Raw genomic sequence first — 576,716 nt, forward strand, 5'->3', positions numbered from 1 at the left:
AAGAGAGGTGTGGCCATGCCACTAAATTTTGGTCAAAGGGATGTGGCCAGAAGTGAGGCCCACAACTTCTAGGCCTACTTGTAGACATCAGACCTGTGACCCCATCCCCTCTGTCTCCCTTGTCTGCTTACCAGAAGCAGAGGACCCAACAGAAAACCCCCAGACCCTAGGAAGCCACAAGATAGAAAATCCCTGAGGAGAACAAGCTCCATCTCATTACCGTTGCACCGTTTTGTTCTTCGTGGACAAGGAATAAAATGCTTCTGTGTTAAACCATTGAGGATGGACGTAAACTAATAAGCATTGCTGTCAGGGATTTTCTTTTAAATCCTCCAAGTCAGGTGCTGTAATGAAAAACTTAAATACTTGACAATGACTTAGTGGTTGAGTGACAGGTTGAGAAGAAGATCGATGTGGTAGGCCGTGGTAAGACGTGGCCAATATTTAGTGAGTCTGTGGCCTGGAATGTCTTGGAAGGGAGACCTCAGGCCTCCTGAGCTCTCAGTTCCAGAAAAAGTGATGGCAGGAGTTCAAGTCACCTGCTAAATCTGAAGTTGGATAATTTTAATCCAGTGAAGAAATGGGCAGAAGGCATGAATAGACACTTTTCCAAAGGAGACGTCCAGATGGTCAACAGACACATGAAACGATGCTCAATGTCACTCCTCATCAGGGAAATACAAGTCAAAGCCACACTGAGATATCACCTCACACCGGTCAGAGTGGCTAAAATGAACAAATCAAGAGACTATAGATGCTGGCGAGAATGTGGAGAAATGGGAGCCCTCTTGCACTGTTGGTGGAAATGCAGGTGCAGCCACTATGCAAAACAGAGTGGAGGTTCCTCAAAAAATTAAAAATAGATCTACCTTATGACCCAGCAATAGCACTACTAGGTATTTATCCAAGCGATGCAGGAGTGCTGATGCATAGGGGCACATATACCCCAATGTTTATAGCAGCACTTTCAACAATAGCCAAATTATGGAAAGAGCCCAAATGTCCATCAGCTGAGGAATGGATAAAGAAGATGTGGTTTATATGTACAATGGAATACTACTTGGCAATGAGAAAGAATGAAATCTGGCCATTTGCAACAACGTGGATGGAACTGGAGGGTATTATGCTAAGTGAAATAAGTCAGTCAACGAAAGACAGATCCATGTTTTCACTCATGTGTGGATCTTGAGAAACTTAACAGAAGATCATGGGGTAAGGGAAGGAGGAAAAATAAGTTACAGAGAGGCGGGGAGGCAAACCATAAGAGACTCTTAAATACAGAGAACAAACTTAGGGTGGATGGGGGGTGTGGGAGAGGGGAAAGTGGGTGATGGGCATTGAAGAAGGCACTTGTTGGGATGAGCACTGGGTGTTGTATGGAAGCGAATTTGACAATAAATTACATTAAAAATTAATTAATTAACTAAATTGGATCATTTTTATAAAGTATTATAGGAAAGAGCTGACCTCCAAGAATAATCACTTGGTTTTCCGGCAGAGATAGAAGACATGAGAAACGTCTACAAGTAAAAACTGAAAGGTAGAAGGGCACCTGGGTGGCTCAGTCGGTTAAAAGTCTGACTTCGGCTCAGGTCATGATCTCGCTGTTCATGAGCTCAAGCCCCACATTGGGCTCTGTGTTGACAACTCAGAGCCTGAGCCTGCTTTGGATTCTGTGTATTTCTCTCTCTCTTCCCTTCTTCCACTCTCTCTCTGTCTCTCTCAAAAATAAATATTAAATTTTGTTTTCAAAAACCTGAAAGGTGGAAGAGTTGATATTTCTGGACCCCAAACAATAAGAGGTAAGACTGGAAAGTTCCAGTCAGTCTTCCCAGTGAAACAGAGATTTGGATGGTGGCAATGATCCAATCACCCCAAGTCACATCCGGGTGGGGTGCCCGGGTGGCTCAGTCAGTTAAGCATCAGATCTCACAGTTCATGAGATCAAGCCCTGTGTCGGGTTCTGTGCTGACAGCATGGAGCCTGCTTCGAATTCTGTGTCTCCCTCTCTCTCTGCCCCTCCCCTGCGTGTGCTCTGTCTCTCTCAGAAGTAAATAGACATTAAAAAATAAAAATTACATCTGGGGAGTCATGAGCTTGAGAGTAGAGGAGGCACAGAGAAAAGGTAGACTGGAGGGCTCTTCGAGGAAAGGCCCTCAGTGGGGCTGCTGTTCCATGGAACTGTCTGGAAAAAGAGAGTAAGCAGCCACTAAAGATTTGAGGAAAGTGTCCTACCATAGAAACCAGAAGACTAGACCATACAGGTCTTTCATTTGAGACCAAAACAACTCTTGAGTCTTGACATTTGCCCTGTCACAGTTGGGCGGTCTCCTATCCTAACCGAGTCTTCTAGTTTCTGTGCTGTGATGCCAACCCAGCAAGGATTGCCCCACCCAGGGTCAGCTGATTGCTGGACACAGTAAACAACTCAAAAGGCTGCCTTTCGAATGCAAGCTAACCAGTCCAGAGCCCATGCCTCCAGCCACCTCCTCTGTCAGGTTTTAACTCTTGGGGACACTATGCCCCCGCCCTAATCGCCCAGGGCCAGGTCCCAGACAACTGGAAACGGCCCACACACCCAGTCTCCTGAAACTATTCCAGCTGGCCAATCCTGAGCCTGCTTGCCCTGCCTCCCCCATTTCTTCTGGTGGAAACCACAGTAAAGGCTCTCGGCCATGTCTCCTCTCACTCCCTCTGCCTCCCGGCTGACCCTGGTGCTTTCCTATGTGTCCCCCCATGGCTTAGTGTGTCCCCTCCTCCTGAGATCTGTGAGCAACAAACTCTCTTTTCAGTGGTCGTGGTCTCCTGATCCGTTGGCCTTACTACACCTCAAATTTTCTATCAATACACAGTATCTTACAACAACTCCGGGGAGGCCAACTCATGAATACGAATTTTAGATGTTGCCACGGAGAAAAATGCACCAATGGGTTCCTTCCAACGAACATAACCTGGTGTAATTGAGGAACCTCCCCTGTCCCCAGGGTAGGGTGACTTTATAACGCCCACCTGCTGGGGTTTCAAAATTGCTACGAGCAGGTGGCTGCTCTGTGTGTCCGTGTTCTCCCCTCTGTTGAATGGGAGTTTTATTGTGTTATCCTGTCCCTGGTCCACAATTAGCTATTGGATGTGAGGAGGGGAAGACAACTTGTCTTTTGAATTCACAGGTTTCTGGGGTCATGAGCAGCCGCACAGGGTTCTGCATAGGAGGAGGGCTCATCCTAATCTCCGGCGACTGGGTGGGTCTTTGAGTTGTTCCCCATGGAAAGGTTAAGTTTGTCCCACATGGAAAAGAAAAAGAGAAGAGAAATAAATCGTTGGCGATCAGAAGGGCAGACCATGGCCCAGATGACCAAGTTCTTTTTAAGATTCTTTCCATGTCCTGGCCTCACCACTAATCTATATTTCGGTTTCCATTGGCAACGGTCCCAGCTCAAGCATGCGAGGGGATTGAAAAGATACATGTGAGTCCCAGCCCTGGGCCGGCCTCCTAACTGTCTTTTCCTAAGCAGGAGGTATGTGCAAAGGATCCAGTATAGGAAGCAAAGGCCCTGGAGACACAGAACCACGGGATCGAAGGAGCCTCGGTCCCCATACGACTGAGGCAGAGCCCTCTTAGCTGCCAGCTGACCCTTTATGTGAACGAAAACACTGTTTTCCCCCAAATTTATGTCACATGGTGAGTATGTGGAAACATACCACAAAACTCACAGCCTGATAAATGTTTGATCGATTGCAGAGTAGTTAAGATCACAGGCTCTAAAGGCAGGTGTCCTCGGACATATTAGGTCTGCGACCTTGTGTGAGTTAATCACTCTGTGCCTCTGTTTCCTCACTCATATGATAGGTATTCTGATAGGTATCTGTTTCAAAGGGCGGTGGGAGGATTCAGTGAATTAGTATCTGTGAAGCTTTTAGAACAGTTAGGCTTCAAGATATTATGTAAGTTAACCACTTTTATATTATCCTAAGATCATAGTCATCGATTTTATTTACTTATTCAACAAATGTGTATGGAGTTCTGACCATCTGCCAGACATTCTGATAGGCACTGAGTAAACAGTAGTGAAAAACGGATGTGACCAAGGATTTATAAATAAGAATCTTTCTGCCATATTCTTGGTGCCAAGAAAAAAAAAAAAAAAAAAAGAACAACGTGGCTATCCCTAAAAAAGAGATTATCAAATAAATTATGTTATATCCACGAAGGGGAATAAAATGTTGACGCTGAACGGACCCAACCGAAAAACTTCAGAATCCGTGAAAATATGGAAAACACAGTGCGAATGTCTGCCTCCCGACCTTTTTGTCTACTCAGCTTGCTGGTTGGAAAACTTGAAACAGAGGAATTGCTCCATAAGTCGTCGTTGAATGGGGCATCTGGATGGCTCAGTCGGTTAAGCATCCGACTTCAGCTCAGGTCATGATCTCGCGGTTCGTGAGTTCGAGCCCCGCGTCGGGCTCTGTGCTGACAGCTCGGAGCCTGGAGCCTGCTTCGGATTCTGTGTCTCCCTCTCTCTCTCTGCCCCTCCCCCACTTGTCAAAAATAAATAAATATTAAAAGTTTTTTATGTAATTTTTTAATATTTATTTATTTTTGAGAGAGAGAGAGAGAGAGAGAGTGAGCAGCGGAGGGGCACAGAGAGAAGGAGACAGAGGATCCAAAGCGGGCTCCGTACTGACGGCAGGGAGCCCGATGCAGGGCTCGAACTCATGAACCGTGAGATCATGACCTGGGCCAAAGTCAGCACCTAACTGACTGAGCCACCCAGGGGCTCCCACCATCTACCATTTTAATCATTTAAAAAAAATTTTTTTTTAACATTTATTTATTTTTGGGACAGAGAGAGACAGCGCATGAACGGGGGGAGGGCCAGAGAGAGAGGGAGACACAGAATCTGAAACGGGCTCCAGGCTCTGAGCTGTCAGCACAGAGCCTGATGCGGGGCTCGAACTCACGGACCGTGAGATCGTGACCTGAGTGAAGTCGGACGCTCAACCGACTGAGCCACCCAGGCGCCCCTTTAATCATTTTTAAGTGCATAGCTCAGCGGCATGAGGCACATGTACACTGCTCTGTAAAACATCATCCTCACCCACCTCCAGAACTTTTCATCTTCCCGGACTTCAACTCTGTCCCCGTTAAACACTAACTCCCCATTCCTCCTTGACTTCAAGCCCCCGGCTGCCACCACCCTACTTCCTGTCTCCACGAATGTGACTCCTCTAAGTACCTCTTGTAAGTGGAATCACAGTATTGGCCCTCTCGTGACTGGCTAATTTCACTTAGCACGTCTTCGGAGTTCATCCATGTTGTAGCCTGCGTCAGAATTTCCTTCCTTTTTATTTTTTTTTTAATGTCTACTTATTTCTGAGAGAGAGAAAGAGACCGAGTCTGAGCGGGGGAGGGGCAGCGAGAGAGGGAGACACAGAATCCAAAGCAGCTCCAGGCTCTGAGATGTCAGCACAGAGCCCGACGAGGGGCTCGAACCCACAGACCAGGAGATCATGACCTGAGCGGAAGCCGGACGCCCAACCCACTGAGCCACCCAGGCGCCCCGGCTTCCACCTTTTTTTGTTGTAAATAATATTGCTGTGAACGTGGATGTGGGGATATGCGTTCAGGTCCCTGCTTTCCATCCTTTGTGCGTACAGCCAGAAAGAGGCATTGCGGGGCCAGACAGTAACGCTTTTGTAACTTTTTGAGGAATTGACATACTGTTCTCCACAGTGGCTCTTCCAGACCCTAGGACTCCGAGGAAGCCAGTCTGGTGACCGTTTTCTTAGTGCTTCTCCTTTCTGCCTTGGCCTCCCAACACTCCTCGTCCTAGCCCCCTCCCCCGCGCCCCTGCTTTCCTCCACCCTGTGGAGAGGGCCACACAGCAGAAGCCAAAGGGTCTTACAGCTGCAGGAGTGCGGTGTCACATTGAAGGCAAGACACTTTTGTGATTACTCTCTTCCTGCAGGAGGGGGCTAAGACCCTGTGGTTCTTTCTGTGAGTTGTAGGAAAACGGCCTTGGCGTTGGCGTCCTAGCCCCGACTCCACAGACTAACTAAGAGCATCCCTGAGAAAAGTCAGTAGCTCAGTTTCCCTCTGGATAAAATGCCTTTTCTTTCTGGATCTCCGAACTGGGCTCCCGTTGATGACTCTAGATCTAAGCATGCTTAGACAAGAACAAAATGCTGTACAAACTCTCTCCGTTTTGTTAAAACGCTATCCTGAGCAAGGAGTTCCATCTCACCGTTGCGCTAACGCTCTTGACCACAGATTGCATCCGGTAGGGGGCAGGGGGGGTCATAACGCACCCAGTGCTCCGTCCCCCTCCACCACCACCGGGGACCGGGGATCCAGGGTGCCACCAACACCCCTCCTCTCCCTTCTGCAGGAAGGTTGCCTCTGTCTGCGGCGCCTCGTCAGATTTTTTATGCTTCGAGGATTAAGCCTCCGAGGTGACACTTGCAATGTAGCTGAATCAGAAAAACAACAGCAACGCCACCGACAGCAGCCAACAAGGGAACTGGGAACTGAAAGGAAAATTGTCTTCTTTGTATCCAATGCCGAGCAGGTTTCTTTCATACTCCATGTATCTCTTCTCCTTTCCTCCCTTCTCAGAGGAAGCGAGGTTACACGCCACCATGTGTAACTGATCCCAGTTACGTGATCACGTGAGCCTCTCTCCCCGGTCGGGGGACTGATGGATTTGCACGAGGTTGGGGGCGGGGCATCCCAAATGACCTCCGAAGTTGGACCCGGGAGATTTCCCAGGGACCGTCCCAACCCCGGCCGGGGACGGATATGGCTGGGTTTGTGATTTCTCTTACAGGCGTTTTTCAGGTTTACTCGGATCGATCTTCAGAATGCGCAGCCGCCTGAACCGTGAGCCCCTCCAAGGCTGGGTGTAAACCCGACGACCTCCCCTAATTCATGACCTCGGATCCACACACTGCCACAGACACACGGAGCAGTGTGGCGGCCGCCCCCGTCCCACGGCCTTCGGCATTGTTACGACTTGATGCCTTGGCAATAAATGACGTGCCCGCTCAACCCCCTCCCCAGTCAGCCTTCTTTCTGCTCCAGGAACAGAGACGAGTCGGCTGTGGATGGAAACTAATGACCTACAAACTTGGCCCTTGTGGCCACCGGCCTTTACAACTTCATTGCTGAAAACGTTTGCCGACTCTCGATTTTTCTAGGCGACCATGGCCTGATGGCTGAACCTGGACCTGTGGCACTGTTGCATTTTTGTCCCAGTTTACGTTTTTGGCCCCCGCCCCACCCCCACACCAGTTTCCCATTTGACTCGCTGCTGAGATTCTCCAGTGGAGTCTTGTCTTACTCATCTTGGTGGTATGTGATCAGTTGCCCAAGAACGATGGTTGGGAAAAGAAATGAGCGCCCCCGATCCCCACCATGACCTCCGAGCACTGTGGCTCTGGGGAGGGTCTGGAAGCAGATGTCCTCATACTAGTGAGCAGGTGCGTCAGGAGTCTGCGAAACGCCATGTGAGTCAGAACCCTCCAGCTGTAGAGTGTGGAAGAGTGGTCTCTCAGGCAGCGGTACTTTCACATTAGCCAAGGGGGACGGAGGGTCTGGCTTACACCTGTTAATGCTTTCTCCCCGCAAGTTCAGGAGCCTTTGCCAATCTCGTCAAACCCAGCCTTCAGCTTCTCGGTATCGAAGGCCCCCAGTCTTGCAGGTGGTCTGGTTTCTGGCACAGATGAGGCCGTGCATCGAAATCCCCTTTGGTTTTCTCTACCTCCTTTCCGAGCTCAAGAAAATGAGCACTAACATCGCTATTTATGTTTTACAATGCTAATGCCACAGTATGTCATACACAGTGTAAAACAAACGCATTTACCTGTGAGAATGCATTCGCTTAATTTCGATGCTAAATACGAAATGAATAATGTGATAAACACGATGTTGGATGATTAAAATGAATCTGTAATTTCTCGCAAGCATTCGAGAAGGAAATTACAGGAAAATATTAATGCTTTTTATAATGATTACTTCGCTTGGGGCAAGCAGAAAGCCACTATTTCCTCCTGGGATAGCATTTGTTCCAATTCAAAATAATAAATTTAATTGAAGGCCCTCGTGCCATTAAAAAAAAATAAACCATTCTTGGGGCGCCTGGGGGGTTCCGTCGGTTGAGCGTCTGACTCAGGGCATTTTCCGGCGGTTCGTGAGCTCGAGCCCCGCATCGGGCTCTCTGCTGTCTGCACAGAGCCTGCTTCAGATCCTCTGTCCCTCTGCCTCTCTGCCCCTCCCCTGCTTGCTCTCTCTCAAAAAATAACTACACATAAAAAATAAAACCATTCTTCTCCCCGGTTTTAGCACATGGACAACGTTTTTAGCTTTCATGCAGATCCGTGGAATTTTAGAACTAGAAATAACCGTTGACGTCATATGGTCCGATAGCTTGCAAAGAAGCAGAAACCCGGTCCATTCAATAACTTGTCCGTGGCCCTACAGGTAATTAGTGGCGGAGTAGCGTTCTGGCACATTTTAGGGAGAAATAATGAGAGAATAGATTTCCTTCACTGGTGTGTATGTCACAAAAGGTCTCAGCAATCATAAAAGAAAATGTTTTCTCGGGGTTAATTAATCTCTGGCCAAATGAATGCCTTTAATGTGGTGATACAGAGCGTTTCTCTCTCACGTGGCTTTCCCAAGCTCATTCTCCGCACCAGATCTCTCTCTGACACCCTCAAAGCATGTGAGGTGTGAGACTGCATATACTCTATAGGAAGATTCATCAGGGAAGGACACCAGCAGGTGCCCATGACAGTGTCTCCCACCCTCCTCCACATTATGTGCCATAGAAACCACTTTCCACAGGGGCGCCTGGGTGGCTCAGTTAACCGCCTGCCTCTTGGTTTCTGCTCAGGTCACGATCTCACAGTTTGCGAGTTCGAGCCCTGCGTCAGGCTCGGCGCTGACCGTGTGGGTCCACTTGGGATTCTGTCTCCCTCTTTCTCTGCCCCGCCCCTGCTTGCTCCCTCTCTCTCTCTCTCTCTCAAAAATAAACATTTTTAAAAAAGCTGATGAGGCTGTTCCTGGCTGGGGGCGGCTAATTCTGGAGGTCAGGGTGCCCCAAAGTCCAAGGACTCAGCCCCAAGGACTCAGCCCCAAGGACTCAGAGGATCGACACTTCACAACACCCTACCTGTTCCTGGCTATGCCATAGCTTGGTACAGGTAAGAAATGTGCCTGGACCACCGATGCCCAGTTCTGTGGGGTCATTCCCAAGACCCGCTCCTTGCAGTATATATGTGGTAGGAACGTATTTCCTGTTCCCTCTGTGTTCACATTTAGTGATCAGAAACTGAATTAAGGCTTAGGCATAATCTTTACTTAACCAGAGCCGAGCTGCTGAATACCCTGTGAGGTCACGTACAGAAAATTATTCTGGGGCTGAGTAGATTTAAATATTTCATTATTCACAGTGACCTTGGGCATGTCTCAATGACAGGCAGGTGAGAGCGCCAAAAGAAAAAAAAAAAAAATTAACCCTGTAGGGGAAGAGTTGGACAAGGAGATGCCCCAGAAAGGCTTATTTATTTTATTCCTTTCTTGGTTCCTTGGGTAAGATAGGTCTTTAAGAATTTTCATAGCCACAAGAGACGGCTTTTGTGAAAAACTGCGGTGTGAGACACAGCCCCTAACAGGCGCACTATAGAGGCAACTTCCTTCTTTTCTGTCTGCATCTTTATATAGTTTTTTTTGTTTAGGGGCGCCTGTGTGATTCAGTCGGTTAAGCATCTGACTTGGGCTCAGGTCATGATCTCTCAGCTCGTGAGTTCGATCCCCGCATCGGGCTCTGTGCTGACAGCTTGGAACCTGGAGCCTGCTTCTGATTCTGTGTCTCCCTCGCTCTCTGCTCCTCTCCCGCTCATGTTCTGTCTGTTATATATATATATATATATATATAGTTTTTGTTTTTACAGACAAATGCATCTTTTGCCTTAAAGCCTTCAGTGATATGAGGAAGGATGTAGCATTAAAATGGGTCAGGTCAGTGAAGTGGGAAAAACAGTATATAAAAAATGTTAGGGGTCCCTGGGTGACTCAGTCCTTTGAGCATCCAACCCTCGATTTTGGCTCAGGTCGTGATCCCAGGGTGGTAGGATCGAGCCCCTCATCAGGCCGTGCACTGGCCATGGAGCCTGCTTAAGATTCTCTCTCTGTCTCTCTCTGCCTCTTTCTCCCTCTGGTTCCCTTCTCTGCTTGTGGTCTCTCTGCTTCCCTAAAATAAAATAAATACATAAAATGTAAGAATTTATTCAGGACTTACTTATAGGCTAGCCACTAGTCTAGTTTCTCTGCCCATTGCTACAGATACGGCAAATTGCTGTACTCAATACCTATTCCAACTTTGCTCTGTACTACAGAGACTGGAAGGCAAGCTGTATTTGCCAAACTTCCTGCCAGGTAAGTCTGGGAGATGGCCATGCACGATGCGAGCAGGGGAAGTTCGTTGTCTGCTGGAGCAAACAGACTGTCCTTGGCCGGCATGGCAGTATGCATCGTCAAATTAGCTGAATGGTGGGAGCTCGTGGTAGTTGTTCTCTGCGAAATCAGTCCTGTGCCACATTGGGGCATTTTTCTTGGCCAGCTATGGTTCTCTGGCACTCCCAGAAATTCTCAAAGCTAATAAATAACTTTAATTTCCCATTTGCTTACAGTAGCTAACATTTATGCTGGGTTTTGTTGTTGTTGTTGTTCTGTTAAAAAAAAAAAAACCCAAAACCCTAACTAGTGCTACAGTTAGTATCAGAAATGGCTGTAGGTGATAGAGCGCTGAGAAAATGGGCATCTAGGATTGGTGACGTAAGGGTCCAGTTGACATCAGAAGGTGAAGCAGTTCATGGGATGCCCTGGTGGAGCATTTTCTTCCATTCTTGTCGATGTTCATCTGAAATGAAAAGCCACTGAAGGCAAGCTTCCTGCTGTAGACCAATATGAAGGACAGAAAGGATATTAGAATGTTATGGGGTGCCTGGCTGGCTCAGTCAGTTAAGTGTCTGACTCTGGACTTCAGCTCAGTTCATGATCTCACAGTTCATAGGACCGAACCCCGCATTGGGCTCTCCTCTGGCAAGATGGAACCTGCTTGGGATTCTCTCTCTCCCTTGCTCTCTGCCTCTCTCTCAAAATAAATAAATAAAAATTAAAAAAAAAAGAATATCAGAATGTGAGATAGACTGGTTATTTCTAATCGCATGAAAGCTTAATGAAAGAAATCAAAAAGCTCAAGGTTTTGAACTCAACCCAACGCATAGTGTGCGGTCGGCTGCCTCCAGGGTGGCCTCACTGATCCTCATCTTCTGATATTCATACCTTGTATGATCCCCTCCCCTTGAGTGTGGGCTGGATTTGTTGACTCATTTCTAATGAATGGAATATGGCAAAGGTGATGGGATGCCACTTCTATGATGAGGTTATAAAAACATCGTGGCTTCCATTTTGGGTGCAATCTCTTCCTCTCTTGGATGGCTCACCTGGAAGGAGCCGAGTGACGTATCATGAGGCAACCCTGTGGAGAGTCCCATGTGTTTAGGGACCAGGCCCTGTCGACAACCACAGGAGTAAGCTTGGATGCAGACTCCTCCCGCCAACCCAAGTGAGTCTTTTGATAAAGGCAGAGCTCGAGCCCACAGCCTGACTGAAATATCACGAAAAACCTTGAGCCAGACACCCTTAGCTGAGCCACTTGGATTCATGACCCACAAGAAAGCTACGAGGTAATAAATATTTGTTGCTTTAGGCCACTGAGTTTTGGGTAATTTGTTACACAGCAATAGATAGCTAATACAGATGTCTTTGAAGACGAAGTTGTTTCTTTGGTCGTCTTCAAAGAATCCCTTACCTGTGGTAGCCACGGGGGAGACACAGCTGAAAACTGAATTCTGAATTTGATTTTTCAAGATGATGGGTTATAAAAGTCCCCCCCTGCAGAGGGTCCCCAAATACTCAGGTGGACAAGAGGAATGTCCGCACATCTCTTTGCTCAGCCAATCCAGCGCTCGCGCAGTGGGTTCCTGAATCAAGTGGCCATGAAAGCAGGAGGGACAGGGGGTCCCACGGGCTCTAAAACTGAACTGAGCTTTTGGGTTTCCCCAGCTACTTCCCAGCGGAAAGAAAATTGAGTACAACACCTTACCCCATGGGCACCTAGCTGACCTAGAGGCAGGTTTTATTTTTTACCCCTTCTGCCTTTGAGGAAAAAGGGATTCGTTCTAGATTTATATGTATTCTCGACATCTATTCTAGATTTAAATTTGTCTTGTTTTCCTGCCGTGCTTCCACGTGGAACACAATCCCGATTATTCACCATGATAGTGTCTTCCACCATATGGCTCCTGTTCGAGGAACTCACTTTACAGCGAGCAAATGAAGGCAGGGAGCTGATACGGATGACGTTTTAAAATGTAGGTTCCGTTATTAGTCAGGGATGGTGAGGCCAACAGATCGGGAGACAATTGCCACCGAAAAGACAGCTTGTTTCCTACAGCCCCCCAAACCATGGGATGCGGACGGGGCGTCACACGGGGATGCACCAGGGTCAGCCAGGAGACAGAGAGCAAGAGCGAAATCATCGTTGACGGTCTTTCTTGTGGCCTCCTGTGAGGCAGGATAAGAGGGCTCACTCAGGATTGGCTGGTTTGAATGATTTCAGCAAGCTCTGAGGTATAGGGGTTGTCCCTAGTTGTCTGACGCCTGGCTCTGAGATGACCAGGGCAGGGGAAGCCTGGCCTGTAATGGAACAGCCAGATATAAGAGGCGGGGCTTGGGGGGGTGGGGGGAGTGGAGTGTGGGCTCTGGGTTGGTTGGCTTGCGTATGAAAAGGACCTCAGAGACTAGTCTTTTACTATCTCTAAAAACTAGCTAATTTGGCAGGAACAGTCTCTTCGGGGTCAGTAAGTCTTCAAACGTCAAAGTGTCAGAATACCCAAAATAAAAAAGGCATGACGGGTACAGATAGCAATCTCTGCCCCAGCATGCATCCTTTTCCCTAGACAGTCTTGGAGTACATACAAATTAATGTGTTAAAGACTCAGTTAATTACAGCGCCGGGGAGACATTGCACGAAGTTGAAGTTTCCTCGTATAGGATGTAGTATACGCTTTTTATCACTATTCTTTTTTTCACAGCCAGAATACAAGAATCCAGATACCACGGGGTAGAAGTGGGGGTGGCTTCTTGTGCTATTACAGTTAGTGACTTACTTGCAAAATGTTCAGGTCTTATCTCCAGGCCTCTAGGCATTCCTGGATTAGAGTTGAAAAAATAAAAAAGGGAGTTCATTCCCTGGGGTCACGGTGTTCATTCTGTTGATCTGGAAGTTAAGATTGCCACCAAGTTTGTGACCTTCCTCATGCCATGCAATGGAAGGCAATCAATGGCAGGATGTTGGATTCTGACCATCAAAGGAAAATGAACATGGGTCAGTATGAATGGAGCCAGGCAGTCCCTTAGGAAGCTTCCCTACACTGTCCTGTTGAGCTGTAAAAAACAGAAGGCGTTGGCAACTTATACCATCAAAAAAACAAAAACAAAAACAAACCAAGGGGCAAGAGCATTTAGGAAGCAAAGTCTGGGTCACTTAGTAATAGCCTCAGCCAATTGAGGTCATAGCTGAAGGCAGAGAGAAAATGGAATGAATAGTAGAAAAAGAAGTTGTAAATTCCAGCTCGAGGCTTATGACCAGTTGTAGACACGAGGACTATAAAAAAAACTAGCCACCTTGTCTTTCATGCTTTTCCTTCCCATTTCCTCTGCTGTCTCTCAGTAGGATGTCAGTGTTGCCCAGACGCACAAGATATTTTGGAGGGAAAGGTTGGAAGATGGTTTCATTCATAGTAAGGATGGTTAAGTAGGTGCATGTTAGCCTGTCATCTTAAGTATGAGGAAAAGAATAGGAGAACTACCATTAAGATCCCAAAAGTATCGACTGGGGCACATAAGTATGAGCAGGGGAGGGGCAGAGAGAGAGGGAGACACAGAATCCCAAGCAGGCTCCAGGCTCCAAGCTGCCAGCACAGAGCCTGATGCAGGGCTCGAACTCGTGAACCGTGAGATCAGGACCTGAGCCAAAGTCAAGACACTTAACCGACTGAGCCACCCAGGCACCCCCTAGTGAGAATGGATATTTTTCTCCAACAAATGGCTCTATTCCACTCAAACGGATCCTTATAGTAATTCTTTGAGGGATGTTCTATTATCATTGCTGTCATTTTATTACGAAGAAATGGAGGCACAAAATAGCTCAAGGTCCCCAAGCCAGGAAGCAGGAAGGTAGGATCTGAATTTAGGTGATTTAACTTTAAAGCCCATATTATGGTCCTCTGTGTTATGTTACCTCTACAAATCTAGCAGACCAGGAGTAGAAAAGGAGAGGGAAGAAAAGTGGGGTTAGGAGAAACAGGTGAAAAAAACAGATGCTCCGAGAGTTTAAAACATTTATCCACAGCCCAGACTGTAAGTGACAGATACCAGGTTCAAACACAAATTTATCAATTCAAATCCTGTATTCTTTTCACTGCACCACATTCAAGTTACTAATCATGCTTATTTCAAGTTCGGAGCTTAATTTGAAGGGAAGGCTATAGATCAATTTAAGGGCAGGAGGAATCTTAGCATGGTGGGATCAGCTAGTTACTTCTGATGGTGTTGGAAAGCTTGATGAAAGAAAATAACAAAGTCAAGTTTTAAAGTCTTCACTCAAGGCATGGTTTGAGAACCAGAGAATCGAAAGAGTATTCATTCTCCATCTGGGCACCAATTTGGCAATTAATTTATTAAAGGTATGATTCATCTGCATTTGAAGAATATTAGATGCAATTGAACATGATCTGAATCAGCTCTCTCCACCACCTTTAAGCCCATTTCACACCTGCCTTCATATTGCCATGAATTCCACACAGTTTCTGGTCCGTTATTGGGACTTTTTGTGTTTTCTAGAATTGTTATGTTTAATTAAAAAGAAACTACATTCTGTCCTTCAGAATTCTGTTTAATTAAAAAGAAACTACATTCTGTCCTTCACCTTCATTCAAGGTGAACCTTGAAAAGATAAGGAAATGGATAAGCTCCATCTGCCATCTTATGCTAAAGCATCGTAAGTAGCTTCTTTCTAGTGTAGTCAAGAAAATAAACTTGCCCAGAATACAAATATTTTATTAAAATGCCATGGTTTCTGAGAATGTGAATCAGTGAGATACGTCAGCTAAAAGTATATCCAGTTACTTTTTAAATAGCAATTTGGGCCCTGGTTATGGGTCATAATCCATTGGCATTCGTTCTTTTTCTCAAATTGTCCCTGATTTGACCATGAAGAGAAACGTGAGGTTGGGTCCTCGTCCTTTTGTTAGGTCCCCGTCATTTCTTCAGATCTTCCTTATTTTCTGCCACTTCAAGATGTTCCAGGCTTCTCTGGTACTTACCCTGCCCTAGGACTGGATCTGAGTGGGACAGAAGTTTGGGGCACTAAATCTCCTCATTGGTATTGGGGTGCTTTTGTTTCCCCGCCCTCGTAGCTAATGGAACTAGGACTACATGCACAGTTCCGTACTGAATAAAGAAACCAGTGCAGAAGGGGAAGCTCTTCGTTGAGTGGATATTCAACTAACAAACGTAGAAGAAATGAAGAATGGAAAACCACTGTTTGGCAAACCCCACAGAGATGATCGCTTCAAGGGAGAATCATCAGTGGAGGCTAAAATCAACGGGCAAGAGTATGATGAGAAACAGGAAGTTTACATTACCTCAAGGTGTCTCCCCACAAGCCACTAGTACTTACAAAGAGAAAAATAATCTCTTTGTAGTGAAGGGGCTGGCAACCTAACCAAGTGGTCAAAGTCGCCTCACCAGGAGTGGGACAGGCAAATTGATATTGAGCTCTCCCTAACGAGGCACACTAAATACACACGGGACGTCCGCGGTGTGTCTACCCAGAGTTCAGAATCTGACTCTGCTTACAAAGAAAAAGCAGGCAAGCCCAAATTGAGGAATATCATCCAAAATAACTGGCCGGGACTCTTGGAAAGTGTCCCGGTCATACCAAAGGAAGACCAAAGGACTGTTCCAGGGTAAATGACAACCAAACGCAATGGGTGATCCCAAATTGGATCTCAGATTAGAAAAACCTCATGAGATGCTTGGTGAAATTTGAAGAGCGCCTATAGATTAGATGCCAGTAGCGAATCAGTCTCACCTCCTGATTTCGAGAATTATCTTGTGGGTCAAAGAAAATCTTAACGTTTGGGGAATTGGGATAAGGGCTTTCCCAAACATTCCCTTACTATTTGGCACCTTTTCTCTATATCTGAAATCATTTTAAATGAAGCGCTAAAGTATTAAAAACATTTTAAAATGACGTCCAGAAAAAACCATACAAGAGGAACCAAATGCCTGTTATGAAATGCTGCTGGCTACGTGGTTGATGGCGGCTCAGACCGAGACCAGGGGGGACCCGTGAGCTGTTATGTCCGACCCTCACCATTACTCTTACCAGCTACTCTTTTTTTTATCATTCTTTTTTTTTAATTAATTTTATTCTTTTTTTTTTTTAATTTTTTTTTTCAACGTTTATTTATTTTTGGGACAGAAAGAGACAGAGCATGAAGGGGGGAGGGGCAGAGAGAGAGGGAGACACAGAATCGGAAGCAGGCTCCAGGCTCTGAGCCATCAGCCCAGAGCCTGACGCGGGGCTCGAACTCACGGAGCACGAGATCGTGACCTGGCTGAAGTCGGACGCTTAACCGACTGCGCCACCCAGGCGCCCCTAATTTTATTCTTTTAATTTACATCTAAATTAGTTAGCATAGAGGACAACAATGATTTCAGGAGTAGATTCCTTAATGCCCTTTACCCATTTAGCCCATCCCCCCTCCCGCACCCCCTCCAGTAACCCTCAGTTTGTTCTCCATATTTATGAGTCTCTTCTGTTTTGTCCCCCTGTCTGTTTTTATATTATTTTTGTTTCCCTTCCCTTATGTTCATCTGTTTTGTCTCTTAAAGTCCTCATATGAGTGAAGTCATATGATTTTTGTCTTTCTCTAATTTCGCTTAGCATAATACCCTCCAGTTCCATCCACGTAGTTGCAAATGGCAAGATTTCATTCTTTTTGACTGCCGAGTAATACTCCATTGTATATATACACCACATCTTCTTTATCCATTCATCCACCGATGGACATTTGGGCTCTTTCCATACTTTGGCTATTGTCGATAGTGCTACTATAAACATTTTACCCTCTACTCTTACTTGTGAGTTACACATATCAGCAGCGAAAAGTCAGTCCCTGCATGATCACAGCAGAATCTGGGGGGCTAGACTCTCCAGAAGACCAGGGAGGGGGAGATTTTTACATATCCCTGAGAGTACCCTAGGGCATATTTATTCTAGAAAAGACAGTCCGAAATGTCTTTTTGTGTCCTTTTTGTCCGACAGTGTTTCAAAATATCATTTTGTTTGAAATACTTTTTTTAAAGTTTTATACTAAAAACAAACGTTAATCCCGCCTCCAGCTACCAGAAGACTGCTCGCGACATTATAGATTTTGAGGTCATATTGAAACGCACAATCACTGCCGCTATTTTGATGAGCTATCATGTTTTCATTTTTATTTTATGCAGCTTGGCTGCTATGGCCTGGATACGTGGTAATATCTGAAATAAGGGATATCTGGCATAGGTTAGATTTACAATACGAAGAATAAACACTTTTTTTCAGCGTGAGAAAATGTTTTCTGGGTTCAAGTGCTCGTAATAAAATGCAAAATCAGTGACATGGTGATATTATTATCGAATCCCTGAGGGAAGAGATTTTCAGGACTCGGGCTTTAACCCTGATGTCTTGTACAGAACCAGACTCACGACAGGTCCTCAAAGAGATTCGAAAATGATTTAATATTTGCTTGCCCTCAAAGTTCATTTGTTTTGGAATATTTGCCTCTACGTTGGCTTTTTTTTTTTTTTTTTTAACATCTGCCCTGGTTGTTCCTATTGGAATAAATATCTAATGCAACACCAGTAGGAGTCAGTCTTCTTTGAACACTAACTTATTTAATTTAAGTGTCCAAACTTTTTGATTTAACTACCAGACTTTTGGTAGTTTTCAGTGACTGCAACCTCCAGGGAGGGACTCTTGATGAGGTCCTGCTTCTCTGGCCTCTCCTCAAACCCTCCTGGATGGGGCCACGGTTGTCAGACATTCCCTCTTTCTCCAGTAGCTCTATACACACTCAGACTATCATTTTTTAACCTTTTAAAATAGGGGCCATCTGCCACACTGAGTATACTTAATAAAGTCCGCAAGCCAACTGTTAATCTGTAGGACATACACAGGATGTTTAAGATATTTTTGTAAATTATAAACCGTATCGCCGATTTAGCATAGGTACATATTCATGCCCATGTACGTTATGCATACAATTCTGGGTGTATATATGCATACAGCTAGGAACCAAGTGGGGGAAGCTTGCACAGATGACATAGACACTTGGCTGAAATCATAGTGTCTTCGCTGTAATAGGAGCGGTAAAATCCCTGATTGCTCACAAAAGCTCCATTAAAACAAATGTATTTAATAGATTTAAGTGTCTGACACATTTTAACTGTTGGCGACTGGCACTGTAGAATAATAAAAGGCATATTGGATGTGAATTTAAAATACACGAATTCAAATCTGAGTTCTACCACTTTTTTTAATGTTATTTATTTTGGAGAAAGAGACAGACAGAGCGTGAGCGGGGGAGGGGCAGAGAGAGAGGGAGACACAGAATCCCAAGCAGGCTCCGGGCTCTGAGCGGTCAGCACAGAGCCTGATGCGGGGCTCGAACCCACGAATCACCAGATCATCACCTGAGCTGAAGTTGGACACCTAACCAACTGAGCCACCCGGGCGTCCCATAGCTTGACCACTTTTTAAGGAGTCATTTAACTTTTCTGAGTTCCAGTTTTCTGTATCTATAGGATGAAGTAAATAGGCCTGTCTTCCAAGTTCAAGTGCTTTAAAGAGGAAATGGATGTAGCGATTTTTTGTACATGTTTGTTTTATTCAGGCATTCCTTAAAAATGTATCGAGTGCCTCTACATTAATTGCTGGGGACACAGCCATGGGTAGGTGAGAGATTGTCCTGCCAGATGGATAGGAATCTTCTGGTAGAAGGTAGATATCGAACAAGAAGCTTTTATGAGGAGGACCTAACCTGGCCCAGTCTGGGGAATCAGGAGAAGCTTTTTTGGGTTGGTGCCTATGGGGCCGAGTAAGAATTAGAGATGGGGGTGGGAGGACAGAGGAGAGCATTCCAGGCAAAGGGGGACAGCATGTGCAAAGGCCCAGTGCCTTGCCCTCACTGTAGTGACAATGATAATGCATTTATCCTAAACACAATGGGAAGCCAATTGCAATGTCACTGCTGTTGTTTCAACAGACTTTATTTTTTTAGAGCTGTTTTGGGTTCCCAGCAAATCTGAACAAACATTTCAGAGTTTCCAGTTTCCAGCTGTTGTGCCTTCTATGGGCTTTGATAAATGTATGATGTGTACATTCACCATTACAGTATCACACAGAATAGTTTCACTGTCCTGATGTTTTGATAAGGGGAGAAACAGGTTCACAATGGCATTTTAACAAGATCTTTCTGATAGCAGTGTGCAGAATGGTTTGAAAATGGCCAAGAGTCAATGCAGGAAGTTGATCCGAAAGAGAGAAAATGTAAAAATAGACATTCACCACCTTGGGGGTTGACGGCGATGAGAAGACAAACCATCAGGACAAGGGAGGACGACAGGATGAAGGAGAGTAAGACAGGAGCAGAGCCCAACGAGGATGGTGATGGCGGGAGTTGGAGCCCAGCAGGAAGGCAGGCAGGAGGTCCCGCGGAGTTAGGTCTTCCTCTAACAGGAAGTTTCATGACTGCCTTCTGGAACGTTCAAATCATGCTGGCAGTTCACATACCTTGTCTTAGTGAGTACCCTGTGGGTCCACACACTGCGGATTCAAAAGCCCGTCGTGCCTGTGGAGACTTGTGTGATAATTTCACCACTGCTCACATACATTTTCTCCTTGTTTGCTTTTAAGACATTTGGAAAGCTCCTCAGCCTTTCTTAGGTTTGACGCTTCCATCTACTCCCCAGGTCCAGAAAATTGGCCTCAAGAACGATTTTATTCTTTCAGCTTTAGCTTCCCCAGAAAGCCAGGAGGAATGGTAAAGCCCTGCATGAAGGAGGAAGCTCACATTTAACCACGGAGGGGGGGAGAGGATACAACCCAAGACTAGAACTGTCTTCATCTCAAACTTTAGATTTGGCAAGAAAAACCCTAAGGTGGGCAGATAGGTAGAAGGCAACAAATGCAAAGCTTTCGAATAATCCGAAGACTCCCCGAATCACACACCTGCGATGGTGACCATTCATCTCCAGAAAAAAAACACATTAAATTATTAGATGTGAAAAACTTGGCTTTCAGAGGAGGTTGTTTCTTTAACAAGTACTTATAGAGCACCTGCAAATAGAAAGTAGACAAATTCTTTCTTCAGTCTTCCCTTTATTAGATTTCCTAAACTGGGAATAAATACTGGAAGGGAGGGGGTCTTTCCTCTTCCTTCCTTCCTTCCTTCCTTCCTTCCTCATTTCCTCTGTATTTTTTCCCTCTCTTCCTGTCATTTTATGTTATGTTCCCACTCCCCACAAGGCCTAGTGTTCTAATGTGTCTCCTACCTGAAAATATTCAACTGCTCTTTTCTCACCCAAAATATTCCAAAAATGGCCTACAAGGGATTATGCAGAGAGGCCCAGAGGTGAGGTAGAGAAATCTTGAGGGAGTGCTTTCTCAGTGTCCTTGACTTCGTCTCTCCACTCCGCTTTGCCCCAGGTCACCACTGAAAGACCTTTCAGCCTCTCCTTTGTCTTGTGCAGGTGGAGCTATTTGGAAGGGAGGAGGGATCAAGGAGACACGTGTGTCCACCACACTAAATAAATAAGATACGAAGGAAGGATAAAATACTTGCTTTAGCTGTAAAAAGCATGGGACACCAACTAGAAACAGGTTCTGGGGCCCCACCGCTCAATTCAATTCCTGCCTCCTCCAATGATCGACTGTGTGATCTCAGGTACCCTATTTAACTTCTCTGTGCCTCGGATTACCCAAGATGCTTAGAATAAACATGTCGGCCCCATCCGGTTGCAGCAAGGGCAGTGTTGGTCACATGATAAGTAGACCATCCTCACTGCCGCTGGAGAAGGAGAAGCGGTCTGACCCCTTGAGTGAACTGGCCAAGGCAGCACAAGGCAGAATCAGATGGAGGTGCTATGTCCTCTCTCTAAAAATGCCACGCTCTCCACCGTTTCTGCATGAGTGGAAGCCTCCCTGGGAGAGGCTTGGATTCAGGACTCTGCATTCCCTGCAGAGCTTACGCACAGGTGCACATCTCTCTCTCTCTCTCTCTCTCTCCTTTGGACCACCTTGTCCTTATCATGTTTTACTTCTTTGCTTTCCAAAACTGGAATGTGTTTTCAACCAAAGTTCCCCTCAATTAAAAATACCACACAGCACATTTTCCTGGCTTGTGAGGAGTAATTTATGCCATTCACAGAGTAAGCGAAATATGTGGTTAAAATCTTTGAATGGCTCTGTAAGCCGAGTGTCTGCTCATTAGACAAGCAGATACATCGTGTGTCACTCCTCCTTAATAACTCATTCATTAACCACCAGCTCCAGCAATCTGAAATAATTATTTTTTTAGTTTGAATCTTACAAACAATATTAAGGGACAAGAGGAAGTCATGTTAATGGGCTGGTGACGATAAACGTAATGGAATGCTAGACCACCGTGACACAGTTGTGCAAGGCCCACGTACCAAGGTGAAGTGTAACAAGGTGCCCCACTGGCTCTCGAAGACACAATCGGTACAATCAATTTCACCTCACATTTATCTTGTCTTGACAATTATTGAGTCATTAATCTTCGCAGTGTCGAGGCATTGCCATCAATGGACCCGACTAAATGAGTATCCATGGAGATAGAGTGGAGTACACAACCTTGGCAGTGAGAAGCACAACATCGCCTAAGAAATCCATGGGAAATGTAGAGTCAAACCAGTGAGCAGAAAGGAGAGATCAGAAGCTATGGTGCCCCATTCTCATGAGTTCTTCCCACCAAATCAGCTTTGGTTCCTGCTTCCTTTCCAAAGCTCCAGCATGATAAGAACTTCTGCTAGATTAACCACAGGGAGGCTCAGCAAATTGACAGCAAATCAGGGACACCAAAACCCGAAAAACCACGAGCTAGTGTTTTGGGAATAAAACTTGATGTAGATTATTAAAAAAACAAAGAAACAAACAAAAAAACCCACCTCTAAGTCATCAAATAGAATCACATGCCATTTCTTCCACTATATTTTAATCACAGTTGGGAGGTCGGGGGGTTTGTCACCTTATTTTATGTGCATAGAACCTATGGAAGCTAAACATGGCCCCAGGGAGAATGGAATGGATGTCAGAATGAGCAGAGGGGCAGAGCAATGATGGCCAAGGTTTGGGTGAATACTTAGGATTACTATTGTTCCAAAAGGATATTTATTAAGGCACCAAGCCTGCCGTGTGTTACGATGGTGTCACATCTAATGGGAAGATCCCCATTAGACAGTATTCTAGATATTATTATGAGCTAGATCCTCTAAAGACTTGCCATCTAGACAAGGTCATCCCATCCTTCACTTACAGGCCCCCCAAAGGTGCTCTTTACCCAGAGGTGTATGGTAGGTGGGCCATTTTTCCTGTTCCTTGCCTCCACCCAAAAGGATGAGTTATTTCTAGGCACACAGTCCAAAGCAGTGAACTCCCAACTTTTCTGATTGTGTATCCCTATTAGTAAAAACTGTTTGAGTGTGGGGTCCCCATGTATTAGTCTAAATGTAAACAAATATATTACGTTATGGACATTTGTTCAAAAATAGAAAATGTAAACACAACGGGGAAAAAGGAAATGAACCATTTCAACTCCTCCACCTTCTGGTTTAGTTCCTGCAGAGACCACAGAGGCCATAGGTTTGGGGGGAGGGGGGAGTCATCAGACTGGACATGGGCTCTGCTGGGGCTCCCACTGTTTGAAGTCTGGCATTCACCCCCTGGGGTAGGAAGGACAGCAGGGAGAGTTGGGGACGAGGGGAGGTGGCTGCCAGGGTCCTCCATGGAGCAAGGCCCTAGAAGGGGGACTGAATGCCTCAAAGCAGATGCATTTAACTGGATCTGGTGTCATCACAGATAATGGGATTTGGGGAGGAGAGACACATAACTTCTGGAAAAATGAATCACATAACCCATGGAAATATTTGCAGACTGATCTCTCTCCACCACGAGATGCTCCTGAAAAGCATTTCCTTTTGCACTGTTAAACTGTCACCTCCACACTGTGCGCACATGCATTCTCCTGTGTGCATGTTTTGTTTTGTTTTAAAAACTTAACATCTTACTGACAATGATGTCATCACCAAATATTCCCCAGATTTGGACCACTGGTCTTTTCTTGTAGGTGAAAAATGTCTAACTCACCATTGAACTTTACAACTCCAATCTATTTGCCCTGAGATTACTTATGAACTTTTAAGAGGTGTAAATTATTTTCATGGTCATTCCCCCACCCCATTACAAAATATTACAATGAGTCTCTTTTCTAAGCCAGTATCTGTGGGACTATAGACAAAGATCTTGCCTTTGCCCAAACTCTAGCCAGGCTCCTCTGAGCTTGTCAAATAGGGCTCAATCTGGGCCTATACAAACATGAATAAAGACGGCTTCTAACAGCTCAAGGCCACATCCATAGGATGACCTTAACCCCCCTTGCAGTGCCTGCCGGAGAAGACTCAAGGTTGCCATAAGACGTTACTATTTGTTCCCTCTAAAACCTGAAGATAGGGCTCCTGTCTTCCATTTTCTGTGGGAGGGGAGAGGTCTCGCTCGGTAACTGGCAGTTAGCAAACCCTGATGGGTTTCATATGAACCAACCCCCTCCTTTCAGTTCTTTGTAATTTTTCCTCTCCCCGACTCTACCTCCTGGCCCCCTGTTCAGCCCCACCTCTCTTCCCTCATTTTCCCTTTAGAATACCCAGTTGCCTATGTACACGTTCAAGTGGAGTTCAGCTCCCTATCACAGTAGTATATTACTGATTAAAATCTGTCCTTACCACTTTAACTAGCATCCGGCTTTGTCTATCTTGGACACTGTTTAAGCCAAAAATAAGTTAACTTCAGTGGATCACAACATAGAAAAAATAAATAAACCCAGGAGATTTCTACCATCCATCCCGCTGCCGTGTGGATTTCCAGGGAGGGATAATTGTCTGATACAGACTGAGCCAAGATGCCAATATCGATCTACATATAAAATATCAGTAAGGCTTAATTTCCTCGTTATGTTCATTAGCCAAAAAATTCATGTAAATTGACCGTCTAGTATTTTCCTTCTGCACTCCCGTGGACCATCTTGCCCATCCACCAGCGCACACACCATACTTTCAGGCCCAGTGGTCTGAAGAGCAAACTTCTGTGCAGAGTAGCCAAATTAACATTCATGCCCCACGGACCACACCTCATAGGAGATGGATTCCATACGGGGTGATTCAGACTTTACCCCAGTTAGCCCTGGCCCAGAAATGCCAAGCTCTTTCACGGGCATGGCATCATCAGTACAGATGGTATTCCCATCTGACAAACAGGGCTTTCTTGGATCCACTGGCACTGTGCCCAGTAGATGAAAAACGCAAGCAGGACAGATTCAAGCCACTGTTGTCTTCTTAAAATAAGCAATTCATTTTTTAGGGAGTGAGAGCTATTTTTAATAGCATTAGTTACTTGGCAGCTGTTTCCAAAATGGCTCCCACAATTCTAAGAAGCTGTGATTCATCCTTTGGCCTGGCAAGGTCCCGGGTACATGGAAATTCCAGCAGGAGTTATAAATGTCACTTTTCATGCTCAGAGCTCACAAAGTCCTCTGTAGAGCCAAGAGTGAGAGTCGGCAAATTCCCTAACAATGGCAAACAAGAGCCAGTATTCAGCTGGGGGCTGGTCAAACACTCTTGTGTTACCCAGTGTCCTGTGGGAATCACAGACGTTAGGGACAGGAAAGCCACTGAGGTCTTTGAGTCCGGTCTCTGTGGTCTGGATAGAACTAGTTCCTCACGGCTCTTGTTCTGGCGGGCATTTGTCTTTGCATTGGCTTGCATTACTTTTTTTCTTTTATTTTTATGACATAAACATATTTTAGAAAGTGATACAGCATGGGTAACTTCTTTTGGGGTTTTGAATATTCTGATGATTTTTATTTGCTTTTCATATTTAGCATAAAAATTCTTAAACAGTACAAAAGCATGGAGAGTGGGAAGCAAAAGTCCCCCCCGCCAACAAAACCTTCCTCCCTCACATTTTGCAGTTATCGCTGCTGTAATTTGTCTTGTTTTGCTTTTTGCGTGTGAGTTCATTATGCCATATGGAAGACAGATAAGGTGACCATTGTTACCAATTTGTTAGAGATTTTCCAAGCTTGTATATGCATGCACATATATTTGCATATTTAATAGACTTCTGTTTATGTTTTTAATGGGATTATACTCGTGCGTATTGATCTGCAGTTCCTATTTTTAACTTGGCCTTTCTTTCCACGTTGGCACAATTGCCTTTATAAGGGTTGCATAGCATATCTTTTAGGGAAGCATCATAATCTATTTAATAGCCTCCTATTAATGGAAATTCGGGTCGCTCCAGGTTTTGACTATGACAGTGTGGGACAATAAACACCTTAACGCTCAGCAATCTTAGCAGGTTGGTGAATGTCTAGCCAAGAGATCATTGGCGCGAGAACCGTAAGTGCACTATATCTAAATATCATCCAAAAGCATTTGGAGGAAATTTCACCTTTATGGCCCCACCAACCGTCATCCCTGGGAGCACTGAGAATTATGTTTAATTTGCTTTTAATTTTTAAAACACACATGACAACAAACCCTACCATCGTAAACATTTGTAAGTGCACAGTTCCATGGCATTAACTACCTCCGTACTGTTGCGCTCCGTCACCACCCTCCATCCACAGAGCTCTTTCGTCTTGCATAAATCAGACTCTAACTATCAAGCATGAACTTCTCATCCCCTCTCCCACAGCTCTTGGCAACTCCCATTCTGCTTTCTGCACCTACGGCTTGTATTCTTCCAGGAACCTCATATGAGAGGAATCGTACAGTATTTGTCTTTTTGTACCTGGCTTATTTCACTTGGCATCCCTGTCCTCAGAGTTCATCCATGTTGTAGCCTATGTCAGAGTTTCCTTCCTTTTTAAGGCTGAGCAATATTCCATCGGATGGATGTACCACATGTGTTTTCCATTTATCCATCCATGGACACTTGTTTAACGCATTGGAATACTGACCTCACTGGAAAGCATCTGATTCTTGCTTTCAGCTCAGGTCGTGATCTCACGGTTCGTGGTTTCGAGTCCCATGTTGGGCTTCGTGCTGACAGCATGGAGCCTGCTTGGGATTCTCTCCCTTCCTCTCTCTCTGCCCCTTCCCACTCACAATGTCTCACTCTCTCTCAAAATAAATACAAAAACTTAAAAAATAATACTAAGGTGGATAGATCTGAGAAAAACATACACCAGGCAATCACAGGTTTATCGTCCCACTGCCTTCCCTAAGCTCCGCCCTTTTCCCATAAAAGTACCTTAGGCAAACTCCTTCCCATTGGAGAGGCCATCACCACCCTCCTCACCGAACAAGGGGATTCTGCCTTCACCTCAGGCCCACGTGGTGGGCATAGCTCCTGCCACTGAGTCAGAGGAATGCATCTGGGACATTGTCAATACGTAATAAGAGGTCACTGAATGGCGTGATTATCCTGGTATTGTATTCTTGTGCATTTCTTTTTAAATTTCCATGAGACTTCGCAGCAAAATGTAAGAAATGCAAAGGACCTGCAGTTAAATTTGGAGCCCGCTGCCTGTCTTCAGAGGGATGTTGTGGGTTTCAGCTACCCATGGCTTTGTCAGGTTAGATTTGGGGAACTCATTTTGTCAAAATTCCTGTGGGACTTTTGTCTGAATAACTCATACTGATTTTTTTTTTAAGTAAAACCTCCCCTCCCAAATAGTTATAGTTATATAACACAGACTCTTGGTTCCTTCTGACTTAGTGCCCCCAAACTCCCGACCCCACCTCATGGTCAGACTCAGAAATGGCAAAAGTGAGATGAACTATAAATTATAAATGTAACCCAGCTGCCGTGAGATGGAAAACAATAAATCTGACTTTCCAATAAAGCAAAGAACATTATTTTTTAGTTATAACCGAGTAGAAATAGAGTGCTACTTAATTATTTTTATTGTCCCGAAAGCTCAGGCTTTTCTATAGATACTGCCCCCAAGTCATTTTGTTTATTTTTTAAAAGTTTATTTATTTATTTTGAGAGAGAGAGACAGAGACAGAGAAGCAGAGAGAGAGGGAGAGAGAATTCCAAGCAGGCTCCGAGCTGTCAGCACAGAGCCCGACGCGGGGCTCGAACTCACAAACGGTGAGATCATGACCTGTGCCGAAGTCAGATGCTTAACTGACTGAGCCACGCAGGCACCCCATCCCCAAATTCCTTTTAACAGCACCCTGAAATTAACAAAGTACATTAGGGCTGAGAGGACCATCGAGGCTTTGAGCAGCCCCTGGCACACTGCATGCAGCCAGTAGGTAACTACGTGCTGAAGAAAAAGGTGAAATGTGGACCACGTCATGTTACAAACCACAAAAGCGATTTATTCTGCAACTCTGTTGGAACCTCCATATTTAAAGCCACAGGCTTTCCCACGTATGCATTTTGCCAGAACAGAAGACCTTGAAGTAATTACATTAGTTGATCAGAAACCATTTAGAAAAGATATTCATAGGAAAGAGCCCCCCCCAGCACACTAAAGACATTACTTCATATAGTTTACATACAACTGTTCAGAAATGTATCTAGCACCAAAAACGGTACACAATTACACCGCATTTTCTCACAGATGGCTTCCTGTTCTTTCATAATTTTTTTCCGGTTACCATTTTAATCTCTTATTATAAAGTTTTCTTAGAAAAGCTGACGGCCCTTCTTTCAGGGAAATTAACTTTTTTTTTTTAAAGGGTACAGGCTAAAGGAAATTAAGAACTTCCTGGTGAAATGACAAGTATTTATTTAGATCCATGGATCCAAAAGAAATCTGGAAATAACACTGAAAATGGTTTTCAAGGTCCACCAGTGCTGGCCAGCCTGAGGTAGGCAGAAAGCAGACAAAACTGCTGGATAGGAGCCTGCCAAACGATGACTTTGCAAAGTCGTCCCAAAGACAGTGGCCCTTGCACACAGAGCAGAGGCAGGAGAAGGAAACGGGGGCAGAATAGAGGCAACAGGACTTGGGCTTCTGTGGCAGCGCTCCTACAAGCCAAGTGCTGAAAAGAAAAGAACTCTGCCCAGCCAGCGGATTTTTGGTGGCAACGGACTCATCGACACAGCAGTGAAATGACCAAGAAATAGGCAGGCGCTGCCCACTTTTATACCCATCTCATTTTGTCTCCATTTCGGAGCAGCTAACATTTTCACCAGTAATCGGTTACAGGCGATTATGAAAATGGACTCATAGGCTTATGTTTTTATATACGTCATGGATGGATCAAGGCACTCTTTAAGACAGAAAGAAGAAATCAAATAAAATAAAACAGGCAGGTAGGTCCTCTTTATCTCCAGAGTAACAGTCTTTGGGGGAACCATAATCCACAAAGAAAGCACATCACAGTGAAACCTTGGCTTGCGAGCATAATTCGTTCCGGAAACACGCTTCGAATGCAAAACACTTGTATGTCGGGGAGCCTGGGTGGCTCAGTCGGTTAAGCGTCCGACTTCGGCTCAGGTCACAATCTCGCGGTATGTGAGTTCGAGCCCCGCGTCGGGCTCTGTGCTGACTGCTCGGAGCCTGGAGCCTGTTTCAGATTCTGTGTCTCCCTCTCTCTCTGACCCTCCCCCTTTCATGCTCTGTCTCTCTCTGTCTCAAAAATAAATAAAAACGTTAAAAAAAATTAAAAAAAAAAACACACTTGTTTGTCAAAGCGAATGTCCAGAACCGTTGGCTCAGTTGTGATCATGTGATGTTTGGTGTCACGTAGCACTCGTATTACAAGACATCACTCGTTTATCAAGCTAAAATGTATTGGAAATGTTTGCTCAGCTTGCAGAACACTGACAGAACAAGTTACTCCCAATCTAAGGTTTTACGTACATCCCATGAGGACGGTTGGGCAGCGGGGCCCTGCGTGGTCAGCAAAGTCCACTGAGGAGGTCACACAGTGCGTGGAATACCTTCTGTCCCTATGCGGGTCCTTCACGGATGTGGCTCACTCTCTCTGGTTCTCCCAAAGTGAAGGCTTCAGCTACATCTTTGCAAGAAGGGAGAAGTGTTTGTTTTCTTACACCCTTCAGTGTCCTGTGCGTGCATGTGCTTGGGTGTGGGTCTTGCTTCCCTGCTTTCATCAGGAGACTTGGGCTCACCAGGAGACGGGGGAACAACAGCCCAAGTGGCCCTCGGAGGAACAACAGCCCGACTGGCCCGCGGGGCCAGCCCAAGGAAATAAACATGGCGGCACTTCCGTGCAGTGATCACATCATGATGACGAGACACGGCTCTCAATGGCAATAGCTGAAAATGGCAGGTTTGGGAGGCAAGAGCCCACACGAGAGGGAGAGAGGTGGGTCTGAAGGCCCAGCATGGCAACCCCGGTGACAGTAATTACGGTTAAGTTCCTTGGAGGGAGAGGGTAACTAATCTAAGTTGCTGGCACAGCGAGTCAGACGCCTGCCTCCCACCCTCCTCTTTCTCCCAGGATAATGGGAAGGGATTTCAGTCAGCGCTGGTAGCACGGCTCGGCTCACGAGGCCTCCTGTGTGCCTCACAGACGCTTGCCAGCCACCGGGCGTGGGGTCTGGCTGAACAGGAGGAGGAAGGCTCCGTCGTGCTGGGCCTTTCAGAAGCTGACCTCTAGGGAGCTCACCCCGCGGGGCAGTCAGCGGCGACTGATGCTGTGGGGCAGCGTGACCCCAAGGCCTGGAAACTGGCTCTGTGTGTTTGCTCAGGCCCCCGGCCAGCACGACGGAGGGGCCTTCTGAATGGTGATCTGTTTCTCTTAAGTTTTTAGTTCCGGATGGCATTTGCATCTCAGAAGCGTATCGTGTTAGGTGTTCCGGCATCCGGGGCCATGTAGACTCTGTTGAGACTGCCCCACCCGGGGTTAGCAGGTTCCTAGGAGGGTAAACAGCTGACCTGGGAGCAAGGGTTTCAAATACAAGCTACCAATGTTTTGGTCCACACCCCACCTCCATTCGCTATGGGGCTCTCACTCCGGGCCATAACTCCCCTACGCTAATCGCCCAGAGCCAGGCCCAGACAATCAAGGGGTGGCCTTACACCCAGGGTCTGCAGAAATTATCCAACGCAACCAATTTTGAGCCTCTGCACCTGTCTCACCTGTTCCTTCCCATGGAAACCACACTGTGGGCCCTTGCCCACATTTTACTCCGGCTCCCGCTGCCTGCTGTCTGCCCCTGGCGCCTCCCTGTGTGCCCCCGAGGGCCTGGTGTCGCGTGCCCCGTCCACCTAGGAACCGTAACAAACTATCTTTTCTTTTTTACTTTTTTAAAGTGTGTTTCTTGGGAGAGAGAGAGCCTGAGTGAGCGAGGGAGGGGCAGAGAGAGAGGGAGAGAGAGAGAAAGAATTTTAAGCAAGCTCTACCCTCAGCCCAGAGCCGGATGCGGGGCTCAATCTCACGAACCAGGAGCTCGTGACCTGAGCTGAAATCAAGAGTTGGACGCTTAACCGGCTGAGCCACCCGGATGTCCCCAAACGATCTTTTCAATGGCAATTATTTCCTGATTCATTGGCCTTGCTGTACCTCATTTTTTAATCAATACACTATATTTTAGAATAAATATCAGCCAAAATATGTCCCCGAGTGTTTCCACAAGAGTTGAGCGTAGTCTCGATGTACCTTAGGTTCAAAATCTGGGCCTCCACACAGCCAACAATGGCAAAAATCCAAAACCAAAACAAAACAAACAACAAAAACAAATAAACAACAACAACAAAACCAGGGCCAGTAATCAAGGCCCAGCACCCAAAAGGGGCCCAGGGCACATCAACGTCCAACCCTGTGAAGGGTGTTCTGTCTCTCCTGCAGGAACCCTTTTACCGATGGGGTCCAACTTTCTCTTAATGGTCCTGGGCTCCTAAGCAAAATATTCCAACTTTTTTTTTTTTTAGTTGACTTATTTATTTAGAGAGAGACAGTACGAGGGGCAGAGGGAGAGGGAGACAGAATCCCCAGCAGGCTCCACAGTGTCAGCGCCGAGCCTGATGTGGGGCTGGAACTCACGAACCATGAGCTCATGACCTGAACTGAAACCAAGAGGCTGACGCTTAACCGACTAAACCACCCAGGTGCCCCAAAGGCTTTTATTTTTAATACTAAAAAGGTATATCATTATTTTCAAATATACTTAGATGAATTCGTTGTTTGGTTCACTACTGCTGCTTTGGACGTTTTCCAGTCCATTTGGACGCCCTTGTGATAGTCGCCATGGCTCTTAGTTGGATTTTCAAACGCACCAGACGCGCTACAGAGCTGCCTCCTTCCCTTCTTCCTCCCCCTGCTTTTGCTGTGTTTTCTTCCTCACATTTCTCACATTCTGAAAACTCTAAACAGTGGGGGAAAGGGCAGAAAATCCTGAAACACACATAGAAGTGGCCCCTTCCTAGAGTAGTTGTTATTAGGTCCCATGTTTGGTTTTCGTTAAAAAAAAACAAAAATAGAAGAAATAAAACATTGGCAAGTAAAACTACAGATTCTTCTGTCTGCTGTTCCAGGCCGGTCACCTCCCTTCTTCCTAAAGCTAACCACTGTTCCCAGTTTGGTGTCTTTCTAGCCCAGTTTTTATTCCTTTGCATCGCATACACATGAATCCTTGAACAAGATGAGCGTCGTGCTTTATTTAAGCTTTCACATAAATGGTCTCATGCTGCTGGCAGTATTCTGCAGCTTGTTTAGTTGTTAAAGATCTACCCGTCTATCTCATCTCTTTCCGCAGCTTTTGATGATGATACTGTGTTCCAGCAGATGAATTGCCACATTTATTCAGACAGTCCTCCACTGATTCTGCAAGGAACATCTTTCCGTGTGTCTCACAGGCAGATATGCCGGGGTTAACTCTGGCATATTCACAGACCTCGAGTGTGCTGGGTCAGAAATGATGCACGCTGTGAAATTGACGGAAAGCCTGTCAAATTTCTCTCCAAAGGCGTGGTCCGGGTCATGTCTTCGCCCACGGAATCTCGGCAAGATTCTGTCTACTGGGAGCAGGCTGTTGGGCCTCCGAAGTTTGTAGAAAAGCGAGAGAGAAAAACAAATGGGTTTGTTAAACTCCGAAGTTTCATGAAAGAGTGGCACAGAACACGAACAAGTTACTAATAGTACTGTTTCTTACAGAAACTTGGGCCCGGATGCAGTGCCCATCGGGTTTGGAGTTCTACAAACGTTTGGCGTCCACGGCATTGCCTCCGACTCTTATTCACAACCGTGTCGCCAATGTCTGCCTTTCCATCCTTTCTCCTTTCAGGAAAAATCCTTTCTTTTCCATTCTCTATGTCCCCTGTAACATTTGCATGACCTAGTTCTTGCAACTATATACAGCAGTGACTATTTTAACTCCTGGCCACTCAGTGAAGTGGGCATAATAATATCTGGAGTGAATTGATAACTTTTTTGGCATATGTGTCTACATGAATTAGATCCAGCCAGAGAGCTTATATTAAAGAGCGTCTTCATAACAAGGGCCAGAAGCTTTTGATTTATGGGTCTCTAGCTCTCTGTTTAATAGGTTTTTGTTTGGGGGGGAGGGGGCACCTAGGTGGCTCAGTTTGTTAAGCCTCTGACTTCGGCTCAGGTCATGATCTCACAGTTCATGGGTTCGAGCCCCACATTGGGCTCCGTGCCTGGAGCCTGCTTCAGATTCTGCGTCTCCCTCTCTCTCTGCCCCTCCCCCACTCACACTCTGTCTCTGCCTGTCTCTCTCTTGACAATAATTGAACATTAAAAAAAATATATTAAAAAAAAAAAAAAACAAAGTGTCCTACCAAGCCCCAAGATAGCTCAACCCGGGGAGGATGGGAGAGAGTAGGTGGTTTTAAGGCTCTCATGGGGATGCTTAGCTGATGATCAGCAGTGGTCAGCAGTCTGGCTGTAAGGTCTAAAGTAAGATCAGAAAGCTCAGGGTATGATTAGTCAAGATGGAGAGGGAATGAGAGTCAAGACCAGACATGAGCCAGCTTCGCCCAAGGTATCAGCAAGAGTCCCAGCATCAAAGATGGCATGATATACGTCCACGTCAAGGTTTCTCTTTTGCTCTTTCTTCTTTCTTTCTTCCCTTGCCTATGGACATGCTCTCAAACAACCGGAATGGGTAAACCACGTGGGCCAACATGGTAAAGGAAGACTGCTGGGCAAGGGAGATGGGCAAGGAAATGGGTTAAATGGGTGATGGGCATTAAGGAGGGCACTTGTGATGAGCACTGGGTGTTACATATAAGTAACGAATCGCTAAATTATACACGTGAAGCTAATCTCACACTCCGTGTTAAGTACCTAGAATTTAAAGAAAAACTTCAAAAGGGGGAAAAAAAAAGAAAGATTGCTGGGCGATGATACAGCAAAGCTAGGTTGATGTGCTGTATTGTACTGATTCATTCTCGGATGATGAGAACTTATTTCTTGTTTCCAGTTTTTCAAGATCTCGGACATATTGAGGTTAGGACAATCGAGGACTTTACCAACAATTGGTAATATCTTACATTTGCCTAACACTTTTAACTTCTCAAGGTGCTTTACATCTATTTTCTTCTAGTATTTGCTCTCTAGCTCCAGGAAGTAGCTCTTTTTTTGTAGATGGACAAAAAGAAGACACAGATGATGATAAACATTATCCAAAACTCAGGGATGCAAACCCAGCCTAGAATCTTCGTCTCCTAATTCCTCATGCTCTCCTAAATTGGACTGTGCTCCTGGTAGAAGATACAGGAAATATTTTTTTATATCTAATATCTAATTTGATGGTTTCAAACGTTTAAACTTGCAGCATCATATTGTCAAATAAAATCTTATATGGGACTCAAATATGTAAGACTTAAAGTAGAAGTATCTCAGATTGGCATAGAGTGCCTGAAACTTCTTCCAGTTCTCCCCTTCTTCCCATAAACTTCTTCCAAACTCCTTGGAAGTCAGTTTGGAAACCACCAATGAGTTCCATTCCATTCATTTGCCAAATGAGGAAATAGCCGGAGAGAAGTCACTGGGATATGCCTCAGATTGCCCAGCTGAGTACAGGAAGAATTGGCATGAAGTCCTGTGGCTCTGGATTCTAAGTTCATTAGCAAGTATTTATTATTGCTTGAGTTTTTCATAGTCTTCCATATCAAAACAGCTATCAGAAGCTGTGTTCTTGTTTAAATTCTTTTATTCTCCTGGTTTCATTTGTGTTTTGGTTTTTTGTTTGTTTGTTTGCTTGTTTGTTTGTAGAGCAAAGTTGAACATATAAATAAAGCAAATTATTTCACAGTTCACTCTTCTGGTTTGTTGGCAGAATTCTTTTCAAGCATTAAGGCAATCGCATGGGTAAGTTACCGTAGATAATATAAAATACACTTGGCAATATGAGCCCATCAGTATCGACACGTAGAACAGAGAAAAATTTTATCAAGGAAAACATCGCAGAGTGATGTCAGCAAAATGGGAGAGTAGGTGGTTCCAAGCGTGCATCCCTCCACAGAAAGAGTGGAAAGCAAGCATAGCTGCCAGAACGAACTTGGACAGAACTCTGGAAAACAGTCAAAGTTTTTATTGAACCAAGTGAATGCTGACTAACAAAAAGGCAAGTTTAAATGGTAGGAAAGCTTTGTGGCATTTTTTGGTCCTTACTCTACCCTCTCCCCAGCTCAGTAAATGTTTCAAGCTTAAGATAGGATGTATGCTAGGAAAAGACATAAAACAATCCTAAGCTTTCCACTTTAGTTGAGATCTCTGCTCAGTGAACACAGAAAATGAAGACTGAGGCAGAGTTCTAAAAGCATATGGGTAAGTGTCAAAAGGGTGTATCAGCACACAGCCATCCATCTGCAAGACCAGGAGAGGTGGAATGGGAGTTTTGTCTGAATTTAATTTTTTGTTTTGTTAAAGTTTTGATTTGGGGGTTGGTTTTGCTTTAGCTCCTGGTATTCAGGAAAATCTCCATAAAAACCCTAGCTGAACTCTAGCTAAAGGAACAGAATTTTCTGGGACCACACACAACAAAGAATATAGGCTTTGTAAAAACAGCTTGAAAGAATCACTAAAGAAACAAATGGCTATAGCCTCCAATAATCAAAAAGAGCAAATCCCGAGGAAGGGAGAGGTTCTGGATTCAAGGGTTACAATATCATATACTCAAATGTTCAGGTTTCAGCAAAAAATTATAAAGCATACAAAGAAACAGAAAAACCTAGCCCATTCACAAGAAAAAAATTGGGGTGCCTGGGTGGCTTGGCCAGTTAAGTGTCTAACTCTTAGTTTCAGTTCAGGTCATGATCTCATGGTCTTGGGATCAAGCCCATGTCAGACTGCACACTGAGCAGGGAGCCGACTTGGGATTCTCTCTCTCTCTCCCTCTCTCTCTCTCTGCTCTTCCCACATTCATGCTCTCTCTCCTCAAAATAAATCAGTAAACTTTAAACAAAAATGAAAAACAAATTGACAGAAACAATCTTTGGGGAAGCACAATCATTGGACTTACTATACAAAGACTTTAAGTCAAGTGTCTTAATTATTTTCAAGGAGTTATAGAAAATCATGGACTAAGAACTAAAGGAAATCAGAAAAACAATATACAAACAAAATGAGGATATCAATAAAGGCATAGACATTTTAAAAGGGAAATGACAAGTAAAATAAACTAGAGGTTTTTTTTTAATTAGTCAGCACTCTCTAGAAAAGGAGAGAGGCTGAGAAGTCTCACAATCTCCAGTGTACAAGTTGGAGAACGAGAAAAGCTGGTGGTACAGTTCAAGGCCTGAGAGCTAGAGAACAGAGAGTATAGATGCCAGGATTGAGAATTAGGGGCACCAAAGGGAGAAGAAATATTGCTGTACCAGCTCAACAGTCAAGGAAAGAGCAATTCAAACTTTCCCGCTTTTTTGTTCTATTCAGACTTTTAATAGATAAGATGATGCCAACCCACGCTGGGAAGAATCATCTGCTTTGTTCAGCTCATCAATTCAAATGCTAATGTCTTCCAGAAACACTCTCACAGATAGACCCAGAAATAATGTCTGAGTGGATATGTGGGCATATCTTGGCCCAGTCAAGATGACACATAAAATTAATGACCACAGATTTCAAGAACAAATTAGAGCAGACAGAAGAAAGATTTCAGTGAACTTAAAGCCAAGACAATTGAAATTATCCAGGGTAGCAATAGAAAGAAAAAAAATGGATAAGGAAAAGTGAGAAGAACATAAGGATCTATAGGACACCATCGATGCATTATAAGAGTCTCAAAAAGAAAAGAGAGAAAGGGGCAGAAAGAATATTTGATGAAATAATGACTGAAACCTTGCCAAATTTGATAATAGACTGAATCTATGTACAAATACAAGAAGCTCAAGAAATTCTAAGATGAATAAACTCAAAGAGAACTCTATCAATATATGTTATGATCATACTGGAACCTATACACAAAGAGAGAATTTTGAGGCAAGAGAGAAGGGATCATCATCTACAAGGGACCCTCAATAAGGTCAGCTTATTGACAGCTGATTTCTCATCAGAAGCCCTGGAGGTCATAAGATATACTTAAAGTGCTGAAAGAAAAAAATAACCCTGTCAGTCAAGAACTTTATATACAGAAAAACTACCTTTCAGAAATGAAGGAGAAATTAGGGCATAGGCAGGAAACAAAAGATGAGAGAGTTTGTTACCAGTTTGTTACTTCCTATAAGAAAGGCTAAAAGGATTTGTTCAGGTTTAAAGAAAAGACAATGGACAGTAACTCAAAACCATATGAAGAAATAAGTGCCTACTGTAAAAACTACTACATAGGTAAACATAAAAGCCAGTATTATTACATATTTTTTGAAACTCTAGTTTTGATTTCCTACATAATTTAAAAGACAGTAGCATAAAACAGTTATAAATCTATGTTATTGGGCACACCATGTATAAAGATATAATTTATAGCAACAACAACGTAAGGGGAGATCATGGTACATAGGAATACTGAAGCTGAGCCAGAATCAATTCAAACTAGATTGTTAGAAATTTAAGATGTTAAGCTTAATTACCATGATAGCCACTAAAATATATGCCTAAAAAATATACATGAAACTAAAAATGAAAAGGGATTCAAAATGGTACTCTACAAAAAAATTACCTAAACACAAGGGAGGCAATAATGGAGAAAATGAGGGACATAAAATATATAAGATATATAGAAAACAAATATCAAAAATGGCAAAAGTAAATTATACCTTATCAATAGCTACATTAAATGTAAATGGATTAAACTCCTCAAACAAAAGTCAGAGATTGGTAGAATGGACTTAAAAATAAAAATATGATTCAACTATGTTCTGTCTACAAGAGACTCATTTTAGATCCAAAGACATGAAAAAGTTGAAAGTAAAAGAGTGGAAAAAAATATTTCATGCAAATAGCAACCAAAAGAGAACTGAAAAAAATTAATTTAAAAATTCCACTTATAATTGCATCAAAAAGAAGAAAATACAGAGGGATAGATTTAACCAAGGAAGTGAAAGACATACAGTGAAAACTAAAAAATACTGTTGAAATTTAAGAAAAGCTAAATAAGTGAAAAGACATCCTGTGTTCCTGGAAGACTTAATATTTTTAAGATGTCAATATTACCCAAAGAAATCTATAGAGTCAATTCAATCCTATGAAAATTTCAACTTCATTTTTCACAGACACGTAAAAAACTGATCCCCAAATTCATATGGAATTGCAAGGGGGTTGGAACACTTAAAATAATTTTGAAAAAATGAAAAAAAGAACAAAGTTGGAGAACTTACATTTCCTGGTTATCGAACTACTACAAAGCTACAGTAATCAAAAAAAGTATGTCAGTGGCATAAGGATAGACATATAGATCAATTATGGGATCTATAAATAGATCCTATTAAATAGGGATTAGAGTCTAGAAATAGGACTTAGAGTCCAGAAATAAACCCATCTATGACCATTTGATTTTCAACAAAGGTGCCAAAACCATTCTACGGGGAAAGAACAGTCTCTTTAAAAAATGATGCTTGCACAACTGCTTATCCATGTGCAAGACAGTGAATTTGAACTTCTGCCTCAGGCCATATACAAATCTTTAGCTCAAAATGGATCAATGGCCTACATATAAAAACTAAAACCATAGAGCTCTCAGAAGACAGTGTGGATCTTTAAGTTGATTTGGCAGTGGATTCTTAAGTATGACAAAGCACAAGCGACAAGAGACTAGATAAATAGGACTTCATCAAAATAAAAAACTTTTTTGACATCAGGAAAGTGAAAAGACAACTTATAGAAGCAGAGAAAATACTCGCAAATCACATACCTGATAGGAGTTTAATGTCCAGAATGTCTAAAGAGCTCCTACAACTCAACACAAAAATGGCTTCAAGTAGACTTTCCTCCAAAGAAGATACACAAATACGCAGAAAAGGCTCAACATCATTAGTTGGACATGCAACTCAAAACCACAGTGAGGTACCACTTCACACCAACTAGGATGGCTGGAATAAATTTAAATAAAGAAGCAAAGAAACAAACAAATAAATAATAAAATATAAATACACAAATATTAACATAGATACAGATAGATAGATAGGCATAGATAGATGGATAGATGATAGATAGATGATAGACAGATGGATGACACAAAACCCTTGGTGGGAAGGAAGTGGAAAAATGAACACACTAATACATTGCTAATGGGAATGTAAAATAGTGGGGCTGCTATGGAAAACAGTCTAGAAGAAGAAATGAATAATTGTGTATTTACCTGGCTAATGGGAACAGTTTGGTGGTTTCTCCAAAAGTTAAACATAGAGTTACCATCTGACCCCACTATTCCACTCCTGCGTATACACCCATAAGAAATGAAACTAGATACTCAAACAAGTACAGTATTTGTACTTGCATTATCTATGTAGCCTATGAGGACATTATCTGGTTATTTGGAGAATATATTTTTCCTGATGTTATTTGGGACACTAGTTAATAATTTTGATTCACTAGATAACCATGATGGTAGCTAAATCTTGCCAGTAATCAAGCATTCCCATATGTACTGGGTTTTGCAGATATTTACAGTGATTTCATGGTGTTATTTAGACAGCAGCTGCCCCATCACGTCTCCCATTTACCTCATATTGTGTCACGTCTAGGTCAGGCACAGAGTAAGCATAATCTACCTCTTAAAATAATTACCCAAAACCAGGCACTTGCACTAACCACGCACCTTTTCATTTCTGGTGAAGTCTTTCTGGAATTTAGCTTTTGTTTCCATCTTCTTGAATGTTCTCTCTAGACTTTATTGTATAAAAATATATGTTTGCTACAGATTATCAGCAGAGAGATTCCCTAACTTTATTGTAACTGGCTTAACACAAGGCAGAATGACCTATGTGGGGAGACCTTGACATGTAGAAGGATTCTTGTGTCTTTGGCATCTGGTCACCTCATTCTAAACCTGCTTTGCTGTGTGTTTTGAGTGTTGAGTTAATGCCATGGCGAGGCGAGGCATAAATGAAATCTTTTCAAATGATAACTCTTCAATCCCTTTGTGAAACAACTGGTCTTCTCCAATTGTCTCCCTATTAAATGTCATCATCAAATTCAAGATGGTGAAGAAAATCCCTGGCCCGGTAAAGAAGATGCTAAGTCCAAATTGCATTATTTATGGAATGCAAGTATTACATCAGGAGTCAAAAGGATAAGAGTTTACTCAGGAGGTGGTGATGAATAAAAATGCTCAGCAAATTACCTGAGCTCATCAGCTTGGATTGGAATATCTCATAGTAGATAGTAGTCACAATAATGACCGAGTATTAAAGTCTTACAACATGCTGGGCCCTGGGCTAAACGATTTATTCCATATACTTGCATCTTATGAAGAAAGAAACAGAAAGGTTAAATTCTTTACTTTTTTGTGGCAGATCCAGGATTGAACCCAGGTCAGTCTGGCTCCATTGTCTGAATGCTTAACTGTCCCCATGTTCCACAGCCTTTCAAACCATAACATTTCCAACAGCCCCCAGAGAGGTCAGGCATGAAATAGAATGAGATCTTCTCTTTAACCAATTTCAATTTCATTGAAGGAAAGATCATTAGGAACGAAAAGGGTACTTTGTGCAACTAGCTAGAACTTTTAAAATACCTCTGAGATTCCTCACCAAGCTCCTTACGAGGTATGGATAAAGTTAAGAACAAAATCTTTAACATGCTATTAATTGAATCTCACATTTATCAAGGGTTTGACCTTGAAATGTCCATGGGCCTTATTTCCAGTCACTTTTGAACCATCACCTGCCAGTTTGGGATATATGGTCATATGATGTCTCAGTTGGTTGAAAGGAGAGAGGTCACTTTAGTTTAAGGTTTTACACGTAGCCAGAAGACATCTCACTCCCTGACCCAACTCAGGTAAACGACTTCATCATCAACATCCCACTGTAGCATTTCTTTTATGGAAGCCACTGAAAAGGGGGATTAGTTCTCAATTCAACTCCATTCTAATCCAATCCAATTCAGTAAACACTCACTGTGTTTGACATTCTGTGGGACACACACACAACAAGGAAAAGGTCTCTGCACTCAAAGAACTCACAGGCGAGGATGCAAGACAATGAGTCTACATGAATCCCACCCCAGGAGACAGACGCTGACACAGAGGCGGGATGCACAAAGGAAAGAGTGGTTGTTGATTCAACCAGGAAAAAAGGAGGGAATCCCAGAGAAAGCCCTCACTGAGCTGAGTTTTGTAGGATAAGTCAGACCTCATGGATGGATAAGGAGACAATGGCCCTCGGCGGGAATGGAAAGACGGATCGCCAAAACACAGCAGGTTGTTCAAGTAAGTAGTTCTGGAAAGGATCCTATTCACATGGTTTTAACCCATCCCTGTGCCCTTGACTTTGATCTACCCTCTACTGCGTCAGGGTGTCCACCTACCCACAGTCCCCTCCTGGCATAATTTACTCACAACCATTCACACCCAATCATGGTTCAGGGATGGACTGGTAAAGACCCAGGGCTCCCACTGTGGGGCTGGAGAGACTGAGAAAAGCTTTACATTCTATTTTTTTCTGACCGAGGCAAGACAAAAAGTCTTTCCCAGCAAGAGATTGTTATTATTCTTGGACCGTTCTCTATTTTTAAAATTTGGGCCAGAGCATGCCTTTTGCTTTGGAGTTGGGTAACTAAGATCATTCTACTTCCCAGACCACTTTATTTTTAAAATCTCCATCTGTATTGACTTTGAGCTTGAGCAGGATCTGTTTCTGAGATTATCTTGTCATGGTTCACAATGCTCTGGTGCCCTCTTGCTTTATATTGGTTGGCTTATAGGGTGTAGTGGTAGGTTTAAAAGCCACTTTTGAGGACTTTTCATCGTTGTGGTTCTTGTCACTAAAACTCAGGACAAACGGGTAAAAAAAAAGCGTCTTGGAGAGAAAGAAGAAAATGAATATTTTCCTCAATATGTTTAGTCTGATAGCGAATAAATATATTTGGCAGGGTGAGGGTTACGACGCACACAGAGACATCTCGGCCATCTGTCCAAAGCTCTTCGAACGTGGTTACATCACACTGCGATCGATGGCTGGTTTTTGCTCTAAATATTTGGCAGAGGAGGTGATATCCCCCTGGGATGTCACAGCCCATCCACAGCTTCCTGCCTCGTTGCTGCTTACTGGTTCTCTATCAACAATTAGGATTAGTAGAGAACCCCAGGCTTTTGCTGGGTTAGTTTCCAACTCTGTAAGTTAAATTAGCAATTGAGGATGTCTCAAACTAGGAGCTTGCGTGGTTTTAAGGTTTCGAAACCAATTCAACCTGAAAACAAAAATGCCCAAGGAAAAACTCAGAAGCATCTTCCCATGACAGCGAATATCCATCATTAGATTCAAGGGTTTACACACCGTGGGCCTCCGTCAGTCTCCTCAGTTTGTTAACAATTAAAGGTCCTTTCCCTCCCACCTGCCTGGAAGAAGAAAGAGTTTGAGTTCTAATCGGATATGGGTTTACATCAAAGAGTTAAGACAGGAAGAGAGCCAGTCTCTCAGCTTTCCCCCCCTTGGAATTGAAGTCACTTTCTCTGTTCACCTCAGAGAGTCTCTGTGATGCTTGTCACTTTCTGTATAGTCTACTGGGCTAAACGCCTCCCCCCTCCCCCAACCCCCCAAACATGAAAGGAAAGCAAATGAGCCTGTAAGCACTCCCGGATAATCACCCATCCTGGCCTGACCTCCTAGCAGCACAGCTCATTTATCTGATCATCTTTATCTCTCCTTTTTTTTTTTTATTGTTAATGTTTTTTTATTTATTTTTGAGACAGAGATAGAACAAGCGGGGGAGGTACAAGACAGGGAGACACAAAATCCGAAGCAGGCTCCAGGCTCCGAGCTGTCAGCACAGAGCCCAACACAGGGCTCCAACCCACGGACTGTGAGATCGTGACCCGAACTGAAGCTGGACGCTCCACTGACTGAGCCACCGAGGCGCCCCCATCTCTTTATTGACAACTGACCTAATCTGAAACATTTCCCTTAGGTGAACTTTCTTGTACTGAGTCAGTGAAAGGCGTGGGGCAGAATTTCAGCCCCTTCTGAAGCCCCACTGCCCAAATCATTAGGTGACCCCGCATATTCCCCGTTGCGTAGACGCAGACACAGCCTGGCGTGGCGTTGTTAAAGTGTCTTTCCTTTCTCACCCCCCGGCTGGGTCTCAGGCTCTTTATCCACAGCTTTCTGCAGCAGGCCAGGGTGATTCTTAGCTAGGACCTGGGGTTGAAAACTGCTCGGATGGCCATGAGGTAAAAGAGCAGGGTTCCCAGATGACCCACTTTCCACTCCACTCCTCCTGTTCCACCCCTCTAGGATCTCTCGCCAGCACCAGATTCCTCTGGTGATTGTCAGCGTCGCTGCATACGGGTGACCACACTGAGCCACCGCCAGAGGTGCCGTTGTGAGAGGGGCAGTTGGGTGGCGATGCTGAAGAGTATTGGCGTTCTCCCCTTAGGAGGGGGAGGGTGTGGCACTGACCCCCCCCCCAAGGGGAACAATCACTGCTGTGGGCCCGGTCCCCTTACTCAAGCTAAGCTGGGGCAAGCTAAGGACTGAGTCCAGTTCAGTCCTGGGGCTACATTATTTCTTTAGTTGCATTTCACACCGGATAGGTCTGAACTACGGGCATCATTCCTTCGGCCCATGTGGGGTCCAGATGTACATGGTCAAAAGGAATTTTTTCTTTCTAGAGACTTTGGGGGGATCGAAAACTGCTGCAGATTCCAGTGTGTTATTTACATGCACTCTTTAGCACTCCATGACCATGTGACAGGTGCCCTGGGATTTGCAAGTGGAGTCTGGAAAGGAGCTGATTCAAGTCACAGAGACAGACTGACAAAAATTGCAAGGGCCTGACAGAGGGTAGACAAAGAGAAGTAGGAAAGAACCGAGGGCTGAATTTGGTTAGACCCTTGGTTTGGTCACCTGTTAGTATAATCTGCTCAAAGGGAAGATGGGAAGAAAAATATCCTCTTGACTTGAGAGAACTCCATCACTCCATCTGCACAGCCATCCATCGGCTTCTCCGTGGACAATGGCTGCAACAGAAACGGAAGAGAGAAAAGCCTTACATTTTCTTAGAACTCCTACTTTCAGGCGGTCCTGTCTTCTTGTTTCTGTAGACTTTCATCTGCAGTCTCACTTACCATCTTCTCACTTACCCATCTTCACCTCAGGGCTCGTGGAAAGGCACAGAAGGCAAGGGCTGAGAATCAGAGGGACCATGGTACAGAGCTTCACTTTGTCACTTGCTATTCACGCGCGTTGGGGGTTATTACTTAATCTTGACTGTTCTGAGTTTTCTCATCTGTAAAATGAGGGGATAACAACGTGAGGGGGGACAACGATGGAACACTACTGTAATATGTGGTTCATTGTACGTAAAGGTCTTGAGCCTAGTGGTCGGAGCAAAGAGGTCACATTCTTTTGCAACCTGCTTTTCTTTCAGTTTCTATATTATGAGCATCCTTTTCGTGTCCCTCTATACAGATAAACCCCATTCTCACCCTTAATGACTGCACTATTTTCCATCCTCCGGTGTCCCTAATATATTCAACAGGTGCCCCAAATCATATTAAGGTATGTTATGGTCGTTTTAAACATTTCTACCTGTATTTATTGTTTGGGCTATAACTATATTGGAGAGAGGTCTGAGGTAGCCTCAACTCATTTGGAAACTTGACAATAATTCCTTGAGGCAGGTACCACGATCTCACTTAATAGATGTGGAAACTAAGGTTCAGTGAATAATTCCTTTGCTCAAAGCCACAGAGCTGCAAATGACCAAGCCAGATTCTAAGTCAGCATATGTATGATGCTCAAGCCCAGCCCACTGGGTTAACATTTTGCATGAACACTCATGAAATTCTGAACCCGGAAAATTATTTCTCATCATATAATCCATTCTCATCCCAAAGTTCTTCCTAAGTATGTAAGGATTCAGACCTTTTGTATCTTGCCCTCCTTTGCGTCTTGCCCTCTGGTGACCGGCCTAGGGCATAGCTCTCCTAAACCTCCCTGAGAGGGGGTTTTGGTGTACCAAGGCTTTATTAAAATCACAGATTTCCTCCCGTTCTTCCCACATTTTCACGTGCTGCACAGAGATTTGTCTGAAAGTAGTGCAGTCTGGCCATCTGCAGCAGAAACCAAGCATTCGACGCTCTATTTACAAGGAAAATACACTCTGACTTCATTAGCAGCCTGGCCTCTGAGGCCTTGACCCTGCAGTCTGGGAAGATGCATGTAGAATCGGGTGGGGATGGGGGGGTCTTACCAAACACACCGGCTCAGCTAGACCACGTCTTCCGTGGGTCCTCTCTCGGCACTGCACCTGCGCGCTCCCCTGTCCAACCTCCCGGACCACCCACAAAGTGCCGTCAGATGAATTATTCCATCTGATGTCAGCCAAAACCATAGATGTGAAAACCGTGGCTAGATGACATCATAACTCTAAATGTGAGCGGGACAAGGTCAATTTTCATCCACGAAATGTCAAGCAACCAGCCTGACTGATTGTTTTTACTGACTTGACGGGATCGATAGGTTGTTAAGTCATTGTGTTGACACTGACTGAATCAATATCCTTTGAGTTGGAGGGAAGAAGGCAGAGAATAGCAGCCAACATTTAAGCAGGAAGCATTCGAGGTCTCATGTGTGTGCCCTCCTGCCTTAGATTCCCTTCTGACCTCCACCCTGCGAGGTGGGCACTCTTATTGTCCCCATATTCCACATGAGGAAACCGAGTTTAAGAAAAGTTACGCATCTTGCCCAAGGTCATCCAGGTTAGTGACCTGCCCAACTTTGAGCCTTGTGTGTAACTGTCAGACTCAACGGCTATCACTAATTGCTTGGAAAGCACTGCAGATCCCAGCACTTGGTGTCCCATGCCCCACCAGCCCTCCAGGTAAAGGGCGGAGAAGGAGTCAAAACCTTCACTGGGTTCTCTAGTGACAAACAGTCAGCGATGACTTCGTTAGACCACCTTTGCGGGGCTGGCACAGGGTTTTCTTGCGTGACCTAGTGACAAGAGTATTCTGGAAGTCGCACACAGGCTACAGTGGCTTTATTTATTTGGATTTTCATGGTTCAGTGCTTTGAGGTTGGAGGTGGGGGATAGAAGACCTTAAGCCTTGAAATACTCACTCTGCTGGACGCCTCATGTGCACGGCCCTGCCTGATGTGGGTGTTTGTAGATAGTTATTTCCTCGCCTGTGTCAGAATCATTTGAGCCCCTGTACTTTGTACTTGAAAGGATCTTCAAAGGGTGACATCCTCTCAGAAGTCTGGACTTCAAGCTTCCTTTTGCCTGCTTTCTGCAGTTGCTTAACAACATTGAGGGTTTGGGTGGATCATCTTTTCTCGGCCCCCACAGACTGTGGCCCAGCCTCTCTTGCAGACCCGGAGGGTCCTAGCACCTGCCCCTGGTCAAACTGTCCCCATGTGTAGTTGGCTTTAGCAGGAGAGAAAAGTGGTGTTGAATTTTCACAACATTTAAGGGTGCCTGAGTAGCTCGGTCAGTTAAGTGATTGACTCTCAATTTCAGCTCATGTCATGATCTTGTGGTTTGTGAGTTCAAACCCCACATCAGGCTCTGCACTGTCACAGTGTGGAGCCTGACTGGAATTCTCTCTCTCTCTCTCTCTCTCTCTCTCTCTCTTTCTTCTGCTCTTGTGTGCTCTCTCTCAAAATAAATAAATAAACTTAAACATTTTTTTTAAAGGGACAGTCCCCTGAAATCTGGGAGGACTGCCTGGAGGAAGTCTGCTTTTCTGTACTGCAGTTTTGGAGGGAAAGGCAGCCTAGCCACCTTTGCCGGAAATACAGTGGGATAACCCTTGCCGTCAGCACCAGCACCGTGACCAGGAATAGTGAAGGGTGTGCCAGCTGCAGAGGGCGAGAAGACAGTGGATTGCAGTAGGAAAAGTCATAGACTAGGAGACAAAGATTTGGATTTTAGTTGGTGCCCAGCAGTTCCTGTGTTAGCTAAATGCATTTGCAAAGCAAAATCAAAGAATGTTACAAGTTTGATAGTTAAAATCTCAAAACAACAACAACAAAAAAGAATCAGTTATCACAGGGAAAAAAATAAGAATTTTGTCTCACTTCTTCATGCTTGTTTTCTGGTTTCGCATTGCATTTTATTTGCATTCTGGGGACTTGAGTGCTGGTAGGTGGCACGCACACTTTCTGATGCCCAGGACATCTAGAGGTCATGTCGCCCAGGCTTTATCCAGGAATGTGTCATTATCCATGTAACTCTGGGCAAGTCTGTCCACCTCTCCGAGGCTTGGTTTTCTTCTTTGTTGTTGAACAAGGTTTGGTGGGGGTCAGGGGGACAGGTGGAAGTCAGATAAATTTTCAACTTACAAAGTAGGGGACCCCAATTAATTTTGACTCCTGTATGCTTCCTCCAAGAAAGAAAGATTGCTGATACTCGCCTGGCTAAATGAAGAGCCGTATTCTAGAGGACTACATGGAAAAAATTTTCTTCTGGAATCAGTGAACCATCTTAACTTCAGACAGAGGCCGCTTCGTTGGAATTTGGATTCCACCAAAACATCAAAAGGGAACAGAATGGACCTAACCTTAGGAACTACTCCCAGACATCTCTTAACACCTGCTCTTGGAGATATGAGAATGACACTGAAATATTTCCAGTGACAACTTCCTTATGGGTTCAGGTCTAGAAAACAAAAGAACACTTGAAGACACAGACCCACAACTGAGTTTCTCAAGCACTTCTGTCCTTGTCAAGCAGTGACTCAGGGGACCTGGGTGTCCCAATCCTTCCTCCATCAAGACAGCTGACCTGAAACCATTCTCCAGAAGAACGTTCTCCTTCTCATGGGCTTTCATTCATATAAAAGATTATGGTGAAGATTGGTAAATCTTCATTCCTTTAAAATATAGCCTCTGAGGTGCCTGGAAGGCTGAGCCGGTTAAGCATCCGACTCTTGATTTCGGCTCAAGTCATGATCTCATAGTTCATGAGATTGAGCCCCGAGTCGGGCTCTGGGCTGACAGCACAGTGCCTGCTTGAGATTCTCTCTCTTCCTCTCTCTCTGCCCCTCCCCTTACTCATGCACATGCTTTCTCTCTCTCTCTCTCTCTCTCTCTCTCAATAAATAAATAAATAAATAAACATTTCTGGTGTCTTGTACCCAAAAGACAGAAATTTATGCCAACCCTCTTCTGCCTTGATATTTAACCTTGGGGAAAAGTTACCCCACCTACCTACATTTGTCAAACTAGCCAGGGAGTCCCCCACAGAGGTGAAGAACTCACAGAAAGAGTGCTCGGTACATGTTGGCTCGCCTTTTACGATTATTTAAGAAGTTAACTGAAATGAAGTGAAGCTACAACAGTCGTGCTTGTCTCGAGCACACTTGTCTTGCTTGCCACCGCTTGTCTTAAAATGCCTTTCACGAAACATGTAGGCTCTATTCAGTTGCAATAAAAGCACGGGCCTTCTGGGCCCCGCTGTCTTTGCTTCCCCTCTCCAAACTGAATGCTCTGTCTTCAACCACTGCCTATTTACCTATTTCATACGTATACATCTGCTGGTAGCAGGGCACGATTACCTTCTTGCTTCCAGAAGTAGGTCATGTGCTTTTTCTGATTGTTTCAAAAACACACGCACCACACGTGGCACACAGCCAACACGGGCCGGGATGAAGACGGTGTTGGGAGCTGGTAATAACAGAGTGCCCTTGCAGAGCTCATGGTGAATAATCTGGTAAATTAGAACTTAGATACCATGCCACATCGTTTAATAATGTTTCGTGCGTTTGATCTTCCCTTCCTCACTGGTTTCTAGGTTCCAGAAGGAACGTAGAAGGGTAGGCATTTTTCATCCTGTCTTAGGTCCATCTTACGAAGCCTATTCTACACACACAGATGAACATAATAACTAAGAAGAAAGCTCCTTCTCCCAACTTCCTAGACTTACTATGGAAAATGCTCTTGTTACATCCTGGTAATTTAGAAAAGAGCTCTTTGAATTTTCCAGCTCACTGAAAGAATTCAATTGGCCTCTGCTTTCCAAGACAGATCAAAAGCCTGCTACCACCCGTCCCCCGCCTTCGCAGCTCCATACTCTGACAGCTGCCTTTCCTCCGGGTCCTGCTTTAGTCACAGCTCCGTTTGGAATAATTGTGGATGTGTCATGGCAAAATATCAAGTGAAGGAACTGGTGAAATGAGACAAATCCCAAGTCATAGGACGTAAACACGTACGTGCCCACCATCTGTATGATGCACTTGGCATTTGTAGCAGCAGTCCGACCAAGGCATGGACCCTCTCCTGGAGCGAAGCCTTCACTACAAGGTCCCGGGCAGGAAGACTATGTCCTCTTTAGAACTGTCCCCTGCCCACACAGTACTGTGGTAAGTAGAACAACTGATAACTGATGCCTCTTGATTGTGGAAATACCTCCTCCTGGGCCAGTCCATTCTTTAGTTTGCATGGAACTGGGGGAAGCTGCCAAACTTGTTCAAGGTCACAAGGTAGGGCATGTGGGGACAAGGATCCATGCTCTTTCCAAAATCTTTTCTGCCCACCTCTTAGTAATCTTCTCTCACCTGCCAGGCATCCCCTAACGAGCTTTATTGAGGGGACATAGAAGGAGGCGTGGTTCAGTGTATCGTCTAATGTCACACAGTAGGGGACCTAGTAACTGATCTAAATATACGTTGAAACATGATGTAGGATAAAGATAGCATTATAATTAATAGGTGAAGAATGAACTTTTCAGTAAAGGTGCTGTGACGATTGATTATCCATATGGACCAAAAAAAATTTAGAATTCCTAACTCACACCATGCAATTCTAGACATAGTCAAGGCCAAATATGAAATATATAATTGCAACCTCTGAAGAAAAGAGACTGGGTTACAGAAGTGAGATATTCTGTCAATGGCTTTTTTGTTCTTTTCCAGGCGTGGTGGCGCAGATTCTGGAAAGGACGATACCCAGAGAACGCTGCCAGGCCGCCTAACCGGCCACCTCAAGGAAAGCTGTAGACATTTCTGCTAAGGGCTGAATTTACTGGGGCCCCTCTTGACCTTGTTTCCTTGAAGTTTGGAGGAATCAGTGAGGGTGGATTGATTCCCTTCTAGTAGTCATCCTTTTGGGGTACAAGGTCACTGCCACATCGCGAAGTTCCTCACGCTCATGGGGGTTTTTGCAAACCTGGTTTTCAATGTGTTCTTAAGTCTAAAACATAGAAATCAATGGGGGACCTCAATGCCCCTTGAGATGCTGGTAACGGTGGCTTGAAACCCTCAAGCCCTCATCAGACATTCCTCACGTTCCCCAGAGGCTTTGCTCTCGTGGCTACGTTAGACTCTGTTGCCTAGCACACGGCCTCCACGAGGCACCTTTTCAACTCAGATCCGGACCCCAAGATCCTGCTCAGTTTCTACCAGCCAGTCTTCTCTCTGACACACCCAGGGAAGTCAGATGTTGACTAGAGTAGCTGAGGTTTGGGGAAAAGGGAAGTTGGCCTCAGCACCAACACTTCAGAGGGAAAACTTCTCTGTGCCCTGGGCCACCCATCACTGCACAGACTCACCCCCGCTCACCCTGTCTCCAACCCCATCCGTCTTGCAAGCTGCTCTTTCTATGTCTCCTTTTCTCCTCCATTCAGTGTCATTTATGCGTGTATGTGTGTGTAGTATGTGTGCATGTGTGTGTCTATATATGTGTATGTGTATTTGTGTATAACAGAGGAATTTTTTAGGGCAGTTTTAGGTTCATAACAAAATTCAGCAGAAAGTACACAGTTACCCTATACCCCCTGCCCCCACACTTGCACAGCCTCCCCCACTATTAACACCCCCACCAGAGGGTACATTTCTTACAATGGATGAACCTACACTGACAGAGGATGAACCTACACTGGATGAACCTACACCTTCAATGGATGAACCTACACTGACACATCTTTCTCATCCAAAGTCCAGATTTTACATTAGGTTTCACTCTCAGTGGTGTCTTCTAAGGGTTTTGACAAATGAATAAGGGCGTGTATCCACCACTGTGGTCCCTCCTACAAAACGGTTCCACTGCCCTAAACATCCTCTGTGTCCTGTCTGTTCATCCCTCCCTCCCCCCAAACCCGTGGCAACCACTGGTCTTCTTACCGTCTCCATAGTCTTTTTCCCAGTGTCATGTAGTTGGAATCCTACAGTGTGGGGCGTTTTCAGACTGGCTTCTTTTACTTAGTCATAGGCATTTAAGTTTCCTCCTTGTCTTTTCACGGCTTGATAGCTCATTTCGTTTCAACCCTGAATAATATTCCACTTTGTGGTTGTACTGCAGCTTATTTATCCATGCACCTACTGAGGGACATCTTTGTCCCTTTCAGAACCTCCAGGCTTTGTCAACTGTGAACCAAAGCTGCTTTAAACACCTTTGTTATTCAGTTCCTTATTAGCAGAAAAATATCAAGTAATTCCCCCCTTTCCTATGCACAGCCCCCGTCCTTTGCCCTCTGGTGGTCTGGAGCCCACTGACATAGGTGTCCTCAGGGTCAAATCCACCCCCTTCCCACCTCATGTGGGATTTTCAATGAGTGCTCTTGAAAAAAACTCTCTCTACCCCACAGTGGATGCTCAAGTTGGTCATTCAGGTCTCTTGTCTCACTGGTTCACAGATAAAGTAGACTAATCCTTATAGTAGGTTCCTTATGCCCTACTTATCCGTTAGGAAACTCAGAGAGCTTGAGGAAAAGCCATCACAACTAGAGGGTAGATTACACATAGTGCGGGGTTGGCACAGACGCTCTGGGTGTTCTCTCTGCCGAGATGCCCTCGGATCCTTTTCACAGCTGCGTGCCTCCAACCCCCTGCTCCTGCCTGTGTTGCTGTCACCAGTAACATCCATCCCTTCGGAGGGTCCTGTTGGCACCGGGCAGCCTTGCCCTTCGGAGACCTGGAAGTGCCTGGGAATTTTATGCCTCCCCTCCCATCCCTCAGGGTGCCATTGACAGTGACTCTGTGGGGAGTACCTTGAAGAGTCTGCAAACTAAAAGGAGAAGAGAGCTGACTTAGCCTGGTAAGTGATGTCTATCAAAAGCCCAGAAAAACTTCACGGGGAACATTTGGACTTCACCCCTTTCTCACCACTTCTAACTTATCTTTGGAGATCTGACCGCTACAAGTAGAAAAGGAAGTGAGGGGCGCCTGGGTGGCTCAGTCGGTTAAGTGTCCGGCTTTGGCTCAGGTCGTGATCTTGCGGTCTGTGAGTTCAAGCCCAGCATCGGGCTCTGTGCTGACAGCTCAGAGCCTGGAGCCTGTTTCAGATTCTGTGTCTCCCTCTCTCTCTGCCCCTCCCCTACTCATGCTCTGTCTCTCTTGCTCTCAAAAATAAATAAAATATTAAGAAAATTAAAAAGAAAACAAAGTGAAATAGGAGGTAAGAATTAGAAATAAAGAGAAAAATACTGTCCTTATTTTCAGGTGCAATATCTGCATATGTAATCTAAAGAAACAGGAGACAATTTATGGGAGTTAATATGAGAGTCCAGTAACATGGTTAGATACAAATAGTCCTAAGTCACACAGTGGGGAGCCCAGAAATTGATCTATACATACACTGAAACTGACGTAAGAGAAAGGTAACACTGCAACTTTTAGGCAAAGAATGAGTTTTTCAAAAAAGGTGCTGTGACCAATACGATGCGGACTAAAATGAATTTAGAGTTCTTATCTCAGATCTTTTTTTTTTCTTTTTTTTTTTTTAATTTTTTTTTTCAACGTTTATTTATTTTTGGGACAGAGACAGAGCATGAACGGGCAAGGGGCAGAGAGAGAGGGAGACACAGAATCGGAAACAGGCTCCAGGCTCTGAGCCATCAGCCCAGAGCCCGACGCGGGGCTCGAACTCACGGACCGCGAGATCGTGACCTGGCTGAAGTCGGACGCTTAACCGACTGCGCCACCCAGGCGCCCCCTTATCTCAGATCTTAAAGACTAAGTATAAAATATATAACTTTAACATGTTGAAGAAAACATAAAGGAACATTTTTGTCACTTCTGAGTAAGGAAGTGTGTCTTAAAACAAATTTTTTAAAAAATGAGATAGATATTTGATCACCTTAAAGAGCTTAAATTTATGAATATTAAACACTCTCATCATTAAAATAAAAATGTAAGCCAAGGAGCACCTGGGTGGCTCAGTCGGTTAGGCGTCCAACTCTTGATTTCAGCTCAAGCCATGATCTCAGGGTCGTCAGATGGAGCCCCTGCACTGGGCCCCATGCTGGGTGTGGAACCTGCTTGGGACTGTCTCTCTCCCTCTCCCTCTGCCTATCTCGCAACGCTCTCTCTCTCTCTCTCTCTCAAAAATAAATAAATAAAAGTGTTAGGAGATATCGCAAAGAATTAGTAGTTAAGACATATACATGTAGGTATATATATACACACATATATAACTTAAGAGATATATATATATATACACACACACACATAAAATTCAAGCTATATAAAGTACGTAAGTATTTAAGACATATAAGATTAGTTTAAGATTCATGTATAAATTTGTATGCATAATAAGAAATGAACAAAATATTTTTTTAAAAAAAGTATAAAACAAATACTTCCCAGAGGAGGGAGCCTGAATGCCAATGAGGATGTAGAAAAATAAGAATTCTCATGCACATAGACCAATAAATTGGAACGATGCTCCTTTGGAGAGTAATTTGGCATTACTCTAGTGCATATATCTAGTGTGTTATTCTGGGTTCTCCAGAGAAACAGAATCAATATGATACATATATATATATATATGGAGAGAGGGAGAAGGAGAGAGAGAGAAAGGGAGAGAGGGAGAGGGAGAGAGAGGGAGAGAGACAGAGACTTATCATAAAGAATTGGCTCGGGGCGCCTGGGTGGCGCAGTCGGTTGAGCGTCCGACTTCAGCCAGGTCGCGATCTCGCGGTCCGTGAGTTCAAGCCCCGCGTCAGGCTCTGGGCTGATGGCTCAGAGCCTGGAGCCTGTTTCCGATTCTGTGTCTCCCTCTCTCTCTGCCCCTCCCCCGTTCATGCTCTGTCTCTCTCTGTCCCAAAAATAAATAAACGTTGAAAAAAAAAAAAAAAAAAAAGAATTGGCTCATGTGATTATGGAGGCTGAGAGGCCCAGATCAGCAGTTGACAAGGTGGGGACCCAGGAGAGCAATGGTAAAGTTCCAGTTCAAGTCTGAAGGCCTTCAAATCAGGAAAACTGATGGTGTAAGTTTCCATCAGAAAGTAGACGATCCATATCTCAGCTTGAGGACACAGAGAGATTTCTTTCTTATCCAGCCTTTTGTTCTCGCAAGGCCTTCAGTGGATTGATTGGGTGAGATCCACCCACACTGAAGAGGGCAAACTGCTTCACTCTGTCTAGTAATTTAAATGTTAATCTCATCCAGAAACATCCTCACAGACATACCCAGAATAACGTATCACCAAACATCTGAGCACCCTGTGGCACAATCAAGTTGACACTCACAAAATTAACCATCACAAGTCAACCCCTTGTCTATTTGGTACCATACTTAATCTCTAAATAAATACAGTGACAAAGTCATAATTCCACCCCACGTGATACCACTCTATATACAACTGGAATACACTAACCCTGTTCCCAGAAGGGGAAACAAAGTCCTTGCGTGGTGTTTGCTCTTTTCCTTAATACTTTTCCCGTAACTTAAATACTGTGATATATAAAGTTAATATATCTTATGTTACACGATAAAAGAATAGGGGAGGGAAGAAAACAAAGACAATATATATTACATATATAATATTACATGTTATGATATATAATACATACACACAAACATGCTCATAATAGAAAATAAGCCAGCTGTCCCACTTCTACATATATGGGTACGGTAAATGTCTGCACATCTGTGCAAGGAGACACGCACAAAACTGCTTATTGCAGCATTGCTTCTAATAGAAAAATGCTAGAAACAAACTAAGTGGCCATCTTCCGTAGATATCGCATCTTATAGGCAAACAACAGAATCCTATTTAACCATAAAAATGAATAAACAAGGGCTAAAGATGTAAGCATGGATAACACCAAAAGACGAAGTTGAGTGTAAAAAGCAAATTACAGGGGTGCCTGGGTGGCTCCGTCAGTTAAGCGGCTGACTCTTGGAAACAACGTGCCCACAGCGTGCAACCAGAACATGGAAAAGTCTCGTCATGTAGCCTCAGAGATTTTTCCAAACCACCTTCCATTCCTTCACTCAGGTCTACTGCTGTGTTGTCTCATCCTACTGAGTCCGAGTCCCTTGATTAAATACATATCCCATTCCCATACACACCTTGCTTTGAAGGTCTCTGGCTATGACCCTGGACACTGCCTGATGGACATGATTTGGTAGTTTTCTGCTGTTCCTGACATGGCAGTTTGAGGCAAGAGATGCTCTTCTCTTTGACCCAGACTCCAGGACACATGCTGGCCAAAAAACCCACTGGATCTCCCCAGGCAGAGACACAGGATTCTGGTTAGCCCTGACTCATTCATGCCATCCTCAACAGGCTGTGTAGACCAAAGGGTGGGATTTGATTGCTTGATGGGCCATTCAGAGCGAAAAAGGGATCGTCCAGATTAGAAAAGGTAGCAGAGTCTGCCAAATCTAAACTACCACTGACCTCATGGAGAAGCCAGAAATCCCACAAGACCCTGCGTGTGCAACTGCCTAGGTTACTGATTATACGTTTACTTCCAAATTGCTAGAAATAGAAATCTGTAATTGCACTTGACATCTACCTCCAATGTCTCAAAGCGCTCATGATCAGGAAAACCATGGAAAACTTCAACCCCGGAGCAAACTACTCATCATCACCCCGTATCATCTCTTAACCTCTGGTTCTAGATCCCACTTTCATGGGATTCCCGTGCCACCGTAACAGAATGCCACAGACCGGGTGGCTTAAGCAACGGAGATTTATTCCCTCACAGTTCTGGAGGCCAGAAGTCTGAGAGTAAGTCGGCAGGGTTAATATCTCTGGAGGCTTCTCTCCTTGGCTTGTCAATGGCCATCTTCTCCCTATGTGTTCACGTGGTCGTCCCTCTGTGTGTGTCTGTGTCCTAATCTCCTCTTCTTAGAAGGACATCGGGGTGCATTAGGGCCATCGTTTTCATTTAATCACCTCTTTAAAGACTCTCCAAATCTGGTCGCGTTCTGGAGTACTTACTGGCGGTTAAGAGGGAATGCAGTTCACCCATGTATTCTTGGGCCTCACGCACACTGGACCCACAGTAGATTCTCAATAAATATTTGCTTCATTGAAACCTGAGATTAAGATATCTCAGATGCTTTTTCCTTGGGCGGTAAGTGACGGTAAGTTTATCTGTAACCATTTGGTTTTTCTGGATCACGATCCCACTATTTGTTACTTTAGGGATGAGATCGCAAAGCAGCAAACTAACACAGCAAAATCCCCAAAACGTGCACTATTTTAGGGGAAATATAATACAGTTAACATACTAAATTGTAAAGAATTTTGCACGGTTGAATTTACTGAAGGTTTTTCCGATCATAATGCTATAAAATGTTGTGAACTTCGAGAACTTTGCATGAATGAAACATGAGAATACAAAGTAATTGGCCCATTTCTGGTTTGTATAAGGTTTTTAAAAAGCTTGTTTTCCTGATGGGTAAGTCTTGTTTTTCTTAAATGTGTAAATATCATGTGCTTAATGAACTTTTGCTTTTGCTATCCTTAGGGTTTTAACTAGGATCTTGCCAGAATTGTTTCATAGCCAGAAATAACAAGTGAAGAACCATTACAATGCAAATCCCTCCAATAGAAATAAAGATGATTATGGGTACCTGGGTTGCTCAGTCAGTTGAGCATCTGACTTTTGATTTCGACTCTGGTCATGATCCCAGGGTCGTGGGATCAAGCCCTCTGTCAGGTTGAGACTGCAGCCTACTTAAGGTTCTATCTCTCTTGGGGCGCCTGGGTGGCTCAGTCAGTTAAGCTTCCGACTTCAGCTCAGGTCATGATCTCGCGGTCCATGAGTTCGAGCCCAGCATCGGGCTCTGTGCTGACAGCTCAGAGCCTGGAGCCTGTTTCAAATTCTGTGTGTCCCTCTTTCTCTCTCTTCCCCCGCTCATGCTCTGTCTCTCTCTTCTCAAAAATAAATAAACGTTCGTATGGAAACCAATTTGACAATAAACTTCATATATTGAATAAATAATAAATAAATAAATAAACGTTAAAAAATTTTTTAAAAAGATTCTCTCTCCCTCTGCCCCGCTCCCCTGCTTACACACGCACTCTCTCTCTAACACAAAAAATTTTTTAATTAAAAAAAGAAACAAAGATGATTATTAAAATGCACACAATCGTCCATTATTTCAAACCCAATGCAAGTTCTTGTTGGCAGGTTAAGTCTTTGATGGAGGCTAGAAAAAAGAATGGAAAATATGAAAAGGATTGGAAATAGGTTTAAATGAAAAAATGGAGGGAAAGAATTGGAAAGGAACCGAATAAAAGAAAAGAATGGAGAAAATGAGAAGGGAAAAGGAGATAAGGAGGGAGGGAGAAGTAAGTCATTGAAAAATGATGATAAAGGTGTCAAAGTGTCTCTGGCAATAGACAGGAATTCACTTTTCAGGGGCGCCTAGGTGGCTCAGTCAGATGAACGTCTGACTCTTGATTTTAGCTCAGGTCATGATCCCAAGGTCATGGGATCGAAGCCCGCATTGGGCCCATGCTGGGTGTGGAGCCTGCTTGGGGGTCTCACTCTCTCTCCTGCTCATTCTCTCTGTGAAATTAAAAAAAAAAAAAATTCACTTTTCAGAATGGCCTCTGTGTGAAAATGAAAACGTGACGCACGTTCCTGTGATGTCCCTTCAGAAATACTTCTGAGATAACGGTTTATTGGACTAGAGAACCCCACGAATCCCCTCCCATCCACAAAGCATCTGGTGAAAAACAGCCTCAAAAGACGGTCAACAATCTGATATTTCTACATCAGCTCCATGGAAAGAGAGTCTTTCAATTAGTGACAGGAATTACGTTTGTGTGACCGCGGACAGTGTCCCCCGTATGGAAGTGATTACAACGCTGTATATGTCCCTTAAAGCCAAACGATCCGCTCTTTTTAGTTGCTGGTATCAGAAAAAATAGCAAGACTGTCCAACAGATAATCCCCCAATCGTGACAAGTAATAAATCTGCCTGCTGAAAGATCTTTAAGAAAACTTCCTCTGGAGGAAAGGAAGGATGTGGGAGGTAAAGCCACATGTGCAGAGTAGCTGATATCAAAATTGTAATATTGCTCCCAGCTCAAACTTCATATTTTATCCTTGTTAAATGCTTTATCCTTCACAATGCTGTGAAGCCATCTTTATCGAACCTGAATTTTCAATGCAGTGTGCTGTGCGAACGAGGCTGAAAGCGAACAGTGGGAAACCAGCACATTTCTGGGCAATTGTTATTTTTGAAAAAGAGTGGAAGTAATAAGACATCAAAACGGTCTTTTAAATTTTGTCTTCGGCATGAAGCTTCTACCCTGCAGTGGGGAAATATAAACCTCCAACTGACTTTGTTGATTAGTGGGAATTTATAAGCATATAATGTCATCCCTAGGAAAAGTGGGCACCTTTCTGCAGACGGCAAAATGGAAACTCGGTCAGCCAGATGGAGGCAGCTTCCTGCAACTTACCTCCGGGAAGGTCATATGGTGGGGGCAGGGGGTGCTGGTTCACAGATACAAAACCACCCTTCGATGAACCCCGACCCTTCTGTGATTCGATCTCGGCTGTTTGCTGACATGAATTTGGAGTTGGATAGGGAGAATGGAAAAGGGCACGGTACATTATTTGACCTTTCCGGATCTTCTTATGAATTGAATGATTACCACGAGGTCTTACTTTTGTTTCCACTTCTTAAATAATTCTTATTCTTAAAAAAAAAAATGTTTATTTATTTATTTGAGAGAGAGCACACGCACAAGCAGAGGAGAGGCAGAGGGAGAGAGAGGGAGAGACAGAATCCCAAGCAGGCTCCAAGCTGCCAGCACAGAGCCCGACGTGGGGCTCGATCTCACGGACCGCGAGATCACGACCTGAGCGGAAGTAAGAGTCCAATGCTTAACCGAATGAGCCACCCAGGCACCCCAACAATTCTTATTTTTTAAATGTATTCAGAGTAAGTCTATAATTCCATCCACACCCATGTTCAAAACTCAAACTTCAAAGAAAAGAAAACTCAAATAATAATGTCTATCCTTCAAACCCAGTCCTCTTTACCACCTTCCCCCCCTTCCTCTCTCTGAAACACACCCCGAACCTAAAGGTTCTCTTTAAGTCCTCTCCTCAAATTTTTATACCATTAACCTCCTCACGGGGGGTTGCCTGACAAGGCACCTGCCGTGACCTTGAAACGTTTCTTTTGGTCTGTGCAAAACTAAAATGACCCTCCATTCTTTGAGCACAGTGGAATCTCCGGGAGGAAGTAGTGTATCCAGGCTGCTCATCTGATTTTTCCAGATGCACCAGCAGATCTTCGTCCATGTGGTAGTTTGACGAAAATGTGGATGTCAGTAGTCCTTTGTTCTCAATACCGCTAACGGGGAACTAGAGCGGGTTCCCCGTGACAATAAAAATGCCCACAGTTTTCTGCAAAATTCGAGGAAACGGAAACTCTGTGAGTGAAACGAGAATCTCCAAAGTTTATAAATGTTACCAAGGGTGGCACCGGGCCCAGACTCGTGCCGGCAAACACCCATTCTGAACCCCACACATACGCGGCTGGAGGGCGACATACTCCTCGCTGCAGGAGAACAGGAAGAAGGAGTTGCTTTTACTTATTTATTTTATTTTGTAATGTCCCTTGGCTCAGTAAGATCTGAGCCTCGATTTTCCCCAGGCACAAAAATTCTTGTATTTTCCCCAGGCACAAATATTCTAAATATTACGAACACTCTCTCATTTATTGAGGAAAAACTACCGCCAATTTATCTGAATTGGCCCATTATTTCTATACACAAGGTGAAGGGCAGTATTCAAACGAAATCCATGCAGATTGAGTCATGTACCCACCTTTTCCTGAACCTACACACACCTGCACGCACACACATCTATTCTAATACTTCTATTCTTCTCTTTTACGGGAAAAGATGAGTAGGGTAAATTCTTGGCGACTGCACGCAGATGTCAGAGATCATTCCTGCAAAACGGCCGTAGAGCCACTTGCCCTGGGGAGGGAGGGAAAGGCATGTCTGCACCAGACAGTCTTTGGGCTCTATCTGTCCCCTGTCCCCTTCATTCTGTGTCTCTCAGAAGATGTCCCATGTGGGTCTGGAGGGTCCCTGAGTCAATGTGGGACACCGCAAGCCTTGCTTTGGTAGGAGAGTTGGTGGTCCCGAGTCTTCTGTCCCCAGCTGAGCAATGACCCCCTTGGAAACCCTGGCCTGCTGAGAGCCTCCTGCCCGGAGGAAGAAACCAAGAAGCCTCTGACTTACCTGCCCCTAATGTGGTCCTCTTGCTTTGGTGTAGCACCTGCCCAGATACAGGATTCCTCCTGGGGATGAGCAGGTACCCCAGAACTAACCTGAAGATGGGTCAGAGCCAGTGAGGTGGGGGTCAGAGAGAGACAAAGTCAGCAAGGCTTCATGTGACCTTAGCTTCTGCCGAGGCTGAACCTAGAGCTGAATGGACTCGAGTTAGAATTAGAAATAATTTCCTGGTTGAAAGGTCAGAAGACATTAAAAGTGGCTATGGCGTGGCCATCTCTAGAGATTTGGAGGGGAAAATGAGCTTAGTCAAATCTTAGGAATAGTACAAATTGTAATTCAGCCCCAAATCCTGCAGATACATTTAAAATCTCTTCCACCGTTTTATTTCTACTCACCCGGGAGCACATGACAACAAATCTGGGGCTGCCCAGGGCTCCGTTGCCAATTCTGAGGGTTAGGCGCTTTGATTTTCCGGGAAGCACTTACATTCCTCTGTTTGAACCATTTATCATAAATTGTGCTACAAGAAAGTTCTGAAAGAGAAGAAGAAAGGCAGGAGATGAGGTTGGGGAGGGGCTCAGGGGTTGTATTATGAGGGCCAAGATCAGGGCTTTGAACCTGAAGCAAAGGGAGAAGGCAGGAGGTACAAGTCCAGGGGAGTTATTATTGGTTTGGACCAAGACGGCCGCCAGGAGATGCGAAGAGGCTGGATTTGAGATAGGGCAGTCATGCGCTGCTGGTGAATTGGGTGGGAAATGGTCCCGATGTCGGAAGCTGGTGCCTTGGATTTGAACAGTGAATGCGCTAGAAGAGAAAGGGGGCCTCAACCTATTAGTCCCTACTATGCACGTAGCCCAGTATGAGGTACATTATCTCCCCGAGTGGGAAGGCCAAGTGAAGGGGACTTGGAAGTCAGGCAGCCTGGGGCAAAATCCCAGCTGCCTCTCTTTCCAGCCGTGTGACTTTCAGTAAGTCAGATGGCCTCTCTTGGCCCAGTCTTCTCTTTCGTTCAAGGGCCTGGACACAGTACCTGCTGCAGGTGGGATTGCAGTGAGTTCTAACGAGGTCATGCACGTGAAGTACATGGCTGGAGCCAGGAACGCTGTGGCTTCCATCTATACTGGTTACTCTAGTGTTTACGCCCTTCAACAGCTCTGCAGGGTGGGGATGGGACCCCCATTGCATGGGTCGGGATGCTGGACAAGAGCTGAAGTCACAGGATCTGGGTTTAAGTGTTCCTCCACAGCCCCTTGAACAGATCTCAGGTTAATATGAAATTTAACCCGTGCTCACAAACTTGCTGATGTCGGGCCAGCATGTGCGTGAGCGTGGGTGGGCTGGTCCATCCCTTTCAAGAGAAAGGGACCCTGCTTCCGGGTCATGCCCCTCTCAGCCCTCCACCCTCTTTCTCTTTTCCTTCTGTCTCCCTGGAAAGCTGGAACCTAATTTCTGGAAAGCAAGTAGATCACCGCTTTGGTTCCTTCCTTACTTTATACTTTACATTCAAGTCAGCTCAAAGCCTCAAGTCTTTTCAGTGACTCAGCAGGTAAGTTTTGTTACCCTTTTCTATGGAAAACCCAGAGTAAAGAAGGCAAGAGCCGACCTTTCAGTGCATTTCTTAGAGGTTCCTTCTAAGCAGTGCCCCTCCAAAAATTGGAAGACTCACAGTTTTAAACCTATTTAGCAACACTTCAGGGAAGGCAATCATTGCTGTGCTTTAGAAAGAACAGCGTGGGGTGGGGCATTGTGGAAGAAGGCAGAGTAATGCAGGAGGAGAACCGGGGCAATGACCTGAGTGTGGACAAGCCTGCTAACAGGTCACTTGCCCTTTGTGGGCAGTGCGAGGCTCTGTTAGAACCACCCGCAGAAGAGATCCAGGCTGGTGGGGGATCTGGTTTTCAAAGGCAACTGGGAAGCGAGATTAAAGAGCTTGCAAAAACTCTCACGGAAATGGTGGTTTTCCCACCGACACTGTATCCAAAATCCCAGAATCATGGATTCACTTTTTGCATTAAAGTTTTGCCGTCACTTAGGAAGAAGGTTTGCCAAAGAGCCATGCATCAAGATCAAGTTGTTCATATAGAAGATAAAAAAGGGGCTACTTAATGACTCATAATGGCATGTTGGCCACATAGAGTGGATCCATTCGGTGACCTACCATGAAAGCACCGAAGACGATGACAACGGACATCTTTATTTGTTGACATGGAAAAACAGTCAGGATAGATTGTTAAAAAAAAAAAGAATTATGGAAGCACGACCCCATTTTGGCTTAGAGAGAGTTCTCGAATTAAGCAGATTTCACTGCACGCTTCCTACAAATTCACTCTTGAATTCTAGATTTTCTTTTGCTTCTCAAACTTTCCAAGTTTTCAACCAAGAGATTGATTTCGCACTTTAAAATATTAAAGTGGACTTAAAATATTTAAAATGCAAGCCATCCATATGTCATTACTTATAAGTCACTTAGAAGACACTTCATAAGAATTGTTTTACTAATAGACACTTAAAAGGGAATTGGATCCTGGATTGGCATATTCTGGTGGAAATAAAAATCTCAAGTGTCAAGAATAAAGATCGCTGAGAGGAGACTGAGAGACCCAACAGTGGGCAAGACGTCTTCCATCACGCTACTTGGGCAGGAAAATCTTGGCCTGTGATTCTGAGTCGAGCTAATCGTAACAGGTAGACAAAAAGCCACTTCTCAAATCGCTACAATGAGCTGCTCCATGTAAGCACAGGGTACTTCAATCCACAATTAATACAACTTTATAAACTTGTCTCCACAGTCTGTATTGCTCTCTAAATGGCAAAGCTGTTTGTCTTATGCTCTAGAAAATCTGATTTGGTGTGTTAATGCTGGGCCGCACATTGATAATTCGACTTGTTTTCTCCAGGACCACTTTTCTTCCTGGAACTCTGTTAACGTGACAACCTTTGTTAAAGGCAGTGCTCTCCTGAGCCATTATTGGAAATAGTAGTAGGAGACCGATTAAATAATTCCGACGGGATACTAAACTACCACACATACGGATAAGAAAATACATAGATCCTGTGTGCTCGCGTGGGAAGTTAATCATAGAGCAATACGTGGTGTGGAAACAGGAATTTTTTTGAGCACTGGTCCAAACAAATCTTGCTCATACTTTTTCTGCGATCGCGCGGCTCCACAAATGGATTCCTTCTAGCCCGACTCCCGTTGAGGCGTCCGCAGCTACTTTTCTCATCTCAGTCTCTGGCTGCTTTGAACTCCTAATATATTCTTTAAAGCTCCGTAGCTTCCCCTGGATGTGCTTCCTTCTCCCCTACTTCTGCATTTTGAATTCTGAATAAAAAGAAAAACAAATGAATAAGCACAACCACAAAATAGCTCTGTAGGTAAGTTTGACTAGTCCCTGGTGAATTCACATTCAGGGATATGCCTGGCCTCTGGTATTTATCCCGCTCAACGACTCCTAAGTTGTTTGGTTGGTTTTTTAATTTTTTTTAATGTTTATTCATTTTTGAGAGAGAGCATGCAGGGGTGGGGAGGGGCAGAGAGAGAGGGAGACACAGAACCTGAAGTAGGCTCCAGGCTCTGAGCTGTCAGCACAGAGCCCGATGCGGGGCTCGAACTCATGTTTTTGAAGTTCGGACTCCTATTTTCCAATTTTGATAAAAGGTTCAAGAAGATCAAAAAAAAAAAAAAAAAGCCAAAGCAACATAAACATAAATAAAACCACACTAAAGCATATCAGAATCCAAGTGCTGAAAACCAATCATAAAAATAAAGTGTTAGTGCTTGCTTCGGCAGCACATATACTAAAATCGGAATGATACAGAAAGGACTAGCATAGACCCTGCACAAGATGGTGTGCAAATTCATGCCACATTTTTAAGTGTTGAATCACTAAATTCTACACCTGAAACGAATATTACACTGAATGTTAACTAACTGGAATTTAAATAAAAACTTGGGTGGCACCTGGGTGGCTCAGTCAGTTGAGTGTCCGACTTCAGCTCACATCATGATCTCACAGTTGGTGAGGTCCAGCCCCGCGTCCGGCTCTGTGCTGACAGTTCGGAGCCTGGAGCCGGCTTCGGATTCTGCATCTCCCTCTCTCTCTGCTCCTCCCCTGCTTGCACTCTGTCCCTCACTGTCTCTCACAAATAAATAAACATTAAAAAAATAAAAAAAATATTTAACAACTTGGGGGGAACCTACTATAAATAAACAGATAAATAATAAACAAACAAATGTTAAAAGCAACCATATGGAAAAAACCGCATTGCCCACATTTGAGATAAAATAACTATTACTGCTGACTTATCATCAAGAAATAAGTCAGAAGACAATAGAATGAGATCTTTCCATTGTAAGAAAAAAACTCAATCCAGAAATCTAGCAAGAATTTCCTTCATATCCTTCAAAATTGAAGTCACCAGACCAAAACGTAACAGATGCATTTCTTTCTACTTCTCCTGCTAAATTATGATTTAAAAAATAACCCTCAATATTATAAATAAAACAAATGTAAGAATATAAAAGGTAGAGAGAAGAAAACAGACCAGCTGGAGATCTGAGGACCTAAGGAATTGACATGTGGTGAGTTCTTGTGTTTTCTTTTTGCCTTTCACATCCCAGACTGGGTGTTGAGGAAATAGGCACCATGGCAATGATAAACAAGGAAAGACAAATGGAGTCCCAAGAAAAGCCTATTTTCTCAAAGGATCAGGAAAGGGAGAAATGATCAAGAAAGAGACAAAACCTTTTAGACAAAACCTCCTTACTCTAAGGGCTCCTGGGTGGCTCAGTAAGTGAGGCGTCCAATTCTTGATTTCAGTTCAGGTCATGATCTCACAGTTTCATGAGTTCGAGTCCCATGGTGGGGTCTGCACTGACAGATGGCATGGAGCCTGCTTGGGATTCTCTCTCTCTCTCTCTCTCTCTCTGCCTCTCCCCCACTCTCACTCTGTCTCTCTCAAAATAAATAAATAAACTTAAAAAAAGCAAAACCCTCCTTACTCTATTCTCCTACCCACACTGGGGTAGACTGAAAGCAGACTGAATGGGGAGTTGGTCATTTCATTCCTGCCCAATCATGATAGAATGATACAGTAATGAGACACCCTCATACCTGGTATCAGCAGAGCTCATATGGGGACCCTGGACTCTCATTAGTAGTAACAAAGTGCTCCTCTCTCACCATCCCTGCCTGGTGTAGTGTCAGAGAAGACCAAATGAGAAGCTAGACCTTTTACCACCATCCAGAACAATCACTGAACAACCAAATTTACCTAATTGATATTTAAGAGACATTATATCCAGTGACTGTAGAAAACACATTCTTTTCTTTTTAATTTTTTTTAACGTTTATTTATTTTTAAGACAGAGAGAGACAGAGCATGAGCAGGGGAGGGGCAGAGAGAGAGGGAGACACAGAATCTGAAACGGGCTCCAGGCTCCGAGCTGTCAGCACAGAGCCTGACGTGGGGCTCGAACTCACGGACCGCGAGATCATGACCTGAGCCGAAGTCGGACGCTTAACCGACTGAGCCACCCAGGCGCCCCGAAAGCACAGTCTTTTTAAAGTACACACAGAACATACACCAAGATGGAGCACATCTTGGGTCATAAAACCAGTCTGTCCCAAGCCTAAAGGGATTGAAATTAGGCAGAGTATATTTTTCAACCACAAGAAAATTAAATAAGAAATTGTTAAAAATAAATAAATAAACTCAGAACATCCTCAGATGTTTGGAAATTATACACACACTTTTTTAAATGAAAAACAACACACTTTTTAAATGTTTATTTATTTTTGAACTAGAGAGAGTGTGAGTGGGGAAGGGACAGAGAGAGAGAGACAGAAGATCTGAAGCAGGCTCTGCACTGACAGCAGAGAGACCCATGTGGGCCTCAAACTCAAGAACTGAAAGATCGTGACCTGAGCCGAAGTCAGACGCTTAACTGACTGAGCCACCCAGGCACCCCAAACAACATACTTCTAAATAACTACTGTCAAAGAAAAAATTATTAGGGAACTAGAAAATATTTTGAACTTCATAAAATATCACATATCTAAATTTGCTAGAGGGAAATTTATAGCTCTAAGTGCTGGTATTAGAAAAGAAGGAAGGTTTAAAATTGAAGGTCTAAATCCATCTTTAGAGGCAAGAGGAGCAAATTCAAAAAAAAAGGAAATTTTAAAAAGAAAAAATCGATGAGATAAAAAACACAAAACCAACAGAGAGAAAATAACAAAGCCATAGTTTGTTCTCTGAAATTATTAACGACATTATTGATAACCTCCTAGCTAGAATGGACAAGAAAAAAAGAGAAAGAAAACAAAATTACAAATATCAGGATGAAAGACAGGACATTACTACAGATATCACAGACATTATAATCACTCTGTAATGACAAATTTAATAACTTATACAAGATAGATTTCTCAGAAAATACAACACAACAAAACTGATTTAAGAAAAAACAGAAAATCTGATTAGCCCTATACTTCTTTAAACAACTAAATTGACAATTAAAAAAAATCTTCCATCAAGAAGATTTTAGGGCCCGATGGCCTCACTAATGAATTCTACTGATCATTTAAGGGAGAGAATAATACCAAGCAATTTTTCAAATCATTACCAAATCAATCTGTATATCAAGCTATTTTTAGTCAAATCCCAGCAGGCTATCTCACAGAAATTGACAAGTTACTTGTAAAATTTACATGTACATAAAAAGGCCAAAGAAAGAACAAAGTTGAAGTACTCACATGACCTATTTTCAAGGCATATAAATATATGGTAATGAAGTAAATGTCTTATTGGCATAAAACTGAACAAATGAAATAACAGAAGAAAACTTGAAATAGACACGCATGTACAGTCGATTGATTTTAGGTCAACCTACCAAAACAATTCAATGGGGAAAGGATTTTTTTAACAAATAATTGAGAAACAACAGATCATCTCTCTGGGAGAAAAAAACAAAAACAAAAACCTCAACTCGTGCCTCACTCCCTGTAAGAGTTAATTTAAAATGGATCATAGGCTTAAAGGTAAAAGGTAAAACTATAAAGCTTTAAAAAATTACAAATTAGAGGGTCGCCTGGGTGGCTCAGTCGGTTGAACGTCTGACTCTTGATTTCCGCTCAGGTCGTGATCCCAGGGTCGTGGGATCGAGCCCCATGTCAGGCTCCACATTCAGCTCAGAGTGGGTTCTCTCAGCTTAGGATTCTCTCTCTTCTCTCTCTGCCCCTCCCCCACTTGCCCACATGCTCTCTCTCTCAAAAAAATATACATATTAGAATATCTTCACAACATGAAGGTAAGCAAAGATTTCTTAGAACTCAGAAAGAAGAAACTCGTAACAATGGAGTTTATCGAATAAAATATTTTTACTCATGAAAAAACAATACTGAGGTAGGCAAGCCGCAGAAAAGCAGATTATGTTCCCATTTATCTGACACAGGACTTATATCCAAAGTATATTTACAATTCCTGTAACTCAATAATAAAAAGTCAAATACCCAATTTTCAAAAAATTGTCAGAAGTCTTAAAAGGGCACTTCACAGAGATATACAAAAGGCTCCTATGCACTGGAGAAAGATATACAAAAGGCTCCTATGCACTGGTGAAACATCATCTTTCACCAGGAAAATACAAATTAAAACCGTGATGAAATACCACTGCACACCCATTAGATTTGCTAACCAACCACTGCATGTAGCCCAAAACGCGGGAAAGCTAGGATGTTTATAGTTTGCTGGTGGGACAAGTCCTTTGACCACTCTGGAAACTGTTCTCGTAGTTCCTCCTAAAATTAAGTTTGCCCTATGATGGGGCAATTCCACTTTTTAGTATCTACCCAAGATAAATGAAAACATATGTTCACAAAAAGGCTTGTACAAGAACGTTCTTGGAAACTTTATTCAGAATTGCCCTAAACTGGAAACAGTGCAAAATTCTGCTAACAAAGGAATGAAAACATAATTTGTAATACATCTCTCTACAATCTAACGCTACTTAGCTCTAAACAAAAACACAGTACAGATACACAACTGGGAGGAGCCTTACCGAAGTCAGTTCTTGTTATTTGCTGTAGTTATGTTCTATGAAATTGCCGTGCACACTGAATTAGCAAAATCAGAAACCAACTCTAGGGAAAATTTAAGGTTAGATCCCCGAGACTTTCGTCTCTCTCTCAACACATAACCTTGTTTTCTTTGTATTTCTGTTTAAAGACAGCTTATTTAATATATACTGCTGATTCATTAACATTGAGTTCATGGTCAACAGCATTCCAACTCATGAAAGAAGATTTCCTAATACATATATTTTCTCCATAAGGTACATGCCCACCTTCTTGCCCTTAGGGACACTAGACAGTATAGCAGCGTGGCTCTTGGGGCTATTGCAAACAGCAAAATCACACATAAAAAAACGAGAATAGTCTATATATGATTCTAGATATATAATGTTCTGGGACAGGCAAAGCTAACTCTGATGAGATACACAGACAGTGGTTGCTCCTGTCAGGATGGGGACCAGAGATGGCCTAGGAAGTGTCAGGAAGGATCTTTTGGGGATGATGGGAATATACTATATCTTGATGGGGTGTGAAATACAGGGGAACGCATAGTTTGTCAGAAATCACTAAGACCTGTATGTGTCATTACATGTAATTAAACCCCAGTAAAATAATAAACCTACAAAAAAAGAAATGCAACACTCTCTACAAAAAAGCCAACAACAAAATAATTATATATCAAAGTTAAAAAAATTACAAATTAAGAAAATTATTGGCAAGCACGTAAGAGAGATAAAGAAGTCATATCCTTTCCACGTAAATAGATATTATAAACCCATAAAAGCAAACTCTTTCAAAGAAGAAATGAGTAAAAAATATGAAAAATCAATGTGCACACAGGGAAATACAATATCCCTATGGTACATGACTATGTCAAAGTCACACAAGTATTTAGTGGAAGAACAAGTAATAAAATTGAGATCTCCTGACTCCTTATCTATTATACCCACAGAATGGTGATTGGGGTCGGCCAATGTTGAGAGGGGCAGGAGAGGACGAATATGATAATAGTAACCATTCTGTCCAAATGAATCACATGGTTATGTGATTGATCTCAGTAGAATTTTCTTCTCTTCTTGCAGCACAAACAAGAAATTCTGAACTTGATCCAAACAATCAACATGAAAGAATATGGAGAAAATTCAAGGAGAAAACGATAAGAATCCACAGAGGACAAGAAGTTACAAATACATCACAATGCAATTATAATGAAAGTGTCCTGGTACAAAAATTACCAGTAAGTTGTTGGAATAGAATATATACCTCCTTTGTATTCAAAATTAAAAAAAAAAATTTTTGTATTTAAGAGAGAGAGAGAGCATGATCAGGGGAGAGGCACAGAGGGGGAGAGAAAGAGAGAATCCTCAGTAGGCTCCCTGCTCAGCACAGAGCCCAACACGGGGTTCAGTCCCATGACCCCCCTACCTGAGCTGAAATCAAGAGTCAGATGCCCAACAGACTGACCCACCCAAGTTTTCCATGTATACAGAATTATAAAAAGGAAAGAGACTATTAGTTAATAAGTTGCATTTGGATAACAAGTACGCAATTTGGGGACAAAATCAATTTAGATTCTCACCACACTACACGCTAGTGTAAAAGTTTGATATAAATATTTTAAAGTGTAGAAAACCAGAAGAAAATAGTATCAAATAAAAGTAAAATTGGGGGGGGCAGGTAACATTCTAGGCACAGAAGCGATTGGAAAAAAAAATTTCCACAGAAGAGATAGATGTAGCATTCTTGATTTGTGAGACTATGATGAGCTTTTGCGGATGGCTCATAAATTCAAAGATGGGAAGAAGAAGCAGGTTTTACCATGGAAAAGCTTGTTTTTAAAAAGATTTTTAACTTTAATTGAGAGGTAACGTTTATACAGATAGGTGAGATCAGAACTGTGTAGTCATTAACCTCTGCTGAAAAGTAACTGCTATTCCAAGTTCTAATACCACAGATTGGGCTTGACTATTTTTTAACTTTATACACATGGAATTATATAGTATATGTTATTGTATGAATGACTTATTTAATCCAACATTATGTTTATGGAAATCTTCCATGTTGTCATGGATAGTAGTAATTCATTCATGTATGTGGCTGGGTAATATTCATTCTATTTGTAATTTTTATGTATTAAGAATAATGCTGCTGTAAACGGTGTTGTGCATGCATTTTGTGCATATATGCCTTCATTTCTGCTGGTATATATCAAGGCTACAGTTGCTGGTTTACAGGGAATATATGATATCTACTCAGGTATATGCACCAAACAGGGCATGAGAGTCTCCATTGTTCCATACTCTACACTTGGTATTCTTGCCATTCAAGAATTGGGATGGGGAGTCCGGGGTGTTATAATATCTTGTGGTTTTATTTTTTATTTCTTCAATCAATAATGACCTTGAGATGCTTGGTATCATCCTTCGTAAAGTGTCCATTGAAGTTTTGGGCCCATTTTTTTGTGGTGGGGGACATTTTTTAGTTGGTTGTCTGCCTTTTTCTTAATGATTTGTACACGTTTTAAAAAATATTCTGGGGGCGCCTGGGTGGCTCAGTCTGTTGAGTGTCTGACTTCTGCTCGGGTCATAATCTTGCAGTTGACGAGTTCAAGCCCCTCATCAGGCTCTGTGCTGACAGCTCAGAGCCTGGAGCCTGCTTCTGATTCTGTGTCTCCCTCTCTCTCTGCCTCTCCTTCACTCATGCTATGTCTCTCTCTCTCTCTGTCTCAAAAATAAAAGATAAACATTAAAAAAATTTTTTAATATTCTGTATGTGAGTTCTTTGTCAGTTATATATATTGCAAATATCTTTCTCTTGCTCAGTAGATTTCCCTTTTCACTCTCATGTTAACTTCTGATCAACAGGGTGGGTTCTAAATGTCAATGAAGACCAACTTATCAGTCTCTTATGCTATTTTTGTATGTATGTCCTTTAAAATTTTTGCTTTCCTCGAGGTCATGAAGTGATTCTCCTTTGTTATTTTCTAGAAATGTGTTGTTTTTTGCACATTTAGATCCACAATCCACCTGGAATTCTGCTTTGTGTATAGTATCAAGTAGGGTTCAGGTTTGTGTGTGTGTGCGTGTGTGTGTGCAGATGTTTATTTAACACCTCCCCACCCACATGTCCACATTTGAAAAGACCATTCTTTCTCCTTCCACTGCAGAAACATCTTTGTCATAAATCAAGGGTCCATGTACGCACAGCTGTGTTGAAATAGACCCAACTTATCTATTTAGACTTGAAGATGTAACCGGTGAGGCGGTTAGAAACCACCAAAACTGAGTTTACTGAATTATTATTGGATGTCATTTGCTCACATTGGTCCCTATTTCTGCTTGCATTTGAATAAAAATTCTGTCAAAGGTTGAGAGTTCTAAAGGCCTACATTGTTCATTGTTTCTATTTCCCTGAAATATATATTTAGCACCGAGTCTGAAAAAAGTCACTGAAAAAGAAATACTTTTTTTTGGTGGGGGAAATGAAATGATGGGTGGGGAAGTGGAGAATAATCCAGAATGGGAGAATCAGAAACCTCCAGGTACAGTCAGAACACTAAACAGAGGTGTAACTTTGAATTTTTAGGTATTTCAGAATTAGAAGTGACTTTTTATGCCCAGTATGTATAGCAGGTGCCAATAAATGTTTCATATCCAGACAGCTGAAAAAATATTTGCAAATCCCTCTTCAGACCACACGTTTGAGATCCAGTCATTGGTACTTTAGTATCTAACATGATCACTTTTGTTCCTTCTCTTCCCAAATGACCATGCTACTGACTAGTGAAGGTCCAATAAATATTTTGCTGAGACTAAAGGTTTGATACTTTGGGGCCATCTGAATGCTCTATCTTTTTTTAAAATTTTTTTTTCAACGTTTATTTATTTTTGGGACAGAGAGAGACAGAGCATGAACGGGGGAGGGGCAGAGAGAGAGGGAGACACAGAATCGGAAACAGGCTCCAGGCTCCGAGCCATCAGCCCAGAGCCTGACGCGGGGCTCGAACTCCCGGACCGCGAGATCGTGACCTGGCTGACGTCGGACGCTTAACCGACTGCGCCACCCAGGCGCCCCTGAATGCTCTATCTTTGTGTCAATTCAATTAGTCTTCTCCTCACTAGAAGTTCTAGCTATCTTTCTGTTTCTACTTTATAAATTTTAAAATGGCAAAATGCAAAATAATAATAATAATAATAATAATAATAATAATTGCATGGGCCAAGACCAATAAGCAAAGACAGCAAAGTTGCCCATCTAGAACCACTGGCTGGCAGATATCACACTCACAAAACCATGCCTTGAGGGGCCCCATTTTCTGCTGATGTGACCTAAGACAGTCAAGGACACTGCTTTTGAGATTTCTTGGGAGATGACTCTGCAATTTTCAAGTTTCCTTGTAATTACAGGCTGCCTCTTAATATTGCCATCTTCATTTGAAGTTAGACAAATAGGAGAGGCATGGGAAGCTGATACGTCAGCCCGGGTTAAAAAAGAAGTAATTAGTAGAAAAGAATATCTTGAGGTGAAGAGGTAGGGCACAGAATGTGCCAGTAAATGGATTCTAAGATTCCCTAGAGGAAGGAGACCTTTAGCTATAATTTAAAAGGAGGGAAGATTTTGGTAAACTGTGTCTACATAGTTGTACATGGATATATGAAGACATGAATTTATTATGCGTGTGTATTTATGTGTAATATATGTGTGTGTATATACAAATATAAACTATCTTCATGGTTGTACATAATAGTTGTACATAGATATACGTACATATGAATATAATTATGGATATATAACATAATTATGTATAAATATATATTATATATGTATAAAATGTATATGTATACAGCACACACACACACACACACACACACACACACACACATATAAAACAAAGAAAAAGAAAATATTTAGTTTCTCCATAACTTCTTTCTAAGTCTACGTGCCAAAATGTTAAATAGTAGCCCTGGATAATAGAAATACATGTGGGTTGGGGCACCTGGATGGCTCAGTTGGTTGGGTGTCTGCCTCTTGATTTTGGCTCAAATGGTGATCCCAGAGTCCTGGGATCAAGCCCTACATCAGGCTCTGAATCTTAATATTCTCTCTCTCTCTCTCTCTCTCTTTCTCTCTCTCTCTCTCCCCTCCCCACCCCTCTCCCCAGCTCACACACATGCTCTCTCTCACTCCCTAAAAAAACAAAAAGTGGGGTTTTTTCTCCTTTTTTCCACTCTGAATTTTCTAGATTATGTACAATGAGTATTACTTTAATAAGCAGAAGGCAGAAAAATTGAATTATAAAATTATTGACTAGAGGAGGGGGGCGCCTGGGTGGCTTAGTCAGTTATGTGTCCAACTTTGGCTCAGGTCATGATCTCACGGCGCTTGAGTTCGAGCCCCACGTCGGGCTCTGTGCTGACAGCTCAGAGCCTGGATCCTGCTTCAGATTTCGTGTCTCCTCTCTCTCTGCCCCTCCCCTGCTTATACTCAGTCTCTGTCTCTCTCAAAAATAAACATTAAAAAATTAAAAAGTAAATAAAAGAAAAGAAAAGAATTGACTAGAAAAGTGTATCTTCAGGAACTATTGTATTTCTACAGAGAGAGGCTGTTTGTTTTGATAGAGACCCCAGAGGAGTCTCTGAAGGAAAAAGTTTCTACACCGAAAGGCTTGGCTATCACAAAGTACCATGTTGGCACGTTATTTAATTTTTTGGGTCATTTTTTATCAAGTTCTAGCTGGCTGTAAGCTTCCCATTCGTAAACTTTAGTAAAAGATTCAATCTCCACCATTTTTCAAGGACCCCTGCCAGCTTCTGGGCTCCTTGGGGTTTTATAAGAGCTTCATGGCTGACACAGCCCAGGACATGGAAAAAGGCTTCCTGGTTTTCAGCGCTCAGGCTGGCTGGGGGTGTGAAGAGGGACGGTTGACACCTGCTGGTGCCTCTCCCCTCCACCCTGCCTTCCACCCTCCCACCACCAGACTCCGCCCCTGGATGGCTGCTGTCGCCTATCGCCAAGGCAACCACCCACCCTGAAGCGCTGCCATCTCCAGAGCAAGAAAAGAGAAACTGGAAATCTCTAATATATGGGAAAATCTCCCCAGTGTTTGAGGTTGGTAACAAATTCAACTTTTTACATGCACTGCAGTCATCGACTTGCGCCGGGGGCTGAGTTCAGAATCCAGCACTCAGATCACAACCGCCCAGCCATCCTTTCTATGAGGACAAAGTAATCAATTCCATGGTCTCTCTTTTTTTTTTTTTTTTTTTTTTTGCCACTGAATCAACACAGCATAAACAACAGCACTATTAATTTTTCAGTAACTCATCCTGTCACAAAAGGCAGAGTAGACTTAGTTGTGTATGTTCGAGGAGCCCGAGGCCCCTGGCATCATTATCTCTAAAACGGGAATAATAAAGTCCTTGCCTTACAGATGTTACAAGGTTGCCTTGAGGGTCAAACGCGGTAAGAGGTGCTTAAGAGTTCTCAGGACGTAAACACACCGCACGAAATTTGGACGGTACCCGGCGGAAGAAAAGAGGGCATGAGAATGGCTGGTGGATGCTTTCCTGTCCTGGCTGCAGACCTCGTCACTGGCTAGAGCCACGCTTATTTTCTTCATGTTTAAAATCACCGTTTGTCACAGCGAGCGCCGCCAGCCCACGTAGCCGGGCAGGAAAAGGACAGTCCCCTTCCACGTCAGGTGGCTTTGAAGGAATTGTGCATGAACAGACACACACCGCAGGCTGCATTGCCCAGAAAGAAGAAAATAGTTACCCGTAGCAGCATCAAACTTTGCGGATGAGAATGCAACCGTATCCAGTGTGCTTATCGCACTTAGGAAGATCTGCTACCCGGAGTGGGTCCCTTTAGGGTGGAACCCACAGGCACAGAGATGTGGCCTCGTAGCCACCGCTTAGCCCTCTGGGGCTCACTCAGGCGAACAGAATAGAGCCAAAGAGGCCACGAAAAGAGATTCCAAGTATCAGATGCACAGACACTTTGTGTTTTCCTGTTCTTCTTTGTTGTTCTGCTAACATTATTTATTCATGCTAACAGGTAATTAGATTGTGCCCTTCAGGACCAGCTCAACAGATGTGAAGTGAGAAAATGTGACTGTGTGTATGTGCGTGTGCGTGCGTGCGTGTGTGTGTGTGTGTGTGTGTGTGAGAATGTGCCGAAAATAAGTACAGGGGCCCCTAAAAGCTTCACAAATCACACTAAGAATACTTCACATGCTTTACAAAGCTTTAAAAATTTCAAAGCACGTTCTTGTGTGTTCTTTCATACATTATGCGTTTGGATGAACATTGTGAGTCTGTGGGGTGGGACAAGGGGTCACGTGGGTGTTCTGAGGTCCCAGGTCACAAGCACGAGCTAATGGAGTTGAGCCTTTCCTGAAATGGCCATCAGCCCCAAGGACTCTTTCTTGTTCTGCTTCTCCCAGCAAACCTTTGTAGCCTGGCACCTTCCCCGTGAAGCCATGGGCACTGCGCTCCGAGAAGGGCCGCTGAGGACGGGGCAGCATCTCAGAGGCTGCAAGTCGGACCAGGGCAGTCTGGAGGAGGGGCGACATCAGAAGGGGCGCAAAGAATGTCACATCGAGCAACTGCCCAGAGCGCAGGTGCAGGTGGCCGGGGCCAGCGTCACCTCTTGCAAGAACTGATGTGAACAGCTTGTTGGTAATGCGCCGACTGTATAAAAGGACACTTCCTGCACACCAGGCCAGCCAGAACCACCTTGCACCCGCTCCCTCACTTCACCCCTTCCACCAACACGCCCCCACACACATGGACACACTCGCAGACACACACACATGCAAACACTGTCAGCCCCGGTGTCCTCCCAAAGACTCACCCAGTGTGGACAGCTGGCTGGCTCTCAGGAGGGAGAGTCAGAATAGAACAGAACAGATGCTAGCCACGGGGAAATGTGGAAGGAGAAACACAGAAGGACATGCCCAGCCAGAGAGGGGGGAGGAAAGTGCTTCCGAAACTGTAGGAGCAATCATGAAGTGGTACCTGGATTGGGGTTATGTGTCAGCTTTCTGCCAGAGCTCTCAGAGGGCTTTACCAGCATCATTGGAGAGGGGCTGTCACTTCCATTTTGGCCGGGGTGGGGGATGCTTTAGGGAGAAGAACTGGATCCATTTGGCCAGGGGCAATGAGTAAGCATGATGGGGAAGGCACCCAGGGTCCTTGCTCTGAGCCTTCTCCATTGGATTAGTTCAAATGCCTGGGAATCCGGCCTGCACACTGCCATCCCAAGCATTCCTGCCCTGGACACCCCATGGGACCCCGGGCTGCAGAAACTTTCCCTTCCATTAAGACTGAATCACATGCCACAGGAAGGGGAGGTCTCTAGTCCAAGGCTTTGTCTGCGGCCCCATGGCTTATCATTTGCAACAATTTTTGTAAACACAAACCAACTTGGTTATCAGATTTGCAGCTGCCAAAGATTTGGGGACGTGGTTCATTCCTTGGATGACAGAATTATATCACAAAACAAGCTTTTTAAAAGCTGGAACGATGGGTCCCAAAAATAACGATAAAATTTTAAGGGAATTAATGCAAAATCCTAAACTTGGGTTCAGAATGTCAACATCACTGCTACATGGCATAGGAAACCAATAATAACGATCTCTGTGGAAAGGATCTCAAGTGTTCAGTTGACTCAAATGTTTATGGAAAAACTTCCACAAAAGCTAATACAACTAAAGACATGTTCATGGACATACACAGTCATGCAGTTAAAGAAAATTATTACTGAAGGTGACATTAAAGGTCATCTGACCCACCTTCATTACCTTATGGGACTGAAGCCTTCAGAGGCTATACAGAAGAGTAAATAGAATGGATATAAGACGGGTTCCATCTTGGGTACCAATGCTAACCAATGGCAATTCACTGTCTGGAAAATTGATTTTGAGAATTCTGAATCCTTCTCTAGGCTCAGCAGAAAGAAGGGCTGTGACGATTGGGTGATTCTACCATGGTCTGGAGAGGGAGCCTAAGAGTCACTGATGCAGACAGTGCTGGGCCCCACCTCTTCAGCCCCATGGAGCCTATCCATTCCAGAGTGTTCTGCATTGGGTCCTATACAGCACCTGCTATCTCTGCCTGGAAATTTCTCCTCATCTGCCCTGGGCCAGGCTGGAGTGCTGTGGAGTGAGTCCCCTCTGATACACGAGAGCTTCAGGATAAGTATCTTCACTTCTGTGCCCAATGCGGGGAATATTCCAAGGGGTTCTCTATAGTGTGTCCCAGAGTTGGTCAGCAGGATCAAGTCTCAGTTGCACATGGCGGTAACCTGGCTTTACCTTTGACCAGCTTCCTTTCTTATCTATCCCACCTCCCCATCCCCTGCAGGTGCTTCCTGAAAGCATGTCCCAGATGAACCATGTGCACTCAAATCCTTATCTCAGGATCTGCTTCTGGGGAGCCGACCTCCCAGACAGCTACATAGTTGCCATCCAGATGGAACAAAGGAAATAACACCCACCCCAACCCCAGTCCAGTGATCCTACAGAGTAGAGCGTGGAAGACCAGATCACTGAGAGACCAGGGCACAACCTAAGGCCTGAGACCGGGATTGTGGAGGGTCTTGTGTTTCCTCCAGTAAGGCGGGGCTCAGACAGAAAGGAGTGATGAGTTTGGAAAACAGGGAGGGCAGATCTTTAATGACATGGAGGTTGTTTAGCACTGAGGTTATCAACACTGGCTTTGACTTCACAGTTCTTCGTGCACAGGTCAGTTCTGCTCCCTACCATCTGTGTAATCTTAGATAAGTTTTTAAAATGTGTTTAAACTCCTGTAAACCTTAATATCTTTATACTTTAAACTCTAATATCTCACTACCTTCCTCTAGCCCCTTCTGCCAGCTCTCGCCCCGACTTCCCTTCCAAGGCCCTGGTTTGTTTAAAATCCCCAGGGACTCTTTGTTTTCCTTCCTTATAAGCATATTTCTTGCAAACACTAATCTCAAGAGGCTAATTTGGTGCCATCTGGAAACAGCACTTCCGTCCTCCCCAGCACACCGCTTCGGAGATGTGTTCGCAAGGAGCCCCAGGCAGGAAGCTCGGCAGCCCAGTTCCAGGGGAACATATGGTAGAGGGAAGCCACCCACGGGGCTCTGGGAGAAGGGCTGAAAGACAACTTCCTTTCTTCACTGATCTAGTTGTGAACAAAAGGTGCATGAACAACTTGGGCAGTGGGCTTGACCAAAACCGGTGTCGGGCGGTTCCCCCCCCAGCGTGAGACCCAGCCCGTCCGGACTGGGCAGCTCAGACTGGCTGTACCATCAACAAGAAGTCACCTCCCTTCCTTATCCAACATGCGATCTGCCTTCATTGCCCCGGCCCCGCCCCAGCACTGCAACAGGGCCATCGCATCCAGACTCTCTAGAGAGAGTACACACACACAACAAACTGCTGCTTTCTAAAAACATCTAAAATCTGAAAAATAAATAAATAGCTTCAGGTCACACGCACAATACTCCCAACAACATCAAAATCAACCAAGGTTATTCACGTAATGTTATGTCGATTCCACTCTACTTGCATTTCTCATAAAAATATACCATATTTGAAAACCAATTTGCAGGTTAGAATTCCTAAGTTAACAAGTTTCTGAGTAAGCCCAATTCATTTGCTGGATAAAACACAGCTAACCCTAAACGGAAAGCCATTCTTACCAGCCAGTCATTCTTCAAGTCAACAAGCATTGATTGATGGTCTGCCCAGCAGGTGTCGTTTTAGGTTCGAGAGATTCAACCTTGAGCAAAAAAAAAGACAAACTCCTTGCCTCCATGAAGAAATTCTTGCAAACATAAAACAGCATTCGGTGTGGGGTGTAATTGCTGAATGGTGTGGGTGAAGTCTATTTTGATTCAGAGTGCCTGAGCCTACAGAAGTCTGGACACACCAGCCCTGAACATTGCCTCAGCCATCTTGTACACCGTTAACTCATAACTAAGGAGATATGGTGAAGTATGAAGACGCAAACCTGCACGTTTTGTCCGACAGATGGCCGCTGGAGGGTCACAGGAAGAACGAGACATGGGCACACCTCAGAGCGGAGGAGAGACCTCATCGGGAGGCAGGGCTGAACTTGGAACAAATTCCACGCCTTTTCTACTCACCTCCCATGGTAGTATCTTCACTGAAGATACTTGTTCAGAGTTGGGGAGTAGCTCACATTATTGCCCTGGTGGTAGAACGCAGCAGAATCCTAATCCTATAAGAAGGGAGTGGGATTTGGGGCGCCTGGGTGGCTCAGTCAGTTGAGCGTCCGACTTCAGCCAGGTCATGATCTCGCGGTCCGTGAGTTCGAGCCCCGCGTCAGGCTCTGGGCTGATGGCTCGGAGCCTGGAGCCTGTTTCCGATTCTGTGTCTCCCTCTCTCTCTGACCCTCCCCCGTTCATGCTCTGTCTCTCTCTGTCTCAAAAATAAATAAGCGTTAAAAAAAAATTAAAAAAAAAAGAAGGGAGTGGGATTTTTCCAAAATAAGGATATAATTTGTATTGCTTAGGGTAGAGCAGAGTGGCCCTATTTCCGAGGAAACAGAGCAGATTTCAAGACAGGAGGCACCCCCTCAAAACAATACTTCTTTATATTCTCCCTTGGACCCCAGGAATAGTTGTATTTAGCATCCAGGATAACTTTTAGCTCTCACCGCCATTTGATTTCCGTAACTCCATGCTCACAAATGCACAGACTTGTGCGGGCGACATGACAGGGCTTGATGAAGGGCAGTAAGGGAAATGTGTCCTCCCTCCTCACCACCGAGCAGAGTCGATCTCTACTCTGAGTTCTGGCGATGTCTTTACGTCTGAGAACAGGGTAGGCTTTTCCAAATGTTCAGTTCTATCTCAGGTCTTTCAGGAATGCTGTCAGGTTTTCCTGACACAGGTATGAGACACTTCTCGTTAAAATACACCCAAGTATTTCATATGTCTAATTATTGTAGATGAAGTTTTTAATTTCTATCTTCTAATTAGTGTCCTACTCCTATCCTATTCTATTCTATTCTATTCTATTCTATTCTATAATTTCTGTGTGTCCTGTTTGCATGGATAAAGACTGTTAAATTGTTGGCTAATACCCCCAAACACTACGTGAAATAACAGTGACTTTAGTGCTCCTGGTTTTAGTAGCAATGCCAGTGTTTTCCTCATCAAATAAACACGCCAGTTTGGGGGCTGAGATACTGAAGTACTCGTATACTTTTTATGTTTAAGGAGTATCTGACTTCTATTTATTTCAGGGTTTTTTTTTTTTAAGTTTGTTTATTTTGAGAGACAGCACGAGTAGGGGAGGGGCAGAGAGAGAGGGAGAGAGGGAATTCCAAGCAGGCCCCAGGCTGCCATCAGAGGGCCTGATGTGGGGCCCAAACTCACGAAGCCGCAAGATCACGACCTGAGCAGAAGCCAAGAGTCGACACTTAACCGACTGAGCCCCCCGGGCACCCCTATTTCAGGGTTTTTAATTATAAATTTTGTGTGTGAATTTTGTCAAACTCCTTTTTCAGCATCTATGGAAAAGGTCATTTGATTTTTTTCTCCCCTCAGTTCTAATAATATGTAGAATTAAATTAATGGATTTAAAGATATTTAACCATCCTTTCAATCCTGAAATAAGCCCTACCTGGTCATAATGTATTCTTGGAACTATTCCATGGGGTCATATATTTTTCTGGGAACAAACATAAAGAAGGGTTTTACTATGTGAACTTAACCATAACACTAAAATAAGTAAAAAGAAAAAAAAAGAATTAAATGATAATACACAATATTTTTCTCCTTTTATATAGTAGGCCTTTATAATTTTCCTGAAGATTACTTCTAGCGGCTCTTTAGCAGATAATTTCAGCCAGCCTCTTGAGCAACCTAGGATATGAATTATTGGGTCTTGCAGATTTGATGATAATAAATCTGAACAACTTTAAACAATACCCTTTCCTGATCCTGATTCAGTCTATGGAAGGAATACAGTTGTTTGTGGTACTACTTAGGTTACTGATATCCAAGGGGTTCTTTGGAATACTTCTGTATTTTCAGCTCCCCAACAATTTTTTTTTCCTTTTTAGTTAAAAAGTCTTTCCTTTTAATCTTTTCATGAGTCTAAAGCATAACCTTATGTATTTCTATTTTATTTTATATCTCTTGGAAAATGCATTTTAGGGGCGCCTGGGTGGCGCAGTCGGTTAAGCGTCCGACATCAGCCAGGTCACGATCTCGCGGTCCGTGAGTTCGAGCCCCGCGTCAGGCTCTGGGCTGATGGCTCGGAGCCTGGAGCCTGTTTCCGATTCTGTGTCTCCCTCTCTCTCTGCCCCTCCCCCGTTCATGCTCTGTCTCTCTCTGTCCCAAAAATAAATAAAAAACGTTGAAAAAAAAAATTAAAAAAAAAAAAAAAGAAAATGCATTTTAGTTTTCAATTTTGTTGTTATTTATGTTGGGTCTTTGGCTAGTTTCTTTCCTTCCCCCTCTCTCCTTCCTTTCTTATAAGCTATTACAGGAGATTATGTTATTTTTTTTCCAAATATTTATTTCCCCCTTTGCTGTATTGCCTACTGCTATAAGACTAGGGTGCCTCCCATGAGAAGGGTGTCCATCTCACCCAACTTCGGTTGGACTTGGCCATGTGATGCTCTTGGATCAATGACATGTAAGCAGAAGTGACATATTCCATGTTCGAACAGAAATTTTAAGAGTTGTTGCAAGTTTCATAACGTATACAGCTACCAAAGTGATACTGCCTCCATGGGAAAGCTTTTTATTTTTCCTAGTGATGCTGCTTTAATGCAAAGCATTTTTGAAACTTCTCTTTTGGAATTACCTCCAGAGTCCCTTTTGAAAATCTTTAAGAGAGTCAGAGCTTCATCTTTCTGACAGCACATTTACTCTTTGAGAACAACCTAAAGCCTATCACAGCCAAGGACATTGCAATGGGGAAGAGCATGAGTTTAGATCAAGGCACACCTGTATTCGAATCACAGCTCTGCCCTTTTGTTTCTGTGGCAGTTGACTCAGGGAGATCCTCTGTGAATGGGAACAATAATAGTGCTGAATATTTTTGGTAACTGGCATCCATTCCTACTCCCTTCTGCTCCCTTTACTAGATCACAGGAAAGAACGATATTTCCCAGGATATCTGATATGTCTCTGGTTGTGGGCACACAGATGTGTGTCAGGCTCTATGAGCCTCTGCAGGGGCCCCCAGGCCCCCCTCTGCCCTCACCCACCTTTGTGCTGATGGCTGACCATGACATTAGTGGAAATCTCTTGTAGTATCTTAATATGGCCTATAGCAGCCATTGCCTGATTCTCTGAACCGTAGTGGTGAACCTGAGAGCTGGTGGTGACCTTCCTTAACTTTTCTTCCGCTAGCCCTTCTAAACCCCAAACTGCTTAGAAACCTTCGCAGGGTTCTGTTCTTCTGATTGAACAACTGATCTGCCATGGGATTGCTGAATATATTAAATGAAATGATGTATTTAATATGCTTAAGATGTTGCCCCCAAATATTCCATAGGTATTACCATTGTTAAGAAGGTGACCGAAGGGAGGCGCCTGGGTGGCTCAGCTGGTTAAGCGTCCAACTCTTGACTTCGGCTCAGGTCATGATCTCGAGGTTCATGGGACTGAGCCCTGCATCAGGCTCCACACTGTCAGCGTGGAGCCCATTCGGGACTCTCTCTCTCTCTCCCTCTCTCTCTGCCCCTCCCTTTGCTCTTGTGTGCTTTCTCTCTTTCAAATTAAGCATTAAAAAAAACATTAAAAAGAAAGAAGATGACCGAGGGGCGCCTGGCTGGCTCAGTGGGAAGAGCATGTGACTCTTGACCTCGGGACTGTGAGCGCGAGCCCCATGTTGGGTGCAGAGATTACTTAAATAAATACAAAAAAAACTTTAAAAAATAATACAAATTTTAAAAAAGAAGCAGCTGATTAAATCTTTCCCTGTCACTGTCCACATTATTCTAGAAATGCCCTTTGCTCCAGACTCCTCTGTGATGTTCACATGCCAGCTCACAATCTCTTCTGTGTAACCATATGGTCAATACGATTCTGTGTTGCCATCGACTATCCCACTTGCATTGATCTGCCCTGTCAAACAAACTGTAGGTGCCTGTCTTACTTCGTTCAGAAACTGTAGACTGGACAGCTTAAACAATAAATATTTGTTTCTCACAGTGCTGGAGGCTAAAAAAAAAAAAATAGAGAAAAGACAAGAAAAAGAAGGCGGCGATCAAAATGGGAAAAACACCGTAAGTTGAAAAAAAAGTGGCTATCTGGGTGAAATTGGTATTCACGCATGGTGTAGAAATGGGATCCGAAGACAATTGTCAAAGCGGAATTAAGCTCACTAAAGTAAGACTGTCATCTCCTAGAAATCCTTCTTTTATTTATTTATTTATTTTTTAATTTTTTTTTTCAACGTTTATTTATTTTTGGGACAGAGAGAGACAGAGCATGAACGGGGGAGGGGCAGAGAGAGAGGGAGACACAGAATCAGAAACAGGCTCCAGGCTCTGAGCCATCAGCCCAGAGCCTGACGCGGGGCTCGAACTCACGGACCGCGAGATCGTGACCTGGCTGAAGTCGGACGCTTAACCGACTGCGCCACCCAGGCGCCCCTAGAAATCCTTCTTTTAAAGAATAATAGCCACTTGTATGGATGAGTTTTTCAATATTGGTTGTTACATAAGCCATTAATTTTTAATCATGCTTTGAAGTATTATGCTCAGAGGTCCCTTCTATGCTGGGGAATATATAGGCTGTGAACTAAGGGAAGAAAAGTGTTTCCTGCCACCACCATTGTTACCACTTTTCTTTTTAAAAAAAATTTTTTTTAACGTTTATTTATTTCTGAGACAGAGAGAGAGACAGAGCATGAGCAGGGGAGGGGCAGAGAGAGAGGGAGACACAGAAACTGAAACAGGCTCCAGGCTCTGAGCTGTCTGCACAGAGCCCGACGCGGGGCTCGAACTCACAGACTGCAAGATCATGACCTGAGCCGAAGTCAGACGCTTAACTGACTGAGCCACCCAGGTGCCCCAGTTACCACTTTTCTTCCTCCTCCTCCTCCACAAAGCCCGGGCACCGGGATGGACTGAACCGACCAGCATCTTCTTATATTTTCTGTGATTATTGCCTTTAGACTCAACACCACCAGACAAAACTCCAACCATCATTCGCACCTTGGGAGGGGGTTTACCTTATTCATATTTGATGTGGGTACTCAGCTTCCCTAGACAGCAAAGAAAGGGTTTCGGGAACAGAGTCGGCATCATTAAGGGCAGATTAGGCTATCATATATGTATCTATAAATATGGAGGAAGGCGGACCCAAAATAGAAGCTTTGAGAAAGCTGTGATCTTTTTGAAGATGGGCTCTGCTGTGAAGTACCCATTCAACTATTTATCAACAGTGGGGCGCTCATCGGCTCCTACTGTCTCCAGGATCGCCTGACATAATTTGGTCATGAAAATGACAAGCTGTGGATGTATTAGCTCTGCGTCTACCTACCGTGTCATTAACAGTTAGAAGAGAACAGGATTTGCCTATGCGTTGGCTTAAGGCTACATTATTTTAATCATAAGACAACATGAAAAGGGAAGAAGGGTGTTTTCCTTTTCTGTTAACATTACTCTTTTTGGATATCTGGATAGAGGGAATCCAATATATTTCTTTATATGGAGTGACCCATAAGATCAAGTCTCCTCATCTGCAGAAGATGGATAATAGTAACCACCTTGCAGGGCTACCAGGATTAAGATGATTTATATGAATTGCGTGAAAGGTCCCCGACCTTAAGTTCCCTAGCATCTACTACAAGGTATCTGCTGTTCATCACATCAAAACTCCTCCCCAAGGGTTGGTGATTATTGCAGACTCCCATGACTTCTCCTTTTCTCCTCTTGGATTTCTCTTTCCTTTAAATATTTCTCTATTGCTACTTAGTTTTACCTATTTCATGGCTTTAAATACCATCCATGTGACATGAGTCTCCAGTCCAATTCAAACTCATACTCTCTGCCTGGAATCTCCATCGGCATGTCTATAAAAATAATTTCAACTCAACGTGGACAAATTACTGGTAGCCTCTCCCCTTCCCAACACACACACACACACACACACACACACACACACACACCATTATCCTCTCTTTGCCAAAGCTTTCACTATATGAATAAATGACATTACCACTTGCTCAGGTCCAAAACCTGGGGCTCATATTTGATTGCTTTCCTTCTCTTGCACTCTTGACAAGTGAGCCTAAGTTAGATAAGTGAATACCAGCATTCAAGGTTAAGAGCACAGCCATGAGAAAAGCTATGCAAAAATAGATGGAAAGCTGAGAAATGGTGAATAACCTAGAGCAGTTGGAAGGAAGTATTTCAAGATGAGTCTGGAAGGATGGTTTGGTCACAGACAATGATGATCTTTGAATAAAAACTTTATTGTTGACCCACAGCTAATACCATCCTCAATGTGGAAAAACTGATAGCCTTTTTTCCCTATGATCAGGAACAAGACAGGGATGTCCCCTCTCACTATGGTTATTTAATATAGTACTTAAGTCTTAGCTTCAGCAGTCAGACAACAAAAAGAAATAAAAAGCATCCAAATCAGTAAGGAAGAAGTCAGACTTTCACTATTTGCAGACCAATGACACTCTATGTAGAAAACCTGCAAGACTCCACCAAAAAATTGCTAGAACCAATACACGAACTCAGCAGTTTCAGAATATAAAATCAATGTACAGAAATCAGTTGCATTTGTATACACCAGTGGCGAAGCAGCAGAAAAACAAATCATGGAATAAATCCCATTTGCAATTGCACCAAAACCAATTAGGCACTTAGGCATAAACCTAACCAAAGAGGTAAAGATCTGTATTCTTAAAACTATAGGACATTTATAAAAGAAATGGAAGACGGCACAAAGAAATGGAAAAGAATTCCACGCTCATGAATCAGAAGAACGACATTGTTAAAACATCTATACTATCCAAAGAAATGTACACACTTAAGACAATCCCCATCAAAATACCACCAGCATTTTTCACAGAGCTAGAACAAACAATCCTAACATTTGTATGGAACCATGAAAGATACCAAGTAGCCAAAGAAATCCTGAAAAAGAAAAACAAAACTGGAGGCATCACGATTCTGGATTTCAAGCTATATTATAAAGCTGTAGTCATCAAGACAGTATGGTACTCACACAAAAATGGACACACGGGTCAATGGAATAGAATAGAAAACCCAGAAATGCACCCACAACTATATTGTAACTGATCTTTGACAAAGGAGGAAAAAATATCCAATGGAAAAAAGACAGTCTCTTTAACAAACGATGTTGGGAAAACTGGATAGCAACATGTAGAAAAATGAAACTGGACCACTTTCTTACAGCATATAAATAAATAAATAAATTCAAAATTAAAAAAATTCAAAATGGATGAAAAACCCAAATGTGAGACAAGACACCATCAAAATCCTAGAGGAGAACGCAGGCAGCAACCTCTTCGACCTCAGCCCTAGCAACTTCTCACTATACACATCACCAGAGGCAAGGGAAACAAGGCAAAAATGAACTGTTGGGACCTCATCAAAATTAAAATCTTCTGTACAGCGAAGGAAACAATCAGCAAAACGGAAAGGCAGTCTACAGACTGGGAGAAGATATTTGCAAACGACAGATCTGATAAAGGGTTAGTATCCAAAATCTGTAAAAACTTAGCCATCGCAACACCCAAAAACCAAATAATCCAGTTAAGAAATGGGCAGAAGACAAAGAAGACGTCCAGATGGCCAACAGACACATGAAAAGATTCTCAACATCACTCCTCATCAGGGAATACAAATCAAAACTGTGATGAGATACCACCTCACACCTGTCAGAATGACTAACATTAACAACACAAGAAATAAGAGGTGTTGGCGAGGATGCCGAGAAAGGGGAACCCTCTTGCACTGTTGGTGGAAATACAAACTGGTGCAGCCACTCTGGAGAACAGTATAGAGGTTCCTCAAAAAGCTAAAAATAGAACTACCCTAGGACCCAGCAATTGCACTACTAGGTATTTACCCAAAGGAAACAAAAATACAGATTTGAAGGGGTACATGCACCCCGATATTTATAACAGCACTATCAACAGCAGCCAAGCTATTTAGAGAGCCCAAATGTCCATTCACTGACGAATGGATAAAGATGTGGTATGTGTAAACATATATAATGGAATATTACTCAGCCATCAAAAAGAATGGCATTGTGCCATTTGCAACAATGTGGATGGAGGTAGAGTGTATTATGCTAAGCAAAATAAGTCAGGAAGAGAAAGAGAAATACCATATGATTTCACTCATATGTGGAATTTAAGACACAAAACAGATGAACATGTGAAGTGGAGAAAGAGAGGGAAGCAAATCATGAGCGACTTAAAGATAGAGAATAAACTGAGGGTTGATGGAGAGAGGTGGATGGCAGATGGGTTAGATGGGTGATTGGTATTAAGGAAGGCATCTGTTATGATGAGCACTGGATGTTGTAAGTAATTTGTGTAAGTAATTGGTGAGTCACTGAATTCTACTTCTGAAACCAACATTGCACTGAATGTTAACTAGTTAGAATTTAAATAAAAATTTGGAAGAAAAAAAAAAAAACTTCGGGCAACCGCAAATCATCGAGGGATTTTGAGCCTGTTCTGCGTTGGTATAGGAAAATAGCTTTGACCGTGGATTTAAATTGCGAGAAATTGGAGAAAGAAAAACAGAAACCTGTAGCAATAGTTCAAGTGTGGCCAGAATCTGAACTAGACAGAGAATGAAAGAGATATAAAAACTCTCAATGCTAAAAGCAGAAAGACTTTTCTTTTTTTTTTTTTTTTCAACGTTTATTTATTTTTGGGACAGAGAGAGACAGAGCATGAACGGGGGAGGGGCAGAGAGAGAGGGAGACACAGAATCGGAAACGGGCTCCAGGCTCTGAGCCATCAGCCCAGAGCCCGACGCGGGGCTCGAACTCACGGACCGCGAGATCGTGACCTGGCTGAAGTCGGACGCTTAACCGACTGCGCCACCCAGGCGCCCCCAGAAAGACTTTTCTGATGGGACATGGAATGAGGAAGAAGTAGGAACATAAAGCAATTGTGAACCTTCCAGTCAGTGTCTCTTAGAAGATGGAAGAGCCGGGGCGCCTGGGTGGCTCAGTCAGTTGAGCGTCCGGCTTCGGCTCAGGTCATGATCTCGCGGTCTGTGAGTTCGAGCTCCGCGTCGGGCTCTGTGCTGACAGCTCAGAGCCTGGAGCCCTTCGGATTCTGTGTCTCCCTCTCTCTGACCCTCCCCCGTTCATGCTCTGTCTCTGTCTCAAAAATAAATAAACGTTAAAAAAAAATTAAAAGAAGATCAAAGTGCCAGATTCCAGGGTAAAGAACAGCTGAATGGTAGGTAGATTTTTAGAAGGAAAAAAAAAATGAAGTTGGTTTTTTAGTTTGAGATGCCTAAAATGTAGTGATAGAAATGTCCAGCAGAATTCAAAGCTCAGAAAAGAGGGCAAAACCAGAGAATGATTTGAGCGTACTGTCCCATAAACAACTTTGAATTTGGAGCCTCACCTAGTACCTAAGGTGCTAGGTGCACGATAAATATTGTAATCGAATCTTCTGCCTTTGGGAACAATCACTATAAAGACGATGTTGAAATTGTTGGAGCGGATGAACATGCCCAGGAGGAAAGGAGATTGGAGGACAGGACCTTGAGGTATCCCTCTTCTAAGCCCGAGAGAGAGAACAATCACGCAAGAAGACTGATGTTAGGATGAGACCACAGGGGAATGTAGTGTCATGGAACCCCAGAGAGAAGGGAGGTTCAACGAGAAAGAGATTTGCTTCAACACTGGACACTGTTGCCAAAATGTAGAGTAGAACAAGCCCAGAGAGAATGCCGTTGGATTTGGCAGATCATGTTCAAGATCTTCAATGGAGTGATGGGACCAGGAGCCACAGCACAGGGGCTAAGAAGTGAGGGTATGACATGAGATCACAGTGATACAGAGATATCCTGTAGTGCTGAGTCCTGGAAAATATCTTAGATATCTCCCCAGTGCAGCTTTATAGTTCTCTGGTAGTTACATGGGCATTAATAAATCTTTCAGTCCTTCTGTCCATGCATATAATCGTTTGTTATGAGCATGTGAAATATGCCCAGTTGTGACAGTTCTATTCAGCTTTCCATCATGGTTCCAAACTAAAGCGTAAATTTTACCCCAACAACACTGTGTGGCTGTCCCAGGGGAATCATGTATCTGCCCCAAGAAACGTCTGGGGCAGGATGGAATAAAAGCTTCCACTCTGTGTGCCTTTATAAACGTTGCTCCTAATTTAGAAAGCCTTTCGGTAGCTCAAGAAAATTCTTTACGTCCTCTAGGGGAGAGAGGGATCTCTTCATGATTGAGGAAAAAAACATCACGGTAAAGTGAGTCGTCGTCTCTTGATAACAAAGCGAAAAATAAGAACTAAGCAGGTTGCGAGAGATTCTAGTAATCTTCTTAGAGGCTATGATTTCAGATTTGCCAGAACCATCATAAATGAAAAGATGATTTAACAAGAAAGAGGTTTAACCACAGGGAAAGGGAGAGTGGGGATGGGGGGGGGGGGCGGGGAGAGCCGGGAAAGGTTTCTTTGTTGGCTCCTATCCTGCCCAGCTGAGACATTTGCAATTCTCTATGAGGCGACCCCAATTTCACCCTAGGGACACCTGCTTTAGGTCAATCCTCCCACCGGCCTGTCCCTGTCTGCCTTTGGACTTCTTCCCTGGACTCCTGGCATAGCCTAGACCCTGAGCAGGGGGGACCAGCCAGGCCTGATGCCTCCACACTTTCTCTGCCTGCCCCCCGCCCCGCTCACTGCTTGCCAGGGGGGCACAAACATAAAAGTGCACCGGAACACCAAACCAACGATTTCACTGCGATTTTGTGTCGACTGGCAGGAAACTCCTCCTCACAGCTGAGACAGGCCCACGGTGCACCTGTCTCATTATGTGAGAGGACGCAGAATCCTCCTAGCAGAACACAACCAGATGCCCTTAGTTCAAACCTCTCAGAGTTAAGCAGCTCCCAGGTAATTGCCTGCTTCTGGGGCCAGGATGAGGCGCCCTTGTACAGTTGTCCTTAAAACTCAAAACCCGCGCTTAACGAGGCACCACTTGGCACATGCCCTCTGCGTTTCTGAATTTGTCTGGAAAGTAATCCTTCAGCGATCGTTTTCTGTCCCCGCCACCGCACAGCGGTCTGCTTCATTTTCCTTTTTCCTCCGAGGCTGCGACCTGTCATTTGCCTTCCGCTGGCCCCGTGCACACTTTCTGTCTCTTCCCGGATTCTGCAAGAGCGCCTTGTTTCACTGTCCCCTTGGCATCTTCCACATCTTCCTCATGCGACAAGTGCTTTTACCCACAGGGTCGTGCATCATCAATTTCCCTCCGGTTCTCTGGTTCCTCTATAAAGCGGTTCTTACTCATGCTACTTGTAAAGGAGGGAACTCTCTGGGCCGACACAAAGCATCAGAAGCTACCATCCGGGTGAAGAGAGGCGTGGGGTTTTTATTGCCTGAAGCCTCCCAGGAAAGCCAAGCGACGACGTCTCCGTTCCCAGTGTCCCCAGCTGTGAGGTTGTCACAGATGTTACGGTCCTGCTGAGAGCTGGTGCCCCCACCGAAGGCGAAGGCGGAGATGAATGCCAGCTTCACTGTTGGTAAATGAAGAGGGTGCTTTAGAATCACGGGGAGTTCACCCGGGAGCTCTCAAGTAATCAGAAACTGCCACTTTTCCTTTCTTCCCTAAAGAGGAAATGCAAATAAATGAGGTGAGGAAAAGAGATTAAAACAACAAAAGCACCCAGTGAGAAGGATTGGTAAAAGTGAGGACAAAGGGCCATCAAAGTTGGGTACAGGTAAAAAGACACCTTGAATCAAGCAGGTAAAAAGACACTGTGAATCAAGCCTGCGTGGCTCAGTCGGTTAAGTGTCTGACGTTTGATTTCATGATCAAGTCATGATCTCGTGGTTTGTGGGATCGAGCCCGCACCAGGCTCTGTGCTCACAGCACAGAGTCTGCTTGGGATGCTCTCTCCCTCTCTCTCTCTCTCTCTGCACCCCCCCTGCTCATGTTTTCTCTCTCAAAATAAATAAGTAAACTTAAAAAAAAAAAAGAATGCATCTTTGGGAAGGAGATCAGATTCTGTGGTAACCTACAGGGGTCTAGAATCTTCATTCTCACGTCACTCAGGGGCTGAGGACATGAGATGGGTGGGGGCCAGGCTGGGGAGGGAGAGCTCTGGCTAAGGTCATCCAAAGCCAAGCTCAGGTTGACGTGCAATTCTGCATATTGCAAGACGATGCCTTAGAAAAGACCCTTGCTAGGCTGAGTAGATGAAGTCAAAGTAATCCAGAGCACTTTCTAGTTCAAACTTTCATATTCTTCTTAGTGAGAGCACCACGGGGTCTGGCGGGGGAGGGTGGCCAGAGCCACAAATTGGAGACCCTGTTTTTTTTAAGTTTATTTATTTTGAGAGAGAGAGAGAGAGAGAGAGAACAAGCACTCGGTTTGGGAGAGGGGCAGAGAGGGAGAGAGAGAATCCCAAACAGACTGTGCTGACCGCATGAAGCCCGCCGGGAGGCTGCAATGCTCGAACCCATGAACCCTGAGATCATGACTTGATCTGAAATCAAGAGTCTGGTGGCCAAATGATAGGGTTTTGGAGTGGTGTTAGGAGTCTGAAGCCCACGACCAAGGAACAATTCTTGAGATATCTTGGGGGCAAAAAGGTGACTTTATTAAAGTATGGGGACAGGACCCGTGGGTAGGAAGAGCTGCCCCTGGACTGGGATTGTGGGGACTGACTTGTTATATATACTTGGGAGTCGGGGGTGGGGTGGGGAGGGGGAGGGAAAGTCAAGGAGAAGTTTCCAAAGGATTTTCATATGCTAAAGAAGACTCCCAGGATACTGGAGGCCTAGCTATTGTCAGGCTAAGGTTGGTTTTCCCTCTAGCAAAGCATTAAGACAGTAGCGAGTTCCTGGAGAAACGCTATACTGCACCTGCCTCAACTATTTGTCAATAGTTTATTTGCAGGTTATAAAAACATTTCATTTTACCTGCATTTCCTTCTGCCTCTGTTTCCCACCTGGAGGCTTAACCTACTGAGCCCCCCAGGCGCCCTGGAAACCTTCTTTTTTATACTAACAACTCCCCCCCTCCATACCCCACGCCAAGTACATCCCAGAATGTACTTCAGGACGGGCACAGTGGTCTGGCCTGGGTTGTGCTCCCTCTTTGGCTGATTCTATTCACTCCCCATTGGAGAAAATGCTCCTCACTTTTAAATGCCTGTATATGTGGCTTTACTTTTGAAAAATCTTTGGGTAGACCAGCTGGAGCGGCTTCGGAAAAGCTCAGTGCCATATAGCTGCAGACAGAGTCCACACTGCTCATTTTAAATGGCACATATTGCCCAACAGTGACTTGCCTGATGCGGTTACCGTGGACACATTCTTGCTGGCAGGGAACGCCACAAAATCCATTACGCCAATCAATGCCGGGCTGCACGTAGCGTTGCCTGTTACTTTCGCTTCACTCCCCAGCGCAAACTTCATTTCAACTGTGGCACGCTTTCTTACCTTTTCTTGTCCCCTCACTCCTGGGAATTGTTCCTACGGGCATAATTCAAGGGCAAGAAAAAGCTACCCGCACGAAGATGTCATTGCAGCTGTCTCTAGAATGGCAAAATACTAGAAAGATTTAATACCCCGTTACACAGGAATATCTAAGTTATGGTAGATCGATTTGAGAGACTATTATATAGCAATAAATACAATGACGATAACGATTATGTAGCAAAATGGGAAATGCCATATTAAACATAAGAAGTGGAATAAAAATATGCTGGCTATAGTTTTTTTTCTTTTTTTGTATATACATAGAGACTGGAAAAATAAAGATAGTGGGCTACGCATGAATTTTTTTAAATAATGTCTTTTAAATGTTGTTTTTACAGGGCCGCCTGGGTGGCTCAGTCCGGTAAGTAGCTGCTTTGGATTCTGTCTCCCTCTCTCTCTGCCTCTCCCCTGCTTGCACTGTGTCTCTTTCTCAAAATAGTAAATAAACACTGAAAAAAATTTAATGTTGTTTTCACCAATAAAAATCATACAGGAAATAGAAAATAATAAATACTTGTTTGCTCAATATTAGCTGAACTATTATTGTGTCTCCGTGCATGTGTCTGTGTGTGTGTGTGTGTGTGTGTGCCTGCACAGATGTGTATACGTGTACATGTGTGTCTGCATGTGTGTGTATGGTCTAATCATTTATTTAGTAGATTTAAAACCAGGGTCCTAGGAATCAACACTCAACCCATTTTCATTACTTTTGCTGGATGATTTTCACTAACCTTTTTAACACCTCTAGTTGTAAATTCATCTGTTTATAGGAAGAACAATTTTTATAGGAGTTCAGTAAGTGTTTCATGGGCACTGGGAAGAGGTCCAACTCCCGTGACAGACATGAGCTTTGTTTCTAGTAGACGCTTTTCAAACTCTTGAGGAAGGGTGCTATAGTGTCAAGAACTTCTTTCGTGTTCCTGGAATAGGAAGGGAAGAAAAGGTGTTCTCCGAACTGTCCTTCATTGCGGTGTCTGTCAGAACTTCCTTTCTAGGGTAGGAAAGTGCGTGTGATAGGTATACTCAAAAGCATACCTGTTGAAACAAAACACTAATGGAATGAGTAGGTCCCCCTAAGGGACAAGAAGGGACAGATGTGACTGTGTTTTCCCACTCCCCACTCTGCCCGCACAACCAGCCTACAGGGCTCTTTGGTCTACTATTCCGAGGAAGAGGCTTTACCGAATTCCCTCACCTAGGATGAGAACTGAGGTCCCAAACGGGACCGAAGTTTTCGTACTAAACTACTGAACGTCGATAGGTGCTCAAGAAAGTGCCAAAACACATCCATTTCTTTCAGGTGATAATATCATAGCAGCACCTGGGTGGCTCAGTCGGTTAAGCAGCGGACTTTGGCTCAGGTCATGATCTCACTGCTCGTTGGTTTGAGCCCTGCGCCCAGCTCTGTTCTGACAGCTGGGAGCCTGGAGCCTGCTTCGGATTCTGTGTCTCCCTCTCTCTCTGCCGCTCCCCCACTTGCTCGCACGAGCGTGCATGTGCACTCTCTCTCTCTCTCTGTCTCTCAAAAATAAACATTAACAAAATTTTTTAAGGATGATAATAATTACAATGATCACGGCAATTACTTGCCTTCAAGTCATTCAATCATAATATGTCATAGTTGTCTTTTTGTCACCAATATGTGGCACACTGTCTCTCCAGCACCATGCTGGGCACACGGTGGGTGCTGAATAGGGAGTGAGTCTTGCATCACCTGGGCCTATGTGCCCTGCTCTACCTTAGGGCCTGTTCCTATATCTCCATGATTTATGTTTTTTTTCTGCAAGAAATTATTTTATTTTTTCTTTTTTTAAAGGTTTATTTATTAATTTATGAGAGAGAGAGAGCGAGCACAAGCCCAGGAGGGGCAGAGAGAGAGAGGGAGACACAGAATCCAAAGCAGGCTCCAGGCTCGGAGCTGTCAGTGCAGAGCCCAACACGGGGCTCGAACCCATGAATTGAGAGATCATGACATGAGCCAAATTCGGACACTCAACCAACTGACCCACCCAGACACCCCTATTTTATTTTTCAAATAAGTAAATATAACCACGTGGCATAACAATTTTGAAAGAATAGCAGTACACGGGAAAGTAAGTCTCCTTGCTACCCCTTTTCCCTAAGTCACCTGCGTCCCTTTCCAGTGATATCTCTGCAGATACGTATATGCACATAGAAAGATTTTAAAAGCAACTTCAAAGCATTCCATAGTGCGGATATACTTAATTTGTTTAAACAGTTTCCTATTGATTACAAATGAGGTTGCTTCCCATGGTTGCTCTTGCACCCAGGGGTACTGGTAAAAAAGAAACTGAGGTGTATGACGACATTTTAGGAGTTTGGGGAAACAGCAATTCAAATCAGGCAGCCGCAGGCTGGACGAGGCAAGGAGCACTGCACTGGCAGAGACTTGTGTAGAGAAAAGGCAGAAACGAAGCATGGAAAATGCTGACTGGCTGTAGCTTGAAGGCTAGTTGGCTGTTTTGACTGGCTGCCCTTGGGTTTCCATTTCGCGACCTTGAGGCATTTTCAGGCCTAGAGTTTGGTCTGTTTATGTCTGCCACATCCGTCTAACGGCCCCTTGCTTAATCAGATTGGCAATCGAATCAATTGTGTGCACCTGTAAGCATGTCTGTAGCACACTGTGCCTACATGAGAAATTGCTAGAAGGAATGGGACAAAGAATGGATACTGGGGATATCTAGACATCTATGACTCAGCTGAGACCAGATAAAACTTATAAAGTAATTTACAGAGATTGGACAATTTCTGATGACTTCATATCCAAAAGCTTGATGAGTGTTTCTATTTATTCAGTTCTCTTGTGAGAGAACTCTTCCTTCATCTTAAAGTTTCCTTCATCTAAGACTTCCTCATTTCTGACTTAATTTTATTCCTAGCTGTTTTCTCTTCCATTCTTGTTGCTATTAAATAATGTGGTCTTTTCTTTAGACTTTCTCTTCTGATTGTTGTTTGTATATGCAAAGCCCATCGACTTTGATGTGTTGTGTTAAAAAAAAACACATTTCTGTTAATTCTCTTAGGTTTTCTTTCTTTTTTTTAAGTTTATTTATTTTGAGGAGGGGGGGCGGGGTGCTGAGAGAGAGAATCCCAAGCAGGCTCTGTACTGTCAGAGCGAAACCCAGTGTGGAGCTTAAACTCACAAACCGTGAGATCATGACCTGAAGCAGAAACCAAGATTTGGACACTTAACTGACTGAGCGACCCAGTCGCCCCTCTCTTAGGTTTTCTAGCTTACAATTACAACACCTGTAAAAACTAATGCTGTATCTCCTCCTTCCCAGATTGTAACCCTCAATTGTTTTTCTCTCCTAAATGAATTAGCCAGTATCTCGAGTAAAATATTTCAAGTGGATATCCTTGTCTTGTTCCCAACTATAGTAGTAATATCATTTTCATTATCCTCAATCAAGAAGCCTGGAATAGAAAATTCCATTGTTTTCTGATTCATTGAAATGGAAAGTAAACACACACACATTTTAAAGCATTGCTTTATTAGAAACGTTTTGTGCAATGTAACTGTACAATCAATCATCCTGTAACAAAAAGATGAAATGGATAAACCTGATACATTTTTCTATCATCCATACTCCAGAAGACCAAAAAAAAAAAAAAAATGTTAAAGGTGCACCACGGTTTGGATATCAGCTTTAATTTCATGTAACAAGAGTAAAATTTATGAAGCAATAAATTATATGACAAAATTCACAGATTAGATAAGGTGAGGATATTAAAAATAAAAGTACTCAATCACTTATACAAGGAGGCATTAACCAAAGGGTACAATGTTGTTTTCTCGAATGCTTTCAGGAAGGGTTTCTTTCTTTTTTCTGAATGATTTCTTTTCAGATTTCCAAGAAAATCTCTCCATTGCCAAGCAGTAAATGGTTGTTCCTGGTATGGTTTTTGTGGTGGATTGGGCCTGAATGGTTGATTAGGACAGCAGGGTGGTTAGGTCTGTTGAAGCCTGTCTGAGCTGAGCCGGACTTCTGGGGCTTACCAAGGTGTGGGAATCTGAGGGTTCCCTAGCAGGATTCCCAAGGTGATCATGCTCATGCCCATGGCTCGAAGCCTCAAAAAGACATTGAAGCATATTAGGAAGCGCATTCTACCCGTCTCTGACCCCTACTGTCACTCCACAGGTCCCCAGCTCTGTGCCTTGGGGAAAGCTCACTGGCCCTCGAAGGCTCTGTTTCATCATCTACAGACATCTATAGGGCTGATACGAGAATTTAATGAGATAATGATTATAGAGGTCTTAGGACAGTCCCAGTGCACACAGTTGAGCCTTTCCACATTCCTGGAGTGGGGAATCCAGCCTTACTACAGAGGAAGAAAGGTTTCCAATGTTAGATTTGGGGGAACATCATTTCGATCTTGAAATTTCAGGAAGTTGGAAGGAACAGAATTGTTACCAAATGAGATCATGCCCTAACTCAGGCTGGTCAAAGATAAACGGGCGGCCATTTGAATGCCAGCATCTCAGCCTGGTGGGCAGAGTAACCTGTGACTCATTCTGTCATACCACGTCACAGGGAAATCAGACTCCAGGTCACCATTTTCAATCTGCACTTTGGCTTGTGGTCTTGACTATCTCCGTAAAAGCTTCAATTTGCATTGTGGTTTTGGTGATTTTAAATTCAGGCCCTGACAAAAACTGTCCTATATTATGGTTTGGAACACAAGGTCCCGGGTCCTCGAAGGTCACAGTGGCTGAAGAAGGGACTTGTCCTGAGGAGGTCATGTGGCCAGAGGAAACATGCTGGCCTTTAGCAGGCTTCCTGGTTGACTCTGACAGCAGCATAAAGTACAGATGGGTGGCAGCACGTGGTTAGAGCATCATTCACCTGCCCTGATACTTACTCAGGCGTCTCGACAAAGAAACAAACACACTGTTCACTTGGAGGTCCCAGAGAACTCTTATCTGGGGCACATTGACAGCTGTTATTAGCTTCCAGAATTTTCAAATACGTCATGACGTCACAGAAACACTCATGATGGTGTCTGAGTAACACGAAACACGTGGCTTAGTGCCTGTTAAGATGTCTTGTGTCTGGGAGCCTTCCCAAAACGATGCATGTCAAAGTAGACATTTGTTACTGGTGATATGGTCAACCCTGACTCTTCCCAAGTTTGGCTTCACTGGAATTAATTCAAGGATTCAAGGATTCCAAGCGGCATGTCACAAGGACATCACACCTTCCTGACATGATCATAAATAATTCACTAATTTGGTCCATCATTTAAAAAAACAAGAATTCCTAGAGCAAATTAATTATACTTATTATTGAAATGTGTACAGTGTATTTTTTTAAACGCTCAAGATAAAATTGAGGAACCACAATCAGCAAATTCACATGTTGTGCTTTCGCTTTGTTCTCTGGACCCTGGCCAGGTGCTGGCTGAAGCAGGGCATCTCTTTGAGGACACGAGTGCTGCCCAGCACGGGAGGCTTCGCAAAGCACCAGCTGGCTTCCGGAAATGACAGTGCGATTTCAGGAAATGACAAGAACTGTCCAGCCCCCACGGATCCTAACGAAAGGAGGGCCATCACTATTCTTGTAAGTATAAGTGAGAACAGAAGCAAAAAAAAAAACAAAAACAAAAACAACAAAAAAAAGAAAAACCAAAAAACCCTCAACAAATCAATTAGACTTATCAAACTGTGGCAAGCAGTTCCTAAGCTCAACACTGTGCAAAAGCTTGAGTCTGGCTGCTGTCACAGCCGTGTACATGATGGAAATCAGTATTTGTTTGGACCATGACTTCCCCCAGAGAACGCGGTGCTGCACAACATAGATTGGCAGGGTCTTAATAGGACTTTAATAAAATCTATGATCCATTAAAGTGTAGGTTAGACCAAAAAAAAAAAAAAAAATCAAGCGGGTTTCTTTACTGAGCTCTGTCCCAGTCTGATATGCTAATGTGCACTGTGGCTCTCCAACCGGAAATGATGGCATGGCGTATTTCCCAAACGGATCTGACCGAGGGAGACCCGTTCATTTGTGGAGCATCTCTTAGAGGCTGCTGTGCTCCCTGCACCTTGGGAAATGCTGGCTAATTGAACGTAGCCTGTTTTACAGCTGCCTCCGCAGGGAGGGGCCTGCAATGCCCCACATTGCTGAGTATTTACTACCTTACAGAGGCCTGTGCTGCCTTCCTGGGTACTGCATTGCCTTCCTGAGTATGCACTGCCTTCCGGAGTATGCACTGCCCCACTGAGCAGGCACTGACTCAGTGCAGAATACTATACCGCACTGAAGGTTTCCACGTCCATGCCCTGCCTGGCACTGAGCCAAACAGGTTTGCGAGGAAAACGGGAGAGGCCCAGATGTTTAAACATGTCACCCGATCCCTTCACGCCCCTGCTCCCCCTCCTGCTGTCATTGCGGGTGAACTTCGGGATGTCCCGGTGAAACACCCTTGCCGCACAAACAGGTGTTGCCACGATAGGAAAACCGAATGACTGTACCTCACTGACAGGCTGTTACTTTAAAGGAATCTCTTCGGGCGCCTGGGTGGCGCAGTCGGTTAAGCGTCCGACTTCAGCCAGGTCACGATCTCGCGGTCCGGGAGTTCGAGCCCCGCGTCGGGCTCTGGGCTGATGGCTCGGAGCCTGGAGCCTGTTTCCGATTCTGTGTCTCCCTCTCTCTCTGCCCCTCCCCCGTTCATGCTCTGTCTCTCTCTGTCCCCAAAAAAATAAATAAACGTTGAAAAAAAAATAAAGGAATCTCTTTTGGAATTCTTCATATTAATTCTTCTGAGATTTTAGTGACTCACAGGAGAAGGGGAAAAGCTGTTAATTCCAGATTCTGGGGTTAATTAGCCTTCTTATATCATGTGCCTGTAGGAAAGTATAACAGGTGTGGCGAGAGAGAGACTTACGTTTAGTTTCCTTGTAACGGGTTCTTAAATCAGGAGATATTTTAATTGCAGCAGAAAGCAAGACGGCACAGGGAAAGGGACATTTTCCTAGCAGGATTCACCCCCGACTTCTGTCTAATGGGGGCTGAGACGAGAAGACGCTCAAGTCTTGCGCAGAAGACTCGCGGTAGGGACACGGGGCAGGTGCCTCTGGCTGACATTCGGAAGGAAATTCAGATCGGTCCCCTCCTGTATTCCCATATGCGGTCTCCAGGATCTCGGCCCCAGGAGAGCCAACAGGGACCACCTCCCTGCAGGGAGCCCTCCAGGCCCTATCTCCACAGTGGATTCAGGCACATGGGTCATGCAGGGGAGGTGAGCGAGGCCTCCCACGCATCTATATTGATGGCGTGGCCACTCCCCCTCCGCCCCCCACGCTGTCCTGCTTCAGAGCTGAGCTTCCCGGACACCAGCTGTCACACAGGAAGCTGAGGCCTCTCTTTCTCCCGCCTCCTTTGCTGGCTGGAGCTGCAGGATCATGGCCTGCAGAGTTTCCTTCACCATCTGGAGCTCCCTCTTGAGAGACTGTGCGAACGTTGTTAAGGAACACACGCGAAGGTGACGGGCGGCCCTCTGCAGCCTCCCAGGGATCTCATAACAGCACGTGTGCCTGCCGGAAGCAGATGGGCACTGCCATCTAATTGCGGTGTCGAGTTCTCCCAAATTGTAGGAATTAAATATTAATACACATTTTACACTTCGTGCAAGAGCGATTGCAATCTCTATGAGGCCTGAGGTTATTAACTCTCTCAAGGAAGGTTTCAAAACGGAAAAGGGAGACTCAGCTCTTAGACCGAAACAGATGGCCAACTGGGATGCTCCAAGATGTTGGGTCAGCCTGACTGACTCCTGCTAAGGCCCAGGCTGGGGCGGGGCAACTCTTCCCGGTGCTCAGACAGCCGAAAGGGCAGAAGGCTGGAAACGAGAGCTTCCTCAAGAAATCTAGGATTTGGGGGCCACCGTGGGTCTGGACTTATGTGGGCCGTAAGTCACCTTGTGCAAATCACTTGGAACCTCAGTTTTATCGTGAAACAATGGTTTCTAAGCCCCTGTCGATTCCACTGTGCCGTCGCCTGTCATTTATAACCCCCAGCTACTTGTGAAATAGCCGTTCAGCCCACTCAAGATTTGACAGAATGCAGGGAGCTTGCCTTTTCTGGGTGGGCTGGTTGGGTTTTCCATCAACTGTTGGGTTGTTAGTTTCCTGACCTGTAAAGTTGCTTCTCCCATAGAGAAAACCATCGCAGAGAACTTAGCAAATAATAAACAAGGCTGTCATTCTCTTAAGAAATGAGCCCTTTCCTGGGACTACGTTTAACAAATGGTGGTTTTTCTCTCCATGGTCAGGTCCCTGTTTCCTCTTGTACCTGGAGTCAGAACAACTCAAAGATGAACGGGATGAGAGACAGATGACATCCTTTTCGATTCATAAGCAAATTAATTTAACTTCATCCAAGAGGAATGAAGGGGGATATGGAAATATGTCAGTTAAACATCACTTCAATACTGTTAAGTCATCGCATGAGGTCAGACGACTCAAACATTACCAGACCAGATATGAAGAAAACAGAAAGCTTTGGGAAAAGTAGATTATAGAGATCTTAACCATTCACAGCCTGTCAAGGCTACAATGTTGTTTTATTTAAGTACAATGTCAGTGCAATGTCAAGAGAAAAAGAGCCCCCCAGGTTATGACTGTAGAAAGCTTTCTCTTTCTTTTTTAAATAAAGAACTCCGGAGGATCCTGGGAGTTATGCAAATGAACTTGTCCTAAGCAAAAATGCTGAACCACCCTGAGAAGCTTCCGGCAGCTTTTCTTCCTGAAGCTCCCCTCCAGACTTCATCTTTCGTGTAATTTACATTCATTGACTATGATGGTTCACTCCTTGCACTTGAGCTTGAGGGGAATGAGGGTGGGGATAAGCGGGTGCAAGGAAAGAAAGAATCCAATATTTATATGTATTTTTTTTTCTTTTTGAAAAGGCTTCATTTTCCTCCATTTCTCTGGACAGCTCTGCTAATCTTTAGTGAAAACATACATGACTTTGTACGAGTAAAAGCATAAGTGGTCCCAGACTAACTACCAAGCTGCAATTTAATCACAAAATTATGTCACATTTATAAAGAGTAAGCACAGAGCTTAAGCAGTGTATGAATCCTGACAAATTCCTGAGATGTAATTACCTTTGATACTCAGCCTGGGACTACACGCCCCTATTGGTAATAGGCTAAAAGATGACACAGGTTTTTGAGAGAACCGACCCAAAATGAGATGCTTTTTAAAGAACTTGTACAATTTCTACAACTACACGCCCCTATTGGTAATAGGCTAAAAGATGACACAAGTTTTTGAGAGAACCGACCCAAAATGAGATGCTTCTTAAAGAACTTGTACAATTTCTAAGCCCTCGCAGAACACACTGAAAGGTTTCTTAAAAGAGACCGAGGGAGAAGCCACAAAGGAAGAAGGCTAAGTAACAGAATTAAACTAGCACATCAGCCCTTCACACGACAAGCTGCACTGACACAGAGAAGCCAGAGGATAGAGGTTGGAGCAAATGATCACCAGCAACAGAAAGCTGGCAAATCACTTGATGTTTTCACTGTCTCACTCAGAAACTGCATATGCTAGGGAATCTCTCCTCTACCTTCTAGAAGGGATGCTGCTCGATTCATGAACTATTTAATAAGCAGCTTATTAAATAGTTCATGATCTTCGTAATGAAATAAATTCACCATTCGATCTTCAAAAAATAAAATAAAAATAAAAAATAAAAATAAAACACATAGTCTCATACCTTCCTCACAAGGCTAGAGTTAAAAGAAATATTCTTTTTTCTTGTGAGCGTATCGTGCCTTTTGTGAGGCACTATTAGACTTAAGGTTTATGCACTAATGTAGCAGATACAGCAAATACCTCAGGCTCTGTCAAAGCAGGACTGGATATCGAGATCCTGGATGCCTCATTTAGTGAGCCTATGGAGTAATGATCATCAGAATGATTAAAATCATGTTTTTATTACAACAAGTGTTGGCGAGGACGTGGAGAAAAAAGGAACCTTCACGCACTGTTGGTGGGAATGCAAACTGGTGCAGCCACTGTGGAAAACGGTATGGAGGTTCCTCAAAAAAATTAAAAATAGAATTACCATGTGATCCAGTAATTCCACTATTAGGTATTTACTAAAGAATACAAAAACACTAATTTGAAAATATGTATGCATCCCTATGTTCATTGCAGCATTATGTACAAGAGCCAAATTATGGAAGCAGCCCAAGTGTCTACCGATAGATGAATGGATAAAGAAAAAGTGGTGTGTGTGTGTGTGTGTGTGTGTGTGTGTATAATGGTATAATGGAATATGACTCAGCCATAACAAAGAATGGAATTCTGACATTTGCAACAACATGGATGGATCTAGAGTATTATGCTAAGTGAAATAAGTCAGTCAGCGAAAGACAAATAGCATATGATGTCATTCATATGTGGAATTTAAGAAACAAAACAAACCCCCAAAACAGACTCTTAACTATAGAGAACAAACTGATGGTCACCAGAGGGGAGGTGGGTGGGGGGAGGGGGGAAATAGGTGATGGGGATGAAGGAGTGCACCTGTTGTGATGAGCACCGGGTGAGGTATGGAAGTGTTGAATCACTATGTTGTACTAATATAGCACTGTATGTTAACTATACTGGAACTAAAAAAAAAAAAAAAAAACTAAAAATGAATCATGTTCTTATTTATAAAATACCTCCTTCTAACCAACCTGGCTGTGTGATGCCTTATTAAATATAAGTTCCAAAACATTTTGAATGCACTAAAATGGAAGAGAATCCAGGATAAAATGTGGAGTGGGGGGTGGGGTGGGGAGCAAGTTACAGAACAATTTATATGAAATTATCCTCATTTTACAAAAAAAAAAAAAAAACAACCAAAAAACCAAAAAACTCTAGACAGAAGTGATTTCTACCTAGAAAGGTGCCTTAGAAGGACACAGTGGTAAGCTTCCAGGTATTGGTCCTGGGAGGAATATGTAGCCTTTCTCCCCCATACTTCTGTAATCTTCAAATGGACACACATCCTTTTATATTTAAATCAATGTGTTTATAAAAGAAATCACTTGAAAGGTTCCGCCATTAAGCAGTTGGGGAAATAAAACAGAAAAAGATCCTTGTTCTTTCCTTAACTCATTCGAATGTTCAAACATCTCCTGAGCTCCTGCTGTGTACTAAGAAAGGTTCTGGATATAAGAAGCAGATGAGTGTAGTGCTAGTGCGTGGAGCAGACCGTAAACCCGTACGGGCAGGTATGTAGACTGTGAGATGGGTTAAACCCGTATGGGCAGGTATGTAGACTGTGAGATGGGGGCCATGGAGGGTTGGAGCAGGGCAGTGGCTGATCGCTTTGGCCACTTTCATCCCTAATAGGCTAAAGGGGGCAATGGCAGAAGCATGGAGATGAGAGGAGGTGGTTGCAATAAAAGGCAAGAAAAGGTCACATACTGAACCTGGGTAGTGGCCATGGAGGTGAGAGGTGACCAGATCCTGCATATGTTCGGAAGGTAGAGCCAACGGCATATGGTGATGGACCAGATGTGGACGGCGAAAGAAGGAAAAGGCATTGAGAATGACTCCCAGATTTTTTTTTTTATCTAAGCAATGAACTTATAATTTATCCAGGAGGAGACTGAGTACGTGTTGGACTTTTTTGAGGGTGGGGAGGAATTTTTGGAAAATGCTACTTGTCAGTCAAGGGGAGAGGTCGAATAGGAAGTGGACATGAGTCTGAGGTTTGGGGTGAGATCCAGCCTGCACACATGTACTTGGAGGTTATACTGAAAAGCAGGTTTTAAAAAATATTTTCATACTTTCTCATTGTATTCCATTTGATACAGCTAACCAAGATCTTGAGGCTACTAAGTGATTGAATCTAGAGTCCGAATGTCTGATTGCCAGTCCAATAAACTCAAAGTGGAAGCCCACTGACATATTTGGCCTTCCTTTTTATCCAAGTGCTGAGCAAATAAAGTACACCTCCTGTAAAAATTACAGGAATTTTAGGTATACATGATAGAGGTGCTCACTACATCTAAGTATAAGAGAAAGTCTCAAAGAGCTGAATGATTCTTGTGACTCCTGTGACATTGAGACCTCTATATAGCTAAATAGAAATTTCCCCTGTAACAGATATGTCACTAGATATCTGTGGCATCTAAGAAAAGTAGCACATTAATTACAATAATGGCACAAGGATTAATATGCCAACATCTTTAAAAACACCTTGGGAACCCAAAACCATTCTTTACCACTTTGGGATAGACTATACACATATTAAGCAAGGGTCTAAGTTCTTATACCCTTGCTAATAAAATAAGGCAAAATATGTTTGCAATGAGCAAAGAAGTAAGCCAGTTAAGTCAACTTTCACAGATGTCATCCAGGAATACAGTGGTAAGACGATATTGCCAGTTGGGGAAGCCATTTGCAAAGACCCTCAAATTCTTTCAAAGAGGCTTTTTGTTTACGTTTAATAACCGTTGAGGGTTTGACTGTCAATTGGGTTTCCAAGCAATCTTTTAGTAGCTTGGTCAAAAGTAGGTCAGTTCATCTGGTCTGGTTCAATTCAAAAAGAGACAACAGTATTCCTTTGAAACAGCCTCTCATTTGCTAAAGTGTTTCTCCGGGATCAGCAGTGATGCCTTCCCAGCCACTGTGGCTGACAGTGAGAGGATTTACCTTCAGGAAAAAGGAAGGCAAGGAACACCGTTGCTGAAGAGCTAAGAGGAAAGCCTCACCCATACACGTGTCCTGCCTCAGTGGGGTTGATGCTCTTACAGGAGAAACTCTTCATGGTGCCCACCAAGTGCCCAGTTCGCAGTGCGCCAAGCCAGCAGGAGGACAGCCCGGTGTCCACACCGCCTCCTAGGCTTCCTCTCCCCACCCGGCTCCCTTTGGTGGAAGCCCCTGGAAGAAAAAAAAAATCCTGGCCACCATATCCGCATCTGCCCAGCGCACACGATGCCTTCAGGGACAACCTCTTAAGGTCTGTTTTCTTATCCGTAAGATTCCCAAGTAGAGTTAGTTCTGTGATCCTCATGGTGTCTCTTCCAGCCTTTTAGCTCTTCAGGGGAAAACATTTCCAAGAAGGCACAGCAAATCTCCCCAGACTCCTGTTACTTTTGTTTAAGCTCCACATTGGAAAGTTGAGCCAGACAAGGGATCGTAGGGGGATGTGATGTTTGTGCACGCGCCTGGCTGTATTAGAGCATTTGCATGCCATCAGGCACCACCAAAACGAATCGATTGGGCACCATGCATTCCAAATAAGCAGAGAGAACAGAATTCCATGATGGTCTCCCGGACATGGATGCAAATAGAACCAAAAGAGAAGCAGCCGGTCCCATCTCATCTGTGATTCAGAGGGGGGCAGAACTGCCCTGGGGGCTTTGAAATATGCCCAAAGTGTCCCAATCTGAGAGGCACTCTTCCTTTCCCCTCTGGAAGTGTGTTGTAGAAGTTGAAGGAGAAAAAAAAAAAAAAAAAAAAAAAAAAAACAAGAAGAAATCTGCTTAAAAAAATCCACCTCACTTGGATAATTTTCAGTTAAAGCATTCTGAGCATGGAGGAACCGTTCAAAATGGTTTTCAAAACAGAACTGCTAATTAGGACCCCAAAGGACTGTGAAATTGCACTAGAGACTCAGACTAATGCTCTTGGAAATCCCGACTTGACTGGCAGGGGAGTCACGCCTCCTGTCCTCTCCTCAGGCACCAGGCATGAGTCACCTCCGTGATGCCGGCTCTTGCAATTAATGGTGGAGACTTTTTTCAGACACTTGCCGGTACAGTAGCAGTCACAGGTCTGTGTCACCGTCTGGTCATGCTACGTGTAATTTAGTGAGTCCGTCAGGATGATGAAGACACGGGGTCTATTTTCTTTCCCTTCTGGGAGCTGTCAATCCAATGTCTTCTTCATAAAAGCAGGACACTCCCAGTAGGCTGCCCAAAGCCCCAATATCCAGTCAGGATGCCCAGGGGATCTGTCTGGAAACGCATCCCCACTGTCGACGAGTGGTCCAGCCCTCTGTTGACACCTTACTAACAATGCTTTCTCACATGCATGGGCTTATGTGGAAGCCCAGTGCCCTCCACACGCCAAAAGAGCATTCGTAGCATCCAGGGCTGGAATCTTCTGGACGTGGACATTCACTGTGGACGCACGTTAATCACGTTCGCGCCATATCATCTGCGCGCTAGGCTCTGGCAGAGTGCTTAATGGAATCAAACAAAAACATTACACTCACTGTGTAATTCTTCCGTGTTGTTGATGGCAAGCTGTTTCTTTCAACTGTACTCAGCTTTGTATCTTTGATCAAGAAAGGAAACACCAACCAGTCAGAGTTTGGCTGGCGGATTCAGCAGCCTCTTTGAACCTGTAGATAAGGTCTAATTTGAAACAAGGGCTTTGGTTTGTGCAGGGAGCCTATGCAGAGCCTTGTAAATATGTCTTTCTATTTTAAGGTGCCATACCCCACTCCAATCTAAGGGCTGTGTTGTATGAGTTCAAAGATACCTTCTGTGTATTTGCTTTCAGTCAGTGACACAGAACAAAGTTTGGGCTTCAGAGGAAAGTTTGGATTGAAATCCATATGGTAGTACAGATTTGCTTTGAGGGGTGGGGAGGGGAGTGTCTTCAGTACCTAAAACAGTGTTTCCCAGCCCTGGGTTGACATGCTCCCCACTACGTCTCCACTTATCTCCGCAAGGATCGGCAAAATTCTCAAAAACCCTAACGTCAATGAAATACTTTTACTTTACCTTAAAAACTTTAGACTATCTCTGTGTCCACAGAACAGGCCTGACCACTTCCTTAGAGGTTGAGCTACCTCCTAAATGGACCGAGGACCATGGAGCTTGCCACTCATTAGAAATGACCCCGGATGAGTCACGGAATTGCTAAGCCTTGGTTTTCTCAACTTTCAAGTAGGAATAATGAACCCTAGGCGTCTATGGCTGTTTTATTAAACTTAAATAACTTTTCATACAGGCCACTGTGTGGTGACCAGTGGAGTCATTCAAGCATCATGACGAAATAATGGAGTACGCCTACCTTGAAAGGTCTTACATATAAACGGGATGCGGCTGAGGCTTTTGACACAAACGCTGAAAATGTTGAGGCAAATGGACTTGTAGAATGTCATTTTCTACCGAAAACCTAGCACTTGTCATGTCCAAACAAGTTCAAGATTTTTCCTGAATCTAGCCTCATGAACCTGCTGGGCACGTGTCACACTGTTGCAGACGAGAAAGCTGACTCATAACAAGGCTTTATCAATTGTCCACGGTCTTACTGCCTCTGAATCTTGGATTGGCTGGAGGATGACTTATTTACACACAGCTCTTTACCCTCCCAGCCTCCGTCCCTGCCACTTGACCCTATTAGGGAGAAAAACCTAATTCCCTACAGACAAACTCGACTATTAATTTTAGAAAATTTAAGTCTCCAGATCAACACAGACCCTGCCTGCTGCCCTCAGAATTGCTACCTGACATCACTGTAAGCCCCACTGGGGAAGCTCCCACCTGCCGGGCTGGGGCCAGGCACCCCTCTATACACATTGGCTCTCTGCAGTGCTTTGCTCCCAGGCACAGAGACTCAGTTGTCCATTTGCTGGAGCCCATGTCCCCTTAAAGTACTCAAATTTAGGTGACCCATGAACATGGAATAAGCAAAAATGCAAAAAATTCTTCTGCTGTTTCTTTGGCCAACTTTCTAACAATGGCTTAAACACCAGTTTTGTAAGAGGCAGGAGGTTATGAAGAACATAATGTCTGCTTTTAAAAATCTACCTTGAGCAACGTGAAAGTAACCACTGATTAAGCTGAAGAAATTTCCTGCTAAGTTTAATAACCTAGGTCTAAGATTTAAGGTTATAATGAAGAAGGAAACAGCGTTGACTCCATCATTAAACTGTGGATCTGAATATTTGTGATTACGATTAGTCCTTGACCATTCAAAGCTACTTACACACACACACACACACACACACACACACACACACACAGAGTCACTCAAGATAAAGTATAAAAAGAGCTGGAATTCTGAAAAGTAAATCAGCAATGAGAAGAATACATTTCCCACTTTATAGCTACATTTCCCGCAAACACACGTAATTAGAGTCGCACTACTGAATAGAAAGTATGAGTGAACGGAGAAGGGTTTTTGTCTAGAGACATGCCCACTTCTGATTGAATCATTGAAAACTGACAGGATGGGGCTTCTTACCCCTTCATCCATCCACTCACCCTTCCATTTGCCCTCAAAATAACTAACCAGAACTGACGGCGTCCACCCATCAGCCCGGGATGTAGGGCTCCATACGGACACATAACGATGCTTCAGAATGTTCTCCTGCCACCTTGCTCAGCGGCAACTGGTGTTGGTGAAGGCATCCGCGGATGGGGCACCAAGTATGTGGAGTCTCGTGCAAGAAGAAATTGAAAGGGAATTATCCAAAGTCCTGTCAGTTATGACACTCTACTGCTCATTACAGAGCAGGATTGTACGGTAAAGAAAACCAAAGATGGATTTGGGTTTCTTGGTACAGAGGAGCCCCTAGAAAACTGAGCCAGTCCACGTCACCACCATCTGAGCCCCACAAACCCAGCTTCCCACCTGCTGAAAACTGCATTTTGTTTTGGCCTTGTGTGTAGGTCTGAACTTCATGGTTAATTTTTAACGGTCAGGCTTAATCATCGAAAATGCTGAATTACCAAAAGCTAGAGAGAAAATGTCGCACACAGGATTATCTCCGAGATCTAAGGTGTGCCGTGCTATAAATAACAGCAGTACCTGTTTCCATGTGCTAGGGCATGGAAACACTGAGTCTTTTTTTAAGACTTGCTTTTACAAAAGAACCTAGCAGGTGCTTAATCTGCACGATGAAAAGGATATGAATGAGATCTTCATCATGACTGTGAATTGCCGCGTGCAGCTGATCTTCCAAGTGCAAGAGCTTCTTGTCGATGGCTTCACATTTTTCTCCAAGTTCAGCAGAAAGGACCCAAGATTCCTGGCCAGAGAAAAAGAGCAAGATCACTCGTAAGCTATAGACTTTTTCGGAACCATGAACCCATCTGTAGTACCCAGTGGTACCCAGAGGAAAGACCTCCCAACAGAGCTCTCCTGGATTTGCAACCCAGGAGAACCATGCCAGAACCTCTGACTTCCCTAGAGGTCATTCTTGAGACGACATGGGCCGATTTCAGTTTGTTACCTACCGAATGACGAGCTCTACAGGTGACCTCCCTTCTGTGGTCATTTCAAAGGTTATTTCCAGTATGTCAACTCCTCATGTCGAATTATCAAAGGGGAAGCATGAGTTTTCCAGCAGCATCCGTAGGCAAACTCACATTAAAATAGGAATTCTAATCCAAGGGAGGCTGGGGTGAGTCACAGGAACAACCAGGTTGACCTGTGAAGCTACTCCTTTAAGAGCACAGGGATCTAACAGAACACTGGGTATTTGTTTACACACCAGTCACAATCCCTGAAAGTTAGACAGTTAAGGAGACTCTATTTGATTTTTTATTTGTTTAAACATTTATTTATTTATTTTGAGAGAGGGAGAGCTAGAGAGCCAGCAGGGGAGGGGCAGAGAGAGAGGAAGACAGGGAGTCCCGAGCAGGCTGTGCACTGTCAGAGCAGAGCCCGATGGGGGGCTCAAACTCATGAACTGTGAGATCATGACCTGAGCTGAAACCAAGAGACGGATGCTTTAACCGACTGAGCCACCCAGGTGCCCAATTAGGGCGACTTTAGGTGTTTGTTGTATATGCAGCTGCTGCTGCCACGACCACGGGTGCTAATTTGCTCTCTCTTTTACCCGAGCACAAGCCCCATAAGAGCAAGGTGGATGGTGTCTTGCTCACTGTGGGGTACAGAGCTTCTGACGCATGGCGGGCACAAGGTATCCATTGGTTCTGTGAATGAATATCCAAGTCGTGGAGCTCCTTCCATCCCAGTGCTCCCCCTTCAAACTTCTGCCCCACACATGAACCCCGAAGTGCCCTCTTTATCTCACTTGCCACCACAAAACCACCACAGAGCAGAGGCCACACTCTCCCCTCTCACAACCTGCCACTAGGCCCACCCCAGTTGTGTCCCCTCATACCCTTACACACAGCCGCATTTTGGCCGACTGGATGGCCCCGTTGCCTTCTGGCACACCATTCCGCCTGCCATTCTGATCCGCGTTAGGTTCTCACAGGCATGGGCTATCCACTCATCCCAGACCCTCAAGCACATGACCTGGCATAGAGAAGCCCACAGAGTTTTAAAAGAAAAGAATGAACAAGGTCAAAAAAAAAAAAAATGAGAGGAAATAGGAAATCTTAGAATAAGGGAAAAGGGAAAAAAGCAGCATTATGCTTAGTGAGAGAGGCCAGACAGAAAAAGACAAATATTGCATGATATCACTTCTTTGTGGAATCCAAAAAGGCAACTTAGTAGAAACAGAGTGTAGAATAGTGGTTAGCAGGGCCTGGAGGGTGGGGGTGGGAGATGTTGTTCGAAGGGGCAAACGTGTCTCTAGAAGATGAATAAGTCCTAAAGATCTAATGCACGGTACAGTGATTACAGTCAATAATACTATACTATAAACTTCAACAATGCTAACAGACTAGATGTTAAACATTCTCACCACAACCAAGAAATGATAATTATGTGACGTGATAGAAGCGTTAGGTAAAGCTAGGGTGATAATCATATTATGATACATAAACATCCCAAGGCAACATGTTGCATACCTTACACCCTGTTCTATGTCAATTATATTTCAGTAAAAAAAAAAAAAAAAAAAACTGATAACAATACATAAATAAATAGATAAATAAGCAGCAAAAAGTAGACTCAGAATTAAAATCTAACCAAATGTAAAAGTAATATTTTCCCAACCCAGAGTGAAAGTCTTAAAAAGTATGCTAAAAAGAATTTTGCACAAGGAAAAGAATTAAGATATATATTTAGATTAAACTGCAGGGTTACGACCAAAGCTACAATTAATACCCAACAACAACAAAATGCCCAGGTGTGGTGATATTTACTGTTAAAAAGGCCTTAGAGATCCTGAGTTATGTAATATTATAATTGGAGGCCATGAATAATCATTAAGTCCAGATATGTAATTTAATATTCATTATATTAACTCCACAATGCTTTTGAGTTTATATCCCAATTGGTCCACTATCTTAGAATAGAACAGGGCTAAGGGGAACGACAAATAACTATTGCAAATATTGGAGAAGTCCTTTATACTGCAAGTAAATGTATATACAGAAGGGGAAAAAAATCTAGTGACAACCTCATACAATTTTCAAGGACAAATGGACACAATGAGACAAAAAGGCACGTGAAGCGTGCACGAAGGTCTGCCCATAATTGACCACAGCTGGGATGACGGGAAGACAGCAAATATGTAACAATCACATATACGTCCATATTTTACTGATCCTAAAAGTAATAACATTATCATTCAAAGATGCAGAATTACAAGGCAGACAAATTGCATGGAAACAGAGGCCGTGGGCACTGAGCGACGCCACAGTCATGCATGAAATAAAGGAGACATGATGAAAAAGAGCATCTGGAGGAAAACGATGGACAGAGGTGAAACCACAAGTCCTATGCGGAGAAAAGCAGAGCGCTTTTGTTTTTAATCTTTATTTTTGAGACAGAGAGAGAGACATACACACAGAGTGTGAACAAGGGAGGGGCAAGGAGAGGGAGACACGGAATGTGAAGCAGGCTCCATGCTGTCAGCACAGAGCAGACACGGGGCTCGAGCTCACCAACCAGGAGATCATGGCCTGAGCTGAAGTCGGATGCTTAACCAACTGCGCCATCCAGGTGCCCCAGAAAAGCACAGTGTTTTGGGGGAAAATATATACGACTGAAAATACACTTGAAGAGAGGGAAAAGTATAGGCTCGGAACATGGACCCGAGGAACAGAAAGTACATAAGATGCGGCCAAATGACTTAATCCTCATCTTCAGGCTCAGGGCCACCTGGTCGGTTGAGCGTCCGACTTTGGCTCCCGTCATGGTCTTGCGGTTCATGAGTTCGAGCCCCACGTCGGGCTCTGTGCTGACAGCTCAGAGCCTGGGGCCTGCTTCAGGTTCTGTGTCTCCCTCTCTCTCTGCTTCTCCCCTGCTCACACTCCATCTCTCTCAAAAATAAAGATTTAACAAAATTTTAAAAAATCCTCATCTTCAGGCTGAAATAAATATAAATCAAAGCTGAATTAAGTTCCTTTAAAACCTGGCTTGACACCCCACACCCCCCCACAAAGAGGCAACTCCCACCTGTTTGCCTTTTAAAATTATGTACAGACTGATAGTGATTGTATGCATTTGGGAAACCAATTTCAGACATATAACAAACACTTTGAATTGTTCATTGTCTCTAACCCAATAATTCTGTTTCCTAGAATAGATCACAATGGAAAAAACTTTTATTTAGATTTAAATATTTTTTATTAAGCCTTTTAAATAAGTATGGAAAATGTTATCATATATGTTAAAGAAAAATGTATTTCAGTAATGCAAAGGTAATTGCATGAGAAGTATGGGAAAGAGGAAATAAATGCTGAACAATAAAAGAGATGGTTAAAATAAATTCTGGTATATTTGATTCACATTTAGCTATTCACAAAATATTTAATGATGAGGCAATACATAATAGACAAAGCATGCAAATGTTAACAATTATTATTTCAAGGGGTGGTGTTATAGAAGGTTTTTATTTTCTTCTCTGTACTTTGTTGTATTTTCCGTATCTCTAAAATAGAAGCAAGAAAAACGTTACCAAGAACGCTAGTTCAAACCATAATGGAAAAGTATGGAAGGAATACATATGAATATTTTATAGAACAATTTTACAGATTAAAAAGACACAAAGAGGGGCGCCTGGGTGGCTCAGTCAGTTAAGCATATGACTCTTGATTTTGGCTCAGGTCTTGATCTCACAGTTCGTGAGACTGAGCCCTGCTGTCAGCCTGGAGCTGCTTGGGATTCTCTCTCTCCCTCTCTCTGTCCCTCCCCTGCTCAGGCAATGAATGAATGAATGAATGAATGAATGAATAAACAAATAAATGTGTAATAAATAAATAAATATCTCTACATATTAAAAAAAAGGACACAAAGAGGCAAAAATAATCAGATTCAAAGAGCTCAAGGTTCTATGACCACTAACAGAAGATCTGACTGGCATCCTGACACTGGCTGTTTCCCTAAGTTACAGAATCTCTACAAGGTTCCTGCACAAACCACTACTCGGTGGCCCGGCCGACTCTGCTCCTGAACTCCTGGTCCTGCGTGTGGCCTCAGATGCATGTTATTTGAGGAGTTTATGGCTCTACTCTCATGCTCTCACTTGGAACCTTGGGAATCTAGGTTAAGACCCCACCTGAGCAGTGACAGCCGATGAAGGGCAGATTTACATATTTCTACTAAGCTGGTGAAAAATTCTTCTCTCTCCAGAGGAATCCTAGTTGTCTGTAGAGGCTAAAGTGGGACCAGAGCCATTAATACAAGCTGAGCACAGCTGCAGAGGTCCTGCCTGTTAACCTTAAACTCGAGGGACTGGTCAGAACTTCCTTGTATTTTCCATGCTATGCCCAGGTAGAGCAGAGTGCTTGTGTGGCCACAGCAATACAGCTTTCCAGAACCTTGCCTCTCTATTGTCAAGAGACAGTTTACTATTCCCTCCCCAACTCCACCTTGAGCCTGGCTGGTCCGCTGAGAATCTTTCAACGGACAGAACATGGCAAAGGTGACTTTCCTGACATCCAAAGCCAGCTCATAATAGATGATGTTTTCTCAGATCACGTGCCCTAGAACACGGTCTCCATGCAGTGAGGAAGCCCAGGGTCCATGGTCAAGCCATGTGTGGGTGTCTGGTTGAAGCTCCCAGTGCTCTTCATGCACTAGGCTCCTCTTGGCTTGAAATTTGTAACGTTTGCTTCCATTTTTATTATTAAATTAAATGTGGCAAGGGGCGCCTGGGTGGCTCAGTCGATTACGAGTCCAACTTCAGCTCAGGTCATGACCTCACGGTCCGTGAGTTCGAGCCCCTCGTCGGGCTCTGTGCTCACAGCTCGGAGCCTGGAGCCTGCCTCCGATTCTGTGTCTCCCTCTCTCTCTGCCCCTCCCCCGTTCATGCTCTGTCTTTCTCTGTCTCAAAAGTAAAATAAAACGTTAAGAAAAAAAAAAATTAAAAAAAAATTAAATGTGGCAAAAAAAAAAAAAGCCAAAAAATGAAAACCTCGCATGACCATATGACTTGATAATAAACACAGCACCCGCTATAAAGTCACTGGTGTTCCTAGCTGTAATGGAATTTTGTAGGATTTGCGATTCGGAATGGATGAATTTCAGGTTGTTTGGCATTTCAAAGTGGCTTTGAAAACTCTCCACTAATTCTCCCCATCAGCCAGACGTGGGTGGGAGTAAGTCTTCAAATGATTCCAAGCTCCACGATCCAGTCATCCAGCTAACGCTCAAACAGTGTGGGGCAGAGCCGGCCCTCCCCACGAGGCCCCATCCAAATTGCTGACCCACAGACCCATGCGTACAGCAAACGGTTGCTCTAAATCGCTAAGTTGGGGTGATCTGTTATGCAGCTGTCGTAGCCAGCACAGCAGGCTACGCAGGTTTTACCGCACAGGATCCCGAGTGGGTGGGGGGGACTGTTGAAGAACGCCAGCCGGAAGTACACTCTCACGGGTCCCAGCTAAAGAGCCACACCCAACACTGACTAGCTCTTGAAACTCCACCACGTGCTAATGCCCACGCCGGGCCGGGTGGGGAGGTCCCAGCCGCGCTCAGAACTGCAGCAATGAGCTGAGATGTTCAAGAAGGAGATATCTTGATGAGCCACCACTACCACCGGTGCCTGGTCCCCAGATCCCTGGCTCCCGGTCAGATGTGCAGGCAGGCCTACGAACCAGCGCAGGCACACATCCTCAGCAACATATCTGCTTGCGATAACACCAACAGGGCCTCACTCCCTTCTGCCTTTGGGAGAATTGACTCTTCCTGTAGCAGACGTCTCAGCACGGGAAGGGGCTTCCAGCACAAGAGGTAGAAGGAACAGGCCAGTGGATTTCTGCCTTGGTGTCTCACATTCACCCCAGGGGGCACACTCACTGCATGGAATGGCTATGTCCTCCTCAGAACGTGAGTGTGCGCATTCTACAGTCACGCAAGACGGCAGCCTCTACGGGAAGCATCAAGCAAGCATGCTTTCTCTCTTGCCTTGAGAACGCCTTTCCTGAGTGTGTTCTTTTAAGCCAGTGGGTTTTAAGGCTTTACGCCGCAGAGATGATGTGGCAGGAGAGCAGGGGGCTTTGCCGTCAACCATACCCCAGTTTCTGATTTTACCCGCTTTATTTGTCTACACCTCGATGGAGAGTTAAAACAAGCAAAGGAAACAGGAGCTATTAACGGGGTTTTGTTTGCTTGTTTGTCTTTCAAACATGAAATCTTTAACAGAAATCTCTGGCGTTTCTGTTAAAGGGAACTGTAAGTCAGCCATACTGTTCGGGAGTCGACAGCTTGGGACAGAACTGCGTGACAATGAAACCCCTCATCTGAACACCCACCTTGTTTTCCAGGACATCAAATGCAAGCATTTATAAAGGGCCACCTCAGTCAGGGCCACTAAGGATGTCATGAGCCCTTCCCGGAGGATCTTGATACCTAGGAGCAGAGAGAATTGCAGCTGGCAGGGGGGGACTTAGAAATCATCTAGTTCAATTCTTCCTTTTGTACACACGGAAAGCATCTCAAAGAGCCTGAAGGTCATACACTGAGAAAGCGGCAGGTTGGGGTCTAAGACACGGATTTCCCAGATCTAGCAGGTTCTTCCCTCAGAGTCTGACTTAGCCGTGCAGAGGGGAAACACAGAAAGGGATTCTTGTTGGGCTGGCCCAGGGTGGGAACTGGGGGGGAGGGGAGGGCACAAAACGATGATGGATAGAAATCAGAGAAGTAAACGGTGCCTGAAGATGTGACCTCTCCTCTCTTCCACCCTCAGAACTCTGCGAAGTCTGCTCTGATTCCTGGAGGGCTCTGTGTCATTAAGGGGGTGCGTCCTCCAGGATTCAGATACGTATCAGCTGGAGGTGGTGATAATGGCCACAGGACAAGCTGGCTGCAGGGGTGAGCCAGGAACGTTTTGTCCACATGCCCATAAAACATGAGGCTGGTTTGTAACATTCGTTTCCATTTGCATTATTAAATTAAATGTGGCAAAAAAAAAAAAAAAAAAAAAAGCCCAAAACCAAAAACCCCACATGACCGATCCTTGATAAATAAACCCATCACCCACTACAAAGTCACTGGTGTTCCTAGCTGAAATGGAATTTTGTAGGATTTGCGATTCGGAATGGATGAATTACAGGTTGTTTGGCATTTCAAACTGGCTTTGAAAACTCTCCAGTAATTTGCCCCATCAGGCCATCTTTTCAGCAATTCAAACTATGGCTTTTTTTTCCTTTCTGTACCTCTATCCCCTCACTTAGCCCCCCTCCTTAGCCATAGGATTTCTCCCTATGAGTCAGAATGAAAGAAACATCACCAGGTAAATGGCCACACTGTTCAGCATTTCCCCTTCTCTGCCTGGCTAATACCATCTCTCTCTTCAACCCCCTGCAGATTCAGGATGCCTGGGTGGCTCAGTCAGTTAAGCGTCTGACTCTGGATTTCAGCTCAGGTCATGATCCCAGGGTTGTGGGATCAAGCCTCATGTCACGCTCTGCACTGAGAGTGGAGCCTGCTTGGGATTCTCTCTCTCTCTCTCTCTCTCTCTCTCTCTCTCTCTCTCTCCTTCTCCCTTTCTCTCTCTCTCTCTGGACCTCTACCCTTGCTCTCACGCTCTCTCTCTCTCTCTTAAATAAAAATAAAGACATTAAGAAAAAAAAAAGGGGCACCTGGGTGGCTCAGTCGGTTAAGCGTCCAACTTCAGCTCAGGTCATGATCTCACAGTCTATGAGTTTGAGCCCCGCATCGGGCTCTGTGCTGATGGCTCAGAGCCTGGGGCCTGCTTCAGATTCTGTGTCTCCCTCTCTCTGCTCCTCCCCTGCTCATGCTCTGTCTCTCTCTGTCTCAAAAATAAATAAAAACATTAAAAAAAAAACCAAACAAACCCTGTAGGGGCACCTGAGTGGTTCAGTCAGTTGAGTGTCTGACTTTGGTTCATGTCATGATCTTCCAGCTTGTGAAATCGAGCCCTGAAGCGGGCTCTGTGCTATTAGTGTGCAGCCTACTTCAGATCCTCTGTCTCCCTCTCTCTGCCTCTCCCCCACTCATTCTCTCTCTCTCTAAAAAAAAAAAAAATATATATATATATATATATATATACATGTTAATATTTTATTTATTTTTGAGAGAGAGAGAGAGACAGAGTGCAAGCAGGGGAAGGGCAAAGAGAGAGGGAGACACAGAATCTGAAGCAGGCTCTAGGCTCCCAGCTGTCAGCACAGAGCCCAACATGGGGCTCAAACTCATGAACCATGAGATCATGACCTGAGCTGAAGCCAGACACTTAACAAACTAAGCCACCCAGATGCCCCTATATATAATATGATATGATATGATATGATATGATATGATATATATTATATATAATATAATATTTATATATATAATATATATTAACCCTAAAGGTTCCATTTCTTCCCCACTTCTTCTAGGAAGGCTTCTGGGTCCCTCGATCTCCTATACCACCTCAACCCAGTTAGGATTCAAGCATGTTACTTTTTTTAATGGGTACATACCCTCCTGCTACTTCAGAAGGTAGCACAGGGTGTCTTGCCATCCCTGAACCCAGTGACTAATGCCCTGCCTAGCACTCCAGAGGTGCTCAGTAAATATTTGTGGAAGAAACAAATGGGGATCCTTCTTTACACCACGTCGAGAGGAAGCTAGGCTGTTTCTCGGATTGCAATGCCCGTCGCATCCTCTCGCCAGAGTGCGAAGAGCCAGGCGGGAGGCCCGTGAGGACACCTCTCTGAACGCAGTCCCTTTCCCTCAGTGCAGACAGGAACAGGCTTGCGTGGGATCCATCCCTGCTTTCCAGGGTCACTGGCGAGTCCCTTCTATACAAATGCATCTTGCAAGTGCCTCAGAAAAAAAGCCAGACATCTCCCCTTCTGTCCCACATGGGCACGATTCGGGAGCACCAACTCGGCCGGGCGGCATTTCAGATATAATTTGCCTAACTCACCTCATGACCAAAACCTGTAGACTTGGATATGTGGGCAGAAATGTTCAGCTGTGTTGAATCAGCGATGATGCCAAATAGCTATCCTACTCACCAAACCCGGGAAGCGTGATTTAAAACAGAAAAGAGGATTTCCTTTGCCGGGCAGGATTTTCCCATCAAAATGACTTTCTACAACATTGATTGACAAAAGTTTACCCTCAGATCCCAAACTGCATTCAGGTGCTAGTCTGTACAGATGCCGACATCTCACACTCTGGTGAAAACCAGTCACACACTCCGTGGCCCGGGGCTCTGAGAACTTTTTTACTTAGCCGTATTTCCCAATCCTTGCCTAAGACATTTTGAACATACCAACATTTAACGTTTTCATTTTAAAACTAGAGCCCAGACGCAAAGCGTAGGGAATATATTACATAATAGTAATTGTTTCGAAATGAACAAGTATCTGGTAACAATATTTCCTCAGGCTGCACCTAGAGCGGTAAGGAAATCATATCGATTATTTTCATTCTGAATAGAAAATGCGTGTGAACAGGAAGCCGTTTACTTTAGTTTGCTAGTTAGGCAGATAACGCCATAGCTGCCAACTTTATTTATGAAAGGCTCCCGCCCCTAACAGAGCACACATTTCCAGAAATGTTGTCCATCACTGGTGATCCGCCACAAATCTCAGCAGATGGGCTACACCTTGCGTTGAGTCAGTGGATCGAGAAGTTTAAACTGTTGATTTTTTTTTTAATGCTGTCAGAAGTACTTCCAAAGGGAGAGGCAGTGTGATGTCTGAAATGGGAAAACCTTATAACCAAAGTAAGAATTATTGCTATGATTTCAAAATTCACCTGATAAAATCAACAAGGACCTTTTAGGTCTATATGTCATGTGGGAAATGCACTGAGTTGGGTGCTACCCTTCAAAGTCATCAAATACCCTCCCCCCTCCTTGCTAGGGAATGGGGTCAGCGAAGGCAAGAAGTCCCTACCTTGGATACCCTACTCTTTGCTGTAACTGAACAGCCGACTTAGACCCCCGTTTTCCTTGGCCACGTGCTAAGGCATCAGCAGTAGCTGCCTATCCATAAACATATTTACTTCCTGCACTAAAACCCACAGGCTACATAATAAAGAAAGGACAGGTGACAGAGCAGTGTTCCCTTATGATTGGCAAGCCACTTGCATTAATGGATCACTTGAGCCACGGCAGTAGTTAAGTTTAAAAAAAAAAAAAAAAACTTAACCCCGCACTGCACATATACATACCTGCAAAAAAAAAAAAAAATGTGACTTGAGCCTCATGATGTTTGTTCTGCTGTTAAGATTCATTCCCTCTTCTATAGCTTGAGGTAAACCAGATGTGATTACCACCATCCGTGAGCTTAGCTGATGCATTAAAGCATTTCCTTAGCTCGGTATTAAAATCACAGCCTTAAATATGTTCCTTTGGGCTGTTTTCCAAAATATTTGCTTGGCAAATACATTCCAGGAATGCTATATGGTTTTCTTTTTCTTTTCTTTTTATTGTCCACATAAAGAATATTTACCTAAGAAAAACTCCTGTCCGTACTACAAATAATATCTTGTACATCTATTTGAAATAGACTCCATGAGTATTTGTCTTTACACATGAACACTCATTCTACAGTCATTAATGCCAGCAAGCAGAGAGGCACAAATTAAGAAATTGAAGGCATATCTTTACTACTCCATGTAATACAAGTATTCATCCAAATACCCAAGTTATATGGCTACACCCGGAGTAAGTGGGTATTTCTTTTAAAAGCATCCAGATGTTGTGAGTGGTAAGGGAAGCATTTGAAATATTTAGATGTCTTTCGGTCAAAGTGAGCAATAAATTGTCTTCACGTATCTGCACGCTTATCACAGAGAAGGTGCCGAGAAACAGGTTCTAAATAGGACCATTTAACAGAACAACAACAAAAAAAAACTCAGTAAAAGAAAGAATGGGCTGTTAATTTGTATATGTTAATTAGCCTACGGTTTCCAGCTTACAGGAAGGACAACGTTTGAAAGGCTGTATTTTATATCACATGATCACTCAAGAGAATTTACACTGTTTTCCTTTTAACATGCATCAGTTGAACATCAAAGTCCAATAAGGCCAGACTCTACCAGAAACTTCTAGGAAAAATCTATTTGTAAATAATAGTCATGCCATCAGCAAGTACTTAGATAATTTCTGTGCAACATAAGCATTCAGACTTGGGGGGTAGTGATGTCAAATCCTAAAACCCTTTTGTATAAGAAAATGAAAACAGAACACAGTTGGAGGGATTCCACGTGAGGAGAATGTGCTCTGCAAACTGCCTCTTGCCAATACTGATAAAGAGGAATTATGAGAACAGAATCAAATGACAACTTTCACCTGCGTTCATTTCAGATTAAAAATTTTTACATTTCTAAATATTTTTTTCCTCGTTAGTATAGTGGTAAGTATCCCCGCCTCTCTGAATATTTTTTGTAAACGATGCAAATATGAAACTACCAGAATTACTGTCTTTAAGTGCCAATGGGGGCTTCCGGGTGGCTCGGTCAATTAAGCTTCTCTTGATTTCAGCTCAGGTCAGGATTTCACGGTTTGTGAGTTCAAGCCCCATGCTGGGCTTTGTGCTAACAACGCAGAGCCTGCTTGGGATTCTCTGTCTTCCTCTTTCTCTGCCCCTTCCCTGCTCTATTTCTCTTTAAATTGATTAATTAATAAAATAAAATAAAATAAAATAAAGTAAAGTAAAGTAAAGTAAAGTAAAGTAAAGTAAAATAAAATAAAATAAAATAAAATAAAATAAAATAAAATAAAATAAAATAAAATAAAATAAAATAAAATAAGTGGCCTGGGTGGCTCAGTCCGTTAAGCATCCGACTTCGGCTCAGATCATTATCTCACCGTTCCTGAGTTCGAGCCCTACATCGGGCTCTGGGCTGACAGCTCAGAGCCTGGAACCTGCTTTGGATTCTGTATCTCCCTCTCTCTCTCTCTCTCTGCCTCTCTCCAGCTTGCACTCTGTCTCTGTGCAATTAAACAAATTGCACAAACAAATTAAACAAATGCCAATGTTTAATTCTGGTTCTGGATGTCACCCTGTAGGAGGAGAGCTCCTCTTCCACTCTATGCAGATCCAGGTCTCCCACCTGCTCAGGCTCAAAGGGGCAGGAAGTTGTGACAGCCAGCTTGTGGGGTACAGGAAGTTCCTGATTTTAGCAGCTCCGGCCCCCAAGAGGTGAGCGAATCAGACAGAAGCCTAGGCATGACAAGGGGGGCAGAGGGTGAATTCATTTTGCAGAAATGTGCAACCCTGCATTTTAAAAATCTCTCGGCAACTCCAAAGAAACCACCGCACGGTCCTCAGATAAGCCTCGAGCGTTACAAATGCCGTTAGTCCTTGCCATGTAGGAGGTGACAATTTTCTATCGATCCCTCAGCCTTCGTTAGTCAGGGAATGACAAGGAATTTCCAAGGTGAAAGAGTCTCCAAGAGCCCCCCAAGGCTGGTTTCCTCAGAAGCACTGACCTATTTTTAATTAGTGAAAGAAATGCCACAGTTAGGCCCTGGAGCACAGAAACGTGGTTCCGTGGTTTTAAAAAAAGGAGGCAAAGCAGGCTGATCAGAAGAGCCCACTTCCTTTCCTTGGGCAGGTGAAGGAGGCTGAGTTGCTGACAACATTAATTAACTGAGAGAAGCAGCAGGAGCCGCTAAATGATGACAGTGGAAGCCCCTGCCCCCGCCCCCCCCCCCCCACCTCCCAGCTTGCCCTGCGGTTCTGCGGCCTCTCAACAACTCTGGGGGGCCAAGGCCGGGGCCAGGGCGGGGGGGCCAGGGCGGGGCCCCGGGGAGCCTGCGCGCTCCTGCTCCTATCGGATGAGCTGTGTTTGTTTCCAATTCTAGGTACGCCAGCTGTACCCGAAATTCTAATTACACGATTTAAACAAACACTATGTAGAGCAATGAAACATTCACGGGAAGGAGACTTCTTGTCTCTACATACGCCAAGGTTCAAAACCTTGGGAAAATTCAGTCGTGTTTGAGAGAGAAAAAAGAGGAGGCTGAGGACTGTTTTGCAAGCGCTCTGTCCATCTCCAGGGAAACCCAAACTGGAAAGTGTCAGCGATGCATTATTGTTGCGGTTTCTGCAAGACGGGCCACGAGAAGAGGAACTAGGAGGTGGTTTGAGAGACCTGTGTCCTATAATAAAAGCTACACCGTCTGGCTGTGTCTTATTGCGAATTTCCTTCGTCACGGACAGCACGCTGGCTATTCCAATACTGCGGGAGAAAGCTCTGGTCCTTTGTTGGCCTTTTTAAGCCTCTTTGGTGGCAGCTTACTGGCTTGGAAAGGAAGCAGCTGGGGGTAGGGGAGAGTGATACTGTCCGGGGAACTCCGCGGGAGGGGAGCCCACTTTGTAGGAAAAACAGAAAGCACCCCAGCAGGACAGTCTGCAGACCGGAAAGAGAGAATTACGCAGGTATTATGGCCAGAACGGCGAGCACAAAAGAGCAACTTCACAGTGGAGGAAGCTGGCTCGCTGATTTCCCCAGCTCCTGTCTGGCCCCGGTGCAATTTCTGCACCGTCTGTAAACCGGGGCCAACAGCAGCTGATTGTTTCCAGAGTCCGCGGAAAGGCTTGCGGGCCAGCAGCAATGAAACAGAAAAAGAAGTGTTCTTCCAATCGGAGGAAGTGCATGCTAAAATTGGCCCTTGGCCCTGTGGCCGAATTCCTCTGCAGCCAAGCCCCAAGCAAATGACTCTGCCTTAATGGGCCCAGCTGTAAAATGGGGGAACCGGTACGGAGATGCACACGGGGGGGGGGGAGCTTTAATTAACGAGAAACACTCCCACTCGTTACAACAACGTACAGCGGAAATGCACGTACCCACGTGGGCCACTTGAAGCACACGGTGAAGGCTCTGAGAATCCGTGCCCCGGTGGGCCTCCCTAAGAAGTCAGCAATTTTTCATGGAGGATTTGGGTTTTAAAGAAACTGACTGCCTTCGGGCGGTCATGCTTCAGTAGAGAAACCCTCTGCGGGATGGCCAGCCCCAGCAGGGAGTTCCAGAGCAAAACCAACTCCCAGCTGCAAAGCAAGTACACGCTTTAGCCACTGGGTAAGCCCACAAGTACCCAGACTTCACTGGTTCCCTGGAAAACCCAGGCGGGAAAACGGGAACACCTTCCTAACGAGCCTGCTGCTGTCTAAAATCCCCCATCTAAATACAAACAAGATGCTTCCTTTATTAAACCTTTCCTTTCTTGGATTATCTCCCACTAATTCGTTGCCTGCTTCTGCCTCTTGATAAAGAAAGCCAGGTATGTTATTTTTAAAAGGTCTTAGGGAAACTCGTGGTTGCCAAAAAGGAGTGATAACACCCTCCCCAAAACAACAAACCCATTTTTTAAAGCCTCTCCTCACTGCTAGATGCATTATTTTATTGAAATCCTTACAACCTCACAAGATAGTTTTTATTGTCCTCTTTGGGGGGAGGGGGGAGGGGCAGGGTGTTTAGCATAAATGCAGCCTGTGGACGGTCTAACTCGAATCAGAGCAGAGACTCTGAGGCTCAGGCTGTCTGCCTCGCTCTACTGTCTTAACGAGAGTCCCCAGCCGGGTGCCCCGATCCCAACACCTATAGCCTCGCTCTTAAATAGGCGGATGTTATTTTTAAAACTTTGGTCACCTCTGTAAAGTTATAGATGATAGAATTCACTCTGGTGCAAAGTTACAGACATAGGTACACAGTCAGGTAACTACCACCACGATCAAGGTACAGAATGGTTCTGTTACACACACACCCAAATTCCTCTCTGTTGCGCTTTGTGAATCATTCTCTTCCCCCAATTCTTGGCAACAGCTCATTAGTTTTACCCTTTCTAGAAAATATCTACCCATCTTAACACATCTGCCACTCACGAATTCAAAGGGTGACCGACCACCCTTCGATGAGAATGTAAACCCAGAAAAGCGGTAAATTGGATGAGGCCTGGCGCAGGACACGAAGACATCACTGAAAGTTTAGCAAAGCTTTAAAATATCCTCTGTCTCCCCCACCCCTACCATGATAGCAGCAAAAAAAAAAAAAAAACAACACAAAAAACCTGTGGGAAACCCTCAGAATTTCAGTGGGTGGTGGGAAGCTGGGGGTGGGCCCCAGAGCTCAGAGAAGCAGCCACTGTAGTTCTGCTCCCTGGGGTACAGTCCGGGCCTCCTCCTCACCAGAAACTTTAAGTATCATTCCATGGTAAGGCTCTACACTATTCTTCCTTGGCTCTGAACTTCCTACTTCTAGGCAAACAGAGCTGTTTTCCCACAGTCAGACTGGCAGGTGCTTACAATCTTGTGCCCACTGGTAGGTGCTTTATAATCTTATGGAGGAAGAATAATCCTATACCTGGGAAAGTCATCCCCCAGAGAGCCTGGAAGAACACATGAGCACAGCAACAAAGGAAGGGAGGCAGGGAGACTGACTCCCGCAACAGGTGGAATTTGCTGAACCAGCCCTGAGCTCCAGGGAAGGCCCATGTCCCAGCCTGACCCCCCTCACACACCTGGTTTGACCCCTGCCCGTCCTGGCACTGAGCTCCTGGGAGCCCACCGTGGGCAGCCAACCCTACCTTCAAAGCCTAGGACCCTGAGCCCACTGTTTCTTCAGCTCGGGGCTCCCATTCGCTTGCTTGCGCGCCACTTCCCTCCACACCAGAATTTTCTTTCCAGCCGGCCAACTGCAACAGGCAGCGAGTTTTCAGTCACTCTACCAACAGGGCTGGTGGCCAGGCTTTGGAGAGGATTCCACCTGCAGTGTTTCAGCTAACAAAGGAGTTGAGATCATCTATAGCCTAATTTAGAGCCTAATTTATGAGGCCAGCAGGATTCCAGAGACTGACAATAGCCTTCCTTCTCAGAAGGTTATTCAGTTCAAATATAGGATCAAGTATCAATTTCCCAAGCAGAAGGCGGTGACTGTAGCATGTGTTGTCAGCAAGTGTCTGCTCTCTGGGAAGACCAAGGGCCTACAGACAGGACAGGCAGGCCTACCTGGGGGCGGGGGACGTGGTAGCAAAGGCCCAGGGAGGGGAGGGACCTCTAATGTCAAATGTGAGCCATGAACATGAAATGACATGTTCCTCCAGCCTCACCAGGCTTTTGCTTCCTTTTAATATTCAGAGCACCTGGGTACCTGGCCAGAAAAAGCTCCAAAGACCCCTGTTGTGGTTCTAAAATGGGAAAAGAAGTTTCCTAGAGTCCTTTTATCATAAGGTGTCTTCCTAGGGTTGGAGAGGTTGGGGGGAGAAAGATGGACTGGTGAGAGAAGGGAAGGGGAGGGGGGAAAGGGGAGAGAGGAGAGGGGAGGGGAGCTCTTCTCTGTTAATCTAGGTCAGCCTTGGAGTAAAATGTTATATAAATCCACATTTTCATTATATATATGATATATATCATATATATATATATCATAAGCCAAGTATTAGGTTTTTTAAAAAAATGAAAAGAGCATGGGATGCCTGGATGGTTCAGTCACTTAAGCATCTGACTTCGACTTGGGTCATGATCTCGTGGTTCAGGAGTTCAAGCCCCGCATCAGGCTCTGCACTGACAGTGTGGAGCCTGCTTGGGATTCTGTCTCCCTCTGCCCCTCCCCCACTGGCGCTCGCTCTCTCTTTCAAAATAAATAAATAAACTGGGAAAAAAGTTTAAAGCCATGAAAAGAGCATATTACAAAGAGCATAAAGGCCCATTACCACCTTGTTTGGGCCAAAACAAAGGGATATGTACGTATATTTGAAAATGCGATTCTAATAAATAATGATATATAGATTCTAAATATATAATTAAAATCACAGGTGACATATGTAATAGTATATGCAATAATTATATGTTATATGTGACCTATATGGCATATGCTATATATGGTAATTATATACCAGGTTTATATTCTAACTCTAGCCATTAAATTAGAACATAGAACTAAATATGCCAAAAGTGATTTTTTTTTTTGTTCTTCTATATTTTAAACTTCTGCAAAGATTCTACGTTATTTTGTAATCATATTCCAGGGTTATTAATACCTTCAAAAGTTTGCATGGTTCAGTGGGTCGCCCTCCCAATATTTACTGTTCCCATTTGGAGGGGGGAATCCAGAGCCCCTGCTGGGGCTATGGGGATGGACAGACCTCCTTCTGTTCGCTGCCAGCGCAGTGCAGAGATGCGGTCAGGTGAACCTGCCACTCTTCGAAGGCCTGCCAAGGGATCCTCCTCTCGTCTTCAGAGTGGAGCCTGGAGGGGATGGCAGGAGTGGCTGGACCGGTAGCTCCCCCTGAGTCTTCTATAAGCCTCTCCTCTTCTGTGGACAGGGCGCTCCTGGCCTCCCGGAGCTGTAGGCTCTGGATGAGCAACCGACAAGCTTCCAAGTCAGCTTCCCACACTTTTCCGAGCAGTGGACACTTGCAGCTAAGACCCAGGGGAAACGAAGGCATGAAAATGTATTCAGTGACATTTCATCCTACCAGCTCAATAGCCTGTCTACCTGGCTAAAAGTTAGCTAGTCTTCTTACTGTTAACAACTGAATTTTATATAGCGATGGACTGTTTCCACCAGAAGGTAGAGAGGGGCCAAATATGTGTCCCGTCGAGTTAACAGTGAAATAACTCTTGGTCCTTCGCAGCTACTTGTTTTGGATCTGGTGTAATACAACACGGCCTCTGCTCATGTCTGTGCTCTAGCCCTGCTGGCTTCCTTTGAGTCCCCAGGCTTGTCCAACTCACCCAGCTAAGTGCATTTTCATGTGCTATTTCATATGCCTAGACTGTCCCTCCCCTCCCGCACACTCCCCTACCGACACCCACTCAGCCAACGTAAATGAATGGAACAGTGCATAGGTAGTATAAACCATGGCAACAGCTAGGCAGCTTCAGTGGCAAAAAGAAATAAGGAAGAGTGGACTCCGGCTAATGGGAAGAGTATATCCAACTACAGACAGCGCTCTATCAGCCCAGGCCAACTAAAGTTTCAATTCCAACTGAAGGAATATATAGGCTCGATGTTCATAAAAACTTTGATTTTTCATGAAAAAGCAAAAATCTGGGATTTTATAGGAAAACAAACATGTTTCACCTCTCCATTCAGCTTCAGGCTGGATATTTTCTAGACATCTGTCTTCCCTTTAACAACCCCTCCTTCTACTATGTCTACTAATCTGCTATGCAATGTATCTATTGTGCTCTCAATTTCAATTACTTTTCAGTTCTACAATTTTTATTTCACTTTCTTTTCTACATTTCGGTGCTCTGTTTAAATGATCTATCATGCCCTCCAGCTTCTTAGGCATATTAATTATCATTATTTTAAAGCCTACATTTATAAATGATGAATTCTAACGGAAAAAGAATGAGACAGAAGCAACATTATTAAAATATTAGCTAAGAATGTCAAAATACTGACAAGGGATATCAAATTACACGTTCAGGAAACACTACAATCTTAAAACAGGAAAAAATCAAAAGGAAAAAAAATGCTCCTGGGTTCATCGCAGTGAAACTGCTAGGCACCAAAGCCAGAATAAAATTCTTAAAAGCAGCCAGATTAAAAAAAAGGCATTAACTTCAAAGTAATAATAATACGGGTGGCAGAAATGGTAGAAGCCAAGAGATGATAAAACAGTATCTTTAAAATGCTGTAAGAAAATAACTGTCAATCTATAAATTATACAATCATTTTCAATTTCCTTCAAAAACAAAAGTAAAATGAGGATATTTCAGATACATAAGAACTGAAATAATTCTTTGGCAACACATCCAGAAAAAAGGAAAGGATCCCGGTTGAAAACAAGGACATGCATAAAGAAATGAAAAACAATGGGAAGAATAAATATGTAGGTAAGTCTAAGTAAATGTGGATGTAAAAAACAGCAATAGTTTTTTTTGTGATCTAGAATACATGTCGAATTAAAATACATGACAACCAGCACAAAGGGAAGGAGGGTCCTTGTGTTGTCCAGAAAGCAAAAGAGTGCTCATTTATATCAGACTTTAAAAAGTCAAAAAATCATATGCAACCTTCTATGGTAATTGTAAAACAGGTTAAAAGAGTATATAACTGACAGGCTAATATGAGAGAACATTTTAAAAATTAAACCTACTTTATTGTTGTTTTGCTATAATGAAAGCAGTAAAGGAGACAGGAATGAACATGCTACAGATGGGGAAAGTGATAAAAATGGAAACATTTTTACCATAGAAAAATCAAATATATTAGATTTACATTAAATATAAACAATAAGGATTGTATTTAAAAGGCAAAGGTTTTAGACTAGAATAAAAAAAATCAAAAAATCAAAAAAAAAATTTTGTTGCTTACAAAAATATGCTTTAAAAATAAGGATACAAACAGATGACAAGTAACAGGGTAGGAATGATACATTATGAAAGCATTACTCTTTAGTGGGAAAAGGACAGTTTTTCAATGTATTATACTTATGTTGATTGAATATTACTATAGGAAAAAAATCAAATCATGATTACTGGCTCACATCATACAAACAAGTAGATTGTACATCAAAATGTGAAAGCTAAAACATCAAAACTCCTAGAAGATAATGTAGGATAACATCTTTATGACTTCATAGTAAGCAAAGATCTCTTAAATGAGATATAAAAAGGACAAGCCATAAAGAAAAAAATGATAAATTTGATTTCATTTATATCATGAACTTATATACTCAACAAAAAAACACCACTGAAAGAATGAAATTATAAGCCACAGAGTAGGAGAAATTATTTGTAACACGTGTAACCAACAAAGGACTGATTTGAAAACATAGCAGGACTCCTACAAGTCAATAAGAAAGAGACAGACAACCCACTTTTTATTTATTATTTTTAATTATTTATTTATTTTCAATGTTTATTTTTCAGAGAGAGAGAGAGGGAGCACAAGCAGGAGAGGGGTGGAGAGAGAGAAGGAGACACAGAATCCAAAGCAGACTCCAGGCTCTGAGCCATCAGCACAGAGCCCGATGCAGGGCTCAAACCCACAGACCGTGAGATCATGACCTGAGCTGAAGTTGGACGCTTGACTGACTGAGCCAGGTGCCCCGACAACCCACTTTTTAAAAAAGGCAAAGACGGAAACAGGTACTTAACAAAAGAGGACTTCTAAATGGCCAGTAAGTAACTGATCAAAGCATGCTCAACACTATTAATCATCAGGAAAATGCATGTTACACCACAACATGATGGACTACACATCAACAACGTGGCTAAAATTGGAAAGTCTGACAATACAAAGTGTCAGAAAAGGTACAGAGCTATTAGTATTCTCACATACTGATGGTGGGAGTGAACATGAATGCAGTGTCTTTAAAATCTCTTTGATGGGGGCGCCTGGGTGGCGCAGTCGGTTAAGCCTCCGACTTCAGCCAGGTCACGATCTCGCGGTCCGTGAGTTCGAGCCCCGCGTCAGGCTCTGGGCTGATGGCTCGGAGCCTGGAGCCTGTTTCCGATTCTGTGTCTCCTTCTCTCGCTGCCCCTCCCCCGTTCATGCTCTGTCTCTCTCTGTCCCAAAAATAAATAAACGTTGAAAAAAAAAATTAAAAAAAAAAATCTCTTTGATGGATGTACTGATGTTGAAATCATGTCAATCATTAAGACCTAGCAATGCAACTCCTAAGTATGTACTCAATGAAATGCATATATTGTCAATTCTCATATTCATGGTGATTATGTTCCATAAAGTCACCACGACCGCTGACCTAGCCAGTACTGAACAGGTGCTCCCCAGGGAAATGCAGGGTGAAGCTCCTGCCAGCCTCTGGTCACAGCATTTTCATCGACCAATCAATATATAACACTTTGTTGTATGTGTTTCTGTTTGAAGACACCTTATTTAGAATATACTGTTGATTCACTAACACTGAACTCATGGACAACAGCACTATAACTCACGCCTGGACATACATTATTTTCTCCATACAGCACATCACGGCCTTCTTGCCCTTAGGAGAATTAGCACCTCAGCATTCAGATTGGGCATCAATTCATTCCATTTCATTTTGTTTTATTTTCTATTTTAAAGAGAGAGAGAGAGAGAGAGAGAATGCAAGCAGAGGAGAGGGGCTGAGGGAGAGACAGAGAAGCTCAAGCAGGCTCCGTACTCAGCACATAGCCTGATGCGCAGCTCAATCCCACGACCCTGGGATCGTGACCTGAGCCAAAATCAAGAGTCAGAGGCTCAACCAACTGAGCCACCCAGTTGTCCCAGGCACCATTTTAAATAGTGAAATCACCATGAAAAAGTGCAAAAATTTAAAAAACATGACACTAAGTAGACCCTGAGAATGACACTGGTTTGTAATATGAGAACTGTAAGAAGACAGAGCATTGCCTTGTTTGACCTCAGCTGAGAACATGCACGTCAGGTGACTCGAATTTTTCACCACTCTGTGCGTGTCTATGAATGACAGTGAAAGCGCTGCAGGTATTGAGTTCAGGGTTACAAATAAATTTTAGTGAGCAGGCAAATTCACAGAATCCATGAACAATGAAGATCAAAGTATACATTGATCATACGACATTGATTGTAACAGCCAAAACCTGGGAGAGAAAACGAACATCGTCAACGGAAGAATGGACAAAGGGTGTGGTATCCATTTGTTGGAATATCACACTGCAAAGAAGATGAATAATTTACCACAGTCGGCAACAGTATCGTGATCTCATTAACACAAGGCTGGGAGAAAACAAAAAGATAAGAGAGGAGGCACTATGATTGCATTTATTTTGTACTTGAAACTATGCCAAACTAATCCATGGTGTTAGAAATGAGGACAGCGGTTACTTAGGGGAGGAGGAGGATGATGACAATGAGAGGCACAAGGAGCAAAGAGCAAGAGCCAGAATAGAGTCTCACGTGAGAAGCGATGGTCCTCCGTTCGGCATGCTAGACTCACCCTCTAGCTTCCTAATCGGAGCCAGGCTGACAGGTGCAAAGTGGCATCTTAAGGTTTCATCTCGCCACTAAGATTGGTTCATAGCCGCTCAGGTTTTCTCCTATGAATGTTCCTTTCATATCCATTTCCTATTTATTCCTTTCTCAGGTTCCCCGTGCCTTTTCTACGGTTTTTATTGAAGGAGATATTTTATTGCCACTTCAATACCTTTATCTTTATAGCCTTGCTTAAATTTTTTATTTCTTCTTGGGTCCAATTTGACCCGTTATCTCCTTTATAGAAATCAATCCATTTTCTAATGGATTTCGTATGTATTATAATGTTTGCTCCTAATTCCAAAAATTATTTTTAGAACAACGTGTGTTCCCGTATAAAGACAATTCTCCTTTTCATTATTTATTTACTCTTCTGATTTATCTTGTTTAGTCTTATCAGAGGTTTGCTATCTTATTAATCTTTTCAAAGAAACACCCTTGCTTTGTTAATCTTTGTTATTGATTTTTGTTCTCTATTTCCTTGATTTCTGATCTTATCTTTCTATTTCCTTTTTCTCATTTCTTTGGATTTATTATCTTTTTATTAGCTTCCTTTGTTAAAGCTTAACTTGTTGGTTTCCTTTTATTTTTTATTTTCCTCTCTTGCCATTTTAATTTTCTGAGAATTATATTTAAAGCTCTAAATTTTTGTCTGAGTTATAATTTAACCATGTCTAATACATGTTTAAGTTTGAAAATTATTGAATATTTTAAATATACAGAGCAATATGGGAAATAATTTCACAGACATCTTTATATCTACTGTCAAACTTATTGATTTTTAATATTTTCCTGTAACTGCATCAGATCTAATTCCAGAATTGACAACATTATTTGACCATGACCACAAACTTTATATTTAGTGCTTTTCGTTGTCTTTCCTCATGATTACCTTTTAACTCAATGACCATTTAATAGTACGCTTTTCAATTTCTAGATAGAAGAGTTTTTTTCAGATCCCTTTTTGTTAGGTTAATATCTAATTGTATTGCATAATGGTCAAGAATAAACTTTATAAAATTAATTGAGGCTCCCTCTACCACCTAATACTTGATAGTTCTTTGTAACTGTCCCACATGTAGCCAAATCAGTGCTCTGTTTATTGCATCTAAAGCTGAGGCATATTACATTATTAAAATTTTTTATTCATTTGCTCTTTTTTACCTGCTTCATCTACCAGTTTCTAAGATGAGTGTTTTACATTTCCTACAATTAAATTTTTCCTATAATTCTTGATTCATTTATTTCTTCCCATAGTTCTATTGACTGGTTTATGTATTGGGGGGGGGCGTTGTTTGTTTCATTTTTTTTATTTAACTTTTTTTTAATGTTTATTTTTGAGAGACAGAGAGACAGAGCATGAGCAGAGGAGGGGCAGAGAGAGAGAGGGAGATATAGAATCTGAAGTAGGATCCAGAGCCGGACGCAGGGCTCGAACTCACGGACAGTGAGATCGTGACCTAAGCCGAAGTTGGATGCTTAACGGACTGAGCCACCCAGGTGCCCCTTGTTTGTTTTTAATTTTTTTTAATGTTTATTCCTTTTTCAGAGACAAACAGCAAGTGGGGGTGGGGCAGAGAGAGAGAGGGAGACACGGAATCCAAAGCAGGCTCCAGGCCCTGAGCTGTCAGCACAGAGTCCGATGTGGGCCTCGAACTCACAAACTGTGAGCAGAAGTCAGACGCTTAACGGACTGAGCCACCCAGGAGCCTTGGTTTATGTATTTTTGGATTATGATGTTGGACATATTTTCCAATCATTAAATTTTCTACTGCTTCTTTTCAGTTTATGATGATCTTTTGTGTTCGTATGATATTTGTTCGTATGATACTTTGTTAGTGTTAGTATGTGTTAGTATGATATTTTGGCCTTAGAATCGATTTTGTCTGATATTATAATTGTTACTCAAACATACTTTTAGTTCAATTTTTCCTGGATTAGATACATACCATCTTTTATTTTCAACTTTTATGTTTTTTTTTGTTTTTGTTTTTTGTTTTTTTTTTTTTGAAAATGAATCCAGCACAAAACATTTTGTTGAATTTTCTAAAAATCCATTCTGGGATTTTATCTTTGGGATCAGCACTTTTAAACCACGCATTCACAAGTACTGTAATTATTGTGTAATTGTTGCTATTTTTCTTATTTATGAAGCCAAGATTATTACTTTTTAACAAGTTTTATGTCTTTATTTCTTTTTTCCTACCTTCTTTTTTCTTTCTATTTAATTCACATACAATGGTGAGAAAGAATACAGACGGATCCCAGGGACTCTTCACCAAGTTTCCTGCAAATGGTAACACCTTGCAAAATTGTAGTGCAATTATCACAACCAGGAAGCAGACATTGGTACAATCCACTGCTCTTGTTCAGACTTCCTCTCACGTGTTTGTGTGTGTGTGTGTGTGTGTGTGTGTGGTGGGCAGTGAGTGTGTCTATAGTTCTATACAATTTTATCACTTGTGCAAGTTCATGTACCCACCACCACATCCCAGATATAGAACAATTCCACAGCCACAAGGATCCCTGGTCACATTTCATAACCATCCTCACCTGTTCCATGCTGTCCCCCACCTATAGACTCTGGAAACCACTATCTGTGCTCCACTCCTGAAATTTTTCTCACTACAAAAATGCTACATAAATGGAATCATAAAGTATGCAGCCTTGGGGACTGGATTTTCCATTCAGCTTATGTCCTTGCTTTTTATTGCTGAGTCGTGTTCCATGCTATGCTTATACCACAGTTTGTTCACCTTTTCACCTGCTGAAGGACATCTATGATGCTCCCAGCTTGGGGATATTATGAATAAAGATTCTGTGAATATTTACATATGGGTTTTTGCATGAAATTCATTTTTATTTCTCTGAAACATCCGAGAGTCCAATTGCTGGGTTGTATGGTAGTTACGTATTTAGATTTAAAAAGCTGCCAAATTATTTTCCAGAGGGATCATACCAGTTTACAATTCTACCTGCAATGTGTAAGTGATCTAGTTTCTTGGTACCCTCAGTAATATTTGGGGCTATTGCTGTTTTTTTTCCCGACAGTTATATAGTGGTAGCTCACTGTGGTTTTAAGTGGCATCTTTCTCATGTATAGGGATGTTGAGTATCTTTTCAAGTACTTATCTGCCATCCATACTCCCTCTTCAGTGAGGTGTCTGTTCATGTCTTTTGCCTATTTCCTACCTGTATTGATTTTTTTTTACCATTCAATTTTAAGAATATGTTCTTCCTTTATCCTAGACACTAGTCTTTTGTCAGATACGTGGTTTGCAAATATTTCCTCCGTCTGTAGCTTGCTTTTTCATCCTCTTCACATGGGATTTGAAAGAAGTCCAATTTATCAATGTTTCCTTTTAATGAATCATGCTTTTAGTGTCAAGTCTTAGAAATTTAGCCCAACACTTACTCCTATATTTTCGTAAAAGTTTTATACCTTTATATTTTACATTTAAGTCCATGATCCATTCTAAGTTAATTTTTATATAAAGTATGAGATTTAGGTTGAAGTTCATTTTTTTTTTTTTGGCCTGTGCATATAGAATTAGGGGTTGTTTTCTTTCATCCTTTGAAAAATATGCCACTTCTTTCTGGCTTTTATGGTTTCAGGTGAGAAATCCACCATTATTCAAATTGATGTTCTCCTACAGGTAGTATACAATTTCTGTCCGGCTGCTTTAAGGTTATTTCTTAGTCTTATAAGCTTTCAGAGATTTAACTCTGATGTGTTTTGGTATGGATATTTTTGGATTTATTCTATGGGAGGGGAGATTTTCTTAGCTCTTGAATCTGTAGATTTGTGTCTTTCACCAAATTTTGGAAGTATTTAGCCATTATTTCTTCAAATAATCTTTTAGCCTACTCTTCTCCTTCTTTGACCCAATGATAGGCGTTGGACTTTTTGTTATTTGTCCCCCAGGTCTCTTAGGCTCTGGTCATTATTTTTTCTGTCTATTCTCTTTTGTTCACATTGGGTTAATTCTCAAGTTCACTAATTCTGTCCTCTGTCATCTCCACTCAACTACTGAATCTTTCCAGTGAGATTTTTATTTCTGTTTTTGTATTTTCAGTTCTGTAATTTCCACTCAATTCCTTTTATATAACTGCTCCCTCTTTGCCAACATTTTCTTCTTTAGAATTTGCAGCTCCTTATGGAAACATTTTTGATGGCTGCTTTAAAATCCTTGTCATGTGATCCCAACATCTGATTCATCTCCATGTTGACATCAAGTAATTGTTTTATTCACATTCAAGCTGTGATTTCCTCTGTTTTTATTATTACGAAGGATTCTCCATTGCATCCTGAAAAATTTGGCCATTACGTTATGAGATTCTGAGTCCTATTTAAATGTTTTATTTTAGAAGGCAATAATCGTGGTAGGTTTATCACACAGGTGCTGTTCTGCTTTTATGGGCGATGGTTCCAATTACGTTTTAATTTTAAGAGACTTTGCAGTGAATTTGTGATCTTCTTAGGGAGAGCTGTTTGGGTTTGGTTTTATCTGCTTAAAATATCTGCTCCCATTAGGGCTTCCACTGGTCCCAGCTGAACTGCCTAAGGCACAAAGGAGATTCCCCAGGCCAGGCCACTGAATGTCTCTAGGAGGGAAGGGGAGTCTCAGGCCAGCAGGAAAGGAGAGCACCCCCCGGCCCCGTGTGCTTATCATTAGCAGGTAACCCCCTGTGCTGCTGATGCATTCTCACCTATGTTGTCTGAGGGAATCCCATTAGATGGAGTAGAATGAGCACACCTGGGCCACACCTTCGCCTACCATCAATTCCCTTCCATGCTGCCACCATCCCACCTCCAAGATGACATATTTGTATATATATTGAGGCTTTCTTAGTTCTAGGTTTTTACTAAGACACATCTCTGTTTTCTCATAAGTTTTCTATTTCATCAACAGTAAAATTTACTAAGTATTTTTCATGCCCTCTTTCACATAGCTCATACTGGTCTTATTTTTCATCTTGTTAATATACTTCATCCAAGAATGTGTCAAAGAATACCAGGTATGGCAAACATTTTAAGGACTTCCAGGTCTGAGAACATCTTTATTCATGCTTAAACACTAAATAATAATATAGCTTAATATTTTGGATTCAACACTCTGAAAATATTATTCCACAGCCTTCTTGCAGACTGTGTTGCTATTGGAATGTCTGATGATCTTCTCTTAGAGTCTTCTCCTTGTGCGTTATATATAAATTTTAACTACAACCCATTGATGTTCCACCCCTCACCCTTTTCTGTCCTGTTCTGTACTCGATCAAGCCCGTCTGCCTAAAATCTTGTATCTTTTCCTTCTTCTGGGGAACTTTCAGTCACTGGTCTCTCAAATATTTCCTCCCTCCCCTCTATTGTTTTCTTTCCTTCTGGGATTCTTTTTAGATGACCGCTGATCAAATAACTCTATTGTGTATTGCTTAATTTATCTTTTCTATTTTCCTTCTTCCTTTCTGTTCCTAATGCCCTCCAAATACCTTCTGATAGCTTCTGGCTCACTAGTTGGTTCTTCAGCTGAATTCATTAGGCTGTTCATCCCACATACTGAGATTTTTTCTTTTAAACTTTTATGTTTTGCGTTCCCCAAATTTCCATTTGGGTTTCTTTATGACTTCTTCTTTTACTTCATGTCTCCAATATCCTCCCTTCTCTTTGGGAAATACTTAGTATGTTTATTGATCATGCTGTAGTGTCTAATTATGCTTTGTCAGGTATAAGTCCTTCCACTTGTACTTTTAAAGCAGTTACCCTCCTAATAAGTCTCATTTCTTTTCCATATGTGTTCAGATTTCCTTAGGCATATTAACTGCATTGGTTGGTAATGAGCCCTTGTAGAGGAGATAATGTCAAAGCCCTAATTGGTGCCCATCCTAACAGGGGTATGTCGTGGGTGGGGCACCATCTCAGGGAGAAGTGTCTCTGGTGTAACAATCTGTGCTCCTGCACTTGCAGGAACACGTGGGGTCCCTCGATTGTAATTACCCACCCCTCAGGAAACAGGGAGGGCTCGTGGAATGTTCAAGATCCAAGCTCTCTGTTTGATGCCCCCCCCATAGCGGTGCTTCTCCGAGGCTAGTGTTCTAGTTCTTTCTCCCTGCCTCACCAGTTGGCAGGTGCTTGTCTGCTTCCAGAAGCAATGGGGTAGGCACGGGCCTTCCCAGGCAATGTGAGAGAAAGGAAAGGGCATGCCTAAAAACCTCTCCTCCACTTTATCTGTTCCTTCCCTCTATGGGGACCAAATCACCTCCATCTGCCTGAGGGATCCTCAGTTATTTCTATTATTAACTTGACAGATCCATCGGCCTGTCTGGCTTCTAATGGTGAGGGCAGGGCTGGGTTCAAGGGAAAGATCCAGCAGCCCAGCTCTCATAACTAAGGAAAAATGTTTGCTGCTTCCATCAGCAACTTTCTACATTACAGCAATCTGAATACTGTAAGTTCATGTCACTTCGCTATTTGAAAAATACATTTTGTGTAGTTTTGAGTGAAAGTGGGTTTGTCCTGAAATATCTCCCGGAAGACACACATCAAAGTCTCAAAGTCTACAAAGCCAATTTTAGAGACTCATGCTGAATGGTAAGTAAATCTTGTAGATATAAAATTGCAGTGCTTTATTATAGCCCATGTAATAATTTCATCAAGCTTTAGATTTTTAAAATACCCTTTTACTGAATTCATTTGTGCTAAAGAGAGCAATGGTTGATTTCAAAGTATTGAGATGTTTTGCTATTCCTGCACAGGAGAGTAATTAAGTCATTAATAATAATCCCTTAAATGAATGACTCACAGCTCCTTGAGCTATGTGAGGTCTTTGGTGATGTTTTACAACCAGTAATGAGGCAATTTAAAGATACAATTTCAGTATTGGGGGGAAAGTTCTTGAATAGAGAATTGAAATTCATTATTTCTCTTACTCCTGCCAGTTGGAAGTAAAATGAGGCCTCACAGATCATCTGATCATGGCTTGAATCCTTATGGAACTGAGACCCGTGTGTGTTACTTATGGGAAACGATGGTAAGGGAAGGAGCAAGACGTTTGCAGGTAGGCTTCCACCCCTTTTCAGAATGGAAATACTGAACTCTAACACAGACATCAAGAGTTTCAGTTCTTGGTACCAGACTTTCTTTCTTGACTTATTCATGTTTTTACTTCAAAGGCATTAGCGTTTTACCAAATTCTTTGGACACTTTAAAGATAACCAGGTTTTCTTACAGAACCAAAATGGAATAAAATATCAAACCGATACATGAATGGCCAATGGTACTATACTTTCACTGCAAATTGTGTCAACACCGACAGTCCCCATACTTCTGAAACCTTTTCATTCCCCGGGAAACAATGACTTAATCTCTAATTTTAAACAAAACTGTTGTTACCAGGAATATTTACATTGTATTCCTTTGTCTTCTATTTTCCGAAAAAGAAAAATTAACACAATTCTTCACTGAACAAAGACCTTTAAACATTTTAGCCCCCTTCGCAAAATGCCATCTGAAAATATGACAGAAGGACATGTAGTATACGAAAGAGTGTTTGTCTAGGAAACTGTTATAGACACAGTTGTTTGCTGAGCCAACATGTCCTCCTCTTTTGGTCTCTCCTAACAGAACTTAGGTAGTATTCAGGTAAGCAACTCCCCTCCCCCCCGCCTTTAGGACATTTTGGATGGTGACTCCTCCCTAGTTCTTCAGGTAGACTGTGATTAGTTGAGAGCAATCAACCTATAATATTCTACCAGACAAGCCTTTATAGTTCAGAGGTTGGCCACACAGAGAGCTGAACCATGTCTTGTGGTCCATGCTGGGATGTTGGCAGGTGGGGAGTAGTTTTTACTCTCTCTCCCAGTAGCAATGAGCAAAAAACCACCCTTATCTGTCTATTGACCCTAATGGAATCAGCCTGTAGACAAAGCCTATGCATTATGAGAGGAAATAGCTAAGCAGAGAAATGGAAAAAATCTGGTTTTTGATGACAAGTCTGAGTTGCTGAATCAATCAACCCAGCTGCCCATCCTACTCTTGTTGAAGCCACTTAGACCTGGCGTTCCTACTAATTGTGACCAAACACAAAGCTGATTCAACCAAAGTCAAATGACTTTGGCTGGAGTTTAGCCTCCGCTACCAAGGTTTGGTGACCTTTGGGAAATACTTTATCTCAATTTGAACTTCAAGATTTGTAATATAATAATACCTTTTATGTCTATCTCACAGGATAGATTATAAAAAGGAAGCTACAAATGATACATACAATATATAACAGTAAAAAGTACATAAGTTCTCAAATCTTGAATTGTAGGAGGCACTAACAAAATGAAAATCACTTGAAAACATACACGGTACATGATGGCCAAGATGTGACCATTGAGGTCCATATTAGTTTATGATTACAATGTTAAAAATAGAGACTGGTTGAGACCAATGATTAACTCCACCCAAGAGTCAACCGGCCAGCAATAAGAAAAGGTATTTTGCAGAAGGGTGATGCAGTTTACTCATCATCATCATCATCATCCCCATCACTATCACTACTGCCATCATCGCTGTTGTTAACAGTTATTGGTCAGGAGTTGTCCTGAGAATTGTTAATCTTCAAAACAACCTTAAGAAGTAGATATTGCTGCTACATTGTGTGAGTTCTAAAACATAATTCAAATTCTCTGACACTGCTATAGTCGAGAGGTAGAGTCTACGTCCTCTCCTTTAGAATCTGGTCTGGCCTTACTTTTCTCGTAATCAATGGGTCATGGCGGGAGTAATGCCACACAGCTTCTAAGGCTAGGTCAGCAAATGCCCTGCAGCCTTCACCAGATGTTTTGGGACCCTTGCTCTGAGGGCAGCCCAACACCATGCCAGAAGTCTATCCATTCTGAAATCGGGAGATTTCAGAAAATCGGGAGAGACTACATAGAGTCACTAGGTCAATGGCATCAGGTGCAATCTCGGCTGATGCCCACTGTCAGCTGCCAGCCACATGAGTGAGCCATCTTGCCTGTCCAGCCCAGCTGAGCTGATGGAACCAGAATCTCCACCTCATGTCACAATCCCAAGGGAGAACTGCCTACCCGAGCCCTAGCCGGGCTATGCCCCACAGAACAGTGAACAAAGTAAACATGTGCTGGGGCAGACCTCTGTTTCACCAGGTGAGAAAATTAAGGCATCTTCAGAAATCAAAGAGATGTTCTGATCACCAGCATGATCAGCCTCCTTTTCCTATGGTGGATGAGCCAGACAGCCACGGATCCCAGGAGTCCTTCCACCTTTGCCGTCTATTTAAAACTCTAAGTAACGAGTTACTTTTTACCCCCCTGCATCACTCCGTGGTACACACCAGGTGAAGAAGGAAAGAGAATACCTCCAGAAATAATCAGGTAGATAATTATCTGGAACAAGCACTGAACACTCAGTTTTAAGACCTGAAGTCAAAGTCATCAGGAGCCCCATCAAACCACCTCTCCTCTTAGTTTCTCTGTTTCTATCCGCAGCCTCATCCTGGCTCGTTTGGTGTTCTCGCCTCGTTGGAATTCTATCCCTTGAGAGTGGGAATCTTGTCTGTCACGGCGAATCCTCTGCTCCTCGTGGCTCACAGAGTGTAACACATACTGGGCACTTACATGTTAGAAGAGTCAACTGAATAAAGGCCAGCAATCATGGTCACTTGTGATGTGCTTCTTTCTTTCAACTCCCAAATCCAACCATACACTGTATGTTGAGAATATTGTTCGGATCCATCTTTCCCCTTTATGACTGCTACCCCGAATTAAGCATTTCATTTCTTCACCCCCAGCAAAGCTACAATTAATGATGAGCTTTTCTGCCTTCCAATATTTCATTCTTTCAATCTGTCCTCTCCACCACTGCTCCACAAACATTAGTGGCTCCCGTTGCCTGCTATAAAATGGAAAGTAAAGTCCTTCGAGCTCTTTCCCAAGATGGCCTCAGGTTGCCTTGGACTCCTCTCCTGTTGTCCCTCTGTGCATTCACAGATGGCAGCAAAGTGGTCCACTTGCTCTTCCCAGGACCAATGCCCAAGTTTCAAATTACAGACGACTATTTCTCATGCCTCTCTTCAAAATCTTCACCCATTAAAAGCCAACCAATTCATCAAGACCCATCTCAAATGTCACTTTAATAAAGAACTCTGCCCCGATCCCCGCACCACATGTAATATCTCCTTTCTCTGAATCCGCATGGCATCTTACAGTACCCTTCAGACTGTTACTACACTGTGCCTTGATGTCTGGGTTGTGTGTGCAGATACTTTTTCTACTGTATATACTTGATGAGGTTTGAGACTATTTCAGACTTATTTTTTTTTTTAATCCTATGAAGCATATAGCCTAGCAAGGTATTAACCATAACAGGAACTCAGTAAGTACTTAATTGACTGAATGAACTTTCAGGAAAGTTGCATTTAAAGGACTCCTCCAATTTGAAGCAAAGAAAATAATTGAGTTTGAAAAAATCCATCCTAATAAAGGTTAATAGAAGAAAAGCTTTCCTGATAAGAGATCCCAGTGGATTGACCACATTAAAAATTAAAGTCTCAGGGTAGGGTCTCAATCTGCCACTCAACTTTGCCAGAGCAGTATTGGCTTGTACTGTGTGCAATGACTAATGGAAAGTTTAGATTATTTGACTATAATTTTGAAGTGGAGAAAGACTTTCTAAGCAAGAAACAAAACCTGGAAGTCAGAAAGGAAAAAGAAAAGATAATGTGCTAAATCTGGAATCATATATTTCAGCTTCTACATGGCAAAAATGTCATAGGTGAAAGTTAAAATACAAATGGCCTATTAGGAAAAAATATTTCTAACCTGTGGCACATGGACCAAGAGTCAAATTCGTGGGGCACCTGGGTGGCTCAGTCTGTTAAAGCGTCTGACTCTTGATTTCGGCTCAGGTCACGGCCTCACAGGGCGTGAGTTCGAACCCCACGTTGGGCTCTGCACTAACAGCACAGAGCCTGCTTGGGATTCTCTCTCTCCCTCTCTCTCTGCCTCTCCCCAGCTCATGCGTGCTATCGCTGTCTAAATAAATAAGTAAACTTTAAAAAACAAAACAAGAGTCAAATTCTTTAACCTTCAAAGAGCTTTGAAAACCAGTATGAGAGAAAGCAAGCACCCCAAGAGAAAACAGGAAGAAGAAGCAGAAGAGAAATGCAAGGGGCGCCTGGGTGGCGCAGTCGGTTAAGCGTCCGACTTCAGCCAGGTCACGATCTCGCGGTCCGTGAGTTCGAGCCCCGCGTCAGGCTCTGGGCGGATGGCTCGGAGCCTGGAGCCTGTTTCCGATTCTGTGTCTCCCTCTCTCTCTGCCCCTCCCCCGTTCATGCTCTGTCTCTCTCTGTCCCAAAAAAAAATAAAAACGTTGAAAAAAATTAAAAAAAAAAAAAGAAGAGAAATGCAAGCAGCCAATAAATATATGAACAGATGACTGGCCACGTTCAAGGCAGAGACGTGCCGTCTGGGAAATGAAAGTCTCAAAGTGGTATCGTTCACTCTTTCAGGGGGAGGCGGACAAATCAGCACCCTTTTGTAAGGAATATAATTTGGCAATACCTGACAAAATTAGAAGGGCACCTGGACTTCGAGATAGCTGATTCGCCTCTAAGCATTTACCTTACAAATGTATCCGGACAAACAAAAGAAAGATAACAGTAAATGCATCAGGAGAAATAACTGGAAACCAAATGGAGAAAACTGGAAGCAAGCACACTGATTGTTACGTACCATGCAACCATTCACAACAGAAGGCTGGACTGCATCTTTTAAAATGGAAATATTTCCAAGGGAAATTAAGTGGAAAGAGATAAAGCACGGAACAAATACTACTCTGTTGTGATCGCGTTCGAATTCTTGCGTTTTCAGTTTTTTTTTTACATGTTTATTTTTGAAAGGTAGAGAGACAAAGTGTGAGTGGGGGAGGAGGGGGCAGAGAGGGAGACACAGAAGCCGAAGCAGGTTCCAGGCTCCGAGCTGTCAGCACAGAGCCCGACACGGGGCTTGAACCCACGAACCATGAGATCATACCTGAGCCAAAGTCAGACACTTAACCGACGGAGCCAGCCAGGTGCCCCTCATTTGAACTTTTTAAAAGAGCAAACGGGCAAGCATATATATCCACACAGGCCTATGTGGGAGTGAGATATTTCCAGAGCGGTGTACTTGTTTCCTCGTGATTGGGGGAGGGATGAGGGGTTTTGACTCTATATTTTACCCCTTTCAGTTGTATTTCTTTTTTTTTTCCTTTCAAAGAAACCACAAGCATCCTTTACTTTTATAACAAGAAATAAATTTTAAATTTTTTAAAAAAGTATCCACTTCTTTCCCTTTTGTCGTTTTGTCAAATTTTGCACAGTCCTTAACCTCGATGCTAAACGTCCCCCCACCCCCACCCCCGCTTTGCAGAATCCGTGTCATGGTTTGGGGGACCACGTTTTGATCAGTGCAAGCTGGAAGTCGGGGAAGTGGCTTCCTAATCAGAGCTCCTCAGAAATACAAGGCTGCATTCAGTCCCGAGAGCTACAGGATAAATGGAAGCACATGCCCACAGGGAGGGCGGCCAAGGAATTTTAAAGGGAAACAGGAGCAAGACAAGAAAGCCCGCGGCTTGTAAATCACCCCTCGGCTTATCTCCTGGGTCCATTCCAGTAGCTCAACTCGGAATGAAAAGGGACTGGTCAGACCAGAGCCGGCACCGTAGGTGAAATATATGATCCTGCCAACCTCCCAGAACACGCCACTTTCCAGAGACATCTCGGTAATAAATGTCAGCAGAGCGGACGGAGGACGGACCCGGGGAAGAGCTCACGCCCCAAGAATTTTATCTGACAAACGTGCGGCCCAAAGTGTTAATCGGGGCAGGAGGATTCCACACAGCTGGGCAGACACGTGTATCTGGCTGTGGGGAAAAGCAGATACAGAAATGTCCCCAGACTATTTGGGGTCCTAGGCAGAACAGTAAAAGCTGCTTAGGCACACGCGATGCTGCTACGTGGGGGCGATGGGACAGCAGTGTGGACGGCAGGGTCTGGAGCCAGGCCGACGCCACCGTGGAGTCCAGTTATGTGGAGCATCTTAGATGGGCTTTCCCTGGCGTCTGGTATTCCCTATCGACGGGTGAGAAGGTGGCAACGTTCCTCTAGACAGACAATAGTCGTGGCTCAGGAGACCGTGAAGAGCCTGCCTACGAGGGGCAGAGCCTAGTTTCCGACTTTGAAAAAGGATCCGCGCCAGTGATCTTCAGCTTCATGGGGTGTGTGTCTGCAGGCTGAGCTCGCGCCCGAAACCAAAGACGGGACCGACCAACGTCTACCTCTGGCTCAGGGAGCTTAAGGGTGGCTTCTGCACAAGTGACACACAGGCCACAGGTGCGAGAAGCAAAGGGCAGGAGGGAGAAACTAGAACTCCAGCTGACAGCTCGGGCACACAGGTGGCAGGGCAGGAAGGAATGTGACAACGGTAAGGAGCGGTGCCCAGCGACCACGTCTGCCTTCCTCCCAAGCAGTCTTGCCCCCAATTCCCACCCCGCCCCCACCCCAGGATTCCTGCACGGGACGCAGTGGGCCTTGGCCGGGAAGGAGATGCTGTCAGGCTGCCTGTGAGTTTGCTCTCTGGTGTCATCTGTCGAGGTGATCGGGGCTCTCTCCCCTTGCAGTGGAATGGTGGGCTCCTCCGAGATAGAAGGGGAATGCCTTGTGTGCGGTGTGATCAGAGTCCCACACAACAGAACCACTAGGCAACCCAGAGAAATACTCATTTCTCTCTCCCCCATAGCTCACATGGTGACTGGGAATGGCTGCTGCTCACTGATGCAGTGAGAACGGGTGGAAAGAATGAGACACCCAGGGAGGGGGGAAGCCAGCCCGTCCTGAGTCCCGGGGCAGGGGGGGGGGGGCGCTGCAGGCCCTCTCCTCCAGGTAAAGGGGTGCTCTCTGCAGGGGGACCAGTGCAGGAGCCCCTGGGCAGGTTCGAAGCCCAGCTTTACCACATGCAACTGTGCATCTTTAGGCAAGTTCCTTAACCTCGCTGTGCATGCTTCCTCATCCATCAAGGTGGGACTGTGGGATGGAGAGGATAACAGGCTGGGTCTGTCCCACAGGGCGCAGCAGCTATGAGCGAACTGTTACGGCCACCTGCTTTCTCACTTCCGATCATGTGACTTCCTCAACTTGCTCTTCCCAACTCTCTTCTGACCGTCATCAATCCCACAGCCCTGGTCTCAGGCACTGTCCTCCTCATCCCATGAACCCCAACTCATCTCCTTGGAGTTCTCCCTCACTCCTCTTGGACAAAGCTAGTTACTCCTCCCTTGGGATTAACCACGGCCTTCCGTCCACACCTCTATTTTGACACGTATCATATATTGTAACCATCCACATGTATTCACTCCCTCCCAAGGCAAGACTGTTCAAGGTCGGGGCACAGCCTTGACAAAGGAATCAGTGGGTGAACAGATTGACTCCCAGGGTTTGCTTCAGTCTGTCTTGCGTTTCCTTCGGCCACCATCGGGGGAAATCGAAGCACATGGTAGAACTGGGGATGAGCTTCCAGAACGAGCTGGATTTGCCATGGGCAGAAAGAGCGGGAGAACCTGGTCCCTTCCGGAACTCTCCAGAGCCTGACGTGAGTGGGGCAGAACTTTGGTAGTGACAGCATTCCACTGGCAGGTCTCACCACACAGTCATCCTAAAACACTCAGTCCCCGTCCCTAAGTTGAGGGAGGAGAAAGTTAAAAGAGCAAAGTAACCAAGCAGGAACACGAAAGCAAGGACTGAAAAATGAGAGCCCAGGGAAGCTAGGGACCGGAGAGGCCAACAGGTGACTGTCCCTGAGGCTGCTGCTCCTTAGATGTACAAGATCCAGGCATCAAAGTGAAGGCTGACTCCATATCACGGCCAAATAGCAACAAGGTTGGCAGAGCGGGGGGCCACGGCATTCGGGGTCTCCACCGGGCATGCCCTCAGAGTCTGCTGAGTGAAGAAATTAGATGCAAGATCTTATATTTGGGTGCACTTACATTGTTGAAATTAGATGCCAGATCTTATATTTGGGTGCACTTTTAGGAGAATCGGTTCTACGGATATCGTGCGATTCTAAAAAAGGTTTGTGATTTCAGAAAAAGAAAAGAAAACACCTTGTGACAATGCAGGTTCTGGCTCCTAAGCCAGGGCGGGACATGAGGCGCTGTGCTCTAACCACAGCCGGGTGATGTCAGTGCTGCTGGTCCGCAGCCCGCACCCTCAGTTGCCAGGACCAGTTGCATCAGCAAGTCGTGTGCACCCACAGAATTCAGCGTGCCACAAAATGATCTGAATTTCAGCACACGTGACAAGATACGCAAGACGCAAGACAAGCTCAGGCAGGTATTCCTGGCACTTTTTAAGATCCCTTTGGAGTTGTGGACGAGCTCATTACAATACAGAAGAGCTACGAGGCTGCCCGTCATCAACGCTGCAAGAAAACATAACCTGGCGTCCCCAGTTGTCCGAGCCCTTCTTGTTTGTTCAGAAGGAAATCCAGCAAAGAGTTTTCCCTCATTCTGGCTTTCACCTACCACCTCGGAGAAACTGGCTGGCAAAGCAAGGGTGGGCAGGCGAACTCACTGTGTTTACAGAGAGTCTGTGTGGCCCTGAATATTTTCTGCATATGAAAGATCAGATGAAACCTTCACGGGCAAATTGAAGTCTTGGTGGCTGCTGGTTCCACTGGCAAACGCTGTGGATACGGAGCACATCGCAGCCCTCGGGGCCTGGCTGCGCTTGCAGCCACCGAGGGGGACGACGTGACTGAGCGGTGCTGAGGTCTGGTCCAAGAAAGGAAGTCTATCAGGGCTGGTAGAAAGGCTGGAGTGTCTTGCCGCTGAATTGCGCATCCACAGCTCTATCCCTGGTACACAAAGTATCATAAAGGCTGAAGTCCAAATTGAAGTCTAAAAATAGCACAATAAAATTATTTGCTTCTTTCGCTCCACCAGAGAGCAAACCGGCTGACATCAATATCTGCGGGGCACAACGAACTGCTTGGCGTTTACGTGGAAGGAACGATTACACAACTGCCCTTTCTCACCAGCAGACCGACTGCCCCAGAAAATAAGGGAGGGAAAGCAATTATTACACTGTTGCCGAAAACCAATAATGGATATTTGATTATGATTATTAATGGGGAGAAAAGGAGACAGACCGCTGAGCAGAGACCAACCACTAAGTGAATCTGCGTGAGATGCCAAGAGGGGGAATTAATTTTTTGTTTCCTTTTCACCTCTCACCCAGTCATTTGAATGTGACACCAAACTTTAAGCATGGCCTGTCACATCCTTATCCATATTCAATGCCACTGCACTATGGCCACATTATCTCCCCTGGATCCCCAAGTGACAGGCTCCTTGCTGTGGGGGATTGTTTTCTCTTAGCCTCTAAATGTGAGGCGGATATGTAGCGGGGGAACTGACTTGTCAGATACAGGAAATTAACTAATTTTCAAGACATCAGAAAGACATTTTGTAGCAAATATTTACTTCTCTGTTTCTTTCCTACTGATATTGAACGTACATTATCTAATCTGGAGGATGCTGGATTTACAATCGCTGTGAACAAAGGGATGTTATGGCTCATTCTAAAGGAAACAATGCCATCAATTCCTTCAGCCCCTGGTGGAAACGCTATTGCAGCGTGAAGTACATTTGTCAAGAAAGAATAAAAGAAACAAACAAAGAACAGCAACAACAAGGAGAGAAACAGACTCATAAATACAGAGAACAAACAGGTGGTTGCCAGAGAGGAGAGGGATGAGGGGATGGGTGAAATCGGTGAAGGGGATTGAGCGGTACAAACTTCCACTGATAAAATAAGTAAGTCGTGGGGATGAAAAGTAGCACAGGGAATATAGTCAGTGGTACGGTAATACACTTCCTGTGGTGAGCATTTTGTAATGTACATAACTGTTGAATCGCTGTGTTCTACACCTGGAACGAATTCAGTATTATATTATATATCAACTACCATTAAAAATAAAAATAAAATGTTTAAAGAACCAAAGGGACCTTGAGGGATGTAGGTAGAGAGGGGAGTGTGCAATTTCTCTGTCTTTATATCAGACCCTGAAAACTAGCTCCCCTATATTGCCTTACCTATTCATTGAATTTCCAATTACCGTCTGCCTCAAGGTCGACATAAACACGATAGTTTCATTAAAGTTGGCCCCTGGCAACTCAAGATCCCCAAAGGGGGAATGCGGGCAACATCGAGGGCTGAATTAGAAGATGCTGGGTGAGGTAAGTGATGTGAATCACCTATTCTGTGCCTGGCAGGGTTCCAGGCACTTTTCATGCACTATTTCTTTCTAGTGTACGATTTCACTTTAAGGGGAATATAATTATTATGGTGATCTCAACTTTAAAGATCAGGACACAGCTCGAGAGATTCTGACGCGTGCTCACTTACCTAGCTAGCTAACTGGTGGAGCTCAGATTGAATCCCATCCCGATGACAAAACCTATGCTCTGATGGCACCAGATTTTCACTCACTTTATGAGAAATATATTTAATCTCTTTCTCCACCTGGAAATACAATTTCCTAATGTATACTGAAAACAAACAAAAACACTTAGGAGATTATGGGACTAATATCAGATGCACAGCCTGAGACCCACAAAACTGTCCTTACCTGATAGATTTTTTTTGTGGTAGACCTCATCCATTATTGTGCAAATCTAGGAACGTTTCTCTTGTGATTGCAAAAACAACAGTAGTTGTTGTAAATGGTAATGGACAAAATAGGCATTCATTACTATGTGCAATATTGAACATTTCCTTATACTGCCTGTTACAAAAACAAAGGTTTTGACTGAAAACAATGTCAAAATTCTACATACACATACACACACAAGCACACACATATGCGCATACATATGCGCATACATATCATGACACATTTTATGTCTAATCCTCATTATTCTTCCCAAGACTCTATTCTTCAGCCTCTTCCAATAATACATAAATAGTAAATATTATTATTATGTATTATAGTAATATATGAATAAAATGTTATATTATTATAAATAATAATGGTGATGATGGCAGCAAACATTTATTGAGCCTGTGCCCTTATTGGTGAGAACATGCTTTATGTATCTCATTTAATCTGCCTCATAGCCCTGTAACCAGGCTACGATCTCATTTCCTTTTATAGACAGGAATACTGAGACTTAGGTTAAATAATTTGCCCAAGGTCGCAAAACTAGAAAGTATAGAGGAGGCCAAGGATTAGATAATCTGACCCCAGAACCCATTAATTTCGGTCTCGTGTTATCCTTTTTTCCTCAGCGTTTCCTATTGGAGCGGATCCCTCAGGCACTGGCCTTTGCTAGTGCTGGCCCTGAACCTACAAGGTCGTCCTTTCTCCAGCCATCCTGGCCAGCTCTTCATCTGCCCTCAATGCTTCCTTTCCTTGGCACTGTCCCTCGACCTCCTCGGTGGGCAGAACTGGTTGCTACTTAGCATAAAGAAGCCACGTCTCAGCCACGAGGCAGAGGCTCCTTGAAGGAAGACCGTACTACCAAGCGCAGTGTCTGGTGCCTGGTCAGTGCTCCATATAGAATTGCCTACAAGCCCATCCACTGGGTCCATGTTTTTTGTTCCCCCTTCCCACCCACCAGCTGTGAGGAACGTTTTATCAACATCCTCCAAATGGCATCCTCTCATACCCACAGCAATGAGTTTTGAACTTCCCCCTCCTCGGTTTTTGTTTAGCTGAAGGAGCCCCAAGTCCATCAAACCATACTCAAAATACTATTTTCTAGGATTCTCATCACACCATTTTTTTTCACCTTCCCCTACTCTAATGTTTACTGGTACATTTGTACTTTGTTTTCAAAGTAATTAAAATTTCTGAATTTATAAATATGGACAATAGAGGAAGAGGCACCTGGGTGGCTCAGTCGGTTGGGCGGCCGACTTCGGCTCAGGTCATGATCTCACGGTCCATGAGTCCGTGAGTTCGAGCCCCGCACTGGGCTCTGTGCTGACAGCTCGGAGCCTGGAGCCTGCTTCGAGTTCTACGTCTCCCCCTCTCTCCGCACCTCCCCCACTCACTCTCTCTCTCTCTCTCTCAAAAATAAATAAACATTAAAAAAAATTAAACAAAAAGAAAATAGAGGAAGCTGGTTTAATCACAGAAGGGCTGCCTGCAAAGCCCTTTCAAGTACCTGTCTTTCCTGATGTAATTATCTGTCTGTTAAGGACGAGTAGTGATTTGAGAGTCTGGCTGGCAGATCTGGAGTAAGACTGCTCTTGTTTGAACCCTGGCTCCACTCCTTACTAGCATGTGACTGTGGGCAAGTGACTTAGCCTCTCTGTGTCCCAGGTACCTCGTAATGACAGTGTCTACTTCATTGGGTTGTGGATAAAAACGGAGTTAAGATACATAAAGCGGGGCGCCTGGGTGGCGCAGTCGGTTAAGCGTCCGACTTCAGCCGGGTCACGATCTCGCGGTCCGTGAGTTCGAGCCCCGCGTCGGGCTCTGGGCTGATGGCTCAGAGCCTGGAGCCTGTTTCCGATTCTGTGTCTCCTTCTCTCTCTGCCCCTCCCCCGTTCATGCTCTGTCTCTCTCTGTCTCAAAAATAAATAAAAACGTTAAAAAAAAATTAAAAAAAAATACTTTTAAAAAGTTAACAATAGGGGCGCCTGGGTGGCGCAGTCGGTTAAGCGTCCGACTTCAGCCAGGTCACGATCTCGCGGTCCGTGAGTTCGAGCCCCGCGTCAGGCTCTGGGCTGATGGCTCAGAGCCTGGAGCCTGTTTCCGATTCTGTGTCTCCCTCTGTCTCTGCCCCTCCCCCGTTCATGCTCTGTCTCTCTCTGTCCCAAAAATAAATAAACGTTAAAAAAAAAAAAATTTAAAAAAAAAAAAAGAAAAAAAAGATACATAAAGCACCAAGAACAGTACCTGTCCCTGACAGACCCCACCGCCACCATGCCTACCACCGCGATCAGGGCCCTGATTACCTCCACATGCCAGTTACGAGTTTACTGACTCTCGGCTCCAAATGTATCCCTCATCGCCTGCCCTACAAAAATGTAGCTTGGTCCCTTTAAATATTCTTTCTTTGCCAGCTGGCACAATACTAAGTGTTGTCAGTAGAGGAAGCTGGAGAGACATGGCTGGAGGCAGGGGTGGGGGGGGTGCCTTCCCAGGTCCAGAGCGCTCTCAGCCGCCTCCCGAAAAGTGGATGGCTTCTCTAGACCCTGCTTCCGCGGTATGCACGGCTTCACCCAGCTCCCGACGCACACGTGGGTCCCCCAGGTCCCAACTCCTGCAGTGGAGACGCTTGCTCCAGGGCTCAGCCTCTGCAGCCTCTGCAGCACTGGGCTCCGTCAGACACACAGCGCCCCCCGTGTCTGCTCCTGCTATACAGGCAGCTTCTCCAGCACCAAGGCGCTGCGGCAGGCCTACCTGCTCCAGGGGCGTCAGCAGCTCCCAGAAGCCAACGCTTTCCCCGAAGACCCCCTCAAAAGTCTTTTAGCAGACTGCCTCTGGTGAGACAGCTCCTTATGAACCGTCTTGTTTGGCACCCTGGAAAGTAGATTCCAGAAGGTTCCAGAGAGAGGACTTCCAGCGAGGTACACGGTGTAGCACCGTAGCTACTTCTTGGCTGGCCAACGGTCATGCCTCCCTAACAAGGTCTGCACTCTAGCCTGCAGCTGGGGGCACCCTATCTCAGCCTTGTGGGTGGTGGCCACGGCTTATGTCTGCCACTCTTCCCTTCCTACTGGTGGACTCCTCCTCATTCCAATCCTCTGTTATCATGAATAATCCTTTGTATTACACTGTCTCTGGTCAACTTACTGTTTGGGTTCTGTCTCCTGATCAGACCTTGACCGAAGCACTCTCTGCCCTTGTTAGGAACCCTCCAGAGAACCCTCCAGGACCCTCCGCCTTCTCTGTGCTCTTCAAACACTCCAAGTCAATTCTTGTCTTAGGGTATTTGCTTTTTCTACCCTGAATGTCCTGAAATACCAGCAGATCTCCTCATGGCTGGTTTCTTGGGCACTTCCTCTGAGTCACTCTCCCAAATTTCCAATCTGAAGCAGTCCTATCCAGTGCCCGTGACCTCAATCACCATCGAGGCCTGTTTTGCTTTCTTCATAGCGCTTACCACTGCATGAATTACCTTGGTCCTTCACCTGCTTCCCTCCCTAATTAAATGCAGCTTCTATGACCGCAATGACTGTGCCTGTATCATCTGCTACTGTAGCTATGGAGAATCCTAGCCAAATGTGAAAGTACTTGATAGATAGTTGTATAAAGAAGATGAGAAGGTAAAAGAAGAAAGGTAATAAGGAGAGTCGGAGGAGGGAACCCATCATACCACCCCCTCTCATTCTCCTTTTTTTTAAGCTTATTTATTTGAGAGGGAGAGAGATCATGCACGTGCAGGTGCACGAGTCGGGGACAGACAGGCAGAGAGAGGGAAAGACAGAATCCCAAGCAGCCTCGACGCTGTCAGCACAGAGCCAGATGCAAGGCTCGAACTCACAAAACTATGAGATCATGACCTGAGCCGAAATCAAAAGACAGACACTTAACCAACTGAGCCACCCAGGTGCCCCTCATTCTAATCTAGTCCCCAGTCCTAGTGCCCCTGATGTAACAGTTACTTTAATGAAAGTAATGTCCTAATCACTTTTCAGATCCCAAATCCCTAACTCCCCATTCTCTGTTACTCTCCACACTCATCACTAAGACCCACAGAGTTTTTCCTAAATTTGTCCTTATTTTCGCACCCTCTTCTCCAATAGCTCCATCATTCTCCACAGACATCAGTCATGTCTCCGTGGAATCTTGACTTTATTACCTCGACTGCCTCCCTACTGGCTTCTCTAATTCCATGTTCTTTTGCCTTTTTAATCTGCTTTGAATAGTGTTACCAACCAATTTTTCTAAAACACTGCTTTTGCATCAAGCCCTTCTCCACTTCTTTACAGACTCTTGTCACCTGTCTCATCAGCCTAAATGTACTTGTCTGCCTTCTAAGGCCTTCCTTCCTACACTGACTGCCTGCTCCCTGCCCATTCGCCATAATAACCCATGCACGAGCCAAGCCATCCCCATCCGAGGGCTTTTCCTCACAGGGGCTCTCTCCCTCCTGATATCCTGAAAGGGGGCAGCTCCCACAAAGTCTTCACTGGAAGCCCCAGGGTCACTGATCGATCAGCTTCTTCTCTCAAATCCTCTACTCCAGAAAACAGCTGGATTTCTTTTACGAATGTATGTTGCCTTTTTCTCATCTTATCAAAAGAAGTGTGATGCTCCCTAGATTTCTGTGGCTTCAGGCTGGGTGTTGAACAAGCAGTGGGAGACGATGTGATAAAGAAGTCACAGCCTCCTGGTTGAGGATCGATAGGAGTTCTGGTTCCTAGAGGACTTGCCTTGCCACAGTCTAAGATCCTGTTCCACCAGAATGCTCTAAGACCATCATCTGACCCAAATCACAGTCTTTCTCATTATTCATATACTAAATCTGATATGACACATTTTGCATATAACTTGTATGGAAATTTTACTTTAGGAAAAAAATGAGAAATGAGAATTTTTCACAAAGGATTTTGTTTTTGTTTTTGTTAATATATTTTTGAAAGACAGAGAGAGAGAGAGAGAGAGAGAGAGAGAGAGAGAGAGAACGAGTGGGGGAGGGGCAGAGAGAGAGGGAGACACAGAATCTGAAGCAGGCTCCAGGCTCTGAGCTGTCAGCACAGAGCCCGACGCAGGGCTAGAACCCATGAAACATGAGATCATGACCTGAGCCAAAGTCAGTCACTCAATTGACTGAGCCACCCAGGTGCCCTGGGGTCTTTGTTTTTTTAAAAGGGCCTCTTCCTGTCTACCACCATCCCTTGTATTTTCCATATTTGCCTTCTCTTGAAATTGTTAAGAAAAAAAAGACTTTCTTTACAATGAAATGCACAATGTAGTATGTGCACTCACTGGGACATGAACTACTACTGAAATTATGGTTATAGATATCATATAGTAACATAGGAAAAATACTTTTTGACACCTGGTAGAAAAAAGCAGAATTTCCAAAATCAGTACTTACAACTAATTATAACTGTTGTCAGTCCTGAGAGATCTCAGGGTGGTATATTCCAAGTACGAGGAGTAAAATATAGATGTCAGCACAGAATGGGTCACAAACAGAGCTCTTCAAAATAGGAATCTCAAGTGGATTCTGGCTCCCATCTCCTTAGGATGTGACACTGATGGGCTTACAATGAGAAGGTGACTAATGATACGATGGGTTCTATTTCCTATGCCTAGAAAGTTTTACATTCAAAGTCATGTTGCTGGGTGCGGAACACGGTCTGCAGGGCTGCACCTTTCATCTAAGTGGAGACTGTGAATATATATGGCTACATTATTAAAAAGCAGGAGGAGAAGCCAAACTTGAATAAAAAATGGTTTCCTGCAGGGGGAAGTAAGGAACAGGTTGGAGAGAGGGAATGACAGGCATACTTCTCCGAATGTACCTTGCTTTGCACATGTGATTTTTGAACCAAAAATATTGTGTTACATATTCCTAGAAACAGCAACCACTAAAATAGAAGCAAAAAGAAATAGATAAGCCCACCGTGCATTGAGCTAATTGTGCGTTGAGTTGATAGTCGAACTACACCTAGGGAAATTAAAGTGATTTTAAATCTCTGGAATTTCACTTTGCATCCCAATGAACAGAAAGAACTGCAAACAAGTTTTAAGTTGCTTTTAGTTATTGCATTATTAATACCATCAATATAATTATTCTGAAACTATATATATAAAATATGGATATACCAAATATACTATTATATATAAACATACTATATACATACAGTATACATGTATATGTAGTCAAATATGCTATTTCATATATAAATATAGATAAATGGTAGATAAAATAATTACATTAGTAATATTAAAAATCAAAATGTTCAGTGTACAAGAAAAGATGTACAAACATAAAACTAAAAAAGTTAAGTGAAGCCATGTAATCCTAATTTGGACTGGAAATAACAGTATGAATCCGTGATATAATTTGTCTAAAAATATCCTAAAAGCTGTGTCTATTGAGAAAGTCAAGAAATAATAACCCACCCAGTAGTTATGAATGCTCCCAGGGCCCAGATTGTGGCCTCTAAATATCATTTCCTTCTAAAAGTAGCAAGGACTCCTTGCAGAAAATTCTGACTCCAGATCTGGAGCAGGAAATGTACAAGATGAGCCTGAAACCTCTTGTTACATCAGAAAACAAGGAAGCTTCTAGGTTGATGTTGAAATATTCAGAAGCCAACTGGAAAGGGCTCTCAGCCAAAGATGGGTGAATTTGAAAAAGAATGATTTCTGCAAAGAACTGAAAACACATATGTTCAAAATCTCTGACCTCATAATGATACACACACCACACTTTTTATTCGCCTTTGGAGCATACTAGAAAACCAATTATTATTCTGAAAACTGGTGCACAAAGAGAAAGAATCGAACATTTATCTTGTCCTTCATAATTGTAGCTCAGGACAATCAAATAGACGTTGAAACAAAAAAAAATTGTTTTTTTAACTTAAAGACACGCATTTACTTTCTCTCATCACCAGTCATGGGTCACTGTGAGCGAACTGAATGGTGGCACCACACATCTCCTTGGAAAAACAGCACTGTTGAATTCTGTGCCATCCTGCGCAGAACTTTGGTCTTTGGTCACAAAGACCTGTTAGAGCTCCAGGTTGCACAGCCCACAAGCCCCCATTAAAATGACCTAAGGAATCTTCTTCTTTTTTTTTTTTTTTGTAGAAGAATTCTAGCTAAAAAAAATAATGAGGACAGTGATGGAATTCGAATATGACTGTTCTGAAACTCACTAGTGAAATAACAAAGCCAGTCAGTAATCACCAATGTAGGTTAAAAAAGCTGATAGGGAACTTGGTACAAAAGGGGAGGACTTTAGACACCTGAACCCAACAATCAAGCTCAACGCCACACGAGAGAGACAATAGCTATTCTTTGCTTCCTTACGTGATTCCGTAGAAAGTTACAACACTGAAGCCCTCTTGACCATAAAAATCAAACCTCAGTATAATCAAATCTCTAGATCTAACTAGCAGTTTGTGAGAAATATGTGGAAAAGAGAAACATGACAATGACCACAAGGACACGATCAGACCAAATCTGTCAGATAAAAAACTTGGTTTCTTCAACAATAAAAACAGACAACTAAAGTAAAAGAAGAGAGAACCTGGTGGCTAAAAGAAACCTAAAACACATTTCTAAATTTGAATAGACCACCTGTTAAAATAAAATCATGAGGAAATTAGGGGAAATTGAACACTGACTGGGTACCTGTTAATAGCAAGAATGTCTTGTCAATGTTTTTAAGCGTGATAAGGGTATTACTTTTTAAAAGTCTTTTTTTCTTTTTGAAGATAGAGCTGACATATTTATGGATGAAATAAAATGTCAGATTTGCTTCCAAATCTTCCTGTTGGGGGTGGGGTGGGTGTGGTAGGCTGAATAATGGCTTCCCAAAGATATCCGTGTCCTAAGCTTCAGAACCTGTGAACGTTACCTTATATGGTAAAGGGGACTTTGCAGATGTGATTAAATTAAATGCTTTAGGATGGGGAGATGATCCTGGATTATCTGGCGGGCCCGATGATGTCACCACAAAGGGCCTCAAAAGAGAGAGGCAGAAGGATCAGAATCAGAGGAGAAGGAGGTGTAATGACAGGAGCAGAGACTGGAGTGATGTGCTTTGAAGATGGACGAAGGGGCCACAAGCCAAGGATACTGGGGGCCACTAGCAGCTGAAACAGATAATGAAACAGATTCTCCCCTTGGAGCCTCCAGAAGGGAGGAGCCCAGCCAACACCTTGACTTTAGCCCAGGGAAAGTGATTACGGACTTCTGAACACCAGACCTGGAAGAGAATAAATGTGCGTTGGGTCAAGGTACTAGGTTTGTGGTCATTCATTTCAGCAGCAATAAGAAAATACTACAGTGGCAGGGTGGATGGGGGTATAGCTGAAATCAGTATTGCCACGTGTTGAAAATTATTGAATGTGTGTGATGTGTACATGGGGACTCATTATCCTCATTCATTATATAATTTCTCTGGTTTTGTACATGTGTGAAATTGTTCATAGTAATCAGGTTTTTTCTAAGTCTTACTGAGGGGATTTAAACCAAAAAGTCTATTTTTTTTTTAAGTTTTTAAAATGTTTTATTTATTTTTGAGACAGAGAGAGACAGAGCATGAGCAGGGGAGGGGCAGAGAGTGAGGGAGACACAGAATCCGAAGTAGGCTCCAGGCTCTGAGCTGTCAGCACAGAGCCGACACGGGGCTCGAACTCACAAACCGTGAGATTGTGACCTGAGCCGAAGTCGGACGCTTAACCGACTGAGCCACCCAGGCGTCCCCCCCAAAAAGCCTATTTTTAAGATGCAGTTTTCAAGTTTCACACATGTGGCTCATACCCAACTCCAGAATGTTGTACCAACATTGGTCTTGGAGAATAGAGGCTCTGAGGGAGGTTGAAATAGACCATGATACCTAAAGAGTACTCCTTGAGGGATCTGGGCACAGGGAGCCCAGCTTCTCTCTGAGCCCCAGCTGCCTTATATATTTGGGTTAATAACGGAGCTTACATCTCATTGGGTTACTAGGAGGCTTAAGTAAAATAATCCATTTCAAGCATTTAGTGGATTATCTGACACACAGTATCTCTTAATAAAGGTTAGCTCGATATTATCACTGCATGTCCTTTCCAGCTTTCCAACAAACATTTGAAAAATGTCTCAATCTGTCTCTATCCTCATTACCGCAACCCTCTAAAATGCATTTGTGACACTAGTATTTAGAACCTATTTGAATCACCCATATTCCACTTTAAAAAGCTCTTGTCTTTGTTTGACTGTTTTGTTCTGATGGTCTCCCCCAGATAATGAGCAACTCAGAGCCAGAGGGATCTTGTGAAGCCCAACCGGGAGGCTATAAAGAAATCTCTGTCCTGGGAGAATAATGGCTGGCCTCTCAGATTCCAAATCTTCTCTAGTCCTTTCCCGCAGGATGAATGCCTCTGTTCCCGGCTTATTCTGCAACATGGAAGAATCAGAACTCTCATTATCCTATGTAAACTGAAGGGAGAACTTCCTTTTCCTGCCCCAAAGTTACCTCTTCCTCTGAAGCAGCCGCAAGGAAGGTCAGACCCACTCTTTTACGAACAAATTTGTACGTGCTACTCTGTGCCAGGCTCCTTTTCAGAAGCACTGTGTTTTCTGCTAACTGGTGGCAACAGGCTCCTCGTGGGGCTTAAAGCTGGAGTCCGGGCTGATGCCCAGAGGCTACGAAATAATCGGCACTTTAAAAAAAAAAAAAAAAGAAAGAAAGAAAAAAAACGCTCCTTTTCTCTGTGCACTGAAATGTCTCAAGTCCATTTGAGGCCCTGGAGTCTCCCATGTAGTTGGAACTGAGACTCGCAAGCCTATTAAACCCTTTGCATCAAAACAGTTGGGACGCTGGCTTCCCAGGGAAGCAGTGGAGGGAGGGGACTGAGAAGTGCCTGCTGGCCTGGCCTCTCCTGTCACAGAAGTCACAGCACCTCAGGGGCACCTGGGTGGCTCAGTCGGTTAAGCATCTTGATCTCTGCTCAGGTCATGATATCACAGGTCATGAGTTCGAGCCCCACATCGGGCTCTGTGCTGATGGTGCAGAGCCTGCTTGGGATTCTGTCTCCTTCTCTCTCTGCCCCTCACCTGCTTGTCCTCTCTCTCTCTCTCTCTCTCTCTCTCTCAAAATAAATAAACTAAACAAAAAAGATCACGGCACTTCAGAGGGACCCGCAGTGAGCCAAAGAGGGTTGTGTAGACACGTAATAAGTACACTGATCAGCTAAGGCTGCAGTATTTTTCAAATAACTCAATGCATTTCTTAAAGAAAATGATAACATAGGTTGACTGGCATTACCAGTTCATTTTATTATAATGCTAGACTGGACTTTTAAAAGCTGGCAAAAAAAAAAAAACAAAAAAACACATCGGTTGACAAGACAATGTGGCTACATGAGTTTAATCGTGCTGCCTCCCTTCTAATATGCCCAGGTTTTTCTTGGGCTTCTTATCACGGGAGTTAAGAAGAGAGAAGCATCCGGCAAACTGGGGACCCAAGTTTCTCCCTTAAAATCCACGTGGATATGAGGGGGTTGGTAAAGCAACATCTGTCACCAGGTTTTCACTCGGCTCATTTTTCACATTTTCCGAGGACCTGAACATAAGGGATGATATTTATTTTCCCTGATAGGGAAAAATCTGTTATAAGATGGCCAACAAGACTGATAGAGAAATTCCAGTCTCAGTCCCCGACTGAAGGTTCCCCTTCCGGTTCTTCCTACCCCGTTTGCCAGGGCACCAAATTACTACCAATTTGGAATGCAGAAGCAACAGACGATAAATTGTTCCCTCCGCTTACGCTCAGGGCTCAGATCTCTGGAGACTGATCTCCTTTGAGCCCGCCCATGTAAAATACACCTCCTGTCTCCCAAGATCTCCGAGTGCCGCTTGGTTCTTCTACTGGGTGATCCAGACCAGGCTCTATAACATCCTGACGTAAGAAAAAAAAAAAAAAACCAATAGGGGCACCTGGGAGGCTCAGTCAGTTAAGTGTCCAACTTTGGCTCAGGTCATGATCTCACCGTTCATGAGTTCAAGCCCCACATGGGGCTCTCTGCTGTCAGCACAGAGCCTGCTTCAGATCCTCGGCGCCTTCCCCCCACCCCCTGCCCCTTCCCCTCTCGTGTTTCTCTCTCTCTCTCGCAAAAATAAAAAATAAAAAATAAAACATTTTTAAAAAGGCCAGTAAAATAGTCTAATAGGAAAAGGACCGATAATGTTGATTTTAAAGGTTGTCCGCTTCATTTTAGGTGGTGTGGTTTTAGTGTCCGTTTTGTTGTTGTTCAATCAAACCGAAACTCTGAGAAGATACAGAAGCTGAACATGCAGGGAGAGAGGACAGCTTGGGCCACCCTGAGACCACAGGCAGGTCGGCCTCGCGCACACGAACGCACGCCCTACAGACTCTGAATCACGCTTCTCTCCTGCTGTCATCCACTTGACTCTGCTTGGCTTGTGGGCCCTGAAGATGGCAGTTGGAGGGCTACAGCTGCAGGAAATACCATTCTGCAGACATTGACACCTACATCTGTAAGGGAATGAAAAAACCCACTACGAAATCAGAACGACCGAAACAGCCATTAGCTTCAGAAAAAGAAAAGGGCTAGTTTGGGGTGGGGGTGAGGAAGGTCCTCCATGTTGGAACCTGCCTGCCAGTGATTAAGCAGCCGGCTTTTCTAGATTTTGACCCGTTGAGCCCTGAAAATACCGAGTGGTGTCTAGAGTGTCTCCTTGTTATTGTTATTAATGCAACTATTTTGTCAAACGGATGCTTGGCTCCCAACCAGAATCTCGCAGTCTCCGTTGGTAAGGAGATGCTAACTCCCTTGCTTGGGGCGTGGAGGAGGGCAGCTGTAGGACGGGCAAGACGCACAGGACCTCAACAGGCAAGAGAAATCGACTGATGCTTTGGGTGGGGAGGAGTGTCCGGGGGGGGGGGGGGCGTTGACGGTGATTATAAATCACATCCCAAAGCCACCCATTCTCATATGTGGAAACCAGGCCAGCAGTGACCATGATCCATGTGATGTTGATGAGGGAGCATGAGGCAAGCTGACAGGTGCAAACACCCTCTACCCCCACCAGGTGGGATGTGTGTGATGTTCCTCGGGCACTCCTGGCTGCCCAAGAACAAAGGAAAGGGGGAAAACAAATGGTTAACTGATAGAGCTCATAGTCCCGCAGGACTTAAGTCTCCATCACCCCTCCATGGTGATGTGGGAAACAGAGGCAGAAGGAAATGGCAGACAGAACTAAATTTCCTTATAACCTGCAGCCCACTGACGGATACTTGAGGCCGGCAGAGTTGAAGTTTCCCCAGGAACTCCCCACTGTCTTAATGTTAGTGCTTTGCTAGAGGGAAAAACAACCTTAGCTTGACAACAGCTAGGCCTCCAATATCCTGTGAGTCTTTAGCATAGGAAAATCTCACTGGAAACTTCCCCTGGACTTAACCTCCCCCAACTCCATAGCGTATAACCAGTATCTCCTCGTGGTCCCAGGGGCGGCTCTTTCTGCCCACGGGTCCTGTCCCCGTGCTTTGATAAAATCAACTTTTTGCACCAAGACATCTTCAAGAATTCTTTCTCGACCATCGGCTCTGGACCCCACGAACCCCACCGTCACCCCCCAAAAAGCCTCATCAATGCGGTGGATTTGAAGGCACTGGAAAACCCTACCCTGACTGAAATCACTCCCAGACCGCCAATCCCTGCCCCAGGAATTCCTGCTTTTAGACCTTTGAGTAAAGAAGTGGACCTCTCCCCAACATTTACTTAGTTTTCCCCGAAAGGGCAAGACACTGACTTGGTTTTCCTCACTGTCTCCAGTTACAATTGATCAGATCCACCAAATGATTGTGAGGGACTTGAGGGTGGGTTGCTGAGGGGGGCCGACAGGGCTCACTTGGAACTAGGGCCCACGTGCCCTCCAAGGGGCGTATGGCCACAGCTCCCTGGGGCAGCCCGTCTGCTTTTCCCAAACCTTCTAGCCGCTTTCCTTCTTTCTTCTTCCTCTTGGCTTCACACGGTGCTGATACCTCAGCGTAGACTACGACAGCAACAGGTTGGCACAGCATTCACCATTTTCTTTGTCTACTTCCAAATCCCTCACGTCACGAGGTACTGGGGGTGTTATCAGGAGTCAGACTTGGACAGCGAGGCACAGAGACGGAAGCCAAACGCCTGGCCAGTTTGCTTTCACGAGACTATCTCTCAGCGTGTCTGTCCCCGAGAAGACTCTTTCCTCCTAGATTAAGACTAGAGTAGCTTGAGACTCAGCTAAGCTCCCATCGTCACAGCTGCTCTAGAAGGGTCTAAATGCCGACAACCGGGAAAACAAACATGGGACCAAATTCGTTCCGAAGCTGTACAGTTCCACTTGACTAAACCCTTGTAGCGCAAAGGAATCATAGACACTTACAGAAGCAGATGAAACATAACTCCAGGTGAGACCTTGCCCCTTTGGCAAGCAGGAGGGCAATGCGACTTACAGAAATACATTCCACCTTCACGCTCCAATAAACCACAAGAAGGAGCCCCTAACGAGGGCCCTGGCACCAAAGCGATACTCTAGAACAATTTCCATCCCGTAACTGCAAGAGTGGACAAACACCATTATCAAAACAAAAGGAAACTCCACTGAATGGCAATAGATCAAGAACATTCTAGAGACAGAGCATCAATTAAAAGAGGCGGGCTTGAGTTCACTTACAGAATAGGAAGGTATATGGCGCCGTGACCAATCTGCACCAGTGAAACCCATCTAACTAACCAGGGCATTCGCTTATTTTCCCACTTACAGAATAATAACTCATTTATACAATAATAACTCAAATTGCTTTGTGTAATTGTCGTAAGTCATCATCTTGGTGACTCTCTTCTCCTCCTTAGGCCACTAAATAATTTCACAATTTCTTTAGGGGATTTTTTTTTTTTTTAAGAAGCACAACTAAAAGACCCTGTTTTTGTGATGAATGGGAGCTACAGAATTATCTTCTGAGGCTTAGCATACAATGCAGTCACATAAAATTCTCCCAGCTCAAGAAATGTCATCTTTACATCAGCAACAACAGGGGGAAAAAAACTGCTTTCCGCCTGAGGCAGTTGTGATAAGGGATTTAGAGCCCATCCTGGTGTGAGCTCCCAGATATAATGAGATGCAACCCAGCACAGAAAGTGTCTGCAGCTCGCTGCTTGCTTCCTAGCTAATGTTCACACAGCTGTTCTATGACTCAGGCTGGCTGGGGGGTGGCCGGGTGGGGAGGAAAAAGGAGCAAAATGAGTCACAGAAAATGTTGTGTGTGATATTTTGTCTAACGTACATTTTCCAAGGCTGCTGCAGAACTGGCGTCTCACGTAAAGTGAGATAAGGGCATTGAGCGAAGCCTTAAAAATGACAGCATGCTGGAAGTGAGCATCAGAAACATTCCGTGAGGAGTTTCGCTTGTATTAATCATGTGTCTGAAGCTAACAGGTTCATACCATGTTAGCAAATTAAACTATCATGCAATCTTGACAATGCTTCCCTGAATTCTTAAAAAGTATTCTCATTTTAATTAATGACAAATTGGATATCTACCTACTGGGGTTTCCATTGATACAGCAATTAATTTTTCTTTAAGATTTCTCAACTCTCTGCCAAAAGGCACCAAAACACTCAAGCTATCATGGTTTCTTTTGAGTTTGCAAAATTCCCCTTAGCTTGGACATTCCCTATTGATTAATTATAATTGCTTTTTAAAAAATGTGACAGGCACCTTGAAATGCACACACTCTGAAGCACACTGGCTTATCTGGCGGGCCAATGGCCACATAGGCTCACGGATAGTGGTGGACATCACCTCTGGCCAGTCTCACCTAGTGATCACAACTGAATGTCTGTCTCTCAGTCACCTAAATGAAACAGGATAAAGAAACAGGAATCACCGGGCATCTGGCCAAGTCTTGAGCCTCCTTGAAAATTGGTTGGTTTCTTAATTGATCTCAGTGGACAGAGTGATCATATCACAGGTTTAAAGCAGAGAAACTTTGGGCTGAGCTGCACAAACCACAGTACAATCTGCCAGCGGAGCCTTCTGTTTTGAATTATAATCAATCTCTTGTCTATTTTCTATTCTCTTAGTCAAAATCACGGCCATCCTTTTTTCCCTGTTTGCTTTTCAGGCTACTTAAAAACAGCCCCACTTCCAATTAAGCCTTAACGTATCAATGACAAAGACAGGGATGACAGGTGACTACGACCTCCTCACAGGTATTCCCACCTTTCAGTTCTGACCTGGCAATCAAAACCTGTTTTCTCCCTGTACCCTGTCACTCTGCTCCCCAGATTCTCCCTACTAAGACCTCCCTCTTTGAAGCCCGTCACCAGACAAGCCCAGAGGGCTTCTGTTTTCCTTTCTCTTCTTCCCTTCTGTCACCCCCTTCTCCCACGCAACATTTTTGCTTCCTCAAAGGAAAATATCAGAGGAGAGAAGCAAGTGTATTGGAGCCACTTTCCTCAAAAAATGCTATCCCTGAGAGTGAGACGACTGTGGCCTGAGCTCCACAGAGGGTCAAGATGAGGTGCCTTGGAGTTCTATGAATCAGAGAAGAAAGGGTACATTCTTTCCAGCCTGAGCTCTGGGTTGTCTCTGTCTCAAAAACTCCAGAACTGGCCAGACTGGTTCTAAAGACAGAAGTTTGCTCCAGGTTTTTAATGTTTTGGTCCCGAAACCACAGGAGGCTCTAAACCTTTGTCATAGCCATTAACAACTCAATTACCTCTTTTCTTTCCCTCTCCACCCGCTACAGGAGGTGCTAACAGCTGGCTAAAGGCAGGCAGCAGATAGAGTGGTGTTTGGGTAATCAACAAGGGTTGGCAGACTCTTAGTGGAGGCCATTAACTACAAGCAAACATCTCTCTTCTCCCCATAATTTCACCAGGAAGACAAGGGGCTCTCTTCTGGCTTAATAAAATTAGGGGTTTTTTTAATGTAAAATTTGGGTTTCCTAATTTTTATGGTGTCATAGCTGCTACTAAGGTAATAACAGCTAGCATTTATTAAGCCCTTAATGTATGTGAGAAACATTCTTTACCTTCCTCTATTATTGATCAGTTTTCATAACAGAAAATTGGATCTTGAAGGGATTTATTGACCTAATGGCAGCCCACGGCTCAAAAGCGGCCTCACTCAAACCGAGGCAATCTTGTTGCAGACTCTACACAACCCTATGACCCAGCAATTGCACTGATAGGGAAAAATCTGTTACAAGATGGTCAACAGGACTGATAGGGAAATTCCAGTCCCCGACCGAAGACTCCCCTTCCGGGTTCTTCTTCCTGCCCCACTTGCCTCGTGGGCCAAATTACTACTAATGCGGAATGTGTAAGTAACAGACGATAAATTGTCCCCCATGCTTGTGCTGGGGACTCAGACCTTTGGAGAAGTTGTCTCCTCTGAGCCTGCTGGTATGAAATAAAACTCCGATCCACCAAGATCTCTGAGTGCCGCTTGGTTTCTCCACCAGCGATCCAGCCTGGTTCTGTAACAGCACTACTGGGTATTTACCCAAAGAATACAAAAACATGAATTCAAAAGGATACATGCACCTCTATGTTTATAGCAGCATTATGTACAATAGCCAAGATATGGAAGCAGCCCAAGTGTCCACCGATTGATGAATGGATAAGGAAGATGTGGTATACATGTACAATGGAATATTATTCAGCCATAAAAAAGAGTGAAATCTTGCCATGGGCAACAACATGGATGGAGCTAGAGAGTATAATGCTAAGTGAAATAGGTCAGCCAGAGGAAGACAAATACCATATGATTTCACTCACATGTGGAATTTAAGAAACAAAACAAGGGGCGCCTGGGTGGCTCAGTCAGTTGAACGGCTGACTCTTGATATTGACCTAGGTCATGATCTCATGGTTAGTGGGATCGAGCCCTGCCTTGGGCTCTGCACTGAGAGTGCAGAACTGCTTGGGATTCTCTCTTTTTCTCTGTGTCCCTCCCTCACTCACACTCTCTATCTCTCTCTCTCAAAATAAATAAATAAACTTAAAAAAAAAAAGCAACGAAATATGAGAGAGAGGAGACAGATCAAGAAACAGACCCTTAACTATAGAGAACAAACTGATGGTTACCAGAGGGGTGGGCGGTGGGGGGGAGGGGTAGGAGATGGGAGAAACAGGTGGTAGGGATTAAGGACGGCACTTGTGATGAGCACTAGGTGATGTATGGAAGTGTGGAATCACTATATTGCATGCCTGAAACTAATATAACACTGTATATTGACTAACTGGAATTGAAACAAAAACTTGAAAAAAATTGAAATGTCTCGGGTTCGTTATCATTGTCAAGACAGAGAGAGAGTTTAAGGATTGTTTTTATGGTAATAACTCTGGGGGAGGGAGACCCATTATATTAACTCCTGCTTCTGGGCGTTGCTGGCAGGTGCACCCAGAAGGAAAGAGTGGGTTCTGGCCCCACTTTGTGGACCAGGGGTAGAGGCCAGATGGGACTCAGGTGGAGGCAGCCCTGAAGGAAAGATGCCTCATTGGAGGAGTTGGGTTTCCAGAGGCAGGAACTCTTCCTCTTTCTGAAGAGCTGTGTGGAGGCCTTTTTCAACTGATCTGAGTACTCTGGAAACTGAATTCATCATAACTGAACCTTTCAGGGGAAAAAGTTATTTCTGAGCAAAAACTGATTACTAGAGTTCTTGGAAACTGGAAAGTATTATAGTGAATTGTAAGGCAAATGTAGATCCACAAGGCTTATTATAAATGACACCATTTACATACACATAAAAAAATGTAACTTAGTTTTATATAATAATCAGTCACCCTCAATTCCATTTCTAGTAAACTACTACATGCAGACTCAATTCCGTATAAATGTGACCCATACTTTCCCTATCTTTGTTTTTCCTTCTGTTTTCCCCCTACTTTTTAAAACTTCATGCTGTCTTGTTATATTTTATGTATTATTTTTTTTCCTGCATGTTTGCCTTTATGTATTTAAGCATTATTATTTTAAGTATGCTTAAGGTTTTTCTGGTATAAGAGGAAATGAAGTTAAAAATTAAATGTAAACAATCAATGATGACATGTTGATCACTGATCATTGCTTCTCTTGGAAAATTAGACAATATGGCCATATTGCCCCCAAATTCAAAAGTGGGAAAAATCCAATCATGAATATTTTCATAAAGGCTTTCCATGTACAGTTGGTCCTTGAACAATGGGCAGCTGAAAATCCACATGGAACTTCTGACTCCCCCAAAACTTAACTACTAATAGCCTACTGTTACCTGAAACCCTTTCTGATAACAAAAGCAGTCAATAAACACATATTTTGTATGTTTTATGTACTTTATACCAAATTCTTACACTATAGTAAGCTAGAGAAAAGAAAGTGTCATTAAGAAAATCGTAAGGAAGAGGGGTGCCTGGGTGGCTCAGTTGGTTAAGTGTCTGACTGACTTCAGCTCAGGTCATGATCTCAAGGCTCATGGATTCAAGCCCTACATCCCGCTCTGTGCTGACAGCTCGGAGCCTGGAGCCTGCTTTGGATTCTGTGTCTCCCTCTCTCTCTCTGCCCCTCCCCCACTTGTGCTCTGTCTCTCTCTCTCTCTTTCTAAAATAAATAAACATTAAAAAATTAAAAAAAAAAACGAAGGAAGAGAAAATACACTTACAGTACTGTACTGGATTTATAAAAAACAAAAACGAAACAAAACCCAGCACAGTGGACCAGCGCAGTTCAAACCGTGTTATTTAAAGGTCGGCGCCTGGGTGGCTCAGTCGGTTAAGCGGCCGGCTTCGGCTCAGGTCATGATCTCGCGGTCTGTGAGTTCGAGCCCCGCGTCGGGCTCCGTGCTGACAGCTCAGAGCCTGGAGCCTGTTTCAGATTCCGTGTCTCCCTCTCTCTGACCCTCCCCCGTTCATGCTCTGTCTCTCTCTGTCTCAAAAATAAATAAACGTTAAAAAAAAAAATGTAAAGTTCGGCTGCATAGATACGTAGGATCAATTTGTCTGGTTTTAGAAGGGAAGTGTGGGCTTGCTAACAAAGGTATCAACCGACGGATGAAATTACAAGTATTTCCTGTGTTGGAGAACTAACTCTGAGCGGGCAATTGAGGTGAGAAGGCGGGACACGGACAGTTAAAAGGCAGTGTGAACAAACAGCAAGCATGCGGTAGCCAGAAGACAAGAGAGGAGCCAGAAGACAGAGAAATCACTGGGGGCCACGTCTACTTAAATAAAATCTGAAAGGACAGACAGGGTTCAACTCAATAGACAGCCTGCTTCCCAGGCAGGGATGAAAAGTCGCCTGCTAATGAGAGGGACACAGCTGATAGAAACAGCCCCCAGCGAGGAATGGAGGTGGATGTAGGAGGATCACGCCAAATCAGGGAGGGGAAAGAAAGAAGCTGAGAATCTCCGTCCTTCCGAGAACAGCAGAGGCAAAGCAAAAAGGGGTCAAGGCCACGCAGAAGCCGCGAGAAAGGCACCGAGCCCGCTGTGAAGGAGCGAGGTCTGGGGGTGAGAAGTAACATGTTTGACGTGTGCCCGTTAAGAAAGCGAGGAGGAAGGCAGATGTCAGCAATGAAACAGAAAGTATGAAAAAACAAACGGAGGTGTCCACGTGTGTCTGCTTCCCTTTTCTTTGTGCCAAGAGGGGGGAGGGGGTTCCCATGGCAGCCAGTTGCTTATCCACCGGCTGCCATTTCTTTCATTCATTTCCCTCAACAGCTTTTGAAATAAGTTCAATATGGGTTGAAAATGGATTGTTCCAGGTGCACAGGAACTTCAAAATTACCTTGCATAATTTGGCATAAAGGGCATTATGTGCCGGATCTCAAAGAATTCCATTCGTTGTTCGGGGTGAGCAAGCCTCCAAGCCTGCCATGAAAGCTAGCGTTGCTCGGTCAAGTTTGGAATACGCTCCTAGGATATGCAGGCTCTTAGGCTTTCAGCCATTATGCCGCCAAGGGCCATACACCTGAATAAGGCTCCTGAATTCTCCCCCCAAGTCACCAATAGCTGCTACCACATTTTCAATCCCTTCTCCTCTGCATTTTCTCACCCTGCCCCCTCCGTCTCCATGCCCTGCCTCTTTCATCGTCTTTGTGCAGTCTCAGTGTCGCCCCCTCCCTCGTAGAATTAACTCCCTTTTTCCTTTGTGGATGCGGAGACAAAGACAGCTGCTGGATGGGGTGGGTGGATCCTAAATGTGATATCTGGTTCAGTTTTAGAAAATAAGTAAAGGAATACTGTCTTCGGCACTATCTCGGGTATTTCTTATTATGTCTGAACTCATCGGTAATGAAAATCATGAGCCTGCACCCTAGTATTTGTTTCACAACTTGTGTACCTGTAATACTACCAACATCTAAAACATTTCAAGAATGAGACCGTTTTCAAGGACAAAACGTAAATGGGTAAAATGAAAAAGTAAAATATAATTCTAGAATGTTCTTCCCACACCCAAGTGTGGGTAGTAGCTGCTTCAGAAACAAGTGCCTTAGAGAGCACATCCTCAGCTGTGATTCCCATCTTCGTTACATCGTGGGCAATCGGTCATCAACACTTGCTCTTGGTCATGACTGACAGGCTCTGAGAGCCTTGCGAGAGGGAACAGACCTTGGTCTCTGAGGCATGTCTGAGATTGTCCCCATACCAGGCACAGTTCTGTGTACAATGCTGCTTCCCCTCCAGATGGTATGCCCTTTGAGTGCAGGGACACTGCCTTAGTCTTCTGCATGTCCTTCTTGTCTAACGCTGTGCTGGCTTACATAGAAGGTCAATAGAATTTTGCCAGATAGGTACTCTCGAACTCCGGTAAGCTGTCTGACTCTCAGTTTCCGCTGACTTCTGGCGTGAAGGCAGAGCTATCCACACAGGCAAGCTGAGAGGTAGTAGGGCGTCCAGGTAGGAAGCCACCAGGACTCTCCCTCTCTGCTCACTCCCGCTAGGTGTTCATTAGCAGAGTGAGTTCACCCCACTACCATTTCCCACCAAGTTGTCCATACAAAAACTTCAAGATAATTAGAAACTAATCATTAATGTTTTAAAAAGAAGGAAATCACCTTTAAGGGTGTGTCTGGATGGCTCAGTTGTTTAAGCATCTGACTTTTGATTTCTGCTCAGGTCATGATCTCACGGTTTCATGAGTTTGTGAGTTCAAACCCTGTGTCGGGATTCTCTGCTTAGGATTCTCTGTCTCCCTCTCTCTCTCTGCCCCTCTCCTGCCCACACTCTCTCTGTATTTCTCTCTCAAAAAAAAAAAAAAAAGAACCAAATCCGCTTTAGAAAAATATATCAGTCTCCAAAATTGAAAGTAAATTCAGATGCAAATGATGAGTGTTTGATAGTTCTTTCTAAAGCTAAGAAGGGCCTCTAAGAAGGTATTTAACTACTTGTACGTTCAAAACAAATTTTAATGATTTTTCTCTTTTCTGATTACAAAAATATGATACGTACTCAAAGGGGAAAAAACACTCGAGAAACACACAAGAGCACAAGGAAACAAAAATAACCTATAATCCAGTGAACTGTACTTACAAAGTTTCATATTCAACTGCAGAAAAAAAAGATAGCAATAGAACCAAGAGATGCTAAAAGAAGAGACCGTTTCCCATTAGTCACGCATTTAAGAGATTCCACAAGGTTAAACGGAACCACTACTCATAGCCATAGGGTGGAGGGCTTGGCTCACACTAGCCAGAGACACAAGTTTGCCATTGGACAATAATTAATTTCTCCTGCACCATGCTTAGAGATATAACACATGGTCAGTAAAAAAGGTAACCCATCCATACAACTTTTGACTATTTCTTTTGAGTCTTTGGGAAAGACAGCTAACAGAGAATATGTAATCATTGAGACAAAGGAAATTAAAGCAAGGTTTAGCCACAAGGGAAAATCAGCCAGGCCAAAATATCACACTTAACTCTTAACCTCTGGAAACAATAAATCTGAGGGAGTAAGATTATTCTTACTCTTTAAGAGGGGAAAACTCTTTAAGAGTAGATTGTTGTTGTTGTTGTTGTTGTTGTTGTTCTATTCTCTTACATGCCATTAAGATTTGATGGCAAGACGAATGGATTTCTGGGGCATTATATCTTCTTAGGCTGCCTTAACTTTTTAAATCTAATAGTTAAAAATAAAGTCTCCAGATCCAATTGCTATTTAGCCATTCATTCTTGCACTAAATATAATCTTATTGAACGTTTATCACATGCCAAACAGCAAGCCGGCCACTTGGAATACAGAGCCAGTCAGGCATGGAACCCATTCTCAAGGATCTCACAGCCTAATAGACTCAGACACAAATCATTGCAACAAATTGTCGGTAGTGGGTGCCATTGTGGGTACCAAGAAGGAAGCAGGAGAAGGCCATAAAGGCTTTATAGAGAAGGAATATTGTGCTGAGCATTAAGGATGAGTGTGCAGCCAGGCACTAGGTTGGAGAGGGCTCCAGGTTGAGGGGCACTAGGTTGGAGGGATGTAACAGCGAGAATAGAGAGGAAAGCACCAGGGGACCGGGTCTGTCACATGGCCATGTCACTCTGGTTGCCCCCACCCTCCTGCCTATCCAGCTAAGACAAGGGAAGGAGGAACATCCGTGAAACACGTGAGCAAGGAAAAATCCTCAAATAGTATCTCTCCTTTGTACAAGGGGAAATAGGAATGTACCTGCATCTAACTTATAACTCAGATTATTTTTTTCATCAGTTCATCTTCTTGTGGAGAACAAGGCGTATTTGCCAGAGGAATGTTGCCGACATACAGAAATGGTAAGCCGTAGTCTCCCCGGTGCCTAAGTCACTCCCTGATAGTAAGGTTAGATATTAAAGGAGAGAATGTTACCTCTTTCTGATCCATAGACTTCCAGTCAATGCATTGTTACTAAAAGAGAATTTTCAAAATAAGTAGAATAATTATGAAATATGTTCATTTCTCAATTGCAAGTTTGTGTGTTTATATGTGCATGTGTACATATCCATGTATATTTATATATGTCTATATTTATTCTCACATACATTATATGAAATAGAGCCTATGGATGTAATTTACAAATATACAACTTCACTATCTATTTACAATTATACTTGACTAAATAGGTATCCTGAGGATGTAAAATAGCATAATTGATATACTTTAAAGTGCATCAAATATTTTGCAGCTTTTTTTGTTTGTTTGTTTGTTTGTTTGTTTTTGAGAGAGAGAGAGAAACAGAGTATGAGCAGGGGAGGGGCAGAGAGAGAGAGAGACACAGAATACAAAGCAGGCTCCAGGCTCTGAGCTGTCAGCACAGAGCCTGACTCGGGGCTCAAACCCACAAACCGTGAGATCGTGACCTGAGCTGAAGTTGGACGCCTAACTGACTGAGGTATCCAGGTGCCCTTAAATATTTTGCAGCTTTAACATAGTTTGATAATGGAGTGCATGGGTAGCTCAGTTGGTTAGGTGTCTGACTCTCAGTTTCTGCTCAGGCCATGATCTCATGGTTGGTGAGTTGGTGAGTTCGAGCCCCGTGTCAGGCTCTGTGCTGACAGCTCAGAGCCTGGAGCCTGCTTCAGATTCTGTCTCTCTCTCTCTCTCTCTCTCTCTCCCCCTCCCCCACTTGCACTCTGTCTCTCTCTCTCAAAAATAAATAAACATTAAAAAATTTTTTTTAATTAAAAAATTTAAAAAAACTGATAGCACACAAAACCATGGTTAAAACCACATTTTGAAGAAAAACCTTCTGAATTTTTATAAGCACTCAAATTTAGAAGGGAATTTCTTTTCTTTTTTCTTTAACTCAGGTCATTAAAAGGCAAATATTTGTTTGAATATATACTAAAAGCCCCCATTTAACATTTGCCTGTTTTGTGTTTTGTCCTATGCAGGTATCCCTTTGAACAGCCGATAGAATCGGATACTTCCTAACTTCCTTATTCACTTGACTTTCTTGATAGAGAATGGGACCTTGAGCCCAACCTCTTTCGTCTCAGCATAAACTCAGATGGTAACAAAGATATTGTCATTTAGACTTGTCTCCCAGATCATGACTGGCCAGATCCAAATCTCGCTGTTGCACGGGTCATAAATTCTATACGTTCTAATGGGAAATGAGCAATCTATTCAGTTCTCAGCCACTTTCACTTCGAAATCCCGGTAAGACCAAGAGATGCTACAGATGGTTGGAGTAGGTAACAAAGACTTCTGTCAGCAACTATTGCCTTGCTTTGGTCAACATCCTGCAGTATTCACTGAGCGGCCACCCAGACGCAAACCGCTTCGGACCCCGACAAGTGGTTTTGTGTTTCAAGACGTCGGTTCTCCGGGGAAAGAACCGGGACTGTACAGGATCACTCCTCAGGCCCGGTGGGGAGGATGGTTCCGTTGCAGGAGGCAGAGAGCTTGACGTGACCACACTTCCCCAGCACCCAGTCTGGCCTCCAGCTCTGAGGCACCTGCGCACACCTGGAGATGCACCCAGCCTCTCTGCCTGCTTGCCGCTTTCCCTCCCAGTCCAGTGCTGCTGTGACGCCAGTTCAAACAGATCTGCGCCAGGCCTCCTGACAGCTTAAAAGAGCAAAGGAAGGGGCCCTCGAGAAGCAGGCTGTTAGGATGGGGCAGCTACCACTGTGGTCATTTGAGGCGGCTGAAGGAGCCTAAGTGACGAATGTATGTGAGTCCCGTGTCCACGTGGCCGGAGAGGCAGGGAGAGAGGCAGAAGATGACGGAAGATGGGACTGTGGTGCCTATAAATTCGTTGCATTCGCTCAGCCATTAACTCACCAAGTATTTGTTGGGTACCCTTAACACTGTTCAGCGCCGTCAGATCACGGTGGACACATTCTGAACAAGGCAGACATCTGCACTACCTGTTGTTAAGCACTTTGAAAGCAAAGAGTTCAGGGCAAAAGCACATTTTGGGAGTCTTCGGGAGTCATGGAAGTCTTCAAAGAGGAGACACCTAAAACGTGAAGGATGAAAAGATGTAGACAAATGAAGGGAGGGTGGGACAGAGTGGGGGCGGAGCAGAGGCAGAGAGGGGGCGGAGCGGAGGCAGAGAGGGGGCGGAGCAGGAGGCGGAGCGGAGGCAGAGAGGGGGCGGAGCGGAGACAGAGGGGGCGGAGCAGGGGGCGGAGTGAAGGCAGAGAGGGGGCAGAGCAGGGGGCGGAGCAGAGGCAGAGTAGAGGAGGGGTGGGGCAGAGTGGGGGGTGGGTGGGGTAGAGCAAGGGCAAAGCTGGAGTGGAGCTGGAGGCAGAGTTGGTGTGGAGGCTGGGGTGGGGGGGAAGGGGAGGCAGCCACTGGTGCACCTGCAAGGGGAGGGGGCGGTGAGAGCAAGTGTGCCCAATATGCCAGCGTGCCATCGCGAGGACACTGGCCAGTCTCAGGCCAGAGCTTCTGACCCTCCTGAAGATGACTTCAAATCCCTACATATTGGGTTGAGACTCCTTAGGTCAATGTGATCTAATACCAGTAATTTCACACGGCTGAACCTAATACTTCCCCGGATAACTTCCCTTGACCATTTCCCTGTCTAAATTAGTGTCTCCACCGGAAAAAACGCACAGTAGCATTGAGAAACACAAGAGAATCAGTACGAGTAGGACAGTGGCAGGGTGATGACGGATGCTGCTGCTGAAGGACACACAGAGGCCACTTGGAAGAGTGAGGAGCCACACTTTATCCTCAGGCTTCATCCTTAAGATGAGAGGGATGTGCAATGACCAAATTTGTATTTTAAGATGCTCGCTCAAGACCACTTGGAGAATGGAGTGGGAAGGGCAACACAAAACGGAAAATCAAAAAGTGGCTACTACGGTCCTTCAGTGGGAGAAGACAGACCCATACTAGCAGGGGGAGGGGGAGGTGGGCTTGAGGACACAAAAGGGGCCGGCCTGGCAGGACTCAGGGGACTCTGTGACTCCGAGGGGGAGGTGAGGGCCCGGGGAGTGAGCTCGAGTTGGTGATGGCCCACAGGCAGCCAGGTTCAGGTCCCAGGACTGGTCCAGGTGGGTGATGGGCCGTTCTCTGGGCCGGACACAAAGCAGGGGAGCTGGCTTGGAGGGAAAAGGATGAGTTCTGGGCATGTCTGTTCACTCAGTTCCAGTGAAGAGGCGAGAGAAGGTCAGGAGCAGCAGAAGGAGGAGGGAACTAAAATTTTCTGACTGCCACCTAGGTGAGGGCTTTTTCCCTGCTGTTCGGTAAAACCCACACCTTAACTCCAGAGGACAGGTACCTTCCTTTAGCTTTACAGCTACAGAGGCTGACGGTGAATGTTGACTGGAGGTGAGGGAATTGGATAAACTGCAGAGCTGCATTTTATTTTACTTTTTTTCTTAATGTTTATTTCTTTCTTTTTGAGAGAGGGAGAGAGAGAGAGAATTCACAATCAAGACAAGGGCAGAGAGAGAAGGAGACACAGAATGTGGAGCAGGCTGCAGGCTCTGAGCTGTCAGCACAGAACCGGACTTGGGGCTCGATCTGACAAACCGTGAGATCGTGAGCTGAGCCAAAGTGGGACGCTTAACCAGCTGAGCCACCCAGGTGCCCCTGTAAAGCTGCATTTTAAATGGGCGTCTCTCTACCAACGCCCAAGCTCCTACAATTCCAACCTGCTGCCCAGTAACCTAGCGGAACGAACGATATGTGTGGTGGTTATGGCTAAACATGGTAGCCGGATAAGATCAACAAGGCACGTGCTGAAACGTGCCTTGGAACGTGCGGGGGAGGGGAGGCCGGACTCAGAGCAGTGCACCTGACCCAGATGAATATCCTCCTTTCCAAGGAGGGGAGACATTTCCTTCGAGGATGCCCATACCTGCATGCCCTCCTTAACCCCACACTACCTACTACCTTGGTCGTAGCCTCTCCATGTCTGGAGGCAGGGAGCTATCAGTCAGTGGTTGGAAGAACTTGTTTTGCAAGCTTTGGAACAAATCCCATAGTACCTTCCTTGCCCTGCAGAACTGAACTCAGCAAGGCAGCCCCTCCCAGAATCCCTTAAGGGAGAAGTATTTTGCCGATGGCATTATCTCAGCTGACAAAGTTTTAAGGCATAGTGTATTTAAAGAGTTATTTACCAATTTCCAAAATAGTAGCAAAACGGTCTCCATAAAGCTAAGTGACTCCCAGGGAAGAAAGTACACATTACATTCTCATACTTGTTTCCTTAATTAGGAACAGATCCTGGTGGCTGGGATTTATTTTCATGAGCACACATCCACAAAAATGAGAAACATCTTGACACGCTGCAACATCCATAATGTTTCTCAAATCTCAATTCCTAATTGGGTTTAAAAAAAAAAAAGCGACCACAAATTTTCACGCTGGTTTTGATTCGGGATTCAAAACAGAACCTCAGATATGTATTTCTTACATTGTTCCAAAACGTGTATAAGCTGGGTCGAAATCCACTTCAGACATTAAAAAGAAAAGAATTAAAAAAAAAAAAAAAAAACAGACCAAGGCATGAATTTGGAATTTAACATGGCAAAGAAGATTCTTCTTATGGAACATGGAAACTAACTTGTGATCTCCCCCACTTTTAAAACATCTTAATCTATTTATTTTTTATAAAGAGGAGAAAAGGGCTAGGAAATGTTTATATGGCACCTGCTTCAATCCTCTTAGAGGATTCCAAGGGCTCCTTTGGGTGTGTTTTTTCTTTGTCAACTCATTCCACAAATGGGCTAGCCTTTTTCTCTGCTCTCACTAAATTCCCTTTACAATTAAGAATCCAGATGAACCATGGAGTCTGTAACGTAGAAATTCTTCTCCTTACCTACGCAGTTTATCCTCAAGGATTTCCATGTACTTCGTAGTATTCTCCTTCACACTCGTTTCTGCAACACAAAAACCCGAAGTTGATGCAATTGTACGCAAAGATTGAACACAGCCCCAAAATGCTCGACTAAAAGCCAAAAACCCAAAGGATCGCCGTCAGGCCGATAGATCACATCCTAGGTTTGGAAAACACTCGAATGCACTGAGGCGGCTGCCTGGAGCGAGGTGCTGGAAATGCTCTGAGGCCTTCAGCATCTCTGCCGGAGATGAAGCCAGGGGGCAAGGTCACCATGCCGCGCGTGGCATCTGGCAAGACAGCTCATTTGGTGTCTGGAATGGAAGCCGCTATGTTCTGTGCGTTTTCCCCTTTCCCACCTCGTGGCCAAGAGCTTGGGTGCAGAGTATGAAGAAAAGACCAGAAAGAGGAACAAGTCCCGTCCTATGGACGAAGCAAAAAAACCTCACCAGCGGTAGCATGGGATTGCGGCCCCTTTAACTGAGGAACGCATGGAAACGTGATCCTGACAGTAGCTGACATCAGAGGCTTGGCTTCCAAAGCTGGGAGATCAGCGGGCTCCTCGAGAGAAACTCAGAGCCTCGTAATCACCAAATGTTGAAGGAACAGATGATTGTTATTCCTCCCGTGGATCAAAGAGGCACTTTACCAATAAAAAGAAACTTGGTACATTTTGGGGCAAGCCCTGATGGCCTGTTTCCTCCTCTGGGGAACGAACGTGCCTTCCTCTGAAGGTGACTGCTGACGGAGATGTGAATATGAAGTGCCCAGAAGAGCAGGTGGCAGCAGAGAAGCCCCCAACAGATGGCAGCTGTCATTGATGTTATTGCCATTTCTATCATCACTGTTATTATTGCTAAGGTGGACTTTATTATTTTTTTTATTTTTTTTAACGTTTTTATTTATTTTTGAGAGAGAGAGAGACAGAGCATGAGCAGGGGAGGGGCAGACAGAGAGGGAGACACAGAATCCGAAGCAGGCTCCAGGCTCTGAGCTGTCACAACAGAGCCCGACGTGGGGCTCAAACTCACAGACTGTGAGATCGTGACCTGAGCTGAAGTCGGATGCTCATCCGACTGAGCCACCCAGGCACCCCTATTATTATTTTCATTTCACCCTTTATTCTCAAAGGTAATTCATGCATGACACTCTAAAGCTGGGGGGTGTGGAAAGCAGAAGTCCTATTGCCTGAGCCTCTGCCTAGAGGGCTCTCGGGATCTTATTTTTGCCAACATGTATGTGCAAGGGTGAGGGACAGAGGGTATATTTGGAACTGGAAAACGTACCTTGAAATTCCTCAAAAAGAAACCAAATATTTATACAGAAATTAAAACAAAAGTTCTGGTTCATCAGTTCATAATAGATAAAAACAGAAATGTACGCAATGAAAGCAACTATTTAAGTTGGTGTCCTATCGTGTTGATTTATGTCGGTCTCATTTACAAGTTAAGCTGTGTTGAGTTTTTTCTCCAAATAAATTAGCTAAATATTTATTTTCAGCACCTACTATGTGGCAGATACTATGCTAGCATGGGGAATAAGTTGTGGTGATATGGTTCCAGGTAGCTGAGATCTGCTCACTGGTTCTTCTGGAGCAAGTACTGCAAAAACTCAGAATGTCCCAACCAGAAATGCTCTGTTTCACATTCTATACTTATTTTGTGCCATGCGCTGTTCTAAGCCCAGGGGGTAAACTAGTGAACAGAAGCAATAAAGATTCCTGCTTATGTAATGCTTAATTCTGGTAGGGGCAGGTAATAATTAACATAAAAGTTCCATAGAATACTTAGAAGGTAGTAAGTACTACGAAGCAAGAGAAGGGGATCAGAACGGGGCAGCAGAGTGGTCAGGCACCACTGGGAAGGTGACATTTGAGTTAAAGCATGAAGAGGGCGGAGAGGAGCACACAAGCAGCCATACTGGGAGGAGCACAGTAAACGGAAGGAACAGCCAGTCTAAAGATTCTAGGGCAGGAACATACGTGAGTCCTCCAGCAAAATCTGGAGATGTTCTCTGGGAAAAAGAGTAAGGCAGAGAAATAGGCCAACTCCAATCATGTAGGCCACTGTGGCAAATCACATTCCCAGCACATGGCCACAGTCATATTCCTGGTCCCACACACTAGTCCAGAACTTGGCCACTGCCCATCAAGCAGTGAAATCTGTCTCCCTCCTCTTGAATCTGAACAGGTTATGACATTACAACCAATGGAGAATGGCAGGAAGGATGCTCTTTAACTTCTGAGGCTGGGGTCCAGCTTTTGCCTGGCTCTTCCTACTGGGAACCAGCCAACCATGTTGTGAGGAAGCCCAAGCTACATGGAGAGGCCATTCACAGGTGTTCTGGCTGACAGCCCAGGTGAAGGTCTCAACTTACAGCCAGATATGTGAGTGAGCAAGCTTTCAGATAATTTGAGCCATAGAGTCTGAGGGACCCAGACATCAGGAAACAGAGACCAGCCATTTCTGCTGCTCTAGGTCTAAATGCCTGACTCTCAGAATTTGTACACACAATAAATGGCTCTGAGTGATTAGGTCTGTGGGTGATTCGTTACATAGCGGTAGTTACTGGAAAGCCGTGTCAGGATTTTGCGTGCCCTGAACGAAATGGTAAAACACTGGAGAAGAAAGGCCACAAACTGGCTCATGGCTTCTCTGTTGAGAATAGACTCTAGGAAGACACGAGAGAAGCAGAGAGACACAGGGAGGTTACAGCGATCATCCGGGACAAGGGGGCGGGGCGGGACTGAGGCCATGGTGTCTCAGGAGTTGGTGATAAGAGGCAGGTTTTAGATATATTTTAAGGACAGAGGCAGCAGGAGTGCCTGATACATTGAATTCAGGAGTGTGAAAAAGAGACCCATCTCGAATGACTACAAGGTTTTTGCCCTGAACCACTGGAAGACAGAGTTGCCATGAAGCGAGGGAGAAAGAATGCAGGTGAACCCAGTTTGGGGAGAGGAGCAAGAGTTCAATCTCAGACTGAAATTTGCTGAGAGTAGAACTTAAATGTTCTCACCAAAAAAAAAAAAAAAAAAAAAAAAAAAGTCAAATATGTGTGGATGTGTTAATTAACCAGATGGAAGTGGGGGAGGGCTTCTTTCACAACGCATACATGTATCAAATCATCACGTTGTATACTTTAAATATCTTACACAATTTTATTTGTCAATTATACCTCAATAAGCTGGAAGCGATAAAAGCAATTGAGAAGCTTAAAAAGAGTCCAATTTTGGATCTGATAAAGTTGAGTTTATGAGCCATCCGGTGGCGATGTCAAGTATGAAGTTGGCTATGTGAGTCGAGAAAAGGTCTGGCGTGCCGATGGACATTTGCAAGGCACTGGTGTGTGAAGCGATGAGACTAGATGCTGTCACTGACAGAGTGAGAGTAACTTAAGAAGCCCGCGGTGATCATATGTAACTACAATTACATTGTGATACCACCTTTCCTCCAAAGGACAAAAATTCACAGCACCTCCCTTGAGGACAAGAAAGCCATATTCTTATGTTTAAAAGTAATCCGGGTATCTATCATATTCATGCTTCTGTTCAGAAATAACTATGGTAGTTAGGACCCACACAGGAACACCCAGGCAGTTTGATGAGCCTTTCCCCTTGCCTGGAGGCCACCATCCGAAAAGGATGTTGCATTGAAATACTGGATCCTGACCCATCTCCCAGCCAGCCAGCCTAAAATGCCTTGCACACATTTTCACTAGGTTGACTAGTAACCTTCCAGAGAAGCCAGGACTGTAGACAGGGAGTTTAAGTTTTTAACTTCCTAAATAATATGCCCCAGATGCATTGAGAATAGAGCTCATCTTTCCTTCCCTTCTTTTTTCCCTTCTTTTTCTAACCGGGTCTTAGAGCAGAGACCAAAAGGGTGGTAGTGGTATTGAGGCAAGCTTCCAGGAACCAAGGATGGTTGAAGGAGGCTGACCACTACAGGGAAAATGCACAAATGCCTCCCCTCTGCTCCATTTGCTGAGGGGATCTGGTTTCCAGGTTCAGGCAATATTATCAGAATGGGATTCATATAATTAATTTCATGAATCCAATTAAACAAAAACTGATTGATAATTAAATGCGGTAAATCTGTGAAAACATTTAGCAGAGTGCACGGTACAAACACAAATCAACGTTTCAGGAATTTAACCCGGGTCCTACTTCATGCCAGGCACTATTTAAATCTAAAAGAGACATGCCATCAAGGGACACCGAGAGAGCTGGGGGCCAGACTCTAACGCTGACTTCCCCCTGGAGAGCACAGCAACATTTTCCATAAATCTTCATGATAACTGATGATCCAAAAATGTCCCGATGAGTCTGATGAAAAAATATTACCGCGTTATCCAGCAATATCCTTTACAGTGTAAACAAGGAAGGTAAGAGAATGTTAAGTGGAAAACAAATCTAACGAGGTTTTCTGTGCATTGTATTTTTTCTTTGCATAATAAAGGGACAGCAATATTTGTCACGATAGTAAAGGAAATGACTTGCTATCAGATTGAGTGAAGCATTTGACTATGAAGAACTTCAGCCCCACCACCTTCAATCAATAAAGACAGCATCATGAGATCAGCACAGTATGACCTCAAATTTGAAAATGGAAGCCAAAGGCACCCCATCAGTTTAGCATTAATCACAAATTTTGTCTAACATTTGCCATTTTCTTGGAATTTTCAATTAACATAATAATTCTAGTAACACAAGGCTTGGCCTTGGTTTACAGAAAGAAGTCATCAGATTTCGAAGATGATTATTCAAGGATCAATGTAGACACAATCAGCTCCCATGAGTAAAATCCTCCAAAAGGAAGAAGTGAAAGGCAAAAGAGAAATTGCTGAATTCTGAGAAATTGTGAAATATCTAAAGTATTATTCTACTTGAGTGAATGAAGAATGTGTTTATTTGAGTAGTTAAACCATGCACGGAGATGAAGTGGTAACATCGAGCTAACAAAGACCCAGGGAAGTCAACGACACAGAAAAATGGACTTGCAGCTTGATTGTCTTGATACGTGGGATGGAACAGTATTGTCTAGGACCTTGAAAGATGGCAGAATCCATGATATGAAGCACAAGTCAAGTTTTACACTGGAGGGCAAGACGGAAACACCAGCCATGAGTCCCTGCTGATACCGGAGTGATCTTGTCACATTGGAAACTCACTGTGCAGAAACCGCGATACCAAGGTAATGATATCAATGATATAATGATATCCTTGAGAACTTCTTGGGTGGCAGGTACTGTTCTAAACACCTTGTTCTAAATATTAAATAATGATGGTACCTACAGAGCAGCTCTATCGTTATCCTTATTTTATATAGGTAACAGAGGGGCAGTAGGACCAAAGTCACACAGCCAGTGAGGGAATGTCCCAGAGCCCATTGTTAGGGAACCCGTGACTTCTATTTTAAATAACACAAGGGCTCAGAAAATGCACATTGGATAAACGCATGCGAAATTTTAGCCACCAACAAAATGGAGCAGGTGTTCACAGACAGAGTAAATTAAGGACAGTACAAAGATGCTGTAAGAAGTCAGAGTTACAAAGAGCACAGGCAATTGCAGAAAACAGCCATCAACAAACGGAAACCTGATTGTATATAAACTGTACGGAAGAAGGCTGATAACATATTTGCTTAAAATAAATTACCATTTTGTAATATAAATATATATTCATATATAGGTGGTTTCATAGTAGGTTGAGATGAGAAAAATGATTAACAGTTCTCTGTTATTATATTCATGTTGCCTCACTCCTAATAATAAGATAACAACTTCATGTGGTTTCACAAACAGATTTTTATTTGCATGTATAAGTTTGTTTATTTACAGGATTTTTCTGTTACCACGATGTGTGGTAGTCATTTAAACTGAATCTCAAGAGAGGGTTCCTGAGTTAAACAGGATACAATCCCGCCTGGGTCTTAGAGTGGTTATGGTCAATTCCCTAGGGTTGGAACCAAATAAATACACCATCACTAAATTAGCAATGGATCCACTTCTCATTGGCAGGTCATTATTCAGTGCTGTTGTTAATTTCTCTCTCTTTCTCTTTTTCCTCTGATGTCCATAAGAGATTTGCAGGGAGAAGAAAAATGACCAGATATGGATCTGACAGAATTAATAAATGGTACCAGAGAGCAGACTTCTCTTTGGGGGTGTGCCTGACTCTCATTCTTATATCCATCCAGAGTTTCTTAAACGTGCCTGGCTGCAGAGTTGAATCTGACGCTGCCCTTTGCCTGAAGAACACCAGCTTCGGTGACATAAATGCATGATGAATAAAAGCAGGTTGTTCAGTTCAGTGGTGGAAACTTAAAGCAGCACTCATTCTGGGAGAATCACCGAAGAGATGCCGCCCTGCTTGAGGGGGCTAAAAAATGACTCCCTGCGGAAGTGAATGAAGTAGAGATCTTGAAGGATTTTCCATGCTGGCTGAAGCCAGGGGAGGCATGGATAATCCGAAACAGCAGTTGCACAGAAAATAAGATTTGTGTTTTGGAATATCGGGCATTTAAAGTCATATTATTTTACTTTCCCATTAATTTCCGAATCATTTTTTCCCTGAGCTTACATTAAGATTAGTCGATGGGGTACATGATCCCACGCCAAAGGAAGACAGGGTGTCTGCAGGACATGGGCCGGTCCAAGGGCGCAAGATCCGACCTTCCACTGCCAATGTCACAGCCACACCTGGAAGTAGATGCGGAGATGAACTCTTTCATCCAGACGTTCCCCTTGGGGGAATCTGAGTGAGAATGTCGTGTTATAATAACCTCACTGGCAGAGGCACCAAAGGTCAGGGGGTGGAAAAGCTTTTTCAGAGCTAGAGCATCATCATGGGACTCAGGTGCCCACAAAGAAAGTAAAACTAATTATTCTGAAGTTATGTTTATGCTGCCGCTTGCACTATTTAGCTCTGCCTGATGGCGTGTGGCTTTGGCTGCCCAGATGCCCCATGGCTGCCTCAGGGATCCCCGACCCACTGCCCTTGAACTCAGAGCGCATCTCAGGGACTTGTCCATTTTGACACTCAAGTCTGTAAAAACCACCCCTGCATATATGGGAAGAGATGGCGGGCAGGTGGGAAGAAAGGAGAAATGAGTAGCTAAGCTCCATGAGGTTTAAAAAACGTTTTAATATACAGTGACTGATTCTGCTACGTAAAAGATAAAGCCCGAGTTCCAGGTTCACCTGCTGTGCTTGTCAAGAGTTAATTGGGTATCATCTGATACAGTAATTCTCACTTTCCCAGTTCAGACCTGCTCCTGCATGCAATGTGCCGGTGCCCTAGAAGCACACAGCCTAATAAATCAGCACAATGCAATGGCAAGAAGGAAAACCAAGTAGGCGTGGTATGGGAAGCAGGTCAGGAAAAAAAGGTAACAGTATCAGCTCCCAGCACCTCACGCCACAGCCCCCATGCACATGTCCTCGCCAGCCAAATGTTTCTACCAAATGAAAAGACAATTCCACTCTCCCCAGCTCTCCCTGCAGACCGACCTTTGTGGGCTGTGGTTTGCCTTCAGCTTTCTAGCACATGTAATTGAAAGAGTTCTGACCTGAACATCCATTTGCAATATTTAAAAAAAAAAAAATTAAGTTTTATTTGTTTGAGAGCGAGAGAGAGAATGAGCAGGGGAGGGGCAGAGAGAGGGAGACAGAATCCCAAGCAGGCTCCAGGCTGTCAGCACAGAGCCTGACTTGGGGCTCAAACTCAAACCACGAGATCATAACCTGAGCCAAAATCAAGAGTCGAACTCTTAAGCTACTGAGCCACCCGGGGGGCCCCTGTGATATTTTAAAAACTGTTTAAAATGTCTATTTATTTGCATTGCCTAGTAGTGTACATCTGAGAACATACACTCTTCTTTTTCCTTCTCCTCACTTCCCTCAAACATGCACACACGCATGCACGTACCACATGCACACATGATTTACTTCCCCTCTTTTTGACAGACAGAACAAGGAATAGAATGTGGGGCTTGGTTTTCAAAACGGAATACTATTTTCTTAATCTGTGTTTGAAGAAAAAGCCCAGGGGTGCATGGGTGGCTCAGTCAGTGAAGCGTCCGACTTCAGCTCAGGTCATGATCTCGGCGGTCTGTGAGTTCGAGCCCCGCGTCGGGCTCTGTGCTGACAGCTCAGAGCCTGGGGCCTGCTTTGGATTCTGTGTCTCCCCCTCTCTCTGCCCCTCATGCTCTGTCTCTCTCTGTCTCAAAAATAAATAAAAACATTAAAAAAAAAAAAAGCCCAAATCCACATTTGATCTTCTTGAGCTAAGGAAAGTGAGTTCACACAAGGTGCTGGCATGATGGCCATGTGTGTGCGTGATCTCATTTACAATAACTCTCTAAATAAATCCCTTTTGAGGATAGGGAGACTGAGGCTGAGGGAAGTTAATTCAAGGAGTAAATAAAAAATTCAGATCCAGTTCATTTGTTGGTTTTTTTTAATGTTTATTTTTGAGAGAGAGAGAGAGAGAGAGAGAACACGAGTTGGGGGGTGGGAAGGGCAGAGAGAGAAGGAGACACAGAAGCTGAAGCAGGCTCCAGGCTCTGAGCTGTCAGCACAGAGCCCGACGTGGGGCTCAAACCCACATACCATGAGATCATGACCTGAGCTAAAGACAGATGCTCAACTGAGTGAGCTACCCAGGCGCCCCAACCCACTTCAGTTTTATGACAAAGTCTATATGTTCTCAAATACATAGTCCTACTGCCCAATTGTCATGAAACATAATTGACGAATTCCCCCCCACCCAAGGCATTCTATGTTTCACAGAAGAATTTACTTTTCCCTCTAACACAGAGGCTACATAGTTACATACATAACTGTTAAATATTTGAACCTGGCATCTCTCTGTTTGAAACCCTAGGTGCTCTACCCTAGGTCTGACCTGGGTTATCGCCCTTGGAAGGGAGATCCTGGAACGTGGGCAGCAGAACTCAGATTGTGCTCAAGGGCAAGGAATGACAACCCTTTGAAGTCAATCTGACCCCCAGCTACATGGGTCTCCATGTTGGCTGTGCCCCTCTCAGCTGTCTTGAGAAGTAACTAAGCAGCCACCCCACTTATGGCCCGCCCCTTGCACCCAGCAGATCTTGGCAGGGAGGCGTGGGGATACAGAGGGAACGCTTTTAACACCAACTGCTCTGCTCCCCAGTCCCGTAGCATATCAACCAACGTTCACCACCTCTAGCAGAGGGATTGCCCAGCACCCTTCCCTTCCGGGGTGCTCACCATCCTCAACTCGGCCCCTTACCGGCATACCCACCACCTTAGCGGAGTCTGTCCCGGGTAGAAGACACATTCGTATGAACCAAGTGGCTCCTCGATCCCGAGTTTTCAAACATGCACTGGCTGAAGAGGACCTGCCCTCTCCATAGCCAAAGCTGAAACACGAGGGCTGGATGCTGCCTGCACAGTGAGTTTAGGCACAGTGAGAGGACAAAGCCGACACGGGCTAACAGGGAAGGGGGAAGGACAGAGTCCCGCAGCTTCAGAGCCCCCGGGTCCAGCATCCGGGTGCCCTCCCACCCCGTCTCCACGGTGGTGTCTTGACCCAATGCACTGCTTTGTCTGACTCCTAGACTTACGTCTTGGCTCTGTTTCCTCTGCCTGGAACACTCTCCTCAAATGTTTTCTGCCTTCCCACCCACCGAAATGCTCTCTGGGCTACAAGAGTTGGATTGCTTGCCCTGAACCCCCTCTTTCCCATGGTGCTCTTGCCTCTTGCAGGCTTCCAGACCTTTCAGACCTTCCTATAGCCATCAAGTTCATGTGGGACATGGCTGATCCTCATGGATTCTATCTTCTTTTTTTATTATATTTGAGAGAGTGAGCGAGACAGCAGGGGAGAGGGGCAGAGGGAGAGGGAGAGGGAGACACAGAATCCGAAGCAGGCTCCAGGCTCTGAGCTGTCGGCACGGAGCCTGACATGGGGCTTGAACTCACCAACTGTGAGATCATGACCTGAGCTGAAGTCGGACACTTAACCGACTGAGCCACCCAGGCGCCCCCAGTAAGAGAGAATCCTAAGCAGGTTCCACGCTCAGCGCAGAGCCTGATGCGGGGCTCAATCCCACAACCCTAGAATCATGACCTAAGCCGAAATCAAGCAGATGCTCAACTGACTGAGCCACCCGGACGCTTTAGGGTTTTCTTTTTTTTGAACCCTTAGTGCCTAGCACAGTCCTGAGCTCAGAGAAGGTGCCCAGTATATCTTGCAACACCAGCACAGGCCGGGTGCTGTGCCAGCTGCTGGGGAAGCACAAGGAAGATGATGCCGTTTATGTTCTCAACCTGATAAGGAGACAGAAATCAGAACAGATTATCAGGACGCCAAGCACCTGAGGTCATCAAAGAACGACTCAGGCGAGGGTGCAGGAGAGAGACAGATGCAATCCAGGCTGAGGGGGAGAGAGAAGGCCGCACAGGCTCCCTGGAAAAGAGGACCTACGAGCTGAGAAAGAAATGAATCTACGGACACACTTCAGTTTCTATTACAAACAAAACAGAGCACATGGGGACGAGAGGGGCAGGTGCCAGAGGAATGAAATAAACAGAGAAGATGGCAAAACTCCCGTGTTTAAATACCAAGTCATCAGGCAAGCCGTAAGAGGTTCTTAAAGATAGAGAACAAACTGAGGGTTGCTGGAGAGGTGTTGGCGGGGATGGGTTAGATGGGGGATGGACATTAAGGAGAGCCCTTTATTGGGACGAGCACTGGGTGTTATATATAAGTGATGAATCACTGGGTTCTACTCGTGAAATAAAAAAAGAAAAAGAAAAAGAAAATTTCTGGTGGAAAACCAGGAAGGTAATTTCAAGCATAGGATTTGTTGCACAGTTTGGCTGCACCGTGAGAGAAAATTAAGACATGCATATTTCCATGACTCCATGATATACAGTGGTTGATGGCATAGATTCTGGATTCAGACTGCCAAGGTGAACATTAGCTAAGCCACGTATTAGCTGTGTGTCCTTGGTCAAGACACTTAACCACTCTGTGCTTCAGATTTTCATCTTTCTTTTTTTTAATTAAAAAATTTTTTAATGTTTATTTATTTTTGAGAGAGAGAGAGAGAGAGAGAAAGAGAGGGCATGAGCAAGGAAGGGGCAGAGAAAGAGGGAGACACAGAATCCGAAGCAGACTCCAGGCTCCGAGCTGTCAGCCCAGAGCCCGACGCGGGGCTCAAACCCAGGAACCATGAGATCATGACCTGAGCTGAAGTCAGACACTTAACCGACTGAGCCACCCAGGCGCCCCCAGGCTTTTGTCTTTTTGATGGGACCTTAACATGCCTATCTCATTGTGTTATTATAGAGATTAAGGTGATTCATACCTATAAAAACAATAAAATACAATAAACACCAAGACATCAACAACGCCTCCTGCAACACTGAGGCACCAACTCCCTGCCCTTCCTGTGCCTCGTCCGTCCTAGCTGGCGGGCGCCGGAACAGCACAAATCCGGATGAACCTGGGTTACGTGGGGACAACTACCTCCTGCAGGCTGTGAGGGCGGCCAAAAGTGAACTGGCTTTTTTGTCTACGTAAGGGCCAGCTAGCAGCCACCACTGCCCGGTGATCCCTCCCCCTGGGTGTCGTTCCGTTCAAGGCTCTGAATGGAGGCCATGCCTTTTACCAGCCAGTAGACAGTTCCCACCTCCAAGGCACGCTCAGCCCGGAGGATCCAGCTCGCGCAGCACCTCCAGCCTCTCCCCACTGTGCCCAGAGGCCGAAAGGAGCAAGCAGACTCAGGCGTCTCAATGAGACATCCCCAAGGAGATAAAATATCTGTGGATGTGGGGCGCTGGGGTGGCTCAGTCCGTCACGCATCTGCCTTTTGATTTCCGCTCAGGGCATGAGGTGCGGTTTGTGAGCTGGAGCCCCCGCCCCAGGCTCTGCACTAACAGCGTGGAGCCTGCTTTGGGTCCTCTGTCCCCCTCTCTCTCTGCCCCTCCCTCGCTCGTGCCCTCTCCCTCTCTCTCTCTCTCTCTCTCAAAAGTAAATAAACGTTTGGGGCGCCTGGGTGACGCAGTCGGTTAAGCGTCCGACTTCAGCCAGGTCACGATCTCGCGGTCCGGGAGTTCGAGCCCCGCGTCGGGCTCTGGGCTGACGGCTCGGAGCCTGGAGCCTGTTTCCGATTCTGTGTCTCCCTCTCTCTCTGCCCCTCCCCCGTTCATGCTCTGTCTCTCTCTGTCCCAAAAATAAATAAACGTTGAAAAAAAAAAAGTAAAAAAAAAAAGTAAATAAACGTTTAAAAATGTTTCAAATATATCTGCAAATTAAAAATCTAAGTTCCTACCTACAGTTTTGTTGTTGACATATTGTCTCAAACCTTTTCCGTAACAAGCGGGGGGGGAAAGGCCAGATGGGTCACACTGAGCCACCTGGTGAGATGGGAACATTTTCCATTTGGGGACAGTTTCACAAAAGTATGCGTTTAGCTGACTCTGAGGTTCCTTCCTCCTAGGGACAACCCTCCCCACACATACACGCACACGCGGTGCCCACGTCCAGATACTTCCTGTCACCCCCACGTGGCCCCGCGACCAGCCACGCAGGACCACGCATCTGCTGCTCGTGGACCGAGTGTTCACAGAGGGCCAGATGCAAGCCCGTGTGCCTCTCCTTTCCTTCAACACCCAGCCCACGCATGGCGGCGAAGTCAGGCCGTTGAGAAAATTAACAGAGAGAAAACATGACAAACGCGTGCCAGGTGGGAGAGATCACACAGTATAAAATCTCCCAGGAAAATACCTGAGCGAAGCCTCTTGCTTCTGCCCAAAGCCATTCATCTTCCGAAACTCTTCAGTCCAGGATTGCCCTACGACCTACGCAGGAGGGGCCTAGAGCCGAGAGACCCCATTCTGGGCCTCTCCACACAACCCCTCCCCACAGGGCCAGGGGGCCACAACCCTTGCAGTTCCTATCTGTGCTCTTGGGACCCAGGACGCTGGAATTTCCCCACCCAAATGTCCCTGGGCCCACTTCTTAAACTCAGGCAAGCCTCTTCCTCAACTTAGTGTCCTCAGGGTATCCAGCACCAGCGGCCCAGGGATCCCTAAGCCCAAGGGGCCGTGGGAGGCTGGGAGGCTGGTGGTCAGCAGGGGAGGGTGTAAGGAGATTGGCTGCGAGAGGGGGTGCTAAGTGAGCTAGGTGTTTATGGAGGAGTGCCCTTCAGCTCAGAGCCTGTGGGGGTTCAGAGAGGAGCAGGATTGCTGGGCTGCAGCACAGCCCTGACAAATGCCTCAGCCCAACCTACGGGGGCTCCGGAGCCAGGCAGTCCTCCAGAGTTGTTCCAGGCTGTAATGATGGACCAGGCCTTTATGCCCCTGCACTGACTGGGTGCCGGGTCCAGGCATGAACCTTGGCATCCCCAGAAATCTCCAAAGAGACTGAGAGCTGAGGGCTGTCTCCCCCCAGCACACTCAGCATCCTGAGGAAGCCCATCCCTCCTTCCAGAAGGGGATGTGGTAGCACACTCAAGCCTCACCACAAAGGGGTGGACAGAGCTTGGACATGCAAGCTAGTGTGTCTTTAGTCTTGTGTGTGTGGTGCTTATGGTTGACGGATGACAGAGATGACAAAGAAAGGGGCCAGCCCTCAAGCGGGGGGCTGGGGGCCATGGCCAACCGTCCTGCGGTCAGCTTTCTGGCACAGAATCCAAGGGATCCAAGAATTCTAAATCCATACCTGGTCTCCAACCATTAAGAAGTTATATTTGCCAAGGGCACTAATCATATTTTTATTTTCTTACAGTTCATGGCTACTTATTTATTTAATTTATTAATTAATCTTTTAATGAAAGTCTAATTGATATGCAATGTTATAGAAGTTTCAGATATACAACACCGTGAGTCAATAATTCCATATGTTATGAGCTTTGCTGATCCTGGAAGGACCACCCGAGATAGTGAACACATCGCCTGAGACGAAGCCTTTCGTATGAAAACCAACCAATCCAGAGCCACCTCCTTCATCCAGCTCTCACTCGGGGCCACCATCCCCCGGCCCTTGTCACCCAGGGCCAGGTACCAGACAACTGAGGACAGCCCGATGCTCTGGAGTCCTGGAATGATTCGAACTAACTAGTCCTCAGCCTGTGTGCCCTGATGCACCTGTTCCTTGCCCCTCAAAATAAAGTCTCTTGCTCACATTTCCCCTCCGTCCTTCTGCCTCCTGACTGAGCCCTGTGCTTTCCCATGGGGCCCCCAGGGTGTGGCGTGTCCCTCCCCCGGGAACCTATGAGTTACAAACTCTCTTTTCAAGGACAGTCATCTCCTGACCTGGTGGCCTTACCGTACCTGAATAATAATAAAACTTATACTTCAAAGCCGCAACTTAGGACAACAGAACCTGCAATACTCGGCCATTTACCAGGCAGATTTAGAGCTCTGAACATTCAGATACACGGTATGTGTGCCTCGTGCTGTATCTTTGCCCCAGCCCCACATGTATTAGTGATGAGCCTGCTCTCACCAACATGTGCCGTTAATTCCATAATGGACAAGGGAAAAGAAAAAGACAAGCCTTATCAGCAATGAACACGACATTATGAAAGAGCTGAGTTTCAGCCTTATCAAAACAGCCGCCAGGGAACATAATCCTAGATCGTCCACAGCCCAGGCAGCGCCTCGTGGTAGGAGGCTCCCGGGCGGCACCTTGCCGGGAGAGGCATCAGGGAGGCAGGCAATACTGGGTGCTTATCAGGGGGGTGGGAGAGGGGGGCGAGGGTGCCCACCCTGGCTGCGCTTCGAAGGGGCAGAGGTTTGGCACATCCGGCCATTGTGTTTTCTATTTCCACTCAGCAGAGGGGGCCGGCTTGCAGAATTCTGTAGAAACTATTAGTCCTGTCTTCTCCAGGGCCGCTCCGCCAGGCCCCCAGCAGGGAAGGAGCCTGAGATTCCCAACCTTTCTACGATGGCCCTTCTCATGAGAGAGAGGCCACAAAACCTTGCTGAACACCCCGCGCTGGCTTCCTTTTGCCCTGGGAACCAAATCTAAAGCTCTCCACAAAACACGCAGGGGGGCTGCATGGTCCCTGCCCCGGTCTCCCCATCCACCCCTCACATCCGGCACCCCCTGACCTGTCCTCGTCCTCTCCATACAGGCTCTCTCCCCACCCTGTGCCTGGCACTCCCCGGCCGCCTGTGTAGAGGTGATTTTGCTATCCTTAAGCTTCAGCTTACATGTGGGAGAGCTCCTTCCCCACAGGCATTGGCTGCTTCCCACCCTGATTATCTTCTCTCTGATTCTTGATTGTTGCCTTCGTAGGCCTCACAAAATCCTGTCGTTATTTTCTTTACGGGTTCATTTACCTGTTGTTGGTGTTGGTGGTGGGTTTTTTTTTTCTGGTTTTATTTTTCTGTCCCTCCCTTAGATTTCAACTCTCAGGAGAACGGCACCCCACAGTGGGCTCCCATCGGCATTTGTTACATTGTCTATTAGCTCTATTACAACGTGTGTTTGATTTCGCTTTCCTGGATGCGGCTGAGTCTCACGACGTCTCCATAAAGCAGAGAATGACACGTGGGGAAACAATGGGCACAGGCGGCGGGCATTTGGGCCTCCCTGGGAAAAGCGAGGGCCAGCTGTGGGCCACGCGTTAGGAGACAGGAGGGGTCACTGGCGCCTTACGGGCTCAACTTCGGCGTGAACATTCAGCACCACCAGCGGCATGGCGTCTCCACCACACGCCCAAGGGGTACAGAGAGCTTGGTAGAGGAATACGTGTGAGAGCGGAAGGTTCTGCGCCTACTCCTAATGTGAGGATGGGGATTCAGGACCGGGGATGAAGGGGGTGCCTGAGCCCACCTGTGCGCGTGGTGCCCAGGAGAGCAGGGTCCGGAAGTCAGGGGGTCTGTACCCACGGCCAATGCCGGCATCTTCATCGGCTCCTGCCCGCCGTCTGCAGTGGGCGTGGCTGAGACAGGGGAACGTGTGGAAAGCAGGGGAAAGAATGTCGAGACTCCCCACTTGTGACCCACAGTGCAAGCTGGCACCTCATCACAATTGAGAACACAGTGCGGCCAAGGTTGAGGCTGAGTCTTAACTTCAGCGTTTGACTTTGGAAACTGTATTTGGGGCAATGCTAATGCGAAACCGTATTAAAACAAAGTGCAAAAGAGAGGGAGGCAAACCATAAAAGACTCTTAAATACAGAGAACAAACTGAGGGTTGATGGGGAGCAGGGAAGAGGGGAAAATGGGTGATGGGCATTGAGAAGGGCACTTGTTGGGATGACACTGGGTGTTGTATGTAAGCGATGAATCTCGGGAATCTACCCCTAAAACCAAGAGCACATTGTACACACCGTATGTTAGCCAACTTGACAATAAATTATAGTTAGAAAAAACAGTGCAATAATAATAACATGGTGCATCTCTAACTGCTTACAGCAAGTGTCTTCCTTCCCTTCTCCCTCCTTCCCCTCCTTCTTTCCTTCCCTCCTCCCTCCCTCCCTCCCTCCTTCCCTCTCCCCTTCCCTCCCTCCCTCTTCCACACACCCTAAAGAGCACAAGATCCATGAGAATTTAAAAATAGCCTAACATGGATTTCAAGTAGAGTAAACTAAATGAGTCCAATTTTCTATGCCTTTCATTTTAAATTATGCGCTAAATGTCTAGAAGCATGGGATGTAAGTGAGGAGGATGGGACATTTAAAATCTAATTTTCAAAAATTGGGTCCTAAGGCAGAACAGTGAAAATGCATTTACACATATAATTGTGCCTGGAAATCAACACTGGCAGAACAGGTGCCCTTCTGGCCGGTGAGGTCGCCTGGCCTGGGCTCACCAAGCCCCAGGAAGCCAATTCACTGGGTTGGTGGGTATGTCCTGAGTCCCAGCTAGGTGCCAGCTGGTGCCTAGGTGCTGAAGTAGATCGTGAGCCCCAGCCCATGGCCTCCGGGACCTTGTGAACTAGCGAGGAACGGCAGGGGTAACGAGGTCTTTACACACGGGGCTGGAAGGAGGGGGAGGAATATGTGGGGAAGGGGGAGAGGAGAGAAGTCAAGACAGAATAGTTAGTGAGCACAGAGACAGGCACTTCCCGTGATGGAGATGGGTGGAGGTCCGGAAGGTGTCACAGAGGAGAACAACTAAGCTGAAATATGGCGAACGGGGCAGGTGGCAAGGAGGCACATCCCAGGGCGAGGAATCACTGCACAGTCTTGGAAGTAAAAGGAGAAAGGGCATATTTGGGAAACTGAACGTTCAGGCTGGCTGAAGGTTAGCGAGTGAGGAAGGAGGGAGCGGGTGAGAGGCGTGTGGCAATTTCCCTGCAGCTACACTGCAGAGTGGGTTCTAGGGGAAAGGAAGGCACGTAAGGGGAGCTCTTGAATATTGCTGCTATAATGCAGAAGGACTGGACTCAGGATGCATTCGTGGGATGGACAAAGTGGGCTGATCTAAAAGACAGTAGGGAAATAAAATGAACAGGATTTAGCTTTCGGCTGAATTCATTCATTCGTTTGTTCACTCAACAACTACTACATGCTGGGCACTAGTCTAGAACCTAGAAATACAGCAGTGGGGAAAAAATGTGTATTAAATAAGTGGATATTTGTACAACTGCGTAGAGAGATGCCTGATGTTTGGGAACTAGTGTGTTACTGCTTGTTAAATAGAATGAATAAAATAAATCAGACATGGACCCTACATTCCAAGTGAGGGGAGGGAAAAGCAAAGAAGTGAGTTTGATACACCAGAGGCTGATGTGAAAAAAAGACAACGTGTGTAACAGGGGGAGGGCCACCACCTGAAACAGGGCGATCAAGGCGCCCCTCCTTGAGACGGTCACAGCTCAACAAAGACCCGATGGAGGTGAGACCACACAAGCAGTAAAGCAGGGAAGAATCTAGCCTACAGCCCGCTCTCTGGCTTGGCAAACACCAGAGACAGGAAAAGATTTGGGAGGAAAGAAAATTAGTTCACCTTCTAACAGGTAGAGTTGGACACGTCTTTAAGATATCCAAGTAGAGTTGCCCAACAGAAGTTGGTTGTGAGGGTAAGGAATTCCGCAAGGTGCAAAACGGGGATTCGCTGTCCTTTACGTGGTTAGTTGAAGCTGTGACAGTGTAGAAGAGCTTTCAGGGTGAATGTTTCCATTTGCTATGGCTGCTAAAGCAAGTTGCTACGACCTTAGCAGCTGAAGACAACACAAACGTATTACCTGACAGTTCTGTAGGTAAAGAGTCTCTAGCTGGTGGTGGCTCAGCTGGTTCTCCGCTCAGAGCCTCACAGGATGAAATCAAAGTAATCAGTAGAAACCAGGTCCGTGGGACCTACACACACACACACACACACACACACACACCAACCACAGCCTGGACACCCCAGCACCGGCCAGCAGAGCTGCAAGGAGGGGACAAGGTTTCAATGTTGTCACACAGGCCGAGGGCCAGGACCTCATCAGTCACACAGACATGAGCCTGGGTCTGAAATAATCAGCCCGGCTTTCATCCCATGTGCACATTCTCCCTCCCGTAGAACAAAAGGAGAGCTCCATGCGTGGAGAAGGTAGAGAATGGAGCCCCTTCCCAGCAAATCCGTGGAGACTGACCCCCCTGATATGTAGAAGCACTAAATGCTGACAGAAAATCTATTCTCCGATCCCCGTAGTTTCCTGGTATTTGTCTTAAGTATTTAAAATGCATTAGGCTTGACACTAAAATGGTTAATAAGTTAATGTCCTAGATATTTAGGTGGAGGTAGGTATAAAATTATTGGCTTAAAATGATCCCAGTGAAACCATTTCTTCTGACAAGATCATAAAATGCACTTTCCCAGTGAGTCATACATAACTGGCCCAAGTCTATAATAAAATGGGGATTCAGGTTTAATGGAAAGAAGGACCTGCTAGGCTGCAGATTAAAGGGTAATTTTCATCTCATGTTGCTGGGCAGTTGAGGGATCGCAGTATCTTTTTCCCGATACTTTTTCTGTCATCCGCCTCAGAGATAAGTGAGCAGTCTCTCCTTATCACAGGCCATGTCATAAATATGGGAGTTGAACGGTGACCCTTCTGACCACAATGAAAAAGAAAAAAATGGGAAGTCTAAGCCTTATTTTTGATTTTACAGATAACATTAGGAAGGCCCTGTTACCACCTCAGAATCCTATTAAGGTTTTAGCAGGGAGTTGGTTTTAAGGCATTGTTAAAATAGACTCATTTTGTTTATTTTTTTTTTTTAATGCTTATTTGAGAGAGAGGGAGGGAGCAGGGGAAGGGCAGAGAGAGAGGAAGAGAGAGAATCCCAAGCAGGCTCTGCACTGTCAGCTCAGAGCCCGACTCGGGGCTTGATCCCATGAACCTTGAGATCACCACCTGAGCCAAAATCAAGAGTTGGACGGCTAACCAACTGAGCCATCCCAGGAGCCCCTAGATTTTTTTGTTTAAATACCAGAAGATAACGTGGGTAGAACCCCTGTTGGCTTGTTCTCAGCGACAGGTGTGGAGATCCAGAGACATGAAGGTGAGCGGCCTCGGTCCCTGGTACAGACACAGTTGCCGAATCTCTGGAGACTGGTATTGTCCGCCTTTGTGTGAACCCAGACCTGTGGGTTTTCTGACCTCCACCATGTGCATTGTACAATTCTGTCTGCCATCTACCTTCTGCCAATAAAAAGAGGAGAAAACTCCTTGAAAATGAAGAACGGCAATGCTGCCACTCACTGCGGTCCATGCATGGTGGGAGGGGGTGGAGAGGGACCATATCGAACCCATGTGGTCTCATTTGGCCCCATGGTGCCCAGAAACATGTTGCTGGATTCCTGGACAGAGCGACCAGCTCTCCCTTTGGTGGTAACCCCACCTCTACTCACTCTCAGCTGGGGAGGGACGAGAGCACGTAAGTGTCCGCCCCGAGCACTCAGAATTGGGTTGGGGCAGGGCTGGACTCCAGGAGAACACAGGCAAGGGTGAACGCGGCTAGTCTGCGTGGAGAAAGCAGAACAGAGGGTGGCTGGGCTGGGAACCCGAGGTGACACTCATAAACTCCATACATGCGACTAGGGGTGTTCCATGTGACTGTTTACGCAATAAAAATACTGGAAAACCACACCTCATTATGTATTATATTATTACATTATTCCATTTAGTGTTGTGCATTGTACACTTACATACTCAAATTAGTGAAAAGACATATATGTATATATGTATATGTATACACGTATATGTGTGTATATATATATATATATATATATATAAAACCTTGTATACTGTATTTTATGCTCAATTTAAGAGATTTTCAAGGACAATTTTAAATATGCTTAATTGCGCCCTTAAACTTTACCTTTATAACCCAACCCCTGCATAAGGTAAAAGCCCCTCGACTTCCTGAACTGGCTCTCTCTGGCTGCCCAGTGAACACCAGGATTATACAGGGATGCAAGTTGTTTGAAAGGCGTTTTCATAACTTTCCTCATAAAAGGCTTTATGCTAACTATGTTCTCTGAAATCGGATATTGTTGAGCAATCCTATATTGCGTGTGAAGAACAATATGCACATTTGTGAGACATGCTCAACCTTCATCTAAACTTTCCTGCTTTAGAAAATTCAGGATCTGAATTTTGAGAACCACTTTAATAAAATTTAGTGCTTCCCCCTTCCTTTTGTGGATTTCTTTCCTTTGTGTTCATGAGGTTGTTAAAAAAAAAAAATCTGTGTTAGAAAAGAGGTGGGGGACCCACCCAGCATTGTTCCCAAGGAGCATGGCTTCCCCTGGTAGATGCCACTTGGATATTAAACACTCAGGATGAGCTAGTGTCCCCGGAGGGTTGGCTCATAGCTCTCCATAAAGTCCTGAGCACAGACTGGATCATCCTGCTGTATTAAGATGTCCTGAACTCTCTTGAACACAATCCTTCCTTGTCCCATTTTGGCAAGAGCTCCCTCTGAATGCGAGCACACAAGGGCTGTGTCATTTATCTCTCTGGCTCAGACCCAACCACAAGTTAATCCCTGCAGGCTGTTCAAACAAGAACAGGAGCCTCTGAGATAAACCCCTTCCTCCGGTTTCACCAAACCTCTCTCTGAATCAACTCCAGTGAAAGCTGCGAATCTCAGAGCAAGCTCGCCCTTCAAATTGGGCTGGGGGGCTGTGTACCCCCTTCACTGCCAGAAAGGAGATCACTTCCTCAGAAGCGGAGATCAAACTTCAATTATGAAATGAAACAATTTCCCATCTGATCAAAATAAGGAACTACACATTTTCTGTAATTTCATCATAATGATGGGTTTAGTTGCTATTCATCCAATTGGTCACAATGTAGGAAATGCACATCTTACAGCTACAGAGCAGCATACAGTAAAACCTTGGTTTGTGAGCATAAGTTGTTCCAGAAACATACTTGTCATCCAAAGCACTGGTATATCAAAGCGAATTTCAAGAACCACTGGCTCAGTTGTGATCACGTGACATTTGGCGACCCGTGCTACTCGTATTGCGAGACATCGCTGGTTTATCAAGTGAAAATGTATTAGAAATGTTTGCTCGTCTTGCAGAACGCTCGCAGAACAAGTTCCTCGCAATCCAAGCTTTTATTGTACATTTAAGAAAGAATTAACGCTAAAAAGATTTCAACTTGTAAGTTTAATATTTCTACTGGGATTTGTGTTACTTCAAAAAAAAAATCATTCCCTCTTTCTTTCCTTTATCTGTGCTATGTGGGGCCCATTAAAACTCAGCACAGACATGCTAAGGGTACCTGTGCCTGACTGCAAAGATAGGAAGACCCTGTCTCCGAGGGCGTGGCCTGCAGGCAGGTGATGGATGTATATGCGTAATGCTGATTGGCTAGATTTCTACCATGTTTATAAAGTAGTTGTTTTACTCTTTAAGCAAGCAAAGAAGACTTAGAGGCTGGGTCAAGGAGAGGCAGAGAACAGAGACAGAAATGATGTCCCTAGATCACAGAGCGTGCCTGATTGATGCTGGTGGTCCTCGAGGCTACTGCTACACATCACTGCTCCTCCCCTCTCTCTCCTTCTCCTGTTTGCTTTGCTGCCTCTTTCCTCTAACTTTCCTTCCAGAGATATCACGGGATAAACCTCAGCCATGTTGAAGGTTGAAAGGGCAGGTTGGCCTTGGCTTCCTGCCTCCTCATCCAGTGTCATTTCCAACCACGGAGTTTGTGGGGTCTGGGCAGCAGATCCTGTAGGGGGAATGAGGGGTGGCTCTTCCAAGGGGCGTATGTCCCACAGGCATATGTCTAGGTGACCCACGTACACTCAGATTTGGAGAGGATGGGAGGCTGGGCCAAGGAGGCTGACCATTGAGGGAACGACTTGATTTTGTCCCAAAGTTTTGGGTTGTAAGTATATCCCTACTTAATTTACGACACGAAGTCTTCCTGTCCTAGTCTGTTTGGGCTGCTGTAACAAAAATACAGTAGCTTGGGTGGTTCATAAACAACAGATATTTGTTTCTTATGGTTCTGGAGGCTGGGAAATCAAAGAATGAGGTACTTCCAAATTCTGTGTCTGGTGAGAATTTGCTTCCTGTTCTTTTCACTGTGTCTTCACATGATGGAAGGGGCAAGAGAATAAAGTCACTAATACCAGTCATGAAGGCTCCACACTCATGACCTAATCCCCTCCCAATAAATACCATCACATTGAGCATTAGGATTTAACATGTGAGATTGGGAGGAACACAAACATTCAGTCTATAGCACCCACCAATAATGTGCTTGATAAAGAATATTCAGTTTTAAAGGAAGCTGGGTTAAAATGAGATTAGAGAATTTTTTCTGGACATTCATGAATTACTGTATGAAAATCAGAGATGCCACAAAATGTCACAAACCTAGGTATAGGAAAGAATGTTTTGAGGAGATGTAGCTGGTATGTCATAATCAAAAAGACCCAGAATTGTGTGAAAGGAGGCAATAAATGGTTGGATGATGTTTTGTGCAGGATCAGCTTTAGGATCGTAACTATAGCTATTTATTTGCTTTTGCTTGCAAAGCATGAACCCAAGCTCTTCTTATAATTGAAAGACAGTAGAATATGAGTGGTTAAGAGCAAGCCCATGGATTCAGGCTAATCTGGGTTAGCTCTGCAACTTAGGAGCTCAGTCAACTTGCAAGCTAATTACTGTCTCTACACAGCATTTCCTTATCTGACAATTGGGATATTACTTGTACTTCCCTCCTAAGGTGGCTGTAAGGAATGAAGGAAATAATGGGCACTCAATAATCGTTAACTTTTACCTTTTCCTGCTTTTGCTATCATCATCAGTTTCACCATCAACAGCGCGATGCTGGTGTTGGGGCGGCACGGGGACATGGCCTTCCATTTCACATATTATTACTTTTGATTTCTTTTCTTTTCCAGTTTTATTGAGATGTAACTGACATATATCACTTTATAAGTGAAAGGCAAACAGCATGATGGTTTGATTAACATATGTTGTGAAATGATGACCACAATAGGTTTACTTAACAACCATCATCTCCTATAGATACAATTTTCTTTTTTTTTAACATTTATTTATTTTTGAGACAGAGAGAGACAGAGCATGAACGGGGGAGGGGCAGAGAGAGAGGGAGACACAGAATCGGAAGCAGGCTCCAGGGTCTGAGCCATCAGCCCAGAGCCCGACGCGGGGCTCGAACTCACGGACCGCGAGATCATGACCTGAGCCGAAGTCGGACGCTCAACCGACTGAGCCACCCAGGCGCCCCTAGATACAATTTTCTTAAAAGAAAAAAAAATTCTCCAAGGGATGAGAACCCTTAAGATCTACTCTCTTCACAAGTTTCCTGTGTATCACACAGCAGTGTGAACCGCTGTCATCATGGTGTATATGACAGCCCTGGTGTTTATTTATCTGATAAATGGAAGTTTGACCCCCCTTCCTCCAGTTTCTCCAGCCCTCATCTGGTAACCACAAACATCATCTCTTTTTCTATGAGTTTAAGGTTGTTTTTGTATTAGAGTCCACATACAAATGAGATTATACAGTATTTACCTTTCACTTATTTCACTTAGCATAATGCCCTCAAGGTTCATCCATGTTGTCATAAATGGTAGAACTTCCTCATTTTTTATGGCTGAATAATATTCCCATGTGTGAAATGAAATAGCTTCTTTATTTATTCATCCATTGATAGACACTTAGGTTGTTTCTATTTCTTGGCTACTGTAAATAAGGCTGCAGTGAAACATGGGGGTAGGGGGTGCAAATATCTTTTCAAGTTAGTGTTTTCAGTTCTATTGGATATATTCCCAGAAGTGGAATGAATGAATCATAAGGTACGTCTGTTTTTAATTTTTTGAGAAACCTCCATACTGTTTTCCACAGTGGCTGCACCAACTCACATTCCCACCAACAGTGCACGAGGGCTCCCTTTTCTCCACATCCACACTAACATTTGTGATCTCTTGTCTTTCTGATGTGGCCATTCTAACAAGGCATAAGGTGATATCTCATTGTAGTGTTAATGTGCATTTCCCTAATGGCTAGTATTGTTGAGCATCTTTTCATGTAGCTGTTGGCCAGTCATACGTCTTTGGAAAAATGTCTACCTAGACCTTTCCCCACTTTCAAGTTGGATTGTTTTTTTTTTGCTATTGAATTTTATGACTTCTTCATATATTTTAGATATTAAAGCCTTATCAGATATATGGTTTACAAATACTTTTTCCCCATTCTGTAGAGTGTCTTTTCACTTTGTTGATTTTTTTTCTGTGCAGAAGCCTTTTGGTTTGATGTAGTTCCATTTGCTTATTTTTAATTTTGTTGCTTGTGCTTTAAGCATGGTTTCCTAAAAATCATTACCAAGACCCATGTCAAGGAGATTTATTCCTACATTTTCTTCTAGAAGTTTCATGTTTTAGGTCTTACATTTAAGTCTTTAATTCATTTTGAGTTAATTTGGAGGAGGAGTATAAGACAGAGGTCAAGTTTCACTCTTTCCCCACAGAGTATTCTTGGCTGCCTTGTCACAGATTAGTTGAAATATAAGCTTGGCTTTATTTCCAGGCCCTCTAATCTGCTCCATTGTCTATTTATCTGTTTTTGTGCCTGTACCATACTGTTTTAATTACTGGAATTTTACAGTATAACTTGAAATCAGGTATTGTGATGTCTCCTGCTTTGGTCTTTCTTAGGATTCTTTGGCTATTCAGGGTCTTTTGAGGTTCCACATAAATTTTAGGAATCTTTTTTCTACTTATGTAAAAAAATGCCATTGGATGGTGATAGGATTGCATTGAATTTATAGGTGGCTTTTAGTAGTATTGACATTTTAACAATATTAACTCTTCAATCCATGAACACAGGGTATCTCTCCATTTATTTATGTCTTCTCTGATTTCTTTCATCAATGTTTCATAGTTTTCAGAGTAGAGATCTTTTACCCCTTGCTTACCTAAGTATTTTATTGTTTTGAAGCTATTGTAAATGAGATCAATTGTTTATTTCTTTTTCAGAAAATTCATTACCAGTGTATAGAAATGCTATTGTTTTTTATATGTTAATTTTGTATTCTGCAACTTGCCTGAATTCACTGATTAGTTCCAACAGTTTTTTCGTTGAGCCTTTAAAATATTTTGTATATACAATCACGTCATCTGCAAATAGAGACAATTTTACTTCTTCCTTCCCAATTTTGATGCTTTTAATTTTTTTCTTGCCTGAATGCTCTAGCTAGGACTTCAAGTACTATTTTCAACAGGAGTGGTGAGAATGGACACCCTTGTCTTATTCTTGATCTTACAGAAAAAGAGTTTTCAATCTTTTTTTTTTTAATGTTTATTTATTTTTGAGAGAGAGAGAGCACAAGCAGGGGAGGGGCAGAGAGGGAGGAAGACAGAGGACCCAAAGTGGGTTCTGCATTGACAGCAGTGAGCCTGATGTAGAGCTTGAACGCACAAACTTCAAGGTCATGACCTGAGCCAAAGTTGGATGTTCAACCGACTGAGCCACCCGGGTGCCCCAAAGCTTTCAGTCTTTCCCCATTTAGTATGATGTTGGCTATGGGCTTGTCATCTGTGGCCTTTGTTATGTTGAAATACGTTTCTTCTGTGCCTAATTTATTAAGAGTTTTTATGGTGAATGGTTGTTAAATTTTGTTGATTGCTTTGTCTGTGCCTACTGAGATGATATGATTCTTTTATTCTATTAATATGATGGAACACATTAATTGATTTGCATATATTGAACTATCTTTGCATCCCAGAGATAAATCCCACTTGACTGTGGTGAATGAATCTTTTAATATGCTGCTGAATTTGGCTTGCTAGCATTTTGTTGAGAAGGCTTTTTCTAATATGAGTATAAATTGAGCTTAACTTATAAAGAAGCTTTACAACTTGATCGGTGCTCTCCAAGGTTGAGAATCAGAGGCATATTAGGATTTTTCACAAGTTGTGAGAATAACAGAAACTTTGAATTGTAGTGTATTAATACCAGATAAATGTTCAAAGTATCCAGTAGAGATAAATTATTATTCATTTTAGAATTATTTCATAGCCTCAGTCACCCACTGAGTTTAGAATACTGAACAGACATGAGACTGGCTCCTGGAGAGGCAGTGAGGCACAGTAGAAAGGAGAGAGCTGCTTGTTTCACAATTCCAAAAGCACTGTGCACATGAACTATAATGTGAATGGTGTCCCTGGACTTGGTGGTGCCATTGAAGCCAGAGAAAAAGCATAGTCTTTGAGGTCGGATAAACTGGGATTCAAGCCCAGCTCCAGATATGAACACAGGCATGCTACTGAGCCTCAGATGCACTTCCTAATATGCACAGTGAGAAAAACTATTCCTATATGTTAGGTTACTGTAAGAATTAGGAATAATAACTTATGTAGGGCATAGTTCAACAGGTGCTCAATGCAGAAGGAGCTATCGATATTACCATAAAATTACTTCTATCATCCTCTTAGTCCTAATATTCAATGTGGGACAAACATTAGTCTTCATCTAGATCAGTCATTTCCAAGTATTTTTAAATAATGGTATTTTCTGTAAGCATCTTTCCTCTTACCATTTAATCAGATGGTACTGCCTGAATGTGCAGCCCTAAGAGAAGACAAGAGGCTCCATGTCATTCGGTAGTTATTTTGCAAGGTTATACTCCCAGGTCAGGCTACCATTCTGCACCGCTCTGAGGGCACCATTCTCATGGAAAGCCAGGCCATGACACTACCACTGATTTAATAGGTACTGTGCTTGCAATTTAAGACACTGCCACCAGGTGTCAGTGCTGAGCAATAACCACAGGGTACAAACAATCTAGATTTCCACAGCCAGGAGCAGTAATAGATATACAAGTCAATGCTGAAACTCAGGCATACAGCAGGTAGATTAATCGTGTGTCAGTATAGCACAGACATCCTACTGCTCTGGAAACACTTCTTAGCAGATTTGGTACCCTCAGTCACTCACTCTTTCACTTAGTGAATCAACAGATATTTACTAACCTTCCCGGGAACTGCTGAGTCAAGTTAAAGTTTTGTAAGCAAACTTTCTCCTGGTCGCTACATCATAAGCAAGTCCCTAAGGCATCTGCTATACATCTTCACACCAACACAAACGCATCAGAATAGGGAGGAGCTGTTCGGACTCACTCACTCCTCCAACCCGACACTGCAAGAATCATAACAAGGGTTCTGAACATCGTGAGGATTCCAGGCTGGTTCTGGCTTCTCTCGTGTGAGGGACCACCAGGAAATCAGGACCACCTCCAAGCATGCAGGAGATGTCTGGCTCTACTCTGGGCGATGGAGAACTACCTTAACGTAGGGATCCTCCCAGGACAAAACATGAGCCCAGCACTCAGCAAAAGTAAGTCTCTGATATTCAGAGGGGGAACCGATATTCAGAAGTGGACCCAGAGCAGATAACTAACGGGGAAGCAACTTGCCCAGCCTTGATCTATCAAGTGAGAGGCAGAAGGGTGATGGCTGGCTGCTCAAGCAACATGTAGTAAATCTACTAGTAAATCTGAGTGGCGGCCAGGTTTCTGGACCTCTACCCAGACTTCTGCTCACCAGTGAGTGGACCCCTGGAACCAGACTTGTATCTGGCTTGCGGTCTCCTCCATTTAGTTCCCAAGTCATCAGCTATCTACTTATTTTGTACATATGACATCATTCTGTTCTCCTTCCGCCAAACAGCTACAAGTGAATCCTCATGTCCCCTTGGTGCCCGCCTGTGTTCATGGGTGTCTTCTCTTTCAGTACCTTCGAACACACCTTCCGCTAGGGATACAATGTTCTCAACAGTGGTTAGCATCTCAGACTAGCCACCAAAACCTGTTTAAGGCTGAGCAGGTCACAGGCGGCAGTGGCTCAGAGCATCGCTCCAGAGGCTTACTGTCTGGCGGGACCCCGGCTGTCACTTCCTGGCTCTGGGCAGCAGACTGAACCTCACCTTGCCTCGGGTTCATTGTGGATCAGAGTAACGACAGCAACCTCACACCATTACGGCAAAGATCAAATGTGTTTAACGTGTGTAAATCACTTAGAACCAGGCCTGGCACACCCAGCACTCAATGTTAGAGAGAAAGCACTGCGGGAGCAACCAGAAGTAAACGGTTGGCCGTGCACTTCCCGTAAACTTGAACCTTAAGCTGCCACTGAACTTCTCTGACCTCACATCTCTTATCTATAAATCAGAATTTAAATTACATGATCTCGGAGGTCCTCCCAATTCAAAACCCAAGGAAAAATAATGTTGGGGAAATTTGGCAATGTGTTTTCTAAAATTCCCTATTTAAAAAAAAAAAACAAAAAAAAAACACCTTTTTTTTTTTTTTTTTTTTTTTTTTTTTCCGGTGATGTTGACAGTGAGAGCCTGGTTGATCTCAAATTCCCTGGCTTGTAACGAGTCCCAGAGGCTTCCAGGCAACCTCTCCCCCCGGCTTGATGCCCAGAGCCCACAGCTGGCCCACGGGCCCCTTTGTCGCCCAGACTCTGGCACCATATTAGCAGTCAGGTGTGAGTAGCCGCTGCGTCCCACCCACTCCTCAAATGCCCCTTAAATCACAAGACCAGGGGGAAATCAGAAGTAGTTCTTGAAGAAAAAAAAAAGGTGGTGTTCATTTAGAACAACTTTCTCTTGGCTGTCTCCAGAGAAAACTAGCCTTACCCTTCATTGTTTTCTTTCTTCCCATCTGGGTTTTGAGCCACTGCAAGTCCCTTTCCTGCCCCCTGAACTCCTGGAGCCACACTGGGCTTCATGAGCCAGATGGGCTCCAGAAGGGTCTGTTGGCTTGTCCCAAGCAGCCTCCCTGCGGCGCACTCTGAGGAAGGCTGACGACCTGCACATTTGGAGAGCCGGCTTGCCTTTGCTTGAAGCCGGTGGTGTGCCCCCGATAGCGCGGTGCCGCGGGGGTTCATTAAGCCTGGGAAAAATAACAACACGGCGGCAGACTAACAGACGACAGCATGAATGATTTAAGCCATTTTCGAAGTCTCGGGGTTAAAAATACATTCTGTTGGCTGTGAGATCGTGTATTGTGATCAAGACTACTTGGGGACAGGATTTCCATACTTTGTCAGGAGTGGGGGAGGCGAGCAAGAGAGGAAGGATGAAGAGAACAATAAGGTTACTCGAGGCTGGCTCTGTGAAAGACTAGCCTGTCGCAAACAGGAGGGCACAGCCTTCCATGCAGCGGAAACAGAGTCATCTCCGAATGCCACCGTGCTTTATGCGTCCCCTGATACTGACTTCACCTGTATTCTGAGAAGCTTTGTGTACCCACATCATCCCTACCTTGGCTTGTGCCTGCTTCTCCAGTTTTAATATCCTAAGAGTGGGCATCTTCACTTAGTAGGCGCCTTCCCTGACTTAACTGAATAACCACGAGAATGCAATGTTAGACAGGTAGTAGAATAAATCTCCTCTCGTAAAAACAAGTTCCCTAAGCCAGAGCCCATGCTCCCGGGCAGGGTGGCTTAGATACAGACCCACGAGAGCACCACCCAGGTCCGAATTGGCCATGCGGGTCCCAGCATGGGGTTGTAAAGGATGGAGCAGCCTGGAAGGGGAAGGAATCTGGAACCACACTTTCAGATTTCAGCGAGACCACGATGGGGGACCCCCCCAGCTGCAGGCATTGAAGGAACTTGAGTCTGCTCGACAGAGCCCATTACCAAAGGAGTCCAGCATCTGGAAACCAGCTCCTGGACCACTTGCCCATTTTCTCTGTTCCCACAAAAATCCACCTACAGAGTTGTCATCACATTTTATGAGAGCTATCCACTTATTTTGTATGTCCTCTCCATCACTTGCCTCCTTTGTGTCCTAAACATTTGGCACAGTTCTTGGCACAGAATGCTTCCCCATGAGTGGGGCACCAGGAAGGGCAAGCTGGGGGCAGGGAACGTTGGCAATGCATGCAAGTGGGTGGGGAGTTTCCAGGAAGCCTGGTTCCCACAAACAGCCAGAGCGGTAAGACAGGGGAGAGCGGTACAGCAAGAACGATCCAACTTTGCAAATTCTTGGGACACCGGACATGTTACCAAGACAGGATGTGTTAGCCAGCACATGACAGGCTCCCAACTACCTCAACTACCAGGGGTAGAAAGTAGGTCTTAGGAAGCTGAAGCACCAGATTATGCAGACATATGTCAATAGCAGAAAATGACCTGATTAGCATGACCTTTCATGTTCCTAACCTACAAGTGTACACATAGGCCTTAGGCTTTGGATCAAGTATTGGTCTTGGACTTATGGGCCAATAAAGGGCTACCCATGGAGATCATGTGGCCCCAGCTCCAGCGGGGGGAAATTCAGGCAGGGAATAAGAATGCTGACCTTCTCCATCCTATCTGTCTCAAAGCAAAGGAGATTCTCCTTCGTAACGGGAGAACATCGAGTTGGAAAGACAATCAGTACGCTATCACCATCCCCCAAAGGCTTTGTAATCAATCAGGTTACAGGAACACACTGCAACGAAAACATCTGCCATTCATTTTATTGGTAAAAACCATGGCCCTTGAAAACTTATTGTTGGACTATCTGGAATTCTAAGTAAAAATTCCAGGAAACCAATGGACTTCTGAGAAAAGTACATAAAGTGATGAAGACAATGTATCATCCCCTTGGGAAAGCCTCATTCCTCAAAGCTGGCCTTCCTTAAAGGAGGTCACGAAAGGAGCATGAGAATTGAATTCACATTTGAACCCTCCCTCCATCAGGCTTTCAGTCCTTAGATTTAGTGAAGGATAAATCTCTGCCCCTGCCTTTACATCCAAAGAGCTTCCTTTCTCTTTTGTTCCCCTTGGCTTTTCTCCTACTGTGCGTAAAAGTGCTGTTACTCCCTCAGTTCTCTGTTCGGCCTGATCTCTCAACATGCAGACTCAAAGGTAGCCACTGAAACTGGGTCAGGTACAGATAGGTGAGCCTGAGACTCATCACCAAGTTTATAAAAATTGTGATTGCAACAGCTAAACCTCCAGATCCAGCTGTCCTGAGCCATGAGCACAGAAGAAATGTGTAGCGAGGACAGATTTCCGGTAAGAGCCCTTGCCCCTGCCATAAGAGACGTTGTGATACCTGGCCTGGCATTCTGAACGGAACTCTCCTGAATTTTATGTTCCACACTTCACGTAGATAACACACTAGCGCTTTCTACGTAAACCTACTTCTCACATAGGTCTGGACTGTCGAGACATGCCACTAATCCTAAAGGTCTTAATTTGCTACCCCTAAATAAGTGCGTCCTGTCCTCTTAAGTCTATCGACAAGCAGGGTTTGTAGAAGAGCTTTTACTTCCAGGAAGTTAACCGACAACAACAATCCAGGGTTGGGAATGTTCTTGGAAGTGGAATAACTGATCTCTGCAGGAACACACAGACCTACTGCTGGTAGTCACAGCAGTGGTACCTGGAAGAGCTTGTCATCACGGAGCGCTTCTTAGGGGTCAGGTATTGCATCAGCTTCCTGAGGCTACTATAACATCATACCACAGTGGTCACTCAAAACAACAGGAATGTATCGTCCCGCAGTTCCGGCAGCCGGAAGTTCAAAATCATGGTGTGGTAGGGTTGGTTCCCATTGGAGGCTCTGAGGGAGAATCTGTCCCACGCCTCTCACCTGGCTGCTGGTGGTCGCCAGCGACCGTTGGTGTTCCTGGGCCTGCAGACGCATCTCTCCCATCTCTGCCTTCCCCTCTGGAGGTCTCAGTGCCTCAAGTCTCCCTCTCCTTTCTCGTAAAAGAACACCAGTCACTGGACTCAGGGTCTGCCCCAAATCCAGGATGCTCTCATCTTGAGATACTTAAATTCATTATCTCTTCAAAGCCCCTATTTCCAAATAGGTTCACATTCACAGGTACCAGGGGTTAACACTTGGACATATCTTTGGGCAGGAATCGGCGGGGGGGGAACGATGTACCCCATCACAGGTATAAGAGGAGGCACTCTTCGTGTGTTATCTCACTGATGGAGGACACCTCTGAGGTCGTCTTGTCCCTCCACCTGAGAACTTTCTCTGCAACATCCCCAACACCGACCATTCAGTAGCAGCTTGACCAGCTCCCGAGCAAGGGAGCTCTCAACTCCCTGATGGAAGCCACGCCAGCTTCAGACCGTCCTAGTGCTCGGAAGATCGTGCTAGGTGGGTAGCCTCACCGCAGAGTTGGTGATTCTATCATTACCGTCTGTTAGACAAGAAACTGAGACCAGAGCAGTATGTGAACTAGTGAAGGTCCTGCAAATAGCGAGCTGGGATCTAGGCCCCACACATTCTTAACTGCACACCATTCTGATTCTGCAGAAGGACTACAGAGGAAGAGGCAAAGCTTCCAGATGAGCTCGCCGTAAAGATGAACCTCCAAGTCCAATGACCTGGCCAAATATAATGCCATCCCAACCTCACCTTATCCGTAAGACAAATGTTGAACTGACTGGTGCCAGCCCAACAATCGGAGCAAAAGAATCATTAAAAAAAAAAAAAAAAACCCTGTTGCAAATGTTGTATTGACAGAAACGTTGCCTTTTTTCCTTCTGCCTGGCTGTGAGCACCTTCACGCGCGTCTCTCTAACGAAAATTAGGATTCCCAATATCACCCCTTCCCTTCTTCCCCCGGATTGTTCACATTATCCTCATTTTACCTACGCAGATATATTCACACCCACCCCACACACACTCTGCTGCACATCACACAAATGTTTCGATAGATGTTCCAGGAGAAATATTTTTGTCCCAAAACTCTGGTGCTCACACGCGCCTTCTTCGACAAGAATGCTCCTTACCCTTCCAGCTCCAACATGTGAACAAGCACGCAGCCTCGCTTGTATGTTCAGCTGTGTCTGCTCTGCCACACCATGTGTGGGCTGTCCTCCCCGGGACAGGTGGTCCCAGGGGGGAGGGAGGCGTTCCCTCCGTTCCTTCTCCTGGTGCTTTCCTTTGATTGATTGCTGCCCTTACTCACCCGGGGGAAAAGTTCATCTTTTTCACTTTACATGTATTTATATGACAAGCTCCCTAAATTCTGTGATTAAATTCCCATTGAGCTTCCAGAGAAAATACAAAGATGTTGAAATAAGAGACCCTTAGGCTCATAATATGGGAGAGAACAGGTAAAAGGGCACATGCAGGACTTGTCAAGTGAATATAAAAGAACGCTCCGATCTGTGACTTTGGAAGCCAGACACATATCCCCTAAGCTCCCATAGGGCCTCCTCTTGTGGGAACAGGGTGCTTGGTGAAAGACAAAGCCGCACAGAAGCAGAATTCTCGTTTCTCATTCCCGGGCTGCTCTGGTTTTCACCATCTGACACCCTATATAAAGTCATAACAGGAAGATCTTGTAAGCCAGAGCTGACGGCTGACATCCTTTCAGCAATGATGCAACACTGGAAACTCATGACGACTGAATCCATACCCCCCTGAGAGATCCTGTCTCAGGAAGAAGCCCCAAGAAACAGCCTGAACGTGCACTCCACGGGGTGAGTCTGAAAGGGTGCAGGAGTTGGCGCAAAGTTTTTTTCAGTGGAGAAAAACATACCAGGTGAGGTGATGTCTGTCTACAGCAGCCCAGGGACCAAAGGCTCCTTTCGAGGCCCCAAAGCAAAACATCGCCGAAGGAAAGAAAGATGAGGCAAAATTTTCAATCAAAAGTTTAACTGCCGACACCTCCGAGCACCTGGTGGCAGGGGTGAGGTGGAGGAGGGAGCCCCCAGGAGAGCACATGTGGGGGGAGGGCCCCAGGAAACCAGGAGAGCCACGTGGGCACCAGCTGACTTCTCCTCTGAGCCAGTGTAGGTAGATTAAAACCATTTTGGCTTTTGTGAAAAATAAATATTGCATTTCCTCAAGTTGGGGGTTGGTGGCTGGAGTCCTTGGTGCTGCTCAGATAATGTTTTGTAAGTTGGATTTTTCTGAGTAGGTTGGAAGCACAGAAGGCGTTCTGGAAAAAAGCATCCTTCCTGAGGGCTGGGCTCAAGGGGCTCTAAAGCACCTCTCCAGAAATTCTGAAGGAAGGTTACCTCCAGGGTTGTCCTGGCTGACCTCACATCACCTCCTGCCTCAGTTTCCCCCGCATGTGTCACTTCTACATCCTTCCAGAAGCATCGTCCCCCAGGCTGATGTGTCGCTGAGTGTCAGGATGGCTATTCACTCTGGAATCAGGATGCTTTGACACAAATTCCAGTTCTGCCACTCAGTAGACTCACCCTCAGGGAAGCTAAACTTCTCTGTGCTTCACATTCTTCACCTGGGAAAAGGAATCATGATGATGACACAAGCCTCCGGGGCTCAGTGTAAGGATTCAGTGCAACAATGCACCTAAGACCTTTAGGCTTGTGCACAGAACACAGCAAGCACTTAATAAATGCTAGTAATTATCGCTATCTTTGTGTCATCGAAACCTCACCCCAGCTCCACAGTTAAGCTTAGCTGAGTACCTGCCACCGGCCAGATATTCCCACAGAGGGAGCATTATCTGTATTATTTCCGTCATCTCTTAGGGTGACCCCACTGGAGAAGGCATTTGTGTCATCTGTTTATTACAGATAGGAAACTGAAGCTGAGTAAGCCCCTTGCCCAAAGTGGGTGGCGCAGCCAGGGTCCACCCAAGTCCCCGTGCCTCAGAGGCAAAGTTCTAGGTGGCCACACTCAACCATCCTCAATCAGGTAAGAGTAATCTATTAAGTGGCTTTCTCTGGGTGGTAGACAATGCAAAACGGGAAGAAAGGGATCATTTGTAATGGAGACCAGTGGACAGTGAGGACCCCAACTTGTTTCTTTAGCTTGACTCTTTGAAGAATTCGATCGCGATATTATTCTCTCGATAAACACCTTAATAAACATTAATTTACCAGATAAAGTGGGTGAGAAGCAAATCAAAGTGAAAGGTCAGCAACTGCATCACCTTTCCCCAGTTGTTGACTCACAAAGTTGAAGAAAGCAAATGCTACCGTGCTCACCTTGCTCTGCATGTGCTGCACGGTGCTCAAAGTCTGGGAATACCCAGGATTTAACATGTAAGTTGTCTATGGCAATCCTAAATTCAACTGCTGTCCATGCAGCCCCAAGCCAGGGCCTGAGGAAGGAAGGTAGTGCCTAGGGTCATGGTTCTTAACCAGGTAAGATTACCCGATAAAATACAGGATGCCCAGTTCATTTGAACATCAGATGAACAATGAATAATTTTTAATATAAGTATATCCCAAAACTACATGGGATATACTTATCCTTTAAAAATCAGCAGCAGCAACCATGTTCATAGCAGCATTATACACAATAGGCAAAAGGTACAAACAACCCAAATGGCCATCAGTGGATAAATGGATAAACGAACGATGGTCTATCCACACAATGGAATATTATTCAGCATTAAAAAAAAAAGTAAGTTCTGACACAGGCTACAGCCTGGATGAACCTTGAGGACATGATGCTAAGTGAAATAAGCCCGTCACAAAAGGACAAATACTGTACAATTTCACTTACATGAGGTACCTAGGATAGTCAAATCTGTGGAGACAGAAAGTGGGCCGGTGGTTGCCAAGGGCTGCGGAGGGAGGGATGGGAAGGAATGGGAATTTGCTGTTCCATGGGGACAGACTTTCAGTCTAAGGAGATGAAAATGTCCGGAGACAGATGGAGGTGATGGTTGTGCGACAAGTGAATGTACTCAATGCCACCAAGCTGTACCCCTGAAAATGGATAAAATAGCAAATTTTATGTTATGTGTATTTAACCACAATAAAAAAAAATTGCAGCTGACTTGAAATTCAAATTTAACTGGGTATCCCCTGATTTTGTTTGCTGACTCTGGCAGCCCCGTCCCCAGGGGACATTTGGCCAGGTCTGGAAACATCTTTGATCCATCATGACTGAGAAGGGGATGCTTCTGGCATTTACTAGGTAGAGGCCAGCGACACTGCCCGACATCCTGCAGTGCACTAGACAGCCTCAAACACCAAGAACGATCTGGTCCGGAAGGTCAAAAGTGCCCAGGGGGAGAGCCTCTGCCCCTGAGGGAGCCAGCAGGGAAACCCTCACTGCTTTGGCCCCGGTGCCTGGCAATGTAAACCTCAGCCGCAATCACAAACAACAGATTCCCACAGGGAAATAAATCAAAGCACACAAATCCTATCTGTAGTCAGGCACACCTAAAAATTATTTGTAATCATTGTGCACATTGTTTTTATACACAAACGTCTGTTTGTGAGAGAAACCACAATTGCCATTATACATTTTCCAAAATAGATGCCCTTACAGAATTCATCTTGACTCATTCCAATGAAGATTAAGAGTTTATCAGAAAAGGTAGGGGTGCCTGGGTGGCTCAGTCAGTTAAGCGTCCAACTTCAGTTCAGGTCATGATCTCACAGTTCATGAGTTTGAGTCCCACGTCAGGCTCTGTGCTGACAGATCACAGCCTGGAGCCTGCTTCAGATTCTGTCTCTCTCTCTCTCTCTCTCTCTCTCTCTCTGCCCCTCCCCTGCTCCACACTCTGTCTCTCTCTCATTCTCTCTCTCAAAAATAAACATTTAAAAAATTTTTAAAGAAGAAAGAGTTTACCAGAAAAGGTCTTTCTGTCCAGTCTCAGCATCTATATGTTTGGTGAGGACTTTAGCCACAAAATAAAATTAGGAGATTTTATTAGGAATAAAATTAGCCAAGGATGAACTTAGAGCAAACCCCCATAGCAAAGTTCCATGCACTAGCCAGAAGGCATACTCTTAGCCCATTGCGACAAAAACACCCAACCAGAAAGCTTTCATGCCAGGGAGAAGCTTAGCTCTCCCCATTTGACCTTAAATTTACTTGCTAAACCTTTTAAGAGTAAGAAGAAAAGGAAATCTACCAAGAACTTGAAAACAACTATGGCGAAGTCTTAAGCACATTTTTCACTATTATCGAGGATAACACGAATGCATGGTGTTTTATTAATGCTGAATTAAGAATCAAAGAGAAAGTAGCAGCTCATTGTCAAAGCTGTCTTGAGAACAACAACAAAACAAGATTAGTACCACTGAGATGTGTATAAATTATATAAATTACACTCATGTTCCATCAAGAAAATCAATCAGTGAGGAGGGGGGAAAAAAAGTATTTCCTGCTTCTTAAAAACCATCAAGATTCATCCATCAACAAAGACTTAGTGCAACACAAAGGGTAAAATCTAAAGGAAAATAAATGTCAAACAAAGTAGGCACTAGAGTGGAAGATGACAAATTCTTTAAAATTGAGGGGCTTTATGGAAAGTTAGACCAAGAAAAAAAACAAAAACAAAAACAACTCTGCCCAGGGAATGGAATGTAGAAAACATATAAATAATAAAGGAAAGCTATAACCAAAATTAGGTCACAATGGGACAGCTGCTACTGAGGTTTCCGGAGTAGGGAGTTGGTGCAGGCTGCCTCCTGGGTAAGGAACTAGGCATTTGTCTCCTTCTTGCCGTTCCTCTTTCCTTCCCTCCCCAAACGTCTCTTCCTTCCTGCTGACCTAGGGTCTCACAGACCTTGTAAGCATTCGAAGTGCATTTAAGAATATATACCAAGGAACCCTGAGAGCAAAAGAGACAGATGTCTCCGAACGGAGGGACCCACAGGATAATTGTAGGTGACATACAAACTGGAAAACTGTCCTTGGATTTTGCAAATGTTGTATTCCAAGATAATACTAGCTCTGGACCAGTCACTTACGAATACACGTATAACACAGACAGGCGTGCACAGAGGCAGGTGACGGCTGTGATCTCACTTGATTGGAATGCAGCCATCAGCAAGCTCCCAGGACCTGGAACGCAACCCAGAACCAGGAACCGAATCTGAACAGTCACTTAGGAACCAACAAGGGAGGTCAGAGATCCCGTGAATGCTATTGGCAGGCCCCCACTCAGCCCAGTCCCTCCTCTCTTTCCTTGCATAAAGACGTAAACCATCTTGTTCCTCATTGCTAAGGTCCTAACAGATGAAAACAAACAGATTAAAATGGGAAAGAGCCGAAATAGGAACGTTGCTAGCACAAATATAGCTCGTAGCTTGTATGGGAGAGAGAGGGGAGAAAAAGGAAAATGAGGAGGAGAACACAGGACTCAAAACACAGCAGTCCCCACGGCCATTTGACGAAGGGGCCTGCGGCCATGCACCACTCCACAGACCCTGAGGCTATCGCTGTGCGCACAGTCATGAACTTGGGGTCACATGTTCCAGTTCTAATTCTAATTTTGCTACAAGTATGAGCACAAATACTTTAGCCTCTTTGAATCATAAAATGAAGATAATCACCTTGACCTTCCTGATCTTTGTGTTCAGTAGGAACACAGCCTCAGAATTAAAGTGTGATTATGTATACAATTGAAGAATATTATTTAATTAGTATAATTAGTATACATAATATTCATCCTAAGTCATCAAGAAGAGGTCAAATTGCTGTCTGTGTGTGGAACACGAACGCTGTAATTTTTTACAGCCAAAGTGAATTCATCTTCTCAAGGAGAATAAATTCAATGGCCACGGTATTTACATCATTAACAAGACCCATGGATGAAACAAAGCTCTGGGAACTTTTCTAAACATGGGTAAAGATTGTGGATATCCGAAGGAAAGAAAACTGTAGCATCATATGAGAGGTCTCAGTTTAGACACAATGACCTTCTGTAAGTCACAGGAGGCATGCTGAGCTGTGCAAATACTATACAGGAGAAATGGCAGAGATTTGAGGTCTAAGAACTCAGCATCCTTCTTTTTTTAATATTTACTTATTTTTGAAAGAAAGAGAGAGAGAGAGAGTAAGGGAGACAGAATGGGAAGTGGAGGGCAGAGAGAGAGAGAGAGAGAGAGAGAGAGAGAGAGAGAATCCTAAGCAGGCTCTGAGCTGTCAGCACAGAGATCATCACGGGGCTTGAACCCATGAACCATCAGATCATGACCTGAGCCGAGATCAAGCTTAACTGACTGAGCCACCCAGGCACCCCAACTCAGCATCCTCCTAAGAAATTGCAGCCTGTTGGTGCTACAATGCCCCCTTGGAGAATCCAGTTAGGTAACTTCCATTCGAAAACTGTCTCCTTCTCTTTTCTACCTCAGCTAAAAATTAGTGTAACTTCCTATCACTGCAGAGATTCAAAATTGCGCTGTGGACAAGGGCTATTCTTTATAGCCTCACAAAAGCTGCTGTTAAAGCTCCCTCAGGCCGCCTTCAGAGGCATAGTCCACCTTGTGAAGGAAGTGCCCATGGGCTGCTGAGAGGGGCAAGCACAGGTTCGTGGCTTGGCAATCCCTGAAGTGACCTTCAGATAGAGGGCTGTGCCCGGACAGAGACTGCTAAGTGCCCTCCAGCTTCCATTCTCCTCTCCATCCACAGAATAGGGCCTGGGGCTGGGCCTCCCTTGCAGCCAGATGTGGCCATGGGACTAAGACCTACGCTAAGGGCCATAACTGGAAGTGTCATTGGGCAGCTTCTGGGAACCCTCCCCAAGGGACAGAATGCCTAGGCATGGTATGCTGTGTCTCCGCATCCAACCTTCTTCCTCAACCACCACATTTCTATAGGCCATGAGGTTGAAGTCACATGTGAAGAAGCAACATGGCAGCAGCTTGGGTCCCTGAGACCGTGAAGGCACCGTGACAGCCCTGGACTGCCTACCTGCACATTAATGTGAGAACAACAACAAATCATGTCTATTGTAAGCAGCTACAATTAAGAATTATTTGGGATTTTCTGTCATAGCTGAGCCTAATGCTAACTAACATAAGGTCAAAAACATACAGGATAGAAGAGACAGCTTGAGGTGGGTATTTTGTCAAGGTAACAACATTCCTTCTTCAGAGAGAAGATTCTACAGAATCTTACTAGACAGAACATAAATGTTTTTTTAACTACCAACCCCTGGTGCCCTCCCTACTTCATTCTTCATTTCCCTTCTTTTGCAGCCAAGCTAGGTTCCCGACCACCACCAGAACCGCATACACAATTCTCACACACCCGCCATGAATGTTGTTTTCTCTCCCCTTGGACAGGCCTCTCTTTTTGTCTTTGCCCACATATACTGATCACTTCTTTTAATATCTGGGATAGAAATGTAGCTTGCCTGTAGCAGCAACCTGCTTTTATCTGTTGTCCCATCCTCAGGAAGCCACCCCTGCCCCGGGTGGTAAGGTGGAGATGACAAGAATGGCTCCTGTCCCCTGTCATCACAGGGATGGACGTGCCACCCAAGACAACCAGAGTCTTCCCGACACTGACGTTCAGGAATTGAAAGAAAAGAGGTTCCTTTCTGTGGTGGGGATGACAAGGGGGGGATGCAAGCTGGCAGCAGCCAAAGGCCACCTGGCAGCCATTTTCCTTGTCACCTGCTGTTTCCAGAGCCATGACAAGACCACCAGTTTCCTACCCAAGAGCTATTCTCCCAACATAACCAACCTCTTATTGGGGATGGCAACATCCTTAGCTAAAAGTAAATAAACTCAAAACAAACAAAAAAACCACAACGCAACAACAACTGGATTTCAGGTTGCCTTGCAGACTGGGCGGCTGAAGGACACAGTAGTGACCAATGGGACATAAGCATGAGCCACTGGTTGGGCTTGTGAGAAAGCTATTTACTAGAGAAGTGGACTTATCAGTTATGCACCTCTTGCCCATGGTCTTGTCTCTGCCTAGAACATAAATGTGATGCTAGAAGAGGGGCAGCCATATTGTGAATACTGGGAGACAAGCAATGCTAAGGAGGGCTGAGTGGAAACATGGAAGGATCCAGGCTCTCGGGACATCTCCCTGCTGACTCTGGGCTACCTGTCTCCAGGCTTCTTGTTGCAAGAGAAAAGCAAGTCCTCCAATTGATTTAAGCCAACACGCGGAGGCTGTTGTCGCCTACGGCTGTTTGAACTTTCTGATACAGAATTTATTACCCGGGAGCAAAATGGTACAAGAAACAGGACCCAAATGGGAAATTGGTGGAGAAGAAAAGATGATGCCCTGGTACATGGCTGGAAATCTTGTGTCTTGAGGAGTGGCAGCAACATGGTGAAACCATCATCTACCGTCCCTTGGAAATGCTACTTGCCAAATTAGTGATACTGGGGAACATAGAGGAAAAACTCAGAGCACTGGCATCTGCTGGGTCCTTCATGACACACAAAAGGGAGAAACACTCACATGATTGCAGGTGCCTACAACTCATTTAAGAAGGTGACGACCCTCAGGCGCTGACCCTGCACCTGCACAACCCTGAGAGTGATGCCCCCTTAAATTCTACGTGCTAGGGGCCTCCAGGCCTCACACTAGTCCCAGCCCCACCCTGCTGCAAGCAGAGGAGAAAGGAAGGAAAGGCGGCCCTTCTATAAAAAGTCCTCTGCCAAGACAAGATGATCAGGAGTCCCATAATTCGAAGCCTTTCATGGCTGAAAAGGCTGATTTCTTCTCTATCCCAACGCAAAGCATTACTAAACATTAGCCATAGAATGACAGCCTTAGCCAGGATAAAACTGGTGCCCCGCCAGCCATAAGGGGCAAGCTTGTTGGGAAAAAATGGGATTATAGGTATCGCCTTGGGAGTGGGGGGGGGCGGTGAGAAAGCACAGATATAAGAGACAAGATTCTTCAGGCTTACAAAACCACATCCAGACAAAATGTTTAAATACAGTTGTTCACTCATGGGACTCTGGAAGGAAATAAAACAGAAGCCCACCACTTTTTTTTTTTCTATTTGTGCTTCCTGTTTTCTTCCTTAATACATATGCGGCTCATGTTTTGCCTTCAGGGAGCCAAATAGAGTTAATAGACACGACCACAATATCTGCCAAGTCATATCAGGGCGATGTCTACACCTGGCGAGCTTTAGAGAATCCGCTTCGTCCGTCGGAAAGCTTGGGGAAGCACACCGCTGTCAGAGCCGCTCCGCTATGGCTACCTGCAGCCCAGAGTCAGTGCTTCTTTTGTTTTGCTTTGTCTTAGCCCTCGTTTTCACATACCGCCGCACTGTCGCCAGGAAGGGCCTGCATCCATCCAGAGCTCACGCCGTATCCCATGTAGAGGAAGCACCGGGACCCTTGGGGACCCTGGAGATTTCCACACTCACACACACAGGAGAGAATTTAGTAGTGGTGAGGATGCTAACCTCAAGAACAGACCAAATAATTCGGGCATCCTATACCGGCCTCTCCTTTATTGATGCACGGTTCAAAATTCATGCCCTCACGCAATTTATTGTAAACAAACACAAGTTTCAGGGAAGTTGCAAATATAGTATGATTTTTTTTTTTTTTTTTTTTTTTTTTTTTTTTTTTTTACTGAACCATCTGAGAGTTGTTAACCAGATGCCCCTAGATTCCTGGCTACTTTAGCGGTATTTTCCTCCAAACAAGGACATAACCTACATAACCACAAGACAACTACCAAAACTAGGAAATTAATACTGATAGATGAGTATCATCCATCCTCAGGCTCCAACAAAATTTTTCCAAGTGTCCCAGTAATGTTTTTTTGTGACAAAAGCTTTCCCCACCCCCCCAAAACCTCAAAAACCACACACTGCACAGAGTTCTGATGTTTCTTCAGCCTCCTTCTGTATGAAATGGTTCTTCAGTCTCCCCTTGACTTTTCATGACCTTGGCACTTCTGAGGACTACAGGCCGGTTATTCTGCAAAATGTCACTCTGTTTGAGTTTGTCTGGTGTTTGCTCATGAGTAGAGTCAGGTTTGCATTTTTGGTGAGAATTACTGGTCATATTAACTGTGATCACTTGATCAAGATGGGGCCTGCCAGACTTTTCCACTGTAGAGCTACTCTTTTCATCTTTGTATTTTTTTAATGTTTATTTATTTTTGAAAGAGAGAGAGACAGAGCACAAGCAGGGGAGGGGCAGGGGGGGAGGGGGACACAGAATCCGAAGCCGCTCCAGGCTCTGAGCCCAATACGGGGCTCGAACCCATGAACCGTGAGATCATGACCTGAGCCAAAGTCAGACACTTAACCGATTGAGCCACCCAGGCACCCCTCATCTTCGTATTTAATAAGTATTCAGAGGGAATGTAATCGAAACTATGCAAATATCCCATTCCTCAAGAATCTCTTCAGGGTATTTATTTGTATATACGTGGACTCGTTATTTTCCATTTTATTCTTGGGTTATAATCCCCTAGTATCATCTTCATTTATTTTGATGCTCAAATTATGTCCAGTTTGGCCAGAGGGCATGGGGTGGGGAGCATTCAAGGTGAATTCTGGGTCCTTTTGTCCCACAATTCTCTGAACACATCCTTGCTTTCCAGGCCCAACTTGTTCTAGCCCCATCTTGTACTGTTTCTGCTTGCATTCATCAGTGGCTCCCAACAGCCCTGGTTCCTCTCAGTATAAAGTAGTATTTAGAAGCCAAGAACTGGACTCTGGGTGTGTTTACCGCTGCTGGGGTGTCACTGTTCCCAGGGTCTCTCAGTAGCAGAGCTAGAAGATACACGTACGAATGCATATGTACACACACACTTGTACATTGGTATTTCTCTATTTATACATATTGAAAACTTTGAGTTCACAGTAGTACCTCTGGTTTTACTCTGATACCACAGGTTCCCTTCCAGTTTTCTCCCTTTCCTCAACGGTAACCCCCATCCTCGACAGTAAGAAACTGAGCTTGTTAGGAGGGACACCACAGAAGAGACACTGCAGCTCCCCCATCATGGATGCCTACCTACCTCACTCACCTAATGTCTAAGTTGTTCAAGAAGGGAAGGGATGGGAAAAGAAACAGGAGAAAGACTTCCAATGAATTTTTGAGGAAAATGTAATGTGAAAGAAAGCCTGGCCTGCAGCAGCTTGTGACTATTAATTCCTAAAATGATTTTTGAGCCCCCAAATTTGTACCCACAGGATGAGCAAAGCCTCCAATCCAATACCTACCTCAAAGATGCCATAGATAATAAAGGACCAGGGAAGAACTCAGGGTTGAGGAGAAGAGAGGGCTGGGCTTCTGGATCATGGGCATGTGATTAGCCTGGGCATGTGATTCCTGCAGGGTCAGAGTTCTCACTCCACACAGCCTGCACACCCAGTAGCTCTGGTCTACACCACTGCACTAAGTGTGAGTAGAGCCCCTCTGTGTCCAGCCTGACTCGCTATAGTCTCTCCACTATGGCAACAGAGCTATCCTTTAAAATGTGTATCAGATTATGTCCTCTTCTGCTGAAAACCCTGAGATGGCTTCCCATCTTAATCAGAAAGGTCGTAACATCCTATTATTCACCGACCTATATGATTTGTCCCCACTTTCCTCCCTGTCCTCACCTCCTACAGCCCTCCCCCCCGAGTCTCTCCCACACAGGCCTCCCAGCAGCTTCTCAGATGCTCAGCATGCTGGCTGTTTCCTCTGCCTGGAAAATCCCTCCCCAGAATCCAGACTGCTGGCCTACTCCTTTAATTCGGGTCTCTGCTCAACTGTCACCTTATCAGTAAGGCCTTCCCTAACCCAACAATCTAAAATAGAAATACACACACACACACACACACACACACACACACACACACCACTCCTGTGCCCTGAGGCTGGGTTTTCTTCTTAGCACTTAATATCACTCACATATTATATAATTATTGTTCCTTTATTTGTCTGCTGTCATCCATCTCCAGGTATAATCATATAGGCTCCATGACTGTAACTGGCTGAATCCCTCAAAAAGATATGCTGAAGTCCTAACCCCGGGATCTGTGAGGATGACCTCACGTGGAAACAAGGTCTTTGCACCTGTAATTAGTTAAGTTACTTACTAGATCAGGGTGGGCCCTAAATCCAATGATTGGCATCCTGATAAGAAGAGGAAAGGATACACAAAGACACGCAGATACACAGGGAAGAAGGCCATGTGGTAACAGAGACAGAGATTAAAGTGGTGTCTACAAGGCAAAGAAAGAATGCCAAGGATTGTCTGCAACCACCAGGAACCAGGACAAGGCAGGGAGAGGTTCTACCTGGAGCCTTCAGAGAGAGCACGGCCATCCTGACACCTTGATTTCAGATTTCCAGCCTCCACAACTGTGAGAGAGCACATTTCTGTTTGTGCTGATTTAAGGCAACTCTAGGAAACTAGTGTAACTGTATGTTATCACCATGGTATCTCTAACTGCTGCAAATAGTGCCTGGTACATACGAGGCACCAAAAAAATAATCACTGCATGAAGAGGTGAACTGCTCTGTCATTGGTTGATATCATTAACTTATCCAGGGCTGGGACACCTGGGTGGCTCAGTTGGTTAAGCGTCTGACTTTGGCTCAGGTCATGATCTCACCGTTCGTGAGTTCAAGCCTCGCATGGGGCTCTGTGCTGACGTCTCAGAGCCTGGAGCCTGCTTCAGATTCTGTGTCTCCCTCTCTCTCTGCCCCTCCCCCACTCACACTGTCTGTCTGTCTGTCTGTCTCTCTCTCTCACAAGTAAATAAACATTAAAAAAAATTTTTTTTAATTTATCCAGGGCCACTGCCAGCCTATGTGGTGCCTACATCTTCCATTTGTGCAAAACAGAAGGAGGTGCCCTTCTTCAAGACATGCCACTTCTTTTTGTTGAAAAGTTTCCATATCATCTTGACTTTATCAGGACAAGACCTACTACACGTAAGTGTAATATGATTAATTATTAAAATATACATGATGAGGGTAATGAACACTCAGTGTGACTGGTATTCCATGAGATGTGGGGCTCTTGCTCAGTGCACAGCCTGTGCAGCCATTCACAGCGGCTCTGATCTAGTCAATCACACTTCTTTCAGTTACTTAGGGAGGAAGTAGGATTCAGAGAGAAGATATAGGGCAAAATAACAAGAAGCCACACCCTCTCTTCTCCAGTCACTAACTGGGAGACAACGTAAACATGGGATAACCTGAGAACAATATTAAAGCAATAAACTGTGTGATTAAATACATGATACATATTGGAAAATAAATACACAGGTAGACCAGAATGAAAGGATCAGATGATGGCATCATCGCACCATGGTCAGAAGAAGGAAAAACTACTATTCATCAGTGTCTGCCATGTGCCAGACAAACCTGACCCCACTTAAGTTACACAGAGCTCAACAGGCTAAAGGCTTCTAACACCGGCACCAGTGTTCTCGCCAGCGAAAAGCAGTAAGGCTTAGCAACTTGCCCCAAATCACATAGCTCAGTAAGTAGCAACACTGAGATATGAATCTGGATCCAACCGGCTACAATGCCTGCCCTTGTCATGCATCATGCTGCCATCTTTGAGCAAGTTTAAAGGAAATTATAGGCATGCAAATTCAGTGAAATGGGAGTTTCTCCAAATTAGGTATACACAACTTTCAGTTCTAAATAAGAATCATAGCACATGCCTAGGCTTTTCTGTGTACTAATCGTCTTCATATACTATACGTAAATTCGGAAATTAGTTTTCATCTGATAGCCAGTGTAAAGCCAGGCCGGTCATTTGCAAGGGGAGTGGGTTCACAGCATGACTTCATACACACCATGGTAAGTAATAAAATTTGAGAACAAGTTGTGGCATTTTCTGCCAGTTGGTTCATTCAAAACCACTCTGGTCCCGCCAAACACATTTTCCTCCACGGTAGAGAGTTATAGTGAAAGACGACAACTCCCACATCCCCTTGTCATTAAGGTTCTGTCTGTGGTTGACCTGCCCTGCTGTCACACCCACGTGAGACCAGGAAGCCATGATGGGTATCCTGAAGCAGCAGCCAGGGGCTCTTCCAGAAGCATGGTCAGAGGCGTCTAGCGTTTCTGAAGCTGCTTGGGCATAATATCCTCTGTCCAGTGCCTAGCTCTGCAAGGTTCAAGCAGTGGAGGGCAGTCGCACCTTCCACTGCCCCAGTTGCATGGTGAGGTTGGACATTTCTCCTGGCTATTTCACTTCTGGGTGTAAAGCATCCACGTTTGGTTCTCTGGACCTCATAGAAATTTTACAGCAAATTAACATCGTCCAAGCAATCTTTCTTAATGAGCCGGAAAACACTGTGTTGCCTGCATCTAAGAAAATGTACCTGTATTTAAAATCCTTCCACTTACATTCTTGGATAAATGAAGAGAGAATAGCTCTGGATATAGTCAGGAATTACTGTAGGCATAGAAAACTACCATGCCCAGGGTGCCTGGGTGGTTCTGTTGGTTGAGCATCCTACCCTTGATTTCTGCTCAGGTCCTGATCTCACAGTTTGGGTTCGAGCCTGGTGTTGGGCTCTAGGCTGACAGCACAGAGCCTGCTTGAGATTCTCCCTCTCTCTCTCTGCCCCTCCCCTGCCTGCATGCTCTCTGTCTCTCTCAAAATAAATACATAAACTTCAAAAAAAAAAAGAAGAAGAAAATCACCATCTCCTTGTCTGGAGTCACCACCTCCATGCCCTCCAACTCTTACTCCAAGAGACCAGCAATAAAATCCAAGAGCCCTTTTTTTTTTTTAATTTTTAAAATTTAAATCCAAGTTAGTTAACATATAGTGTAATAATGGTTTCAGGAGTAGAATTTAGTGATTCATTGCTTACATATAATACCCGGTGCTCACCGCAACAAGTGCCCTCCTTAATGCCCGTCACTCATTTAGCCCACCCCTCGCCCACGTCCCCTCCAGCAGCCCTGTTTGTTCTCTGTATTCAACAGTCTCTTATGGTTTGCCTCCCTCTCTGTTTTTGTCTTATTTTTCCTTCCAAGAACTCTTTTCAAATGAACTGAATAAACTCATCTGGCACGCACGATCTTCCATTTTTTCGGAAGTGCCTCTCTGCAAGTGTCTGTGTATAAGCCATGGACTCTGTTCTTCAGAAAGGAACAGAAGGATGTGGCTGCAGAGGAAAAGAATGGATCACAAAGTCATAATTCTTTACCCGGTCATTTTACCGGGTGACCTTGGGCAAGTTATTTAGCAAACTACTGCCTCCCAGGAACCCCCCTCGTCTTATTTCAGGAGGACATAAATGCAAGGCCTTCTAATATGGAAGCACGTAGGTCAATTACATGTATTATTTGTAGCTCTCTCTCACTTATCTGACTGCATCCCACCAGTGCTTGAGATAAGACTCGTCTCCAGTAGACCAGCAGCATTATTTTTCCCTGATCGGGGAATGTGTGCCGGCCTGCCTGTGGACAAAATAAACGCGAGCTAGCATTTTTCGGAGCTTCGGTGTTAGCTGCTAATAACCATCTCCTGCTGCAGGGCAAGGAAGAAGATTAAGCCATAGTCCCTGATGAAAACAGACACGAAAGGCAGCAGGGGCAAGAGAAAGTTAAATCCCAGACACAGGCTGGACTTTTTGAAAGAATGCATCTTAAGTTAATGCCGTAATGAATAAAATCATTTTATTCTCAATACATGGCTTCAGAAGCTTTTACTCTGGGAACGAGATCTTTATTCTGGAGACAACTAAAATCACTTATACATTCCTTGTATAAATCATGAAGATCCAATAAATCTAGTCTTATATAGACTGTGTCTATTTGGGGAAGCAGGAGAGGAGTAGGAAGTATAAAATAACACAGAATGGGAAGTCTCTACATTTGGCCACTGTAGGCAAACCTATTTGGTACAAAAAGTACTTCTGTATTGGAAATTACTGGAACATATGACAAACTCAACAGAAAACAATAATCAAATGTTCATGCTTAGATGCTAAAAATACACTGGGGTGATTGTGATTTTTTTATCTCTAATTTCAGCACTAATGATGATGATTATTAAAATACATGTGTAAAGAAATCAAACCTCAGGCTTTGATAGGGAAGGGAGCGAAGCTCTAAACAAATACATATTGCTGTTCAGGGTAATTCCATCCTCAAAATTAATCAGACCATCCAAAACCAGATGCAGCATTTTAATTAGGTAAAACTAACAGCCACGCCGAATAACAAGAGGAAAGGCATAGATCAAGTGATAGACAAGATCCTCATATAGGGTTCGATTTTTCCAAAGTTGTATCATTACTGATGAGAGTCAAGGAGGTCAATGCAAGAAACCCGGAAGCAGGTCATAGGCCACGTCTCCCCAAAGCAGTGGTTCTCCAAATGTGGCCCCCAGACCAGCAACGTCAACATTTCCTGGGAATTTCTTAGAGACACACATTCTCAGGCCTTACACTTATGGAATCTGAAGCACTAAGGGCCCAACAATCTGTGTCTAACAAGCCCACCAGGTGATTCTAACACACAGTACAGTCAGAACCACTGCCAAAGGCATAAAGTAAAATTCTATCCTTTTCCTGACTCCTTGGAAGTAGTCTGAAAATCCACAGGACACAAGCAGTTTGTGGCTGAACGGTGGGGAAAATTCCCACTGCTTAGCCAGTGTTAGGAGAATTTTCTGGTAATATTTGTCACCTGGTTCTTCCATCTGCTCTAGTTATTTATTGATATGGAACAGTCGGCAACTATTTCCAACTTGTTGACTTTCAACATCAGTTCCAAATTACATTTTGTTTTGCCATGTTCCATTTACTCCAAAACTTTCCGTGGTGAAGGAGTGAAAGGCCAGGTTTTTCTCCCTTTTTCCTTCCTCACCATTGCGTTAAAGAAAATCTGTGTTCGGTCAAAATGTCCTTTACCCTGCCCAGCATAGACGCCGACCCTTCCTGGCCAACCATGCCTTGTCTTCTGGACAATCTGTCCAGCTGGGAGACTGAAATTTCCCCTCAACACGAAAACATCGGAAAAACAAGAAAATGCAAATCTTTCTTTCTTTAAAGTCAGTGTGTGTGCGTGTTGTGTGTGTGTGTGTGTGTGGTTTTTTTTTAGATCCTAAGAACATAGACAGATACATGGTTAGATTATCACATGTGATTGTAAGCAATTTTTATTATTACCATTATTTCATTTGCTGCGGGTCGAAGTCATGACTGACCTAAATTGAGTATATATAGCTTCAACCTTTTCTCTGCTCATGCTTCTGTGTATATTCCATACTGCTTTAATTCACTTGATGGCATCTTGCTATTTTATCTAATGTGTATGTGTATTTCTCCATGATTCTATTATAAGTTCCTGGAGGGCAACAACCACACCTCCTACTTCTCATGAAGTAGAAAACTGTTGTACAGAGATTCAAAAGACATTCGCTGTATGTATTTAATAGAGTGTCCCCTCTGCCCCTTGTCCCAGGAACAAGCTGCTAAAATTCTACTTTGGTGGTTTACCCCTTGAAACAAATCATCTCTGATTTTAGGAAAAATGTAAAGCAATAAATAAAACACCCCTGGCTTAACGTAACCCTAAAGAAGTAACTTAAAGATAAAGCTCTATCCATTCCCAAGATCAGGTGTGAGGTACATGGGGTGTCACGATGCACCAGGGGCCTAGTTACACCAGGACGTGGTGATCAGCTTCCAATCAGCCACATAGCTTTGCTTCCAAACACTGACAGCAGCCCAACAGGCAGCAGACTCTACAACAAATGGCTGCAAACATGTCACCGCAAGGAAGTTTTTCAAATGTTACAAATAGGCTGAAGGTTGTCGCAGAAAGAGGAAAGGAAGGGACAATTTAGTCAGCACTGTATAAATGAAAGAAATATACTGGCCTTGTTCCATAAATGGTAACTGAAATACTATTCGGACCAGTTACTTACCAGGGGAAAATAAAACAACCTGCCACTGTACCCCAGAGAGGAGAAAAATAAGGACAAAAGACAAAAAAGCTCCATTCGTTCCAAAGAAAAGGCAGAGTGACAAAGAAACCATAGCAGGGTTGACTATTGATCTGAGATCTCTCGCTAGTCCGGTGGAAGCATGCCCGAGTCAGTTCACCGAGGTCTGGCTGCAATAGCTCCTTGACTCCATTGCAAGTGCTCTGCCCCACATCCTCCGTCTGAGGAAAGTCCACTCAGCCTTCAAGATTTACCTCCAGTGTCACTTCCTCTCTGAAGTCTCTTGCAAAATGCTGCCCGGTAAAATCAGTCACCTCCCTGCCTCCCTGCTCCCACTGCTCTCCTGGGGTAGCGCTGTGGTTCTGGGTCCCCCCCCCCAGTCGGTGATGCCAGAAGGGTGCAGAGCACTGCTCAATCCCCTCCGTTTCACCCACAGGACCTAACAGAAGGCCTGGCACCTCGCAAGGCAGTGCTCTAAACATCTACTGAGTTGTGCGAAGGGATAATAAACAGTACTTCAGTTCCCTGGGGTGGGAACTTTATTTGATGTGTCTTGCAGGTATGATATGTACAAGACGACCCAGGACAGGACACTATGCTGGTGCTTCCCATACCACGGTCTTCAATCCCTCGCATCAATCCTATGAGGAAAGCGGTGCTCAGGGGGATAAGGAAACCAGGACACCGAGATCCCAACCAAGTCTTATTTTGCACCCCTGTTCTATTGCATGGTACATGTGTCCTGGACCAGTGACATAACCTCTAAGTGAGCCTTGAAGTCCTCCTCTACGAAACTGGGATGATTACGTTTTAGTGCTTTGGCCTACTTTCTACAAGGGCATCGGGAAAACAAATGAAATCCCACCACGTATTGAAGAAGGGAGAACAGTAAAGAAGATAACCTAAAATGGAAAAAAATGTGCACTGAACATATTTTTTTACTAAATGTTTCAGAAACGGCACCTAATGTGCCTCTCCTGAAGGGACAGCTCCCAATAGAAGCTATACCTTAGACGTAGAGCTGCCTCTAAGAAGACACAGCTTTCAAATGGGCAGATTTTGACGCCAATTATTTTAAACACTGTATCACTCTTGTAAAACTCTGCCCTGGCCCCCACACCGAGGGAAAATGCAGAGAATTTTTGGTGACTGCATCCACAATGTCATGCTCATGACCATTCCCTAAATGTTTCCCATCTAACTAGACCCCAGATCACACCACACAGGTAACCGCATGAAAAATGACAGCTGTTAACAGGCACTGTTGTCAAAATCGAAACACCATAGGAAGTGGGAATATGTTAGGTAGAAAAGCTGCCGTGAGCCTGTACCGGACGATACCAGTGGTCACATGACAACACTTCAGCATGTATGATGCCAGAGGAACTCCAGAAAACAAATGATTACTGAGTTGCTAAGATGAGCCACGAACCATTTCATGTTTTAGGCAAGGGACGTGTATTTTAGCAGAATCACCACATTGTGCCAAATGGACTTGGAGGCAGAGGTATATGATAAGACACGACTGAATGGGTAAAGAACGGCTCTCAGGCTACTGCAACCGCCTAGGCACAGGACGATGGTGCTCAGAGAATATAAAAGACGGACATCTTCCCAGTCGTGTTATGAGACTGGTATAATCTTGATACCAAGTTTGGAAAAACTTAGTATGAGGATATAAAATTACAGTTAATTTCACTTATTAACATAATGCAAAAATGCTTTAAAAATTAGCAAAACTCCAGGAGTGCCTGGCTGGCTCAGTTGGTGGAACATATGACTCTTGTTCTTGGGGCTGTGAGTTCGAGCCCCCATGCTAGGGGTGGAGATTAGTGAAAATAATAATAATAATAATAATAATACAAAAAAATTTGTAAGACCCCAACACAGTATAAAAAGTAATAGAGTTTATCCCAGGAAAGTTAACAAAAATTTAATTTTAAAAACCTTATTAATTTGGGTTTATAACATATATAGAAGTAAAAGAATAGTAATAGCAATATGCAGTATAAATAATAAATAAATATATATATATATATCATGTTGTATAATATTGTTTGAATTAAGAGTGTTAAAGTTGCAGAGTGTAAACCCTAGAGCAACCCATGGAGGAAACAAAACAAAGTGCGATAGTGATAATCTAAGGGAAGAGATCAAATGGAATACTGAAAAATACTCAATTCTAATGGAAAACAGAAAAAGAATAAAAAAGAAAAAATACACATGGGAAAAATAGAAAACAATAGCATGACAGTAGACTTATGCTCAAACATATTAATAACTATACTAAATATAAATGAATTAAAGATTCCCATTAAAGGAGGAAATTATCAGTCTGGATAAAGAAGCAAGATCAAACGCTAGTATGTTTCCAGGAGACCCACTTGAACCGTAAAGACATAGGTTAAAATGAATGAAAAAAAGATACATCATGCTAACGCTAGTCATAAAAAAGCTGAAGTAACTATATTCCTACCAGACAGACCTCAGGAAAAAAAAAAGTATTATAAGTAAAGAGGAATAGTTCATAATAATAAAGTGGGTACGTAAACAATCCTAAATGTATATGCTTCTGATAGAGGATGAAAATACTTGAAGTATCAAAGTACTTAAATAATGAAGCACTGAAATATATAATTTGATAGAACTGAGAAGAGAAACAGACATAGCCAACATACTCGTTAGAGATTCCAACAAACTTCTCTCAATAACTGATAGGTCAAGTAGACATTAAATCAGTAAGGATAATGATTTGAACACTATCAACCAGAATCACTTAATCAACATTTATAGAACACTATACCCAATAATTGAAGAATTTACATTCTTCTCATGTGCACATAGAACTGTAGATAAACTATATGTTGGTCCATAAAGTAAGTCTCAAAAATTTCGAAGAAGATTAAATCATACCAGGAATGTTTTTGAAACACAACAAAATTAAATTAGAAAGTAGTAACATAAAGATATCTGGGAAATACTCAAACACTTGGAAAGTAAGCAATCTATGTCCAAGTAACTCACAGAGCAAGAATAAATTGCAAGGAAAATTAGAAATTTGAATGATAATGAAGACTTAATAAATTTGTGGGCCTGACTGAAGTCATGCTTAGAGGGAAATTTATAGTTTTAGAATAGAAGATTTAAAATCATTGATGTAAGTGTCAACCTTATGAAGGTAAAAAAGAAGGGCAAATAAAACCCAAAGTAACTAGAAATAAGGAATAATAAAGCTAGGAATGGAAATCAATGAGATATAAAATGGAGAAACAGTAGAGAAAATTAATAAAAGCAAAAAATTGGTTTTTTTTATTTTTTTTAATGTTTATTTATTATTGAGACACAGAGAGAGACAGAGCATGAGCAGGGGAGGGGCAGAGAGAGAGGGAGACACAAAATCTGAAGCAGGCTTCAGGCTCTGAGCTGTCAGCACAGAGCCCGACGCAGGGCTCGAACTCACAAACTGCGAGATCATGACCTGAGCCGAAGTCAGACGCTTAACCAACTGAGCCACCCGGGCGCCCCCCAAAAATTGGTTTTTTATAAGATCAGTAAAACTGTTAAAACTCTAGACTGATAGAGCATAAATTAAAGCAAACACAAGTTACCAGGTATGCCATCAAGGAAAAAAAAAAAAAGAGTAGACACATTACTATAGATCCTAGAGATATTAAAAGAATAATAAGGATAGGGGCGCCTGGGTGGCGCAGTCGGTTAAGCGTCCGACTTCAACCAGGTCACGATCTCGCGGTCCATGAGTTCGAGCCCCGCGTCAGGCTCTGGGCTGATGGCTCGGAGCCTGGAGCCTGTTTCCCATTCTGTGTCTCCCTCTCTCTCTGCCCCTCCCCTGTTCATGCTCTGTCTCTCTCTGTCCCAAAAATAAATAAACGTTGAAAAAAAAAATTAAAAAAAAAAAAAAAGAATAATAAGGATATATTATGAACATCTTTTTATGCCAACAAATTCAACAGTTTAGATGAAATAGAAAAGTTCCTCAAAGGTGCAAATTATCAAAATTATATATACACATATATCTATTAAAGAAAGTGAATTTATAATTTAAAGCATTCTTTCAAGAACTCCAAAGTCAAGTGACTTTACTCTTAAATATTATCAAACATTTAAGGAAGAAAAAAATACCACTTTTACACATACTTTCGGAAAATTTCAGGAGAAAGGAATGCATCTCAAATAATTTTATGAGGGCAGCATAACAGTGATCTAACGCTCATTATTAATGTAGTCAAATAGTAAGCAAACCATATCCAGCAATTTGTAAAAAGTATAATATTTCATGATCAACTATGGTTTAGGCAGGAAAAAAGTGTTATTTAACATTTGAAAATCATCAGTGTAATTAACCACATTAACATAATAAAGGAAGAAAACAGATGAAATGGACTTCATCAAAATTAGAAACTTTAACTCATCAAAAGACACATTATGAAAATGAGCAGGAGAAAATTCCTGATGCAGTCAGCGGGTGCCTCTGTGTGCAAGGGAAGATGGCTGAGCAGATGCCCAACTCAGTGCTGTTCCTGTGTCTGGGTAACATCTGTCAATCACTCATCACAAGAGCAGTTTTGAGAAAACTTGTAACTGATCAAAACATTTAAAATAATTGGAGGGTAGACAGCGCAACAACATCCACGCATGAAACAGAAAACCCTCCCGATTATCAAGGGCAGAATTGCATGAAGGAGCATGGTACTCCCATGAATCGCATTGTCCAGGTGGGTTACCAAGAAGACTTTGCCACATTAGATTATACACTATGTATGGATGAAAGCAATCTGAGAGATTTGACTAGAAAAAGTAAACAAACTAAAACCTGTAAAGCTAAAATTGAACCACTTGGGAGCTATTATCCAAGAAAGCAACTTATTATTGGAGATCCCTACCTATTATGGGAGTGACTCCGGCCTCGGGATATCTCCCAGCAGCGTGGAAGGTGCTGCAGGGCCTGCTTAGAGGAGGTTCAATGACACTGCATCCATTCCTGGCTGCAGCCATCGGGGCTAGTCCCTACAGCCTCGGCATCTCTCAGTCAATGTGTCAAAGTGCGGTAACATTCCATAGTTCGAGGCCACTGCTGTTTCTTTGGTTGACTTGCTCCTTCTTAACTTAAAAAATAATTATAGACGAAAATCAGTTGTTGTGTTTGGCAGAAGAATGAATGAAGAGTTTTGATTCACATGGTTTATGGGGTAAAGGGTCCTTAGGTTAGTTGAACCTACCACTTTCCTCCAGTTACAAAAATTATGGAACAAACAAAATAGAACAGGATGAAATAAGCATTACTTTCAGACCCAGATCAAAATCCGAGCCCACTGAGGCTTGTAAGTCATCTGCCCTACCTCTTTCCTAAGTGTGGACGGCTTGATGAGGATAAAAACCCCCTGTTCTCCCACACTGCCTCCTTATACCAGAGCCCTTCACCATCCACAGGAGCGCACAACCTAGATGAAAGTGTTAATTTACACACGCTCATCATACACACTTGCGTACTTAAAAGAAAAGAAGGGCGCCTGGGTGGCTCAGTCAGCTAAGCGTTGGACTTCGGCTGAGGTCACAATCTCGTGTTTAGGGAGTTCGGGCCCCATGTCAGGCTCTGTGCTAACAGCTCAGAGCCTGGGGCCTGCTTCAGATTCTATGTCTCTCTCTCCGTCTCTACCCCTCCCCCGCTCACACTCTGTTTCTCTCTCTCTCAAAAATAAACATTAAAAAAATTTTTAAAGAAAACAGAAAAATATTTATGGAATTAATCTTAAGCATCTTTAATACTTCCTATGTTTTGTTTATTTAGTTTATTTTATAATGAAGTAGGCTTATTTGCTCCCATTTGAACCACTTTCTCCCTGGAAATTTAATCTGATCGAGAAAGACACTTACACGCTGGTTTATCTCACGGTCAGTGTGCAAAACGTGTCATTTTCTTATGTGCATGTGCAACCCAAATGTCAAAAATAAATTAGCTTAGGAGGGAAGAAAGTAATTACAAAGTTAGAAAAAGCTCTTTTATGTTGGAATACTTAAATATTGATATGTTAATGAGCATTCATCAGTGCTTAATTTACAGGCAAATATAGGTCATTTCTGTGCACTGTGAGATAATTAATCTAAAACTCACATAGATACATGTCAGAAAAGATTGTTTTCAAAATAAACCGGAGAAATTATGAAAATACAGATTTTTTTTTAAAAAAGCAACGAACAAGAAAGCTCTCCAAATAGGAGAAAATATCCGTAGTAAATATACCTGGCAAAAGACTTGATTGCAAAATACTTAATAGGTCCTCTACAACTTAATAGCTGCAAGAGAACCCAACAAAAAACTGGCCAAAATATTTGAACAGGAACTTCACAAAGAAAAATATGTGAATGGATGGGGCACCTGGGTGGCTCAGTCGGTTACGCATCTGACTTCAGCCGAGATCATGATCTTCACGGTCTGTGGGTTTGAGCCCCACGTCGGGCTCTGTGCTGTCAGCTCAGAGCCTGGAGCCTGCTCAGGATTCTGTGTCTCCCTCTCTCTCTCTCTGCCCCTCACCTGCTCATGCTCTTTCTCTCAAAAATGAATAAACATTAAAAACAGTTTTTTTAAAAAAAATATGTGAATGGTTAATACACACATGAAAAAAATCCTTAACCATTAGTTACCAGTACATAGCCATTAAAATGGCTAAAACAAACAGGACAGACAACACTTAATGTTGATAATGATATAGGACACTCTACAACAGTGTTCGAAGGATATAAAATGGTACAATTTCAGAAGTTTCTCATAAAGTTGAATGTATGCTTACACTACAACCCAGTAATTACACTTTCGGTATTAACCCAAAGTAAAATGAAAACACAGAAAGACTTATGACAAGAATGTTCATAGAAGCTTAAGTCATATTAGTCAAAAACTAGAAATAACCCCAATGTCCATTAGCAGGAAAGGGAATAAACAAATTGTAGTGCATTTATATAATGAAATACTACTTAGTAATAAAAATGAAATAAACTACTGACACCACAACACCACGGATGAATGTCAACCACATGCTGAATAAAAGGTGACAGACAGAAAAGAATGTATACAGTACCATTCCATTTTTCTAGAGTTTCTAGAATAGGCAATATTCACCTATAGTGACAGAAATGAGACTGATATTTGTCTGACCAGAGACTGGGAGGCGTTAACTACAAAGGATACTTTGGGTGGGGGAGACTCTATAGCTTTACAGGGTGTAAATTATATGGATATATACATTTCTCAAAACTCATCAAACCGCACACTTCAGATTTGTGCATTTCACTGCGTGTAGATTATATATAAAGCAAAATTACACATAATATATATTTATAATTATATATACATATTATATAATATATATGTTAATCATTTGCTTACATAAAGCAAAATTTTAATTATGGCTTTAATTCACCATTTCAGTATGTTAAATGAAATACATATATAAAGGAATTAAAGAAAATAGCCTTAATCATTTTTTTAATGTTTATTTATTTTTGAGAGAGAGACAGACAGACAGACAGAGCATGAGTGGGGAACAGGCAGAGAGAAAGGGAGACACAGAATTCAAAGCAGGCTCCAGGCTCTGAGCTGTCAGCACAGAATCTGACGCAGGGCTTGAACTCACGAACTGGGAGATCATGACCTGAGTCAGACCTCAACCAACTGAGCCACCCAGGCACCTCAACAGCCTTAATCTAATAGCGTCTCTATCATAATTACAAACATCACACGTAATAGTCTAACCTTAGAATTCTAACTTCTAACATCAGATAAAACACAAGGACATTAGGTATCACTGCATCTATACAAAATAAGACAAGTGAGGGAATCAATGAGAAGAATAAAGAATGGAAAGAAAAGAACAAAATGCTATTACCTACAAAGGATATGATTCCTCCATAGAAAATCAAAGAGAATCTATAAAAAACCAAAACAATTCCAGCAAAGTTGCTGGAAACAAGATCATATGAAACACAGTGTAAAACAACAAACACTGATGAGAGGGGGAGTTTTCTGTTTTTTAATTAAAAAAAAAATTTTTAAGTAGGCTCCACACCCAATGTGGGGCTTGAACTCATGACCTGAAAGAGTCGCACGCTCTACTGAGTCAGCCAAATGCCCCTGGTTTTGTTTTGTTTCGTTTTAGTTAGCATTTGTGATAGAAAAAAAAAAAATCTGAACTGTACATAGGATAAATTTAATAACAACAACCAAACTGTATAAATAAGGAACACTATAATTGTAGTCGTGAAATGTTCATGAATGGGAAGGTCAATAATATACATCTGGCCCTCCTCTCAAACACTTAATATATAAGTTCAATGCAATCCAATTAAAATCTGACAAGTTGATCCTAAAGGGCCATGAATAACAATGACAACTCTGAAGACAAAGGACGATTAGTCCTGTATGGGCAGAGATGGAGGGGGCCGAGAGGTGGAGGGAGTTATGTCCTACCACATACCAAAACGTACAATAAATCATAAAGCCATAGCAATTAAACAGTGTGGTGTTAGTGAAGGGAAGGACAAACAGATCAACCGAATAGTATAATGACCTATAAGTAGACGCAGGCACACACAAGCGGCACACACATCAATGGAGATCATGATGCCACTGAGTATTCAAACGTAAAAAGGCAAGATTAGGTCCCTACTTCATGCCAAACACAACAATAAATCCCACATGTAAATAAAAAATTATATTTAAAAAAAAGTAAAGGCATAGAGCAAAACTTTAAAAATCGGAAGAAAATAGGGAAGATACTGACACAAATTGGCAAGAACTTCTTAAACAAGAAATGGGATGGGGCGCCTGGGTGGCTCAGTCGGTTAACAGTCTGACTTCGGCTCAGGTCATGATCTCACGGTTCGTGAGTTTAAGGCCCGTGTCAGGCCCTGTGCTGACATCTCAGAGCCCAGAGCCTGCTTCAGACTGTGTGTCTCCCTCTCTCTCTGCCCCTTCCTTGCTCACACTCTGTCTCTCTGTCTCTCTCTCTCTCAAAAATAAATAAACATTTTTTAAAAAATAAAAAAAAAGAAATAGGAAGAATGAACAATAAAGGAAAAGTTAGAGTCATCTAATTTAAAATTTAAAACTCTGTATGACAGAGACACAGAGGGGGACAAAAACAAAACAAAACAGACCATCCACAGTGTAGGATACGGGGCATTAGTGGATTTGTCATTTTTTCTTCATTTAAAAAAACTGAAAAAATTAAAACAGAGGTTGATGTGAACCAAAGGCGGTAACATTTGGACACAAATGGGTGCCCGCTACACATGTGAAATCTCTATGGACGAGACAGAGGTTCACAGTTTCCCGTTCTCCCTCCGCATCCTGACTGACCCCGGAGCCTCCCTGGGGGGCCCCAAGCCATGTCATGGCCTCCAGATCTGTGAGTCACAAACTACCTTTTCAATGGCAGTTGCCTCCCAAATCTGTTGCCCTGACCCCAACTCAACTTTTCTATTAATGCACTCTATTTTAAGACTGTGGAAGGCCAGGTTTCCCCGAGCCAGCGGACAGGGAAAGGCAGCTGAGAGATGCCATGTGAGCGTCCCCGCCCTTTAGCTTCCAGAAGGCTTCAGAGGAGCTGTCAAACAGATGGTGGGGGCTGAATGCACCACACTTAATCCCTCTCTTTGTCACGGGAGGAAATGTGACATAGCTTCAGCTATTAAAAAAAATTAAGAATGCTGAACACAACACCCAAAGGAAAAGAATAAAAAACACATTCAGTGTGGAGAGAGAACGTGCTCGCAGGTGGAATTATCAGTAAATAGGAGATTCGTCTGAAATCACCAGGATATAGTGTCGTTCTTAAACCTTTTTTTTATTATGGTAAAGTGTGTAGCATAAAATGGACCATTTTGCCCATTTCCAAGTGTACAGTTCAGTGGCATTAAGTACATTTACGGTGTTGTGCAACCATCACCCCCATCTGTCCCCAAACTTTTCATCTTCCCAAATCGAAATTCTGCCCCATTAAACACGAACTCCTTATTGCCCCCTCTCCAGCCCCTGGGAACTGCCATTCTACCTCCTGTCTGTATGAATTTGACTATTCTAGTATGTCATAAAAGTGGAATTGTACAGAGTGTCATTTTTAAGGAGTTCCACATACTCCATGTTATTGTTTAAAAAATAAAAAAAGCACAATTGATGTGGCTTCTTCTCTCCTTGGCTTTTGCTTTGTGAAGGTGGACTGATTTGTGCCTGATGAACGCTGTATAGACAATGCCCTATTCTGTGTACCCTTTGTACCAAATTTCATGGGGACTTTGTGGAAAAAGAACTTGCCCTTGCTATGTTGCAGCTCACCCAAGATCAGAGCCATCAGAGGTACAGCTATCACCCCGTGTGCAGAGTTAAAATATGCCTGGTTTGTATTAAAGCTCTGTACCATTAAGAGCAACCCATACAATGTAATGGTACTCCTTAAAAATTCTATGAGAGGAAATCAAATTTTTAGCAAAGCAGTCCCTAAGCAAATTCTGGAGTCTAGGAGAAACAATTTCTCATAACAACAGTTCCGAAAACCAAAAGCACTTGAATAATAAATATGGAACAAGCCACAGCTCCCTTTAGCATTAGCCAATTTCAGTCTTGTGAACACAACCTGAATTATGGACGATGTGTAATATACTCTTCTAAAAAGGTTTCAGGGAGGTAATTTTCAGAAGGCGCTCCCGGTAACATCTTCTAGTATAACCCCTGCTTGCTTTACAGACTTACTAAGGGCAGTAGACGGGAAGAAAGACGGACGAAAGAGGTAAAACGACACAGAATGAAACAGGTTTGTGTGTGGTGAGAGAATCTCCAGGCAGAGCACTAGAAATCCAGTGCTGTAGCTCTATCACCTCCTCCGTGTGCTCAGCCACGCCCTTCACCTCGAAGGGCCTCCATACCCTCACCTGTAAAGCAGGGAAGGGTGCCCCTTAAGATTTCAGAGACAGGTGACCTTTCTACCTAAAAGGGAAACTCACCACTCCTGCACCAACACATTGCCTACCATTCTTTAACAAGCAGGGACTTGTGACGTTTTACCACACGAACAACGATTTGCAAATGGTACCTTACATACAAAATGGTTTTGCTCTCTGGCTTTGGGTTCACATCTGCCTCTTTCTTCCCCTCAATTTGGTATGTTTCTCTGTACTTGCAAATATTCCCAAGCGTTGCCCAGGTTTCCGCCCCACTCTTGATGGCAGGTACCCCACACTCCAAACAAGGATGGCTTGTCCTGCCCAGGCACCCATGCCGTCCCACCTGGCACATGAGGACACAGAGCCTGAGAAAAGCAAAACAGCCACCACGGGCAGATCCAGAACTCTGAACCCTTGCAGACAACTCAGGTGCTTTCCAGCTGGAGCCTGGAGGCCTCTACTTACTGAAGTCCCCAAAATCCGCCAGCTGACAGTTCCTACTTCTGCAGGGAGAGTACTCAGGATACCAGGAACATGGCCCTGGGACTCTGAGAACCAGGGTGAAGACGGCTCTCATGTCCAGAAATATGGGGCTGCCCGGCCTCCCCAGAGGATTCCATACCGGGATGCAAGGCTACAGGGTTGCAGCAAGCTGGTCCTGGCTGGAGTTCTGTTTTCCAAACCACAACTCATCACACAGGCGGACCAGGGAAGAAGAGAACAATCTCAAGGCCCTGGAGTGAGCCGCCCAGGGTCAGGGTGCACAGCAGCTCAGTAGAGTTGGGGGAGTCGGGAGGACACTCTTCTCCAGGCTCCCTGGGCCAAGGGAAGGCTGCCTCTGTGTGGACCGTCACGTCCCCATGAGAGAGACTTCTGGGTTTCTCTCATCTCCTTCTTCCGCTGGGGATCTGCTCTTGCTGCCACTTGCCTCACCTGTTCGAGCACCCACGCCTTCCCCATCCATGGCCACCTCCCACGTGCCTGGGAGTGGAGGGCCGGCACACCTAGCCTCTGCAGGTGCTTTTCTCTAGGTGCTCCTAGACCCATCTCCGTCCACTCTCAGACCTCATCCGTTGCCACAGTTCCTCTCCTTTTTGGCAATATACTCTCCTATCCTGACAATATACAAAGGATGAAGACTGTAAAATCACCACCACGGGCCGATCACCCAGTTTATAAAGGAAAATTGTACCGAAACTGTTAAAGACCCTCAAATTACATTGTACACACTGCCTGCTCCAGAGGTGATGATTTTTAAGTGTTTATCGTTCCCATGCATGGATTTATCCTTTCCCTTGCTATGTATGTATCCTTAAAACATAGAATGTTGTTTTCCATGTTTTCAAGTAAATAGTTGGTATTGTACTATATGCATTCTTCTGGAACTTGCTTGTCTCGCCGAGATTATGTATATGAGATCTGTCCACATTGATATGCATAGCTATAGCCCACTCACTTTCACCACTGTCTAGCATTTGGTCATGTATGTAAGTCACTTATTCATGAAAGAAATACTCCAACTATAGAGCAAGAAGTAGTCCACCTTTACATATAACGGATCCCCAAATGAAAATGGAACAGATGACAGTTGTCAAGCCCTGATTTGTTTTCCCTACTCCTGATTTGATATCCATGATTAATTTAAATGCTGACGAAATTCAATTATGTTCATTTCTAGAGAGATTACTTCCACATAATCCCATGTTTTAAATAATAGCAATAGGTATTTCTATTACCACACAGAAACACCAGAGTAATGGCCAGGTCCCAACTAGCTGATCCTGTAGATTTAATGGCATAACTCCTAACAGACACATTTGAGAGAGAAGCTTGGTGAGAAGGATTACATATCCAGCTAAAGATGCACCAGGACTCAGATAGTCTACAGAACTCTTTACATGAATGGAGCAAATCCATCTGTCAATGAATGCAATAACTGAGTCTGGCACCTTATGTTCATCTTTCCATCATCAAATGGAAAAGAAACAGTGAACCCTAGATAATCTCCTCGGTGCCAGAGAGAACTTGGGTTGGCAAGTGACGAAAAGGAGGTACTAAGAAAAATGGGGAAAATGGCAGCCACGGGAGAAGCCAACACTTTGAAGAAACGGTTGGTCCATCTGTCTTCAAGAGTTGCTTCAAGAAGGAACCAGCTGTCTGAGTCTGGGGAAAGTCGAATGAGAACTTGCATTTAAAATAAGATCGTATTCGAAAGCAGACAGGTCTGTTCTGTTTTGCTTGTTTCCAAATCACGACCGAAGTCTTCATCCTGTTTTATTGGCTTCTCGGGCTGAGTGCTGGGTATTTTAGATCATTTTGCGAAATTTAGCTGAGAGGAATAAATTGCCAAAAAAAAAAAAAAAACTTGAGAAATCTATATTATTTGTATTCCATAAGACACATGTCTGGAAATAATACACGCAAACTTGGACGGACCCAACTGCCATATTTAGCGCCTGGAGAAGAAAGAGAAAGAAAGAAAAGGACATTTTGGTTGTCTTCGTGTTTGTATTCTTTTCTTGAAAACTCAGACACACCTTTCCTTTACGAAGGTTCTTTCCTTGACAACTAATGTCACCTGGAACCTTAAGCTCACAGAAACCACCCAAGGATTTTGAAGGCTAACCACAAGTCAACTATAAAGAGGGAGTCTTGCCAGTGTTGTTTGATGACAGAAATCACCGTGAGGGGACTGCTCATTGCGCTGAAGGAGTAATAGTCCTTTGACATTACTGTCTTGCTTCCTCTGATTTCACACAAGATCCCTACAGTTCCTGCCCCTGCTCTTTCCTCCACCTTACACACCGCCGCCTCAGACTGGGTCAGAAAGAGAAGTCCTCAGAGACTCATTCATTTGTATATCAACTTAAGAAAGATCCAGAAAATGGTGAAACAGCCCACATACCAGACCAGCCACATGCAGTAGCATGAGAAGGCACTCGTTCAGGTTTTGAAAGAAGGGAGCCTAGAAAAATCCTGTCTTCAGCTGTTTCTCTTTCCCGCCAGCTTGCTCTGGACAGGCTGTATCAGGCTTGGGTATTTGGCCTCCATTTTCAGACAAACAAAAATTATACCAGGAGACTGCAGACATGTACTCTCCTTCCCTCGGTTTTGTCTCAAAAGTTCAAAGTGTTAAAAATATAAACTATGATTCAGCTTTTAAAACTTCTGTGCTCCTGTCATAATAATGGTGGGCCAGACGTGAGGGGGCAAGAGAGAAAATCCAATTAATCCTACCCCCGTGGGCAAACAACCTTATCAGACATTTTCCTTCAGCCCCAGCAGAAGTTTTGCATGAAAGATCCCACCTGTCAGTTTTTCGTTTGATTCAGCACAAAATCTCTGAGGCAGCGTTTTTACTTTAACTCGGAGGTAAGTTTTATTAAAAATGCCTGTTACAGCCAGCTGGTGTCAAACCGTTGGTTTGCTAACTAGGCATCAATGGAAGAGCCTGCAATTCTCTCTGTTTGATGAAGATGAGAGCTTCAAACTATTAATGCCACCCCTAAAGCTGGTCTGCCATGGGCCAGGTGAGCCACAGGAGGCGGGGGATTCGGAGAGAGATGGGGGGGAGCCTCCCTTTCACTTCCCTCTCCAGTCACAGATTTGTGTCTTAAGTGCACTCTTTCCCCCATCCTGCACTGGTTGCTTTTGTAAAACTGGATCACGCAAAGACACATCCCAGAATCACATTCCGGTTTTCCTGATATCATATTTGTGACATTAGCATAACATATGCTATCAAACACCAACAACGTACGTGTCAGACAAAAACGCCCCAGAAAAGACTCAGGTTCTCCATGCCAGGAGGGTATTTGCACACAGCCGGACCATCGGACCCAGAGAACCCGTCAACCCAGACATCAGTGTGCTCAGTGGGTGGCGGGGGGAACGGTGGGTGTGAGACGCAGCTCCCCAACCCCAGAGGGCAGTGTATTCCTCACCTGTCGAAGCTCAGATGCTGAGCCCAGGGCTGTCCTTCCCCTGCCACCCGCCCTAGACCAGGGACCCTCAGAATGTTACACGTTAGGTCGCCTAGTGTTGTCATTTATTGGTCCAACCCTCCGCCTTTGGCATTCCTGAAGCTGTTTCATGACAGGAGGGCCAGGAGCTGGTATCAGCAACAGTTTCAGTCCCTGGGCTCGGACAGCGTGGTAAAGACCAGATGGATCTTAATGGAAGAGCATTAGATCCAGAGCCATTAACCTCAGATCCATGTTCTGGCTTTCCGTACACTTTTTCTTTTAATGTATATTTATTTATTTTGAGAGACAGAGACAGCAGGAGCCAGGCAGCAGCAGCAGAGAGAGGGGGACACAGAGTCCCAAGCAGGCTCCGTGCTGTCAGTGCAGAGCCTGATGTGGGGTTCATACCCATGAACTGTGAGATCATGATCTAAGCTGAAATCAAGAGTTGGATGCTTAGCCGACTGAGCCATGCAGGTGCCCCACCACATACTCTTCTTTTTAACAAGTGTGAGCCTTGCTTTCCTCTCCTTACAGTGCAGGTGTTAATAGTGGGCATCTCGTCTGCTGAAGGCATCTGATGTTTTTGACTAGACACTTTGAGAGCAAGCTTCCCCAAACACCCGATGCCCTCTGGTTTGGGTTCATATTTCCTCTGTAGTAAGAACACCCTCCTATTTCTGGTGTTCTCAGGTGAAGCCTGTGGAATTCTGCAGTTCACAAGCAAAGTCACCAAATGTGAACTTGTCACATTTCCTGCGAACTGGCGCTCTTCCTCTATCCTTCCCTCAGTCAGTGGTACCATCACTGACTGGAAGGCTAGAAAGTGGGACTCATCGTGCAGTCCTTACCCTGTCCGCTCCCAGGAATCCATCATACAGCCTGCTGATTGTCCTTCCCTGGTGTCCACACTTGCCTCTCTCCTGCCCCTAAGGCTTGCGTCCAGAGGGCGCTCTCTGCCTGCACCCTTGGCCGCTCTACCCTGCACACGGCTGCCGAGTGCTCTAAGTCCGAGGACGTGACCCCCTTAAAATCAGTAGTGGCTCTGCAAGGCCTCCAGCAGAAAGTTCCAGCTCTTTGGCTTGGCACTCCTCTTTCGGGACCCGGCCCCCGGCCCCCGGCCCCCGCATGCCTCCCCTCTGACCCACCCCGTATCTACTCACACCATGCTCACCATGGGCTCTGCGTGATGGCCCATGCTACCACTGACCTACAACGATGTGAGCTCCCCAGGGGCAGGGGGTACAGCGGGGATGTGGGGGTTTTTTGTTGTTGTTCGTTGTGCTGGTTCCTGAACCTAGCACGGTGTCTAGAGCAGAACCCTAATGAACACTTGAAAGAATGCATGAATGGTCACTCGAGACTCCGAGTAAGCAGCCTCTTGTCTTGGGAGCATCTCTTGGTTCCTCTTCTTAATCTCAACAACCAAATATGTAATCCTTCATTTGAGTGTCTCTTTCTGCCCCGTTGTCCTGCAGACACCTGTCTTACAGCATCTGCCGCTCAGCTCTGATTGCCCAGTTCGCTGCATATGCTGAGCACTATGTTAGAGGCCTCGTGAGAGAAGAACTGTCTTATGTTTGCTCTTGTGTTCTCTGTCTCTCCCTCTCCCTCTCTCCCCCTCTCTTTCTCCCCCTTACCTGGTTCTCTCTTCTCCTGCACATCTGATACAAGCAACCAGGTGGCGGGCCCTGTACCCCGTGTGTTATGAGCATCTCAGAAGGCAGGCCCATCGTTGGGCTCAGTGACAAATACATAATATGCTAGCCATACATTTTAGGCCGTTTCACACCCACACCGAGATAAGGAATCATTTTTCCTGGCTAACCCACGGGCCCGGCGTTACCAAGGACATGTGTAGACGCACCCCATCTGTTCAGTTCCATGGTGGAAATCTGATGGGGGACGATGACTCTGGCTTCCTCTCCCAGAAACATAAAATCACCTCACTGTGTAGACGACAAATAAGTACAACTTACAACATGCGGACACTATAATGAGATAGGACATGACAGACCACATTTCCCATTCAACGTGTTTGTTTGTTCGAGCGACGTCTGAAGGGTTTGTGCCAGAAGAGAGACAGACTGACCGCTGAGGGCAAGGGGAAACAGCTGCTCCAAGGTAAAGACCAGGAAAATCAAACACATTTTCTCTGTAAGATCCAAATCCGGTTCCACTCGAGTTCACCTCTCTCCGTTTCGTGGACAAATGGGGGGATTCTGGGGATCGCTCAGTTTGAGAGGGTGGGACCATCACCATGTGCTTATTTATCTGGTCCTTTCTCATGGTCCCAGGAGTATTTAGAGACCGTCTCTTTCCCAGCTGTCGGGACCCTAACTTACGAGCTCTGCAAATAAGTCAGCGGGAATAGTACATTCACCCAAAAGGCAGCAATTACAAATCCCTGTGCCAATATTTGCTCTGTCCCGCTGAATTGTATTTGTAGAACCTGAGAGAAGAGCAAAGTCTCCTGTGTCTGCTGTGGCCTGAGCTGGCAGTGGGAAGGAGAAGAAGGAGCCACGGGTGTGGGGGGCAGGCGCTGAGTCTCCACTGGCCCAGCATGTGACCTCCAGCTTCCTCAACATCTCAGTGAGACCTCATTTCAAAAACCACCCTGAAACTAAGATACCATAGAATTGAATTGGCTCTTCTCACTATTCTCACCCCAGGCACCTTTCCTCCCCGATGCTGCTGTGAGGACACAGTATTACCTGTCCACTGGACTCCCGAGTCCGGGCCTCCATGTCTAATTGCCTCCTTGATTCCCACCCGGATGCCCCTAATGCACCTCAAATCAACATGTCCCAAACCAGAACTAAGACCCACACCTGCCTATCCCTGGTCCCTTGTTCAGAAAACACTGGCCATCTAACCAGTTACACAAGGCAACAAGTTCAGGTCCTTCTTGGTGCCTCTCCTTACTCCTTCGCCCAACGCAAGAGATGCCCCCTTATCCACAGGGGTTCCTAGACCCCCGCTGGATGCCTGAAACCACAGATGGTCCCGAACCCAATATATACATACGTGTATGATAAAGTTTACTTATAAATTAGGCACAGTAACATGTGAACAATAACTAATAATAAAATAAGAACTATAACAATATACTGTAATAAAAGATTCGTGAATGCGGTCTCACTATCAAAATACCTTATTGTTCTGCACTCACTCTTCTTGTGATGATGTGAGGAGATAAAATGCCTACGTGATGGGATGAAGTGAGGTGAATGACGTAGCATTGTGACACAGCATTAGGCTACTACTGATCTTTTTTTTTTAATGTTTATTTATTTTTGAGAGAGAGTGACAAAGTGTGAGCAGGCTCCAGGCTCTGAGATGTCAGCACAGAGCCTGACGTGGGGCTCGAACTTCCCAACCAGGAGATCATGACCTGAGCTGAAGTCAGACACTTAACCAACTGAGCCACTCAGGCGCCCCCTGACCTTCTGATGATAAGCCAGGAAGAGGATCTTCTGCTTCTGGTTGACCACAGGTAACTGGAAACCATGGAAAGCTAACCATGGATAAGGGGTAGACTACTGTACAACTCCTGGAACCATCAACATTTCCCCCACTAGTCTCTCCAGAATCCACATTATTTCTCTCCATCCCAGCTGACTTCACCCTCTCCCCAACTGCCCCCTGACCCACCACTAACAGCCCCCCACCACAGGTCTTCCCAGGAACCCCTGCCTCTCCAGTCTCCTCACGGCAGCCCCTGTGGTCTTTGAAAAGCACAGATCTGGTCATGTCACCGTCTACAGAAAATCTGTGAGAACCTTCACGTACTCCTGGTGGGGGTGCGAATCAGAATGGCCACATTAGAGAACTGCTCAGCACAATCCATTAAAGCTAGACATACATATGTGTATCTGAGGTCCCAGAAATCCCACTGTTAGGAAAACACCCAATGGAAAGGGTAAACAGAATCACCAAGTAGTTCATGGTAGGATATTCTAAACAGCAAAACACAGGAAACTATCCAAATGTCCGTCAACATCACAACTGATAAATAAATTATGTTATGTTCACACAGTACACTATTGCTACAAGCAGCAAATGGAGGGGTCTCATGTTGTTGAGTGAAGGAAGTTGAACAAAAAATACAATTGTAAACTTTACATTTATGTAAAGTTCAGAAATGGTCAAAACTGATCAATGGTCTTACAAGTTATAAAAGGGGGTTCCTTTGGGAACTTGGGAACTGGTTTACTGGTGGCTGGGAAGGGATCCAGAGAAGCTTCTGGAGTGTTAATGATGTTCTGTCTATCGAGCTGGGTGCTGGTCACATGATGAGTTTGCTGTGAAAAGTCATAAGCTGACCCACCCGGGCACTGTTCTGTATGCACCTGCTTGAACTAAGTGTTTGTTTCCCTTCCAAATGCTTATGCTGAAATTCTACCCCCCCGATATGATGGCATTAGGAGGTCAGGACATTAAGATTAGATGAGAGCATGAGGCTGTAGCCTCGGGAATGGAACTAGTGTCCTCGTAAGAGTCGAGAGAGCACTTGCTGAAGATACGCACGGACTTGACAGGAAGTCCGTCATCTACAAACAGAAAAAGGGCTCTCATCAGAACTCAACCATGCTGTCACCCTGATCTCATACTTCCAGCCTCAAGGACTGTGAGGAGTACATTTCTGTTGCTTATAAGCCACCCAGTCTGCAGCTTTTTGTTACAGCAGCCTGAATGCACTAAGGCAGCATGTAAAACTAAACAACACTGACAACTTACTTTTTTTTTTTAATTTTTTTTTTTCAACGTTTATTTATTTTTGGGACAGAGAGAGACAGAGCATGAACGGGGGAGGGGCAGAGAGAGAGGGAGACACAGAATCAGAAACAGGCTCCAGGCTCTGAGCCATCAACCCAGAGCCCGACGCGGGGCTCGAACTCACGGACCGCGAGATCGTGACCTGGCTGAAGTCGGACGCTTAACCGACTGCGCCACCCAGGCGCCCCAACACTGACAACTTTTGACCCCTCCTTACATAAAGATCAGAGTCCTAACTTGCTTCAAGAACCTCCTTGCTTTGGTTCCTGCCTACATTTTGAACCCAGGACACCCACTCCTTTCTCCCTGTCTCTGGGCTGCAGCTGTACTGGCCTCATGGATCTCTCTGTCCCGTGAAGCCACCAGCTCCCTCCGGCTTTGGGGTCTTTGCATAGGCTGCTTGCTCAGCCCCTCCCCTCACCTGTAACTTTCTGCATATCCTTCAAATCTCAACTCAAACCTCCCTTTCTTAAAGAGATCTCCCCTGGCCCCCAAACCACGGTGCACATGTTGCACTCTTGTACATCCCTTCGTGGCACTTGTCCCGGTTTACAGCTACATATTTGTGCCTTTGATCACTAGACTTAAGGTCCGTGCAGTCAGGGTGTGTATCTGTCTGTTCATTCTGTATCTGCAGCACCAAGCCCAGCACCCGCCTGCCAGTATATGCTCAATAAATATTTATGGGCTGAAAGAGTGAGCCAGCCTAAGGCCCAAGATGGCAGTGTCATTTCTTGGCATCAGACATCTCAAAAGACTAGCCCTTCCAACTTCTGAAGTTTCCTTCCTCATGTCTAATTCCTTTCTGCTGCAATTTGAGCTCATTTATGTTCATCTTGCCCTCAGCGAATATAAATTGAGATACTTACCACTGAATCTCCATTCTCCGTACACGTTTTCTGACATCTTTGAAGTTAGCTGTGAAGTCACTTTGGATTTTCATCTGTTCAGTCAAAATAAGCTGATCCATGCAGATTATGGGTTCCTATTCTCTAACACAGCTTTTGCTTGACTGTAAACTCAGCCGGGCAAACTTACGTGGAGGGAAAAACAGATCTGAACGTATATGTTTCACCAAGGATAGAGGACATTTGCATCACACGAGCTCACACAGCATACCTAAAATAATATTGATACCTATCATCCATTGAACACCAACTGGATGAAGATGAGACTCAGAGCACTCAAGTAACGCATGGCAAGTGACCCAGCTACAGGGATCCGGAGGTAGGACTAGAAAACAATCAGCCTAGCTTGAGCATCTTAACCTTTACTCGGTGAGAATACAGTAATGCTTACTATTTCGCCATCCACCAGTAAACGAGCTATATAAATACAACACTGTGGATCACTGTATCTTGACTTTTCTTTAAACAGTAATGGAGGTAAGTTGTAGTCCCAGAGGGCATCAAATTTAGCCATTAAATTCATGATGACCCACGAAGTAGAACATGATCTTATCCCCTTAGTGCTCTGAGCCATAACATAGCTTGTCCATAAGCTGGATCAGGAATACTGTAAATGAAAAAAGACATCTGGCACCACCCAATGAATCCTCCTCTGCCATCAAACCTGTTTTAGTCATCCACCAGAATGGCAGATGTTATAGATCTCTTTTGATTTTGATTTTATTTTAATTCCAGCACAGTGGTATATAAGTTTGAGATGTAGAATATAGTGATTCATCAATTCCATACATTACTTAGTGCTCATCAAGGTGAGTGTCACAGATCTCTTGACGAGGAAGGGCACTCTCATAGTAAACTAAATGCTCCCCTTCTCATTTTTAGTTCTTCACCCATAGGGGAGATTTCCTTGTGACTGTTGACTTTCCCTTTGATCATGTAGCCCCTAGTCTGCTCTCCCTCCAGAGTGGCCCTTTAGCTGGGTATAAAATTAGTACCTGTTCCATGGCCCCCACTGGCACTATTCTCCATCCAGATAGGACTCCCTAAGCTGTGGGTACAAGTACACTGGCCCCAATCCTCCAAGGCTTCACACTTCACCATTAACAATGGTGGGGGAGAGGGTGGGAAACAAAGGCAGGTGAGAGAGATAAAAGAAGTCCACACCCTAGCTCCTGAGGTAGCATCAGGCAGAAAAGAATCCCGGAGTCATGACTCACCAACAGCTACCTGTGTATTTCTGTTTGGCTTCAGAAACAACCTGTTAGGCCCCCTGAAAACCATAAGCCCTCTAAACGCTCATTTGCTGCACATAATTCTCAATTCTAGAATGCTGAAACCAGTACAGATGTTCAGGCACAAAGCTTTCAAACCCAGACAACAGCTGCTCTGGGTCAATAACACTCACACCATTTCTGCAAAAGGCATGGTTGCTTTTCATGACTGCTAGGACAGTTAAGTGTCACAACTATTGCTACATATAGTTAGGAACCTAAGATGCTAAAAGATTTACGAAGTGAAAAGAGGTCCTTCAGGGCATCCTGCAACACACCAGGTGTGGGGGGGTGCTCTCAGGGCAGCTGGAAACCAGTGATCCAGCCATTTACATATCTTCCAGTGTTCTTTGCTCTATTCTTTCTCCCCTTTGGTTCTCTTTATTTGTGGTCCCACCTCCAAAGCCAGACTATATTGGATACTCATGAACTGTCTAAGCCCTCCATCACAGACCTTAAGAGGAAGGCAAAGCCAAGCAGCACTTACTATTTGCAAAGAAGTGAAAAAAAATGAGCATGAAGTCCTCACCTTTGTGACTGGAGTGAAAACAGTTTAGTTACATCCAAAGAATATGCTTAGATGACAGACCCAGAGGAGCTAGAGAAGAATTAATGGGTTATCTCAGCTATTCTGCTTATTACCAACGAGAAAACAGTAAGGTCAAGACCATGAAATTGCCTAAGACCCCTCAAGTGGTCAGTTCCGTTGCAGTCTTGGTAGGCAGCTGTCACCTTGGTAGGCAGGCACTGGCTGTCACCAAACACACAGACATTCAGCCAGCGCCCCCAGGCTCCAGTACGGGAGTCTCAGGGTGGCCAACAATCGATGGCAGGTGGCCTTCAGTCACCAAGACCCACATCTGCCTGGTGGCTTGCTTCCGCACAGACTCAGCTGCAGCGACTTCTCTCATTACCACTAACAGCATCCTACACCACCTCCTCCAAACATTATTGCCATATGGCTGTGTCACAGCCTTAATGAAAATTCAGCTTGCCACCAGACAGGGCAGATTGATTTCTCTATCGGTGTTTATACCCAGGTATTAGACAAGTTTGAGGTCAAAGCGAGGCCAGAGAGAGCCAGTCTCCTGTGGTCACAGCAGAGGTTGCTTTGAATGGGCCCTGGGAGTGCTGGCACCTTAGATTCTGATAGAAACCATTTTAGGGCCTTCATTAGTATATAATTTAAAACAATATCCTTAGGGACACCTGGCTGGCTCAGTCAATGGAGCACGTGACTCTTGAGCTCAGGGTCATGAGTTCAAGCCCTGCGTTGGGTGTAGAGTTTACTTAAAAATTAAAAGTAAGAAAATAAAAAAATACCTAAAACTGTATTCTTAACAATTCAGATGGTTACTAAAGGGATGAACTGTGGTTTTTCTGAATTGGAGGGCTATGGGAAAAAAAAAGGTTTGGAGTGGGAGAGAGAAAACCAAGTGAGTTATTTACTATGTGAGTTATTCACTAAGTCTTTGGTGGGGCCCTAGAAAATGATACTCAAAGCATCATTTAAGATGCCCTCTTCCAGTTGTAGAAATTGGAATTTGGGCACTTCAATTACAGTTTCCCCACAGAGCCCTCCTGTGACATTCTTTTCCAGGAGTCCATATCCCATTTAGAGAGGATGTATGCCTTTTCCATTCTGGCTCTGCAGAAAAGATCTGATTGTGAGGTTGAACCAATTTTCCCTGACAGCTTGAATTTTATTATTTGAATTTTCCTTAATGGGTTTCCTAACATACTTTGGTAAAACTTGTCCTTATAATTCCAAACACCTTCAGTTCTGTTCCTTACATGGGCGCTCCACTGAATTCCATGAGTCTCTACCCCCTTTAGTTTTCAAACCGCTAATGACTGTTGCATAAGACCTGACCTAAGGGGCTGCAGAGAGACCAGGGTGGGACGCTGGGCAAGGACACCACAGGAAGGTGCTGAGACACCAGCCCTTGGACGGGCTCATCAGGCAAAGTTCAGCTTTGCTTCCAATCTGTAGCCCTATTGTAAGCTGCTAACCTGTTCTTGGATTTAAAATCATAATCAGGGGTGCCCAGATGGCTCAGTTGGTTAAGTGTCCAAGTCTTGATTTTGGCTCAGGTCATGATCTCACAGTTTATGAGATTGAGCCCCGTGTCAGGCTCTATGCTGACAGTGTGGAGCCTGCTTGGGATTCTCTCTCTCCCTCTCTCTCTGCCCCTCCTCTGCTCTCTTTCTCTCTCTCTCTCAATCCTAATCAGTAGCCATAGCAGATCATTCTTCCTGCTCTCTCTCTTCAGGCCCTGATGAGAAAGGACACCCAAATCCCAAATCTTTCCTGGTGACTTGATATTAGATAATGAGCTTTTGCTCCTAGGGGCTTCTTAAAATGGCAATTTACGGCAAGAGATCTGTTCAGGATCTGGAGTAGAGAGGGTACCTGTGGGACTGGGCTCTGGGTATGAAGTCCCTTCCACAGACACACGTGAAGGATGTCAGGGCCCCTCTACCAATCTTCTTCCTTAACCATCTCTATACGAAATAAACGGGAGCTCTTGAGGGACAGCCTGGAATGCATCTGTATATGTGGTACTGGGAAATTACATGTAACAAGAGATTATTTTAGAATGTAAAAGGAAATATTAAAACCGAAAGCACATGTCAAAACCAATTTCTCCAGTAATTGCTTATCTGGGGTACAAGGACCCTGCCTCAGAAATGTGCACTTATCTTGAAATATGCAGCAACCCCAACAATAGATTGTATATGGAAAACGAGTTGAGTAGATGAGTAATTTAACAAGAATTTTCTTCTACTGGTTTCCAAAGCATCGTCAAGATTGTGCTCCTGTCATCTGGATTGGTTTAAAATAAAACTCTGTTGGGTTTTTTTTTTCAAGAACAGATGGAAAGAGGGACACAAAGGCGAACAGTATGCAAACAACAGCAGAATTTCAAACAGTAGTGGGTAAAGAAATGGGAAATAAACACAAGTCTAGGAAACAGCTATAACTTCAGTCCTAGGAAGGTGTTTTCTGACCTATTACGTAGACGCTTTCAAGATGAACAATCTCCATCATTCCGTCTCCGGTCGACGCATCAGACCGTGGGCCTGTCAGGAGCCAGGGTCCTCAGGGCCCGACACATGGAACCACGAGACCAGAGCCAGACTTTCAGGAGCTTTTCATATAGTTAAATCAATAAAGGGAGCTGAGAGTAATAAGGAAGTGTTTTCAAGCAAATGGAGAGAAATAACCTTACAACAAGAACCCGTATGACACGTACATTTTTTTTCATTACGGGGATGAGAAATTGTTTTTAAAGAACGAAAGCAAGCCGATGTTAAAGGGAGTGAAATGCCTACATAACTCAATAGAGTAGATGATCAACTACCAAAGCGAAATTCTCATTTTTGAGACATCAGGATTGATCTGCCCAGACAATAACATCTGCATGTATGGCATCAATCAGGCTGTCTTCACAGTGCTGATCTGGGGTCCGGAGAAGGCTTCCCACACGCCACCCGCAGAGCTGCCCCACTATCCGGGGGCGGGGGGTGTGGGGGAGGGGGGCGGTGCTCGCGTGACACAATCCCACAGGAAAACCAGAGGAAGCCTGGGTTTCCCCTGTCGCAGTGCATCTATTTCAAACAATCAGTGGCTCTCCTTTCGTGTGGCAGGAGAAGAGGAAGGCAGCAAAGGGCATCCAGCAGGCACTGTGTGGGCCGAGGTGCCCCCGAGGGCCCCCGAGGAGATTCAGGATCGCTCACGCACCAGACACGTGCACCAGGCACACGCGCATCACACACACGCCCACACCACCCACATACACACGTGTGCCACACGTGCCACATACTGCACGTGCACACCATACACACGGCACACACATACCTGCACACACACGCACGCGTGCACACACCACACCACACACACACACACACACACGTGCCCACGGCACACACGCAAACGCACGCGCACACACATACACTTCACGTGTGTGCGCAGACGCCATACACACGTCGCACACGTGCACACACACCACGCGCATGCACCCGTGTTTACACACACTACACACGCACCATCCACATACACATATATACATACACATCACGTGCACATGCCACATACACACCACATGTCCCACACGCATGCACACGCATCGCATGCACGTACCCCACACCTGCATGTGTGCGTGCCGCATGCATGCATGTATACAGATCACATGCACATGCCACACACACATGTGCACACACACATGTACACACTCCACACACGTGCACACCGCACATGCGACCACCACCCCACATGCGCACCACACGCGTATACGACACACGTGTATACGACACACGTGCACACCACACGCATGTGTACCACACGCATGCACACACTGCATGCACACCACACATGTGCCCACCACACACGTATGCATGCATGCACCACACACTTCACCTCCTCTTCCAGCCCTATCTTCTCACTGCCTCTACTGTCTCTCTCTTGTTGCCACCTCTTGTCCGCACCCAGCCCGCGTGGACCTGCACCTGTGGGCTACCTCACAGGCACCAGGTGGGCCTGCGGCCGTCACTCAGGTTCGAAGATGAACGGAGTCCTACTCTCAGTACACTGGAGTGGGTCTGGAGAAAGCCGGTGTGGGCAGAGGAGACAGCCCGGTGAACATCAAGGTTGGGCCCCTCGAGACACCACTGACGCCATGACAAATGACATGCCAGGGTCCCCTCCCCTGTGCAGTGTCCAGACGCCCTGCTCTGTGGGAAGACAAAACTCCCCAGGGTCAATCCGGCGACATTAATAAGATGAAATTTAAATTAGCTATGAAGTAAAGATTCATTAAGACCGGGCTGGTTGTTAGGATACATGGAAGGTGGTCATGAATGATACAGAAATCTTGTAAAGAATTTTTCAAATGTTCTTTGTTCATAGAGTTGATATTTTTAAAAGCTGCCTTTTAGGGAGAAGGTGGCGTAGGAGGGACATCTTGTCCAACCCCACTAGCTATTAATACCAAAAGTCTTCGTGACTATGTCATAATTGGTACTTCTCGACTGAACGCTGTACTTGAGGCCGGGGGTGGGGGGGCGCAAAGGCTGACGGCAGGTGCAGATTCAGATTTCAAGTCCAGGAAGCCACACTGACTTGATTATTCAGAGCCAGCAAAGCTGGTTATCAACCTGGATGGTATTTGACCACACAAGAGCAGGGCTGGCCACGGTGGCACAGATGCGTTCCAGACATGTTGCTTAGGGTAAAGAGGTCAAATAGGTTCGGGCAACTGATACAGAAGAGGCTGGGAACTGGGGGGAGTGAGTCCCTGGAGAAAGGGTCTGGCATGAACCGTGTGAGGAACTGCATTCAGGGCAGGACAAATTAGGACTCAGGCTCCCCATCTTGAGCCTGGATGCCGCCCTGAGGGTGGAGACTTACAGAGCCCATGGCAAAGTTGAGCAGAGGCAGCCCTGAGGCAGAACGCAGGCTGCCTTTAGTCCTCACTCAACGGGACCCAGCCAGCACCACGGTAGGTGACATTCCTTGTTCAGGAGACGCAGCCATAGTTGGAAGTCTTGCCCGCTCCCTGTAGACACACAGTTGGACCCCCAAAGCAAGAGAAGTTGATAGAAAAACCATTCTATCAGACACATTCTATCAGACACAGCAAAAGATGGCTGGTTTAGGCACGGGGGGTTAGTGCAAGCACATGACCCCAGAAATAAGCCTATCTCAAATGTTACCCAAAAACAGGGAAGAAAAAGTGCCAGGCCACTTCTCATTGCCTCAGAGGTTGGGCCAGCACAAAAGTGCAAGAGTTAGGCAGATGTGGGCAGGTGGGGACCAACTCATCACCAAGGGAACACCAGCTTCATCACTTGCCAAGTGAGTCTTCAACTCCAAGAACAAAGCATTCAGAAATGAAACAAGAAAGCCGGAGCATCAGTAAGGAGACCACCAGGAGGAGGAAGGGGCGGCCCTGGTGAGCCAACCACATGTGCTATCATCCAACTGCTGTACAAATGTTGGCTACGGTCATTCAGTCTGGACGCAGGATGCTGTGCCCTTGTTACCTAAAAACAAACCTTATCGTCAAAAAGAAGAAAGATGGGGCACCTGGCGGCTTAGACGGTTTAGCATCTGACTCTTCATTTCGGCTCAGGTCGTGACCTCACGGTTCATGACTTTAAGCCTTGAGTCAGACTGTATGCTGACAGTGTGGAGCCGGCTTGGGATTCTCTCTCCCTCCTTCTCTGCTCTCCCACACACTCTCTCGCTCTCTCTCTCAAAATAAATAGATAAACTTCAAAAAAAAACCTGATTCATAAAAAAAAAAAAAGAAAAGGAAGAAAGAAACAAAATGTAAGAGATGAACTGCAATCACGTAGGTCTTGAAATACAGTCAGCCCCACCTCCCCGAAGCAGGAGCCTGTTAAGCACAACCTGGCAAGAGAAAGAGACCATCGACCACCAGAAATCAAAACGAAGTCTGAAGGTGAGGCTTACGCTGGACATGAAAAAGATGTGAAGGACACACTGAAACCAGACTCAAACCTTATGACAGACCCCGAGACTGTGGAATTGACCCCCGCGGCAGGCAGGTAAGCCTACAAAGGCTTCAGTTTGGGGTGGACCATCAGGCAATTCATCAGGCAAAGAGGGGAGATTAAAGCACCGTTGGCTAACCACAGTAGACAACCCCCCAACAGGAAGGGACCACCAGCCACAAATCATCTAGATTCAACAATAGTTGGCCCCTGAACAACACAAGGTGGAGGGGCATCAAGCCCCCGTGCAGTTGAAAACCCACGTGTAACTTTTCACTTTCCAAAAACTTCCTACTGTTGACTAGAAGCCTTACCAATAACACAGTCAACTAACACATGTTTTGTGTGTTATATGTATTCCATACTGTATTCTTATAATAAAGCTATATAAAATATTAAGAAAATCATAAGCCACCTGGGTGGCTCAGTCGGTTAAGTGCCAACTTCAGCTCAGGTCATGATCTCCAGGTTCGTGAGTTCAAGCCCCACATGGGGATCTGTGCTGACAGCTCAGAGTCAGAGCCTACTTCTGTATCTCCCTCCTTCTCTGCCCCTCCACCACTCAAGTGCGCGTGCTCTCTCTCTCTCTCTCTCTCTCTCAAAAATAAACATTAAAAATAAAAGAACTCTGAGGAGAAAATGACAACTAATCAGCAACACTCTACAAAGCAATTACAGCCCAATCCAAAGGGAACCCATGACTCTAGACTCTGAAGGAAGACAGCAAGGCTCTGGGCTCACTGCATCAATGGGAGAAGTCAGTTCTGAAGCTCCCCCTGAGGAGGCAGACCCAGCCCTCGCCTCACCCCCAACAGCCTGCCTCCCTAATAGCAGTAAGGAGAAAATTTCTGGATACACATCACAAAACGTGAGATTCAGGTTTATTCTCAGAAACTGGATTACTGGAGCAAAATTAAATCCACAGTATGCTAAAAATAACATAACTCTGAGAAAAATATTTATTCTTTGAAATATAATCCAAATCAATTTTTACTGATCATAAAGACCCACCAGGCATATCTTGGTTTATGGAGGAAAGACAATGGCATATTAAGCTGGGGGGGGGGGAGGCATTAATTGCCAATCTTTAAAATCAGAGTTTGTCCTAAACGAGTATGATAGCAAAAGTGAAAACATGTCCACCATTCTTGTTTTTCCTCTTTTTTGGTAGCCCTTTTGGTTGATGCCAATTTCCCCAGCTTCTAACATGCAATGAGTCCATGCTTCCACTGAGCAAGCTGGAGCTTTGTGGGGACTGAGGGAACCACAGCTGGCCAACACCCCCCTGGTCCAGCAGCGTTCGAACCATGGGTTCAGGGTAACATCAACAGATGGCTCAGGCCCTCAGAGTGGCAGGTCGCAGAAGACCAGCACAGGTTGGCCAACTGCTGAGCACAAGCCAGTTAGATCAGTTAGATACAGGGCAGCACCATTGCCTGGGAGATCATCAGGTGCATTATGGGGAAAAGAAGGAAAGATGGGTGTCTACAATTACAGTTTTCTGCCTAGCTGGTCTAAGAAAGGACTTTCTCCTTTTTTTTTTTAATTTTTTTAATGTTTATTTATTTTTGAGAGAGGGAAACAGAGAGTTCGTGCAGAGGAGGGGTAGAGAGAAAGGGAGATACAGAATCTGAAGCAGGCTCCAGGCTCCAAGCTGTCAGCACAGAGCCCCATGTGGGGTCAAACTCACAAACTGTGAGATCACGACCTGAGCTGAAGTCGGATACTCAACGGACTAAGCCACCCAGGCACCCCAGAAAGGACTTTCAAATCGCAATAGTGTATCAATGTTTTATTCCGACCATGACATTGGATGTCTATGGAGCCCCATGTATATTTCAGACTGGCTCTTGCCACTGGGAGGAGGAAGGATGGTCCTGCCCCTTTAGGGAAAACACCTTGGAGTCCCACCCTGGGAACAACGTTTCCACAGCAAAATGGTGGCCAGATGCTCAAAGCTCATCTTCTGTGCCTTCCCCACATTCCTTCTCTTCTTCCCACCCCCTCGCAGAAACACACCCGACCCAGACTCCCAGAATCTTTGGGCCTCCTACACCCACTGTTTACGGCTTGTGTAGTGCCCCCTAGAGGTGGTTCCTTTTCTAACTTTTTCCTATGTGAAAGTCAGCCTTGTGTTCAGCTTGTGAGAGGCCAGCTCTCCTCCAGAAACCAAGGACGAGAGAGCTTTTACCCAGGAAAAAATGGTGATGGCTGAGCAAGTTTGTCCTCAGGAACGAAGGCCACACCATTTCATCTCGAGATATTTATGAAGAGACTCTTAACACTGAAAATGTCCAGGCCTGTGGTTTACATCGTTCTTGTCAGGGGCACCTGGACCTTTTTCACTCCACGCTGGAAACACTAGCAATTCTGCTTCTGGGTTAAAAAGTGTCCATGAAGACGAGATATTCGCTCGTGCCCACATACCTTGCAGACAGATGCTCCTCTCAGGTCCAACCATCTGCTTCCTTGTCAATCACTCCCTCCCTCCCCCATTCATTCATTCCACCAAACTGATACCTGTGAGTAGTCTGTGAACATCCCAGACTATGTCTTCAAGGACCTCCCGTCAGGAATCCAACACTATCCCTTCCTCCTTCCGTTCAGGGAAGGGGCGGGGGAGGCAGTACATACCTCAGCCCTTGCCCTAATTATTACCGGCCCCATTCTAGTATCTCCCATGACTGGCTTCGAAAATATACAACTGCTGGCCCTTTCTAAAGGCCCCGGATTTGATTTCTCATTATTATCTTCTTCCCCGCTCTTGCAAAGGGAACAACATCAACAAAATGAAAATCTGATTAGGCTAATAGCTGCTGTGAGGATGCTTGGCGAGAGGCTGACCTAAGCCCAGCTGAGGGGCCGGGGACGTCCAGGAGCGCTGGCCTTGGAGCTCGGTGCTGCCCCATGTGACCATGGCACCCCTGAGAAGGAAGAGAGGGATGGAAAGGAAAATAAAAGGAGGAGAAAAGAGATGAGGAGGAGAAAATAAAAGGAGGAGAAAAGAGAAAAGAGGGAAAGAGGAATAAAAGGACAGGAAAAGGAGAAGGAGAAAAGAGGGAAAATGAAGGAAACAGGGCAGGGAAGTGGAATAGCAGAGAGGAGAGTGACGTTCTTTCGGGTGCCAGATGTTAATCAGGGCTCCTCTATGCTCGCCCGAGTCCCAGGCTATGTATACATGGCTTTTTTCAAAAGCAGAAGTAACTGTTTTTTATTCCTCTGGAGACGAGCGTCTTCTGAGGGTTTTTTCCCCCGTCTGCCAGCCAGTAAGCAGGAGCTTTAAAGTTCACTCAGTACCAAGACATGCTCACTGCAGAACAAATGGAATATTAACATTATGAGCACCAGCACGCTAAGGAGCAGGTGGGGGCTTTCCTCCCTCCCTTCCCCGTAGTGGGGCTTCCAGTGTTCATCTCACTTTCTAGAGATGGCCCTCACCCCAGAAATGACTCAAGGCTCAGTGGATTAAAAAGAGTGTGTCCTTGTATTAAGCCAAACACAGTGTTCTGAGTGTTTCCCGACCAGGGTCGCCAGTTCATCAGTTCACAATCATTTACAAGGACGTCACATTTTTTTTTCCTAAACAAATAGAAGTGTATGGAAAGATCCGTCCTCTGTATTGGCCCAGCAGGAGCCAAAAGCTGCTGACCGACGGGGAACACGACAATCCCATACGGGCCATGGGGCTCTGTGATGGATTCTCTTCTTGTCTTAAGGCTTGAAAATGATTCCTCCTGTCTTGCACACTCCAGAGGGTTTGCTAGCAGCCTAACTAATCAAAAGCATCTCTCTATCTGACGGGGACTCTCCCACAGCTAGAACAGGCGCTCACTGCTTCTCCTGCCTACCTTGCTCTTCCCTCTATTATTATTTTTTTAAACACAGTTCCAGCATCGAGCTGCGGGAGCCTTATACAAAGCAGCCCCAGCCATTCTGTGCTGCCTAATCTTATCTGAAGCAAAATAGGTATATCAGTCGAACATTAGACAATTACTTTCTTTAAACCTGTCTCACTCCCCATCACACGGAATGGCAGTGTGATAGCTGACCATACATATGAATAAGTAATGAAAGATGAAAAAGCGGATTTAAATAAAATATCCTTCATTACCGTGCTGAATTCTATCCACTGCTAAGAAGACAGCCATCTGGAGCATTACAGCAAGGTGGGTTTGGAGAAGGCACACGTACTCCATAATTTAATGCAGGACCCAAGATTTGAAGGCAGGCCGGGAGACTGGTGATATTATCAAAGAGGAGCGTGATTGTGTTGATTTATCTGTTATTTTCATTCTGAGTTTTACAGGAATAATGACCGGTTAACTCAAGTTGATAAATGATGTCTTAGAAATGCCATATTTCTTCTCAAGTTTGTCGCAGGAAGCTGTGCCCTCCTCAGGCACAGAGGATGCGCAGACAGTAAGCTTTGCCACAGCGCCCTCTTGTGTCCACAGAAGCACAATGACACTCTTCCCTAACGCCCTCCCTAAGAAACCCTATTATTACTTTAATTACAGATTAATTACACCCTTTCATCAAGGTTAGGAGAAGATTCCATACAAAGCATGACGGCTAGAGAGTAGAAGACATGCTTTGTGCTCTTTTCTTCTTATTGTGACATCATTTCTTTTCAATGCTCTTTCAATTTAGTGGTTGAGAACCGGGCTCTGGAATCAGACACTCAACGTTGAAGTCACCTTTCTCTGGCTTGCAGTCTGTCCTGAAGCGAGTTACCAATGCCTCTGTACCTACTTCCTAAGGTGCTGTAACAAGTAAAAGCAAAGCACTTTGAGGGGTGCCTGGGTGCCTCAGTTGGTTGAGCGTTTGACTCCTGATTTCGACTCAGCTCTTGGTCCCGGGGTCGTGGGATTGAGCTCCACCCCGGGTTCTGTGCCGAGTGTGGAGTCTGCTTGAGATTTTCCCCCCTCCCTCCCTCTGCCCCCTCTCCCAGTCACGCTCAATCTCTAAAAAATAAAATAAAATAATTAATTACTTTTAAAAAGGACTTTGAAAGTGCCTGGAACCTTAGAAAAACTGTTAGCTATTGGTTATTGTTGTCATTATTTATAAATAAATCCGCGAATTGTCACATTTGTGCTTGAAGTAACTTTGGAGATAATGAAGTCCGATGTCAGTTTACAGGCGAGAAACCTCCAGTTCACAGGAGCAAAGTGACCTGCCCCAGTTGCCTACCCATTTTATGGGAGAACTGCAATAAGAACTCAGTCTTCTGACTCTAGAAGGTCTGAGCCCTTGGCCTCCCTGCAGAATGGCTCCTTAAAAAGTGCTCCTTTGGCTCTGAGGTGCAGGGTGTGTATTGCTGGAGCAGGGCCCTGGGGGCACAGGGGACGCTGGAGGATCAGTACCGAGCCTCACTCAAATACCAGTTAGAAGTCTGGGCACCAGAGTAATGGGTAATCTCTGTCCACCTTTTATGAGGATAGTGTCCGGGTGACGAGACCTATAATCCAAGATGGAGAGAGAACAGGGCGATGTGCAGTACGGTCTACCTCGAAGTACTGGCTTCACGTATTTTCAGGAAGCTTAACATGACCGCACACACAAAAATTAAAGTCTGATGCTTGTAAATCTGTTTCCAGAGTACTAGATTCCCAACCCCCCACGTCTGCTAAGATCATATCTGACTCCAATGGCCAGGGTTCCAGAGAGCCTGGCACAAATGAGGAACGAAGAGGTATGTTGGCTCTGGAACTAACTTCTGCTCATTTTGTTCGTAAAGATACCATACCACAAAAGGAAAAATGTATGATTTCATTTATATGGGGTGCCCAGAGTAGGTAACTTCACAGAGACAGAGAACGGGACAGAGGTTGCCAGAGGTTGGGGACAGGGGAATGGGGAGCTGATGTTTAACATGCATGGCGAATACTGCCGAGGAGATAATGCCAATCGTGCAGACTGCTTAGTTCTTACATTTTTAATGTTTATCTTATTGGAGTAAAGATTACCATATCTTGGATTAAGACTCATAATACAACAAAGACCTAATGAAGTAACACAACCTCCCCTCGAGTGAACCTCTGGGATTTCTTAACCCCTTTTGGATTTCCTAAGAGCACCTAATGCCAATGTGGAAACAAACAGGTGTAAACACAGTTACGGGTCAATGTCTTTTGCAGTTTTGGGCAAACATGAAGGGTGACCATTAATGAAAGGTACTAGAAAACTTTCTTCCAAAGCAAAGTTGTGTGAAACTTCAGATTTCAAATATCAGCATATGGCAATCACCAGATGCACCCAGCCGGCATGTGTGTATGAAAAGACCAGAATCCAGGTGAGAAGGCCGGGTTGTTGACACAGCTCACCCCCTCACTAGCTGTAGGGACTTGGCAAAGAGCATGACTTCTGGGGCCTCGGCTTGCTCACCAAGCTCCTTGCTAGGTGAGGTCTAAAGGCTTTCAGGCCAAAAACTGGTCTTGAGTCTACCATGGCCATGGCGCAGGGTACTATCCACAGCTACATAACTGGAAAACTGCTGAAAAAGATCCCACTGTCCTAAAGTTACAGTATCGTGCACCAAAAAAACTAAATAAAACAAAAACAAAAAACAAAAAACCTTTCTTCTCTTTATGGAATAATCTGCAGAGTGGAAGACTGAATATAGGATTGCACATATCAAAACAAAAAGAAAGCAGGGCGCCTGGGTCACTCGGTCAGTTGAAGGTCTGACTTAGGCTCAGGTCATGATCTCACAGCTCATGGGTTCCAGCCCCACGTCGGGCTCTGTGCTGACAGCTCAGAGCCTGGAGCCTGCTTCGGATTCTGTGTCTCCCTCTCTCTCTGCCCCTCCTCCACTTGTGTTATCTCTCTCTCTCTCTCTCTCTCAATCTGTCTTGCTCAAAAATAAATTTAAAATTAATTTTAAATAAATTTTAAATTTTAAATAAATTTTAAATAAATTTAAATTAAAAAAAATTTTTTTAATATCTACAGTACAAGACATTGCAGCCCTTTGGCACGAACAGGCACAAAAGCAGATTTCCCCTATGCAAGAGCATGGGGTGTGGCTTTCTCTTTGGGGGTGCAGTGATTTCCTCAAGGAAAGGAAGAACTGAATCCCCTCTTTGATTCTGAGTTTCCTCCCATGGACTTCTGCTCCAGAGCACGTCCTTCCCTCCCCACCGAGCCTCCGGGGATTGGAAGTACGCTAGTCATCGGCGGCAGCCTCCTTCTATTCTCACAGAGAGTAGAAACAAGGGACTCATTACCCTACTTTCTTAAAAAGTTCAGGACAAAGAAACAAACGAACGAGTCTAAGGATTCCGGTATTAGAAAGAAGTTGTGATCCGTGTCTTGACAGCTTTATGAGTTTAATCTACACAAAGTGTCTGAAAGAAACCATATTGTCTTATTAAACGTAATGGTTCAAATTTATCTGAATTCGACAGGAAGCTATACTTTTGCAAAAAGAACGTTTTATAAACTATGTCAATCATAACTGAATTTTATTCTAACTGAATTTTTATTAGTCCAATATTTTTGTGTCAATGAAGCAGCAGGCACCGAGGAGACATCGTTATCAACTCCGTATGTGCCATTACTTGACGCTTATCTACAAGCTGATGAAGATGTGTTTGTCGTTTATTATCCCTTATCAAGATGGGGTGACCAACTCTGTCGTATGGAAACCGTAAGTGTCCTTTGGAGTCGGGCAATACTGGTTCAAATGCTGGCTTTGTCACTCATTTGCTGTGGGAACGTGGGCACATTTTACCTACACAGTTTCAGCAAACTGAATACATTAGTGTCTATCTTCAAGGAGGAGCAAAGAAAGTAATGTGTATAAAGTACTCCCAACTGGGCTTGGCACACAAGACGTCTCCAGTAAGTAAATGGCTTTTGCTGCCATCACTGTTCCACATTCCGAGTCATTTCGAGATGATCACATTCGTGTTATGACAATATTGCCAAACTAGATGCTTTTCCAAATGCAACAAAAACGTCCAAATGTTTCCTGGGTCATTGAAGTGGTTCAGACACATTTATTAGATCCTCTGTAAGAAAACAGGAATGAAAAAGTCCCTCTGGCTCTGCTACTATAACTTTAACTAAGGGTTGCCTGAATACCGCCCTCGAGTAATAAAATGTTACCAAGCAATCATACCCAAAACACTTGATTTGAAGACAAAAATGATGTCCAAAGATCAGAGAGGAAACAAATTCACCAAGCTTTTTTATAAGCAGGCTAATTTTTTTTTAAGATTTTATCTTTTAAAGTAATCTGTACTCCCAATGTGGGGCACAAACCCACAACCCCAGGATCAAGGGTCACATGCTCCACCGACTGAGCCAGCCAGGCGTCGCGGCAGGCTATTATCCTTGAAAGATATTCTTAAATAACAAAAATGAATAATCTGCTAAAACAATGGAACACTAATAGTCATTTCTTGAGGGGGCCTCTCTAGTGTTCAAGTACGAGACCATGAAGGAGTCTTCACAGTGGGAAGCAGTTGCCATGAGTGACAAAAGCACCAAGGATGCTTGGTTCAAAGGCAGAACTCCATCCCTGCTCTGTCTACTAACCACTGGTAGAGCTCTCCTCCCAGTTCTCTGGCTGTCAGAATCGTCCCACATACTATATTTACACTACAGGCTCATCTTGTAAGGTATCAGATGTGAATCAGAATGAAATCACGGTTGGGGCGCCTGGGTGGCTCCGTCGGTTAAGTGTCTGACTTCGGTTCAGGTCATGATCTCACAGTTCATGGGTTCAAGCCCTACGTCGGGCTCTGTGTTGACAGCTGGAGCGTGGAGCCTGCTTCGGATTCTGTGTCTCCCTCTCTCTCTGCCCCTCCCCTGCTTGTGCTTGCTCTCTCTCTCTCTCTCTCTCAAAAATAAATAAACATTTGAAAAAATTTAAAGCTAGTTGTTAAACCACGGGTAGCCTGTAATCAACTATGATGAGAGTATTTTGGCAGATATTGCAAACCGGTGGTCTTTTCATTTTGGGGGGGGAGAGCTGGTTATTAAACATTTACCAACACACCACTGGTTTGGGTTAATGTTATAAACATATGAAGTTTCCTAAGCCTACAGATGAGTGAACAAAAGTTCAGGGAAAAGGAATCTATTGTGAGGTGGTAAATGTCAATCAGATTTTTTTTTTAATATTTTTTTCAACATTTATTTATTTTGGGGACAGAGAGAGACAGAGCATGAACGGGGGAGGGGCAGAGACAGAGGGAGACACAGAATCGGAAACAGGCTCCAGGCTCTGAGCTGTCAGCCCAGAGCCCGACGCGGGGCTCGAACTCACGGACCGCGAGATCGTGACCTGGCTGAAGTCGGACGCTTAACCGACTGCGCCACCCAGGCGCCCCTCAATCAGATTCTTAAAGAAGCATTGTCTTCAGAGAGAATGACATAGGGTAGCACACAATCAGATATGCTAAATCAAAAGGTGAGAGAACATCCACTTTATGACCAGTGCAAGTAATATGAGAACATGCTACAAGACAAAAAATGGGAAAATAACACAAGCTACTGTGATCTTTTGTAACTTCTGTGCTCTGAATTTGATTTCTTTTAAGATTTTATTTTTTTAAGTAATCTCTACAACCAACATGGGGCTTGAATCTATGACTCCAAGGTCAAGAGTCACATGCTTTACACACTGAGCCCACCAGGAGCCCTGGTTTGAAGCTGATTTTGAGTGGCGTCATTAGGCTACATAATCATTAAAGATCTACCAAAATGTAAGAAAAGTTAAAAAAAAAAATAGGTAAATGCTACACAAGATATAAAAGCTGTTGTTGTGAAACCAGAGGGGAGAAATACAAAGAATAGTAGGGCTCTGATAACAACTCAGTGGGGATGCCTTCTCTGGGAAAGAAGCTTCCAAAGCAACAACAAAAAACTTGCCAAAAATAATGTCAGGAAGGGCTCTTAAAGAACCCAAAAATGTAAGAAGCATTCTACCTGAAGGACAATCTCATCGTGGATAACCAGTCTGCACCCTGAAGGATCTCGATTCAAACGGGGGCTTCCCCAGAGAGCCTGAATAAAATCCCTGTTGCCGATGTTGGGGTTTAGCATTTACATGTGCTGACATGAATAGGAACAGAAGAAATGCAGGAAAAAGATTGTTTTCACTAATATCATTAGAAGGTAAAAATGCCCTTCGGAAAATGTTGATGAGGTACAGACCATTTTCAGATGCTCAGTCCAAGAATGCCATCTGGATTTCTGCCAGACTCATCCTGAATCCTGCCGTCTGCCCTGTCACAGGAGCCGGACTTTGGTCCCACCAACCCTGCACCAAGCACAGGAGACTCCAGCATCTATGTCATATGGAAGGAAACTGTCTGTGACTGGAAAGATTTGCCCAAATCAAGGAATGAATGCATGGAAGATAAGGGGTAGAGAAATGACTCTCATTCAAGTCAAAATTTCAGTTTCCATAAGAACACATGAAGACAACAACAATGATCAATGAGAGGGATAGAAAATTCCTGGTAGTGTTAAATCTGAGTTTACTGTCCTTGGTGGGCAACAATGTAATGACTTTGAAGCAAAGACAGGAAGAATGTTGGCCCTTTCTCTTAATTTTTGTCCTGAGAATGTGAACTTTTCATATCTGCTTGACTCTTAGGAGGTTCTAAAGATGCCCCTACCTCTCTCTCTCTCTCTCTCTCTCTCTCTATCTCTCTCTCTCACACACACACACACACACACCATAGAGACATTACTCCCTCCAAAAAAATCTTTGATATATTATTATGTTGAGTGTGTCTTTGGCTTTGAGTACTATCCATTTTTCATTATAGAAAAATCAATCAGATGCAGAGTGCTTAAAGCTTTAGTAGCCTTATGGATTAATTTGTAATAAAATCTTAAACTATTTAAAACCAGTTTAGTTGGTAAACATGAATTATTCTGGAAGGGGGGGGAATCCACTACCTTTCTTAATGTAAGCACTTATATTTGGGTTCTCTAAGAATCTTTTCTGTCATCGTTTTTGATAATTTCTTAAAGACACCAGTGCATTTCACCCTTGATTTCCAAATATCTGTGGCACAGATATAAGATATCTACTAAATCCAGGTGAAAGCACTTAACAGAATTTCCTTCATCACCAAGGCTTTTACAGGTGATAAAAGTAGGAGGTCAGCTTGCCGTTATGATCCCACATGCGCTCTGACAGAAATACCACTTACTGTTGGGGCACTGGATGGACAGAAGGACAGGGGAGTCCCCACGGGGATCTCAGCTCATGGCCCCTCTGGATCCCCAGGCTTGACTAGCTCATAATGGGCAGGAGAGCCCCTACTTCCTGACTTCTGGGTACTCAGAGGGCCCCACCATCCGATGGTGCTTTTGTTTTCTTAAAACAAAACAAAACAAAAACTCCAACAAAGTGCAAAAGGAAAGAGAAATCAGAGGCACGCAGAGATCTGCTTTTAGAACAAGATTTTGAAGTCGGCATAAAATGGAGAAAAACTGAAAAGAAATAATAGACAGACTTAGGTAACTGAAGAAGAGACAAGTGAAAATACGTGAGAGACACAGGGAACTGTGCAAAAGCCTTAGACGAAAGAACTGTAAACAGAAGGTTGTTTTCAAGTTGAAATCTCTGAAGAATGCTGGTTTCCAAAATGTGTCTGGTAAAGAGATAATGGCTTCCATAGATGAGACAGTGAGTTCAGACACCATTCCCTGGGGCCACTCAGTGGTGGGTGAGCATTCACGATTATAGGATGGGTTTTAAAATAGAAAGTGACTTCTGGACTTTGAAGGCTTTTCCTGAAAACCACTGACCGATCAATGCCATTTGTCAAGGTCACCCTGCAGCCCATCGATGTCTTATGTCCAGGACTCCCTTACTGACATTTCTACTTTCCCCAGATGTCCAGCACAAGAACATCCGAGGAACCACGCAGGAGACATTAAAATACCAACAAGGCCAGGAGCCTGAGTAAGGTAGCACCTGCATTAGTCCCCAGAGAAATTGAGCATGAGGAGGAAACTTGGCCTTTGAAGCACTTTTTTGAAAATAAATAGAAAAAAGGAAGCGACAGGAATCGGCCCCGAATTATAACCTCCAGTTGAACAACAACAAAAAAAGCCACCTGAAACGGCGAGTGAGTGGGAGAGTAAGTAGCCAGGCTGGGAAGGACAGGACAGGACGCTGGCCATCACCAGAGGCCACCACCCACGCTGAAATCCGTCCTCTGCCCACTTACCAAGGCTTAATATTCAAGAAGAGCCCTAAGGAAATTAACCAGCCATAAATTAATTACGAACCAGCTAGACATCAGAGTCTCCTGGAGAGCTCTGAAAAAATGTGCTGAGTCTCACCACCACCCCGGACCTACAGCCCAGGAGGCAGTTCTGATGTGCAGCCAGGCGAGAGCCACCGTTACAGAGCATACTGCCCTGATGTCCCCCAGAACAAGACGGGAACGTCAGTTAGGCTCACTGTTCCCGGGCAACTGAATAATTGATTGGGAGTAAAACGTCTTATTTTACTTTCCTGTTGAAACAACTGAATGGCACAAACGGTTGTTTGTTTTGATGTTCGGCAGGCTCGATCTAAAATTGCCGTGCGCCAAGGGAGGCCACCACGGGAGTGAGTTTCTCCCGCGGGAACTGACCTGGGCACGCAGCTGAGCGAGCGGCTGACATTCTCTCTCTGCTCGACTGTGGTAGGAGGAATCTGACATCAAGGTGGGTGGTGGCAAAGGCAGGGCACTGAGGCTCCTCTCCGTCCACCTTCTAAAGAGTGCTTGGCGAGCCCAGAAACTAAGCAGCGTTCTTGGACATGAGGGCCACCCGCCGAGCAGCCCCGTGTCTGCCTCGGTGTGGCGCGCTAGCTCTCTGACAACGGGAGGTCGCTGCTGTGTTTTGGGCTGTGCCCATTCCAGAAGAAAGTAAACAGACTGCAGCTCGCTTCAAGCTTCTAGCTAACAATTCTAGGTTACTGTTCGCCCACGGTAGCCATAAATCCACAGCATCACCGAAGACCACCGCCAAGGTCCGTGCGGAAGATCCAGTACAGATCATTACTTTTGCTGTGAGAAGACCCAAGCTCAGGGGTTTAACCCACAGGGCCAAAGCTACTCAGCTGGTGAGAGTTCTGGCACAAGACCCACATGTCATGATTGCCCCGCGGGTGGCCTCTCCCCACCTCGGGGGAATTGACAGCATGCGTTCAGTTGGAACATTGAACATTCCGCAGTAGTGAATTCGATGACAATAATCCGGGTCACCAAATATAAAATTTTAAAATCAATTAAAGAAATCATAGTTTTTCCCGAGCGAGACCGGCCATGAGTCTAGCATGACTCATTTATTCAGCAAAGGACTGTTTGAAAACTGTAACATAGTAAGTGCAGCATTTTCATTTCTGAGGTGGGCTGCACTTGAAAAGCTGGGGGCTGACAGTGGACTGAGTCCCTGGGTCACGGCACACAGCTCAGAGCGGACACATGAAGGGAAACACCCTGTCTTCAGCTCCCCACCGAGCAGAACTGGGAATCTTCCCCATAATCTGCTCAGCAGGGTTGGGAGACTACTGGGGGTCACATCTACTTAAAGACCCTGCCGCCTTTGTGGGCAGGTTTCCAACCAGAAGTTCATGCCTCTGAGCACGAGAGAATGAGCCCGCAGCAGGAACACGGGAGAAAATCGATGCGGGAGGAACTAACTGGGCTTGCACTAGCTCAAAGAACATGTAAGTAAATTCATTGTTAAAATAATGAAGACAGATTCCCACAAAGTTGTTCGAAAAACTGATTTGGAAACAGGATCTGCTTTATCATCCACGCTTGAATCGGTAACCCAGAGCAGCAGAGGGGAAGGCACAGAAGGAAAGGGATGTTGAATTGTTCCCATGCTCTCAGTCTTGCCACCGTCTTCCTCCCTCTTCATTGCCCTGAGTGTCCCTCCTGCCTTCTACCCTCCCACATGACAGGACTCGCCGCATTTCAATACACTACGACACAAAAATATGCGATCCAGCTAAGAGCGCAGAAAGGTCACCATCCAAATTGAGCAACCCATCTCCCATCCAATAATTCTAGCAGCCAGTGAACCATTTAGGCCCACACAGCTCCACAAACATTTGCATGGATTTATGTTCTCTGGAGCCTTCAATGTGCACATCAAGCCAAAAAAAATGAAGCTTTAAGTACATTAGTTGGATAATCACAAGGAGAGTAACAGCCTTGGTTCATGACACCCACGTGCTAAAGGCAATTTTAGGATTTGAATTTAAACAGTAGGGTGGCTGTTTAATTTGGATATTACATCAAACTAATGGCTGACCTTGCAAGGAGAATCTTTTTTAAGAATGTGCATATGGGGGGGCGCCTGGGTGGCGCAGTCGGTTAAGCGTCCGACTTCAGCCAGGTCACGATCTCGCGGTCCGTGAGTTCGAGCCCCACGTCTGGCTCTGGGCTGATGGCTCAGAGCCTGGAGCCTGTTTCCGATTCTGTGTCTCCCTCTCTCTCTGCCCCTCCCCCGTTCATGCTCTGTCTCTCTCTGTCCCAAAAATAAATAAACGTTGAAAAAAAAATTTAAAAAAAGAATGTGCATATGGGGGTGCCTGGGCGGCTCAGTCAGTTGGGTGTCAGGCTCTTGGTTTCAGCTCAGGTCATGTCTCACGGTTTATGGGATCAAGCCCTATGTAGGGCTCTGCACTGACAGCACAGAGCCTGCTTGGAATTCTCTCTCTCTCTCTCTCTCTCTCTCTCTCTCTCTTTATCCCCACCCCTCCCTCCCTCCCCTCCCCCACTTGCTCATACACACTCTCTCTCTCAATAAATAAATATTTAAAAAATAAAAAAATAAGAGGCACCTGGGTGGCTCAGTCAGTTGAGCGTCCGACTTCAGACCAGGTCATGATCTCATAGTTCATGGGTTCAAGCCCCACAACAGGCTAGCTGCTTTCAGTGTGGAGCCTGCTTTGGGCTCTCTGCTCCCCCCTCTCTCTGCCCCTTCCCCCCACAAATAAAATAAAATTTTAAATAATAAATAATTAAAAAAAAAAGAATGTGCATGTGAACATAATCAGATGTATCCAAGGCTTTTCAGACTTTAAATCACGTTCCAAATTAGTAGTCTCACTTTTGTGGGCTATGAAATGGATCAATAAAAGAAAAAGAAGGAAAAGGGCACTTTTCCCTTTGGATACAATCATCCATAAAATAATTTCACAGTTAGCAAAATAAATCCTAGTTAGGAAATAGGGCGCATACAAGAGTTTTGGTTTAAGGGTAGGAGTAACACCTCAATTTTACTCATATCCCTAACCCCTGCCCTCTAGTCCATGTGGCTTAAGTTTTACACTGTGAATACGAGAGGGGCTGCTTAATGAAAGAGAGCAAAAACTCAGGTGGAACTAAAAGTTTGGGAGGGAAGACTGTTTTGATGGAAATTAAGTTTAATTGCTTGTATCAAATGAGGAACACTTCATCACTATGTGAAACAAATCTTTCATAGAAAGGTACTATTTAAATATGAGACATTTCTTCTATGATTCTTTACCCTATAGTACCAAATTAATGAAGAAGCCTAGAATAAGGTATAAGTTTTCAGAAGTGTCATTCACCAATTTAAGAATTTGTGAAGGAAACTGCCTTGACACTGAGCACCATAATTATCCCCAACATTTTAAGAAAAAAAAAACAACCCACTCAGGAAACGCCTTTTCCTTATCTAGAAAATTTCCTTAGAGTCTTATATCTCATACACCAAGTATATGGCGATATATACCTCACAGCACATGGAATTATGGAAACAACTTTGGAAGTCTAGGATGCAAAGTTGAACACAGGAAAATATAAGACACTCCTGCAAAGTTTCTCAGAAGGATAAAAAGCTGAGAGCAGGAGGGGCTCATGAAAATTCATCATTACAGCCAGATATGTTACTAGTCTGCATATAACATAAGAGAATTATATGTAGTAGGATATGTAATATTTACAACATGTATATGTAGTAGTATATGCAATAGGAGTTATTAGCGGGCATATATACTAGGTATATAGGATATATATAGGGTCATATATATATAAATATATATTTATGTATTATAAATAAATATATAGGTATATAGGATATATATAGGGTCATATATATATAAATATATATTTATATATTATAAATAAATATATATTATATATAATAAATATAAATAATATAAATAAATATAGGGTCATATATATATAAATATATATTTATTATATATGCCAGGTATATATACTAGGTAGGGTATATATACACGTATTTCACAATCTGACAGGCAATTTCCCAAAACTGTTACATAGTTTATGTTATCACATCTATTATAGTCTATATTATCACATACATTAGCTCAAGTGTCCCTCTCAATGATTATAACAAGACTCATTCTCATTTTACAGGTGAGGAATCTGATGCTCAGAGAGAAGTTAGCTGATTGACATACCATCGACCAACCAATGGGAGGCCAGCCAGGATCAAAACTTGCTGGGGCCCATCAAGCAACAAAGCTCACGCGGAGACTGGCCTCATTTAGTGCCTTTCTTTTTTTTCTTTTTTAAGTTCATTTATTTGTTTTGAGAGCTAGAGCATGCACAAGTGGGGAGAGAAAGAGAGAGAGGGGAGAGCGAGAATCCCAAGCAGGCCCCGCACTGGCAGCATGCAGCCCAACACAGGGTTCAAACCCACGAAATCGTGACCTGAGCTGAAGTCAGACACTTTACTGACTGTGCCCCTCATTTAGTGTCTTTCTTTCTTGATTCACGGGCTGGTTGTCAGCCTGGGGACACTATCTCCTGGAGGCTTTTGGGACTTGACGTCGAGCATCACCACCACGAGGCTTGACACCCCGGACACGTGGCTGGGTGGCTTGGCTCCCTCTCTGGGGTGTGGCCACACTCCTCCCAACCCTTTGCAATAGACAGCATGTTATTATTGTCAACTTCGCTGTAAAGGAGGTTGTGAAGGGAGGGCCTCTCTAGTTTCATCAGGGTACTAGGTTCCCCAAACCTCAAGCTCTACCATGAAATCAGGGACCCAGGCAAGGGAGACAACAGCTATCACAGAGCCAGGACAGGACAGTTGCTGCACCCACCCCGCATGCAGCCCCCTTTACCCACCGGCTTTTTACGACCCGGGCCTCATCATTCAACCACCTTTTTTTTTTAAGCAATTTTTTTTAAGTTTATTTATTTATTTTGAGAGAGACAGAGACAGCACAAGCGGGGGAGGGGCAGAGAGAGAGGGAGAGAGAGAGAATCCCAGGCAGGCCCTGCACCTTCAGCACAGAGCCCGATGTGGGGCTCCAACCCACAAACCGTGAGATCACGGCCTGAGCCAAAAGCAAGAGTCTGCTGCTTAACCGACCGAGCCACCCAGGCGCCCCTCAACCATTTTTAAAATAAGAAGTTTGTGTCTGTTACCTCTCCACCCTCTCAGTTCAGAAGCCTTTCAATAAGTGTTTGATTACTTTGTCTCTGACAAATATTTTTTGCACCCGTCCTTTTTCCAAGGACGGTAGCATCTTATTAGAGAAGTCTAAATGCCTCCAGAAAGAATGCTGAAGGCAAATATCAGCAAAGATGTCTAACACAGCCTCCATGCATCCCCAAACAGCATTACTCTTAAACGCAGAAAAGAGTGGAATTAATTTGGCTCTGTTTAAAGATCAAATCTAGAGGGTATTCTCCAGCGAACTACAGTCTGATCTCTCAGAGTTGCTATAAGGTCAAATATTGGGCCCAAATCCAAAACTATCTGGTATAATCCCTTGTCATTTAAGATGGGATTTGCACAGTGGAGAAACTTAAATTTAGTTACAATTCAATTTCCCTTTCACATTAAAAAAAAAAAAGTCTCTGACTTCTTTTCACTCATTGTCATCTGTAGTCTGACCAATGCAGGCTCCTTGCTCCTCCCGACTATCCCAGATGGGAGATGCCAGAAACAGAAGGTGTCTTCATTACTACTGAGCTAACAGGTGAAATGCTAATGCCAAATTGGGCCAAGAGCAACCTATGTTGAAAAACAAATATGACTGGTTCAAGTCTGAGGCCTGAGGACTGAGAATCAGCCCCTCTTGGCACCTGGTGACTCAGTCGGTTAAGCGTCTGACTTCTGCTCAGATCATGATCTCGTGGTTCGTGAGTTTGAGCCCCACATTGGGTTCTGTGCTGACAGCTCAGAGCCTGGAGGCTGCTTCGGATTCTGTGTCTCCCTCTCTTTCTGCCCCTCCCTCCACTCACGCTCTGTCTCTCTCAAAAATAAAGATTTAAAAAATTAAAAAAAAAAAAGAAACAAAAACACTATTCAGAAATATACTCAGAGGCTCTTGTAATCCTAAATACCTAAGAGACGTAGAATGTTTAAGTAACAACTACAAAATGTATATTCCAAACTACACAGAGAGTGAAAAATCAGAAAAAGCAGGGCTCCTTGGAGAGTCGGGGGACACGCAGACCTCACCAGACACGTTCCCTTGGGAAGCATTTTTTTTTGCCCTTGCTGTGACCTTCGAACACCACGCATGCTGGTTCCCCTGAAAGGGTGTCTGAGATGATGCGGTGACAGCAAGAGCCTGAGGAAATCTAAAATTAAAACAATAAGCAATTTGTGGTTCTCCCTTCTACTAATGACTGACTGAAATGGAGCAAAAGGCCAGGGCCTCAGGTTTTCACAAAAGGAAAAAGACATCAGAACAGTTCAAAATAAAAAATAAACCAAACATGCTCCCTTTACACAGAGGCTTCCCTACTTTTACCGTGTTTAGAACAATTCTGGTATATTCCTCTTTTACAACTTCATTAAAACAAAAAGCAAAAACAGAGAAAGCCCCCTTTTTTTCTTTCTTTTTTTTCTTTTTTAAATGAGTGCCAATGTACTTTGTATAGTACTGATATCTCTACCACTTAATTTTTTTCCACCTATCGCGACCCACACAGTTATGTCAGCATATTCCCTGCTAGGGCCCAAGCAGGGATTTCTATTTTGTTTTTGCACAACTCTGGAAGATTTTCATCACCCCAAAGACACAGGAGAGAAACGTATGGTTTACTGGCATTTTCAACGACTCAAGTCCAAACTTGTTTGGGACATGCATTTATTTCACAGACAGGCAAGTTTTTCAAAAGGCAACAGATTTATTTGATGGCAAAGTCTGGCATCATGCCTGACTCCCTAAGGTCTGTCTGCCACAGGATCATACCGAATGCCTCCGTCTGTCCCTTGATTTAGCCATCAGTGATGCCAGTGGGGACAGAATAAACACAGCAGCAGGGAAGGCCCTCCACTGCCTTGAGCACCTGACGGTTACCCCTGGATTCTTCCACTTCCTTCTGTGCCTTGCCTGGAGCACACAGCAAGCACCAATCTGGCTCTAGCTGACTCTTGCTCTTAGCAAACTGCCAGAGTCCTCTCTGTGTGGGGCCTGGCCCTCCCGCGGACTTTTGTTCTATCATAGAAAATACCATAAATCAAAATTAATCAAGATAGAGAAACCTCCAGCGTCCGGAGTTTCGGTGACCTAGAGCACTGGGGAAGGCCTTTTGGCATAGAGGCTGCTCCCATGCTTCCCAAATTCTATATCGTTCAAACCGCACCAAAGCAATAATGAGTGAGCGCCGCAGGGAATAAAATGGAAAATAAAACCCAGGTCTTGCTCTTAAATAGCCTACAGCCTATTAGGAGAAAACTGCATAGGAGCCTATGAGAATGTGAACTTAGTACCTGGAGAGAAGACGGATGGGCTGCAGTGGTTAAAAGGTAACATTATATTAAGGATCAAAGAAGGATCTGGAGCCCTGTGCAGGCTAGTAGTTAGCTACATACCTGGTCTTTAAAAGGGTGCTCCTGGAGGGGCGCCTGGGTGGCTCAGTCAATTAAGCATCTGACTCCGGCTCAGGTCATGATCTCACAGTTTGTGGGTTCGAGCCCCGCGTCGGGCTCTGTGCTGATGGCTCAGAGCCTGGGGGCTGCTCTGGATTCTGTCTCCCTTTCCCTCTGCCCCTCCCCTGCTCACACTCTGTTTCTGTCTCTCTCAAAAATAAAGAAACATCAAAAAAATTTTTTTAAGATAAATAAAAATAAAAGGGTACTCCTGGAAAGGACTTCAGTGATTGTTTGACAAGCAAAGTGCCATGAGGGACGTGCACACACACAGCATCACTACGACCACCACCATCATCGTCGTCATCATCATCATCAGAGCCCTGCAGGATGCTGACAGAGCCAGGCATGGCTAACTTCTCTGAGAATGTTTCCTCTCCTGCAAAAGGAGGACATGACTCCATCTTGCAGGTTGCTGTGAGAAGGAGGTATAACACGTATCAAGAGCCCGGCAAGCTGTATGCACTCAATAAGTTGCATCTATTGATATCTAGACTAGATTCCTCAGAAGTGGTCACGAAAGATCAAGAGAGGTTAAGTAAGCTGTTGGAAGCGGCATACGTCATTTGGGGACAAACTAGGATATAAACCCGGGTCTTTTGACAACAGGGCAGTTCGCAAGATTATCTCTGAACCTGCAGGCAGACCACCTCGCACACCTACCAGAGCCCTGCTAGAGAAGGAAAGGTACAAGGACCACAACAGCAGGATCACTGAAAGCTTCTCGAAATGCAGCCGGTCAGGCCTCCTACACACACCCTCCTGAATCAGAATCAGCATTTTAACAAGCTCCCTAGGTGAGTGACACACATTAAAGTTTGAGGAGCACTGCCCTAGGGGACCTTCAAAAGACCGTCTGCTCTTAACATTTAAATATTCACTCATTTATTCATCATTTCACTCTGCAAACATTTGCAGTGAGCCCTCTATGTGCAAGACACTGCGGAATATGAAAACACCATATTCCCTGCATCACAGATTACAGTCTGGGGCCTGTAGTATCTTCTGGGGACAGCGTAGGTGCTGGGAACACATCGGTGACAAGGTAAAGGTCCTATAAGCCGACGGTAAGTGCGGTGGCAAGAACGGAAACAGGTAACGAGATCCTGTGCTGCTGCTGGGTGGCTGGTCCCAGGTGGTCAGGGAGGTCTCTTGGAGGCGCAGGATTTAACCAGAGACCCAAAGTGGCAAAAACACAGACCTGTGTACAACTGAGGGGGAAACCGTTTCAGGACAACGGAACAAATCCTGAAGCTGTGCACAGGCTGGGTGCATCCGGGCCTGTAAGATTAACAAGGTTCTGGGAGCGGAGGGCAGAGAAGGGCGAAATCTGGGGTGCGGCCCATCAGCCAAGGAGGGCCCCCCGGCTGCACGAGGCTGGGCAGCCAAGGTAAGGAGCAGAATTATTTCCTGCGAGTGTGGGCTGTGGTCTGATTTTAAATTCTCTTACTCTGAAATGTAATACGGAGTAACCTGCTATCGCCTGAATCGTGCAGCTCCTTTCCTCAAGTTCATATGTTGAAGTCCGAACCTCCCATACCTCAGAATGAGACTGGATCTGGAGACAGGGTCTTTAGAGCGGTCATAATGATTAAATAAGGTCATTGGGTGGGCCCTGGCCCAATAGGACTACCGTCCGTATGAGAAGAGGAAGACGCACTCGCAGAAGGATGAGTATATGGAGACACAACACACAGAGAAGATGGCCATCTGCACAGCATCTGCTCAGGAGCGAACTCTGCCCACACCTTGATCTCAGACCTCCAGCCTCCAGAACTGCGAGAAAATAAACTTCTGTGGTTTAAGCCGCCGGGTCCATGGTACTCTGCTCCAGCAGCCCCAGCAGACCAACACGTACCCAGTGTAAACAGAAGAACAGCCATCTTTACAATGACACGAGTCATTGTAAAGTGCTCCCGCTGTGAGTGCTCCCGCCAAACTCCGTGACTCTTAAGTTGGCCTCAAAGTCCTCAGACCATTGATCTAAACGCCTGGTGCTAATTCCCAGGGCCCTTTTCCAGCAGCTCCTGAACTAATCACAGGGAGGACGTGAATTTTCTTCTCAGGTTTTCCTACTTCAGTTTCTCCGAGCCAAACAAAAACAAAACACAAAACAACAAAAACAAAAACAAAAAAACCCCACAGACTCCGTTAAAATTGTCTCTTCATTTTAGTTACCGTTGCCTAAATCCTAACTTCTGTTATACACTTTTTTTTCCCCAAAAAACCCAAGAGGCAATTTAGTATGAAAGTGGACTTCAGCCTCTATGTCTGTCCCCCTGAAAGCCACCATCAAATCCGTGGGGCATCTTACAACTGCCGGCATCGTAGACAGGAGAGAATCCGCTGACGTTCTATTGCTCTCGCAAAGGTCAGTGAAAAGCCAGGACAGGGGCCCTTTTCCTTTCTGAACTCCAGGAGCAATGGAGCGGCAGGGATCATGGCAAAGGGGCAGATTTCAATTCAGAAGGCCGGGGCAGACACTGCGGGGGGGCTGGGCGGTGTTCCCGCGGCCTTCCTGTCACATGGACCCCTGTCTCCTGTACTCTGCGATGCTGTCTGGAACCTTCAGTCCTTGGTTACCGAATTTTGCATCCTCAGCATCTTCCTGAGGCTGCCTCTCCCTCTTTGCCCTAACAGTGACCTTCTGCTCTCCTTCTCCTTGCTGTCATCCTCGATGGTCCCCTTCTGCCCTACCAAAGCCCTGATGTCATCCACCAATAAACAGGTCAGCACCCTGGCTTCTCAGTTCCCTGGCCTCACCTGCAGTGACCTTTGCCTTCACCCAAAATGAGCTACCCGGCCTCCAGCCACTCTGGGGACTCTGCCACTCATGAGCCTAATCCTTCCTGGCCCCTCCCTCTCCACCTGTTATTCTGTCCCCGTTCTGTGGCCACGTTAGGCCATCTGTCCCTTGACCCCTTCACTTTCCCTTTTTCATCAGCCTCCAACCTAGGCTCCACCGTCCATCACTTTCCCCACCTTCCTGCCACCATCTTCCTCTCCCAAATCCAGCTGCCCTTCTCCTCTGCTTATCTGGGAAAACCCAAGCCTGGCATGTCTACTGGGGACATACTCACTGCCTAAAGCCAGGCTGCTGAGCATGGACAAGATGACACAATCCCAGAGGCAGGTGCCACTAGAAGTCATTGGGTCAAATCCCATATGGGTGCCCTGACCACACCTGGCAATTCTTCCATTTTCCTGCTGTGGGTCTCCCCCATCTCCAAAGCGACTGCTAGAAACCTTCTCCACTCATCTCGACCCTCCACCCCATGGCCCTCCTCCTCATTCATTCACTGGTTCACGTATCCATTCCAAAATGTCCATGGAGAATGGATGCTGAGCCCAGCCAGCTATCTCCTTTCTCTGCCTTCTCCCCATCCTCTCCATTGGCTCCCCATCACTAGTATTTGAAAGTTCCCCATCTACACTGACTGACAGAAAGAGAGAAAGAGAAAGAGAGGCAGAGAGATAGACAGAGAAGGAAGGGATGGAGGGAGGGAGGGAAACAGAAGAAATTCCTTAACTCATTTCCTCTTCCCCATTCCCTTTTGCTTTCCCTTCACAATTAACTCATAAAATGAGCTCTCCACACACTGCCTCCTCTGCCTTTTGTCCCCACGCACCCCGCCAGTGGACAGGATTCTATCCTGTGGGTCTCCCTGGACCTGTGTGCTCCTGCAGCCAGCGGACACACCCAGGCCCCCTGCACCTCCTTTCTCTGTGGCATCTGCCACCACCACCCTCTCTTTTTCTGAGATAATATCATCCCTTCTCTACTAGTCAGAATGCTCTCGTTGCCATGTGGAAGGCTGAAAAGGAAACATCACAGCCCAGCTCAAACCTGCTGAAGCAAAAATGGATCTACTGCATTTTATACTGGGAAGGATAATCGGGTCAGTCCAGGACCAGAGGCAGGAAAAGGTTAGGGGCCCAGATTCTTGGATAAAAGGAGCCAGAGCTTTGCAGCTGCAAGGCCTCTCCACCTCCCCTCTCCATCCATCTCTCGTCCCTGCTTCTCCCTTCATGGCTTCACTTTGCAGGTGACCTTTCCACGTGGCAGGAAAATGACCCCCTATCAGCCCCAGTTTCTCATCCCCCGAGTTTTCCTTTCCCTGGCTGGGGGAGGGAGGCTAGGTTCTCATGGACCCTGCTCAGGTCACATTTCCACCACCGGAACAATCCTTGCTGCTTGTAAGTGTTCTATGATCGCCCATGCTGGGCGACCGCCACATCAGTGGCCACAGGGTTGATCACTAAGGTCACGTTCACAGTGACTGCAGGAAATGGGAGGAGTGAATCTTTAATGGAAGGGAGCCAGACAAATAAAAGCAACCTGTGCTCCTCACAGCTTCTGGGACTTCCCACTCTTGCCTCTCCTGTCTCTTCTCTGGCCACAGTCCTTCGTGCTTCCTCGTGCTCCCCTTCCTCTGCCTGTCCCCTAAATGTTAGTGCTCTTTAGCGTCCTCCCGTGTGCTTCTTCTTCTCTGCACTTGCTTCTCCTGTGCCCTCTCCTCATCCCCGTGGCTGTATCAGCCACATGCCGATAACAGCCCAAACCCACATGGTCAGCCCAGCTCTTCAGAACCAGCTGTCTGCTGCCCATTTCCACCTGGATGTCACATAAGAACTGCAAAGTCAACTGGCTAAAAGGAAATGTATGAGCTCTTCCCAATCTATTGTTCTTATAGTCTTGATTCCAATGAATACAGCCCACCCAGGAGACAGGCCAGGAACCTGACCTTCAAGGCCAAACCCCCTTGTCGTCACCCTGCCACTCTCATCTCTAAATACCCAATAGCAAGCCCTGTTAGTTCTAACTGCTAAACATCTCCACCCTCTATCTACTCCTCACGGCCCTCACGGCCATTGTCTTGTTTCCAGCCACCTCCCCTCAACCCCTCTCCATGTTAAAGCCCCCCACTTGTCTCCCTGAAGAGGAGGGCCCTCATGACCAGTGAGGGGTGCCAGTCTGCAGCCAGACCCACTGTAGGCTTTGTTTTGTGTTGCTTTTGTTTCAAGGCAGCTCTGATGAAATCACCCCCTGCTTAAATCTGTTCAATGCTCTATCTTGCTCTTCTGGTCATCTCCAAGCTCCTTAAACGGCACAGGAGCCCACCCGGCCCTCCCTCATTCTGAAACTTAAGCCCTCCCCACTCTTCCATCTTATTAAATAACCAGCCACACTGAACTTCCTATAGTCCCTAAAGGAAGTACATTTTTTCTTACCACCAAGCCTTGCTCTTTCTTCTGCCTCAAATGTGCTTTCCATATGTTTCTCTGTTTTAACCTTTCCGTGCCCTAAGTCACAGCTCAGATAACATTTATCCCAGCCACCTTGCCCTGGCAATGCAAGCACCCCTGCCACAGCACTTGTCACACTGCAGTGCAGCTGTCTGTTTTCTGCTGGTGCCTCCCAGCAGCTCTTACATCTCTGGGGCTGGACACAGAGTAGCCCACAGTAAAAACCAGTTGAAAGCAAGGACAGTGCCTGGGTGGCTCAGTCAGTTGAGCATCCGACTTTGGCTCAGGTCATGATTTCGTGGTTCGTGGGTTCAAGCCCGCGTCAGGCTCTGTGCTGACAGCACAGAGCCTGGAGCCTGCTTCAGATTCTGTGTCTCCCTCTCTCCTTCTGCCATTCCCCTGCTCGCTCTCTCTCTCTCAAAAATAAATATAAATAAACATAAAAGAAAGAAAGAAAGAAAGAAAGAAAGAAAGAAAGAAAGAAAGAAAGAACAGATTTACCATAAATTTAATGAGACATACATGTCAAGGCAACTTAACTTTATGGGTCCCTTCCAAGCCATATAACCAATTCTGATATATAATTTTATGTGCTTTATCTTCAGTACGACCTACCTCCAAATTATAAAAGCTTCAGGGCCTACAAACCACAGATCCACTGCTGGTTACGTGAGTAAATCAGTCAGAAAATGAGGCTCACAGAAGTTAAACAACTATCCCGTCCCATGTCCCACTTCATGACATGACTATCTGGCTCTGAATTTGCATGCATCTGACCACACAGTTCACACTCTTGTCTGGTGTGTGTACTAAGAAGGTCAGCTCATCCCTCCTGGCTTCGGTTTCCTCCTTCCTGAAGGAGGATATATGCTTCATAGGATTTCATGAGGAATAATTCACATTATATCTCTAAAAGCACCTACATAGTACTTGACACACAGATGATTCTGAATAGAGGACAGTGGAAGAATGATACTTTGAAATACTGCACATCACAAATTCCATTCAGCTCTCCAATTCAGGATCCATCTAATTCAGCCAGACTTTAACTAAGCCCCTACTCTATATGCAAAGCACAGACAGGGGTGGGGGGGGGGGGTACAAAAGATTAATGATCTCAAAAAGCTGTCACAGATGTTGGGGAAATAGATATTTAAACAAATAAGTATAAAATATGTAAAAAGACTTAAATTTCTTCATCTTTTTTACTGTTTCTCTTTGTTTAATATCTTGCTCTTTTCTTCTCTAAGGAGATATCTCCTACCCTCTGGTCTAAGGTTTATTAGTTAATTAACAGCTCTACTCAGCCACAGAGCTGCCTTGGGTTACAACCTGACCCATACTTAAGGAGACTAAGTTGAAGCTGTGAAGTGAACAAAAATTGAACATGATTTTCAGTAATATTTTCACCATTAAAAAGCCCTCTGGGGAGATAGTAGTTTCTTGAAAAGAAGCCAAATTTAACTTAGCCAACAGTACAAGTTAAGAAGTTAGAGATAAAATATTCAATAGCCAACTCCCTTTCTGAGACTAAGCATTTAGGAAAGTCATTCAAAACCTTTGCCCATTTGTAAAATTTGAACCACATGATAGGCAGAGCCACGGACACTGACCATTCAGCTGGGTAACTGGGTCACTGGGGAGCAGCCTGGACCAGAGCCCAAGAGAAGTGACTCCCACCCCCTCTCTCCAACTCCTGGAGGCATGGCGTGCAATCCTGGGGGCTTAAAGACAGACACAAACTTGGCTTTGCCTTCTGGAAGGTATGTGACCTTGGGCTGAACCCTGAAAACCATCAATGTAGTCAATAATAACAACAGTGGATAATATAATAGATAAAATAGTAACATCAACCTTTAGGGCTGTTGGAGGCTTAAATGAGATCAAACAGCTAATACATGCAAGAAATGAGCTATAAATTTAAGAGTTTTTTAAACTTTTTTTTCACGTAATGCAGTAAAATTTACTTTTTTAAAAAAGTTTATTTATTTATTTTGAGAGAGATAGTGAACATGAGCAGGGGAGGCGCAGAGGGGCAAAGAGAGAATCCCAAGGAGACTCTGCAGAGAATCCCAAGCAGGCTCTGCACTGTCAGAGCAGAACCTGATGCAGGGTTGGGTCTCGGGAAGCATGCAATCATGACCTGAGCCAAAACCAAGAGTTGGGTGCTTAACCAACTGAGCCACTCACATGCCCCTACTTTTTTTTTCCCCTGGTATATAGCTGTATGGGTTTTAATACCATGGATGGATTTTGTAACCAGCACCATAAACAGGATACAGAAATCCCAATACTCCCGAGGAATTCCTTCAAGCTGCCTTTTGTAGTCAGACTCTCCCCCAACTCTGCAACCCCATCCCTAGGGGTCTGCCTTTTGTACAGTGTTAAATAAATTGAGTCATGCAGGATAAAGTTCTGTATCTGTCTTCTTTGACTCAGCATAATGTATTTGAGATGCATCCAAGTTGTGCATAGTATTAAATAATTGATCCTTTTTATTGCTGAGTAGTATTCTACCATGTGGATGCACAACAGCTTGCCATTTCATTCAGCCACTGAAGGACACTGGGCTTTTCCAGTTATGGGTGATTATTAATCATGGTGCCATAAACACTCACGACACATTTTTGTGCAGACATAACTATTTCTATAGGATAAATAAATATCCAGACATGGAATTGCTGGGTCACCATGGCAAGTGCAATGTTTAAGTTTATAAGAAACTGCCAAACTGTTCTGCCAGAATGACTCTACATTTATATCCCACCAGCAAGCTATGAGAAACCTAGCTGTTTCACCTTCACATCAACACTAGACATTATCAGTTTTTGTTTTTTTTTTTTTTTTTTTGAGAAAGAGAGAGAACGTGAGCAGGGGAGAGGGGCACAGGGAGAGAGAGAGAGAGAGAGAGAGAGAGAGAGAGAGAGAGAGAGAATACCAAGCAGGCTCCACACCAGCATGAAGTCCGATGCAGGGCTCTATTCTACCTCCCTTGTGATGGGGTTTTGGGGTAATGGTGGGGGGGGGGGGTCCAGAACCGACGGCCAAGAAAGAATTCTTGAAGATGTCTTTGGTGCAAAAAGGTGACTTTATGAAAGCACTGGGACAGGACCCTTGGGCAGAAAGAGCTGCACAGGGCTTGTGAAGAACGGTTGGATTTATACTATGGAGTTGGGGACATAAAGTCAAAAGAAAGGCCTCCAGAGGGACTTTGATATGCTAAAGAGAACTGCTAAGTTATCTGAGGCCTGCTATCTTCAAGCTGAGGTTGTTTTTCCCTCTAGCAAAACATTAAGACAGTAGGGAGTTCCCAGAGAAAGTTTTACTCTGTCTGCCTCAAATATCTGTTAACGGGCTACAGGTTATAAGGAAATTGAATTTTACCTACCATTTCCTTCTTGCCTTTGTTCCCGTATCACTATGGAGGGGTGATGTTGGAGTTACAGGAAACTGAGTCCACAGGTTTCTGGAGATTAGGCTATTGATAAGACTGCCTTTTTCTTGTAATTTACTAAGATATTTACAAACTGATGAAGACACTCATCCTACAGGACTGTGATCTCTATCAGTTAGCCATTTGTTTTCTTTTCTTTTCTTTCCTTTGTCCTCGGGCAGCCAGGAGTGCCTGAGGAATATCACACGCATCCCACCCGGGATGGGGAGGGTGTGCTAGCTTGTATTTTGCCCTCAGCCTCCCTTATGCTCCCTCATCACTTGGATCATGACCTGAGCTGAAATCAAGTCAGATGCTCAACCAACTGAGCCACCCAGGCACCCCACATTATCAGTATTGTTTTAATCTAGCCATAATAGGCGTGTAATGTTACATTTTTAAGAGAGACACATTTGTATAAGATTGTACCTAGTCATCTATTTTATAAGATAAGAATGTTCAGGGGAAGTTAAGGTCACAAGCACAAGTTTCTTCAATGACTAACCACCACCTTCAGAAAACCTTGACAACTCCAGCATGGCAAAAAGACATCTCAGGGTCTGACTCTTCCCCACTTCTTCAGCCTCACCCTCTATCCTTCCCACTCTGGGACCCTTATCATTGGACCCATTATCAGACCGGATCGATAATAGTGCTAAGTGAGTTTAACTGAGTCCTTATTATAAGCCAGGGGTCCAAGCTAAGTCTGTCCCGTGTGTTACCTCATTTCATCCTCTGACAGCTCTGTGTAATCACAGAAAGGTGGTCACATTTCTGTTACAGAGGAGGAAACCGGTGCTCAGAGAGATCGGGAAACTTACCCAAAGTCACACAGCAGCTATGTGGCAGGGCTGGGGCCAGGTCCCTGGTCCCATCATGCCCCAAACGTGCCATGCGCCCCTGACCTCTAAGTCGGGCTGTCCTCCAGCCTAGAGGCCTCTGGCACCTCCACCCTCGTCCACCTACAAGACACAGCCCCACTCTGCCTTCTCAGTGAGGCTGCCCAGGGCCTTTTCAGGGCACACTCAGCTGTCCTCCTCCCTGCTGTCTTCACCTTTGTTTATTTCACCCTCCCCACACAGTATCCTGTTTGCTGTGTATGCCTCCCTCGCCAGTCAATGACTACAAGCAAAGATCCAGACCTTTCCAGCCTTCTTTCCCTATGCCTGGTACCTAGAAGGTGCTCAAACCCCTTGTGGTGTCGAGTGCCAGCTAAGGCTTCGGAGTGAGAGACACCGGCCAGGTCCTGCAAGAATCAGTACTGCCAGGACCTTTAAGCAAGAGCTGACTGGGACACCGGGGTGGCTCAGTGGGTTAAGCGTCCACTTCAGCTCAGGTCATGATCCCGCGGTTCCTGAGTTCGAGCTCCGCGTCGGGCTCTGTGCTGACAGCTCAGAGCCTGGAGCCTGCTTTGGATTCTGTGTCTCCCCTCTCTCTGCCCTCCCCCGCTCATGCTGGCCCTCTCTCTCTCTCTGTCTCTCAAAAATAAAAAAAATTTAAAAACCCAGGAGGTGATAGTCCTGCAAAATCCAGCCACATAAGGGCATTATATAGGAGTCAAATGTACAATAAAAAAAAAAAAAGGCCATTACACAATCTTCCATGTCCTGAGACAGACTCAGACATCCACCCCATCAGCATATAACAGCATTTAAGATATAATACAAGATGACAACGGGGACACTCACCCAAGGTTAACAGCTTTAGGTCAAACAGGAAAAAAAGATGGAAGGAGACAGAAGCCCTTTTCATATTCATGCTACCACCTTCTTCCTTATTAACATAAGCATTGTGATTTTTTTCATTTATGTGGAAGAGGATAATTAAAACTGTTTATTCCTTTCTAGCACTCTCAATTAAGAAAGATCATTTTTAGGGATGCTTGGGTGGCTCAGTCAGTCAAGCATCTGACATCTGCCTAGGTCATGATCTCACAGTTCGCAGTTCATGAGTTCGAGCCCCACGTTGGGCTCTGTGCTGACAGCTCAGAGCCTGGAGCCTGCTTCGGATTCTGTATCTCCCTTTCTCTCCACCCCTCCTCTGCTCGAACTGTGTCTCCCTCTCTCTCTCTCGAAAAAGAGAAAAAAAAGAATAAAACTTTTTTTTTTTAATGATCATTTTTAACAGTAAAAATAATTAAAATCAATTCATTAGCCTGGAAAGCACCTCGGGGGAATGTGGACTAATTCTGTGTCTCTGGCAAATCTGACCACAAAAAACATTCCAGAAAGATGGTGTGCAGACACCAGAGTGCAGCTCAACCCCAAAGGCTTGGAGGGGGCAGCTCTCCGCACTGTGCATTCTTGAATATATGTGCAATAAACAGGTTCATTTTTTACACTGAGGCATTTAATAGTATCAAATGGCAACAATCAGATGTTTCATGGGCTATGGAATCTTCTCCAGTATTCTCCCAAGTAAGGAATTTTAAAACAATGGAGACCATGTGCTTGTGTTAATGAATCCAACATGTCCTTACCTGTCTTTCCTATCTATCGATAAATGTTTGTAATTCTAAAGACTTGAATACAGAAGTCTGGCCTGTCATAATTCAGGCAAAGAAACTTGGAGACAAAGGGAGGGAAGGAAAGTGAAGGGAAGGAGGGGAGGGGAGGGAGGGGCGAGGAGAGGGAGAAGGAGATAGGAGGGGGAGGGGGAGGGGAGGGAGGAAGGAAGGAGGGGAGGAAGGAAAAAGAAAAGAGAGGGAGTTAGGAGGAAAGAACAGGAAGAAGGGAGGGAAGGAAGGGAGGTAGGGGGAGGGAAAGAAGGGAAGAAGGGAAGAAGGAGGGAGGGAAGAACGGAAGAAAGAGCGAGGGAAGGAAGAAAGGAAATGAAGGGGAATTTATAGATAGAGATATATTAATATTTCAACTATGGCAACCTAATTTGCTATTCTCAAACCAGAATAAGAACCATTTTCCTCTGGCATCAGCTCCTGAGACCCTCCCCTCCATGAATCACCTGTTTCAATGCTAACATAGATTTATCCCTCTATAAGCTCCATAGGAAACCTATTACCCTGATTCATGGCCACCTCCTCACCTTCTCCCTATTCTGTCATCAAAGTTCAGATGTGGAGAATTAAATACAATACTTCTCCCATACTTTAATGCAGATAAATAATTTTTTTTAATAAGGCAGAAAAAAGATCAGAAACAAACCAGTATCTTAATGTCAAATTTCTCTAATGTTTTAGAGGCCCCATCACATCGTGCTTAATGGAAGTGGCAGGGAGGGCGGGGGGAAGCCTCATATAATTTAGTCATCGAGAACACAGAGAATTTGCTTTGGAAGTCTCAATTTCTATGTCCAGCCAAAGACTAGCATGTTCCACGTTTGGTACTTAGATGCAAACAGCTACACTTTGGGATAAGAAGAATCATGTCTTCCCCTTGTATTTGCACACAAGTGTCCTCATACGTCTCACGCTGACAGCCATGAGCTGCTTTATATATCTAACAGAACCTGGCAAGACAAGATGACCTTTCTAATTGTCATTATGAGAAGCACAATTGCAAGTAACTTTGAAACATATGGTAAACTTCATTATGCTAAAATAGAATAGCTTCTACTTTGGGGCTCATGATGAATATTAATGTCAGGGCTCCTGAGAAAAAATGTGCTCTAAATTTTATATTGTATAAAACCCTTTCAAGACCAAAGACAGTATTTATTTATAGTCTTCAGGCTTCTGCATAGATGCTATTAAATATTCCATTAAACATGGCAAAACCAAATGAATAATCACAGAACATTAAGAGAGGGATAACGATCACCTTCACAGTTTTAGGCCAAGATCCAAGCAGGGTGAGAACAAGAGGGCTTTGACTTTAAACACGGGCTCAAGGAGGACACGGAATGTACACATGGGAGAGTCAGTGTATTCGGCGGTGAGAGAGCATCCCAACACAGATGTCATAGGGATCCACTCCTGGGGAGATAGTGGGGAGGCTGTATATACTTCACTCAGAGCACACAGAGATCGTGGGAAGTTCGGAGGGTCCGAGGGAGCTGGCAGGGTGTAGCTTAGAAGGAATGTAGGGAGTGGGCGCATACTGGATGCGGGCATTCTGGAGGTGTTGGAAGGAAACCAGAGAAGCATGTGGAAGCCGAGGCGGGGCAGCAGAAAGCCGCGGGAAGACGCGGCAGTCTGAGTCGTGGGAGAAGTCTGATGCCCAACAGCTGCAACAGGCAAGAAGGTGCCTTCATGAAGCCCGAATCATAGTACTTTATGATGATTCCACATCATGCACGGAAAGGGATCTTCGACTTAGCGCCCAGCGCTGCTCCTTGTGGAGAGAAGGAGAGGGAGCCGTGGCAAACCCAACAGCCCTCTACGAAAAGCTGGTGACAATTTAAAAGGTCACCCCTTCTGGCATTCTTCCAAGACAGGGATGTCCTTTTCCTACCATATTCTTCAGCACTCTCCCTCAAACTGCTGCTTCAGAGGCCACACACACACACACACACACATTATAAATAGACACCCTCCTTCCGTCTATGAAATAACAGCATGCGGGGCGCCTGGGTGGCGCAGTCGGTTAAGCGTCCGACTTCAGCCAGGTCACGATCTCGCGGTCCGTGAGTTCGAGCCCCGCGTCGGGCTCTGGGCTGATGGCTCAGAGCCTGGAGCCTGTTTCCGATTCTGTGTCTCCCTCTCTCTCTGCCCCTCCCCCGTTCATGCTCTGTCTCTCTCTGTCCCAAAAAATAAATAAACGTTGAAAAAAAAAAATTTAAAAAAAAAATAAAAAAAGAAATAACAGCATGCTTTCGAAGAAAAAATTCCTACAGGCAGGAGCTATTTTTCTAATGGATCTATTCAAGAAAACGAGAAAAGGGGCGCCTGGGTGGCGCAGTCGGTTAAGCGTCTGACTTCAGCCAGGTCACGATCTCGCGGTCCATGAGTTCGAGCCCCGCGTCAGGCTCTGGGCTGATGGCTCGGAGCCTGGAGCCTGTTTCCGATTCTGTGTCTCCCTCTCTCTCTGCCCCTCCCCCGTTCATGCTCTGTCTCTCTCTGTCCCAAAAATAAATAAACGTTGGAAAAAAAAAAAAAAGAAAACGAGAAAAAAAAAAAAAAGCCAAAGACAGCGAGGCACTAAACACGAGCTGCGTCACGCAGAAGGAGGTAGGCAGCGGGTAGAAAGCCGAACACCTCTCCCGGCTGGTGCATTTTCATGGATGTGCACACGAAAAACAATTCCTTCCCTAGATTTATTGTAAACAGTGAAGCCAGTTCATTATGGCCCCCAAATGCGGGACTTCCCAAGATGTCACATTTGTTTGAAAGGCCAGGCCCAATGAATATTAATGCACAGAGTGGAGACAGCACGCTTTTCCTGGGGAAGACCTGTCTATGCCACTGTTTGTTACGTTATTTGCACGCTGATGCCTTAAGAAGTTTCAGAATTTATTCTAAACTGCCATCTCAGCTTGTTATCATTGTTTACAAAAATGTCTTTTCTTGGTCTGTTACTAATTATGGTAAGGGGTTAATTTCACACACATGCACACACACAAAGGAAAAAAATTAGAATAACCATATTCTATAAAGATGAGGAAATCATCAAGTTCCCTTCCCCTCCCCATCCCCCCAAACAGGCAAACACATGGACAATAAACTATAAAGAAAAATTACAAAGGCACAAAAAGAAGTGAATTCAGCCTTGCAGCTGGTCAAATAAATGCAAAAAGAAGGCATGAACTAAATACTATCTAATTATTGTTATACTAATAACCTTTAAGAAATAACACCCAGGATGGGAACGGATAGGATGGGAACATCGATTACACTGGTGTAATTCTTCTGAAAGTCAATTTGCAGCATGTAACACATACCATGAGGATGATTATGCTCGTTGGTCCAGTAATGCCGATCTGGCACTTTATCTTTAGAAAAGAACTCATAAAAATGATCATGAAACACATCAAAATAAGGGATGGTTAAGCAAATCATGGTATACTGAGTCTTGGAATGCTATAGAGATCACAAATAATAAACTGGAATGCTATGTAACAACAGGGAAATGTAAGTGTGTGATGAGGAGGATGGCTCTGGGGCCAGAAGGTCTGAGTCCCATTCTAGCTCTTCGCTTCCCTTCTACAACTCCCTGAGCTCACTGAGCCTCAGTGTCCACGTCTGCAGAATGGGAATGACAAATTTATCGCAACATACAGGTGCGAGGCTTGAGTGATGTAACGCTTTCATTATCGCCATATAAGGCTAAGGGCAGGGAGAGGACACACAGTGCAAAAAGTCTGCATGTGCCCTAGGCACTGGGGGGGTGGCAGTTGGGAGGTGGGGAGGGGGGGACACGAAAAATGACACCAGGAGCTCTGTTACAGAAGTTGTATGTATAATGGTTGTATAAGTTGTATGTATAAAGTTGTTCAGCTTTGAAAATGTGCTTTATTTATGCTATTTTGTGGCATATTTTTTTTTTAAGAATTTAAGCCACTAGAGTAACCCCAGGACTCTGATAAGCTTGAACTTCAGAAGATTCTTGTATAATCCATAGAGGAAATGACTTTGCCTCCAAAGGTTGAGGTGTTCTTAGGAAACTGCAGACCACTAGGGAATTTCAGTATTTGGTGACCTTCTCAGGGCAGACATGGAGTTTGGTATTCAGCCCCTGCTGTTCCTCAGTCTCTGGGGGGAAAAATGGGGTTGGGCGAAAGGCAGACTTTTGCCAAATTCTAGTGCTCTGTCTTGCTAATACAACTGGGACATGTGGACCAAAGTCAAACGCTGGGTCACACAGAGTTAAAAAGAAGCCTCAACACTACAGTCACCTTGTCTGAGCAAGACCAAGCTTCCTTTCATTAAGCACACCCTGAAATCACAGTATATTTGCAGTCGGTTCTTTCTTAGGGAAAGGTAGTATAATATTTGGGGATCCATGAAGTATAAAGCAGCCACAGTAACACATACAAAAAAAGACATTCAAAATAGGCTAAAATAACCAAAAGTTTAACATCATTTTGGTAAATAAAAGGAGAATTACAAAGCTCGGTTATAATTAAATCTAAAAGCAAAGTATGCAATCAGTTGCTAATGAGTTATCAAGACTTTGGAAAGTATAACATCAAGACAAAAATACCATCACATTATAACTATGTGAGCGTGCAAAATACAAGCATATCTGGTTTATAAATTTTTGATGATGTCAAGTCAGTATGTCTTTAAGCAACACTTGATGGTTTCTGTCACTCTATAAATATTAAATTGCAGTGCATCAGTTTAGGATTGCCCACCCCTATGGTGATCCAACTCTCCCCAGTTGTGTAAAAATCTGGAGGGAAAGTGGATGGGACACGATGGCTACCCCCCAAATGCAAAAGTGTGGTGGGCCCAGGGCTGCAAAAATTGGTGCAGCAAAACAGGGAAGGAAAACATTTATCGGCACATCTTTTCTCCTTTACGAGAGCTAAGAAAACCTGAAAAATCAAAGTGACAACAAAGAATGGCCTCTCAAGTATTGTCTCTCTTGGGTTGCTAAATATGTGGCAGTTTCAAAGAAAAGGAAGCACCCAAGGGAAATGGCAGGAGGCCCTAACTCAGGGCAACGTCCAAGAGGAAAACAAGATATTTCGTACAAAATTAATAACTGAAAAAAACTGTGACAGCACAAAAGATGTCACAGCACCAACAGCACTGAATTCTGGGAAACCTCACAAGATTGGATTCAGTGAAAACAACCAGTCTTAGTTCCTCAAAGCCCTGAATTGTAGAATATTTTAAATGTTTTATTTAAAGTTTAGAAACTCACTCCAAGAAGCTTAAAAAGAGGACTATCACATTCTGCAAGTTGAATTCCGTGTAGTCAGTAGGATGACCCATTCGTCAATTCGTAGACAAGCCGGGCTTGTGATACCAGAACCTCTGGAGAGTATGCCGACCTACTTGTTAATGCCCGTACTTATAAGAACATAAAGGAAAACACTGACATCTAAGGAGTTTAGAATAGGAAACATAACTATCCACAGGTCTTTGAAAAAATATCAAACAGCGGTTTGAAGTTAACAAATATGCATCCAATTAAATTGTTACAGTTCAACTTTTTTTTCCAATCAGCTGTGGTATGCTAGGTTCCTTTTAGTCACCCTTCGACAACAAAGGCTTTGGTTGTAATACAAAATATGTTGTTTTCATAACGATGATAAGCTACAGAACCTCCTATCAAGTGAAATGATCCATCTGGTGTCAGGGAAGTTGCAGATAAGATATCATCATTTCAGGAATGAAATACAGAGAACATACATAGAAATTTCAAAAGTGGGAAAAAAAATCTTTTCAGGGCACTCAACATTACCAAGAGATGACTTTTAGACTTTGTTCTTAATAGTTATGACTGTGAGTGTAGCATTTAGGTAGAGCAGTGAGGTTGAGGGATGCATAGAGAAGCTCGTGTTGGAAATCAAGTTCATGAAGAATATAAACCAACATAAAAAAACAAATACACACACACAAACAAACAAACAAACATAAAACTGCAGACAAAAAATTCAAATCCTGGCCCCTACCCTTCATGTTCCTGTGCCTCTGGACAAGGCTCTGACCCACCCTAAGCCTCAGCGTCTTCAACTATAAAATGGAGACTAGACTGAGGCCGGCCACACACTGTCCAGAGAATTAGGCAGCTAAATATGTGTCAAGACTTGGCTCAGTGCCTGGCACAGAGTAAGGGCTTAAAAAACAAAATGAAAAGTAATCCACATTTATTAGTGAAGAGAAACTGACAACATCCAGGGGACCACTCCTTCCTTTGAAAGAACACAGTAAATCCATAATAGCTATAGTTAATCTGTGCATACAGCAAGGGATCCAATAAATACATGCTGAAGATAGACAACAAAGAGCCAAGGAAGAAGAAATCTTAAGAGAACTCAATTTTACACCTGTAAGCATCTATATAAAAGGTAATATGAACCCCTTTATGAATCCCTTAGAATGGAGTCCTACTAATTCTAACTAAGTTCTAACATCATAATAATAACAATCTGTTTTCAAATCGTAACCTAATGCTGAAGTTGTTCAGTTAACTGAGGGTGGTACCACTCCCACCTGCGGACATTTAAAAACGAGAGTGGGGGGAAGAATTTGCACAGAAGACACCAGACAGGAAGCAGGAAGCACTCTGCAGGACATGACAGGTCTCATGCAACAGATCACCCCTCAACCACACCACACCACACCACACCCAAACCGCAGCCAACGGACTCTCCTCTAGGAATCGTGGCGCTCCACCTACTCCCCATTCTGAGCTTAATCTTCAGGAGGGATTGTAGGAGCAGGAGTGTAGGAGCATGCGCACACACACCAATGTCATCAAAAGCCCAGAGTCCACATGAAATTGAGAAAGATTAGGAAAGACACTATTGCCAAGAGCGATCCACCAGATGCTTCAGCGTCACGCACACCCACCCTATTATGAAGAATCCCGTTCCCACTCCAAACAAAGTAGCAAATCAGAACACTGCCTCTTGCAATTGGGTGTGAAATACAATTAAAATCATCACTGCATTCCCACCCAGGGGATATGTGACCGAAGTATTGGGAAGGGAGTGTAGATAACAAACAGGGACGCAGGTGGAAAAGAAAGTAACAAGTGAGGACTTCTAAAAAATTACATAGAAATAGGAGAAGATCAGAAAGAGTGGAGAGCAAGGGAAAAAATGAACAAAGTATGGATGCGATCATGGGAATGCTAGATCAGAAGGGACTAGAGTACATGGGGACTTTAGTGGCCTCAGGGACTGCAGGATTCACTCTGGACCACAACGGCCTACCACAGTGCCTGGCATACGTAAGTGCTCAATAAATGCTTACTGAAATGACGCATGGATAGATGAAAACACTGGCATACGTGAAGGAACTGAGAGGCAGAGATCAGCCAAAAATCAGTCATTCATCAAACCTCATGTTGTGATGCCTCTCTATGCCAAGTGTTGCACAGATGATTAGCCAACAACAGAAGCGAGATTAAACTGAGGCCTCCTACATCCTAACACAGGCTTTTTACACTGTGGTGGAGAGGCCTCCCAAAAGAATTATCACAATTTTTTGACAAAAGAGGAAAGAAGTTCATTGCAAATTTCAACCAGAGAAATTCACAGGCAAAAGTGGAATACCAACAGAGATGCAATGATAGAAGTAGATAAGGAAAAAAAAGAGAGAAATTTAAAATGCAAATACGTATTTAACAGCGATCCTGATAAAATAATAATTTTATTAATAAGATTAATCAACAATAAACAATTAAAAATGGAAAATTTCATCCCGTGGAAAAAAAAACAGACAAAAAAAAGATGATGAAATTTTTTAAAAGAAGCTTTTCTCCCTAAGCTCATATTCTCTATGTTTTAAAACCTAAACAAAGATTTCTGATTTACAAATGCAAACACAAACTGAATATTCCCCATATAACAATCTCAGTTCCTCCACATACAGACCCTGCAGCCCACATCTGATTCCAAGACAAACAGCTTGGTCCTCAGTTATTAAGAGCTTGATCACTGTCCCGGCCTCAAGAGAGTAAAGCTGTCTACCGTGCAGACCTTCGTCAAAGCTCAGAGGGAAGAAGTGACATTTGGTGAGTTTACAGAATATGATCTCTGGCCACTCTTCTAGGTTCGAAGTCTCATGTTTGAATCATGTCAGATCACTGAAAGTTTCCATACTTAAACATAATTAGCCTGAGCCCTTCCTAATTCACTCCCATGGAATTATTATAATTTAACATGTTTCTTAAAATTTGGGAGATCTTAGAATGGTTCCTTTAAGGATTTGCTGAAACACTGGATCAAAATTTTTGTGGAGAAACATGTACACACCCACAGATCTAAGATATGTGTATATTTCAGTCTATCCGTGAAGTCTTCCTTTGAAGGCATCCCCTGTGGTTTTTTTCCAGGAGTGGCTGATAACAGCCACATGAAGAATGCTTTTGCATTTGTTATGAATCTGTTCGTGAGGACTTTTCAGTTTGCTCTCCAAAGAATAGCCTTTAAGAATTTAACACCACTCTGCATTCCTGAAAACCTTGTGATTCAAGCTGCTTTTGAGGAAGATAGATAGATGACTCTTCAATTGTCTTTTTTGCTCTGGCTCCTAGGAAGCTCCTTATCACATCATATTCTCAACCAGAATAATTAACACTTGTCATTGGATTTTCTTCCATCTCAACTTTCAAATTCTATTTTTTTGTTGTTGTGTTGTTTATACTTCCATTATTTGTACATTTTCCAATTCTCCATTTCCTCCCCATACAGACACACACCCAAAAGGCATGCAAATTCAATTCTTCTGTTCTATTTTTTCTTGAAAGTTTCTTCTAAATACATGGGATAAACGTGGAGAGAGAATTACTGCCTATTTATGCAGAACTTGTAAAGCACAGGATCTCTAAACTGAAAGTCTTTTCTTACTAGGTGTGAGGTGACTTCTAAAAGAAGCTTCACTTGTGGACTTCAAAGTTTAAGGAACAAGTAACTCACTAGAGAATGTCACACTTCCTTTCATCAGCTATTTCAAGGTCAAAAATCATGAGGCAGTCCAAAAATCAGGGCAGAACCATGTCAGCATGGACACAGGACCTTTCTAATCTAACGCAAAAGGTAGGTACAGTGGTCTTCCCTTATCCACAGAAGATGCATTCCAAGACCCCCAGGGGATGCCTGAAACCATGGAGAGTACTGAACCCTATGTACACTATGTTTTTTAGTATACATACATACCTATGATAAACTTTAATTTACAATTTAGGTACATTAAGGGGCGCCTGGGTGGCTCAGTCAGTTGAGCGTCCAACTCTTGGCCTTGGCTCAGGTCATGATCTCACAGTTTGTGGGATCGAGCCCCGTGTCAGGCTCCTTGCTTTCAGCTTGGGATTCTCTCTTCTTCTCTCTTTGCCCCTCCCTAGTTCGCATGCACACTCTCTCTCTCTCTCAAAACAAATAAACATTAAAAAAAAAAAACAAATTAGGCATGTAAGTAATGAACAACAATAACTAATAACAAAATAGATCAATTATGATATACTGTAATAAAAGTTTTGTGAATGTGGTCTCACTCTTTCTTTCAAAACATCTTGTTATCCTGCACTCACCCTTCTTGTGATGATGTGAAATGATAAAATGCCTACATGATAAGATAAAGTCGGGGAGTGATGTAGGTGTGGTGATGTAGGGTTAGGCTACTACTGATCTTTTGATGATTCGTCAGAAGAAGGATCATCTTTGTCCTGACTGGGGTCGACTGTGGGTAACGGAAACACTGGAAAACGAAACTGCAGATAAGGGGGATCTCCTGTAACAGCCCTAAACCATAACTGAAAAATTGACTCCACTCCAACTTTATTACACTTAAAAAAACTGCTCCTTCTCTGCCCTCCATTTGTGCTTATTCATTGAAAGGCAAATGAGTTAAAGCTGAACAGAGCCAGCCATCACTGCCAGTAAAAACGAAATCCTGCCGTTTGATACTCGCACAGAAAACTCCTTTACGTACTTTACGGACCCTCTACACGAATTCCTGACAGCTCAGTGGGCCACAGATCCTGCCAGATTTTTGAGCTACATCTTTTCCATTCAGGCAGCTGGCATAAAATGGGAAAATTCATTAACATGCTAATGATGCCCTATTTAAAATTCTAGCCCTGATTATTCTGTGATTAAATCTCTCCCCTTGACGTCTGCTTCCTTTATATCTGAGTTATAGTGTGAAATCAACAATATTAATAAAGTACAATACAGATTACCAAGTTATACACAAGGGATGGAAAAAGTTATATAAATCTCATGGTTGTCTTTTTTCTGAAAAGCAGGTGTAGCAAACTAAAGAAGTTACTGATTTTTTTGTCCTACCCTCCTTAAAAAAAACAAAACATTAAAATCCATAAAAATTAAAGGTTTATAGCTAATCTCCATAAGTATTCAGGGGCTGAAAGATAGATTTAGCTTTCCATTCTATTTCACTGTAAAGTTGCTCAGAATTCAAACGTGTTCTCCCGAAGTCTTAAGAACGGCTGATAGAGGTTAAAACACACAGCCTTTGCATCTCTTCACAGAGACTATGTGTCACTGAGACAAAGTCAATGGATTCAGTGATGATCTCTGTCACTCTTTGCCTTTGAGGACTCTGGCACATTTCAGTACTTTTTCATCATCTTGTTCTGTCTGCTGACACCCCCATCTGAAAATCCCACTCAGATAACTCAAGCATCTTCCATGAAAGACAAACTTACCTCTGTGCTCACTAAATTAGAATGAATTTTAAGAATTAAAAAAAAAAAAAAAAAAAAAAAGGAAGACCCAAGGTCTGGGTCTGTAATTCAAAGTAAAGGAGTAAAGGAATAAAAGAAATAAAGGTATGTTTCATTTTAACATCTGGCCCGTGTAAATGACCAAAATTTATGGCACATTTACTATTTTCAAAGACACCACCCTGGATACTGAGACAATACAAATGAAACTAATCACAGTGCTTTTCTTTGATCTCAGTCTAGCCAGAGACATAGATGTAATAATATCGTAAGTGATCAGCAAAGCACTTTCCATCAAAAGAGTTCTCTGTGTGAGACAGACTACCAATTGTTCCCTAAAACTGCAAATCTCAGGGTGCCTGGGTGGCTCAGTCGGTTAAGCATCCAACTCTTGATTTGGGCTCAGGTCATGATCTCACGGTCATGAAATCCAGTCCCATGTCAGGCTCTGCTCTGGGCATGGAGACTGCTTGAGATTTTCTCTCTCCCTCTCCCCCTCTCCCCCTCCCCTGCTTCACTCTCCCTCTCTCTTTCCCTTAAAACAAAAGAAAACGAAACAAAACACGAAACCAAACAAAACTCTCCATTTGCTATAGAAACAGAACCCCTGGCTGGCCTTGGACATGTGTGTGTGTGTCAGCCATCTTGGACCACACGTCCCGGGTGTGGATGAACAGAATAGAAGAGCCTGGGTCCCTGACCATCATGGAGTTGCTCATCGATATCCGAATTGACTCTTTTCCGGTGCAACTATAGTTAGAAATCAAAATCTGCTTTAAGAATTCTACATATTGCTCATTTCTTAAATAGTCTTATTTTAAAATATTTTATCTAAGGATAAAAAAGTCAGCTCATGGTACATACACACATGTGCATACTGGCCCTCTGTATTTGCTCTATATTTAAAGCCCTACTTTTAGAGCTCCCTCTAAATTTTAACTCTCAAAAGCCAACAAAAGACAGAATATGGACTTTGGCCTAGTTTTATTGCATTTCAATGGATAAAAGCTTCAATCTACTATGGAATTTATGATTTATTTATTTATCTGTCTCCCATTACTCTCACTGACCCAAGATTATTAATTTGGTTGACCCAATAGCCAGGTCACCTCAGACTGGTTAAAACTTAGCTTCAGTCTAAAGCACAGGGAAAAGGATAGCTGATCCAGCAAAATCCAACCCTAAAACATAAAGAACACCTTCACAACAGTAACAGTAACAGTAACGGTAACTGAGCCCAATGAGGGGCTTAACCAGGAGATCATGACCTGAGCCAAAGTTGGAAGCTTAACTACTGACTGAGCCACTCAGGAGGCCCCTTTATTCAGTCTTAAGCACAAGTCTTCATTTACTTCAATCTGTGGAGTATTGAATCTGTGGGGCTACCTAACATCCCCATTCTTTTCTTATTTCTTTTAAATAAGCACACTTTGTAAATATAGCTATTTATTAGTAGATAGGTCTTTCATTTTTCTAGTGAACAACATTTATTTAGGGACCATGATATACTATGTATGACCTCTGGCCTCCAGCAACCTTTACTCCCTAGAAGAAATGCAAGGGCAGTCTCACACATACACACATACACACACACACACACACACACACACACACCCTCAAAATCTTTAGAAGTTGCCTCATTTAATCTGCATGACTTCATCAGCCTATGAACTAGATATTATTCTCCTCATTTTACCAGTGAAAAAACAGGTTCTAGCGTCTAACATATTTTAAATCTGAATTTATTTTTCGTGATTTCATTCTTCCGATTAGAAACTGAACCACTGTAAATTCTTTACATGTTTTTAAAGAAATAAGTTTTCACTTCATCAATTTGGACTGAACCAGCATCTTCTGAGACCATCCCTCAGGGAACCAACCTCAAGGTGACCTCAGTTGCTCTTAACAACCGGAACAGGAAAAGAACACAAGCAAAGAACACAGTAACTCCTCTGACAGGCAGACACTTCAGCTAGGGCAGCACTGGCCTCTTCTACATCATTCTTCCCGAGGAAGGAAGCTCTCAGAAAACCTCACACATAGAAGAGCCACTTCATGGTCTTTATTCGGTTTTCTGAGTCAGCCTGCTTTCGTCTCTGATTGTGCAAGCCAGAAGACTGAGCCAAGGAACAAAAGGAATATAATTGTCAAACAGAAAATTCTCAAGACCTGTGCCAAGCGAGGGATTGCTCTAAATAATCACAAGGCCATTAGCAAATTCGGGGGGGGGAGGGGAGGGGGTGAGACAGAAAAAGAAAAGACATCGCCTGCTAATAGCAAAACAAAAGCTGAGAAGTAATTCTATCCCATTCGCCAAGGCTCCTGCCAAATAGATCCTCCAGGAAAAGTGTCGTGTGCTCCAGGACCCCCTTCACGGGGATGGTCACACTACCACCACACAATACAATTGGTACCGTAGATATTTCACCAGGCGGCAGTGACTACTTACCGTGGGCAGTTTCCCCCTGGTCCAGCTCCTTTCTCAGTCTGCTGTAGTCTTCCTTCACACTTCCCAGCTTCTGGACATTCCTGGAGCTCAGCAGCAGCAGTTTGTCGAGGAGTCCCTCCAGCCCTTCCCTCTCCGATGTTAGTGATCTCATCTCCTCCGTGAGCTCCTTGGCTGTACAGAAATGGTTTCCTGCAGCACATTGCAAGAGAGAAGGAGGGAAAACAAGTTTTACAGCATCCCCACATGTGGAAGATTTAGCGACAGCTAAGGCGCACCAACGGTATGGAGAAACAGGGCTGAGCTTTGCAACTGCATCCAACTGCATGAATGGTCTTCCGTGGAGGAGTCCGGGAAAACACTGACTATCCTCCTTCTGCTAGGAAAACCCCCAGTCTCTTTATCGCCTTATTCTCGTTTCATCTGCTGTAAACGTTCCATTGACCAATTCGTGTCCCTGTGAAACACAATGACACAAAAGTGTCCGAGTGAAATCCAGGGAAGCCACATGCTATCACGCCATTCAAATATCCAAATGTCAAAGAGAAATGGAAAGGGACGAGCCGTTGGAGTCAGCCTAGACCTCAATTCAAATCCTATTCCTCCTGTCACCCAACCTGCATGACCTTGAGCAAAGAAAGAGGCATGTGCAATTTCAGGGCAAACTTCTTATAAAATCTGATTGTACTAACACCTGCATCACAGGTGGCTTCAAGAATAAACATGAAATTCTGTAAAGCACTAAGTAAAATATATCACACACTGAATTTAGCAAGATTACGGGATACAAGGGCAATATACAAAAGCAATTGCATTTCTAAGCGTCAGCAGCAAGTGGTCTATGAATTTTTTTAGAATGCCATTTACAAGATTTTAACACTCAAAATACTTAGGGATAAATTTAAAGAAACATGTGGAAGACCTCCACACAGAAAACCATTTTTAAAACTCCTGAAAGAGGGGCGCCTGGGTGGCTCAGTCGGTTAAGCGTCCGACTTCAGCTCAGGTCACGATCTCGCGGTCCGTGAGTTCAAGCCCCACATCGGGCTCTGGGCTGACAGCTCAGAGCCTGGAGCCTGCCTCTGATTCTGTGTCTCCCCCTCTCTCTGACCCTCCCCCGTTCATGCTCTGTCTCTCTCTGTCTCAAAAATAAATAAACGTTAAAAAAAAATTTTTTTTTAAATAAAACTCCTGAAAGAATAATTAAAGAAGACTTAAAGGAATCAGAAAAATAGAAACTATATATACATATATTGGAAAATTGAGTATTTTTAACATTTCTACTTTCCTCAAATTCATCTATTCATTCGATACAATTCCAGTCAAAATCTCATAATGGTCTTTTGTAGAAAGTGACAAGCTTATTCTAAAACATAAAGGAAAATGCAAAGGCCTGGATCAGCCAAAAAAAATCCTTGAAGTAGAACGAAGAGGAGATATATTACTTGATTTCAAAATAATGCTGAAGCTACAGCTCACGACCGTATGACATTGGCATATAGATAAATAGACAAACAGATCAATGGAATAGAATAGTCCAGAAGTAGACCTCACACAGTCAACTGACTTTCAACAAAGCGCCAGAGTAAGTCAATGAGGAAAAGAGTACAATGGACCCCTGAACAACACAGGTTTAAAACATGTAGATCCAGGTACACATGGATTTTTTTTTTATAAATACAGTAGAGTACTGCAAATATATTTTCTCTTTCCTGTGATTTTCTTAATAACATTTAACATTTTCTTTTCTCGGGGCGCCTGGGTGGCTCAAGTCATGATCTCGCAGCTCGTGGGTTCGAGCCCCGCATCAGGCTCTGTGCTGACAGCTCAGAGCCTGGAAACTGTTTCAGATTCTGTGTCTCCCTCTCTCTCTCTGCCCCTCCCTTGCTCATGTTCTGTCTCTCTCTCAAAAATAAATGAACATTAAAAAAATTTTTTTACATAACATTTTCTTTAGTTTACTTCATTATACGAATACAGTATGTAATACCTATTGCATAAAAAATATGTGTTAATCAACTGTTTATGTTTATTGGTAAGGCTTCCAGTCAACAGTAGGCTACCAGCAGTTACATTTTTTGGGGAGTCAAAAGTTATACTCTGACTGCGTGGGGGGGCCGGCACCCCTAACCTCCACATCGTTCAAGGGTCAACTGTATTGCCAACAAATAGCAATGGGACAACTAGCTAGTGAGATGGAGAAATATGAACCTTGATCCATAGTTCAAATCATACACAAAATTTCATTAGAGACAGATCACAGAGCTACCTGTAGCAGCAAAAACTATAAAGCTTCTGGAAGAAAATACAGAATACCTTTCTGACCTTGGAATAAGCAAAACTTTGGTTAGGACCCAGAAAACACTACCTATAAAAAAAATAGGTAAGTGGACTTCATCACAATGATAAAACCTTTACTCATAAAAAATACCATTAAGAAAATGAATAGGCAAGCTACAGACGGGGAGAATATATTTGCAATACGTCTATCTGACGAAGGAGTGGAATCCTACAACTCAGTAATTAAAACACAAATGGCCCCATGGAAAAACAGGCAACTGACTTTACAGGGTGAGATATGCAAAGGGCTGGTGATCCTATGACAACATGTCGGTGTCTCTTAGTCAACAGAAAAATACAAATTCATGCCACTGCAAAACCATTCCAATGGCTCAAGTGAATGACACCAAAGCCCAAGGTTATGGACTCCTGTGCATAATGGGAGGGTCAATGGCACAACCACCTTGTGGAGACTTCTGTCCATGTCTCATAAAGTTAAAAACACACCTACCCCTGGACCCAAACATTCTACTTCCATGTATTTACCCAGGAGAAATGAAAACGTGTAATCAAAAATAGTTGTACTCAAAAGCTCATTGTGGCTTCACCTGTGGTAGCCCAAATGAAACAAACTAAATGCCCTTCGAGGGGAGAAAAGCAGACGCAGAGGCACATCTACACAATGGAAGACAACTCCACCACAAAAAGGCACAAGGGCCTCATACACATGGTGATGTAGGAATCTCTCAAAAAAGAAGAAAGAAAGAAAGAAAGAAAGAAAGAAAGAAAGAAAGAAAGAAAGAAAGAAAGAAAAAAGGTGCAAAAGACTGCATATCACATGATTCCATTAAGTTATAGCACAGGCAAAGCTGATCCATGGTGAAAGATATCAAAACAGAGGCTGTCTGGGGAAGGAACACAAAGGTGGCTTTTCTGGAGTGATAAAAATATCTGCATAGGGCTGCAGATAACAGGTGTCAAAATTCCTATAATGGGGCACTGAAGATCTGTGCATTTCACTGAATATAAATCATACCTCAATCAAAAAGGAAAAATATATTAGGGGAAATTTTAACATGAAACTTACACTATCAATTAAGAAGCATATCCCATTAACGAGCCCTCTGTAAATAACAGTTATTGCTACCAGAGGGCTCCATGATGCTTCCACAATAAAAGCTACAAGCCTTTTCTCCTCAATCTCTTACCACATCCCTATGAAGGAAGTTAGGTCCTATGTTATCTATTCTGAAATGCACACTTTGGTTTTCACATGTTAACATCTCTGAAGTGGTGATGCCTCTTACAGTTGCTATCAGGCAGGAGGTAGTCTGGATGAAGCTGTTACTGGGTGACTGTCTTTCTTGGTGGCTTAGAGGACCATCTGCAACCCCCTGGTGTCTCAAAGTACAAACCATTTAAGGATCATTTGGGACCTGGCTGTTGCCATCTATTGTAACAGATCTGTAAGATCAGGAAAGCACCGACACTTAAAACTTCAAGAATGGTGTTGCAGCTTGGCAGAAACCTATAGAACCCCACAGAAACGGTAGTTTATTCTTACAGGATAAAGACTTCCATCACCAATAGTTTCACTGCTGCAGAGGATGAGAACGTGTGAAATAACCTGAGCTCCAACCACTTGTAATTGAAATGTGTTTCTGAACACTCAGACTCTGAACATGAAGACATTTTAGGAACACCCTAAGTGATTAATTTTCCTCTTGGAAGAGTGATACGTGACTTTTCAAAAGCCTAAATACATCTAGAAGAACTATTTTAATATGTATAAAATAAAAATTCGAAGCTATAGAAAGCATATCATTGTTTAGTTGACAGTGATTTTTCTTTCGTAGTAGTGTATAAAATAACAGTGCATTTTATGTTCACTGAAATACAAGTTGTTATCTCTGCTTAACAATCAGGAAAGCTGAAATCTAACGAAAAAAAATATCTTGCTGAGGTTACCTAGCAATCAAATGGAGGGCAGGTTTCCAACTCAAACATAACTCCAGAACCCTTCTTCGGTACTATAAACTATGCTGTTTACTTCTTTATTATTAATAGGCAGATTTCAACCCGATATAAATGGGAGAAATGTGACAAAATATTGTCCCAATTTAAAGGCATTCTGAGGGGCACCTGGGTGACTCAGTTGGTTGAGCGTCCGACTTTGGCTCAGGTCATGATCTCCGGTCCATGGGTTCGAGCCCCACGTCAGGTTCTGTGCTGACAGCTCAGAGCCTGGAGCCTGCTTCTGATTCTGTGTGTGTCTCTCTCTGCCCCTCACCCACTCATGCTCTGTCTCTGTCTCTCTCTCTCTCAAAAATAAATAAACATAAAAAAATAAATAAAGGCATTCTGGACACCTAGCACATACATTTCTGTCACTGTAATCCATAGTGCCCAATTCCATGACTGGATAAATATCTTTTGAGATGCTATTTATTGGCTGCCCCTATAGCGGGCAAATGCAAGAGACAAGGCACCACCCACTCTCCGGAAAGTACCATTAAATAAAGAAGAGAAGCCGTATTCTAGGAAGTGGACAAATGTGCACTAGGAGAGCTCAGAGAAAAAAGGCTGTTCCAGAAGGTGAAACAGAGGCAGGTTTCATGAGGAAAGAATGTTAAGGTTTCCAAAAGAAAAAACGGAAACGTGGTTAGAGAGGAAAGGGCTTGGCTTCAGAGGGTGGTATGAGGCATGTGGCCAAGATGGAGACCAGACCCACAAAAAAGCTGGATTCAAATGGTAGAGGGTCCAAGATGCCAAGCTGATGGGCTTGACCCGTTCAGGAAAAACAAAGTCCGGATAAGGAGCGCAGGCTGGACTTCCATGAGCTTTGAGCTGGAAATAGCAACACAACTAAACCATTTCCTGGACCCGTGATTTCTTTCCCAAACAGTGACCAAGTCAGGGCCGCTGTGGGATGGAGCCCCTGTGGACTTCCACAAAGAACCCCGAGTTCGGTAAGTACGGAGTACCCATTTGGGAAGATGAAAAAAGTTCTGGCCCTGGATGGTGGTGATGTTTGCACAATGATGTCAATGTACCTAATGCCATTAAACTGTAACTTAAAAATGGTTAAAAGGGCAAATTTTATGTGTATATTTATCTTATAATAAAAAGGTATCCTTTAAAAAAAAAACAAAAAAATAAAAGAACCTCAAGGGACATGCCATGTTCCATGGGTGGTTTTGGGAAGACCAGCCCAGAGGTGTGACTGCCTCTAGACAGGGCAGTCACGAGCACAGGGTGATGTTTTCAAATGTCCCTTCCATGGCTGGGCTCAGGGAGCCCCAACCTTTCTGCTGGGGCATATTTTCAAGCAAGGGAGGTGACGAAAAGTGAAGTGGGCACCACCTGTGTCCCCAGAGACACCAGGCAAAATATACCCCAGTGTGTAATCTCCTCTTACAAACAGTTCAGGGAGAAAAGACCTCTAAAAACAAACCAGAAAAGACTACACAGGGCAAGTGCCTGCCTAGAAGCTTTGCTGGATTTATAGGAAATACATCCTCAGATACCCCTGCAACTCACAGAAAGCTCTAGAGACCGAGCGCCTTAATAAAACATGAAAGAGATCATTAATTAAAACCTGGGTCCCTTCCTTGGTCCTGAGGGAAAATGCATAGTGACAGACGTGTAAATTTTATATATGCAGAAAGAGTGTGAATTCCCAGAGAGACAGTTAATATCGCAACCAAAACCATGAGAAAATGCTACACTGCCCCCGGTGAATATTTTATAAGCATTTTGGTCTCAGATCCAAGCCCATGAGGTAAATCCTGCTTGATTTAGCCCTCCTTCATTACTGAAACTGGCCAAGAGCTCTGTGATGAAAATACAGAAAAGTAAACGCTGATCCCTGAAGGGAGTCCCATCAGTGACCCCGTGACCCCAATCTCTGTGACTCTAATGGGCCCTTTCCTAAACGCCACAGGAGGGTTTGTGCCGATGAACGTCCTGCCTTTGCCATCATCCCACACATACACCAGGCTGCTCTTCAGCAAGAGAACAGTACTTGGGCCTTCACAGAGATTTTTTAGAGAACCTGTCAAAGTCTTTTCTTCTACAAATGCCACAATTAAAAACCTCCAGGGGAGGGGCACCTGGGTGGCTCAGTCAGTTAAGAGTCTGACTCTTGATTTTGGCTCAGGTCATGATTTCACAGTTTCGTGAGATCAAGCCCCTCCTCGGGCTCTGCACTGACAGACCAGAGCCTGCTTGGGATTCTCTGTCTCCCTCTCTCTCTGCCCCTCTTCTCTCTCTCTCTCTCTCTAACATAAATAAATAAATGTTTAAAATTAAAAAAAAAAAACCCAGGTTAATGCCAAAGCTAAAACTGATTTTACCCACTCTGTTCCTTCTAATTTTATGCTGTATCCTAAACAAATATCTCCCTCTTCTACTTCACAGTATCTCTGGGTTTTTTTTTTTAGGTCATTTTTTGAGAGTCTGATTTTATAGATTACAGGAATCTTGTTATAGGAATAGTCTCATTTAGCCTTCTCAACAAGCCAGGATGGGGACCTTATAATGACTGTCCCTGATTTCCAGTTGAAGAAACTAAGACCCAGAGAGTGACCTTCCCAAGGTCACAAAGTTTTGGAGTTCTAAGATTCCACAGGAGGTTACTGAATTTGAACTGGGTTCTTCCAAGGTCACACTGGTTGCTAATACAGCTCAGTAAGTCACTTGGTCAAAACATGAAAATGTGGCCACAAATCATCCATAAAGGGAGGGAGTACAAAGGCAGCTGGAGAATGAATCCTGTAGGCTGTGTCACCCAGTCTCTAGGCCTCAGGTGACTTTAGGGGGAAGCCACACACACACACACACACACACACACACACACACACACACAGCACTTGCATAGGCCCACAGACATTTCCATCTGTAACGATTCTCCTAAAATTATTCATGTTTATGTACTCAAATTTCAGCTATCCTTCTTTACTGGAAAAAAAGAAAGAAAGAAAGCCAGTGCTGAAAATCATCAAACTCCAAAAGTAATAGAGTCCTGCATCTTTTTTCTGGCACAACGCCATATCTTTTGGGGAACGCCAAGCTCAAGTACACATGGTTCTAACAGCTTGAGAAAGCGTAGTACCTGGTGAGAGGCTGAATATACAAACAGATAATGGCCAGATCATTTCTAGAAAGAGCACTCTGGCCCACAGCCTGCAGAACCTGTCCAGGAAACGAACCCCCATATCTACAACAACCAGTCCAGGACCCAGGCTGCTATAAGGCAGGCTTGTAGGAAGCCAGGTTGCTATTTCTAGTAACAATCCAGGAAACAAAAAAGTCACTTCTGTAACAATTGGTCCAAGATGGCAGGATTGTATTAATAACTGACAGCTTCCCTAATTTTTGTCCCTGCTTCCAGCCAGAGAGAGCCAAACATGCCCCCCTAACCAATCACACAGGATGCTCTAAGTAGCCTGCCTCCAGTATCCCCAGCCTCCAGTCGGAGCACACCTGAAGCCTTCCCTTTTCCCCACTACAAAGCTTTCCCACTCCTCCGCCTGCCTTTGAGTCTCTACCGAAACACAGGTGATGGTGGCCGACTCCCTTGCTGTAGTAACCGCTGAAACAGCTTTCACTTCTCATTCGGTGAGTCTTGTTTATTTCCACACTGGATAGATACCATCTTTGAAAAATCTTTGCTGGGCCTATCATCCCCTCCAGTCACTGATCTAATTTTTTTAGAGACAGCGAAATATTTTGCACTTATCTGGAAAATCTAGTTGATATCTAGATAGCCTTCCATTTAGACACCATTAGTGCAGCTAATTTTTATTCTCTGTAAAGGAAAAGTTGAATTGGATAGAACCATCGTCTAAAAAAAATTGGCTTGGAGTATCATAGACATCTTGACATGCTACTTAAGAATAAATGATTATCTGAACTATTTGTTCCTTGGAAACAAATAACGGGAGGCAGGTGGGAAAGAAAATATACCACAAACTGAGGGAAGACCCAAGGGAGGTGTGAAAATAACAGATTCTGAGGATCAGCAATCAACAAATGAGGTCCATTTTTTCTTAACATAATTAGTCTCACCGACTGTCTCCCAAGGGCCAGGCATCAGGCAAAGCCCAAGAAAAACAGAGGAGAGTGACTCAACAGATGGACGCCATCAATAACAGTGGATGATGCAAGGAGAGAAAGGCTGGAGCCAGAAACGCGCACAAAATGTCAACATCAGAGCAGTATCAGAAGGGGGGGCATCAGAGAGCCAGGCTTTGATCCTAGCGGAGGGGAAATGGTCACAGCACGGCAGGCCCCGTGCCAGAGGAAGACTGGGATGCTAATCAGGTTACAGAGCACAGACAGAGACAGAGCCCAGTTATAGGACCTGGGGACCCATCCAAGGACTGGGTCCCAGCAGTGGTGCAGACCCAGAGGCCAACATGCAGGAAGGATGCTTGCTGCTGAGACTTACACGTGAGTACCACACTACTTAAATACCTTCTGTGTCTGGGCCTGAAAAGTCCTGGGAATTGAAGGAGCATTGAGGAGGCCACAGCTACAAGAAGGGAGGCATGCGTGCAGAGGGTGGGACTGGACTGAGTTAAGGCACAGGGCTCATCCCTAGAAGCCAGCAGCCGGGCAGGGGTCCAGCGTGGTGTTAAAGGAGATAGGCCCGAACTTCTGATGTTGACATCTTAACCACAGAGCCCAGATCAGCCGTACCCACCACACAAGGTGAGGGCCATCCCCTCACCTTGCCTGCCAAGCAGCAGCAGCCTAGCAAGGGGCCAAAGCAATCAATCTGTGGGGCAGAGGACAGAGTTTTCAGTGAGGGTCACAAAGAGGTTAAGAAGCCCTTTTCCAGGCTGGGCTACTCCCTCCCGCCCACCCCTTTTTTTAGTTCAAATTTTTATTTAAATTCCAGTTCGTTAAGGGGCACCTGGGTGGCTCAGTCAGTTAAGCATCTGACTTTGGCTCAGGTCATGACCTCACAGCTCATGGATTCGAACCCCACATCGGGCTCTGTGCTGACAGCTCGAAGCCTGGAGCCTGCTTCATATTCTCCCTCTCTCTCTCTCTTTCTCTCTCTCTCTCTCTCTCTCTGCCTCTCCCCACTTACATTCTGTCTCTCTTTCAAAAATAAATAAACATTTAAAAAAATTTTCAAATTCCAGTTAGTTTACAGTTCAACACTGGTTTCAAGTGGTTCATCACTACATACAACACCCAGTGCTCATCACAAGTGCCCTCCTTAGTACCCGTCCCCCACCCACCTCCCTTTGTCAATCCTCAGTTTGTTCTCTATCATTAACAGTCTCTTGTGGTTTGTTTCCCTCTCTTTTTTCTCCTTCCCATATGTTCATCTGTTTTGGTTCCCTTGTCTGAAAGTGGATTCTCCAGCCCCAGTTGAGTCACTCTAGCTGTCCCTGCCAAGGCCTACCTAAATTGCAGATTCCTGGGCAAAATGAAAGGTCAGTGATGCTTTAAGTCACTAAATCCTGAGGTTGATTTATTACACAACAATCGATAATTGAGAACAGAGAACAGAGTTTGGTATCTGAACGCTGCTGGAACAGACCCTAAAATCTGAGGCCCTGATGCTTGCACCAGGTGGCAGGCAGAAGCCTCGACAGGCCTCGGTGCAGGCTAAAACGGAAGCAAGAAAAATATAATTGGAAGCTGGAAGAAAGGGGACCCTTGCCACGTAGTGATGGAAAGTTTGGTAACATTACCAACTGAAGGAGTATAGAAAAACTTCCTGGGGTGCCTGGGAGCCTCAGTGGGTTAGGCATCTGACTCTTGATTTCGACTCAGGTCATGATCTCATGGTTTGTGAGATCAAGCCCCAAGGCAGGCTTGCGTCGGCAGCACAGAGCCTGCTTGGGATTCTCTCTCTCCTTTTCTCCCTGCCCCTCGCCCCCCTCTTGCATGCACACACTCTGTCTAAATAAAAGTAAATAAATAATGGGGCGCCTGGGTGGCTCAGTCGGTTAAGCATCCGACTTTGGCTCAGGTCATGATCTCACAGTTCGTGGGATTGAGCCCTGCGTCAGGCTCTGTGCTGACAGCTCAGGGTCTGGAGCCTGCTTTGGATTCTGTGTCTCCCTCTCTCTGCCCCTTCCCCGCTCACGCTCTGTCTTTCTCTGTCTCTCAAAAATGAATAAATGTTTAAAAAAATAAAATTAATAAATAAATAAATATAAAGAAAAACTTCCTAATAAATTTAGTCATATGGCCAAGGAGACTCCAGGCAGAATGCAGACATGCCCACTGGCTTCCTGTCACTGCCTAGAATACAGTGCAAGAAAAGAGAAGCGAGTTAAAGAATACATCATTCAATATGAAGGTGCTAGGATTTGCTGAATCTGAAAATAAAACTACTTTCTTATTCCTAGTCTCTGGAGATAGCAAATGATTCTCGAAGGAAGAGAAGGTCTCAGTCTATAGATCAAATCAAGGGTGAGAGATCTAACATGGTGAATCATAGAAACTTTCAGACAGACACAAGGCCCCCTGGTAATCTTAAACACACTCCCAAGACCCTCTTCATTCAAGAGTGCGTCCAAGAATCCCAAGGGCTTTGCCCCTCAGCGTTCTCACAGATGGCCCAAAATGGAGGAAGGCTTCTCTTGTTGAGGTACGTCATGGCTTTTGTCTAAAGGAGTGAGGATTTGCCATTCTGAATGAACTGGAAGTGTCCTGTCAGGATCCTGAGGGAAGTGCCTTTTCCCTGCTCAGGTTCCCCCACCCCCACCCCCACTGTGGAGTATAGCTCAAAAGGAAACAGAAACCACATTGTGTGCAGAAGACGCAAAAGAATGATGACCACCCTGGCCCTCGCACAGCCAGTGAGGAGACCCCATTGGCTGGAAAGCCTGTTCGCCAAGGGCCTGCAGTGTCATCCAGAAACAGAGAGGTAGAAGGTAAGCTCCCATCCCAGCTAAGTCTCCGATCAGGCCTCACCAATTTTCTCAGCTGATCAAAGAACTAAGCACAAAACCCAGGCCCCATATGCAATATACCATCTCAAGAATTTTCCTCGGGATTCTAAAAAGAGATTACTCACATTTGAAAGAGGGATATCTCTGCCGCCTGAATGATACATCTCCTCCCTTGGGCTTAATAGAGACACATCCACCTGTATTCCTCAGGAAGATATATGGATTAAGAAAGGCAAAAACACTAACTCAGAAGCAAGATTGTGTTCAATCTTCTTTTTTTTCTCTTAGCAAATGGGGCCATAATTCCAAGTAAATGGCATGTGAAGCTGTTAAGAGCCAAGCCCCACATTCACATTTCGATGTTGCGCTGGTTGTAAATAATACGCCTGACTGCATCAGGAACCAAATTGCTCGTTAACTGCCAACATTAGTTGTTTAATGATCTGAATACCAGAAGATGCCAATTATTGTATTCCTTCTTAAAATGCCATTTAAAACCCATACATGTAATTATTATACCTTTTCGTTAAATTTTTATGATTCTTCTGAATCTGCTGAGCTGGAGGCTCACTCAACCTATAAAACTCAGAGAATACTTGAAGGATGTCATTATGTAACTAGATTAAAACTCCATTTGTCGGGGCACCTGGGTGGCTCTGTCAGTTAAGCATCTGACTTCGGCTCAGGTCATGATCTTGTGGTTCATGAGTTCAAGCCCCGCGTCAGGCTCTGCGCTGACAGCTCGGAGCCTGGAGCCTGCTTCAGATTCTGTCTCCCTCTCTCTCTACCCCTCCCCTGCTCATGCTCTGTCTCTGTCTCTCTCTCTCAAAAGTAAGTAAACATAAAAAAATTAATTAAAAAAAAAAAACCTCCATTTGTCACACCTGGACTTGAGTCCCTGCTCTGCCACCACTGAGCTGACTGAGTGAACTTAACCAACAGATATACCCTCAACCTCCTGATCTGTTCACTGGGACCTCAGTATCTGTCCCACCTACCTCATACAGCTGTTGTGAACATAGAATAAAATAACAGCACACAGGAGGGGTGCCTGGGTGGTTCAGTCAGTTAAGGGTCTGACTCTTGGTTTCAGCTCAGGTCATGATCTCACGGTTTCATGAGTGTGAGCCCCAAGTCGGGCTCTGAGCTGACAGCATGGAGACTGAGTGGGATTCCCTGTCTCTCCCTCTCTCTGTCCCTCCCCCACTCATGCTATCTCTGTCTCTGTCAAAATAAATAAATAAACTTAAAAAATATACAGAGGAACGTTTAAAAGCATTCTTCAAATGACAGGGTAAGATACTATTTTCAGAGACTTGTGTTTTCGACCTACTAATTAATGGGAAAATATATTCCTAATAACCACCAGATTAAGGAGGGATTATGATCCACTGAGAATCCTCCAGAAATCTAATATCTCTGACTAGTATGTTGAATGAGTACATCACCTTGTCTCATGTCATCGTTTTCTCTTCCTATAGGAAGGGGCTGACCACATCCAACAAGCTTCACGGAGCCTCTGCAGCTACATAATGCTGTACAAACATCTGCTAGAATTATATGGCATGAGGATTAACTCTAGTCTCTCAACTCATAAAGAAACAGAAACTGGGGAGTCCAAAACATGGTACCTACACTGATAACTTATCTTTTATTATATGTGCCTATGTAGTTTTATTTTTTTAAGTTTATTTATTTTGAGAGAAAAAGAGACAGCATGAGTGGGGGAGAGGCAGAGAGAGGGGGAAGAGAGAGAATCCCAAGCAGGTTCTGTCCACACTGTCAGCACAGAGCCCCGTGTGGGACTCAAACTCATGAACCCGTGAGATCATGACCTGAGCTGAAATCAAGGTCGGATGCTTAACCAACTGAGCCACCCCAGTGCCCCTGTGTATAGGCAGTTTTAAGAGTCTTATCCATCCCTTTACAAGATGGCCGTGGTGCCCATTTACTCCATGAGTTTTAGTGAAACTTCCCACAAAAGCTCTGAAATGCCCAAGTCTGATATGGGTTATGGGTAGGAGGTTACTCGAGGACAGAGCCCGGGTGTGGTGGCAGCCGTCACTACTCCGTTCAGCTGCTTCAGTGTCTGCACCGTGTTCAGTTACCTGATACGGCTAGCATTTTGGCTTCAAGCAGCGCCGGCAGTTGGATTTCAATATCATTTACTCTCTTCCTGAGAGTGCTGCAGATTCTCTCGCTCATACACACCTAGAAGGAGAGAAATGGCCATGAACCATCGTTTACTCAGGAAAAACTCAGAAAGCAATGGAGCAGCCGGCCAGAGGCTTCCGCGTCTGCAAGTAATTAAGAGGGGTGGTAAAGAGTGACTGAAGGAGAGTTCTTTAAAAGCAAGCAACGTAAACAGACAGAAGTAAAAGAGGAAAGAAGGGAGGAGGGAAGACGGAAGGAAGGGAGGGGGGAGGACTAAATGAAGTGGGCATCGGGGGCACACTTCAAGCATTAGGTCCCATACCTTCACCACATCTAAACGCAAAAATGACAAGAGTTAACACACCAAAGCGCAACCACAAACCACAATAACCTCACCACTCTGCCCACTCCCTCCTCAGGGTTACTCCCGCCTGAAATACTCTTGACCCAAGTGACTTAGCCCACTCTCACCCTTCCGGCCTCTGCTCACACACTGCCTGGGAAGAAAGGCCCGGCTGATGAGCCATGTATGATGGCAACCCCCTCAACCCTCCCGTCTTCACCCTGCATGATGGTTTTCCATAGTGACTTCTCCAGCTGACACTATTTGTTTCTGTTCCTCAGTTTTTCTAGAATCTCTGTCCCCTAGGATGCAAGCTCTCTGTGAGCAGGGACTTGGCTCTGTGTCTTGTACACAGTAAACAGTAAGTAAAGGGGCACAGCAATTGAGATCAAGGGCAGAGCGGCAGGCTAATTACTAGTAGATGTTGTCTAATGAAACTTTAAGGGCAGATAGTTGCTGGCAAGTCATATTTGAAAAATAGACAAGGAGACCTCAATGAGCTCTATAAGTTTTATTATGTATTTTTCCAGGATGCTCCAAACACTTCCTATGTTCTTTCTTTGCTCTTTCAAAAATAGCAAAAATGTTAAATCTCACATTCCTTTTCCAAATGTCTTAGGTTATCTTTTACTTTCTTTGAAACTGAAACATCACATTTCTTTTCTTTTATTTAAAGCGAAACCCCAGGACGCCGGGGTGGCTGAGTCGGTTAAGCATTTGACTTCGGCTCAGGTCGTGATCTCATGGTTCATGAGTTCGAGCCCCGTGTCAGGCTCTGTGCTGATAGCTCAGAGCCTGGAGACTTCTTCAGATTCTGTGTCTCCCTCTCTCTCTGCCCCTCCCCTGCTCACACTCTGTCTCTCTCTCTCTCTCTCAAAATAAATAAACATTAAAAAAATAAAAAGCAAAAACTCTATATTCAATTGATATCTACACTCAGATAAGTGAGTTACCTAGAAAAACATCCAGTTCAACAAAAGCACACACTCAGTTGAATAACAATGAACATGTGTACAGAGACATTTTGGGTGTTCCACAAAGGATGTTACCTAGAAACGTCCCCCTCTTCTTGCTAAAAATCTGATTCCATTCAAAGACTAAAATTAACCCACTTGGGTTCACAGAGCCCAGAGAAAATACAAAATTTAATTTCCCCAGAAGAATCTAGATCTTGCTAGATACCATCGACTTTAATTGTTGTGCTTATCTTAGACTTAAATTGAAATTATTTTTGGAATCAAAGCAGACCTCACCCATCCTGCCTAAAACATTATACTATTTCTTTCATGGCCTTAAATATGTTCTTTTCCATAAGCAGCTGTAATTTCCCAGATCTCTTTATAAAACTCATTCTCTGATGAAGGCGACAGCGTGGTGGCCTCCACACCAAAGCTGGAATCAGCGGGGATGAGCGTCCCCGTGTCCCAAGTGATTAATTCCTAGACCCTCACGGTGGTCCTGACATTTGTCAGGAAGTCAGAACTGGTTGTTAAAAAGAAGTTGCTCTGGATTCCTCCTCCCAGCACCCGGTCTCAGGTTGGCCCAGTGCCCGACGATGGCTCATCCCTTTCCATCCATCTAAGAATGTCATCGGAGGTCCGAGAACACTGCTGCTAAGTCCGTAACACGTGCCGTAATTCTTATGTCTCATCCAAAGTCCATCCAGTCTTTCTGATTTTGGTAACCATTTCTGTTAATCATAATTGGGCCAGTTTCTCCTTTGTTGAGCAAACCTATCCTTCAAGCTGTCACTATTAATATGAAACAGCTTCTCTAAATCTTATTAAATTGCAATGTACCTTCTTTCAGGCACTGCTGGATGTAATCGAATATCTACCAATCTCCAGCTATTCCATTTATTTCCAACTATTTCTTCCATCTCATTTATCCTTTAATTACCTGGTGTGAGTAACCGTTAGAGTCAAAGGAATGTAATGAATGAAGGAAGGCCCCGTCTCTCTTTGGGGGAGGAATCAAAACATTATCAGGTCTATGTGTCTAACATACTGAAGGAAGAAAACTGGGCCAAGCTGCAATTTTTACCTCAAGGTCGTGAGTCAGTCAAGTCCAGAGTGCAAAGTTGTTTTTTTGTGACTGAGCAGTTTTGTTTCAATTCCGTGTGGACTCATCTATGCCCCCCCCCCACACACAATCATGGCTGTGTGCACGTACATACCCACCTATACACACATACACGCCCCGGAAAATCTGCATCTCCTTTTAATTTCCAGATAAAATTGGACCCTGAGGAACTCATTACCAAATAGAGCTTTCAGATTTACACTTTAAAATCTTAGATATGAATTCCTTAATCTTATGGAAAAGCAAGGGAATTATAAGTTTTTTTGTAAGTGCGTGAGAGCAAGTATGCAAACAAAGCCAATCACTTTCAGCATTTGGGCAAATCCAAGAGCTTTCACAGTAGCTGGAGATTATCAACAAATCCCACTATCATGTGCATATGTCAATAGGTGTGTGCACAGTACAAAATGTCCCGTAAAACACACTCATACATAAACACCATGTGTATTTTGTCATTGGCACACCTGCATGCTCACTGCTGGGGCAGGGACTCGTTCAGATTACACACAGCATGTTCCAATACTCAATAAACCCAAACACTAGAGTGATTCCACCTTTTAATTCTGGGCAAAAATTAGGATGCACCTGGGGCGCCTAGGTGGCTCAGTCGGTTGAGCGTCTAACTCTTGATTTCAGCTCAGGTCAAGATCCCAGCATCATGGGATCGAGTCCTGAACTGAGCTCCGCGCTGAGTGTGGAGCCTGCTGAAGATCCTCTCTCTCTCTCTCTCTTTCTCTCTCTCTCCCCCTCTGCCCCTTTCCCCCACTAGTGCTTGCTCTCTCACTCTCTAATTAATTAATTAATTAAAAGAAATTAGGATGCACCTGATAAATGGCACATATTTACATCAGAAAATCCAGGAGAAGGAATCCTCCTAGCCCCTGCCCCGTGCAGGAAGCTGGGGCCTCTCCTCACCTCCCCAGTGGCTCCCCCTGGAGGTCACCTGGCAAACATCCGTAGAACATGAACACTAGTCGGCAACATCACCGAAGCATACAAGGTACGCCCTCTAGCACTTTCCCTGCTGCTTCACATGACAACGTGGGTAAACCGAGCCAGTCTCCCTTGAGCAGGAAAGAAGGTCTCTCGGCACATACAGTATGAGAACACATGATCAAAGCCCTTTACCAGAGCCCTACCAGGGGGATTCAGCTCCTGGCGTGGCTCCCAATAAAGCAGTTTCTCAAATCCCGTCTTGCTCTTCTCCAGGCAAACCTTGTGGCAGGACATAACCACCCATCAAACCACTGCTGTGTGATTTTGTAGCAAAACCATCTCATGGTTTTTGGTTTGGTTTCAGTTTTGGATTTTTTTTTGTTGTATTTTTGTTTGGTTGTTTGTTTGGTTGGTTGGTTGGTTGGTTGGTTTCTGGAAACAGACACAAAAACTGAAAAAAAGAGAGCCAGAATAATCGTGGGCACTTCTGCCGACAACACAGCCCCAGTCTCAGCTCAGCTGTGGTGATCTGTGAGCCCCTTGGCAGGTCTTCCTGACCTCCCCTGGGCACTGAAAATGAAAAAAAAACCATCTCTTCCAGGACAGTGGATTCTCATCTGCTTTGCTCTTTGCTCTGAAACCCATTCTTTTTACATCCTGGTCATCTCATAACCACCCCTGGCTCCCAGACTTAACACAAATAATTAACAATTCCTACCCAGTTCTGTGCCTCACATGTAGTAGTTCACAGAGTAATTGATCCTTCTCGGTCACATATAACTATCTCTGCAGGGAAGGATTCTGTTTTGTAAACTGTGGTTACCCTAACTAACCACGACATTGACTATTTAATTGACTGTGTGCTCCCAGGGAATAATGCAGGAGTATGCTCTCTCCACACCAACCGAGGGCCTGATATGAAATATATGTGGCAGTGAAAATGGGCAAAATGACTCTGAAGTCAACTTAAAAAGTTTAGAACACAAACACCTACTACGTCTTTTCCAAACTTGTTTGTGCGGATCCCTGAACCCTGTCCTCCTGGAAGAAAAGCAATTGATTTCTTGGATTACTCCCATCCCCAAAGCCTCTTCATGCAAAAGCATTTGAGAGTACCCAGAAGCACTCATTTCTGTCCCCTAACACTGACAGTTCCTGGTGAAGCAAAGGCCAAACCAATCAATCGCTGGGGGACCACAAGCCAGGACCCCCACCACGGAGCAGCCCTCGCTCCCGGCTGTTTGGCCTCATCACCTGGCCTGTAGGATGGCTTTGTAAAGTCTACACTTCTTGTGGAGCCATCAGCTAGACACAGAATTTCATGTGAGCTAGATATCACATAAGTTAAAAAGATAACTTCAGAGACTTCTTTAGAAAGTGGGCATAGAAAGGTACTTACCTTAGCGGTGAGTTCCTTCAGGGACAAGTTGAGGGTTTTTATCCGTTCCCGGAGGCTGGAAGAATTAGAAAGAAGACATTGGTCTTCTTGGGATCATAGTTCAATACCACCAAATATAGGAACATGGTGAAACAGTGAACCTTCCATCAGCCCAAAGGCTCAACAACAGGGGGAAACATGATGCCAGATTGGTTCCATTTGACTGTGGAATTAACATGTTGCTAGGAAGCAGATTTCTCCTCCCTAATTACGCTCTACTTTGGCTAGTACTAAAATCTGTTATTTCCGTAGTGCACATCTCCATACTGCATAGATAGGGTGAAGGAACAACCCAGATGTGCTCCTCCTAGCAGGAAAGAATGAAAATGTACACAGGATGGTCTACACAGGGTCGCATTTCACAGGCAGTAATCAAATATGATCTATTCAGCTACACTGTGCAATCCAACAACTATGCACAGAGCACTGTGTTTAGCAGTGAGGTGGAACATATAGGAGATACGTGTATTTAAAGGACATCTGACATAGGTTATCCTCACTCTCTTTAGGCTTATCCCTTCTTCTTTTTTCTCCTAAGCACTATCCACCTTGACACTTCTGTTATTCAGGTAATTTCTCTCTACCCCCACGGGAATATAAATTCCACCACCACAGCAACTGTCAGTTGGGTTCACACCCATATCCTCAGTGCTTAAAACAATTCCTGCAGCGTATAAGCAGGCATTCATTTGAGACCTGCAGAATGAATAAATGAACAAAGGAATGAATGAAACTAAGTCTCAGACCTTATTTCCAATGTTGTTACCAAAAGAGAGGAAGTACACCCAGACAATCAACTCCAGTATAAAACAAGATGAAAAATTACTATTGAAAATAGAAATCCAGTGTTAGGGGGCGCCTGGGTGGCTCAGTCGGTTAAGCATCCGACTTCAGGTCAGATCATGATCTTGCCATTCTGAATTCAAACCCTACATCCGGCTCTGTGCTGACAGCTCAGAGTCTGGAGCCTGTTTCAGATTCTGTGTCTCCCTCTCTCTTTGCCCCTCCCCTGCTCACACTCTGTCTCTCTCTCTCTCTCAAAAATAAACTAAGAAAAAAAGAAAGAAATTAAGAAAGAAAGGGAGAAAGAAAGAAAGAAAGAAAGAGAGAAAGAAAGAAATCCAGTAGGATCAAACTGTTACGTAAAGACTGTCACAGGCAGATACCGTCTCCAAGGGCACAGTGGAGACAGTAAGTTAGGTAGCGATTTAGGAAAACAAGTGATTAGGTGGAAAGCTTCCTGGAAGAGGCAGAACGTGAACTGGGCCTCAGGGGGAAAAGGGAAGGATGAAACTCCAGGGAAAAGATGAGGCCAGCTGGACCATACGGTTCACAGAGGTGAACTGTGATGGATGAGAAGGGGAAAGACTGTTTCTAAAGGGAGGGAGGAGGGGCAAGGACAGAAGGGGAGAAGTCTGTCTGCATCTGAAATGTGTGCTTACTCGTTTCAGAAAATAAGTGGGGGAAACGCTAATGTTTGTTTAATCTCAGTGGTGGGTAAATGAGTGTATGTTATGTTTTCCAATGTGTTTAGAATATTTATAGTCAAAACAATCCTTAAAGGAATATCAGGGACTGGCTCTAGTCAATACTGAAGGCCGGGCGAAGGAGTTCTGAGCTTTATTCCACAGGCAGTGGGAAATTACTCCAGTTTTGAGCAGGAGAGCAATAAGAAAGAAATGGGGCTTTTCAGGAAAATTAATTGGGCAGCACTGTGAGAGGGGGTTTGGAGGGAACACTGAACGGGACAAACCAGGCAGGCACCTTCAGCAGAAACCCAGCTGTGAAGCCCAAGGGCGGGCACAGAGCATGGAAGTCAGGAAGGAAAGGAAGGCCTGGAACCTTTCATTAGGTTGATGCTGAAAAGCGTAAGCTCTGGAGCTTTTTGCTAATTATTCATTCATTCATTCATTCATTCATTCACATACTCATTAATTCTTTCAATATCTACTGGGCTCCTAGTAAGTTAGGAACTTGGAGCATAAAGACATGGTTCCTGCCCTCAACAGCTCACTGCTTCTCAACAGTAGCCAAAAAAGAAAAAGAAAAAGAAAAAAATTAAAGACAAGAAAGTTACAGGTACTAGAAGAGCAAAATGGTGAGCTGCGAAAGTGAGAAGGTCAGGTTTCCTGGGGTGTGTGGGGGGCGGGGGGTGGCGTTCGAAACAGCTGCTGCAGCAGGGGTTGCAAACGATGACAGGCAGGTTGCCAATCTGCCTGCCTGCTGCTGTTCTTCGGCCGTAAGAACTGGTTTTGAAAGTTGTCACCTCCACCATCTGTGACTTCTCAGTACAAGCAAGTTAGTGCCCACTGCAAATGCCCTAGAACTGGGGCAGGCCCATTCTAAACAAGTCGTCCCCACTTTAGACCTCCGTCCAGCAGAAGAGGGGCACCCAGGCCAGCCGGGGTCGGAGGAGAGCTGACAAACAGCAGGGCACCAGGCAGCAGAGTTTTCTGAATCCAGGAGTCACGATGTGACAAAAATCGGTGTGGGAACGGTGGGAAGGCGCATGTGGAATCCTCCCTGGAGAATTCTAGCCGGCTGGATGCGGACTGGCTCTTCTGAAGGGAGGTAACGCAGAGGGCAGGGAGAAGATGCCCCTTGAGATGCTGGGGAGAGAAGGGCAGAGGGTGCCAAAGATGTGCCTGGACCGATTCTGCCTGATTCCAGAGGCAGCACGAGCTTCCTGCTGCTAATGTCTGCTGTCTGAACTTCAAACTTGCTGAGGGCGGAGAGGCACTTTCCCTCGCCAGGCTCATGGGAGCCCATTCAACTAATAACTTTTCAGCAAACGGTTCACCACGAAATTGATGCTGCGTGAGCATTTAATAGTATTTTATAAGGAGGTGTTCCCAGCCACACACGCAGACCAGTTCATGCATTAACAATGAAGACAGATAGGTATCGGGTCCACCTGCTGACCCTGAAAATGTAGCTAACCAAGAGGCAGTGCCTTTAGCTACTGCTCAATAGGTCAAGCACTAGCCTTCCAGGGGTTGACACAGTTCGTTGGTCTTGGCTCAGCTCTGGTCCTATCCCAGAAAGAAGATGAGTCTCCTCTCAAATATCCATGTTAGAGCAGGGAGGCAGTGATGCGGATAATTGAATGCATTGTTTCATATTTGATTTGATTTATATTTAATTTATTTAATTTATGCTGTATTGCTTTTTGCAGTAGATTTACCTCCCTAATTATGTTTTGCTCAGGCTAATATTAACATTGGTTGCATCCCTGGGGATGAACGCAATGAAATGAAAGCAATGGGGGGGACAGAAGAATATGAATAATCTACACACCAGGCTAGTGGTTTTCAAGCTATTTTTAGTAGCAGAACTCTTTCCAACAAATGTTACATAGAACCATAATATATAAAATACGCAACAGGAGATCCGTTCTGATTGAGGGTGGGTGTCTGGCCTGGGGTACAAACGATGTCACAATGACCCCACACACTTAGTGTTCTACCATCACACTGTGGCCCCTGAGCCAGGATTCCAGGAGCAGGAAGTCAAATTGAAAACCGCCAAATTAGAGAAGTTAAATGTTTGCAAACAAGAGTTACATGTACCTCAATGATTAAAACTCATCCCCATGTTTGTTTCAAGCTTGTATACTGTTAATGACATTAAGAACTGTCTTCTCAGATCCAATTACACTGTATCCTAGAAGCACATATACCGTCTCCACAAACAACGTTTTAACAAACACACGAGACCTCACTTACTCAAATGTATCTTTTGTTCAAAGCAGCCATGCTAGGAATAGGAGCGTCAAACATTTATTGAGCACTTACTACGTACCAGGCACTTCTCCATATTCCTCACACACATTAGCATTTTAAATTCTCACAACTCCGTGAAGTAGGTACTATAACATCTACATTTTCAGACAAGAAAACTCAAAGAGAGATGTAAGTACCTTTCCCAGGGTTAACCAGCTGGTAAATGGGTCAATGATGACCCAAGCAGTTCCGCTGTCTATTCTCCTGACCGCTAGCTAACTTAACCCATACCACCTCTCCTGGAAGCCGTTGTACTTATTCAAACATGCTCTCATTGTCCAGACTGGCGTTTAGAATCCTACTTTATTATTTTTTATTTTTTTAATGTTTATTATTTATTTTTGAGAGAGAGACAGAGCACGGGTGGGTAAGGGGCAGAGAGAGAGGGAGACACAGAATCTGAAGCAGGCTCCAGGCTCTGAGCTGTCAGCACAGAGCCGGACGCTGGGCTCGAACCCACAAACTATGAGATCATGACCTGAACCGAAGTCGGGTGCTTAACGCACTGAGCCCCTAGAATCCTATTTCAGAATTACGTTAAATTGAATACAACCAATATCATGATTTGTGAATGCACATTATTCTTCACTCACAAACTGGTGTTTAAATCAAATGACCAAAATTCACCTCCAACACATGAAGCCTCAGAAAAATCAAGACCGCTGGCAAGAATGTGCTGCAGAGAAAGCACATCAGGGGCAGATGGGTCCGGAGCTAGTGGTGGCAAAGGGAAATCGAGGGCAAGGAGGTCAGTTTTGAGTGGACTGTGTTCCCCGCACCCCAATTCATTAGTTGGTGTCCTCATCACGGACTTTATTTAGAGACATGGTCTTTACAGAGGCGATCAAGTTAAAGCAAGGTCATTAGGGTGGGACCTAATCCAGCATGCCTGGTGTCCTTATGAAAAGGGAGAATTCAGATACAGACAGACACACACAGAGAGGTGACCATGTGAAGACACAGGGAGAAGACAGCCATCAAAAAGTCAAGGAGAGAGGCCTCACAAGAAACTAAGACTGCCGACACCTTGATCTTAGACTTCTAGCTTCCGGAACAGTGAGACAGTGGATTTCGGTTACTTAAGCTGCCCAGTGTATGTCATACCTTGTTAAAGTCACCCACGCAACCTAACACAAGCGGGATTTTCAATTTTCAACTGAAATTAACACACAATTAATCATATGTATTATTAAGATCATACATACTGGGTCCAACGTGAAAAAAAGTCACTTCCTTATGTAGCAGCAGGCAGACAGCAGACAACATGATACCTCTTTTGTTTGCTTCAGATTAACAAATGGTTTCATGCTCTTTTTTTAAGAAGTTTTAAAAAAAATTTAATGTTTATTTTTTAATTTTTTAATGTTTATTTATTTATTTTAATATTATTTATTTTTGAGAGACAGAGTGTGAGTGGGGGAGGAGGAGAGAGAGAGAGGGAGACACAGAATGTGAAGCAGGCTCCAGGCTCTGAGCCATCAGCACAGAGCCCGACGCGGGGCTCGAACCCAGGAACCGCGAGATCATGACTGGAGCCGAAGTCGGATGCTCAACCGACTGAACCACCCAGGGTGCTCCAGTATTTATTTATTTTTGAAAGAGACAGCAAGAGAGAGAAAGAGAGAGTGGGGAAGGGGCAGAGAGAGAGAGACACAGAATCCGAAGCAGGCTCCAGGCTCCCAACTGTCCGCACAGAGCCCGACGTGGGGCTCAAACCCAGGAACTGCAATATCATAACCAGAGCCAAAGTCGGACGCTTAACCGACTGAGCCACTCAGGCACCCCAAGACGGTTTCATTTTCAACCCACCCAAGTGGCAGACCGAGAGAGGTTACAGCAACAGACATATGCAGGATGTGAATGTTCTCATTGGTAGCGTGGGAACTACGGGTTTGAGGGGCAGCCATACGAAAATTTCACATAAGAATGCCTTTGATTTAAAAAAAAAAAAAATGATTAGGAGACCACTGGGTTAGTACAGGAGCTCACAAATAAATGCCTGAGCTTCAGGTTAGGGATGAAAAGGGGCTCCCTGAAACACTCTTGCAATATCACGGGAATGCGACTGCTGGTGTCAAAAATATCAGTAATAAAAAATTAGTTTGGGGAGAGACAGATTGCTTTTCAGCAATAACTAGAAAGGGAAAGGGAATGGGAGTCAACCGTGGTAACTAATCTAAACAGTACAAGCCAAGACTGGTCAAGGGCCAGGAGGAGGCGTGTGCGGGAGACCCTCAGCCCAGTAAGCTGGGTTCGATGACTCAGGGTGAGGAACAGTTCTAAGGAAGAGCCACCTGTGCTGCTGCCACTCTGGCCTGTGGACACCGCCTCTGAAATGCCGCAAAGGCCTGTGAACTGGTCCCCCCTCCGCCCTCACCACTGATCAGCTCAGATCCTGCTCCCATACACCCAGGGAAAGCCGAGGACCAACGCAGCCGCCTGCCATCAAATCTCTGACCGCCTCTCCCACAAGGTTCACTTCACTGGCTCTGCCCCGCCACAGAGGACTGACAGCTCCTCCAGTCCGCCCTGGCGGGGGTGGGGTGCAGGCCCCTCTGTCTGGACGCTCCCGCTGCCCCCTTCCATCTTACCCCCTCAGTGAGCCCAGCCTGACTATTCCGTGTCAGATTGCAAATTCACATCCCCTCCTGTTTCCTCTTCAACAACAGCATTCACTACCTCCTAACCCACTGTGCGGTCTACTTAGTTATTATGTTTATTGTTTCTGCCTTCTCCCACTAGAAAGAAAGCTGCACAGGCGCAATGATCTTCTGTGGATGGCACATAGTGAGCGCTCAATATTTGCTCCCTGGGTGCTAATCACCTTCTTGTCTTCTTCCTAAGGAATACAGTAGTCCCTGCCTTGTTTGTGGTCCACCTTCCACGGTTCTAGTCACCGGTGGCCAACCAGTCTGGAAGCAGGCGACGCTCCTTCTGAGGTCTCGTCAGAAGGTCAATAGTACACTAACCGCTACGTCACAACACTTCCATCACCCGCCTCACTTCATCCCATCACGGAGGCATGTTTTCATGTCACGTCATCACAAGAAGGGGTGAGTGTAGTACAAGAAGATATTCTGAGAGAGAGACCACATACACATAACTTTTATCACAATACATGGTATAATTGTTCCATTTTATTATTAGTTATTGTTGTTCATTATTAGTTATTGTTGTTAATTTATAACTTAAACTTTATCATAGGTATGTATGTAGAGGAAAAAACACAATATATGTGGGGCTCAGTGATACCCACGGTCTCAGGCATCCACTGGGTGTCTTGGAACGCATCCCCATGGATAAGGGGGGCTGTGGTAGGTGAGGCCTCGTGGGAACCCTCACCTCTCTCAGAGGCACCATCAAAGCAAGATGGTGGGAGGTTCCACCTCTGTCCTCACTTCCACTACAGTCCCAGCATCAGTGAAGATTAAAGGCCATGACTGATCTTGACCGTCCTGCTGTAGGTGGAGCTTTATATGAGGAAGAAGAGGTTTAAAACCCAGCGTCTAGGGGCACCTGGGTGGCTCAGTCAGTTGGGCGTCTGACTTCAGCTCAGGTCATGATCTCGCAGTTTGTGAGTTTGAGCCCCGCGTTGGGCTCTGTGCTGACAGCTCGGAGCCTGGAGCCTGCTTCGGATTCTGTGTCTCCCTCTCTCTCTGTCCCTCCCCCACTCATGCTCATTCTCTCTCTCTCTCTCTCTCTCTCTCTCTCAAAAATAAATAAACATTAAAAAAAAATGGGGCGCCTGGGTGGCTCAGTCAGTTGAACGTCCAACTTCAGCTCAGGTCATGATTTCACAGTTCATGGGTTCGGGCCCCACGTCGGGCTCTGTGCTGACAGCTCAGAGCCTGGAGCCTGCTTCGGATTCTGTGTCTCCCTCTCTCTCTGTCCCTCCTCCGTTCATGCTCATTCTCTCTCTCTCTCTCTCTCTCTCTCTCTCAAAAATAAATAAACATTAAAAAAAATGGGGCGCCTGGGTGGCTCAGTCGGTTGAACGTCCGACTTTGGCTCAGGTCATGATCTCCTGACTCGTGGGTTCAAGCCCCATGTTGGGCTCTGTGCTGACAGCTCAGAGCCTGGAACCTGCTTTGGATTCTGTGTCTCCCGCTCTCTCTCTCTGCCCCTCCCCACTTGTGCTCTGTCTCTCTCTATCAAAAATAAATGTAAAAAAAAAAATTTTAAACCCAGCATCTGTTCGTTAAGATCTCCATCTCTTAGAACTTTTCCTAAATTCCATCTCTTAGAACTCTTGCTCTGTTTGACTTGTATCTTTTGGATAGTTTCTTTTCATCGACTGTGTATGGGCTGTACAGTTTTCCACAAAAATTCATATCTTGAAGTCCTAACCCCCACCCCCCCACACACACACATCTCAGAATGTGACCTTATTTGCAAATAGTATCATTGCAAATGTACTTAGTTAAGAGGAGCCTGTTAGGGGGGGCCCTGCTCCACTATAACTGGTATCCTTATAAAAAGGGGAAATTTGGACTCAAAAACACATACAGGAGGACAGTAGGGAGAGACACAGGAGAAGAACATCACCTACAAGCCAAGGAGAGAGACTTGGAACAGATCCTCCCCTCAAGGCCCTCAATAGGGCCAGCCCTGCCCATACCTTGATCTTGGACACCTAAGCACATAAACGTCTCTGTTTAAGCCACCCACCTGCAGTCCTTTGTTACGGCAGCCCTAACACACTCATGCACACTGGCATGGGGAGGGGGACGTGTGGAGAGCCAGAAGGCTGGAAGGACGGACCAGGGCTGTGCAAAGGGCACCCAGACGTCTCAGCCTGAAGCCTGTCTCCAGCCAATGCAAATGAGTCCTCTCTGCGGCCAAGCTGCCAAGGCCAGAGGTTCACTCTGTAAAGCTCGGAGTGACAGTGCAGACAGCATCTTGCTCATCTTATTCAGAAGACCTATCGCCACATTAGGTATCTATTTGCTTAAAGAATCCCACCCCATAGTCAAAGAGCAACCAACCACAGTTCACTCCCTATTTCTCCAGACTTAGGGAGGCATAGCTCAAAAGGCTTTTAAAGAAACTTGAAGTTGCACTCTCTCTTAGTAATACTTTCAATACTTCCCGTAGATCCAGACATCAGAGGGCCCTGCCCTGATCCTCTCTACTCCTGGAGTGAAGCATCCACAAGGCCAAAGGTACTTGCCCATCCAGAATTGGGCCAGGCAGCCAAGACCAGAAGTGCCTTCCAGAAGAGCCTTGAGCCTGCTTCCTGCCAGGGTGTCCTCTCAAGGTACCCCTCTCAAGGGTGGAGCACGGCACAGGGGACACACCCATAGGTCCAAGCAGTGGTCATGCGGTGGCTACTTCGAAGGTATGGATATTTCTTGGACATGCAGGCCGAGTATCCACATGTAAAACCCATCAGAATCCCAGGGTGGAAAGATAGGGTCAGGGGGGGCATTCCCTTGGTCCCTCTTCCTCTGGGCCACAAACGTCAGGCAGGCCTGGATGAACTTCTGTGTGTTCGTGTCTTAGAGAAACTACCTCTCACTTTATATGATATTCCTTTATTCTTTCTGCTTCCTCCTGTCGTCACCACCCCTGGCACCAGCCGTGGCCCTACATGTTAGACTCACACTCAGGATGCCAAGCACATACCGGCCCCAAACATGAGCCTTTCAACCACAGACCCCATCCCTACTCTTATCTGACCCTTGCTGACTACAAGAATACTAATGATGCTCCGAGAATTCCACCACCCCACTAACTCTCTGCGAGACTTTGCACGAGTCGCTTTTTTCTGGAGCTCTATTTCCTTACCTGCAAAGCGAGAAAGTTGAGCCAAGTTATTTCTGAGAAACTATCTGAGATTCTTTTACTGTTCTGCCTTTCAATATTCTCTTACCAACATTATTTTGTCTGCAGAGAGCCAGAGAGTCTAAAAGACACAGAGGTCATATAAAGTGCCAGAGGACGTTAGTGACAGAGGCAGAAATAGAGGCCAGACATCTGTCATTTTTCAAAGCAAGGCACGGTTTTTCAGCCCTCAGAACAGAGTTGTGCAGAAAATCTGCCGCCTATTGGCAGTCACCTGTCCATCTCTTTGCATGTGTATACGTGGCCTGATGCTGAAGCTCCATTTTAGCAAAAAGCTCTGGGAAAGGAGGATTATCAATTTCATCTCTGAACAGCCTTCTCCCTGACCTCCTTTCTCTCTCCCCGTTCGCAATTCTATCCCTTGTGTCTTGTTTAATAAAAATAAGTTAAAAAAACGAGAGATTGTTACTAAGGCAAGTTAGAAATGACATAAAGGGCAAAATGACAGCCACCCTCGCAAAGGCATTACTTGGGTCTTGAATTTAAAAAAAAAAAAAAAAGTGCAGGAATCTGTTGACATTAACAACCTTGCCAATTACTGCTCTGTCCTCTAACCTTCTGTCGGGGGCAAGTGGTTAAGGAAATGACAGCAAAAACAGCTTTAGGAAATGCAAGATTTTATCTCCTTGGCCTTTTCCTTCTTTGGACCCTTCTTGCCTCACGGTTGATAATGTCACATGTCATCAGTGGGACATACCCAGGGCACAGACCAAAAAAAAAAAAAAAAAAATGCCAAGAAATCCTCCAGGCTTCAGATGATCTCGGGAAGGCATGATAGGGCACATGTACTCATCAGGAACAAGCCATTCTTTAAGTCTATAAAAGCTATGGAGCTGGTTACCTGGAACATTTACCCTTGGGGAAGCCCTCGTGGTGCAGTGGAGAGGGTTTGTGCCCAGGGGCCGAAGCTCTGGCAACCTGTGGCCATCCTTACCACCTCTGGCACAGCACACAATTTCGGGCATGCTCAGTGGCAAGGACAGGAGCATGACAGCAGTGCCTGCTCACATGGCAGACACCCATATTCGTCCTGGGGACCTTGGGAAGAATGAAGTCCAGAAAGATTTTTTAATAAACGGTTCATACAAACAACCATGACTGTATCAGCGTAAGAAAACAGTTTGAGTAATCTGACAGAAATCAAGCAAATGGTTTTTTAACCAGGGTAAAGTAAATATGTGTGATATTTCCCTCTCTGCCCCAAGCAAAAGAGATTAAGTGAAAGAAATGAAGAAAAACAAGCCACAGAAACACTCCAATGTTCAGTCCTTTGATTTGTTCTCTGGATATGGATGGATCTCATTAGTGACTCGTCCTCTTACTGAGTCTTTCTCTGAATTCCGGGGATCCGGTGTCTCAGCTCTAACTGAAACACTACACTCTCGAGAGTTATTGTGGTAAAGTCCGACTTCCCCAACTAACTCAGCAAACTGAGACGGAGATGTCGTATTTTGTAAGACTCTAAATTCTTAATAAAATGTATCTACGTAGCTTATATAAGTACTCCTAAAGGGGACAGCAGAGAGAGAACGAACAAGAGCGCACAAGGATTTCCACCTTCTCGAAAAGACTTCCCGTGGTCAGTGGGGAGCTGATGCGAAGACAGGCAGCAGAGAGAACCAGCGCTCGCGCTGAATTCACTGGATTTGCAGAGCCTCGCGAATTTACTGACAGCAGTAAGACGGAGCAGTTGTGCGCACGCTCCTCGCCCGCCACCCTTGCCAGTTCCCGCCCCCACTGGGAGAGCGCCTGACACCACAAGAGTCACAGCTTGCCTCTGAGGCCAGGTCCTTTAACAATCACATGTTTATTTCCAACTGATTAACCTGGTATTTGGCTTACCCAAATACTCCTAGTGTTAATTCAAGCAGATCGTTCAGTGCTTCTCAAACCATCTTACTCCAAACCAAAAGTGTAATTCATAGGCCAGAAGCATTTAGATTTGCAGGCATTTGTCTATCTGTAAGGGATTTTAAGCTGTCTAATGAAGAAGAAATGAGAGCGGGAGTCAAAAATATGAAAAGCCTTACATTCAGATCATAAATACTCTGCTCTCTACCCCTTCCTCTTACACACAAGGAGAAAATAAATTACCAGCCTTTTGAAGACTGGTAACCAAGTGGGCTCCACATTTTCAACTTTTATCATAACCCAAAGGTATTTAAACATTCAAAAAGATTTCAATTCTGGGCTATAGAGCTTTTCTCCACCAAACTCCTGTGAGTCTAATCCTTAAAAACACTACAATGTGGTTCAAGGGGGAAATGAGGTTGCCTCTGGGTTTACTCTGTTAAGGGATTCAAAGGCAACTTCAGATTTCCATTTCAATCACCGTCCCCCTAATTCCAACTACTTAATAAGTGACGTCTCATTGCTTTTTTAAAGAACTACCCTGAACTGCTTGCATTTCCATTTAATATTAACATTGCAAAATGTGTGCTGTTTTCCTAAATTTATAAACATGTATACTTTCCATAACGATGAAGCGTGCCCAAAAGGTTGTACTTTCTGCTTTGGGTTTATGACGCTTTTCTGAGTCATCTTTAATTACCTGCTGTCTGTCGAAGAACAAGCATTCGCACAGTAAAGCCTGCAAAACAGTGTAAACCTTACATTTCTCTCAGGCTCTTTCAAAATCTGCTGACCAAGCTACAGATCTGTCAGATGCCTGAAACTAGAAAATATTATATATTTTATTTCCTAAAATGTTTCAATGGGTAAACTAAAGATACACACATTTTACTAAAGACTTCAAAAATAGATTGTTGATGAACGAAATGAATGAACATCAGGAAAAAAATCCAGCTGCCTAAACAAGCGACTGAATAAAAAAATCAAACACCAATATCAATACAACTCAGAGAAAACTGAAGAAATTTGTCCAAAAGGATGTACAAAGTAGTCACGATAATGGCAGCCAAGACGAAGAGCTTAAGAAAAATGACCTTAATATATAAAGTGCAGGGTTTCTACAGAAACCTAGAGGTACTGTTTCGGGTTGTCCCAGCAGCCTAGGAATCAGCACAGAATGGGTTAATTAAATTAGTAATTAAATTAGTAGTTAAGAAGTGCTCTTAACTAACTAAACTGCCACGACCAATGAGCTGGCATTCCCAACCTGGGGCTATTCCCTACAGTCACTTGAAAAGGTTGTATCTGAGCAGAACAGAATTACCTTTCACTGGAAGTGCTTTCAACCTTCAGCTCAAGGTCTGAAGAACGGTCTAGGGGTGTGTTCAATTAACATCGAAGGGTCAGAATGGGGAACAGTAACGTGTAACCTACAAACAGGGAAACACTCTTGGGATATGTCAGGAATAAGAAAATCAGTGGAAAGGAACAGAAGATTGTAGGAGACACTCAAGTTACAAAGAAGTTAAGTACACAACAGTTCTCAAGGTGATCACCACAGAAAATAAAACATTGAAATTGACCAGAAGAGAAACTTTTAAAATAGGCCACATGCATTCAAGTATGCCGAGAGATGGCTCACAATCGCAATAATAGAAGAACTGGCTGCAATCACTTTAAAATGATTATCTCCCATCTTTAAGAATCCCTGGGGTTCTAGCTGAAAATAGTTACTCCGATCGCTAAATTACAGAAGAGGAATGGATAAGTCTACAAATTACAAGCCTCCCAAGAAGAACCACCTAAGTGACGACCGATATTGTAAATTCCTTGAAGGAAACAAGGCAGAGATAGAAAATCATACTAAACTTAATCTAGCACAAAATGAAGTTTTTTAAAAAATATCTGTACGTAAGGGGAGATTCCTCCCCTGAAGTTCTCAAATATACTCAACAAACACAGAGTTTTTTGTCTTCTTGGAGTGAGTGGCCACTGCACCCACCCAGAGAGGTGGTAGTTTCTTTCAAACCCTTTCCTTCTTTTCCAATCCTTTCCTTCTCTTCCAAGTTGTGATGGGTATACTTTTCTCATTGCATGTAATGATGACCTTCCAAAGGACACAGGAGTTGACGGCAGGGAGTTGCATTCCAAACTCTGAGCAGTAGCTACAATGTGGGTTTGGGTTCTAGCCCGCGTCTAGTGACATGCTGGTCATTAGCACTGACTCACTGAGAAAAGACAGAACTTGAACACCGTGCCCTGCAGATGGTCACAGTCTGCAGGGAACCTGGCAGGGGAACTCATCTGGGGGCCATTAGGAACAGAATGACTGTGTTTTCAAACTGTTTGTCTTAGCTGACTGCACAAAATCTTAAAGTGCAAAAGTGTTCTAGATCCAGAAGGAACCTTCAACATTGGCTGGTTCAAACCTTCATTTTATAAACAAGACTTCCAGCACCTGGAGGGCCAGGACTGGCTCCTTGCCCTCTCTGACCTGAAGCAGTTGGTTGCCTGTGTGCAGAGAGCTGTTTGCTCTGATCCCTCTCAGGTGACACCAGGTGATCTGTGGGGCAGAGAGACAACCATCACCAGTCTGGAATGACATCTATTCTCTTTTTACTTGGACCCACGGACCCATGCCCTGGCTAGCCAGACTTCTCTCCATTGCCTGCCTGGGCACTGGGTTCAAAGCCCCAGTCTCATATGCAAAATGCGCATAAAACAAATATATTGTCCAATATATCTTATAGAGTCACAGTGAACAAAATTAGCATTCTATAAACACTAGCAATGTTAAAATTAATGTGTGATGATGATTACAGGTCTAAGTAAGAAAGAAAGACATGATAAATATGAGATTTGAAAGGCACACCTACAGAGCAGTCCCAAACAGTGATGACACTGCTTTAGACACACTGCTACAAGGACACATCAATCTTGATTTGCTACTGTGCCACCAACTCAATGCACCGACTGTCTGGAAGAATACTGCCTGTCTCAGCAATTCCTGGGGAAAGCAAGGCATATGCTTTACAATAAAGAAAGAAAAGTCAGAATCTCCTGAACAGCAGTTCTAGCAACGACAGAGCCACCATTGCCAGAGGATCTTTTTTCTTTCTTTCTTTCTTTCTTTCTTTCTTTCTTTCTTGCTTGCTTGCTTTCTTGCTTTCTTGCTTTCTTGCTTTTTTTAGAGAGAGAACGGAAGAGAAGGGCAGAGGGGGGCAGAGAGACCGAATCTTAAGCAGGCTCCGTGCTCAGTGCAGAGCCCTACATGGGGCTCGATCCCATGACCCTGGGATCATGACCTGAGCTGAAATCAAGAGTCGGAAGCTCAACTGACTGAGCCACCCAGGTGCCCCTGCCGAATGATTTCTAATGGATTAGTTCCATACAGCCACTGCTTTTGACAGACCTATCAGGTGACGGACAGAGGCAGAGAAGGAAGAAAAACAAAAACTAGACGGAGAGACTGAAGAACGCAGCCACTCAAATGGAGAGAGGCTGGGAGACCTGAGGGGCTCTCCTGAAGCGTCGGCGCTGCCCCACTTTGGGGCCACCTCACGCAACCACCCCAGGACACAGGGACGCACAGCCGCCTCCCTGCACACACTCTAGGGATCCACCATGCTCCTCCTGGAAGGGTGTGGGAGGCTGTTTTCCAATCCAGGCCTTGCTGTTCACTGTGTCTCCTCACTCTGGTAAGAAATGTATCTGAGGGGAAAGTGGGACTATTGATTTTTTTTTTTTTCTCCCACTCAATTGTGAACCGCTGAATTTCACTATGTCAAGTCTGTCTTGAAAGGAACCGTGATATCGGCCTGGGCTGCTCACCGTGGACTGGGTGACAGGGATGTAACCCAGATGCCCGAGCTCCTGAACCGTCTGCCACCCTCACCGGAAAGCCCAGAGCGCTACACGACAGGGAGGAGGGAGCAGCCCCGGCTTGCCGCCCACGGCCCGTGCTGCCCAGTCATGCTGACCGAGGTCCCGGGTGCACCAAGGTCCAGCCAGCCGCCCTGCAACCAGAGGTTGAGTTCGTTTCACAGTTTGTGCCAATGGTTTGTAAAACGATGTGACACATTTCCTCCAAATGCGCGAGAAACAATTCATCCATGAGCTTCCAGGACACATTTCACGTGAAGCATGAAAAATTCCAGGAGCTGAGGAATGAAGAACTCGACCACAGGCTAATAGGAGCCAGCCACAAGGATCTAAAGAATGTTAGGAAGTACCGTACGCAGCCCTCATCTCTACTGTTATCACTTGTGATTATTCCTACATTGCTTTATAGTTGGCCACATGCTGCTGGCCAGGGTCACAGCCCGACTCTTCCCTGGTGTGCAAGGCACACGGAACTACAAAGGCCGGGGGCTGAGCTAATGGCACTGGAGAGAGATGAGCTATAAGTCGTGACCTTCCTCACTTTATGCCAAACAAACAGATGGAAGCTCACACCCCACATACAGGGATGTGGCTCAAGGAAAACCCCAGAACCTGTCACATCCTTCCTCTCTGTGTCCCCATCCTTCTTCCCACCCACACCCCTCACATCCAATCCCATTACCGATAATGCGAGTGGAGTCAGTATGGGATGGAATGAGAAGGGACGGTTAATGTGGACAGAGAATCAAGCTCACTGGATAAAAGACATCCATCTAGACCTCTCCCAGTAAAGGAAATTTACAAGGGAAGACAAGGAGTATGTTTTAAGGGTTGGAATCCTGGGAATAAAGGAATTTCGGATGAACATATCTTTCCGGTGGCCCCTGTCCTTTATACCTCCCTGCTCTGTCGGCTTCCACACTGTGGAGTCTCTGATTCCCAGGGCCTTAAAAATGTTCCTTGACCACTGAAGGAAAACCATTTTTGTTGGCTCTATCAAAAGGCAGCTAGGATACCGCTGAGAAGGCAGCTCTTCATTCCATCCTAAGATATTTGATCCAAAATGCAGACAGAAAATTCAGAGGGCCGCTTTGACTTCTATTAGAATGTCCAAATAAAAGCCACTGGGTCTCTGGTCCCCAGCATACAACCTTCTACTTCCAGTCCCTCCCTGACATCCTCCAGATGATTCCCAACAAGCAACGCTCAGAAACGATGGCACCATGCAAGCACGCAGTCTCCACCAGTGACTTTCTCAGAAATGCCGATTGCTATCCTAGTTCCTTTTCAAGTTGAATGTGTAGTTTATCCAGGAAAGAAGCATATCCTTCCCTTTGAACTTGCACATTACTGAGTTGAGTAAATCAGAAACAGCTTCTTCCCAGACAGCAACCTGGGTTCTGAGCTGGTCTCTATGAAAAATCTTCACCGGTGATGATGATAACAGCTGTGATGTTGAGTGGTCTGTTTCTCCAGATATTTGTAACAATACCAGTCGCTACACCTTGTCTTCGTAAGACTTCAAGATTGGCCTATTTCACAATTTGTCAGCATCTCCCCATCTGGCCTAAGAAGAAACTCTTCTCATAAAAAACAAAGATGTTTGTCAACAAAGCTACTGATGCACGGAAGACCCATTCTTCTGGCTGGGGTTCCTATGAGATACGCCCGCCCCCCCAACCCCACCCAAGTCAACATCTTCTAAAAGAAAACCAGTATCTCATAGGAAAAACTAAGTTAACAGGATCATGCACGATTAGTTAAAAATACTAGACCAAGCACTCTCTGATCTATGAAGCCATATGACTGCACGCTGGCTCCTTTCAACTTCTCCATTTCTGGGAGTCCATGTTGCAGCCCATCAGCTTGGAAAAGGTGTGACTTCCTTCTTAAATGGAAAGCCCACATAATAACAATGATTTTTCCAGTTAATATTTTTGGCCAGGAACAGCGTGAAGCCTCACCTCCCTAGTGTGGAAGAAAGGAAGCTGATGGGTCAAAACCTGTACCTACACACCCCAAACTCCCCTAAGACAGGGAGGAGCCTGCCTGTACCTCTGAGTAAATAAAGGAGATGCCAAGGGTCATCCAGATTATGTGATGCCCCAGGGTGGTCACCCTCCAGCAATACAAAACTCCGCTCGGTGCCGGCAGTGCTCTGAGCTCCTGATGAACATCCCAGGCTGAGAACTTGGGCAGAATAACAGACTAGAAATGAGAGGATCCAAGCTAGGGGCCCCGCTCTATCAGCCTACTGTACCATGGGGATCCTTGTTTTACACGAAGAGAAATAACTTCCTTGGAGCTCTGGAAAGAGACTGTCTTTTATTGGTTCGGACGCCACGGCCGCTGTGGATGTATACGAGGTCTCTTAGCAGCTGCATCACCAGGAAAACTTCTGGAGTTTTTGCATCTTCATCTGTAAAATGCCGACAAGGAGGGTGGCCCGCCTGCCAAACCGGGCTACTCTGATCGCCACGAGTTAGTGTGTGAGAAAGCACGCCCTCTACATCTCTGTACAGGCCCAGGACACACCCGCAAGGGTGCTGCCCATGAATTCAGCTCAAAACACAGAGGCTTTGTGCCACACTGCAGCGGATTCTAAGTTAAGCACGCCCCAGCTCCATCCCGCAAAGAGTCATCAGCTTGCGGGAGAGAGGAGAGGCATATAAGAAACCTCTGTGCTGTTAAAAGCAAAAGGAGAAATAAGTAGGACACATCTGGATGGCAGGACCAAAAAGGGATCATTTTAAGTCTCACGTGTAAATATATGCATGTGTAAAGAGAATAATAAATTCGCATGGATATGTCATCTTATGCATTACACATGATACATGCATATAATGTATAATACAATGCACCTGTTACTATGTGCATACGGATGATACATGACATACAAAGTATATACTATACATATTATATAGACTTGTACTTATGTATGCGTATGTACGTGTGTGTGTGTGTGTGTGTGTGTGTGTGTGGACACATAAAGATGTAGAATGACTTCCACAGGAAGCAGGAGTGAGAAAGATCCTTACAGGCTGAGGCAACAGTATAAGGATACATATGAAGGTGCAGAGGGAGAGCACGTGGCATAGTCAGTGATCAGTTTCCTTTAGTTGAAATTTGGCAACAATCCAAGTCTCTTCTTCTTCTCCGTGGGCATGAGTTAGATTTCTGAAGGGAAGTATTAGGGCCGGAAGGGGTCCTGAGCACCTTCCTAGAACAGCATCTGGGGCTGGCTTTTCTTGGCTGGATAGGATGTGATATGTGTATAAGAGGGGACCGTTATTCACTGAATAGTCTAAGACACATTGGGACAGGCAGTTTGAAGGCCTTCAGGAGCCTGAAATCCCATAATAAAAATGACAAGTGGAGGGGCACCTGGGTGGCCCAGTCAGTTGAGCTTCCGACTTTGGCTCAGGTCATGATCTCACAGTTCATGAGTTCAAGGCCCACATCGGGCTCGCTGCTGTCAGCACAGAGTCTGCTTGGAATCCTCTGTTTCCCCTCTCTCTCTGCCCCTCCCCCACTCATGCTCTCTCTCCTTCTCTCTCAAAATTAAATAAATATTTAAAAAATAAGTTTTAAAAAATGACAAATGCCTGGGTGGCTCAGCCAGTTGAGTGTCTGACTCTTGATTTCAGCTCGGGTCATGATCCCAGGGTCATGGGATCAAGCCCTGTGCCAGGCTCTGTGCTGAGCCTGGAGCCTGCTTAAGATTCTCTCTCTCTCTCTCTCTCTCTCCCCCTCTGCCCCCCTCCCCAGTTGCACTTTCTCTCTATATATAAAAAAATTAAAAATGTTTAAAATATTTAGGAAAAAAAACCGACAAGCGGTAACCATAGTAAACTGCTATAAGAGCTTTATATGTGTTAGCAGCTGGTCCACATAACAGCCCTGTAACATAGGCGTTATTATTATCATCCCCTCCCCCAAATAATAAAGGATTCTAGCTGCCACGTGGCTGAGTGAGGATAATCAGATGGCGGAGTCCATGTTCTCAGCCACAACAGGCAGTTAGTTTTATGAAGCACTGTCTTCGGCAAACCAACGAAGCAGAACACGAGTCGCCCCCCCTTGCTCGACACCCACAGCACTTGCAGACCTCACTACCCAGCTGCAAACTCATCCGGGCACTCCTCGGCTTTTTATCTAAAGCACGTGGATGTGCGAGTTCTGTCTTTCACCAAAATAGGAACATGACATTGAAGTATAAGACAGTGAAGTGCCTCTTGTGGGCACTGCACAATACAGAATACAGACAAGATTCTCACTCCACAGGAAACAGATAGGAAACTCGGCTGAGAAGGAACAGACAGCAGCTTAAGTATCAATTTTGCCTCTTATTGGGACTTCCGGCTAATTGCTAACCTTGAACTTTGTTTTCCTCATCTATAAAGTAAACATGATAATAGAAGCAACTCATAAAGCTTAGCACGATGCCTGGCAAAGAGTAAGCGCTCAATAAATGCTAGCTATTATTAACAACCATGCATTCTTCCTGACAGAAACACTGTCATTGACTGAGCTTCCCCCTCTTAACGGCTCACCACCCCCCCACCGCCCTCAGGGAGAGTATAATTCACCTCTCTTCAGATGATTGTCCTCAGCCAAGACTGGCATCAGAATTTCCAACAGACCTCAAAGGGAGAGAAGATGCCCCTGGGGATAACTTAGTACACAGTAGAATGGGAAGGAATATGGGCATTTAGTAGGTTGGGTTGCTGGCCAGGTTTTAAAATACCTCGAAATACTCAGGTCTGCCCCACACAATGAAGAATTCTCCTGTTCAAAATAATGATAGTGCTTCTGCTGAAAAACTACAGCCCTGCTCAGAAAATTCTTGGGTATGAGGGACAGCAGGCAGCATCAATCCCATAAACAGGTCAAGGAGGCGAGTGATCCAAAGTCAGTTAGGAAATCAATACCTCCTTACGGCGTCAGGTGGTTCTGCATGGAGGGGAATCTGGTTGGCTAAGGCCAGGGTGTCGTGCAAGGCCTTGCTGACCTCCTGCAGCTCGCCCAGGGACAGCCTGCCCACCAGGGCGGCCAGGTCGCAGCCCTGCCACGGGAGCAGCCGCTCTTGTTCTTCTATTTCCCTTCTCAGTTGCTCATCTTTTGCTTCCAGCACAGACATTCTTGCTTGGAGAGCTTCGATTTCTTTCTGTAGAAAGCGGAGAAACCAGATTTTATAAGTTAACCCTGCTCGTGGCAAACCGCTCTGCTGGTAATGAGTCCGTCAAATGAAAGTCAGCCATATGCGTGAGAGCCGTGAAGCTCCCCTTCTGAGCCGGGCAGATTTTTGGAGGTTTGCTGAAGTGGAAAAATCACGCCAGCTTTGTATTTCTGATTAGTTGGCATAAGGAAAAACATTCTCTCCCAAGTATTAAATAACTATGGGGGGTGAGCCAGGAATTTGACTTGGAAGAACCAAGCAGATACATAAATGACTTACTTCCTTTCGGGCAGAAGAGCTACAACACAGAGCAGCAAACGTCATGTGCTTGAGGTACGAGCTAAGCAGGTAACACAGGTCACAGACCGAAAAAGAAAAGCAGACAGTCCTTGGTCGGTCTGTCCCCAACCATGAAAAGTTAGTGTGTAGAGAAAGATTAAAAATCACAATTTCCTGGGGCACCAGGGTGGCCCAGTCGGTTGAGCTTCCGACTTCGGCTCAGGTTGTGATCTCGCGGTCCATGAGTTCAAGCCCCGCGTTGGGCTCTGTGCTGACAGCTCAGAGCCTGGAACCTGCTTCGGATTCTGTGTCTCCCTCTCTCTCTGTCCCTCCCCCACTCATGCTCTGTCTCTCTCTGTTTCTCAAAAATGAATAAATGTTAAAAAAATTTTTTTTTTAAATCACAATTTCCTAAGTCTACAAGATTGAGAGAGCAAAGGGATGCTGCAGATAGTTTGATGCAGTCTAAGGTTCATAAAAAATATTAAGTAAATTTAATTTCCACTAATATAGCAAACCAAAATCCAAAGAATCTATAGAGTATCATCCACTCTTGAGGTCAAAGAAGAAAACAAGCAGCAGGCAACTGAACACACATCGTGTGCACGGTGTTAGAGCACATAATCATCTCACAGGGCACGGTGTTCTGAATTGAAAATGAGGCTCTTTCCGTCACCACCCTCCCATGATGTGTGCATGGGTTTCTGGCTGATAAGAGCAGAGCGCTAATCCTGGGCGCCTCCCCAGCTCTTATCCACATTGTCTTAAACCCAAGGTACAGATCACCTACAACTGCAACCTCCTGACCCCACTTCCAGTAGGGGGTGGGGGATAGACTCTGAGGCAGAGCTGAAGATCCACCCCTAAGACACGCTAAGAAGAAGACAATGTGTGTCTCCATTGGTCCAACGCTACAGTATTATTGCCATTGTTTCCCAGTTAAACTCCCCAACTCTGCCTCTGCCCAAACCTTGTTCCTTTCTTTCTTTCTTCTTTTTAAACTGTGGTAAATACATGTAACATAAAATTCACCACCTTAATCATCTCGTTAAGATTTTTTTTTGAAGTTTATTTATTTATTTTGAGGGAGAGAGTGGGGGAGAGACAGGGTGAGTAGGGGAGGGGCAGAGAGAGAGGGAGAAAGAGAATCCCAAGCAGGATCTGCACTGTCCGCATGGAGCCCAATGCAGGGCTCGAACCCACAAAACCGTGAGATCATGACCTGAGCCAAAATTCCAAGCACCCCATCTTAACCACTTTTAATGCCAGTTCCGTGGTACTGAGTACATTCACACTGCTCTGCGACGACTGCCGCTGTCTGTCCAAGAACTCGTTTCATCTCATAAACCAGAACTCTGTCCCCATTAAACTCCAGCTCCCCATTACCCTGCCTTCCCCCAACCCTTGGCAACCACCCTTCTACTTTCTGTGTCTATGAATCTCTAGAAACCTCATAGAAGTAGAATCAGAGTATTTGTCCTTTTGCTTATTTCACTTAGCATCATGTCCTCAAGGTTCATCCAAGTTGCACCATGTGTCAGAATTTCCTTCCTTTTTCAGTCTGTACAATAGTCCATTGTGTGGATGTACCACATTTGATTTATCCACTCACCTACAGAGGGACACCTTTTGGCTATCGTGAATAACGCTGCTATGGACATCTCTTTGAGGCCCTGATTTCAATTCCTTTGGGCATCTACCCAGAAGTAGAATTGCTTCATTGTGTGGTAATTCTATTTTTTTTTTGATGTTTATTTATTTATTTTGAGAAAGAGCACCAGCAGGGAAGAGGCACACAAAGGGCGGGGGGGGGGGGGGTGGAGAGGATCCCAAGCAGGCTCCAGGCTCAGTGTGGAGTCCTATGTGGGGCTCGATCCCCTGACCACAGCATCACGACCTGAGCAGATATCAAGAGTCAAACACTCAAAAGACTGAGCCACCCAGGTGCCGCAGTAATTCTATTTTTAATGATCTGAAGACTCACTGTGCTTTTTCATAGTGGCTCTATGCCCTATTCTTTGTTTTTTTAATTTATTTTTTAAAATTTGCATCCAAGTTAGTTAGCATATAGTGCAATAATGATTTCAGGAGTAGAATCCGGTGATTCATCCCCTACGTATAACACCCAGTGCTCACCCCAGCAAGTGTCCTCCTTAATGCCCATCACCCATTTAGCCCATCTCCGTATCCAAAACCCCTCCAGCAACCCTCAGTTCTCTGTATTTAGGAGTCTCTTATGTTTCGCCCCCTCCCTGTTTTTATATTATTTTTCCCTCCCTTCCCCTATCTTCATCTGGTTTGTATCTTAAATTCCATGAGTGAAGTCATATGATATTTGTCTTTCTTTGACTAATTTCACTTAGCATAATACACTCCAGTTCCATCCATGCTGTTGAAAATGGCAAGATTTCATTTTTTTTGACTGCCGAGTAATACTCCATTGTGTGTGTGTACACATACACACACACACATACACACACACACACCACATCTTCTTTATCCATTCATCCATCGATTGACACATAGGCTCTTTCCATACTTGGGTTACTGTTGATAGTGCTGCTACAACCATTGGGGTGCATGTGCCCCTTAGAAACAGCACACCTGTATCCCTTGGGTAAGTACCTAGTAGAGCAGTTGCTGGGTTGTAGGGTAGTTCTATCTTTAATTTTTTGAGGAACCCCCATACTGTTTTCCAGAATGGCTTCACCAGTTTGCATTCCCACCAGCAGTGCAAACGGCCCACACCCTATTCTTAACACAGAAGTCAAAGTGATTCTTTAAAATGGGATCAGATTATGTCACTTCACTGCTTAGAACCCTCCAACGGCTCCACATTCCAGTCAGAGAGAAGCTCAAGTGATTACAAAGGTGTGCAAGGCCCTGCAAGATCCCTTTTCTCTCTGACCTTCTCCTCCACCATTCTATCCTAGCCTGGCCTCCTGGCTGCCCTTTGCATACAGGAGGCACATCCACACTGCAGGCTTCACATGGCTGTTCCCTCTGCTTTAATCTCACTGTTCAATGAGTTGACCTGAGCCTACGCATGATAGCTCTTACCACCCTACAACAGGGTAAGTAGATAATTTAGGTATTTATTATGTTTGCCATTTCTTATGTATCTCCCCACGCCCACCCCTACTAGAACATCAACTTCATCCTAAGCATTCAATCCTAAGCATTTCAAACAGTATCTGGCACAGAGGAGGCATTCAAATACCTGCTGAATGAATATCCACCTCTCCCCCAGAGTTCTGCCAAGAACATTCCCTGCAAACACTAAGTATCCCGAGCTAAAATTATTTTCTGTACACTCTGACATCAGCAGGAATTATGTAGACCATTAACTGATACGTATTCTTCAAAACCAAAAACAAGATTTCACATTTTCACCCGAACTTTTGTGGTAATGCTCATTGAATATATAAGCATTCAGTTTATTGGAGAATATTTTCAAATTGTGATGACTTTTGCTTCCCTTTGCCACCTTGCTATTTGGGGGATCTGGGTGGGCAAACTCAGATAACAAGAATACCCTGCATGAGGGAGTGGGGATGGGAGGAGGGCGGTCCAGTAACTTGTCCAAGCTCCATAAACTGATCTAAATTCATTCTGTTATTTAGAGCCTAAACCAAGATTAACTCTTGGGTATTAAAGACCCATGCTCCTTCTGGAAGTCCAGATGCCTTCAATGGATGCTTCCTTCTTGTTCCCCATTCCTGCCTCAAAGCCTCCAGGTTCCAGCAGGTGTGGACCCAGCTTTAAGGTGGGGGTAGAGGAGCTTTCAACCTCCTGATTGCCTCTTGCCTTTAAGTCAGTGCTGCTCCAAGACTTCTAGCCCCTGGCCAACTGCTCTGGGCCAACCTGGACATGCAATGCCCGCCAGCTTTTCCCAGACATGCCAGCCTGCCCAGTCCCTACTTACAACTCTGCCCTCTAACAGCTGCTCCTAACTGGATACGATTTTCCATAAAGGATTTTCATAGCACGGATTTCTTCCTGCTTTTCAAAAGAACCTCGTAAAGGTCAAAATGATAAGAGGTGACAAATTGGCCTGGCAGACAAGGAAAGCGTATTCAAAAGGTAATGAGGAATATCGAAAACAGGCACAAACACCACTGAGCTTTCAAACCCCTAGTAGGTAATGAGATTCCTACAAGCCCTCCAGCCATCTCCACCCATCTCTCCCTTTTGTACTTCACGGGTGGACGGCCAAAGCTCTAATTGCTACATTCAAGCAAAGCAAAGATCCGCCCTGCCCCATGTGGCTTAAATGGGTAAGAAAAATGCTGGCCTATTTCCTGAAGATTCTTCTTCACCTGCTTACCTGCAGCTGCTGCTTTTCTTGAAGAAGCCAGTCTCGTCTGGTGATGGACACACGCAGGGCGTCCTGGGCAGTGGGTTCGAACCGCTTTGGCTCCATTCTGAGCAGGGCTTGGGCGCCATCACTGCTGGCCCTTAAAGTAAAACATGCATATTGGTACAGAGGTAGAGAAGCTGAAATCCCCAGATCTACAAAATGTTGAGAGAAAGAAATTTCAGGGGCACCTGGGTGGCTCAGTCAGTTGAGCGTCCGACTCTTGATTTCGGCTCAGGTCATGATCCCAGGGTCATGGGATCGAGCCCTGCGTCGGGCTCTGCGCTCAGGGTGTAGCCTGCTTAGGATTCTCTCTCTCTCTCTCTCTCTCTCTCTCTCCCCATCCCACCTCCCCTGCTCATGCTCTCTCTTTCTCTCACTCTAAAATTTAAAAAAAAAAAAAGAGAGAGAGAGAGAGAAATTTCACCAAGTGGCCACCAGCTGTTCTCACACTTAGGGAGGTCATAGGGATGAGGTCCCTAATGTAAGTTTCTGTTTTAATTACAATCTGTTGGGGCTTTTGCTTTTTCACCCATAGCCAGACTGTTTTACACCTGCATCGTCCAGTACCATAGCCCCTAGTCCCATGTGCTATGTGCTGAAATTGTAAAATACGCCCCCAGATATTTTTGTTTTTTAATTAGGCTCCATGTCCAACATGGGGCTCAAACTCAAGACCTTGACAAGATCAAGAGTTGCAGGCTCTACCGACTGAACCAGACAGGCGCCCCCACGCCAGATTTTAAAGACTTAAAGAGGGCAAAAATATCTCAATATTTTTTGTGCATTACAGGTTGGAATGCTAATATTTTCAATGTATTGGGCTGCATTAAATATTTTGTAAAATTAATTTCACCTGTTTCTTCTTCTATTTAGTGTGGCTACTGGATAATCTGAAATCGTGCCTGTGGTTTGCATTATGTTTTATTGGACAGCACTGACTTGATCGTCCAGAGCCAAATTCCAGGCTGTGGAGATTAAGAAGAGGTATGACTGGTTTGCAGATGCCTGGGTCAGAGCTTCTCAGAAAAGGTTTGCTAAAAGACTGTCAAAACCCACTTAAAATCTGGCTCTGTGTCTTTTTCCTGCAGGAGTTGACACATTTGGTCAAAGCTGGGGGAAATGCAGCATAGGCTTGAGCTCATGCTGGTGAGTTGCCTTTGTAAGGGTCTTGCGGGCATTTGTCCTTAAAGGATGACAAATTCGTCCTTAAAGTATTCCATTTCTGGCTCAATGCAGTTGGACAGAAAAATATATATATACCCTAAGTGAAAACCCATGTCAACCATTCAAGGAGGCTACGGTCTAGGAAAACACCACCAACTACAATTAAAAAGCAAACAACAAGCTGGGGAAAATATTGCCAGTCAGGAATCAGAAAAGGGAAAAATATTGCTAATTTCAAGAGTTCTATCAAACCAAGAAGAATAAAGACGAACACGTCGATCAGAAATTCAAATAAAGGAATTACAAAGAGTCAAGGAAAATGTTTACCATCAAGAATACTTTTCAGCGCAAATTCACACAACATAAAATATCATTTTTCACCTAACTGGCAAAGGTTTCCAGGAACCATGATTGTTTGGTGAGGGAAGGGAATAAGAATTTAGCATAAAATATAATATAACTTGGATCCTATATTCCCACTCCTAAGAATTCATCATATGTAAATGATCACAGATGTGCACAAAGATTGACTGCAAAAATACATTTTTTAATAGCCCAAAACTGAACACACACAATTGTACCCCAAATGAGGACCAGAGCAGTCAACAACGGCAGTCACTCTATGCAGCCACTAAAATTAGGTCACCAAAGAAGATATAACCCCATGGAAAACGATCACTTTTTTCAAAGCAGCTATTATGGTAATATGTATACTATGAAACAACTATTGTAAGAAAAAAAAACACATGTATATAAAAGATAAAGAAAATATCCACCAAAATGTTATCAGCTCTCACCTCTGAGTGGTGGAATTTCTTCTTTTGGCCAATCTTTGATGTTCTAAGTTTTCTCTAGTAAGTGTATGTTATTTTTAACACCATAATGGAAATGTTTTCTACCACATACACTAAGTAGCTACACTGTTTACTTAAATATTTTAACATAGCCAACCTGTCTGTTGTAGCCCTTGGACAAAACAGACATGTCTGTGTTTGAAATCAACCACATTTCATACATTAACGATCAAGGGTGTCATCCCCTGTGGGAAAGCAGGTATCCGAAGGCAGGTATGCCTTCAGACAGTCAAAGGCATAAAGTACACCTGTCCCCTCCCTCGGGATCTCCTTCCAGAGAGCTGTACCTAGCCTGCACATGCATGCCAACTTCAGGATTCAGCAAGTAGGAGCACAAAGCTGCATGTTCTCATCTCTGCATGCACACAGGGTCTCAGTCCCTCCACGTTTCTCGGAAAGAAAACAACTCATTGTTTTTAGATTCCATTTATGAATGGAATTACATGGTATTTGTCTTTCTTAGTCTAGTTTATTTCCCTTATTTCACTTAGCATAATACCCTCTAGGTCCATCCATTGTCCCAAATGGCACAGTGTCGTTCTTTTTTATGGCTGTATAATATCCCACCATGTATATGCACATGCACATGTGCCACGTTTTCCTTATCCATTTGTCTCCTGATGGACTCTGAGGTTGCTTCCATGTCTTAGTCACTGTAAATAATGCTGCAATAAACAGAGGGATGCATGTATCTTTTTAAATTAGTATTTTCATCTTCTCTGGGTAAATATTCAATGAATAGACAAAAACCAGAATACGACCTATGAATACAGAGAACAAACTGATGGTTGCCAGAAGGTTGGGAGTTGGGGGTTGAGTGAAATGGGTGATAAGGAGATACAGGCTTCCAGTTCCGGAATCACCGGAGTCACCGGAATAAAAGGCACAGCCTAAGGAACAGAGTCAATGATATAGTCACAGCCATGGAACAAGACACATGGTAGCTACACTTGTGGTGAACACAGCATACAGTATAAACTTGTCAAATCACTAAGTTGTATACCTGAACTAATGTAACAGTGTGTGTCAGCTATATTCAAAAAGGAAGGAAGGAAGGAAGGAAGGAAGGAAGGAAGGAAGGGGAAGGGGGAGGGAGGAAGGAAGAAAGGAAGGGAGGAAGGAAGGAAGGGGGAGGAAGGAAGGAAGGAAGGAAGGAAGGAAGGAAGGAAGGAAGAAAGGAAGGAAGGAAGGAAGAGGAAGGGGGGAGGGAGGGAGGAAGAAAGGAAGGGAGGAAGGAAGAAAGAAAGGAAGGAAGGGAGGAAGGAAGGAAGGAAGGAAGGAGGGAAGGAGGGAGGGAGAGAGGGAGGAAGGAAGGACGAAAGGAAGGCAGGGAGGGAGGAGAAAATGAGTAACTGATCCTAAAGTGTTTGTTCTTTGTTCAAGGAAGAAAGGAAGGGAGGAAGGAAGGAAGAAAGGAAGGAAGGGGGAGGAAGGAAGGAAGGAAGGAAGGAAGGAAGGAAGGAAGGAAGGGGAAGGGGGGAGGGAGGAAGGAAGAAAGGAAGGGAGGAAGGAAGGAAGAAAGGAAGGAAGGGGGAGGAAGGAAGGAAGGAAGGAAGGAAGGAAGGAAGAGAAAGGGGGGAGGGAGGAAGGAAGAAAGGAAGGGAGGAAGGAAGGAAGAAAGGAAGGAAGGGGGAGGAAGGAAGGAAGGAAGGAAGGAAGGAAGGAAGGAAGGAAGGGGAAGGGGGAGGAAGGAGGAAGAAAGGAAGGGAGGAAGGAAGAAAGAAAGGAAGGAAGGGGGAGGAAGGAAGGAAGGAAGGAAGGAAGGAAGGAAGGAAGGAAGGAGGGAGGGAGAGAGGGAGGAAGGAAGGACGAAAGGAAGGCAGGGAGGGAGGAGAAAATGAGTAACTGATCCTAAAGTGTTTGTTCTTTGTTCATCTCCTTTCACTCTTACCCCATTTCGTTCAAACATTCTGAAAAAGCAAACGCCATCAAGCTCACCCACTATGTGCCATGGACTGTGCTGGGTGCTAGGGACCCAGCAGTAAAGAAGACTTGGTTCCTGCCCAGAGCAGGGGAGACACACACCAAAAGGAAAATATAAGGCAACAGACAAATGCTCAACCCAGGTCTCAAGCTTATTACTCTAGGAGTTGAAAGGTGGAAGTGAGTCTCCCACTTCCTCAATCTTAACGTGGCATTTACAAATGAGGGAGCCAACCAAGCACTGCAGCTCTGATATTTTTGGAAACAATGGTAGAAAATAAGTCACCTCAGCTTTTCTAAGTTGTGAAACAGAAGCTACAGAAAAGGGAACCCTCCTCGTATTCCTGGGCCTGACACAGATTCACATTCTCTGAATAATCTCGAAAACTGCTTATTGTAACAGACCACGCAATTTAGAAATTTATTTTAAGACCTGTTACTCTCTGATTCATGTGCTTGAAGGCAAATTACAGGAGTCGTTGTAATAAAAATGCTTAGGCTGATCATAATAAAACAAACTAGCATGAGTTGAGAATTTTCTGTGCACCAGACACTATCATTTTTGTCACACTCACTTCTCCTTACAGACCTAAGAGGAAGTATTATTATTAGAGTTTTGCCACTGAGGAAGCAGGTGTCAGGGGCATTCAGTGACTTGCTCTCGGTCACAGTGAGAACAAACAGCAGAGTCCAGGGGTCAGGGGTGCATCCGGCTGATCCCCCCTTTCCCAGTCCTTTCCTGGACAACCTGATCCCGTTTAGGCTCTCGGCAAGATTATAAACTTCTGTTTCCTCCTGGCTTCTAATCACACGCCACCCACACCCACAGATTAAGTCCCCTTGCTTGCTCCCCAGCAGGCCCAGCTGAGAATGAAAGGGAGGGCTCAGCACGGGGAGGGAGGTGAGCTTTGAGCCCTAGTTCTGCCTTTTTCTAGCCGCGAGTCCTTGGATTCATTAAAGCTCTCTGAACCTCACCTTCCTCGTTTTTAAAATGAGGAAGGCGGTGAGGATGATGATGCCTTCCCTATATGGCTGATTACGAGGGTCCTAATCAATTTATTCAACAAATGAACGCCGTGCACCTACTGGGCGCAGGCCCCACCCTCGCACCAGGTAGGAAGAAGGAGGCAGAACCCCTCGGCCCTCAGAGAGCTTTGCTGTTTGCCGTCCCTCGTGTGTCGTGTTTGCATCGGGAAAATGACCTCTGGATGCATGTCCAGTGGGCACACGGTCCTACACAGTGAAGATTACAGATGAAATGTCCCTGAGGATCTTTACACGTATCAGAAGAGGAAGTCTCTGGAACAAAACCATCACCAACTACTGACGTCCGTGGGAATGGGACGTGCTTCCCCCTCTGGGCTCCAGAGTCTTGGCCTGTCTCGCAGCCACGTGCTCCAGACTGACAGCCTCAGGAGGGGAAAGAACTCACCTCATCTTGTGCTCTGCACTGAGTAGGGGCTTAGCAAATATTTGTTCAATGATCTCATGAGTCCGTGGCCTTAGGAAATCCAGAAGTCGTTTATATTCAGCTTTCTATTTCATCGGATCATTTCTTTGCACTAATTTATTTCCCAATTTGCTCTGCTTATGCAAATATTAAGAGTTTCCTGAATTTCCTAAATAGATACCATCTGGGTCGGGCTGGGAGTTATTGAAGGAAATCAACATAGAATTGAAAATTAGCTACAGAGACGCTACAGGTGGGTAACTGGGAATTCTCCATATTATTGTTAATCACATTCATTACTAAAGCCATAAGAAAAGCCCCTGTGATTAACCAAAACTCATCTCCCTGTCTCGCACTCTTTGACTCTGAGTATAGAAAGCCATCCATAGATGGCTGAGAGGCGGCCCCAGGACACGCTGTGGCTCAGTAATGAAGCCAGGGACAGGTGTCTGTTGTTCAGATGTTCAGTCCTCTGAGCCAGGCTCCCTCTTCCTTCTACCGTGTTGTTCCCTTTATATTTAATAATTCTCAATGTGTAATCCCTAATGTCAGTGCAAATTAGCATTGCTGCCATAAACTAATCAGTATGTAAAATGAGCAAGTCCCTGAGGGGCAAGAATTAAAAACATGAGGGTTGGAATGTTAGAACAGCCCTGGGTGCCAACAGGGACTCGGGGTCTCTAAGACCCTACCCTGCGCCGCCGGGTTTCAAACAGGCCCCCATCTGGGGCTGCCCAGTGCTGGAAAAATCCTGGCCTTTCTCCTTGTGTCTTTTCCACTAGCCAGTTAAAGGATAAACCCATTTGGAAAATAAGGTCCTACGCCACTGAAAGCAGTAAGAACATTTCTCTTCCCAGCGACCCCACGCACCATGTGGCTTTTGTGAGTGTGTAGTTCAACAATACTGAGGAAGGAATGAACACTCTGGGGGTTGACGCCTCTGGAATCACGTGGTTAAGTGTGTGCCTGAGATGAACACACATCACTACCTCCTCCCTAGCCAGCACCTGAGGCCCCAGAGCTCTCCCGCACCTTCCTTTTGCTCTGATGGTTGCCTTCAGAAGTACGTAGAGTGAGAATGTTACAGGGCAGGAGAGAGGCCAGACGATGCACCTGCTAGGACAGCCCATGCCAGAAGGGCTCATGGCAATGGCTATGGTTTACAGAGCTGTGTATATAATACAGAAGGTCCCTTTCCCCGACAGAAATGTGTCTTCACGGTGCTAAAAATATTGCTGTTTTGTGCCACTTCTGGAATCAAAGAATTTTAGTCAAGGAAAAAACCAACATTTACCAAGGCCAGTGCTCTCATTATTACAGTTGGGAAAACCTCAGTTCAAATGACTATTTCTTACAGCCCCTCTGAATACCTTTGCTCATTGCTGTCCCCCATGGATGACCATTCTAACAAATTCATGTCATGTGACTTCCGTGTTTCCACCCCTCCCTCTTTGGGAAGATGGTGAGAAAGAAGTGGTTTGCGCCAGCCATATAATCACTGAAGTGTGGTTTAAATCTAGACATCGCTGGGGCGCCTGGTGGCTCAGTCAGTTAAGCATCCGACTTTAGCTGGGGTCATGATTTCACGGTTTGTGGGTTTGAGCCCCGTGTCAGGCTCTGTGCTGACAGCTCAGAGCCTGGAGCCTGCTTCGGATTCTGTGTCCCCCTCTCTCTCTCTCTGCTCCCCCCACCTCCACTCGTACTCTGTCTCTCTCTCAAAAATAAACATTAAAAAATAAAAATAAAAAATCTAGACATCGCTTCCTCAGCCAATGAAATATTGTAAATTATCAAGGCCACTGTGAAAGCACAAATACCATAAAAATGCAGATAACTTTACAGTTCTGCCTTTATATATATGTAGTTCTATCTATCTATGGTAGATAGATAGATCTACATATAGATATGAATCTGATTTGTATCTACAAAGTAAGCAGAATAGGGGTACCTGGGTGGCTCAGTCAGTTAAGCGTCTGACTTCAGCTCAGGTCATGGTCTCACGGATCGTGGGTTCAAGCCCCGCCATCGGGCTCTGTGCTGACAGCTCGGAGCCTGGAGCCTGCTTCAGATTCTGTGTGTGTGTGTCTCTCTCTCTGCCCCTCCCCCACTTGTGCGCACGCTATCTCTCTCTCTCTCTCTGTCTCTCTCTCTCTCAAAACTAAATATTTTTTTAAAGTATTTAAATAAATGAAGAGTCAGAATAGGAGACGAAACATCCTTGTCTTCTATAGTCCTATCCCACTCAGAGAAATGACTACACTGCAAGGGGGCACACGGATATTTATGTGGGTTTGTGACAGCTACGCCCAATACAAATGGCTCCAGGACAGACTTCAGTTGAATGGGAGCAAAGAGGATGGCATGGGAGACGTTTATTTGGAAGATTTTATTTAGAATCCACTAATTCGAAAACAAACTCGGAGGAGTCCTCTGCGGCACACCGCACGTACTCTTCTCCACTTTTCCTTCCCTCCCATCTCCAGGCGATGACAAGGGGTCGGCGGCGGGTCTCCATTAGCCATACCGATGCCAGTCTGGTGCCTCACCTTGAGCCCCGATTCAGGCTTCAGAAACATGCCCTGCTGTGTCTAGATAATGATGGCCTTGTTACGTGGTACCGTAATGTAGTCATCCCGTTTTGCACCTCTGGTAAAACGTGTCTGTAACAGTCATTTTCTCATCTTACGGAGCCCACTGTCATGGATTTCCATGGTGGGGTGGTCCCAACATGACAATTAAATGAAAATAAAGAATCACACATTTCAAAGGGACTAGAGGAAGAACTGGTCGGCGGAAAAATGACTCAGCCCAGAAGCATCACGGACTACACGATACTCATCTCTCCTGTTCCCCACCTGAAAGGAAGTATGTGAGCAGGAAATATTTGGACAGGCTAACCGGAGGAGCTCCGCCTTGATAAGCCCCATCGGAAAACCATTGTATATCTCTGTTTTTAAACTTGGCTGTATTTTATCCGCTTGTGTTTTAAGTTATCCGTCGGGAAACAGTCTTTGATAAAGGACATTTTGCACACACGCACACAATTTAGGCTGTAGATATGACCAATTTTAAAGTACATATTGCTGAAGGTCCAAGGGGAAAATACACAGGAGGTATACAGTCCAAGAAATACAGGACATTAATGAGAAAATTATCAGTCGCAGGTGTGATAGTCAACCAAAGCCCTCTCTTAACAGAAAGTAAAAAATAACTCTTTTGACTAGAGGACAGATACAGTAGGAATAGATGCCCCTCTGTCCCCTTCTGATCGCTGCTGTCACAGGATATTGAAATGTAATTTTCTGATTGCTCTAGAATCAGAAGCTAGAGCTGAAACGCAGGCCCAAACGCTTTCCATTCTAAACTGCTCTAACAGCGGGGTACGGTGCCCCACGCCAGGCACCGCACAAGCAATACTACCACAGCCAACCACCACTCAACACACACACCCACTGGCCATGTAGGAAATGGAGCTTTCATGAGACATGCTTCTCCTTCCCCTTTCCACAACCCCACGGGGGGGTGAGGAGGGAGGAAACTCTCCCACTCAATCCAAACAAAGACAAGAACATCCACCAGACCCCCTCACAAAGACTGGGGGTGCCCTGTAAGCAGGAACACCTGATTCTCCAACATGGACATCTGTCTAAGTTGGGGTTCTCTTAACAGAAAGTCTGAGACAAGGATCTGAGTTTGGGCTATTTTCTGGAGAAGTGATTCCCAAGAAACTAAGAATGAGGAAGCGAGAAGCAGGAAAAGTGAACCAACGGTATGTTACTGAGCTGATCACCACAGGGACAACTGGGGCCCAATCCTACCAGGAACCGCCTGGAAAAACGTGTGGAATGTGTTTCAGAACTGTCGCCCCAGAGGCTGGGGAGGGTGGCACATCTATCCACCAACTCCCACCCCAGTGCTTGACAGCTGCCCTCAGGGGCATTCATTACCCACTCCCCGTCCTCACAAGCTTCAGAGCACGTCGTGTGGCACGCAAACCTGTTGGGAGCCGCAGGTGGACAGAACTGTCCAGAGCTGGAACGGAAATCGGAGGGAGGCCAAGAGATCGAGATAGAGGACATCAAATGTCTGCAGCAATGTGTGCTCTCACACAACTGACTTTCTGATGTATCACTACCCCCTCAAGCAGGGATAAAGAAGTTGGAGGGGCGCCTGCGTGGCTTAGTCAGTTAAGCGTCCGACTCTCGGTTTTGGCTCAGGTCTCGAGCTCATGGCTGGTGAGTTCGAGCCCCACGCTGGACTCTGAGGGACAGTGCGGAGCCTGCTTGGGATCCTCTCTCTCCCTCTCTCTCTGTCCCTCCCCCTCTCACTCTCTCTGTCTCTCTCAAAATAAATAAATAAACTTAAAAAGAAGAAGAAGAAATTGGAGAGCCACGGCAAGGCAGAGAGGTCTGCAATGGGACAGCCTGAATGCCTACCGTTCGGTGTAGCAAAGATAGGTGAACTTCCCGTGAATCGAGTAGACGTCGCAAACATTAACCTCCCCAAAAGTGTGCCCGTTGGGCAAGGGGACCCACAGAAAGAGGCTGAGTAATATGTGAAAAGGGGTGGTTACCCAGGTGGGCTGGGAAAGGTTGAATTCACCTCAGGGTCTGGGCATGGGGGGGGGGGGAGGGGGCTGTGGTGTAGTCTGGAGAACCCACGTGTGGGTGCCCCTGGACAGTGAGTGTGCCAACGCCTGCACACGGGGTGTTCCAGTCTGTTAGCCAGGGAGGCAGCGATGACCAACAAGGAGAGGGTTACAGACAATGGACAGGGAGAGATTCGAAATGGATATGGGAGATTAAAGTTTCAAACTGGACCCGGGGGGCTGAACATCAGTAACTGAAAATGAGCCAGACGTCCGTGGTACCTGCCCAGGCTATCATGGGCAATGGGAAGATGTGTCCAGCAGAACACGACAGAGACCGGAGAACAGGAAGACCATGGTGTGTTTGCACCTCCCCTGAACAGAGCCGCCACAGTGAACCGGTTATCTTACTGAGCAAAGTGGGACCAAAAACCAGGCCAGGCTCCCAACCACGTGAGTGCCGGTACCTGCCACTGGTGGAGTCAGGTTAATCCGCGAAGGGACGGTGAAGCTGTCTGGGCTGCGGAAGAAACCTGAACGAATGGAGTGTGATTCGGCGCAGTATTCTACTCGAGACCCAGAGAATTCAACAGTGGTTTTTAAAAAGCTGAATGGACCAGTGGCGCCCGTTGTATGGCTCAGTATGGATTGTGTGGCTCAATCCGTTGAGAGTCCGGCTTCAGCTCAGGTCATGACCTCACGGTTCGTGAGTTCGAGCCCCGCGTCGGTCTCTGTGCTGGCAGCTCAGAGCCTGGAGCCCGCTTCGGATTCTGTGTCTCCCTCTCTCTCTCTGCCTCTCCCCCACTCACATTTTGTCTCTGTCTCTGAAAAATGAATAAACCTTAAAGAAAAAAATTTTTTAAATAAACACTAAAAGAAAAATTTTTAAGTGGAATGGACCAGATTATTAACAACAAAGTGACAGTAAAAATAAAAAATGAAATACAGTGACTGATGTACTTGGGTGTTTGCATTTCCTTCAATCTTATTCTAAAGCAAATTTGCTTAACCTGAGATGCAAAGACCCCTCCTCCCCTGCAGAGTGAATGGCTAAGCCTCAGAAGATCTGTGAGCCTGTGGAAACTGCAGGCAATCAATCGTTTGCGTGGTTGTACATATGTGGTTTGGTGATGATGGAAGGAGCCTCTAGCTCTCATCAGATTCTCAAAGAAATACCTGATCCCCAAAAGGGTAGGTGTCACTTATTTGTGCCGTTCATCAGTACTGAAAATTTCCCATGTCAATGCAACTATTTCGTTTCTACAGGAAAAGTACAGTTCATCAAAAAGTATTCCGTTTCCTTCTTGACTCAGAGAGAGCCCCCGGCCTGTAAGAAATATTTCTGTCCCGGCTCCATCCTGACTCCAAGGCTGTGTGAGCTCCAGTCCTGCACCGTGGCCTCCTGGTGGCCGCCGTGAGAACTGCAGCCACAGTCCCTGCTTTAGGGGAAACCCGTGAGTTCAGACACCCCTGTGGGTGATCTATATTACAGGGCTAGATGGGCAGCTGGTCCACTGAAAGACAATTTTCTAAAAATTATTAATAACTATGTAATTCTAGTAATATGCATTAGAAAAATTTAGGAAGTTGATTTTGAGTCATTATGTTCTAATTGTGTTAATAATAGGCCAGGTGGATTTGGCAAAAGAAAAACCACAATAATACGTACGTAACTGAAGTTTGGAAAATAGTGATCTAATTCAATCCTCTCGTTTTCTGGTGAGGAAGTGAAGTGTGAAGAAGTTAGGAAACTATGCCAGGTTAGCAGAAGACACGGGATCAGAACTCAGGTTTCCTGACCTATAATCCAGGGTTCTCTAAGATTCTATAAAAGTTCTTCCGACTGGAGGTGTCAGAACAAAGGCTGAAGGAGCATGTTCTCTAGGACAACTGGACCACATTAGAGTGAAAGTTCTCTCTCTTTCTCTTTCAATAAATATTCACATATATCTTTGTGAACCCCTACATAGATACATCCACATATGATCACATTCACTCATTCAGTGAACATTTATGGAATACCTATTTGGGGTCAGCCACTGTTCTAGCCTCCAGGGATAGAAAGATAAATATAACACAGTCTTGTCCGCAAGGAGCTCACAGCCTGAAGAGTAGACAGGTACTCAAGGAAATAGATTTATTTATTTAAGACCCAAGACAGGGGTGAAGTAATTCAAGGTGATTCAAGGGGAGACGGTGTGATTTCTGGACAAGGCTTCACAAGGGTGGTAGCTGAGCTGATTCTCGAACAATGAGCTCTTGAGAGGTGATAATGGTGGGGTAGGTGCAAGATCATAGAATTCAGAAACATTCACAGCATTTAGGTAACTTCTAATACTTCAGTAGGTGTGGATTGTAGGTGTTGGTGATGGCTAGTTATATTCTGGGCTCCTGATGGTGAAGAGCTAGATTGGAAAAGCACTGAATGTCATGCTAAGTAAGCAGCACAGATTTTATCCTGAAAACACTGAGGGCGACTGGGCGTCACATGATATTCCCATCTGTGGCACTGTGGAGAATGAGTGAGAGGGAATAATACTGGAGTCAGAAACACCAGCAAGGAAACCATGGCAATAATCCAGACTAGAAACTCTAAAGCACAACCAAGGCAGTTTGACATGAATGAGCAAAGTGGGTGGTGAGCTGAGGTTAGACAGTAGAGTCAACCATGAAATTGGAAGTGAGGAAAAAGGAGGAGCCAAGTATGTCTCAGAGTTCTTCCTTGGGTAACTGGGTAGATGACTGAGTCGGTAACTGAGAGTGGGGATGTCAGAGAAGGGGCTGATGGGGGAGAAGAATAGCGAATCTAATAAATAGATAATTTTAAGATGAATTTCCTAAAGGCAAGGATAAAAAGATACTAAACTTTTTAGGATGAAATAAACAGACAGCAAACTTGATAAAGGTCAGTGAGATGTTCAATAAAGGCCAAATGGTAGGTTGCAACTCTGGAGAGGGATCAGGGCTAAGAATATAAATTAGAGGAAAATTAGTATGTTAAGGGTACCCGAAACACAGGGGTATTTGAGGTCACCCAGAAGGAGAATATATAAAGTGAGAAGACAGGATAGGCTAGAGCAGAAGACAGAGGAACATCAGTATTAAGGAAATGGGGAGAGAAACTGGAGTTCTCAAGAGGTTGAGAAGAATGGCCAGCTGGGTAGCAAGAGGACCAGGAAAAGGGTGAATCGTGACAGTCTAGGGGAGAGAGAGTTTAAGAATGAATTTGATTGATGAAATGTTACAGACCTCATGGTGATACAGAGCAGAATAAGAGTGGAAAATGCCTTTTGGGTTTAACAGAAAATCATTGCTGACTGCTGCAGTGATAGAGACAGAAATCAGATCAGAGATAAAAATCAGGTCAGATATCAGACCATGGAGGTCAGGTCCCATTCACTCCAAAAGTGAACATGAACTAAAAGCACAGCGTGCAGGTAACCCCTGGGCGGGGAAGGACAGAGGATAACAACAAAGCAAGCCAACAGTTTCTACTGGCTCAATAAGTGGTTAATAAAGGCCTCCACTTTTATGAGGAGAATATTAAGTTGGACCCTATGAAACTGCCATATTTATAAGTCACAGTCAGATGTAAGGAATGTCAGATGTTGTCACCCAACTGAGTGAGAATGGGTGATACCGACTGTATCGTCGTTCCTCATGTTCTGCGAGAAACTCAGCCAAGATCAGCGCATCGCTCTCCACTCAAATCACATGGAGGCTAAAGAGACAATAATGGACAAGCCTTGGCCAGACTTAGGCAGCTCAGCGAGCTAGTTCCAAGCCAAGACTCGCACCAGGCAGCCAGCACCATGCCCGGGCTCAGCACCCACCTGCTGGGGGGTCTGCACAAGCTCCTTAACCTCTCCTGGACCTTGTATAAATATAAAGACAGATGATGATGATGATGATGATGACATCAATCTCCATGGCGATGCAGTTAATAAAATAGTTCTGCCTCCTAGAATTGTCTAGAGGACTAAATATGAACTACTTCCCATCCACTGAAGGAAGAATAGACAAGCAAAATGTGGCACATCCGCGCCACAAAATACTGCTCAGCCTTACAGAGGAAGGAAATCCTGATACATGACACAACATGGATGAACCCTGAGGACATTCTGCTGAGTGAAATAAGGTTCCGGAGGGGAGTCAAATTCGGAGCCAGAAGCTGGGGGCAGAATGGGGAGGGGGGAGTCCGTGCTTAACAAGGACACAGTCTCAGTTTAGGAAGATGGAAAGAGTTCTAAAGATGGGTGGCGGTGATGGTAACGCAACAATGTGGATGCACTTTACGTCTCTGAGCGGTACACTTAAAAATGGTTGAAATGTCAAATTTCGTGTCACATACATTTTATCGCAATAAAAACGGGGAAAAAAGTAGTGAATTCCTAAATCACTCAGTCATTGTTATGCAAATGTTGTTAAATAAATAGAAACACAATGCATTGGCAGATGTCGCATGACCCAAGACCAGAAATAACCCCAAAGCACAGAAGAAAGAAAGAATTCAGTAGAAAGTCAAGTTGGGAAGGACCCCACATGAGTGAGAAAGGGAGGGGAAATGAGGCGATACCTCAGTGTTGATGAAAAACTGCATCGATAAAGGAGGTGGAATCCACCTGCTCTTTAAGAAGCCCAGTGAAAGTTCACTCAACAAATATTTATAAGGAAGCACCTCCCAGGTGCCAGGCACTCTGGCACGTGCTACCAGCAAAACTGTAGGGCAAGAACATGAGAAAATGATTGGCACAGCTGTCAAGACAGGCTGTAGGGAGACACCAAGGCAGATGAAACGTATAATGGCACGTACACTTCATAGGAATGAGCCAGACCATCTTGTGACTGCCAGGGCCACCCGGCAGTCGGAAACACAGTGTGGTTGCTGAAGCCATGTTTACGACTAAGGAGAAGCCGACCTGAGCTGTGATTAGGCTGACAGCACCCATCGCAAACCTGTTCCCTCACAAGCCCTTTCCCAGAAGAGGGGCAACAAGCAGGTAGAGGAGAGCGGTGGTTCTCAGACTTGTCAGACATGCCAGCGCCTGGGACCCACCCCCAGAGAGCCTGACTCAGTCCGTCTGGGTGGAAGCTGGGCATTTCAAGTCTCCAGGTGATTCAAACATGCAGCCGGATTGAGAGCCCCTGCATCACAAAGAGCAATTGCTCCCTGTAGAGCAGGGATCCCAGGGGCCCCTCGGGTAGCAGAAACAGCAAAGGTTGATTGGCAGCTGGAAGTGACCGTCAGGAGGATGTGTTTTTCCCCTTCAGTCAGAGACGAACACCTGTGGATCTCACAGGCTTGACCAAGGGGCTCCTGACAAGAGGAAACCCATCCCTCCTTCTGAGAAGGCTGGCTTCCCAGGGGAAGCTTGGTATCCAGGCTGTGCCCTGTGGATACCAAGGGTCTCGCCCCGTCACTTAGCAGAAGCGGCTTCTTAGGGGAGCGTGACCCACACCGGTCACTCCCTCTGGAAGGAACCACCCCCACCTGCCCAGCCAACAAAAGGGTGCTTCCCAGGAAAAAGCAGCTGAGGGTCTCCCTAGGTATTCACCACGTGGGAGCAGGAGAGGAAAGTGGGGGCGATCCAAGTACTCACAGCTGGGAGGCCCTGTGGCGCAAGGCTGCCTGGGCCTGTGCGTCCAGGTGGCCCAGGAGGCTGCAGAGGGCCGGCTGCCTCGAAGGAAGCTGGAAGTGTGGGCTGCCTTTCTCCTTCTCCAGCTCTTCCAATCTGTGTCTTAACGCCTCAGCTGACAACCCAAAACAGGAGAGAGAGATAGAACCGTGAAACTCAAAATAGGTAATGCAGCGTCCCAGAGCCCCACTCCCAGCCAACGTTCAGCTTAACGATGCAACACAACCGTGTCTGGTGCCCGCAACTCCACCTCTCAGCTGGTGCTTCCGAGAATCTTCTTTTCATTGACTTCACAGCCCCCCCTACTTTTTGTGCTTCCAAATATCAGAATGTACACTGTAGGTATTTATATCATGGTCATAATTATGATCATCCTATAGGAGGACACTTGATATTAATTTTTTTTAATTTTTTAATGTTTATTTATTTTTGAGACAGAGACAGAGCATGAGCAGGGGAGGGGCAGAGAGAGAGGGAGACACAGAATCTGAAGCAGGTTCCAGGCTCTGAGCTGTCTGTCGGCACAGAACCCAACGCAGGGCTTGAACCCACAAACTGTGAGATCGTGACCTGAGCTGAAGTCGGACGCTTAACCGACTGAGCCACCCAGGCGCCCCAACGTTATTTTTAAAACCATGGTTTTCACTCGGGAGAAAACCTGCTCATTTTGATGAGTTTGGGGTCTTCAGTTGAAAAATGTCAGTGCCCAAGCTTGGACTTTAAGGATGTTTCCTTACAAACTGCCCATCAAGACAGAACCAATTACAATCACTAAGGTCATTGAAGCGATGTTTCAGTTCTATGTTACAGATGACCATATGTCCACCTCCGTTATCAGGTAGGGGTCCTATTACTTTTTAATGACCTTAAGTTTCCCTAGGACAAGGTGCAGATGCAGAATCACTGTAAAACAGTTTTTCTCTAGAAAAGTAAGCTTGAGAAATTGGAATCCCCTCCAATAAGAACTTTTCTAACCAAACACCTGAAGAATTGGAAAGTCTCCCCTAAAGCCATTTCTGCAGAAATATTAAGACTGGGTTCAAAAATACCATCCATCAGGGGTGCCTGGGTGGCTCAGTCGGTTAAGCGTCCAACTCTTGGTTGCGGCTCAGGTCATGATCTGAGATCATGAGATTGAGCCCCGAGGCAGGCTTTGCACTGACAGCGTGGAGCCGGCTTCGGGTCCTCCCCCCCACTCTCTCTCTCTCTCTCTGCCCCTCCCCCACTTGCCCACCTCCCCCAAAATAAATAAAGAAGCTTTTTAAAAAAATTAATCTTTAAAAATATCATCCATCAGATCTTCACTCCTGCTGCTCCTTGCCAGGCGAGTCAGCAGAAATTTGATGGCCTCCACCCTTGGGTAGTAGGTGGGCTCTGGGGCCACCCAGGACCCCAGGAAGCCACTTCTGGCCATGAGCGCCTACTGCTTACCCTGACGTGCAGTGGAAACATTAGCGTCTTCTGTGTGTGCCATGATGGGAAGATGTTTGGGAGGCCCAACCCTAGACCATGCTTCTTTACATATCCATGGCCCTCAGGGCATTTTCCAACTAGGCCGTTTCTAGAAGACCCAGTTTTATTTATAAAACTCTTTGGACAAAACTTTTTGCCGTATACCAGCAGAGGTCAACGCTAAGCACGGTGCACCCTCGACATGACGCCTCTCTCTTCCTGCCCTACTCCCAAGGTGCGCACTTGGGCAGAGGAAAGGCAGGCCTCAGGTGTTGTGGGCAGCAGACAACCTCCCCCAGCCATATACATTGGGACCAACGGCCAGGAACTTGCTAAGAGAATTTATTTGCCAAGGATTCATTCTAACAATACCAGAAAGGGTCGTTTACTTACTTCAAGACCAAGTCACAGGGACCTGACAAGGGTTCTCAGTTGGTGCCACCTTGTTCAAGGTGACAAGACATCACACCAACAACACAGAGTGGACTCTGGCCTGGCAGTTGTCTCAGGATAACACCAAGATACACCTATTCCCTAACACCAAAAGCTTCAACCTTTTTTTTTTTTTTTTTTTTTTAAATTTTTTTTTTTTTTCAACGTTTTTTTATTTATTTTTGGGACAGAGAGAGACAGAGCATGAACAGGGGAGGGGCAGAGAGAGAGGGAGACACAGAATCGGAAACAGGCTCCAGGCTCCGAGCCATCAGCCCAGAGCCTGACGCGGGGCTCGAACTCACGGACCGCGAGATCGTGACCTGGCTGAAGTCGGATGCTTAACCGACTGCGCCACCCAGGCGCCCCAGCTTCAACCTTTTTAAAAACTGAATTTTATTTTTTTTTAATTTTTTTTGATGTTTATTTTTGATAGAGACACAGAGCACAAGCTGGAGAGGAGCAAAGAGAGAGGGAGACACAGAATCCGAAGCAGGCTCCAGGCTCCGAGCTGTCAGCACAGAGCCCGACACGGGGCTCAAACTCGTCAACTGCGAGATCATGACCCGAGCCGAAGTCAGACGCTCAACTGACTGAGCCACCCAGGCGCCCCGAAATGAATTTTATTTTAGTTAATTTTAAAATTTTTAATTAATTTTATTACTTAGTTGTTTACTTCATTCGTGCTATATACAATCAAAACTGCCATGAAAAGCAATAAATGCCTTACACGTGGTTTCAAATCCCGTCTTCCTGCTGTCGATGTGTATAGAGGTGTGTTACGCAGGGATTAGGACAAAGCCTGTGTTTGCTCCTTGGCTCTGCCGTTCCTAGCTGTCCCACCTTCATTTTAAGAATGTTCCCTTACAAACTTCCCATCAAGACAGAACCAGTTACAATCACTAAAGTCACTGAAGCCATGTTCCAATTCTATGTTACAGATGACCATATATCCACCTCTGTTATTTTACTTAGCCTGTCTACACATCAGCTTCCTAATCTGCAGAATTGGGGCTAATAACATGTACATCCTGAAGTTTCCTGAGAATTAACTGAGATCATCTACGCAAAGCATTTAGCATATGCCCAGCAGCCCAGCACCTAGCACGTGTCCAAAGGCTATCTTTGGTAGCGCCGTTAGGTAGTGGCCTTGGAGGGTTTGCACGGATGTTAGACCCCCAGCCTGGCCTCCCTCTGCCACCAGCTGTGTTCTAAACTGTCCCCTCCCACTGCCTGGTGAAAAGTGCTCAGAGACTGCAAACTGACCCAGCCAAATAAAACAGTAAATTGGCTGCCAAAAATCACATTCGCCATGAATTTCAAAGACAAATATGAATTATCCCAGGAAATACCTGTGATTAGCTGTGCTCTGCGTTGCCCCTCACCTTCGAAACTGTGACATCTAAAGTTATATCCGTGTTACGATTAGAAAGGTGTCCCAGGACAGTCACCACTGATTCTAATAGCTTATTGTCCCCAGTCTCTAAATGACCTACTCCCCGAGCTTCTCAAATGGCTGTCGGCTACTGCGGGTTCCACCTCACAGGCTGGCATCAGCTCTGCTTGGCATTAGGGTGCATTCTACTGGTTCCCCCAAAGTACGCCCCTATTCACTAATTTGCTATTGCAGACAGAGGGAGCTCCCAGCCAGGGCAAAGGCCCTGAGGCAGTGAACAAAGGGGAGACAGTGTTGGGGTGGACTTGGTCATCAGGGCTGCAGAGGCCACTGTAAGGACTGTCTGTTTATCTGGAGGGATGGGGAACCCCTGGAGAATTTTGAGCAGTGATATGACGTGACTGACTCTTGTTGAACAGGATAAGCCAGCTGCTCCCCTGGGAAGAGACCATACGGGGCAGAATCTCGGAAACCAGTCACGTGGGTATTGCGGTTCCCTGGACAAGGCCTAATGGTGCCCAGGACCTGCAAGTGAAACAGGGGTGGTGGAAAGTGCCGGGATTTGGGATATTCTCTGACAGATGGGATGTTGGGAATGGAGGAAGACAGTGACTCCAGTATTTGTGGCCCAAACCACCAGGACAAGGTTACTGTGAGCTGAGCTGGGGTAATCTGCCGTTCCCTCTGTCAGAAACACCCTTCCCCACAGCGACCCAGGCAAGCCATCCTCCCCCTCCAAATCTCCAGCCCCTCAAGTGGGTTCCCCAGGCTCTATGCCCCCTCAGCACACCCAGGCTTCTGCCCACACAAGGGCCTCACACTTGTCTCCACTTATTCAAGACCTCCTGTGTCCGTGAGAGAGGGACCGTGTCACCATGCTTGTCACTGTTTAAAGACCCACACAGGGAGGCTGCCTGGCTCAGAGTGAGCACACAAGTGTCCTGCTACACTCAAGTTAGGTTCCCTCATGGGGTTTCTTGCTTGGTAAGTTTTCTTAAGCCATTTTATATCGTTTTCATTAGCAAGTAAATGAACATAAAAACATAAAACTCTTCAAGTCTAAAAGGAAATCCACCGACTACCTTGCAAGATTTTACTCTTTCTGCCACAGGCCCTCACGGGGCCGCTGCCAGCCGGGCCCAGGCTTTGGGCTCCTGGACTTGTCACCATCCCAGGCTTCCACACCTCGGTGCTGTCCACGTCACTCAGGCCCGCGTCCCCATTTCCAGGCAGGCCACATCTCCCTCACTTCCGTGGGGTGAGTCACCTCTCTGCCTAAAAACCCATGTTCCTCCAGTGTTCCTGCACATGCTCAGCAGACCGCCCTTCCCAGCGCTCAGATGTGCACAAGCCAACGAATGAGTGACCAGACCAAGGAATGCAGAGACATCAGCTACGTCCCCGCACTGTGCCAAGCACATTCATACACACATCACAGAATGTTCTTGGAATCCTGGAGGACTCCGCCCGGCCTCCAGAACAAAGGCCCGACGTCTGTGGCACCAGCAAGGGCATCAGCAGGTTTGCTCAGCCTCGCTCTCTTCTCCCACACCGACACTCTGCTCCCTGAGTGACACGGTAAGGACACGGACTCACAGCACTAAGAATCAGGGCACCTGAATTCTATCACCGGCTTCAGCAGAGAGCATGCTTTTCTGACAAATCACTTCCTCCGTTCACGTCTCAGAGCCTCATCCAGCAGGTGGGAATAACATCGCCACAAGGTGTTTAATGAAATCATGGATGTCATCCAACAGCAAAGAGGTATATTGGACACCACCCTGTCTTCATCAGCTCAGCACCACAAGCGGGCGGCTGAACCAACAAACATTTATTTCTCACAGTCCGGGGATTAGAAGTCTGAGATCACAGCACCAGTACGGCCCGGTTCTGGGGACAGCCCGCCGTGAGGTGGCAGATGGCCAGCTTCCTGCTATGTCCTCACGTGACCAATAGAGAGTACGCTGGTCTCTTCTCATAAGGGCACTAATCCCACTCTTGGGAACTCCACCCTCATGACCTAATTCACGTGCCAAAGGCCCCACCTCCTAACACCATCCCAGTGGGATTCAGTCTCAACACGTGGATTTGGAGGGACACAAACATTCAGCCCGTGAAGGGAGAACCTTCAGCCAGAAGAAAAATGGTTCCTCTGGGAGAAAGGAGGGTTCAGAAATGTTTGAAAATAGCATCTTTCACCTCGTAAATGCCATGCTTATTATTTCATGTATTCACTCAGTTACAATACTTCTGATAACTCAGTGTTGCTAGGCTGTAGGGGCTAAAAAGATGAACAAGACAATTCCTTGGTTCTTAAGGAACTCAGTGACTGGGGACAGGGGTCAAAATTACAAATAGTTTCTTATCTTCCTGTGCAGAAAAGGTGGCCAGCAACCTGCCCCATTGGTATAGGGGGGCCATAAAGGAACACAAGGGTGGTGTTCCCACCAGCACCAAGGGTACAGGGGGCCAAGGGGCTTCCGGAAGCCACACAGAGGCAGGCAGTGGCATGGAGGTGGTGTGCCCAGTAGCACCTGTGAATGAGGGACATGAGGGGAGAGGAAGAGCAGGTGGAAGAGACAGCCAGAAGGCTAGGAGATAGGGTACACTGAGAAATAAATACAGTAATGGCACAAGTAAGTAAATATATGGAGGATAGAGAGAGCCAGGTTCCTTAGTATTTGGAGCATATACTTACAATTATGGAAAGGGGTAAGGGTAGAAAGCACTTAGGTGTGTTGCATTGAAATTTGGAAGTACTAGTGTGATCTGATGGTTTTTAATATCGATACACATAGAGATGGAAAGAGTTACAGATGTGTGTATTTGCAGTTACGTATATTTTCTGTCTTTACCCACCAAGAAAGCCTAGAAGCAATGATAACCCCAGGAGCAACGAGTAAACCAAGCACACAGATCCTGATTTCCAAAAACCATCCTCTGTGAAAGGAATCAGAGCCCTTTGGAGAAATGGCTGATTATAGGCCCGAGGCAGGGCCAGAATCTGAATACCTTGTTGCAGCAAAAAATTAGGACATGCTCAAGGACTGATGGAGACATGTCCATAGAATACAAGAGTCGATAAATTACAAGGAGCTCCCATAGGCCAAATCGGGTGTCATTTGAGAATCAAATAAATAATACTATCAATGAAGTACAATCCATTGAATAGAATAGGAACCCATACATCCATGCTAACAGAATGCCAACTAATAAAAAGGAACAGAGGGAGGTGAAGGGGGGGTGGGCTAGATGGGTGGTGGGCATTAAGGAGGGCACTTGTGTTGAGCACTGGATGTTATACATGAGTGATGAATAACTAAATTCTACTCCTGAAACCAATATTATGCTGTATGTTAACTAACTAGATTTTTTTTAAATTTTTAAACATTTTCATTTATTTTTCAGAGACAGAGAGAGACAGAGTGTGAGCGAGTGAGGGACAGAGAGAGAGGAAGACACAGAATCTGAAGCAGGCTCCAGGCTCTGCACTGTCAGCACAGAGCCCGATGTGGGGCTCGAACCCACGAACCATGAGATCATGACCTGAGCCAAAGTTGGATCGTTAACCAACTGAGCCATCGAGATGCCCCATAACTAACTAACTAAATAAATTTTTGAAAAAAAAAAGGAATGGAGGTTTGGTAAGGTGCAGGGTACCAGTGTATTCTTAAAATATCTCCCCACAATATACTAATAAGTGTCCAAAGGACAAATGGTAACTTTGTGGTGGAAAGACTTAGAAACCACCAGCACATCCAGATGGTCACAGCTACCCTCGGCAGTGGTGGGATGACGGGTCTACCTTGTGTGACACCTGATGAGAGACACCAAGAAGTACACAGTTTCATTTCCACAGTATTCCTGTCAAGGTCCTCATGACCTGAATCTAGTCATGTGGAAACATCAGTGGACCCAGACTGAAGGTCATCTGACAAAATGTAAGGTCTGCACCCCTTAGAACTTCCAAGGATGTAAAAGACTGAGTATTGCAGAATTGTTCCAAATAAGAGACTGAAGACACACAACTGCATGCAGTGCGTGAACCTTTCCTGAATCAGAATAGGAAGGAACAATGGTGGCCTTGTTGGTGAAATGCACATGGGGTCTGTAGGCAGGATAGGAGGAATGTATCAGTGTTGATTTCTTGTCCTGGAGCATTGCCACTTGCTGGCCTATAATTGTCCTTGTTTGGGGAAATAGTGAAGGGGGTACATAGGGCTGAAAGGGCATCATGTCTGCAGCTCACTCTCTGTGGAAAAAGGATAGTGATAATGCATATGTGCGCCAGTTGGAGAATCAGAGTGAGGGAGATATGCGAGTTCTTTGTACTATACTTAAATTTTTCTGTAAGTGGAAAATTATTATTTTTGAAATTCGTATTTTATTTTATTTTTTAGGGGTGGGGGGCAAAGAGAGACAGAGAGAGAGAGAGAATTCCAAGCAGGCTCCACACCCAGCATGAAGCCCGACCCAGAGCTCGATCCCACAACACCAGGACCATGACCTGAGCAGAAATCAAGAGTTAGACACTCAACACACTGAGCCATCCAGGTGTCTCTCAAACTTGTATTTTCATAATTTTTTAAAATATTTATTTTTAAATTATTATTTAAAAAAAATAGATAACCACAGCACTTTTAAATGCTGTATTCATGACTATTATGTCCATTTATTCATATGAATCCTGCTATGTGTTTAAGAAAATCTCTCCTATCAGGGCACCTAGGTGCAGTTGGTTAAGTGTCCGACTTCGGCTCAGGTCATGATCTCACGGCTTGTGAATTCGAGCCCTGCATTGGGCTCTGTACTGACAGCTCAGAGCCTGGAGCCTGCTTCAGATTCTGTGTCTCCCTCTCTCCCTGCCCCTCCTCCACTCATGCTCTGTCTCTCTCTCCTTCAAAAATAAATAAACGTTAAAAAGAAAAAAGAAAATCTCTCCTATCATTCTATTTGGCCCAGTGGTTGAGGAATAATAACTCACTTTCTCCATCTTTTCTTCCTTTAAAACCTCTGCAAGCTTTCTGTAGACATTGTTAATCTGATTTCAGTTTGAAGCTCAAGATTTAAAGCCAGAATTGTAGAGAGTGATGCACACAGCAGGTGCTGAATAAATGTGGTCCACTGACCATTTGAGTGACAGGATAGCAATGATATTAGAAATTTTGGTTGCATTTTGTAAATATAGCTGAATGGTAAAAAAAAAAACATAAAAAACAAAACTCAAAGTTAACTACAGAAGACATTATCAAGGGTTAAGCAAAATGATACATTGAATAATATGTTCTAATTGATACAGTATATTCAATTTATGGATCTAACATGTTTTACTTATAGGACCTCCAGAATAAAAAATGCTAAGCATCATCTCATTCCATTTTGGGCCAAGTAAATGCGTTTTTTGATGCCACTACAACATATTTATTAATGTTTAATTGAGGGTCAGGGCTCATCTGTATTCCTTAGCACATCAGTACTAAGTGCCTGCTACTTTGGGGCTATAATTCGGGAACAGAATGAAAGAAAAGTACTTTCTACATCTATGAATAAATAAGCAAATAAGCATTTACAGAGCAGCAAGAAATCTTCACACATAAAGACATTCTGCTAAACAGATTCAATTTCTGCTGCCTCGCTCTGTCTATGGGATGACAGAAAATATGGAATAAGCCATATTCTTGGCTGTACAGCCATTCTACATTCTGAGGAGGCTCTTTAAAGCTAAGAAGCAATCAGTGTCTTCATAAGTCATTTTTCCTTGGTTTTTACATAATGGCCAAGACACGCTATTCATCGCGAGCTGAATATTCTAATATGTCCACATTACCATACACATCATGTGTAGATGGCCAGTTTACAAAGAACTGCACTGTAATAAAACGTATTTCAGAATAACCTGAGCACAACTGAGCCACTCTTTGACATTTCAAATGCTGGACTTTGTCAGATTCATTATCATAAAAACCGATCGCTATCGGGGCACGGAAGACGTCTCGCATCATTTCGGAGCATCCAAGGCGGCTGCACTATGTATACACTGTTTCCAAGCTTTGCAACAACGTGTAGAGCAGGAATACAAACGCAGACCCAAAGTTGCAGAGAATTAAAATAACGTGCCCAGGACCTCAGAATGAGTTAGCAGCAAAGCCAGAATGTGAACACTGATCTTTTCCATACTTTTTCCATAAAAACTCCGGGCTTTTCCTGTTATGCTTCCCGGGAGCCATCCCTGAAGCAGTACCTGCTCCCAGACTTTCCCTAGTCACACAGGGACCTTGTCTGTCTACCCGTTTGTCTGGGTCCCCGGAGACTGTGGGACCCACAGAGCAGGCCCTGAGCCTCATCCCTCTCTGCCATGCCAACATCTCGTTCAGTGCTAGGCACACAACAGGGGCTGGGTGAAAGCTGAGTAAATTAACAAATGACTGTACTTGGATGAGGAAGAGTGGAGACACTGAACAGCAGCAACCCCCTTACAACCCCTGCCATACACCAAGCGCCGAACATTTTACCCTCACGATGATGTCATGAGGCAGACAGGGCTGTTCCCTCTTTGCAGATCAAAAGACTGAGGCTCATGGGAAGTTGACAAACTTCTCCTAGATCAGTCACATGGCTACGTAGATTCAGAAATAAAGCCAGTATCTGCTGCTCCGAAACCTGTGTTCTGAACTGCTGTGTTCTACTGGCCAGATCACATCCCCCAGTGACCACAACCCCCTGAAACACACACCTGAATGCATCACACAGGTACAAACTCTTCCAACAACTCGCTTGCCATTTGGTCCCCTCCTTCTGGCAGAAAGCAGTCAGTAGCCGACACAAAGTAACAAGCTGGCAAAAAGCGGAAACAGCCTCAGATCCAATATAAGGGAAATGGTTAGATAAATAAGGGCATATCCACTCAGGGATATGTGGCGAATCAAAACCCGGTTAGAAAAACTAAGGGGAAATATTTGAACATTACAAGAGAAAAGCAAGATACAAAATTATATGTAGATGTTACCGTACTTTTATGATTACCAGTATGTTAAGAAAGAAAGAAAGAAAGAAAGAAAGAAAGAAAGAAAGAAAGAAAGAGAGGGGCAGAACTAAGAGTTTTGTCAGTGAAACTGTCAGTGACTTTCTTTCAATTTCTTTTCTTACAAAATCAGCCATAAAATCTTGGGTCATTTATTATTTAGAAAAGTAGTATATTTTTAAAAATAGCCTACTGATTCCTTGTGCTACCCTTTGATTTCTGCATAAAAATAGAGATTTGGTTCCTCAAATTCTTAAGGCTAAACTGCTTAGGGTAAGCTTCGTTTCCCTGGGCCACCAATCTTTTCAGGGTACGCCAAAGAGGATTTCTAGAAATGTTATATTTTAAGCCGGCCGGCATGAGGAAAGAAGACTGAGAAATCACTTTGGTTGTGGGATGAAAGAAAAAACAAACCTTTGGGGGAGACAGAAAAATGTTGCAAGACAAGCAATACTCTGCCACGATACTCACCTGCTCAGCACTTAGCCTATCGCCTTGTTCTTCATACACATTTGTTGACTGGCCCTGAAATATTTCAGTAGACAGTTTGGTTTGAAACATCTGTTCTTTCTCAGCAAGAATTTACCAAGCAAAATAAATTGTGAGGGATCAAAATAACAAAAGTAATGAAAAGTCCAGGGACTTCCCCAGGTCTTGGGTGGGTCATATGACCAGCAAGCTCTGTGTGTGTGTGTGTGTGCGTGTGTGTGTGTGTGTGTGTGTGTGTAGAAGAGTGTGTTTAAGGGTGTAAACAAATAATGCTTAAAGTTGCAGTATTCAGACACATCAGAAAACATACAAAATTCCTTAGAATCATGAGTTTCTGAAAGGGTGGTTGGGTATGGATCACTCTGGAATACTCTCTGCCTCAACTCCTAAAACTAAAAATATAGGAAAATGTTTCTTTCATCAAATGTCAATCACCGAATGTCTTAGAGGAAAGTAACTGACCAACCAAAGTTGGCCAGTTACCTTTTATAGAGGCTTCATATTTTTAGAACTATTAAGAACCTTCCCTAAAGTATGTTTTCATAGGTACTGTGGAAAACCAGATCACGGTATACATGTGGTCCATTTTCATGGCTCAGAATCTGGGCTGGCTGACCCTCCCTACTGGCAATTGTCAGCTGTCTGCTTCTTTGTAAGTGCCAGAGAAGGCACCCACCATCCCCCAGCATTACTCCCACCGTCTCCTCCCCCCCAGCCCCCCACCGCCTCTACCAGCACCCCCACTTTCTCCACCAGCACCCCACCAACTCCTACCACCACTGCCATCACCTGCTGCTTATTAGGAGATAGGAACTGAAAGCACTTACCCAAGAAGGAGAAACATTTCTTTAGATCATTTCCAAATAGTTACAATGCACAGAACCCAAGAGAAAGGACAAGAGACGAAAAGCCACTCAACAGCACAATGAAGAAAAGTCAGAAAGGACGTTAACATTAACAGTGGCCCTATCTGTGCCACGCAAATAAAGATGATTTTTTCTTTTATTTATATTTCTGAACTTTCTACATGTTCTTACAATGATCATGTGTTGCTTTAATAACTAGCGAAAGAAAATCCACTTTTAGAAATAAAAGGCAATCATCAGCTAGTACATTCAGGCAATAGCAAGTAGGTTTCCTACACGGGGTCAACCAGCATGGACTGTGAAGTCAAATACTTGAGTGTGATTTTTTTTTTTCAGCCACTTCAAACTGTGTAAACTCTGAAAGAGAAACTCTTGTTGAACATGTAATGGCAGATCCTCCCACAAGAAACTATTTTTTATGTCATGTTCATTATTTTAATTGAATTTGGATATATGATCAGTCATTACTGAAATGGGTTAATCACTTAGGCAATTACTAAGTCACTTAGCAATCTAGATGCATGGCTGATAAATGAACCAGCTCCGTACACTGAATATTGAAGCTTATTAGGTATAGTCTAGTTAAGACAGAAATTAAAAAGAATAATTCTTACAGCACACTGACTGGCCAAGGAAAATTTCTGGCAAGCTAGAAAACAACTTAAAGATCCGGCCAATGATTCTCGGACCTTTTCCACATCACTCGTAACCTTGTAAAACGACACTACTGAAAATCCAAATGGTCACTTTTGAGTTTCTCCTTCAAGGGCTGCTTTATCTTTCTCCATGTATGTTAAAGAGCTTTGGGCCATTTAATAGATTGATGTGCCTCTCAGACATGAGAACATACTATTGGCACTGAGGCTATTTTTAGAAGTCATACAAATGGAAGAATTCAAATGCCTATTCATTATTTCTCTCTCTTGGTTTTGGTTGCACTCAGTTTTCATTATTAAACTGGACGTGGCATTCAATTAGTTCCCATGAATGGACTTTTCACGAGTAATTTGCTCTGCTGGTGTTTTCATAAAAAATCAGCCGGACACATCTGTTTGTCAGCGCTCAAAAACCACAGGCTCTCTTCTGTTGTAATGGCAACCACCACAGCCTGCAGTCTTTTAAGACTTAATTGTTTTTTGTAGAAGATCTTTTAACACATTTGTCTCTAATGGAATTCAGGACATTAGGAGTTCACTGTCGAGCAACCGCTACCATCATTATTTTTAAAAAGATAATGCAAACCACATTGATGTGCATACCCTTTCTGCAACAGACAAATAGAACACACCAGTGTAATGCTCAGTGCCAAGAGGATAGTACTAAATTGATCTCTAACAACACGGCAACACGAACAGCTTAAATTCTTTGAGTGGCATAAAGGGATCTAGGTAAAACGGCATATTATTAAAAAAAAAAAAACTAAGAAGATTGAATAAATTATTTCCACTAGCCTGAGCCATTCCCATTAGGATGAAATCCAATCAGAAGGAATAAAGCGTACTAGGATACTAGTTCCTTAGAACAAAGTAGAATTAAGCTGTTTTCTTTTGGCAGAAGCACCACAATGCAAATAAAACAGTGACCTTCAATTCAAAGGCGATGTTAATAGAGAGAAATCACAAAACAGCAGCCAATGATAAGAATGACTAATAAAGAGCAATGCTTTTAGCATGCTGGGAAGCTGCATATGTACTAGTTTCAAGCAACGCCTCTATAAAAATAGTAAGAAGCTAAAGAAATTAGAAATCTCTGCAGGACTAGTTGTAAGAGTATCTTCCCAGAGTCCTAAGATACCGTGCAGATATTAGAAACAAAACTGGAGTTAGTGGGAACACTTTCCCAGAGCAGGAATGTAATAGTAACAGAAAGCAGACACAAGAAACACCTCAGGTCCTTTACAGAACTAACTGAATTCCCCATGTGGTTTCAGACGGCATTTAGGACTCTCGATGATTAAGCATAACTCCAAAGACAGAGCTCCAAAACCCCTGAGCTACAAAAAAAAAAAAAATTTTTAACAATAACGATAAGAGTAACAGACACTTGGTGGAAAAGTCTAACTTCTGGGCCCAGATGCGCACTCACAGAAAGTGCTATCCCACAGCAGGAAGACTGTGCCAGAGGTTTCTGAAGGCAGAAGACAATGTTGCCTTGTCGATGACTGTCTCCCCAGTACCTAATGTAGTGTGTGCTATAAAAGGCACTTAACCAGGATTTATGGAACGAGTGAGGAGTGATATATGCATGCGGCCAAAATAAATCTTGGCTTTATAATTGTTAAAACTAGAATCTTAAAGATAAACATCATAGATTGTATAAGATGTTATCCTGAAAATAAATATCTAAGTATGTATTAAAAAAATCACATAAACAATGGAGAGGAAAGTGATGTGATTCTTCTCTCTGCATGTATGAGCCTCTGGTACAGGAAGAAAATCAACATTTTAAATTGATTTCTTTGCTTAAAGGATCTAGAGATCCAGATTTTAGTCCTGGATTCACTGGGGACAACTTTGTAACCTTGAGACTATGTAGCCTCCTTACGACTCAGTTTCCTTATCTTAGGAATGAGAATACTAGTCCAATTTCTGCCACCAAATTGTGGTGAAAGTGAAAAATGCCCGTGAACAGTTGTGAAAAATACAAGTGGCAGACTTGTTGCAAAAGTGAAAGCGACTCTGACAGCACTACCTTGTTGATTCAGATTTAATTCAACTCAGACTAAATCTCTTTAAAACTCAGCAGTCGGGGGTGCCTGGGAGCCTCAGTAGGTTGAGCATCTGACTCTTGATTTCAGCTCAGGTCATGATCCCAGGGTGGCGGCATCGAGCCCCACACGGGGCTCCATGCTGAGCGGAACGTGGAGCCTACTTAGGATTCTCTCCCTCGCCCTCTGCCCCTCCCCATCTCGTGTGCTCTCGCTCTGTAAATATAAATAAGTAAATAACTACTCAGCATGCATTTAGGGTGACCCAACCTGGAGGGCTGTCAGATTCAGAGGCGTTGATAGCCAGTCTTGCTCCGGGCTTCTTTTTTCATAATGTACAATGTACAGCAGATTCCTGTCCCTCCTCCTGGCTCACCCCAAGTCCTCCACCCACACATACAGACAGCGCAGGCTACCTTTAGCTTCCCCGTACCAGTAGCACTGAACCACCCAGAAGTCACAGAACCTTTTGAGGAATGCCATGACACACAGATACGCTAAATTCCATCATAAGTGTTAGCAACAATATCAGCGACAGACATACCTATAATATAATATAAATTTACTTATATATTTATGTATAATTTTAATTATATAAAATTACCGTGGGGGGAGGGGGGGTACCTGGGTGGCTCGGTTGGTTGAGCGTCTGAACCTTGATCTCAGCTCAGGTCATGATTGCGGGTCGTGGGATCGAGCCCCGAGTCAGGCTCTCCTGCTTAAGATTCTCTCTCTCTCTCTCTCTCTCTCTCTCTCTCTCTCTCTCTCTCTCTTCCCCTGCCCCTCTCCCTTCCTCATGCTCTATCTCTCTCTCTAAAATAAATACATACATAGATACATACATACATACATACATACATCATACATACATACATACATACATACATATTACAGTGAGAACACTGGTGTCCATGAAGAAAAGAGACAAACAAACAAAAAAACCTTTCAGACTTGGGTGTAATGAAGAGTTTCTGAGTTTCCCATGATAATCTTGTGCTATGTGCTCACCCACTTTATTATTTTGCAGGCAGCAGCAAGCAAGTGGTAACAGGCACCAATGCACCGGTGTTTTCATGAAAAGAAATTATAAGATCATTAACTACTAAGTAGTGACTGCATTATAATGCCAGCTCTACTCCTTGGTTGATTCTATTAAGGTTGAAAGTCCTCCCTTAATTAGCAATCCTGAGCAGGTGCACACAAAATTCTTGCAAGTAGGGTGAGATCTCACTGTTCACCCTTATCTATCAAAGGCGAGGGAAGGATAGGTCTGTGATATTTCCAGAAGGATTATGCGGTCCTTCCGTTTCCGTTCTCCTGGTATTCTAAAGCCACCTCCTGAATGAGGACAAAGCAGCAAGTGGCATGACTTGTGACCACATCATGCTGGCTACTTACAGAATTGTTTTGGCCTGAATGCATGTTGGAGGGATGCCATCAACCTACAGGACCTGACCCCTGCTGGAGCCTGCTGTGGATTCCATCTCTCTCTTTCTCTCTCTCTCTCTCTCTCTCTCTCTCTCTCTCTCTCTCCTCTGCGCTTCCCTGGCATGTCTCTCTCTCTCTGTCTCTCAAAACTAATTAAATATTAAAAAAAAGAAAGAAAGAAATTTAACCTTTGATGGATGGAGGCGTTGGACCGCACAAAAGCAATGCCTGTCACTTAAGCCAGGACGGAAAGAAGCTGCGTGACAAGAGAAAGTCCACAGCCAGTGCGTCCGACTTCTCAGCAACAATTCTGGAAGGGAGGGACGAGGACTGTCATCATGTTACGGACCTGGGATTGCAGGGCAAGCAAATTCTTGCCCAGATGTTGTACCTGCAATTAGTACGTACTGTCACTGAGGCAGGGACGGGGGGAGATGCGTGCTTAGTTATGGTCCTCAAGGCCCCAAAAGTTGAATTCTCATGACTGACACTAATCGTAGCATATTTTTGCAGTCACTTTTGGGTGGGGTTTTTTTCCTACCAAAATCTAACTGTTCGAACACAGATGTCAAACAATAGTGTTTTTTTCATGCCATGATAGAGAGTGGGGACATTACTGGGACAGGCCTGACGATGCCCAGCTGACTTTTCTCAAGCCCGTGGCCAGCATCCAAACAACTGGTATCCTGAAAGAGAGAGAGAGAGAGAGAGGAGATGCACCCTATCTTAAAATTTTTTTTTTTCAACGTTTATTTTATTTTTTGGGACAGAGAGAGACAGAGCATGAATGGGGGAGGGGCAGAGAGAGAGGGAGACACAGAATCGGAAACAGGCTCCAGGCTCTGAGCCATCAGCCCAGAACCTGACGCGGGGCTCGAACTCCCGGACCGCGAGATCGTGACCTGGCTGAAGTCGGACGCTTAACCGACTGCGCCACCCAGGCGCCCCGTTGCACCCTATCTTAAATGGGCACATTCTTCCACCTGACTCCTCTTTTTCTTTTCATTATGTCTAAAGACGAATTAGCTGGCTCTGTGTCAGTATCTATTTGTTTTGTTTTATTTAAACCCAGGGAGTTTCATTAATAGGAGTTTTGTTCAGGATGTTGAGGTTTCCATGGTGGATCCAAAGCAATTGGTTCCAGCTGCCGAGAAGAAAATGAACACCACTAAGTGGAATGGACACAGAAGAACACCCCTGACTGGGACTAACCGTGTTTGAAGCACACTGCTGTTCCTGCTGGAAAACCACCCTCACGTGAGCTCATCAGAAGCTCCCGCCCCCGTGGGGCGCCTGGGTGGCGCAGTCGGTTAAGCGTCCGACTTCAGCTCAGGTCACGATCTTGCGGTCCGTGAGTTCGAGCCCCGCGTCGGGCTCTGGGCTGATGGCTCAGAGCCTGGAGCCTGTTTCCGATTCTGTGTCTCCCTCTCTCTCTGCCCCTCCCCCGTTCATGCTCTGTCTCTCTCTGTCCCAAAAATAAATAAACATTGAAGAAGCTCCCGCCCCCGTGGGGATGACTGGGAGGTTCTGCTTCATAGTTAAGTGCGTTGGGCGATCCTGTCCTCAGCGTTCAGGACCTGAGCAGAGCTCAATGTCGTCGTCCTCGTAGGCTATCCACGTCTAGCGTGCTGTGGTTGTGGCCACTCAAACGCCAAGCCTCCATTCAATATGAAGAAGAAACCTGGGTTGGGAAGGATTCTCTTCCTTCCTCTCAATACAGTTTCAGAGTTTCTCAGGTATCATTTTTAAGCCTTATGGCAAACTTTTCGAGTACTTTGTCGCTGCTGCTGTTTTGCTTAGCAACAGAACCCTCTGGAGACGCAGTCTCACCGGGTACTAACAACCGATAAAAGCCAAGACCCTCTGAGACTGGGGATGGTGTTCCCTTCCAGCTCCCCTAAGGATCCCCGTGACCCCCCCCAGAACACAGTGTGACCATCAGTCTGCTGGCATTCGGAAAAAATACATAGATCCAAAGTGTTGAGGAGCTATAAACACTGCCAACCACAAGCTGCCAACTTTGTGTTATTGTCCCGAGTCCACGTGACGAAAGGGAACAGCTCGTCCTATACGGTCTTCAAGAAAAAGAGAAGATGTGCATCTTCACCCTCTGTTTTGCTAGGGACAGACTCCGGTTTCAGACATGCGAGTGAATTGCTGATTCCACAGAAATGCATAAAATATTAATCTCAGTGAGATTTACTTACTCGGAACATGAGGCCAAATCCTCAGCTATGGTACTGAGGGCTTTATTAGATTTCTCATTTTCGGAAAGCTTTTTTTTTTTTTTTTTGTATATTTCTTTCTGATTTTTCCTATTTTTTTTTATCTTTTTCTTTTTCTTTTTTAATGTGTAGTATGGAAAAGTCTAAAGGGCAGAAAGCACAATCCACTACTCTCCAGCCAGAGACAGGCCTAGCCAGAGTTCTTCCAACCAGGACACCTTCCATATTTAATATTTCCTTTGTTTCTCACATGAACCCAGCAAGGTGGATAGGGCAGATGTTACCGTACCCATTTAGCAGATGAAGCCAGGATCTGTCACATCACAGATCTGGCTCTGGGAAAAGTCCCAGAATGACGTGCCCATTTTCTACTTGTAACGTTCATGATGGGGCTGCCAGTTTTCCATCTCCTCCAAATAAAAATGTAATCCCTCCTCTGACATCCTAAAGAGAAGTACATTACCTGTGACTGTCCATGCACTTAGTGTCAGAAGTAAGGCTACAATCCAGATCAACTGACCCTCCGCAGCCATTTCCCCCACCTGGCCTGCAAGGCTGAACTGCAACACATTCCCTCCCTGCTTCTCAAAGCCACTTCTGCACCACCAGTACCTAGGAAAAGTAGTAAACTTGCAAAGTTCACATGTTAGCCCTCATGGAGGAAAGCCTCAAGGGAAAATGCCCCGCCGCAAAAAACTAAAGGGAATAGTAAAGTTTATGGAAAGGCAATAATGAAGCAATAGAGGAAAGATGTGCAGAAAACATTCTGTGATGTTTTGGCAAAGAGGAGAGAAAGAGAGCTAACAAAGAAAAGTTGAAAGAATATAGTCTGGTCCGTGCAGAGTAATCAAGTCCATGGCAATAAACATTCATTATGAACAATCTCATTTAAAAACAAACTCCCAGAGGAACTAATTACACTAAATGTTCTGGCACTGACTTAGGTAGTACTCATTTCTAAGCCACCCCTGGGGATATGAAAGTCACCACGTTCTATAGCAAACGGGGGCTGCGAGAGTGACTGTCTCCTTCCAAACAATAAGCTTCTGTCAGGTTACTGTTCTATCAAGCCTGTCAATTGTAACTTATTTTGTGTTAGGAGACAAGCTGGCACATTGTATAAAGGTCAAGTGGAAAACTGTCCCTTCTGCTCCATCACTGTCATCAACTGATAAAGGTCATTCCACCCAATACATTGCCATGACGGAAAATAACTTTGTTTGTCTACTGTGAAATATTAAAAAGTCCCTCTGCTATGTATGGGCTTTCTGATTTCTCTCTGCTCTCAAAATGTATTAAACTAGGCAATCCAGGGTATTTCCAGCTGCTGCTCTGACAATAACTTGTTTACAAACAAATTAGAACAGAAAAACACAAAGATGGCAGGTCTAAAACACTATCTGTATAGACTCATAATACCTAAATATCTAAATAGTTTACTGCTGATTGTAATTGTAGTAACTGACATTCATTCAGCATTTTATATAACACTAATACTTAGCATACACCACCTCATTTAATTCTCAAAACAACTCTGATACCCATTGTACAGGTGGGAAAAATCAAAGCTTTGAAAGATTATGTAATTTTCCAAGCTTAAACAGCTAGTAAATGGAAGAACCCAACTTCGTTGTCAGGTTTTTAACTATGTTGACCTGAAAGGCACTAATACTTTATGACTAGGTTACTCTGTGACTTTATGTTAGTAGACTCACTGACTATTAATAACAAGATAAAGATTACAATTGTTATTTGTAGATGGGATGTAGTTTGATCTTTCCTTTGTTCATCCAACAACCATTTCTTAAGAGTCAACTTTGAGGGGCACCTGGGTGGCTCAGTCGGTTAAGTGGCCAACTTCGGCTCAGGTCATGATCTCATGGTTTGTGAGTTTGAGCCCTATATCAGGCTCTGTGCTGATAGCTCAGAGCCTGGAGCCTGCTTCGGATTCTGTATCTCCCTCTCTCTCTGCCTCTCCCCCACTTGCACTCTGTCTCTCTCTCTCTCAAAAATAAATAAACATTAGAAAAAAAAAAAAGTCAACTTTGACCAGGCACTATGCTAGATGCCGGAGATAAAATCAGACAAGGTTTCATTCTCTCCCTCAGACAGCTTACGGTTCAGCCAAGAGGACAGCCAACAACTACATTAGAACATAATATGGATGAGGCTAGGGAAACATGCAGAGAACCCAAAAGAAGGAGCACCGAGATCAAGTCTTGATGGTCTAATAAGATCTAAGAAGGAGAAGGAGGGAGGCAATGTGGGAAGAGGTGTAAACTGATCGGGAACAGACATTCTGCCTTCAGGAACTACTGAAGCATTAGAAAGAAAGGGAAATGAGTGGCAAGGAAAGAAATTAATGAGCTACACAAGGGCCAGGGTGAGACAGGGTTACTGCGGGCTAAGTTTACCAGTTATCCTGAAAATGTCCATCATGGAGAGATGTGAAATGGAAACGTGACCCTATATGCTTTTGACAAGGAAGACTGGTTACAAGGTGAAATATGGATCGGAGCAGGGCGAGAATGGAAGCAGGGACCCTTTAAGAGACTACAGTCCAGGCAACAACTGGTGAGATCTGAGGACAGAAGGAGGAGATATTTAGGGGATGAAATCTAAAAGATACAGTGGCTCAAAGTCCAGGGGGGAGTGTCCAGCATGACTCCCAGTTTTTCTTGCTTGGCCCCATTCACTGCAGCAGGAACCGGAACAAGAGGAGTTGGGCTGTGCCAGAGATCAAGAACTTATAGAGGAAGGGATGGATCTTACATTCTACACCTAAGTATTGAGGGGAAAGTGATGTCACATCTCCAAGTCCTTTCTCTTATTTTTTCTTTAAAGTTTATTTACTTTGAGACAGAGAGAGAGCGCGCGAGCTGGCGAGGGGGAAAGAGGGGGAGAGAGAGAGAGAGGGAGAGAGAGGGAGAGAGAGAGAATCCCAAGCAGGCTCCACACTGCCAGCATGGAGCCTGATGCAGGGCTCTAACTCACGGACCACGAGATCATGACCTGAGCCAAAATCTAGAGTTGGACGCTTAACCAACTGAGCCACTCAGATGCCCCCCCTTTCCCTTATTAATGGAGAGATCTGACTGTCAGGAAACAAAGGTATACTGAAAACCACTTTCAGGCTAGAATGAGCAGGCAAACAAAGTATGGGCGGTGGGGGGGGGGGGGCGGTGCACAGAACTGTCAGGTCAATGTGCTCACAGAACACGCAGAACTGAGAGGTGTTCAGGTTGTGGGGTTCAGAGACTTTGGCTGAGATCGTCTCAGGAGGTTGCCGAGATACTCTCTCCCTTCACCACTTTATTTTACGATGCCACTCAGTCCCCACACTGAATAAGTGCCTTGCCACTTTGTCCCACTTGGTCTGTCTTTCCTCACTGAAACAAGACCAAAAGGCCAATGCACGATCTCACACTAATGGCTCGAGGAGGCAGACGCACCAGGCAGAGCTGATTCAAAACTGTGTCAAGGCTCCTGGTCATGACCCCCAGCCACCAGCCCCAAAGTAAAGGTCAACACTGTCCCTAGAGCTTTCTACTCAGAACCCCATGGGATACTCTTTGGTTCGGCACAGCGTCTGCCCCCTTCCAACTGAAGACCTCGGTAAACAAAGATTTTTGTTTCCACGTCTCATAGGAAACGTACTCAAATTTCCCTATGTAACTTTTGTTCAGAGTGGGTCACGATTCATCTCCAAAAGCAGGGCCTCCAGAGCAGCTGATATATTCACGCCATGCTTTCAGCCCTCGTTGATTTGGAAGCAGGAGCAGCAGACGACAGGCTGCAGTGCTTGTTAAATCTGGAGGGAACGGCCACTCAAGGTTCTCTTCTGGTGCAACCCTCTATCATCCAGGATGTGCGGGTAGGAAATTTGCTGTCAGTTTCACATGAGACAGGATGCCAGATTTAATTAAGTGCCTGGGCAGTTTATAAAAACAGATTAGCTGTCCCATGATAAATCACCAGTGCAAGGAGCCCCAAGTAGGGGCAGGGGCACCATATCATGGCCATTACGCAGAGGAAATGGACACCACATTTGTAAACGACCGTTTTAAGTGGATGGATTAAATAGTTGTCTGGGAATTGAACCTTAACCCTCTCTGCTCAAGAAGGTACAGGTCACAAAGCAGCAGAGACCCACAGAAAAAATGACCAGAGCACAAAATCAACCTCTCTTCAATTCCTCTTGTCTTCACCCTCCATTTATGTCTCCATTTCCTCCTCTTCTATTTTTTTCCATCCACCCTCAAAACCAGGACACCCAATTTTCCAAAGCCCAAGCAGAGTTTCAAACTCATTTCCTCAATGTCATCCAATGTCATGCAACAGAGAATGAGGCAGAGAATGAGATTCAAGGTCATGAGATTTACCACCGAGAAGAAAAATACTTTGTCACAGGAAGATGTGAAGAGTAGTCAAGCCTTAAATGCCTCATTATAATTTGCATGTTTTAATATATATTGCTTTACCTCATTTCCGAATTTTTTGCAGCTGGAAAGAAATCGGGCTATGTGCCAATAAGCTTCTTATTGACAGAAAATAAGAAGCCAAATCATTCTATCTTCTTTGCATGGTACAGATGCTAACTGCCGGTAGACATTGTTCAGAAGAAGCCCCACCTCAGCATTTTCACACCTGTGCACGAAGCACCTCACATACACCATGACCACATTTAGCCTTCCACCCACACAGAAGGATAGGTATTCTCACTCCTCGCTCAGCCAGGAGCACACTGGTGTTCAAGGACACGTCACAGGACAAAGAGGCACTGCCACACTGGCACTGAGTCTCCTTATCTAGTCCTGGGACGCCCCCTTCTGCCTGCTGAGCTGACCCCACCCAGAGGTACACAGGGGGTTATTAAACATTTCACAGTTCACTGTATGTAAACTGTACCTCAACTAAAAACATACGGAAAATTAGAACTGAATATGTAAATAAACACCTGTTAAATCTTTCACAGCTTGCTTAAGGGTATTTTGAAGCACTGACTATTCCAGTTTGAACAGGAGCTAATTATTTCTAATTGTCACTTCATGTTGAAATAGAAGGGTTGATCCCGCCAATTGAATTCATCAATCGGTCAATTCACCGACAGGACATTGGGCCAATCAGCCCCATAATAACCAAGTGATGGGTTGAACTTCTTCTTAATCTAACACACGAAGCCCCCCTAAATGTCACCACAGTCAGAGACACATCAAAGGTTACTTTGCTCCCTAGGGAGGATTAGGACAAAAGTCTCTGGAAAGTCTCTAAATAAAAGGCAACTTCAAACTAATATGTGAGAGCAGGTTTTGGGAGGGGAAGGACTGTATTAATTCACCACGGCTTCCCATCATCCAGCAGAGTGCTTAGAAACAGCAGGCGTTCAATAAGTGTTTCCTGACTAAACGAATAAACTCTGTACAGAGCGTTTCCATGTTAGTCTTCTTGTATATTTTTAGCATCCCTCATTTTGAAATTCATACGTTGTTCTCAACCATTCTTAATTACTTCATGCGTGTGTGTGCTTCACTAGGCTACTATCTTTATCTGCTTGGCCCCAGCTCCCTCACCTTCTCATAACAGATGTACCCACCTCATCACAGAGACAGACAGGTAAACACAACTTGGCTAATCGCACCACCTCACCCCTTTAGCTACAGCAACTGGTCCGAGGAGTTGGCACCTGTCCCAAGCCCGCCCTGAAAGTTTTCAAACTGGAGCCGCGGAGGGAAGTCTCCTTTCTTCTCAAGTCATGGTGCTGTTAGTACACAAGTCTTGAACTGCCAGGTGGAGTAAACTGGTATGATCACCTTAAAACATTCCTCTGTCCAGGGGCGCCTGGGTGGCTCGGGCAGGTGAGCGTCCGACTCTGGCTCAGGTCATGACCTCACAGTTTGTGAGTTCGAGCCCCACGTTGGGCTCTGTGCTGACAGCTAGAGCCTGGAGCCTGTTTCAGATTCTGTGTCTCCTTCTCTCTTCCCCTCCATCACTAGCACCCTGTCTCTTTCTCTCTCTCAAAAATAAATGTTAAATATACATACATTTAAAACAAAAACAAAACATTGGCCTAACTCTTCTCTGCTTGAAGATGGGCTAACTTTGGTGACTTGCTTCAAGTGAACAGGATGTGGTGGAATTAACACCACACAATTTTCTACATGAAGTCATAAAAGACAACAGACTTTCCTCCGCCTCCCTCCCCTGTTCCCCACACCCAGGACACTCACCATCACGCTGTAAGGAAGACAAGCAGCCCCACGGGAAGGCCACAAATGGGCAGTCCAGCCACAACCCAGCTGACAGGCATCAACTGCCCGACATGAGAGCGGGCCTTCAGATGACCCCAGGCCTCACTCATTCTGTGAGCTGCCCGGCTAAGGCCAAATGGAGAAAAAAAGAGCTATCTCTGCTGAGATTTCCCCAAATTATAGATTCTTCTGAGCACAATAAATGTTGTCATTTTGATAAGCCCCTAAGCCTGATAGGGGTCATTTGCTACAAAGCAACAGATAACAGGAACAGATTTTGGTGCCTTAGTGGGGTTCTGCCATGACAAAACCCAAAACACGTGGCCACGGATTTGGGACTGGGCCATAGGTTTGGGAAGCTGGAAGGGCCCTAACGACACAGGAGAAGAGTTAGATTGATCTTGAGGAGGCTGGGGGGGGGGGGGGGTGAGGACATCAAGGAGACAGAGGAAAATGTTACCAGAAGCTGGAACAAAGAACCTAAGTTTGAAAGCACTGTCGCCCGAAAGTGACACTGACACAGAAAATAGAAAGTGTATCCATTGAGCTGGGTAGTCTGGCTAGGGAGATTTCCAGGCAGGGGGCTGAAGCGACCACCTGGCTTCTCCTTACTACCCACAGTACGGTGTGAAAACAGAGAAAGAAGCAAAGGAAACCACTTCCTATAAAGAAGTCAGGACTTGCTGGGCTTGAAATTAACACTGGTCCTGATCCCCAGCTTCATCAGATGACAAACAAGGCTAAAAACAGCTCCCAGGCAAAGATCAATCCCAGAGTGCTGCCGGAAAATATGGTTAAGACATGAGGCCAAGGACGTAAACTGTAAAACCCTTTCTAAGATCTCAGAAAGATCACAGACCCTTTCAAACAGTCAAACAGCCCTGCAAGAATCTTAGGAGCATTGTTCCCGCTGCCTCACCTCCTGCAAACCTTACAGGGAGCCTGAAAAAGAGGCTATTCTTGAAGAGATCTGTGGGCATAGCTTTTGTCTGATAAGAGTGGATTATAAACTGATTCATATGAAATCCAAAACATTTTTCAAAGAATCATGGCAAGTTGGAGAGAACAAGGAAAGTACGAGATGAAAAAAGGCATTTAGGCCCCCAAACTTGTATGGGTGGAAAGCAGGCTGAGAAAATTACTTGGCTCCAAATTCAGGCTGTTGCTTATGGACAAGGAAGGGTGACTCAGGGTGTAGAACCAGGAGCCCACGGGTCAAAGCCGAGGGAAACCACGGAAAATCACTCCCAGGCAGTAGGGATAAACCCTAAACAAGAAACTGGCAACAGAAGCCCAGCTGGATTTCAGAATCGCCGTGGACCCGTGGCTGCCGTGTGGCCCCCACATCCCCCCCTTTCTGAACACGTATCTATAGCAGTGATCCCACACCTGTCCCACCATCCTATGTTGGGACTGTGGGGGGTGACAAGCTGTAGCTTCAGAACATAAGTGTTCCGAGCGATCATCGAGAGAAACTGTACCCAAGAAGCTGTGCTCGGAGAATCCCACCCTGGGACCCTCACCTGCAGCTCCACGTGAGTTACACATGGAGCTCCTGGACATCCACCCTGAACCTGATGCCATCATATGTGGCTGTTGAGGGGCTTTGAGAGTGGATGAGGATATTTTGGATGTGGAAAGAATGTGAAAACACACAAGAATAAAGGGCAGTCTGTGGTGGTTTCAAAAAGATGCCGACAAGTTCTTTTGCCACTCTTCCCATCAAAAGATGGGGAATTACTCTGCCCTCAAGCATGGGTCACATCACCCTTAGTGACTTATTTCTAATGAGTAAAATGCAGCAGTAGTAACACTGCCTGACTTCCAAGGTCAGTCCACAAGAAGTAATAGTTTTTGCCCAACTGTCCCTCAGGATGTCATCACCATACAATGAGGAAGCCAAACAGCCACATGGAAAGGCTACAGGTGTCCCAGACCCAGCCAAGTACCCACAAGACGGTCAGCATCAACCACCAGACACTTGAGTGACCAACACTGCAGATGACTCCAGGCCCCAGCCTTCAAGCCACCCCAGTTGACGCCTGGAGTAGAGATAAACTACACTCACTCAGCCCTGCCCAAAATGCAGATTCATGAGCAAAATAAATATTGTCCTTGTTTTTCTTACACAGTTTTGTCGAGTATAATTCACATGCCATACAATTCACCCATTTAGAGTATACAACTCAATGGGTTTGGGCACATTACATTAATTTTATTAATTGTGGTAAAATATGTATAATACAAAATTTGCCATTTAACCATTTTTAAATATACAATTCAGTGGCATTAAGTACATTCACAATGTTGTGTGACCATCACCACTTAACATGTCTAAAACCTTTTATAATCCCAAACAGAAACTGTGCATCCATTAAGCAGTGACTACCCATTCCCCTCCCCCATCCCTGTTAACTTCCGTTCTACTTTGTTTCTGAACTGGCCTATTCCAGGTATTTCGTGTAAGTGGAATCACACAATATTTGTCCTTTTGTGTCTGGGTTATTTCACTGAACATAATGGTTTTTTTAATGTTTATTTATTTTTTAGAGAAAGAGAGAGCATAAGTGGGGTAGAGACGGCGGGGGGGGGGGGGCGGAGAGAGAGAATCCCAAGCAGACTCCACACTGTCAGCGCAGAGCCCAACACAGCGCTCGAACTCGCAAATGGTGACATCATGACCTGAGCTGAAATCAAGAGTCAGCTGCTGAACCAATTGGGCGATCCAGGCACCCTATGAATGTAATGTTTTTAAGATTCATCTATGCCAGAAAAAAAAAAAAAGATTCATCTATGTTGTAGCATATATCAGGACCTCATTCCTTTTTACGGTTGAATGATATTCCTTTGTAGTGGACATACCACAGTTTGTTTATCCATTCATCTACTGATGGACATTTGGGTTTGTTGCTACCTCTTGGCTAATGCGAGTAATGCTGCATGAACATTTGCATACAAATATCTGTTTGAGTCCCTGCTTTCAATTGCTTTGGGAAAATACTTAGGAGTAGAATTGTTTGCACATGTTTAGTTTCTTGAGGAACCACCGAACTGTTTTCAATAGTACTGCATCATTTACATTCCCACAGCAGTGTATGAGAGTTCCAATTTCTCCACATTCTCACCAAGACTTGTTACTGACCATTTTTTTATAGTAGCCATCCTAGTGGGTATGGTTTTGATTTGCATCTATACCTCAACATTGTGAAGGATGTTTGCATCCATATTTATAAGTGATATTGATCTGTAATTTTCTTTCTTGTGATGATTTCATCTTTAGTATCAGGATAATGCTGGCCTCATAGAATGAGTTAGGAAGTGTTCTCTCCTCTACTATTCTTCATAACAGTTAAAGAAGGATTAGTGTTAAACTCCTCTTAAATCGTTGATGGTATTAACCAGTAAAGCCATCTGGTCCTGGACCTTTCTCTGTTGGAAGGTTTTTTTTGTTTTTGTTTTTGTTTTTTTTAATTTTTTTTTCAACGTTTATTTATTTTTTTGGGGACAGAGAGAGACAGAGCATGAACGGGGGAGGGGCAGAGAGAGAGGGAGACACAGAATCGGAAACAGTCTCCAGGCTCTGAGCCATCAGCCCAGAGCCCGACGCGGGGCTCGAACTCACGGACTGCGAGATCGTGACCTGGCTGAAGTCGGACGCTTAACCGACTGCACCACCCAGGCGCCCCTATTGGAAGGTTTTTAATTACTAATTCCGTCTCTTGACTCCTTCTTCAGTCAATGTAGGTAATTTGTGCTTTTGTAAGAATTGGACCATTTCATCCAGGTTATCCAATTTGCTGACATACAATTATTCATAGTATTCTCTAATTTTCATTTTTATTTCATACATTTGGGAGTAATGTTCTCATTTTCAATTTTAGTTCCCATTTTCTCTCTTATTTTTCTTTGTCAATTTTGTTGATATTTTTAAAGCACTAAATTTTGGTTTTATTGATTCTCTCTATTGGTTTTCTATTTTCTATTTTACTTATCTCAGCTCTAATCTTTACTTCCTACTGCTAGCTTTGGGTTTAGTTTGCTTTTCTTTTCTAGCTCATCGGTGTGTAAAGTTGGGTTATTGATTTTGAGATCTTTCTCCTTTTTTAATATAGGTATTTACAACTATAAATTTTCCTCTGAGCACTGTCTTGGTTGTATCCCATGAGTTCTGAGATGTTGGGTTTTCCTTTTCATTCACCTCTAAATGTTTTCTAATTTCTTTTGAGATGTCTTTTTTACCCATTGGTTCTCTAAGAGTGTGTTGCTTAGTTTTCTACATATTTTGTACGTTTTCCAATTGTCCTTCAGTTTTCAGTTCTAGCTTCATTGCATTGTGGTTGGAAATGATACTTTGTATGATTACAATTTTTTAAATTTATTGAGATTTCTTTGTGGCCCAACATGTGGTCTATCTTGGAGAATGTTCCATGTGCACTTGAGAAAAATGCATTCTGCTGTTGGCTGGAGTGTTCTATACACGTCTGTTAAGTCTAGAAGGTTTACAGTGTTAGTCAAGTCTCTATACCCTTATCAATTGTCCAGATGTTCTCAGCATTATTAAAAGTAGTGTACTGAAGTCTCCAACTATAATGGAGAATCATATTCTGTTAATATTTGTTTCATATATTTGGGGGCTCTGTTGTTTGGTGCATATATGTTTAAAATTATTGTATCTTCTTGATGAATTGATGCTTTTATCAAAATATAGTGCCTCTTTGGTCTCATAACAGTTTTTTACTTGAAGTCTATTTTGTCTAATAGTATAGATACCCCAGCTCTCTTCTGATTACCATTTGCATGGACTATCAATCTATTTGTGTCATTGGGTCTAAAGTGAGTCTTTTGTAAATGGTATATAGTTGGATCATTTTTTTTAATCCGTCAGTCTCTACCTTTTGATTACAATTTTTTAAATATTTATTTAATTTTTGGGCAGAAGAGGTGTCAAAGAGAGGGAGACAGAGGATCCAAAGTGAGCTCTGAGCTGACAGCAGAGCCCAATGTAGGGCTCAAACTCACAAACTGCAAGGTCATGACCTAAGCTGAAATCAGATGCTTAACCAACTGAGCCATCCAGGCACCCCTTGATTACAAAGTTTAATCCATTTACATTTAAAGTAATTACTGATAAAGAAGGAGATAGTTCTAGGGCACCTGGGTGGCTCAGTCAGTGAAGCATCCGACTTCAGTTCAGGTCATGATCTCACAGTTCATGAGTTCGAGCCCCACATCAGGCTCTGCACTGATGGTGCAGAGCTTGCTTGGGATTCTCTCTCTCTCTCCCTCTCTTTCTCTTTGTCTCTCTCCCTCTCTCTCTGCCCCTACCATGCTGGAGCATGCACCCTCTCTCTCTCTGAAAATAAATAAATAAACTTTAAAAAAAGAGAGAGAGGGACATAGTTCTGCCATTTTCTTATTCATTTTCTGTAAGTCTTTTTTTTTTTTTTTTTTTTTTGTCCTTCATTGCCTCCATTACTGTCTTCTTTGGGGTTTAATTGATTTTTTTGTACCAAACTGTTTTGATTCCTCTTGTGTATATTTTTTTGATATTTTCTTTGTGATTGCCATGGGGATCATATTTACCAGTCTAAAGTTATAACAACCTGATTCGAATTGATATCAACTTACCTTCAATAGAATATAAAAACTCTGCTCCTATACAGCTCCTTTGTTATTGCTGTCACAAATTACATCTTTTTACCCTGTGCACTCAGTATCATAGGTTTATAATTTATAAATTATAAATTTTATGCATTTGTTTTTTTAAATCATGTAGAAAATGAAAAGTGGCATTGCAAACAAAAAATACAGTAATACTGGCTTTTATATTTGCTCATCTATTTACCATTACTGATTTATTTATTTCCTCATATGGCTTCAACTTACTCTCTAATGTCCTTTTATTTCAACCTGAAGGACACCCATTAGCATTTCTTACAGAGCAGGTCTAGTGGTAATGAGCCCCTCTAGCTTTTGTTTTCTGGAAATTTCTTACTATTTCCCTCATTTTTTAAATGTTTATTTATTTTTGAGAGAAAGAGAGATGGAGTGAGAGTGGGGGAGGGGCAGAAAGAGAGGGAGACACAGAATCTGAAGCAGGCTCCAGGCTCTGAGCTGTCAGCACAGAGCCTGATGCGGGGCTTAAACTCACAAACCTCAAGATTATGATCTGAGCCGAAGTTGGATGCTTACCCAACTGAACCACCCAGGCTCCCTTCTCCCTCATTTTTTTGAATGACACTTTTTCTGGGTATAGAATTCTTGATTGCCAATTTTTTTCTTTCCACACTTTAAATATATCTTCCCTCCGCCTTCTGGTCTCTATGGTAATGAGAAAATAGCTGTCAGTCTTATTGAGGATCCCTTGTATGTGATGAGTTGCTTTTCTCTTGCTACTTTCAAGATTATCTTTTACTTTTGACAATTTGATTATGTGTTTCCCTGTCTCTTTCAGTTTACCTCACTTGTTGTTCATTGAGCTCTTGAATTTGTAGTTTCCTGTCTCTCACCAAATTCAGGAAGTGGTCAGCCAATATTTCTTCAAATATTCTCCTGCTCCTCTCTCTCTTCTCCTGGAACTCCCATAGGTATATGTTGGTCTGCTTGATAATCTCTCAGTGGCCTCTGAGACCATCTTTAATTTTCTTCATTCTTTTCTCTTTCTTCTCTTCAGACTAAATTATTTCAATTGTTGTGTCTTGAGTTTGCTGATTGTTTTTCTGCCTGCTCAGATCTATTGTTGAACCCTTCTAGTGAATATTTTATTTTAGTTATACTTTTCAGCTCCAGATTTGATTCCTTGTTACAATTTCTATTTCCTTATTGGTATTCTCATTTTGTTCATACATTGTTTTTCTGATCTCCCTTAGTTCTTCATCCATGTTTCTTTAACTCTTTGGACATCTTTAAGACAGTTTTTTTAAGGTCTTCAATAAGTCTGAGGTCTGGACTTCTTCAGGGATGGTTTCTGTCCATTTATTTTGCCTCTTTCAGTGGGCCATGTGTTTCTGTTTCTTTGTATGCCTTGTGATGCTTTGTTAAAAACTGGACACTTGAATATTATAATGTGGTGACTCTGGAAATCAGATTCTCCAAACTCCCCAGTTTGTGGGGCTTTCGGTTGTTTTTGTTTTGTTGTCATCAACATTTTTGAAGGCTGAAGTGGTCCATCTGTTTAGATACTTTTCCAAACTATTTTTGCAAAGACTATTCCTTGAGGAGTGTGGTCACTGCAGTCTCTGTTCTTATAGCTAGTGTTCAGCCAGTGTTTAAACAACGATTTCTTCAAATGCCAGGAGAAAAAGAAAAAACAGAAAAGAAAGCCAAGGGGGAAAAAAGCAAAAAAGAAGAAACACACACAGAGACACCAAAACAAACAAATTCCTCTTCCAGTCTTTGCAGATTGGTTCTGTGCTGGAGTACTCTTTCAACACTTGAGCAGGCTTGCCCTGAGCCCCAGGATGATCCTTAGATGAAAGCTTAGTGTCTTCTATGCTCTTCTCCGAGCATGTATCTTGCCCTGAGCAAGCAAGTGGTTTTCTAAATTTCCCTATATACACAGGTACTTCTGAATTTCCCAAAGATGTGCCCCAGCTATTGCTCCTGGCCTTTAGACAACCAGTGACCTTTCTCCCAGGTGTTTGAAGTTTGTTAGTTAACCTGGCAGTGTTTTCAAGCAATGTCTGCCATTTTTCCAGCCTCTGCCCTGAGTTAGCCAAAACAGAGACAAGCACTGGATTTCAGTCCTTTAGGGAACCCTAGACAGGTTAAAACAGACTCATGCAATAATTTTCAAGTAAAGTCTGCTTTGCTCCCTGGGGAATCAAGGACCAGAGTCCCACACCAGGAATGTGAGCTGTTATCTCCAAGGTCACTGCTGTCCTGAGAAGGGGTGGGACAAGAGCAAAAGCCACAAAGCTCTCCCATCATTTTCAAGTTGCCTTTTTCTTGGTTCAATGTTTGCTTGGTTGCTCTAAACCTTGGTGTATTTTCCAGAGTTCTGAAAATGCTGGTTCTCACACTTTCTACTTCTCTTTTGATGTTTCTATGAGGGAAATGAGTGCTTGGAGTGCTTATTCTGCCATTTTCTTGATGTCACTCCCTGACATTGTTTTAAGTACTAAATTTTATGGTGGTTTGTTATGCACTATATTAGTTTCCTATGTAAAAAATAACCGCAAACTTAGAGGCTTAAAACGACAAATTTACTCTTTCACATTCTTTCATAGTTTCATAGAAGCCATAAGTCTGCAAACAATTTTATTGGGCTGAAATCAAGTTGTCTGCCAGGCCATACTCCCTCTACAGACTCTCACGGAGAATCTTTTCCTTGCCTCTTCCAATTTCAGTTGGCTGCCAGCATTCTATGTCTCGTGGGCACATCACTCCAATGTCTGCTTCTGTGATCATATCACCTCCTCTTCTTCTACTAGTCTAGTGCCCCCTCTGCCTCTCTCTTCAGGACACATGTGATAGCATTTAGGGCCTACCCCAATAATCCAGGATAATCTCATCCCAAGATCATTGATTTAATCATGCCTGCAAAGAGCCTTTTCCAAATAAGGTAACATCTACAAATTCCAGGAATTACGGTGTGGATGTCTTTTGGAGGCCATTTTTCAGCCTACTATATGCAACAACAGGTAAGTGAAACAAGTGTTTTGAGAGATTAAATCAAACTGCAGAGAGAAAAGTGAGGGTCCTGGCACTCTGGATCTCCTGACCCCACTCACCACCCCAGCACCATCACACCAAACTGTAAGTCCTCTCTTCCTCTGCTTCTTGGGTCTCTTCCTCTTGAAAGTAGAGAGCCCTCACACACACACGCGCGCGCACACACACACACACTCAATCAATTCTAATGTTAACTGAAATTTCACACATTCATATTATTTATATTTTATCCCAAATAAGCTAACATTCTTCTAGAAAAAAGCTAACATCCTGGACACATTTCTTTTTGTCCACTATGGGACGGTGAACCTGGAAAAAACTCAGTAAAAAAATTGTTCATGTGAAAAGGTACTGTGATACACTGGCCTAAAAGCCAGGCTCTGCTCTTCACTATCTGCAGGGTTTTAGACCAAAAAAAAGATACCAATAATAGCCAGGTTCCTTTGCAGACAGGGAAAGGGATAATCAGCCCACTTAAGTCACTAAAGTCTGCCTTTTTTTTTTTAACTTTTCTATCAAATGTCTGTATAGGAAGGGACACCCCTTCCAGTCCTGTTACCCATTTCTCAATCTGTAGAAAGAGGTGAAGCACTCCTTGAACATGCAATTAATCAAGTGAAATTGTTGACATTTCTGAAGCCCTAAGTGCCCTCACAGACAAGATGATCACTCTATCCTAGTGAGCTGGCCCCAGACAATCTAAGTCACTGTTTGGTCCTATCTGGCACCTGCAGAGCAGCTGAGTTCCTCGGGCCCAGATGGAACATTCCCTGAGGGGAGCTTGCTCTCCTGGGATCCCAGCCAGCCTCTCAGCAACTCTGGGAGGATAGCAGCAACGTGGAAAACCTGTGGGAGGAGCTTCAAAGTCAGTCTTCTAAAAACAAGAGGGCCTTCTGCCCACCTTCCTGCTCCATCAACCACATCCTGTGCTACATATGAGAGGGAAGCTTATCATACACAGGTAGACCATCCGGGTCTGTGCACAAAGCTCACCACATCTGAAGTAGGTGTTACACGATGTACTACGCTCCTAGCACTCATGAAAAATGCCAACACACAAACTGCAAATACCAATGGTGACCTGAAAGCCAATACCGGCAGAGATTGTGGCCCTTAATTTACAGAGTCATAAACTCTTCTGTCAACAGAAAAAGAGGCTAAGACAATGCAACTAGGTGAAGTAAATGGCGTTTGTCCGCATTCTCGTTTACAACGCGTTTTAATGTCTAGCTCATCTCTCAATTTTTAAGTTTTCTTGAATTAAAATTCTTAAAATTCATTTATTTTCAAGAGAGAGTGCAGGGGAGGGGCTGAGAGAGAGGGAGAGAGAGAGAATCCCAAGCAGACTCCTCACCATCATCACAGAGCCCGACATGGGGCTCAAACTCACAAACCGTGAGATCATGACCTGAGCTGAAATCAAGAGTGGGACGCTTAACCAACTGAGCCACCCAGGCATCCTTCAATTTTTAAGTTTCTACTTAAAATAAGAGGAAGCAGACACACAAGTTCTGCTTTGGTGAGGATAATGCTGAAGACTAAAATTGAAATAATTCAAGAGCAAATTTCCTAACAGCCTAATGTTTTAAGATAAAATCATGAAAAGTCTTCCCCCCTCCCCCCCGCCCCCCATATCCCAGCGTGGAACCCTCCTCTGTTCCTTCCCTAGTTGTCATGTAAATAAGAGATTCCAGAACCCAGAAACCTCCTGGCTAGGATCGGTTCCCACAACTCCTCAAGAGCTCGGTTTTCCATGCTGGATTACACAATGCTCAGAGAGCCAGCGAGGACAGGAGGCAAAGGGGATGGGTGTCTGGAGCACATGGCTAGTCCCTTCCGAGCAGCTTCCGTGGCCTGGCCGGAGGCTCGGGGCAGTGCCGATTCCTCCCACAGTGATGCTGGGATGTGATCAGCGGCGCGTGGGAAAGTGCCCAGCTGGGAGAGGATGTGGGACAGCTGCACATTAATATTACACACCACATACAAACACACCCCAGAAAAGGAATGTGTACCAAATGTCATTTATTTCACTTGGTTGCATTGTCTTAGCTTCTTTTCCTGATACTTCCTGCAAGCACCCCCCAGAGCAATGGAGACAGACTCCGGTAGATAGCAGACCAAGTGAGGGTGTTTCCAAACCCTGGGGTGCAGGGAGAAAAGGAAGTGCATGTGCAGGGGGACTGCTGACAGAAACTGCACTCTCATTCCCATGTGTGCTCAGTGTGGCTCTTTTCTCTGGAAACATCTTCAAGCACCAGTCGTGTCTCTGAGCAGACCCCAAATGCAGCCTACCTTTTCAGCAGGGACACAGAACAACACAGGGTGCCAAGAGTAGCCTTCCCGTTCTGGGGACCCCCAAGTGGCATCCAGCTGCCATTTTGAAAGGGCTCTGGTACCTCTACAGCTAAGAGAAGACGAAGCGGGGCTTCTGGTTCTAAGCACAAACCTCCAGGAAGCCACTCAGATGCCAAACCCTAAAGGAGATAGAGAGTGGGATCCCCCCAACAGACAGGGCTGTCAGCTTGGATGATTTGCACACCGTCACCAAAGAGCAATTGTGGACAAACCAATCTTGCTAAAGAAAGCAAAGCCAAGTTTATGACAATTGAGGCAAGAGCTGGGCACTGTCTAGACTGGTTTTATGCTTGGCCTCTGCGGTCATCATTCCTCTTTCCATGCCTCACATCATACTCTCATTTTGTCCTAATGACATTGGTGGAGACAAAGGACAGAGGAACCAATTCAGTGCTGGCTGCTTTTCGCACCAGGAAAGAAATCCTAAACAAGCAGGGTAAAGCCAGCTGTGCTACAGATCACAGTGATGTGAGTCACTGAAATGGCGAATTCCCAAAATTTTTCTCCTTCTTCCCCAAGACCTCGCCCCATTTGCTTCAGAAATGAGCAGTGAACATGGTCACAGGCAGGAGGGACGTTCTAGACCACACGTCACGTCAGTGCAGGGACAGTTAGAACATCAACCACAGTGGACGTCATTGTTCATGCTCTCCTTTTTCCCCTCCCAGCGTGTCACAGACCCTGAGCCCCATCTCCCACTTCCGGGCGGCACTCACTCCTTCTGAAGGACTCTGAGGTCCCACACTCGCCCCTCAGCTGACCACAGACATGGCACAAGCACCGACGGGATGAAACCAGTAAAGCATTTCGAGCCTCTGGAGAAAAACTCTAAGCAAGTACCAAATAGTATTATTCTTTTCCTGCCAAGCCCTCCCGGCCCCATTCAAGAATAGAAGGAATTATTGACTTTACTTCCCAGGCGAAGTAGAGATGTAATTAGAGCCCTGGAGGTTTCCCCACAAGGCGTCAGCGGGTCAATTTGCTGGCACTTTGAGGAGATAAAACATGGAACTTTCTATTCTGTGCCAAGTGCTCCTTTCTCTGGAATTCAAAGTCATTTTTATGAGTGAAACTAGAAAGAAAGAGAGAAAGGCAACAAAACCAGAGGAGAGCCCTCCAGGTTCTCCCGGCAAACCTCTCAGACTCCAGCAGCCCCCTTCTCCTGAGACAGAGCACAGCCCCACAGCTGCCACGAACACTGAGGCAGAAGTGAGTCCGCTCACAGACTGCAAAGGCTGAGTATAAAGAAAAGTCACAATTCTTAAACCCCTGGATAAGCCATGTGAGAAAGGAAATCTCATTCAAATCCTACTTCAACAAATCTCATTACAACAAATTCTCCACCTCAATATCAATCCAACTTCCCTAATGACTTGGCCATTGGTTTATGAGAATTTAGTGATCACCTACTATGCGCCAGTTCATGCACTGTTCCAACTGGGCCCTGCAGTGATCCATTTCCAACAACAGCCGACTTCACATGTCACGTCCAGACAAACTGCTGGACGGTGGCTTTTCCACCCCTCTGCGTTCTCTAAAATGCTCTTTCAGATGGCATCCCCCACACCCTCCGAGGCGCGTCTACACTATCACCTTCTCCACAGGGCTGGATCCGCACCCACCCCACCACCAGCAGTAATTTCTCCCCTTTTGGAACTCCTTCTGTTTATATTTTAAGGGACATGTTATATGTAACTTCACTACCCTCATTGTGTACTGTGCTATTTCCCCTCCCGGGCCATAAAACACCTGAGATGAAAATCCTAAGGACAGTGCTCGGTGGGTCTTTAAAAATGGCCCCATGTCGTCCTTGTAGCCCATCCCTACTCCAGGTGCGGTTCTCTGGACCGCTGCACAGCATCCTTTGGAAACTTACTAGAAACAGTGTCTCCACCCCAGCCCAGCCCTCCTTGGTCAGAATGTGCATTTTACACATTACGCAGGCGATTCACATGCATGTTAAAGTTTGAGAAGCCCTGTTATATACGATAGATGCTCAGTAGGAATTTTTTTAAGTAATAAGCCACGCTCCACACAAACATCTTCCCTACATGCACCCCGCCCCAGCAGACTGCGGATGAGCTGCGTAAGCCATCTTGAGGTGGTGAGAGTTCTTGGCCCTTGCGCTCACTCTAGCCTGACATCCATCCAGGGGCGGGGGGGGGTAGGGTGCGTATGCATTCAGCAGCAAGCAACTCACTTGTTCATCACGAAACACTGACTGACTCCCGACCCACTACGTGCCAGGCTCTCTGCACATTTCATCAGAACATTCACCTCTCAACACCCTAAACCAGGCTTGCAAGGTTTGGGAGTTTAAACAGGAGGGGGGAGGTATGTGACTCTCTGTGTTAAGTGCCTCCCAGGGTGCTTGCCCACAGACTCCGGGTGATCAGAAGGGACAGAGCCCCTGACCAGCCCCCGCCTCCAGAACTCAGCTGGCGGCTTGCTGCACCACGGCCTGGTCCTCCAGCAAGCAGAGCCCTGCACCAGGGTTTTCTCACACACCAGTACACCTCCCAACCACCCAGAAGGCTTGTGGAACGCGGACGGCCCGGCCTGCCCTCCCAGTTCTCATTGAGGAGACATTCTCATTCTTGACATAGAAACAAGAAAAAAAAATCAGACGGAAACACCAAATAAAGGTGTCTTTGTTCCTTTGGCTTCCCTGATGAGGCGTATCTTATCCAACCTGTTCCCTTGGGTGTTTCAGAGCTATCTGGAGAAAAGACTAAAGAAGCGAGGCCTTTGTTTAATGAAGCCCGCTGAGAAAACCAAGTCCGGAAAAGTTCACCAGGCCTCGATCAGAAAAAGAGGGCTTGGTTTTCCACTTGTGTCTTCAGTTTTGTGTGTTAGAGCAGAGCTGTGTGCTAAAGGCCCACGCCAGAGAAAGTTAATTTGGGCAGCAGTTGGGAGCTGCAAACCTAGGCTCCCTTCACAGACAAAAGTCAGCAGGGGGCACCCTGGTGCAGGCACCGCTCATGTGCTCTCTGCCCACAGCTGTGCGGGGTTCATGGGGGCCCTTGTCTCAGACTCGCTCCTCTCTCCCACCTAGCACCCTCACAAAATCAAGGCCGCCTGTAGAAAGAGCGGGAGAGTTTAGACCTCCACCTGCATTCCCCAATTCCTCCCCCTCCTCCCACCCCGGCGCACTCTAAACCCCACCTCCGTGGTAAATGTACTGACAACACGACACAGCCCCAGCTCCGGGTGTTTCCAGAATAGGATCTGCCACCTCCTGTTGGAGATCACTCATCCCACTCCTGTAGTGCCCCGGTGCCAGTGGTCTGTGACGTATTCATTGGGAACACGAGAAAACGGGTCAAGAAGGTTGAAGGTTCAAGCCTCTAGGCTAAGAATCCTTAAGTCTGCATTCTATTTCCAGACCAATCCTGAGTGTGCTGAACCTGGTTATCACCAGGACTATCTACCAAGTTCCTAAGTGTCTGGGGGAACCTGCATGTTAAGTCCTCTCTCTTCCCCAGATGCAGCAGAAATGGCTGTGGCATCTCAAAATCGGCATCCGAAATCTTGAAGATTCTTCCCAGGCCAACCATTCCTGAAATCCCTCCTTTGACCCAGTCGGCTCTGTGTCCATTCAGCTCCACGTCAGCTGTTTCTGCTGCAGATCCTACTTTGGGACGGTCATGTTAACTGTTTTTTTGTGGCATCTGACCAACTCCTACATCGTCTGGTCTCATGTTACTTTTCCTTTCCGGTATGGATATTTGGGGGCATCTACATGGGAATTTGATACATTTGACCCCTTTGGCACAGCCTGGCATTTCTCAGACTCATCCCATTTTCTCTCTCTGGTCCCGGAGAGTATGAAGTCAAAAAGCTTCTTGGGGACTTATATTTACAGGCATCCCAAGATCAGATAATGCGTCCACCTTACTTTTCTATTCCTTCCACATTGCGCAGCACACAATAGGTGTACAACAAATATTTTTTCAATGGATGAATAAATTATAGATATATCACACTCTAAGCAGGCAGATGATGAGTTAATATAACTTCCATTGTGCAAGTACTCTGAGTATTTCTGGATTATCAACAAATTTATAGCCCAATGATTAATGCTCATAAAGTGCTTTGAAATCCACAAAATAACAGTGCGGTAAAACAGTCAATTGTTATTGAGTGGAGGTGATCGGAGGAACAGACCACACAATTCACTGAGGTGTAGAAGGCAGGTATGAATGAGGATAAAAGAGAAATGGTACATTCCAGAGAAAATGAGAAATAATTAATAAAAAATAAAATAAAACTCACCCTTGTCATAATCATCTTCCTCAACTGCTTTTTCTTGAAGTTTCTGAAGCTTTAATCTTAAGGACTTTACCTATTTGGTTTGAAGGAGGGGGGAAAAATGAAAGCCAAATTACAATAGCACTCAAGCAAACTTATTTTTTTTAAGCCAAGAACACTTAGAAACTATTTCAAAACTGAAATTCTTTATTCTCCTTTAAAAAAAGAACCGCAAATGTACATTTTTCCCATGCCAGATGCATTAGCTTCTCAAAAAAAAAAGTTATATAAAGAGAAAGTGTAATTTGAGTATAAAGTCCACAGAAAGAGTTAGAAAGTTATTTTAAACAAAAACATCACATTGTACCCTTATCTGCATGAAAAAATGCATAATAAAAAGGAACGCAAATTTCCTGACCTGACTGAATGCTCACTGTTCTCAAAATCACATTAAAATTATGAAGATAAACACTCTGAGACTGAAAGAGAAGCCAAGAGAAGAACATGAGCTTCCACTCGGCAGGTTGTCCCGCCGGCTGGGTGACAATGACAGGAAGGACTTCACAAAACCCTTCCAGAAAACAGTATCGTCTTATTTAACCCACATGTAGACACAGTGATCCCGTCGTTTGTCGGAGAGTTAACAATACATTCATTTTTAAGTATTTTTCTTCTCGACAGGAAGCCCAGATATTTTCTGAAGATGGATTCTTGGCCTATCAGTGAATGGATTTGGCCTTGCTCCCTAAAACACACCTTCCTCCCACCCTTGCCTGCCTCACACCTATATGTCCTTCAACACCCAACTCAGGAGTCACCCTCTCCAGCCTGTGTTAAATGTCCTTCCTCTATATTGCCATAGTGACCTGTCCTTGGACCTAGTCATATGACCCTCTTAACAAATATTCACTGAGTGTCTCCTCGGGGTGTCAGCCACCAGTTTGAGGTGTTGAGGGTACAGCACAAAATTCTAAACCGTCTCTCGACGTGCATTCTTGTGCAGGAAGACAAAAATTAAGATAATGAGTACGGTTTATGGAACCTTAGAAAGTGATGAGTGTCGGGAAAGAAGAAAAACCGTAGAACCCAATAAGGGGCATCAAGAATGCTGGCAGGCGGTGGGGCTGCAGTTTTAAATAAGATCTCACTGACATTTGGGCAAAGACTTAAAAGTGGTAAGAGGGGAAACCCTGGGGCTCCTGGAGAAAACATTTCAACAAAGAGAAGAGTCAGAGCAGAGGCTCTTGGCAAAGTGTTGCTGGCCTTGCAAAGTAGATCGCTGAGTCTGGGATGGCCTGATTAAGGGCGGCTGTAGATGATGAGGTCAGAGAGGCGATGGGGAATGCATCATGAAGAGACACGAAGACCACTGAAAAGTTCTGATGCTGAGGGTGATGGGGGGGGCACTTGGGGGGTTCTGAGCACAAAGTCCATGACCTGTTTGAGGTTTGAATAGCCTCACTCTGACTGCAGTGGGCAAAGGAAGAAGTCGGATGGCCAGGGGAGGCCATGGAAACAGCCCAGGAAGGAGGTGACGATAGCCTGAATGATAGCGGCAACAGTGAAGACAATGAAAAGGGATCTGATCCTGGACACATTCAGAAAATGGCTGTTGGAAGACAGAAAAAATAGGATTTGTTAACAGATCGCAGGTAGGAGACGCGAAAGTCAAAATAAGGCTGGGTGTTTGGTCTGAGCTTGCGGGACAAATGGAGTTGCAAGAAATTACCGTAGTACTCAGGACACCACAGTACAGCCATTGTTTTGTTTTGTGTGTGCGCTCCATTCACCCTTGGGCGTCTTGAGGGCAAGAACTATTTTCTAATCATGTAGAAAATGGCAGTGCTCACCGTTGTTTGGTTCTCCACTGCTCTGAGCACATGGAAGGATTACACTTCCTTCCCCACCTTGCTGTGGGTAATGGGGTGTAGCTGCAAGTGTTAGAGGTTACTTCGGCATTGGGCATTTAATTGCTCTTGTAGGATCCTTACTGCTTTCCTCCTTGTCCCAGTGACTGACTCACACATTCAGGTAGTACAGGCAGGCTTCCTGAGTGACTCTGCGGAGTGGATCCCCCAATCAACTCTGTGAAACGCAACTTTTAAGCAAGAAACACAACTTTGTCCTGTGAAGACACTGATACTGTGTTGCTGTTTGTTTCTAACCAACTCTAATACAATCCAAAGCCAGACACAAGTAAGTCAGTAAATACTTTCTGAATGAGTGAGTGATTACATCAACCCCTTTATCCTTGATTTGCTCCATATTACAAGTGCAAATTTTACCAATAACTCAGTCGTACATATTAGAGATAGAAGAAAGTCTGTATGGGTGGTTCAGCTGCCATATAGAGCGTACCATTGCCATCACCACACCCATGGGGTGGTACTGTTGAACGGTTACTGGAGCTGAGGCAGAAGAACTACAGGAAAGAAAGTCAAAGAAAACTTCATTTATAGCCAACATCCACTTCACTTTGTCCCCTTCAATCAATGATCCCTGTAGGACGCCGAACTGATGCCCCGGGAGATGTCTGAATGTCCATCTTTGCTGGAAGCAGAGGCACTGATGGTCATGTCTCATCCAGTGACACAACCATGTAAGACAAGCGATTTCTCTCCATTTCCTCCAGCTTCCACAAGCTGAGGCGGGGCTAACTTGCAAGGTTCTCTCTTCCCTCCTCTGCACACCCAGTTAGCATTTCCTTTGATCACAATTTTCTCAGCCCCGTGCAATCCCTGGCAGTGTCTCTGGGTGGCTATTTCTAAACAGCATAAAACACACATTCTGTCAATCCTCATTCGTGGTCGTCGTGTTCTATAAAGTCACGGGAAATGCTCAGTTAGCAAATACTAAACCATTGCTTCCAGGGGAAACAAGTGTTGGGCTTCTGAGAGCCTCTGATCACAACATCTTTGTCAACTGATCAAGATGTAACCTTGTTTTATGTGCGCTTCCGTTTAAAGATGCCTTCTTTAATATATATGGCTGGTTCATTAACATAGAACTCATGGCCACCAGCGCTACAGCTCATGCTGGAACAAAGCTCATTCAACACATGTTTCCTTGGTAAGGCACATTGCAGCCTCCTTGCACCTGGGAACGCTGGTCAGCATGGCAGCCCAAAGCTGGTGGGCCATTTTAAACAGGGAAATTGTTAGGGTGCCTGGGTGGCTCAGTTGGTTAAGCGTCTGACTTCAGCTCAGGTCATAATCTTGCTGTTTGTGGGTTCGAGCCCCACACTGGGCTCTGTGCTGACAGCTCAGAGCCTGGAGCCTGCTTCAGATTCTGTGTCTCCTTCTCTCTCTGCCCTTCCCCCACTCACAGTCTGTCTTTCTCTCTCTCAAAAATAAATAATAAAACATTAAAAAATTAAAAAAAAAGATTTTCAGGAGGATGTGATTTACCTGCAGGTAAGAGGAGTTTAAAAGAAAGGGAAAAACTATCAGTTTCACCAAAACGCAGAGAGCTGAATCGTGTGGACTGCAGAGGAGTCCCTACCAAGGGGAGGTTCTGTTTGTTTGGCTATTTGGGAGGGGGAGAAGCTGGTCATTATAACGGCATTCTACTTTTGCTTCACTTGAGTCAAAGCTTGACTTTTTGAGATGGAGAAATACAGATATGTTGTCAAGATTTGTTAAAAGAGATCTTGGCCATGAAATACTGAAAACTGACCTTTAGAGTTGGAATGATGATACAAACCTCTTCTTAGTGCCTGTGACCTTGTGATTCGTAAAAGGAAATACATATTTGGTCTTTGTTCACTTCTGACACAGAACGCCTAAAACCCTAGAAATTTCCTGTGAGGAGGGCAATAAAGTTGTCTTTTGTTATGTTAATCAGGTGACTCCAGGAAGACACCAAGGCTGAGGGCTGGTTGCCAGGGGAACCAACCACATGACTGGAGAGGAGGGGAACTTACAGCCCCCATCCCCCAACCTCCTGGGAGGAGAGAGGGGCTGGAGGTTGAATCAATCCCAAATGGCCAATGATTTAATCAGTACTGCCTGTGTAGTGAAGCCTCCCTAAAAATCCGAAGGACCGAGTTGGGAGAAATTCCAGGTTGGTAAACAGGTGGACATTCAGGGAGAGTGGTGTGCCTGGAGAGGGCATGAAACCCCATGTCCTTTCCTCACACCTTGCCTTCCTTCTGGTTGTTACTGAGTTATATCCTCCTATAATAAATATATGATCTATTAAGTAAACTGCTTCTCTGAGTTCTGCAAGCCACTCTACAAATTAATCGAACCCAAGGAGAGCGTGGTTGTTGGAGCCTCCTATCCATGGCCAGTGGGTCAGAAGCACGGGTGATGCTCTGAACTTAAATGGGCATCTGAAGAAGAGGCAGGTGGTCTTGTGAGTCTGAGCCCTTAAGCTGTGGGATCTGATACTATCTCTGGATAGGTGCGGTCAGAATTGCGTTGAGTTACAGGACACCCAGCTGGTGTTGGAAAATTGTTGGTAGGGGCAAACACCCCTCCAAGGCTGGAATTGGTCTTCTTACACCTTAGCCAGTCAATCCAAAAAAGGTGTCAATTAAGTATCTGTGGCCCTCTTAACAAGATTAATTATTTCACTAAAAACAAAAATGACCCAAGCAACCTCTAAGGGCCGGAAAGTATGCCAGGCTTCAGGCACCCAAAACTGTCTAAGAGACATGACCTGTGGTTATAGAGCTCATGGCCGAGTGCAGAACTTGGACCCTCAAGCAAATGATTATCAAATGTGATGAGTGCTATAAGGGGCACGTCCAGATTGCTACGGGAGCAAAATGGAAGGAGGGATTCATTTGGTCCAGAGGGGGTAGGAAATGTCTCACAAGGAAGTGGCTTTAAACCCACACCAAGGGGATTACAGGAGCTTGGCAGATGGAAAAGTGCAGGAAGGTCATTCCAGGCAGAGAGCAAACTGTAAGCAAAGGCCTGAGGCACAGCTTTCCCTGGTGTCTTCAGGAACAGGAAGCAGCACCAGATGGCTGAGCCGGCAGGGGTGAGGCATGGGGGCAGGCTGGAGCAGGTCGGGAAAGGTCTCAATTATCAGGATATGGGACTTGGCTACCATCCCCAGAAGAGCAATGAGCCACCAAAGGTTTCAAGCCAAGGAATAACACTTTCCCACCAGTGTTCCAGAAGATAACTCTGCTGGCCATCCGGAGGATGACCTGGAGAAGAGAGACACAGGAGGAAGGCAAATCTCTTACAAAACCCAGGTTAAAACTAACAAGGATTTGAACGAGGGCAGAGGCCACGGCTGTGAGAGGCAGGTTAGCTGTAGGACTATGAGGGCTGACCAGATGTGCAGAGCGAGGAGGAGGGGGGTGGTGAAAATGCTTGCAGTTTCTCTCAGGAACTGGATGGAGTCTATTAATTAAAATCAGCAAGGGGCGCCTGGGTGGCTCGGTCGGTTAAGCGTCCGACTTCGGCTCAGGTACGATCTCGAGGTTGGTGAGTTCGAGCCCCGCGTCAGGCTCTGTGCTGATGGCTCAGAGCCTGGAGCCTGTTTCGGATTCTGTGTCTCCCTCTCTCTCTGACCCTCCCCCATTCATGCTCTGTCTCTCTCTGCCTCAAAAATAAATAAACGTTAAAAAAAAATTTTTAATCAGCAAGTAGGTATCAAGACTGGGGCCCTTTAGAACGGGTTTGGTGGGGAAGACGATGGCATCAGTATTGAACACATCTAACTTGGGATTCTGTGCGTCAGCTGGAAAAGGAGACCTGCGTGCATATCTGGCCTGGCTTCGCGGTCCACCGGAGTTATAAATCAGATGGCTAGGCTGAGGTCCTTGAGGGCTACAACGGGGCAACAGGGACAGGGCCAGGAACATCAGGTCATAGGTAAAGAACTGAAAGTAAATGAGGTGCAGGGCACCTGGGTGGCTTAGTCGGTTAACGGTCCAATTTCTGCTCAGGTCACGATCTCACAGTTCTTGAGTTCAAGCTCCACGTCGGACTCTCTGCTGCCAGCACGGAGCCTGCTTCGGATCCTCTCTCTCCCTTTCTCTCTCTCTGCCCCTCCCCTGCTCTCTCTCTCTCTCTCTCTCTCAAAAATAAATACATAAACATTTTAAAAAAAAAGAAAAAGGAAAGTAATTGAGGTGCAATTGCTAGAAATGAGCATGACCTTCACACTTTCAGGTACTTCTACCAAATGCCTGATGAGTGGGCCCTCACTTCCTTATGTACATGTACAAATGAATGCAGATGTACATATGCACACATGTGCACACATCACACGCACACACACCCCAGGAGGAAAACACAGCCTTTCAGCAGGAGGAGCCGCACAGCCCAGTGAGTCAGCCTGGGTCTCTCCAGGATCTTTCGGGAGTAGAACAACCCTCTGTACACACTTGTAGGACAACTGGGTGAACAGAACTGTCCTACCGCCAGGGCTCGCATGCATACAGCCCGTCCTAGTTTCCAAAGCCCTGACATTCTCACCGCAGCCACAGAACACTCCTGTGCAGCGTCACCATCTCTAAATAAGGAAACTGAGAGCCCAAGAGATGTAATGACCAGGAGCGAGGTCTCCTGACTGTGGCAGGCGGTTCCCACCGGGGCAGGATGGAATACAGTGAGTACAGTAAATGCAAACGATGCCCGGCATCTTCCCCAACATGGGGCATCGCTGTCTTTATGCCGCTCCCCGCCCACACCAGCCAGTTCCAGCTCCCCAGCCCCCCGGGGCCCCTGTTTCAAAGCAGAGCTGGGCAGAGCTAACCACACATCCGTCAGGCCAGGAATTGCAGAGGAACGTACAGCCCAAGAGAGAGCGAATCTGAGCATCCGCGTGACAGAGAAGATGAGAACGAGAACAGATTTGTGTTCAAACTGAAAGAGAAGAAACAGGAGTGCAGCAACATCTTTTTGCAGCCAGTTACCAAAGGGGTCCAGGCTTGTGACAATCACGGGCCCCAGCGGCCAGAAGACACCAACCTCCAGCTGCCTCTGGTCACTCAGCAGGCTGTCCAGCAGCACAGGCTCGCACCTCCTGAGTAGTGTTTCCCAACGGGGAGCATCCCCCACGCCGCTGCCCTCTGACCACGAGGGGACCAGGGGGCAGGAGGAGGCAGTGTCCACGTCCGGTAAAGAACGCGTCTCACACTCCAGCCGGGGGCTGCCTGCTGCCATCTGGGCAGGGTCGGCCAGGCTCTGAGCAGCCTTGACGTTGAAGTGGGGAGAGAGAAGTCGAGGGTGTGCGTGGGGCCTGTTCAAGCTGGCGTCCTTGGCTTCCGTCTCCACGGGGCTCTGACAAGGGGCCTCAGCATCTCTGGACGGCGGGCAGCCTTCCGCTTCCCCACGTTCCCCAGCAGAGCTGAGCGAGAGCCGTATGAAGCTAAAGCTGGAGGTGAAGCCATCCTGAGAGCCGGCCGGGGCAGAGGGGACCCTGGGGCCACTTTCAAGGTTGCACCTGCTGCCATTCCCCTCCTCTGAGGACAGACAGCCTTTTGTCCAGGTGCCCTTTGCTCTTTCACCGCCGGCAGCTTCCCGGCCAGGGCCTGGGGCCTCAGAACTGTCCATGGGTGGGAGCGCCCCCTGCCACCCAGTGTCCCCAGGGCCACACGACTTGGTGAGCCTGGCAGGTAGTTTGGTGTCAGCTCTGAGCTGAATCCCAAAGAGCCCCGAGGGTCCCCTCACAGCGGTCAGAGCCAGGCCTGGGTGGCCCACAATGGTCAGAGACGAGGCTGCTGGGCTCCCAACAGAGGGGCCTCGCCACTGGCCTCCAAGTTCAAGGCCACAGTGTCTGGCCCTGGACTCAGACTGGAGGGACTCCTCCCTGCACGCCGCTCCCTGGGCCCGCAACGGAGTGGCCACTGCTGGGTAGAGAAACCCGATCTGGGGCCCAGCTGTGCCTCTCATGTAGCCCGGCCTCCGTGCCAGCCGCCTCCTCCGAAAAGACGTTGCAGGTGGTGAGCAATCCCGGCTGCCTGGGAGGAAGAGAGAAAACAGCACCATAAACATGCAAATCTCACTGGCTCAGCTGGAACTGCATTTGGAGAGCATCCTAGGTTTAGAGGTCACCGCTCTGTGCATCTGTCAAAGAAGATGCTGGCTCAGTGGTCACGGGGCCAACCCAGGACGAAAATTCTGATGATTCCCTCCAAGTGTTTGCCTCGAACGTGCAGAAGCAACACAGCATCTCAGCTCTTCTGTTTAGCAGAGCAGCTGGCGTTGCTTTGAGTTATGCCAGCACGTCAGCAGGCCCAGTGGAGACACAACCTCGGCGGCTCCTTCAGAACCCCTCCGGCATCTTGCCTGTTGGGCTTTTAGGCACATCAGCACTTTTATCCCAGAGTGGGCCTGGAAAGCAAGCGATTGGAAAGCAAATGCCAGCACACTCCTCAAAGTGAGATGCGGTCACTCATTCTAGCTACTTATTGAACAGTATGTGAGTTTTCACTATCTGAGCTGTCCATGTCCCCCGTGCCTCTGGACCATGGAGAGCCAGCTGGGACACAGCTTATCCCCATCAGTTCCTCTCACACAGTGGATCACAGAAGGCCCTGCCTGACATGCTCTACAAACCAGCTCTGCAAAAGGAACAGAAACGGTAAAAAATGCTAACACCTCACAGGCGGGATCGTCGAGCAGCTGAGAACATAGACTCAGGCACCTCACTGCCTGGCTCAAAACCTGGATGTGCCTTTGCTGGCTGTGACCTTCCACAAGTTACTTAACCTCTCGGTGCCTCAGTTGGCTTATCAGGAAAATGGAGATATTAATAGTACCTGTCTCATCACAGGGTGGTTTGTGAGCATTTAACTAAATGAGTTACTATGCCGAGACAGCCTAGAACAGCGCTTGCCACTGGTAGTAAGTATGATAAAGGGCTACTTATTATTTTTACATTGCATAGGATGTTGTTACTCATAATAAGTACATCATCCACATTCATTTCACTTGCTCCCTACCAAAATCCTGTGAATCAACCAAACCAGGAATTATAACTTTCTTTTTACAGTTAAGCACACTGACACACGGAGAAATGGATATTCCAGAAACTCCTGCAAGTGACTGAGTGGCCAATGTCAAAGTCTCCCGATTCTCCAGGCCCACACGGTGCTGTCATCGGGCTCTCTGCCACAGCATGAATAAGATGAGATGGAAAGCATACAGGTAACACCAGGCAGTACTTGAGCACGGTTGTAGGTATACTACAGTCTGTGGTGAGGAGTGAAACACAGCTTCACACCAGGCCCACGCATCCTGCTCTGCCCCCAGAGCATGGACAGGTCCAGGATCTTTGTCATGGTAAATGGAAAGTGCTAGGCATTTAGGCTCTCCCTGTGTTATGATCGTGGCACACACCAGTCTTTGGAATGGGTGTCAGTGATAATCCCTGGGGACATGAGCACAATGACCCATGGGCCACCTGTTCCCTGAATTTGAGCATCAAAGGACAAGAGAGCCCAAGACGTGTTCAGCCAGTGTCTTCTCTTGCCAACCGGGTGTGCCAACTGCCTGGTCCGGGGGAAGGGCTAATACTACCCATGTCCATAGGATTCTGGAAGCTGGCAGTGAAGGGAGGAATGTAAGGGCTATGAGGGTGGGAGAGGAAGTCAGGGTAAAGGAAGGAAGTATGTAATATACAACCCTAGGAACGTGATACCATTTTCATTTTATAAATAATAAAATTAAAGCTCAGAATTTTAATTTGCCCCAGAACTCCCAGATCATAGCTTACCAAAGCCTGTTTTGCTCATTACGAGACAATAAACCAGCACAATGCCCTGCATTTAAGTTGCTTGATAAAAGGCGAATGAATTAATGGATGCATGGATGAAGGGAGGGAGGGATGCATGAACGAAGGCCTATCTGGTTCTAAAACACATGCTCTTCCTATACCCTTTGCCTCCAAGTATATCACTTAGGATGAGAACTTGAAATGACAGGAAGTCAGAAGAAAGATTGACTTTCTTTTTCTTGACAGAGGGCATGCAAAGTTGGAATCAGTAGAAATGGACATGATGAAAATGTACAGAAAATGTTTAGAAGGAATCATTAATAGGCCAAATTGGACCACCCATTCTGATGGTTACTATCAAAAAAAAAAAAAGAAAGAAAAAAGAAAAAGAGAAAGAACACCAACAGGGATTAAGGAGGGCACTTGTGATGAGCACTGGGTCATGTATGGAAGTATTAAATCACTATATTGTATACCTGAGACTAATATTACACTGTAGATTAACTAACTGGAATTTAAATTAAAACTTAAAAAAAATTACGACTTTGAAAATGATTTTTAAAAATCAGAAAATAACAAATGTTGATTAGAATGTAGAAAAACTGCACCTAGCGTGTGCTGTTGGTGGGAATGTAAAATGTTTTCAGTGCAGATGAAAATAACATGGCAGTTCCTCAAAAAGTTAAGAATAGAATTACTACATGGTCCAGAAATTCCACTTCTCATTATCTGTCCACAAGAATTGAAAGCAGAGTCGCAAAGAGATATCTGTACAGCCATGTTCGTAGCAGCATGATTCACAACAGCCAAAGGTAGAAGCAACCTAAGTATCGACGAATGCACAAACAAAATGTGGTCAATTCATACAATGGAATAGTATTCAGCCTTAAAAAGGGAAGAAGTTCTGACACAGGCTATACAACTTGGATGAACCTTGAGGCCATCATGCTAAATGAAATAAGCCAGTCACAAAAGGACAAATACTAAATACTGTATTTACATACATATATACATTTATATACGGTGTCTAGAGCAGTCAAATTCCCAGAGATAGAGAGTAGAATGGTGGTGGCCAGGGGCTGGGGAAGAGGGAGTTGGTGTTTCCTGGGGACAGAGTTTCAGTCTGGAAGACAAAAAAGTTCTAGAGGCAGATGGGGCTATAGTTGCCCAACAATGTGAATGCCATTGAATTATACACTTAATAAAAATGGCTAAGAGGGTAGGGGCGCCTGGGTAGCTCAGTTGGTTAAGTCTCTGACTTCAGCTCAGGACATGATCTCATGGTTTGTGAGTTCAAGCCCCATGTCAGGCTCTCTGCTGTCCTGCTGTCAAGGTGGAGCCTACTTCAGATCCTCTGTCCCCTTCTCTCTCTGCTCATGCTCCCCAGCTCATGCTCTTTCTCTCTCTCTCTCTCTCTCTCTCTCTCTCTCAAAAATAAACATTTTTAAAAAATGGCTAAGAGGGTAAATTTTATGTTGTACGTATTTATCCCAATTAAATTTTTTTTAAATGTTTAAAGAGGTCAAATTGGATCACCATGCTATGTGGCCCAAAGGGCCTCCCATTCTCTCCCTCAGGGGTGTCACCATCTGAGGATGTCCCCTGCATGTTAGGGCCCCAATCACAAGAAGAAGAGGATTCATGGGGCCGTGGGAGCTCAGGAGGGAGCAGGGGTTGGCTAAAAAGAGGGGCTAACTCTCATATGCCCATACAGTGAATCCCAAAGGCAGTAGGGAGAACACTGAATTCTGGCTCCAATTACCAACAGAAAACTACTCAGCAATTTCCTACCTTGAGAAAGGAGTCCTGTGATACCTATATTGTCTTCTGGTTTAAAAAGACTTTTAACTATTTCTTTTTAATGCAAGGTAATTGTCTCCCAGATAACCCTTCTAAAGTCGAAACAGCGATGCCAAGGGGAAAATAATTTCTTTGAAATGTCATTTCTTTTACAGCTAGATGAGCCTTTTCTAAAGCTACTCAACCGAGGGTTCTGAAATCCCCCTAAGCCAGGTTACAGATGCTGCACAAAGCAGCTACCGGATGGGAACCCACGTTCCTACTGGGTTCTGGTGAGATGTCAGGGGGCCACCGTGCTGCATGAACAACAAGCCAAGAAGACCAGACATGAGAAAAATGCTCACCAAATGTGGGTATGAGAGAGGAGGGCCTGGTGTGTGGATGGCCCAGCTCCTGCACCCACCGGACCACTCATACATCCCATCTCCCAGCGTGGGCCTTCTCAGAGGGCAGCCCAAGAGGCAGGGACCACCACATTCTATGAACCCTAACCCTCAGGAGAGCCGGATCTGGAGGGCACTTCTGGAATGAGCTAGAAGGATTAGAAGAAACCCACATTGGGCAGATGGCAGCTCTGAAACTTCTAGAAAAGACCCCCAGTTCCCTGTATGCGAAGTCCCCTTTTTTCACTTTTTTTTTTTCAATTTTTATTTTTTGAAGAAATGTATGATGTCCCCTCTGGCGAGAAATCAATGATTACCATATATCCAGGCTGAGATACTACATCTTAGATTTGTTCAAACCCAAGCCGTCCATCATGCCCTGCCTGCAGTTAAGGAAGGGTTGTGACACATTCAGACCTTGGAGGACAACATTCGTTCCCAACACCTAACTTCAGGGTGGAGCGGGCAGGAAGTAAAACACGGTAAGGTGCAGGGAGGCCCGAAGTGCACTCAGGCTTTGAGAGCTGGCCAGGGAAACCGGCTGTGCCTTCTGTTCTTTCACCCAGAGATGGCTGCATCCTGCCCGTCTGGCCCTGGACAGGCTGAGGAGGGAGAGGTGCCTCACGTGGCCTTCTCCGTCCCTCACCGCCTCCCACTCCATAGTAGACGCTGGGGGGAGGAACATAGACCTGCCGGTCCATGGTTGTGCAGAACCCCCAACTCCACCCCACCTCCAGCCCAGTAAGCTCTGGGATTGGAAGCAAGTGAAAGACAAGAGCTTAGAATAGACCCAGGTGTCAGAAGGCCTCTACACACAGTCCAAATAAGGTGTCTGGAAACATGAGCTTATCTAACTTACGGGGAAAACTGGGGGAAACCTAGGTTAGTCAACCAGTCAGATCAGAGAGAATCCTATCTACCTGTCTCTAGTGCTTTCCTTCTTCCGGACAAATCCTTCCCACCCTTCAGCTTCCAACGCCCTTCCCCATCAGCTCCCTTGTCCTGATCACCCAGTTCACAGGGCTTCAACAACGGTCCACATCACTCCTGCCCCTCTACTAACTAACATCCAGCACTGCTTGCTATTTTCTTCGGTGTATATAAACCGTTCTCCTCTTATGCTCTATATAAGCTTCCTAATACCCTTACAATTCCCTAAAAATCCTAGTATACAGAGAAGGCATTCCAATACACATTGGCCAGATAATATTTATTTTTAAATAGGAAATCTAAAATATGTAATTTAAGAAAACACGATACATGTGAATTTACTTGGAAGAACTTAAAACCAAGACCCAAAGTTCAAATCTACATGAAGTGACCATGTGGGCTTGGGTGACTCACCAATGATTTGATGATCCCAGGGCCTTGTGGGGAAAGCATGTCTGTCTCCCGAAGAAGAAATATGGGCACTCGGGGCCACTGCTGAGAACACAGAGAATAGTCAGAGAAGAATAGACACATAAGACTTTACAAAACACGACTTGGATAGAAATGTACAGTGTGGAAGCATAAATGAATGTATTCTTCTCATGGAAAGAATTTTAATCCTATTTGTCATGGTTGAGGCCGAAGTCTTTTCTAAAACATTCAGGTTAACCAAAGATTCTGAATCGTAAAGAAACCACACATCCCTGTGGATTAGCTTGTTTTCAAAGAATCAGAATCCAATCATATACACACTAAAACACAAACACTCTGCTGAGCACGAGTTCATCTTTCTTCGATAGTTCAGAGAGCACTTGAGGATTCGGAAGTGGCTTCGGGTTGTTGTGAGAAGCTTCTAGCAAGCAGGGCGAGTCCTAGTGTGGAATAAATCAACATTTATGGCGCTTCCATTTTAACTGTGCAATCCGTTTTAATACAACAATTCCTTATTGAACGCTAGATTCTGTGTGGGATGCGGACGTGAGCAAGACAGCACCCCCGCCCCCAGCTGTTTGTGACCTAACAGCTTGCAAGGGATGTAAGCCATGTCCCAGGACGGGATGTTATGCTTCCATCACGGAACAGGGAGAACTCAATCTGACATTAGATGAATGGGGTAATCTAGTTGGCTTTGTTGGTTTACCTCACAGTTCTTTGCCCTTCAGCAAAGCAGAGACTCTATGAACTCCAGAACACTCCTGAATTCGTGTCACCCCAAACAAACATCTCTTGGGACTGGCGAGAAGAAGGGTGATTTAGAGGCCTCTGGGACACAGGGCAACTCTAAGGAGCAGGTCTGTGCTGTGGTCTGAGACCTTCTTCCTCCCACCTCCCTTGCAGGTCCCCTGCCTGCTCCTGCTCCCCTCCTTTAAAAAAAAAAAAAAAAGTTTGTTTATTTTGAGAGAGCGCATGAGCAGAGGAGGGGCAGAGAGAGAGGAGGAGAGAATCCCAAGCAGGCTCGCGCTGTCAGTGCAGAGCCCAACGTGGGGCTCGAACCTGCAAACCGTGAGATCATGACCTGAGTGGAAATCAAGAGTCAGACACTTGGGGCACCTGGGTGGCTCAGTGGGTTAAGCGTCAGACTTCAGCTCAAGTCACGATCTTGGGGTCTGTGAGTTCAAGTCCCATGTCCAGCTCTGTGCTGACAGCTCAGAGCCTGGAGCCTGCTTTGGATTCTGTGTCTCCCTCTCTCTCCGCCCCTCCCCACTCATGCTCTGTTTCTCTCTATCTCTCAAAAATAAGTAAACATTTAAAACAAAAAAATTTTTAAAGAGTCAGATGCTTAGCCAACTGGGCTACCCAGGCGCTCCTCCCCTCCTTTACCCTGCACAGACGGGCAGCTCCCTCACCCAATCTCCTGCATGTCTCACTCTGTCTTGATGTCCGCCTCTCAGAGAACCCAAACCCCACCCTAGAGAAAGCACAGCACGCAGGCGCACATGGCCCTGTCTGCTTGTGGTTTGCCATCTTTGGGGGAGCAGAGAGAGGAATCAAACATGCACACAGGTAGGTCTGGCGGCGGGGGGATGGGCAGGTCCATGGTGCTGAGCCACGGTGCTGAATGGGGCACCTGGCTTCGTCTGGCAGGGTCTCTGAGTGACATCTGGCTGAGGTTGACAGATGAGCAAGAGGTGTAGAGGTCACAAGGGACTCTGCGGAGAAGAGCCAGAGAGGAAGGAACAAGGCCAGCTGGTGGCGTGGTGTGGAGGACACTGCTGATGGGCAGGGGCGGGACGGAGCTGGACGCCGCTGTGTGTCCTGGCCACGTCCAGCCTGGGCCTTTGCCTGGAGAGGGATGGACGGTCTTTGAACGACCTGAAGCAGGGGAGGGGCATGATCAGATCTGCACGTTTTGACAGATCACTCTGTGGAGAAGGGACCACACGGAAGCAAGAGAGGCCACCAGGAGAACAGTTAGAGGACACCACACAGGAATGCCTGGGTGGCTGAGTCAGTTAAGCAGCCAAATCTTGGTTTGGGCTCAGGTCATGACCTTGAGGTTTGTGAGTTCGAGCCCCAAGTCAGGCTCTGTGCTGTCAGCACAGTCTCCCACCCTCCACCACCCTTCCCCAAGCAGTGTGTAGACACACAAACGATCAGGGGCCAAGCGAGTGCTCTTGTCAATGAATTCTCCCAGCAAAGTTATCACCACAGGCTTGCCGACATGTTGTTCTTCACAAGCTGACACTCTCCATCCCTTTGAAAGACAGATTGTTTTCCTAGATGGGATTGTTCACCAGCTGCTTGTGGTGAGCACAGCCACTTCACCGTGATCTAGCATTTCCATAATCTTCAAAGCCACACGCACTGCGGGTACAGACAGGTCTGCAGGGCACGGCCCTCGCAGCCAGCCGCTGGGAGTCTGTGACAGCAAAGCTCTGTCTGGTTTCCTATCAGCCTCGTGGTCACCCAGATGCCAGCGTTTGGACTCCCAAGCTGCAGACATCACTTCCTATAATAGCCTCACAGTCAAAAGGGACAGGTTCCACCCAGAATTGTGGCGTAACTGGCAAGAATGTCAGCCCTGAGTCAAGGAAACTGACAAGACGGCACTGCCTGGAACACAGGAGACAGGTATGTGCTAAAAGTACGAAAATGAGCAAAAGAATGATAGACACAGCACAAGCTGGCTGGGGGAGGGGACATGATTCGCGAGGGACTTCAAGGGTAACGTTCCATCGCTCAAGCGGGTGGTAGTTACGTGGGCACCGACGATATATGCAACCTATGAATAACAGAATTTTTATAACTGTGAGGTAGTCTGTAATGCGTTTTCAGTGCCACAGGCCCTGCCCTCAAGGGGCTCACAGCTCGGTGGACAAGGCAGAAACGTCAACAAGCAGATGCAGAATGGGCCAGAAGCAATCCTACCACAGGAGGGAGGGAAGGGCCTCGTGGAGGAGCTGACCCTGCAGCTGAACTGAAAGACTGAGGCTACGGAGGCCATAAAGGAGGTGAGGTCACTGTCAGTGGAGGGAAGGAATGGAGGTAACAGCTCAAAGAAGTTCAAAATGTCTGGGGCCCAGGCAGGCGTGGCCCCTGCGGAGAAGGAGGCAGACAGCAGGCTGTGAGGAGCCCGGGTGGCAGACAGGTGGGGCTGGAGCCCAAGGCAGGGCCCTGTGCTGGAGAGAAGAGACGGGGAAGCACAGCTGGCTGGTGGAAATCCATCAGAGCCCGTGATGCCACCTAAGGAAGAATTCTGGAAAAAGAGGAAGCTGGGGGAAAGAAGTGACTGGAAATGACTGAGGGTAACCATGTGGGCTCCAGGACGCGTGGGCTGCGGGATATCGGTGTTGCCACGTGCAGCCCGATGCGTCTGGCACCATTCTTGGTGTGTGGACACTAGTCACCTCTTGTCCTCAGTTTTAGCTCTCCAGTGGAAACACTGAATGGTCCCCAAACTTGGCTGCCCAGCAGAGTCACTGGGGTATCCTTCCAAAATTCCAAAGTCCCAAGCTGATGAAATCACAATGTTGAGGCATGAGACTCAGTGCCCCCAGTGGGATTCCAGTGGGAAACCAGGCCTGGGAACCTCTGCTGTAGGAGAAAGTCCTATTTAACATCCTGGTGTGCTCAGAAGCCAAGTGCGTCATGAACAACGTTCGCCACACCACAGAGAATGTTGCTTTGCAGAATCTTCTCTTTCCCTTCAACTTTTTTGTTTCTTGAAACGTGGCTGTTAGCTGTGAGCCTCTACACGTGGACAAAGTGTGGCTTGAAGTTAAAATATGTCCCCATAATCTGTTCTAAATCTTCTAGCCTGGATAAGGCTCCCACTTTCAGTCAAACAGTGGGAGTCCTGGGCCCCACAACATGCCCTCCCACGAGGAAGGGGCCAGGAGGCAGGCAGCTGCTGTGAGCAGTCTCACTTCCCTAAGGCGCAGGGAGGGGAACGGGGGCCAAACAGCAGGTCAACATTCAGCCCACTCTGGAGTGTAAGGGCCAAAACCCACGCATGCAACATGCAGTGTGGATTCTGGACTAGATCCTGCAACAAAGAAAGGATATTGGTGGAAAATCTGATTTAGATCTGTAGTTTAGTTCGCTGTACCAGTGTCCATTTCTGAGATGTAATAACTGTGCCATGATTATACAAGCTGTTAGCATTAGGGGAAACTGAGGAAAAAGAACCCTGTCATGTCTTTGCAACTCTTCTATAAATCTGTAAGTATTCCAAAATAAAAAAAAAAAACTTATTTAAAAAACAGGTACACATGTGTGCACACACGGTTTATGGACCTGTACCTTGCACTAGGAAAGGTTATGGACTCTGGAGACAGACTGCTGGAGTTTAAAATGTAGCTCTCCCAGTTCTCGGTGAATGCTGTTCACCAGCCTCTCTGCTTGCATTGTCTTGTTCCTTAAAGGGGGCTCTAGTTCACGGAATTGCTGGAGAGATAGATAAGATTATGAACTTCACTGCCCTATACCATGCCTGGCACAGAGTAACCATTCAAAAGCTGTTTTTGTTTTCAATTCAGGAATAAAGGCAAGAATATCATCCTGAAGCAAAGACACCTGGACATGGGCACCTGGAGGCAGAGTTCAAGGCAAATCTAAAGCAAAGCAGCCTCAGGCCTGACTCTAAGCCTTTTTCTGTACTGTTAGTAGACTCCTAGAGGCCAATAGGGATCTGTTCTTTCTCTGTCTCTTTCTGTTTGTGTGTGTCTCTCTCTCTGTCCTTCCCTGTCTCTCTGTCTTTCTCTTTCTCTTCTCTCTCTGTCTGTCTCTCTCCCTCTCTCATGTACACACACACACACACACACACACACACCATCCAGCACAAAGTCACAACGTATACTCTCTTGCTGACCAATACCTTCCTACCTCTCTGATCCACTTTTCTGTGTTCTGTTTTCTTTTCTTTCTATGCCTGGATTTACTTCCTCCAGCTGAAGCAAGTAGTTGAGGAATTTAGCAGCAAGAGATTCACAGACCACGTGAAAGCGTTTGCTCTGAAGTCACTGAACAACCTCTCTCCGCAGTGCTATTAATTCTTATAAACGATTGTCTTTTTCTTTTCATGTAAAGTGCTACTCAAAACTCTGATCGCCATCTGAACCCCCCTCAAGAGTGCTGCTAGCTACAGATGGGTGTCTCTAATGAATTTTTTAACTGCTGCCCTAATAAAATATGGATGAACCAGAAGGAGCCCTCTTTGTAGCTGTTATTTCAAAACAACCAAACAACTTAAGTTCCTGCTCTTAGTCGTGCAGCAAAGAGTTGCAACCTCTCACATGCACCCTAGCAAAAGGTTGCTTTTTTTCATGCTAGTCCATCTGCAAAGTTCACAGTTACCTTTTTAATGCCATATTTTATGCATGGGGCTTATTTTCATGGCTTTCTAAATGCCCCGCTTTGTGTGCCAAATTTGCGATATGTTTATTAAAAAATGATCCCAAATTGTCAGCACTTTGCACATAAGTAGTGCCCTGGAGACTGGAGCGTCTTTCAAGGAAGTCCCTACTTGGCACTAAATTTTTATAATACTCAGAATTTAAGCCCACATCAAAGGTTTGTGCCACTCTAAATGCCTGACCTTAAAAATGATACAATTATAGCATTGCAAATGTACTGCTCAATGGCCCTATTAGAAAACAGGAGGAAATTCGGTATTTTTTTCCCCACACTTCACTATGGAAATTTGGCGCACTGGTCCGAGGGAATAAAAGAGAGATCAGCATTATACAACTCCTGTGGCATAAAGATCTGGACTCCATATGCACTTGAGGATTCCTCTTTTACAAAACTTTTCTAGTCTCACTTCATATTGAGATGCTATATATAGCATCCAGGTTTTAAGAGGCCATGACTACATCCAGAAAGCTCAAATCTCTCTGATTCATTCAAATCCAAATGACATTTGGAGTTGATGATAACGAGGCAGGGGTGGACTGGAGGTAACCTTCATGCTACCCACCAATGAAGGGTTTGTCTAAACAGTAATACTTTAACACTAATTCGGAAGATGACACTGGGGAATACTTAGGATATTTAAGAGAACAAACTTTTTTCAAGTATCCATTTACATTCATGCAGTGCAAATTAATTATAAAGAATTCCTGTCTCTTCTTGCTTTTAGAGTGCCTCGTTACTGTGGAATGATCTCGAACAAAGCAATACATTTTACCACTAAGAATAAGCCCCCGCAGATGCTTTGATGCTCAAGTGTCTGAAGCACGCTTTGGTTACAGCAATATGTTTCCACACTGTGGAAAGCGACTAATCACCCTCACTAAACTCCTTTTGAAAGCTTTTGTTCCCAAAGTGGCATATTTTATGATTTTTAAATTATTAAAATGAGATGCTCCCGTCTCCACCAGTCACTCCTCTCAGATAGATACCACATGTGCACTCAGATCAGGGCCATCTGCCAGAGGAGGCAAAGAGCCCGAGGCGCTGGCCGCTCCCCTGAGGGCTAGGATTCGCGTGTGGTGAGGACACAGCCGCGGGTAGCACAGCCGGGCACACCGCCAGACAGCAAGCAGGGGAAGTCACGCCCGCAATCCGAGGCCGTGCTCCCCGGCAGGTGGGTGTGCGTCGGTGAGGGATGGTTGCCCCACTGGGCACACACTCACCGGTAAGCTGCGACAGTGCCCAGCTCTGTGAGCTCAAGTCACCCACGCGACCTGGTGTCCACCATCAACTATCCACCAGAAGACAAGCTACTGCCGAACATCCCCGAGGTGACGTGAATGATGTTCTCAAGAGCGTTCTGAAGTTAGACTGCCCCTCTTTGGCTCGTCCAAGGTCACCTTCCCCGAGTCTCAGCTTTCTCATCTGGAAACGTTACTCGACCCTTCCTTGCAAGGTGCAGGCCCTCGAGAGCCTGCGCTCTGAGCCACGTGTCCACACCACCTTCTCTCAGCATAGCCGCAATCTCACACCTGCTGGCATCGACCAGGACAGTGGAGCAAACATCTTCACGTCACGAAGCTGCCTGCCTGCCACACAGGACAGTGAGGCACCCTTCCTCACTGGTTCTCGCCACCCTTCCCAGGCGAAGCAGGGCAGAAACAACAAGTTCTTCCCCTCTGCCCTCCGTAAACACGGCTCCATCCCGATCAGCCCTCTCTGGTAGTGCTCTTTCTTCAGATAAGACCGGTACTGTGGTTCAGATGTCCGTTTTCCTATTTACAATCTCACTCCAGCCCTGCCTGGAGATCACAGCAAAGTCACCCGGGAGCGTAGGACATTTACAGACAAGCCCTGAGTTACGTCTGTAAATGACTAATTTCATCCGTTATGCATGAGGTTTACCGGTTTAATATTCAGAGAGAGGGTCTGATAGCACAAGGAAGGGCTGGATCTTGCCTCTGTCAGTTCCCATCTGAGTGATGCTGAGCAAGTCACTTAGCACGTGGAGCCTCAGTGCACTCGGGTGTAAAACGGGCATAACCTGCACACCTTGAAGGACCGTTCTGAGGACACAATAAAATCACCAACGTGAATTGGCAAAAGCCATCATAGCTTGTGGCAAGTGGCAACACATGCTCAATAAATTTTAGTCTCTTTCCCCAAGTTCTTCCCAGCATCTAGAGTCACTGCTGAATGCTTATAACATCTCAGAATTTTCGTGGACAGTCTTTAAAAGAACTGTTCATTTTCTCCCTTGTCTTCCTTCGTGTACATGAGGTTTTGGGGGGTGGAGGTGGGGAGTGGAATCTGTTATTCAACAGTCTGCTTCAGAGTTAGTTTTGTTTGGGGTATTTTTTTGTCTCACCTTCTTAAGAGGGTAGAAAGAGAAAATAAGTGGGTGAGCGTTAAGACATAAAAGTCCACGGAAAAAAGGTCCAAACTATCAGAAAAATATCAGACAACCTTTAAGCAATCTCTGACAAATAAAAGAAACTTAGTAAAATTTTAGTAGATCTATATTTTCCCCTAGAGCTACAGAAATCCTCTGCATGTACATTCCTTGACCAAGAACTGCTTTAAAAACCTCCTCATTTTCCTTAGGGGAGCAGTTAAGGCAAAGAGTGACATTTCACACACTCTAAACACTCAAAATCAGGGTTTTCCCTTCTCTCTCCTCATTTACCTTTTCAGTCTTTAGGCTATTTTTCTCACCCTGAAGCAACATCCAAAGGCCTATTTCTTTTTTTTAAAAAAAGGTTTTTAACAGCTAACACAAACTAGATACGTCTGTTTTTCTCTAGAATGGGCTTTAAAACTTGAGTTAGCTCCCGCTAAGGGAATAGAGCTTCCTTTGCACACAGCCTATTTTGAAATAAATGAGGCAATTCTGGGTAATAAATTGGCTTTAATTCACTGATACCGAAGGAAGGTGAAAACGAGATTGGGAAATTGCTGTGGTCGTCTTGGACGAACCCGGGAGGATAGGGGACATGTCAACAAACTGGAGACACACAAACACCCTCCCGTGTTCCAAAAGGGGAAACAGGTCATTCCTGCAGACTGAAGTCCAGTGATGGCAAACCAATGAGCATGACACAGACACCTGGTAAGTTTCCGAAGATTCATAATAAGGTATTTTGTGAGTGCTTACAAACGAAAAGGGCCTACATGGGCTTACTGAAAATAAATCACGCCAAACTGACTGTATTTTATCTCAACGGGAAATAAGAAAGGGGAAAAGACCATAGCATTTAGTGAGAACTCTACTATACGTCAGGAATCATAAGTCAGAAGAAAAGCGTAGACATAAATGTCTGGACTTGACCCGAAGGATCTGAGCTGCGCTGTGTACAAGTAGAGGCTGAAGGCAGGACAAGCAGGTGGATTCATAGCTAGTGAAGGACAGTTCCAGGACAAAGGGTCCTGGACTTTGAATGGATGACTGACCACAGGGAGATGCCCAGATCTCTGATGCAGGGCTCTTTCCTGTCCCCTTGGCACTATCCTCTTCAGTATAATGGATGATAGTAGCATCTAGACCTAAAAATGTCCCTAAAAGGGTGACTCACATACAACTGTTACCAATGATGACAAAGGAGAAGTAATTCAACTAAACAATCAGAGAAAAGGGGAGAAGAGAACTATGGCACACCTGCAGAACACCCACAGTTACCAGGACCAGGAATTCCAGCTCAGGGGGGAAGGACGTCACAAGGGGGGTAAGCGACCAACGAAGAGTCCTTAAGGATGGAAAACAAGACAAAGAGTAAATCCTCAACCAGCAAGCCTCTGACGGATGCAGCCAATGGCGTGCATGGACCTCTCTGCAGTTCTCCTTCATGGCAGAGCCATTAAGGATGCAGTCATCTGGGGGGACATCCTGGCTGAGGAAACTCTGAGAGCAAATGTGTGTGTGAAGGGAATATCTATAAAGAGCATATATGTCTGATTATAAAGTGAACTCTTTTTCTGAGGTCAAAAAATCAACCTACCACTGTTTTCACATAAAATCCTCTTCTCACCTAGTTCCCTGACTCTGAGAATGAGCATTAACAACCAGAGACGCACTAGAGCAAGGCCACACTAGAAGTGTGTTAGGTCAGGGCAGGGGTAAGGGGCAGGGAGAGGAACCTCAGAGCCCAGCGATCATCCAAGGGAAAACAGGCACGTCATTTTTGCAACATACACCACTTTAGGGTCAGGAGTAGCCCAACAGCAAGATGCACACATGATTCCATATAAATCTCCACAAACTGTGTGCAGAGCATCACGGTTCTCAGCTTTTCGTTATCAAGAACATCTCTTAGAGAGATTCTTTTCACATGCTTACAATTGGAACTCTCTGATCAGCTTTGTTTTAAATCTGCTCATCCAGAGATTATGTCTGTGGGCATATTTTCAATTATACAATAATCTTGGGGGAGAGCCAGACAGAATTATAATGATGGGTAAGTCTGGATGGAGGTCGGGGCAGGGTAGAAACAAAGGGGCATCGGGGACACCACACAAATCCTCACCCTCTAGAAGTTGAGTTTCAAGGTTATTTGTGGAATGTTTGAGGCCATCAGGCTTTATAATTACATTGACTACAAATTCATTTAACTATGTTCTTTTTTTTTTATTTTTTTTAACGTTTTATTTATTTTTGAGACAGAGAGAGACAGAGCACGAACGGGGCAGGGGCAGAGAGAGAGGGAGACACAGAATCAGAAGCAGGCTCCAGGCTCTGAGCCATCAGCCCAGAGCCCGACGCGGGGCTCAAACTCACGGACCGTGAGATCATGACCTGAGCTGAAGTCGGACGCTTAACCAACTGAACCACCCAGGCGCCCCCTAACTATGTTCTTAAGCAGAACTAAATACACATGGCCACAGAAGTTCAAAGTTCTTTTTCTTGGGGCTCCTGGGTGACTCAGTTGGTCAAGCATCTGCCTCTTGATATCCGCTCAGGTCATGATCTCACAGACATGAGATCAGACTCTGTGCTGAGAGTGGAGCCTTGGGATTCTCTCTCTCTCTTCCTCTCTCTCTCTCTCTCTCTCTCTCTCTCTCTCTGTGCCTGTTTCTCTCTCTCTCTCAAAATAAATAAATAAACATTTTTTTTTAAAAAAAGCTCTTTTTCTTATAACCACCTTTAGAGCTTAGCATAGTGCTGGATACTCTATGTACCCAACAAATGCTCCAATATGCCACAAAGAGCTGTCTGATGGCATCCCAGACCACCGATCTGATTCTGCATACCAGGGTCAGACCCAGCCTGATGCTGAAACATAAAGAAAGGCAGTTATGGGGTGCCTGGGTGGCTCAGTCAGTTAAGCATCCAACTCTTGATTTTGGCTCAGGTCATGATTTCACAGTTCATGGGATCAAGCCCCACAGTGGGCTCCACACTGACAGCACAGAGCCTTCTTGGGATTCTCTCTCTCTTTCTCTCTCTCTCTCTACCCCTCCACCCTCATGCGTGTACATGCATGCACTCTCTCTCTCAAAATAAATAAATGAGCCTTATAAAAAAAGAAAATTGTTTCTTTACACTGCATTTTTTCTACATGTTTAAATGAGATAGGACATGAGAAAACACATTGTAAACCAGAAAGTGCTACAGAAATGAAGAGTCTTACTAATGCTATTTCTAAGATTGATAGCCCAGTCTTAGCCCAATAGTTTATGGATCCAATATAGTTATTGTAACAGCCTAGTTACTGCCCACGATATTCAGTCCACACTACCACCTACCCCCAAATTATAAGGCTTTATGATACACATAACAAATGTGATCTAGAAGACAACTCAGAATGCAAGGATTTGAAAATAAACATCAAAACTAGCTTGATGCATTTGACATAACTGGTGTCCATGAACTCATCCAACATTCACTGAGTATCTACAAGGTGCCAGGCACATTCTAAGGATTTAACATATTTTTATGTCATTTAATCCTCACCAAAACCTAATAAGGTAAGGATTATCATCACTGTTTCCAGAATAAGATTGCTGAGGCTTACAGCAGAGAAGTAATTTGTCCAAAGTCAGACAGTTGGCCAGTGCTGGAGCCAAGACCAGAGCCCAGGAAGTCTGGCCTCCCTCTCAGCCTCAACCCTTCCCTATAGGCAACAAACACTGACTTTCTGTATGAGAGTCTTGGATAAGTACAGGTCTCTAAGAGCTTGGGATTTAACTCCTAAGGAGTCTACAGGACCTAACTCTCAGATGTAATCCTCCAAAGGATAACTGTTCAATGGTATTTAGTGATTATCTATAAAATATTCCAGAAAAAGTAGATTACTAAAAACTCTAAGACGAAACCTGCACAGCAATAATGTCCAAACTTAACGACCTTGCATGATTTACAACGCTCTTTACACAAAAGCTTTCCAAGCTGAAAATGTGCTGAAGCCGGTTTGGTTTCAAACAGAGGCTGCTTATTAAAGATTCTCTACAGCGGATGGCATCAAATTTAATCTGACAGCCACACAAAATGTATCCTTCACATGCAAAGGAAGGAAACCTCTGGAAAAAGTGACCAGGTCAAGTTGGAGTTAAAGTAATATCTATTCTTCTCAAACTATTCAAACAAATAGAAAAGGAAGGAAAACTTCCAAATTTATTCTATGAGGCCAGCATTATTCTGATACCAAAACCAGAAAAGACACTACAAAAAAAGAAGACTACAGGCCAATATCTCTGATGAACCACAGATGCAAAAATCCTCAACAAAATATTAGCAAACCAAATCCAACAATACATTAAAAATATCATTCACCACAATCAGGTGGGATTTATTCCTGGAATGCAAGTATTGCTCAATATTTGCAAATCAATAAATGTGACACATCATGTCAATTGAAAAGACGGTAAAAACCATATGATCCTTTCAATAGATGCAGAGAATACAGCCAACAAAGTACAACATCCATTCATGATAAAAACCCTCAACAAAGTAGGTTTAGAAGGAATATACCTGAACATAATTAAGGCCTTATATGAACAACCCACAGCTAACACCATACTTACTGGTGAAAAACTGAGGCTTTTCCAAGATCAGGAACAAGACAAGGATGTCCTGTCTCACCACTTTTGTTCAACATAGTACTGGAAGTCCTAGTCACAGTAATCAGACAAGAAAAAGAAATAAAAGGCATCCAAATTGGTAAGGAAGAACTAAAACTTTCACTGTTTGCAGAGCACATGATACAATGTATAGAAAACCCTAAAGACTATGCGAAGAAGAAGAAGAAGAAGAAGAAGAAGAACTAGAACTCATAAATGAATTCAGTAAGGTCATAGGATTCAAAATCAATGTACAGAAATCTCTTGCATTTCTACACACCAATAATGAAGCAACAGAAAGAGAAATTAAAAAAAACAATCCCATTTACAATTGCACCAAAAATAATAATAAAATACCTAGGAATAAACTTAACCAAAGATGTGAAAGATCTATACTCTAAAAACTGTAAAACACTGATGAAAGAAGTTGAAGATGACACAAAGTAATAGAAAGACATTCTATGTTCATGGATTGGAAAAACAAAAATTATTGAAATGTCTATACTCACCAAAGAAATCCATAGATTTAATGCAATCCCTATCAAAATACCAACAGCATTTTTCACAGAGCTAGAAAAAATAATTCAAAATTTGTATGGAACCACAAAAGATCCCAAATAGCCAAAGAAATCTTGAAAAAGAACAAAACTGGAGGTATCCCAATTCTGGACTTGAAGTTATATTACAAAGCTATAGTAATCAAAACAGCATGGTACTAGCACAAAAACAGACACACAGATCAACAGAACAGAATAAAAAACCAAGAAATAAGCCTATGATTATATGGCCATTTAGTCTTCGACAAAGGAGATAAGACTACCCAATGAGAAAAAGACAGTCTTGTCAACAAATGGTGTTGAGAAAAATGGACTACTACATGCAAAAGAATGATAGTGGACCACTTTCTTACACCATACACAAAAATAAACTTAAAATGGATTAAGGGTCCAAATGGGAGACCTGAAACCATAAAAATCCTAGAAGAGAGCACAGGCAGTAATTTCCCTGACATGAGTCATAGCAACATTTTTCTAGATATTTTCTAGATATGTCTCCTGAGACAAGGGAAACAAAAGCAGAAATAGACAAGTGGGACCACATCAAAATAAAAAGCTTCTGCACAGCAAAGGAAACAACCAACAAAACTAAAAGGCAACCTATGGAATTGGAGAAGATATTTGCAAACGACATATCCGATAAAGGGTTAGTATCCTACATACATAAAGAACTAACACAACTCCACACCAAAAAAAAAAAAAATCCAACTAAAAATGAGCAGGGGGTGCCAGGGTGACTCAGTCGGTTAAGCGTCATCTCTTGGTTTCAGCCCAGGTCACGACTTCACAGTCTGTGAGTATGAGCCCCACGTCAGGCTCTGCACTGAACATGGAACCTACTTGGGGTTTCTCTTTCCCTCTCTCTCTGCCTCTCCCCATCTTGCTCTCTCTCTCTATTTCAAAAAAATAAACAGTTTTTAAATGAGCAGAAAAGTGAAATAAGTCAGTCAGAGAAAGACAAATATCATATGATTTCACTCATATGTGTAATTTAAGAAACAAAACAGATGAACGTAGGGGAAGGGAAGGAACAAGAAAATAAGAGAAAAACACAGAGGGAAGCAAACCATAAGAAACTCTTAAATACATAGAACAAACTGAGCATTGCTGGAGGGGAGGTAGGTAGGGGGGATGGGCTAAATGGGTGATGGGCATTAAGGAGGGCACTTGTTGGGATGAATACTGAGTGTTATATAGACGTGATGAGTCACTAAATACTGCTCCTGAAACCAATACTACACTATATGTTAACTAACTTGAATTTAAATTAAATACGTAAATAAATAAATAAGTATGTAAAAAAAAAAAAATGGGAAGACATGGACAGACATTTCTCCAAAGACACACAGATGGTCAACAGACACAACAAAAGATGTTCAACATCACTCATCATCAGGGAAATGCAAACCAAAACTAAAATGAGATTCACCTCACTCCTGTCAGAATGGCTAAAATCAAAAACACAAGAAACAACAAGTATTCACAAGGAGAAAAAAGAGCCCTTGTGCACTTGGTGGGAATGCAAACTGGCACAGCCACTGTGGAAAACAGAATGGAGTTGCCTCAAAAAGTTAAAAATAGAAGTACCCTAGGGGCACCTGGGTGGCCCAGTTAGTTAAGCAACCAACTTTTGATTTCAGCTCAGGTCATGATCTCACAGTTCATGAGATTAAGCCCCACATTGGGTTCTGTGCTGACATGCTGGAGCCTACTGGGATTTTCTCTCTCCCTCTCTCTGCCCCTCTCCCACTCACTCCCTCCCCCCCAAAAATAAATAAATAAACATTCGTACAAAATAGAACTACCCCACAATTCAGTAATCACACTACTGGGTATTTACCCCCAAAATACAAAAACACTAATTCAAAGGGATACATGCACCCCTATGTTCATCACAGCATTATTTACAATAGCCAAATTACAGAAGCAGCTCAAGTGTCCGTTGATAGATGGCTGGATAAAGAAGATAATGGAATGTTATTCAGCCATAAAAGAGAATGAAATCTTGGCATTTGCTACATGGATGGAGCTAGAGAGTATAAAGCTAAGTGAAATAAGTGAAACAGAGAAAGACAAATACCATATGATTTCACTCAAATGTGGAATTTAAGAAATAAAATGAGTGAGCAAAGAGAAAAAGAGAGAGAGACAGGCAAACCAAGAAATAGACCCTTAACTATGGAGAACAAACTGATAATTACCAGAGGGAAGGCAGGTGGGGGAATGGGTGAAATAGGTGATGGGGACTAAAGAGTACTTTTATCATAATGAGCACTAAGTGAAGTATTGAATTGTTGAATCACTATATTGTACACCTGAAACCAAACAATACTGTATGTTAACTGTACTGGAATAAAAACCTAATTTAAAAAAAAAAAAAGATCAACAGAAAGGAAATAACAAGGAATAAGGACAAATGGGTCACAAAGAAATGAGAAAAAGTCAAAAATACTAAAGGCCAGAATGAGTTACACCTTCTGTAGATATGCTAAGGACAGTGAAGAGGTTCAGAACAAATCTCCCCAAAATATGCTACTTTAGCACATGGATTATTTTGAGCTGAAGACAATCAAGACCCAACTGAATCAAGAAAAACTTTTACCTCTTCCTTAACTGCCTAAAAGAATTTAGGTAGAAGGTCTGATCCAAGAAGAGAACTATCACCAGAGGCAACCACCAGGAATCAGGGCTAGGTAAGGTAAGCAGGTGTGGTAAGCAGGTGGGAAAGTGAGCAGGGCCTAGCGATCAAATACCTCTCTGGGTCCCATTGTCTCTGCATGGCAACCTGTAAACTGCCTCCCTCCACTTTGTGGTCCCAGACCCCCACCCCCTTCTCCTTAGCTCAGAATGGCATATAAGCCTAACTGCCTGGTTGCCTATGGGTCTCATATTCTGCTGGGGCCCCCATATGTACACAATTAAATTTGCTTTTTTCCTATTAATCTGCCCTATGTTAATTTGATTATTAGAACAGCCAAAGAACCAAGAAGCGCAGAGTAAAAAATCCATGCCACAGAACAGCAAAATATGTGTGTTTCAAACAAACAAAACCTGGGCAAGAAAGTTAAGCAGGTGGAGACAGGCCCCCAAGTTAGGGCACAACGGTAATAGATAAAAGAGAAGACAGGGCAGAATTACATAGCTCAGATGTTCAGCCTTAACCTCTATTAAAGAAAATGATCTTCAGATTGAAAAAGATAGTGGTAGCATAATTTAGGAGGAATTGAAGCCCAAGAGAGGCAAAAAGATGGAAAGAGAACACCTAGCCACTTCAAATGAGTTCATGTCCCCAAATGAGGGCGGATAAATTATGATCCAGTACTAAAGGAACTCACGGACATGATCCCAGAAATATATTCAGTGGGTTTTAAGAAATCATGGCCCTACTAAGTACCAAAGATTGGCAAGTGATCTGGCTTCACGAAGGGAAAAAGTAGAATCTAAGAGCTAGTGATTAGTCAGCCAGACACGTATCCTGCATACAATTCCAAATGAATGTTCAAACAAACATGTTATGACCAAAACAAATCAGGCAACCTCTGGAGCAAGGAATGGAATAAAGGCAAGTTAACTGCACTTCTGTGAAGCCCACTAAAATGGACAAAGCATGAGAAGTTGGGGAAAAAACTTTATTGACAATGCATGATCACATGCCACATTCATTTAATATGCCCTTATAAAATGCCCATTTATCACTTGTGCCAGGCACTGCTATCAACATTGTACAAATATTAATTCATTTCATTCTCATACCAGCCCTATGAGTAGCCTTTTTCTACAGATGAGGAAAAGCGGGCAACCAAGAGGTTAAGTAACTTGCCCAAGTTCACATGGCTGGCGACTGACAGAGCAGAAATTAAAACCAACACAGTGCTCCAGGGCCATGGTTTTTACACTAAGTTGCATCTCCATCCTATGAGGGATATCTGCCAAATACTGTAAAATTTGGCTGAAATTAATAGCAGACACCAAGATTAATACATTCCTCTCCAGTTCTTGAGAAGCGAAGTATTTTTCCAAGATACTCCACTCAGAAAAAAAGAAGAGTGCAAGAATGAGTTTGGAAGAAAGCAGCTGCTGTCCAACTGTTAATTTGAGAAACATTAACATTTTTAGAAAACAATAATCTAAGAAGATTTCCCACTGGCTAGCTGATGCCTGCCCAAGTGTTCTGTTCAGTTTATTCATAAAACGAAGCCATTTCAGAAGCAACAAGAAGTACCATTCCAATTGAAAACTGAGTCAATAACTTGGAATATCAGTTTGAGAAAATGACAAAATGCAAGGGAAAGAAAAAAATTATTAAAGAGAAAATAATATACATACAGGACAACAAGCATGTGGATGACAGGTATCCCTCAAGAAGACAAAACAAATAGGGTACCAAAGATACAATCAAAGAAAACATCTATGAAGTAAACAAAACCTAACAAAACAAAACAAAACAAAACAAAAAAACCTAACTAACTGCACAAAAAAGGTATACACAGCACTCAGGGAAAACAGTTGAAATATTATGACCAACACCAAGATATCTTGGTAAAATCACTGAATTCCAAAGAAAAAGAATAAATCCTATGTGAATCTCCGAAAACTCAAGTCACATACACAAAGGGCAAAATTCAAGCTGGCTTCCAAAACAACACTCAAGGCTGAGTGACACTGCTGATACAGTTTGGGGATGGGGTGGAGGCACTCAAGACTTTTATAGCCAGCCAAGTTGTCAAACACTATAAAGACAATAAAAAGTCATTGTTCAATATGCATGGATTCGGATACAACCAGGGCCTTCTTGATAAAAACCTCCAGTTGGTGAAATCCAGACAATCAAGCAATAAATCAAGGTACAGGACACAGGAAGGGTAAGACCCTTCTATGAAAGACTACGGGGATGGTGGGGGGGGGGCAGTGGGCCCCAGAGCCTTTTAAATAAAGCACTAGGCTAGACAACTATGAGAAGTATTAATATAGAATATAAATGTTAAAATGGTGACAGTATAAAGTAATAATAGATCTAATGAAAAATAAACCATTTCTGATATTTGCAAAGCACTTCTGGAATTATCAAAGCCTTTCCCATGTAACCCCTTATTTAATCAACCAGACGATCTTAGAGATAAGAAACTTTCGAGCTCAGAGAAGCAAGCTGCAAACACACCCCTGCAGACTTTCCAACACAAGTCTGTCCATGTTCACTACCTGATAGGAATATTTCAATTTCATTTTGCTTACAAACCCTACTTAGTACACTGATATAAAGACATCTGAGGACAGAGACATCACTCCTGAATCTGTACCCAGTTGTTCCTCCTAACCATTCCCAGGCATCTCCCTCACTGTGATTCTCCTTTCTATGTCATCATTATTAGTCTCCTTTGAGCCCCAGTTTCCCTTTCTCATCTCATTTGAGGAACTGATCCCTGCATTCAGAACAAAGACTGCTTTTATATACTCGATGAACAGGAAGCTTCCCCAACAGAGAAACAGACTCACGCATACCTAGGGCCAAGGGGGCAACATACAAAGAACATGGAAAGAACTGGAAGAATGAGGGAATGCTTTCCTAAGTGAAGGAAACATGAGTACTGTCTTCAAATCCTTAAGAGACTGCCATGTGACACAGAGTAAAGCACATGTTGTCTGTTATAAAGGTCAGCACTCCGATCAGTGGCCTGACTCTCAAGAACCACGGAGAGCCATGTGTCCCCAAAATCACCCAGTCTAACACCACTTCAAGTGCCTGTTATGGCAGACCATCACCTGTAACAATATTTTCTTTATACTTTTGCATAAGCTGACTCATTTCTTTTGCTTAAATAAATCTATTTTGAAGAACAATTTTTTGGTACTACTACCATAACTGGGATATGACGATCACTTGCCATAATTAGAAGATAACTGTACAAATAAAGACCATGAAAAACAGCATTTTTTGTTGTTGGCCAAAGATTCTAGGGACAGAAGCCCGCTTGGCTCCATCTTTATTACAAGGGAAATTAGTTTTAGAGAAAGTTAAAGACACACTAGCAGCAAACAGACTTTCTCCTTGGCAAAAGGAAAACGTTAGACTGTGAGTTAGTGCTATTCCTTGTCAAGTCCTGTGACTCTGAAAATCGTCTCTTGTACCACTGGGTGACACATCCCTCACCTGTACAGGAATGAGTGCATGCAGTAAAAAGTGTTCCTAAATGACTTATAAAGTTATTCTGACTTATATTCACATAAAGCAAACTAGGAGTCCAATATGGAAGCATGTGTTATAATAAGTAAAGCGAGCAACGATGGAAAAAGCACCTTTACAAATGCTAATAATAGTTAATATTTGTTGAATGTTCTATGGTGTACAAAGCACTTTCTCTTACATTATTACACATAATCTGTTTAAAGTAGCGACTATTCTGTCCCCAGAAGAGTTCAACAAAGCATCCCTCAGGACAGATGACAGCTAAGGCACATGCCAACACCAACAGACTCAGACTCTGGGCTGCCCTACCAACCTTGCAATTTGAATTGCTAATTTTTAAAAGAAACGGAATTTTAAATTAAAACTTGAACCTATGGTCAGTTAGAAATCTGAATTGGATTCACCGAAGTAGAAAGCAATTTGATCTTAATTCAACAAGGGTGAAGCACCTCCAAAAGAAGTTTGAATGGCAATTATTCTGTGTGTGTTACTACCACAACAGATCATACAAGCAGAATAACGTTCCTGTAGCTTATCAGGGAGAGGAGGGCTGAGGAAAGGTCACTGAAGGTAAGGAAGCATCAAACTTCTGATTCTGCCATTTCAAGACAGGTAAACTCCAAAAGGGTCAGCCAGACTGCAAAGCTCAAGTGTGCAAATTAAAATTCTCTCCCTACATCCCTTGGCAACCTTTGGGCTGCCCCAGATTTATCCAAATCAGAGAGAATGACACCTCCGTGGTCCTCTTGGGTACCTTAAAGTTAATGGAAATAATCTTGCCAATTGCTTTCCTCCTTCTTTTAGGAGGCACTAAACCCCACTTGTTCTGTAAGGACATCCTTCAGGATATGGGCTCCTGTCTTCACTCAACCAGGCTACGCAAGGTGACCATGCAGGGGAGCCAACTGGTTTACCTACTTCGAGGTACTGCATTTTAGCTACATTGTTTGAAAGATTTGCATAGGAATACATAAACATTTAAACACAAATTCTAGGAAGCCCAGAGGGCTTGGGCACAGCTGTTCTGAATTTTAAAGGGAAGAACTGTTCCATTTCTGAAATTCTCAATAACCTCAGCACCCTCCTTTGCTAAAGCTAATCCTGAACTCCCCCTCTCTAAATTCTCAAGTTCCCAGTCATCCTTGGAGCCCATGATGGCTGGGCAAGGATGAAAGCCTTCTCTTTTCCCTAAGAGCATTTCCCTTTACCCCTCAAGCTGTCAATGTCACAGATGTTTCACTGAGTGAAATGGTTGGGAGATCCTATGCCCTCTAAAGAGCAGGTGGGGAGGGGATGGGCAGAGGATGGCCAGGTCCTGTCTGGCTGGGTCCATCCTGGCCTCTCTGCTTCTCTCAGCTTCTTTTATGTCATAACACCATTTGCTTAAAAATAACATTTCTATGTGGGGCGCTTGCGTGGCTCAGTTGATTAAACTTCTGCCCAAGTCATGATCTCACGGTTCTTGGGTTCGAGCCTCACATTGGGCTCTGTGCTAACAGCTCAGAGCCTGAAGCGTGTTTCAGATTCTGTGTCTCCCTCTCTCTCTGCTCCTGCCCTCTTCATGCTCTCTCTCTCTCTCTCTCTCAAAAATGAATAAACATTAAAAAAAAATTTTTTAAATAACATTTCTATGTAATATTTTAAAAATGAGATTAGATTTTTGCTGAAGGCTTCTTAGATGACACTGATTGTCATATTTTATTTATGCACCAATGCAATGTTCCCATAGCCTTTTAATTAAATTAGCTCTAGAATTCACCATCTTTCTTTCAGAATTCCATCTGTCTCTCCTTATTAGCCCGGTCTTTAAACCTCCCTGGAGAGATTAATTCAGTACACTTTTCTTCCCTCTTTGAGCCAAAAGCTACATGAGTCAAGATGGCAGACATTCTAAAAGATACAAGAACAATTCATCAGGTATTCTGCTTTAATATGATGTGAAAAGCTTAGGAGTTGTAGTGAACAGTAAACTCAACCTGATTGGCCAATGTGATGTGATGTGGGCATCAAAATTAAGCATTGTCTTGGCTTGCACTGAAAAGGACCTAATGTTCAAGTTAAGGAGGCAAGAGACCTACTGTTCTTTGTTCTACTAAGAACACATATGGCCTATTCTTTTCCTTTCTGGGCACCACCTTTTAAGTGAAAACAGCAAAGGGGCACCTTAGTGGCTCAGTCGGTTAAGGGGCCAACTCTTGATTTTGGCTCAGGTCATGATCTCATAGTTCATGAGTTCAAGCCCTGCTCTCCGTGTTGACAGCATGGAGCCTGCTTGGCATTCTTTCTCTCTCTCCCTCTCTCTCTCTTCCCCTACCACCACCACCTGCCCACACTTGAGTTCTCCCTCTCTCTCTCTCTCTCTCTCTCTCTCTCTCTCTCTCAAAATAAATAAACATTAAAACAAATTATAAAGAGAAAACAGCCAGGAAGGCCACTAGTCTGGATGGCCTTAAGTAGAAGTGAGAACATTTCCACACCCACAGAGAGTGATAATCCAGTGGAGACAGAGAGCTCTGTAATGTGACTTGGAATGGTGATGGGCGGGGGAGAGATGTGAAGGGAAAGAGGGAGTTTTAGAACTAGTTCAGTAATCTCCCAGAGAGCAAGAAAAGCAGAAAAACTATTGTATCAGTGTCCTATTGCTGCTGTAACAAGTTACTGCAAATTTACTTGCTTCAAGTAATGCAATTTATAAATGGAAGACTTATAAATGTGTTATCTTACAGTTCTGAAGGTTAGAAGTCCAACATAAGAGTCACTGAGCTAAAATCTAGGTGTCAGCATTGTTACTTTCCTTATGGAGGCTCTAGGGAAGAATCTGTTTTCTTGACTTTTCCAGCTTCTAGAAGCTGCCTGAATTTCTTGGTTTATGGCCTCTTCCTCCATCTTCAAAACCAGCAGCTTAGTATCTTCAGATCTCCTTCCTGTCTCTTTCACTTATATTGTGATTACATTGGGCTCACTTGGAAAGTGTGAAATAGTATCCTGATCTCGAGATCCTTAACTTCCTCGCATCTGCAAAGTCTCTTTTGCCATGTAAGGTAACATATTCACAGGTTCCAGGGATTAGTATACAGAGATCTTTGGGGGGCCATTATTCTGCCTGCCTCCCTAGCACCGGGGGAGGGGAAGAAGTAACAAAGCATTTGAACTTAGATCACAAGCACGATGAAGAACTTCAAGGACTGAACGGTAAGTGTATGCAGATCTTTAAAATAATAAGCAGGGGCGCCTGGATAGCTCAGTCAGTTGAGTGCCTGACTCTTGATTTCAGCTCAGGTCATGATCTCATGGTTGTGGGATTGAGCCCCACTTCAGGCTGTGCACTGAGCATGGAGCCTGCTTGGGATTCTCTAAATAAATAAATAAATAAATAAATAAATAAATAATTTTTAAAAATAATAATAATAAGCAAAGAGGGAGATGTGGGTTCAAATTCCAGTCTTCCATTTATAAATTGCGTAACTTTTGCAAGTTACTTAATGTCTCTGGGCCTCTATTTTCTCATCTGAAAAATGGGGATAAGAATAGTACCCCCTCCATTTTAGGCTGTTGTGATGGTTAAGTGAGAGCATTAGCACTTGGCCTAACACATATAGTAGAGGCACAAAAAAGAGACCTCAGACCTAAAAATTAGGAAACCAAGGCTCACAAAATTCAGTAGCTTAGCCATGCTGCCCAATGTAGTATCTATGATGCTTCCACTAGCTAATGCTTAAGGTTAAGATCGGTGTTTGGGCCCAATTTAAAGAGACATCTATTAATGCAACAAAAAAATAAGATTGTGCGCCCAGGTTACAGTGCTAAGTGCCAGTGACTTAAAAAAGCATTGGCCCCCAAGGAACTGAAGATCTGTTCAAGGATACGAACAAGTAGACAAAATATAAGTAAAAAATAAAAGCATCAATTGTCAAAGGTGCTAAATGGGTGGTAGAGACCATGTGTGCAAGAGGCCAAGGGCAAGCGATCCACGTCATTAATCTGGACACATACAAAAAGCCTTGCTGGAGGGGACGGGGTTTGGAGGAAAGAGAAGCCCTCGGACAGGAGAGTGGGAAGGCGGGGAGGCTCATCACCAAGTTGCAGGGGCAGCACAGCTGAAGTCAGAATCCACAAGAAGTACAGGGGCTGACAGATTACAGATGTCCGCATCAAGTGCTGTGGGACTCACGACAGAGGCTGAGCCAGCCTGCTTGCTGCATTACACAGACATTCCATCCCAGGGCTCTCTCTCCCTTCACTTCCGTCAGTGTTTGCTTCCCATATTTCGGAGCTCTGATATCTGGTACATATATAACTGTCCATTCTTCTTGGTGAATGGAGCCTTTTATCAATACACAACATCCTTCTCTGTTTCCTATAACAGTTTTTTACTTACAGTCCATTTTGCCTAACATCAGTACAGATACCTCAGCTCTCTTTTGATTACTCTCTTTTGATTTGCATGGAGCGTCTTTTTCCATCTTTCTACTTTCAACCTGTATGTGTCCTTAGAGCTAAAGTAAGTCTCTGTAGACAGCATGCACTTGGATCACGGTTTTTTTTATCCATTCTGCCAATCTATGCCTTGCGGTGAGTTTAATCTGTTCACATTGAAAGCGATTACTGATAATGAAAGACTCACTTCTGCCATGTTGCCATTTGTTTTCTGCATGTTTTCTGCAGCTTTTTTGTCCCTCATTTCCTCCTTTGTTGCCTTCCTTTGTGTCTAGTTGATTTTTTATAGTGGCACATTTTGATTTCTTTCTCGTTTCCTTTTGTGTGTATTCTGTAGACGCTTTCTTTGTGGCCACCGTGAGGATTACATATAATATCCGAAAGTTATAATAATCTAATTTGAGTCAATACCAACTAAATGTCAATAGCATACAAAAACTCTACTTCTGCCCAGCTCCACCCACTCTTTTTGTTACTGGTGTCACAAATGACATCGTTATACTATTAGCATAGATTTATAATTATTTTTTATTCACTTGCTGTTTAAACTCTGTAGAACCTACCATTCTGAATGTGACTTTTTCTTAATTGGGCATTCACTTAGTTACTGTAGACCTTTGACTATTTTCCAGGGCTCCTGTGAAGTTATTTCAGCCAGTCTCTAATTGATCGTTTGTGTTTGTCTTTTTAAACATCTCCATGGGAGAACAAGGGCCTGGAGCTTCCTATTCTGCCATCCTGTGGACATCATTCCACTCAGGCATTTTAGGGCCTATAAAGGAGGAGGGGACCTAGTGGTGCTCCCCCATCCCCCATTTCTCTGCTCTGAAAATGCCTACCTGGAACCCCCTAATCACAGGCATAAATTCAGACTGGAGCACTGTGAGGGCAGAATTTATGTTGCCACTAATTTTTCCTGTTTTCCCGTTAATTTGTAAAATCCCATAGTCCTCTAAAGGATTTGTAATTTTATATTGTTTTGGTTTCACTTATTATTTTGTTCTAATTTGGCATTGAGGAAGCTTGTACAAGCATACCACCACAATAAAGCAAGTATCACAATAAAGGGAGGCCAGTCAATTTTTGGATTTCCCAGTGCTTACAAAAGTTATATTCACACAGTACTGTAGTCTCTTAAGTGTGCCTTATGCTTAAAACAGCATGTACATACCTTAATTTAAAAGCACTTTATTGCTAAAAAATGCTAAGCATTATCTGAGTTTCCAGCAAGTTGTAATCACTGATCACAAACCTCCATAACGAAATAATGAGCAAGTTGGAAATATTGTAAGAATTACCAAAATGTGATAAAGAGACATGAAGACAGCAAATGCTGTTGGAAAAATGGCACCCACAGACTCACCTACTGCAACGTTGCCACAAACCTTCAATTTATTTCAAAAAAAAAATGCAATATCTGCAAGCACAATAAAATGAGGTGTGACGAGAGGCACCTGGGTGGCTCAATCAGTTAACTGTCTGACTCTTGATTTTGGCTCAGGTCATGATGTCAGGGTCAGGAGATTGAGCCCCGCGTCAGGCTCTGCACTGAGTGTGGAGCCTGCTTAAGATTCTGTCTCTTTCCCTCTACCCTTCCCCCTGCTCACTTGGTCACATGTGCTCTCTCAAAAAAAAAAAAAAAAAAAAAAAAAAAGGTATGACTATATTTCCTTTGTTTTGAGACATACTTTTCTGTTTTACTAAATATTGAGTCCTAAATTTGCTTTGCCTTTCTTAACATTTTTATTTTCACTTAATTAATTCTTACTTCACTTATTTAACATTTTTCTTTGTTATATTTTACTACTTTTTCACTTCATCTGGATGTTTTATTTCAATTTACATGTATTTTTATAAACACTTTTTTGGGTTTTTTCCTCCAAATTTTTATTTAAATTCCAGTTAGTCAACATACAGTGTAATATTAGTTTCAGATGTACAATACAGTGATTCAACACTTCCCTACGTGACCTGGTGCTCATCATGACAAGTGCATTCTTTAATTCCCATCACCTATTTCACCCATCCTCCCCACCCTCTTCCCTTCCAGTAACCATCAGTTTGTTCTCTATAGTTAAGAATCTATTCCTTGATTTGTCTATTTCCTCCCCCTATATTCACTTTTGTTTCTTAAATTCCACATATAAGTGAAATCATATGGTATCTGTCTTTCTCCGACTTATTTCACTTAGCATAATACTTTCTAGCTCCATCCACATCATTGCAAATGGCAAGATTTCATTCTTTTTGATGGATAAGTTATATCCCATTGTATATATATACACACCACATCTTCTTTACCCATTCATCAGTCAATGGACATTTGGGCTCTTTCCATAGTTTAGCTATTGCTGATAATGGTGTCCTAGACATTGGGGTGCATGTATCCCTTTGAATCAGTATTTTTGTATCCTTGGGTAAATACCTAGTAGTGCAACTGCTAGATCATGGGGTAGTTCTATTTTTAACTTTTTGAGGAAACTCCATACTGTTTTCCACAGTGGTTGCACCAGTTTGCACTCCCACCAACATATAAACACTTTTTTCTTAATTTCTACTTTCTTTAATTTTTCTCCATTATGGTTCATTTATCACATCTTATCCTTAAGCAACATTGAAGTCTGTGTATCATTCTCTCAAGTTTGTATCTCTGCTTCTAAATTATGATTATTTCTCTTTATTTTATGTAGTTTTAAAATTTATCACTTCTAAATCTCACTTTTTAATCTTTCAATCTGTGATCACCACTTTTATCGTTTCTATATTTCACTTTTATGTTTCAACTGTATTCTATTTTATCAGTATAGAGTGGTAAATAAGGCAGCAGGCCAGGAGGTGAGGGCCTCCTGTCTCCACCACTAGTAGCTATGTGAACTCTGGTGAGCTATTTAACCTCCCAGTATCTCAGTTTCCTATTTTTAAATGAGGAATCAACAGTTTCCATCACATAGAATTGAAAGAGTTCATATATGTAAGGCTCTTAGAAGAGTCTCTGCTACATGGCCACCTAGGCAGAAACAGATAGAGGCTCACTAGCCCATTTCCCTTTTCTCTTGGACACATGGTTGGACTACATTTCCCAGCTACCCCTGAAATTATGTATAGCCATGAGTCTGAGTCCTAGTCAATGAAATTGTGAACAAAAGTGATATCCTCCACTTCTAGGCCTGGCCCCCTTTGCAGTTGTCCCATGCTCTGTCTTCTTCTATCTACTGATTAGATGTTGACTCACTGGGTGACTCTGGAAGCCATTTGTTGCAAACAGAGGAGAACTGGTCTATCTGAATCCCTGAATGACTAACTAGGATAGAACCCCTACCCCCTACCACCACAAACAACAACCCTGCTTCAAAATGTAATTTACAGGGGCGCCTGGGTGGGTCAGTTGATTAAGTGGCCAACTTAGGCTCAGGTCATGATCTCACAGTCTGTGGGTTCAAGCCCCACGCTCAGGCTCTGTGCCGGCAGCTCAGAGCCTGGAGCCTGCTTGGGATTCTGTGTCTTCCTCTCTCTCTCTGCTCCTGTCTCTCTCTCTCCCTCTCTCTCTCAAAAATGAATAAACATTAAAAAAATTTTTCATTTAAAAAAATGTAATTTATATATATGAGCAAGATAACAAACTTTGAAAGTGACATGCCACTGAGAATTTGGGTTTTTACATTACAACAGAAGGTGAACTAATACATGATTAGTGCCTTAAAGTAAGGCCCTACCTAAAACAAGGAGCACTGGTTTAGTAATGAGGCAGGAGACAACAAGGAAACTGATCTTAGAGGTTGGAAAGGTGGAGGCCCAAGTTGTGCAGTGGCAAAATATTTAATAAAGTCATCACCTGCAATAACTAAAAAGCATGCCTAGTGTCTACTATGCTTGTAGCTCCAGGGAAACAGTTGGAAAGTAGAACATTAGTAGTAACAAAATGAAAGAAATAGTAAATATTAAAGTAATATTAAAAAAAGAGATATGCTCACTCAAGAATTTGTTGGTTTGCAAGCATAAATGAAAGGGGTTAGAATGAAGAAACGTGTGTACTGTAAGAGTTGGAAAGGGTTGAAAGCTGGCTGCTTCTAAATCTCAAACGGTAAGAAATAAGATTGAAAAACCTTGAGTGACAAAGGCCCAAAGACTCAGCCCTGTAACAAGGAACTGATTAAGAGTTTGCGTTCCCATCTGAGCTTATGGGCCTCAAAATAATCACCATTTGGTTGAGAAAGAAGGGCATGGGATGATAAAGTAATGTAATAAGTCAAGCTTGATAATAATACCTGGGAAAAAACTTTGGGATTATCTGTTGGTATAAGGAACTTAGTGGAAAAAAAAAAAAAAAACAGAAGAGAACCCTACTACATTTTTGACAGAAATGTATGGCCTAAGAAACCATGAGCTTGAATTTAAAAAAATTAAAAAGTCTGTAAGAGCCTTTAAAAACCTCAGGCCACCAAACGGAGAGCAGCAAAAGCTATGCACACCCTCATGAAGATGGCAGACTCCCCAGCAACCACTTCAAATGTTGCCAGGGAGAATAAGACAAAGAGGAACTTGGCAGGACAGACCATGGAGACCAATCAATTAGAGATTTCCTCTAAGAAAGCAGAATCGAGGTCTAATGGAGAAAGTTCTCCCACCGCCTGTTGGGGGGACTCCACCTTGCCTACCCAATGGCTTTGGTGATTGTTTTGCACACGGGACTACTGTGCACATCCTATTTTACCCTCTTCCAAGTGGGAGTTTTTTGTGCTTTATGACGTCTCTGCTCCACCACTGAAAATTGAGAGAGGCTGGGAGAAGGCAAATAATGGTTTTCCTTTTTAAGTCAGAAGTCACAGAAACATGAGGATCCTCATTTAGATGTGAAAGAGAAGACTGCACATCAGCCAGAGATCCTGAAAAGTGATCAAGACACAATGACTGCATAGGACCTCCAGTGTCTCCTTCTGGGAAGTGTGAGTGGAAATGTGAGGCAGGGGGAAGTGAAAGGAGTTTTGGTGACCAGTAGGGAAAGCTGTGGCAGAGACTGGCCACTGTTCCCCAAACCTATTGCTTTCTCCTCCTGCATGCACAGCTAAACTACATTTCCCAGCGTTCCTCATGGCTTTATGTGGCCACGTGACTGACTGACCAATGGAATGTGGGCAGAAGCAGTATCCCCCACTTCTGGTTCTAATGCATAAAAACCTCCCATGAAGTCTTCTGCTCTTCCTTTCACTACCGGCTAGCTGGGTGGCAAAGTCCTGGGCAACTTTGGAAGCCACATGCTGAAAGTAGTGGGGCCTTTGTCAGCCTGAAACCCTGAACGGTCACGCAAGGCGGAGCAGCCCCTCCAGCCAAGCCTGGTCTCTCAATAGGGAGGGAGAGTCTGAACTTTACCTTCAAGAAAAATATACTTCTAATGTTTTAAGCCATCGATATCTCTGAATATCTGTTATGGCACTAGCATCACCTTAAATACAAGAACTTAATAAAAATTAAGGCAAATAATGGGATGACAACTGTAAACATCCCAATTTAATGTGACTGGATGAGTAAATTATGGTACAAACATGGAGTACTGTGTAGCCATTCACAATAATGATGTAAAGCAGTATTTGTTGACATGAAAACATTTCTGTGCTATACTAATAAGTGGGAATAAAATTAAGTTAAAAAAAAAACAAGATGCAGCATGATCCCATTTCTATAATATTGTAGTGCATATAACACAGGCTCTGAGAACCTTCTAGAAGGATGTTTGGTAAAAAATTAAGAGTGAGAAAGGTGGGACTTGAGGGATCATTTCTTCTTCCATGATGTATTTTTCAGGCTTGTTTGATTTTTTTTATTATGACTATGTTCTGGTTTTTATATAGAATCAATAAAGTTATGTTTGTACATTAACTGTATTATTTTTCTTCCAGGCGACCCTACGATGTCCCATTCATTTCCCTTAAGTCTTCCCATCTTCTTCAATATGGAATTCCCTAAAAACACTACTTCAAAGAAGTCAGAAAACCTGTGGGTGAGAAACCCCCCTCCCAAGACAATAACAATCTTATCTAGGCTTACAACCGTCTGCACTTCTCACAGTACATGTATTTCCATCAGTTTATAAGAACTAACATGATTTAAACTTCCCAGGATATTGGGCGGGGCTTATAAGCTGAACTTGCCCTCCAGGAGAGGAGGAGCAGCCAGCGCAGTGCAGTTTGACTTGAACAAGGAACCAGAGAGGGCAGGGAAGAAGGAGGAGGCAGCCACAGCCCAGTACGAAATCTTCCTCACATTCACGTGACTGCTGGTGTGTTTACCACTGAATTAACCACCTTCCTCCCAGCCAGGGTGAAGGAATGACTCTCTGACTGCACAGACCTCTCTGTTACTAGGATCACAGAAGAGGTGTCCATAGTTATGATTCTCACCATCAGGGTGGCTGTCATAAGAATTGTAAGATTTTAAGCAGAGGTGTGAGCCAGGTGAAGTAGAGTTTTGGGGAAATTAATCAGACCAGAATGTCCACTGTCATTAGGAAGAGGCCAAAGGCTGAAAGCCTACTTTAAAGGCTATGGCAGTAATCCTAACACATGTGATGAAGATGAAACACGGAGGAAGGGTCCATGTGCTATGAGATCCTAGGGAGTGTACCAGCCCCTAAGCACCCAACAGATTTAGAGTCCACACAAGCTATACACAGAGTACAGGAAACCTGGGACCACTCCAGGTACACCAAACAGAGGATATTTAATCCAGGGAGTTGGTCACAGAGGTGTGGAAAGAACTGGAAGAGAACAAAGGAGAAGGAAAGGTGGAGCCAAGAGGAGGAAAGGATAGTAGCTAAAAATCAGGGGCTGGTGCTCCTGGGCTGTGTGTCCCAGAGCCTGAGCATGTGCTGCAGGGCAAGAGGTGGTGGGCATTGGCTCTTGGGCCTGGGAAACAAAGGCCACCTGCCAGGGCAACTGGAGTCCCCAAATCACACAGCCTTGCCACTGCTACAGTGCACGTCTGCAGGTGCCCCACTGAAAAACCCAGAATTCACAAGCTTTTCTCTTCCTCCTGCCTCTGGTGTCCCACAAGTGCCTCTTACTGGCAGAATTTAACAGGAAGGGAGCTGACAAGGGAGTTAGGGATGTGCCACTTTCAGACTCCCAGCCCCAGGAGTAAAGAGCAAAGCACAGAAGGGCGGGTGAGGGGCCAAGAGTCAACAACCAGCACCCGGCCTACACCCTTGCCCATTCTTTTCTGGCCTGTGTTAACAACTGTCCACGCTGGAGGACACGAGCAGGGCAGTGGTGGGGAAGGGGGCCTTGGAAGGAAAAGGACTATAGCCCTTGGCTTCAAGGAGAATCCTAGAGAAAATTCAGAATTGAGGAAATGGCAAAATTGTTCCTCCGACTATGGTAATCCCATCACTGAAATTACAGTGAAGTGAGCAAGACAGAGCCGGCTGAAGCATGCCACACCCTCCTCCAGACGATCCCGCTCGCTACCCTGACAACAGCATCTTTCTCTTCTCGACAGAGCCACTGCTGGCACAAATGGTACCACTGGGCACATTTTTCAACGGGCACCTCCTCGGGGGTGATGGACTATGAAAAGACATCCCCTCTAGGAAACTATGTTAGAAAAAAGTAGCATCTCCAAGCTGATGAATTAGGAAAAGGCAGGCCTTCCTCAGCACAGCAGCCCAGCCTGAGTGTCAGCCCCACTCAACCCTCAACTGGGATGCTGGGCAGGACATCACCCGCACGTGGAGGGCTGCAGCCTCCCCTGTTTTAGTTTGCTACTGTTTTCTAAGTCCTTTGTGTATATTATCTCCTGTAATGCTCACAACAGTCCAACAAAATAAGCATAACTATTTGCCCAGCTTACAAAGGGCAAGTGACAGAACTGCTATTAGAGATTTGAAATCTAATTATAACCCATCAATAATAATCATCATCACAATAATACAAGTGCCCACAATGAGAAAGACACTGTTACTCAGATCTTTACTCATATGACCACAGTCGATTCTCCTAACAGTAGGATGTGGCTATCATCCCCTTCAGTCCGCTCGCCAAGAGCTCACTGCTGAAAGAGCCTGGGCACTGGGGTCTAAGGCAAGTGCCCAACCTGCATGTTAGTGCACATGGCGTGTGCACTTGATCCCCGGCCACTGCGAACGGCATCCTTTCATTTATTTTTTTGTACGAGTTACTGCCTCTCTCAAAGAGGCCTGAGCACAGTCGGATCTGACGGCACAATGAGACCGCACAGGAGTAGCTGAAGCTGGGATTTCCTGTGGGTTTTCTGTTGGCGAAACAAAAAGTCCCTTTGACTCTGACTCCTTTGGGGTTCCAGGGAACAAGCTGGCATTATCTTTGCACTGAAGGGCCTTTGACTCCCACAGTCACTGCAGACAATGCTGAAAGAACACCCAAAGGATCAGCCAACTGGCCTGCCAAGTCCCCAGGCTCACAGAAGTTCTCCCTCAGTGAAAACAGCTCCCCAAAGTTACAGGGAGCCGGTGAGGTTCGGTGGCAGAGCAAGCAGCCAGGTCCTGCTCCACCCCAGTGTGCGCTGGGGTTGGGTTCGTTTTCATAATGGTTTTATTAAATACACATGAACCATGACTGTTTCTTCCCCGGAGCCAAAACACCTGAGAAGCCAAGGGAGTGAGCAAACTCCGAGTTTAGAGAGAAAGGCAACGGCAGGCATGCTGCTGAGCTGAACTTCTTTTAAGGTTAGAATGCCCTCTTTGGGTATGAAGTGATATCAGCAGGAGCGGCGAATTTTCTGCGACGGGAGAGGCAACCCATCAGAGAAGAAACCAAAACACAGACAGTGTCCTAATGGAGACTCTTACAAAGCTTACATTTCATACAGATGAACGTTTTATAAAGAGAAAACCAAAATTAAATTGCACCTTGAAAAAAGCAAAGATTGTCTGGGTCTAGACCAGAATTCCCTTTGCAGAGCCAATGCAATATACTCTGTCATGCAACCATCACTCTCCGTGATACATTTGGTATTAATCACCGACACGAAGCCTTATCACAAGGAACTCTAGAATGCTCAGAGCCCAAGACAGCATCACATATTCCAAAGGACTCGCTCACCTTGACTGCAGGTGGTGGGCATGTAAGGGGGCACCTTGACTGTTGCAACCCTGTCCCCTGCAGGCCTATCAATGACAGCAGTTGTCCCGTGCTCCCTCCAAGACGAGCAGTCTCAGGGGCCTGGGAAGCCTACAGCATAAGGTATCATTTGCCCTCAGGTTGCAGAACGTGGCCATACAGGATTAATCCAAGACGCAGCCTCAAGAGAAGACTCAAAACTCATGCAAGGCAGTCCACACAATGTGGCCCTCCCTTGTGGTTTAGGCAAAACACAAAGAATCCAAGTGTCAAGCCAAGAATCAAAAACCAGGGTGGCCTAGTGAGCATACAGGCTTGGAAGCTGAGTCCAGGAACCTCCCCACCACCCAGAGCAGACCACCCGTGCCGCCTTGCAGAGGAACCATGTGCACACCTGTTCCGGAAGTGTGCTGAAGCTAGACTGGACAACACACCCTCCATAAAGTCTCGTTCCCACCCTCCCTGCACCACTTCCCGTGGCCCTCTGCTCACCCCTTGTACAGTGCTGGGCTTGGTCACGGCTTATCAGCAGCCTGGCTCAGTAGAGACAACCCAACAGTAGCTGAGGCTAAGAACTGAAAATGGAGGAGGAAGAAAAGAGAGGCGGGGGGCCGGGAAAGAGGAAGCAAAACGACAACAACTATTAAGTACAAGTTCGTGATGCATCATCTAGAATTCCAGAACCCAGAAGTGTCCGTCTGAGAACCACAGGCTTCCTCTCCTTTGTCTTGCAGACATCTGACTTCACCGAGCTCGATCTCGTAGGGTGGCAAACCTCGTGCGCACAGATGCAAAGCGATCAAGGGCCTTTATTTATTCCACTGAGTCCTGGGAACAAGCAGCTAGTTTGCCACAGAAACTAGCTTAACTAAATTTAGTTAAGGGATCAGGGACCCAGACTGGGATGTGAGGGACAAGCTATAAGGCAAACTGAGATTAAAGGAAGGACTGACCTTAGGGACAGTATCAGCAAGTTTATAATAAAAGCAATTCTTTACACAAAAATATTATAGATTGTGATGAGCTTTTATATGAAGGATTTTACCACAATTCTACACTGAGGGCTGATCTCATTCCCCTTGTTTCCACAAGAGAGGACACTGAGATCCAGAGAGATTAAGGGACTTGCCCATCCGGCCTCCTGACCAAACATGGCTAACCATCACTTTTCCACAACACAACGAGTAACTTGAAGTGTGTTCATCACAATTTAAATGAAATTTGCCTTGGCAATGCATCTCTGCCCTTTCCATGAGGAGATGCATTTGTCCGATGCTTCAGGAATTCACAATATATCACAGTAAGTGATGAACGTCATGAGCAACAGAACGTAGGTGGCGCTGGGAGCAGTGGGAGCACCAAGAGTTGGCTTGGGGTTGCTGCAGCCCCCCACATGCTTCACAGTCTTTTACAGCCACTCCAAATTAAAGTCATGGCAATGTGCTTTGGTATGGGCAACTGACATTCTTCTCTTATGAAATGTGTGAATGAAAGCACCTTTAGAAATTGTGCCCACTTGTATTGATCTAGAACATGCAGTCTGTCTAAAGAGTGGGCTTGCATATAAAACAACTTTAAAACAAGTACACAACCCTCTCCTTTCTAATGCAGCCACTGCCTAAGCCTCTCCGTGTAGAATGGCAGGAGCCACCATTGGTTAAGAAACAATTCTCCTGCAACCCTGGGGGCTGTATTACACAGGTTACTTTAAACCAACGCCACTCAATAAACCTTTATTCCTACTTCAGGTCGAATAGAAATGGTAAGAAGATAAATAAGACTTGGCCTGGCCTGGCCTGGCCTGCCCTCAACAAATTCAGCCCAGACTAATGCAAAGACATGTCCAAAAGAGTGTGTTTCTCTATACTAAATTTGTGGCTGACTCACCCCTTCCCCAGCTCTGTAATGATTAATAATTATTCATTTTATTGGAAAAGGCAGTCTCCAAATTTGAGTTGAATATTGTTTAAAAATGAGGGAGGGGATCTTTTCCTCATTAAAAAGCAGAATAAAAATTTAAAGGCAGTGTCAATATGAATTCATCCCAAGATTAGCCTAAGGTAAAGCAACTCCCTTGGAATATCTCACTTTATTTCCACTGAGCCCTAGTCTACCTCAGCAAAATGGGAAAAATGAGACAATATCAATACTTTTTCATATACAATATCAATACTTTTCATATATATCCCTTATGCTTTTCAAAAAAAATTCTAAAACAATATTTGAATAAATGTGTTAGATAATCCCAAATCAAAGAGGAAAATATAACAGTTGGATTAAAATGATAGAATTTGTCCATTTTTCCAATCAAAGTACTATTTAAGTCAAGTAAAGAAAGACACACAAAAGCCGCATGATTGGGAAATAGTTCAGAACTCATTCCACAACCCCCAAGGCCAACTGGCTGTCTGGGTAGAGGATGAGATCATGAGTGTTGCATCAGTGTGAGACACTCCCCTTCATCACGGTCCCCAGACAGCTGGAGGCCTCCCCCAGCCTGGAAAACATGTGTCCTCATGACAGAGCTGCCTGAGAGGAGAAAGTCAATGAAATTAGGCAAACACAACACCACAGCCAGGGGATTAATGCAGTTTCTACAGATGGAGAACTAGGATACCTCTTCCTAGATGAAGAGTAGCACATTTTATATACAAGCATGAGAATCAATACTTGAGTAAATTATCTTCAAAATTATTATACCTAGGAGTGGGGCGCCTGGGTGGCTCAATCAGTTAAGCATCTGACTTCAGCTCAGCTCATGATCTCACAGTTTGTGGGTTCGAGCCCCACATTGGGCTCTGCATTGATGGTTCAGACCCTGCTTTGGATTCTCTGTCTCTCTCTTTCTCCCCCTGCCCCTCCCCTGCTCTCTCTCTCTCAAAAATAAATTAACATTTTTAAAAACATTTAAAAAATTAGTATATCTAGGAATAAAGACTGCAATTGATAAATTATAAATTAAAGTATTCCTCCTACATTCCTCCCTCCATCCATCCATCTATCCACCCTGGACAATATTCCCTGGGTATCTACTGGGTGCTCGTTACTCTTAATGATTTTGGTGTATCCCAATGTGCCCAATCATTCTGATAAAACAACATCCAGAAATTTCCTAAGAACGAATTCTCTTTTCTCCACTGAACTGTAAGCTCCTCAAGGGCATGGGCAGACTCTACATTTTTTTCTTACCTTAAACTGCTATAATGGCTCCTGGCAATGTGGTTTGTGTATCTCAATAAACATTTGAACTGAACTTTTAAAAGTCTTGATTGCTTTTGAAAGACATAAAAATAACAGGTGTGGTTAATCTACACACTGGATTAGTGCATGTAAACTATAATAAAGAGTTTAATTCAATTCAGTGAGAGTGGTACACAGATGAGGGGGTAAGGAAGTAAACCAGTAAACCAGACTGCCCCCTTGAGCTAAAGGAGTTTATGCTAAAGTCAGAAAAGCAGCTTAAATACATAACAAACTATAACAGAAAAAGAGGGAAGGAGTGGATGACTCTGGAGGACCAGGGAAGGCTGAGAAGTTTTACTGGCTAGATCTTAAATGAGTGATAACATTTTGATGTGTAGAGATTGGGGGGTGGGGGAGGTGGGGGAGCAGACAGATTCCATAATATTCTTGCTGGGCAGAATAACGTGTGCAATAAAAGAGCCAGAGTATCAGTTTTAGGGATTTAGGGGTCAGTTTATGGAAGGCCTCGCAAGGAATGTGAAGAACGGTAAGAATTTGCTTGTGCGACAATGAGTCTTTGCACAGAGTAACAGTAACCTAATCAGATCTTTGCTTTGGGAAGATTATTGTGGCAGCAGCGTGGGGTTGGAAGGATTTAACGGAGCAAAGAAATCCCAATACAATCAAGTGTCAAGACCAGGGAGACATAGGGAAGCCCTGAGACACCTTCCCAAGAAGCATCCTAGGAGTGTTGTTAACCAATAAGTGTCACCTTACAACACTTGGAAAAAACAGCAGGCTTTGCTACATCTTTCCTCTAGACTGGATGGTCGGTGAGGATAACCTAATACATCTTTAAACAGCCTGCTGTGCATGCCACAGTGCTATATGTAGAGTACATGCCAAATAAATATTCTTGCATGGACAAATAAATACAATGGAATGAATAAATGCATAAATTAATGTCTCTAGAATTCTATAAGCAGTCCAAGGGAAACAAAAGGATTGACAGTCAAGGTAGATCTTACACGATCTTCAAAGCAGATCTCAAAAGTTCTCATCACAAAAAAAAAATTTTTGTAACTATGTGTGGTGAAGCATGTTAACTAGACTCATTGTGGCAATCATTTCACAATATACACAAATATCAAATCATTATGTTGTACATCTGAAACTAACATAATGTATGTCAATTATATCTCAGTTTAAAAAGTCCAGGTAATTTAAGGCCTCCAAGTCTACTGTTTGAATCAGATGCAGATTATCTGCACCCAAGGACAGCTGTCTCATATTTCACTATGCCTGGCCTGTGGCTATCAAGAAAAGCATTGGGGAAATATTAAGACCTGTGCTGAAATAAACTTTTTTTTTATCAGAGGATTTGCAATCCCAAAACAGCTTTTGCAGTTCTAACTGTCCAGTGTATTAGAAACAGGAGAACCCCAACTTATCTCTATGTTTACTTCTTTTCTCATTTGACCCCTGTAAAATAGCCCACCTTTTTCTATCAGTGCTTGCGTAAGATGAGGCATGCCTTCATTTGTAAATGCAAAACACATACATTCTCCTGTGTCAAAAATCAAGCCTAATAATTATGCCAAATCATCTTATCAATCCACTCACAAATTAGAAGACAACAGATATGAAAAAGTTAAGTTGGTGTGCACGCCACAAAATTAAATTTAAACTCAGGTTCCATATGCAGGACACAATTCACTCATTAAACTTGAGATATATTACCTTTCAGTCCATGAAAGCAATTTGTCTCCACATAGGGCCATCTGGGAGGGAGCGGGGGCGGGGGGGGGGGGGGCAGTGAGGGTTGGTAGTTCAAAATGTAAAACCCCAATGAGAAAGGAATAGGAAATTCACATAGTAGCTCAAATTCTCTAGGACGAAAACCACAGAATCCTAGAGCTATAAGGATTCCTACAAGTCTCACCCAATCCAACCTTCCTCTCTCCATGCAGACTCGCCCACTATAGTCAACCACAGAATCAGCCAACACCAACTTAAATGCTATTGGTGGCAAAAAAACCAACTCACTGCTTTCCAAGGCAGCCTATTCCTAAATAAATAAGGAACTATGGAGTGAAGCAAGGCTTAATGAAAACAGCTCTGAGTACGATGAGAGGACCTAGATTCTAATACTCACTCATCTCCCATTTCTCACCTTTTCTGCCTATAAACTAAGCAGATCAGACTCTGACCTCTACTGTCACTCAGACTGTCAGTACTCTCAGACTGACTTATCCTCAGAGACTGCTATCTGGAACCTCAAGGAGTTTACTGTTTTAATTGCATTTCTCTGAGAGTTTAACCCGATCTGCAAGTAAAGGGAAAAAGTCCTACCATGACAGGTAAATGTTGGAGTTGAGCAAGTAGAATATTTCCATGTACTTTAAATGGATGAACACAAGGCGATGTGGCTAGGAAACGAACCTGAATTTGACAAGAGAAAGATGATCTAGGCCTATTTATTTCAATTACTTCATTTGTGAACAGGTCTCCTGCACTTACAACTACATTATATTGACCAAATACATTGTTCTCAGCACCCTCACTTGGTAAATGCACTTCTCAATGCCTCACCTGCCAGAACTCAAGAGGATTAACCAAATGATCTTTTGAAGTTTCATCCAGCAATAAGTTCTGTGATTCTGTTTGTAACACTTGATGACCAATGCCCGTAATGATTACAGGAAGCCCCACAATCTCTACCATCCATTTCTGAGCCATGACAGTAGGCAAGTGGCCAAAAGGAAGAAGGGTGGGGCCAAACCGGTGGTCAAGTCAGCCGCTGAGCACAGCATGGGGGCTCCTGACTGCCTTCCAAAGCCAAATAGAAATAATATCCATTGGTCAGCCACAGTTCTTTCCCCCTTCCACTTGCTGTGAAAAATTAAACTGATTGCAAAGTCTGTGCTCAAATATGCAGCTGGTAAACTGATTTCAACACAAAAATGGATTCAGGATGGTCAAAGCATCTGACCATTAAATTGCATGATTGTTGCACAGAAGGCATTCACTAAGGAATTTTTACCACAAAGTCATTAACGTCAAGAACAAACAGCATAAAGACTCCCAAAGGCTAAAAGTCTTACATTACTAAATGGTGCTGGTTGAAAAATGACTGGCCGCAAGTGGCCCAGGCTGTGCCAAGGGGACCATCCCTACCCCCAGAGTGGCTGCCAAAGACATCTCTGGAAGCAGTGCTCTTTGTTTGCTCTGCATAAGAACCCAGCATATAAACTGAATTATTATCATCGTTATCAAAGCAATGATACTAATTGCAATCACCCTAATCTAAAATGTTAGCTATTTTAATACTCAAAAACTTTGTTCTATGCTGGGCTTTAGATGTTATTATTTAAAGACCACCACTGTACCCTCTTTTTGCTCTGAAGGTCTTTCATCAAACTTTGACCAAAACCACAATAAAACTCAAACATCAACAACTCCATCTCTAATCCTTTTCCAATCAAAATGTTAAGATTTTTTTTAAAGAAAAAGTTATAATGCACATCACAAATGTTGGCTGGTTTCCCAGATTAATATCTTGATATTTAAGCAATGAGCAAGCACTATTATTGTCATTCAACAAAACAATAATAGTTTGCATCCCATTTTTTAAAGATATAAATTGATGAACATAGCACAGAAATGGATTACAAGAACAGAGATGTCAAGCTATTTGCCTGCATTGATAGGATTATAGTGATTTTTTTTAAGTTTATTTATTTTTAAGAGAGAGAGAAAGCATGAGTGGAGGAGGGGCAGAGAGAGAGGGAGAGAGAATCCCAAGCAGACTCCACACTATCAGCGTGAAGCCTGATGTGGGGCTCAAACCCACAAACTGTGAGATCATGACCTGAGGTGAAGCTGGATGCTTAACCAACCGAGCCACCCGGGACTATAGTGATTTGTAATGTTCTTTCTCTTATTTGTAGTTTTCTGTGCTTCCTGTAATGAGCATGTGTTGCTTTGGGGGGGGGGGGAAGAATAAGAGAAACTTCATTTAGGAAACAAATGAATTTGGAATTGTTTCTGCAGCATAGAGGCCTGGCATTCACTCTCCCTCAGGGACGCAGACTTTCTCTAAAGGTCCATTTTGGTGGGGGAGAGGGGAAGTGAGTGATGGGCATGGAAGAGGGCACTTGTTGGGATGAGCACTGGGTGTTGTATAGAAACCAATCTGACAATAAATTATATTTAAAAAATAAATAATAATAATATTAATAATAAAGGTCCATTTCCTTCCAGGGGGAGCATCTCAGATGAGTAGCGAAGTCCCTGCAGAAATATCCTAGGTCCCAGCCTTGCAAGGTAACCATGATACCACCTTACAAGTTCTGGCAAATTTAAAGGTTAAAATAAAACATTAATTCAAAGGTCATTTAGTCTAATATTTGCAATAAATTCTTGAGATATGTCCTTTCAAGATTTTAATACCTTTCTTCTCTGCAGATTTTCATTGTTTATTTGTGCAAGAAGAATTAAGATTATTTCAAAGTCTCATCTACCAGAATTAACAATTCACATATATACGTATATATGTATGTACATATGTATATACATGTATATATGTATGTAGTAATCTCTATGACCAACCTGGGGCTCAAACTCACAACCCTGAGATCAAGAGTCATATGCTCTACTGACTGAGCCAGCCAAGCACCCTCACTCATATTTTAGAATCTATAAATATGTTAGAATATATTATCTCCTCTAATGTAACATAGGTCTACTCTGAACCACAGCTTATATCGACAACTTCAGTTTGGCCAGTGGTTCAGAACACATGTGTGAGAAGCACCCACACTAAGATTCTAATCCTGTCTTTACCCTTACCTGCTATGTGACCTTGCGAAAGAAGCAGGATAACCCTGACCTCAGCTTTATGCAGGGGAAATGAAGATTATAAATACCCACCTCACAAAGGTTTAGGGCAGATTTCATCAAAGGAATTCCTAAGAGAGTTGCCTGACACATTGGGGGCTCTAAAAAATTGCAGATGTTATTAATCCCTGCTGGTAGCAGTGACGTCTTGGATTTGCTTAGTGACTCATACTCTTCAAGGCACTTTCAGATCTTTTACCTCATTTGATCTTCAGGAAGCTCTATCAGTACAAAAAGCGGTAATTACTGTCCCCATGTTTCTTTTCTTTGGTCTTTTTTGTGAACAGATGAGGAAACTGAGGCCCAAGGCTACCGAGCTCAGAGACCAGATCCAGGCTCTTCGTGATCAGTGACAGATTCACAACTAAACTTCAAAAGACTTCAGGTGCCATGTCTGAATATAATAAAATTAAGTGTCTTTTAAAACACTCTGCTAGGGGCGCCTGGGTGGCGCAGTCGGTTGAGCGTCCGACTTCAGCCAGGTCACGATCTCGCGCTCCGTGAGTTCGAGCCCCGCGTCGGGCTCTGGGCTGATGGCTCAGAGCCTGGAGCCTGTTTCCGATTCTGTGTCTCCCTCTCTCTCTGCCCCTCCCCCATTCATGCTCTGTCTCTCTCTGTCCCAAAAATAAATGAAAAAACGTTGAAAAAAAAATTTAAAAAAAAAACACTCTGCTATTTATACCTGAATCAAATCCAACTGGTATTTCCACACCACGCCAAATTATTTTAGGCTTTAGGTAAAAATAGGAACTCAGGGTCATTTGGACCTTACTGTGTATCTCAGGCTCTGGACTAGGTGCTTCACACCCACCGCCACAATTAAACCCCATGACAACCCTATGAGGTAGGCACTGACATTGCCCCCACTTTATAAATGGGGAAACTGAGGTATGCCTAAGTCCAGGATTCAGATGGAGGCAGATTGTCTCCAACCTCCTGCTCTTAGGACTCTGATATTACCCAAATCTCATCTGTCTAACTGAGCACACATTTTGAAGGTTTGTAACGTTCCCTTTTACATAGGAGAAAACCAAGGCTCCAAGATGTTAAGGGATGTGTCTAAAGTTACTGGGCCCTCTTCTGGTGCAGCAAGGGCACAACCCAGCGCTCCCTGACTCCGAACCTATTCCCCTCGGAAAGTCTCAGATTCCTTTGCGTACATTTTAAGAGTGGGGTTGTGGGAGAAGTCCTGTCATTCTTGGAAAGCAACAATCCACTTAAGGGCCTCAGTGTCAACACTGAGAATCGACAGCGTGACCCGTGCTCCGGCCGCTGGAAATGCAGCGGTGTCTCCAGAGCCAGGCTTTGGGCGTTCCTGTCACCAAGTCGGAAGTGGGAGGTGAAATTGTTTGCAGAGCAGACCCTTGGGGAAGTGCCAGCACTGTGTTCCATATCCCACCCCCAATCTCCTCCTCCCAGGTCTCCGATGGGGTGGAACCCGAGATTCAGCTGAGCCTCAGGACTAGGGCGAGTGTGAGGGTCTCCGCATTGATCCCAACCCCAAGCCCTTGACTCCTTCCCCTGCCACCGGGACCCGCCTAGCGGGGCGGGTCCTACAAGCGCAGTTTCAAAAACTGCCGCTGGCCGGGATCTCTACACAGTCCTTGGGGAGGGACCTGGAAACCCCAGACCCACGTCTCTCTTACCCCGGCACGCCACGCGCCCTCGGTTTCCCTCACTTCGAAAGGGGTGCACTTCACACAAGATGGTAACAGGCACACCCCCAGACCTACACGATTTCCAGGGGGCAGAACGCGCCCTCCGCGCCTGGATTTCTCCCATCCACCCCCATCCCTCGGAACCCCCGGGCTGCGGTGACAGCGCCCCTACCTGCGCAGTGGCCCCCGCCGCCACCGGCCGGGGCGCCTTGGGGTCCCCCGCCCAGCATGCACCCCACAGGCTCCTCCAGCTTCTCGGCCGTGGGAAGGCTCCGTGCGCCCCGAGGCCCGCGGAGGGGGAAGCGACAGCAAGCTGGACGGGAAGTGGGGAGGGGGGCGACGAGGAAGGGGGAGGCTCCTTCCTTCTCCGCGAGGCGGCCGCTTTCCTTTCCAGCCTCGGCCCCTTACACACTCAGACGCGCGCTCGCGCGCGCAGGCACACACACACACACACACACACACACACACACACACACACACACACTCACTCCCGCGCGCCTGGGGCGGGCGACGCACAGCCTGTCTCCGGGACCTCTGAAAGTTTGCCGCTCGCTCTCTCGCCCATTCCTGGGAGAACCCGAGAGGGGAAGTGCGGGGAGGGGAACGGGTGTACTAGAAAGGAGACTGGCAGCCCTCTGGGTGGGGGAGGGGGGAGTCTGCCTCCCAGACGCGCGATTAGGGAAGTGACCAAAGGGTTGATGGAAGGCATAGAGGGGATGTGAGGGTGGGCAGAAGGTTGGAAGAGGTCAGGTCACACCGGCAAAGAGATGCGAGAGCAGTTGCTCAAAAATGAAATGTGAATCCAACTTTCTGAATCTTCTGGCGGTGGTGGACTGGTCCCAGAGCCCCTCCCCAGGCTGGGCAGCGGCGCAGGAGGAAGGCTGGGGTCCATGTGGAGCTTCTAGGCCCCCTGACGGACCTTCACCCCTCCTGTTTGCTTCATTGAAGGAGGCTGCTGGGGCACCTTCCCCACCCCTACCCCGTCTAGCACCTGCCAGAAATGGTTCTTATCCTTAAGGAGCTGACCTCCAGTTGGGAACATAAACACGTGCATATAAAACTAAATAACATACATATGCCAAGAGCCAGAGGCTTGGCATAAAAAAAAAAAAACTGTTGCAGAATTTGGGGGGTAAGAAAGTGTGAAGAAGTGTCAGGAAGAATTTCTAGTGGAAAGGGAAGATCTCAGCAGAATTTTAGGGCCAAGGTGTTTCAAAAGATAAGACCCTTGTGGGTGCAAACACATAGATGTGCTTTGAAAGTCGGTGTGTCTGGGGACAGAATGAATACAAGCATGGATATTAAGGATGTGGGGAAATGGTGAAAGGGACATAAAGTTGGATCAGGCTGAATTTAATGATACAGACCACTAGGCAGAGATCTGGATTCAATGATTTAGTTTGAGAGATTAGAAAAGAGCTCTCACAGTTTGTTTGGTTCTTTGGCTGAAACATGGACCAAGAGACGACCTACACTAAATGCTAAAGGCAGCAATGCCAGATTTGTCCTGGTACACGGTAAAGGAAGCATCCATCAGCTCAGGGAGACTGGACTATTAGAGTGAAATTATCATGTAAGAGCTGCTTGCTCACTCTGGGAGGGTCCTGAGATCACACCTTTCACTAGGGCTCTGATAAATAGCTTTGTGACCCAGCATCCTTCTCTGTAGGCCAGAAATTACGGTGGCAGCTGCAGCCACTGTACTGGGATCCTTCAATGCAATGGGGATAACTGGATCCCGGGGCAGCAGGGGCCACTGGTGGCAATGGATCACCAAAGGTAAGGTGGATGTGGTCAGTCATGGTGTTCCTAGAGGTCAAATAGATGGCAGGTCTATTAAATTCTTCCTTGATCTGTATAAGCGGAAAAGTTCTAGGTCAAGTGAACGAATGCTTAACTTGGTTTCAAGTTAAAACACAGAGACTGGGGCGCCTGGGTGGCGCAGTCGGTTAAGCGTCCGACTTCAGCCAGGTCACGATCTCGCGGTCTGTGAGTTCGAGCCCCGCGTCAGGCTCTGGGCTGATGGCTCAGAGCCTGGAGCCTGTTTCCGATTCTGTGTCTCCCTCTCTCTCTGCCCCTCCCCCGTTCATGCTCTGTCTCTCTCTGTCCCAAAAATAAATAAACGTTGAAAAAAAAATTAAAAAAAAAAAAAAAAACACAGAGACTGAGGCCTTCGTCAGTTCCCAGACTTGAGTCAGTGTACAGACCCAGAACTCCTCGAATGAAGGAGGAAGACCTGCCAAACTGCCCAAAATCTGTCCTGTTCATCTTTCCTCTGGCCTTCCCCCAAAGGGACACATGGCCTTTCACCAGAGTGATTCTGCACTGGGGGAAAGGAAATCATCAGACCTTTCAGGAGTGACTGGACACTGGCTCTGCCCTGACACTGATTCCAGGAAGCCCAAAACATCACTGTGTTCCACCAGCTCCACAAGGTTTATGGAGGCCAGGTGACCAGTTTTAGCTCAGGTCCTCTCACAGTGGGTATCCAGTTCCAGAATGCGTAATTGGAATGGACATACTCAGCAGTGGACAGAGTCCCCGCTCTGGTTCCCTGGCCTGTGCAGTGAGGGCTCTAGCGGTAGGAAAGGCCAAGCGGAAGCTGCTACAACTGCCTCTGTCTAGGAAAAGTCAACCAAAGCAATACTGCATTGCAAGAGGGACTGCAGAAATTAGTGCCGCCATCAAGGACTGGAAGGAGGCATGGTGGTCATTCCCACCACACCCCATTCAACTTGCCCATGTGGCCTGGGCAGAAGACAGATGGATCTCCGAGAATGACCGTGGATTATCATAAATTAACCAGATGGTGATTCCAACTGCAGCTGCTGTGCCAGATGTAGTCTCATTGTCTGAGCAAATTAACACATTCCCCTAGTACCTGGTATGCAGCTGTTGATCTGGCGGGTATTTTTTCTCCATATCTGTGAGTAAAGACCACCAGAAGCAGCTTCCTCTCAGCTGGCAAGATCGGCCATACACCTCCTTGTCCCATCTCAGGGGTACGTCAACTCTCCAGCCCTACGTCATACTTTAGTCAAGCAGGGACCTATCGCCTTTCCCTTCCACAAGACTTCATGCTGGCCCATTACGTGGATGACATTATGCCGACTGGGCCTCGTGAATGGGAAATAATAACTTTAGACTTATTGGTGAGACATTTGCACGTCAGACAGTGGGGAAAAAATCTGACAAAAATTTAGGGGCCTTCCATCTCTGTGGATTTTCTAGAGGTCCACTGGCAGGGGGCATCCCTTCTAAGGATATGTGTATTTGGCCCTTCCTACAACAACAACAGCAACAACAAAAAGGCACAACACCTAACGGTCTTCTTTGGGTTTTGGAAGCAACCTACTCATTTGAGTGTGCTCCTCAAGCCCATTTGCCAAGTGACCTGGAATGTTGCTACTTTTGAGTGGAGCTCAGAACAAAAGAAGGCTCCGAAACAGGTCCAGGCTGACATGCAAGCTGCTTTGCCTCTTGGGCCAAATGATCCAGCAGATTCAATGATGCCTGAAGCGTCAGTGGTGATGAGAAGCTTATGGAGGATTTGTCAGGCCCCCATCCGTGAATAACATCACAGACCTTTAAGATTTTGAAGGAAAGCCCTGCTATCCACCTGGGTAACTATTTTCATTTTGAGACACAGCTTCTGACTCACTCCTGGGCCTTAATAAAGACTTAGCATTTAACCATGGGCCACCACATTACCATGCAACCTGAGCTACCCATCGTGAGCTAAGTGTGGTCTGACCTATAAGCCATAAGTTGGGCATGCACAGTAGCACTCCATCATCAAATGGAAGGGGTATCTATGACATTGGGCTCAAGCAGACACTGAAGGCACAAGTGGGTACATGAGGAAGTGGCCCAAATGCCCATGGGGCCCACTCCTGCTACACAACCTTCTCTCTCCCACCCTGTACCTGTGGCCTCATGGAGAGTTCCCCGTGATCAGTGGATTGAGAAAGAGAAAGCTCAGACCTGGTTTACAGATGGTCCTGCACATTATTCAGGCGCTACCCAAAAGTAGACAGCTACAACACTACAGCTCCTTTCTGGAACATCCCTGAAAGACAGCAGTAAAGGAAAATCTTTCCAGTGGGCAGAACTTTGAGCAATGAACCTTGCTGTTCAGTTTGCTTGAAAGGAGAAATGGCCAGAGGTATAAGTGTGTGCCAATTCATGGACTGTGGCCAATGGTTTCGATGGCCAGAGATTTGAAAGGGACATGACTGGAAAGTTGGTGACAAGAAGATCTAAGGAAGAGGTATGTGGACAGAACTGAGTGGGCAAAAAAACTTGAAGGTATTTGTGTCCCATGTGAATGTTCACCAAAGGATGATCTCAGCAGAGGAGGATTTCAATCATCAAGCAGATAGAATGACCCATTCTGTGGGTACCAGTCAGCCTCTTTCCCCAGACACTCTTCACATTGCCCATGGTGCTCATGAATAAAATGCCCATGGTAGCAGGGATGGAAGTTATGCATGGGCTCAGCAATATAGACTTCCACTCATCAAGGCCAAGCTCACTATGGCCACTGCTGAGTGCCCAATCAGCCAGAGACAAACGATATGGCACCCTTCCCCAGGGTGATCAGCCAGTTTGCTACATGGTGGCAATTGATTACATTGGACCTCTTCCACCATGGAAGGGGCAGCATTTCATTCTTACTGGAACAGACACTTACACTGAATGCAGATTTCCCTTTCCTGCTTCTGCCAAAACTACTATCAGATACCTTATCCACACAGCATTACTTCTGATCAAGGAGCTCACTTCACAACAAATGAAGCATAGTAATGGACCCATGCTCACAAAATTCACTAGTCTTACCATTTTCCTTATCATCCTGAAGTAGCTGGCTTGAGAGATAATGGAAGAGCCTTTCGAAGACAGTTACAGTGCCAGCTCAGTGGCAATAACTTGCAGGACTGGGGCAAGGTTCTGCATGAGCCTCTCTGTATGTAAGCTGATTCAATGTCCAATTTATGGTACTGTTTCTCCCACAGCCAGGATTCATGGGTGCAGGAATCAAGAGATGGATATGGGAATGGAACTTCTCATTCTTAGCTCTAACGATCCACTAGAAAAAGTTTTGTTTCCTGTTCCTACAACATTAAGCTCTGCTGGCCTAGAGGCATTCCAAAGGAAGGAATGCTTCCACCAAGAGACACAACAATTCCATTTAACTGGAAGTTAAGACTGCCACCTGGAAACTTTGGGCTCCTCATGTCTCTGAATCAATAGGCAAGGAAGGGAGGTACAGTGCTGGCTAGGCTAATTGATCCTGATTACCAAAGGGACACTGGACTGTTACTCCACAGTGGAGGTAAGGTAGGCTACGTCTGGAATACAGGAGATCCCTCAGGGCATCTTTTAATATTACCATGCCCTGTGATTAAGGTCAATGCAAAACTGTAACAACCCAATTCAGGCAAGGCTGCCAATGGCCAAGACTCTCCTAAGAATGAAAGTTTAAGTGACCCCACCAGGCAAAGAACCATGACCAGCTGAGATGTTTTCTAAAGGCAAAGAGACAGGGTAGTTTAAGAAGGTAGTTACAAACACCAGCTATGACCAGTTGCAGAACCAAGGCCTGTAATTGTCATGAGAATTTCTTCCTTATTTTGTAATGACTGTTTATTTTTTTGTTATTTGTTGGGAAATAATCAATTTAATCTACATAAGCATAATTCATACACAAATTTCTTTTTTTTTAATGTTTAATTATTTGGGGGGGAGGGCCAGAGAGAGAGAGACAGAGGATCTGAAGCAGGCTCCACGCTGACAGCAGCAAGCCCAATGTGGGGCTTGAACTCAGGAACTGAGAGATCGTGACCTGAGCTGAAGTCAGATGCTTAACCAACTGAGCCACCCACGTGCCCCACATACCCCAATTTCTTAGGTTCTGCCAAAGCTTTGGCCTTCTTAACATTTCTTTTCGTTTGTTTGTTTATTTTTAGAGAGAGCAAGCATGAGCAGGAGAAGGGCGGAGAGAGAGAATCCCAAGTAGGCTGTGCACTGTCAGGCAGAGCCTGAAGTGGGGCTTGATCTCACAACTGTGAGATCATGACCTGAGCCAAAATCAAGAGTCGGACACTTAAGTGACTGGGCCACCCAGGCACCCCTGGCCTTCATAACATTTCTTAATTTTAGTTTTTTTTGATGAGCTCTGCACTGCCTCAAAAAGAAAATTATCGTTTATGGGTTCAATTAGCATAAATAATCTGTCTGTGATACCTATATCTAATGATGTACAATATATAATCAACATTGTATCACCTAGAACTCTCAAACAGTTCGTTAAAACCTGAAAAGAACTCCAAAGGAATTAAGCTATTTAAGCTATTTTATTTAACATGTAATAGATATTTCTCATAAAGCAAAGTTTAAATATTTAGTTTTTTGATACCCTAATGTATTTCCGTAAGCCTTTCAGTCTACAGTTTTAGAGATATAGTTTTCCATCAGGGAGGCCAGATGTGTGTGTGTGTGTGTGCGTGTGTGTGTGTGTGTGTGTGTATCTGTATCTATATCCATATCTGTATCTATATCCATATCTATATCTAGAGAGAGAGAGACATATATATAATTTTTTTTAGATGCAACCAATTAAAGATTTTAAGAGGGTGCTGCAATGACCATGTTTAACATGGATTAAGTAAGGAAAGAAAACAAAGATATTTGATATATTATTTTATACTTTACCTTTGTTTTCTCCCCTCCCTTATCCCCTTATCCTATAACATAAGATGCATTAACAATAATCGAATTTACAGTACAACACGTAAGTTATACGTAAGTTATATATGAAGAAGAGTGAGCATCACCCCAGGACTTTGCATCTTCTTTCAGGGAAAGGATAGTGTATTTTTGGTTGTACTCAGGACAGTTATATCAGGTTAAGTGGAAGTGCTATATTAGTGTCTTTATTTGGAAATTAATAATGGTTTAAGGAGACGTGTATGGGTGTTAAGTTGTTAAGACGTGGATTGTGATGTACCTCCTATGTACCTCCTATCAATCAAACACTGATCTAGGTGTTTCTGTGAAGGTATTTTTGTTGATGTGGTTAACATCTATAGTCAGCTGACTTTAAGTAAAGAGGATTACCCTAGATAATATAAGTGTGTCTCATCCAATCAGCTGAAGTCCTTAAGAGTAAAAACTAAGAAGAAAAAATTCTGCCTCAAGATTAAAGCCTCAAATCCTGCCTGAGTTTCCAGCCTGCCAACCTGCCCTACAGATTTCAGACTGGTCAGCCCTGACAATTGCTTGAGCCAATTCCTTAAACTTTTCTTTTTCTATCTATCTATCTATCTATCTATCTATCTATCTATCTATCATCCAATGACTGATCAGTTGATAATCTATCCATTCCTGTACTCCTCCTGATTGCTGACTCCTTCCTTTGGGTCTCCTTCACTGGCTCCCCATCCCTTATGTTAATCTTCCCCAGAATTGTGTCCTGGGCCGCCTTCTCTTTTTAGGCATACCTCACACTTGACCTATCTCATCCACTTCCAAGGGTTCGACTATCCTGATCCCACATCAATCGGTGCGTCTGACTACAGATTTTCTCTCCAACTCCAGATTCCTATTTCCAACCTATAAACTCCACTGGTCTCTCAAATTTAATACCTCCAAAAGGATTCTCACTGTCTTCTCCCATATTCCTGTGTTAACCATTTTTCTCAGATAGGTTTACTCGCCCCCTTTCTCCCTTCCCTCAAGCTGGAACCCTGAGAGACAATGCCACATACTCCTTCACTTCATCCTTTGGCATTCAATCACAAAATCCTGTCCATTCTACTTCAGAATGTTCTTTTGTGTCTATGCCCTCCTCTCTATATCCACTACCCCTGAATTTTACTGGGCCTCATTGTGTCTCAGCTGCTACCTGAACATCACTACCTAGTTGTCTAAGAGGCCATTCAAACCGACCAAGTTCAAAGCCATTACCATCAATTCTCCCTCAATCCTGTACTTCCACTTGTGTGTCCTGTATCACCTGTTGGTGCTGCTATCCATCTAATCAACTCTGCAGCACAGTTTGGAAGGCATCCTACCATATGGTTAGGATCACAGGCTCTGCCCTCAGCTAACTGCATGCACATCTCTAAGCTCCACTACTTCTCAGCTGTGAACCTTGGGAAGTCATTTAACCTTGTTAACCTTCAATTTGTTCATCTTCATAAACGTATTAATAATAGTAGATACCACATGAGGTTGTTGTGGGAGGCTCTGAGGTGGAGCATACACACTGGAATTTTTATGTTATGTTATGTTATGTTATGTTATGTTATGTTATGTTATGTTATGTTATGTTATTTAGTGTATTTGCTTATTTTAAGAGAGACAGCAGGAGAGGCAGAGAGAAGGAGAGAGAGAGGATCCCAAGCAGGCTCCATGGTGTCAACATGGAGTCCAATGCAGGGCTTGAACTCACAAACTGTGAGATCATGACCAGAGTCAAAACCAACAGTTGGACGCTTAACTGACTGAGTCACCCCGGCACCCAAAACTGGGTTTTTTAAAGGTCCCCTAGGTGATTCAAAAGTGTAGTCAGGGTTAAGGCCACTGGTTTACTGGTAGTATGGATGGGTTTGTGGTAGATGCAGAAAGACTTAGGAAAGAGGCAACAGTCCAGGTAAGAGGTTATAAGCATTTGTAATGAGGCTAGAGAAGAGGGGTCCAGGTTCAAGAGATACTTTGAGAAGCAAAATTATATAAAACTTGGCAACTGAATGTTGCTGTTCTATTGTCAACTTGATTATTCTAGGGATTATGTTTTGCAGAATCCTTTTCCCTGGACAGTTACCAGTTGCATGTAGCCAAAAGCATGCCATTTGGGAAGTGGCAGTGAAGCAGTAGCTATTTTGTTTGAAAGGTCATTGTTGGTCAGAGGCAATGGAGATAAACACAAAGGTGTTGGTGGGTTCCAGCTTATCCTTTCTCTTCCCTGTTCAATGCCCAGGCATCTTTCTCAACTACTACTCATGCTAACCAACAGCAATCCCAGGCTCAGCACCAGATGCTTCTCTATACTCTCACAGAGGAAGTATACGTACAGATACATCAACCTTCCACAGATTTCCGTATCAGCCCCCTCCACCATGCCAACCCTACAGCTGGACATGCACAGCTTCTAGGTTCCCTGTGAGCTCCAACTCATTAACCCCTGCCAGGGCTGCTTAAAGACTCTTCTCAGGCTCCCAAGTTCCCTTTATTAGACTTCTGCTTCACCAGCAACAACCACAGTTGTGTAAGGTCTAATTTCCATAGTATATTCCCTACTCCACAAGACGCACAGAGGTTCTGCTTCCCCAACTGAACCCTCACTTGTAACCCAGATCTGATTCAAAATCTCTGGCATGGACATTGCAGAAGTCTCCCTTTACTCACAATGACAGCTTTCCCATTCCAACACACCATTGTATTAATTAAGTAAGACTTTTAATCACAACTATCCAAAATCAATATACTCTAACTGTAGTAATAAGAATTGTCATGAGGGTACAGGGGCATTTCACACAGTCCAAAGGCATAATGAAGGTGGTCCTCTGAAAAGCTGACAGCCAATTTCTGGGAAGCCAGCGGGACCTTGGCCCTCTCACGCCTGCATGCTTCTCTCTGCACATCTGTTCCCCATCGCTCCCAAGTTCACATGTTTCTGAGTCAGCCCCATGCAAAGCCTGACCCTCGTGGAACCGGTTCGAAATTTCTAGGAATGAGATCCTGATTGGTCCAGAGCAGGTCAGGAGCCCATTTCTCACACCATCAAGTATAGCCAAGGAATTGGGACCATATAGGTATATAGGATAGGCCCCCTGAAACCACCCCTGGACATTCGGATGAGGGGCAGGCAGGGACCACTGAGCTGGACAACCAAGCCAAACTGTGTGTACTTTAAGAGTCACGGTGAGGGCCAGGCGACAAGAATTCTGTAGCTTATGAACAAACAGATGGCACCTTTAGTTTCTCTCTGCTTTTAATATAATTTCCATCATGGCTTTGGAGGTCCACCTCTTGATTTCAGCTCAGGTCATGATCTCACAGATCATAGGATCGAGCCCCACATCAGGCTCTGCAGTATCAGCACAGAGTCTGCTTGGGATTCTCTCTCTCTCTCAAAAATAAATAAACTTAAAAAAATAAAATAAAATAAAATTTTGGAAAGCTTTCCTTCATGAAGCATTTCCTTCATGAGCAGAAATGGAGCAACGTCATAGATGCCAGTACAATCTGAGGTTGCAGCCTGGACTTCCTCCATCCTTCCTGCTAAGGCAATCGTTCTGCTGTGTTAAAATTATGCATATCTACAGATAACACTGACATAGCCAGTGGACATTAAATACTATAGGTGAAAACTTGCAGCAAGAAGCCAGGGGCTCAGGTGGGGGGAAATGTGTAACTCTTTTGCCAGGGCAGTGAATTTCAAAAATTGTGTTTAAAGATACAGGAATCTCTTAGGAGTTTATTAGTAATAGCTAATGTTTGTTGGGCACTTATTGCCAGACACTGTTGTGCACAATTTAAACTTGTTCAACTTACTTCACCTCTGCAACAACCCAATTATTACACCCATTTTGAGACCGGAGAACAGAGGCACAAAGAAGTTAAAGCTTACCCAAGACCATAAACATAGTAAGTGGCAGAGGAGGGATTTGAATCTGCACTCCAGCTGGAGAGGCCACACTCCTAACCACAATGATACACTGTCTGTTGCTAGGCAATAATGGCATTCTGTAATGCCTGAGCACAAATTATCACTCTCCCTTCACACAACAAGACTTCTATTTAGGTAATCATTCATTCATTCCACAGCATTTTCACGCATAATTTCCTCCCCCCAACACGTACACACACACACACACACACACACACACACACACACACACACACTTTCCCTCAGGTTCCTTCTCACAGTCAATGAGAGGAGAAAAGGTAAGACATAACAATCACGCCTTCTATATAAGTAACGTATCTTTTTATCTCCCCTTCTAAACTGTAAGTTCTGTGAGGGCAATGTCATGCCTAATTCATCCTTGTATCCTCTGGGCAAAGACTTACTAGAACAAAGGTTCTAAATTGGGATTCGGCTACTTGACAGGCTAGTTGACTTATTTCCCAGGTCACCTACAAATTTTCTGAGTACCACAATGATAGATGAGCACGAGAATTCCCATCCAGTTACATAGCTAAAGAGGAACAATTCTCATTGAGAACAATAACAATGCTTAAACAATTCTGGGAAATTTAATTGTCTAAAGGAGATCTTTTCTTTAAAAAAAATAATAAACTTGAATGAGTTGGAGAAAAGAAATCTGTCTTAAACTCAGGAAATAACATTATGACAACATGAAGACTCACTTGTTAATGCCTGGAAATAGGAAGTTGGTTCAGTTTCAAATACCAGCAGATAATGGCCATGCCAAAGGATGTTATCATAGCTTTAGGCTAAATATATACTATAAAGAACCTTTCTTTGCAGTGCATTTTGTCTAACAGCTATAATAGCGAGATAATACATGGGAAAGTGTGGGCTCTCTTTCTAGACATGTGGTCCTGGGACATCCCTAACTGGTGGCATATCTTTATCTCCCAGTGATTAGTCTCTGCTAGAGATCTGGCCTTGACAATGGGCTTGTATGGTCAAATGGCCAATGCCATAAAGGAAGGGTGCCTTCATTTTGTTCCATATTAAGATCTCCCACTCAACGTTTTCTACCTGCTCTTGCCTTGGTTTACCACATGCAATGCAGGGACAGCTAATCCCACTGATAATAATCTCTCCAGATATTTATTCATTATTACATAATTCATTGTGTGAGAGACAAAGGGGGCTCCTCCTCCTTGCCGCTCTCTGCTTTGAATGAATAGACTTTGTTCTCTATTAGAAATCCAGGATCTACATTTATTCCAACATCCCCCAAGAGACACTGTCTCCCTCACACTGACTCTCATTCATTCTTCGGTTTAACCCCTGGGCCATTTCCCTACCACCTCCTCCACCCTCTTTCCATCTGACAGATGACACGTGGTTGCTCTCACAGTGCTCATTCACAGGGGACAGCATGAATCACCACAATATTACACGGCATCCTTACTGTCATCAAACAGCTCAGTGACCTCAAGGCTTCTGTTCTGATTTTCAATCTTCCCTCTCTGTGATGAGGAGAACTTTGGCCAACCCTCTTTATTGCATTCCTGCTCCAGTTCTCTCACAGTTGATTTGTGATCTGCATACATTCCTGGCTCACCTTTTCCTAACGGGAGAAAGGCGACCCCCTCAAGTGATGGTGTCTACAACCGTTGTGAGCTTGTGAATGCCCCAGTTCAACAAAGTCACATACATACAGAACACGGCTTGCCAAGTTTTAGGAGGCCATGCAGGTGGGTCCAACACGGACCACTCATGTGGCTTATGTGGACAACTGTCCACAAAGTCATGAGACAGTCTTATTACAAAAGTGCCTGAAGTTAAGCCCACAAAACGTTTCCCCAGTTAGCCCTTTCTTTCCATGTGTCTCACGGTGAGTAAAGCAAATGTGTTCTTTCATCTTCTCTGGCAAACACCCTTAATGGCCCGGTCTCTATAAGGATGCTTCTGTGCAAGAAAATTCACATCAGTTAGCCAATTGGAAACTCGCATCCAAAAATCGATTGAGGATTCTTTTTCCAATTAGGTGCATATGTTTGGAGGGTGAACTGTTTTATTTCCTAGTTTTCTTCTTTGAAAACAAGAGGAAAACAAGATGAGTGGCTTTTAGACTATCAGATTTCTCAGATGATTAAAAAAAGCTTTAAGTGACAGAGTCAGATATAGAATATTACTAATATTTTATTTTGCCAAGGAAGTTTATTTAAAACTTTTTCTACCAACTTCCATTACCACTATTTCATAAAGAAAAGCCTTTGTAAAACTCAAATAATAAAGACGTGATATCAGAATAAAGGGCATTGGCTAAAATGGAATAAATTTTTGCTTTTTGGAAAATTCATTAGTTTATCCTAAGGGTTTTTTTTTCCCCTTTCTCTGATTTTGCCTTGATCCAGTGAACCTTCCATGGTCAGTAGGACCCGTCTCCACCTAACAAGACAGCCTCTGAGCCCAGGAACCTAGAGAGCCTCTCTCTGATGTGTGATGCACAGTTTCACAACAAAGCCATGAATATAATCAGGCTTTGTGTTATGAAACTGTTTGCCTGTTCATAAGGTTTAATTTTGGAAATGGGCTTTCCAAGGACAAAATTGGCACATGGTTGGGGATTAGAGCTAAATTACTAGTAGTCGTAGTACCTTCACCAAATACTTTCGAGTTGCTATCTTCCAGACCCACAGTGGGAATACCCTTCCCAACTCCTTCGAAGCTGGCTATGGCCCCATGACTTGCTCTGGTCACTGGGGTGTGAGCACAGGGGGTATGTGTCATATCTGGTGGAAGCTTTAGCAGCCAAAGCTTGACTCATGGCTCTTTTCTGTGATACCACGCTGAGATAGTGAAAGTGTGTCTTGAGATGGAGTTTCTGTCAGCCTTGGGCCCTAAGTGATTCTATTACTAGAGATCCCCCCCCCACCCCCGGAGTTCTATGTAAACCCTCATTGAACATGCAGCAGGAACAAGAAAAAAAACCTTACATTGAAGTAAGCTGTTGAAATTTGGATGTCACAGGACAGCTTAGCTCATTCTGACTAGTACACCAAAGCACTCCCCATTCTGAAAGCCTTACTACCTGGATGGCAACACGATGTCTCAGATCGTGTGTTTTGGAACTGGGAGCTACCTTCAAACTGTCACCAACAATACTCATATTCGATTGTGTGGATTTCCCCCAAGTTCTAACTAAACTTATTCTAGTATTTAGCAAGGCGTTCCTCCAGGAATGAAAGGTAAGTCTTGGCAATAGCAAGAGCACACAAGAATGGTCCCGTCACAGCACTGGGAGGAGGCAGGTGCACAGAGTAGAGCCTCCCACGGAGGACCTCCTTGCTCTGGGTTGGAATGAAGAGGTTAGAAGAATCTGGTATTTCAGTGTTTCATGGGACTTTGGGCAAATGTCCTAAAAATGAAAGGGAAGACCCTTCTTTCTTTAATTCGTTCCACATCCTTAATTATGAATGTGACGGCTGGAGCCTGGGAATAGCAAAGCAGAGACATAAAAGTAGTCTGTCTCCCTGACAGCTTTGTGGGGTTGGCATACCACCCCTGTGTTCCCTTCCTTCAGATTTCCTTTACGTGGTATGTTTATGCTGCTGTCGGTTTGATTTTTTTCTTATACGAAGCTAAATCTATTATATACCATATTTTTAAATTTTTTTTAACATTTCTTTTTGAGACAGAGAGAGGCAGAGCATGAGCGGGGGAGGGGCAGAGAGAGAGGGAGACACAGAATCTGAAACGGGCTCCAGGCTCTGAGCTGTCAGCACAGAGGCCGACGCGGGGCTCGAACTTACAGACTGTGAGATCATGACCTGAGCCGAAGTCGGACGCTCAACCAACTGAGCCACCCAGGCACCCCTATTATATACCATACTTTTAAAAATTATTTGAGGTGCTCAGTCGGTTGAGGTTCCGACTTTGGCTCGGGTCATAAGCTCACAGTTTGTGGGTTTGAGCCTCACGTCAGGCTTTGCACTGAAAGAGCCAAGCCTGCTTCAGATTCTCTGTCTCCCTCTCTCTCTGGCCCTCCCCCACTCACACTCACTCTCCTCTCAAAAATAAACATTTTCAAAAAATTTAATAAAATAAAATAAAAATTATTTGAAAAATAACGTGTATCTCATTTTTTACATTTGTTTTTAGGATTTTTATTATTTAAAAGTAATGTATATAACTTATTTTAAAAGAAATATAGATTTATTAAGTAGATGTCTTCTTTTCACTAGTGGATAAATAACTGGAGCTTGATGCCCATGATGTGGGAAACGGAGCATGAGGAACCACCTGGGTTCCAGACTGTTCTCCTTCAGGCGTCTGAGGCTCAGCTCGCTCGTGAGCAGGGTTGGATGAGGGTGGCTAAGGAACTTTAGCTTTGATCACCCTGGTAGGGTTTTGAGGATTTTTGTCATCCAACCCTCTCTTCTCAGTGGGTTGGCATGTCCGAGTCTCTGGCCTGAAACCTCCAAGGAAATGAACCCCATTTCCCTTCCCCCAGGGCAATTGCCCCCAGGGACAATAGGGACAGATCGGTGGAACACAGGAGAATTTTAGGGCGGTGAAAGTACTCTGTGTGACACTGTAATGATGGATACATGTCATTATGCACTCGGCAAACCTCACAGAATATACAGCACAAAGAGAGAACCCTAATAGGGACTATGAAGACTAAGGACTTCGGCTAATAATAGTGTATCAATATTGGCTCACCAATTACAACACACCAGTACAAGATGCTGATAACAGGGAAACCGCTCGGTGTGGGGTTGGGGGGGGGGGGTGGGGTATATGGAAATTCTGTACCTTCTATTCAATTTTTCTGCAAACCTGAAACTCTAAAAGGTGAAGTCCATTAAGTTTAAAAATGTTAACAGGCTGCTTGAAAAGACAAGCAAAACAAGGCTTAGGTAAGCAGGTGTGCAGTGACAAGGTCCAGGCACCGAGTGTAACGTTTCTTTCACTTGCAATTCTTTGTAATTCTTTGCACTTTAAATTCTGGGACTATGAGCTTTCCAGCAGCAGCCAGGACCAACTAAGAATAAGCCTACAAAATTGGCTCAAGAACTGTCAAACACTGTACATATCTAAAGAAGGTTAAATCAGTATGTCATTTTTAATCCCAACTTGGAGGAAATGGAGAGGAGAAATGAGGCGAGGCAAGGAGGCAAAAAGCCCACCAGTTTGAGAAAAGCCCGCAACAATAGTGACCATTTGGCGGCAGTGGCAAATGGAGTGAGCAGAGACTGAATATCTGCATCCCACCGGCACTCCGATTGTGAAAGAAAACGTGTGAGGTGTAGACTGCTCCATGGGGCCACACAGCGAAGAGAACCATCCAGTATCACGCGTGTCCAAAAACCTGAGGTTCACGCTCTGGGTCCAGTTCGTGTTGTTAGCTGAGAAATCCCGCTGCATCCTTGAGCATAAGCCAGACGCCTTGACAGATGGCAAGAAACTGCTCTTCCCGGGCACCCAGTCATCTGAGCAGCGTGGCAGAAGGAGCCGGGCTCCCCGTGCCCAGCTGGTAATCTTCTTATGTCCTGGGGCTTAAGGAGTGATAGCCCTTTGCAACTGTTCTTTCCAAACAAAGCTTAAAGCTGGGCAGTCTGGTTTAGACCTGTTTATAGCAAGAAAGAGACACAGATAGACTGACAAGTAAGAGACTGTGGAGTGATCTGAAATGATAATCAACAACAGTTGACACTGTCTATATCCCTGGGGCTTCAAAGCATTTTGTCAATTATTATAATTATTATTATTATCATTATTATTATTATTTCTCAATTATTACAACAACCATATGAGAAAGCAGGAAGGAATCATTCCGATTTTATTTTTTAAAAGGGAAGAAGAAACAGAAACTGCCAAGCAGAGAGCTGCCCACAACTGTAGTTAGTAAACAGCAGTATATCTATGAGTCCTGGGTTGCCCAAAGCACTTTCTGCAGCCGGGTTCAGGTCCAGGTTCTGCCTGCAGGGGTCTTAGCTCTTTGGGAATTATACAGGGACAACTAAAGAAAGATGAGTTAGAAGTTCAGGAAAGGCAGAAAAGCACTGTGGGCTCAGATGGCTGAGAAGTCTTCCTAAAAGAGGAGAGAGGGGAAGGAGGGCTTTCCAGGCACAGGGAAAAGAGGAGAGAGGGGAAGGAGGGCTTTCCAGGCACAGGGAAGAGTGGGAGCAAAGATGGGCAGCTTGCTTGCCAAAAAGAACCACCGACCTAAAGCTAAGAGCTCATGTAGGTGAGGATTTGGAGGCAGTATCTTTAGAAATGGAGGTTAAAAGGCGCCTCCTTAGTGCAGTAAGCAGTGTGTTAGTCTCATAATCTGAAAGTCCTGAGAGAAATGGAGGTTAAGGCCATGTGATAAAGGGTCTTGAATGCCAGGCCAGGAACATTTTTTTTCCTGTCAGCAAGAAGGCATTAAAGACTTTAGAGTGGAGAGTGATATGCACAAAGCAGATTTTTGGAGAAAGATGGACATGAGATTCAAGAGAGGTAGCAGAGAGAGAAGCACAGGTAGGAGGTGGGAGGGCCGAAGTCACAGAGATGGTGGGGATGGAAGACATTGAAAAGAAAGGATGCAAGTGCTCAGATGGATGAAGAAATAATGGTAGCATGACGTTAAGTTGCAGATGGAGGTGGACCTGGCTGGAAACCCCTAGCAAGTGATAAGAGATGTAGAGCAGATGCTCAGGAGAAAGGTAAGGGAGAGTTATCTGGGCAAATATGATAACTGAGCTCTTAGGAGAGAAGAGAAGGAAAGAATGAGAACGGAACACTGAAATGGGTTCTACCACTGTTAAGGAGTGCAACTGGGAATCAGAGCAAGAAAACAGGTGTAAGCAATGGGAAGAGGAACAGAACAGAGTGAAGGTGTCACTTCCAGGAAGCCCTCCCAATCAGGCCCCTGGCTCCAAAGGCGCCAGGTCCTCTCTTAACATGGGCTTGCCCACACACACCCCTAAGCTGGGCAGAGGCCCCCAGGCGCACAGCCAGAACTGGGAGACCCTCTGACCAAACTGGGGATACTGACCACACCTGCGACAGTCCAGAGCAAGGTCGGGGAAAACCAGAAAACGAGGATTTCAGAAAGGAGGACACAAACAATGAGGAAACCCACAGAGACATTAACATTAACAAGCCTGAAAACAAAGAGAAGAACTGGCAGTTTCCTGGAGACCTTCAGGGGCAGGACCAAAATGTGGAGGGGCTCAGGAAGGTGTGGATGGCACAGAAACAAAATCCCAGCACACAGCCTCCTCTTCAAGAAGTCGTACAGAGAAGGAAGGGAAAGGTTAGGGGAGGAATCATCAATGGGATGTGGGGAAAAGAGAAGGTTCTTTCAGAATAGGGTGAACATGCTCATCACCACACAGAGAGGAAAGAGAGAAAACAGAGCAATTGAAGAGAGGAACTGGGAAGCTGCTGGGAAAGACTGAGGTGATGCACAGGGAGTGGGGAAGCAAGAGAGACAGGCATGCCCAGCAAAGCTCTGCAGGCAGGGAGATGCCCACCCCCTGCCAGGCTCCTCCCTCACTGGGCAGGGGTGAGGTAGGTGACAGTAGTCACTGGGCTATCCTTTCTCAGGAATACCACAGGGGTAACCCAGTTAACTGCAGTGGTCTGGACAGGCACACTGAAAAGATACTCCTCTTATAATTAGATACCCGGAAAGCAACAGGTACTGGGGAGCATATAAAAAAGTGCAAGAAAAGCTGACAGAAGTGAAGAATTTACTGATAGTTTACTGCCATTATACTAAGGGCTTTACTTTGGCCAACTTATTCGGTCCTTACAATACTGCTGTGGGTTTTATGAATGGGAAAACAGGGTATAAATAAATACCGTGCCCATGCACAGGACATGGGCAATGGAGCTGGACACCATGGGACTCCAGAACCATGATCCTACCTGCTATGCTTGAGATGGCTTACTGCCTCCCAGGTGAGCTGCAGTGACTGGAGAGATTGGAACCAGACAAGTCAGTCTGGAAGCATTCCTGAAAGTGGTGTGTTTAGTACATGCAGTGTTTCCGTTCAAAAGGGGAAGAAGGATGGATTTCAGTGAAGAGACAGGGTATCTCATTAAAGGGGAGTTATGTGCAATGGTGTTGAGGCTGGAGGTGACACAATATGAGCATGCAAGCCCGTTACTGGCTGGATGGCACTTTGATCCAATACAGAAAACCCCTAGATTCTGTTATAAGTGCCTCACACTCTAAGAAAATCTGACATTCAAAATCCAAACTTAACAAGTAGAGATAATCACTTGCCCAGTGAGTGCCTAACTGTGTGTCTGGCATTGCACCAGGAGCTTTCAAAATATGACCTCAAAACCACACAATTTCTCAGGGCAGAGGTTATTAGCCATGCTCCCAAGTCAGGCATCACAGGTGAAATGTGTCCCCCCAACATTTGTATGTTGAAGTCCTCAGGATGTGACTGTAATTGGAGACAGGGCCTTTAAGGAGGTAATTAAGGTAAAATGAGCTCATTAGGGTGGGCCCTAATCCAATATGACTGGTGTCCTTGTAAGAAGAGGAGATCAGGACAGGGACACACACAGAAGGAAGATGGCCATCTACAAGATAAGGAGAGATGCCCTCAGAAGAAACCAAACCTGCCCACACCCTGATATTGCATCTCCAGACTCCACAACCATGAGGAAATAAACCTGTAGGTGGAAATACGCCACTCAGTGGTACTTATGACAGCACTGACAGACCTCCACCAGGGAGTCAAGGCTGGGGAGCCTAGCTCTTGTCCATGATCACAAATCTAGCGAGAGCTGAGATGAGAGCTCAGCCAATGAGACACAAGAACCTATGCAACAGAAAGGCCCTTGTACAGTAAGGTTTGCTCCAGGCCTCTGAGTGTCAGCTACGCTACCTAATTATTATACAATTCATTTTACAAAAGCAAATTGCCCTTCCGGCAACTAGTATTTTAAGCAAAGAAAATTCTACTGATTTTGTTCGTGTTCCTTTGTAGATGGTGATGTTTCCATAATCAGTTGGGCAATTCTGAATATCCACATTCATGTGTGCATATGGATAAACTACTGAAAATGCATGGAAAATGTAAACTAATTTGATTTACCAAAGTGGGGGAAGTGAATTGAATTTTAAAGTAATGTCTATTTTCCATGTTATATAGGTCACTTGAAAAATAATCATTTTAAATATTTTCCTTCTTAACCTTTTTTCACATTCATATTTAATACTCCTTTTGCCCTAACTGCCAGAAATTATTCCCCCTCGGAAAACCCAAAAGATTCCACCAAAAAACTGCTAGAATTGATTCATGAATTCAGCAAAGTTGCAGGATATAAAATCAATGCACAGAAATCAGTTGCATTCCTATACACCAACAATGAAGCAATAGAAACAGTAATCAAGGAAGTGATCCCATTTACAGTTGCACAAAAACCATAAAATACCTAGGAATAAATATAACCAAAGAGGTGAAATATCTATACACTGAAAACTATAGAAAGCTTATGAAAGAAATTGAAGAAGACACAAAAAAATGGAAAAAGATTCCATGCTCCTGGATAGGAAAAACAATATTGTTAAAATGTCGATACTACCTAAAGCAATCTACACATTCAATGCAATTCCTATCAAAGTAACACCAGCATTCTTCACAGAGCTAGAACAAATAATCCTAAAATTTGTATAGAACCAGAAAAGACTCCAAATAGCCAAAGCGATCTTGAAAAAGAAAACCAAAGCAGGAGGCATCACAATCCCAGACTTCAAGCTATACTACAAAGCTGTAATCATCAAGACAGTGTGGTCGTGGCACAAGAACAGACACTCAGATCAATGGAACAGAATAGAGAACCCAGAAATGGACCCACAAACATATGGCCAACTGATCTTTGACAAAGCAGGAAAGAATATCCAATGGAATAAAGACAGTCTCTTCAGCAAGTGGTGCTGGGAAAACTGGACAGTGACATGCAGAAGAATGAACCTGGACCACTTTCTTACACCATACACAAAAATAAACTCAAAATGGATGGAAGACCTAAATGTAAGACAGGAAGCCATCAAAATCCTCGAGGGGAAAGCAGGCAAAAACGTCTTTGATCTTGGCTACAGCAACTTCTTACTCAACACGTTTCTGGAGGCAAGGGAAACAAAAGCAAAAATGAACTACTGGGACCTCATCAAAATAAAAGTCTTCTGCACAGCAAAGGAAACAATCAACAAAACTAAAAGGCAACCAACAGAATGGGAGAAGATATTTGCAAATGACATATCAGATAAAGGGTTAGTATCCAAAATCTATAAAGACCTTACCAAACCCAACACCCAAAAAACAAATAATCCAGTGAAGAAATGAGCAAAAGATATGAATAGACACTTCTCCAAGGAAGACATCCAGATGACCAACTGACACATGAAAAAATGCTCAACATCACTCATCATCTGGGAAATACAAATCAAAACCACAGTGAGATACCACCTTACATCTGTCAGAATGGCTAACATTCACAACTCAGGCAACAACAGATGTTGGCGAGGATGCAGAGAAAGAGGATCTCTTTTGCATTGTTGGTGGCAATGCAAACTGGGGCAGCCACTCTGGAAAACAGTATGGAGGTTCCTCAAAAACTAAAAATAGAACTACCCTACGACCCAGCAATTGCAAAACTAGGCATTTATCCACAGGATACAGGTGTACTGTTTTGAAGGGACACATGCACCCCCATGTCTATGGCAGCACTATCAATAATAGCTAAAGTATGGAAAGAGCCTAAATGTCTATCGATGGATGAATGGATAAAGAAAATGTGGTATACATATACAGTGGAGTATTACTCGGCAGTCAGAAAGAATGAAATCTTGCCATTTGCAACTACGTGGATGGAACTGGAGGGTATTATGCTAAGTGAAATTAGTCAGTCAGAGAAAGACAAAAATCATATGACTTCACTCATATGAGGACTTTAAGAGACAAAACAGATGAACATAAGGAAAGGGAAACAAAAATAATATAAAAACAGGGAGGGTGACAAAACAGAAGAGACTCATAAATATGGAGAACAAACTGAGGGTTGATGGAGGGGTTGTGGGAGAGGGAATGGACTAAATGGGTAAGGGGCATTAAGGAATCTACTCCTGAAATCATTGTTTCACTATATGCTAGCTAATTTGGATGTAAATTTTAAAAAATTAAAAATAAAATTAAAAAAAAAAAAGATGCCGGAATTTGAGAAATACATTTAAAATAAAAGTAGCCATTCTAAAAAAAAGAAAGAAAAAGAAATTATTCCCCCTCAAAATGTCTCCTATTTATTTTTTAATATTATATATTAATATAAAAATTATTATATATTATATGTATATTATATTTTTTAACTTTTTTTATTAAAGCAGTTTTATTTTTTTCAAGTTTTTATTTAAATCCCAGATAGTTAACATAGTGTAATATTAATTTCAGGTGTAGAATTTAGTGACTCATGAATTACATACAACACCCGGTGCTCATCACAAGAGCCCTCCTCAATACCCATCTCCCATCTAGACCATCCCCCACCCACCTTCCTCCATCAACCCTCAGTTTGTTCTCTTTCACCAAGAGTCTGTTTCTTGGTTGCCTCTCTTTTTTTTTTCCTCCTATGTTCATCTGGTTTTTTTCTTAAATGCCACAGAGCAGTTTTAGGTTCACAAAAAATTAAGATAAAGGTACAGAGATTCCCATAGGCCCTCTGCCCCCACATATGCACAGCCTCCCCCATTATCAACATTTGTTACAATGGATGAACCGACAGTGGTGCACCATAATCATGCAGGGTCCACAGTTTACATCAGGGTTCACTCTTGGTGCTGTACCTGCTATCAGTTTGGACAAATACGTAATGATGTGTATCCATCAGTACAGCATCATACAGAATAGTTTGATTGCCTTCAAAATCCTCCACCTATTCATCACACCTCCCCCTGCACCCAACCCCTGGCAACCACTGGTCTTTTTACTATCTCCAGAGTTTGCCTTTTCCAGAAGGTCATACATACAGTTGGAATCGTTCAGTATGTAGCATTTTCAGATTCATTTCTTTCATTTAGTAATATGCGTTGAAGTTTCTTCCATGTCTTTTCATGACTTGTAGCTCTTTTCTTGTTTTGGGTTTTTTTTTTTCTTTTTTTTTTTTTTTTGTCATTGAATGGTATTCCGCTGTCTGGATGTCCCACAGTCTGTTAACCTATTCTTCTACTGAAAGATATCTTGGTTGCTTCCGAGTTTAGGCAATTATGAATAAAGCTGCTATAAACAGCCATGTGCAGTTTTTGTGTGAACACAGTTTTCACCTACTTTGGGTAAATACCAAGGAATACAACTGCTGCATCATGTGGTAAAAGTACACAGAAGTGATTTTGTAAAAAACCACCAAACTATATTCCAAAATGGCTGTACCGTTTTGCATTCCCTCAAGCAATGAAGAGTTCTCATAGCTCCTCATCTCTGCTAGAATTTGGGTTTGTTTGGTTTTTTTTTTTTAATGTTTATTTTGAGAGAGAGAGAACAAGTCAGGGAGGGGGAGAGAGAGACAGAAAGGGAGACAGAGAATCACAAGTAGGCTCTGAGCCCTCAGGGCAAAGCCCCACGCAGGGCTCCAGTGTACGAACCATGAGATCAGGACCTGAGCTGAAAAAAAGAGTCAGGCGTTTAAACGACTGAGGCACCCAGGAAGCCCCTCTGCCACGTGGTGGAAATTTTGAATTTTGACCATTCAGATAGATGTTGTAGTGGTCTCTTGTTGTTTTAATTTGCATTTCCCTGGTGACATATTACTTAAAGCATCTTTCAAATGCTTGTTTGCATATGAATATCTTCTTTGGTAGGTGTCTTTTAAGGTCTTTGGTCCATTTTTTAATCGGGTTGTTTTTTTTATTGTTGAGTTTTCCCATTTGTATTTTTAATAAGAGTTTTTTTCTATTTAAAGACTTAAAATGCATATTATAAAAGTATCTTACACATGACCATAAAAATCCAAACAGTATGGAAGAGAACAAACTGAAATAGAAATGAGCATCTCTCATTTTTGGCACCTGCAGTGGTTACTTCCCTTTGTCATACTATAGTATCTTGCTCTTAGTAGCCTTTTTGTTTTTTTCACATTAGAGATGGTGTGTAAACAGGGGAGGGGCAGAGAGAGAGACACACACACACACAGAATCCGAAGCAGGTTCCAGGCTCCAAGCTGTCAGCACAGAGCCCAATGCGGGGCTCCAGACGAGGGGCCTGAACCCACTAACCACAAGTTCATGACCCGAGAGCCGCAGTCAGACGCTCAACCCACTGAGCCACCCAGGCGCCCCTGCTCTTAACATTTTTAAAGAAAACATGGATTGACAGATACAAATGTCTGCATGTATCAAAATACTCTTAAAAATAAAGGGGAAAAGAGCTTTTCAAAAATGGCCACTAGGTGGTAGAAGTCAACTAAAACATGCAAACATGAAGGACTGCCATCTCACTTGCTCTGGGTAACTTTTCTCCCTTTAGAAAGAAGTTCGTGTAAGAAAGATGGGATTCTTCCAAGGTCCCAGCCTCATATATCCAACATCAGCTCCCCCAGACCTCTTGCTTCCACTGCCTGGGGCCATTTCGGACTGTGCATGAGTGGAGACGTGAGGACCAACATCTCACCTCCCCTGAGAGCAGGACAAGGCTCTAAAGGCAGTTCTTTCAAAGTGAAAGCACTAGACAGGCACACTCTGTCACATGCAGCGTGTCCAGATGTCTCTGTGCCCCTGTACAAATGGCGGCCTTCCACTCTGCTTCCGATACCACATTCCACCCTCCGATCCTACGGAGGTAAAAGTGCCACCAGTGAAGATTAGCTCTTGATGCAGGCCCACCTGTGGCCCAGGAAGGGGGAAACCTCTGAACAGCCTCTGGACTAGTAGAAAGAGTGAGCTGGCTCATGTTAAAATTTCCCCGAATCTTTTTTGTGCTTTGGTCTGTGTTCACTACACACAGTAAATGCTCAATAAAGACCTATTGTTTTGACTTGATCTCAAAACCACCCTCCTAAAGCACTGAAGGAGTAACTTCCCATTCATTAGATGTTCCTTAAGTCAACGCAAGTGCTTAAGCAGCAGCAGAACAGGTCTTACAGATTTGAGAACATTATCTATACTTTTCTTCATGACCAAAATATTTCAGGATGCTAAGAAACTGAGAACAAAAGTAGTCGAGTGAGTAAAAGGGGAAAAAAATGTTTAAAAAAGAAAAATAAATAAATATGAACAATGCTTTAATCCAAAAATTTTACTCCCAGAATTTTTTTTTTTTTAATTTTTTTTTTCAACGTTTTTTATTTATTTTTTTTGGGACAGAGAGAAACAGAGCATGAACGGGGGAGGGGCAGAGAGAGAGGGAGACACAGCATCGGAAACAGGCTCCAGGCTCCGAGCCATCAGCCCAGAGCCTGACGCAGGGCTCGAACTCACAGACCGCGAGATCGTGACCTGGCTGAAGTCGGACGCTTAACCGACTGCGCCACCCAGGCGCCCCTCAGAATTTTATTCTAAGAAAATATTTCAATAGAGGCAAAAAAAAAAAAAAAAACCTACAAAAAGAAAAGGAAAAAGTGGAAATACAAACTTATATATCCAATGTTTGCATAATAATTAATTATAACATATTAATTTACTAGATCATTATCTACAATGAAAATGATTTTGAAGACAATGAAAAATGATAAAGTCATGCATTATAGATTTACAGGTTTTTTTAGACATGGAGATAATCGAGACTATTAAAGGCAAAGCAGACTAAGCAAGAAAATGTTTTTCCATAACAATATACCAATAGTAAGACCCAGAAGTTAACCGAAGCACTCTCTTTTCCTAACAATTACCAAGAATTCGATCCCTCAATCCCAATCTCATGTCACCTACAAATGTGATGTAATGTCACACTGTGGTTATCTATTTATTGCCTTTGTTTTTAGAGTTGTCATAGCGGTAAAATTTATTTTAATAAAATTATTAAACTTTCCTTTACTAATTAAAGTATATTTTATTCGTTTTGAAACCACAGTGATATAAATTTACTCTCAACTACGTTACCACCATGTTCACATTTTGCTTCAAATTTTCAGTCTGTTAACAAAATGCCTATAAATATATAAATGTCCTTCCCATGCAAGATAAGGAGCTGCTCTACCCACGGAAGGTTCCAGGTTCTCTTGGCAGTCGTAGGATAGAGCATGCTCCCCAAGGACAAAATAAGCTATTTATTCCAATACTTATATGAGACAATGAGTGACCCTCAAATTCATACTTTAAAAAAAGGGGAAAACGATACTCTTCTAGTTAGTTGCATGGATTTTGGCAAGGAAACTGAGCTTCCTTGGACTGGGTCCAGAACCTGCAATCCCAGGACCTCCACAAAGACCAAAGGGCAGCAGAGGTTGATTGACCCCAACAGAAAGAACTATTTCCTGGCTGGCGCACAGACACAGTTTCTGACGCTACAAACTTTCACAGTGTTCAGAGTGGGAGGAGTAGATAAGTTTTGCAGTTTACAAGAAATGAGCCAACAACCTTAAGGGGTCCTCTGTGCCTTTCCCGTGGATCATCATTAGATCAGGAACTGAAAAGGGCAAATCTTTCGCTAGTGTCTGTTCATTTCACCTAAAAACGTTTTGCTCTAAAACATAGAGAAAGAGGGGTGCCTGGGTGGCTTGATTGGTTAAGCGTCCCATTCTTGGTTTTGACTCAGGTCATGATCTTGCGCTGACGAGTTCAAGCCCTGCGTTGGGCTCTGTGCTGACAGCTCAGAGCGTGGAGCCTGCTTCAAATTCTGCATCTCCCTCTCTCTGCCCCTCCCCTGCTTGCGTGCTCTCTCTCTCTCTCTCGCTCTCGCTCTCGCTCTCGCTCTCAAAAATGAATACACATGAAAAAAAATTTTTAAACGCAGAGAAAGAGATATTAATGTGTGTGGATCAGTGGATTCCTTCATATATATATCATATGTTATATATATATGTAAATATATACTTCTCAAATATGTGTGTATGTATTTGTAAAAAGCTATTATTTTAATGAGATTGCCCATCAGAAGCTTTGTGATAATAGAATGAGATGGAATTGGTCAAATTTTGGTCTTCCAAGATAATAGAGCATCACTGATCATCTTAAAAACTCATTTTAAAGTATTAATTTTTCACCTCCACCTGTCTCAAAAGAAGATATTTCAAAATACAATGAAAAAGACAAGAGTATAGAAAAGTATGCATAGGTATAGTAAAAATATGTAAACTGGATAGAAAATCAGAGTTTTTAAAGAAAATGCATTAATTTGGAGAAAGTTAAGTTCAAAACAGAATACATAACACATTTCCTCTTGTAATGCCTACAAATTTACTATAAAAGAGATACTTAGTACAGTACTTTAAAGCTTATTTGAGATGGCAAATACTTTGCAATGGGAATCAGAAGCCAGGTGCCTATTCCAGGAAAGAGATTTCTGTATTGAAAATAAAAACAAAAAAAACAAAAAAAAAACAAAGGAACTATGTGCAAATAAATAAATAATCACCCATGCTAAATCAAGGGGTCAAAGACCAGCTTGGCAGCTGGAACAAAGACAAATTTGTCATCAAAACTCTTTGGCCCTTCTTTCCTAAAGTAAATTTGGAGCTAATTAGCTTTCAAGACTTTTCCGGGATTTTTTTCCACAGAGACAAGACAAAGAAACACACTCAAGATAAAAAACAGATGTTGAAGTTTACTGGTCATTTGTCCATGTACATTATATATTTACACGTCACTGTGAAAGCTGTAGTTTGGCCAAGGCCCAAATGTATTAGGTGACATGGACACTATGGATCTTACTCCGTGTGCAAGATGCCACCGCCTCGCATGGCTGGACTCTACCTGGGCTGAGATACGTTTCCCTTCTGTGTTCGATGTTCCTTACTGCAGTTGCCTTTGAGTGTCGTGTACAGATTTCCAAAAATCACAGGGACTGTACAACTTACAATCTCTTACACTGGTATTGGGCCTACCCACATTCATCAACACCATCTCCTTCTTGTCAAGTCATAAATTTTGGTTCCTCAATACCCGGCTTCGAGAATACCGGAAGAAGACAATGCAGCGGTAATTTCTCGACACAGATGTCAGAGAAAACCGAGCCAAACCAGAAATAAAAAGATAAGCAGAATACACCTAAGTTTTTTGGGGACCTCTGTACAATTTCTTTAGGATCCTGAACCCACATTTTTACCTTTGGTTGCTAAATCATAAAGTTTATACTCCGTGACAACAAACAAAATATATTAAAATATAAGGTCTCTATGCAACTAAGAGCCCTGGTCAGTAGATGGTTTTAAGATTTCAAAATACGAGAGGTCCTTGAGGAGTTGGGGACTGGAAGGAAAGGATAGAAATAGAATATTTGTAGATAAAACGTACCTGAATAAATGAATTTGCATTTGAATAAAGATATTCGTTATAGGGTCTAGAACTGCCCTTACTCAAAATTTTAAATGAGGTGCAACTAAAGGCACTACAGGACAATTTGTACACCAAGTTTATATATAAACAGTTCTTCCCTTTAAAATCTGTTGGGGTGCGGGGCCCGGGTGGCTCAATCGGTTAACTGGATAAGCCTCTGCCTCTTGATTTAGGCTCAGGTCGTGAGATCAAGCCCCTCGTTGGGCTTACGATTCTCTCTCTGTCCCTCTGCCTCTCCCTCTCTCGCTCAAAAATAAGTAAATAAATACACACATGCATACATACAAAAACCAAAAAAACCAAAACAAAAACAAAAAACAATCAGGCTTCTGGGTGTTTCTGAGGAAAACATGGGATCCCCACAGAATTTGACCTGCACGTCATGGAGTCGTTCTAGAACAGAGAAATGTCCGTAACTTTTATTTTCTTGTCCAGTTCTCTGTCTTCTCATAGGAATCTATCTAGAGTTCCAAAATTTACAAGGTCGGTAAAATTTAAATTTGGTCTGCTCGGCTGGCATCCATTCTCCTCTAGTCTTTAGGAGAGAAGCATCTCTGATTTCCTTCTGTAGTTTCTCCGCATGTTGCAGAGCACCGACTGGAATGCATTCGTGAGCGTACATAAGGCTTTGGACTGTAACTCACCCCCATACAGTCGTTCCCCTTATCCACGGAGGATGCGTTCCAAAACCCCCAGCGGACGCCTGAAGCCCGGGGTAGTACCCAACCCTGTGTATACTAAGTTCACTCCTATACAAATGTATGATAAAGTCCAACTTAGAAATTTGGCGCAGTAGGGGCCCCTGGGTGGCTCAGGTCATGATCTCACGGTTCCTGGGTTCGCGCCCAGCCTTGGGTTCTGTGCTGACAGCTCAGAGCCTGGAGCCTGCTTCGGATTCTGCGTCTCCCTCTCTCCCTGTCCCTCCCCTGCTTGTGCTCAATCTCTCTCTCAAAAATAAACATTAAAAAAAAAATTTTTTTAACCAATTAGGCGCAGTAAGAGATTAAACAGCAATAGCTCCGAACAAATCGAACAATTAAAACAATACACTGTAACAAAAGTTCTGTGAACGTAGTGTCTCGCACTCAAAACATCGTGTTGCTTCGTACTCACCCCTCTGGAGGTGACGTGCGATGACGAAATGCCTCCTGAGGCGCTGGAGTGAGGCCAGTGACGTGCATCCTGACGTAGCATGTGATGCAGATTTCTGCTGCTATTGGCTTCCGGCAGATTCGACAGAAGGAGGATGGGCTGCTTCAAGGGGCCGTTGACCGGGCCATACCGAAACTGCAGAAGCGAAACTGCAGGTAGAGGGAGGCCGCTATTCTAGCCTATTGTTCTAAACTCAGAGGCAAGAGGGAGAAATTGTAATAGCTTTCTTTTGGACTGCTTTTGCTGTTACTGAAGTTTATTCACAAAGATCACGTGTAGGAGGTTGGTGGAATGCTTTTCCTGGAGCCTCAGTTCCAAGCAGCTAAGTAGCGGGCGTTCCTTTAGAGTCAATCCAGCGCACGATGACCTTGATGACCTTCTTTCTCCCACGCGCCCTCCTGAGGCACCCCACCCCCCACCCTCATCACCATCCAATCCACATAATCTTCTTGTTGCAGCCTCCTGCTTTCCCAGGTGGCTCTCTTGGGCAGGACTTATATAAGGCTCCAGACGGCGCCATGCCTGTGTTGGCCCCCTGTGATCAACAGGAAATACTCAGGAATCCTTGGCCTTGAGGTTCCCAAGGCAACAGCAGGTGCCTGACTCCTGGTTAGTGAACCTACTTCTCACCCTCTGCATTTCCCAGGAAGGTTCAGACCCCATTCCAAATACTCCCCAACTTCAGCAGACACCTGAGCTCTCAGAGTGACCACATTGAAGCTCCTTTCTCTAACTTTGGGCAGGCGAGGGGCAGATGTGGAGAAAGGGCAATGGTGTGAATTCCCCTCTTCTCGCTACACTCTGATACCCCTTTTCTGCGGGTTTTTTTTAATTATTGTAATATATATAAAACATAAAATATTCCATTTTTAGGTATACAGTTAAATTACATTCACATTGTTGTACAATCATCACCACCATCCATCTCCAGAACTGTTTTATCTTCCCAAACTGAAACTCTGTACCCATGAAACGATAACTCCCTACCCCCTTGCCCCTCAACCCCTAGCAACCACCATTCTATTTTCTATCAATTTGACAACTCTAGATACCTCTTATAAGTAGTGTCATACAATATCTGTCCTTTGTGACTGGCTTATTTCACTTAGCATAATGCCTTCCATGTTCATCCATGTTGTAACATGTGTCAGAATTTCCTTCCTTTTTAAGGCTGAATAATACTTCATTGTACAGGCATACCACATTTTTTTATCCATTCTAATATTGATGGACACTTGGGTTGCTTCCCCCTTTTGTCTGTTACGAATAATATTGCGATGAACATAGGTATATAGATATTTCTTCTGATTCTCCTTTTATATCCTTGATCTTTTCTAAATTTTTCCCATGTCGACTCAGTCTCACATTTATTTTGGTGTTTGATGTCCATTACATCAGTGCCTCAGTCAAAATTTAGACAGGAAGAAACCCATTTTAACATTCTGCTAGCATAAGACCCAACAGTAATCTTAGGCCCTATTGAAATTCCTGTAACTTTAATTTTACCAGACAGGTCTTGTCTCTCAGTGGTGGTTTTCCCTCAGATGCTCCTGATTTCATTTTCTAGTGAAGGTTTGGATACAGACTGGTCTCAGTAAGCACTTCAAAATGTAATCCAAATGTGAACATGTGACTCCACGATTCCACTCTTAAGTATATACCTGGGAGAAAAGAAAATGTGTCCACACAAAAACTTGTAGACAAATGTTCATAGCAGGATTATTCAGAATAGTCGAAAATTGGAAACAACCCAAATGTCCACCAACTAACTGATTGGTAGATGGACAAAATGTGGTATATCCAGTCAATGAAATATTAGTAATAAAAACGATGAAGTAGTGATCTAAGCTTTGACACAGACAGACATCCAAAACATTATACTAAGTGAAAGAAGACAAATGAAAAAGCTGACATATTCTAGGATTCTATTTATACAAAATGTCTAGAAACAGCAAATCGATGGAGACAGAAAGTAAATTAGTGGTTGCCAGGGCTTGGCAGTAGCAACAGGGAGTGACCACAAATGAGACAGAAGGCTTCTTTCTGGCGTGACGAAAATGTTCTAAAATTTGATTGTGGTGATGATTGCACAACTCTGTAATGTCACTAAAAATCATTTACTTAAAATGGGTGAATTTTGTGATATATCAATTACACCTCAATGAAGCTCTTTCTTAAAAATAGAATGCAAATATTTAACAAGTATAGTTCATGACATAATTAAAACACAATCTTAATTAATTATTGCACAGAATTAATGGCTGAAAATTTCTATGGCAAGATGCTCATAGTGGCTCTCTGACATTTAGACTATAGGATTCTTTGCTTTTGCTTATGTGTATTTTATAAACGTTCTTCATTGACCATATGACTTTCCTAACAACAAAAGCTGTGTGTCTGTTTTAAATTAAAAGCAGGGGTGGGGCACCTGGGTGGCTCAGTTAAGCGTCCAACTCTTGGTTTCTGCTCAGGTCATCATCTCTCGGCTTCTTTGTGGGGTCGAGCCCCACGTCAGGCTCTGTGCTGGCAGTGCAGAGCCTGCGTGGAATTCTCTCTCTCTGCCCCTTCTCCTCTTTCACTGTCTCTGTGTCTCTCTCTAAATAAATAAACTTTAAATTAATAATTTATTAACTCATTAAGAGCATGGGTGAATTTATTTACTTTTTTACTTACTTATTGCAGTGGGGGGGGCTTTTCAAATTAGACAAAAACCCACAACACTAAAGGCACTCTACCAAATTTGCCGTATAAAATGTTAATATTTTTCTGTGTCACAAAAACCAAACCCAAACAAAACCAATAACTAAACACAAAGTTAAAACACAGAGGACAAATTGTGGAAAGCATTTGCAAATACAATGACTGACAAAAGATAATTTCCTTTATTTACAAAGCCTAGCCAAATTAGTAATAAAAAAGTTGAACCCAGTGGAAAAATAAGCGAAGAATATGAACAAGCAATTCACAGAAAAACAAATAACTGCCATTTCTATATATAAAAAGATGTTCAGGGGCGCCTGGGTGGCTCAGTTGGTTAAGCATCCGACTTCAACTCAGGTCATGATCTTACTGTTGGTGGGTTCAAGCCCTGCATTGGGCTCTATACTGACAGCTTGGAGCCTGGAGCCTACTTCAGATTGTGTCTCCCTCTCTTTCTCTCTGGTCCTCCCCCACTCACGCTCTGTCTCTCTCTGTCTCTCAAAAAATAAACATTAAAAAATAAATAAATAAAGTATGAGACCTAGATGTGCCAATAGGGAAATATCCCTAAGGAAGATGAGGTGAAAAAGAGAAGAGTAAAAATACATATTGTATAAATGTTAAAACACACACACATACATATTTGGGGGAACATAAAAATGCTTATCTTTGGAAAAGAGGGACGAAGGTACTGCTGGGAAGGAAGGCTATGTACTTTTCATTTCTTTTAATTTTTTTTTTCAACGTTTATTTATTTTTGGGACAGAGAGAGACAGAGCATGAACGGGGGAGGGGCAGAGAGAGAGGGAGACACAGAATCGGAAACAGGCTCCAGGCTCTGAGCCATCAGCCCAGAGCCCGACGCGGGGCTCGAACTCACGGACCGCGAGATCGTGACCTGGCTGAAGTCGGACGCTTAACCGACTGCGCCACCCAGGCGCCCCTCATTTCTAACTTTCTATGCTGTGTTGCGTATTTCAAATCTGTGCCTGAATTTTTTTTTTTTTTTAATGCCCAGAGAGGTTAGCTAGACGATGGGGTTATGAACCATTTTTGCTTTTTTACTTTTCCATATTACAAATAACTTTAAGGGCTTTTGTTATTTGAACAGGTTATTATTTCCGGCTGCACCTCCCGTCGCAGACGTGCCAGATGCAATCAAAGAGGATACCAGATGCAGCCAGGGGTACAGCCGCAGCACGTACGTGGGAGGCGTCCTGAGCGTCCCTTCTCCCGCGCCCGGGTCCCCAGCCACCAACCTCCTCCCCGACCCCGCGCCGGCCTCGCTGCGCACCCCCGCCCGAGGTCGGACGTGGACAGGCTGTGCGCACGCGCGAGGGAGGGGCGCGCGGCGGCGGCGGGGGGGGGGCGAGGGGGGGCCGGGGGGGCGGGGGGGGGCGGGTTGGGGGGGTAGCCGCCTGGGACCCCCGTTGGCAGGGGAGCACCGCGTTCGAGGAGCCCGGGAGGCCGCTGGCGATTCCCTCACCAGGCTCATTTGGAAGCTTCTTTAGCCATTCTTCCAGGGATTTCCCTTCCCACGCCAGAATGCCTTACCTACCTACGCCCACTCCCCAACGGATACGCCCCTAATATAATAAACAGGTGCGGAGATGATGGGGCCCTTTTATTTGATCTGTGTCTCCAAATGAGCACGTGTCACTTTTGTGATCATAAAAATCTGTTGAAAAGGATCGATAAATCACGGATATAGGCCTGTGTGAAGGCATGATGTCTACTGGATTCTAGAGAATTTTCCGTCAGGGTGACTGACCTTCTCTCCGTGCACGGAACAGACAAGGAGGGAAACACAAAGAGGTGACAGGTGAGGGACTCTTGAAGGCCTGGCCCCACCTTTCTTGGGTGGCAGGATTGGGGCAGAGGGACAGAAAGGAGGGGCAGCAGGCAGCTTCGGGGAAGGGAAGGCAACAAAGGAGAACAGCTGCTGTGTGCATGCTTTGAGGTCCAAACTATATTCTCCCAGTCTTGTCTTTAATCTTTATAGAATTTGCCATGTATCAGCTGTCCTCTCCATCCTGCTGATTTTAGAATTCTCTCACACTGTATCAATATGCGTACATTCACACAGGAAGCCAGAATAGGTGCGGTGACACTACCTCTCGTGCCAGGCACTAGATGGCAGAAGTTGGCAGGAAATCTTTGCAGTCACATCCTCACTTCGCAAATTGCCAATGGAGGGAAACGTCCACATCTGAGTGTGGCCCCTGTGGCTTAAGTGTCTCAAACCCTATCACCCAGTTGCTCTTCTGCTGAAGTGCTGACTCAGGATAGGAAGGAAACACACACACAGACACACACTCACTCTTTGTTAATTTCCATTTGGGCCCCACTGGACGACTAATGCACGGGTTCTTTTAGATCCACTGGATTCCCCCAGGTGTTGTCCGGGGCGGGGGTCTCGCCTCGTGACTCTCTTGGTTTGGCTGTGTGCTTCTGAGCAGTATTTGCCTCTGTACAGGATGAATGCTCTCCATTTCAGCTCTGAGAACCAGAGTTTATTCAGGATGGAGGCTGTATACAAAGGGGGAGGGGGGAAACTGGGGCACAAAGAGAGGAAGCTGGTCCCCATTCTTTAGCTTGCTCCCCATTCCGGCCTCCTTTTAACACAAAGGCAGGCAGTGCTGGCAGACGTTGGAGGGTCCGTACTGAGGCCTTTCACTTCCTGGTTCCAGGATGACCTCTCCAAGCCTTTATCAGGATTTGTCCAACGACCTCCTGTGCTCGTCTTTTGACCCGATGCTTGCTCTTCTCTGATGTGGGTCCCTCACTGCAGTGTCCCCAGTCTTGGTCATGCCTCCTCCTCAGTCATCTTCCAGAGACTGTCCCGTGGGCTACGGGTGCCCACCATAACTGTTCCCACAGAATCTTTTGACAGTTCAACTGTCACCATTTCAGTTAACCCCCTTGAACACCACACCACCTTTGGGACATAATAATTCAAACAATCGGGCTTCTTTTGAGTGTCCCCACCAACTCTCGACATCATATGGCTCCAGGAGATCCCACCATTTGCTGTTAGTCAGTAAACCCCTATGCTCCTGTTGGGGAATTCAGAACAAGACTAGCTTTCACAAAGACAAGCATGGGGGCACCTGGGTGGCCCAGTTAAGCGTCTGATTTCGGCTCAGGTCATGGTCTCACGGTTAGTTGAGTTCAAGCCCCACATCGGGCTCTCTGCTGTCAGCACAGAGCCCGCTTCAGATCCCCTGTCCCCCTTTCTCTGCCCCTCCCCCACTCATGCTCACTCTCACTCTCTCTCTCAAATTAAAAAAAAAAGAACATTAAAAAAGAACATGAAAAGAACATTAAAAAAAAGAACGATTCCTTCAAAGAAATGTTAAAATATACATGTATATTTTAAAATATACATGTATAAGATGTACATATATGATAATGTATATTTTAAAATATACATGTATAAAATATACATATATAAGATATATGTGATATATTTGTCCATATACATCATTTTCTAGATATGTATCATATATATATGATAAGTTGTAATTAAACAACCATGTTTGAAAAGACTACTGTGGTATACTTTAGCTAAAAACTGCCCAGAGATATAGACCATTAACTGATTGGGTCTTCAGTTAACAGGGCTCCAAAGATGCCACGATCACTTGGATGAAGCCCTCGAACGTGACCATCAATATGAATGATGGCCGCCCTCCATGTTAATGAACAGGTATTTAAGTTTCTACGAGACCAAAGAACCAGCGGGGCAGTGGTTGACAGGTTGCCACAGTGGCTCTGAGCAGAGTAGTGTGCTGACCGTCCTGACCGAGATCTCCTGCGGTGGAAGAGAACGACTGGAAGTTTTCCCTGGGAGTAAGTACGAAGAAGAGTCAGGAAAAGATTCTTTCCTGCGGTTTCTGAGAGAAGGCTTTGTGTACTGAGGGAAACCAGGAGAAGTCTGCTTTCATCATGGTGCTTTCTTGCTCAAAATCATTGGCTTCCCATTGCCTAAAGCAGCATTTCCGAAGCAAGTTCCACACAAGTGCTTTTTTAAGAACTTTAATGCCTCTAATGTGTTCACGTGCCCTGTAAATTCCCAAGAGGAGTACACAGAATCTAGTGTTTCCCAAACAAATTTGCTCTTGGAATCCTGTTTTCATGGAACATCTCAGAGGAACACATTTTTAGAAACGCTGGTCCACGCGATAAAGTCACGTTCTGGCATTCCAGGTGTGTGTGCTGCTTTCCTGCTTGTCCTGTTCTCCACTCCTCCAGGCTCCCAGCTCCTAACTAAAGGCTTGGAAAATTGTAAATTCTATAATCAGTCCCCAGGGTCTTTCCTACATCACTCGTCCCCGCCTGCATTTCCCCCTTTCCCTTCCTGCCTCCCAGTATGACTCCCCATCCTCCCCTCCACCCCACAATGCAGTTAGTCTTAAACTCCAGTATGCTTGGGGCGCCTGGGTGGCTCAGTCGGTTGAGCGTCCGACTTCGGCTCAGGTCATGATCTCATGGTCCGTGAGTTCCAGCCCCGCGTCGGGCTCTGTGCTGATGGCTCAAAGGCTGGAGCCTGTTTCAGATTCTGTGTCTCCCTCTCTCTCTGCCCCTCCCCCATTCGTGCTCTGTCTCTGTCTCAAAAATAAATAAACGTTAAAAAAAAAAAGTTTTAAAAAAATAAACTCCAGTATGCTTGAGAATCCCCCCTTGTTAAATGCAGATTCCTTGGCCCCACATCCAGACACTCTGATTTAGTAAGTTGCACTTCTAACAAGCTCCCAGGTGACACTGATACTGCCTGCCCAACGACCTCACTTTGAGGAGCATGGCCTTAGAGATAGAATCTCCCTCTGCAGAAAGGCCTCCTTTCCCACTCGCCTTGGAATTTTTAAATACTTACCAGGCCCCGGATGGTAGTCGACTTTTTCTCGAATGTGTTTTATTTCCCCACGAATCCGTAAGGATCTTGGGAGAAGGAACAACGACTTGTTCTTTTTTTTCTAGTTGTCTAGTTCAGTATTTTGGCTATTGTTCAGTATTGACTAGTTCGGTATTGTTGACCACGAACCACAAATGAAGGTTGGTCTCCTGTGAGACACGCACTTGGGCACTGAGGCTGTCTGTAGTGGTTGTCAGGGGCTGTGTGAGTCCATAACCCCCTGCTCCAGACAACTTCCCCCTTCTCTCTCCAACCGGGGCCTCGATTGGCTGGATTCATGCATCTATTTCCTGGTGATGCGAGCTCCCTGGGAAAAGGCAACAGCCTGGTCCATCATCAAATTAGTTTCTTGCTTTGGACACCTGTATTTGTGTTGCCCAGACCCTTGCACAGGTATTTTGCACCTTTGCCATATATCCTGGACCCTGGTGCTTGCTCTTCTACTTACTTCCTCCCTTGAGCTCCTGCAGGATCTCTGTCCTCTGAACACTGGTGTTAGGTTTTGGAATGTTCTTGTAATCCTAACCCTTGTATTCACGTCTTTTGTGGCATCTTTCTCGTGTTCTGACATCATGGCACATATTCAGTCATTAACTCAGAATTTCCCCTGGCTTTCTGATAGCTGTATTTGTTCATCCTCATTCATTCATTCATTGATTCTCACTCTCTCTCTCTGTCTGTCTCTCTCTCGCTCTCTCTCACTCCCCACCCCACTCCCATCCATTCCTCACTCCTAGCTGACTCCAGGAGACGGACTAACACAGACGTGGTTCTCAACCTGACTTTCAAATCCCAATCACTTTGTCCTGATGCCTACAATGTACACAAACTTAACCACATGCAATTACCTAGAAAAGTCTGGATTTCCCTCCATTTTAATAAAATTCTGCCTCTTGCCACTTGGAGGTACCTCTGGGTGCCAGAGGTAGCTAGAGTGAAAACTATGCAACACCGCATCCTCCGTGCTTGGCGCTACAGGTTATGTAAAGAATAAACCAGCCTTCAAAGACCTTATAATTTAGAAGGAGAGGCAAGACAGATAACCACAAAGAATGCGATACATTCCATGAACAAAATACAAACCAGGCAGTGAAAAAAATTCAAAAGAAGAAATTTTACGGATGGAATTGTGGTTCCTCCCCAACTCCATCCCCAACAAGATTGATATGTTGAAATTCTACACCCTAATACCGAAGAGTGTCACCTTATTTAGAAATAGGGTCTTTGCAGATGTAATTAGTTAAGACGAGGTCCTACTGGAGTAAGCTGGACTCTATCCAATATGACTAGTATCCTTAGAAAGGGGGAAATTTGAAGACAGACATGCATGGAAGAAGAAGGCCATGAGAAGATGAAGACGGAGATTGAGGATGATGCTTCTACTTCCCAAGAAACACCAAAGCTTGCCAGGATGCCATCAGGGCCAAGAGAAAGGCATGGAACAGATTCTTCCTCACAGCCCTCAGAAAGAATCAACCCTGCTGACAGCTTGATCTTGGGTTTGTAGCCTCCAGATCTGGAAGACAATGAATTCCAGTTGTTGAAGCTTCTTGTCTTCTGGTACTTGATGGCAAACCAAGGAAACAAGATTTCTTGTCACAGGCTATTAAGGAAGATTTCATTAGAAATGAAGATGATAAGGGGCACCTGGGTGGCTCAGTCAGTTAAGCATCAGACTCTTGACTTTGGCTCAGGTCATGATCCTAGGGTCGTGGGATCAAGCCCCAAATCAGATTCTTTCTCTCTCACTTTCTGTCTCTCTCTCTTTCTGCCCTCTTCCCTGCTTGCACTCTCTCTCTCTAGAAAGTTGTTTTTTTTTTAAATGAAGATGATAAAATTTAAGCTCAGCCTCAAAGAAAGGGCTTTCAAAGAGAAGGAAAGAGCATTCAGAAAAATAGAAGGTAGAAAAACATTGAGCGTACTTGGGAACTTGAGATTAGCTTAGAACCTACAGAGGGTCAAGGAGAACAGGCAGAGAACATTAGAGAAAGAGGAGGAGAGCCATTTGTCAATATGAGTATACAAAGTTTGAAAAAATATATATTGAATTATGAAAATTTTTCCTGTAATTCTATAGATAAGGTTCCCAGCTATGTATGCCTTATAAATAAAATCTTATTTCTTATACAGAATAGAATATAGTTGCTGAACCCAGCTTTAAACATTTTACTACTGAATTTCAGACTTGAACATTCACAATTTTACAGCCACTGAATGGAAGTTGTGATATCAGAATTAAAATTTAGGCCTTATGTGTAAAAAGGAGATAATTTCAGAACAGTTTCCCTACTCACATATCAACGATATTTACAGCTTCTAATTCCATTTTAAGGGTTAACACTAGGAAACACAACACTAGGATCAGTTCTGGGATGGATGTCAAAGGGCCCGGATTCAAGGAAAGAGATCATTTCGATCTAGCTTTTTAAAAGTGGCAAAGCCACTTCCCCCAGTGCCTCCATTTCATTTCTAAAAATAGAGCAACATTTCCATTTTTTTTTTTTACCTCTCAAAAATGAGATGAGATAAAGAGATGTTCAAACAGGGATATATATACGTTTTGCTCAATTTCCTCGCAGTAGAATGAAAAGGATAGACTATATAATCTCTAATATCCCTTCCAGTATTAACATCCTAACCAGCAAAAGTGAAGAACTGAAACCCAGACACAAGCTTACAGCAGTAGAAATGGTATGTGTGTGTGTGTTGGGGGGAGGGGGGGTATGTATATACACATACACGTCCATATCTATATTTGTGCCATTAGATGGCAGCAGGAAGCTAAGTCATAGCAAAGTTGTCTTCAGCTGTTTCTGCTGTCGGAAAAATTTCCCTTGGCTTTTTCTTTTTCTTTTTTTAATGTTTATTTATTTATTTGGAGAGAGAGAGAGAGTGGGAGGGGCAGAGAGTGAGAGAGAGAGAATCCCGAGCAGGCTCCACACCATCAGCACAGAGCCCAACGTGGGCCTTGAACCCACAAACCATAAGATTGTGACCTGAGCCGAAATCAAGGGTCAGATGCTCAGCTGACTGAGCCACCCTGGTGCCCCTGACTTTTTCTTTTTAACGTAGTCTCCACAGGGTTCTCAATCTCCCTCTCTCCCTCTCCCCTAACTTAAAGACCACCTTTTCATTACATTATGGAATATGTTGGGGCGCCTGGGTGGCGCAGTCGGTTAAGCGTCCGACTTCAGCCAGGTCACGATCTCGCGGTCCGGGAGTTCGAGCCCCGCGTCAGGCTCTGGGCTGATGGCTCGGAGCCTGGAGCCTGTTTCCGATTCTGTGTCTCCCTCTCTCTCTGCCCCTCCCCCATTCATGCTCTGTCTCTCTCTGTCCCAAAAATAAATAAACGTTGAAAAAAAAAATAAACAAAAATTAAAAAAAAAAATAAATTATGGAATATGTCAAATGTTCACAAACCCATCACACACAAGTTCAACAAGATTTTTCATACTTCCTTCAACTATCCCCCCATCTTTCTCTCTTCCTGTCTCCCTTTCCAATGAATTTTAAAGCAAACCCCAGACATCATGTAGTTTCACTCCTTACACTTAGATGTACCCATCTAAAAAATATATGCTTATTCTTACGTAATCAGAATGCCATTATGAAACTTAAAATTAATTTCTTGGAGTCAGATCATGTCTCTTTTCAATGTTTTGAAGCAAGAATAATGGCAACATTTTACATAACTTACAATTTAACAAGAAATGATACTTGAATAATAAACCAGAGGTTTCTGATATAGCATTGCTATAAAAATGGCTTTAGAAAAGTATACATTGTAATTAGAAGTTGGAAGGCCTGAGGACTGTCTTCCCATGGATTTTATTCCATCTCAACACTGTTCTATGCTTCAGTTCCAATAACCCCAGAACGATGCTGTTACCTGAAAGGGCTCTGCTGAAGATTAAAGAAATAGCATCTGTTAATCTCATTAAGTTCATTGAGGCAGGATGAGGCTGGGTGCTGGTAAATGGAGCAGATAAATAAATGTGAGGCATATACACTTTTTTTTTTTCAATGTTGAAAAGTAATCACAGAGAACCTTGTCTCCTTCGGCGCACGTACTGATACTTCAGAGCACGCGTGACACATGGAAATCCTATTAAGCAGGATAGGGTGGACTTAGGTAGGAAAGTCATGCCAGAAACTACCTCTAAGTAACCCTGGGAAGATGCCTACGGCTCTGGGAAGAGACATATAAATACATGTCCATGTCATTTAGATCTTAGATTTCTGGGGAACAAGGATTTAGAAGAGGGAGTCAGGTTGATTGATAATTATTCCAGAAAAAAAAACAATTCAAGTTGTCAGTAAATAGCAAAAACATTCATATTACCCACCTATTCTGCTTTCAGCAATTTATCCTAAAGGAAGAAACATAGATATAGGCAAAGATGCGTTTATAAGGTCATTTGTATTGGTATTGTTTGTAATGACAAACATTTTAAAATAACCTTTAAATATTCAACAACAAACTGGTTGAGTGACTTCCATTATAGCACCATGATGGTATACTTTGTAGCCATTTAAAAGTCCCTGGTAGGAATACGTGGACTGACATGTTAATGTTTTGACATTATCTTTAGTGAAAAATGTTATAAAACAGTACCAGGGCACCTGGCTGGCTCAGTCCGTGGAGCATGTGACTCTTGATCTCAGGGTTGTGAGTTCGAGCCCTGCTTTGGGTATAAAGATTACTTAAAATTAAAAAATCTTTTAGGGGTGCCTGGGTGGCTCAGTCAGTTAAGTGCCTGACTTGGGCTAAGGTCATAATCTCATGGTTCATGAGTTCAGGCCCTGCATCGGGCTCTGTGCTTACCATGTGGAGCCTGCTTGCAGTTCTCTCTCTCCCTCTCTCTCTCTCTCTGCCCCTCCCCTGCTCATGCATTCTCTCTGTCTCTCAAAATAAGTCAACTTTTAAAAAATCTTTAAAAAAATAGAAAAAAGAGTGGAATTTCTCTTTAATTATAATCGGATATGTGTATATGTACTCACATACATACACACACACTCAGAGAAACAAGATTAGACAGAGGGTTAACATAATGCTAATCGTAATTATTCCTTTAAGTAGAACGCAAAAATGTTTTGTCTCTAGATTTTTCCACCATGTATACATAAAATTTATGTAAAAAAGTTTTTTTCTTTTAAAAATTCGACTACTGATCTGGCAACATGGAAAAATGACCTATAGTAAAATGCCATGCCATCCAGAGAAATAACACATGAAAGGAAAATAGGCGAAGGGAAAGCAAATCCTTCAGAAACACAGAGGGATCCGAAATCCTGACTGGGTCGTACATGAATTGATGATGCTCAAGGTTGTGAGCACAGTAGAAATAGGACCTAGCAACAGGTACTAAACACCAGAAGCTTGGATTTTAATACCACACAAGGACAGGAGATGAAAGTTCAGGTTAGGTGGTAAATTCAAAATAAAGAAAATATAATATACTTGAGCAAATGAACCCCATTCACGCAACAGGATTGGCCCCTCAAGAACTTGTTCTTTTGGAAGAGTCTGAAAGAGATTTTGAAACAAGTATGTTTAAAATTATTAAAGAGATTTCTAAAAGGAAAGAATAGAACATTATGAAAAAAGAACAGGAGGATTTGAAAAATAAAATATACAGAAATTTAAAGTTACTGAAACAAAAACCTCCATAGATAGATTCTTTCCTCAAAAAAAGTTAAGTCAATGAATTAAATAAATTAACTTGCAATGAAGAGATTGTTAGAAATCTGCAAAACAGCACTGAAAAATTAGCCAGATAGAGTCCAAAAAGATAAAGAAGTGTATGAAAAAATGTGAAAAAGAGGCTAAGAGATATGTTGGATAAAAGGAAAATGTCCAAGAGACATATAAAAAGGGGAAGGAAAGAATATAGATGATGGGGTAAAAGCAGTATTTAAAGAGAATATGCTCAAGGGTTTCCTGAATTGATGACAGACATGAATCCACATATCCAATGAATCTCAATGAGTTCCAGACAGTACTGTACACATACACATACACACATCCCACACACGTATTTCTAAACCCATTGTAATGACACTGTGGACACTAAGGAAAAAAAAAGAAAATCTTAAAAACAGCTTGGGAGGGGGCGGGGGGAGGGGGAGAATTTCCACAAAGGAAAAACAAAAATAGCACAGTTGACACCAGGAGATAATGGAATATTATTCTCAAAGTGCTTCAGGAAAATTACTGTCAGGTTAAAGTTCTCTACCCAGGGAAGCTGTCATTCAAGAGTAAGAACAAAATCAAAGCATTTGAAGACAAAGAGACTGAAACAGCTTAGCATCTCCAGAACTTGGTAAGAAACAAACTGATCCTAGAAGAAAGAAACAGGAGCAAGGACAATGGTACTCAGAGAATCTGGTTGCCTGTGTGTAGATCTAAATGAGCTCTAACTAAAACTAAGCCAACAACACAGAGGAGATGGCAAGGGTGGGAAGGAACAAAGTGCACCTAAAAGACTGGACAACAATAACAACATATCAGATGAGGGATTATTAGAGTCAAAGCAATTCTAGGGTCTTACACAATTCAGGAGGAGGACAGAAACACAGATTAACCTTAGATTTTAAGTCAAGGATGCATGGTAAATACGAGAGTTACCAAAAAAGTAATATAGAACTTCTAAACCAGTAGAAGGAAAAGGAAGATAAAGAAAACTTCATTATCCCAATAGAAGACAGGGAAGAAGCAATGAGAAAAACAACTACAAGAGAAGACTTGGTTAATAGAAAACCTAAAGTAAGAAGAGGGAAAAGTCCAAAATCTAACAGCAAACACAACACAGTATCATAGATAAATTAATTCCAGACAAAGAAGACTCATAGGTACAACCCCGCCCCCAAAATTATTATAAATAATAATGGAAAAGCTTCCCATCCCACTGAGTAGATCTCACTTAATGCTAATAATAAAACCAGAGAATAACAACACAAAAATGAAAAAGTATAGGCCAATCTCATTTGTAAACAGGATGCAAAAATACTAAATAAAATATTGGCAAAACCAAACCTGAGTGTAGATTTTTAAATAAGAAAAAAAAATCCTGCATTATTACAAGAATACAAGAATCTATTAGTTAACGAGAAAAATCTATTCATGTAATTCACCATATAAACAGATTAAGGTACAGAAACTGATATTCTTAATAGATGCAAGAAAAAATATTTGATAGAATTAGCATAATCATAAATTTAAAAAGAAAAAGCCTTAGCAAACTAGGACAAAAGCTTCTTTATTTTATTTTTACATTTTTTTCAAAGTAGTCTCTATGCCCAATGTGGGGCTTGAACTCACGACCCTGAGATCAAGAGTCGCATGCTCCACCAACTGAGCCAGTCAGGCAACCTGAGAACTTCTTCAAAGTGTGTATCAAAAACCTACAGCAGGGGGGCGCCTGGGTGGCGCAGTCGGTTAAGCGTCCGACTTCAGCCAGGTCACGATCTCGCGGTCCGTGAGTTCGAGCCCCGCGTCGGGCTCTGGGCTGATGGCTCGGAGCCTGGAGCCTGTTTCCGATTCTGTGTCTCCCTCTCTCTCTGCCCCTCCCCCGTTCATGCTCTATCTCTCTCTGTCCCAAAAATAAATAAACATTGAAAAAAAAAATTAAAAAAAAAAAAAAACCTACAGCAGGGGTGCCTCGCTGGCTCAGTTGGTGGGACATGTGACTCTTGATCTCAGGGTTGTGAGTTCGAGCCCATGTTTGGTGTAGAGATTACTTAAAAGTAAAATCCTAAAAAAAATTCAAAAACCCTACAGCAAACATCACAGTAAATGTACAATTATAGAAGTGTTCCACTCAATCATAAATAAGATCCTTATGCATTATGCTTCTGTCAGGGAGGTCCTATCCAGAACAAGAAAAATAAAAGATATGAAGAAAAAAAAAATGTTTGTGTCCTAAATTCATTGTTCTACCCTTGGATAGCAAAGGGTACTTGAATCAAAGTCAAGTCAGCCCTGCAATTGTTTGCAATTGTTAACGATGATCTTGGGCAGAGTGGGCATAAAGGATTCGGGAAGTCTGTTGACAAAGGTGTTTTGAGAAAACAGGCTCTTAATTAGCTCTGACTTCTTGTTAAGTAGATAAAGAAAAGGTTCATAAAAACTTACAGGCCTGTGATTGTAAAATTTAAGTTAAATCTATCATAAAGTCATCCTGAGTTTTCCTGTAATATTAATATTTATTTTAATTGTTTCAGAAACTGTTGATTTATAAGTCTGTTACTGGAACATGCTAGTTGTAGGAAAGTCACAATGTCTGCTATAGAAAGTGGATCACTTAAAGTTGCAATCTTTACTTGCATGGACGTTTGGTGTTTCCCTGCCAACTTCAGCGATCATTAATTCACTATGATTCCACATAGCTCACCCTGACAACTCAACCATGCATAAGAGGAACAAAGCTACAGATATTTTTCTCCTTATGAAAAGATATATTTCAAGTGAAAACAGTCACTAGCAGATTAAAACACAATGCAGAATTCTATCAAATACTGAAAGAAGAAATAATACAAGAATATCAAGACAATTTGGAAGAAAAACAAGGTGGGCGTCATTGTAATTTCTCAAAACTCATTATAAATTTATAGCAACTAACAAATGTCTTCTCAGTATAGGGATAAGCAATAGACCAATGATACAGAAAAAAGGGAGCCTAGAAAAGAAACCCATGTTTCTTATGAGAACTTGAGAGAATAGAGATGGCCTGGTAAATCATGGGGAAAAATAGGGTTTTCAATCCATATGAAAAACTACGATAACTTCTCTTCTCCATACTACACATCACACACCCTATGCTGGAATACCAAATAAGAAGAAAGAAGAAAGAAGGAGGAGGAGGAGGGGAAGGAGAAGAAGAAGAAGAAGAAGGGGAGGAGGAGGAGGTAGAAGAAAAAGAAATAAGAAGAAATAAAAAATAAAAATAAATCCAGATTTAGTTTAAACCTAAAGAGAAAAAGCAAAACTTTAAACGTCTAAAAACTTTTAGACAAAAATACAGGATAATATATTTTTGTGAGCTCAGGATATGGATGATGTTCTTAAATAAGGCAATAAAAACACAAATCATACAGGACTGCTAAATTTGATGGCATTAAAATAAAACATTTCTGTGTGAGAAAAACAGCACATTCCCAAACACAGACCAGGAGGAGGTAATTATAAAGAACAAAAGGAGGGAGAGGCAGCAAGGGGGTTGGGGATAACAATCTAATAGGAAAATATCAAAAATATATGAACAAGTAATTTACAAAAGAAGAAATATGAATGGCAAAAAAAATCACTATTAGATTAAACCACATCAAAATTACCAACATATACCAGTTTTTGGCAAAAATGCAATTTAGTATAGGAAAAACTAGCAGCAGAAAAGGCTATAAAAATTAAAAGAGATACCATTTAAAACCTATCAGATTGGTCATCAGGATTTGCAAAATTATGTGGAAACACAAATCCTTATACAGTTGCAAAAGAAAGCGTAGACTGGTACAAGGACTTTGGTAATATCTAGTAAAACCATTGAATAGGTATCTTCTAAGACCAAGCAATTTCACTCTTACGTTATCCAATAAATTCTTGCACATGCTCACTCAGAGGCAACCTAAAAATATTGCATTCAGGTTCTATAGAGAAATAGAACCCATGGGGGGCAGGGTGTGGCGGGGTGTATGTGTGTTGTACAAAGAGACTTATTTTAAGTATTTGGCTCATGCCGTCACAGAGGCTGAGAAATTTCAAAGTAGTCAGCTGAAGATGTAGGACAGCCGATGCGGTTTCAGTCCAAATCTGAAGGCCCGAGAACTAGGAAAGCCCGTGTTGTAAGTGCAAAAGCCAAGGAGGCTGGAGAACCAGAAAAGGCTGGTACTTCAGTCTTGAGTCCAAAGGCCAGAAAAGACCAGTGTCTTTTGGCCGGCAGGCAGGAGGAATTCGCTCCTACTCAGCTATTTCCATTTAAGTCCTCACTTGATTGGACGAGGCCCACCCACATTAGAGAGGGCAATCGGCTTTACTCAGTCCATGTTAATCTCATCCAGAAACATCCTCACAGACATAACCCAGAACAACGCTTGATCAAATGCCTGGGCTTTCCATGGTCCAGTGACATTGACAGATGAAATTAACTATCACAGATATTCACTACAGGATTATTGGCATTATTAAAAACTTGAAAGTAATCTTTTTAAATTTGTTTTTCTTTTTTTTAAGATTTTATTGATTTTTATGTAATCTCTTACCCCCAATACGGGGCTCAAACTCATGACCCAGAGATCAAGAGTTGCACACTCCGCCAACCGAGCCAGCGGGATGCCCCCCAAAACTTGACAGTAATCTGTTTTATTCTGTAGATATTGACTACGTAACCAGTGTATGCCATGGATTGTTCAAGATGTTTGGGATACACCAGTGAGTCAAACAGACAAGCATTCCTCTTATTGAGGAGCTTACCTATTAGATAAGGGAAACATAGTAAGTATAATGCATAAGTAAGTTACATATTACTTAAGTAGTAAGGGAACGCTACTTCCCACAACTTCAAGGACTCCATTCATGGTAGTTTATGAAATGCCACCCTCTGAAAATGTATAAAGCAGCAGTATTGAGTTGGGAGTTAAGTGGCACATGGCAAGTGAAATTATTAGGTCAAGGTAAGCGTCATTGGGAAGGTGGCATCTTAGCACAAACTTAAAAGTGAGGAGGGAATTAACAAGCAGATGCCTGGGGAAAATGAGCAACCAGGCAGAAGAAACAGACCTTGTAAACATCCATAAACTGGAAGCCGGTGAGTCAAAGGGAGAATATTAGATTAAAATGAAGGGATGGTGGGGGCGGGGAGGGGGTGGTGCGGGCAGATTTCGTGTAGAGTCTTGTCGGCCATTGCAAGGGTTTGCCTGTTTTAGTCTGGATGAATCCGTAGCCCCTGCTGGCACTTAGAGAAGCAAAGTGATCTGACTGCCTGCTAAAAAAAATCACTTTGGCTTCTCAGCAGCAAAGGGCAGAAGCCAAAAGCTATTGCACACTCCCAGGTAAGAGATGGTGATGGTTTGGACCAGGACAATAAAAAATGTTGGGATTCTGGCTGTATTTTAAACATAGAGCCTACAGAATTTCTGACAGATTGGATGTGAAATGTGAGTCAGAGCGAGGAGTCAAGGATGACTATTAATTATCATGTATGCCTCAACAACCAGACGGATAAAATCATCATCAACTGAGAAGCAGCAGGTAACATGTAGAGCAGGTGTGAACGGAGAAGACCAGCTGAGCTCTGGACATGTTAACTTGCACCTGTGTATCAGACATTCATAGGGAAACGTTGAATTAGGAATTGGACATATGCATCGGGAGTTCGGAAGAGAGGTCTGGACTGCCATTGTCAGCATATACATGGTATTTATTTAAATCCAGGAGATTGCATAAGACACCTAAGGGGATGGATGTAGTTAGAGAAGAGGTTCAAGACTGAGCTTTAGGCAGTGAGTCCAATGTTAGAAGGCGAAGGGGATGGGAAGGACCCAGCGAAGGAGACTGAGGAGCAGCTAGGGAAACAGGAAGAAGACAAGAGTGTGATGGCTGGAAGCAAGTGGAGAAAAGTGTATCAAGGAGGAGAGAATGATCACTTCTGTCAAATAGTGCTGACAGGTGGAGTCAGATAAGGACAGAAGGTTAGATACTGAACTAAATAACATAATGGACACCTGGAGAAGAGCAGTTCTGGAAAAAAATGTTAGGGATAAAAGTCTAAGTACGTTCAAGAGAGGATGGGAAGAGAGGATTTGGATTCAGAAAGTATACACGTCTCTTTCAGAAAGTGTCGATAAAGAGTTGGGGGGTTTTGGGTTTTTTTTTTTAAGATATGCACAATAAGGGGCACCTGGGTGGCTCAATTGGTTAAACACCTGACTCTTGATTTTGGCTCACGTCTTGATCTCATGGTCATGAGATGGAGCCCCACACTCAGCGTGGAGCCTGCCTCTCTCCTTCCTCTGTCCCTCTCCGGATCTCGTGCACTCTCTCTCTCTCTCTCTCTCTCAAAAAAAGCAAAGATATGCACAGTAAAAGTAAATTTGTATGCTGATGGGACGTTCCAGTAGGAAGACAAAAATCAGTCTTTCAGGATAGAGATGAGAACTGCTGGACTAGTCCTTGCATAGACGAGAGAGGAGCCAGTACACAAGTGGAGAGGTTGACCCTAGAGAAAAGCACAAGTAGCAGGAGGCAGGAAGGTATCGAGTGTGTGACTGCGTGTGCCGGCTGTGAAATGTGATGAGCTTGTGGAAATTCTCCTCTGTTTACTTCAAAACTTTTTTTTAACACTATCAACACTTTTTTTTTTTTTAAGCAGGCCCCACACACAACGCCGGGCTTGAACTCATGACCCCTGAGATCAAGAGTCGCATGCACGCTCTACCAATTGAGCCAGCCGGGTGCCTTTGTTTACTTCAATTTTCACAGCCATTGGCCAAGTGGAAGGATAGGGAGGTGATATGGGAGGTAACTAAAAGAGGGGACAAGGCGAAATAGTCATCTATGAGAGAGGAAGAAGAAATGGAATAAGGAAACACAGTAGGATTGCCAGGCAATGATCAGACAGACCCACATGAAATTCATGGTCTTAAGCTTGAGATGAGCCCAGCTGGTGTGGCTATTTTTCCTGCCCTAGCTCCGTGTCATAAAGGCAGGTGTGAAGTAGTTAGAGATGGATTCGATCTGGATTTTAGTCTTGCCAACGAGTATGATGAAGTAAGCGAGGAGCCAGGGAGTTGACATTGTATGCAAGGGAGCAGTAATAAATAGCAATGAAATTGAAGGTGGGAGATAAAGGAAAAGAGGCTACAAAGGGGTTAATGAGCAGTGGAAAGTTAACTGGATTGACAGGTTGAAGGTCCCAGGGCAGGGTTCTAAGAATTGTTGAAGTTGGGATACAAGAAACTGATAAACCGATTAAAAAAAAAAAAAAAAAAAAAAAAAAGACAGGCGTGAAGCAGAGAATGGGATGCAGACAATTGAGAACGCGAGTTAATAAGTATAGAGTGACGGTAAGGTCCTGGGCATAACCATGGGAGTGGACAGCAGAGGTACAGTGGAGGAAATACAACTGGAAGAAAGAGGCTTAAATATGTAAGAAGCCAGTATATTAAAAGAGTTCTCTTCATGCATCTTTTTTTTTCCATTTTTTTTTTTAACATTCATTCATTTTTGAGAGTCAGAGTGTGAGTGGGGGAGGGGCAGAGAGAGAGAGGGAGACACAGAATCCAAAGCAGGCTCCAGTCTCTGAGCTGTCAGGACAGAGCCTGACGTGGGGCTTGAACTCAAGAACCGTGAGATCGTGACCTGAGCCGACCTCGGAAACTCAACCAACTGAGCCACCCAGGTGCACCTATCTTCATGTATCTTGAACCTGCCATTGGATTAAAATAGGCCTAACTGTTGGAGAGAGTGAGAGTAAATCAGGAGCTAAGCTCATTAAGAAATGAGAAGGAGTGGTCTGGGATACAGCAGATTAACAGCAGAAGGGAAATGGAGAACTGGTTTATCCTGAAAAGTAAAACACCACGTAGCAGCTACAATGAATTAACTAGAATTACTCATATTGCTGAAGGTGACTTTCAAAACCCTAATATTAAATGAAAAAAAACTAGTTGCAAAAAGATATGTACACTGGGACACTGTTGACATAAATTTTTAAAGTAAACCCCCCCAAAAAAATTTTTTTAAAGAAATGAAAACATAAATAAATGTAAACCAAACAAATTATTTACGGATCAATATATTATCTATAGTAAAAACATTAAAATATGTATCAGAAGAAAATATATTCCAATCTTGTGGTTGGTAGTTTTTCTGGGGATGGAGAGGTGGACTGAAACTCTGTAACACTGCAGCTCTTTAGAAATAGCCTGGAACATAGTTTTAAAAAGTGTACCCCAACTTAGCTGCAGACACTAAGGAAACAAGGCTTCGCGTGTATTCTATCAAACTCAGGATCAAAATGTGATTTTAGCAGCTGTTCTGTTTACTAAAAACAAAAGCTTCTGCCTTCTCTGGTCTACCTTCCACAAACCCGTATCGTTTTACATCTCAAATCTTCCTTGGATTTGACTTGGACAAGACTGAACCAAAACTGATAAAAATAATAACACCAATATTGTCCTTGGTTTTGAGCTCTTTACGTGATAGAAAGCCTATAAATGTGTCACCTGGCTTTTTCAGCCCTGTGTACGGATTCATGCCTGAATAAGAGGTATCCTGTGCATTAACAAAAACATATACACATATTCTTTTAACTTTTTCCCACAATACTAGCATATTTACATTCTGCTATTATCAGCTAAAATAACTTGGAAGTCTTTCCATAACAGTACATGCGAAAACTGTCTCATTCTTATTTTTAAATTTTTTTAAGGTTATTTATTTACTCTGAGAGAGACAGCACAAATTGGGGAGGCACGGAGAGGTAGGCAGAGAATCCCAAGCAGGCTCTGCACTGTTGGCACAGAGCCTGACACGGAGCTCGAACCCACGAAACTGTGAGGTCACGACCTGAGCCGAAATCAAGAGTCAGACACTTCACCGACTGAGCCACCCAGGTGCCCCAAAACTGTCTCATTCTTTTTTTTTAATTTTTTTTAACGTTTTATTTTTTTTGAGACAGAGGGAGACAGAGCATGAATGGGGGAGGGTCAGAGAAAGAGGGAGGCACAGAATCGGAAGCAGGCTCCAGGCTCTGAGCCGTCAGCCCAGAGCCCGACGCGGGGCTCGAACTCACGGACCGCGAGATCGTGACCTGAGCCGAAGTCAGACGTTCAACCGACTGAGCCACCTAGGCGCCCTTGGCTGTACCATAATTTATTTAATTTGTCCTCTATAAGACAACACTCATATCTCAAACATTTTTGTATTCTAAACAATGCTGTAGGAGTATTTTTTGAACGTGTAATTTCATAAATGTATGAATAAACTTGATAGACACTGCCTCAACATCCCCATGGAGAACAGTATCAATTTCATAGGCCAATAGCAATTTCCATTTTTCACAGCAGCATGAGTGCCTATTTTCCCCATACCAACAGTGTTCTCAATCTCAAATCTTAGCCCATCTGAGAAATGAAATGTGATAAACTTGTCATTTTAATTTGCATTTCTCTTATGAGAGAGATTAGGCATCTCTTCCTATGATTAAGAACCATCTGTATTTCGTATCTGAAAACTGTCTCTATTAGTCAGCGTTCTGGCCAGGAGAACAGAAAGCACTCTAGGTATTACACTCAGGAAAGGATTTAATACAGGTGCTTCCAAAACCTTGGAAGAGCTGGGTGAAAGGGAGGTCAGGGAAAGCTGCCAGCAAATTCAGGAAATCCACAAGTCACAGGAATTACAGGAAACCACGGCGGATGATCTCAGCTGCCTGTCGCACAGAAGCAGATGATTAACAGAATGCAAAAGCCCCTGCGAAACCTCACGTATGCCTTCGGAACGAGCCGCGAGGCCTGCCCTCTGATGCTGAGGGAACGATAACGGCTTCTATTTCTCTTTTGTTTTTCAAGCGGTACGTATGCCTCTCACTGGTAGACTGAAAGTAAAATCCTCTTAGCAAGAGGATCAAGGAAATGTGGTTTCCAGGCCTCCAGCCCCTAGACGCGGAGGGAGAGTTTAGAAGGCAGGTTTAGTAGCAACAGGTAATGCCCGGCAGACTCCACCGCATTGTACCCGGAGCTCACACACATCCCGCCAGCAGGGTTGAAACTTCCAAACATCATGCCTCCACCTAAAGTGCAGCAACCATCCTCCATGCCATCAAGGCGTCTCCCCCACATTCCTTCATCTCCCCAGTGAAGTTCTATCACTCACTCTCCATCTCTGAGGCTTATGCCTCTTCTAGCTTAATACCACCTGCCTTGGCCATCCTGTAACTTGAACGCTAAACTAAAAAGGGTGGCCACCGATGACATGCTCTATATAAAATAACAAAGTAAAAGGAGAGGAAGAAAAAGGGACACAACTGATTAATATATAAAACACACGTTTTGAAAAGCAAGGAGAAAATAGGCGTCACTCAAGTCCTTGTTTCTGCAACTGCTCTTGACGGGATCATTGATACTTACAATTTTCTTGTACTACTCATCCTCTGTTCCCTTTGTCTTTAGCCAAAACCTCAGTTAATTGAGATTCTCTACCTGGTGGATGACCCAAATCTTCACTCCTAAAGAATCAGTGGCATTAGGGTTCTGCCCACTTGATGTTGCTGTAGCCTTCTATCCATTTTACCTCCACACACAAGTACTAAGAAGTGTTCTAGGAACGACTATGGGGACATGTTTGCGTGTGTGCATTATATCAGACAGGAAGTTTGGGAGGCTTTTATTTGCATTATGAATGGGGAAAAAAGTTCTGGACTTTGAGTCCTGTGTTCTTCTGTTGCCTGGATTCTGTTGTCATGGTTCTTAAAGCAACACTTGTGATTTGGCATATCCAACTGCATATACTATTCAAAAGATCATTGAGAGGGGTTACAAATAGGATTTTTCCAGGAAAAGCAGACCAGTAAGAAATAAACACTTTGGCAGCAAAAGCACAAGCAACAAAAGCAAATATAAATAAGTGGGATGACATCAAACTAAAGAGCTTCTGTACAGGAAAAGGAACAATCAACAAAATGAAAAGGCGACCTACCAAATGGGAGAAAATATTTGCAAATGACACATCCGATAAGGGATTAATATCCAAAATCTATAAAGGACTCATACAACTCAAAAGCAAAAACACTAACAACTTTTAAAATGGGCAGAGGAACTGTTTTCTAAAGAAGACATATGAATGGCCAACAGGTATGTGAAAAGGTGCTCAGCATCACTTATCATCAGGGATGTACAAATCAAAACCACAATGAGAGATCACCTCACACCTGTCAGAGTGGCTACCACCAAAAAGACATGAGATAATCAGTGTTAACAGGGGTGTGGAGAAACGGGACTCCCAGTGCATTACTGGTGGGAATATAAATTGGTGCAGCCACTATCAAAAACAATGTGGAGGGTCCTTAACAGTATTAAACAAAGAGCTACCATATGATCTAGCAATCCCACTTCAAGGTATATATCCAAAGGAAGTGAAAACTGGATACTGAAGATATATGCACTCTCATGTTGACTGCAGCACTCACAATAGCCAAAATATGGAAACAACCTAAGTGCCCGTCCATGGGTATATGGATATAGATGCAATACACACACACACACACACACACACACACACACACACACACACAATGTAGTATTATTCAGCCATGAGAAAAAAGGAAATCCTGCCATTTGCGACAAGTTGGAAAGACCTTGAGGGGCATTATGCTAAGTAAAGTAAGTCAGACAGAGAAAGACAAATACTATATGATATCACCTTTACACAGAGTCTATAAAAAAAACAAAAAGTGGTGATTGCCAGGGTTTGGGAAGTGGGGAAACAGGGAGGTATTGCTCAAAGAGTACACAAAGACTAACAAGTTTGGGGATCTAATGTACATAGGTAATAGTATTGTTTCATATACTTAGATGTCTCTAAAAGAGATCTTAAGTGTTTGTTGCCACAAAAAAGAAATGGTGTGTAACTAAGTATGGTAATGGGTGTAAAAAAAAAAAAAAGTAACTGTGATGGGATGGAGGCGGTGTGTTAATACTATTGTGGTAATAATTTTGCAATTTATAAATGTATCAAATCAACTTTGCATACCTTAAAGGTACAGTGTTGCCTGTCAAGTATATCTGGGGGGGGGGGGGGAGGGTGTGGAAATCAAATGATCATAAAGGTTAAAAAAAAGGAACCCTAAATTTGAAAATGGCATGACTGAAAATTATGTATATTTTATTCCACAAAAGCAAAAACCTTTCTCTTGAGACACACAAATTATATAAACCTAAGAACAGTCATGATAGGTGAACGTCTGAATTAAAATATCAGTGTGATTCTACAAATTAAAACTTTTATTAGGGCACAACTTTGGGGCATTCATTCTACAAAAATTCATTTATTATTAAAAAACCAATGACCAAAAGAAAATCCCACTACTTCATAAACCCTGAGAATTGCTTCATCTAGTTAAGGATCCATTGACTTACAAAGCCTTTGAGGATGCATGGGACCTCGAAACACCGTCTAGACCAGTGATTCTTAGCTTTCTAAGGTTGAAGACCCATTTGAGAAGGACATGAAAGTCAGGAACACTTCTCCCTAGAGAAACATTCTAACGTAACATCAGAATTTCACTTACAGAACAAAATCGAGTTCTGCCCTTGTCAATAGATCACAATGGAGGAAACATGCCTATACAAGGGTATGGGGTGAAAGACATTTTCAGTTGTTCTTATGAAAAATGTTTTAAATCTGGGATTCAGGGAGTTAGTTTTAGAGCATTCATAGAGATTTCTGAGGGTTGGTGAATCTCCTTAAAATGACATGCAAAATTTTGCAGGTATAGTCTAGTCAGTAAGTTATATTCCTGGGTTCTTCATACTCTGTAATGCATTTTCACCCAGATTATATTGTCCACTCATAAAAAACATCTGAGAAAAGTAAGGTAGGTATTATTCAACACATGAGAAAATGAAGTTTCAGAAAGATTAAGGCAGAAGGTAAACCCGCTCAAGGTCACATGTAATATTAGAACCACAAAAAGTAGTGTGCTATGCAGAAAAGCTGTAATCTAAACTTCATTAGATGTGGCTTCTAACCCAAATTTTTGTCTAACATGTGGTAGATAACATTGAGCAAGTTACTTAACCAACCCCTCTAGGTCTTGGTTACATTATTTATAAAAGGATCTGAAGGAAAGCATATGCATGGGGAGGGGATATGATCATTCCCTGCCTACCTCAGAGCTGTAAGAATCAACTGAATTTGTGTAAATGCACTTTTAGACAAACAGCAATGCTGCTATTAACCTGTGGGTTAGAATTTGATGTACAAATCACCTAAAAACTTTTCAAGCCTTACTTAAAATAAATAAATAAATAAATAAACAAATAAATAAATAAATAGCTATGAGTTGCAAATGTGAGACTTATCATACTGAACAAATTGTTGACCATGAGGTACTTCCTAGACTTCTGGGTGGCTCTAAGTACAATGGGCCCAAGGACACTGATCCTGTCCATAATCCCTCGGGGATCCCCAGAGCACAGAGTAAGAGGGTGCTGAACAGTGATATTGAAAACCTCACGAATGCCAATGAAATTAGCACCCTGTTCATTGTTTGGAGAGCCATCCCAAACTGGGAACTGACAGAGGCTTACTGAACGATCTGGAAGACCAACTGATCTCTGGCTTAGCAGCAATGAATACTGCCCTGGGCAGCAACAGTTGCCAAAAACACCTTTGTAATTCTGGATGCAACAAACTGCACTTGAAGAGAGAATCAAAGCACTTCTTCAAAAACAAACAATTGTAACTTCTGTAACAATCCAAAGGTACTTTTTCTGAACAGACAAGATAGAGGATAGAGGATACTAAGAGAAGCCACAGAGTTAACAGCTGAATGGGGAGGAAAACAATAAAAGTTAGCCAATAGAAGCTAATCAGGCACGCACTAATTCCCCAACTGGGGAGGGGGGGGGCGGATCCTTAGACCTCTAAAAATAGGAAATCAAGGTGGGTCAATCCAGGGCTATACAGAAAGGAGACTAGTCAGCACCATATCTTACTACTATGTATTCCAGAAGCATTTATTGAAACAAATCATAAAATCAGTGTTTAAGACCTGGAGAAAAAAAAAATCTCAAAAAAATTAGAAAGTAAAAAATACTGGGGCACCTGGGTGGCTCAGTCAGTTGAGCTTCCAAATTTGGCTGAGGTCATGATTTCATGGTTCGTGGGTTTGAGCCCCGCGTCTGCGCTGACAGTGCAGAGCGTGCTTGGGATTGTCTCTCCCACACTCTGCCCTCGCTTGCTCTCGTGTTCTCTCTCTCTCTCAAAAATAAACACTTTTTAAAAATGTAAAAAATATTATAATCATTAAAGATACTAGAACATAACCCAAAGAAAAGTAGAAGAAAGTAAAGAATAAAAGTATAAATCAATGAAGCAGAAAACAGACTACCAAAAATAAAGCTGGTCTTCAACAAACAGTGCTGAGACAACTGGACAGCCACATGCAAAAGAATGAAACTGGACCACTTTCTTACACCATACACATAAGTAAACTCAAAACTGATTAAGGGCCAAAATATGAAGCCTGAAACCGTAACAACCCTAGAAGAGAGCAAAGGCAATGATTTCTCTAAGGCAAGGGAAACAAGGCAAAAATACATTATTGGGACTATAGCAAAATAAAAAGCTTATGCACAGCAAAGGAAACAATCAACAAAACTAAAAGACAACCTACTGAATGGGAGAAGATATTTGCTAATGACGGATCTGCTAAAGGGTTAGTATCCAAAAATACATAAAGAATCCATACAACTCAATCCCAAAAAACATCCCAGTTAAAAAATGGGCAGAAGGCATGAACAAACACTTCTCCTAAGACATCCAGACGGCCAACAGACACATGAAAAGATGCTTAACATCACTCATTATCAGGGAAATGCAAATCAAAACCACAATGAGATATCACCTCACACCTGTCAGAATGGCTAAAATCAAAACCACAAGAAACAACACGTTGTTGACAAGGATGTGCAGAAGAAAGAATCCTCATGCACTGTTGGTGGAAATGCAAACTGTAACAGCCACTGTGGAAGACAGCATGGAGGTTCCTCAAAAAATTAAAAATAGAATTACCAGACGATCCAGTAATTCCACTACTGGGTATTGCTGAAAGCATACGAAAACACTAATTTGAGAAGTTTTATGCACCCCTATGCTCATTGCAGCATTATTTACAACAGCCAAAGTATGGAAGCAGCCCGAATGTCTAGCAATATAGGTGAATGAATAAAGAAGTGGTGTATATATGCACACACACACACACTCACGATGGAATATTATTCAGCCACTAAAAAGAATGAAATCTTACCATTTGCAATAACATGGATGGACCTAGAGTATAATGCGAAGTCAAATAAGTCAAAGAAGAATACCGTATGATTTTACTCATATATGGAATTTAAGAAACGAATGAACAAAGAAAAAAGAGACAAACCAAAAAAACACAGACTCTCACCTATAGACAACAAATTGATGGTTACCAGAGGGGAGATGGGTGGAGGGGATGGGTGAAATAGGTGAAGGGGATTAAGAGTACACTTAACTGGGGCACGTGGAGGCTCTGTCAATTAAGCATCCAGCTTCAGCTCAGGTCATGATCCCCTGGTTCGTCAGCTGGAGCCCCACATCAGGCTCTGCGCTGACAGTGCAGAGCCTGCTTGGGATTCTCTCTCTCCCGCTCTCTCTGCCCCTCCCCCACTCTCTCTCTCTCTCAAACAAACAAAGAGTACGCTTATCATGATGAGCAGTGAGTAATGTACAGAACTGTTGAATTCAGTATACCTGAAACTAATATAACACTGTATGTTAACCATATTGGAATTTATAAAAAAGAAGAAGAAAGAAAAAGAAAAATTAAAAGAAAAAAGCCAAATAAAGCAAAAGGTAACTCTGAAGACTAACATAATGGAAATACATCTGGCAAAACTGAGTAGAAGGAAAAAAAAGTATATACAGAGAGAGAACACAAATATATATTATAGCTACAGATAATAGCCAAGATACAAATGCAGTAATACTAATAACACTTTGTATCAAAAAACCTGAGAAAAATATAACTCATTGAAACTTACCATTAAGAAATGATGAAAAGCTTGAATGGTCCTAAACAATAAAAGAAACTGAATAGTTTTTTTCTTAAAATCTTCCCACAAGCAAAATATCATACCCAGTTTCACAGGCAATACTAGCAAAATTTCAACGAAGCAATCAATCCACTTTTTAAAAAGCATTTAAAAATGATTACAAAGATACAATTCACAAAGCATTAATTTCACCACCTTAAATTGTACAATTCAGTGGGTATTAGTATATTCACAGTTGTGCAATCATCCCCACTAATTCTAGAACATTTCTATCATCTCAGCAATAAATCCCGTGCTTGTTAGCAGTCACCTGCAATCCCCACGCCCATTCTGTTAATTTGGTTGATTGTTTCAAAACCATCTTTTGGTCTGATGCTATTTTCTGTTTCATTTATTTCCACTCTAATATTTACCATTTCCTTTCTTTTAATTGTTTTGTAGTTTGCTATTCTTTCTCCAGTTTCTTTTTGATTTTTTTTTTATTTTTTAAAAAAATTTTTTTTTCAACGTTTATTTATTTTTGGGACAGAGAGAGACAGAGCATGAACGGGGGAGGAGCAGAGAGAGAGGGAGACACAGAATCGGAAACAGGCTCCAGGCTCTGAGCCATCAGCCCAGAGCCTGACGCGGGGCTCCAACTCCCGGACTGCGAGATCGTGACCTGGCTGAAGTCGGACGCTTAACCGACTGCGCCACCCAGGCGCCCCTATTTCTCCAGTTTCTTAAAGGCAGATAGATGTTTAGGTTAGTGACTTGACCCCATTCTTTTTAAATGTAGGGATTTAAAGATATAAAGAAATTCCCTCTGAATCCTGCATCCCATACATTGTGTTTTGTGGTTTTCATTCCTCTTGAAAGATTTTCTAATTTCCCTGTGATTTCATCTTTGACCCACTGGTTATTCAGGAATATGTTGCTTAATTTCCAGATTCATGAATTTTCCCAATTTAATTGTTATTAATTTTTAAAAAAAATTTTTTTTAATGTTTATTTAGTTTTGACAGAGAGAAAGACAGAGCATGAGCAGGGGAGTGGCACAGAGAGGGAGACACAGAATCCGAAGGCTCCAGGCTCTGAGCTGTCAGCACAGAGCCTGACGCGGGGCTCGAACTCACAGACCGCAAGATCATGACCTGAGCCGAAGTCGGACGCTTAACCGACTGAGCCACCCAGGCGCCCCTGTTATTAATTTCTAATTCCATTCCATTTGTGGTCATAGAACATGCTTTGTATTTCTAGCTTTTTAAAAGTATTGAGACTTGTTTTGTAACCTGACATTTTATGGATTCTGTTCCACACGCACTTGAGAAAAAACGTATCTGCTGTTGTTGCTGGGTGGAGTGCTCTACGTAGGTCTCTCAGGTCTATCATGTTGTCCAAGTCCTCGAGTCCCTTACTCATGTCTTGTTCTTCTATCCATTATTCAAAGTGGGGAATGGAAGTTGCCAACTAATATTGTTGAATTGTCTATTTCTCCTTTCAGTTCTGTCAGATCGGGCTTCGTGTATTTTGAGGATCTGTGGTTAACGTGTGTATGTGTGTGTGTATAATTGCCATATATTCTCAATGGAATGAGCCATTTACCATTACATATTGTTCTTGTCTCCAACAAAAACAAAAATATTAGCCTTAAAGTCTATGTTGTGTGTGGTTCTCTCTTGGTTACTCTTCGCATGGAATATCTCTTTCTATTCTTTTAATCTATTTGTGTCTGAATCTAAGGTGAATCCTTGTAGAGAGCAAAGACTTTGAATCAAGTTTTTAAATCCATTCTGCCAATCAACCATTTACGTAGCACCTTTCTTTGAGGCACCCTCAAAAAGCCCTATGGCTATGCAATGTGGATTCTGAAAACCACTGATTTAATACATGCAGGAATTACTTATGAAGGAAATAACCCAATTTTATTCCAGAATTGTCAGTAACTTGCCATGTAACCTAGAACCACTTTCTTTTTATAATAAAGATGAAAAATGAAAAACATGACAACATTTGATGCTATCAGAGCAACTATTTTAAAACTGAAAAATATTCAGGATATATTTAGAGATCCTCTACTATCCTGTCCTAACACCTACTCTATTAATATGCAATATATAATTACAATATGCAATTAATATTGCATATCAATACGCAATATGCACCGCCAACAGCGATGGCACCAATCCATGGGTAGTAAATACTGTTGACTGCCTACCCCAAGGCTATTTTCCCCTTCTCATATGATGATAATGCCCTAATTCAGTTTCTTTTATTTGCCCTTCTCCTCTCAGAAAAACGGTATTTTGGTCTATTAGGTGATATCATTCTCCTCTCCACTAAATAATTTAGAAAGATAAGAATGTCACCCAGTTTGGGTCAATGGGATGTACAGAGATGTCCTTCCTGAAGCCCTCCCTACCTCTGGACTTATTTTGAGAAATAATAAATCTTGGGGCACCTGGGTGGCTCAGTCGGTTAAGTGTCCAACTTCAGCTCAGGTCATGATCTCACGGCTTGTGAGTTCGAGCCCCATGTTCGGCTCTGTGCTGACAGCTCAGAGCCTGGAGCCTGCTCCGGGTTCTGTGTCTCTGTCTCTCTCTCTCTCTGACACCCCCCTCCCCCAGCTCATACTCTATCTCTCTCAAAAATAAACATTAAAAAAAATTTTTTTTTTAAGTAATAGATCTCCGTATTAAGTTAGTCTGTACTAGGCTTCCTATTTAGGCCCAAAATTCTACAACCTTTTGATTAAATATTTCTCAATATGATCAAAAAATAAGCTTTAACTTTTCTTTTAATATTTTATTTAAAGACTTCAGTTTTAAACATCTTTAAGACATTCATCAATCCATTTATTTATGTTACCTTTAACATTATAAATTTAACTTCAAGTGGCAGAAGAAACAGAAATACGTAATGAGACTATATTTTAGCAGTGTGTCTTCAAATAGGGAAACCAAAAGAAATGCTACCACCAAAACAAACCAACCAACCTAATTTATTAGGCATGTCTATGTTTTATTTTCCTTTACATGATTATTTTTTTTGGAAAATTTCACTTTCAAAGAATCAGGCCTTGCAAACAGAGCAGCTAATCGTTCCAAAAATAAAATCCAGTATCTAGATTCTCAAAACTCACAAAACCAAATGGAAATGTCTGGTTGTCAGCCAATAGTGTCATGCTCACATCAGTTTCACATCACAGGGAATAATCTAGAACTAATTTCAGTAGGCAAGTTCCAATTCTAAATATTACTAAAGACTACCACTGTTATTCCCAACTGTGTTGACAATTGTCTTATTGCTGAATTGTACATGATAAATTTTCTTTGGCAACTTTTTATACTATTAAGTAACACAACTGGACACCTATAAAGGCTTGAATTAACTCAGTATTTCAAAAATTTAAAACTTCACTGTAATTATTTAAATGTAATTTCTTATAGATGCATCTATAAGAAACATGCCTAATGTAATAGAACGACAACAAAAGAATTGCTAAATAATCACTACTAAAAGCTTTTCAGATGTATGTACAAGTATACAATTGAACTCAAACACCAGGGAAAATATTACGATGTTAGCTCCAATTCACTACCAGACTTTATGTGCTAAAGGATAAAAAAATTAAATGTAGAAACTAAAATCTAGGTTACCTGTTAATTTTTCTGGAAGGCTCTTTCAAATGGGTTCAAAATGGCCTAAAAACTGGCCAGAATATAATATGAATTCTCACTATAATACTTCATAAAATTAAGTCTATTGATAACTTAATAATTTTTAATTCTTATTCTACGGAATAAGCCTATTTTGGAGGCTTCACAAAATATTACCAAGAAATTTTAACAGGAAGCTCAAGTCCAGATGTGTAGCTAGGAAATCTTTTCTATATATAACAAAATCACCAACTTAAATTATAAATGGCTTCCGCTAAATACTACCACTCCACACTTCACACAACGTAAATTGAAATAGGTATGGCAGAAAGTGCGCTCGAAGCATGTTCACGTTACAAAGATAAACGATCAACTACAGCCAGCAAAAATACAGATAGGCATATATGCAAACCTTTGTATGCAAACTTTCATGAGTAAGATGTAAGAAATGATTCGTTTCGATAATTTTATGTACAGCTTGTTTACAATGTAAAACAAGTACGACTGAAAACATTTCTATTTAAAAGCCACAATAAAGCCCCACGAAATACTAAATAACAGTCTTACAAACTGGTCTCTCAAGAGAATAACAACTGAGGACGGTATTCTAAGAAATGCCCTCTTCTTGATCGATCATTTCTGTTTTAACCGAAAAGACATCTGCCAGCATATGTTTTGGAATTTCTGAGCCTCTGACTCTCAAGGCGTAACAAGCATTCTCCACTTTGGCCAGACTTTGTTTCAAAGTATACAACTTCTTAGAAACCTCGTAAGGTCCAGTATTGCCAATGAATGAAAACCCATCATAAACCTGACGTAAAAACTGGCTCACTTCAAAGGGGGTGTCAATATCCCCATTCCCCACACTGTTAATACACATCCGCATCAACTCTCCAGTTAAATCAGCCACTCCCAGAAGGTAATCAACAGGTGTGATTTTCAGTCTCCAAGTACCAAACTGCTTATCCTGTGCATCAGAGGAGGGCTGGTAAAGAAAACACACACACACACAAAGAAAATACAACGTGAAAAAGAGTGAATATGCATGTATCACATTTATTATAAAGTATAAAATCAAGAGCAGATCAGTCATGCTAATCTCTAAATAAAATGATCTTTTTTGCTTAATGACCATTTGGGACGCTACAAGAAGAACTCATGCCCTGGGTAGAAAGTTGAACTAAATGACTTCAAGATAATTTCATAATCTAATACTGTAGCATTTTAAAATCAACTATTCCCAACCTCACTTGACATACAAAATAAAATTAAAACATTCTGAAAACAAAGTCTGATGACTTTACTGCATGACGGTCACTTAGTTATCTAAATGACAAGTCATAAAGCCCTCTAGGTTGGTGATACACTCACGTTTTCCTAAGTCCCTTACAGTCCCTTTCTGGCCTCTCTTCCATCCCCACTCAGCACTGACCATCATGATTTATTACTCTCTTGTTACCTCCTCCTCAGTGCCCTTAGATTCCTTTGTGGGTTTGTGTGTTTGTTTTTTTACTGCACCTGCCCAACAAAAACACAACCCTGCATCAATATTAAAGTCTACTCGCACTAGTGCTTTATTCAAGTGGCTGAGTACCACAGAGCTAAAAAAAAAACCCCAAAAAACAGTAATGATAGTCACAGCTATACAGAATTTATACAAATTACTCACCAATCCTTTTTACTTATTCCTCTAGTTCTCTCGCCTGACTCTTCAGACACTGTTCCAAACCTTTACCAGAACTCTCCTTAGCCCCCTACTCAATCCCAAACCTCTCCACTCTGAGTAGACAATCTTGTCTACTGTCACTGACCTGGCCATGTGCCAGATCACCTGGCACAAGCTCTCTCAATGACCTTATTCCTACAAAACAAAACAAAACCAAAAAAAACTTATTTATGTCCATATCCATCTTTACCTTCTATCCTCCAGTCTCAGATGATGAGTTGTCCCTCCTCTTGTTTGAGGTTAACTCTTCCAAATGACCTTGACCCATCTCCTCCCACCTCTTCCAGGACCTTGCTTCATAAGGTGTATGCCCTTGGGCAAGTTATTTCATCTCTCTAAACCTCAGTTTCCTCATCTGTAAAATGGGATAACAGTACCTACCTCAGAGGTTTATTTTAAGGATGAGATAACATTTACCAAGTTCTTGGCATAATGCCCAACACAAAGTAAATACTCAATAAATGTTAGCTGCTATCACCATTACCATCATGTCAATCTCCTCTTTCCACAACAATTTTTTCCTTGCTCTATTGGAGCCTTTCTGGAAGAGGAGATGCCTACATTGTTATTCGAAGTCCATAGGAGACTCAGCTAGGTGAAGTTGCAATTATACTGGAGGCCATTTTAGGCAGAGAGAACCGCAAAGGCATGCAGGTGAGAATTGTGTCGTATGTTTGAGGAACGAGTGAGGTATCTCCTTGAGTCAAGTTTAAAGTAAGAAATGGTACAGGATGACTCTAAAAGGACAGTCAGGGGTAGAAAGTCACATTAAGGAATGTGAACTTTAATCACTGAGAAATTTAAATGGTTTTGACAATATTCTCAACAGGCAAGTCAGAACAAAATACCTTCCCCTATCAAATCCCAGAAGTTTTAGCACCAAGAATCTTTAGCACTAAAAGGAAAAACTATTTATGAATGTGGTCTTGTTTTGAAAAGCATATGTGAACATTATGACACCATAATCTTCAAATAACTTACTACCTAAATCCTGAAAACAGCGCATTTACTCTCTGTTTCTCTTTACACTCTTGCCCTGATATTTTCATTCTGAATTAGAAAGAACTTGAAAGAAGGGTGTGGTAACTTCGGATAGAGGATCAAATAGGCTCTTTACTTCTTTCTGCAATGCAATCTTCACTAAATACATAAAAGACATACAGGAATTTTACTTCTCAAAAATGAATATCCTCCTTAATAAACTTCATATAATTTTAAAAACTGAGAAAATATATACGTGGCTTCCTTAAAGTAAGTTGTATCTGTCATGCCAAATTAACTCTGACCTTTTGATGCTAACATTTTAGTTAATATTCAAGAAAACAGTATTTCTACAGCTTCCTCCATCTTCTGCCTGCCCATTCCGGCTCTGAGTAATGTTAAAAAAAAAACAATAAAGAAAAAATTATGAAAAATAAAGACAGGAAAAAACTAATTTTATCCTTAAGTGTACTGGTATCTCAGGAAGTACCAAATATTCAAAATCTCCTCTTTCATTGCCTGAACACTATATATTGAAACCCAGCGTAAAAATAGTATTCACTTAACAGTCAAACTGCAAAAGTTTCTCTTTTCTTAATTCGGAATAGCTATATAATTTTCAGATACCAGTTTTAGGGACTTAGTAAGCGATTAAGAGCTCTCACCTAATATAATAACAATTTTATATTAACTGACTATTGAGCATGTATGGGTCATATGCTATATACACTGCCTAATTGAAAACCTTTCAATCAAATCCTGTAAAACACTCCTTTGAGGTAGATACTTGGTGCAAGGGTTCCTGCAGCACACTCTGAGAAACAGTGGCAGGGTGGACGAGGGCACCTGGCTTACATTTCAAAACACCTGGTTTCAAAGTTTAGCTCTGCCACACTTAATTAGTTGTGTGGCTTTTGAGAAGTTATTTAAATTCTCTAACGCCCATTTCTTTGCAAAATGAGAGTAAAAATTCTTACCTCATACAGTTAATGAAAGAATTAAATGAGATAGTGCTTACGAAAGGCACACTGTAAATGCACAATAAAATCAAAAGTGGACTTAACAGGAATCACTTAACAGCGCTTTAGGTGAACAGCATCGTTTTCCCCCCAACATACCCATAGCTGTTCTTGTTCCATCCACTAACAAAACTATTTTAAAAGACCGTTTCCTTAGTTGGGAATCTTGGAAACCACACTCTAGAAAAGAACACTACCATCTCAATATTCTTAGCATTATAAGCCAGCAAACCTCCTATAACCATTATACGGTTATATAAGTTATATAAAAATGTGAAGTGATTTTAAATTCTTACGGTCTTATTTTCTTTTCCATATTCTTCTGTTGTAAATATCAATTGTTTATTAATTTCATCCATACTGATAAGTGATCGTGTTTTGATGAAGTGTTGAAAAGAGACTGCCTCCACATATTCCTGCAGTCCTGAAATACCAACCAAGAAAATTGCTAAAGAACAACCATTACATTAGTCAGACTGTCATTAATAAAAAAAACTTCAAATTGCACAACACCTAGCTCATCAAAAGCTTAATGGATGCCTACTATAATGGTGGCACTGGATTCAATACTTAGACTACTAAGAATTACCTGGGGATAGATGGTGGGGATCAGTACTGAACACAGCAAACATTTCTGTCACTCAACTTTACGAACAGCTCAAATACAAATGGATTCAAGTTCTTCTTTCTACTTCATGTGGCATTAGTCTTAGAAATCTACTCTCTCTGCTATGGGGAAATGTCAAAGATTTTTAGAAAAAAAAATTGATTTAAGGAAAGGCTATTATAAAAATTATTAAGGCTTTAACAGAAACTATACAATTAATTTTTGCTCTCTAAAGCAACAAAACAGATAACGATTTAATCAAATGAAGCATAAAATTAAACACCATTTGGATCTTTCTTGAAATTTTAATAGGTAGAAACCACTTTAAATAATGCAGAATAAAGTGTCAAAATACAAAATACTATTTTTCTCTTCCTACTCCAAAATGGATCTAAGAATAGATAACTCCTTTCCACTTTGATAATTTAAATTAAAAAAAAGAAACAGGGGCGCCTAGGTGGCTCAGTCGGTTAAGCGTCCGACCTTGATGTGGGCTCAGGTTATGATCTCATGGTTCACGAGATTAAGCCCGTGTAGTGCTCTGCTCGGACTCACTGACAGAACAGAGCCTGCCTGGAAATCTCTCTCTCTGCGCCTCCCCCGTGTGCATTCTCTCTCTCGCTCTCTCTCAAAATAAAAACATTAAAAAAAAAAAAACAAAAACAAATGAGCAATACAATCTTGTATCAGATGTAAGTTCTACAAAATTAACACTGAATTAAAACAAATTTTCGTAAAGGTCGAAAGTAGTACTATACTTTTTCAAGTGTTTTAAAACAACTAAGTTCTAGGACACCTGGGTGGCTCAGTCAGGTAAGCATCCGACTTCAGCTCAGGTCATGATCTCATGGTTCATGAGTTCGAGCCCCGCATCTGGCTCTCTGCTGGCAGTCAGCATGGAGCCTGCTTCGGATCCTTAGTCTCCCTCTCTCTCTGCCCCTCCCCTGCCTGCACGCGCTTTCTCTCTCTCTCTCAACAATAAAAATAAAAAAACAAACGTTAAAAAAAAAAAAAAAAAAATATATATATATATATATATATATATATATATATATATACAAAAACCAAAGTTCTATGGCCACAATTTTCAATATTAGTTTATTACGGCATAATCTATAAGATGATACAGGGAAAAAGTATTTCTTAAAATGATTATCATTACTGCTGAGTTAAGAAACAGTATTCTTTGTAAAGGCTTGATTGTAGAAACAAGAGAAGAAGGGATTCTGACTCCAGAAAGAAAACTCAGGACTGAGTAGAATCCCCAGAGTCCAAGCTGTCTCCCTGGCACCTGGGAAGAACACTCCCAGCCCTGACACCGACAGTCAGGCGTGGCGGCCGCAGCACTGAGGCTCACCCCACTGTGGTATCGTCGCATCAAATGCCGCAGCAGGGTCAAAGACACAAAAGGAAGTGGATGACTTGGTTCTGATAGCAGTAAGAGGAAACAACTGAATGAAAATATCCTGACTCATTTGGGGCCACGAGTGATGTTGAAGCAAGGTCAGAAATCGGTGCCTTTAGCTGACAGAACAGGACAGGATAGAATAGGTCACTGTTTAATAAACTATAACATGCTGAGAAAAGAAACAATAAACTTCAGGTTGACAGAATAGATAACATCTTCTACGTTTACAATAAAAAATATTTTTGTAAAATTTTAGTTTTAAGAATAGGAGACCACCCACTTCTCTTTCCCAAAGACAATCTGTACTTCACATTTCCTTCCAGAAAGAACTTCGTGCACACAAAAAGAAAAAGCAAAACCTAAGGACCACTCGTTGTATCTGTCAATAGGCTCTCCTTCGGTCAGCTCTTATGAATGAGCCACACAGAAGACACGTGCGCAAGGATATTCATCATTATAATCATTATAGCAAAACAGTGGAAAAAGTTTTAAAGATCAATAATAGACATCACTTGCCAATTTACCGTCTCTCAGCTCCACTATTTCGGATAATGGAGGCGGACTCTAAAACATTTCTCCTTTGCCAGCTGGCACGATATTGAACTTTGTTGGTAGACAGCACTGGAAGGAAAGCAGAGGAGGAGAAGGCGCTCTTCCTCGTTCTAGTGTGTCCCCCCCCCCCAGCAGCCTTCTACATGTGGGGCAACCTGGTGCTTGAGGTGGCCAGCAGCACGTGGCATTTCCTCGGGAGCAGCTTCCCCAGGGAGCCACCACCGTGCGCAAGGAGTCTGACGGCACAGCACCTCCCCATAGACAGCTTCCCAGAGAATTTTATCTGCTCCACACCTCAGCAAACTCCCCTGCCACCCAATGGGCCACGCCCTCAAGGGGCTGAGGAGTCCACTCTTCCAGATTTGTTCCTCTCTTGGATGCCCTGGCCTTAGCCCTGGGGTAGTGGCTGTCCCTCTGATATTCCTATACTCTTTAGAGTACAATTTTCCTCTCATCAGATAATCTCCAACACAGTTAATTCTTTTTTTCCCCTCATACACAGTTAATTCTTTGTGTTAAACTTGCCCTGTTCAAATTACTGTGCGGCTCGTTTCCTGTTCAGACCCTGAAGAATATAATAGGGAATTAGGAAAATAAAAAATGGTATTATTTCCCCTTTACCCCTATCATTATAGAGGAGGTACTTTATCTTTTGAGGCTGTACTGTCCCCAGGATCAGGATAAAGATGCGATCCCAGTGGGAAAGCTGAAGGCAGATTCTCCCTTCGATGCTCCACATTATTTATGTTCTCTGTTGGATGCTAATGGTCAGTAAAACATGCTCAGATCTCTCCATCTATTGGTCCTATCTCTCTTCTCCTCTTCAGAGCTACTTTCTGCCACATTCCTCGATAACCGCACCTCATACTTCTCAACCTACTTCATCCTAGTTTGAGCCCATCTCTACACCACAACAGCTCTCACTAAGATTATACTATTTCGTAAGCTGAATGGACATGTTTTCAGTCTCAATCTTAGCAGCAGTCAGTAGTCTGACCACTTGAAAGGAGGAATTCTTTAAACAAGTTTTCATTTGGTCCCTTTGAATGCATCATCCTCCGATTTCCCTTTTTTTCTACTTCTCTGGCCAGGTCTTCTTAGTCTCTGCCTCTATCAGCCCCAGGCTCTCTCAAATTCACTTACACTTGGCTTTAGTGAACCCTGCCATCCCCCAACTTCACATCTCTGGCTCAGAGTCACATATATCTAAATACATACTTGACAATTCCATCAGAAGGACCTCAAAATCAATACGCCCAACAATGAATTCACAATCTTCCTTCTACATGCAGTCCCCCTCTTTGTTTTGCCAATTCTAAGAGTCTCCTGATCTCCCCACCCCATCCACTTCTGACCTTTTCTCATCCATTCTCACACTACTGAATATTTGCCTTTTTAATAAAGAATTATCACATCACTCTCCTGCTTAAAGCCCAAATAGCTCTCCATGGTTCTCAGAATAGAGAGCAAAATCATTAACATGGCTTGTAAGACCCTGCTTAATTTCACCCTCCACCTACATCAGCCTCAACTTATACTACAGTCAAGTTATAACACACAAAAGGTTAAATTTCAAAGATGGGTACATAAACCCATATTTGTATAATGTCAGAATTGTTCTTAAAATCCTTAAAATCAGTAAGACTTGTATATATTCTACAATACAAATTTTCCCTACAGTTAATAGAATTCACTACTTCAGTATTTCTAGGCATAACCCTGTCCCCAAATTCCTGCAGCTGGCTTACATTTCAGGGCCAGGTTACACAAAAATAGCAGTGCTTTAAATGTTAGAATCAAACACAAGTGGCAAGGCTCCTGTTCTACACATGTTAATCGACAGGGATGGGAGAGCACAGGAACCAGGACTATGTCATGTACCAGCTGAAGGTGGTAACATAAATTTCTCTGAACCTTCAAGATATGGCTCAGTGACACCACCAAGCAGTCATTGTCTCCGCTTAATAGCGTAAGCCTGAAGGAGGATAATCACATCTACACACCTATAATCTCAAGCTGATCTGATGGTCAAGGTACGAGTTCCAATGTGCAAGTCAAGGTAGAAGATACCAGAAGTGAGCTTATCGCTTAAACTAAACCAGCCTATTTTCTATTCTCTTACAGCAATACTGTGTGCAATGGCTACTTTTAGATGTGATTAATATTTAAATCAGTAGAACTCCCGAGTAGAGCAGATTACCCTCCATAATGGGGGTGGGCGGAGGTTGTTCATCTAGTCAGCTGAAGGCCTTATGAACAAAGAACACGGTTTCCCAAAACTGCAACAGAGAAAGCTTGCCTGCATTTCCAGTCTATAGATTTCAGACTCCAGACTGCAGCATCAACTCTGTATTAAAATTCCAGCCTTCCAGTCTAGTCTGCAAATTTCATACCTGCTAGCCCCCACAATCACGAGTCAATTTTTTTAAACACATGTATCAATCCCTCGCTTGCTCGCTCTCCAGCTTCTCTGGAGAATCCTGACTATGAAATGCTAGTAGGCAAAATGCTTAAGCTGAATTCAGAGAACATGAATGTGTCTATAATGCAAAACTTTTGTAACCTCCTTCACTTTCTGTGCCTATGGTTTTCAGTTCCTCACCTATACTGTGCCCTCCCTTGCCTCAAGGGATTTTATATGCTCTTCCCTCAGCATCATAACACGGTCTTCTCACTCTTTCACCTAATAAACTGTTACTAATTCTGTAGGGTTCCAGGAAGTATCAACTTCTGAAGAAACTGCCTCAGACAACCCCCATTCTAAGCCAAACCCCTATTAGATGTTCTCCTAGTACCGTGTGCCTTTCCCTTCTAGGACTAATCAAAGTTGTATTTCAATAATGTAAAATTCCTTATCTAATACCTAGCAGTATCCTCTGCTAGGAGGGCAATACCACAACTACCTTGAGCACAGTTCTATCCCTAGTGCTTAGCCCATCTTGCACAAACAGACACCAAAAAACATGATTAAATGAGGTAGATCCATTTCTGAAAAACTATTTAATAATTTTTTATTATGTTTTATAAGAACATTCAATTAACAAGGAAGTGCCCATTTTGGGGGAAAAACCCATAAAATCATAGAGAAATAAAAAATTAAAATGTAATACACATGCAGTGATTACAAACAGTGGGAAACAGGAAACCTGGTACTTAAAACAACATCTGGAGGGGTGGCACCTGGGTGGCTTAGTTGGTTAAGCATCTGACTTTGGCCCAAGTCATGATCTCACTTGAGACCAATCATGAGTTCGAGCCCCGCATCAGGCTCTGTGCTGACAGCTCAGAGCTTGGAGCCTGCTTCAGATTCTGTGTCTCCCTCCCTCTCTGCCCCCACCCCCAGCTCATGCTCTGTCTCTCTCTCCATCAAAAATAAATATTAAAAAAATTAAAATAAATAAAATAAGTAAATAAAACAACATCTGGGGGCACTTAGGTGGCTCAGTTGGTTGAGCATCCAATTCTTGATTTGGGCTCAGGTCATGATCCCAGCTGTGTGGGATTAAGCCCCGTTCAACATGGAGCTACTTAAGATATTCTCTCTCTCTCTCTCTCTTCCCCCACACCCCCTCCCACCCCCGGCTCACGCTCTCCCTCTCTCTCAAAAACAAAAATATTTAAAAAGTTAAAACAACATCAAAAGGATTCTGACCACCTCAGCTCTCTAAACAAGGTGGCTTAAATCATTCTAGTGATTCTAGAACAAATACCACTATATTGCACTAATTTGCTTACAAAGATCAGCAAAGGCAAATCATGTCAAATCATGTGGAAGAACTTGATCCTGTTCAAAACTGAAATTCTAGGACCTTCTTCATGATGCTTAAGGATAGCATCCCAGAGTAGATGTCCCTTTGTTTAGAAGTCCTTTAAGGGGGCGCCTGGGTGGCGCAGTCGGTTAAGCGTCCGACTTCAGCCAGGTCACGATCTCGCGGTCCGTGAGTTCGAGCCCCGCGTCGGGCTCTGGGCTGACGGCTCAGAGCCTGGAGCCTGTTTCAGATTCTGTGTCTCCCTCTCTCTCTGCCCCTCCCCCGTTCATGCTCTGTCTCTCTCTGTCCCAAAAATAAAAATAAAAAACGTTGAAAAAAAAAATTACAAAAAAAAAAGAAGTCCTTTAAGGAGTGGTGGGACATGAAAGGGTAGAAATGGAGCTAAATTTAGTACAGGGACCATACAGATGAAATGCCTTGAATAGTCAAAGAGAAATAGTTTTGTTTTATCGCTCAACAATGGGGGGTGGGGGGGAGACAAGCAGTGAAATAGCAAACCAGTATTTTAAAAACTATTCCTGGGGCACCTGGGTGGGTCAGTCAGTTAAGCATCCAACTTCGGCTTGGGTCATGATCTCACAGTTCGTGAGTTCGAGCCCCGCATCAGGCTCTATGCTGACAGCTCAGAGCCTGGAATCTGCTTCAGATTCTCTGTCTCCCTCTCTCTCTAACCCTCCCCTGCTTGTGCTCTCTCTCTCTCTCTCTCTCAATAATAAAGAAACAGAAAAAAATAAAAAAAAACAAAAACTATTCCTGATTCTTAATGGACTTTCTTTAACCAAGATGCTATCTATAGTGGTAAAACCACACTCCTCTGTGACTGGAAAAATATATTTGGCAAAATTCATCAGTTGTACAGTTGTTTTATCCACATGAGCCCACTCAAAGCATGGAAAACGCTTCCAACGAATACATTCTTAAAATGATTTGTAGTTAATAAAATCAACTAAGTCCAACCAACTCCCAGGCCTGTCCCTCATTTGTAAAACAGAAGTACTAGATACAATGATCTCTATGGTACTTTTCAAATTCAGAATGGTAGGAACTAATCTTCCTAATGACATGTCAAAAAAAAAATCCATTTAGTGAAACTAAATTATACGGCAACAACACAGAAACGTCATCTGCTTCTGCAACAAAGCACTGCCGAATGACGTAAAAATCAGTAGTAAGTTGTTGCTAAAATGTTTGCATTCTTACAAATGAATGCATATGCAGTAGTATTAAACTCACCAAATAGAGCAGACGACATAAAACTAACCATTTTAACTATTTTTAAGTGTGCAGTTTCGTGGCATTCATTCACACTGTGGTGCAACCGTCACCACCATCTATTTTTTCTTACAAAACTAAAACTCTATACCTGTTAGATAACTCCTCCTTCTCCTTTCCCTCAAGCCCCTAACAACCAGCATTCTTTTCTCCGTCTCTGAATCTATTCTACTTACCTCGTGGAAGTGGAATGGTATGGAACTTATCCTTTTGTGGCCAGCTTATCTCACTTAGCACAAGGTCCTCAGGGTTCACCCACGCTCTAGCCTGTGTCAGAATTCTCTTCCTTTTTAGGGCTGAATAATACTGCATTGTATGGACACGTGAAATTTTGTTTATCCGTTCATCCATCAATGGGTACTTAGGTTGCCTCCACCTTTTGGGTATTGTGAATAATGCTGCTATGAACAGAAGTATACAAACATCTCCCAGTCCCTGAGGCCTCCAACAAAACTTTTTAAAAATATAAATAAAATATTAGTAGCAGCTTACTAAGTCTTGAGTGTCAGTTATACAGAAGATAATGTATCTGGTACTTTACATCCATCTTTTTAATGTTCATTATAACCTTACATGACTGTATCTCTATACTTCCTTTATAGATGAACCGAGGCTCAGAAGAAATTCAGAAATTCACCCAGGTCACATAGTAAAAAAACATTCCTACAACCCAGAAGCTCATGCCCTTCCCGCTTTACCTGCCTCCTTACGTTCAAGTCCATACAAAACATTTTCACTTTTTCTCAAACTTTTCCCCCACTAAATCCCCAGTTCAGCTCTTCTCCAGGCCTTAACTTTATTCTCTAGGCTCTCACACCATATACTTTCATGATTCTGTGCTATTCTGTGCCTATGTTGCCTTCTCTCAAATCTTCTTCTACCTGTAAAAAAAAGTTGACATGTTCTGATACACCCAGTCAAGGCATTTCTTCATACCCACTACATAAAACTTAGTCAGCCAGCTCCAAGTTATGAATGCCTGTTTTTTTGCACCTCAGAGTTTTGAGGGAATGAATGATGCCTTCACAACTTTCTCCTCTCCCCACCCCAAAGCACCTTGAGAAAGAGACTCAAATGTTTAGTAAATTCTTCAAAATAATCTCTCCCTACTCTTACTGGTTTTAGGAAACTTTAAGTGCTCTGGCAAAACTATTTTAAAATCTGCTATTCAAATGTTCAGAATTCTCCAATTTTACTTAATATATAGTACTTTGGATTTAAGTCCACTAAGAAAGAAATATTCTTATAAGATAAAGTTCAAACTGATAAAGTTCAGAATTCGAGGTCTTCAAGGTATCGGATTTATTTTTCACGGGGGCAGAAAGAGATACAGAACAACAGCCCTCAAAATCCATCTGTGGTGTCAGTCTATATTAATGTGCATGGCTGTCAAACAGTACATTTTCAAGTGTATCTAAAGTCACCATCTAAGTTGTCCCTGGGATGTGTTTGTTTAAAGTTACTTCATGGATGAGGTGGCCATTTTTGCTCCATGGTTATTAGGTTTCATGATATACCACACAGAGAGTTCAAGGACATCTGGCCCCAAACACTGAAAAGCATTTTTGGTCACATCTAGGTAAAAGGATGTTTAAACAAGTTATGTTTCAACTTGATAAAAAGGACATCCGCTATTTTCAGTGAATAATCCCCAAGGTGAAAAATTTCAACCTACTGCCATATTCCATCAAACAATGCCTTCCCCTTCTGCTTTTGCCTTGGATGAAATCCAATTAGAATTATTTACAGAATCAGCTGCCAGTAAGAGAGAAGTCTGTAGGTTGTTTTTATGTAATTTGTTATTTTTCTCCATGTTCTCCTATCAGAACATATACAAGGAAACCCAATTAAACGCTTCTGATTATTTTCACTTATTCTTATAATATTTAAGCAGTATACACCCAGTCCAAATCTCCATCAAAAACCATATATAAAGGGGGCGCCTGGGTGGCTCAGTCAGTTAAGCGCCCGACTTCGGCCCAGGTCATGATCTTGTGGTCCACAGGTTCGAGCCCCGTGTCAGGCTCCGTGCTGACAGCTCAGAGCCTGGAACCTGCTTCGGATTCTTTGTCTCCCTCTCTCTCTCTGCCCCCTCCCCCGCTCACACTGTCTCTCTCTCTCTCTCAAAAATAAAGATAAAAAAAAATTGAAAAAAAAAAAAAAAAACATATGTAAAGAAAGGCAAACAGACCAGGCAGAGGTTTCATTCTAAACTAGCCTTTTTTTCCAGGCTTTCGGTGTTTTAAATTTTTTTTTTTTAATGTTTATTTATTTTTGAGAGAGAGAGGGAGAGAGAGAAGGAGAGAAAGAGAGAAAGTGTAAGTGGAGGAGGGGCAGAGAGAGAGGGAGACACAGAATCCAAAGCAGGCTCCAGGCTCTGAGCTTGCAGATCAGAGCCCAACACGGGGCTCGAACTCACAGACCGCGAGATCATGACCCGAGCTGATGTCAGACGCTTAACCGACTGAGCCACCCAGGCACCCCTAGGCTTTCAGTGTTTTAAAAAAATTGCCTGCCATATGACCCAGCAATTCCACTCCTAGGTATATATATACCCAAGAACCTGAAAGCACAGGTTCACAAAGGCTTGTGGACACATGTTTATAACAGTATCGTTCACAATAACCAAGGAGCAGAAACAACCCAAATGTCCATCGACTGATGGATAAACAGAATGCGGTATATATGCGCAAGAGAATATTATTCAGCCTTAAAAAGGAATAAAGTTCTGACATGTGCTAGGACATATACGAGAGCCTTGAAAACATTATCGTAAGTGACAAAAGCCAGACATAAAAGGCCACATTCTGTATTATTCTATTTATATGAAATATCCAGAATAGGCAAAGCCATGGAGATGTGAAGTCAAATAGTGACTGCCTAGGCTTGGCATGGGGGAAGGAAGATGGGGAGTGGCTGCTAATGGGTAGGGGGTGTCCTTACAGGGTGATGAAAACATTCTGGAATCAGTGGTGAAAGGAACACAACCTTATAATCACAGTAAAAAGCAACGAATTACAGGGGCGCCTGGGTGGCTCAGTTGGTTAAGTGTCCAACATCAGCTCAGGTCATGATCTCACGGTTTGTGGGTTCGAGCCCCGCATTGGGCTCTGTGCTGACAGCTTGGAGCCTGGAGCCTGCTTCCGATTCTGTGTCTCCCTCTCTCTCTCTGCCCCTCCCTGCTCACACTCTGTATCTCTCTCCTTCAAAAATAAATAAACACTAAAAAAAAAAAAACCAAAAAAAAAAAAAAAACAAACCAATGAATTACACAATTTAAAGGGGTTAATTTTATGGTGTATAAATTGTATCTCAATTTTTAAAAATTACATTTATAACTATTTTTTTACTGTTTATTCATTTTTTGAGAGTGAGAAAGACAGAGCGTGAGCGGGGGAGGGGCAGAGAGAGGGAGACACAGAATCCAAAGCAGGCTCCAGGCTCTGTCAGCACAGAACCCACGAACCACAACATCATGACCCAAGCCAAAGTCAGATGCTTAACTGACTGAACCACCCAGCTATTTTTAAGAATACCATCAGATTTTTTTTTCAAAAGTTAGCTTTTTCAGATCCCTGAAATGTTTAAGTAAAATCAGATGTAGGTTTGATTCACATGCCACTCTGCTAAAAAAAAAAATCTACTCTCAAATATATAAATTATACACTGAAAATATATCCATAAGCCTTAGCTTTGTAGAGTATATCCAATTATACTATCAACAGTACAACTTAAACACAAGTTCACTAATTTGGATTTTGCCTAATTGGATACTGTCTATTTGAACAGGGCTTTTTCTTCAGCACTGAAGAGTATGTGTTCAGAAAATAAGTATTACTGAGTTTTTAATCCAAAACGAAAATAAATTTAATTTAGCACACTATTACAGATTAATTCTGCTAAATTCCAGAAGGGAACACAAACACATTAACAGTGATGTGCCAAACAAAGTAAGAAATGCCTCCCATACACATATTTCATTTAGTTTTCAAAACAACCCATGAGGCAGCTACTATTGTTCTCCCATAACAGGTGAGAAAGCTGAAATTTAAACAAGTTGCATACTGTGCTCCAAGGTTACGGATCTAAGGAACATCAGAGAAAACACATAAGCCCAAGCCTGTCTGACAGCAAAAGCTCTCTTTCTACTTCACCTCCGTCAGTTGATTTTATCTGTTCAAAAAGCAAACATGAATGAGTAGAAAAGTTAATAGTAATCTGGGGATCTTCTAAATCCTTCCAAGATGACTCTGCTAATACCAGAGGATCACATTCTCTTCCTATCTCACTTACTCGTGATAGCAATCCCTTAAACGTCTCCTGTCAGCATCGTCAACTCCCTTGTCCCTTGCAGTAATATTCCAACTCTTTTAACAGGAACATAATTGTTACGTAAGGCAATATAAACCGCAAATTTCAAATACATTCTTGTACTATCGTACTATGCTAAACTCTGTTTATTATAAAACTGCTTATCAGGTGCTATAAGATACAGCATAAGTTATTTATCAAATCATTCTGATAACTCTCAAATTATTTCTTGATTTTTAGATGCTGATGGAAAGATCTTTTGTTGCATTTGTCTTTCTTTACCTAAATGAAGCCACTGTCAGAGGCATGATTTGATATCGGGAACATCATCAAACTCTTCCCGTGACTGTCTCCATTAAAATGACAGTCATTTGGTGACCGGGGACCCTGACTGTGTGGGGAGCCTGCCTCCATCTCAGCTTCCAACTCTCTCCACACTCATCAAATCTCTGTTCCTCTCTCATCATCCTCTCTCTAACCCCTGGGATATATATATAAAGGGAGTGGAAGAGAAGAAAAGTTTGGACGTCACTTTTTGGGGGGGCTGGGGGGAAGGGTGTGCCCAGGACAGATTCCCTTCCCCCAGACCTCTCCCCTATGTGCAGAGACAGTTGCTACCCTCACCATCATGGGGTATGTCTCAAACAAAGCAAAGCTCTGCTGAACCAACCTCAAAGACTATTATGCAATCTGAGCACATATGCTTTGCATGAAACACCTGTTTATATCACTGGTTCCTGACAAACCTCCCAAATGCTATCTGCTTGTCCCCTTAGCACATTTCTTTGGAGGTTCACAGATGGGGGCCACAACTCAGCTGCACAACACAAATCCTCACAGCTGCATCTCTGGACTTAAAGCAACTCCCCAGTCTCCCCACCCCTCAAATAACATAATTTTGCAGCTTGCCCCCTAGCTGCACTGCACAAAATCAGAAAGTATGTTGAAGCGTGAAGAGATGTCCTTCCTGAAATTCTCCCCACCTCTGGACTTATTTTAAGAAATAACAGTGGCACCTGGGTGGCTCAGTTGGTTAAGCATCCGACTGTGGCTCAGGTCATGATCTCATGGTTCACAAGTTCGAGCCCCACATCGGGCTCTGTGCTGACAGCTCCGAGCCTGGAGCCTGCTTTGGATTCTGTGTCTCCCTCTCTCTCTGTCCCTCCCCTGTTCACACTCTCTCTCTCTCAAAACTAAATAAACATTAAAAAAAAATTTTTTTTAAGACATAATAAATCTCAGGGCACCTGGGTGGCTCAGTCAATTAAACATCAGACTTTGGCTCAGCTCACGACCTTGCAGCTCGTGAGTTCAAGCCCCACGTCGGGCTCTGTGCTGACAACTCAGAGCCTGGATCCTGCTTCGGATTCTGTGCCTCCCTCTCTGCCCCTCCCCCGCTCTCACTCTGTCTCTCTCTCTCTCTCTCTCTCTCTCTCTCTCTTTCAAAAATAAACATAAAAAAATTAAAGTCAACAGGTAAATTAAATCCATATGGTAAGAAACCAACCATATCTTATAATAACTTATCTTGGGCAAGTTGCTTAAACACTGTGAGACTCTCCACTTACTTAGCAGTAAATATAATATCTGTAATTTAGGAATATTGCAAAGGTCACAACATAATATCTCTAACTTAGGAATACTGCAAAGGTCACAAAGAACAATGGCTTAACAAAAATCTCTGACACAAAACATCCACCTAACACATCATTCACATTCCTGAATAAGAGAATTAAAATATTAGTTAGGGTCTGAACTTAGTATGTGCACCAAAATGTCTCAAAATTAAATAATTTCATTATTATCAGAGTGGTATAAACAATTTTTTTCTTTGAGATGGAGAACATTTTCCCCCAACTGTTAATTCCTCCACAGGAGAAAAACACAAAACAAAAACATGACAGAGCCCAACATTTTTTTAAGTGACTTATTTCAAGCAACTAATTATTTGTTCATTTGTTTAACCATCCCTTGGGACAATCTGTAATCTACTCTGATAAGAAATGTGTAGAAAACAGACCTAACTTTTTGTTGTTGTTCAATTATTAGGAGGATACTCGACATTTGAGCTCACACAAGTATCCCTTAGGGAAATGCTCTGCGTGCCATTAGCACTATTCTTAATGAGGAAAAGCACAGAACTCCTTTAGTTCAATGCCAGAATTGTTTTATCTTCGAGTCAAAAGAACAACTATTTGGAGTAACACCAAAACAAGCATTTAACAATTACAAGCAGCAAGCTATTCAGAAGCATCATATTGTTAATGCTTCTCTAGTTGTAAATAACCTTATGGTATCAAATAAAATGTCTGTCAGCAAAAATTTAAGTCCCAGATACCTCTTTATTGAACTGCTTTATTCCTTAACTTTAAGAGAAAAGAAGAAAAAAAAAGAAAACCTTTGTTTCCACTTAAAGAACCTCATTTTAAGGACTTACTACAGAAAAGTGAGATGTAGGGAACCCTTAAAATTTTAATCCATACGTAGCTAGTCTTCCAAAAAAATGACAAAGGGGCCCCTGGGTCGGTTGGGTGTCTGAATTCAGCTGAGGTCATGATCTCACAGTTTTTGAGTTCAAGCCCCGCATAGGGTTTTCTGCCATTGGCCCTGAGCTGGTTTCAGATCCTGTTCCCCCCTCACTCTGCACTTCCACCGCTCACCCTCTCTCAAAAAAAAAAAAAAAAGAACATTAAAAAAATGTTTTAAATAAACTGACAAAGAAGAGACAGGGACCTAAAATGAAATATGGTGCTTAAAATAATCCTCGATGATACACTGAAGTGGGAAAATCTAAAGATCGCTCCCATTTTATGAATGCCCTACCTAAGCTCTTTCCAAGAGTGCAGTGTTTCCTTCCTAAGAAACCTTCCTCTGGCCTTTTTTTCTGCATTTCTCTGTTTTGTTCTATGAGCCAAGTGCAACTTTCTAGTTTCTTTTCATATCACTATCCATATGGTCCTCGCTCTGGTTTAAAGTCTTTCCTTACACTTTACTCAGTGATGAATGAAGAACATACCAAACACATTACTGGGCCAAATCAAGCAGATCTACAATGTCCCGCCAGAACTTTAAGTTGCCTGGGTTCGTAGGGCTTAACCTTGAACTAACTTGAAATTCAGATCTAAATACATCATCACATGACAACGCACCAACACTGTGAGGAAAATATGCAAGTTTTTACCGAAGTGTAAAAGTTTTAAGCACGGACTGAAGTCAAAGTGAAGACAACTGTAGTCAGCTTTCAGTATATGTATTATGTTGCCACGAATTTTTATGAGATAGGCTTACTGCACGATGTGACAGAAAAATGATCAAGCTTATGGAAGTTATTCCAACTCTTGCCTCTAGTTACCCAAGTTAATCGAATGTTTAGAAGGTGTAGAATGGGATTTGGTTACTCTGATGCAGTAAGACATTAGACCATACTGCTTCTTCAGATCAAGGACTTTCTAGAAACTGAGAGAGATCCAACTTGCTCCCCAGTACCAACTCCACCACCTAGTACACAGTCCTTGAGATTATACACGCGTGCCTATTTACACATAGCAGGACCACCGTGACTGAAATCTGCCTGCCATGGATCTCTCTAGTGTGGTCAAAGCTACTACTCCAGCTCTAGGGGAGGGAACAAGCGCACTAAGTCACTGGCACTCCTCACGGCAGTATACTACTCACGTATCAACAAATCATAAATACCACTCCTCCTGATCTCTAGCCACGAAAAGACCTACAACATGTCTGTGGCCTGGAAATGCCACTTTGGGATTCCAGTCAACCCTGAGAACTGACAAAGGTCAACGTGCTGGATGTTTAAGCTTACCTCTTCCCCAATCCACTTCCACTCGAAGAGGCAGATAAAAATTTCAGGAGATCAAAGAGAACAAGGCAAACGTTGCCGCAAACGTTATCTGCCCAGCCTAACAACTGGAAATGTCAGGGTGCCCAAGAGAAACCTCACCAAAGGGATTCTGACAAAGGACGTCATTAATATGAATGGTATGGCTGTTTTCACTAAACATGGCACATTATTTTCACCACAAGACTGCCATGAAGGGTTATTTTTAAAGTTTTACTTATTTAAGTAATCTCTACACCCAAAGTGGGGCTCGAACTCACAACCCTGACATCAAGAGTCACACACTCTTGACTAAGCCAGCCAGGTGCCCCGGCCGTGAAGAGATTATTGATGTGATTTCCCAATACAAAGATCGGCTCTGGAAAAAGAACTAAGAAAATGTCAACAGTGACTTTGTAAAAAAAAAAAAAAAAAAAAGATAGTTATAATTTATATATAAGCTGCATAAATCTTAAACATAAATCTCAAATGTTTAACTTAATGAATTTTTACATACGTGTACAACTATGTAACACCACCCAGCTAGAAACAAAACATTTCTATCACTCCAGAAGGTTCCCTCATGCCTCCAGTCAGAAACGCCTGCCCCCAACCTCTACCCCTAGATAACCACTATCCTGCCTTCTAACTCCCTAGATTAATGTTGCCTTTTTGAACTTTACATAAGTGGAATTATACAGTATAGACACTCCTTTGTGTTTGCTTATTTTGCCCAACAGAATGTATGTGAGATTCATACTTGCTGGGATGCATGTTTATCATTTTTTATTGCTATGTAGTATTACACTATACAAATATACCATCATGTACTTATCGACTCTCCTGTCTAGGTCATTTATCAGTTTTAGAATATTATGACTACAGCTGTTACAAGCTTTCTTGCCTTTGTCTTTTGGTGACACAAGCCTCACTTTTATTAAGGGTACATATCCAAAAGGAATCATACAGTAGGAGCATGTTTTTAGCTAGATACTGCCAAAGTTTTTTAAAGTATATTGTCAGTCTTAGTGCATCTGGGTGGTTCAGTCGGTTGAACACCTGCCTCTTGATTTCAGCCTAGGTCATAATCCCAGGGTGATGGGATCAAGCCTGCTTGGGATATTCTTTCTCTCTCTCTCCCCCCCCCCTTGCCTCTCTCCCCCACTCATGCTCTCTCTCTCTCTAATAATAATAATAAAGTGGTATCGTCAGGGGCGCCCAGGGGGCTCAGTCAGTTAACCATCTGACTCTTGACTTTGGCTCAGGTCATGATCTCACAATTCGTAAGTTCGAGCCCTACATCTGGCTTTGCACTGACAGTGCACAGCCTGCTTGGGATTCTATCTCCTGTTCTCTCTGCCCCTCCCCGCCTGCTATTTCTTTCAAAATAAATAAAAATAAACTTAAAAAAAAAAAGTGACATCATCAGTCTTTATAATTAATCATGCCGGTGACTGAATAGTATCTCATTTGACTTTACTTTGCATCACTCTAGGCAATAATGCTCAGCACCTTTTCACAGGTTTCTTAGCCATATGAATATTCACTTTTATGAGGCCCCTGTTCAAGTTTTTTGTCCATCTTTTTAAAATGGAATCTCTACAACTAACATGGGACTCGAACTCATGACCCAGAGATTAAGAATCACAAGCTCCACCAACTAGCCAGCCAGGAGCCCCTGTCCATTTGTAAAATTGCTTGTCTTTTCGTTGATTTGTAGGAATTCTGTATGTGTCTTTTACCCAACACATGAATGTAAACGTCTTCTCTCAGACTTCAGCTTGCCTTTTCAACTTAAGAAAAGGAGGTCTGATAAATGATGCCTTAATTTTGATGAAATTCAATTGATCCATTTTTCCTTCGGCAGTTAATGCTTGTGTCATTTTTTAAAATTTATTTTGAGAGAGAGAGAGAGAGAGCATGAGCATGGGAGGGGCAGAGACAGAGAAGGAGGGAGAGAATCCCAAGGAGGCTCTGCACGGTCAGTGTAGAGCCCGACACAGGGCTTGACACGGGCTCGACACGGCTCGATCCGCAAACTGTGAGACCATGACCTGAGCCAAGACCAAGACCAGATACTCAATGGGCTAAGCCACCATGGTGCCCCAATTTTTTTTTAAGTTTATTTATTTATTTTGAGAAAGAGAGAGAGCACACGCGTGCACCCATGGGCAAGTGAGGGAGGGGCAGAAAGAGAGAGAGAGAACCCCAAGCAGGCAGCACAGAGCCCAGTACAGGGCTCAAACTCCCGAACTGTGAGATCATAACCTGAGCCAAAACCAAGAGTAGGATGCTTAACCAGTGACTGAGCCACCTAGGCACTGCAATGATTGTGTCATTTTTAAAACATTTCTGCTACAAGATCATGAAGATATTATCACGTTTTCTTCATGAGGATTGTCTCAGCTTTTGCTTCACCCATCTCACGGATAAGATACTCAGATCTTCTCTCCCAGCCCTGCCGAATCTGTCATGGTCAAGGTCGTGCCACATGACAGTACAGACTGAGTTCATTAAACCTTTTCCATTATATGCACTATTACTTAAAAAAACAAATCCCTGGGGCGCCTGGGTGGCTCAGTCGGTTAAGCGTCCGACTTCGGCTCAGGTCACGATCTCGCGGTCCGTGAGTTTGAGCCCCGCACTGGGCTCTGTGCTTACAGCTCAGAGCCTGGAGCCTGCTTCCGATTCTGTGTTTCCCTCTCTCTCTGCCCCTCCCCCATTCGTGCTGTGTCTCTCTCTGTCTCAAAAATAAATAAACGTTAAAAAAAAAAAATTAAAAAAAAAAAAAAACAAATCCCTGGTAGCAAATAACAATGACAGAAATATACTATAATGACTCTTCATTAACTGTTTGAGTTATCACTTCAGTTTCTAGTAATACACCCCAGCTTTAACTGAGGTGAGCAGGTACTTTCTTTCACTAATATCAAAAGACATTTCAAGTGGTTGCCAGAGGCGGGAGATGGGCAAAATGGGTGAAGGGACTCAAAAGGTACAAACGTCTAAAGTCTTAGGGATGCAATGCACACACAGCATGGCAACTATAGCTAATAATATTGTATTGCCTACTTAAAATGTGCTAATAGATCCTGAAAGTTCATCATAAGGAAAAATAATTCTGTATGTACAGTGATGGATGTTAACTAAACTTATTTTGGTGGTCATTTCATAATATATACAATGTACACCTAAAACTAATATAATGTTATATGTCAGTTATACCTCAATAGAAAATACACACACACACACACACACACACACAAACAGGTGACCCTTGAACAACATGGGTTTCAACTGCAATAGTCCATACATACGTGGATTTCTCAATAAATTAGTACAGAACTATAAATGTATTTTCCTTGTGTTTTTCTTAATAACATTTTCTTTTCTCCTACTTTATTGTAAGAACACAATAAATACACATAATATACAAAATGCATGTTAATAAACCGTTTACATTATTGGTACAGCTTCCAGTCAATGGTTGGCTATTGGTAGTTAAGTTTGGGGAGTGTCAAAAGTTTTATGTAGATTTCTGGCAGTGCAAGGGGTCAGCGCCCCTAATCCCAGCATTGTTCAAGGGTCAACTGTACATGTAATCATTGGGCAACAACAACAAAAGACATCTGAACATACTACAGATTGACATTTCTGAAAACAAGTGAAATCATAAATGTTCACCCTAAAATTGGACATACACTGAGCAGATACCACATAAACTCATTTCTCATGATGAAATGCCTGGAGTTCAGTGGAATCTGCTATTTGATAGAAAGAACATATAATTTCACATACTTCTATAAATCCACCTTTGAATTTGTCTTTCTTAATTATACAGTACCTCTCCTGTCAGTGAACTCACATTAAAAAAAAGGTTGAAGAGAAAAGAACCAAGCACTTCACTATTTATGCGATTCATCTGTATATATTTGAAGTGATTCGTGTTTATATAAAACCCAGTACTATCTTAAAATTCCACTATGGAGTCGCCCTGCGAGATGTTTGAGTCCATCTGGCTAGGTGATACATTCCCTGAAACTGAAACTTAGAGCCACCAGTAAGATATCCCCATAGTGGGAAATGCGACGTGCCTTGTCTGAATACACCCTATGCCCTCAAGGCTAAAGTTCACTCTGTTAGGTCTTTTTTCAATGACTTTATTAAGAGCTATCGATGACTATTCTACTCAGAAAAATAAAGCCAATTTAATGTTTTTGGATTACCTTTACATTATTATGCAGAAGTCCCAATTTTTAAAAGCTAATATTATTTCGCCAAGTGTCAATTAAAATTAACGCAACCCACACAGAAATCATGTAACACACTGGTTTAAAAAAAAAAAAAAAAAAGTTACCATTGACGTGAACCTGGACTTACCTGTGGTAATGGCTCTATGAAATTGATGCATGTCTTCTCCTGAGAGCTCCTGGGCTACTTGCAAGATCTTTTGTCTAACACCATCCAATTTCACTTCTGATTCTGTCAAAATCTCTTCCATATCAGGAGCACTATAATCAATATACCAGCCAGATGCTTTGTTAGTGAAAAACTGAAATCATCTAAATATCAATAAACAGGGGCACCTGGATGGCGCAGTCGGTTAAGCATCCGACTTCGGCTCAGGTCATGATCTTACAGCTTGTGAGTTCCAGGCCTGCGTCGGGCTCTGTGCCGACAGCTCGGAGTCCAGAGCCTGCTTCGGATTCTGGGTCTCCCTCTCTCTGCTTCTCCCTCCCTCTCTCCCTCTCTCTCTCAAAAATAAATAAACATTTAAAAAATTTATAAAAATAATAAGCATCAACAAACATAGGACTGAATTAATATTGTATCTGGATGCTTCTAACTCAAAACCATAATTTTATTTTATTTATTATATTTATTAAAAATACATAAAATCAGGGGCGCCTCAGTGGCCTCATAGTTAAGTGTCTGACTTCAGCTCAGGTCATGATCTCATGGTTCCTGGATTCGAGCCCCATGTTGGGCTCTGTGCTGACAGCTCAGAGCCTAGAGCCTGCTTTGGATTCGGTGTCTCCCCCTCTCTGTGCCCCTCCCCTGCTCATGCTCCATCTCTCTCTCAAAATTAAATAAACATTAAAAAAAAACATATGTAAAATCAATTTAAGAAACAAAACAGATGAACATGTGGGAAGTGGGGGGAGGGGGAGAGAAGAGAGGGAAATAAACAAGAGACTTAATGATAGAGAACAAACTATGGGTTGATGGAAGGAGGTGGGTGGGAGATGGGACTAAATAGGTGGTGGGTACTAAGGAGGGCACTTGTGATGAGCACTGGCTGCTTATGTAAGTGATAAATCATTGAATTCTACTCCTGAAACCAATATTCCATTGTTTGTTAACTAAAATTTAAATTTAAAAAAAGAAAAAAAATTAAAAAATCAAATCAAACCAAAATATGTAAAATAAAGAAGAAAGTAAAATCAGGGGTGTCTGGCTGGCTCAGTCAGTAGAGCATAGGACTCCTGATCTCAGGGTCATGAGTTCAAGCCCCACATTAGGCACAGAACTTTAAAAAAAAGTGCATAAAATATGAAATCTGCTCACTGACAGTAGCTATCTTTGGTATTATGACTGACTTCTTTCACTCAGTATCTTTATTTTTCTACAATTTATTCTGAGGATTACTATTTTCTAAGTTTACTATAATAAGAATTTATTATTTTTGGTAGAGAAATCCTTACAAGATGACTTTACAAAATAACATGGCTTTTTCTAAAATATTAAGATGCTCTGCCACAGTTCTGTTATTTCTTTAAACCGATGAATATTGATGTCAATTGTTTTTAAATTGCAGTATGTATTGAAAAACTGTTCATAATTAATCAAAACAGTGTTGCTTCTTTCCATAAGCTCAAGTTCAAAAACAGTTTAATTTCCTTTCATAATATAAACTGAGAACTCATTACAAAAAACAAGCAAAAATTTTAGTCAGGTTAAGATGAAGAAAAGGTTAACAGTGCCTAATTCCAAGAAATCTATGTATGGCAAATTCACTTCCACTTAATAGAATAAAAACTAAACTATTAGAGAGTTATCTTAAAAGTTGCAAATGAGTGAATAGAACACTTCAGTAATATTTTTAATAATAAAAAATGGTAAATTATATTTGGATTTCCCTAAATGCTTTATAAGATACATAGTGCAAATCCTTCTAGCGGCATTTGTAATTTGTAACAATCTCTCCCTGGGCGTTGGTGGGAAAGGCACTTTCTTTTTTTTTTATTTTTTTTATTTTTTTTAATGTCTTATTTTATTTTTGAGATAAAGAGCACAAGCTGGGAGAGGGAGAGAGACAGGGAGACACAGAATCCAAAGCAGGCTCCAGGCTCTGAGCTGTCAGCATAGAGCCTGATGTCAGCACAGAGCCCGACACGGGGCCTGAAAGCATGGATGCTACACTGACTAAGCCACCCAGGTGCCCCAGGGTGGGCACTTTCTAACCTCACGTAAAACAGAGAAGCGAAGAAAGCTGATTAAATGAAAAAGGATGCAAACAAAGAAGCAAAGATGAAAGACGAAGATACTCAGCTGCGTTCATAAGAAATTCCCGAATCTTTAAAATTTATTTTCCTCCTCTGCTTAGGCTAGTTTAAGCTGTTTTCTTTTACATACATACAACCAAGAAATCTAGGATATATACAGAGCCTACGTAGAAAAATAAAATAACAAAATCCTACAGAAAGGAATTTCAAAGAAAAGATGTCTCAGAGCTGTAGGAAAAGGAACTTTCAAAAAATTAGTCAGTAGTATCATATGCTGCAAAAATGTAAACTAAGAGTATGTACTAGATTTAGCAATATGAGGGTAACAAGGGCAATCTCAATAGCTGTGAGGCAGAAAAGCAGATTGCAATGAGTTGGAAAACGAATGGGAACATAAATAAAGCAGATTTCCACATTTATCTAATATTGAAATTTTGCATATATCACCTAAGTAAAGCTTTAACGTAATAAGCTCTGGTAAATCACTAGAAATTTAATATTTTCACAAACAATACCTGTATCACTGAGTGCTCTTAACAACACAAAATTCCTAGTTGCTCTGAAAATAAGAACTTTCCCTTTTGGGGAGCCTGGGTGGCTTAGTCAGTTAAGTGTCCAACTTTGGGTCAGGTCATGATCTCATGGTTTGTGGGTTTGAGCCCCACATTGGGCTCTGTACTGACAGTGTAGAGCCTACTTAGGATTCTCTCTCAAGCAAAAATAATATAAAAACAGGGAGGGGGACAAAACATAAGAGAATCTTAAATATGGAGAACAAACAAAGGGTTACTGGAGAGGTTGTGGGGGGGGGATGGGCTAAACAGGTAAGGGGCATTAAGGAATCTACCCCTGAAATTCTTTTAGCATATTGTTGCACTATATGCTAACTAACTTGGATGTAAATTTAACAAAAAGAAAAAAGAAATACCTATTTCCTTAAAAATCAGAAAACCAAAAAAAAAAAAAAAGACTCTCTCTCTGCTCCTCCCCCACTCACACTCACTGACTCTCAAAACTAATACTTAAAAAAAAAACTTTCCTCCCTATTCTGATTAAAATATTTATTCTTAAAATCTTCTTGCTGCTAACATCCTCCAATCCCAGTATTCATAGAATAAATCACAGAATCTTCTAACAGCTAGGTACTGTCCACTGAAGTATAAAGCATTACAAAGTACGTATATAACACATATCAAAGTGTATGCCACTGGAACAAATTTTAGAGATATTTACTCACCTTGTAATTCTATGGAGGAGAAAAATTGTCCTTTTACTTTCCACAGTTATATCCCGACTAAGTTTCACAAGTCTCTCGTATTTGTCATGTCTTGCATCAAGTTCCTGCTGAAATGCTAAAAACACATTATTACAACCATAAGCATGCATATTCTATACTTTGAGCCTATCAAACATTGTTGATAGGCACAATAGAGCAACTATTATTGTTATTAGGCACAACAGAGCAACTATTATTTACTCTATTTAACTCTTATCTATTTACTCTTAAACTATTTATTTACTCTTATTTAACTATTATTTACTCTATATATAAGATATAAAATATAAAAATAAAGAGCAAATCATCTCATTTACTTTTAAAGTATTTGGAAATTACAGACTGTGTTCTTTGAACACAGGTATGCTTTAACTGGGTTTTGCCACTCACAGCCTCACAATAAGATGTATATACTGTAGGGGCGTCTGGGTGGTGCAGTCGGTTAAGCGTCCGACTTCAGCCAGGTCACGATCTCGCGGTCCGTGAGTTTGAGACCCGCGTCAGGCTCTGGGCTGACGGCTCGGAGCCTGGAGCCTGTTTCCAATTCTGTGTCTCCCTCTCTCTCTGCCCCTCCCCCGTTCATGCTCTGTCTCTCTCTGTCACAAAAATAAATAAACGTTGAAAAAAAAAATTAAAAAAAAAAAAAAAGATGTATATACTGTAAAAAAATACCCCATCTAGTAAACATGAGATTGTTATCACAGAACTATCACACAGGACTTTAAAAAATTCCTTCCAACTACCTAAGTTACATAACATTTTTAATCACCTTGTTTTAATCATATGCAATATTACCTCCCCCTCAAAAAAATTGATTTCATTAAAAAATTAAAGTTTATAACTTTTAATGACATCAACTTTCTGAATTTCCAAGCCCTAGTCACTAAAATACCCATAAACCACTTAACTCTTAATTAATAACCGCTTTATTTCAGAAGCATTGTTACCCCAAAGACCCAGCAAACTGCCTGCCCTATAGGGAGCACCCAGATGTATTTTGCATGAATTAAAAAAACCCAAAACTTGAATAAACTATTAACCAAATAACAGGCTGACAAGAACCAAAGACATCTGCCCTTTTATTATTGAGATAATAATTAAGTTTGGATTTTGTCTACTATTTCAAGACAATCAAAAGTTTTTACTTATTATGAACATTAATGACTACTGTGAATTAAATACCATGAATACAAAGTTATATAAGACAAACCCTATCCTCGAGCTTAGTCCAGTATAAGACAAAACTGTAAATAAGTAAATAAAATACACAATAAATCTATGTAAAGGTTTGGGAAAGCAGAGGCCACATTCTTCTTGTTCACTCCTAACACATACTAGAACATGACAGATGATCAGTATTTCATGACTGAATGAATGAATGGATAATTAATAAATGTAGTATCAGTCAATAAATTTGCTTGAGAGAAAAATCACAAAGGCTTCAAAGGAAGAAGCTACTTGAGCAGGGTCTTGAGGAAAAACCACAGTTCACCAGATGGACAACGAGGGTACCAAATGAGAAGCAACCCCGAGCTTAAAGAATTACATGTGAAAAGGCACAGAAACATACAAAAGCAACATGTGCTTGGAAACAAGCAGCTCTGTGTCAGATGTGCCACAGAGTATCAGGCTGGGGAATAGGTGGCCCATTGCAGGTTTTCCACTGTGTATACAGTCCTATCAATACACTCTCTAATCAATCACAAGTGGTCTTATACCTCTGAAGATCACTGTAAGTGCTGTGGTGGTCTTAAAACATGCCTGCACATTAAGGAGGGCACTTGTTGGGATGAGCATTGGGTGTTATATATAAGTGATCAATCACTGGGTTCTACTCCTGAAGCCAAGACAGTGTATTTTTTGAGAATAAAAAAAAATAATAATAATAATAAAAAAGATGTGGTGTATGTATACATACACATACATACACACACACTCTCTCTCTCTCTCTCTCTCTCTCTCTCTCTCAATGGAATACTACTCAGCGATGAAAAGTAATGAAATCGTGCCATGTGCAACAATGTGGATGGAATTGGAGGGCATTATGATAAGTGAAATTAGTCACAGAAAGACATATCATATGATTTCACTCATATGCAGAATTTGAGAAACTTAACAGATGAACATAGGGGAAGGAAAGGAAAAATAAGATAAAAAGAGAAAGGAAGGCAAACCGTAAGAGACTCTTAAATACAGAGAACAAACTGAGGGTTGATGGGAGGACAGTGGGTTAAATGGGTGATGGGCATTAATAACGAAGGGCACTTTTTGGGATGAGCACTGGGTGTCATATATAAGAGATGAATTATTGGGTTCTACTCCTAAACCTAAGACTATACTGTACATTAACTAACTTGAGAACGAATGAATGAATAAAATAAAATATGCCCACAAATTATTCCACCTTCAGTAGGTGGAAACTAATTCCCTTCCCCTTAAATATGAAGTTTTTAAGCTGCTTCATTTCTAAGAGAGGGTAGCAAAAGTGACTATGTATCATGTCTGAGATCAGGGCATAAGGACACTATGGCTTCCTCCTTGCTCTGACTGGGGGAAGCTAGATGCCGTAACATCAGGACCCTCAAGTAGTCCCATGGAGGAGACCATGTGAGGAAGTGAGAGCTGGCTGTTGGCAGAAGGCCTAACTTCCCAATTGCTGTGGATCCTGCAGCCCCAATCTAGCCTTCAGATGACTGCAAGTTGGAATGGACAGCTCAAGCCCTCTCAGGTTCCTGAACCACAAAAACTGTAAGGTATAGGAGGGTGGCTGGAGGATACAGGGAAGGAGAATTTTGCTTTAGGGTTTGTTTTGAAATAAAGAGCAACTTGACCCAGTTAAAAGGACAACTGTGAAAAAGTACATACATACACATAAACATTATATATACGAATAGTATATACATAACACGTGTATATATATGATTTACTAACAGAGTTCCCACTCTGCACAAAATGTTAAGAGTCAAAACAAAAGTGTGGTCCCTGTCTTCAAAAGTCTGGCTGAGAAAACAAAACCATCACATGCTTAAAAGTTATTAACTACATATATATATATATATATATGTATATATATGTATATATATATACATACATATACACATATACACATACACACACATACATATACATATTATATACACATCTGACGTTTATTTATATATCAAGTACACAATAATTTTTAGTTATATGGCATGTCTGATGTTAACTGTTTACCTGTAGACCTGTAATGAAAAAAAAAAAAAGTCAAGACTTCAGTAATCTCGACTTTAATGGCAGACCTAGCACCACAGCCAACCTCCAGGAAAAGTAAAAGATTCACACACCCACATCTTAAATTCTGATGGGCTGGTTTTTTGTTTTTTGGGGTTTTTTTGCGTGCACAACATGTCTAAATTATCCTTGTTACAACCTCTTTAGTTCTCTTCCCTTCGTCAACTTACATTACAGAGAACTTACATTTGAAGGCCAACATCACAGGTGAAGATGAATTAACATCCTTCCCTTCTCTTCTCTGGTTATGTGGGAAATTGTCATGCTTCCTTTTCCTGAACCCTCCTGATCCTTATGTAGAGAAGGAGAAAAAAGTTGGACAGGGCTCTTCCACCAACAAGACTTACAACGTAACGTCAGCTAACCCCTTCCTTCCTCTTAAACCAGCGTCCACGGGGCTCTCGCCTTAGAGGCTTTCCCAGCGGACTCGCAGAAAACCAGCCTTGCTTTTTCTCCCCAAACCTTCAGCTCACCTCACTCAGGCTTCCACCAATGGCTTCCCTGATCTGGCACAAGGTGGAGCAATTACCGAACTAAGATTAAAAATAACAGGTCTTTAAGAAAAAGAGAGGTGTCAACAGGACCAATGTGGCCGGGAAATCACCGGGGCCGCCGCCTCCCCGAGCCTGCAAGGGGAGAGGGCATCCCTCAAGGGTGAAGAGAGGTGGAAAATCCGACAAAAAGGATGGAGATCCTCCCCCTTTGAATAAATAACGCCCAGTGCCGCCGAGGACGCCACCTTCTTTGCTGCTCATGTCGTCAGGGCCTACGGCGAGATGAGCGGAGACTGAGGGCCTTGGAGCGAGACGAGTGCGCAAGGTGCCGGCCGGAGACCTGCCGAGGAGCCCTTTGCAGCCGGCCGACGTCTACGCACTGGCCGGAAGCGCGCGGCTGCAACCACTCACGCCTCTCCCTCCGCCCTCGCACACTTCCGGCCTGCACGACGGCCCCCCCCTCCCCCCGCCCCTGGCTCCGCCCCGCGCACGGCCCGGGGACCTCGCGCCCGCGCTCTGTTGTTGTGCCTGCCCTCTGCTGTGCCTGAAGACAGGACGCCTTCACACACTTCACTGCATTGTCTGTTAATAAAACAGACGACGGAAGCGAGGCGTGTGTGAAAGTGGAAAGAGGCGGAATATGTACGTGATTTTTTTTTTTTCCCCTCCAGGCTGCCTTGGAACACCCCCGCGTTTCCTCCGTGTGGACCCAGCCTTCCGCGCGATGAGTAGTGGGGATTGTAGTTCGCCCGCAGCTGCTGGCCCTGCGGCTGTCCCGACCGGGTTATGAGGAAGAGAGAGCCCTCGATCACCAATGGGAAGGTCTTTTCAGCCTCGAGGCCGAACCTTGGGGAGTTGGGAGTTTGCACTTTCCATTCCTGGGCGTGACACCTGGAGGTCAAATGATGGAGATATGGAAATCAGTAAGCGTTCTGTCTGACGAGGGCAAAACCCGCCTTCTGCGCTCCTCCCCCTTGCTCCCCGCCTGTCTCCCCGTTTCTGCCCCCTTCTCCGCCCGGTCTCGCTTTACTCCTTTTTCCTTGTGTCTCTATAGCTAGACGGCCTGCTGGCTCCGCCACTGAGTGACTGTGCGACCCTGAGGGTAATTAACCTCTGTTCCTCAGCTTCTTTATCTGTAAAATAGGGATAGAATGGTACCTGCGTCCTAGGGTTATTTGAGGACAAAGTGAGTTCATGCTAAGGCTCTTAGAAGAGTATCTTTTCGCATAGTAAGTGCTCAATTAAATATTAGCTTTGATACCCTTCTCCCAACGTCGCCCTCCAAAAAGGGAGAGACAGAGAGAGAGAGGTTGGTAATAATAATAATAGGTGTGCACCACTAAGTTGAGAGCTTTTTATTTGGGACAGGTACTGCCATATCTTACTAGACTTACTACTACGAGGTACCACCACCCAGAACCCATAGCGCTTGTAAGTCTCTGTAAGTGTTTTTTTGAGGAATGAGGTTCGTGTCATCAAGATGGGTAACTGAGTGGCAATCCAGCATCTTCTAGATAAAACTCAGGGTAAGACTTGGTAAATTGGATGGCCTAGGCCTAGTGGGGAAAACACAAGTATATTTGGTGACGCTTGTGGGCACGTGTTGTACACACGGTCTTTCCTCCTTGTTAATTTAGGAGCAAAGAAACAGTAAATGAAACAATTTGGCTAGAACATGGCCGTGTTTTCGAGCCGCAGGCCGGAGTGTGTCATAGGAAGGTTTTCTGCCCTGGGTAAGCTTTAGGGCCTCTCCCAACTCCGAAGCTAGAAAGTAACGACCATCCATCCATACCTTTCTGCATACCTACTGCTCTCTGAATACGTGAATTGATTAACCAAATTCCTTGTGGATTAAATAGGCTCTGAAGACTCTTGCTTTGTAGATTTGGGACGAATAATTCTGAGTTTGTGGGAGGTCTGCCCCTGCTAACATCCACCAGTATCCTCCTTCCCTGATTAGAGATGACTTGACCATGGGGGCGGGGGGGGGGGGGGGGGGGGGGAACCCCGGGGGGGGGAACCCCTCTGATAGAAATATAATCATTTTAATATGTCTCCCTCTAGATCCAGAGAAGCCCATAATTTACAAACACTTTTAAAGTCAGTATTTATTATACCACAGTCTGAGAAAGGGTATTTTTTCCTAATTCTGCTGGACTGGCCCCTCTGAAGACCTCAACTGTCCAAAAAACATACATCAGCCATATTCATTCTCTTTCTCCAGCCACCACTCCTGTTCAGCTGTTGACAGCTGTGTTACTCAAACTGCTTTTCACTGCTTCCCATAACGATTAGAACACAAAGTTTCATAACCCGTGATGACTTCTCAAAGTACTTCAGGGACTCTTTGCCAGCACCTATTTGCATAGGCATTGCTCCAGGTGTCCCATCTGTAGCTGCCCTTTGGGGAGGAAATACTTCTCAACCTTGGGTAACCTGCAGAAGGTAACTCCACCTTGTCTCCTTGCTCTGTTGCTTCAGATGCATGCACATAGTTTGGGTATTTGGCAAAACATATTTTTGTTTGCTTTTAAAGGAGAACTACCACCCCAAGTTGGGAAGCAGAAGGTAAAACATTTTCAGCAAGAAATGTTGGTGTGGTTTTCGGAACGGTTTTCCTTCCCCCTCTTATCGTTGCATTCCATTTGCCCACATTTGACTCCGTAAAGCTCTAGGCCTTTGGAGCACACCAGTGTTTATAAATCCTCACATTTGTCACCTTTGTAAGGAAAAACATCTGCTATCAAAATTGGTTTGAGGTATTAAAAAAAAAAAATCACATAATCAACTAAGCAGAAAAATACAGGCTCTCAGGATATTTTCTATTTTAGCTTTTGCCTGGTTATGTAGTTATTACGTAAATTCCAGTGGAGGCGGGGGGGGGGGGGGGGATCATGGGAAATTGCCAGAACCTTCAGGGACCAGTTTTAAAGCAATAACCATAGTATTTAAAAGATACCTATAGGGTCTGAAGGGGTATTGTGAAGTGTATACATACCAATTCACAGATTTATTTTTCAAGCAATGCTAGGACATGATAGGAGAAAAGGATTTTCCTTCTAGTTCTTTACTGGCGAGGGAAGCTGGTATTGGAGGGAGTAAAAAGGGATGGGCAAAACCACAATGAGATACCACTTCACAACCACGGGATGGCTATAATAAAAATAAATAAACACAAGTGTTAGTGGAGATACAAAGAAATTGGAACTCTCATCATTGCTGGTAGGAATGTAAAATGGTGCAGCAGTTGTAAGAAGACTGATAGTCTCAAAAAGTTAAGCACAGAATTATCACATGACCTAATAATTCCACTGCCAAATGTATGCCTTGGACACGGATGTTCATAGCAGCACTATTCACAGCAATGAAAAGGTGGAAACCAGCCAATGGCCAGCAACAAATGGATAGATGAACAAAATATGGAACATCTTTGTAATAGAGTAATACTTAGCAACGAAAAAGAATGAAATACTATCCATGCTATGAGTGAACCTTAAAAACATGCTAAGTGAAATAATCCCACTCCAAGAAGAGCATGTCGTATAGGATTGCATTTCTTTGAAATGTTTAAAATATGCAAATCTATACAAAGCAGATTGGGGTTGAGAGGCTTGGGAGACGGGGATAGGAGAAGGATCGCTAAAGTGTATGGGGTTTCTTTTTGAGGTGATAAAGATGTTCTAAAATTGTGACGATGGTTGCACATATCTATGGATATATTGAAAACTTGTATTTGTCACTTTAAATCAATGGAATTGTAGATAAATGAATTATATCAATAAAGCTATGAAAATTTATTTTTTGAAAGAATGATAGGAAACATTCATTTCAAATCCTGTAACTATATCCTGGTAGATATATAGACATACTTCAGTGTTACTGAGGAAGAGCCTTAAAAAGTACAGCTTCAATTTATTTTTAAAAATCTATAATTGGGGCGCCTGGGTGGCTCAGTCGGTTGAGCGTCTGACTTCGGCTCAGGTCATGATCTCACAGCTCGTGAGTTCAAGCCCCGCGTCGGGCTGTGTGCTGACAGCTCAGAGCCTGGAGCCTGCTTCCGATTCTGTGTCTCCCTCTCTCTCTGCCCCAACCCACTCGCATTCTGTCTCTGTCTCTCTCAAAAATAAATAAACATTAAAAAAAAAATTTTTTTAAATCTACAGTGAAGAAGATGCAAAGTACTTTAACCTTACAGATTTGATAAGGTTCAACCGACATTTCCATGCCTAATTTGTGCCTGGCAATGTGATTTGTGCCATAGAGGACACAACCATTTTCAACTCCTTCAACAAATCTTTGCATGAACAGAACCATGCACAGGTACTGTTCTAAGGATTGCTGATTCCGAGGCACATGAAGTTTATTTTCTAACGAGATGAGACAGATGAGGACACATTAAGCATATAGTATTAGAAAGTGATCGTTGCTATAAAGAAAAATAAAGTGAAGGCAAGAAAAAGATGAAGGATAGGGTTGCCAGCGGTGAGGGTGAGAGTTGCAATTGACAGAGGGTAGTTGGGAAGTACCTCACTGAGAAGGGGCCATACCTTGCAAAGAGCTGGAGTATTTTTCCTTCTCTGTGTGCTAGTAATTCTTCCCTTTCTCTCCTATATTATTCTTCTTTCTCCTGTCCTCTACTGCGTCATTCCCATCACCATACAAACTTGCTGCCCTATCATCCATCTTAAAAGAGTGTGCTGACTCCACTTCTGTCTCCAACTTACCCGCCATTTCTCTCCTCTTTGCAGTAAAACCTCTACAATACCTCTATTCCATTCTTCCTGGGTCTGTCCGTAATCAGGCTGTCACTGCTCAGAAATTGCTGTTGCCAATATCACTAATGACTTCCACATTGATAAATCTGGTTAGCCAGTTTAATTAGCCAGTTCTCAGTCCTTTGTCGTTCCTTCTCATCTCCCCAAACCGAACAATCAATTGTTCAAAAGACTTCCTCTCTGATACACTTGTTTTCGTATTGCTCTCATTCTGATGATTTTAAATGCCATCTATCACCTAATAACCCCACTTTATGTCCCTGCTGCAGAAAATTCATATCCAGCTCAAACCCATATCCCAGTACCTTATTCACATATCTGAACATATCAATCCCCCAAAACCCAGCTCTTCAGCATTATTCCCTATTTCAGTTAATGTGAATCTCTTTTTCCAATCGACCAGACTAAAAAACTATAGTCATCCTTGACTCCTCTTTCTTTCACATTCTACATCATGTTTGCTATGGACTGAATTGCATTCCCCAAAATTGCTATGTGGAAGCCCTAACCCTCAATGTGACTATCTTTGGAGATAGGGCTTTTAAAAGGAGGTAATTAAGGTTAAATAAGGTCATGGGGTGGGGTCCTAATCTGATAGGACTGATGGCCTTAAAACAAGAGGGGGTGGGGGAGATCTCTCTCCGTGAGCACACACCAAGGAAAGGTCATTTGAGGACACAGCAAGAAGGTGGCCATCCGCAAGCCAGAAAGAGAGATCTCACCAGAACCTGACCATCCTGGAACCCTGATCTCAGACTTCCAGCCTCCGAGTGTGAGAAAATAAACACTTGTTTATCCATTGTTTAAGCAGCCCAGTTGATGGTATTTCGTTACAGCAGCCCAAGCAGACTAAGCCACTATTCCTTTCCAAATCCTATTGGCTCTGCCTTCAACATATATTCAGCGTACAACCAATCTCCTATTTTATTATACAATAGTAGAACCAATTCTATTATCCCCTTCCCCAAGCTACCATTATCTCTTACCTCAAATACTGTAGTACCCTCCTAACTGAATGTACATGTCAATCCTCCTCATCAAGAGGTAGAGTCAGTTTTCTCACCCCCTAAAACTGAGTTGGCCTTTTGATTTGTTTTGACTAATACAATGTGGGGGAAGTGGTACTGGGTCAGTACCTAAGCCTAGACCTTAAGAGACCCAACAGCTTCCCATTTAGCTCCCTTGGAACCTTAAGCCATGTAAGATGTCTGACTATTCTATGAGAGAGGCCTGAGCAGCCCCCCTTCCTTAAAACCAAACCAGCTGAGGTGCCAGACATGTGAGCGAAGCCATCTTGGACATTCTAGTCCCAGCTGAACTCCCTTCTCAATGCAACAGAATGAGAACACCAGCAATCACCACCATGGAGCAAAAGAACCATCCAACTAACCCACAAGAATCATGAAAAATAATAAGTCATGTTAAAGTCTTTCAGTTTTAGGGTAATTTGTTACGCAGCAATAGATAACTGATACACACTGGTGTCCCGTTTTCAATTTTGCCAACTTTCGGTCATTTTTCCACACAGCACTTAGTGATTCTGTTAAAATATACATAAATGGTGTTACTCCTCTACTTAAAACTGCAAGGATACTCACGTCCCTCAGAGTAAAAGTCAAAGTTATTACAAGACCCTACATAATTGGCACCAACCACCACCTGATTACCTTGTTCTCATCCATTGTTTGCTAACTCTACTCCATCCTCTTTGGCCTTCTGTTTCAAACAGGGTAGGCATAGTCCTGCCTCAAAGCTTAGCACCTACTGTTCTTTTGGCATGGATTGCTCTTTCCACGGATTTCTCCAAGACTTGTTCTTTTCCTCCTACATATCCTCACTGAAAATAGAGGATGCCTTCTGTGGTAGACCAAATAATGGCCTTCCAAAGATGTCCAGATCCTAACCACCAAAACTTGTAAATATGTTACCTTAATGGCAAAAGTGACTGCAAATGTAATTAAATGAAGGATCTTGAGATAGGAAAGTTATCCTGGATTATCTGAGTGGGCCCAGTGTAATCACAAGCATATTTATAAGTAAATGGGGGAAGCAGAAGAGTCAGAAAAGGAGATAAGACCATGAAAGAAGTACAATGATGAGGTTACTGGCTGGAGGCCATGAGCCAAGGGATGCAAAAAGCTTCAAGAAGTGGGAAATCACAAGGAAGCAGATTCTTCCCTAGAGCTGTAGGAAAGAATACAGCATTACCAACTCTAGATTTTAACCCAATAAAATTTTGACCCATTTCTGACTTCTGACCTCTAGAACTATGAGATAATAAATTTGTGTTGCTTGAAGCCACGAGTTTGTGATCATTTGTTATGGCAGCAATAGAATCTATCTACAGACATAGATTCCTAGTAATCCATGTGAAATGTCCCCTTTATGTCCCTATATCCCTTCCTCTATCCCTTCTATATACATTTATATGTATGTATGTATGCATACATTTATATGTATATATATACAAATATATAATACATTTTATTAGTTATTTTATTTATTGTCTCATCTCTTTCACTAAAAATGTAACATCCATGTGGATAGGGATTTATATCTGTTTTGTGCTTTGCAACATCCGCATTGTTTAAATAGCATCAGACACATAATGCACATTAAATGCATACTTGTTGAATGAATGAATGAATGGTTTATATACCAGATTTGTGCAAATGTATGTATATGCACACACTATATGCCTGTGATCATTGTTATAAAACTTAAAAATTGGGGCGCCTGGGTGGCTCAGTCGGTTAAGTGTCTGACTTCGGCTCAAGTAACGATCTCGCGGTCTGTGAGTTCGAGCCCCGCATCGGGCTCTGTGCTGACTGCTCAGAGCCTGGAGCCTGTTTCAGATTCTGTGTCTCCCTCTCTGTCTGACCCTCCCCCGTTCATGCTCTGTCTCTGTCTCAAAAATAAATAAACGTTAAAAAAAAATTTTTTTTTAAAACTTAAAAATTGGAAATTACTGGGGCGCCTGGGTGGGTCAGTTGGTTAAGCGTCCAACTTCAGCTCAGGTCATGATCTCACGGTTCATGAGTTCGAGCCCCGCGTCAGGCTCTGTGCTGACAGCTCAGAGCCTGGAGCCTTTTTCAGATTCTGTGTCTCCCTCTCTATGCTCCTCCCCCACTCATGCTCTGTCTGCCTCTCTCTCTCAAAAATAAATAAACATTAAAAAAATGTTTTAACTGGAAATTACTTAAATTATTGTAATGTCTGCCATATTTAGTTAAATTTGGATGTACTCATAGAATGAAATACTATGTTGACTTTTAAAAGAATAAGATAGATTAATGCATTTATGTTAAAAGATACCCAAGATACATCATCAGAAGAAAAAGGCAAGTTGCAAACCAGTATTTAGAGTGAGATTTTATTTCATAAATTTTTAAAAATGTAATTTAGGACACATGTATATGTGATTCCCGGTATCGTAATCTGAGCTGAAATCAAGAGTCGGAAGCTCAACCGACTGAGCCACCCAGGCACCCCCATGTATTACTTTTATGAAAGAAAATACAGGTTTTAAATTTTGTTGTAAAGATGAAAGCAAATATGTCTCAGTGTTAAAAGTGTTTTTTTCTAAATGATGCAATTATGGGAAGTTTTATTTTCATTTCCCAAATTGTTTTTAAGTGTGCATTATATTTATAACAAGGGAGAAAATATCATTTGGAAAAATATTAACAGTGTTTGTCTTTGAATGTCTAGATATGGGGATTTTTTTTCCTCTTCTCTCTGTATAATTCAAAGTTGCTATCACAAGTTTATTGCTTACTCCAAAATGGATGGAGTGAACTTTTATTCCTTTGTTCTGCCCCGCATTCCCTCCTTGCATAAATTACCCCTTCACACTCTAGTTTTAAATTGCCTTTCAACATTTCTGATGTGGCTGCTATTTGGAGGATGTTCAATATTCCAAGCATAGGTTTTACTAGTCAAGAATTGATAGTAATGTTGGGGCACCTGGGTGGCTGAGTCGATTATGACTTGAGCCAAAACTGACTCCCAGTTTGTGAGTTCAAGCCCCAAGTCAGACTCTGTGCTGCTGGTGCAGAGGCTGCTGGAGGTTTTCTCTCTCTTTTCCTCTCTCTCTGCCCCTCCCCTGCTGGTTCATGCTCTCTCTCTCTCTCTCGAAATAAATAAACTTAATAAAAAAGTGATAGTAACAAGAAAAGAGCATTCACTGGGGAAAACTGGACAGAGACTCTCACCTGTCCCTTTGGGGCTCTTCAAAGAATTATCCAAAATGTCAATAGCACAGAGATTGAGCAATCTAGCACTAAACAGGTAGAGGGTAGGAGGTACTGGGTAGGAGCAAATCTACTAATCACCCTTGACCATCAGAAGGAAATAGGATTGCTGCTTCACAGTAGATGCTGGGAGAAGTCCAGCTAGAACAGTGATCCCCAGGGTCCTTTGTTGTATACTGTGTGCAGTGATCAAAATTATCAGCAGATTATTGTAGTCCTTTACAAGTAGCACCGCTAAGGATTTAAGGATTTACGCCCCACAGAAAGAAAGATGTAGGTTGCCCCATTAAGCAAAAAACTTCAACCAGCCACAGTGTTAGCCAAAGATATGCAAAATGTGGAATACATCGTAGGGGAGGATAATGCAAGTTATAGCCTCAAGACCAGCTATAGAAACAAGAACGTAAGCTCTACCTCCGTTTCCTTGCTGATGTATCTTACATAACATTTCTTTCTTTCCTCTTCTTTACCCATGCTATTGTGTCAACCTATGGTGTAATAATAATTGTTACATTTGTTGTTTGTATGGTGATGGTATGGACCATAAACTAGGATAGAAATGAACTAAGAGGATCTTGAACTCAGGGAACAGTGGCCCAAAATATCCCTTGGAATATTTGTCTTCCAATTCCATCAGGCAGCACAAAGATTAAATTCAAAATAAGAATTTCCTGAAAAACTGAACCTCTCTGAATGCCTAAGAATAGAAATCACAAACTCTGGATAGCACAGAAGTCTCCAAAAAAATGTATCTGCATGTAGATAACTAATAGACACAGAAAATTAAGAATCTCACTGATGGCTATCATAGGCAATTTTTTTTTTTTATTTTAGAGAGAGAGAGAGCAGGGGAGAGGGGGAGAGAGAGAGACTATCCCGAGCAGGCTCTGTTCTTAGCATAGAGTCCTGATCTCGATCCCACAACCTTGGGATTATGACTTGAGCTGAGATCATGACCTGAGCCAAAATCAAGAGTTGGATGCTTAACCACCCAAGCGCCCTGAAAAAAATGTTTTAATGTTAAGGTAACCAAAATGGGTGAAGGGGAGTGGGTGATACAGACTTCCACTTATGGAATGAATAAATCATGGGAATAAAAGGCACGGCATAAGGAATATAGTCAGTGATATTGTAATAGTCTTGTATGGTGACAGATGGTAGCTACACTTATGGTGAGCACAACATAATGTATAAACTTGTTGAATCACTATGTTGTACACTTGAAACTAACGTAACATTGTAAGTCAACTATACTCAAATATGTGTGTATATACACATATAGGCATACGTGTGTGTGTGTGTGTCTAAGTGTGTGTGTGTGTGTGTGTGTGTGTGTGTGTGTGTATACATATATATACAAATGTGAATGTAATCTAAGTCAGGTGGGAGTATGCTACCCTTTCAGGAAATTATCAGTGAATATCAGAGTTTATTTACTTATTTAATTTTTTTTTTAGTGTGTATTTACTTTTTGAGAGAGAGAGAGAGAGAGAGCACCAGTAGGAAAGGGGCAGAGAGAAGAGACACAGACTCTGAAGCAGGCTCCAGGCTCCGAGCTGTCAGCACAGAGCCTGATGTGGGGCCTGAGCTCACTAACCGTGAGAACATGACCTGAGCCAAAGTCGGACACTTAACCGACTGAGCCACCCAGGCGCCCCAGATCAGAGTTTATTTCTTAGACATGTTTTCCAGTGTTTGAGGAAGTGGGGAGGAACTAACAGTTGCATTTTCAGGATAACCTCTAAGTACGAAATCATATGAATAGACTTCAAGGGTTGTGCTTGAGTTAAAAGTATATTCCTCTTGGGAATGGTACAGCCACTCTTGAAAACAGTATGCAGGTTCCTCAAAAAATTAAAAATAGAACTACCCTATGGCCCAGCAATTGCACTACTAAGTATTTATCCAAAGGATACAAAAATGCTGATTTTAAGGGGACGTGCACCCCAATGTTTATAGCAGCACCATTGACAATAGCCAAAGTATGGAAAGAACCCAAATGTCCATCAACTGATGAATGGATAAAGAAGATGTGGTGTGTGTGTGTTTGTGTATTATATATTATATATTAACAATATAATATATAATAATAATATATATTATATATAATGGAATATTACTTGGCAATGAAAAAGAATGAAGTGTTGCTATTTGCAAAACATGGATGGAACTAGAGTGTATTATGCTAAGCAAAATAAGTCAGAGAACAACAAATATCATATGATTTCACACATGTGGAATTTATGATACAAAACAGATGAACATAAGGGAAGGGGAACAAAAATAATATAAAAACAGAGGGAGACAAGCCATAAGAGTCTCTTAAATACAGAGAACAAACTGAGGGTTGCTGGTGGGGTGTTGGGTGGGGGGGAATGGCTACAGGGGTGACGGGCATTAAGGCATTAAGGAGGACACTGGTTGGGATGAGCACTGGGTGTTATATGTAAGTGATGAATCACTAAATTCTATTCCTGAAAAAAATATATATTTTGATTAAAAAAAGGTATCTTCCTCGTGTTTAAACTACTCCTTCAATTTGGAGATCAGTCCAAAATCCCTTACCAAATTCCTTTTCTGATAACTAGTTGGAATGGATTATATAGTTACAAAGAACTCTGATTGATACAGGAATTGTTGTGGGGAACAGTTACAGGGCACAGATCCTCAAGGAAATGGTTATTGAGCGTAGTTGGTTCTGAGGGCCTGGGGATTAGTGAGAGTGTCTCTTGGATGGACTACGGCACGCAGAGTCAAGAGTTGCTTCCATTATTACCTAGGCCAACTGTAATGAAGTGCCTGCTGAAGGAAGGCTGGGTGACAAGTGTCTTCGTGTGCTGAAGAACTTTAAAGAAAGCTAATAACAGACTTAAGATCAAAGTTCTTGGCTCATCATAGAGAATTAAGAGCTGCCTTGAACTGTGCGAAGGACCTTTTAGGCTACTCACCTCAATACTGATGTCACAGAAAATCAAACTCAAATTTCCATCCTGTGGGTTGCAAAATTGCAAGGTTAAGTTGCTTTTGACAGCATCACCAGACCTCATGCAAAATTAGGACACCAAGTGGAATAGAGTGGAAGATCCCAAGAATTGAAATAGAGGAGAATTTGAATGATGTAGACCACTTCACATTCCACTGAGCATTCCTCGCAGGCAGAAGTGGAATGTCTCACTCCACGCGTCTGATGAAGATGTTCCCGCTCTGCCTAGAGATCTTATAATGAATGACCTCGCCTCGAATGGTTGCCAGGTAAGAGGTAGCCAAATTGCCTCATGCCTCATTTCCATCACTTTTCATCTGCTTCTGTGTCTACGGTGAGGCCACATCCCAGCAGGCACCTGGAGTCAGTTGCAAAGTGAAACCCTAAATGGGAGAAGGCCCCCTACAGGAGAAAGCTCACACAACAAAAGACTTCTGTTCATGCCAGAACCCAAAAGAACAGCCATGGAAAGCATTGTGAGAGTGTCAGGCTAGGGAATGAGGAAGAATTTCAGATAGAACCAAATTTGCTGATAGTTGCTCAGGCAGATGAGAGTGATTTTAATAGTTTGCTTACTCAGTTATCTGAAACCTGGCCTCGGTGGTGACCAACACTAAATGGAATGAAGTTGCAATAATTCCTTTTTATCAAATAGAGAAAGGGAGATAGGAATGCTAGATTGGATTTATCAAATCCATCTACCCACTCATCCTTTAATAGGAGAACTAAATACATTTTCCCCATTACGACGTTGAAAAGTACAATGGTTAGAGAGGGATCCAAATTTTCAAAGTGCTGTAGTGACTGTTTTCAGTAGTCAGGGGATAAAGGTAGTTACCAATGAAGCGGGCTCCATATTTCAATGAGGTTAATAGCATCCTAGGCAATAGCCAGAAGATACACCTAAAAAACAAAATATTATAGTCATTATTATAATAGTACGATAGGAGTAATAATCAGAATGGTTCAAGATCCTATAGACCCCAGCACCAAACTGCCCCACTACATTACTAGCAAATAGAAGCTTCCCTTGAATATCCATACTCAGATGCTAGTCAGAATTATAGGCAACACTTTGCTTTATGTTGCATATATTTCTGCAGTGTAACCCGCATGTCTATGTTTGTTATGAGGAAAAACTTTCAACTTTAAAAGTTTTCATGAAAGCACGAATACCACCAAAATGTAAAGTTGTTTGTGTCTGCTTGCACGTTTATTGGCAATTTTTGTGAGTGATACGCATTTGAATCGTTCCAAATACCTATGGTATTTTTCCTAATCTATCAAGGAAAATATTACTTAGAAAACTAATAACAGTGAATATGTTTGTTTAGTGGATCCTGGTATGTTCCCATTCCTCCATTTCCTAATTTTTTCATTTCCAAAAATGGGCTCATATTCGAGTGTATGGTATTCTTGTGTTATGTAATATATTGTTTTGCCCTGCCTACTATCACTTCCTTTAATCACTTGTTCTTCTTGTGCTATATTAATCCTAAATCAATGTATTCTGTCTCCTAGAATTTAACTCTGAAACAGACACGCCCTGGGAGGAAAGGTGGTTTTCGATGAGTCATTTGCAGGTCCATGACTTCCCTGAAACCACACTGGTTCCTATCCTCCCCAAGGATTCATTGTTCATCCTTTATTTATTTTATTTAAACTCTACGCCCAACATGGGGCTCGAACTCTCGACTGCCAGATCAAGGATCACATGCTGTACTGACTGAGCCAGCCAGGCACCCCATTGTTCATCTTTTATTTTGATGCTGGCTGCTCTCCAGAATCTCATGCAAATTCTTTTTTTTTTTTTAACGTTTATTTATTTTTGAGACAGAGAGAGACAGAGCATGAATGGGGGAGGGTCAGAGAGACGGAGACACAGAATCTGAAACAGGCTCCAGGTTCTGAGCTGTCAGCACAGAGCCTGACGCGGGGCTCGAACTCACGGACCGCGAGATCATGACCTGAGCCGAAGTCGGCCGCTTAACCGACTGAGCCACCCAGGCGCCCCAATTCTTTTTTTTTTTTTAATATTTTTATTTATTTTTGAGAGAGACAGAGACAGAATGTGAGTGGGTTAAGGGCAGAGAGAGAGAGGGAGATACAGAAGCAGAAGCAGGCTCCAGGCTCTGAGCTGTCAACACAGAGCCCGACGCGGGGCTTGAACTCACGAGCTGTGAGATCATGACCTGAGCTGACCTCCGACACTCAACCGACTGAGCCACCCAGGCACCCCACAAATTCTTTAATATTGCTTAAATTCGTTTCTGTTGCTTGCCACATAACATCTTTGACTCAGAAATCATAACCAGAGTGGATTGAAGGATTTGTCGAGAACATAGTGTTGGTTATAAGAATAAGAAGCAAAAGAGAATCATTTTATACTCCAGAATGGGAAGGTAGCAGCTCATAGTACATAATGGCAAAATGTTACTACTTGTGGCCACCTGGAACCATGAGCGCTCAGAGTTGTTCTAGGGGAACAAGGAGCTAGTGCAACAAGCCACTTTATTTTTTATTTTCTGAATAATTTCTACACCCGACGTGGGGCTCAGACTCATGACCCCAAGATCAAGAGTGGCATACTCTACCAACTGAGCCAGCCAGGCACCCTACACAAACCATTTTAAAGGAAACATAGAAAATGTGAATTGTGAAGGGTAATGTGGTTGTTTTTAATAGATGTAAATAATTTAAGAAATAGTAGAAGCATTTGCTTGCATTTGATAGGGACAGCAGTAGACATTTACTCTCCTGGCTGAGGATAGTTAACTCTTGTTCTTTGCCACACATGATGGACTGGCTTGTTATACTTTAGGGCAACACCCTAATTTGCTACATGGATGATAGCATGCCAGTAGGATCCAGAGAGCTGGAAATAGCAGACCCCAGATGCTATGTATGCCATATATTTACAGCATCTCTTGGTGGGGGGGGGGGGGGGGGAATCTGTGAAAATATAAGATCCTGCCACATTCCAGAAGTTATGCCTTTAGTGGGTTAGACACTGTCGAGATATTTTCACCCATATCCCAGAAAAGATATTTCATCTTTTGTCCACAACCCCAGAAAAGGTGATACAATACTTGCTGGGTGTTTGAATTCTGGAGGCAGCATTTTTAATTTCCTATTTTCCTGCTCCAATACATTTGCCAAGTGACTGAGAAAGCTGCCAGATTTGATTTATGTCTAGCCAGTTCAGACTACAGTACAAACAGCTCTGGTCCTTGTGCCTCAGCAGATCCAATGCTTCTCAAAGAACCTGCACTAATTTGGATGCTCTAAGAAGTGTGTTGCAAGTCACAACAGGAAAATCACAGTATAGAGCCTGAAGATTTTGAAACAAGATGAAACCTCTTTTAGCAAGTGACTTTTTTTCTTTAAAGAACCCACCTGCTTAGCTCTCAAAAATTCAACCTCACTTCTCTTGTAATGTTTGAAGTCAATGACACAAATATCTTACTTAGCACCATTTTAGTTGTGTTCCACCAGATTTTCAGGTACTGTATTTTTTTCATTTCTTTCTGTTCAAGCATTTTCAACTTTCCAATATAATTTCTTCTTTGACCTGTTATTTTAAATGTGGCTTTAAATTTCCAAACATGTGCTATTTTTTGTTTTGCCTATCTTTTATTATTATTTTATATATTTAATCGCATTCTGATTAGAAAAGGTGGTCTTCATGAGACCAATTCTAAAATTTGTTGAGATTAATTTTAAATTTCATACATATTCCACCTCCTTGTGATTTTAATCTACATTTTTCTGAGGACTACTGATGAAATATGTGTTCCTATGTTCAGTGGTCATTTGGATATTTTCTCATGTGAAGGGCCTCTTGAAGTCTCTTGCCCATTTTTAAATCGTATTTTTGATGTTTTTAAAAATTGCTCTGTTGGGCGCCCGGGTGGCGCAGTCGGTTGAGCGTCCGACTTCAGCCAGGTCACGATCTCACAGTCCGGGAGTTCGAGCCCCGCGTCAGGCTCTGGGCTGACGGCTCAGAGCCTGGAGCCTGTTTCTGATTCTGTGTCTCCCTCTCTCTCTGCCCCTCCCCCGTTCATGCTCTGTCTCTCTCTGTCCCAAAAATAAATAAACGTTGAAAAAAAAATTAAAAAAAAATTGCTCTGTAGATTTTTGGGGGTATATTCTGCACACAAGTTCTTTGCCATTTATATGTATTGAAAGTATCTTCTTCAATCTTTGAATTACATTTTTACTCTTTCAATGGTGTCTTTTGAAGGATAGAAGTCTTTATTTTTATTCCAGTTAAATTGAACAATCTATTACCTTTATGGCTAGGGTTTTTTGCTTCTCTTTCAAGAAGTGTTTCCCTATGCGAAAGTAATGAAGATACTTTCCTATATCAATTCCTAGAAGCTTTGTTATTTTGCCTTTCACACCCAAAGCTCCAATCCACTTGGAATTGATTATTGTGTGCAGTTTAAGAGCCAAACTTCATTTTCTTCCAACTTAGATGTCCAATTATGCATAATTTATTACAAATCCATTCTTTACCCACTGCTCTGTAGTGTCACCTTTGTCCTAAATTATGTGTCCATATACTACACTGTCAAACTTACCATAATTTTGTAGTAAATCTTGGTATTCAGTATAGCAAATGTTGAACCAAGCTTTCACTACAGGAATAAGCACAATAAATAAACACAAATTTGTTGAGATCCATTATCCTTTTAGACAAGCTGAATTAGCATTGCTATTGTTTTGTTTAGGATTTTTGCATCATCTTTCTGAGACAGATTGTCCTTACTGTCCCTTAATCTTCCTGATCAGATTTTGGTATCAAAATGATGTTGTCCTCCTAAAACAAAATGGGGAAGTGGTTCTTTTATTCCATTTCTCTGGAAGAAGTTTTGTAATATTGGCATTATTTATTCCTTTAATGTTGTTGGAATTTATCACTGAAATAATTAGTCCATGAGTTGTGTGTTTGTATATGTGTATGTGAGAGTTTTTATATTATGAATTTCTTTAATAATTATAAGACTGTTTATATCTGTGCTTCATCTTGTGTCTGTTTTTGTAACTTGTATTTTGCCAGGAGCTTGCCCATTTATCCAAATTTCCAACCATGTAGCACAAAATTCTTCATGATTATCTTTTTTAAGGATATTTAGTGATGTCTCCTCTTGCATTCCTTGGATTGGTTATTGAGGCACAGCCTGGTCACCCAGTGAGCAGTAAGCATATGTATATATGTGTATGTATATCTATATATGTATATCTATATGTGTATACACATATATATTCAAGTTAGCTCCATACAAAGTATATATATTTATATGCAGATTATATTCCTGTTGAATTGAACTATTTTTCATTAAGAAGTGAACTTCTTTCATTCAGTAGCAGTATTTGCTTTAAGATCAACTTTTTATATATTAATATGGCAGTGACCAGCTTTCTTCAGATCAGGTTTGCATAATCGTTTTTCATCTTTTAGCTCTTCTGTACCCTAATATGTTAGATATGTTACTTCTAAACAGCATATAGCTGGGTTTTCTTCTTTCATTTAATGCACCTATCCTTGTATTTTGTTTTATTTTTAAAATTTTATTTATTTAAAGTAATCTCTACAGCCAAAAGTGGGGCTTGAACTCATGACCCAGAAATCAAGAGTCACATGCTCTTCCAGCTGAGCCAGCCAGGTGCCCTGTCCTTGTATTTTAATTAGACCAATTAATAGAATTACATTTAGTGTAATTACAGACATATTCACTTTGAATTTCATTTTTTTAAGAATAATCTTTGTGCCCAACGTGGGGTTCAAGTTCATGACCCCAAGATCAAGAGTTGCATGCTCTACCCACTGAGCCAGCTGTGCATCTCTGACATATTCACTTTAAATCTACCCCCATTTGCTTTTGATTTATTTCATCTGCTCTGTGTCACTCCTTTACTCCTTACTTGCTTTCTTTTGGATTTACTTCATTTTTTTAAATTCCTTTCCCCCTCTTCCATTTCTTAGTCTTGTACTTATATGTTTTACTATTTGTTAGTGGTTCCTTAAAGATTGCAGCATATACCCAAGACTTATTTTAAAAAACCTATTGTTATTTATTTCTTTTACCCTCCTCTTGAACAGCGCACGTACCACTTCCCTTGTTTTAATTTATATGCTATTGTTGTCATGTTTTAAAATGTTTTAGGCATGCCTGGGTGGCTTAGTTGGTTGGGTGACTGACTTGATTTTGGCTCAGGTCATGGTCTCACGGTTCCAGCCCCATGCCAGTCCCGGGGCTGGCAATCCAGAGCACTTTCTCTCTCAAAATAAATAAATAAAAATTAAATAAAGTATTTTATATATTTTAAATTCTACAAGCCATCATTATTATTATTATTAGTTTAGGTAATGTGTTGACTGGATTAGCTCACATTTTTACCATTTTCATTGCTCTTGTTTCTTCTTGCATTTCCAGTCTTACATCTGGGATTCTAGTTTCTCTTGCCTGAATGAAACCATTTAGAATTTCCTTTAGTGTGGGTCTACATCTTTGCCAACACTTGCTGTATTTTGTCTTTTTGATTCTAGCCATTTTGACATTTGTTTTTTTTTTTTTAAAAATTTTTTTTTTCAACGTTTATTTATTTTTGGGACAGAGAGATACAGAGCATGAATGGGGGAGGGGCAGAGAGAGAGGGAGACACAGAATCGGAAACAGGCTCCAGGCTCTGAGCCATCAGCCCAGAGCCTGACGCGGGGCTCGAACTCCCGGACCGCGAGATCGTGACCTGGCTGAAGTCGGACGCCCAACCGACTGCGCCACCCAGGCGCCCCGCCATTTTGACATTTGTAAAATGATATTGTGGTTTTCATTTACATTTCCCTGATGATGGATGCTGTTGAGCATCTTTTCATGTGTTTCTTGGCCACCTATATGTCTTCTTTGGAGAAATGTCTATTCAGGTCCTCTGCCCATCTTTTAATCAGATTATTTATTTTTTGGTGTTGAGTGCAGATCTGTTCAATGGCCAATTCTATGAATTTTTGTTGGTCTAAAAACATATATATATGTTTATATATATGTGTGTGTGTGTATATATATATGTATACATATATATACATATATATACATATATATGTGTACATATATATACATATATATACATATATGTGTGTACATATATATACATATATATACATATATTATACATATATATACGTATATATATGTATATACATATATATACATATATACATATATATACATATATATGTGTATACATATATATACATATATATGTATACATATATACATATAGTGTATATGTCAGCAGGTATGGTGAGCATTGGTAAGTTCCATTAATTTATAGCAAATGAATAATATTCAATTTGATTATTTCCTCTTTATTATACTTCTCAGAAAAACAGCTTCCTCTAATCTATTAAGTTACTCAGTAGTGAGTATAGAAAAGGCAGAATAAATGCCTGATTCTTTCCCTTTATTTACTAGTTTTCTAAATGATGAATTGCTTTCCTGGAGTCCTCTAACAGTGACCTATGAGGAACTTATTTGGGAGAGAGGAGAGTGTAACTATGAACTTGTGGATTTAAAATATATTCAGTGTGTTTCAATCTCTTCCAGTCATCTGAGTTCTCAAATTGTCCCAGCTTTGCCTTGTATAGCTCTCTCTTCACGTTCTGTTCTTTTCTTAGCCCTAAAACAGTTTTCCACTAGCCTTGGATTAACTTCAGCCTAACTTTAATTTTATTTCTCCTCGTCTCACATGTCTCCTAGAACTTTCATGTGGGATCTCAGCAGTGGCTAGTGGAGTGCGCTCCTCCCTGGAAGAGTGTCTGCGAAGAGGAAAACAGCACAGATGGGGGGGCACCACACAGCACAGCAGCCTTTCTATCATTCGAGCCACGCATCCCTCTCATTCTCCACTCTCTTCTTTTTAATGCTTGTTTTTGAGAGAGAGAGCATGCGCAGAGTTGGGGAGGGGCTCAGTGAGAGGGAGAAAGAGAATCCCAAGCGAGCTCCACGCTGAGCACAGAGCCCAACGCGGAGCTCAATCCCACAGGCTGAAATCAGGAGGCGGACGCTCAACCCACTGAGACACCCAGGCACCCCTCATTCTCCATTCTTTAAAAAACATTTTTGTATGTCTTTACTTTATTGAGAGAGAGAGAGACAGAGTGCGAATGGGGGGAGGGGCAGAGAGAAGGAGACACAGCACCTGAAGCAGGCTCCAGGCTCCGAGCTGTCAGCACAGAGCCTGACATGGGGCTCGAACTCACGAACCGTGAGATCATGACCTGAGCCGAAGTCCGATGCTTCACCGACGGAGCCACCCAGGCGCCCCTCATTCTCCACTTTTAAATTTTGTCGGAGCAAGAAGGAAACTTTACCACATCCAGAAAATGTAACTCCCAGAAGTGAAAGACTTTGATCTAAACCTGATCAGGCTCTCTTACTTGGTCAAACAACTTTAATTCTGTGGTCTGTAACATGGATTCTAAGCCTTGCTTCTTTGAGAAGGATTGGCTCTTTGTGTCAGCTTTCTAATATTACTGTCTTTGCTAGTCTTAAATGCCATTATAGTGGGTTTAAGTGTCGGTTTTTCCTTATCCGTTCTCTTTGGCAGTCTCTGAGCACTTTAAATCTAGAAGTCTTACCAGCATTCACTCCAAATATTTCCTCCCTTCCCTTTGTTTTTTTTCCTCAGACTCTTTTAGCCAGATACTGGTACTTCTGTCCTTCATTTCACTTACGTTTATCCTGTTCTCCTCCCTTCACTTTGATCTTGTTCACTAATTCTTGCTTTGGCCGTATCGATTTGCTGTTTGTTTTCTGGAGCCAGAAGACCTGTGTTTGAATCCTAGTCCCAACCTGAACAATTCTTTTAACCTCTTTGTGCCTCAGTTTCTCCACCTGTAAAGTAGAAATAATAGTAGTACCCACCTCATAGAGTTGTTGTTGAATCTGTAACTGTAAGAAATGCACGCAGAGGGGCGCCTGGGTGGCGCAGTCAGTTGGGCGTCCGACTTCGGCCAGGTCACGATCTCGTGGTCCGTGGGTTCGAGCCCCGCGTCAGGCTCTGGGCTGATGGCTGGGAGCCTGGAGCCTGTTTCTGATTCTGTGTCTCCCTCTCTCTCTGCCCTCCCCTGTTCATGCTCTGTCTCTCTCTGTCCCAAAAATAAATAAATAAACGTTGAAAAAAAAAAAAAAGAAATGCACGCAGAGTACTGCCTGGTACAAAGTAAATAATATATACTTTCTTTTTTTTTATTTAAAAAATTTTTTTCTTAACGTTTGTTTATTTTTGAGACAGAGAGACAGAGTATGAATGGGGGAGGGTCAGAGAGAGGGAGACACAGAATCTGAAACAGGCTCCAGGCTCTGAGCTGTCAGCACAGAGCCTGACGCGGGGCTCGAACTCATGGACCAGGAGATCATGACCTGAGCCGAAGTTGGATGCTTAACCGACCGAGCCACCCAGGCGCCCCAATAATATATACTTTCTAGCCGTTACTATCATTATTATCATTATTGTGTGCTGTATTATATTTTTCATAACTTATTTCCACTCGTTCTTTTTTTTAACCTCCTGTACCAGCTTCATATTACTAATAACTTCTGTGAGAATATTTGTTGCTTATTTGAAATTCATGATCCATCTGTACGAATAATTCTGCTCTCTGAATTCATGTGATGTACGCTATTCAGTTTTGTCATGTTTCTGGCTAACTCTACGTGTTAGCGAAGAGCCAGTGCCCAGGCCCAGTCTGTCTTCCCCTCGGTGACTTTAAGATAATAGAGGAGATGAGCCTCAGGGCAGAGAACCCCCAGGTACCACAAAGCGACAGTCTACAGCCCTGTTTCCTGCCACCACACTTGGAAACTCATGGTTGGGTCAGGGATTTGCTCTTCAGTCACGGCAACATGCTGCTGTGCTGGTAAGGAACAACTTTCTTGGAATGTGTCGTACCAGTCCCGGTGTCTAGGGTAGGAGTGGGTGCGGGTGTGGGTGCTTAGGAGAGCCTGGTGGGTCGGCACCCGTCTTCATCAGTGCCTCACCTAACCCCAGCAGGCTTCTGGGCCGCCCTGTTGGTAACCTGAGACACCAGCTGGCCCGGCTATCACTTCCATGTGATTCTCCCAAGGCAGTGTAGGGGAGAAGCTAGCGGAGAATAGAAAAGTTCTGGCCTGGCTCTCTGGGGCCAGGCCATCCTCCTCCCCCAGGCTGAGGCTCCCGCTCGCCATGCCCTCACTCTCGCCAGTTTAGGAATCCTCCCATCTCTACCAGCGTTTGTCCGCAATTTTTAGTTTGGGTCCTCAGAGTCTTGCTTTACTCTCAGGTCTGCTTTGGGGAGACGGAGCCAGAAGCCTATCCTGATGGCCTTCTTATCAGGAGCCAGGAGCCTCCTCTTCCCAGAAAATGTCTAGGCCTTTTCCTCTTCAAAGCTAAAACTTGATGGTCAAACATTGTGAGTTTCTTGGAGGAACGGTACTTTGAAAGATGCAGTCATTCGGAAGCTCAGTCTGACTTTACTCACTCTTAGGACACCACTGACTTGGGCTCTTTGAAATGGAGCTTCAAGGAAAGATCAAACACTCCCCACTCCCAACGCCAAAGGAGATACTTTTTCGCCCTCCTTTTTTTGCTTTTTTTCTTCTTCTCCTCCTTCGCCTTCCTTCACCTCTCCTCCTCCTCCTCCTCCCCTTCTTCTTCTTCAAGCACAGGACCTTGCATACCATGGCCACTTAATAAACATATGTTGACTTGATTTGGATCGATATCCAACTCTTGCCATGAGATGTTTTCAAATGAATTAAGCCATCTACAATAGAATGCATCTGCCGTTCTTTCTTAAGTCTGAGTAGCTGAAAATTCTGATGAAGGGTGTGTACAAGTGTAAAACAAGTTCCTTATGTGATTAGTCAAGCTACCTGACTTCAAACAAGTTTTATTTTTGTCTGTATTACTGGTAAACTGCTTGTCCTACTTCTGCCTGGCTCAGATCAAGTTTGATCAACATGTTTAGCAAGAGTAAATTAGTAAATCCCTAAATAAATCAACTTGTTTGGGCAAAAGAAGCAAATCTATTATGACATGAGCCAAGCAGAAACTTCCCCTGCAATTTTCCTATGAATATGACACATGTTTGCTGCCTAAGGTTTCACCCACCACTGCAGGAGGCCGAGCTGTACCTGCCTCAGAGCACGTCGAGGTTTACACAAGTTTACGAGTGCGGGTCATGCTGTTGCTTTGACTCAGAACTCAGTGATGGACAGATTAATGTCACCTGGAGAGTATCCAATCTTAATCTCAAATCTGCCTCTGGTTTTGGTGAGGCTGTTCAGAACTCTGAGAAAGAAACCAGAAATGCTCTCTTATCTGGCATGTGAGACAGAAATGAACCGTGTACATTCCATTTTTTTACAGCACCCTTTCAAGTGCATGAACGAGCCCATGCAAGTAGAACTTTCTGCCATATGCATGTTGCTTTCAAGTCCACTAAAAATATAGTTTCTCACACTTGGTATTTCCTAATGGATTATCTCAGTTCTCAGTGATGAGTGGGTACCTGTAGAACAAGAAAATTTGTGGCCCTTGACAGTTCACACATAGAAATTCCCTACTCGTTTATAGATATTCGAGATAAGAACTGGCGGGCTAAGTATGTTCTTGGATTGCAGTAGGTCTCCCATGGAGAAGCAGCACAGTGGAGAAAAAGAACATAATTTTAAGTACTAGGTGAATGTTGGTTTGGGTATCGGCTCTCTCACCAGGCTAAAGCTTCACGCTTTCAGGCTTGTAACTTCATCTCTCTGAGCCTCAGTTTCCTCATCTGTATATGACGGTAATTAAGTGAGATGATGTATAGAAAGTGATACATAAGAGATACTCAAGCATTAAGGAGCCACTACAGTTACAACGTTCACTTATTTATTAATATCGTGAGCTGATTGCCAGGAAAAGATAAAACACAGATGTTCTTTGTTTTTCAAACGTGGATTTCACAATATATAGAACATTTGTTACATATATGCATATTAGCTTCATACATATAAATAAATGTTGCATATCTTCCATATAACTCTGAAAATTAGAAATTGGAGAATTTCCACTTCTTTTTATCAGAGTTTAAATTGTCCCAGACCTTTGAAATAACCATAATACCAACTGAATATAAAATGAAGTATTATATATAAGGGCACCTGGGTGGCTCAGTAGGTTAAGCATCTGACTTTGGCTCAGGTCATTGTCTCACAGTTTGTGAGTTTAAGCCCCGCATCAGGCACTGTGCTAGGCAGCTCAGAGCCTGGAGCCAGCTTCGGATTCTGTATCTCTCTCTCTCCCTGCCCCTCCACCCCCTCAAAAATAAAATAAACATAAAATAAATAATAAAGGAGTGCCTGGGTGGCTCAGTCAGTTAAGCATCTGACTTCAGCTCAGGTTGTAATCTTATGGCTTGTGAGTTCAAGCCCTGCGTCAGTCTCTGTGCTGACAGCTCAGAGCCTGGAGCCTGCTTCAGATTCACTGTTTCCCCTTCTCTCTGCTCCTCCCCCACTCACGTTCTGTCTCTCCCTCTCAAAAGTAAACATTAAAAAAATTTTTTAATAAAAATTAAAAAAAGAATAAAATAATCACTTTATTTAAAAAAATTTAATGGAAGTATTATATAGCTCCTGATTTATCACACTCACTTGTTTGGAAATGCAGTAAATGCTGTAACATTCCATCACTTTTATTCATGATCTGAGTTTCAGCACTTTTTATTTCAAATTTTAGAGATATATGAAATAAATTATTTTAGACCAGGTTTTTAAATTTTTGCATAAGAAAGAATACTTCCAGTATTTCATAAAATTAGCACAATATTATTACATCAGAACTTTATAAAGATAACACCAAAAAGAAAAAAATCTTATAGCCCAATCTCGCTAATAAATATCACTGCAAAAAAAAGAAAATTATGTTCAACGGGACCCAGTCAAATAATACATAAAAATCAGGTAGCACTTATTCTAGGAACATAAAAACAGCGCAATATTAATTCTATACATGTAGCTCACTGTATTAATGTGTGAAAAACAATGTACAATCTTGTGGTGGCTTTGTTAATGTGTCGACTTGGCTAGGCTGACCGGAGCACCACTGAATTCTCTTTCCTTAATTATAGAATAAGTCAGATGAGGGGCGCCTGGCTGTCTCAGTCGGTTAAGCGCCCAACTCTTGATTTTGGCTCAGGTCATGATCTCACAGCGTGGGAGATTGAGCCCCTTGTCGGGCTCTGCACTGATAGAGTGGAGCTTGCTTGGGATTCCCTGTCTCCCTCTCTCTCTGCCCCTCCCTCGCTCATGCTCTGTCTCTCTCTCAAAATAAATCAATAAACTTAAAAAAATTAAAGGATAAGTCAGTTGATGTGATGGAAACATTAACAACCATGAACAATTCGTGCATACACAAACAATGACAACTCCTTCACCTGACCGGCAGCAGTAATGAAAGGTTACCGATTCTAAAACATATTCTGATTTAAAAGGTTTTAAAATGTCAAAAAGATGTGCATCTAATAAATAATGAAATATCACATATGACATTTCAAATTGTTGAGGGAAAGATGGGATTATTCATTACAATTAATATATTTTATAGTGCTAAAACATTTCTTTTTGACAAAAATATACAATGTAAGACAAATGACAATTTAGAACAGTTTTTTTTTTTTTAGAACATTTGTTTTTAAAACATGACAAAAGGGAAAACATTACAAAGGGTCCATTACTTTACTATAAAAACAATTCATGTAGAGGCCCCTAGGTGGTTCAATCAGTTAAGTGTCTGACTCTTGGTTTCAGCTCAGGTCATAATCTCAGGGTTCATGAGTTCAAGCCCCACATCAAGCCCTGCATTGGGTTCTGTGCTGACTGGATTCTCTCTCTCTTCCTGTCCCTCCCCTGCTTGCTCATGTTCTCTCTCTCTCTCTCTCTCTCTCTCTCTCTCTCAAAGTAAATAAATAAACTTTAGAAAAAAGTGTTCATATAATTAAAAAGAAAATGTTCAATACTTAGGAAAAATGAGCAAAAGACAACCAGACAGATCTCTGCAAAACAGATATAAATGGACAATAAATCAGTGACAATGTGCTCAACTTCACCCTTAATTATAGAAATGCAAATTAAGGGCGCCTGGGTGGCTCAGTCGGTTAAGTGTCCGACTCCGGCTCAGGTCATGATCTCCCGGTTGGTGGGTTCGAGCCCCGCATCGGGCTCTGTGCTGAATGCTTGCTCAGAGCCTGGAGCCTGCTTCAGATTCTGTGTCTCCTCTCTCTGCCCCTCCTCCACTCATCCTCTGTCTCATTCTGTCTCCCAAAAATAAATAAATGTAAATATAAATGCAAATTAAAAGAAAATACTATTTACACTTACCAGATTGGCAAAAATTTTAAAGTGTAATAACATCCAGGATAGCTAAAAGTAAGGGGAAAACAAGCATATTCATACATTATTATTGGTGGAATTATAAATGGCACATCCTTTTTGAGACGAATTGTAATGGTATATTAAATTTTATTTTATTTTTATTTATTTTTTTAATGTTTGTGTTTGAGAGGGAGAGCACAAGCGAGGGAAGGGCAGAGAGAGGGAGAGAGAGAATCCCAAGCAGGCTCCACACTATCCACACAGAGCCCAATGCAGGGCTTAAACTCACAACTGTGAGGCCGTGACCTGAGCTGAAGTTGGACACTCAACCTACTGAGCCAACTGGGTGCTCCATGTTATGGTAAATCAAATTTTAAAATGTGTTCCCAACCTTACAGAAACTAATTGATGGCAATGATTTATAAAGTCCTCTATAATAGAGCATTTGAATTCAAATTTGTCAATTGTGTTTCCGTAATGAAATTAATCTAGACAAAGTCTAGGCCTTGGGATTTGTTGTAGAGAAGTTAAAAAGCTGGGGCTGCAGGTAACCATAAATCTATATATGTCATAGTTTTTTAATGTCCTTTCATAACTCCATGTAAGTACTTACCTAGATGGTTCTGTGCATGAGAAAATAAAATGCCTGTAAATGCTGCTTGGAAATGTGGAGATACCACAGAGCTTGGAGCCAGACAAACCTGTCAGTGCCTCTCATTTCTAGCACTTACTTGCTTTGGGACTTGGGTAAGACATTTTCATTAAGATTTGGAAAATAGGGGGCTCAGTTGGTTAAGCATCCAACTTTGGCTCAGGTCATGATTTTGCAGTATGTGGGTTGTGCTGACAGTGCAGAGCCTACTTGGGATTCTCTCTCTCTGCCACTCCCCTGCTTGCACTCTCTCTCTCTCTCTCAAAATAAACAAAGTTATAAAGAAGTAAAAAAAAAAAAACACATTTTTTTTAAAAGATTGGAAAATAGGTAGAACAATACTTCACAGAGTTGTGGTGAGGTCAGAATGAGATAACCTATCTAAGCCTTCTGTGATGTCACCTGATACATAGTATGTTCTCAATAAATAGTATTATTAGCTCACAATAATTTTGTGCTCTTCTTGTGCTTAATTTTGTAGGATCCTGGATAAAATGAAGC

The 576,716-nt window shown here is 43.7% G+C and overlaps 2 protein-coding genes, 1 long non-coding RNA gene and 1 pseudogene across 4 annotated transcripts; 2 read left to right on the forward strand and 2 right to left on the reverse strand.

Annotated features, from left to right (window-relative positions):
• The first annotated feature begins 64,189 nt into the window (after nucleotides 1-64,189).
• Nucleotides 64,190-64,288, forward strand: LOC124518918 (uncharacterized; annotated as a pseudogene).
• A 36,131-nt stretch (nucleotides 64,289-100,419) lies between these two features.
• On the reverse strand, nucleotides 100,420-408,023 carry DISC1 (DISC1 scaffold protein). The gene is made up of 12 exons (XM_047088671.1): nucleotides 407,004-408,023; nucleotides 400,093-400,162; nucleotides 360,490-360,640; nucleotides 344,878-345,007; nucleotides 340,024-340,259; nucleotides 319,695-319,749; nucleotides 314,889-314,991; nucleotides 301,583-301,771; nucleotides 177,886-177,946; nucleotides 127,603-127,879; nucleotides 110,100-110,217; nucleotides 100,420-100,671 (listed from the first exon to the last, which is right to left on the reverse strand). Exons 1-12 carry the CDS (start codon nucleotides 408,021-408,023, stop codon nucleotides 100,532-100,534), a joined length of 2,550 nt encoding a protein of 849 aa, XP_046944627.1. The 3' UTR covers nucleotides 100,420-100,531.
• A 7,725-nt stretch (nucleotides 408,024-415,748) lies between these two features.
• On the forward strand, nucleotides 415,749-418,046 carry LOC124518711 (uncharacterized). Its single transcript, XR_006963741.1, has 3 exons — nucleotides 415,749-415,937; nucleotides 416,142-416,317; nucleotides 417,845-418,046. It is a non-coding gene; the product is annotated as an uncharacterized LOC124518711 (long non-coding RNA).
• A 99,219-nt stretch (nucleotides 418,047-517,265) lies between these two features.
• Nucleotides 517,266-549,546, reverse strand: TSNAX (translin associated factor X). 2 transcript variants are annotated; one of them, XM_047088686.1, is made up of 6 exons: nucleotides 549,402-549,546; nucleotides 548,849-548,953; nucleotides 545,354-545,468; nucleotides 541,991-542,121; nucleotides 522,152-522,279; nucleotides 517,266-519,114 (listed from the first exon to the last, which is right to left on the reverse strand). In XM_047088686.1, the coding sequence occupies exons 1-6, from the start codon at nucleotides 549,415-549,417 to the stop codon at nucleotides 518,737-518,739; spliced, it is 873 nt and encodes a 290-aa protein (XP_046944642.1). In that variant the 5' UTR covers nucleotides 549,418-549,546; the 3' UTR covers nucleotides 517,266-518,736. The 2 variants fall into 2 exon arrangements, with proteins under 2 accessions (XP_046944642.1, XP_046944643.1); XM_047088687.1 differs by lacking the exon at nucleotides 549,402-549,546 and adding an exon at nucleotides 549,136-549,315.
• Nucleotides 549,547-576,716: the final 27,170 nt, after the last annotated feature.

This window comes from Lynx rufus, unplaced genomic scaffold (assembly GCF_022079265.1).
Source record: "Lynx rufus isolate CCGP_SWC_20201006 ecotype Redwood Valley unplaced genomic scaffold, mLynRuf1.p SCAF_25, whole genome shotgun sequence".
Taxonomy (NCBI): domain Eukaryota; kingdom Metazoa; phylum Chordata; class Mammalia; order Carnivora; family Felidae; genus Lynx; species Lynx rufus.

Coding starts and splice junctions, on each gene's coding strand:
- DISC1 (XM_047088671.1), bottom strand. CDS start 408,023: ATGGTGCTGTTTTCTCTCTTCCTCCCAGGCAGCCGGGATTGCTCACCA. Junction 340,260..344,877: donor AAGAAAAGCAGCAGCTGCAG/GTAAGCAGGTGA, acceptor CGCTTTCTACAG/AAAGAAATCGAAGCTCTCCA. Junction 177,947..301,582: donor CCAGGGGGAAACTGCCCACG/GTAAGTAGTCAC, acceptor TTTGTGTTGCAG/AAACGAGTGTGAAGGAGAAT.
- TSNAX (XM_047088686.1), bottom strand. Junction 542,122..545,353: donor CTCCTCCATAGAATTACAAG/GTGAGTAAATAT, acceptor TATTGATTATAG/TGCTCCTGATATGGAAGAGA. Junction 522,280..541,990: donor TCATAGAGCCATTACCACAG/GTAAGTCCAGGT, acceptor TTGGTATTTCAG/GACTGCAGGAATATGTGGAG.